This window comes from Hypanus sabinus, chromosome 7, assembly GCF_030144855.1.
Source record: "Hypanus sabinus isolate sHypSab1 chromosome 7, sHypSab1.hap1, whole genome shotgun sequence".
Lineage (NCBI taxonomy): Eukaryota > Metazoa > Chordata > Chondrichthyes > Myliobatiformes > Dasyatidae > Hypanus > Hypanus sabinus.
In genome coordinates, this window is record NC_082712.1 from 60,393,402 (window position 1) to 60,970,117 (window position 576,716).

The window sequence follows — 576,716 nt, forward strand, 5'->3', positions numbered from 1 at the left end:
AGTGACAGGGCAAGGTGTGGCAGACCCTGGCCAGCAACTCCTCGGCCAGTCTAAATGCTTCCTAGAAGAAGAATAGCCCTCAACTGGGCAGTGGAGTTATCGGGGCACCGTCATGATGGTGTTTCCGTAGCGAGCTATTCTTGTTTTTATGAGGCCGAGTTGCTGGATTGACCTCTGACATCCCCCTTGGACCTATTTCCAAGCACCTTAAAGCTATGCCTCCACATTAGCCATTTCAGCCCTGGGAAAAAGCCTCTGACTATCCACACGATCAATGCCTCTCATCATCTTATACACCTCTATCAGGTCACCTCTCATCCTCCATCGCTCCAAGGAGAAAAGGCCAAGTTCACTCAACCTATTCTCATAAGGCATACTCTCCAATCCGGGCAACATCCTTGTAAATCTCTTCTTTACTCTCCCTATAGTATCCACATCCTTCCTGTAATGAGATGACCAGAACTGAACACAGTACTCCAAGTGGGGTCTAATTAAGGTCTTATATAGCTGTAACATTACCTCACAGCTCTTGAACTCAATCCCATGGTTGATGAAAGCCAACACACCATACATCTTCTTAACAACACTGTCAACTTGTGCAGCAGCTTTGAGTGTCCTATGGACATGGACCCCAAGATTTCTCTGATCCTCAGTCTTACCATTAATATTATATTCTGCTTCAAATTTGACCTACCAGAATGAACCACACTTCACACTCATCTGGGTTGAACTCCATCTGCCATTTCTCAGCTCAGTTCTGCATCCTATCGATGTCCCGCCGTAATCTCTGACAGCCCTCCAGACTATCCACAACACCCCCAACCTTTGTGTCATCAACAAACTTACCCACCTTCCTCATCCAGGTCATTTATAAAAACCACAGAGGGGTCCCAGAACAGATCACTATGGATCACCACTGGTCACCGTCCTCCATGCAGAGTACAAACTATCTACAAACACCCTTTGCTTTCTGTAGGCAAAAAAAGTTCTGGATCCACAAAGCAAGGTCTCCTTAGATCCCATGCTTCATTAGCTTCAGAACGAGCCTCTTATGGGAAACCTTATCAGACGCCTTACTGAAATCCATATACACTACATCCACTACTCCACCTTCATCAAAGTGTTTTATTACATCCTCAAAGTATTCAGTCAGTCAGGTTCATAAGGCACGACCTGCCCTTGACAAAGCTTTGCTGACTATCCCTAAACAGATATGTCTCTCCCCAAGATATCCCCTTCCTCAAGGATGCTTTGAGAACATTCTGGAATCGTTCCATTGCTCCACCTAGCAAACATCTGCTGTGAGAGGGCATTTTGGGGTTATGATGTTGAGGATCTGTGCAAAGCCCACCCACCCCAAATGAGTGTAATTGGGGCCACAGAGCTTATCCTTCCAATGGATTTCTGTGGAAGTAGTATTAAACATCTCAAAGTTCTGAGATCCCTAATGCATATATCAGAAACATACACAAAGACATAAATCACTGCTGCTCAATACAAGATTTTTACTGGCTTCTCTTGGTCTTCAAACACTCTTTACCTTATTCAGCCAAAGCACTGAAGCATTGAAGATGGTAAATTTTGTTATTGAAGTACATTCATTGACATAGATGAAGTAATCTATATTTTCCAAGGTATTGTGGTTCTTCATTGATGTAGAGTGTTCTTGTATACCAGGGGTGAAGTGGTTGAGGACCTTTGTATTGTGGACTATTAAGTGTAAAATGCTGTTTCAGCAACGGAGCACTTTCTGCCTGCTGTATACTGTAGGTAGTGTAGCTGCAAAATAGGTTGAACAGTTTCCTATTCGTCCACTCCAACCGGAAGCTTGTTAGAGGGGAAGTGATATGGGCTAGAAAAATTGATTAAAAGTTTGGGATCACGATGATGATGAAGCCTTGTGTAATGTGAGTGGGTCTGTTGTGGATATTGGTAAAAATCATGGCTTGTAATATCAGCAGGAAGCAAGTGTAAGATGGAGGCAAATTAATGTGGCTCTTGCTTGATGGGGTCAAAGTCTTTTATACACAGAAGACAGGCAGGGGGCATTAATTCAGACATTATTCTAGCTTAGAAATATAACTCGTGAAAAACAAAAAACTTATTTCATTTGAGGCTTTCAAAGTCTGCAAAAATGCTAGAAATCTTTGTTTACACTGCTCCACTCTTTGTTTTCTGTACCCTTTTCTGATCAGCTTGTTTCCCCATCTTTCTTGTTCTGCTAAAAGATCATTAACCTAATTGTGAACATCGTCTCTCTCTCTTCACAGATACTATCTGACATCAGTATTTTCAGCATGGTCTGCTTCAAGTTTGTAATTGTAGTTACTGTACCTACATCACTGCTGGATCAAAGTGTTACAATCCTATCCAGCAATAGCATGGGAGTTCCTTCACCATGTTGACTATAACCAATCAAGATAAATCCACTTGTGATGTGTAGTAAATACTATGTTTGGCAGTAAACCCCCAATCTACAGGAATAAATAACAAATACTTGCAATAGCAAAATCCACCTACATATTACTCTTGATAACTTAACAGGTTTATTACTGACTGATGAAGTAATTCTTAGTCATATTAATCCTTAATAATTGCTCCACAAGTAAATACTACTAGCAGCAAGCCACCAGGCCCACTCGAGCCCAGCCTATCATTCAGTATGATCGTAGCTGATCTATGACAACTTCAACTCTTCCTCTACACAGGTTCAAAATATATAACTTTACCCACCTTAAACATACCTAATGATTTGAACCCCACCACCCTCTGAGGCAGATAATTCCAGAGAGAATAAATATTTGTACGTCTGTTTGAAATTATTGCGGCTATTGTTCTAGGTTGAATTCTTTTGTTGCCATCAGCTGAGAAAAAAATACATTAAATATAACGCACACTAAAAAGATGTAATACACCCACAGAGCAACAAGAAGCCGAGCATATTTCTGTTAAAAACTGAAGTCAGTCCAGGAAGACAAAGATGACAAATTGTTTTGAATCTTTATTAAGAAAAGTCGCATTTATATTTATTATGAAAAAAAACATAGCTAGATGTAGCAATTGGAGAAAAAAAAGACTATAAAACAAGTATAAATAAAATAAGTTAGGTCACATTTACTCAGATTGATATTCACTGTAAAGCTTTGTGTAGAAGTTCTAGATCTTTTCTTTGGATGGTATTAACCTTAGTGCAGCCATACTCTTCCATCTGTAGAGGTATGTACTTCTCCAGAAGTGGCAGGCCCTGCCCAGCAGGGCTACTGTAGAGGCGAGTCCACAGTGGGCGAGAGCCCCCTCTGTATCCAAAGAAGGCAATGCTCTCTGCAACATAAAAAACGAATGTATTGTCACCCATCGGTACACAACTCTGAATGGACCCTTATAATCCAGAGAAATCCTTCAAATAAGAAAAACAGTCTTTCAATTGGTGTTCTTTTAACCTATTAAGCTTAGGTAAAGAAACCTGATATTTTTTTTCCTTGGAAAATTGGGCTTGATTCAGTGAAATTTTATTAACTGAGGCAAAGCAGGAATTGATTCATTTCTTAACATAAATTATGACTAAATCTTTTCAAGCATGGACAAGCTGGTGAAGTTAGTTCAGACCAGAAGCAATTGAATAGTTGCATTGGATTTGGGCACAAAAATTCTGTCCACGCATTCAGAAAACATGTAGCCAGGATACTGACTGCCTTGAGATACAATATTTAAGCTGAGAAAATCTGTAAATTTCAAGAGCTAGCTATAAAGTGCTAATTAAATGTTTGGAGCAAGCAACTAAAGGCAAATTTCTCACCTACTTTTAACAGTGAGCTGTTAAGGTGATGCACATCCTGTCATAACTTACCACAAAAAAGGAGCTTTACTTGTCAAATGTACATCAAAACATACAATGAAATGCACCGTTTGCGTCAACAGCCAACAGAGTCCAAGGAGGTGCGGGGTTAAAGAGCCTGCAAGTGGTGTCATGTTTCTGGCACCGATATAGCATGCCCACAACTTACTATCCCCAACTGTACGTCTTTGCAATGTGGGAGGAAACTGGAACAGCCGGCGGACACCCACAAAGTCACAGGGCGAACGTACAAACATCTTACAGACAGTGGCAGGAGATCTCCGTGTACATCAACTAGATGTAGAATGAACACCCCAGAATGCAGTACCACGGCAGAACTAATGTGGTTGTAATGATTCTAGCACTCGAGACTGCAGGTTGTCAGCAACAGTGTGAAAAGTGCACAAGGCACACATTTCAATTGATCTAAAACCTTTTCCAGAATCAAATTGCTACAGCACGTTGTTTTTATCTGATATTTAAATAATTGAAAGAGATTACTGGCGAAAGGTTGTTTTGATCAATGTGTCATACAAAGTATTAACATAAAAACCACTGGATATTATTGTTAATATCACCTACCTGAATTACAATGGTTCCTCGCTCTCGGGTATTGACAGGTTCAGCATGGGATTTTAACTCCCACTGAACATCTTAATTGTATTTCATACAGTGCTTGTAATAAGCAGTCTACATACAATTTCCAACCATTAAATGCTCACTCAAAATTAACTGTCCTTCATCAAAACTTTTTGTATACTTTGATAGAAACCATTATTTTCAGTTGTGAAGCAATATTCAAAACAAAACCAGGAAAATTTGGAGCTCTATTTAATATATTTGTTTTTATAACAGATTTGAGCCTAATGTAGGACCATGTTCTCTGTAAATATTAAAGCTACTTAGACAGTGATACGTGGAATAGAGACAAGACACTGCAGATGGTGGAATCTGCAGCAACAAGCAATATGCTAGAAAAGCATTATTCAGCAAGTCAGGCAGTATCTGTAGAAGGGAAATGTGCAAGTGTTAAGCCTCACCCTGGCAGTGGAATAATGTAAGCTAGAGGGACAGCACCTCATATTCCACCAGCTTTAACACTGAATTCCCAAGCTTCAGTTAAACTGTTGCCTCTGTTCCTTTTCTCTCTCCCCTTGATTGATTCAGTTCCACCACCACCCACTCCATCTGCCCATCAGCTTCTCCATCTGAATCCCCTCTCCCTCCAATTCCTATCTGCCCACCCCACTTCCCTTCTTTAACTGCATGCTCCACTTCCCTTTCCTATCAGATTCTTTCAATCTTCAGCCCTTTGTTACCTCAACCTTTCACTGCGCAGACCTGTCATTATTTCCACTCTTCCTTCATCACCTGGATGCACCTACAGCTTGCCATCTCTTGCTCACCACTTTTCCTATTTATACTGGCCGTCTCCCCTCTATCTTTCAGTCCGGATGAAGGATCTCAGCCCAAAATGATGACAGTCTATTTCCCTCCACAGATGCTACCTGACCCAGTTAATTCCTCCAACATTTTGCTTGTTGCTAATGTACTAAGGAAGTTTGAACATAGTATATTCTTTCTATATTATTCATTCCTCTGTGGGAATGCTGAAAAAAAAAGGCAATCAAATCAAGGTTGAATTGAAAGCTCCATCCCAGAAGCTTGGATACAAAATGGAGGCCAACAGTGACCAATGCAGTGCTGATAGAGTGCTACACAGTCAGAGGTGCCATAAATCAAGGGGCTTAAGAGATCCTGTACATGTGGATGAATGCCCTGTGGCCGCTTTTGAGGCATGTTTCTCTCCAGTGCCCTGGAAAATATTTATACCTCAACTATTAGAAAAGATTATGGGACAGCATGGTCACGTTGTGGACAGCACAACACTTTATAGTACTCATGACCTGGGTTCAATTCCCACCACTGCCTACAAGGAGTTTGTACATTCTCCTCTGGCCTTGTAGGTTTCCTCCAGGTGCTCCGGTTTCCTTCCGCAATCCAAAGAGGTACCAGTTTGTAGTTTAATTAGTCACTGTGATAAGGCTTGGATTAAATCAGGGGATCACTGAGCAGCCTGGCTCGAAGGGCCGAAAGGGCCTATTCCACACTCTATCTCAATAAATAATAAATTATTTAGTTTTATAATATTGAGTGATTTTTCTGTGTACAACCTGGCTGCACTGTTTCTTACTGTATACTGGAGTAGAGACTGCCTGTTAAACTTTGGTTGTCCCAAGATTATAAAACTGCAGAATTGTTTAGTGTTAAGAGAATACTTAAAGCAAATTTTAGAAGAGGTTGTCCTTTCTGTTCAAGCACAAGCTATGACAGAACCTCATTCTGCCTGTCTAACTGTTATATTTCCAAACCCAATGACAGCATTACCACATCAACTGCTGTGGTTCAAGGCAGAGGTTGTCATTAACTTCTCAAGTGCAGTTATAGATGGCTGAAAACACCAGCCTCCTCATGGCACATGCAACTGAAAAATGAATCTAAATATACAGTATATCCTCTCATGAGCATACTGTAAACCATTTCCAAAAGTGTTCGTTAGAACGAAGACACAAACCTTTTCTATGAAGTTTTGCAGCTTTTGCAGTGCCCAGTGAGACCAGCCTCTCAGAAATAACATCAATGTCCCCACTGATGGTATCTCTTGAACCCAATAAAACAATCGACCTAGAAAAGGAAACACACTTTACATTGCCAAATAGTGAGCACTGTAACACGTGACTACCCAGAACATAACAAAAGGAAGTTATTTAACCTCTCTGCGAAGGGGCACATCATAGGACTTTGAAAGAACATCCAATTTTAATGTACTTCTACATCTAAATGATTGCAGCTAGGGACTAAGTTAAAATGCAGAACCAAAAAAGGTAATAACATATGGGATGTTACCTGAGACACATGCAAATTGGCACACAATTTATAAGATCAGAGAGCTAAATGCATGGCTCAAAGATGGGTGTGGACAAAGTGGGTTTGAATTTGTGGGACACTGGCACCAGTACTGGGGAAGGAGGGAGCTGTTCTAATCCACCTGAATCATGCTGGGACAAAGCTCCTGATGAATAGCATAACTAGGGTTGTGGATAGAGCTTTAAACTAAATAGTACAGGGTAGGTTGAACAGCTTGGATAAAATAAAGGGAAGGAGAGTTCAGTGGAAGTTACAGAAGTCTCCAGAATTTAAAAAGAGAAACAAAAGGTTTAGAAAGGGTTAAGAAATTACTTCCAGGTAACAAGATGACAAAATTGAAAAGGTTGGCGAAAACAAGACTGAAGGTGTTATCACAAGCATGAGAACATCTACAGATTTTGGAAATCCAAAGCAACATACACCAGTCGTGAAGAAGGGTCTCAGCCCAAAATGTTGACTATTTACTTGTTTCCTAAGTGCTGCCTGGCCTGCTTAGTTCCTCCAGCATTTTATGTGTTTTGCTGAAGGTATATTTGAATGCACGCAGTGTCTGTAATAAGGTGGATGATCTTACAGACAAGGTAGATGATATTATATACAGTGTTGGGAAGTGTAAGGCCATGCAGTTTGGTAGAAGAAATGAAAGGGTTGACTACTTTCTGAATGGAGAGAAGATACCAAAATCTGAGGCACAGAGGGACTAGGGACTCTTTGTGCAGGATTCTCTAAAGGTTAACTTGCAGCTTGAGTCTGTGGGGAGGAAGACAAAATGCAATTTAGCATTCATTTCAAAATGACTAAAATATAATAGCAAGGATGTAATGCTGAGAATTTGAGGCCTCTCTTGGAGTATTATGAACAGTTTTGGGCCCCTTATCTTAGAAAGAATGTGCTGAAACTGGAGTGGTTTCAAAGGCGATTCACAAAAATTATTCTAGGATTAAATGATTTGTCATATAAAGAGTGTTTGATGACTCTGGGCCTGTATTCACTAGAATTCAGAAGAATGAGGGGAAAAGGCCTTGATAGATATATGGTTATATATCTATATATCATAGTTATATGGTTAGAGTGGATGCAGAGAGGATGGTGGGAAAACTTAAGACCAGAAGACACAGCCTCAGAATAGAGGGCATGTTTAAGAGATGAAGAGGGATTTCTTTAGTCAGAGAGTGGTGAATCTGTGGAATTATTTGCCACAGGCAGCTGTGGAGGCCAAGTCTTTATGAATATTTAAGGCAGTGGTTGACAGACCCTTGATTTATCTGGACATGATGGGATATGGGGGGTGGGGGGGCAAAGAGGCAATAGATTGGGGTTGAGAGGAAAAATTGGGTAGGCCATGATGAAATGGTGGAACAGGGTCTGTGGGTCAAATGGCCTAATTCTGCTCCTATATTTTATGGTATTATCTTGTAGCGCAGTTTGAAATTGGCAGGCATGGCATTGTGGGCATCATATGGATGAAAGAACACAGCTGAAAGCTTATCATCCAAGGATACACAACATATTGAAAAGGCAGGTAGATGGGGTGTGGGGATGGGGGGGGGAGAGGCATAGTTATAATTTTTTTTTAAATCTAATCCTTAGAAAGATGTGACATAGGATCAGAAGAATTCTCTGGGTAGAATTAAGGAACTGCAACTGTAAGAAGTCCATGATGAGAATTTATATTTGGGCCTCTGAACAGGATGTGGGGTACAAATTACAATGGGAGATAGAAAAGGTATGTAAAAATAGTATATTATGATGGTCATAGGAGATTTTAACATGCAGGTAGATAGGGGAAAATCAGCTTGGTACTGAATTCCAGGAGAAGAAATTTATAGAATGCCTATGAGTGAAATACGGGAGGGCAGGGGAAGAGGGTGGTGGTGTGTGTGTGTCAGATGGACAGATGGAGAAAGTGGTAGGTGGGGACTGAAGAGGCTGCAGGTGTTGGAATCTAATCAGTGGAACCAGATGAGGATGGACAGATGGAACTACGTAGAGGGGAATTAAACAGGACAATGTGGGAGAGCTGGGTGTCTGGGGAAGAAGGGGAGATGTGAAAGAACCAATGAATCAGGAGAATAAGATTTACCCCTTCTGATGGTCATACCAGACTGAGGTTCAGGATGGTGACTTACAAAATGCACCATGGACAATTGGAATAGGCAGTGATTTTGGGCATTGTGAGATACCCAAATTAAAACAAACAGCTATGTTCTCATTGTCTTACCTTTGTGAAATCCCAGTCTCCAGATAATGGGCCATCACTGTGTCAGCTTTGGAGAAAGATACATTTTTGGTCACCGTTCCATTGCAGGCATCAACCGTAACCATGAAAAATCTCTCTGAGAATGGGAACTTGGTGCCATTCACCTACAAGCAAAGCATTTCATTTATTGGAACTCACTGAAGTAGTAACGTGTGCGGTAGATACAAGAGAATTGGTACATGTACTTGACAGAGATTTCTAGAAGCACTGGATAAGCTTCCACAAATTTCCATAACAAAGATGATTGCAGAAAAACAGTTCACACTGTAAAAGATAACATTATCGTGATACAAGATTGACTGCCTAACATGAAATAGAGGAGCCAAAAATAGATCTTTTTCTGTGCCACAGGAAACTGGACCCAGGATGAGGACTTGGATGAAGGCACTGAAAGTATGGTTGCTAATTTGCTGGTGACGCAAAAACAGGCAGAAGGGCAAACTGTTGGAATGAACATAAGGAAATCACTAAAGTGATTGAGATAAAGCTGAATGAGTGGGCAAAGATTTAGCAAATGGAGTGTAATGTGAAGAAACATAAATTGTCTACCTTAGCATGCAAGATTAAAAAAAAGGCCATGAAAATGATAAAAGTTCCAATCTACAGAGAGTTCTGGGTGTCCTGGTTTGCAACAGATTAAACACTGGTACAACAAGTAATTAGGAAAGTTAATAAAATGTTATTCTTTATTGTGTGGGAAATTGAATAGTAAAGTAGGGACCTTTTACCTCAATTACATAGCACTTTAATAAGGCCACTTTTGGAGTACTATATTAATTCTCATATTTGAAGAAAAATATTTCTGCATTTGTATGTCATAAATGGTCCTAGACCAAGGCTTGGAATAGTCATTTAAGAGGAAAAAGTTGGACAGGCTAGAATGATATCTAAAATTTAGAAGAGTGAAAGGGAACTTGATTGAAATATGAGATCATGTGATCTCAACTTGTGAATGTGGAGAAAATGTTTCTTCTTAAGGTGGAATCTGAAAGCAGAAGTTACTGTTTTCTAAGAAGGGTTGAGCATTTAGAACAGAAGAAGTGAATCATTTTCTCCCAGAGAGTTAGAATTTGTTAGAACTCTCTTCCTCAAAGGTGACTGAAGCAATGTCTTTGAAGATTTTGAAAGCAGAATACATGGTCATAGAAAAGTACAGCATAGAAACAGCCCTTTGGCCCATCTAGTCCATGCTGAACTATTTACACTGCCTAGTCCCATCAACCTGCACCCAGCCCATTACCCTCCATATCTCAGCCATCAATTTTGGAATTGACCTTGCGTGCACCACTTGTGCTGGCAGCTCATTTCACAGTATCATGACCCCGACAGAAGAAGTTTCCCTCATGTTCCCCTTAAAATTTTCACCATTCAGCTTTAACCCATGACCTCTAGTTCTAGTCCTACCCAACCTCAGTGGAAAAAGCCTGCTGGCATTTGCCCTGTCCATACCACTCATAACTTTGCATACATTTTTCAAATCTCCTCTCAGTCTTCTGTGTTCCAAGGAATAAAGTCCTAATCTATTCAATATTTCCTTATAGCTCAGGTCCTCCAGTCCCAGCAACATCCTTATAAATTTTCTCTGTACTCTTTCAACCTTATTTACATTGTTAATGTAAGTGACCAAAATTGCACACAATACTCCAAATCAGGCCTCACCAATTTCTTATACACTTCAACATAACATCCCATCTACTCTACTCAATACTTTGATTTGCTTTCTTTACGACCCTATCTACCTGTGATGCCACTTTCAATTAATTATGGACCCATATTTCCCATCCCTTTGCCCTACCACGCTCCTACCGTTGACTCCGTGTCCTACCATTCACTGTGTAGGATCTACCCTGGTTGGCCCTCCAAAAGTGCAACACCTCACACTTATCTGCATTAAGTTCCATCTGCCATTTTCAGCCCATTTTTCCAGCTGACGCAAGTCATGATAGCTTTCCTCACTGTCCACTGCACCTCCAATCTTGGTGTCATCTGCAAATTTGCCAATCCAGTTAACCACATTATCATGCATATCTTGATGTAGATGACAAACAACAGTGGACCCAGCTCCGATCCCTGCAACACTAACTAGTCACAGCCATCCAGTTAGAGAGGCAACCATCTACTACCATTCTCTGGCTTCTCCCACAAACCCCATGTCTAATCCAGTTTCCTACCTCATCTTGAATTCCAAGCAACTGAGCCTCCCATATGGGACCTCGTCACATGCCTTGCTAAAGTCTACGTAGACAACATCCACTGCCCTACCTTTATCCACCTTCTTCATAACTTCCCTGAAAAACACCAAGATTGGTTAGACATGACTTACCACATACAAAGCCATGCTGACTATCCCTAATATCTATCCAAATTCTCATGAATCTGATCCCTGAGAATACCTTCCAAAAACTTTTCCATTACTGATGCAAGGCTCACCAGCCTAAAATTTCCTGGTACATTCTTAGAGCCTTTCTTAAATAGTGGAACAAAATTAACTATCCTCCAATCCTCTGGTATCTCACCTGTTTTAAATATCTCTGCTAAGGGCCCCGTAATTTCTGTGCTTGCCTCCCACAGGGTCTGAGGGACACCTAGTCAGACCCTGGGAATTTATCCACTTTAATTTGCCTCAAAACACCACACTCCTCCTCCTCCTCCTCCTCCTCTGTAATCTGTATAGGGTCGATGACCTCACTGCTGCCTCACTTCTGCAGACTCTGCGCCTGCCTCCCAAGTAAATACAGATGCAAAAATCAATTAAGATCTCCCCCATCTGTTTTGGCTCCACACATAGATTACCATTCTGATCTTCCAGAGGCCAAACTTTTTGCTCTTAACATATCTGTAGAATTCCTTAGGATTCTCCTTCACCTTGTTTGCTAGGTCAACCTCATTCTTCTTCTAGCCCTCCCAGTTTCTTCCTCAACTGTTCTCTTGCATTTCTTATACTCCACAAGTACCTCATTTTTTCACACCAGCCTATACATGCTATGTACCCTTTTTTGTCCCTTAACCAGGACCAATATCTCTTGAAAACCAACATTCCCTGAAACCGTTATCTTCTCCTTTTATTCTGACAAGCCTTGAACTCTTAAAATTTCACTTTTCTAATCTCTCCCACTTACCAAATACACCTTTGCCAGAAAACAGCCTGTCCCAAACCACACTTGCCAGATCTTCTCTGATACCATCAAAATTGGCCTTTCTCCAGTAATGAATCACAACCCACGGACCAGACCTATCACTTTGCACATTTACTTTGAAACTAATGGCATTATGATCACTGGATGCAAAATGTTCTCCTTCTGCCTTTCTGCAGTTTTATTCCCCAATAGGAGGATCAAGTATTGCACATCTCTATATACTGATAAAGGAGACTTTCCTGAACACATTTGACAAACTCTATCCCATCTAGTCCTTTTACAACGTGGGAGTTCCAGTCAATACGTGGAAAGTTAAAAATCACCTACAATAACAACCTCATGTTTCTTGCAACAGACTATGATCTCTCTACAGACTTCTTCTTCTAAATCCCTCGGACCGTTGGGTGGTCTATGATATAGCCCATTAACATGACCATCCCTTTTTTATTCCTCAGTTCCATCCATAACGCCTCACTAGGGAAGTTCTGCATTGTTCTGACTAAGTACAGTTGTGATTTTTTCCCTGACTAGCAAGTAACACCACCCCTCCCCCACTTAATCCCTCCCAGTCGGTCATATTTTTAACAACAGAACCCCAGAATATTGAACTGCCAGTTCTGCCTCTCCTGCAAACAAGTCTCACTATTGGCTACAATATCACAATTCCAAGTGTTGATTCATGCCCTGAGTTCATCTGCCTTTCCTATGATACTTCTTTCATTGAAATACAGCAGCCCTGGACATTAGCCACACCATGCTCAATCTTTTGATTCCTGACTTAGTCTAAGGTCTTAACAACATGTCTCCACAACCTCTCCACTATCTGTTCTAGCACTTTGATTCCCATCCCCCTGCAACTCTAGTTTAAGCCCCTCCGTGCGGCACTAGCAAATCCTCTAAGTAGGTTATTAGTCCCCTTTCAGTTCAGGTGCAAACCGTTTCTTCTGTACAGGTCACACCTTCCCTGGAAGAGAGTCTAATGATCCAAAAGTCGGATGCCTTCCTACTACACCAACTCCTTAGCCATGTGTTAAACTGTATAATCTTCCTACTTCTGGCCTCCCTGGCACATGGTACGGTAGCAATGCTGAGATCACAGCCCTGGAGGTCCTCACCTTTAACTTAGCACCAAACTCCCCAAATCCACTTTGCAGAACCTCTCTATATGTCCTATCACCCCCTCAGCCTCCCGAATGATCCAGAGTTCATGCAACTCCTTAATACAGAGTGTTAGAAGCAGCAGGTTGGTGCACTTCCTGCAGGTGCAGTCATCAGGGACACTTCATCAGTCTTCCCACATCCTGCAAGAGGAGCACTCAACTATAATATAATATAACTAAATATAAAGAAGTAAATAAACTGGGTGAAAAAAAATCTAGCTAGAGTTATTTCGCCTTCTCTCACAAACCTCAAAGAGCTAAAACCTCAAACAACCACTCTTAACACTGTCCACTCTAACAAAGGCCAACACAAACGCTGACCCCGGGGAAGCAAGGTTACAATGCATGGAGAGGACTGCAGAGCTGAGGTTGCAAGCAGATTGGCCGTGACCATAAGAAATGGTGAAACAGTCTGAAAGAGCGGAGTTCAGTATTCCTGCTAAGATATTTGTAAAGCCATAAATGTTCACCACGACTGGTAGATATTAAAGATCAAGAGAGTGAGTGTCGACTTTCCTGTAAAATCCTTCCTGGTTCTTAAACAGGTTTATGGCACCATTCTCCTTTTGCCTTGAGTGTATACCCATTCATTAGCTACAATATCTCGCTAAATGACCCTAGACGTAACCAAGAGCACCAGTGATTAGCATTTCAGCTGTCACTGCTTTTTCCATCTTCATTGTGACATGGTGCCAGTACTTAATGGAGAGGGATTCCTTGTAATTACACTCTCCTCCCGTGAATATAAACGTTAGCATTAAATCTCTTCTCAACTTTTACTCCTCTGGCTGTCTATACATGCCTTCAGTTGTTGGTGTAAAAGTAATAAACAGGTAATCTTATTCTATTTCTATGTCATTGACAACAATGGTTTTCCATCTTGTATTGGATTACATTGCAAGAGCATTAATAAAATAACTAGATAGTAAATTAATAAATTAATAAAATACGATAGCACAGTAGTGTATCAGGTAACACATTGCTTTAGTGTGCCAGCTGTAAGATCAGGGTTCAATTCCCACCACACTCTATAAGGAGATGTTCTCCCCATGACCAAGCTGGTTTCCTCCCACATTCCAACAACGTATTGAGTTGTAGGCATGTTACAAAGGTGGCGGAAACGGGGCGAAACTTGCAAGCTGCTCAGCACAATCCTTGCCATTTGATTTGATTTAATGGTCATTAGAGAATGCAGGCATTGTAGAGACCAATTTAACACAGGCACAACTCGCCAGAACACAAATTGCTTCCAAATCCACCATCTCACTCCAGTGCAACCGAAAATGAATGTTGAAAAAGAATCCCTTGTTTAAGAGTTAGATGAACAAGTGGAAATGTCAAAAATAGAACTATACACACAATGGCCATTTTATTAGGTGCGCACATATACCTATTCAGAATGAAAATGTCTAGTTAGCTATTCAATGCACAAAAACATGCAGGTATAGTCGAGAGGTTCAGTTGTTCAGCCCAAATATCAGAATGGGGAAGAAATATGATCTAAGTGACTCGGATTGTGTCAGAAGACTGTTGGTGTCAAAAACTGCTTATCTCTTGAGATTCTCACGCATTACAGACTCTAGAGTTTACAGGGCAATAAATGGAAAACATCCAGTGAGTGGCAGTTCTGTGGGAAAAAATACCTTGGTAAAGACAGAGATCTCTGGAGTATGACCGGACTGCTTTCAAGTCGACAGTAAGGTGACGGCTACTCAAATTCTGTACAACAGTGCTGTACAGAAGAGCATCTCTGGATGCACAGTATGTTGAACGTTGAAGAGGATGGGCTACAGTAGTAGAAGGGCATGAAATATAATCAGTCTCCACTTTATTAGGCACAGGAGATGCCTAACAAAATGCCCACTGAGCATACATCCCACATTAACAATATACCAACATGACCTTCGCATTTCCTTTTATCGTCAAGAAGCCACCATATTTCTTTATGACTTAGAAGTAAGCCATTCACCCCATTGATTTCCTCTCTAATCCATTCTCCCTACAATCTCTTTCCACCACTCACCTACACACTCCACTCAACTTACAGTACTAACCAGTCTTCAGGATATGGGGAAAAATAGATCAGCTGAAAGAAACCCATTTGATCACAGCGAGAGCATGCAAACTCCACACAAACAATATCAGGGATCAGAAATGAACCAAGGTCTCTTGGGTTATGAGGTAGCAGCTCTACTAACTATACCTTAGAGCTGAACAAGAGCACATCATCTGACAGCACACTCACTTATCTTTCTGGTACTCCATTATGTACTAAACAAAGAGACCTGGGCCAATTTCCACTCTGATAATGCCGAGACAGGACTTCAAAGGGAGCAATCAAAGCATGTGTGTGCCTGTAGTTTCTTCCACACGTTTTAGGGTTGCCCTTAATCTTGGGCCTTGTCATAAGATTTTAAAGTTCCCAAATGCCCCCTGAAACAGATCAAATACCTTGAAGAATACTTACATAAATGAAAGGCTTGACGTGGCCTTGTTGGATTCCAGTTTTCCCAAGAGATTGGATCTGTACAAGGAGGTAGGTTTGATGTGGATCACTTGTAAATGTCAGCTGCAAAACAAACAGGTAGTACAGTGAGTTCTAATCTGAAAATAATTCAATGGCTAATCTGATTTATACTTGCTAATGTCCTTCAAATAGCACACAGAGACATCAAGGGAGACCAGAGAATGCAGATGCTGGAATCTAGAGCAACAATCTGCTGAAGGAACTCAGCGTGTCAAGCAATATCTGTGGGAAGAAAGGAAATGTCAACATTTTGTTCAAAAATCTTAAATCTTCATGCAGGATTTTGACTTGAAAAGGCAAAAAATGCTTTTTCTACCAGATGCTGCTCAACTTGCTGAGCCATGCAGACTGAGAATTTAAGAGCTTGGCTGAACTTAACAATGACATGAGGCAGTTCAGCCCCTCAAGTCTATCCCACCATTCCATTAAATCATGATCCATTTCTTTAAAAATCTAACAATCTTACCCAAAATGTTCCCAGCCTTCACAGGTTTTTGACAAAAATCCCCTCATCCCCTTTTCTATGAAGAAATGTCAGTCATAGAATCATGCAGCAAAGAAACACAAAGACAAGGCTGACTATCATGAGTCTGGTTACATTAATCTCATTTTTTTCGCCCCATAGATTCTATCATTCACCAATACTTCAGGGGCAATTTACAGTAGCTAATTAACCTTCCAAGTACACCAGAACACTGAAGGTTCAAACTTCTAAGTAAATTTAATATCAAAGTACATACATATCACCATATACAACACTGAGATTCATTTTCTTGTAGGCGTACTCAATAAATCCAATAACCATAAAAGAATCAATGAAAGACCTTACCAACGGGGCTGACAACCAATGTACAACAAAGTACAAATAGGTCAAAGGAAATAATAATAATAATAATAATAATTAATAAATAAGCAATATATAGAGAACATGAGACAAAGAGATCTTGAAAGTGAGTCCATAGGTTGTGAGAGCAGTTCAGAGATGGAGCAGGTGAAGTTGAGTGAAGTTATCCCTTTTGGTTCAAGAGCCTGATGGTTCAGGGGTAATATCTGTTCCTAAACCCAGTGGTGTGAATCCTGAGGCTCCTGTACATTCTTCCAGATTTCAACAGTGAGAAGAGAGCTTGACGAGGTGGTGATGATGGATGTTGCTTTCCCACTACAGTGCTCTGTGTGGTGGCCGGGCTTTACCATGATGGGCTGGGCTGCATCCACTACTATTTGTAGGATTTTTCCATTCAAGGGCATTGGTGTTTCCATTCCAGGCTGTGGTGCAGCCAGTCAAAAACTCTCCACCACACATTTATATGGAAGTTTTAGATGTCATACAAAATTTTAAGTAGAGGAAACACAAGGTACACTGTAGATGGTGTTGTCAAATCAACACATACAAACAAGCTGGATGAACTCAGCAGGTTGGGCAGCATCCATTGAAATGAGCAGTCAATGTTTCAGGCCGAGAAAGAAGGGTCTCGGCCCGAAACATTGACTGCTCATTTCAACAGATGCTGCCCGACCTGCTGAGTTCATCCAGCTTGTTTGTAAGGAAGTAGAGGCACTGCTGTACTTTCTTCCTAACTGCACTTGTATACTGGGCCCTCTGAAATTATAACAATTTAACATTGCTCACCCTCTCCAGCTCTGATCCCCCGATGAAGACTGGCTCATGGACCTCCAGTTTCTTCCTCCTGACATCAATAATGAGCTCCTTAGTCTTGCTGACATTAAGAGGTGGTTGTTGTAGCACCAGTCAGCCAGATCTCCTAAATGCTGATTCTTCACCACCTTTGATTTGGCCTATGACAGTGAAGTCATCAACAAACTCAAGTATGGCACTGTAGCTGTGCTTAGCGCACAGACTTGCCAATAAAGTGAGTACAGCAGAGGGCTAAGCACATAGCCTTGTGATTCACCTGAACTGATGGAGATTGTGAAGGAGATGTTGTTGCCAATCCGAACCGACTGGGGCCTGCAAGTGAGGAAATCGAGGATCTAATTGTATAAGGAGGTATTGAGGCCAAGGTCTTAAAGCTTATTGATTAGTTTTGAGGGAATGGTGGCATTGGATGCCGAACTGTAGTTGAATAAGAGCATCCTGATGTATGCATCTTTGCTGTCCAGATGCTCCAGGGTTGTGTGAAAAGCCAACGAGACTGCTTCTGCTATGGACCTGTTGCTCCATTAGGCAAATTGGAGTGGATCCAAGTCACTTTTCAGGTAGGAGTTGACATGTTTCATCACCAACCTTTCAAAACACTTCATCACAGTGGATGCTAGTGCTACAGGATGGTAGTCATTGAGGCAGGTTACCGCGTTTCTTCTTAAGCACCAGTATAATTGAAGCCTGCTTGAAGCGAGCCAAAGCAGGAGGTTAAGCATATCAGTCAACACTCCAGCCAGCTGATCAGCACAGGTCTTAGCCCTATCTGGGCTGGATGCTTTCCATGGGCTCACCTTCCTGAAGTGAAATCATAGGATCAGCAGGGGCTGTGGGACTTGGCGATGGGTTCCTCCATGTTTTATGCCTAAAGGTTATACCCCTTATTCTAGACTTGCCCTCCAAATGAAACAGTTGTTCCTTTTCCCCCATCCTCTCAATTTAATCATCTAAAACATAACAATTAGTTAAGCCCTCAATCTTCTCACCTTAGGGGAATATAGTCCAGATCCACACAGAATAGTAAGCTAGTACCTAAGACAAAGTGTCATTCATTCATTCCCCGAATACACACTTGATAACCTCCAAAGCCAAACTTTTCTTCCCAGTATCCATGTCAGCCATAAAGAGGTCTACCTAATGCTTTGTAAAATTGAAACTAAGGCCTCCCCACCGCCTCCCCACAGCAGAGAAAACCACGTCAAAGTCAACAATTCCTAATCTCTACAGCCAAACACAATGCTCCATCCCCTCAGATCAGCCTTTGACTAGGCTGGCGTGAGGAGAGTGAAATCTTTCCGACAACAGATGGCCAGCCACTTATTTGAGTGCATTACAGCAAAGACCAAGTCTTCAGCTGTCAGGAGCTTCAGAACCTCCTGAGGATGGGATAACGTTATGGTTTAATTTAAGCTGCAGGATAACAGACATTCCCAAAACTTGGGTCTGTAGCAGAAATGCAATTGTTCCTACTGTAGCTGAGAATGTCAGTGCACCACAATGTAGAGAGGCGAACATGCCTACACCACTAGTTCCAGACCCTTCCCACTCCTGGTCCAAAATCAGCAGGGACCCTTCCAAACTCATGACCTTAAGCAGGCTTGCATGGATCTCTCCCCAGTATCCTGCCCCGTGGTGTTGAGCAGTTTTTCCTTACACCTGGATGCTGTGCTTGTGTATCCCTACCCACCAGCAGCCCCCATCTCTCCACAGATCCCTGCTGACTCCCATCACTCCAAGCCTGCAAAGAGCAAATGTCAAGTACTATGCATGAGCCAAGTGGACTGAACGACCTGGAGAGCCTCAGGACCAGCTCAAGCAATCAGAAAGTAGGTCAGAATAACATCAGGTTGGAGTGGTGACATCAACTATAACAAATCAGGCACCTACTCACTTGCAGATCCAGACCATCATATGATAGGGAGAATCACCGTTTACAATGCGAGTCACTTCTGTAACAATCCACATTAGAAGCATCAACCTGTAACAGTTAATATGCTGTAGATGCCTTACTGTGGGTGGGTGACAATAGTTTCCAAATAGAACAAGGGGAAATGTAGGATGACCTCAAAGTAGGCAAGGTGGAGTACACCTGCCAATCTCATCCCTCCTCCCTAAACTCTTCACGTTCTCATCAAGAACAGGGTGGCAAGTATCAGTCGCCTTTTCAATCTTTGCAAGGACCAGCACAGCCAAGCCCGTTTGATGAATCAAGATGGGCCAGTGTCAGACAAGCAGCAGACTTCCCCCCCCCCCCCAACCCCATCCAATGACACACAGGTCAGGTGTAATTCCGTCACTGTGGCACCAAGTGACACTAGCCGTTACCATACAGTTCAACCATTCGGACTGCAAACCACAGCACATTAGGCACACAAGGTAAAATAAGGCACAAGGGAAAACTAAATTGCATTTCTACAGTTGACTTTGTGAGCCACTTTGCTGTTTCCAACCGCAGCCACATAACGTGCTGAGGTACTGCATGGCAGCCCAATCAAATAGACTGTAATACAGGCTACACAGTCGCTAATACGCTGTCCTTCAATTGAGAGAGTGGACGAAATTGCTTAAAAGAGCAAAAACTCTGCAGTTGCTGAAAATCTGGAATAAAAACCTACCCAGCAGGTCAGGCAGCATCTGTGGAGAGAGAGATACACAGAGTTCAGGCTTCAGATTGATGACCTTTCAAAGTGCTGCTTAATGTTTGTAAAGACAACATCTCCAAGTGAGCAGCACTCCCTCAATACCATGCGTGTGACAGCTTACATCCCTGCACACAAGTGACAACACCTCAGATGCTGCAGATATTCACTTGATGTCATAAAAGATGTCATAGCTATTGTTTTTTATATAAAGTGTTGCGTGTTCCCCAGTAATGTACATATATTCATTCCTTAACTAACGTCACTGAGCAAATACCATTCTGACCACGTGCAGATTGGCTGGAATTTCTCCCACATTTCAGCAATGGTTGCCTTTCAGAAATATTTCATAGCTTGGAAATTGTTTGGGGCATTCCATGCTTCCAAGACAGCAAACTTCCATGAAAATGATCACCTATAGAGGCACGGGGTTATTAGGCTAATGCACCCCTGTAAACCAGGTTTAAGAAGGAAGTCCTGATGAATGGCCTCAGCCCGAAACATCGACTATACTCTTTTCCATAGATGCTGCCTGGCCTGCTGAGCTCCTCCAGCATTTTGCGTGGGTTAAGAAGGAAGTGGGGGTGCTTACCTGAGAAGCTCCGCACTTTTCACACTTCCCTGAGCTCTTCAGTGGCATTGCTACGTTGGCTTTGGGAACTACAGAGTACTTGGGGTAGGCAGTGAGCGTGCAGTTGCTTACTGTCCAGGACTCCATCGTCGCAGTCACTTTGACTCGTTCACAGCCCTGGATGGAGCAGTAGCTGTGACCCTCCCGATCCTGTCTGGCCCGGAGCATTAGAAACAGCAACCTGGAGACAAGAGGGAGATACCTGAGATCCTGAGCTTCTCCAGCTCAGGCTGGCTGGGTAGTGGGAGCTTTCAAACACCTGTGAAAGCAACTTGTCTTTTGCACTGAGGTGAACCATTCCAAAAAGAACTTACCCCCATTTCCACTGTGTTACAAGGTTCATGCAATTAAACCGTATTTGCTTACTCATCGCATCAGTTCCCCTCTAGGGTTTGTAACCTGCAGAATCCTCCTGCCAACAGCCCTTGATTTAGGCTACATCCACACTACACCGGATGAATCCGTAACCGAAGCTTTTTCTCTTTGTTTTTACCCTCTGTCCACACTGAAATGGTGTTTTCATCCCCCGAAACCGGAGCTTTTCAGAAACGCTTTCCAGGGTGGGTACTTTTGAAAACGCTGCTTGGGCAGATGTGGGCGGGGTAACCGGAGAAATCTGAAAACACTGTCAGATGGCAGCACGCCATTTCATTGTTTTCCTGAACACAACCCAACAATTTTAGAACAGACGGCAATGAGACTGAAGCCAGAAGAGTTAGAAATGTACTCACCAAATACTTTGACCCATGACTTACTGAATAAATAAGTATACTCATTTTGCCCTGTTTTCTGTCCTTGCTCGTATGAAGGTGGTTTACCTATATATGCAAGTACTTCTCTGACAATAGATGTGTAACAGCCTAATGAAACATTGTATGGAAATACAAGATAACACTGATGCAGTCATGTTTTATACAGTTAACAAGGGGCTTTATTAATGCAACAGAGTTGGTCAGTTTTTCAATGTTCATCATCAGCCAGGTCATACTGTCCATGAACTCCCTGTCGGTTGCCTCCATACACTTAAGTATTTGTTTTTTTTTTACTTTTAAGTTCTCCTGCGCGAGAGCCAACAGCTGCCCGTCATTTAAGTTTTTCTAGTCTGTAACTGGACAAATGCGCACTGTCTTTCACGGCGAGATTCAACACCAAACATGTCGCTTGTTTTCGGTAGATGTGTCCTGCGCATGCGCAGTAGGAGGAGATTCGCCGAAATATCCGTTTCAATGTGGACAGAGATATTTTTTAAAACACATAGTGTGGGTGCCTATCGTTTTTACGCGAAACCAGTGTTTTCAAAATTATCCGGTCTCGTGTGGACGTAGCCTTAGATCAAACAGCATGGAAACAGGCTCTTTTCCCCAAGCAGACCAAGATGCATTTTAAGTGTTAGATAAATATTAGCACTATTAAATAAAATATTACTCTAAGTCCTACTTAGCATGACAGATTGTTCAAAAGGGTCAATTTAAAAGAAGGGAGAGAGTGGAAAGTGAGGGGAAGTGGGGTATACATGGAAAGATGGGGGGGGGGGTTAGAGACAGAAAGAGCAGGAGCAAATTGGACTCTTAAAAGATACGATGACCAACAGTTAATGTAGAATACCACTGGAGATCAGAATTGGAGGAGTGGAGAGTTTCAGTGTCTCAGGGAGATTACAGAGGGGCAAGGCATGAAAAGAACTGAAAAGAATAAAGAAAACTTTTAGATAAGAGTAGGTCAATGAGCTTCAGGTTTGAATAATTTATGATAAATTTAGTGAATATGTCATCCTTGCCAATGAAAATAATTATTAAAAAGGGTTAGGACCCGAAGTGCCCTTCAGCACGTAGTGTGGGAGGTAGGTGACCAGGAATGTGTCCTTAGGTACAGCCTCCAGACAGCAAAGACAGGGGTTTTAACTCTAGGGGTATCTCAGCACCTTGATCTTTGTCACTTTGATGGTAAACAAGGATGTACAGTATCTTAGTATCACAGGCGGTAAAGCTGAGGAAAATAGAGTTAGGCAACCAAGAAAAACCAGTGAGAAAAACTGATCAATTGTCAACGTTACTTTACAGGGGATACCCAAAAGGAAAGAGTAACATACCCAGTACTATTGTCAAAGTAGTATTTTCTCTCCTCTGGTTTATTCCGCAGCTGTACGAGAGAAGCAACCTCTTGGAAATCCTCCACACTGTGGGCTGTTGAGTTTTGCCTTTGGTAGATGTCCGCCATAACCTGGAAGGTAGATTCTTTTGGGTAGCAGAGACCCACTCGAATCCAGTCTCCCCTATGGGCAAAAATATGAACAGTTAGCTCAGCCAGTAGCACTGTTTGACAGAAGGCCTGTGGGAAAACACTTCTAAAACACCTCACTATACAATGTTTGACAATCCAATGTTAAAACACCTGCTTTCAGAAAGATCAGGAAATTGTAGACTTTCTCCCAGTTTAGGGAAGGTTCTGTTCCTGGAAAATGTTTACAAGCTGTTATCTTCTCAAGTCAGACACATCTGTTTATTAGAGCTTCCTCTACCTTATCACTCTATAAACACTGGCTATAATTCTTTCATTGGATATTCACCCGACTAACACTACATATAACTAAACTACAGGTGCTCCTTGCATTCCCAGAATGGCAGGAGAGCATAGCGATTAGCCAGTGGTCCAGGTTCAATTCCCGCTGTTTGCGAGAAGTTTGTATGTTCTCCCTGTGACTGTGTGGTGCTCGGGTTTCCTCCCACAGTTCAAAGACCTACCAGTTGGTAGGTTAATCGGTCATTGTAAATTGTCCTGTAATTAGTCTGCGATTAAACCAGGGGATTGATGGGTGGTGCAGCTTGAATGGCCAGAAGGTTCTATTCTGCACTGTATCTCAATGAATAAACCCTTCCCCATCATGATTTTCCATAACACGAAGCAACGTTATCTGCACTAGCATCAAGAAACACGTTAAAAAATAAATTGTGTGTCATTTATTTACTTTTTCCATTTAAATTTCAATTTTCTTGGGGGTAGTGATTTGAGAGTTCCAAAGCTGAACTGTCATGACCTGGGGGATTGCCTGTAATGGAATATATACAGTATCCAGTCATTTATTAATACAGAAAACATTTTGTCATTATTACTACAACTCTCTTTAATAATGTTTCAAAAGTCTGTGGGGGAATTTGGGTAAAGTTTGATTTGTGTACGTCAGATTTTCCATGACCCAGCGAACTCTGCAAACAATACTGTGAAACTAGGCAAAGTTGCCCACTCTAAAGCTCTGGGTAATTATGCACAACAGTAGTGTAGGAGCTGGAATCCAGCATCAGTGGCTGATCGCAGAGTGCTTGGTACAGATGGATGACGTCTTGGAGTGGATGATCTCATGGTGAGCTGCTTCACCCAACATCATTCACCCCAAAATAGTTTCACTGTTGTGCAAATTGGAGAAAATGTAAGAAGTTAATAAAAATACAAAAGACGCAACTGCAGAACAATGTCCCAAGAAACCAGGCCTTCCCTCCTTAACCAATGAGATTCAAAGATTGGGGATAGAGATGCAGCAGCAGAAATTGCTGGTAACTGTTTAAAAGGCACAAATATAAGTTGAGGAAGATATCATAAGACATAGGTGCAGAATTAGGCCATTCAGCCCATCGAGTCTGCTCTGCCATTCCATCATGGATGATTTGTTATCCCCTCAATCCCATTCTCCTGCCTAACCCCTGTTGATACCCTTTACTTCAAATATTCCCAATGTGGACTTGCCCTCCACAGCTGCCCTCCATAATGAATTCCACAGATTCACCACCCTCTGGTTAGAGAAATTCCTCCTCCTCTCTGTTCTAAGGGACGCCTTTGTACTCTGAGCCTCTGGTCTGAGACTCCCTTGCTGTCGGAAACATCCTCTCCACATTCACTCTATCTAGGCCTTTCAATATTCGACAGATTTCATTAAGATTCCCACTCAATTGTTCTAATAAGTACAGGCCCAGAGCCATCAAATGCTCCTCATATGTTATCCCTTTCATTCACACGATCATTCTCATGAACCTCCTCTGGACCCTCTCCAATGCCAGCACATCCTTTCTTAGATAAGGGGCCCAAAACTGCTCACAATACTTTGAGTTCAGTCTGACCAATGCCTTATAAATCCAAAGCAGTACATCCTTGTTTTTACATTCTAGTCCACTCAAAATGGCTGCTAACATTGCATTTGTCTTCCTTACCACCAACTCAACCTCCAAGTTAACCTTTAGGGAATCCTGTACGACAATTCCCAAGTCCCTTGCACCTCTGACATCTGAATTTGCTCCCTGTTTTTAAAAAGTCTCTGCTTTTACTCCTTCTACCAAATTTCTATGCAAATGCAGACCCAAGGGACTACAGATGTTGGAATTTGGAGCAACAAATTCTCCGAAAAGAACCCAGGAAAGGAAATTTGGGAGGAAAGGAAATTTGGGAGGAAATGAATTGATGTATCAGGACAAAATGCTGCATTAAGACAAAATTGCTGCTTTTCTGAGACACAGGAGCTGATACGGTGTGTTAAGTTCCAACTTTATCTCTACAAGAGGGAGACCAAAAGAGAGCTGTCTTCCTGTGTAGAGATCCGCAGAACAGTGCTAATCAAGCTGCCTGTTCTGCAAATTCCCATCTTACAGACATTCTCTTACTCCCCTGAAAGCACTGGAAATTAATAGTAGCGGGCATCACCTCCAAAAGTCGTGCGGCGGCACAGTAGCAGAGTTGTTAGCCCAATGCTTTACAGAACCAGCGATGCAGGTTCAATTCCTGAAGCAGCCTGTAAGGAGTTTGTATGTTCTCCCCATGACCATGTGGGTTTGCTCCAGACAATCTGGTTTCCTCCTATACTCGAAAGACGTACCGGTTGGTAGGCTAATTGGTCATTATAAATGTCCCTTGATTAAACTGAGATACTGCTAAAGTATTGAAAAGGCTACTGTGCACTGAAGATCAATTAATTAAAATTAAACTCTTATTTTACCACCAAAGAACATGAAAGGAAACAAGGGAAATAGAGATTATAATTTGGAAGTGGCACTGAGGTAGAAGAATTCACTGGAATTCAGAAAATATGAGGGTTGACCTCATTGAAACCTATCAAATGGTGTAGGACCCTGATATAGTGGATGTGTAGAGGGCATTTCCTATGGTGGGAGAGTCTGAGAGAGAGGACACAGCCTCAGAATAGAGAAAATAGATGAGGAGGAATTTCTTTAGCCAGAGAGTGGTGAATATGTGGAATTTGTTGCCACAGCCAGCTGTGGAGGCCAAGTCTTTATGTATGTTTAAGGCAGAGGTTGACAGATTCTTGACTGGTCAGGGACATGAAGGGACATGGGGAGAAGGCAGGAGAATGGGGTTGAGGGGGGAAATGGATCAGCCATGACAAAATAGTGCAGCAGATTTGATGGGCCAAATGCCCTATTTCTGCTCCTGTGTCTTATGGTCAAGATTGGCCATGACAGAGTGGACCTGAAAGGCCAAATGGCCTACTCCTGTTCCTATTGCTGATATGCCACGTACTTTATGTTGCAGAATAAACACCTCTCACTCCAAGGAGCAAATGCTTACTAGATAATTAAACCTGCCTTGAGACTTACACTTAGATTAGGTACACGAAATGCATTGTACGTTGATACCAATAAACCTGTGAGCAGGCACAGTGTACAACATGATGCTACCATATCACACACTAAATATTAGCTCCCCTCTCATATTTGCTCTGAACCATCATCTGTTTCACTGTCACCTTGTGGGTGCATACAGTAAATTAAGAGTAGACCGGTAAACTAAACAGCACTTACTTATTAAAGTTTATGAGGTAGAGGAAGGTTTCCTCAGGGGCGCGGTCATTCCAATGGATTGTGTAACCTTTCTCGAGCATCACTACGGGCTGGTATTGCTGAAAGTCCGCTCGCTGGTTGATTCCACGAAGTGTCATGGGGTGTCCGGAATATTCATCTCTTACAATGGTCATGGTTAGGTTCTGGGGTCGACGAGTCTGTATATAAACCTGGAGCAAGAGACACAGTTCACTGACAAGCGATGGACCCAATGACTAGGTGTTTCAGTGGTTTAAGTTCTTTGTCCTTTGACTTGCAATACTGAACATCTGCATGCGTGGTACAGACTGGAATTTCACCACACTGAGTATGTGGCACAGAGGGTAGCAATCAAAGATTGTGGTGTCAGCTGAAAAATGTAATGAAATGGATACGTGCCAAACAGATCTAATCAAAACTTTAATAACTTTCTAGAAATACAGACTTCAAACACTCAATTATACTACTAATACAGTCAAGACAAATATTTTTGAAAAGAAGAATCAATCTACTCCATTTATTAGATTCTTTCTTAAAAGCAAACAGTGGACTTCTATTTAAGTTATTAAGTTCTATTTCATTCAAGTTATTCCAGAGATTTAAGAACAGAAATCTAAGTGAAATACTTGGAATGGCTGAGTCGTCGTTGTCATGAGAGCAATATTCTGGATCACCTTTTAAGATTCTATCTACCCTGTCCTATTGGCAAAAACAAAAATCCCTGGAAACAATGGAAACACACACCACCAGAGATTTCTCCTGTCGTCAACATTATCTCTCAGTCTAACCAAAGCACATTATCTGACTTTTCACACCTTGCAGTTTGCTCTGCACAAGTAAGCGGCTACACTGTTCCAAAGTGCAAAATACTACAAAGACGTTTAATATATTTTACTATGTTTGGGTTTGTTTACCTGAGCGTACTTCCCACTGCAGACTGATCCAAACCAAGACGTGAAGTTCTTGCATTCTGGGTGCTGAACCAGGAAGTTGTCCATCCTGCCCACGAATGTGTCCTTGTAACCCGTCACTGAACCATCAACGTCATGGAATACTGCATTCTTGTCACCGTCAAGATCATAGCCCTCAAACCACGGGCCCGGCTTGCCAAAAAACACTCTCAAGGCTACCTGAGTTAAACATAGATCAGTAATGTAAACAGAGCAACAATAAATTCAGTGGAAAGCAGTTATGCCCAGATAGCAAGTTATTCCAGAGATTTAAGAACAGAAATCCAAGTGAAATACTTGGAATGGCTGAGTTGTCGTCATCATGAGAGCAATTTTTTGGATCACCTTCTAAATTAACATTAACATTCTACCTACCCTGTCCTATTGGCAAAAACAAAAATCCCTGGTAATCTGACCCTCAAACAAATCCATTTAAATAAATTCTATGATTCTAGAAAGCACTACTAAGTAGTTATAGGGAACAAATAAATCATAAATTTCAATTACAAAATCAATGTGGATTTACAAAATGCTAATTCTTTTTCTTAAGAATACTTTGAGGGCATGGTTAGAAGGTGGATAAAGGGGGCCAGTAAATGTAATGTATATGGATTGTCGTAGTCAGGAAGCAGGGGACATGGATTCTTCTCGAATGGCAGAGCAGGTTTTAGAAACAGGGTTTTTCTGATATGTACTTATATTCTCTTCAATTTCCTAGGGCAAGAGGGAGTTCTTGGCAGTGGCTGTAGTTCATAGCACTCTCACCTCTCATGTTGAGAGGAGCCCAACTGTAAGTTCTGAACACAAAAGTCCAGACAGATCTCCAGTGCAATGCTGTCCTGCCAGAAAGCAGTGCTTACTTTTACTGCTTCAGTGACCCCAGTTCAATGCCGATCTAGGGGGCAGTCTGTCTGCGTGTTCTCCCTCTGACTTGAGGGGTTTCTTCAGGTCCTCTGATTTCCAGCCACATGCCACAGGTAAATTGGTTGGTAGGCTCATCGGCTACTGTAAATTACCCCAGGTGTGTTTGGTTGATGGGCAGGAGAACGGATGGGTGTCAGGCAGGCGAGTCAGCAGGGGTGGTGCTTGGTGGGGATGCAAAATTAAAACTGAAATGAGCAAAGAGGGGTGTTTGATCATTTATACTAAAGTATCAGAGCTATACTACAGCTCTTTGAAGTTGGTAGTAAACAGTTGGATAAAGTACCTGCTGCGTGACTTTATGACCTTTACAAATGAATCACTGTACACTGAGCAGCACATTGAGTTCGTACAAATGTCAAAGACTCTTATTTCTAGCCTACCTTCAGATCCCCCCCCCCCCCATTTTCTTTCTTCCACTCTTAGAGGCACTACCTTCAATGGTCAACCGTTTATACAATGCAATTTCCGCCCTTATCTGCCAACTTCCATTCTGCACTTGAGACAATCTACAGACCTCCCCACTTTGGCGAAGCTTTCAGTCACACACCCTATCACCAGGCCCAGGGCCAAATCTTTAATTATACCACTTTTTCCTCATCAATTTTCACCAAGTTAAGAGACAATAAGGATATAGTGACCCAGTAATCTGATTCACAATAATATTTCAAATTTCTACCATGTGCACTAACAGTGCAATAGCACAAATACCCATACATACATACATACATTTGTGTCAAATTTCAACAAAGAGAAACTGTTCTTGGGAGTCATTTGCCAAGGGTTCTTCAGAAAGAATCCTATGGCACTGGTGTATCTGGCCAATGATGTCATATAGTTTTGGAAGGTTGTCTTGGTGACGTGAATTGGTCCGTCATAAATCTGAAATCCACGTATTGGGAAGGTCCTGTTTGAAAGGCACAGGAAGAGGATATGTCAGATTTCTCTAAAAACAGAAGTATATTCTGTAGGCAATATTTACCATTATAGAAATGTGTGAGCTTAAGTGCAGAGTAATACAAACACTGGACAGAGCATTTGGAGAAGGCCTTTCTGTTCATTGCACCTTTTACATCTTTCAATAAGACCATGGCTGATCCTATGTCTCAAGTCCACTTTCCTGCTCAAATTTCCATGATGCTGTACATCACGGCATTGTACATCTGTTCAGGGTTTGAATATCCTCAAACATCTGGGCAGGGAATTTCAGGAATTCACAAGCTTTCAAGTAAAGGGCTTTCTTCTCATTTCAGCCCTAAACAGTTGACACCATTTCCTGATACTATGTCCACACATCTGGATCCCCCTTGTTGAAGAAACAGCCTTTCATCTTTTGTCTGACAATCCCTCTCAACAAAACTTCATTATCCCAATTACCCTCCAATCTCTCTCATCTTCGTCCCATGAGTCTACTAAGTAAATTGATGCTACAGTGATCCCAGAGTATCTATTTTCCTGAAGTATAGAGACCAAAACTGCCTATAGTAAATTAAATCTTGTCAAGAATAAAAATCAACTGGAAATACTTCAGCAGTAACAGTAGCATCACAAGACTTGCAAAGTAGAAACAATACGGAGAGGTTAAATGAAGTATGATTTCAAAATATTACAGAAGGAGATGAAAACAAAGAAAGTGATTTGCTGTGTACAAAAGGACCCAACAATGATATGTAAGCAAAAAGGTGATAAAAGGTGGAATAATTTAATGAAGAGTTTAGATTTCACAAGGCAGGTGTGTCTTATTTTAATCTGCAGTAAACTTCACTTATCTGAAATCTCTGATGAAGGATGAAATGGAAAAAAAAAGACAGCAGGCTAGATATCAGCAGTTGAGAATGGGGATGATGATAAGAAAATCATAAGTCATAAGAAAACCATGATAAGAAAATCAGGAACCAGGTTAGGAGAGACTGGCTGGCTGACTTATCTTGGGGCCTTTGATGAGAGATCCTATGAAGATTTTGCCCCTGCCTAGAACATTACAAAGATCTTCTCAAAAAATTCAGGACCGTAACAAGTGGTTACCACTTTTCAACATCAATTGTACCTTGCAAATTGGAGGTTGGGAGTTTGAGTCAATCTCTCAAACAAAACAAAGAGCTGTGGCTAACCTGTATTGCAAATCTTCCTTTTCTTATACATCCTTGTTCAGCAAAATTCTGCTAATATCACATTTAAAATAATTAAGCACATGTAAAAATGGTACATGTGAAAAATAATGTTCCTAAACTTCTCTGCTGAATGAAAAGAGTCTAATTTTAAAGAGGCAGTCCCTACACCTAGACACCCAAACAACAGAAAGAAACATCTCACTCAATAATTCCTTTCAAAGTCCTGGAAACTTTAATCCATTGAAGCACTACATGAACTTTTACACTCTGGGGGGGGTAAAATAGCTAGATTCGGTGTGGTGTGTACACAATATTCCCACAGTGCTCAGAATTTAACATCAGTGCCTTACTTGTCTCTGGGCAAAGTACGATTTTTTCCCTCCATTCCACCGACTCCCCAGTACTTGTTTTGACCTCCCTGAGATCCATAATTCCCACTTTCTCCAACAAACAAGGATTCCGAGATTACTTGTCTTGAACCTTCATCCTTTGGGAAACTCCCATCACTGTGTAGAAAAAGTTACTCGTTAGTAACCTGACAAGAGCATGGGCCTTCAAATTACTTTTAATTCTCTAACACAAAACCCACACACTTCACCCACAGCACACCAAAGCAAGCCAGTGAGAAGGTGGAAGACTTACCAAGAGTGGTAAACAGCATTTACGTCTTCCTAAAGAACAGTATACAGACCTCTCTCCACACTGTAGGCTCTTTCTGCTTTTAGCCTGAATGAATACAGTTATAACATTTGCAATGGGCGTTTCCATCCAGGACAGATGAGCTCAATTGACTGACCCCAATTTCACGACTAGCATTCACTCGACCATGTCCCATTCATAAGATGTTGTGGTATCTTCCAGCGTGTCCAAAACCCATGACCAGAGAAGGTCAAGTTCAGCTGGCACGTGATAACACTGGACATCTCCCAGATTACCCAACATCTGGGCTAGAAATACAGCACTGATATTTTGTTGTTACTGGATCCAAACCATGAAGCCCTGACCTAGCAGGTGCTCCTCAGTACAGTCTACAATGATTGATGGCAGCCATTCACAGCAAGTTCTCCCCAGTTCAGAAAGACTGGTTCAGCATCTAGCTCATCCACGGATCTTGAATATCATGATTTAAGAACACGGGTAGGTTCCAGTCCTGGAGGGACTGCTGCACAGGATCATAAAAAGCTGCAGAAAGTTGTAAACTCAGCCAGCTCCATCATGGACACCAGTCTCCCCAATCCAGGACACCCAGGCACCCTCAAAAGGTGATGCCTCAAAAAGGTGGCATCCATCATTAAGGACCCCCATCAGCCAGGACATGACCTTTTCTCATCAAGGTGATGGTACATGAGCCTGCAGACACACAATGTTTCAGGAACGGCTTCTTCCCCTCTACCATCAGTTGCCTAAAAGGACAATGAACCAATGTACATTACCTCACTTTTTATTTCCTTTTTCTGCTTTCCTCTTTTTTCACCAGTTATTTAATTTAATTTTTAAAAATATATTTCTTATTGTAATTTATAGGTATTATTTATGAGAATGAGCCGTGTACTCCTGCAGCCAAACAACAAATTTCACAACATATGCCTGTGATATTAAACCTGATTCTGAGATTAAAATAATGAGGGGGATAGGTAGAGTTGACGTGGATAGGCTTTTTCCATTGAGAGTAGGGGAGATTCAAACAAGAGGACATGAGTTGAGAGTTAGGGGGCAAAAGTTTAAGGGTAACACAAGGGGGAATTTCTTTACTCAGAGGCTGGTAGCTGTGTGGATCGAGCTTCCAGTAGAAGTAGTAGAGGCAGGTTCAATTTTGTCATTTAAAAATAAAATTGGATAGGTACATGGACAGGGAAGGAATGGAGGGTTATGGGCTGAGTGCAGGAAGGTGGGACTAGGTTAGAGTAAGCATTCAGCACAGACTAGAGGGGCCGAGAAGGCCTGTTTCCGTGCTGTAATTGTTATATGGTTACATGAAAATCCCAAAAGATAAGTAATTACTCAAACCACCTTGTCTGGCACCTACAATCATTCCACAGTCAAAGTCACTTAGATTATGTTGCCTCACCATTCTGATGCTTGGTCTGAACAGCAACTGAACCTCTTGCTTTTATGCATGGAGTTGCTGCCACATGATTGGCTGATTAACAAGCAGGTATACAGGTGTACCTAATAAAATGGCCACTGAGTGCATGAGTGGGTTTAATAGTTTCGGAGCAAAATAGTTGTTAGACATCCATGATGACATGTAACAGTGATGTCTACCTAGCCAACCAGTGGAGATGAGGGCAGGCTGTCATCATGGACGAAAGGAGTTAGAGGTGTGGGAAGCTCCCAATGGGCTGGTGGAAATAAACACAGTGCATTAGCGGTAATGCTAGCCTCTGCTTTTGCCTCACCGTGTACTTCCAGTGTTTGCAGTTACAAGTCCAACACTCTTACCTAGCAAATGACAAGCCAATTCCATTGTCAGAAAACCTGAAAAATAAAAGAAGCAGTTATACAAGCCATCGGAGTATTAAAGAATAAGAGGAGGAATTACTCAAAGAGGAAAGATTTGTCATTCACTGGTTTTCCTTGCATAATCATCTCTTTAGTGGACGAAGGCCTCATACTCTGGAATTCCCTCTTTTATACCTCTCAGCCACTCTTACTCCCCTCCACAGAATGCTACTTAAAACCACTGAAATTTAGATTAATATACTCAACATCTCCCCAAGTGGCCAATTTGATAAAGTCCCCATGCAATACTTCGGAATATTTTACCCTGTCCAGGTAAAGTTGAAACAAATACTGTTTAATGTACAGGTACTCCCAGGTTATGGCAGGTTTCCAGTCCTGTGAACTATTCAGTATCCAGCGAGTTCACAAGTCAGAAGTTCAGTCATGATTCAAGTTCCCACCCAGCAGAAAATGCCTGCAGCCCGACAGCCGTAAGCAAATTCATCCTGCTGGTCTCCCAAATGCCCACCAACATTCATTGGGTGTTCAACATCTGGAGAGTACCTACATCATTCAACTAATATTTTCAGGCACCTGAGAAGATTATTTACTGTCACTACCTTCATACAAGATCAGACCAAAACTGCATAGCTGGCAGCAGGTGAACTGCTGAGGGACCTTGGTTCCAGGACTTGTCAAATCCTGGAAACCGGGTCAGTGCAGCCAGAGAAAGGAGAAGATGAACAAAGCTCAGAGCAAAGCTCTCAGCAGGTCCATTCCGTTCTCAAAGAGGAATGCTATCCCAGAGGGTGCTGCCTCCACACAGATCCCGACTTCAATCACCATCATAGGTGTCATCTGTGTAGGCAGAAAGCTGCGAAGCAGGACCTCCAGGCTAGTAATTCCTGGATTGCTGCCTGTGCCGCGTGCCAGTGAGGGTAGAAACAGGATGATTTGGCCGACTGATGTGTGGCAGAGAAGCTGGTGCAGGGGACAAGGCTTCAGGTTCTTGGATCATTGGCATCTCTTCGGGAGAAGGTATGGCCTGTTCAAAAGTGGCAGGTTGCACCTGAACCCGAGGGGGACCTATATTCTCACAGGCAAGTTTATTAGAGCTGTTGGGGAGGGTTTAAACTAATTTGGCAGAGGGGTGGGAACCAGAGTGAAGGGACTCAGGATAGGACAGATATTTTAAAATAAAGATAGCATGTAGTCAAACTGTCAGAAAGGACAGAATTGCACAGCAAGCATGGCGAATACCAGTGCATTAGGGATACCGAATCAGAAAGGGTAGCAAATGTAGCACTTAAAGTGTTATGTCTACAAGAAATAAGGTGGATGATCTTGCTGCACTATTACAGATTGTCAGGTACAAAGTTGTGGCCATCACTGAATTGTGGCTGAAGGATGGTTGTATTTAGGAGCTGAATGTCCAAGGTTGTATTAGAGGGATAGGAAGGTCGGCAGAGGGGGTGGCGTGGTTCTGCTGGTAAAAAATGGTATCAATCAGTAGAAAGATGTGACATAAGACAGGAATATGTTGAATCCTTGTGGGCTGAGTTAAGAAACTGCAAAGGTTAAAGGAGCCAGAAAGCAGTTACATACAGGCCTCCCAACAGAGGCTTGGATGTAGACCACAGATTACAGCAGGAAACAGAAAAGGCATATCAAAAGAGCAATGTTATGATATCATGGGAGATTTCAACATGCAGCTCGATTGGGAAATATCAGGTTGGAAATGGATCTGAAGAGAGTGAGTTTGCTGAATGCCGATGAGTTGGCTTTTTAGAGCAGTTTGTCCTTGAGCCTACTAGGGGATCAGCTATACTAGATTGGGTGTTATGTAATGAACCAGAGGTGATTACGGAGCTAAAGGGAAAAGAACCCTCAGGAGGCAACTTGATAGGGAGAAAGGAAAATCTGACGTAGCAGTATTTCAGCAGAGTTAAGGAAGTTACAGTGGTAGGAGAGATGAGTTGGCCAAATTAAATTAAAGGAGATGCTGGCAAGGATGATAGCAGTGCAGCAATGACACAAGTTCTGTTCCAAAAACAAAAATACTCAAATGGCAAAATCGTACAACTATGGCTGACAAGGGAAGTCAAAACTAATGTAAAAGCAAAAGAGAAGGCATTCAACAAAGCAAACATCTAGCAGTAAGACAGAGGGTTGGGAAGTTCTTTAAACCCTACAGAGAGCAACTAAAAGAATTATTAGGAGGGAAAGGATGAAATATGAAAGGAAGTTTGCAAACAATATCAAAGTAGATAGTAAAAACTTTTCCAAGTGTGTTAAAATAAAAGAAATGAGGGTGGATATAGGACCGCTAGAAAATGAGCCCAGAGAAATAATAATGGGGACAAGGACACTGCAGATGATGTAAATGAGTATTTTGGATCAGTCTTCACCATGGAAGATACTAACAGTGTGCCAGATCCTGAAGGGTGTGAAGAAAGAGAAGTGAGTGCTGTTTCTATTACAAGGGAGAAGGTGCTCAAAAAGCTGGAAGACCTAAAGGTTCACAAGTCACCCAGACCAGATGAACTGCACCCTAGGATTCTGACAGAGGTTGCGATAGAGATTGTGGAGGTACTACGAATGATCTTTCAAAAGTCATTGGACTATGGCACTGGAAAATTGCAAATGTCACTCCACTCTCTAAGAAAGGAGGAAGGCAGCAGAAAGGAAATTATAGACCAGTCAACCTGACCTCAGTGGTTGGGAAGATGTTGGAGTCAATTATTAAGGATAATGTGATGGAGTACCTGGTGACACAAGACAAGATAGGACAAAGTCAGCATGGCTTCCATAAGGGAAAATCTTGCCCAACAAATCTGTTGGAATTCTTTAAGGAGATTACACGTAGGATAGATAAAGGGGATGCAGTAGATGTTGTACATTTGGACTTTCAGATGGCCTTTGCCAAGGTGCCACACATGAGGTTGCTTATTAAGAGCCCATGGTATTACAGGAAAGTTACTAACATGGTTAGAGCATTGGCTGATTAGTAGGAGGCAGCAAATGGGAATAAAAGGATCCTTTCTGGTTGGCTGCCAGTGATGAGTGGTGCTCTACAGGGGTCTGTGGTGGGACTGCTTCTTTCTATGCTGTATATCAATGATTTAGATGATGGAATAGATGGCTTTGTTGCCAAGTTTGCAGATGATATGAAGACTGGTGAAGGGACAGATAATGTGGAGGAAGCAGGTAGGATGCAGAAGGACTTAGATTAGGAGAATGGGTACAAGAGTGGCAAATGAAATACAATGTTGGAAAATGTATGGTAATGCACTTTGGTAGTAGAAATAAATGTGCAGATTATTTTCTAAACTGGAGAAAATCCAAAAACCTGAGATGCAAAGGGACTTGGAAGTCCTTGTGCAGAACAACCTAAAGGTTACCTTACAGGTAGAATCAGTAGTGAGGAAGGCAAATGCAATGCTATCATTCATTTCAAAAGGTCTTGAATACAAGAGCAGGGATGTGATGCTGAGGCTTTATAAGGCACTGGTGAGGTCTCACCTTGAGTATTGTGAACAGTTCTGGGCTTCTCATCCAAGATAAGATGTGCTGGCATTGGAGAGGATTCAAAGGAGGTTCATAAGGATGATTCTGGGAATGAAAGGGTTATCATACGAGGAGCATTTGGAAGCTCTGGGACTGCACTTGCTGGAATTTAGAAGGATGAGTTGGAATCTCATTGAAACCTTTCAAATGTTGAAAGGCCTAGACAGTAGATGTGGAAAGGATATTTCCACTGGTGGGAGAATCTAGGACAAGAGGGTACAGCCTCAGGGTAGAAGGGCGTCCTTTCAAAACAGAGATGCAGAAAAATTTCTTTAGCCAAAGGATGGTAAATTTGTGGAATTTGTTACCACAGGCAGCTGTGGAAGCCAGGTCATTGAGTGTATTTAAGGCAGAGCTTGATAGGTTTTTGATTGGACACGACATCAAAGGTTACGGGGAGAAGGCTGGGGAGTGGGGCTGAGGAGGGTAAAAAGGATCAGCTATGATTGAATGGTGGGGCAGACTCGGTGGGCCAAATGGCCTAGTTCTGCTGCTGTGTCTCATGGACTCTGTGACCATACAGATTTCCTCTGGGGCTTCAGCTTCCTCCCTCTTCCCAAATGCATGCTGGAACGTCAATCAGTTAGTATAAATTGTCCTCATGTAGGGTCTTGACTCAAGACATCCACCATCCCTCTGCCTCTACAGTTACTACCTGACCCCCTTGGCTCCTCCAGCAGTTTGCTGTAAATTGCCTCAAGTGTAGACGGCAGGAAATTCAAAAATTGGACATATGAGAATAAGTTGCAGTGGAAAGGAACTGAGGGATGTAGGTACATTACCCATGAGCTGGGATAAGTAAACAATTCTCAATCTGCTCCTGTAGCCAAGGAGGTTTGAAAATATTGTGTGGAAACAGTGTAAAAAATATTAATGCTGACACCTAGTGGTCAAATGAATGAACAGGTAGCCAGCATTCTCCACCCTAGCTTGAGCAGTTTCAAGTTCCTAGTTGTCAAGATCTCCGAGGATCTAACCTGGCTCCAACATATTGATGCAGTTATAAAGAAGACAAAACAGCAGCTGTACTTCATTAACAGTTTGAAGAGATTTTGTATGTCAACAAATACACTAAAAAACTCCTATAGATGTAGTGTGGAAAGCATTCTGTCAGGTTGCATCACTGTCTGGTATGTGGAGGTTACTGCACAGGGCCGAAAGAAGCTGAAGGTTGTAAATTTAGTCAGATCCATCTTGGATACCAGCCTACAAAGTACCAGGACATCTTCAAGGAGCGGTGTCTCAGAAAGGCAGCATCCATTGTTAAAGACCCCCAGCACCCAGGGCATGCCCTTTTCTCACTGTTACCATCAGGGAGGAGGTACAGAAGCCTGAAAGCACACACTCAGTGATACAGGAACAGCTTCTTCCCCTCTGCCATCTGATTCCTAAATGGACATTGAACCCTTGAACGCTACCACACCTTTTTTAAAAAAAATAGTATTTCTGTTTTTGCACGATACTTAATCTAATCAATATAGGTATACTATAAAGTATACTGAACAAGAGTGATTTATTTATTATTATTATTTTATTTTTTTCTTCTATATTGTGAATTGCATTGAACTGCTGCTGCTAAGTTAACAAATTGCATGTCATATGCAATAAGCCTGATTCCGATTCATAGGTAAACCCAGAGTTAGAGTTCAAATCTCAGAGATTTGAACTCTAAATAATTCTTTAAATAAATTCTTTGAACTTTAAATAATTAAGAATTATTTCTTAATTCAAATAATTAAGAAAAATAAATTCTCACTAATTATCTGATTCACCAACCTCCTTCAGAAAAGGGAATCAGTAATCCACACCCAGCTGGGACTTTGTGTGACTCCATATCCACCAACTCAGTTGACAAATAATTGTAGCCTAGAGTACAGGGACAGATGGGGATGAGCAGTAAATGTTGGCAATGCTCATGTCATCTGTATCCCATGAACAAATAAGGTAAACTCTGTGGCCTCTCAGAGACAAGGGTATGGGGCTTGCCACCACAGGGATAGGTTCATGAAGAGCATGAATGACAGCAAATCTCTCCTGGGCTACCTGGCTCATTTGCAGATTCTGCATTCTCAGTAAAGACCTCAAGTCTTCCATTTGTTTGGTGTACCCACCCAGAGTTCTGGAATTCAATATCTCCTCCTCGGACCCAGGCTCCATGATCGTTGTTTTTGAAAGCTATCAACCGGTCAATGAGGGCAGTAACCCGTGGCTTCTGTGGATCTGCGTCTTGGTGAGGCCGGAACCTTAAACGTAACAGCAACAGGTTTAAAGTTAATATAGAGTAACTTGTGAGCAGGAACAAGATGCCCAGCATTGGGACACTGGAGAAAGTTGCTTCAATAGATCTGATTTATTCATTTATCTATCTATTTATTTAAAATCAGCACCAAATGATCCTTCCTGTCTGATGCCATTGTACATCTGTGTGGAAGAGATTAAAATCATAATGAATTCACTTGACATGAGGCAATTTCTGAGAAATATTACGAGTTGCAGAAGTTTTTTAATTATGCATCAGGCACACCCCAATAGGTACACAGAAGAGAACAGTACAGGAGCAGGCCACTCAGCCTCCTACATTGTGCTGCACTAATCAAGCACAATTAAACACCTAACTAAAGTAAACCCTTCTGCTGACACAATGTCCACATCCCTCTATTCTCTGAACATCCATGTGCCTATCTAGTAGCCTCGTGGTTTCATGGCTACCTGGAGAAGAAAAAGAATTGTAAAAATGAACCTTTGAACCTTTTGTTTCTTTCAATTCCTCTATCACATTTGCAGCACATTCCAAATGCCCACCATTCACTGTGCAAGAAAAAAAAAACTTACCTTGCACATCTACTTCGAACTTACCCCTGCTCTCCTTAAAAGCATGCCTTCTAGTGCTAGACATTTCAACCCTAGGAAAAAGATCTTGTCTGTCTGTCTACACTTCTCATCAAACAAGCTTCAACCTCTTGGCCAACTGTATTGTGTGGAGTTCTGGTTACCACACTCCAGGAAGAATATGGTTGCACTGGACAGGGTGCAGAGGAGTTTGCCTGGATTGGAGCATTGCAGTTAAAAGCAGAGAGTGGATAGGCTGGGTTTGTTTTCCCTGTAGTGGCACAGGTTAAGAGTTTACATTACAGAGATACAGTATATATAGTTATCAGAGAGGGAGATGGCTTGATAGTCAAAATCTTTCTCCCTCATAGCAGAAGTGTCCACAGGTTTAATATAGGAGGGAGATATTTCTAGAGTGGCCGGAATCTGGATTGCACTGCCGTGACTGATGATGGCAGATACTCCCAGAACATTTGAGCATCAAGTAATTGAATCGTCAGAGCACTGAAGGCTATGGACCTAATGTAGGTAAATGGGTTTTTTGTCAGCAGGTAAAATGTGTGATATGCATGATGGGCCAAAGGGCCTGTTTCTCTGCTGTATAATTCAATGACTCTTGGTCCACATTCAAATCTCACCTCTGAAACTTGAGCACAAAGTTTAGGTTAAATCCCTGGAGCCAATGATGGGGAGGTGCTGCTAACCCAGTACATCTTCCCCATCAGGTAGAAGTAAAAGACCCAAAACCCAATGTCAAGGAAGTGGAGGCATTGCTCCTGAGAACCTCCATCAGGCTTCACCAACAATTAGCATAATTATTAGAGCAAGCTTCTGGTCTGCTCTGTTTTTTTATATATAAATATAATAAAACTTTCCAAAGTTTTTCAATAGTTGCAAACCATATTCAGATTTTAAAAGACGTTGTGGAATTGCATGTATGGTCCCGCAGTGATTGGAATCAGAGTAGGCTGACTTCACAGACAGAAGGATTTTTCACCCCATATCAAAAGGAAAAGGCACTTTCAACAAAAGGCTGGTGGTCTCACTCACCTGGCACTGTTGTCTAGACAGAGGTACTCCCTCGGGTCATCAGCACTGGCATTGGTGACTTTCACTCCCTTGTCGATGAACAGTCCAGCCTAGAGCAAAGACCAAGTCTCATTACAGAAACACAACTGGTGCCATGGAGCAGTTTCTCTGCCACTGTTACAAGTCCACTGAACAGTTTGCTAGTACAGTAAGATGAACTCAAACTCAAAAATCCACCTTACACCGGATTGTCTACCTGTACTGCACTTACTCTGTAACTAAAACACTTCATTCTGCATTCTTTTGTTTTGCCTTGTACTACCTCAGTGCATTTTGTGATGAATGGATCTGTATGAACAGCATGCAAGACAAGCTTTTTTTTTAAAACTATAATAACCTAAATAGACCACAATTACCAATTGCAATGTCTTATCGTTTCAATGTGCCACTTCTTAATAAACTCTTTTTCCCCCCAAAATAAGCCCCCACTAAAATCTCTAGGTAAACCCTGTTCATCCATGTATGTGTCTCCTGATGTGCAGAGATAAAGTTCAGCATCTTCCGATCCATGCCTTCAAATCAGAAAATATTCAATTGCCACAAATACATCCCTTCCCCCTTTCAGGATAATCCCAAAACACTTCAGCCAATAGGAACAGCCAGCAGCCAATTTGCACATAACAAGCTGACATAAACAGGCAAGGAGGAATGGTCGATCTGTTCACTGAGGGATAAACGTTACTCAGACTGCATGTGCTCTTCCTGCATACACCACAACAACCTTTTATTTCTATCCAGCGGAGTGCATTAGCTTAACATCTTAGCCAAAAGGGATCATAACCTGTAGTAAAGCACAGCCTCTGTATTGTGCTTGTGTAAGTGAGTGAGATTTGAGCCCACCGTCATGACTCAGCAGCAAGACAGCTACCCACTGAGCCACAGCCAACACTCAGGGGAAGAGGGAAAATAAACTCACCTTAAACAAGATGACTAGCTGCCATATTACAGTAATAATATTTATATATGGGAAAGCTTCACTCCCACAGACAGCTGGAAAGATCTCAATCTTTAAATGCAAACTTTAGCAAACTACGCACTGCTGACATTCAACTAACATCAATAAGACAGGTGATCTGGCTAATATTTCACTATTGGTTCTGAGATCCTACTGGGCACAACAATGGCAGCCATACTTCTAATACAACTTGGAATAGGCTCCAAAAAGAAAGTGAACAAAGGTGTTGGTTTTACGTAGTAGAATAACCAGGAAATTGAGCAAATGGACATAGACAAATAAAAGATTACAGGGCAATGTTCGTGCTGAATATTCCTTGCATGCAGATAAACACTAAAGGGTTCGACTCCTAGATAAAGATACATGGCCTGAATACTTCCATCTGACTCAATGGCAGAAATCAGTATGATTAGCACATGGACACTCTGTGAAACTGCACACAAAAACCAGTACACTATCAATACACACAAAGCAGAAACACTCTGCAATGGGAAATACAAGGGCTCTACAACAATACCAAGACTGCAAACACAAGTTTATTTTTATTTGAAAGTACCAGAAATAGGAACTAAATATTGACATAAGAAAGTGAAGATGTCAAACCCTCGTGCAACATGCAAAATGCCGGAAGAACTCAGTGTGGGTTAGACGATGGCAAAACCTCATCGCTTCTCTCATATGAACAGATTTGAAGAGACAAAATGGCAGAAGGTCCAGAGGCAGCAAGAGGGAATTGTGGGTTATGACTCCTCCTTGGATGCACAATATACTGCTGGCTTGGCCCAAGTATCTTACCAAAACTCAACTCCGCGGGTTCCAATTGAGCTGATATTCACATGCAGCTGCTACCATATTACAAGCTATATACAAGAGACTAAGAGTGACTTTCTACCATATGTATTTTATTCTTCCATAGAAAAATATACAGTGCTACTTAAGTACGATGAGAAAGTATCTCCAAAGAGGAATTCTCAAAGGGAATTGGATAAATAAACTGAAGGGAGGAACCTGTAAGACTGTGTGAAGGAGGGGTACTAATTGAACAAAGGGTATGATAGGTAAAATGGCTTCCTTTTATTTTCAAAACTAATTCACCGGTCATCAGCAAGGATGGCCTCCACCGTCCATCCGCAAGAGATTGGGACAACCCACTGTCTGCCCAATTCCAGGATTCAGAGGCGAACGTACCTTGAAGTTGGAATGAACTCTGTTGTTGTAGAACATACCCAATGGTGTGAGTTCAGCTTTGGTTTCAGTGAGCCGTCCATGGGATTCTCCAGTAGGAACTTTATGGAACAGGTACCATATCCCAGTATCCTAATGGAGATGAAATGCATTATTGCACTTAGGTGGCGAGTGGTAGGAGAAAATACCTATACTTAATATTCACCCTAAAGCTATTGGCTATAAAAGAAAATCAGTGTTTCACACGTTTTAAAGTAGCTTTTTTGAATCAGACTCCTTCTTCCTATGATGAATCAGATATTTGGATTCATGAAATTGATTCCTGGGATACAACAGATTAGTCTATTAAGACTGTACATGATTTACAGAGCTAGGGTTGAAGAAACTTCTCCTTTCACTCTTAAATGGCTGATCTTTTACCTTAAATATGTTCAAGGCAAAATCCGTTAGTTTTTGGGATGAATGGAAACCCAGGTGTGGAGGTGAGGAAAGAATCGGCAAAATCTTTCAAAGCCTCCTCCTGCTTCTATTCAATATCTTCTCATAGCCTGCCACGGCTCAGCCAGAGCAGATAATTCCAGACTATCAATAGAACAGACCCTTCAACCTACTGCGCCAATGCTGATTTTTCTATCCAGCTACACAAATCCCATTTGCCCACATTAGGACCACATGCATTAGACCATTTTAAATGCCTCCCAATTCTTTTCCACAATCAACCAAATAGGAAGGCCCTATCAAGTCTATAGTGTATACTAGGACCGAACTAGGTTTGGACCAGGACAAATCGTCACATCTTCCAGGAGCAAGAACCTCAGAATTTTCCTATGCAATGTAGTGCAAAAATCTGCACTGAGACCCTTGAATGAGAGGTGATCCTGTTGCTGGCTGGTGTGAACCTCACCTTTTGCAAGAAGAAAATGAGATGGTCCAAAATTGATTCCCTGGACCAGTTCTGATCACTTCAGAATGGCAAAGAGGAATGCCATGCTTTCCTCGGGCCCTTTGGCTTTGGAGGGAGAGGTTGAAGAGGTCACTGTGGACGCACAGAAGGCGTCACAATGATACGGATATATTAGATGTAGGCAAATCTGGGAGGGACAATTCAGATTTCCATCAGTTCATTGTATTGAAGCATAAACTGCTACTATGGATAATTTCAGCACTGGCTAAGCCATCTACACAAATTAAAATTTGCACATTATAGAATGCAGAGAAAGGTGTCAATCAGGAAGCGTCAGCTTCCACCCACACCCTAGCACAGCAACGCAATGTGACCAGGCACTCACCTGAGAACCTGCAGCAGCATTGTTAATGAGATGATTGTTAGGATTGGCAACCCAGAATGTGGACACAGCCCTGAAGAGGAATGGCATAACACAATCAGAACAACATTGGCACCAGCTTGGAGAGGGTCTTCCCTGCCCTCCTTGTATAGAATAATACAATCCAGGAGACCATTTGGTCCTCTGTGGCTAGGCCAGTTCTTAAACTCCAAATGAGTCTCACAATAGCAGTATTACATTGGCAAATGGGGGGATATAGGCCAATTACAGACCAATGTGCAAGTTAAATTGGCCTGATGGTCAGCACTGTACTGCTCTACGTTCATTCACCTCACATGGCCTCTGTGGTGCTGGAAGCATTTCCTTTTCAGATATTCATACAACCTCTCTTGAGAAATCCTACTGAATCATCTTCTACCATCCTTACGAACAGTAAATCACCACGAAAAATCATCCTATTCCACCTCTGTTAGAAATGGCATTTAACTCTGCTCTCAAACCCAGCACGCATGGAATATCTGTGTTTAGTTTACGTCTTTCCTATGAATGCTGCTTATCTGATGCTATGTTCTGTGATGCTGTTTCATCACACCCATGTATACTGACAATAAACTGGGCTGTGATGGTGACATTTACCATCTTGATTAAAACCTTATTGCTTCTGGGAGCACTCTGAGCAGCTTTGCCACTGCTTTCCCCATTCAATAAACAACAATAACTCTTCAAAGAACTTCACTGGCCAAGCTGCGTTTTGGGGACAAAAGGCAAGATCAGCTTTACTTGCCACACGTACATCGCAGCACCCAGCGAAATGCGTCACTTGCGTCAAATCAAACCAGTGAGAACTGTGCTGGGGCAGCTCGCAAGCATCACCACACTTCCAGTGCCCGCAGCTTTCTAAGCTTGACTGGTAACAACTGGCATTGTAGAGCAACTGTGCTAACAGCTAGGCCACTGTGCCATGACAAGGTAATGAATAACTTGGCATTAATATAATACTTTGCTTTTGATTATAGTTCTGCTTTGAAATTCACGAGCGCATCGTGAGGCGAGACTGAGGGCTGGCGGTCTGTACTTGTACCAAGTACGAGAAACGTTGGAGGGAAATTCCAAGGAGAGAAATGTAACCCCAAACAGAGAAAAGGTTCTGCTGCCGTTTCACTCTGACAGTCAAAACACAAATCCATCTGCAAGATATTAGTTACACAGCGTACATACTTTGTCTTCACCAGCCCAGCTTCTACATTAACACTGGGTATCAATATACAGCAATAATCTAGTTCCCACAGACATAACTCTGAATTGGCACGATAAATTTATCGGCTATAGCTCAGTACAGTCTACTCAGAGTCTTAAAGACTCAAGATCAAGTTCCACTCCAGCAATCTGACCACAAACTAGCCGAACTTCAATCAACGTGCAAATTTGTCATATTCAAACATGATCATTTTAGTCCCTCTAGCCTGGCCCATCATTTCAGACCAATTAACGTGAACTGACTCCACCTTCCCTAATCTTTCACGATCAACATCAGTTTCAAACCCAAAATTTACAACCTCATCAGCTTCTAATCAACAACCTCCAGTCAGTCATCTAAGCTGATTGCAAAGTTGCAAATCAGCATGATGCAGGGGCAGCCATCAATCAGGAGGCGACAGCCAATTTCTGCCTTAGCTGTAGATGTCGACCAAAGTAATTGGAATTTCATGCCCATATTATTAAAATAAAAATGGAAACAAATGTGTATAAACGATGGTTGGGAGGGGTGGAAAGAGGGGAAATCTGTACGTGCAGGGAGCCCAGAGTCAGGCTATCCTTTGTTTTGGAATCAGAATCTGAACTTATTCCCCATAGCTAGTGGACAAGCAAGGGAAAATTCATAATCGTCAAAGCACCTTCCAGGCAACTTATTGTGCAGGTATCAGTGAGAATTAATAAAAATCAACAGCCTGAAAGAAAAATGCAGATAATTTGACATTGGAAGCAGGTTAACTTTACACCCACTTTGAACCAAATTGCAGAAAATTTGTATGCACTGTTATTTAGTTTAGGGGTGAAGCCATTATAATATTCTTGGTGCCAGATCTTAGATTAAATATGAATACAAGAGAGCAAAATCTGTGCAGGAATAGACATAACATACCCTGCCAGAGATTCCTCACAAGGCATTTGCTGCACCCTGCAGGAAACTTCTAGTTAAATGTAAGAAATGCTGCCCATAGAGAACAATCTTTGAGCCAATACATCCGAGCATTTAACTGATGCAAGCTCTGTAAAGCCTGCCACATATGTCCATTCTGGCATTCTAAATTCTACTTCACAATCTAAGCTGCTCAAACTCACAAGTTCACTTCGCTAAAGAAAATTCCATTCGAATGCAAAAATTAAAAAAAAACAGCAGACGCTGGAAATCTGAAACATGCTGAAAATACTTTGCGGGTCAGGCAGCATCTGTGGGAAGAGAAACGGAGGTAATGTCTAAGGGTCTCTGATGTGAAATGTTAGTTCTGCTTCTTTTCCAAAAGATGCAAGCTGACTTCTTGAGTACTTATTTTATTTTTCTGTTTTTATTGTCTGAATCCATCTTATTTTTAAATAGGAATCCTCCCCAAAAAAAAATGCAGGAATGGGCATGGTCCCGAGGTAAATCCAAACATTTACTTGCAGTCAGTCGCTGGGACAGGGACGTAGTTGCCGTAAACATTATTCCGAATCGAGGAGCACATCAAGTCATTCCTATCCGTGGGTAGGAGTGTGCCAGGTCTGGTGACAAGTCCGAGGTTGTGGTACAGAACGTTCCTTTCTTCAATCCCATCCTCCAGGAAGAAACAGTGCCCCAATGTGTCGTAGCCGACAGTATCCCTTATCTGCAGAAAAAACAGAGGGAAATTGGGCTTTACCTTTTGTGGTTCAGCCACTGGGGCCAGAGAGGTGGGCACTCTGTAACCAAGTGTGGAAAAATTTCCATCATCCCATGAGACAATTTAACAAGTGCACAAAATGACATCAGCAGAGGAGAATCGCGATGATCCAAAGTGCTATAGAGCTGCACAGCATGGGGACAAGCCAGAGTCCATGGAGACCATTTACACTAAGCCCATGTGATTCTCCCCACATACAGTTGCTAGAAAAAGTTTGAGTACCCTTTGCAGTTATTTGGGTTTCTGCATTAATTACTCTTAAAAATGTGGTCTGATCTTCATCCAAGTCACAATAATAGACAAACACAATCTGCTTAAAATAATAACACACAAGCAATTGTACTTTTCAAGTCTTCACCGAATACATTGTTTAATCATTCACAGTCCAGGCTGGAAAAATTATGTGAACCCTAGTATTTAGTAACTGGTAGAACCTCCTTTAGCAACAATATCTGCCATCACACATTTCTTGTAGCTACTGATCAGACTTGCACAACAGTGAGGAGGAATTTTAGACCATTCCTCCATATAAAACTGTTTCAGTTCATCGATATTTTTGGGATACCTTTCGTGAACAGCTCTCTTCAGGTCAAGACACAGCATCCAAGGTCTGGACTCTGACTTGGCCATTCCAACACATGGATTTTCTTCTTTTTAAATCATTCTGTTGTTGATTAAGCTTCAGGTGACGGACCACTGCCCTGATATTCTGTAAAATATCTTGCTACAAGTTTGAATTCATTCTTTCCTCGATGATTGCAAGCTGTCCAAGCCGTGAACAGCAAAGCAGCCCCAAATCACGATGCTCCTTCCACCATGCTTCACTGCTGCTATGAGGTTTTGGTGTTGCTGTGCAGTGCCCTTTTCCTCCAAACATAGCGGTGTGCATTTCTGCTGAAAAGTTCAATTTTTATTTCCTCTGTCCACAGAACATTGTCCCAGAAGTGCTGTGGAATATCCAGGTGGCCTTTTGCAAACTTGAGATGTGCAACAAAGTTATTCTTTGGGTATCGGTGGTTTTCTCTGCAGTGTCCTTCCATGAACACCATTCTTGTTCAGTGTTCTTCTGAAGTGGACACATGAACAGAGATGTTAGCCAGTTTGAGAAGTTTCTGCAGCTCTTTTGCTGTTACCCTTGAGTTCTTTTTCACCTCCTTCAGCACTGTACACTGTGCTGTTGGTGAGATCTTAACAGGATGCGCACTCTGAGTGAGAGAAGCAACTGTACTGAATTTCCTCCATTTGGAGACAATTTCTCTTACTGTGGACTGATGAACACTCAGGTCTTTAGAAATGTCTTTGTAGCCTCTTTCTGCTTCATGCATCTCTACAATTCTTCTTCCAAGGTCCTCTGAAAGTTGTTTTGATTGAGGCAATGCACAAATAAACAGATCTTTCCTGAGAAGAGCAGGCTCTGTCAGTAACCTGACTTGGTGTGTCTTTTTTTTATAGGGCAGGGCACCTCTACATCCCACACCTCCAATCTCATCTCACTGATTGGAACACCTGACTTCAAATAGCTTTTGTAGGCATTAATACCCCAGAGGTTCACTTACATTTTTGAACCTCGACTGTGACTGTTTAACTGGTGCACTCAGTATTGACAAGTAGTAGTACAATTGTTTGTGTGTTATTAGTTTAGGCATATTGTGGTCGTCTATTATTGTGACTTAAGGCTTTAACGAGACCATACTTTATAAGTAATTAATGCAGAAAAACCAGGCAATTGCAAAAGGTTCACAAACTCTTTCTTGTAACTGTACCTATCAACTACCTTCAGATTCACCCACTCACCTGTACACTAGGGGCAATTGACACTAGCCAATTAACCTACCAGGCCACGAGTCTTTGGCATGTGGAAAGAAACTGGAGCATCTGGAGAGAACATGCATGGTTGCAGCAACTTCACACAGACAGCACCCATGGTCAGGATTGAACCTGGATTTTTGGTGCTACGATGCAGTGGATCTAGTAGCTATGCCACTTGTGTATAGTTACGGATACCAGTCGACAGTTTAAAATGCAGAGGAAGTGGAGAGGAGATGAGAAGACAAAATCAAAATAACTCTTATGCTGGAATAGAAGGCAAGGAGAGGTAATGATAATTGCACCTTCCAAACCCACAACTTCCAACAACGAGGACAAGGGCAGCAACAGCACGGGGGCACCACCACATACAGGTTCTGCTCCAAGTCACACACCTCTCCATCCTCAAAGTATAATGTGGTTCCTGCATTACCTATATCTTTGAAATCCCTTCATACAGCACATCTTCATCAGAAGGACTGTGACAATTCAAGCCAGCTGCTTACCATCATTTTCTCAAGGGAAATTAGGAATGGGCAATAAGTACTGGCTCTTATCCTCGAAATTGTTCAAAGGCGCAATAGCACAAAACCTGCAGATTATCTGAGAAGTTACCAGCACTGAGTCATTAGGAACAAATGAATAGTTTAATAACTCTCAAGAAAAACTTTAAAACAATGCAAACCTGTGTGTGCACAGAAGCATGGGGGGTAGGGGGAATATTGATGGGATCAGTGTTTCCTCATTTTTGTCCCAAAGCACAAGATGGTCAGTAATAAGTCCAACAACTAATTCAGAAGAAACTTCCTTATTCAGGCATTGAAGGTAGTGGAGGTGAATAAGGGAAACTGGATAAATATACAAGGAGATGATCCTTTGAGGTGAGATAAGGAGGGTGGGGAGAGTCATTTGTGTAGCCTAACCGGTGAGCTGGACCCCTTGTGCCAGTTAGCCAGTTTCTGTGCCAAACACACAATTCTAAGTAAAATAAACAGTCCAGATCAAACAGGAAGAGACTTACCAGCAAACCATTGGTTGCATGGACTGTGACACATCTGGAGAAGCAATGGTGGATTGCAAGGCTCCTCAGATAGGTTGGTGATGAGTAGCCACCATGTCTATCCACATCCCCACACAGGTGGAAATGCACAGGGTAACTGCCCATCACCTGCTGACCCATGTGCATTAGCTCCACGTCGGAGAGATGAACAGAGGTGAAGTTCTTCAAAATCTACCAAAATGGAAAGGAAAAGATGAAAGCTAAGTTTCTGCTGAAAAAGAAACTCAAAAAATAAAGAATAAAAATTCCTATCCTGCAATTCTTTACTGGACCATAAATGCCCTCAGCAAGAGTTTCACAGGGTGCCACCAACAACTCATCAAAGCCTCAAACTTTTCAGATAGGTGATAAAAAGCAAGATAGAACTGTGAATCATCCAGACCTGAATAACATTTATGTTACTGTATCTGGAGCAACAGAATGGCAAAGCAAGTGAACCTGAATCAGGTTTATAAATCACTGTACTGTTGCCGCAGACAAGGCAAAAGTCATAAAATTACTATAAATTACAAAATAAATAGGGTCAAAGAAAATAAATACTGAGCTAATGTTTATGAGTTTATGGTAGAAGCTGTTTCTGAACTGTTGGGTGTGTCTTCAGACTCCTGTATCTCCTTCCTGATAGCAGTAACAAATGGAGGGCACGTCTCAGATGGTGTGGGTCCTTAATGATAGATGCCAGCCTCTTGAAGCATGATCTCTTGAAGATGTCCTAAATAGTGGAGAGGCAAATGATGGAGCCGGCTGAGTTAACAGCCCTCTGCAGCTTTTACTGATCCTGGGCCTCTATACCAGATGGTCATGCAACCAGTCAGAACGCTTTCCATTGTACATCTGCAGAAAGTTGTAAGAGACTTGGCAACACACCAAATTTCCTCAGACTCCTAAAAGAGTAAAGCCTTCTTTGAGACTGCATCAACATGTTGGGCCCAAGGCAGATCTTCAGAGACATTGACACCGAGGAACTTGGAGCTGAGCCTTCAATAAGGACTGGTGTGCATTCTCCCAACTTCCCCTTCCTAAAGTCCACAATCATTACTTTGGTCTCACGGATGTTGAGGGCAAGGTTGTCGTCCAACCACCTGATCTGTCTCACTCCTGTTTGCCGCAACATTGCCATCTAAGATTTTACGAACAAAAGTGAATTCATACTCTTGACTGTGCTTAGCCACACAGTCTTGAGGGTAGAGAGCAGAGGGGATGGAGCAACTGCCTGCAGAGACTGGGGGCAATCTGTCTGAGGTTTGCGTGTTCTTCTCTCCATGACCAGGTGCTCCAGCTTCCTCCATCCCGTACCAACTGTGGCTGGTAAGTTAACTGCCCATTAGAACTTGCCCCTGTAGTGTAGGAATTCAGTGCATCTATGCATCATCTCAATCTGGGGCAATTGGATGGAAACGTAGGGGGAATAAATGGGATTAATATAGCAGGGTGTTTGATGAATAGCTCTCACTCAGCAGGTCAAAGGCTTTCACACTGTTTCACTATGACTGGGTTCCTAATGCAGTGTGCTGCCTGCTTACTCTCACTCCCTTTTATTTAAAGGCTCTTTCAGCAAAACAGAAATTATTTCTACTCACTTCCATTCCCAAGCTGGGGAGAAGAAGGTAGGCTTTGTGTCTATGGTGCTTGATGGTTGGCATGGGCTCAGAGGGCTGAAGGGCTTGCCTCCAGATTGCATGGCTCGACACAGTTTCCTCAGTTATTCACTGTTAAATTCAACTGAAAAGCACAAATGTGGGATAAGAGGAGATTCAAACTAGAGGACATGATTTGAGAGTTAGGGGGCAGAAGTTTAAGGGAAACACGAGGGGGTATTTCTTTACTCAAAGAGTGATAGCTGTGTGGAATGAGCTTCCTGTAGAAGTAGTAGAGGCCAGTTCAGTTGTGTCATTTAAGGTAAAATTGGATAGGTATATGGACAGGAAAGGAGTGGAGGGTTATGGGCTGAGTGCGGGTAGGTGGGACTAGGTGAGATTAAGGGTTCGGCACAGACTAGGAGGGCCAAGATGGCCTGTTTCCGTGCTGTGATTGTTATATGGTTATATGGTTTGTTATATGGTTATAATGAGAATCAGGTTTAGTATCACTAGCATATGTTGTGAAATTTGTTGTTTTGTGGCAGCAATACATTGCAATACATAAAAAACTATAAATTCACAGTATGAATATATTTAAAAAGTGAAAATTAAAGAAGTAGTACAAAAAGTGAGGGAATAAAGCATATTGAGGTAGTGTTCATGTATTCATTGTCCATTAAGGAATCTGACGGCAGAGGGAAAGAAGCTGTTCCTGAAATGTTGAGTGTGTGTCTTCAGCTCTTGTATTTCTTTTTGATGGTAACAATGAGAGGAGTGCTGGGGTCAATAATGATGGATACAACCGTCCTGAGGTATTGCCTTTTGAAGATGTGCTCAATACTGGGAGGGTAGTATCCATGATGGAGTTGGCTGAACTCACAACTTCCGGCAGCTTCTTCTGAGGTTCTGCAGTAGCCCCCTCCCCCAACCACCAGACGGTGACACAACCAGTTAGAAGGCTCTCCACAGTGCATCTGTAGAAATTTGGGAGCGTCTTTGGTGACATGCCATTCTAATGCAATATAGCCATTCTCGTGCCTTCTTTGTAATTGCATTAGTATGTTGGACCCAGAATAGATCCTCAGAGATGTTGACAGCCAGGAACTTGAAAGTGCTCACTCACTCCACTTCCGATCCTTCGATGAGGCCTGGTGTGTATTGCCTCGATTTCCCAATCCTGGAAGCCACATGAACGCCTTGGTCTTACTGACAAGATAGTGGTTGCCACATCTCTCAACTAGCTGATCTATCTCACTCCCTTATCACTGTCACCATCTGAAATTCTGCCAGTAATAGTGGTGTCTTCAGCAAGTTTACAGATGGCATTTGAGCTGTGCCTAACCACACGAGTGGGTGTAGAGAGTAGAGCAGTGAGCTAAACACGCATCCTTCAGGCATGCCAGTGAGGAGATGCTATTTCCAATTTGATGCAGTCTCCCGGTGAGGAAGTCAAGGATCCAGATGCAGAGGGAGGTACAGTGGCCCAGGTTTTAGAGTTTATTGACTCGAACTAAGGGTATGATTGCGTTGAATGCTGAACTGTAGTTAATACCTACATCACCTAATGTATTGCCCAGATGACTCATTGTCAAGTAGAGAGCTGGTGTGATCGCATCTGCTGCAGACCTGTCGTGGTGATCGGCAAGTTGCAGTGGATGCAGATACTAGCTCGGGCAGAAGTTGATTCTAACCATGACCAGCCTCTCCAAGTACTTCATCACAGTTGGTGTGAGTGCCACTGGTCAATGGGCAGCTCCCCCTGCTCTTCTCACCCTTTTGCAACTGCCAGCTGCAGCAGTGAGTTTGAAGGTTAAAGCAGGCAGGAAGGGGGCTGGTTTTGCAGCACAAACAATGGTACTAAGTGCGCTATTCTCTCTCAGGAGGCCCTGGAATTCTGTCAGCGACACAAACAAAAAAAAAGGTACCAAAAGGTAATAAGTCAGTTTAGATTGGAATAAACTGTGTCATCACGGTAGTGCAAAGATTAAAAGAAATTTTTTGTTCTACTCTTGTCATCAATTTCATGAACTTAATAAAGATACAGATTTGAAATAAATATCTGCTGCTGAACTGTAATAAAATCAACTGGCCTACAGGAAAACTTCAGACTTACCTTTAAATGCCCTCCAAATGTATCGTGCTTAAAGAACCGACACCAGTTGTCTTCATAGCAGGAATCCTCCATCTCTCCCTTAATGACGATGTTCCTCGTCAACATTCCCACCTCTGCTCTCATGTCTACCCCATTCATGATTTCTCCCACATGAAGGAACTGAGCCTTTCCTGAAATGAGGCAGTGCAAAAGAAGAGGGAGAAATGAATGGAGGGAAGGATTTGATGAATAATAAAGAGGAAGATTGTGTAAACTTAAATACTAGAGGGACTTGATGGGCTGAACGGCCTGGTTTCACACCAAGTTCTATGTTACCCCCAAACTTTAATCACAATTCATTCTAAATTTAAGTCTGCGGTATTATATTCCTGATTGTGATTTGTGTAAGTCCAGCTTCACATTTAGTCTAATCAGGTGTACCTTTAAATTTCTGCACAGTGACCAGAAGGCTCTAGCAACTGCTAAGGAAGTCAACAAAACACAAACAAAAATCCAGATGTTGGGAACCAGGAAACACAGCCGGAAGTATTAACACAGTTTCTCTTTCTACAGACACTGCTTGACCGGCTGAGCAGCATTGAAGAAACTGACTGTCCAGCCATATTTACTGAGATACACCACAGATTAGGCCACTCCAGGGCTTTCAGCCACACCTGAGTTAACCCTGGCCTAACCACAAGACAATTTAATGACCACTTAACCTACCGACTGGTACATCTTTTGGATTGGGAAGGAAACTGGAGCACCTGGAACATACAGACTTCTCAGAGGGAGTGGCAGGAATTGAACCCAGGTTGCCAGTGCAGTAAAGCACTGTGCTAACCACTATGCTACCAAGCCGTCCTGCAGAACTAGTCTCAAGCGAAGCAAAAACACTGAACAAGAGGCTTCAGGAAGCTCAGATAGAAAGCGTGAGAGAAGAATCCAATCACAAGCAAACTTGTCAACCTTTTCTTTTATAGAATACAACACTGACATCATGGGATAATGCTTATTTTAATACCCAATTCTTATACTTCAGAAAGCTATCAATCCGTCAAGGAGATCTTGCCCTTCCATCATTGTTAAAATAGAAGGGTCACCCATATTGTCATCATGACCATTGCAGTCTGTGGAAGCTTGCTGTATATCAATAGGTTGCTAGGTTACAAAAATGACCACACTGCATGATGCATTTCATTGTCTGCAAAGCACTTTACATTGCCCCTAGCGGGTGCTATTGAAAATTTTATATAATATCATTCTTTCTCCTGATCCCTCGTAGTCAGGGGCAACCTCGACAGGGGCCTCCTCACAGGTGCTTCACTCTCACTGCTTGAGGTGTTAAGTATAAACTCTGCAAGCCCCCATCCTCAAATACTCAGACATACCCAGACCTCAACAGTCATTTTACACTAATTCATACAACATAGTACCTAGTTATTTTAGCTTTACATTCCTCCACCACTCTGAACTCCCATTCCCCATTTCAGAATTTCCGTAACTACTTTTATAATTTAGTAAAGGTTTTAGCTGATAAATGTATTAGAATTGGACTAACACAGAATGGGAGAATTTATTTATTTTGAAAGAAAGTAATAATTTTATATTTATTATTCACTGGCAGGAGGTAAAACAACTCCCTCTCCTAATTGCAAGGTGCAGCATGCAGCAGTCCATGGTCTGGGCTCAGCTGTTTAACTAGCAAATGTGCAGGATCTCCCATTTACTCCCAGCCACGGGCTCTGCTCAGGGGAACTGTCCGCTCTACACTGCCTTTCCCAGCACTCTCACTGTTTGTCAGCAACTATATCCTGTTCTGGGGCAACACCACTGCCTAGAGCTGTCATAATAAATATACTTCTTCACCATTTAACACCTGTTGCATCAATGGGTCTCAAGGAATATGGATAAAGGAGACCATTCAGCCCATCAAACTAGTTCCACCAATCAACAGGCTATTGCCTAATCAGCTGATTATATACCTGCTCTTTCCCCCCTTTCCATTTAGAGTCTTTCCCTTCAAATCTCACATTTCCAAGAAACACCCCCTAATTTTCTAACTTCCAAAGAATACAACTCCAGTTTGCGCAACATTATCTCATTGTGATGGTTCTGCTTCAGAGTTAGAGATGTGATCAAATACCCTGCTGTTATAACAGCTGGAAAGCACGTGATATTAACTGCAGGCACAAATTTATCAATTTAATAATCAATTGCACTATCTCTTCAGGTCCCTAGAGCAGCATATAGCTCTATACCAAAGTTTACCACATACCTCAAGTCAGTCCAATCATCCTTGGCTTTCAGAACAGCCAAGGTTACTATTCAAAGTCCATGAGAGAAGGCAAGAGATATATACAGGTGTCCCCCACTTTATGAAAGATCTACCTGTTTTCGCTAAACCTACATTATGTAACGACCTACATTAATACCTGTTTTCACTAATCCGAAAGAAATCCAAAGAGGATTTTCACTTTTACGAAAAATGGCGCACACTTTAAACTTGCGTTTACCCCGAGAAAGACTACCATGACCGTGGAGCCTTGCGTGGGCAGGTGTGTGTGCGCATGCGTGTACGTGCCGATTTTTTTTTCTACAAATCAGTTTTGACTAAATCTTCCTGATTCTGTTAAGTGAAACTACACTGTACATACATTATTTCTACTTTATGTAGGCTGTGTATTTATCATATCATTCCTGCTTTTAATATATGTTAGTGTTATTTTAGGCTTTATGTGTTATTTGGTAGGTTTTTTTGAGTCTGGGAACGCTCAAAAATTTTTCCCATATAAATTAATGGTAATTGCTTCTTCGCTTTACGCCCTACTTTCAGGTAATGGGGGAAACCTGTGCTGTGGCAGCAAACTCTCATTGTGTTTTACAGCCCCCTTCTCCTGGGCTGAAAGAGATAAGCACTTCATAGATCCTATCCGATCAATGCAGTCACCTCCCTGAATGTCCTCCTCCTCCATGACCAGTGCACAACGGCTGTGTGACACACCACACGCTACTGACAAAATGCATTGCTCAAACTGCTACTCCAACATCTGCCAAACCCATCGGCTCTCCCTTCAGCAAAGCAGGGCAGTAGATGCAACGTGCAAGTCACACATGATCCGACTCTGAAATATATCACTAGCCCTTCATCGTCACTGGTTCCAAGTCCAGGGATTCCCAAATCAGCAGCAATTACAAAGCAACACACAGCAGCAGCAGCTCAGGATGGGACATCACTCCCACTAATTCAAGGACATTCAGGAATGGGTATTAAATCTCATCAGCTGCACCTACAGCCAGTAAACAAATAATTTAAAAACATTTATATAGTCTGTCGGTATAGATTTCTGGACAATTAACCCTAATATTTTGATCATCTGTCTTCTCCAATATTATAATTGAGTCTTTATTAAATAAATACGTAATCATTGCAAAACACATCATTTTTTTCCATGTGCAGAACACACTCAGGCTTTTGTTACTAAGTTGGAGAGAATCACAGTATGTGATCACCCTGGCAGTAGTGATGCTGAGACTAACTGGTATTTGCCTCTATCACTTTGACACTGGCAGCAACCTTGGAATTTTTGGCATGCACAGATTAAAGAAAACCTTGAGTTCAGGGTTTGCACTTTCCTGCAAGAAACCGTGTTTGAAATCTTCACCACTGTAATTAAGGAAAATCATATGAATCAAACTCTTTGTAAAACTGCCTACAAACCTGTATTTTGTTATAGACTTAAGAGCTATAGAGCATTACAGCACAAATTCATGCACTACTGCCAAACTTGCCCAAGTCAACCAAGGTGCTCATTCCACATCCACACTACCCTCTGCATGGAAATCTTGTACCTCTGGTGCCCTTTAAATCTTTCTCCTCTCACCTTAAGCCTCATGCCCTCTAGTTTTAGATTCCCCTTCCCTGGGGGAAAAGTCTATGGCCATCTACCTTACTACTAAAGAGAAATCTACTATCAAAAACAACACAAAACTTCTGCGCCATCAATAAAAGGGAGTAGGTGCAAGGGTCTGAACTCCCTACCAAATGTGAAGTGTCACCAGTAATTTGTACTCTACACTGCAATATTTAATTTAGGCACTTCACTTCGTTATCTGAGCATAATTCATTTGTAGATTTAATTCTTAGTTACTGTGTGTTCTATGTGTGATTTGTGTCCTACTGTGCCTTACACACTGGTCTGGAGAAACATTGTCACAATTGACAGTATACATGTACATAGTTAAATGAGAATAAACTTGACTTGATATCCTTTGTTAATGACTGAACAGCAATTTGGATGACTGTTAGCTCTGAAGTAGCCTGTAAGGAAACAGCAACACATGCTGATGTTGCCAGCGGTGCCAGACTCCTGAAAAAAAAAGTCACTAACATTCTATCAAAGTTTCACTTGCCTTAAAGAGTAGGGTATTTTCTACCATGTTGGGATTATGCCTTCATAGTCAAGTCAGCATTGGTATCTTTAAGTTCTCGATTACCAGCTTTCTTTTCCCTTAGTGAAGGAGATCTATTCTATTCCCAACCTTTCCTGAGATTAACCTGCCTTTTTCCTGAATTAATGCAGTTGTGGAAAGAGGAGGATGACGCATTTAATCAGGATAATCACATCTGTCAACCACACTTGAGACCAGTGTTCCAGATCCACAGTTCCAGCGACTTGGGTTCAATCTTAACTCTGGGTTTGGTCCATGTGAAATTAGCACTTTGTCTCTGATGGCATGGAGTTTCCTATAGATGGTCTGATCCCTTCCCACATAGGTTAATTGGCCAGCATAAAAAAGCCCTCATGTACAGATGGGTGGAGGGAGAATTGGGGAAAGAGTTGACAGACATGAGAGGGGTAAACAAGGTGGGAAGAGAGGGGAAGAGGGAAGGAGGTTGGTCCAAAACTCATAGATTAAACATATCAAACAGCCTTCCGCTCTGTCAGAAAGAAGTCACTCCTTTCCTACCCCTTCACCTTTTCCACCTACCTGTGACCTCCACCCGTCGAGCTCTGGAACCTGAGCCACGGCGGATGGTGAACTCCTCGGCCTGGTGCATGGAGTAGTCCGTGCTCGCAATGACGATTCTATCGCCCTCCTTCCAGCCTTCCACCTCATCCAGCAGCTCCAGAACCAAGCCCCCGGCCACATCAACCTGGAACTCAGCCTGTGGAATCCCTAGAGCAGAAAGCAGGGCCAAGAGAGGGAAGAATGAATGGGGATGATGGGAAGATGGAGACAAGAGAGCGAGACAAAAATCAGGACCATTTAGCTTTCTAATTACAGAAACAACATGGTGAAACAAATGGTGGCTTTAAATTAACCAGTCATCTGTACAAAGTTTTAAAGATATGCACATCTTTAACAGAGAATCAAATGGTTCCTGGCAGTAATTTTGCTTCCAATCCCACTCTTTAAGCACATTCCCCACATCCTCTCCCACCTCTCGTGTTTATCCAACTTCCGCTTAAACTCATCTCTGCTATTCACTGAAATTCATTCCCGTTCTCTCATCACTCTCTAGGCAGAGTGGTCTCTCAGATCATTTGCTTGATGCCCGATATTGATGGGCGGTAGAGGAGAGGGGAGGGAACACCAGTGTTTTGGGTCAAAACCTGCAGGATTTCAACCCAAAATGTCAACAACTCCCTTCTCCCTCCCTCTACAGGCACTGCTCAGCTGATTATTTATTACTCCAAATTCCAGCAGCTGGAGTATTTTGCGATTCAATAATATAGTTACAATCCCCTGGCCTTGGACTTCACAAAAAGATGAACTTGCATTTTTGTAATGCCTTTAATAACTTCGCCACTGGTGGATTTGCATTCCAGAACTCCCTATGCAACAGCACCTTACTGCCTCCCTTCTCAATAACCCATTCCAATTGGCCCCATGACCAATAAATCCAAGGAAGACAAGATTTTCAGATGCAAGGACAAATTCATGGCTGTTACAATAGATCCTGGAAACAATTACTTTAATGGAGAGAAGAACAGAAATTAGAAAATAGAGCAGCATGACTTACAAAATAATAGGTCAGAGAAAATTCAAACTCATAATTAGAGACAGCAGATGCTTGAGTCTAAAGCACCAAACAGTATGCTGGAGGAACTGTTAATGTTTCAGGTCATAACTCTTCATCAGGGTTCAGCACAATTCAACAATTCCCTCCCCTTCTCTCACACAGACCTGTTGAATTCCTCTAGATTATCTGTGCTCAAACGTGCACACCTCAAGTGAAAAGTTACAAACCAAAAGATTAAATTCTGGGCACCTTTCTTCCACTGACTCGATGCAGACACGGCAAACTTCACCCCATCCACCGTCACAAACTCCTTGCGGGCTTCAGCTTTGCCTCTAGTATCGTGGTTCTCATAGTCACGCACGGATTCATTGTAGGATGAGTTTCCAGCACCAATCACACCAACAAAAGCCCAAGCTTGCCTATCCAGGAAAGAAAATGACAAAAGGAATCATTGTCAAAATGGTTAACTTCTACCAAAAGGAACAAGAAATTAGAATTTGTCATCGAGCCAATCCAAATGCACTGCGCAAAACCGAGGAAGAGAGGCACTTGTAGATGTGCTATCTTTTGGCTCAGGTGTTAAGTGAAGTCCCATCTGCTCTGATTAAAAAGTCCTGTGGCAGCATTTCGAAGACACCAAGTAGCATCTTCAGTGGTGCCCTGGAGACATCATTTATGCCTTAATCAAAAGCATAGTGAAATAAATAACAGATGATTTGGTCATCATCACACTACTGTTTGTAGGAAGTTGCTGTACAGAGTGACTCCCACATTTCAGCAGTGAGCATACATCAAAGTGTACTTCATTCTCTGCGTGGCAAAAGGCACCATGGAAATGCAGGTCTCCCTTTACTGGCAGCTGCATGTTAGCCACATTAATACTAAAACCTCAATGATCTGCAAGTTGAAAGTGAAACAGCTGTATGAACACTCTCTTACAGGATATCAACCCATCATTCTCACTACAGCACAGGCAAGAGACAAGATGGAAGATGCATGATGCTAATAATGCACAAGACTCCTCTCCAAATGTTTGAACACCAGATGAGGTATTTAAACAAAAGTATATTAAATCATTCAGGATTTGATTAAGCATATTTTCCAAGGTATAACCAGTATTATTCTTGAGGTAAAGAGGAGTTAGAGGCACTGCCAATGCAAAAGATTTTCCTGGAACTCAGAGGTCATACTTTTCGGGAAAGACTTTAAATAGACTGCAGACACAAGCAACTGCAAATGCTGGAATCATTTATCCAACTGCAGAGTCTCAAGCTGAAATGCCATCCCTCCCTTTGCCTCCACAGATGCTATTTGACCTGGCGAACTTCTACAGCAGAGCTTTTTTTTAGCTCTTTAATAAGCTGTGTCTATTTCTCAAGAAACAGGTAGACGAAGAGGGTTTTTTTTTTAAAAAAAAAGCAATTATATAGGGGAGTCTCAGATTAGATGTGTAGCAGTTCCCGTGGGGGAGACGACAACCAGGAGCAAGAAAAAAGCAGTGAACCTGTTTCCCCAAGATGGTGCATGCAAAATTTTTGTTGGCGAGCAGCACGCAGTGCTGCCCCTCAACCTTTAAACCTCACTATAATAAAAAATACCCATATCAATTACCTTTTCTCCCAAACGATGCAGAGAATGATTTCTTTTTACAACCCGTGACATGTTACAGATACTACAACCAGTGAGATGTTTTCACAGGAAATGTCCCACTGGCGCCTGCTACACAGTTGCAAGAACATGTGATGTTGGATAACATGCTTTCAAATTCTTGTGAATCTGGTGTACACATCAGTATTTGGATAACAACACATATAGATATGTTTGTGATGACCCACTTTCCAGCGCACTTGAACCGGCTCACAAAATGGTGCATGCCGGCAGGAAGGCCGGCCCCAAAAAGGGCGCCAGGCCTTCTTCACCAGCAAGGGGAAAAGCCCAAGTGTGGGAAGGGACCATGAATATGCACCCCCCACAGTATTCCCGCCGGGGATGGCGGAAACGGGAAGGCTTAAAAGCGAGGCTGTGAAGTTTGAATAAATCTTTAACGCAACTGCAACTCACTGTTTGCATGTCGTTATTCCAGCGCTGTGTGTAGCACACAGCTACGTGTTATTATTTTCCAATAGACTTTTTAAAATATTAATAAATTTAACAGGTTCTCTAAAATGCATTTATTTCAATCAATCTCCATTACATTTTATTAATAGTAAAACAATGACTATAATAACCAACAGGACTCACCATTTTTCCTTAAACTCTTCATTAGCGTTACCACTTCATTAATCAATGATAGTCTTTGCTTACAAGTATAATGATACTTGAGTTTTTTTTTAAAAAGAGGGCACATGCTCTCAAAAAGATTACCAGCCCTGATCAAGAGCAATAAGTGAATTAGTAATAAGCCAATTTAAAATCTAAAGCAATTATCTTTACCCTGCAAGTGGTGAGAACGTGAAACTCACTCCCACAAGGAGCAGTGATGGCTTTAAGGAGTGGGAGGAAACTCCTGTGGAGCAAAAACATTGGCACAGCACAGGGCTGAATGGTCTCGTCTGTGGGCTGTAAACGGCATTCAGCAATTAATCACCTGATGGCACTCCAGAGTTAATTTCTCCAATGTCTGTTTAATAACTCACTGTCCATACACACATTATACGCAATGTCCACATTCTATTTAGATATCATCTCCAAGGGTTAACTATTATAGCTAGTTATTAAAGGAATTAGCCAAGCAAATCAGAACTCCAAGCCAAAGTGCAAATGGTTTCTTTGCACTGTGTATTTTGGCATCTTCTCCGTACAGCCACCTCAATGTTACTTTGCATGTAGACCCATGCTGGCATTCAGACCAGACGCTGCGCACTGCTCCTTTAATGTTTGTTTCCCAGCTGTGGAGCACTGTCTTGCAGCTCCTGAGCCAATACACGTTTCCTGAACTGTCTCTATTAGGACCCCAAAAAGCAATAGGAAGTACAAGACTCGAGCAGACAAAAGCAAGGGGAAACCATTCAGCCCATCGAAGTCATTTGAGCCCCTACTTTCCAATATTCTCGTCTGATGGTTTTCTCAAATCCACTAGCACAAATCGGTGCTCGATGGTGAGCTATGATGGGCTGAAAGGCCTGTTTCTGTGCAGTACAAATCTGTGTCTCTGAGGTGCGAAGGAGGAGAAGAGCGAGGGAAGAGAAACAGTTTTGCACACAGAGTTATCCCTCTGGAGACAAAGCGAGCTGGGACTTGAGTTTCATCTGCCACCCGGGGAAGCACCTCTGCTTGGAAGTCAATTCCCACTCTAGACATCCAAGGAAGAAGGACAAATCTGGACATATGCTCCAGTGCACTGCCAAGGAAAAGCAGCATTGCTGGAGGTGCTGCCTCAGGGAGATATTAGACCCAAGCCTTATCTGCCCTTATCCCGAGATCCACTCAGGTTTGCAGAGCAGCTCTCGCTACTGTCCTGTTGATATGCATCCCCCGTTCAACCTTCGTGAAAGTTTTCTGAGCTCAATAACTGCTGCCAAGCTTTCTACATGACAACACTGACTACAATGCATTTCAAGGTGACTAACATGTTCTTTTTTGTGACTTGTTTCCACTGGGAACTGCCCTTCCAATGTGCCAGAATGGTTACAACGAACAGAATGGTCTTCTTGTTCAATATCACAGCTATGTCCCTTTGGGAAGTGTGGAGGAGAAACGGAGATGGGGATAAACAGAGTCTATTTACATGGAAGAATGAAGGTATCTTTTTGCACCCAGAGCCAAGATACAATGCCCAGCATTCTGGTACTACATCAGATGGTCTGTCTCCAGTGACTCAGAGCCAAGCTCATGCTGTCATCAGGAACAGGGAAATCACAGATTCATTTGGCCAGTTTTGGCCCAAGATAGGGAATTTTTTTTTAAATCATCACTCAGGGTAATTCTGTTAAATTCCTGCTCATTACATTGTGGCTCTTGACTGGAAATGTAGGTGATTGCACAAGATGTGTAAGTCTTTATGCTGTGCCTTTAGGAAGCATATGACAAAACCGAGGAGTTATCAGATCATATTTTGCACATTTGAGAGCAGGGCCAAATCAAAGAGTCAGGTTCCCAAAAAATTTCTTAAAAAGAGCAGGAGAAAAAAAAACTCAAGATGCAGAATCGGCAATCAGCAATCTGCTCCCTTCAGCTGCCCCGCTATTGAATGTCATCACAGTTTGTCCTACCAGTTGTCCACAGTCCTTGATCCCACTGGAGTCCAAGAGTCTATTGATCTCAGTTTTAAGGCAACTTGTACTCAACTTCTCAACCTATTGAAGCAAGTTACAAAGATCTACAATCACAAGAACTACCCCTATCCAAGTGAAAAACCCTGACCCCTTATTCTGAGACCTCGACCAGCTTGAGACATGCCAGCCAGGAAACTACTTGCGGAAGGGGGAATGGCTCGCGTTCAGATCAAGGAATCTGCATGAGAACCCAGCTTAAATGGAGCTCTGGACATTCGTGGAAAAATTGTATTTAGAGGCAACTTGCATTCTTTGTGCTGGTTCCATCCATTGTCTTGGGTTGTTGTCCAACAGTTTCTTCAGCTTCATCACCATTTAACCATCAAATTGCATTGACGGCGTTCATGTTAAATTAAAAGCTGGAATTGTGCTCTTTCTAAGAAATGCCCTTGTGCATCTCCCCATCTTAGATGCCCTCAGACATGGGCACACTACTATCATGTCCATGTGAAGATGGACTGCAACCATTCAAAAGGAGACTCTCCACCATCTTGTCAAGGGAAGGACAATAAATGCCAATCAGAACCCAAGTGATTAATAAATTTATAGATTTGAATTTCAGATAGTAAGTCACAGCTGGAGCAATGCTGACTGGGAAATGCAAAATTCACAGTCCAAATTGCTCAAACAGGAACAGATCTGGAACGGAGCTGAAGCCAAATGACCTATCAGACTTAAAGGGAAACACAGGAAAATACGATCAGGGAGAACACATGTCCCACCATTCAATATCATGGCTAAATAACCCCAGGTCTCAATTCCTCCTCTGTGCCAGTTCCCTTAGCCCTCGATTACCTGATCTTTTAAAGAAAATGTACCTTTCTCCATTTTAAATACTCCTAGTGTCGACTGTACTCAAAGACAGAAGCCCAGAGACTCATCACTCTTTGCAAGAAGAAATTTATATGTAGATAGGTGTTAATGACAAGCCCATTAACTTGAAATTCTGGCCCCGTGTTTGAGACCCTCCCATTGGCAAAAACATTTCAACATGTACTCCATCATGCCCCCTTAGGATCTCATATGTTTCAATAATGTTACCCCTCATTCGCAAGAATTCTAGAGATTGCAGTCCAACCTATTTAGCCTCTCCTGATGAGACACTCCTCTCGGCCCAGGCATTAGTCTAGTGAATCACTTTCCAACTGTCTCTGAAGCTGTCGTCATCTTTCTTGGGGTGAGGAGACCAGAACTGTACATAGTTCTAAGGTATGCCCTCACCAACACAATGGCAACAACACTTCCCATTTTCTAGACTCTGACATTTTTGCGATAATGGACAATTAGCTACTTCTCCTCTTCTTGCTGCCTGCTAACTCTGAGTGACTCTGTATGTCTCTCACCTGTAGTCTCTTCCAATGAGAGGAGAAATTCAAAAAAATGACCAATGCCTTGTTATTAAACCATGTTCTGTTCGGCCCATCAAGTCTGTTTTGGTTCACCAAGTAATCCCATTCCTCCATTTAGCTCTTGCCACATTCCTGCATTTCTCCCCATATTCTACCACTCAGCAACACACTAGGGACAAGTTAGAGGCACCATTTAATCTACCACTCTTTGGGATGTGGAAGGAAACTAGAGCACCCATGTGGTCACAGAGAGGCAGTGTTACTGCGAGCTGAGCCCTGTACCATTCAGGAAAAAAAAACACAAGGTTATTAGTAGTGATTGCATTTTCAACACAAATTATTAAAGGCATCCTCTGCAAGAATGAGTAACTCAATTACATCTCACCTGTATCTCAAGTCGTGAACGAGTCTACTGCCAAGCAGCTTCTGAATAGAGTATTTCGTCTCCCGAAGGAGATTCTTGGCAGCAGAGTCCCTCACTGCAATGGCGATGATCCTGCCAGAGTCCTGGGACTGCAGCAAGTTCTGGAGCCTTATGCTTTCATTGGCAAAGTCGTGTGTGTCGAACCTGTCTGCCAGCAGCACCTGCCCCGTGTCCTGGTCCACCACACGGACGTTCAAACCTCGGGTGGGTGGCCTCTCAGCGTACGACCCAAACTCCAGACCGGAGGGCGGCAAGGTCTTGGCCAGCAGCGTCCATGCCGTCTTGGCGGTCCCGTGGAGTTCCAGCGTGCCGCCGGCATCCACTCCCAGGAACTTCTTGCCAAAGCCCGGCACCTCTTCACCCTTGTCCGACCGACCGCGCAGCGTGATGGTGGCTCGAGACTTATAGCGGCATTTCTCTGCCCCGATGTGAAGCGCCCCTCCATCCTTCACCAGGATGTAGTTGCACTTTAAGGAAATGTTTCTGGAACCATCCCTGCTGTCAGCAAAGACCAACTCTCCTGCGCAATACAAAAAGAGACAGCTCTCAGAATGCTGACGTTGTAAAGGTGTACCAGCCAGATGGATCATAGCTGGCTCCGAGACCAAACAAGGAAAGAGGAAGAGTCTCTCTTTGCTCTCATGGGAGATAGAAGCAGATGATCATCCACCTCCAAAATCATTCTACTGTTCAACTAAGAAGGCAGCCAATTTAAATCTCACTCCACATATCCCATTTAAGAAACATTTCTCAGTCTTTCACCAAGCACGGTATAACCTCTGTGCTATTCCCAGTCTTCCCTCCTGCATCTGACTGTCTCCCCTCCTCACCTGCACTCACCTATCACTTGCCAGCTCTTGTTCCACTCCTTCCACTCACTTCTTTATACCAGCCATCTCGCTCTATTGTTCAGTCCAGATGAACGTTCTCGACCCGTAGCATCAACTGTCCATTTCCTTGCACAGATGCTGCCTGACCCACTGAGGTCCTCCAGTAGGTTTTTTTTTTATCCCTTAATCTCAATTTCAAGTTTGTCCACTAATTCCCAAGTGACAGCAACATCTGAGACACGAGGGTAGGGGAAGAGAAGGTTCCCAATTCCACAGCCCTTTTACATAGAGATTTGTTGCCAACACCACCTATGAGCTAGCCAACTCCAACTTTAAGATTACGTTCTTTGTTTTGCGTTGCTCAATCCCTCACTGGAGGAGTCTCTCTCCCTCTACCCCATCAGATCCTTTGATCATGATAAATATCTCCAGAAGGCCACCATTTAATCTCCCACACCAACCAGTTTAGACCGTGGACCTTGACCTGAAATGTGAAACTTTCCAGCTTAAACAGTAACACCAGACAGTGCTGTGTATTCACAAATGGCTGATTTTACCACAATTCTATAAGAGAATTACGAACTACTACTAAATGCACAGAATCTAAAATGACCTACCACGTCATTCTTTCTTCTCGCCCTCCCTTTGGGCAGAAGATAGGGAAGTTTGAGAACATGCACTACTGGGGTCACAGAGACTTTCTATACCATTGCTACAAGACTCTTGAATGAATCTCTTTTACAAAAAACTTTAACTCTTTATCTTTCAATCTACAGGTAACTCATCATTGCCATTCCACTTTGTCTACCTGCACTGCACTCTTTCTGTAATTGTGACTGGAAACACTACATTCCTTCTTTCCTCTTTTGTACTACGTCAACATATTTATGTATGGAATGATTTTTCTGGATGGTAGACAAAACCATAGCTTTCCACTGTATATCAGTACATTTAACAAAAATAAATCAATTACAACTATAAGACTATAAATGGTATTTTTATATTCAGTTGTTATTGATATTGTGGCCATTTATTTGAATGACAACCTAAATGAGTGGCTTGCTAGAATAGTTCAGGGTCCAGAATTACAAGGTAACATACAACAGATTTCCTGCTTCGTGCTGCTTTCTATCTCATAAGATCATAGATCATAAGATATAGGAGCAGAATTAGTCCATCTGGCCCATCAAGATTGCTCCTCAATTTTACCATGGCTAATCTATTTTCCTCTCAGCCCCAATCTCACACCTTCTCCCTCTTTCCCTTCATGCCCTGACCAATCAAGAATCTATCAACTTCTGCCTTGAAAATATCCAATGACGTGGCCTCTATAGCCACCTGTGGCAAAGAATTCCACAGATATATCACTTTCTGCCTAAAGTCATTATTTAAGCTCTTGGTGCATGATGGGATTTGAACTCACATTTCCCGAACAATGGTTCTAGTCAATAGATTACTTCTTTGACTACTTAATCACCTTACCACCAAGGCCACTGAGAAGGCTACCTATTTTCTATAGCATGCATTGCCCCTCAGGAAAGCAGCCACCATAATCAAGGATCATTCTTTCAGTCCTGATGATGTGTCTCAACCTGTAACGTCGACTCGCCATTTCCCTCCACAGATGCTGCCTGACTTGTTGAGTTCCTCCAGCAGCTTATATAACCATATAACTATTACAGCACGGAAACAAACCATCTCGGCCCTTCTAGTCTGTGCTGAACGCTTACTCTCACCTAGTCCCACCGACCTGCACTCAGCCCATAACCCTCCATTCCTTTCCTGTCCATATACCTATCCATTTTTTTTAAATGACAATATCGAACCTGCCTCTACCACTTCTACTGGAAGCACATTCCACACAGCTACCACCCTCGGAGTAAACAAGTTCCCCCTTGTGTTGCCCCTAAACTTTTGCCCCTTAACCCTCAACTCATGTCCCCTTTTTTGAATCTCCCCTACTCTCAATGGAAAAAGCCTATCCACGTCAACTCTATCTATCTCCCACATCAAGTCTATCTATCTCCCTCATAATTTTAAATACCTCTATCAAGTCCTCCCTCAACCTTCTATGCTCCAAAGAATAAAGACCTAACTTGTTCAGCCTTTCTCTGTAACTTAGGTGCTGAAACCCAGGTAACATTCTAGTAAATCTCCTCTGTACTCTCTCTATTTTGTTGACATCTTTCCTATAATTCTGTGACCAGAACTGTACATAATACAGTTCTTTGTTCTTCCATTGAGCAGAAGATACAAAAGCTTGAAACCACTACTTCGGACCAGGCTCAAGGGCAGCTTCCAGCCCACTACTATCAGACACTTCAACTTTTAGCACATATGCTAAAAACGAACTCTTGATCTTCTAATGTAGTCCTTGCACTTGTTGAACTGCATTGCTCTTCCTCTATAGCTGCCGCACCATGTTCTGTATTCAGTTCTCTTTCCTCTATCTGCTTATGCATGGCATGCAAACCCTTCCCACCAAATCTCAACATATATGATATTAATAAACTAATACCAAGTAGGGTGTGCAGAGGGAAAGGGAAGAGAAACTAGAACAAAAGCAAAGTAAAACTAATTGAAGAGACAAAGTAGAAACACAAGGCCAACAGAAGGAAATACAGAGCTAATATGAGGGAGCACAACTTTGGAGGAAAGTCTAGGTGTTGTCAGAGGCAAGGTTTGTTTCAAACAGAGTGGTGAATGCATGTAACATGCTGCCAGGGGCGGCGGTAAAAGCAGATACAGTAGGGACATTAAAGAACATACACCAAGAATGCCTGCAGATGCTGGAAACCCAGAGCAATGCGCATACAACAAAATGCTCGAGGAACTCAGCAGGTCAGGCAGCGGCTTTGGAAAGGAATAGACAGTTGACATTTTGGGCCGAGACCCTTCTTCAAGACTCTGAAGATGGTGACTGTTTATTCATTTCCATTGATGCTGCCTGACCTGCCGAGTTCCTCCAGCACTTTGTGTGGGACATTCAGGATACTCTTAGATAAGCACACGGATGATAAATGGAGGGCCATGAATGATTAGATTGATCTTAGGACAGGTTATAAGGTTGGCACAGTATTGTGGGCCAGCTGTGTGCTATAATGTTCTATGCTCTATTTAAGGTTGGTGGTGGGGATAGAGGTGAGTGCAGGGGTTGTGTTGCAGGAGGTGGGAAGCAAGGATGGTTCAGGGATAGACGTAGACCTTAGTAGTTGTATGCTCACCTCTGAACCAGGAGGTTGGAAGTACTTCACAGAGTTAATCACAAGAATCCAGAAATAGACTTGAACAATGCAATTGCCACCTCACCTCCTTGTTGAATGGTGATGGAGTGAAGCGTAGCCGATGAAACCAGTCTAAACCGATCGCCCTTCCCGATGACAACTCGCCTCTGTTCATTGTGACCTGGGTCCCAGTTTGTAAATCCCAGCTGATGATCTGGACAGTTCTCTGAAACAACACAGCAAATAATCCACATCAGTTACCAGCCACTGGAGATTATCCTCTGCCGAGACAGCACGACTCCAGGATTCCGCATCTTAAGCACTTTTTCCTTTTGATAAAACTGTGACGGGTTACAGAACCAACAAGGGGAAATTGCTTCAAACTAGCCGGAGGGCCATAGACTGAAAGTACTGGTTGGTGAAAGGGCCAGGCGAGGTGGTGAGGGGTTATGATCTGGAAATGTGCTTGGTGAAAGGGTGATGACAGCAGCACTTAGAGGGGGAAATTGGATAATTAGCCAAAAAGAAATAAATTACCAGCCTGTGGGAAAGAGTTGGGTCTCATTCCAAAGAGCTGTCAGAGACACAAGGGGCCAAATGGCCTCATTTTCTGCTCCGGGCTTCGCTAGTTCTGGAAGGAGTCATGTTATTATCACAATACAACTAGAGGCCCTGCAGGCTATCATCTTCATACTATACCTCCCAGCACTCAACCCTGTCGGGTTTCTGCTCTTTCAAATACCACATTCCAAATGCTCATTTCCCCTTGCATTTCAAAGTCCTTCCTCAAAACCCCAAGGATCCACCATCTTCAAAGTGCCCCCAGTGACTGAGGTTCTGATTTATCCAATACTCTCAGATCTCCATCAGGGTAAGCAGCAAAGGTGGCTGATCAGCCCATCAAGACCAGGCTAGCTCTTTCAAAGCCTTTCCTCCCCATTCCCAATAGCACTATTTATCCTGTTCCCTTTCAAATGCTCACAATGCATCTGTTTGATGGGCATCAATTCCCAGACTGAGAAACCAAAACTTTGTACCTGCATTTTGCTAAGTTTCTGATAATTAATTCAGTGATATGGGGATATAGGAGCAAAACCACAAAATATTTTCATTCTCTTCCAAGGATAGTGACTAGTTTTTGCTGGAGAAGCAGAATTGGAAACATGATCAGGGGTTGGTCACTTACTATAGAGCCCTATTCCCACTTTCTCCTCATATCAAGAAACATCACCAACTTCTTCTTGACTATGTTTAATGATAAGAGAAAAAGATGAGCTTCATTTGTCACAGAAACATCAAAACATACAGTGCAATGTACTAGTTATAGCAAATTAAATCAGCTAGGATTGTGCTGAGGTAACCCACAAATAGAACCATGCCTCCGGCGCCAACCACCCACTAACTGTGCCTGTGTCTTTGGAGTGTGGAAGGAAACTGGAACAACCAGAGGAAACGCACGCGTTGACAGAGACAACGTTCAAACTCCTTACAGACAGTGACGGGAGTCGAACCCCACTTGGTCATTGCTAGTGCTATAGAATGACTACACTAACCGCTGCTTCCTGAAGTAGGGACTTACACTCGTTCATCAGGGCAAAGAAATTCCCTGCCTCAGTTCTAAAAGGAATGCTCTGTATCCCGAGTCCGTGGTCCTGGTTCTGAACGTTAGCCATTGGGAATATCCTCCCTGTAGCTAGTCTGTCATCCCATTAGAATTTTGTCGGTTTCTTAGACATCCCACTCATTCTTCGAACAACTGCACACAAAACTCTGAAAGGACGCGGGATCTTGCCAAACATTGTGGGCATGCTATGCTGACACTGGAATGTGTGGTGACACTTGCAGGCTGTCCTCAGAAAATCCTCAGGCTGTGCTGGTTGCTAACATGAACGATGTCTTTCTTTTGAAGTACATATGATAAATAAGTGAATCTGGGGCGGCATGTTTCCCTTCATCGGAGAGGACAAAAGTCAGCAAGTCACGTTGCAGCTCTATAAAATTTTGGTTCAGTGACATTTGGAATAATGTGGAGGCTTTGCAAAGGGTGGATATACGTTCAGCAGGGTGTTGCCTGGATTGAAGGGTAGTAGCTATAACAAACGATTGAGCAAACCTGCCTTATTTTCTCAGACACGTCAGAAGATGAAAGGCAATCACAGAAGTATATAAAATTACAAAATGCGTAAGTACGATACAGCGTCTTGAAAAAGCATTCAGCCCCCACAACCATTTTCACATTTTACTGTATCATTTTCTAAATTTAAAATATATTGAAGTAGGACTTTTGAGCTCATCTACAAAATATTGTGCATCATTTTTTAAGGAATATATGGGTCGACACAACGTGGAGGGCTGAAGGGCCTGTACTGTGCTGTTCTATGGTTCTATGTCAAATCAAAAGAAAAATTCCAGAACTTGACAACTAATAATTAAAAACCAAAATTGAGGCTAAAAAAGGATTAATCCCCTTTGTAATTACTATGCTAGCTTTCCTCAGGTGCAATATTGGATATTACCTTACCAACTCACCCAATATTTTCATGTAGAAACTTGTTTTCAATGACTTCATAAGAATAAATATCCCCTCTTTCTGTCAGGTCCAATCTCTGGCAAGATTTCAAGATTGCTCTCTCCTGTCGCTCCCCAACTAACCAGGCACAGCTTGAGCAATTTTGCAGGGAGGAATGGGAAATCTTGCTCCACCATGTTGTGCAAAGCTAATAGAGACTTACCCAAAATGACTTCTGGCTGTAACAGCTGCCGGAGGCGGTTCAACTAAGTACTGCGCAAAGAGGGATGAATACTTTTGAACTGATGACATCAGTTTTTTTTTTAATTTTCAGTTTTTCATGTTTTACAATCTTCCCTAGTTTTTTTTTTGGGGGGGGGAATCTAATGTGAAAAAGGAACATGTGAATTCACAAATAAAAGTTGTCAGTTAAATTGATCAAAATCCTTGGTTGTAATACTCAATGGGTCGGGGACTGAATACTCTTACAAGGGACTGAATGTGGTATTTTTCCACCAGAGCACAAATGTCAAATACAATAGAGCACAGATTTAACGCAAGAGAGTGAAAGTTTATTGGAAGTTTGTCTTCCCACCTACCCCCTCCCAGAGTGTGTGACATGTTGCAGGGGAGGCAGCAGAAGCAGGTGAATTGGCTAAGTTTAAGAGGAGTTGAAACATACACATGACGAGACCAGGAACAGAGGGATACAGGATGACTTTTTCCCCTGGAAATGCAAAATACTGAAGGACATGGGCTTAAGGTGAGAGGGGATATTTAAAAAGGAGATTTATAAGGCAACTTTTTTTTTGAAACAGAGAGAGGGGTAGGGGTTTGAAACACACTGCGAGTGTTAGAAACAGAACACGGCAGGGCATGCAGCATCCGTGGAGGCAAAGGGATGGTCCGTACTTTGGGTTGAGCCCCTGCATCAGGAAAGAGATTGGAGAGGAAAGATAGCCAGTATAAGGTGAAAGGGAGGAATGGGACAGAGATTGCTAGGTGATAGGAGCTGGTGGATGGCCAGTGGAAACAGGTAAGGAGAGAGAAAAAAAAAGGGCAGGTGGAGCCAGATAAGGGGAGGGAACAGGGAAAAAGGGACAGTGAGGGTAAGTGGAACCAGATACAGGAGGGATGATAAGACAGATGAAAGGAGATGGGGAGGTAACGGATGTAGTTATATGGATTTCAGTAAGGCCTTGATAATGTTCTGCATGGTAGACAACTGTGGAAAGTTAGATCACATGGGATCTGGGGAAAGCTGGCTAGTTGGATACACAGTTGGCTTAATTGTAGACAGGCTTTTTCTAGACTGGAGGCCTATGAATAACAGTGTTCCCCAAGGGTCAGTACTAGGCCAATTACTAGGTGTCTTCTAGATCAATGATTGGAGGAGGATTTACAGAACTTGATCTACTGGGCCGAGGAATGGCAAATGGAGTTTAATTTGGCTGAGTAAGGTGTTGCATTCTGGAAGGTCAAATGAGGGTAGGGCTTTTACAGTGGGGAGTATGGTGGAACAGAGCACAAGATTCCCTGGCATCACTGGTAGACATGACGTGGAATGAGGTTTTGGCACGCAGGGCACTGAGTATAGAAGCTGAAATTCTATGCTGCAGATGTACAAGACGATGCTAAAGTCCCAGTCAGGATACTGTATTCAGTTTTGGTCACTTTGCAAAAGGAAGGATACCATTATGCTGGAAAGATTTCAAAGGGGATTTATGAGGATGTTGCTGAACTCGAGGCACTTCGTTATGCAGATAGCTTAAGCACTTCCTCACTGGAGCAAAGGAGAATGGAGGGTGATGTTAAAGTTATACAAATCATGAGAGGCTGGCAAAGGGTGAACACAGCCTTTATCCCCAGTCTTGGGAATCAAGAACCAGAGAAAATAGGTTTAGATGAGAGGACAGCGATTTCAGAAAAACTTGGCGGAGCAAATTTTTCCACCCAGACGGTTGTCTATATGGATTGAACTGTCAGAGGAAGTGGTTGAGGCAGGTAAAATAACAACACTTAAAGGGCACATGGACAAGTACATAGATAGAAAAGGTTTGAGGAGAACATGGTCAAATGGGACTAGCCAAGATGGGAATCTTGGTCGGCGTGGTCTAATTGGGCCAAGGTGCTGTTTGCATGCCGTGTGTTCCCAAAATATAGATTACTCCCAATGAAAGTGCTAATAAAAATTACCTTGCAGACAGAATAAACTGCAAACTAAGAGGTATTTCCTCACAAAAATATCATTGCTATTTGAGGGAGCCTGTGTATTAGCACAATGAGATTCCACAGCGTGAAGAGGCCCAATAAACAGTCATACATCCAAACATAATACCCATAGGCCACAGCCCACTCAGTAAATCAACACCCCACATGGATTGCATCCTTAACTTGTCACTTACCATCGCGCTCAGGACCCGGGTTGGTGCCAAATACAACAGCCAACACAATAAAAAATACTCCAAGGCAAACGCCAACACACACAAGACTGTTTGTCACTCGTTTCCTCCTCCTCCTCTTCGCTGCCTCAGACTCCTGCCACTGCTCGCCTCCTCTGGCAACGAAGGTGGCTTGGTTCTCTGCCTTGGAGAAAGACCACTGCGCAGAGTGGCTGCCCACAGCAGGCGCGGGAGGCGGCCGGACGGGCATCACTCTGCCGGGCATGTAACCAGCCGAGTTATGGCAAGGCCTCCCATTGGGAGCTGGGGAGTAAGGCGGGGAGGGGCGGGGCAGACTCCAGTCCTCTTGCATGCTGACACCTAGAGGCTAAAGTAGAACACACAGTTAGGCTGCAACTTTACAAGCAAAATCTCTAACAAGAGAAAATCTACAGGTACTGGAAATGCAAGCGACACACACAAAATACTGGAGAAACTCAGCAAGCCAGGCAGCAGCTATGGAAAAGAATACAGTCAACGCTTCTGGCCGAAACATCAACCGTACTCTTTCCCACAGATGCTGCCCGGCCTGCTGAGTTCCTCCAGAATTTTGTGTACGTTCAGCAAAATCTCTCCCTTTCTGCCATCACTCACTTACAGAGCAGACTACGCCCTGAGGCTACAATCTTAATTGAGTTTCCGTACTGCGACTTACTGCACTTCTTTCATCCTATACTGAATGGATTAGGCCACCCTTTCAGAGTGTCTCTCGACAAAGCACCACACAAAAGCAGGCTGTGAACAATAAGGGGCTTTATACCGATTGTGTCCCTGTGCTGCGGTTTAGAAATAACAGAATTAGCTATTTCACTAAGAGAAAGGGCTTCCAACTTAGCAGGGAGCACTTCAGAGCAAAAACCCCGCCAAGTCTGGTCTGCTTACTAACTGGTGCGTAATGATCCAAGGAGGCATTACCTTGACACTCAATGGGTGTTGTTACTGGGGACTGCCAGCATGCCTAAAGGTAATCTGATTCAACTATCCTTGAAGAGGAACTCTACAAATTACACCATCTGCTTGCGTTCGTCCACAGAATGAAACAAAACACTAGGTCCTGTGCTGTGGAATCAAAAGAAATAACTGGAGAGACTTCCCCACGTATAGCACATTTCACCACCTCAGTGTGTCTCACAATTCCTTATAGCCAAACAGCATGGAGTTAACACTGCAACGTAGCCTGCAAGGTGTTGGCCAAAGGAACCTCCTGCATCAAGGCAGAGTCTTGAGATCCTCCACCTCAGAGGGCTGAATGGTCCACCATTTAGTGAAGGGCTGCATCACCAGCAGGCCATATTCCCTGAGGCACCACCATGAAATGGGACGTGTAACAAGAACTGTGAGACTTTGGGGTGAATGTCCTACTCCTGATCCATGCCTGACACTTCTAAACTGGATCATCAGAATCGCTCTACCTTCTGAGAAATTTGCAAAGTTTCAGCATGACATCTAAAACTTTGACAAACTTCTATAGATGTGTGGGGGAGTGTTTATTGACTGGTTACATCATGGCCTGGTATGGAAATACCAATGCCCTTGAATGGAAATTCCTTCTGAAATAGTGGATATGGCCAATCATGGGTAAAGGCCTCCACACCACTGAGCACATCTATATGGAGCGCTGTCACAGGAAAGCAGCATCCATCATCAGGGACCCCATCACCCAGGCCATGCTCACTTCTCATTGCTGTCATCAGGAAGGTGGTACAGGAGCCTTAGGACCCACACAACCAGATTCAGGAACAGTTATTACCCCTCAGCCATCAGACTCTTGAACCAAAAGGGATAACTTCACTCACCCCCTCACTGAACTGTTCCCTATGGACTCACTTTTAAGGACTCTTGAACTCATGCTCCTGATATTTATGCTTATTTATTACTATTTTCTTCTTTCATATTTGCATTTTGTTCTCTTTTGCATATTGGCTGTTTGTCTGTCCTGTTCGGTGTGGTCTCTCATTGAAGAACGGGAGGTGAAATAAGACACTCTGGTGGCAGTAAGACTGGAGACTATACAGCAGGTTAAATATGCTACTCTAATCAGCCTGATCCTGTTTTTAAAAAAGCACACCTATTTTAAAATCTTTTGGAACAGTAAGGTGGTTATTTTTGGATATGGGTCAATGATTTCTGCTCACCTATAAGCATCTGAGATCTGGACCAACTCAAGGCACAAGAGAGATACCACAACTCTGTCACTGCCAAATCTTCCAAATTTAGGACACGTAATTGAAGAGAGATGTCCTTTGCCCAGTAACCCAACACTGACCCCAGCTGCTCTCAGGCATTTGCTATGACCTGTCCAACAGCAGATTTCTAAAAGCTGACACATGATTCCGACCCATCACAGAGCAGACTACCAGGCAGGCAAAGGAAAGGATGTGATCAAAGCAAGCAACGTGGGAGGAGTTACCCTCGATCCCAAGGGTACCTAGGAAGAACAAAGGAATCAGTAGAAAGGGGGAGCTACGCGGGTGTTTAAGACAGAAGATCAGTTGTCAACCTATTGATTGAGACGACAGTGCAAAGCCTACTCTGGCTTTTATTTTGTACTTTATACACTACATATAAATAATGCTTCCCACATTTGTTGGCCACTTTTTAAGGGAAGATTGACTATTTCAATATGTGCAGTGAAATTCATTCAAGGGTTTGAGGACGGATGAACAGGACTCAAGGTATCTGCATTTCCTCCACTATCCAAATGTCTGCATCGCCCGATCGTCCTGCCGCCCCAACAGTGACAGAGCTCCTCTTGTCCTTGCCTACCACCCTATGAGCCTCCGCATCCAATGCATCATCCTTGGCGACTCCTACCATCTCCAAAGAAATCCTACCACCAAACACATCTTTACCTCCCCCACTCTCTCTCTGTGATTCCATTCATCCCAGCAAATGGCCAAAGTCTACACCTGCCCATTCATTTTCTCTTTCACCTTCATTCAGGACCCAAGACAGTCCTTCCAGGTGAGGCAACACTTCAACTCCAAATCTGCTGCGGGTCTCCCATTGTGTCTGGTGCTCGCAATGTGACCACCTCCACACTGCTGAGGCCCATCGTAGATTGGGGGGACCGCTACGTTGAGCACCACCGCTTCATCTGCCAAAAGCAGAACTTCCCAGTGGCTATACATTTTAATTCCAATTCCCATTCTGACACATTGGTCCACAGCCTCCTCCAGTGCCAATACAAGGCCACCCTCAAGGTGCAGGAGCAACACCTTATATTCCATCTAGGTAGTCTCCAACCTGATGGTATGAATACGATTTCTCCATCTGGTTTAAAAAAAATTCCCTCACCCTTCCCTCTTCTTCCATTCTTCACTATGGCCTCCTGCCTCTTCTCACCTGCCTATCACTTCCCACTGGATCTCCTCCTCCTCCTATGCTCCATTCTCCTCTCCTATAGACTCCTTCCCATCCAGCCTTTTATCTTTCCCCACCCACCTGGCTTCACTTATCACTTCCCAGCTCGCCTCCTTCCCCTCCCCCCACCTTTTTATTCTGACGTCTTCCCTCTTTCTTTTCCAATCCTAAAGAAGGTCTTGGCCCAAAATATTGATTGTTTATTCATTTCGATCGTTACTGCCTGACCCCGAGAGTCTGTGTTGTTTTGTATTTCCAGCCTCTGCAAGCTTTCTAGTGAATACGGAGTATTGTATATTCAGGACATCTCTGTCTGAAGAACTTTGACATTTCTGTTTTATCCCACAGCTGCCAAGTTTACCTCATCAGTGGTCTCAGAAACCACAAAACCAGGAGGGGCCATCCTCAACCCCACAGTCTGCCTTTGTCACGTCTCCCTGCCGTGTTCTCTCCATTCTCATAGTCAGAACGCACAGAAACAGGCCCCTGGGCTCAACCTGGCCATGCTGACCAAAGTACCAGTCTCACCTCAGCCCATTTACCCGTGTTTGGCTCATGTCTCTTGGACGCTTCTCTGTGTTTCCATCTAACATTGCAGCAGTACCTGCCTTGAGAGCTTCCTCTGCTCATTTTATTCTGAAGCACGTCAAAGTGAAGCTTTGAACAGAACAATCCTACCACTAACACACTTAAGAATACAAAATAAGCCCAAAGCTCTTGACAGGATTTTTATTTATACAGCATCTGTACTATATTCTGCCACAAAACAACAAATTTCACAACATACGGCATGAGGATTTAATGGGAATAAGAAGAGGAATAAGAAATTAACTGGCTAGGTGTGTGCTTCTCCAGAGCAACAAGACTCATTAGATGCAGTACATGTGCTTAAATTTACAAGCCCCTCCTAGGCCAAATCAAAGCCAAAGCCCTGTTAGAAAACCCTGGGGCGAGTACTCTTGATACACCTGACTCAATACGTTATTGTTGATCATGGCTGGAGGTGCCCACCAGCTGCAGCAAGATCAAGTGTCAGGAAACCCAGAATCCACAGAGAAGTTTGCTCTGCTAATGAGACGTGCAGGCTTTGACTCCAGATAAAGGTCAAGCTATTATGCAGACACTTGTTGACGGACATCCCCCAGTATCCCACAAGGTCAGCAGGGCCTAGTTCCTCACTGGGTGGACAGAAAACAGCAGATGATGAAAGAACACTTCATAGCAATTCAACACAAGTGAAATGATCTCACACATATTACACTCATTTTTAGAGTAAGGGTCACACAGATCTCTTGACTGAAAGTCTATTGGATGGGAAAGGGAACCGGACACTAAAATTAGAGTTCAGAAGTAAGGGAACCAGCAATGCTGACACACATTCGTGAAGTGATGACAGAGGTTATCAGGGACAATAAAATTTTAAAAAAGAGAGCACTTGATTTGCTCATACCGGTATCAAGCCAACAGGAACAGAATAGTACTAACAAACAGTCCTGGATCTTAAAGTATCGACTCTGTTTCTCTTTCCACCCACACTGTCTGACTTGCATTCTGTCTTAATTCTAAGAACAGTCTAGTTGGACAGCACTTGGAACACAAACTACATTTCTAGTCTCTGCACTGTGGAATAAAACATGGAAGCACCAAACTGCTTATTCAACAATTTCCTCCACATCCAGCAAAGAGGTATACAACTGAAAGATTAACTTATCTCCTTCTCTCCTCAAATGCTGAGTAGGCTGCAAATGTCCAGCTATCTCATTTCAGATTACTGGAAGTTGAAACCCACTTCTTTTGTCTAAGTATAAACATTCCTTTTCCACAGAACAGGGCGCTTACAATCAGACTTTAAGTGAGCAATGTTTTTTTTAAACTTTGGGGGAAGTGATTCATCGCACATGCTGAAATCAGCATGTCCAACCACAAAAAAAGGAATTGTGTGATAATGAGTAGGAACTAACTCATCAGATTTTCATCAAAAATCTTGAGATCGTTTCGAGCAAGGTGAGAACAGGTACCACAGCTATGTGCCTTGATTCTCCAACCCTCAATACAAAGTGGCATCTCCTTCAAATTGGCCATATGAACCAATACTGCAAACCTGGTGGTCAGATGCTGTTTTCGAGTGGTAGGAAAGCGAGTCTTGTTACTTCAGCAAGGCACTCAAGGTGAACAGCAGAGATGGAATTAAAACGTCAGCGAGACAGCCATGCAGCATAATGGATTAGATAGAAGGTTAGGGGGAAAGATAGAAAACTGGGGCAATGAGCAAGAGAAGCATAATTGAAATCTGGGTTGTTGAACTTCATTTGCTGTGAAGGAGTCTGCTGTGCCTGTGGATTCAACTCCCTCTGCAGAGATCGAAACACAAAGATTAAGTTGGGTGACTAGCCCAAGGAGTGTGGAAAGTGGTGAGAACCGACCATATTGAATGGTGGAGGAATAGAAGCTGAAAGGACCATTCTGGCTCTCTTTTACTGGTTCAGTATTGAAGAGGGGAAGATACCAGAAAGGCTGACTGGTTGGGACACATCCCATCCCAGGTTAGTGAAAAGGATATAGTGACGCTTGCAATTCTCCTCCAGGTTACATGGGCTGTGACAGAGGACTACAAAATAGGAAACAACAAAGTCATTGGGGGGAAAAAAGCAATGCCAATACATGCCAACAACTGCCAGCATAGATTAGATGGGCTGAATGATCCCCATTTTATGACATGTTTTCCATACAATACTGCACAATATTTTGAGACAATGTTGTGTTACACAAAATCGAGATTCCACCCAAGGCCAATATTCCTTGGTTCTTCAAGGCAATTTAAGATAAACTAAATGCGCTTGTCAAAGCAACAAACTATATTCACAAAGGATATTAATACTGAAATGTTAACTCCACAGATGTTGTTAGAGTGCTTCCAGAATGTTCTGATTTATAAATAAGTAAACTTCTCCAGGTTTAATTCTGTCTGGTTACTGGCCCAGTGCATCCAATTCCCCCAGATACACAGGGGATGACCGCAAACACAATGGGTTTACCACAGATATCATGTAAATAAAAATGGCTAAAAATCCCAAATCAGGCATAATTGAGTTTCAGCAGAGAGGAAGTGATAATTAAAGTGACTCCGAGGAGGAAGAACTGACTGTTTAAAAAGCATTATGAAGCTGCGTGTCTTCCAATTGATTGCCATTTTTTTCTGCCACCCTGAGTGGCTCAACTCATAGCTGGATTCAGGAGATACAGTAAGTGTCTAGCCTACTAGATAGAATACATCTTGATTCCCACCACTTAACCCCACACCTACATTCCCTTCTCCTGTCTAGAGAACGACGCACTCCAACTGCAGCCTGGTGATAAAAGCATCCCTGCTGAAGACTCCTCGATCTGGTTACATAATAAACTGCGACAAAAGCCGGTGCTTACAACCCACTGCTAAATCTACAGCTCCAAGGAAACACTTCCCGAGCAAGCCGGTTCCACTTCTCCTCAAGTTATAAACCAGTCTATCCTGCCTACCCAAGGTAACAATCTACCTTAAATCCTGTGCTAAAATAACTAATGAATACCATAGAAAAAGGGGAAACCTTCTGATAAAACCGGAACTTAATATGAAGCACAAGTCCTAATTCTCTCCATTAGTGCTGTATGACCTACCAAGCTATTCCATCCTTTTCTGTTTTTACTGGATAACAATATATCTGCTTTGACATTTATGCTCCACACAAGCTCATCCATCTGCCCTGGCCTTACATCAGCAAACCCTTCTAGAGCAGGGGCTCCCCCCAACCTGGGGTCCACGGTATTGCTCCATGGCATAATAAAGTTTGAGAACCCCTGTTCTAAATCACAATCGGAATCAGGTTTATAATCACTGACATATATCATGAAATCTACTCCCAGTTCCTCACTCTCTGGTGAAGAAGTTTTCTGTGATCTCCTTCTTGGAATTAAGAGCAAAACTCAACATAAAATTCTGGAGGAATACACCAGGTCAAACAGCATCTATGGAGAGGAATAAATAGTTGATATTTTGGGCGGAGACACTTGATCAGGACTGAAATTTGGGGGGGGGGGGGTGAAGAAACCAGAAAAAGATGGAGGGAGGGGAAGGAATACAGCCTCCTTTTTGTTGCCAGTGCTGATGGCCACCAGCATTAATGTTGCCCATAAACACAGATGTTTTGCGCCAATTCAGTTTGAGAAGGGGAGAATAAAACATTAAACAGTACAGTACGATAATGAAAGGGTTTCCAAAATTCCTCCTCAATTCTAGGAGGCAAACTTCACAATGTAATTAAATGCTCCCTCTCGTCCACAGAAATTAAATCATTACTTCAGCAATTTCTCAAAAATGTTACTGCAATCAAAACTCAAAAAAAACCACAACAGTTTTCATTGTTAGCAGATTAGCAGCCAGGAATTCCTGCCCACATGAAAAGCGGAGAGTCAGCTATGGTTCCGCAGGTCAGTCGCCTGCCTTAATTAGAAGGTTATGGGTTCAAGTCCACTCCGAGGGCTCGAGCACAAGACCCTAGCCTGGTGTTCCTGTGCAGAACTGAAGAAATACTCCACTGTCAGAAGTAGCGACTATATATACACACACCCAGGAACCAATGCCCCAAGACTGCTCAAAGTGGAGCTTGTATGACAGAATCAAGGACAGCATCCATTCATACAGAGCTCACAGAAGCCAAGTCAGTACTCCAACCCCTACACTTACTACTGACATATTGGCAGCAAAGTCTGCAGGTCCCATACTGGGTACATTAGGCTCCCCAGAACCCACAGCACTGGTGTGGTAACAAGCCACGCCTTCAGAAATATTACCAAAGGAAAATAACATTGGTTTCAAGTGACAGCAAGTCATTTTCAGATCAGAATCTACCCTCAATGAACAGTCCTCCATGAACCCAGCAGTTAGATAACTAGCTTCTCTTTCATTTCCAAATTTACATTGATAAATAGCTGCCATATATATTTTTGCCAATTTGACTATCATTGGTGAATCCAACAGAATAGAGTCAGCTCTGAAACCAACAGCCTGCCCCTTTCCAACATACACAGGTCTTCAGTAACAAGTATACTTAAAGTTAAGAGTTACTGATTTGGCCCACCATATCCATCCTAACCTTTTTGCGCAATTGCACTAATTTCATTTGCTTACATAAAGACTCGATTCTTCCATGCCTTGCTTATTTAGACTGACATGCCTTTAAATTCAAGTGTAGTCATTGTATCGGACTCCACCACCTCCATTAGCAGTGTATTCCAGACATCAACCACTCTGTGAGAAGGTCCTGCAGATCCCCCTTAAAATTCCTACTTCTTGCCTTAACCCATGCTCTCTTATTATTGGTATCTCTACCATCAGAAAAAGGTATTGCTTATCTACCCAGGGCTGAAATGGCTAACACAAGGGGGCATAGTTTTAAGGTACAGGCGACCCTCCTTATCCATGGGGGATTGGTTCCAGAACTACCCCCCCCCCCACCCGCGGATACCAAAAATCTTGGATGCTCAAGTCCCTTATTTAACCTGTCTCAGTGTGGTGGTCTTTAGGACCCCCAGCGGAACCCCGGACTTTATTTAACCTGTCTCAGTGCGGTGGACATTAGGACCTGGCACAGCTCTGAATCCGCAGTGTTTCTGTTCACGAAAATAATTACGATCATGATTGAAAATAAAGTGGAAATAATAAAGCAATCGGAAAGAGGTAAAACACTATCGGTCATTGGAAAAGTGTTAGGCTACAGTTGGTCAACGATCGGAACAATTTTAATGAAGAATGTGAAAGGCCCTGCCCCGATGAAAGCTACATATATTACAAAGCAACGCAGTGGTTTAATTATTGAAATACGTATGTTTCTTAAGTTTTATATGCATAGAAAGGTAAAATATATACTATATACTAAGACAAACGTTTTACTAACTGACGCTAAATAATACCGGATGTACCTGTTCCGACTTCAAATCCGGCCTAAAGCCTGACTCAGGAACGGAACTCGTTCATAACCCAGGGACTGCCTCTACTTTTAAATAATCTCTAGATTACTTATAATACCTAATACAATGTAAATTCTATGTAAATAGTTGTTATACTGTTTTGTTTAAGGAATAATGACAAGAAAAAAGTCTGTACATGCTCAAACAACGAGTGCTGGAGAGAGAACTTCCGGGTTTTCCCAATCCGCGGTTGGTTGAATCCGTGCACGTGGAATCCACAGATAAGGAGGGCCGACTGTACTTGGAAGTAGGTACAGAGGGGATGTCGGGGGTAAGTTTTTCCACACAGTGTGGTGGGTGTATGGAATGCATTGCCAGCAACAGTGAAGGGGGCAGATACAATAGGGTCTTTTAAGAGTCTCTTGGATAGGTAGATGGAGATTAGAAAAATAGAGGGCTATGCGCTGGGGTAATTCTAGGCAATTTCTAGAGTGGTTACATGGTTGACACAACATTTAGGCCGAAGGGTCTGTAGAGTTCTACGTTCTATCCCATCTATGGCCTTTGTAATCCTATCAGTTTGCCTCTCAGCTGATCTAATCTCTCCCCATCAATGAAAGTCCTCCAATCAATATATCTGCACTCTCTCCAGCACATTCAATTCTTCCTATAGTCTGGGGCAACCAGAACAGTGCACAGTATTCCAAATGCAATTTAGCCCCTATATTTTGTAAAGTTCCAACATATCATCATCATTACATGGTGGATCTCGTGACATGGGCGATCATGGTCTACAGCCATGTTCTAGCCAAATTTTTCTATAGAAGATATCTGCCATTGCCTTCTTCTGGGTGGCGTCTTTACAAGACGGTTAACCCCAGCCATTATCAATACTCTTCAGAGTATCGTCTGCCTGGCGTAAGTGGTCGCATAACCAGGACCTGAGGCATGCATCAGCTGCTCATGCGACCATCCATCACCTGCACCCAAGGCTTCATGAGACCCTGATTGAAGGGACTAAGCAGGTACCTCACCTTGCCCAAGGGTGACCTGCAGTCTAGCAGAAGGTAAGAGCACCTTACCCCTCCTTTGGCAGAGATGCATCTCCACCCCGCCACTTAACATACCAAATCTTATGTACTTTTACCTGATCAATGAAGGTAAGCATGGCAGGTACCTTCTTTAGCGTCCTAACAACCCATGTTGTCACTTAAACTCTCAGGTGTTTCTGGTCATCAACACTCCTGCCTGACCCATCATTTATTGGAGAGAGAGAGAGAGAGAGATATATATATATAAAAAACTCCTATTTGACAAATCACCTCACACTTGTTAGGATTAAATTCTATTTTCAGAATTCCATCAACAGAACATCTCAAAACAGAATGATTTTATAGGTCCAATCACTGTTGCTAAGTTGGAAACAATTTGCACAAAGTACTCCAAACTTGATGAAACAACTCTTTGTAAATTTTTTTAAAAATAGTAAATGCTGCAAAAGCTCTGTAACTCAGGCTGCTTCGCTCTCCACAGCTGCTGTCCAAACTGCTGAGTACTTGAGTATTTTCTGCTTTTATTTCGTACTTCCATCATCTGCACACTTATGACATTCAGACATCTCTGTTAGTGATATTAATTATAAACTAGGTCACCAATAACCATGCAACTCTATCCAGTGTTAGCTAAATAGCTCTTCCAAATGCCATCATTTGGATATGATGACAGAAAGTCTTTTTTTTTTTGTAAATTACATGTTCACCCCTTTGAGGTATGAACTGACATCCTGAATATTTTCAGGAATTGTCCATTTCCAGCACTATCCATTTATGGTATTGCATTGTGATATTTATACAAAGGAACAGTCAAAGGGCAGGCCAAGGAAGATTCATCACTCACTAGATGGGTTTTGTTTGCTATTGCAATGACTGCAAAGCCTTAGCCTCCCTCTGAGGAGATGAATGGTCAATCCAGGCTGACGTCCAAGCTGGTACTGTACCAGCTACCGCTTGCCACCTTACTGTGTTTCACACTGCTGGTAGCAACTATATCAGATACCACCGGCACAAAGTTCACTGCCCCGAATGACAACCAAGCACCCCACTGCGGGGCGTCCTCACTCAGAGTCCGTGGATTAAGCAAACATACATGGGCAGCCAGTGCTGTATTATTTACTTCCTCAGAAGGCTAATGAAATTCAGCGTATCCCCACTGACACACACCAGTTTTTACAGATGAACGGAAAGCATCTATCCTGATGCATCGTGGCCCGTACAGGAACTGGTCTGCCCAAGAACGCAAGAAACTGCAGTCATTGCTGGAAGCAGTTCAGCACATCACAAAAACCAGCCTCCCCTCCATGGATTCCGCCAACATTTCCCACTACCTCAGGAAAGCAGCCAGCATTATCAAGGACCACTTCCACCAGAGTCATTCTCTCTTCTTCCTAATTTCCTGAAGAGATAAAAGCTTGAAAAACATATCAGGCTCAAGGACAGCATCCATCTCGATATCACCAGGAGCCAACACACTTGTCCACTGTTATACCACTTACTGAGCCATCCCACACCTGCACTTTGGAAAATCTGATCACCCGGCTGTTCTTCTACTCCCAGTATACAGGCAGGGACTAAAAACTGCAGCACGAAGCACTGGTGATGAGGACCCAGAAGATATAGTCAAGGGAGGTGGCAGACCACTTAGAGGATTGCTTTGAGACAGTGGACTGGATAATGTTAAGGAATTCATCTTGGAATCTAAATGAATTTGCCACAGTTGTCAAAAATACCATCAAGACCTGTGTGGATGAATATGTGCCTTCAAGAACATACCAGTCGTACCCAAAGCAAAAGCCGTGGACTCGTAGTCTCCTGAGTGGCATTCAAGACCAGTGAATCAGAACTATACAAGAAGACCTACCGACCTGCAGAAGGCCATTTTAAACATGGAAAAAAAACAATTCTGATTAAATCTGGAGAAGGAATTGGATGCATGTTGGCTCTAGCAGGGCTTGCAGGCCATTACTTCCTACAAGGTGAAACTTAATCTCATGAATGGCTGTGATGAGCTCAATGCCTTTAATGCACATTATGAAATGGACAATAAAACTACACCTGACCAAATCCCTGCAACATCCTGTGACCCTGTGATCTCTGACTCAGAGGTTGACGTCAGAACATCTTTTAAGAGGGTGAACCTTCACAAAGAGGCAGACGCTGATGCCGTACCTGGTAGGGCACTGTAAACCTGTGCCAACCAACTGGTGGGAGTGTTCAAGGCCATCTTCAATCCCCCACAGCTGCACGGCTGTTTCAAAAAGGATGATAATTGTACCAATTCCCAGTTGCACTCTCATCTACAGTGAAGTGCTTTCAAAGGGTGGATCATGGCCAGAACCAACTCATGCCGAAGAAAGGACCTGGACACACTGCAAATTGCCTATTACCACAATCAGTCTGCAGCGGCTACTTCACTGGCTCTCCACTTCGCCTTGGACCACCTGGATGATAACAATACCTACGTCAGGCTGCTGTTTATTGATTACAGTTCAGCATTCAATACCATCATACCCTCACTTCTAATCAAGTAACTCCCAAACATGGGCCTCAATACCTCCATCTACAACTGGATCTTTGCTTCCTCACTGGGAGACCACAATCAGTACAGATTGGAAATAATATTTTTTTCCCTCACTGACAATCAACACTGGTGCTCCTCAAGGATGCGTGCTTAGCCCACTGCTCTACTCTCTCGCACTCTACCCCCATGACTGTGCAGCTCAAACAACATCTATAAGTTTACCAATAACACAACCGTTGTTGGCAGAATTTCAGATGGTGATGAGGAAGTGGACAGGAGTGAGATAAATCAGCTGGTTGAATGGTGTTGCACTCAGCATCAGTAAGACCGAGGAATTGATTGTGGACTTCAAGAAGAAGTCAGGGAAACGCACACCAGTCCTCAATGAGGGATCAGCAGTGGAAAGAGTGAGCAGGTTCCCAGGTCTCAACATCGCTGAAGATCTGTTCTGGGCCCATCATATTGATGCAATTACAGCAGCAGCTATATTTCAATAGGAGTTTGAGGAGAGTTGTTATGTCACCAACAACACTCACAAATTTCTGCAGATGTACCATGGAAAACATTCCAAACTGGTTGCATCACTGCCTGGTACAGAGGGGACCACTGCACAGGATTGATAAAAGATCGATAAATATATACCTTATTGAAATTTGTAATTTTTATGTATTGTACTGTACTGCTGCAGTAAAACAAATTTGACAACATTTGTCAATGATATTGAACCCGAATCTGATTCTTGAATGGACATCTTTTATGACAAAATGAACCTTCAATCCCTTAATCTTGCACTTTATTCCTCTACCGAAACTATACTTTCTCTGTAACGGTATACTCTGCAGGCTGGTATTGCCTTTCCCTTTGTGCCTCCTCAATGTACAGATTTTGGAATGGTCTATATAGATGGCACGCAACACAAAGCATTTCACTGTACCTCAGTGTATGTGACAATAATAAATCAATTACCAATTGTTGACACAATCATATTGCTCTGTGCAACCTCCAAACACATCTCAGAAGTTCAAATGTCCAATTCCAAGCGCACAAAACAACAGATAGAAACGTACTGAAACCAGTGACACCAAGAGAAACAATTAGCCCTTGCAAAGGTCACAGAGGTGGTTCCACACTTCACCACGCCAGACTGGGGTTTTTTTTTGAAGGAGTTATCACATTAGACCCCATTCCCCCCCCCCCCCATTGTAAGTGTACCTAATTCCCTTTGGAATGTTCTCAGTGAATCTGCCTTCGCTGTGCTTTCAGATCACAACAATTCACCACATGAACGTCAATTCCTCTCCTCCTCCTCCTGTAGTTTACATAAGATTACATCAGTTATACACCACCTACTCAAGCCAATCAGCACAATCAGCCCATTTTGGCTTTGAAGCTCCCCTTGAACCCTCCAGTCTTTCCCCATCTAGTTGCATAATCCTCTCTTTCTACCCCCAACTCTCCTGCCACTCCCTGAAAGCGCTTTTACAATTCAGTGCAATCTCTCTCTCTAGCAATGAATTCCACATTCTCATTGCTCTGCAGGTAACAAGGTTTCACCCAAATTCTCGATTGGACATCAGGGTGACTGTCTTATATCGATAGACTCCAGTAGGATACTTCCTTGCATTCTGTATCAAGACCTTCTATAATTTTAAAGCTCTCTAATAGGTTTCTGCTCAGTGATTTTTTCTCAAGAGACCCAGTTCACGATGACAAATATCTTAAATCTGTGTCCTCTAGTTACCAAACTTGTTCTTTCGTCCTTGGTTTTCCCAGAAGAACAATACCAGCTTTTCTTGGCTCTCTCTCAAGCCTAAATTGTTCATCTCTGCTACCTCTGCAGTAGGTTTAGTGCCTTGGGACTGGACAGCGTTGCAGCTACTACCTCAAAGCTCCAGGGATCAAAGGTCATTCCTGCCCTCAATTCGGATTCAGGATCAGGTTTATATCCATGACGTTTGATGTGAAAGGTGTTGCTTTGCAGCAGCAGTACAGTGCAAGCCTTAAATGGTAAGTTACAGAAAAGTGCAAAAGATGAATACCAAGGCAGAATTCATGGATTTGTGGATTATTCGTAAACTTGAAGGCAGAGGGGAATAAACTGTTCTGAGAACATTTGGTGTGGGTCTTCAGGCTCCTGTACCTCCTCCTCATGAGTGTGAGTGCTGTCTGTTTGGAGGTTGTTCACTGCCTCTTTGACAGCGTAGGTTTCCTCTGGCTGCTCTGGTTTCGTCCCACGTCAGAAAAACGAATGAGTTAGTAGTTTAAAATCGGTTCTTGTAATTGTCCCCTTGTTTGCAATCTGAAGTGGTAGAATTTAGGGGGCAGTTGATGGGAATGTGAGGAGAAAAACCTGGACTGGTGTAAATGGAGAATGATGTCTCACATGGATTCAGTGCACTGAAGGGCCTGTTTCTATATTGTAGATGTCAGACTCTAAATTTCATCTCAAAACTTCTCCTAGTTTGATTTCTGATGAGATGATTCAATAAAATTTCCATTGCAATACAGTAATGCAATTGTCCAATCGATACAGCATACAACTGCATTTATGTACACGTCTTTCAATCATGACTACAAGCAATAAGACTGTGATAAGCTCTTTTCTTACCAAAAAGTAGAGAAAAATCCAACATATGCAAGGTCTCCAGAGCGTTTTGTTTGTGTCTTTAAAAAAAGAGAACGATAATCCACCAGTGCAGATAAATGTGCAGACATCCAAGAAAAAAGGGAAAGTTCACAACTTCAAGACATCCAAAACCTTACACCACAATGTAATGCGGCTTTGAATTTGTGAACACAAAGATAACAGGCTTCATCTATGAAGGGGATAAACAGTTAAGGTTTGGGTCAAGCCCCTTTACTAGAACTGGGAAACAGAGAAAGCAAGTTAACAGAGAGAGGGGTGAAGGGTGATTCAGGAGGTCAGTGTCACAGTGGGAATATTAGTACTAGTATTCTTGTTGCACATACTCAGCTACATACAAAAGTCTTTTTACTGTGCCCTTCCAGACAGATCATGCCTTAAATAATTACATCAAAGAGGCAAAAAGAAAACAAAATGCAGTTAAAATGCAGCACAGATAGACAAAAGCATATGAGAGATACAGTCAAGTGGGATACAAGTTATCCTTGGGCCCAGTGGTATATGCTGCAGTGTTTTCTGCCTGATGGGAAAGGGAAGAAGAGAGAAGACAGCTCTAGCACGGTTAGAGATTGGCAGGTGTGATGTCGTGGACATACTGAGTCGAGGCTGAAAGAAGATCACAGTTGGGAGCATGACGTTCAAGGATACACCTCACAGCAAAAGGACACACAGGTAGAGGGGTTGGGGTGGCTCTGTTGGTAAAACTGAAATCAAATTCTTAGAAAAAAGCGACATAGGATCTGAAGATGTAGTATCCTTGTGGGCAGATTTAAGAAACTGCAAGGGTAAAAGAGAACCCGATGGGAGTCACATACAGACCCCCAAACAGTAGCCTGGATGTAGGATACGGATTACAATTGGAGACAGAAAGGGCCTGTAAAAAGGGCAATGTTATGATAGTCAAGTGGGATTTCAATATGCAGGTAGATTGAGACAGCCTTTTAGATCAGCTTTTTGTTGAGTCCACTTGGGAAAAAGCCATTCTGGATTGGGTGTTGCATAAAGAACGAGATTTGATTAGGGAACTTAAGGCAAAGAAACTCTTAGGAGATAGTAATCATAAGAAGATATAATTCACCCTGCAGTTTGAGGGGGAGAAGCTAGTGTCAGATGTATCTATATTACAGTGGAGTAAAGGGAATTATAGAGGCATGAGAGAGGAGCTGGCCAAAGTTGATTGGAAGTGGAACTATCAGGGATGACAGCAGAGCAGCAACGGCTAAAGTTTCTGGGGGCAATTTGGAAGGCGCTGGATAGATGCGTCCTAAAGATGAATAAGTATTCTAAAGGGAAGATGAGGCAACCATGACTGACAAAAGAAGTCAAAGATAGCAAAAAAAGTAAAAGAGGCATACAATATCGCAAAAATTACTGGGAAGGTAGAGAATTGGGAAGCTTTTAAGAACTAACAGAAGGCAATTAAAAGAAAACATAAGTAGAGAAAAGATGAAATATAAAGGTAAGCTACTTTGAGACCACTTAAGAAGAATTTGATCTGTGTCAAAATGGTCAATAACCAGAGGGTACCCACATTAAAGTGAAAAAGGGCGAAGGTTCTCTTACAAAAGATACAGCAAGTTATTGCAGTCAGAATTGCGTAAGCACACGCAGCAACTTTCAGAAGGAAATGGAATATAAAAACATGTACGGTGGAAATCTTTCATGCCTATGAAAGGGACAGAGTGAGACCAGCTGGAGGGCTCTTCCAAGTAGTTGGCTGAGGCACAATGGGCTAGTTAATTGCTTGGAATTCTTACAGTGGAAAAAATATTCCAAAAGCACACACCAAATGTGATGATATTTCACAAAGGCAATTCCTGTTGTGACATCTTTAACAATGACCAAAGCAAGGTGAAATTGGTACCAAAGGCTATGTGGCACAGCTCAGTTTAAGATTAGGAGTCACAGAGTGATGAAAACCAGAGATACTGAGCCAAAGAGTTAAATTCCTAAACTGAGGCATTGTGTTTTCCTATGAGCCACGACCAAAGGAAACTGCCATGCCCTTTATCCAAATGTACATTCTAAAATTTTAACTTTTAACTTGCTTCTCTTATTTAGGACAGTACAGGCCCTTTCAGCCCACATTGTTGTATCACACTTAGCTAATGACACCTTATTAAACTTATCCCTTCTGCCTGCACATGCTCCATATTCATCCATTCCCTGCATACCCACATACATGTCCAAGAAACATTTAATTGCTTCTATCGTACCCTGCTTACATATGACTGCATGGCCAAATAAATGTGTAATCACATGGTCAAGTTTGCCAATGCTGAGTGTCTCTGCCAGTAATGATGAGACAGGAGGTTGAAGAGTTTCAGGCCTGGTGCCAGGCAAATAATCTTTTCCTCACTGTCAACAAGACAAAGATGGTTATCGACTCCAGAAGAACTCACACCCTCAGTAGACACTGAGCAGTTTCAAACTCCTGGGACATCTCACACAACCTCTCATGATCCCAGAACGTGCTCCACCCTATCAGGAAAGTTCGCCAGCACCTATACTTTGTGAGAAGGCTGAGGAGAGCGGGACTATGCACAGCCATACTTGCAACATTCGACAGTAGAGATCATCTTAACAAGCTGCATGGTACTGAAAGTGCACCACAGCAAACAGGAAGGCTCTACGACAGGTAGTCAAAAACTGCCCGGTGCATCAACGGCACCAGCTTACCCCCATCAAGCACATATATGCAGAAAGGCCACATCACGAAGGATCCCACCCACCCACTGTTAGTCCCACTCCCAGCGGAGAAGAGGCTACGTGACATCCAAGCCAGGACCACCCACTTCAAAAACATCAGCAAGGCTGATCAACATCTCCACCTCCACACACCCAGTTAACACTACTCTATCATTTCCTGTCAGTCATCTTATGTACAGACACTTCTGTATGGTCATACAATGTATAAGCTACCTTAAGTATTTATGTTTATTTATGCTTATTAAGGCAAAGGCAAACCACTGCTGTAACCTGCCAAGTACATGATTTCTCAATATGTCAGTCTCAATAAAGGATCAAAACAACGACGTTAACGACAAGTGTCGGCACAGAGCGGCATGGAGGGAAATCGTCGGCCAACTGGAAATTCCAGATGCGACCTAACGACAACGAGTTGTTCTTTTCCGTATTGTGCCGCATTAGATATGGAGTAACAATTATTTTGTTCTCTTCTGCACTTGCATACTAGAAAGAACATAAAACTATCTTGAATTATATCTGCCTCCACCACCATGCCTGGCAGCCATCACTCAACAAGAGCAAAATGCCCTGCACATCTCCGTTAAATATTCACCCTCTCACCTTAAATGCACGCCCTGACAAAAGCATAGTGGCTGGGTACCCTACCTCCGCCTCCCATCATTTTATAAACTTCTATCAGATCTCTCCTCAGCCTCTGCCATCTCAGAGAAATCAGCACAGGTTTGCCAATCCCTCTTCATCACACATGCGATCTAATCCAGGAACGATGCTGGTCAAAATCTTCTGCAAAGCCTCCGACACCCTTCCTATGATGCGATATTCCAGATGGGCCCTAATCAGAGCGCCACTTCCACCATCCACCAGCTGGGGAATAAGCTTTGACAAGCTACTGCATTGCTCTTACGTCCATTTCCCAGCCTCCCTGTGGCAGGCTACCTACAGTCACTAGCACTCTCATTTCTGGAACCATTGGATCAAGTGCATCCACCAGGGAGGGTAGATGGGGCCCTGGATTAATGTCTCACCTGAAAGAGATTGTCACCAATACATTTCTTTGCTGCTGTACTGGAGGTCAGCCTGGATAATATGCCAATGCTGGACTTGAACCCACAACCTTCAGACCCAAGAGAGTTCCAGTGACTGCAACGCAGACCCCCAGGGAATTACTGAGCACAATATCATAATGCATTAACTCAGAATCATTGGAAAGCAGCTACAAGAAAAACAAAGGGCTTATATTTAATATGATCAGCAAAATGACATTCAAATTTTGTGTCAGGTGGAACGCACTATCAGAAGGGGCAGATAAAGCAGATTAAAGAGGAAGCTCACCAAGCAACACAGAAAAAGGGGAGAAAACGCAAAGTAAGAGTTGGGTTAGCTCAAGGGTTCTTCTTTCAGACAGCCTCTGTAATTTGCAGGGTTCCAGAACTGCCCACACAATCCATTGGGAGCTCACTGCAGTGCAGATAGCCAATACCACCAAGGCAAGGTCTAGGGTTATTGTGGAGAAGCCAAGTTCCAGGATCTGAATCACCCTCAAAAAACACTCATGTCCGAAGGGAATTCTGACAAACATGAGGAGACCATTGCTTTTTAAGAAGCGTCTGGTTACGTTCGTATCAAAGAATGAAAGATTAAACAGGAAACATGGGAGTAGTGCAAATTGCTTCACTTTGGTTTCCAAAGAAAGCAATGGTATATACATCTGTTACAGTTTAGATTGCATGGCATCTCCGAAGACTGACCCAATGTGGAATAATACTGAGCATATTGTGGCTTTTTGAGAGATCAAACTGCCCTATTCTTTCCGATAACAAAATTACCTCAAGTATTTATTAATCCCCTTTTGAAAACGACTAATTCGCGAGCAATGCTGTCCTTCGACACACCACAATGCTGCTTGGAACAAAATTCCCATCTCATTTTTCGTCCTCCTGCCAGCCCAAGCACACCGGGACCCGTTTCGCCCTATTTACTGGGCGACTTGTCACATCCTCATTGATGAGGGGAAGGGAGGTGGGGGGATGGGCAACAACCTTGTTCATAAGAAACAAAAGGAGGTGAAGGAACATCAAACAGACCTCTTTATCTTTTCTACCAATTCTCCAGCCTGCTCTCTACCAATAAGTCACGTTGTACTCGTAACAAAATAATACCACTTGTATCCCGATTGCGTGTAAGGTGACTGCCCTCAAGTACCCACCGACACACATATACAACAATCTCTTCAGCTCATTCAGATCAGTCTACTGTCATTTTCACCAATGTAATGAAATTCCCTGCTCGCGTGAAGCTCAAGGATCACATACCAATAATAAATTCATTAACTACAGCGACAGTGGTGCAAAAAGAGTTTTGAAATCCGTACCAAACGTATCTATGCCGTTGTCTGAAGTTTCAAATGTTCAGACCACAGGATTATCAGATGGGACTGGGGGAGGGGTGATATTTCCTTACCTGATTAAGATGTGCAGCGTTTTATTTAAAAGACACACACGGGATGTTACGATGTGTCAAAAGGCACTGGCCTTCATGATCGGCACAGGACTCTCAGCATCTTCTTCAGAGCCATTCACGTTCTCGGCTTTTATTCTGGGGCGGAGTGTTGCTGGTGGCTGTTCTAAACTCCTCCGGCCGCTACATCGCACCATGCGCCCCAAAGCTCGGCTTCCAGCTTCTAGGTTGTGATTCCTTTAACTTTCTTAAACTCCAAAACTTTTGTGTGTGAGCGAAAGGAAGAAAAAAAGGAGAGAAACCCTCCTCTCGCCTTGATCCGAGTCAGGGCAGTGCATAGGAAAAGGAAGTGTAGAGTTCGGATTGGGTTAAATCAGCCACACGAATAAGGTGGGGTTTCGCTTTGTCGTCATAGATTTTTTTTCGCTTCTCTCTGGAAGAGTGGTAAATCATTCTTTCTCATTTCCAACCAGAAACGAGTAACTGACGACCTCTAATGGGCATCTCATGTATATCCAACCCCATTCTATACAGCTTCCCTCGATTGCAATGTAAATACCGTGTTGACGTCCCCTGTATTGAATCGCTTTAGCTGAATGAAGCCCCTGGTTTTGATCTTTTTGTAAAAAGGACAAGTGCTGTTGAGGGCAAGCAGGCAGTGAGTAATGAGTAGCAGCTGTACACCAGATTATTTCCACACCCTCTCACAAACCCTCAAAGGCCAATGGCAGCAGGTGCAGTGAATACCACCAGCTGTAGACTCTCGTACAGACATGACACCATCCAGACTAGCATATCACAGCTAACGGGCAAAAATCCTGGCTCCTTACTCAGCAGCACACTGGCACTGGCAGTGCCAGTGACCTCGTGGTGAACGCGCCTGTATTTGCACAGCTTGTTGTCCTTTGCAAACACGAGGAAATCTGCAGATGCTAGAAATTCAAACAACACACACAAAATGCTGGTGGAACACAGCAGGCCAGGCAGCATCTATAGGGGGAAGCGCTGTTGACGTTTTAGGCCGAGACCCTTCGTCAGGAAGGAAGGGTCTCGGCCTGAAACGTCAACAGTGCTTCCCCCTATAGATGCTGCCTGGCCTGCTGTGTTCCACCAGCATTTTGTGTGAGTTGTTGTCCTTTGGCTGTGTGTCTGTCCTGTTCAGTGCGGCTTTTCACTGATTCCATCGGGTCTCTTTTGTTCACTGTGTATGCCCGCAAGAAAACAGATCTCAGGGCTGTATACGCACCTTGATAATAAATTGACTTACTTGGACTTCGAAAAGGCAATTATTGACAGACAATAAATTCTGGCCTTGCCAGCAGCCGTCACTTGTAAAGAATTTTTTAAAAATCTCTATGTCAATACTAGTGGGATTTGTGCTGTGGGATAAATTGCTGCTTAATTTGTTGCGCAGGAGATGTATGATTCACATGCACAGATGAATAGAGTAGTTGGAGAAATGACATGTCTTCCAACAGCTGGCTTCATGTTTTTTTATGTTGTTGTATTTTGTCTGATTCACAGAATCAGAATCAGAACCAGGTTTAATATCATATGTCCTGAAATTTGTTGTCTATGCAGCAGTAGTACAATGCAATACATAATAATAGAGAAAAAAACTGATTTACAGTTAGTATATATTAAGTAGTTAAATAAGTATTGCAAAAATAAATAATGTAGTGAGGGAGTGTTCATGGCTTTAATATCCATTCAGAAATCAGATGGCAGAGGGGAAGAAGTTGTTCCTGAATCACTGAGTGTGTGCCTTATCTGTACCTCCTTCCTGACGGTAACAATAAGAGCATGTCCTGGGTGATGGGGTCCATAATGATGAATGCCACCTTCCAGATGTCCTGGATACTACGGAGCCTAGTGCCCTTGATGGAGCTGACTAAGTTCACAACTCTCTGCAGCTAATTTTGATCCCGTGCAGTAGCCTGACCCTGCATACCGGGCAGTGACGCTCTTAAATAGGCACATCAATGATAGAAAAATAGAGGGTTATGTACCAGGTATAGCAGAGCTAAAAAGTGGGCAAGAATGTTACGCAGTGTGATGATATCAGGGATAATATGAACCAGGCAGCAGATGACGAGCAGTACCAATTCACTGCTAGAACACTGGATTTGTATGTAGGAGCTGATGTTTTAGTCTATCTCATGCTGACCAAAAGGAAAGAGCTAACAACATTTAATGATCACCAAGTATATGGATTATTATTTCCACATAAACCTACTTCATAGTTTGAGATATATGGCATGAGAATTTTTCAGTGGACAATATTCTACAAGGTTTGGATAATTGTCTCTGCAATCAAGATGATATACTCACAGTTACAAGAAATGCTTGAATATTATCAGTGTGTAATAGATTACATGAACACAATGTAAAGCACAAAAGAAGTATATGTGAATTTATATAGAAAGTCATTTTTTTATTTTAGTAAATGCAAATTGCTTATAACTTATTAAAGAAAAGAATGGAAGCTATTCAGAAACCAGAGAGACCTGAAAATGTTGCAGAGCTTAAGTCACTCCTGGCATGGTGCAGTACTCTCCAAAATTTTTGCCATATTTACAACAATCCCGATACTGGTACATCAATGAATGAAAAAGCCATGAAAAGGATTTGGGGAAAAGGACAGTGAATTTTGTAAGACCGATGTAAGGCAGATGAGACTGTGTCAGTTCATTATGATCCATCATGCCCCTGATGCTTCAAATTGTTGTTCAGAGGTGTAAGCCATTGTGTAATGAACAACAGTCAAGAAAAATTCCAAACCATAAACATTATTTAAGAGCAAAAGAAACAACACTTAAAATGAGAAAGAGACGTTTGATTTTCTTTGGAGTATTAGGGTTTCATCAATTCCTTCTGAAACCTTCTACACTGGTCACGGACCAAAATTTTTTATTAGCAATTCTTGGTCATTTGGCAGAAATAGCATCAAGAATGCCAGTGTGACCCATTCTTTTACCTCAGTATGATTATACCAGTGAACATACAAGATCAAAACAATATACCAATGCAGATGTTTTGCCATATGAAAATTCTTATATAGGAACGAGGAGCATGATCTTCACATTGTAAGTAATAAAAGATGATATCCTATTCCAGGAATGGAGACAGACAAAAACACAAAGAGATGTAAGAAAATGAGGAAAAGGAAAAAAAACTGTAAGAGGAAAGACAGAATTAGACAAATGAACAGACTATAACAAGAATCTACACTATCAGTGACAGGAGTTGGCCATGGAAAAGGATTGTATAAATGGAAATGCAAACTTGTCTTACTAAATGTACTGCAAAAGCAAAATTTAGAAAAGCTTCACACTGAACATTCAGGTATTACGAATACAAAAGCAATGGCCAAATGTCGTATGTGTTAGCCAGAATTAGATAATGCTCTCAGTTAACTGATAGGGGAGTGTATAATTGCAATAAAGGTCATCTGCAGAGTTGAAGACCTTTACCAAGGGTACTTGTTAACTATTGCAAGGAGAACATTGATGACTTTACTGATCCATTTGTTCATATCAGAGCTTATCACAAGAAATACTCCCACTGGCCATCCTAGATGTCATTCATGAGTGATTTATAAAACAAAAAAGTATGATGTGCACATTGTATTTATCACATCATGGAGTGCCACATCAGCCAAGGGAACAGTAATCAATTAGCAACAAATTTAAATAACAAGTGCTTCAGGTGAGTGTATGTTTATGATGAGATTGTAAGTCAGCAAACTTTTCCTGAGACTTTGAGAAAAATGCCTAGTTCCATGATAGATTAAACTCCACCCAATTTGCTCATGCATAGAAGACTTTGAACATGATTCAGCTAAATTCTTGAGGGAAAAGAAAAGGCACAGTCGAAGCAAAAACAAAATTATGTCGAACTATGAAGGGAGCTATCTTAAAGGACATTTGGAAATGGGATGTTAGAGTGATAGTTAAATTATGTGGTATAAACAGCTACCTTGTGCACCTATTGGAGAATCTGAATTTCATGTGTAAAATGACTTAATTCTATCAAGAGTAGTGCAGGGAATTTTTTAAATTAATTTTTACTGAGTTTCTACAATATGACAAAACAATAAAAAGTAAAAAACAAATAGGTTTATACAGTGCAAAACAAACATATCATATGTACACTTCATAACAATTAAGAAAAGCACCCATAGTAGAATCGTATAAAGTTAGTTACCACCCCACCCTCCCACTTCCCAAATCCAAGCCAACCTTACAATATATAAAAAAGTTAATCAGAACTTTATCACCACAGAGCTGTATTATAAAAAGAAGGTATATTGCCTACTACCTAATCTATAATATATTTACACATTTTTAAAAGCCGATAGATCTTAACCGTAAGAAGCTGAAAGTTAGGGATTTAAATGCAAAAGAAAAAAGGGAGGGATGCACCCTTAATCTACACAGGAATCATGAAAATATTCAAGAAAAAGTCCCCACACCTTTTGAAACTTTATGTCTGAATTAAGAAGTGAATAATGAATCTTTTCAAGGTCTAAGCAGGACGTGATATCTCTGAGCCATTGAGGATGAGTGGCAGCATCTCTCCACCGAAGGACTGCACATCTGTTCAAAAGAGAGGTGAAAGACAATGTAAAACACTTAGTCGGAGTCAAATGCATGTCAACTTCTCCCGAAGTGCCGAAAAGAGCAATCAGAGGGTTAGATTCCTAATAGCAATTAAGAATATGAGATAAGTTTTAAAAAAATCTCTCCAGAATCTCTCCAAGCTGGGACAAGCCTAATACATATGAATAAGAGAAGCCTCGTCAGTTATCACAACAGGGACTAATATCAGGATAGAACTGCGACAATTTAGTTTTAGACATATGAGCCCTGTGTACCACCTTGAACTGTAAAAGGCAGTGGTGAGCACATAGAGAAGTTGAATTAACTGACTTGAGAATTGAATCCCAAACCTCGTTGGACAAAGGAAAATTTAAATCATGCTCCCAGGCAGTTTTAATTTTGTCAAAGGGGGCTCGCCTCAACATTGTTAACGTATCTTGAATAGTAGAAATTAAACTTTACCGAATGGATTCATATGAAGAAACATATCCACAACATTTTTAATGGGTATCTCAGGAAAGTTGGTATTGAAGGGTTGATAAAATGTCTAATTTGGAGATATCTAAAGAAATGAGTGTTAGGTAGGCCAAACTTTACAGACAATCGTTCAAAAGTTACAAAGCGCTGATCTATGAAAAGATCTTCAAAGCAGCTAATGCCCTTTCTGTGCCAGTCTAGAAATGTTAAATCCTGCAAAGAAGGCTGAAAAAGATGATTATGTAGAGTAGGACTACAGAGAGAGAGACCGTAAAGCCCGTTATATTTTCTGAACTGAGCCTATATTCTCAGAGTGTGTCTGATAACTGGATTAACAACTGATTTAGGCAAACGGCAAGGAAGTGTGGATCCACAAGGAAGTGGAGATGGAGAAATTCTCCTTAGAGTTCAGCTCCATTGCCACCCACATTGGGCAGTCAGACTGATTATAAAAGACCAAATGATAAGACAACATATATTGGCTGCCCAGTAATATAAACAAAAATTGGGCAAGGCCATATCACCTACCCTTTTAGGTTTTTGAAGATGAGCTTTATTTAGTCTGGGATGTTTGAGTAGTGCAGGGAATCATGGGCATATTCCAGATGATGATACAGTAGAGACAGTGTGGAATATTCTCAGGTCATCCCTTGGGATCAAAGATGAACTGCTTCCACTCCATTTCTACGAGTTCTGAACTGGCTGATGAGAACAACAGACCTTTCCACTGTAGGACAAGGAAAGATTGGAATTTTCAAACCAGGGGGGCTTCTCACTCTGACTGTACGGGTCATCTTTATGCTGTCATCAAACTGGAGCTCTGCAACTTTCCCTCTGGAACAGGGAATCTCACGAGCTGGAGACTTCTTCAAGAGGATTGAAAACATCCTTGAACAGTAATGCTATCCTGGAAACACCATGATGAAGCTCAAAGGTATAACTTCAGGAGTCTGTTGATGTGTCCCATAAACAGGAGCTGATGTTCATACCCTCATTGGTGACTTGGGAGAGGATGTTATGTTGGGCCACTGTGCTGACAAAGATTTGGAGTATTTTTAGCAATGGTAGTGTTTCTCTGGGGTTTTAAGGTACCTGATATAGAAGATAGAGAATGCCAGAGCATTGAGCAGAGGTTCCTTAACTTTTCTGTGCCATGGACAAATACTATTAAACAAGGGGTTCATAAAACTAGATTGGGAAACTCTGGCATGAAGGAAACCACAGATCACTGCACCTCATTAGATAATATAGACTTGCAATCTTGGTGAGTTGACGGCAGTGCTGACACACTGGAGACAGTGGTGAGTTTCACTATTGATGTTTGCCTTTGCAGAGAAATGGCTCCCAAATTACGCAATGTAGTCCAGCTCTACCAGAGTCTGATTGTGGTTTTAAGTGTCGGGGCCCAGTGTTGTGAAGTTGGCAGAAGACATTTGTCTTACAGATACTTATGATGATCCCTTTGCACGCTTCAGTGAAAGAATTAACAATGACTTGAATGTAGCTATACAAAGTGTGCCATCTTATCTAAAATCAATGATTATGATCAAAGTGACCTTGGGTCTGGAGTGGAGATGATAAATTTGAAACAGTTTCCTATTCATCCTATAATTTAGTTATGCCCTAGTAGGTAGCTGGCTTATCAAAGGTAAGGTGATGTATTATAGTGTGGAAGACTGACCATAGGATTGGAGCGGTTCAGGTGTGTGGCGGACCAATTCATTAGGATCGGGGTTTGCATATTATTTTGCAGTGGTATGAATTTTGGAAGACTGCCAAATCTAAGAAGATCTCCCCATAATCCCTATTGATTCAGAGCATCCAAGACTCATATGAACAGAAAAATAAACCCACATACATGGTGCCGGTCTCTACATTTTACCTGGATTTATCTCAGGATGTTCATTGCTGGTCTTGATGGATGGAAGCAGCAATGTGACTGGTGTCTCGCAGAGCTACTTGAGGTGAACCTACACAATAACTTTTCCTGTGACAGTCGCCAAGGAGACCCTTCAGTAATTCCAGGTAGACCTGTCTGCTTTCTCATTTTCTGAGATCCCATGTCACATGCTCTGTTGAGAATTTAAGCAAAAGGTACTTCTTGGCCATGATCATACACTTACCATATTAGAATGGCTGACTTTATGAACTTGTTAAATCCAGAGACTTAAGAAAAACATCTCATCTTCTGACTTGATACACCATAGCCTTTCTGACTCAAGATTAAATGTTTAAAAATCATATCAAGCTTTCCCAGATTTATAGCTTTCAGGTTAATTTCTCTCTCCTTCTTTGGTTATTTCATTTCCTCAGACACACCTTTTATCATTTCCTTTCCTCGTGAACCATCTCTGTGTTTGTCCATTCAACCACTTCATTTTCTTCTCTCTAATCAGCCCCTTATCTCTACAACTTATAAAACTTGTTTTATTTCTAACTATTTCCATTTCCAGCAGAAGATCATCAATTGTTACAATAACCTCCTTTGACCCTACCATCCCAGAAATTTCAGAACTGCTCAAAAGTCACCTCTTACACTTCTTTGAGTTTGATTGGTCCATCACTGGAGACTCTTTTTTCAGATGTAAAGACTTAACGTTAAGGCTATTCATCACTCTGTCTTCATTTAAGAGGTTTCTTAAACCCCATCTCTTTAACCAATTTCCTGGCTGTTTATACACATGTAACAGCATTAAGGGTTAAAAATTAAACCACTTTTTCTCTTGAAGGACATGGCTTTCCACTGTAAACAGGGCAACTCTAAAAGGGCAGTGATAAAAACATGATTTTTTTTCTCCAAACATCCAACCATCATATTGGAGAAATATTTCTGTAAGGAGATAGGGAACTGAATGATAACAGTTGTAACAAACATCAGGAGAGGGATCTGTTGTCACCAGAGACCGTGTTTAAAGCAGACTGCAGTTCAAAAGATCCAAGGACAGTTCAGACAGGAAGATGTTTTTAAAAATAAACAATCGGAATAGTAATGTAAACAGCTTGTTTTCAAAGGATTCTGAAACAATGCATCCCATGTGGTCTTATCTATTATCTTATATCTGTTCCTTTTTTGTACACAAAATACCGTGTATAGAGCAAACAGCCATTACTCAATGTGTGTTGTGAACTTTGGCGGAAGGATGATGTTAGATTCTGAGTGTGGTGTTTCCTTCATTACTAGACTGACCTTTCAATGCATGCTCCATTAGCTGTAAAATACCTCAGGGAGTCCCAAGATTGGGGGGGAGGGGCAGGGGTCTCATGGAAATGAAAGTTCGAGTACTGTGGGATGCCTTTTGAGAGAATGCCAAAATAAATGCAGGACTGTCTTTTAAACTGTTAGCATGTTACTGATTATTGTATCTTTTGATGTAGTTGGCTGTCAAATTTTACTGTCTCATTAAGGGCACTTCATGTATTAAGGCTGCTGTTGCTGTGATACCCATCATGAAGAAACTAATTTCTTAGACATCATTGTTGGAGATGCATTAGCCAGGATTGAAAAAGCCAATGTCAGGGAGGGAAGAGAGAGGGTGAACCTTAGTTGAAGCATGTGTTTACCTTTGGGAATGGCTCAAACAGAAACTATTGCATCTTTCAAGGAAAATAGGGATAAACTATGAGCATGAATATGAGACATATTACTGATGGTCAGGGCTAAGGTTAATCCAAAGGCATTTTATAAGTATATTAGGGACAAAAGAATAATCAGGAAAAGAATAGGACTCATAACAGCTGGGGCAATCAGCATGTAGTCAGAAGGTGTAGGTGAGATTCTAAGTGAATACTTTTCATCAGTTTTCATGAAGGAAATGGATCTTGTAGAAGAAGAATTCAAAGAAGGGGAAGGTGAAATTCTAGTGCAAATCTCTGTAAGTAAAGAGAAGGCATTCAATACCTTAGCAGGATTATAACTAGATAAATCTCCAGACACCCTTTGAGATTTATTTCAACCTTTTATTTCATAAAAGGCAGGAGAAAATATTTTTGTGTTCCTACCGGAAATGTTTTAAACTTCGCTTGCGCCTAAAAAAGTACAAGAAAACTGGAGCAAACACGAGGAAATCTGCAGATGCTGGAAATTCAAGCAACACACTCAAAATGCTGGTGGAACACAGCAGGCCGGGCAGCATCTATAGGGAGAAGCACTGCCGACATTTCGGGCCGAGACCCTTCGTCAGGACGACTGGGGGATGGCCAGTGTGTTCCTCCTTTTCAAGAAGAGCAGCAGGGAAAAGCCTGGCAATGATGGACTAGTGAACCTAACGTTAGGAGTAGGGAAATTATTGAGAAAAGTACTGAGGGACAGGATGAACGATCACTTGGAAAAGCAAGGACTAATCAGAGACAGCCATCAGCTGATTAAAGTTGTGAGGAGGTAACAATGTATTGATAAAGATTTCAGCAAGGTCTCAGGTGGGAGACTGGTGCAAAGGGCTAGGTGATAAGGGCAAGATGGTAAATTGGATCCAAAATTGGCTTGGCAATAGGAGACAAGGGGTGATGGTAGAAGGTGCTTTTTTGATTGGATGTCAGTGATTAGTGTGTCCAACAGAGATTGGAATGGGCACGCTCCCTGTCTGGAACATGTGTGAATTATCTGGATGTGGACAATCAGTAAGATTGCAGATAACTCAAAATTCATTGGAGTTGTTGAAAATGTGAATGGCGTCATAAGTTACAGGATGATGATATTGGTGCATTGGTGAAAGGGCAGATGGAGTTTAGTCCTAATAAATGTGAGCTGATGCAGTTTGAGGCTACAACATGCATCGTAAATGGTAAGATGCTAGGGAAGTACTGAGGAACAGAGCGACCTTGGTAAAGTCCAAAGATGTTTGAAGCTGGCATTGCAGGTAAATAATTTGGTTAAGTCGACATAAGGGATTCAATACCCTTCATTAGTCAGGAAATTGAGTACAATAGAAGGGAGGTTATACCCAGCTTTATAAAACATCAATCGGACTTCATGTGGACTATTATATGCAATTCTGGTCACCAAACTATAAGAAAGATGTAATAATGCTAGAGTGAGCACAGAGGAAATTCACCAGGATATTGCCTGGGCTGGAGTGTTTTAGTTATGAACAGGTCTATTTTACCTGGAGTGCAGGTGGTTTAAAAAGGACATGGCTGAGCTCCATAAAGTTATGTAGGATAGAGATAAAGTAGAATGCAGGAGAAAAAGTAGAATTCAAATTACTCAATCTGAATAAGTGGTTCAACCCAGATAAGTGTGAAGTGGTTCATCTTGGTAGGTCAAATATGATGGCAGATTATATTATTAATGGTAAGATTCTTGGCAGTGTGGAGGATCAGAGGGATCTTGGGATCCGAGTTCATAGGACATTCAAAGCAGCTGTGCAGGTTGACTCTGTGGTAAAGAAGGCGTACGGTATATTGGCCTTCACTAATCATGGAATTGGATTTAGGAGCTGAGAGGTAATGTTGCAGCTCTATAGGACCCTGGTCAGACCCCACTTGGAGTACTGTGGTCAGTTCTGGTCGCCTCACTACAGGAAGGATGTGGAAACCATAGAAAGGGTGCAGAGGAGATTTACAAGGATGTTGCCTGGATTGGGGAGTATTCTTTATGAAGATAGGTTGAGTAAACTCGGCCTTTTCTCCTTGGAGCGACAGAGGATGAGAGGTGACCTGATAGGGGTGTATAAGATGATGAGAGGCATTGATCGTGTGGATAGTCAGAGGCTTTTTCCCAGGGCTGAAATGGTTGTCACAAGAGGACAGAGCTTTAAGGTGCTGGGGAATAGGTACGGAGGAGATGTCAGGGGTAAGTATTTTACTCACAGGGTGGCAAGTGCGTGGAATGGGCTGCCAGCAACGGTGGTGGAGGCGGATACGATAGGGTCTTTTATGAGACTTTTAGATAGCTACATGGAGCTTAGTAAAATAGAGGGCTATGGGGAAGTCTAGTAATCTCTAACATAGGGACATGTTCAGCACAACTTTGTGAGCCAAAGGGCCTGTATTGTACTGTAGGTTTTCTATGTTTCTATATTTGAATAGAACTAAAGAACATAGATTTAGGGAAAGAGGTAACAGATTTAGTAGGGATCTGATGGAGGCCAGTGAGTGGTGAATACCTAACGGGGACTGCTAAAGGGAATGATGGAGACAGCATTCCACAACAAGGGTAACACCAACATTCATTTCTGAATCAAAACAAGAAATACATTGGATGAAAAAAAATAATACAGGCCTGCCAGCTGTTAATGTTCAGTTTTATAGTGGCCTTATTTCATTGTTCCTGTTCACATTGCATTTAATCTCACCCCATTTTGCCAATGTTAACTATTAATTACCCCCTATTAACTGGAGCTGAAGTGACAATGAGGAGCACAGGAAGTGAGCTAACACCTGTTTAAAGGAAACAAGACTCCATTGATGGATGAGGTACTGAAATTGTCTTGGAATTAGGCCATCTATGTAAAGGAAACACAGGGAGAGGAGGCTCCATCCTGCCAGATTGCGCCTGCACTCACCAGATCATGCTTGATATGGTGAAAATAATTTCTGTTTACTCATTAAATCCTTTAATCACTTTAAACATCTCAATCAGAACACCTCATACCCCACAATCATAACAATACAATCTTAATATTTGCAGCTTTAACACAAGCACTGAACAGTTCTTATAATTGCCAATACCTTAAATGTCACTTGACAATAAACAAACATTTTAATTATATTTTATTCCTTAACCCTTCCATCACTGGTATCATTCTGCTCCCTCTGTGCTGCATTCCATCCTCATTCATTAAGTAACACCGGCCCACCAAGCTCCTTAGATTTGAATCAATCCTGTCTTGAAGATGGGAAGGTTGGTTGCTAATTCATGGAATGAGAATACTTTCCTTTCCTGGAAATTCAGAATTAGATATGGAGCTCTTTAAAAAAAAAAATGATGTAAATTAGTTATTGACCTGAGGTGAAATAACATCTTTCCTAGTAGGTGTTTGTAAGTGGGAAGATGACATTGCCAGCAGCTTTCCTGGAAAACCTAATTCCCATATGACAAGTAGCAGCTGAGTAATTTGTGCAAATCACAACGCTGTATATGGGTGGGCTCGACAGTGATTGTTAGCAACAAAGGATTACACATACATGTGAGCGGAAATCAAGTTTTACTGTTTTAGCAGCAGGTTTAGTTGTACAACTGAATCATGCAGAATTAAACGTCTTGTGTGGAGAGTAATGCAATCAATACAACTGGTCAAGTATGAGTCACCTGGCCGTGCAATTGGTATTGTTCAGCAACTAAAAGACTTTTAATAATTAAACTGGATATTCTTTGTCCAAACTGAAATCTCAGAAGACATTTTTTTTTCTAAACCATACAGTCAGAGAGGGCTTTTTGGAAATTGTGTTAGCCAGTACCAGGATGTGAAAGGAGCAGATTTATCTTCAGAAAGTTGAAGTAAGAGTTCCCACTATCCTATCCTCTTTGCTTGGGCCATTTAATGTCCACAAAATGGCTGATTTAAAAGAGTCTACAAACTGAATTGTGTTTTGTTTTGCCATCGATTCCTTCTTCAATTTGAAATCCTGTTATATGAAGTTTTTAAATTGTCAAATTGCTTCTCTTCCTGAGCTCAACTCTCTTGGGGGAATAAGCAGAGTGATGCCAAGCTCCACTGCCACCCATTTCTTATGAGGGTAAAGCAGTTTGACTTCAGTCCCGTGTGCCTCCTGTTCTTTGATTGGTCACTTTTCTGGATCAAATGTGATATTGATCTGAGGGACTGACAAGGCTGTAGACGCTGGAATCTGGAGCAACAAACAAAATGGTGGAGGAACTCAGACACACAGGCAACACCTGTGGATGGAAATGGACAGATGAAAGGTGTTGACCCGAAACATCAGCTGTCAATTTTCTTCCAAGCTGCTGCCTGCTTCACTGAGCTGCTCCAGCTTTTTGTTTGATATTGATCCTATAGGCTCCTGGTCTCAGTCAAAGGCAAGCTGCTGCCAGGGGCACAGCGGGTAGAGCTACTGCATCACATCACAAGAGACCCAGGTTCGATCCTTACCTCCGATGTTGTCTGTGTAGTGTTTGTATGTTCTCCATTTGACTGGAAAGGTTTCCATCAGGTTCTCCAGTTCTTCCCACATCCCAAAGCCTGGCAGGTTGGTGGATTAATCATCCTCTGTAAATTGTGCCCCGTGTGCAGGTTAGCAAGTAGAATCTGGGAGGATTTGGCGAAGAATAGGTTACAGGGAAATTAATGAGTGATTGGATTAATGAGGGTGTTCCAAGAATTAACAGAAACTCAACAAACTTAGTTTTATGCTGCAAGAGAACGTGGAAAACAACATTTCCCTGCCAGGTCATCTGCTCAGGATGCTGCCCAGTATCTAACTGATGCTTCCTCTTGCAATCTATTTCCACTCTGCTCTCAGAGAAACATCCTATTTTCCATTTGGATGTGATTTCATTTTAATTAGTCTGCAATTGTCCAGTGTAGTGCATCAGGATTTAATCAGAATCAAATTACTATCCGATTTCTTCCCCTTGGCCAATACAAAGCAAACAGTTACACATGATGCCTGTCACCCTCTCACATCTTTAGGTCAAGGGCATGGGCACCAATCCAGTCTGATTCCCCACCATTGTACTATGCAAATATAACACAAGAACATTTTTATGGAATAAAAAATTGTGGCAGATCTGCTTTTGGCCTTCCCTTTCCTGTCAAATGTTATTACCCTTGATCCCCTATAAACCTAAAACTATCTTGGTCTCAATTATTCAGTCCTGGAGGATTGAAAATTCCAAAGATTTATGGTCAACGTAAGAGAAATTCCTATGCATTTTAGTCCTAAACTGGCAAATCCATATTCTGGGACTATGCCTTCTAATTCTGGATAGCACACATGAGATGATAGTTGTAGAACCAATCCTGCCAAACCCACTGAGAATTTAATATGCTTGATTATTATTAGTCTCTAAATTTCAGTAAGTATAGAACCCTTAAGACAACTCTTCAATCCTTGGATCAACCAATTAAATTTTTATTGTACTGTCTCCAGCGTAAGTATATCCCACTTGAAATAAGGAAAGTGAATCTGGATGCAGTGCTCCAGATGTAGTTTCATGAACCACATGTGGTTGCAATAGTGACAAGACCTCTCACTTTAGGTTTCAAACCCTTCACAGTAAAGACCAATATTCTATTTAGTTTCTTGATTAATTGCTGTACCTGCTTAGTAACTGCGGGTGTTTCACGTTTCACCCTGATTCCACTCTTCCCGACTACTTTATTGTCTCACTCCTTTTAGACTCTGTTCTTTTCACCTCTTCTCCGTCTCACAGGGACATCCTCAAATGTTTCCACAGTAAACTCCATCTAGCAGATTTCTCCTCATTCACTCCAACTAATCGATTCCTTTTGCACATCTTTGCAGCCTCTTGACAACTTTTTCCACACACATCTGTATCTCCAGCAATTTTGGACATAATATTCATTCAAAGTCATTAATATGGATTATAGCGGTTAGTGTAACACTATGACAGCGTAAGCAAATCAGTTCCATCCCCGCTGCTGTCTGTAAGGAGCTTGTAGGTTCTCCCCATGACTGCGTGGGTTTCCTCCCTCATTCCAAAGACCTATCGGTTAGTAGGTTCATTGGTCACATGGGTTAATTAGATATCACAGGCTCATGGGGCCAGAAGTGTTGTGTTTCTAAATAAATAAATACTGTTGTAGTTACAGTGCTGTAGTACCTCACTGGTTATAGTTTACAAATCTGAAAATTGCTCATGTATTCTGACTGTTTTCAATTAGCCAATCCACTGTACATGCTAATATCATGTACATGCAATATCATGAATCCTTTATGTGGCCCTTATTGAATACCCTTTGGAAACTCCAATACACCACATCTTCCACCCTATAAAATCTCAAGTCAAAATTCTTGTGATGTTAAGTGTATTAAAGGTATATTTGGATTAAAAGTGGAATGGATGCTAATAGGGATAGGCAGGAAAATGGGATTGAAGCAACAGATCAGATTGGCCACAATCATATTGAATGACAAAACAGTCTCAAGGGGCTGAATGTCCTCCTCTTGTCCCCAATGCAATTCTGTTGTGTGTGGAAGGGGGAAATGGGTGGAGGGGCTTTGGGGTTTTAACGTTTAACTGTCATTCATTCTTTGGGGCACTCCTCTGTTTTGGTGGATGTTTGCGAAGAAAAAGAATTTCAGGATGTATATTGTATACATTTCTCTGACATTAAATGTACCTATTGAACCAATTGAACTGTGAGGTGGTTTTGTAGAGGCAGAAATCCTGAGAAGCCCAAACAAAATGCAAAACGTTCTTTGCTATGTCTTATTACTGTAGGCCACTTGCAGCTACCTTATCGCTAATGAGAAAATAATATTATAAACTGAAGAAGGATTTACTATCTTTCCAGCACATAGGACAAACAAACTCTTCTCGGGCTTCCAGCTGGGAATAGGTATTGATCTTATCCAACATTCTGATGAAAATCTCTGCCATCTTCATCAGGGATGATGCCTGGACACGTCTAGCCCGGTGGTACGTACATCCCTGTAGGAGGGAGAGACAACAGGAGTTTATATACCACCAGGCTAGACGTGCCCAGGCAGCATCCCTGATGAAGATGGCAGAGTTTGTCATCGAAACGTCGGTATTAATAAATATTTGAACCTGTCTGGAAGCCAGAGATCAGTTTATTCATAACATTATAAATTGTTGTGATAAATGTTAAAATAAAATTTTGTCTTTTAAATAATTTTGTCTTTAAAGATTCCAAGTAGGTTAGTGGGACCCTTGTGTCTATAAGTTGAATTCAAACACATGCTGTTGGAAATCTCAGCAGGATGCGACACATGTATCCTCCCAGACTTCGCCCACGTACACTCCAATTGACCAAGTCCATGTACTGGCCTATTGGGCTATTTGCCTCCAATCACCAATCATCTTCCATCAGGCTGAAGTCTCCGGGAGGTACAGATCAATCTTCAGGACAACCCTAGAGAGAAATGCTGGTGTATTAACAGAAAAATTGTTCGAGTTTGGATACATGTAGTATCAAATTAAACTCACTCCATGAAGTCAAAGTTCAAAGTAAATTTATTATCAAAGTACTTATATATACATCCAGAATTGAATGGCTTGTCATATGAAGAGTGCTTGATACCTTTGGGCCTGTACTCTCTAGAATTCAGACAAATGAGGGGTGACCTCATTGAAACCTATCAAATAGTGAAAGGCCTTGACAGAGTGTTTGTGGAAAGGTTGTTTCCTTTGGTGGGAGAGTCTACAACCAGAGGACGCGGCCTTAGAATGCAGAGATACCCTTTTAGAATGGAGATGAAGAGGAATTTCTTTAGCCAGTGGGTGGTGAATCTGTGGAATTCTTTGCCACAGGTAGCTGTGGAGGCCAAGCTTTTATGTATATTTAAGGCAGCGGTCAATAGATTCTTGATTGGTCAGTGCAAGAAGGGATATGGAGAGAATGCTGGAGATTGGGGCTGAGAGGAAAATTGGATCAGCCATGATGAAACGGCAGAGCAGGCTTGATGGGCCAAATGGCCTAATTCTGCTCCTATGGTCTTATCACAACATATTGATGCAGCTATATTCCATTAGGGGTCTGACGAGATTTGGAATGCCACCTAAACTACTCACAAATTTCTACAGATGTACTGTGGAGAGTATTCTAACTGGCTGCATCACTGTCTGGATGGGGGTGGGTGGGGGCAAAGCACAGGATCGAAGTAAGCTGCAGAGAGTTGTAAAATTAGTCAGCTCCATCATGGGCACTAGCCTCTGTAGTATCCAAGACATCTTACTTACAATGCAATATTTACTGTAAATCACAGTTTTTTCCTACATTATCATGTATTGCACTGTACTGCTGCCATAAAGTTAATAAATTTCACAACACATGCTGCTGATATTAAACCTGTTTCCGATTCTGATCCTGATTCTGCAAGTTAGTACATAGGTTGTGGGAACAGTTCAGTCTAAGGAAGAGTGAAGTTGACAAGTTATCCCCACTGATTAAAGACCATAATGGTAATAACTGTTCTAGAACCTGGTAATGTGGGTCCTGAGGCTCCTGTACCTTCTTCCTGATGGCAGCAGTGAGAAGAGAGCATGACCTGGGTGGTGGGGGTCCCTGATCATAGATGCTGCTTTCCTGCGACAGCACTCCTTGTAGATGTGTTCACTGGTGGTGACGGCTTTTCCTGTGATGGACTAGGTTGTATCCACTAATTTTTTGTCGGACTTTCCATTCAAGGGTATTTGTATTTCTATACCTGGCCATGATGCAACCAGTTAATATACTCTCCACTGCAAATCTGTAGAAGGTTATCAAATTTTTAAGTGACATGCCAAATCTTAGAACATTGAGCAGAGAACAAAGAAACTTACAGCACAATTCAGGCCCTTCAGCCCACAATGTTGAGCTGACCATGTAACCAACTCCAGAAACTGCCTAGAATTTCCCTAGCGCATAGCCCTCTATTTTTCTAAGTTCCATGTACCTATCTAAGAGGCTCTTAAAAGACCCTATTGTATCCGTTTCCACCGTTGCCACCAACAGTGCATTCCACACACTCAGCACTCTCTGTGAAAAACTTGCCCCTGACACCCCCTCATGTTAGCCATTTCAGCCCTGGGGAAAAGCCTCTGGCTATCCACTCGATCAAAGCCCCTCATCACCAACCTCTCAAACACTTCATCACTGTGGATGTGAGTGCAGCTGGATGGTAGTCATTGAGGCAGATTTCCATGTTCTTCTTAGGCACAGGTATATCTGAAGCCTGCTTGAAGCTGGTAGGTACATCAGACTGCTGAAGTGAGAGGTTAAAGATATCAATGAACACTCCAGCCAGTTGGTAAGCACAGGTCTTTAGTACTTGGCCAGGTACTCCATCTGGTCCGAATACTTTCCATGGGTTCACCCTCTTGAAGGATGCTCTCGTGTAGGCCTTAGGTATTCCTCTTGCCATCAAGCCTCAGCTATCAAGACTGGAGGTTGAGCAAAAGATGACTCCTTGTTGAGATAATAAGATAAGTGCTGGCAAAAAGCAAGAAATATGAGAATTAATGAAACAACAGAAAAAAACGAGGCCCACACATGAGAGGAAGTGGTAGAAAATAGGAAGATAAGGAAGATCTCAAACAGGTAAGATTGTAATTATCTTAGTTAGTGCGAATGGCTAGGATATGAAGCTGATAGAGTCTTAAGCTACTAAGCTGGTAGCATCAGTCGATAACTTTTCACCTAATTCTAGATAGAAAGCTATTTACTCAGAATCCTAGATATACTTCCCCTCTTGGTTTTTACACTCACTATATCTTTTCGTTGCCAAATATTGGCAGGGCATTAACTTCCAATTTTTTCTCTAGGCCTACTCTGTCTAGCCTACATCTCTGAACTTGCAGCAGTCCATTCAGTTATGCCCAACTCTAACATTCCCATCAATCCTGCTCAGGAGAACATTTGGCAAATGAACCCCTAATTATGGAAGCATGGAAGAGGCCTATTGGCAGAACTCCAACATCTCCACAGAACTCCCTATGCCTCGTGACCCTACCAGTTAATATCAGGCTATCTTTTCAAGGTCAGTCACCCATTTTCTCCAGAGATCTTCCATACTTGATTCCAACCTTACTTCCCCCAGCTTCCACTTCTTCTTTAAAAGTGACAAGAAGGCCTGCCATGGTAGACACATTGGATCAAGCCATTAATGAATCTCTTCTGCCTGCTCTTTCCCTGTCTCTTCACATGTAAATCCATAACACTTTTAACACCATCTGTGACCAACATTTTCCATATTCTTGGCTCTGTATCTCATTTTCATTGTGAAGTCTCCATTATCTAAGGTTGTTGGAGTTTGTGGTCACTGGGGCCTGAGTCTAAAATTGGTGGGGTCTGAGATAGCTAGGTTTGAGCCAGCTCCGGCCAGAAGTGGACAAGTTCTAATATAGCTAAGGTAAATTTTCAGACTGGAGAGACTTCTAATTACTTGAGCTAATAAAGGGTGGTGGAGGGGAGGGTGGATTCTTACATTCCATGGAAATGAGGGGTATTATTAGAGAGATTGAGAGAGAGAACACCAAGGATTAGTTTACACGGTTTGTGATTTAGAGAGGATAAGAATGTGGCTAACCTTGTTGAAAGATTAAAGATACAATGAATGGAGGTAAAATATTGGGACTGAATAACAGGAGGAATATAGAAGAGAGAATGTGAGGGGGAGAGGAGGAGGTGGGGAGAGCGGGAGGGAGGAGAGGAAGGGGGGAGGATATATACAGTATGTTAATACATACAGTATCTGGGAAACTCAATAGCTTTAACCACTTTTCATCATCCCATCAGCATGTCCTTCTTTATCCTGCTTCTCCTTAAATGGAAATTCTGTGTTGTCACCCACTTCCTGGAAGTCTTACATATTCCCAATCAGCATTGTGGTCCAAATCGTAAGGATTGATTCTTAGAATGGATTTTATTCTGTGCCAAAGTCCCAAATTGGGTCATAGTCCATGCTCTATGGACCTTAACTGGTGGCTGACATAAAAATGAACCATGAAGTATCTGGTTACTATAGTCCATGCCTAGCAAAGATGGAAACATATTCTTGTGGAAGAGCCTCATATAAAATTATCATATCTTAGCATGCTGATGAAGACAGATTTCTTTGCTATTACTCATCTAACACTTTTGCAGGACCTTTCCCTTTAATTATCCATTGAAGCACCAATGATATTCCTCATGGACAACCAAGAATCTAAGCCAAAGAGCGTTCCAAGATGGAGAAGGCAACATGACAGAGCAAGAGGACTGGAATGATATTGAGGCCCAAAGTCTGGCCTTTCCCAAAACTGGACACAGCTGCAAACACAACAGGAATAAAATAATCTAATTAATTAAAAAGAATAAAGTTTTCTGCCTACTGTCCATTTTTGTTGCTGATGTTCATTCATTTGATAGGTTGCAAGGGCATCAGAGAAGAAATTTCAAAAGTCCTGGCCAAAATATTAAAAATACCCATAGATTCTGAGTATTGATTCAGAACGCCAAATTTGTAAATTTTACATCCTGTTCTGAAAACGGTATCAGATAAATCTGGGAACTACAGACAATTTCAGTGGCAGGAAAAGTATTTGAAATAACAGAGACAAAACCAGCAGTCACTTGGAAAAATATAGCTTGATTAGAAGGAGGTAAAATGTGTCTGACTTTATAGAGCTTTTGATAAATTACAGAGATGGTTGATGAGGGAATTAGAGTTAATGTGCTATATATGAGTTCCAAACGACAAGTGATGAGTTGCCTCATAATAAGCTAGTCATCAAGATTGAAAACCATGAAATAAAAGGGGTTTTAGCAAAATGAATAGAAAATTGGTTAAGTGACTGGAAAGAGAGTTGTGGCACTCCTGTCTGATTCCCCTAAGGGTTGAAACCACTGCTTATCTTGCTATCGATTTATGGTTTAGATTTGCATGTCTCGGGTAACTGATAAATTACAGAAAATGTGGAGGCATAGTGAACTGAATAATAGATTACAATAAGATAGTAAAATGCATTGATACGTGGCAAATGAAATTTAATGCTGAAAGATGTTATAGGACCATAGAGTAAAACTTTATGGAAATAAGCCCTTCAGATCTGCTGGTCCATGTTGACCACAGCATCCTCCCTGCTCGTCCTAGATGTTTGCAAGAAGCCAATAACCCTCCAGGCCCCTCCCCTCCATGTACCAATCCTCTTAAATGTTGTAATTGTACCCACCTCAACTACTTCGTCTGGCAGCTCATTCCACGTACTCACTACCCTCTGTCTATTAATTTGTCTGACAGAATGAGAAACAGCAGTGCAAAGTGAGGACAACTGTAACAAGGGTACAAGACCATAGAAATCTGGATGTACATTGTTTGTTAAAGATAGCATGTAGGTCATTTCATTAGTAGTGGAGTTAATAACCTGGGAACATTGAATGAAGGCAGAAGAAATAAAAGTAACGAGGAAATTTTATTTGACACGGCTCATGATCATGAGTGACAGCAGAAGCAGATTGGAGAGCAGCAATCAAAAAGGAAGTGAGATAGTTATCAGAAAGGAAATAGGATGCAGGGCTATGAGGAGAGTGTGGAGTGTGACACCAAACAGATTACATTTAGATAGAGCTGGTATAAACGTTTGGTGAACTAATCTCTTTCGCTGCTGTAAATTTCCCGTAAATCTGAGAAACAACTCACCCTGTCTTTGAAAGAGCTCTGTAGTTTAATCCTATTCTTTCTCTGCAACCTTGAAAGTACATACCTGAGTTTGTTATGTATCCATCTCTTTTTCAGCCACAGTTTAGCTAAGAGCACATTCAGCTGAGTCAGAAAGCTGTGAATTCCTGCCCAGAGACAAGAGCACAAAAGACAATGCTGCCACTTCAGTGCTGCTCTGTCAAAGTGGCTGTCTTTCAGGTTAAACGCTTCTTCTCTCAGGGAATGTAAAAGATACCATGGTTCTTTTCTGAATGTGATCAAGGAAGAGCTCTTCTGATGTCCTAGCGATATTTATATTTCAATCAGCATCACCAACACAGATTACTTACTCAATGTCATTTGCTATTTGTGAGACCATACTGTGGATGTTGGTTACTACATTTTGTACACTGCAACACCGGACTAGATCCTGCTAATATGGTCCTTCTACTTGGAGTCATAGCCATTGAGTCATACAGCACAGAAAAAGACCTTTCTGCTCAACTCATCTAATGCTGACTAACTTGTCTCCTTGAGTTTGCCCCATTTCCCCGTGTTTAGTCCATATCCCTCTAAACCCTTGAAATGTTGAGCTCACCATGAGCAATCCAGTGTTGAAGCAAACGGGATCAGTAAGTCCAAAGTTTCCATGCTTCATAGTACATCAGCAAGCTCTGGACATTTTAACAAACTTATATAAATGTACTACTGAAAGTATCCCTACTGAGACGAAGCTTGAAGGTGCAGGAATGTATGAGGTTCAGAATATATTAGACTCTTCCAAAGTTCAAAGTAAAATCTATTATCAAAGTGCATACATGTCACCACATACAACCCTGAGATTCATTTTCCTGCAGACATACTCAGCAAATCTATAGACTAGCAACTGAAAACAGGATCAATGAAAGAACAAGTAGAGCGTAGAAGACAACAAACTGTGCAAATGCAAATATAAATAAATAGCAATAAATATTGAGAGTTTGAATTAAAAAGATAAAGAGTGCTTAAAGTGAGATCATTGGTTGTGGGAATGTCTCAATAGATGAGTGCAGTCATCCTCTTTTGTTCAAGAGCCTGATGGTTGAGGAGTAGTAACTGTTCTTGAACCTGGTGGTGTGTGTCCTGAGGCACCTGTACCTTCTACCTGATGGCAGCAGTGAGAAAAGAGCATGACCTGGGTGGTAAGGATCTTTGATGATGGATGTTGCTTTCCATGATAACGTTTCATGTAGACGCACTCAATGGTTTACCTGTGATGTACTGGGCTGAATCCATGAACTTTTATAGGATTTTCCACTCAAAGGCATTGGTGCTCCTGTACCAGACTGTGATGCAGCCAGTCAATAAATATTCCATGAAATATCTATAGAAGTTGGTCAAAGTTTTCATGCCAAATTTCTGCATACTCCTAAGGAAGTAAAGGCACTGTTGTGCTTTCTTTACAATTACATTTATATGATGAGTTCAGGACAGGTCCTCTGAAATAGTGACATCCAAGAATTTAAAGTTGCTGAACCTCTGATTTCCCTTTCCTGAAGTCTACAATCAGTTCCTAGGTCTTCCTGACATTGAATGAGATGTTGTTGTTATGACACCACTCAGCTATATTTTCAGTCTACCTCCTATATGCTGATTCATCACCCCCTTTGATACAGCCCACAACAGTGGTGTCATCAGCAAACTTGAATATGGTGCTGGAGTTGTACTTAGCCTCACAGTTGTAGGTGTAAAGCGAGTAGAGCAGGGGCTAAGCACACCTGTGCTGATGGAGATCATGGAGGACATGTTTGGTCTGACTGGGGTCTGCAAGTGCACAAGGGGATATTGAGGCTCAGGTGTGAAAGGTTCCTCCATGTTCTGATGGTCAAAGTGAGCATGCAAGGCATTGAGCATATCTAGAAGTGAAGCTCTACTGTCCCCCATCTTAATTGATTTGACTTTGTAGGAGGTTCTGGCATTCAAGCCCTGCCACAGCTGTCGAGCATCCCTCATTGACTCCAGTCTAATCCGGAATCTCCACTTCACCCATGAGATGGCTTTCTGGAGATCATACCTGCACCTCCTGTAGCATTCTTGATCTCCTGATCTTGAATGCCTCTGATCCGACCCTCAGCAAATTCCAGATTTCATGAGGTATCCAGGGCTTCCGATTGGGGAAGACCCTGAATGATTTCATGGGGACACACTCATCTGTTTTAGTGATGTCTGTTACGGCCCTGGTGACGTTATTCCGATCCTCAGAGTAGTGCTTGAACTTGGCCCAGTCCACTGACTCAAAGAAATTCAGTAATCGTTCCTCTGCCTCCCGCAACCAACTCTTCGTTGTCTTGATCTCTGGAACCTTGCTCCTTAGGCTCTGTATGCAGGTAGCAGGAGGACAGCCAAATAGTGCGATTTGGCAAGATGTGGTCCAGCAGAGGAACGATGGGCATTTCTTATCGTAATATAGCAGTACCCTAGTGTAATGGGGCCTCTGGTGCTACAGGTTATATTGCTGAAGGCTAGATTAGAGACATTCAAGTTTGAAGATCAAGAATGCTACAAGAGGTGCAGATATGATCTCTGGAGAGTATTTTGGATTCTCCCCAATATATCAAAGACACATGCCTTCCCTCAATGGTAAAAGCTACAGGAGGCATCGCCTCAAGGCAGCAACATCTCTCATTAAAGATTCCCATCATTCAGGCCATGCAACTTTCACACAGCTACCGTCAAATGGAAGGTACAGAAGCATGATGTCCCACATCACCAGGTTCAAGAACAGCTGTTTCCTTCAACAATTCAGTCCTGGGACCAACCTGCACAACCATTATCACCATCTCCTTACATCAGTACAATGACCAGTTTGATCACTTGGAAATGGAATGGACTTTCTTTTTGTTACAGTTGTGTTCTTCATTGTAAAAAAAGCATATAGCTTATGTTTATTTTATGTTTTTCCTCTTGTGAATGCTACTTATATGATGCTATGTATCTGTGATGCTACTGCAAGTAAGCTTTACTTTGTGCCTGTACATAAAACAATAAACACAACTTAGAGATGCTAGACTTTAAATGGCTAAATACCAGCAGATCCATTTAGACCTGTCCATTGATGGAAATTTTAAAAGTACTTCACTGCTCATAAAATGCTTTTAAGCTATTCTGTAATGACTGTGCAAGGAGTTAGGGGAAAAAGTACACTTTATCACTGATGGAGAGTTAATGAATCTGCTTTTCACTAGCTTTAAGCCAATGCAATTCCATTCACAACAAAGTGTTACGTATTATAAATCCAGGGGGGAGAGAAGGACAGATTACCTCAAAGCAATGTCACCCGGTGCAGATATGGCCCAAGTGAGTGAGAGACACTGAAGCAGGTCGATAGTTCAGACTTTAATGCGAACAGTGTTAAAGGGAAAAGAAAACAACAAATGCTAGGCCAAACAGGGCCGTTAATTAAAACTAAAACTCACAAATGGAAATACACTGCGGCTGAAAAGAACAACTAAGAATAAAACAAATATCGCTAGCCTTCAGAGTCGGTTGACTCGGCAGTCCGATTTCTCAGGCAAGGCTGGATACAGGCAACAAGCATTGCTGAGTCTGTGTCCAAATCTCAACAAATAATACCATGGAATGAATGGACTTAAATGCTATCACAATGAAATAATAATTAGCTGACCCATGCACATTCACAAGTGCAATTGCTGTATCTGCTGTGCTGCCAAATCAGTGGTCGTGACAAGCAAGACTGGAACTTGAAATGGAGCAATGGCGTCTTTCCAGCCAACATCAGAAGTAGAAGAGTTCAGGAGGAGAAGCATGAAGCAGAGAGAATTCCTGGTCGGTCAAGGATGTTAAATTGATTCCTTCACCTGAGGTGAAAAGGAATGTGTTAGTTCCATAACATATACGCACACTTACTACTTGATTCCCCATATGTTGGAGTTATCCTGAAGGGTGGGCTACAAGTGAAGCAGTATTAGGAAACCCAATAACTGGATCATATCATCATATTGGAGTCCCAAGCTTGATACATGTATTACTTTTTTTTTTACTCAACTCATTTTTAAATATCTGGGTTTTGTTGGTAAAGTGGCATTAATTCCCCATCTCTAATAGCCCTTGAGGAGATGGTAGTGAGTAGATTTCTTATTCAGCTGCTATCATTGTGTTGGAGGCATTTCAACTGTCCTATTGGGTTGGAAATTCTAGAATTTAAATTCAGTGCTGATGAAGCTTATTCAAACCAATGAGATGCTATTTATAATTAAAAATAATTCAGTAGGAATCCATTCAATTTAAATAAATGGAACTACTTGCGATCAAGTTCAAAGTTCACTTATTATCAAAGTATGTAAACATTATACAGCCTTGAGATTCATCTCCTCACTGGCAGCCACAAGACAAAGAAACCAAAAAGAACCCGGTAAAAAAAGACTGTCAAACACCCAATGTACAGAGAGAGATAAAAACAATTCATGCAAACAATAAAAGCAAGCAAAGATTCAGAACTGAAGTCCACAAAAGAGAGTTCATCAATCCATGAAGCCACAGCCTTGATTCGGCGCAGAGCCAAGCCAATGCCGCAGAGCAGTGAGCCGAACCGGTCTGATCCTCGCCTCTGACCCCGACCTTTTCAATCTGGCCCGGCACTCAAGAGTCATCCAAACATCAGGTTCTGTCGCTTCAATACACTCTGGGGCCACAGCCTGTGTCTGACCTTTCCAATTCAGCCCAGCACTCCTATCATTGTCTAAACAGCAGATTCTGTTGCTTCAGTATGCTCTGGAGCCTGGACCCCACCGCCTGAATTCGGCCCGGCACTTAGATCAATCGAACCTGGGGCCTTTCCTCGCACTTGACGATGAGCCCACTCTCTCACCTCAGGTCTGCCACATCAAATCACCTCCAAGTCCAAAGGGAAGTTACGGGTTATTGTTGCACTGATCATTTACCAGAGAAAGCATTATTAATAATGTATTTAGGTGTCTCCTTTGTTTTGGTTGCCACCAATAAGTAGTCACTGAGGTCCACCAGCACCATCTTAAACTGCAAAAGTTTAAAGAGAACTTTATCAATGAGTTGATCCCTTTAATATTTTGTAACCTCCAACCACACCATCCATTCTATCTCCATTTAGAAATTAATTTATTTGTGTTCATTTTAACCAGATGCTTCCTCATTATTATTGGCACATAATACATTGCTCTTTGGCTTGTTCCTTATCATTAGCAGTTTCATTTGCTTTTCCCAAATAATTAATTACACCCTTGGATTTGTAATATCTGGATGACTTCACACCTATCCATCTTGTTCTATTCCATCTCATGGATGCTCCAGAATAAAACTCTGTGGGAAACTGTTTTAGTCACTGAAAACCCATGCTGGCAGACAGCACAGGAACATGTCAATCAGCCCGTTATCATGCAAATATAATTCAAGTAAGCCTCACACTCACTCTATGAACATCTTCCTCCATACCTTTCTGTCATGTTTTTGTGCAATTTTCCTTTAAAAGTATTTCTGCTCTCTACTCCAATATCTCATGAGAGTGAGTACCACACATGCATTGCTCTCTGGATAGAGAGCTTGCTTCTTAAAAAGTTGCACACCAACTCTGCTTTATGTCCTGATGCCAAGTCAAAATTTTACTTACTAACTCCCATGAACCTCTCCTGAATCTGATTCCAGACTGCAAGGCTGTCTCCAGATGTGGAACTGTACAATAATGGATTTGGTTTTAGGATATATAAGACTGTTCTGTGAGGACTTGTAATACAATGAAGTATTAAGTTTGGGACTATTACTGGTAACCTGTAAAAATTGTCCCAATTAATAGGTTCATTTAAATAATTGAGACTGAAATGCAATTATACAAAAAAAGGAATCAGTATTCCTTTGCAAGTAACTTTAACACAGTGGCCTCCAAAACTGTTGAATTGAAGCCAAGAAAAAATTAGAAGCTGAAGGCACCAGGGGTGCTCTCTACATTAAAATTACATTACTCTAAAATCACAGGTATTTTTTCAACTAGGCCAACTCTAGCTGGAGATGGGGGTACTCCAATGTGTTTTATATATGTGTATTTATTCATCATTCAACTCAAAATCGTTTTGTGCTCCACTCTGCTAGTAATTACAAGCTGATTTCACCTCTCAGGGGTCTCTGAGCAATGAGCCCAACTATTTAACCAATGAGATTCAGCGGCTAAGAAACAAAGAAGGGAAAGATGGTGACTATGAAGTCGAATTAAGTGGAGCAAGATAAAGTAAGATTGGACTAAAACAATGAAGAAAACAAAAGAGGCCAAAAAGTGGAATTCTAAAATAACTTTAAATATTTAGAATCAAATCGCCATCTGAAAGGAATGAAGTACAATATTTTTAAGCATGCATATTTCACCTTTAGACAGTATCTAACAAATATCTCAGCATTAGCTAGCCTGATAAGACCATAATACCATAAGATATAGGAACAGAATTAGGCCATTTGGCCCATCAGATCTCCTCTGCCACTTAATCATGGCTGATCCAATTTTCCTCTTAGGCCCAATCTCCTGTCTTCTCCCCCATATCCCTTCATGCTCTGACCAGGAGTAACAGGAGTAATTTGCAGCAGCAGGAGTAACAAGCAATCAACATTCAAATATAATAATGTATGGAACCAATGGAGATGTTAAAGGCAAGAACCCAGCTTTGCTGAACTCACAGCAGAATGTTGCAAAATGTCCCATAGCAATTCACCAATCACATGGGTTTGCCTCTCCTCACCTGAAGTTGTTGGGACAATTTACACATTAGTAACAGTGAGCACCCCTAACATGCTGTTATTTTTAAACTTACTATACTGAACTGTGCATTCCTTTCTGTTGCATTTAATAAACTGAGCTTCATGATTAAAAATATAGTACACCACAATATTTTGGCTTTGGTGCAGAGGAGGTTCACCAAGTTGATTCCCGGGATGAGGGGACTATGAGATGAGATTGAGTCACATGGGACTGTACTCACTGGAATTCAGAAGGATGAGAGAAGATCTCATAGGAACATACAAAAAGTTGTTTCCACTGGTCAGTGAGACTAGAACTAGCCTCAAGATACAGGGAAGTAGATTTGAGGAGGAACTGCTTTTCCCAGAGAATGGTGAATCTGCGGAATTCTCTGTTCAATGAAGTAGTTAAGACAGGTTGGATAGATTTTTGCATAGTAAGGAAATTAAGGGTTATGGGGGGAAAGGCAGGTAGGTGGAAGTGAGTCCATGATCTTATTGAATGGCAGAGCAGATTCAACAGGCCAGATGGCCAATTTCTTATGTTTTTCTGTTCTTACAAAATCCCTTGTAGGAATGCCACTCATTTAAAATGGTAGATCTGGCACACAACTGCTTGTAATTTTTTTTAACCATGCATCAGGAATGATACTTATAAAGGAATCTTATAATTGGACCTCAAACTAAAATATTCATGCTAAATTGAAAGGTGCTATAATCTTGGTGAAAATTTGCAGAAGCAACCACCTAATGAGCAAGAAACTGTAGCAATTAAGAATTTGTCAAGTAGTTAACAAGTTAAAGAACAAACTTAATTTATAGAGTAATTTTCACATACTCAGATTGTAGTTGAAGTTTTGTTGATGTTTTTAGACTGGGATACAAGCCCTTATGACCAGGTGAGGGAACTACCCACCAACCCAGAACTGACATCAGAAGAGTGTTTACATAATCATCCTTCACGATCTCTAAGACATTCTGAAATACTTTGTGTGGTAGGCAAAACAAGTGCCGAACTGTGCACGACGAAATACTACAAACCAACATAATATCAACAAGTTATTGATAATGATGATTGTGGGATAATCATCAGGATGGGGGAGAATTGTGACCATGTCTATAATCAACCCGCGAGGTTTAATCCTGAAGGTGGCATGTCCTCAACACTCTACTTACCTGGTAAATATCTGATTATACCTTCACAGAAATTTCAATTAGGAGTGGCATTCCAACATCAATACAAAAGTACATCTTCCTCAAATTTCCATTGTACTAGGTTAAAATATTAACCTAATATTAGGTCCATGTAAATGTAATGTGCATAAAAAGTGAGGTAGAAAAACTGACTGATCACGGGACCCCGAACATTAGGCCTTGAATTTTGGTCTCATAATTCATGTACCTAAAGGATCACTGGCCCTCATTCCTCCTGCCCACAAGGAACACCAATCCTGGAACATAACAATGATTCCAGCCCTTGTCCTTGCTGGCTGTGGGTCCAATATCCAACCACGTCTCTGTCACTGACCTTTGAAAATGGAGTAGGAGCTTAGACTCTGGCACGTCCTCTAATTTCATCACATCCCTGTTCTTAAAACCTCACCTGATCCCTAACTCCCCTCTCTGTTCCAAAAATCACGCCTACAAACCTGAAAAAAACTAAAAAATCTTTTAAAAAAACCAGTGTCTGAACTGCAACTGAGAACATCTTCAAAAGGCAATGCCTCAAAAAGGCTGCACCCATCATTAAGGGCCTCATTACCCACGACAGGTTCTCTGCTCACTGTTACCATCGAGGAGGTGGTGGAGCATAGAGACACACACTCAATGTTTCAGGAACAACTTCTTCCCTACTCCCATAGATAGACGAACAGACAATGAACCCAGGTACACTATCTCACTAAATTGTTTTTCTAGTTTTGCTCTCTTTTTGCACTACTTAAATACAGATATACTGTATATATAGTATTGTGCAAAAGTCTTAAGACACTTGTAAAAAAAATTCCATATGGCAAAGATGCTTTCAAAATAAAAGGTTTCTAAATATCAAAAATTGTAAACAGTAAAACACAAAATCAAATAAATATTTGGTGTCACAAACCTTTGCCTTTAAAACTGCATCAATTCTCTTAGGTACACTGCCATACAGTTTTATAAGAAATTCGTCTGGTAGGTTGTTCCAAGCATTGTGGAGAATTTACCACAGTTCTGTTACAGACTTTGGCTGTTTTGCCTGCTTCTGTCTCTCCAAGTAATCCCAGAGAGCCTCAGTGACGTTGAGATTAGGATTCTGTGGAGGCCACACCCTGTTGCACAACTGCTTGTTCTTTTTGCGTAAGATACTTCTTTATGACCTTGGTCATGTATTTGAGGTCATTGTCCTACTGCAGAATGAAATTGGGACTAATCAGACACTTCCCTGATGGCGTTGCATGATGGATGAGAATCTGTTCGTATTTCTCAGCATTGAGTATTCTATTAATTCTGACCAGATCACTAACTCCATTTGCTGAAGTGCAGCCCCAAACCTGCAGGGAACCTCTGCCATGTTTCACTGTTGGCTGCAGACACTCACCGTGTAAAGCTCTCCAGCTTTTCTATGGAAGAACTACCTCCAGTTTGAGCCAAAAATTTAAAATTTTGACTCAACAGTCCAAAGCACGTGCTGCCATTGTCAGCACCTCAGTCCTTGTGTTGTTTTTTTTTTGTGTAGGTGAATCTCTTGACTTTGTTTCCACTTTGAAGGAATGTCTTTAGATTGTAGAGTGTACTTAGATTCCAGTGATTTCTGTGAGCTCAGATCTGATAGCAGTGCTAGACCTCTTCCAACTTAAAAGGATTGATGTATCTCGTCTGTTGCTCTCAGTTTTTGCGGCCGACCACTGTGTTTCTGGTCCTCAACCTGTTTCTTTGTGCTTCTTCAGAAGAGCTTGGCCAGCACATTTTAAAACTCCTGTCTGCCATGAAATTTCTGCTTGATAGAGACATTCTGTTGCAGGATAGTCACCTTGTGTCTTTTTGCTATGATCACTCTTGCCATGGCGTAAGAATTGATGATTTGAAGGTTAAACTGTCTCATTTGCCATAGCCTCAACATTTTAGCTTGGTTGTCCTTCACCCAGTTTGATTCCTTCTGCACTTGGTTCTGTTTCAGTTAATCAGTTTAGTTAATTCAACTCATTAAGTCATTGATCATTAGCACCTGTTTATTATCTTAGTTTATTCATGCACTGCACAATACACCTATAAAGTAATCACGTTTTTATTTGAAAAGTAGCTACTATTACTTAATGTTACTTTAACAAAATACAAGTATTTCTCTGAATATTTGGTGTGGTACCATAGCGTAGTGGTTAGGACAATGCTTTACAGTACAGGTGATCTGGGTTCAATTCCTGCCTTTGCCTGTAAGTTTGTATGTTCTCCCCGTGACCATGTGTGTTTCCACCGGATGCTCCAGTTTCCTCCCATATTCCAAAGGCATACCAACTGGTAGGTTAATTGATCACTGTAAATTGGCCTCCAATCTTATGGCAAGAAATTTCTCCTTCCAGCAAAATGTTTTCCCTCCCCCTCTACGTTTCCATTCTCCACTCTGGCCTCTTACCTTTTCTCACCTCCCTCTGGTGCGTTTCCTTTCCTTTCTCTTATGTACCTTCCTCTCCAGCCCTTTACCTTTCCTACCCACCTGGCTTCACCTCATCACCTTCTAGCTATCCTCCTTTCCCTCTCTCCCCCACCTTTTATTAAATTCTGGTGTCTTCCCCTTCCTTTCCAGTCCTGAAGAGTCTTGGCCTGAGTCATCAACTCTTTGTTCATTTCTGTGGATGCTGCCTAACCTGCTGAGTTCCTCCAGTATCTTGTGCAAATTGTTATAAGTTGTTGTTTTTCAGCCAGGAAGATGATGGACATTATCAGTGCTGGAACCATTGCTATTACGATATACATTAATGACTCATATGGGAGTACAGGGGTTTTGGAGCTTGTGGATAAAATCACTAAATGTGAAGGTGTAATAAGGATGGTAATAGACTGAGAGGATATAGGTGAGTTGGCTGAAGAGTAGACAAGTGACAGAAAAATTGATACAAAAAGTAAATATATTTCAATTTATCAGAAAGAATGAGGAGGAAAGGTAACTAAATGACACAGATGCAGCTCAGGCCACATCTATGGAAAGAGAAACAAAAGTCAAGCAGTGGGAGCAGTTAGAGAGACAAAGTAATGTCAGAACTGTAAAGTGTAGAGCAGGTGTAAATGCCCAGCAGGTAAGATCATGCACGTCCTCCATTCCCACAACACAGGGGGAGAAACAGAAAAATAAAACACACACATAAACAAGCTGAGCCAATACAAGAATGGATGATTGATACAGACATAAATCAAGTTATCTGAAGTTGCAGAACTGCAATATGCCTAGGAAAGATGAGGTACTGTTTCTCAAGCTTGCATTGTATGATGCAGATTTTCTTTTTAATTAGTTACAAATAACTACCTGCAAATTAAAAGGTTGGCACCAGTACTAAAAGTAAACCTAGTTCAAAGTGGGTATCTACATCCTTACTCAGAATTATAAATGATTACTACCTAAAAGCAATGTGGTTAATTTTGTGGTTGACATGTGAAATGATACAGCCAGCCACTTGATTAAGAGCAATAAGGAAATTAATAACAAATACTGGTAGTCTCACAAATGATCTTGTCCCTGAAATTATTTTTTTAAAAACTGAACATATATTAATACTCATAAGACAAGGGTGAAAGAAAGGTACAATAACACTTTTGCACATTTTAAATCAAAGTTTAATTCAACTATAATAAAAATACCAACCTGCCTGCATCAGGTAGAACAGAAAATAAGCAAAACACAGAACAGGTACAGGTAGTTTCAATTTGCTCAGTAGTCAGGATGGTAAAAAGTACTAGAAAGTTTCATCTTGCCACAGGCCACTTCAGTAACACACATTTAAAGTGTTTTACATGAAATACAGATTACACAAGATTTTGCAGTGTTTGAATATATGGCACCCATCTGTTCAGACTGGTCATGTGTTACTTCCCAGCCGGTCGAGTTATCTGCCCACCTGAATAACCGTCTGTGAGCCATTGTTCTCGTTTTCCTGCTAACCTCTGTTGCATCCCAATAAATCTTGGAAAAGGAAAAGCTGGAGAATGGTAATTACAATCCATCTAATGAGATTTGTAAACTTTAGATTATAACCAATGGTGTATGGAATGAGCAATACCCAATTACTTGGAAGGACAGAACAGTTAACAATACATGGATCATAATTACTTTCAACCTTCTACAGGATGAACACAATTGCTTTCCTCTTTCCAATTTGACAACTAACAGGGCAATCGATAATCCTATGGCCCTAAGTATATCCTTCAGGAATTTCTGCTGTTATTTGGGCAGGTCAGTTTGTACTGAATCCTGTAAAATGGGATTTGAAAACGAAGAGTTCAAATGCTTTCCTTTCAGACTTGCTAGAAAGGAGCAAATACTGATTTATCACAGCTAGGTTACTCAGCTGTTTGTAGAGGTCTTTAATTTCAACAAATTCATAAGTGGGAACAAGTACAATGTTCACTATGAAATCAAAGTTAATCCCATCCCACCAGTACTTTGCAGGGATGGTGTGGGGAGGGAGCAGTTTAAAGAATGAATACTGCATGTATTTTCAGGCAATGAGTAAGCAACAAGGCAAGGTAAAAGAATACAGATGGATGTCATTTGCAGTTTACAAGACTTCTGAAAGATATAATTTCTGTCAGATTTTAAATTTGGTCTTTAAAAATGAATTCCCAGCAAAGGTTGGCTCCTGAAGTACTGATCTCTGAAATATAAAGCAACCAGAACAAAGGTATTGCATTAACGCTGGCAATGCCTGCTTGCCACTCCTTATTTGACAGTAAATGTATAAATTGGACTTGTACATTTAATTCACAGGCAATATTCACAGTTGACCACTAAGTAGCATTTTGTCATAATATACAGAAACATGGGGTCATACATGAGCATATAAATTCTGAGAATTTCAAGCATTTACACATTCACATTAAAAAAAATTGTAAGGCTACTTGAGTACCATAACTTTAAAACGTGTTTCCTCCCTTAAAAGAAATAGACTTTTCAATTGCCCTTGTAAATGCATTCACTCTACATTACCTATAGTGGTTAGTGTTGCATGTGTTATTTTTTCTATTGGGAAATACACCTAAAAACAATGCATTGGTAGTGTCAGTTATTACCCTTTAAAATTATTCACTACATAATTAAACTGATAACTGATCCCACCCCTCACTCCCATAGATCAATATTCCCACTCCCTATTAAAAAAAGTAAAAAATAAACATTATTTCATTACTAGAGGTCTTCATAACATGCTTTAACAAGGGAAGACTTCCCACCTTCCTTTAATTTACGAAAAAAGTACATAATGTGTAATCTGAAACTCGAGTTTGTTCATACAATCAGCAAAACCAAAACCTCAGGACTTGAGCAGCCAGTCTGTGAAAATTATGCACAACAAAATAAAACAAAAATAAATCTCTGTGCACTCAGGTTTAGAAACAAAATGAGAAATTTTAAACACTACTTTAAGGTTAGTTTTCCAAGAAATGATGAGGGTAATATCTGATTGATACAGACCTGCTCAATGCCATGCAAATTGCACAAACTTTGTGCAACAGACAAGGAATACTGGCTCTCTTCAATCCTGCAAGCAGGAGGCAGAACTCAGCAACTCATAATCCACCGAGCTACTTCCCATGGAAACTTGCCACTGAACACATGATTCAAGCATTGAACAAATTTGTAACAATGGTCAATTTACATCTTGAATTGATTAAGGATTTTACATTGCACAGTGAAAATCAGGTCTGACAGAAGATCACCAACTCTCCGCGGATGCTGCATGATCCGCATATTGTTTCCAACCTTTTGTTTATAATTTCAAACTCCCAACACGCACAGTTTTCTGGTTATTCTGAACATCTAGTTGATTTACAAAGATGCATTCCAGATGGCCTAGTGAAGCAATTTCTCTTCCTTATTGACATGCTAATTCATTTGGCAAAACATACAAATCAAGAATTAAATATGTGCATAACAACTTAAGAAACATTTCATCCAATACATCATCAATGTATTCAAACAACAGAATAAAAGGAAAATATGGTTAACTTCCTTATCATGGGTATCCCTAAAATAATTTGTCAAACGGATGCTTTACTCCAGTTTTATTTTCAACACTAGCATTAATTATCAACATTATGCTTGAAAATCTTTAAGAACCCCATGGGTACCACATGATTTGCAAACAAAACCCTTCAATGTTTTTCTCAGTAGTTATATCAGTTTGAATTATTAAAATTGCATATGCAAAGTGGAAAGCATCTTCTAACTAAAAAACAAACAAAATATAATGCCCTTGCATATTAAATTTTCATTTAGGAACTTGTCAGTTCTTGAGAAACAAACTGCTTCAGTCTTTCAAGGTACTGTCCATAAAGCTCAACGTCATTGTGGCCAGCTCCTTCCACCCACAGGGGTTCCACTGGCCTTTGGCATTGCTCGTACAATGCCAACCCATGTGAAAAATCGATGACTTCATCTTCAGTTCCGTGAATGATCAGCACTGGGGAGGCTATTTTTGAAATCTTGTCGATGCTGTCAAGAGAAATTAAAAGTTACAGACTCAGCAGCAGGGTTGTGTTTGTCGGGGGTGGGAGCAAGTTTGAGACTGTCATTAGTTTCTTTATAAATAATCTTTGTTTTTTTTAAAAAAAAGCACAGCAATTACACAAAATCTATACTGCATAAATATCAGTGCTCCAGGATCTGTACCAGATAATAATGCTTTCATTCAACTATTCTCAGACACTATAATTAGAGCAGAATAGGCATGATGAAATTCAATGCAGCATTATAAACAAGTTGAACAATATCCTGAACTCTAAGTACACAAACCACCTTTGTATCATTTGTTATAGCATTTCTCCTTGCACAACACACACAAAAAGACAGTCCTTCAACGCAGTATACTGAAATATCATAAACACCGAGGGAATCCAGAAAACCTTTCACGACTTGAGTTAGACAGAATGACAACAACTTCTGACCCAAATCTGGCAGAATGACAAATCAAAATAGTAATGCTTTTGAAAATGTAGGAATAAGTAGGCAATAATTAAAGTTCAGAGTTCAAAGTAATTTTAAATCAAATAAATTATAAGTCACCGTATCTAACCCTGAGATGCATTTTCTTGGTGGGCATTTCATACAAGAAACACAACAGAATCAATGAAAGGCTGCCCCTAACAGGACAGACAAACAATCAATGTGCAAAAGACAATAAACTGTGCAAATAATTAAACAAACAAATAAATAAGCAATAAATATCAAGAACATGAGATGAAGATCCTTAAAAATGAGTCCACCTCTCTGGCTTAAGAGCCTGATGGTTGAGGGGTGGTATCTGTTCCTGAACCTGGTGCTATGGGTCCTGAGGCTTCTGTACCTTCTTCCTGATGGCAGGAACCAGAAGAGTACATGGCCTGTATGGTGGAGATCCTTGATGATGGATGCTGCTTTCCTGCAACAGTGCCCTGTAGATATGCCCAATAGTGGGAGGGATTTACCCATGAAGGACTGGGTTGAATCCACTACTTTTTGTGGACTTTTCTGTTCAAGGACATTAGTATTTCCATTCCAGACTGTGACACAACCAGTCAAGTTTTGGATGACATGCTGAATCTTCACAGACCTTAAGAAAGTAGAGGTGCTACTGTGCTTTCTTCATAATGGTAATTACATGCGGGACCCAGGACACATCCTCTGAAATGATAACATCAAGGAACTTACAAGTTGCTGACCCTCTCCATCTTTGACTAGCTCAGGGACCTACTGTTTTCTTCTCCAGAAGTCAATAATTAACAACTTGGTCTTGCTGATGTTGAGTGAGAGGCCATTGCAGTGGCAGCACTCAGCCAGATTTTCAATCTTTCTCCTCTATGCTGATGTCAGCACCTTTGATTCAGCCAACCACAGTCATCAGCAAATTTAATTATGGCATTGAGCTGAATGCTGGAGTTGAATAGTTTAAAAGCCATCTGCATGTAGAGCATTACAGTGATACCCTTTTCCTAATAATAGGCCACATATTTTATCAATTTTACTTACAGCTCAGTGAGATAAACACTTGCTCAAGAGTCAAAAGTACATGTAACACTATACATGTAACACTATAGCCTAGATATCATGGTCTTGATATGTTTGACTTTGATACTGAGTCTAAGATGTTATGATGAGTGTCGAACATAAATAATTCACCAACGGACCTATTCCCATCAGGCTCAATAGGAACTCCACATATTGCAGTTATATCTTTTAATCTATAGGTGTGCACAATTCCTTCAGTCTTTGCCATCTCTTTGATCACTTTTACTTGCTTTCACTGTCATGGGAGTGGAAGAAATCATCTTCTGTGTATCAGAAATAAAAATGTATAAATGAAGAAATATCTTGACGAATGTTTGGATGGTGATCATTCATTTCTATCTATCATGCATACACATCTTGGGACCGGGGTAAATAAACTGCATGCCTCTCATTTTTTGTGTACATGTGACCAGAGAGCATAAGCAAGAGAAAGTTCCACTTTGTCCAGAAACACAAAGAATCAACAGATTTGTACAACTTTATGTACAGAGGAGATCCTTTGGCCCAGTGTGTCCTGGGCAAGGAGAACAGAGTCATTTAGGGCCTTCCCATTAGCCAGTTCCCATTTCTCAGCCTTTTAGATTGAAACCAAGTGTTCATGCAGGTACTTCTTAAGATGGTACAACAGTTTCTGATTTAGTCTTTTCCAACAAGAAATTCTAGATGGCCTTCACTTTTAGGGTGAAAAAAACTTTTTCAATCTCCCTTTAATCCTTCTACCAATGAGGGAATTCTACCAAATAGTTCATTTATATGCACAGTGCTCAATGAATCTCAGAAAGCAGATCTTACTTTCCAATCAGAACAGAGCAGCACTACATTACTCTGTTGGCCAGGCAGAAAAAAGATCAACAAACCTTTAAAAGAAAGTCATATAATAAAACCAAACTCTGGCTTCATTTAAATTTGTTACTTAATCAACGCAAAGTCAGTTAAACCTGGAAGAAAAAGCATCACTTACTTAGGAAATGCATCAAAACAGTAGGTCTTCTTTGTATCAGGGAAGGCTACACGCATTCCAGACATCAAGGGTGAATGAAGGATAACTGCAGCACATTCATACTGAGCAGCCAGATCTACTGTGGGTACCGTGCCTATACTCTGACCATACAGGATCACATTCTCTGGACGAATTCCATACCTGTTTGATGAAAAGACAAATTTGAAATATTAATGTCATTTCATCGGCCAACTCTATTTTGTTGAACAAACAGACTACAACCATTCGGAAAACTAGTTGACTACAAAATGAACCAAAGCCAAAAAAATATATACAATGCAAAAATATTATACCAAGTATTACACTATAACAGAATTTCTCACAAGAATGGAATACAATGGGGAAGGAAGAAGCCTTGAAAACATATTGTGACAGTACAAGAGCAGAGAAATTAGAATCAATTTCAAAGGTAAGAACAAGCAATTAAAACTGTATCTTACTTCTGAATCTTCCTATTATGAACAGCAGGAACTTGGCACAAAATCTCATTACAATAGACTTTTCCTGCCATCACAGCCAAACATTTTTTTGCTCTGGGTCTCTAAAGTAGAACACAGTACTACATTTCAGCATGGCCTGGATTTAAATTTAATTCCCCATGGAAGGAATGCAAGGAGAGTTGAAAGATTAATTTCAACCCCCATGAAGATATCTTAAATTATACTATTCACCAATTAAAAAAACATTTTTGTTAAAGTTCACTTCTCTTTTGCAAATCTTTATAGCAAATCTCCCAAAAGATGAATTAGCAGAGATGGCCTAATTGTGTGGTATAATTGAAAAGAAAATGTATCACTCAAGGAAATGCTTGCAGAAAAGTCACCAGACCAAAGTTATTTTAAACCAGAGGCTACAAATCCATGTAACTAGTTCCAGGCATGAAATGGAATCTCTTCTCATCTCCTCACTGATAATCGACACTGGTGCACCTCAAGGATCTAGCGTATCCCACCGCTCTACCCCCAATACACCCACAGATGTGTGGTTAGGCACAGCTCAAAAACCATCTACAAATTTGCTGACAACATAATATTGTTAGCAGAATTTCAGATGGTGATGAATCGATGTACAGGAGCAATTCAGATCATCTGTGTGGTGTCGTAGCAACAACCTTGCACTCTGCATCAGTAAGACTAAGGAAATGAATGCTGACTTCAGGAAGAGGAAGCTGATCAAACACACATCAGTCTTCATTCAGGCATCAGAAGCGGAAAGAGTGAACAGTTTCAAGCTTCTGGGTTTAAGTGTCACTTAAGATCTATCCTGGGCCCGACATATTGATACAATTACAAAAAAGGCATGACAGCAGCAATATTTCAAGAGGAGTTTGAGGCGAATTGGTCTATCACCAAATACACTCAAATTTCTACAGTTGTACTGTGGAGAGCATTCTAACTGAATGCATCACCATAGGAAAAATCTGCATAAAGTTATAAACTCTGCAGCTCCATCATGGGCACTAGACTCCCCAGCATCCGGGCCACCTTCAAAAGGCAATGCATCAGGCAGAATCCATCATTTAAAGACCCCCATCACCCAGGACATGCCCTCTTCCTATTACTACCATCAAGGAGGTGGTGGTACAGCAGCCTGAAGACACACTTAATGTTTCAGGAACAACTTCATCCCCTCCAACATCAGGTTTCTAAATGGACAATGAACTCATGAACACTACCCTCTTTTTGCACTAATTATTTAATTTTTAAAATATTTTAAAAGTTTTTATTATGTATTATAATGTACTGCTGCTGCAAAACAACAAATTTCACAACATATGCCAGAGATATTAAACCTGATTCTGATTCCGTAGAAACAACACTTGTTTATTGAAGTGCTGGCAGTAGCTAAACAGTACATTTCCCCAAATGACTGACCACAATTCCAACTAAATTTACCCAGCTGAATACCAAGTTTGCTAGCAGACTGTTTTGATTTGTGCGATTTCCCTCTCATAAGTAGAGTACAAACAGCAACAGGGTCCATTGACAGCAGCACCCAGCAAATTCAGCCCCTCACAGCGCTTCTCAGATAGCAGACCAACATACTAGAGTGACATGACTCAGAAATTAGATTGATTACTGGCCTACATACTATCAACTTAATCACAAAGACTCCCAAAATAACTCTTCATAACCAGCCCACAGCTCACTTTTTAAACTGATAAAATACATAGAGTTCCTTAATGATCTGTTCACAAACATAGCCCATCATGCAATTCCAAAACTGTTGTAAAAGTCACCATAATTAATACCCTGGTTTTTCTCACGTAAGCATTTTGGATCTTGTTCTCAAGACTGTGACCAACTAATTAATTTCAAAGATATTTCTGGATTCAGTTTCTGCCACTTTTCCATTTAATACATTTTGGATCCCACTTGTACTCAAAATTTTCAGTGTACCCCTATAAACCTATTTATTGATTCCTAATGATGCCCTGATGCTCTGGTTCTTCACCCCACCATTTTATTTTCGGCCTTCCCCACAGTTCAAGTTAACATCTTAGGGAGAACTAGTCCCAATTCTGTTTAGGTGGCTTAGCTACTAAGCCCCGCAGAACCATTCCTAGACAGGAGAAGGGCAAAGGTGGGTTACTTGCACCTTAAAACCAGTTGCTTCAGGCAGATGGGACTCATCAGCTGTGGTTGGCAGCTCTTCTAGTAAAAGGAAAACTCTGGCCTCAAACCTCCACTACCTTGCAGCTATACACTCTCATGGAGAAGGCTTCGGGAGTAAACCCAGAGGAAAAATCTGAAGCTGGAGTCCCTAAGGCAGTCCTACGTTGAGTTCAACACTGACTGGCAATACTTGTGACATTGCTGGTGTCAAATTGTATCAGATTCTGCCATTCCTTTGGATTGATCACCTGCATGGAGAGGAGGAGCCTGCTACATTGGCAACATCTTGCACTCCATACTGTACTGCCCTAGTTTGTGTACTGGCTTGCGTATCACATAGACTCCTGGGACACAACATCTATGGTCAACACCTACCAATGGAAGGCCTCAATTATTTAAATTTATATGCCCCCATATAGGGATCTCTTCTGGGGAAGGTATGACCTGAACAAAAAAGACAAGTTACACTGAAGCCAAGGAGGACCAATATCCTTGTGGGCAGGTTTGTTAGAGCTGCTGGAGACAGCTTAAACTAATTTGGCACAGGGATGGGAACCACAGTGATAGGGCTGAGGGTACGGCAGTTGGTATACATAAATGCAGTGTGTAGTGAGACTGAGGAAGGACAGGTAGATGCTAGGGCAAAAAGTAGGGAGAGTTAAAATGTAACAGGGTGACAAAATCAAAAAAGATGATGAATACAGAACTGAAAATGTTATAATTGAATATATGCAGGGTGCGGAATAAGGTAGATGACTTGGTAGCGCAGTTAGAGATTGGTAGGTATGACATTGTGGGCATTGCTGAGTTATGGCCGAAAGAACATCATAGTTGGGGGTTTAACATCCAAGAATACACATTGTATCAAAAGGATATGCAGGAGCACACAGGGTATGAGGTGGCTGTTTTGGTAAATGAGATGAAATCAAATCTTTTAGAAAGGTGACACAGGATCAGAAGATGTAGGATTCTTGTGGGTAGAGTTAAGAAACTAGATGTGTAAAATGACCCTGTTGGGAGTTATATTCAGGCCTCCAAACAGAAGCCAGAATGTGGGATACAAATTACAAAGGGAGATAGAAAAGGTATATACAAAGGGCAATTCTGCAATAGTCATGGGGGAACTTCAATATGCAGGTAGATTGAGGAAATTAGATTGCTGCTGGATCCTAAGAGAGGGAATTTGCACAACATCTACAAGATAGCTTTTTAGAGCAGCTTGCAGCTGAGCCCACTACGGGAATGACAATTCTGGTTCGGGGGTTATATAATAATCAAGATTTGATTAGGGAGTTTAAGGTAGAGGAACCTTTAGGAGGCAGTAATCATAATATGATGTGCAGTTAGAGAAGATGTATCTAATGGATCTGATTTAGAGTGCAGTAAAGGGAATTAGAGGCATGAGGAGAGCTGGCCAAAATTGATTGGAACAGACGATGGTGGAACAGCAATGACTGGAGTTTCTGGGAGCAATTCAGAAGGTGCAGGAAAGATACATCCCAAAGATGAAGTATTTTAAAAGGGAGGATGAGGCAACCATGGCTGACGAGGGAAGTAAAAGACAGCATAAAAGCAAAAAAAAAAAGAGGACATATAACATAGGAAAAATTAGTGGGAAGGTAGAGGATTGGGAAACATTTAAAAACCAAGAAGGCAATGGCAACGAAAAAGCCACAAGTGGAGAGAAGATAACATATGAAAGTAAGCTAGCCAATAATACAAGGATACAAAAAGTGTTTTCAGATATACAAAGAGTAAAAGAGAGATTAGAACAGATATCGGTACACTGGAAAATATCACCCAAGAGGTATTAATGGGGGAACATTTTTAAAAATGGCAAATGAACTTCCAAGTATTTTGCATGGTCTTCACTGTACACCAGCAGAATGCCAGAAATGTGAGCATTTCAGGAGGCAGAAATGAGTGTTGTTGTTATTACTAAGGAGAAGGTGCTTGGGAAGTTAAAAAGTCTGAAGGTAGTTAAGTCATACCGCAGGTAGCTGAAGAGATTATAGTAATGATCTTCCACGAATTATTAGATTCTGGAATGGTTCTGGAGGACTGGAAAATTGCAAAATATTAGTCCAGAAGAGAGAGAAGCAGAAGAAAGGAAGTTATCCGCCTGCTTGCCAGACTTCAGTGGTTAGAAAGATGTTGGAGTCAATCATGAAGAATGAGGTTTCAGGGTATTTGGAGGCACAGGACAAAGTAGGCCAAACTCAGCATGTTTTCATTAAGAGGATATCTTGCCTGACAAATCCGTTGGAATTCTTTGAGGAAATAACTGGCAGGGCAGGCAAAGGAGAGCCAGTGGATGTTGTTTACTTGTTTCAAAAGGCCTTTAACATGGTGTCGCACATGTGGCTGCTTAACAAGAGCCCATGTTATTACAGGTGTTACGAATGTGCCACAACTCTGAGGGGCCGAAGGGTACAACGTAGCCCCCTCCTTTTTGAGAATCACAAGATCACTATTAAGTCAGTTCAGGAGACCCAGGAAATGAGAGAAAGACATGGAGAATCCACAAAGAGTTTGGAATGTGTCCTGCCCTCCGAAAGGCGGAACCATTGATACCTGCTATTGTCTCTTGGAGACGGAATTGTGTATTGAACCCTGTACGATGCATTGAAGCCCCCAGGCAATGAACCGGGGGGAGGGGGGGGGGTTGGTGGAGGGATTGCATCATCCCAACCTGATTGACATCTGAGACCCTGTGAGTCAGGATAAAAGAGGGTCTGTGGGAACAGCCCCTCAGACGCACCAGAAGAAACGCTAGAACTCCTGTAACAACGTAATAGTGAAGCCAGTGGTAACAGCCCACCTGCGTCCCTTTCCATTTGCCTCGGAATTGGTGGGTCTTGCCACGGAAGAACGGTTTTAGCTAACAACAAAGGGGAAATCAGTCCCCCAACAACTCTCGAAGGATTGACATCATAAAAGGAATGGGCAAGTTAAACCTCCGTCTTTCTCTTGACTCCAACCAAAGGCTGCAGCCTACAGCTTGAAGGAACTAAAGTGGCTTTTATATTTCCATCGGACAATACATTATCCCCTAGACAACGATAGAGCTATTTCTTGTTGATTATTATTATACCCGCGCTTTTAGATTTAGTATTGACGACGTATATTATCTGTATGTTTGCATTGATATTATTTTTGTGTATTTTATCAATAAATACTGTTAAAAATAGTACCATCAGACTTCAACGGACCTCTCTATCTTTGCTGGTAAGTGACCCAGTTACAGGGTACATAGCACAGGAAACATGTTGGCATGGTTAGAAGATTGGCTAATCGGCAGGAGACAAAAAGTGAGAATAAAGGGGGCCTTTGCGGATGCAGCGTGTAGTGAAAATGTCCATGATGGCGGGAAGAGAGACCTCGATGATCTTCTCAGCTGACCTCACTACCCGCTGCAGGGTCTTCCGATCCGAGATGGTGCAACTTCTGAACCAGGCAGTAATGCAGCTGCTCAGGATGCTCTCAATACAACCTCTGCTGAATGTGATGAGGATGGGGGGTGGGAGATGGACTTTCCTCAGCCTTCGCAGAAAGTAGAAATGCTGCTGGGCTTTCTTTGTTATGGAGCTGGTGTTGAGGGACCAGGTGAGATTCTCCACCAGGTGAACACCAAGAAATTTGATGCTCTTAATGATCTCTACCGAGGAGCTGTCGATGTTCGGCGGGGAGTGGTCGCTCCGTGCCCTCCTGAAGTGTTGAGACCACTTCTTTTCACATTATATGTTAATGATTTGGATGAAAGAACTGATGGCTTTGTGGTCAAATTTACAGACAATACAATGATTGGTGGAGGTGCAGGTAGTGTTAAGAAAGCAGGGTGTGTGCAGGAGGACTTCAACAGATTGCAGAATGGGCAAAGAAGTGGCAAGTGGAATATAGTTTAGAGAAGTACAAGGTCATGCAATCTGGTAGAAGGAATTAAAGCATTCATTATTTTCTTAATGGGGAGAAAATTTAAAAATCAGAGGTGCAAAGAGACTTAAAGAGTCCTCATGTAGGATTCCCTAAAGGTCAACTTGCAGGTTGAGTCGATGGTAAGGAAGGCAAATGCAATGTTAGCATTTATTTCAAGAGGACTAGAATACAAGAGCAAGGATTTAATGTTGCAGCTTTAGAAGGCATTGGTCAGACCACACTTGTGCGAGTATCCTGAGCAGTCCCTTATCTTAGAAAAGATATGGAGGCATTGAAGAAGTTCTAGGGGAGGTTCACGAAAATTATCCCAGGAATGGAAGGGTTAACATGAAGAGCGTTTAATGGCTCTGGGTCTGTACTTGCTGAAGTTTAGAAGAATGATAGGAGATCGCATTGAAACCTCTTAAATATTGAAAGGCCAAGATAGAGTGGATGTTAAGCGGAAGTTTCTAAAGTGGGGAGGTCAAGGACCAGAGGGCACATCCTCAGAATTGAAGGACATTCATTTAGAATAGAGATGACAAAAAATTTCTTTCGCCAGAGGGTGGTGAATCTGAAGAATTCACTGCCACAAATGACTATGCAGGCTAAGTAATTGGTAATATTTAAGGCCAAGGCTGATAGGTTCTTAATTAATCAGGACATCAAAGGCTATGTATGGGGAGAAAGCATGAGAATAAGGTTGGGCAGGATAATAAGTCAGCCATGATGGAATGTCAGTGCAGAATCAATGGGACAAATTACCTAATTCTGCTCCTATGTTTTATGATCTAAAACGTGACAGTAATTTATGAGTGACAAGCTATAGAAGCAGCAAGCTACATTTAAGTTTCTCACAAGAGTTGAGCTTCTACATTTTACTTTTAAAATGTAATTTAGGATTTTAGCAACATGGAACAGGAACAGGCCTTTCAGCCCATATTTAAGTTAGTAATCAGTCAGTGAGAAAGGATGTATTTATTGCCCTTCTGTAGATCTCTTTAAGAAGATGGTGTTGAGTTGGCTCCTTAAATCCTCAAAGTCTGTGTGGTGAATATTCAGCTTCATTGTTATTATTAGGAGATAGTCAGTACTAGTCAGTTATATGATCTTCGCAAAACACATTAGCATGGGATGAAGTTTGTGCCAAGATATAGAACTGAAACATCCACACGTACTCCAACTCCAGCTGAGATTTAAAACAAACATGCACATAATGTGTTTACCCATGCTGCAAAATGACAGATGTTGTGCAAACAATTGACAATTAATCTTTCAGTCTCCATTAATATACTCCCATGACACGATTCAGGATTCTTCTTCTTAGACAGTCCTTTAAGCAGTGACTTGCTTCGACTTCAGCTCTGTAAATTCTGAGGTGAAAGGTTAGGCCAAAGTCGGAAATGTAGTTTCTTCTACAAATGGGCTAGAAGCTCCCCAAGAGGACAAGCAGGGTGTCTAAAATGCTGTACTACTACTGCCACTCACAAAGGGCTTGTGCTGCTCATGCCATCCTAAATGTTCATTGCCCATTTGACATCCTTGAATCATTTCCCCCATCCACTAGAATATCTCTTCCCATGACAAAGCCACACTCAGTGTTAGCTGCAGGAAATGGTGTCACTACTGTAGCAACCTGGATTCGGGAAACCAATGTACTGTCATAGGTGACTCTGTGGCTCATTGTAACAAGTCAAATGAAACATATGATGCAAGAGGACCACAGCAAAATATGTACAAATAATTCTCGACTGGAATTTGGTAAAGTCAGAGTAATTGTGAAGCCCCAAAGAAAGGAATAGATCCCATTGTTCTAAGATCATCAACAATATTAAAAGAACAATGGCAAAATTCCAGCTGTTTCCAGTAAACCATGATTGCAGATATTTGAAAATAATTATTTACAAAACCATCATCTTCTTTTATGTCATACAACATCAAATAATGAAACACACATCAATGTTTGCAACATGCAGGGAACATCTTCACTCAGTTGCTAGACAAATTAAGAGTCCGTGGCTGCTTCTGACAACAGTTACTGGTTTCAGGTCTGGTAGAGAAACTCAGTGTTGCCACATTGGCTTCTGATTTGCTGTTTTTGAAGAGAACGTGGTTTAGGATGTTGAAGAGTGGTCCACTCTTGGTAATTCTAATGCCCATGCTGACACCAGTGCCAAAGTTTCCAAGTCACAGCTACCAGGAGGCCACTGCACAACATTCACTCCCACTGTGAGCATGAAAAATTCCTGCACATTTCCAGGCATCTGTGGGATTGTGGCAGTGCAAGGCTATTATTAGGTATCTTCAGTTTGTCACTCCTTCTGTGTGGACATTAAAAGTGGTTTCAAATTTATTTCCACAGTTAATTGAACACACAATATCTGAACCTAGGATTTCTTGAAAAGCTTTTCAGCTAATGATTTATTTTCATGAATTACAATCTGTTCCAATGTAGCCAGAGTTATCTGCTATTAGTGTCAAATAATTAAACCACACACACACTTTCACCATTCTTTGGTCAGCTTGATGCCACATTTGTATAAGAAACCAACACAACATCTACTTAAGAACTCCTTTTGAGTGTACAAGGTTATAACTGCTCAGGTCTGCACAGTCCAGATAAAAATGGATGAGGTTCAACAATGGAGGTATAGTACAATAGTACAGTAGTTAATCCAAAAACCCTTCTGCCGTGGCCATTTGTCATACAGTAGATCATGCTTGTACACCATGTCCCTGATAGAGGAAACAGCAAAGTGCAGGATGAACATTTCAAGGACAACACATACGTCATAGCCTTAAAGTAGGAAATCTCATCCTTCTGCTCTCTTCAATAAGCAAGATAAAAAACAGATTTCAGGAAACCCTTGTGTAGATAACGAATTTCTTGCAGTATTGTGCTTCTCAGCCAACTATAAAAAGGGGAATAATGAGGTGCATTGTACTTCCTTACATTTTAATCATCCATTTCACTGATACAAAGTAAGAAATACTATTTGTAAAACATTAGTAATCCTGGCCTCGTCTAATCAGAGAGATTCCTGTCTTATCCATGCTTCATCATCCTTATTATAATTTAAAACTAACATAATTTTCTCTTTCCCATTTTTGATGAAAACTTGCTGACCCAATTCACAATCCACAAATGCTCTTTTCCTTTACTAATATTTCCTTTCCTTTTGAAAGCTACCAATACAACTGATTCCCCTGCACTTTCAGGTAGCCTATTTCAGATCACAATTAACTTGGAGCACTAAATTTCCCTTCAGGCACTTATCCCTGAAAATGTTACACCCACCCCTGCAACTCATCCTTCATCACCATTCAGGGCCACAAACAGTTCTTCCAGGTGAGGCAGCTCTTCTCCTATGATTCTGTCAGGATGATCTATTGTATCCAGTGTGGCTTCCTCTACATTAGTGAAATCTGACACAGATTAGAGGACTGCTTGGTTGAGCATCTTCACTCTGTCCACCACAAAACTGTAGGAACTGCTAGTGGCAACCCCTTTCATTTCAACTTTCCATTCTCATTCTGATACATGTCTGTCCATGGCCTCCTCTACTACCATGAGGCCAAACTCTGGTTGGAGAGCAAACATCTTTTTATTTGGAAAGATGGCTACCTGAGGGTAAAAAAGCAACACCTCAAATTCTGTCTGGGTAGCTTTCAACCTTATGCTGTGAACATTGATTTCTTCTCATGTGCCTGTCACCTCCATATCATTCTCTTCCTTCCCTTTCTTTCATAGTTCACTGTCCTCTCTTATTAGATTCCTTCTTCAGTCCTTTACTTCTTCCATCTATCCCCCTTGAAGCTTCTTCCTTCATTCCCCTTCCCCCAACCACCCACCGTCTTACCTAATACCTGCCAATTGTACTCCTTCCCTTTCTCTGACATTCTTATTCTGGCTTCTGGCTTCTTCCTTTCTAGTCCTGATGAAGGGTCTTGGCCCAAAATGTCAACTGTTTATTCCCCTCCATATATGCTGCCCGATTTGTTTCTTCAATTCATTTTGGTTCTTCCAGCAATTACTTCAAATATACAGCATCTGCCTCTTACATTTCAACAGGATGAGACAATCGTTAGCACCATCATTTACTAACCAAAATTTTTAAGTTACTGCTAGTTATCAACTATTGGAGATGGAACATTATCCAAGGCAATCTGCTAATGGACAAGAGATCAGACTGAAGCATGCCAGTAATTTTATTTGCTTTCTCGTTTAGTAAAATAAATTTAATTTAATTTGTTACTATAACTTGAAATTTGAAATCACTGGCACTAACTTCTGAAGTAAAAGATTCTAATAAAGGGTTCAGGTGCTAGAAATTATAACTTATGTTGATGCAACCGTCCTCCACCCAAGTAAAAATAATGAACAGGAACTTCTATTTGATACCAGGAGATGTTACCCACTTAAACTGAAAGCCTACTGAAAAGTAACCCCATGTTTGAATTCTTTTGTGAGTGGATTAATTATTTTGTGCCTCGACTCAATGAGTTATTTAAAAATAGTTGAATTGATCTTGAAAATGGGCAATAGGTATGCACTTCTATTACAATTGCTATGTCCTTTTCATGATTTTACCAAGCACTTTACAGCAATAAAGGGTTTTATAAAGGGTGCAAGATGTGTACAAACATGGAAGTGAATTTTTTTTATTTCTACCTCAAGCAATAAATACTGGCCAGAATAGCAAGAATAAAACAACAACACACACAAAATGCTGGTGGAACACAGCAGGCCAGGCAGCATCTATAGGGAGAAATGCTGTCGATGTTTCGGACTGAGACCCTTCGTCAGGACTAACCGAAAGGAAAGATAGTAAGAGATTTGAAAGTAGTGGGGGGAGGGGGAAATGCGAAATGATAGGAGAAGACCGGAGAGGGTGGGATGAAGCTAAGAGCTGGAAAGGTGATTGGCGAAAGTGATACAGAGCTGGAGAAGGGAAAGGATCATGGGACGGGAGGCCTCAGGAGAAAGAAAGGGGGGAGGGGGGAGCACCAGAGGGAGATGGAGAACAGGCAAACAACTAAATATGTCATGGATGGGGTAAGAAGGGGAGGAGGGGCATTAACAGAAGTTAGAGAAGTCAATGTTCATGCCATCAGGTTGGAGGCTACCCACCCGGTATACAAGGTGTTGTTCCTCCAACCTGAGTGTGGCTTCATCTTGACAGTAGAGGAGGCCATAGATAGACATATCAGAATGGGAATGGGATGTGGAATTAAAATGTGTGGCCACATTGTTTGAATTTCCAGCATCTGCAGATTTCCTCGTGTTTGCTCTTTAAATGGCAAGAATATCCTTGCTCTTCTTTGAAATTGTGGCAAGAGGTCTCTTACCACTACCCAAGATGGCAGGCAGCACTTATTTAACAAAATTAAAGGTGGAAGTTTAAAACAAAAACAGCCATTCTATTAGTACAGTGGTTAAGATAGGGTATAAAAATAATAATTATACACTTCTGTACAAGTCCTTCAATACAATGAAAGACGAAAATATCAGCACCTACATTGGGGCAGCATAGCACGTAGCATAATACTATTATAGCACCAGCAACGCAGATTCAATATTGCCGCTGTTTTTAAGGACCATATCGGTTTTCTCAGTTTCCTCCACATTTCAAAGACATACAGGTTAGTAGGCTAATTGATCATAAGTCAGTTATTAGGTAGCCTGGCCTTATTGGGCCAGAAGAGCTTGTTGCCATGCTCGATCTCTAAATAAAATACAGGTGTCCTACAATTTTCAAATGTTCACTTTATGACACCTCGCTGTTACGAAAGACCTACATTAGTTACCTGTTTTCACTAACAGAAGGTGTTTTCACCGTTACAGCAGCGCACGCCCCGAGCAGCAAGGTCCTCCCCCGGAACTGCATTCTAGTCGCCATTGCTTAAAAACGTGCCAGTGAGCATCTGTGCTTTATCTCGATTTATTTTGTGCATCCGTTAGCAAGATGAGTTCTAAGGTATTGGAAAAGCCTAAAAGAGCTCATAAGGGTGTTACACTTAGTGTAAAACTAGACATAATTAAAAGTGTTTTGATCATGGTGAACGAAATAAGGACAAAGTGAGTTTGGCTTGTGGAAGTTGACGAAGTTGATGTTGAAGAAGTTTTGGCATCCCATGACCAAGAACTGATAGATGAAGAGCTGATGCAATTGGAAGAGGAAAGGATAACAATCGAAACTGAATGCAGTAGCGAATGGACCAAAAGTGAAGTCGTCCAGGAACTGAACGTGAAGCAACTGCGTGAGATTTTCGCTGCGATTGACAACGCTGCAATAATTGCAGAAAAGTACAACTTTAATTTTGAAAGGGTACATAGGTTTAGGACATATTTTCAGGATGGTTTGAGTGCTTACAAAGAACTGTGTGATAGAAAAATGCGCGAGGCTAAGTAGTCAAGCATACTGTCATTTTTCAAGCCTTCCACATCAGCCACAGCAGGCAACGAACGTTGACCTTCAATATTGAGGCAGCCAGACATAGAAGATGACCTGCCCTCCTCTACCCCCCACCACCCCAACCTCCGACGACTCAGCCTAACACACCTTCAGTCTACTCACTGTCTTCCCGATTCTGGTAAGTGATACTACACTGTACAGAAGTTATTTCTACTTTATATAGGCTGTATATTTTTATGTGTTATTTGGTATGATTTGGCAGCTTCATAGCTTAAAGGTTACTGAAGAGAGTGCTTCTGCCGAGAGCGCTTATGTTTGTGCTGGGAGTGCTTCTACCGAGAGCGTTTGCGTGAGATTTTCGCGAAGGTGGATGGTGCTGCAATGATTGCAGAAAAGTATTTCTACTTTATGTAGGCTGTGTATTTATCATATCATTCCTGCTTTTACTATGTGTTACTGTTATTTTAGGTTTTATGTGTTATTTGGCATGATTTATTTTTGGGTCTGTGAATGCTCTCAAATTTTTCCCATATAAATAAATGGTAATTGCTTCTTCACGTTACAACATTCCAGTTTACGAACTATTTCATAGGAATGCTCTACCTTCGGATGGTGGGGGAAACTTGAACCTCGCCAGTAAAAGCAAAAACAGAAAAACAATAATAATACAATAAATCACATTGATTTCCATCTTTCAGTTTCCAGTTTCCTCCTGCATAACTAAACTCCCTCCACAGCAAGGGTTCCCGACCTGGGATCCGCTTAATGGTATTGGTCCATGACATAAAAAACATTGGGAATGCCTGCTCCACAGAAACACATCCATCTTCCTCCATGAACTGAATGGGTGTCATATGAAATACAAAGCACATACTGGCTGTCTACAATAGATTCCATCACCAAAATACTCCATATTTGAAATTCACTGCGAAAAAATGTTAGCCTAAATAAAGTCTATTTATTATTTAGGGCTTCCGAGTTAAGCATGGAGTGAGTAGGTGCGTGTGAGTGTGACTCCCAATTGTTATTGAAAATCTACCTGTTTATCTTTGCCATATGCTCGAGATAACTGAATATTTAACATTGTGAACAACCCTGGACATTGCTGGGCGCTGAAATGGCAAATAAAATGCACCTACGAAGTAAAACTGGGGAGAAAAGACAGCGAAGCCTCAAGCAAGAAAGCTGATGTTACGGTTATGGCGCCATTGCATAATGCTGGGCCTGCGTTACCTGATGACCTCGAGAGGCTTCCTTTAGTATTTCTTACTGACATGACGCAAGTGGTGCATTCTGCCCAAAAGAGAACTTGAAGATGTTTTGTCACCAGTGAAAGCTATCTTGTAACAAATTATGTCTTATTACGAGTCGCACGATGAACGCATTTGCGAGGTTGAAGATGGCCTGAATGATTACAGTGACCGACTGGCGAGCGCTGAAGCTGCCATTGCAGTGTTGCAGAGCAAAAATGCATTTCTGAAGGGAAAGCTAGATGACCTGGAAAATCAGTCACCGAGATCCAATTTGAGAGTGGTCGGCATTCCTGAAAATTTGGAAGGTTCGGACCCTGTTAAATTTATGACCAAATTTTTTGACAAAGTGCTGGGACATATTTTTTCCCAAGGCCTCTCATGCTTTCGTGCACTCACTGAGTCGGGCCTAAACCATCCGCCATCCCTGAAGCCAAGCAAACAAGACCAAGAATGTTCCTGGTTCTCTTTCACTACTTTCAAGATAAGCAACACATCATCAGTAGACTGAAGCAGGAGCTGTATTTCCGCAGGCATCGGGTGTTTTTTCATGAGGATTTTAATGCCAAGCTGGGGAGAAAATGAGCAGTGTTCAAGGAGGTGAAATCTCTGCTTTACGGGAAAGGGGTCAGGTTCAGCCTCTTGTATCCTGCCTGGCTCCAGGTTATCTATGAAGGTAAAAAGCATTATTTTGATACACCAGAGACGGCCAAAGAGTTTTACCATTCGCGCTGGGGAGAAGAGGAACGAGAATAGCAATGACTTTTTTTTTTAAAAAAGGTTATTCATGCAACATTAAAGGGGCCTCCCGCTGACGTAAACTGTTAATTTTCGCAATCCACTTCTTTGTTCATTTTTTCCAGTTTAATTTGTGGAACGCAATCGGGTTGAACTGCTATGCTGTGGAATCTGATTAACAAGAACTTTCAACCAGCAAAATGTAAATATTTGGGATTTGCATCTCTGGCATTTAGTTTCCTAGTTTTTTTGTTTTTAATGCTTAGCTTGACCTGTGTTATCTTTAGCCTACATATATTAAAGGTAGAATAAGTGAGTTTACAAATTTTAAGCAGGGGAGCCACCCTAGATTAGATTAAAGTTTTGGTTGTATGGGGAACGCCTTGGAAGTTTTTTGTTTGACAATGCCTGTGATCATCCTCAGTTGGGGAGGTAGATCTAGGTTTTGGGGGTTAATTGTTTTTGTTTGTGTAAAGGGGTGTGGGGGGGGGGGGTGTTTTGGGGGATCACCATGGCAGCTTATTCTTTTGTGTGTTACAGATGGGCCAGACTTTTTTTTCCATTCTGCATTATTGGGTGCAGCTTGTGCCCTCGCAGTTTTGGATTGTAGGCCCCGTGTGTCTTTTGATATGGTTAACTGGTTAACATGGGTGCTGCTGATGGAGGCCACCCTGTGAGGTTTATTTCTTGGAAATGTGAAGGAGCTCAATGATCCTTTTAAAAGAGCTAAAGTTTTCTCTCAGCTGAAACAATTAAAAGCACATATACTATTTCCACAAGAGGCACATTTAAGAGTGGAAAACCGTAAAAGACTCCGTAAATCATGGATTAGTCAGATTTTTCATTCCAGATTTAATAGCAGGTCCGGGGGGGGGGGGGGGGGTGCAGCGATACTAATCACCAAAAGAATGCAGCTTACACCATCTTTATTATAGTCTCTCTGGATCTCTTTTTCAGATACCTGTCATTTTGGTAAATCTTTATGCCCCTAATTGGGATGATGTCCACTTTGCAAATAAGGTCTTGTCATTAATACCTAACCTGAATACACACCAGCTAATCTTTTCAGGAGACTTGAATTGTGATATTGACCCACTGCTTGATAGGTCTAGCTCTAGGGGAACTTCTGGTATGGCAAAAGCCTTCTTGATATTTATGCAACAAAATGGTTATATGGATCCTTGAAGATTTTTGAAGCCATCAGATAGGCAATTCTCCTTCTTTTCTCATGTTCACCACTCCTATTCTAGGCTAGACTATTTCTTTATAGATAGCTCCTTGATACCAATGATTAGACAAACTGAGTACACTGCTATAGTTATATCTGATCACTCGCCTGTGAAACTAGACCTATGTTTTCCTTTAAACATTAGAGAATGGCAGAATGTAGAGAATGGGGAGACAACCCCCTTTTGCTTTCCAATGAGAAATTTTGTAGTTGCATATCAGCTAACATTGACACATTCTTCGAGACTAATAAAACTGAGTCGATATCGTACTCTTTACTTTGGGAAACTTTGAAAGCTTATTTGAGGGGTCAAATAATATCTTACACTTCACATGCCAATAAAGAGCGTAGGAAGGAAATGCAAGTATTATTACAATCTATTTTGGACCTGGATAGGCAATATTCTGGGGCACCCACTGCAGAATTATATAAAAGCTGGACTGATTTACAAGCGAAGTTTAATCTTCCATCTACAAACCTATCAGGATTCTTAAGTCACGTGGCCTCTATTATGAATATGGTGACAAGACGAGCCAGCTTATGGCTCATCGGTTGAAGCGTCAAGCTGCATCACGACTTATTCCCCAGATAAGAGAAACGCACCAAAACTTGACAAGCAATCCAAAAAAACATCTTTGCAATTTTTTTTATTCCTCTCTGTATACCCCAGAGTTTCCCTCAGATATAACAAATATGGAACTTTTTTTTTAGATAATTTGGAAATACCAACTCTTGAACCAGAGGAGGTAGAGAATTTAGATCGGGCTCTTGGGCAGGAAGAGATTAATAATGCCATTATGGCTAATTAGAGTGGTAAGACACCAGGCCTTGATGGTTATCCAATAGAAGTTTATAAGAAATTTAAGGATAAGCTCATACCGGTCCTTCTAGAAGTGCTTCAGGAATCTTTGGAGAACAGTTTCTTACCCCCTACTCTTTCACAGGCATCTATTTCGCTTCTTCTTTAAAAGGACAAGGACCTGACTCAATGTGGATCATATCGCCCCCATCTCACTTTTGAATGTGGATGTGAAAATTTTGGCTAAAGTGCTTGCGTGCCACTTAGAACGCCCCCTTCCCAAGATAAGCTCAGATGACCAAACAGGTTTTATTAAAAATCGCCACTCTTTTTAATATCTGTCGATTGCCTGATGTGGTTTATTCACACAGTGACTCTCCGAATCCGGAAGTTGTTATCTCCTTGGATGCGGAGAAGGCGTTTGATAGAGTGGAGTGGGTTTACTAGTTTAATGTTTTGGACAAATTTGGATTTGGCAGAATATTTGTAGCCTGGATTAAGCCATCATATCACTTGCCTTTAGTGTGTATATGGATGAATTATTCTCGATCTGACCATTTCCCATTAACATGTGGCACTCATCAAGGCTGCCCATTGTCCACTCTTCTTTTTGCAATTGCAATTGAGCCTCTTTCTATTGCATTTAAGTCAACTACATTATTTCAAGGCATTAGGAGAGGGGACATGGAACACCGTGTATCCCTATATGCTGATGACCTCCTACTTTACGTTAGCGACCCTGTAGGTAGCAGTCCTGCTATTGTGTCATTATTAGGTCAATTTTGTGTCTGGGTAGTCTTGCTTTGTCTGGTGAATTTGGAGCTCCTTTCCGGGGAACTCGCTAAGATGGTAGTACGAAATTAATATGCAGTAGCCTCTTCGGACTTTGGATTTGGGGATTGCCAAATGTTATGTGAATTTTCTGGTGTAGTCTGTTTGTCGTGTGCTTTTGTGATATTCTGGAGGAACGTTGTTTCATTTTTTAAACTGCATTGCAGTTGTGGTTTCTAAATGACAATAAACTGAAATTCAATTCAATTGAGCCTTCTCTGGCTATAAACTGAATCTTCAAAAAAGCAAAGCACAAGTTCACAACAGCTTCAGTTTTGGGTCCCATTCACAGAAACCATCTATTTCTCCCCTCTACATTTGATTCAGTTTTTAGTCAATGGGGTTTGAACGGTCTTATGCGCATTAAGGACTTGTACACTGATAATACATTTGATAGTTCTGATGACTTGTGCAGTAAATATGGCCTTCCGCATTATCATTCTTTTTAAAATACCTGCAGACTTGCCACTTTGTCAAGGAGAAATTTCCCTCTTTTCCTGATCTACCGCCTGCTACATTGTGGGGAAAAACTCACTCTTACTTTAATGATAAAGGGCTGAGTACTATACTCTCAGCTAATGTCTTTGGGAGTTCAAGATCTAAATAAAATTAAGACTAGGTGGGAGGATGACCTTGGTATGGATCTGGCTGAGGAATATTGGGCAAAAGCATTGAATAGGGTTTATTCCTCGTCATCATGTGCTAGACTCGGGTTCATACAATTTAAAGCTTTATACAGGGTACATTTAAGTAAAGCCAGGCTTGCTGATATATATATCCTGGGACAGATGCCGGCTGTGACAGGGGTTCCTTCTCTCTGGCTGGTTTAGTGCATGCATTTTGGTCTTGCCTTGGCTTGATGGCTATTGGGCACTGGTTTTTAAAATTATCAGTGAGGTTTTGGGGGTGACACTGAGGCTACGTCCACACTAGACCAGATAATTTTGAAAACGCTGGTTTCACATAAAAACAATAGGCATCTACACCAAGCGTTTTTGAAAAATACTCTGTCCACATTAAAACGGATATCTGGGCAAATCTCCTCCTACTGGGCATGCGCAGGACACATCTACAGAAAACAAGCAACATATCTGGTGTCGAATCTCGCAATAAAAGTGCACGTTTGTGCAGTTACATACTAGAAAAACTTAAAAAGAAATTGCCAAACGACAGACAGTCCTCCTGCTCTTGCGCAGGAGGACTTAAAACTAAAAAAGAAATACTGGAGCATATGGAGGCAACAGACAGGGAGTTCGTGATAGTATGACCCAGCTGATGACGAACATTGAAAAACTGACCAACTCTGTTGCTTTTATAAAGCACCTTGATAAATGTATAAAACATGTCTGCATCAGTGTTATCTTGTATTTCCATACAATGTTACAGTAGGCTGTTACACATCTATTATCAGAGAAGTACTTACATAAATAGGTAAATCACCTTCATACGAGCAAGGACAGAAAACAGGGCAAAGTAAGTATACTTATTTATTCAGTCAGTTATGGATCAAAGTATTTGGTGAGTACATTTTTAACTCTTCTGGCTTCAGTCTCATTGCCGTCTGTTCTGAAATTGTTAGGTTGTATGGGAGTTGCGTTCAAGAAAACAATGAAATGCCACTATCTGCTCCAGCAAGTCATGACAGCTTTCCTAGAAATCTCCGGTTACCCTGTCCACACTACTCTTGCCCATGTGGCATTTTCAAATTTATACACTCTGGAGGGCATTTCAGAAAAGCTGTTTTCAGAGGAGGAAAACGCCATTTCAGTGTGGATGGAGGGTCAAAACAAAGAAAAAAAACTTCAGTTATGGATTTATCTGGTCTAGTGTGGACGTAGCCTGAGACCTTGGCCGCTTATAGCTGTATTTGGTATGGCAGATGATGCTTTGGGTTTAAGTGCAAACCAATCGGATATCATTGCATTTACATCGCTTTTGGCCTATAGGAGAATCTTGCTGGTCTGGAAATCTGCCACTCCCCCATCTGCTGCTGCTTGGTTAGAGGACGTAATGTTTTTTCTCAAACTGGAAAAGATTAAATTTAGTCTGAGGGGGTCTGAAAAAGTTCTATTCAAAGTGGGGACCTTTCTTGTCATATTTTGAGAGTCTTAAGGAATTACCTACTAGTTGAGGGCATTTGATTGTACTTGGGAATTTGCCCCCTTTTGACACGCATATGGTTTACCTCACAGGGTGGTTGATGAATTGTAATATGAATGTATTCTGGATCATCTGACGTGTTGTGGATGTGTGTGGGCCTTCGTCTTGAAGGAGTGTGGGGGTATGGCTGTGAAATGTCCGTACTTGTATTTTTGAAGTGTATTGAAAATACATTAGCTGCATTATGTTTGAGGAGGCGAGGTGAGGGGAGTTTTTGTTTAGGGGTAAGATATAAAAAGCAAAACGTAGTAAAATGTCATGTATTACGTATTTTGTATTGTGTCATTCCTTCAATAAAAAAATATATTAAAAAAAGAATTTGATCTTTGAAGACTTGCAGTTTTAATTTCTTCATCCAAAATTTCACGTGTATGAAATTTAGCTAAATTACTTCATACTCCTTTCTGCCTAAAAGATACTGCCAACGATTACTTCAAACAATACATCCTACCTAAAACTTTCAAGGTTAAGAATATGTCAAAAAAAGGCCAAAGCACACCAGTCAGTCATAGCTTACTCATTTCAAGCAAAAGAACTTTTGATTTAAACTTTAAATAGTTTATGGTTGCCTTTTGTACATTCTATGCATTTAAATAGCACCTTCAATGCTGCAATGTAACCCAAGGATCTGCAACACAAAATAATCTTCCTTAGTTCTGATAATTATAACAACCCCACACCTCCCAACAGATGGGAACAAACAAATTAAACAGAAAAATCTTCATAAAACTAGCATTTTTAAGATCAAAAGAGCTTGAATAGTATACCACAACATGAATAGGCATTGGAAAACCACAAATTAGATTTCTGAGAATTTACAATATTGTTTAAAATCTAAAAGGTATATTACTCTCATTTTCATCTTTAGCCTAGTGATTGTAATGGTCAAATGATTTCAAAAAATCCAGGCAACAAATAATAGTTTGCAAAAAATCTGTCAGAATCTCTATAAAGCTGTCTATTGAAGTAGAACATGCAACACTTTTTAATAGATACAGAATGACATCCAATTCAGTTTGATCCTGGCTGAATTATGCATACTTTGCACCACACCCAGATTACAAAAATTTGAATATCCATACCTTACCCAAAATGTTTCAATTTACCTTTGGAATTTTCCATAATCTCCAGGTTCCCACCAACTTTCTTTGACACCACCCTGAACATTCTCCAAGTCTGTTAGGCACTTTTGCTCTGGACTGTTTCTTGCCACCAGAAGAATGTTTTTCTACCTATTGAAGCTAATCTTTACCATCAAATATATTAGTAGTAGGTCACTTTGTCCCTTGAGCTTGCTAAGCCATTTAATATCACAGAGGATCCAACAACAGTTTCGATGCTGCATTCCTGTTTTGTTGAGGTAATTTTTCTGCCCTTGCTTATCAAGAAGCTACCTCTGCTTCAAAAGTATGAAAATATTCTGTCCTCAAACAATGGTGGAAGTTGAGTTCCAAAGACTCTCCATCCTCAGGGAATACATTTTACCTCATCTATATTGAATGGGTGATCACTTAATTTTAAACGATGATTCCTAGCTCCAGATTCTTCAGCATGACAGAACATATTGTACACATCCAACCTGTTAATTTATCACTTCCCACTCTTTGAAACGCCAGCAGATACAAACCATTCTTCATAAGACAACCCATCTGATGTGGTCTTACCAATCCCCTTTGCAAATAAAACATAACTTCCCTACTGTTGCATCGTAATTTGCCACGTAATAAACAATAAGTGTTAACAGTCCAGCATACAAACCTTTAATGAATCATGCACTAAGGACACCCAAATCACACTGCAATTCAGAGCTCCTCAATCTCGTTCTGATAACGTTTTTTACATTTTTCCTGCCAAAATGGACAATTCCACATTTTCCACAGTATACTCCCTTTGCTAGATCTTCACTAGTTACTTGTAGCATTTTGTAGCCTCCTTATTCTGCCTTACAACCCATTATCTTTGTGTCATCACAAAGTTTAGCCACCCTCAATACTTCCATTCAAGTCATTTATATAGATTGTAAAATGTTTTTTTTAAAACCCTAGCTTCAAAACCTGTGGTTTATTATTCATTAAACCTTGCCAACTAGAAACAGATCCATTTAAGCCTACACCTTTTCTGTTAACCAGCCAATTTTTTATCTGTACCAAAAATGTTTTAAAAGTCTAAAATAAATCACCCCTTAAACATCTTCATTTGCAGGGATACAAAAGTCCTTGTCTGTTAAAGGGGGAAATCAAGAAATTCATATTACAGCTGAGCTGTTAGATTCAGAGCACCCCTCACAGAGGGATGTGGAATGCGACCATAATTGAAAACTGATGCATCAAATTAAAAGCACAAACTGTATTGTGGTCTCAACTATCCCCAAATCAAGGATTTGAGTTTCTCAATTCATTCTTTCTGTGGCAACTTCCTCACTGAAAAGGAAAGTTTAGTTGAAAAACAAGGAATATATTGTACTGGACACAAATTTGGAATATGCCACTGAACCGAATGACGAGAAAAAGGGAAAGCCAAGTTAAATATTTGGTAAAAACTTCACCCCAACGCCAAAATATTTTGCTATGTAATGAAAACATGGTGTCCATTATCTAGGTGAGTAAGTGCTTCCTAACAAGGATTACTGTCCACTCACCTCCCCTTATTTTTTTTTAAAAGCAGCATATCTGTCTTAAGCATAAAATTCTTCAAAACTTGCTTTCAGGGAGGGAGGGGAGGGGGGACGAAAGGAACAGAAGGCACTACTAGATGCTTTGAACATAAGTCATCATCCAATAAATTGAAGGTTGGCTGAACTCTGTCTCACTTAATACAGAAATATCGCAGTTTCAGTATTTTCAATAATCTCCTCCCTCAGCAGCTTTACTGGGGAAAGGGAATTTCATTGCTCTTTGTGTACAGTAATGCTTCTTGGCATCACCACAAACAGGCTGCTTCTAATTTTCTTATGTCTCCATAAGAGGAAACAGAGGGCATGGAAGGAGAGATCCTGAAGGTCCAGTTCATCAAGCATTCTTAGTTCCTTACAGTCACTGACCTAGAAGGGGCCATGCTCTATTGTACAGAGCACATTGAAGCATCATCATGTGTCAACATTTCGGCTTTCCTCAAAGCTATAAATCAAATTTTGTTTTACTACATAATAATTTGACTACAAATATTGGAACTAGGCTATACTATATCTTATTGGCAAAGCTGTTTAAAATAATTGTTTCAATAACATTGAGGAAAACCTAAATAATAAAATTTCCCCTGCAATTTTTGCAGATATCTGTTGAAATGTTTATAAAAAACCAAGTTGCAAGCTAACAGGAGCATGTTAATGCTTACATGAAATTGTATTTCACTGAGTTGGATAGTGGAGGGTCGGAGGTTTAAAATAGCTCTTGTATGTGCACAACGCATGTGTAAAATGGAGTTTTCAACCATCAACATAATTTATAGAAGAATGCTTAAGTTGTAAGGGAATATTTTAAAATCAGTGATGAAATATGGTTATATCAAAAACCTCAACTGTTACTGAGTAAAATTTGAGTGGATCTCCGAACCTATTTGAATTCTCAATCTAAACCATTCTGCTAATTTGATGAACGGCATGGCATTAGCTATTATGCACTAGAATGTATTTCAATAAGATACACTTATGAGAATATATTAAGAATACCCATTCCATTTGCCATTCAAGACAAAGTTTTGAAGCATGCCTGCGTAGAATAGACAAGTCAAACATGTGTGGAGGCATTGGCATAATCATGACCCAAAACAAAAGCATTTAACACAGCCTACAGCATGGTATGAAATAACTAGGGAATCCACCCTTGCCAACTTAACCAAATGCTCGTGTTCTATACAAGCTAATAAAATTTTGCACTGCAATGACAAAGGTCATTGACAAACCGGTGGATATTCTACATTTATATCTGGAGTCAGCTTGTGCCAGATACTATGGGGAAAAAAAAACTAAATATACCATTTAGTAGGTCATGACATCAGCATTCATAATAATGAAAAATTTTAAAACCTGTAAAGATGCTAGAATAGAAGCTGAACTTTTCAATTTGCATTTATATGGGATTAGTGACCTTGGGATATAAAACAAATGGTTCAAACTAATTAACTTTGAAAATGTGAACTATAGTAACGTAGGAATTTATAGTGAATTTAAACACATCATATCCTACACAAAAGGATAAATGATTTTAAAAAACCATTTTAGTGAAGCTTGATGCTCTGCTCACTTTACACTAAGCACAGCTCCAATGCCATAACAAAGTTTGCAAATTAAAGGTTGACACCACTGTCATTAATGGGAGGAGCTAAGATAGCACTAGAGGGAGTGTTCAAGCTCATTTGCTGAATTCTTCTGTCTAATACCTCCTTTTTTGACTTTCAAGGTGGCTGGGACTCTGTTAAGAGTCCATGAAGTACAGCTGCACTTACAATGTGGTTCCACATTGAGGTGTTTCCCATTTCTAGAGCTCGCTGAGTCGCCTAGTGCTTTTGATATCTCCAGGAGTGATCTGGAAGACGTGAGCTTTTGGGGGTGTGACCTTGGAAGGCCTGTGTGGACAACTCGATTCCTCACCAGTGTGGCCAACTGGAATATTGCGGAGATTGGAACATCAAGACTGCGGGTGCGACTGTCAGAGAGCTTGAATGAGCAATGCTTCAGGTTGCAGCATCAAAACAGTGATCTGTTCGTCTCCCTCTCGCTGTGGAAAGTGTGACATCTCTGTGTCCCTTGTTAGTGAGAGAGAGCCTGTGGCATGTCGAAGTGCTGGGTTATGCATTTCAGGTCACGGGCTCTTTGGGGGTTTTGCTATTGCTTGCTTGGTGGGTGGTGGGCACTGATGTTTCCTGCTGAAACAAGTGCTGGGGAAAACTAGAGGGAAGAGTGTTGACAATTTCCTGCTGTTGTGTGTGGGAGAGAGATGGGAGGATTTGGGAGTCTAACTTTGTTCTATCATTCTTTGGGGTTTTCTTCTATTTTGCGGATATCAGTGAGGAGTAAGAATTTCAGGTTGTATACTATATACATTCTCTGATATTAAATGGAATCATTGTACCATTGGCTAAATCAAATTGCACATGGGAGAGAGATTGAAAATTGGGCTGAGTGGTGCAGAACAACCACCTCACTCAACACCAGCAAGAACAAGGGGCTAACTACTGACTTCGGGAAAAGGAAACCTGAGGTCCATGAACTAAATCTCATTGGGGGATCAGAGTTGGAGTGTAGAATATACTGACTGGCTGCATCACAGCCTGGTTATGGAAACACCAATGCTCATGAACAGAAAATCCTACAAAAACTAGTGGATATGGCCCAGTCCATCACAGATTCAGCCCTCTGTAGTATTGAGGACATCTATATGGAGCATTGTCACAGGAAACCAGCGTCCATCTTCAGGGACCCCACCACCCAAGTCATGCTCCCTTCAGCAAGGGACAGGACCCTCAGGACATACAGCACCAGGTTGAGGAACAGTTATTACCCCTCTTGAAACAGAAGGGACAACTGCATTCAACTGTTCCCACAGCCTATGGACTCACCTTAAGGACTCTTCATCTCACATTCTTGATAGTTATTGGTTATTTATTATTACTTTAATTGCACAGCTTGTCATCTTTTGCAGACTGTCTGCCCTGTTGGGTGCTACCTTTCATTGATTCTATTACAATTATTGGATTTACTGAGTATGCCCACATGAAAATGAATCTCAGGGTTGTACAGTATATGGTGACAAATGTACTTTGATAATAAATTTATTTTGAGCTTTGAAGCTACATAGGGTGAAAGACTTGCCAATACACAAGACTTGAATTATCGGCCTCCTCTTCAAAATACTGACATCTTCTAGTCCTACTTGAGAAAACAAAAGGGACCGTTGTTTAACCTCTCAACTGAAATACTATAGAACAGCTCTTCCTTTGTTCTGCATTAGATTGTCAGTCAATTAGTATAAAAAGCTGGCATTCTTCTCAAATATTAGAGGCAACCACAGTTAGGAAATTTAGTATTTGAGTGACGGTTTAGCAAGAATATTCTAAATTGAATTCCTCTTCATAAACCATGGGCACTATGGACAATTTTACGATCACAGTTAGCAGAGCCTAGGAGGGTTAATGGCAACTCCTTTGCTTGCAGCTTCGGAAACAGTTCCATTTCCATCTTTAATATCTCTACTTTTCCTTTTCAGGGTTCTTTTGAAGACCCTGACCTGGAGTTACATGCTGACTACAGTTGTCTGTGGGAAAAGGACCCACTCTCAGGGTTTCATAACTGGACATTGCTTGGCACACCAAGGGGTCGGCCTAAGAGTTCCACTTGCCTTCAGAGGACCAAGTTTTCGTGGCTCTAGAGTGGGGGGGGGGGGGGGGGAGGGGAGAGGGGTAAATCGAATGTCACAGTCCGAGCAGAAGACTGGTATTTTGGGAGAGATGGAAGATCTAAGACTATGTGTCCAGAGCTCAGAAAAAGCAATGCATGGACTTTTAACATTTGTTGTTTGTTATGTCTCCCCTCTCTCTGTGAAATGGAAACACCTCTTTCTCCCTTATTAGGGGGAGAGAGAGAATGAAGGAGAGAGAGTGAGCCTGTAGTATATCGAATGCCGGGTGAACTATGTAGTCATTGGAGTCTGTATCTTTGCTGTTGCCTTGCTCATGCTTGAGTGCTCAGTGACTGTGGGGGGAGGGGGGGGATTGTCGCTTATGCACAGGAGGAAGGGGAGCTGGGGGGGTGCTTTGGAGTTCTAACATATAACTGTCGTTCATTTTTTGGGGGAACTTCTCTGTTTTCGTGGATGGTTGTGAAGAGAAAGCATTTCAGGATGTATATTGTACACATTTCTGACATTGATGTACCTTTGCAACCTCTGATTGATGGATAGCTGAATTCTGCCTCGACAGCAGTCATAAATTCACTATCATCTGGACCAGAAGAGGCAGAGTACTGATAAACCTTACTTATGGAATGGCACCATGTGTACAACTGCTGTTTCTGATGATTACAGATTTACCCCTAAATTATTGGAGGACTTGTTTTAAACAGCTTTACAAACAAATTCCAATTTCAACTATCAATGTTTGGAGGTCAAATTACAGCAATTTTTATAAAACAGAATTTGAATATAACTGCGGAAAGCAGGTGTTGACAAACATCCAAACAGGATGATAATTCAACATGTTCGCATATATGGCAGGAAGTACGGCAAAGCTTGTTCCTCTTTACAATTACTTCGCAAATTTTATCTTCACAAGTAGGAAATGTCATTTTACAATGAATTGAAAAGAACAGTAATTATCACCTGCTCATTATCGGCATGGTCTTACTGAAAGAAGTACTGAAAAGAGGTTAAAAGAACCTTTATTCTTACACAGAAACAGGTTATATGAAAGGCAAAAGTTTTGAAAGGTTAATGTGGTAAATTGATAGTATTGAAAAAATAACCACCTTTTAAGGTGCAGCAGACAAAGGTTTGCATTAACTACAGGACTGATCAACTGAAAGGAACCATTAGTAATTACTTCACAAAGTAGTAGGAACAAACAAGATACTATCAGATAATTGGCAGTGATGCAGTTAATACAAGAAGGGATAGGCAGGTTTATAGCAAAGCAATAAGAAGTACAAATTATTGGCAATAGTCCTAGCATTGTCAATTATGCCTATTTTCCACAAGAAGAATAGAAAGCATTTTTCCAACAAGTGGACCTTCCAATCACAGGGCTGGCAAACCTTTTTAAGGGTGTGCCCAAATTGGTGATAATTCACTAAAATAAAATCTAATTTGAGCAGAGATTACCACTGATTAATAAAACATAATAATAATAATAATAATTAGCAAACATGAGGAAATCTGCAGATGCTGGAAATTCAAGCAACACACACAAAATGCTGGTGGAACACAGCAGGCCAGGCAGCATCTATAAGGAGAAGCACTGTCGACATTTCAGGCCAAGACCCTAATAATAATTTTTTTTCCTTAAAGGGGAAGTCCTGTTGTTTATTTACCCAAATTCATTATTTTGCTATTATCATAAGTATTAGAGACAGATTGAAATAAATGAAGCAGTTTAGAAAACCTGTTCAAATATTAACATTAATCTTTTTAAAGACTATTGAAAATAACCTCATTTTGAAATAGTATTGTTATTGTAACCATCTATTCTCCAAATACTGATGTGTACACTAGGTCATCCAACATCAAGTATTCTTACAACTATCTAGTTGGCTCAAAGCCCATGTGAGAGGTTTCCTGTGAAAAACATCTCACTGCTCTTGGGTTGTAAAAAAAATCATTTTCTGCTTCATTTGACAGTAAAGATAATAGTTTTATTTTATGAATGGGGTTTCAATAAAGAATTGATGGGCACATGCCAAAAAATGTATGCATCTGCCATCTTGGGCACATGTACTATATCACATGGCAGAGCAAAAACATCATAAAAGACATTCACAACACATTATGATTTAAAGAGAAGCTCAGAATGAGGATCATTATCACTGATGTATATGATGTGAAATTTGTTTTGCAGCAGTACATAAAATGACAAAAATGCTGTCAATCACCAAACTGATAACAGATATAACCTGGAAAAGTACAGGTCCACAATAGAGGGCAGGGAGGCTCCAATGATGCGCTCGGCAGTCCTCACTGTGCGCATTCCGATAAAAGTCTTCCACATGAAGCATCAAATTCCATTTATCTTTCCACAGATACTGTATGCTTAGTCTCAAGGCCCCCCACAAGAAATGAGAGACTAGTCTGGGTCTCAGCAGATTCTTCATCACTCTCAAAGAACTCAAGTTAAACAACTATTACAGGAAAGATAGGCTATGACATTCTTTTAATTACTGATCCTACCCCTAGTCTCCCATCTACAGACTTAAGGGATAAAGCTTCCTCATCAGGAAACCACAAGACAGTATGAATTGGAAATAACACCTCCTCGCTGACAACACTGGTGCACCTCAAGGATGTGTGCTTAACCCACTGCTCTACCATCTCTACACCCACAATTGTGTGGCTCGGCACAACTCAAATGCCATGTATAAATTTGCCAATGACAACTATTATTGGCAGAATTCAGAGGGTGACGAAGTAAGATAGATCATCTAGTTGAATGATGTCGCAACAACAACCTTGCACCCAGCATCAGCAAGACCAAGGAATTGATTGTGGACTTCAGGATGGCAAGTCCAAGGAATACATGCCCGTCTCATTGAGGAATCTGGAGTGGAAAGGAGGAGCCTAGGTGCCAACATCTCTGAGGATCTAACCCGGGCCCAACATATCGATGCAATTACAAAGAAGGCATGACAGCAGTTATATATCATTAGGAGTTTAAAGACACTTGGTATGTCACCAAAGACACTCACAGATTTCTACAGATGTACCATGGAGAACATTCTAACTGGTTACATCACTTCCTGGCACGGAGGGGCCATTGCACAGGATGGAAGAAAGCTGCAGAAAGTTGCAAACTCAGCCATCTCCATCATGGGCAGCAGCCTCCCCAACGAAAAGACTTCTTCAAAAGGTGACACCTCAATAAGTCTGCATCTGTCATTAAGCAGCCCTGTCACCCAGGACATACCCTCTTCTTATTGTTACCATCAAGCAGAAGGTACAGTAGCCTGAAGACACACAACAACATTTTAAGAGCAGCTTCTTTCCCATCACCATTTCTGAATAGACAATGAACCCATGCATATTACCTATTTTTGCACTAATTGTTTAATTTAATTTTTTAAACATACGTTTCTTATGTTAGTTGTTTTTTAAATCACATATTGCAATGTGCTGCTGCCGCAAAGCAATATATTTTACAACATATGTCAGTGATATTAAACCTGATTCTGATTGACAGTGGCTTTTTGGGCAAATAGGGAGGAAAATACAGCTCTCCAGTACTGGGGTTTGAGAAATTCTCATTTGTGAACAGTTAACTTTTTCTTTTCCTGAAAAGCATGCATGTTGATGATTACAGTTTAATGATTAGATTTCAGCAAAAGGCAACTTGAAAATTCTATAGTTTATTTCTTAAATTGAGTTGAATGTGGTACAGCACAGTACAGGAAACAGTCCTCTGGCTCATAATGCCTGTACCAACCATGACTCCTATACAAAATAAACCTATCTGCCTGTACATGAACTTTTTCCCTCCATTTATTGTATATTCATACATCTGTCTAAATGCCTCTCATCATGTCAGCTACCAGCACCAGACCTCAATGCATATTCCAGGCACCTACCACCCTGTGGAAAACACTTACACTGCAAAACTCCTTTAAATATCCTTTTGTACAACATCCACATTTACAGTAGAGTGGAAGCAGCCCACAGGATCAGCTGTTACACAATGCATGTATGTAAAGTAGTAATTTAAAGAACAAGTTTTTGTAACACTGATTGCATAACTGCATATTTTTTGAAAAGCTTTTGCAATACAGGTTTACATGTTGAAATATTTGTTGCTGTATTCTTCTTTGCTTTGGTGGGAGGACACACTGTGGTAGAATTGTGGCACTACAGTGTTCCAATGGAAGCCTTGAAGTTCAAATACATTTATTATCAAACTATGTATACTATAAACACCCTAAAATTCATCTTCTTACAGCCAACCACAAAACAAAGAAACCCATAAAAAAGGCCATTAAACACCCAATGTGCAGAAAAAAAAATCATACAAACAATAAAAGCAAGCAAATCACATTCTGAACTGAAATTCCGAAAATCTAGAGCAACAAGGCTAGTCATCAATGCAGCTATTCCAGAAGCCCACGAGATTCAGGCCACAGCCTCAGTTCAGCGCAAAGACAAGTAAACCTTGTACAGCAGCAAGCCGAACACTGGCTCATCCCTCCCTTCTGATGCCGAAACCCTTAACTTTTCAATACCTGACCTTTCCAATAACGCCTAGCACTCAAATCAGTCAAATCTTGGCTTATTCCTCGCCCTCAGTCTTGAGAGTGAGATAAAATACAGCTGGTTTCAAATAATTGTCAAAATTTACTTAAAACAATCTCAAGATACATTAAAAAAATAATCCAGTAGGAAATGGCAATGTAGTTAATTATAAAGATTGTAACAATAATTAAAGTTCTTGGATGTTAGCCTCCACTGCATTTCTACAGATGCAGAGTGGAGAACATTCTGGTTGGTTGTATCACTGCTTGATATGGAGGCTCCAACAGACAGGACCAATAAAAGATTCAAACAACACAGACACAAAATGCTGGTGGAACACAGCAGGCCAGGCAGCATTTATAGAGAGAAGCACTGTCGACGTTTCGGGATGAGACCCTTCATCAGGTTCAGAGGGTTGTAGACTCGGTCAATTCCATCGGGGCACTAGCATTCCCCACTATCAAGGAGATTTTCAAAAGGCAGTGCCCGGAGGCGGCGGCATCAAGGACCCAAGCCATCCTAGACATTTCCTCTTCTTGTTACTATCAGGAGGGTACGGGAGCCTGAAGGCACACATAATGTTTTAGAAACAGCCTCTCCTCCTGTCATCAGACTTCTGAATAGTCCATGAACACTAGTTTACTATTTTACTCTCCTTTTGCACTGATTTTAAATATTTTTATTGTAAATATAGCAATTTTTTATGTACTGCACTGAACTCTGTCACAAAACAAATTTCACAACATATGTTGGTGCTAATAAACCCGATTCTGGTAAATTATTAAAGCAAGAAAAATGTATTTTTAATCTCCAAATGCTTAAGATCTGAAAAGAGATTGTTGTTAATGAAGTAATTTCCCTTCTAAATATTAGAATTTTAAAGAGTATAAAATAAAATGTAACATTTAGCCACGAGCTTTCCCTATACTGTATCAATATCGTATATTCAGATACGAATTTCTGAGATCAGATATTTTAGTTGGTAATATATCAGTTCTGTCCTTCAGTTTAGTCACAGTTAATCTGTACCTTAGCACATCTTCAACCCATATGCTTTTATTCCAAGCCCTCAAAAATACATTGCTTTCAATGTTGAAGGCTTCAATTTATCCTTAGTAATCATAGCCTTTTAGAAATCAAATTTCAGATTTACACTGCACAGGGAGCAAGTGTTACCTAATATCACCTTGACATGATGTCTAATGTTAAGGTTACGGATTTCCCCACCAAAGGAAGCACTTAATTGTATCCAAATTATTTTAATTTTACCACTTAAAACACTTCTCAATCTTTACAAGCCTTCATGGCACAAGTTCTTCATAAAATTTATGTTTTCAGTCTTGGTATTTTTCTGATGAACTTACAAGACAAATCATTTCCAAAAAGGTTGTAAACAAAGTTGCTTTGCTTTGACAAATTTGAATCTCATTCCTTTCCTTCTAATATCCTGTTAGGACAGTACACAAGGATTCCTGTCTATCTGCCATTTGAGCAACTTGCTCACAAACTGCAATTTGCTTTGTCACACATGACTTCCCTTCACAATTCCCTGCTGACTGGCTCTTACTAATCCAAATAAACACTCATTGTCTATAAGAGATTCCAGGAACTTGCCAAACCACAAATCAAAGTCAGATCAGCTTCTTCAAACCGTCCTTTTACGATAAATAATGAAATGAATGCAATTTTGCAATTAAAAGGATACAGGTACTGATTCAAAATTCCCTGGAAACTATGCGTAAGGTATGCTGTAACCATCTAAGTGTATAGAGTGACATCACAGAAACAAATAAAAGTTTTCCCCAATCAGAAACCATGGATGAACAGAGAGGTTCGCCTCCTGCTCAAAGCCAGAGATTCAGCCTTCAGGTTTGGAGACTGGGAGGCTTATAGCTCAGCCAGGACCAACCTGAGGAGGGGAATCTCTCAGGCTAAACACATATACAAACAGAGAATCAAGGAGCATTTCAACTCCTCGGACCCCCGGCGCATGTGGCATTGCATACAGGTCATTACAGACTTCAAACCACCTAGTACTATACCCTCTTCCAGCTCTGCTTCCCTCCCTGATGAGCTACGCTCGCTTTAACTGACAGAACAAGGAGGTCACCCTCAAAGCGGATCTCCCACCTGGTGAACTGCCTCTCTCACTTTTCACCTCCGATGTTTGCGCCACCCTGAGCAGGGTGAATGTACAGAAGGCAGCTGGTCTGGATGGAATACCAGGTCGTGTGCTTAGAGTCACGCAGGGCAGTTGCCTGGGGTCTTCATGGACATTTTCAATCCGTCCCTGGCCCAGGCAGTTGTCCCCACAAGCTTCAAGATCGCCACCATCGTGCCAGTGCAGAAGCATTCCACTGCCACGGGCCTGAATGACTTCTGCCCAGTTGCACTCACCCCCATCATTGCAAAGTGCTTTGAGGACTGGTTCTATCACCTCTGAAATCCTATCTGCCCACTACCCTGGACCCCCATCAATTTGCCTAACGCAGCAACAGGTCAACAGAGAATGCCATCTCCATGGCACTTCACTCTGCCCTGACTCACCTGGACAGCCCCAACTCTTACATCAGAATGCTGTTTATTGACTTTAGTTCGACATTCAATACTGTGACCCACTCCAAGCTGATCGCCAAACTTCGCCAGTCTGGTATCAGCTCATCCCTCTGCAATTGGACCTTGGACTTTCTGACTAACAGACTCCAATCTATTAAGTTAGACAACCTCTCCTCCTCCACTCTCACCCTGAACACCGGCGTGCCTCAAGGCTGTGTGCTGTGCTCTCTTCTGTATTCCCTTTTCACCTAAGACTGCATTCCTGTACATGGTTCTAACTCCATAATCAAGTTCGCAGACAACACCATGGCGTTTGGCCTGATCAGAAGGGATGATGAGATGGCCTGCAGGGACGAGGTCTAGCACCTGGTGTGCCGACAACAACCTGGCCTTTAACACTCAGAAGACCAAGATCATTGTGGACTTCGGGCATGCTAGGAGCCACACTCACGTCCCCATCTACATCAATGGAGCTGTAGTGGAGCATGTATCAAGCTTCAAATTTGTTGGTGTCCACATTTCCGAGGATCTCACCTGGTCCCTGAACTCCTCCATCCTGATCAAAAAGGCACAACAGCACCTATATTTCCAGTGAAGCATCAAGAAAGCTTACCTCTGTCCCAGGATAGTGACGGACTTTTACCACTGTACCATTGAGAGCATATTCACCAACTGCATCTCAGTGAGGTATGGCAATTGTCCCGTATCAGACCGTAAAGCACTTCAGCATGTGGTGAAAACTGCCCAGCAGATTATTGGCACCCAATTGCCCACCATTGAGATCATCCACTATAAACGCTGCCTGGGCAGGGCGAAAAGCATCATCAAGGATCCATCTCACCATAACCATGGGCTTATTACTCTCCTCCCATCCGGTAGGCACTACAGGAGCCTCCACTCCTGCACCAGCAGGCACAGAAAGAGCTTCTTCCGAGGCTGTGACTCTGCTGAACGTCGCATCACAGCGCTAAGCAATATTGCATCCGTTTTGTACTGTCTCAGTACTTTTATATTTGTGTGCTGTAGCACTTACTTTTTACTTGCAGTTATTTTGTAAATAACACTATTTGCATTTCTTGTTAGATGCTAAACTGCATTTCATTTGGCTTTGTATCTGTACTCGGCACAATGACAAAAAAGTTGAATCTAATCTAATCTATCATTTTAAAACCCTAAAGCAGAAGCTATTACACCATAAAATCACTAATCAATTTCTTGCCTCACCCTTAGCATCAAAACAAGATTCTGTTCGACTGCATCTTGCAATGCCAATTATTGACCTCACTTAGACTTAATATTGCTGATCAGGCTACCTTCTACAATGGAAGAGAGTAAAGAAAATTGTTGTGTCTTGCAGCTTTGAGTGGAGAAATTACAGGAAATAAAGAAATTAAAGCCTTAAATAGTTTGTATTTGTTATCAATACTGAACGGTAGCAGAAATGTACATGAATCACAGACCTAAAAACAATTTTTAAAATATTAAACAAAAGTTGTGTGAAATTCAGCTATTTTGAGACAGACATACTTTATTGATCCCGAAGGAAATTGGGTTTTGCTACAGTCGCACCAAGAATAGTGAAGAAATATAGCAATATAAAACCATAAATAATTAAATAATAATAAGTAAATTACGCCAAGGGGAAATAAGTCCAGGACTAGCCTATTTGCTCAAGGTGTCTGACACTCCAAGGGAGGAGTTGTAAAGTTTGATGGCTACAAGCAGGAATGACTTCCTATGATGCTTAGTGTTGCAACTGGACAGTATATTCAAGGCCATGATCAATAGATGTTTAAATACCAAATGGGTCTTAGGATTTGGGAATCAGGTAGGAAGTGGGAACTTGAAGCATAAGATTGGCCATGATATTAAACAGCATAGCAAATTCAAGAGATTTAAGCCCATTCCTTTCCTTCGGATATCCTGTTAGGACCGTACACTAGGATTGTAAATTGTAGATGTGGAAATCTTAAATTAAAAGAAACAGAAAATGCTAGAAATAAAGTATTAGACTAAACTGCATTTGGGCAAAGAGGAACAATTAATATTTCAGGTCTGGAATGCTTCATCAGAAATGAGAAAGGAATAAAGAAATAAGACTCAGGTCTTTGTAAAATATTCTTTTTGTTGCTTGGCCTATGTGTTGCTGTAAAAGCTTGACAGTTTGTGTTCAAATTAAAGATAAAAATTAGCTTTAAAGAACAGCTTTATTTATCATATGTACATCAAAAGATAATGAAATGCGGCTTTTGTGTCAAATCAAATCAGCAAGTATGCTTGGAGAAGCTCGCAAGTGTTGCCGTGCTTCAGGTGCCAACAGAGCACATCCACAACTCACTAACCTTAACTGTATGTCTTTGGAGGAAACCAAAGCATCATGGGGAAACCCCGGTGGTCATGCAGATCCTGAATGGTGATGGATGGTGCTGCAAGATGATTGCACTAATCGCTAAGCTTCTGTGCCCTGGCATGATCTCAATAGCATGCATCTAACTGGAAAGATAAAGGAATAATAATCACCTGTCAATCTGCCATCTCGAAAGGAGTGAAGGCAACATCAGCATCAGGTTTATTGTCACTGACATTAGCTGCAAAATTGTTTTGCTACAGCAGTACAGTGCAGGCAGATCAAATTGCTCTATGCTACAATAAAAGTAAATTAGAATCTGGTTGTGTATCAATGCCATATATCATGAAATTTGTTAGCTTTGCGACAGCAGTTCAATGCAATACATAATGGAGAGAAAAAAAGAATTACTATATACACCCACAAAATGAGAAAAGGGCATGTCCTGGGTGATAGGGGTCGTTAATGAGAGTCGCCACCTTTTTGAGGCACCAGTCCTTGAAGATGTCCTGGATACTAAGGTCAGTGCGCACGATAGAGGCGCCTAATTTTACAACCCTCTGCAGCTTACTTCGATCTTGTGCTGTAGCTCCCACCATGAACCCCCCTCCATACAAACTCTCCCTGGAACATTTGTAGAAATTTACAAGTTTTGGGTGACATACGAAATCTCCTCAAACTCCGATTGAAATATAGGTCCAGGTTAGGTCCACAGAGAACTTGAAAGTGTTCACTCTCTCCATTTTTGCTCCCTCTATGAGGACTGGTGTGTGTTCACTTTTCTTACCTTTTCAGAAGTCTACAACCTTTGGCCTTAGTAACATTGAGTGCAAGGTTGCTGCTGCAACACCACTCCACTAACTGGTATGTCTCTGTCCTCTGTGCCCTCTCACCATCATTTGAGATACTGCCAACTATGGTTACATCACTAGCAAATTTATAGATAGCATTTGAAAGATGCCTAGCCACACAGTCATGCATTCAAGAGTAGAGGACAGGGCTATGCACACATCCCTGAAGTGCACTAGTGTCGACTGTCAGAGGTGGAGATGTTATTTTCAATTCACACAGACCAGGTGTCATTGAGGAGTTGAAAGATCCTTGGCTGTGTGCCCAGAGACTCTTCATCTTTGGGCACAGAGCTCATAAAAATCGTTGTGGCGGACTTTTAACATCGTAAACCAGCAAGTTGTTTGTTATGTCTCCCCACTCGCTGTGTGAAACTGGAGACACCCCTTTCTCCCTTATTAGGGAGAGAGAGAACCTGCAGTATGTAGAATGCTGGGTGAACAATGTAGTCTTTGGGGGCAACTCCAAGTCTGTGTCTTTACTGTTACTTTGCTCACCATTAAGTAATTGGTGGCGGGAGCCAATGATTTTTTTTTTTGGCCGATGGGGGGAGGTGGGAATATTGCATGCCACCGCTTATGCACGGGGGGGGGGGGGAAGTGGGGGAAGAGGACATTGGGGTATTAACATTTGACTGTCGTTCATTCCTTGGGCACTCCTGTTTTAGTGGATGGTTGCAAAGAAAAAGCATTTCGCTGACATAAAATTGTACCTTTGAACCTTTGACTGTGGTCTTTCAGTTAGGAAGTCCAGAATCCAGTTGCAGAGAGAGGTACAGAGGCCCAGGTTCTGAAGCTTTTCGATCAGAACTGCAGGAATGATGATGTTAAACATTGAGCTATAGACATTAAATAGCATCCTGAAATAGGCATTTGTATTGCCCAGGTGATCCAAGGAAATGTGGAGAGCCAATGAGATCACATCCACCTGTTGCACTGTTGGGCTTTTTTAGTGAGGGTTGCATGCCCTTATGAAGGTGGGAACTTGGAAGAAAAAAAAATTCATTGGGCAGGCCAGAATAGCACATTCAGTGCAAAGGTCTTTATCGTGCGCCAGTGGTGCAAAATAACAGCAAAATACAAAAATGTCAAAAGAGAAAGCACAGATATATTCCATCAGACTTTAAGACTACAGCACATCCAAAATATCAGTCTAAATATACCTCACCATACCACACCATTTTCACTTTAACCGAAATGAACCTTTAATTAAGGATCTCCTTACTTTAGGAGAAAAGGGATAGTCCATTCTTTAGAATGCAGGGGGAGGAGATGTTGTTACCATGAGTCTGAACAATTGCACAAAAACTAAAACACAGGATTTCATGATCACAAATGTCCACAACTACAATCATCACATCAAGATCACACTGACATTGCACAACAAAATCAATCAACAACCTACCATTTTCCAGGTATCAGCATTCTCTCCCATCCCCTAAAATGAACACTCCCACTGAGCCAGCACAGAACATGTGCCACCAAACAGGCACCTTTTTTAAAACACCCCACCCATCAGTCAGGTCCCCTCCCTGAAACTGTAAGCAACAAAAACAGGGCACATTATAGAATTACTTGTAGCAGACTTGCTCTGTCACACTGCCATAAAACTATTGTGGCAATAGGCAAATTGCAGTGGGCCCAGATCCTTGCTGACGCAGGAGTTGATTCTAGCCATGACCAACCCCTTAAAGCTGCCCATCACTGTAGATGTGAGAGCTACTGGATGATAGTCGTTAAGGAAGCTCACCCTGTTCTTCTTGGGTACTGATATAATTGCTGCCCTTTTCAAGTCAGTGAGAACTTCAAACTAATGCAATGAGAGATTGAAAATGTCTCTGATCACCACCACCAGCTAGTTGGCACAGGTTTTCAGAATCTTATGAGATATGCCATTAGGGCCCATCACCTTGTAACCCGACATCAGCCTCCAAAACAGAGATCACAGCATCACTGAGTGCTGCAGGAATCCTCATAGCTGTTGTTTTATTCTCCCTTTCAAAGCAAGCATACAAGGCATTGAGCTCACCTGGGAGTGAAGCATCACTGCCATTCATGCTACTGGGTTTCAATTTGTAGGAAGTGAAGGCCTGCAAACTCTGGCAGAGTTGACATACATCTAATGCTGCCTCCAACCTCGCTCGGAATTGTTCCTTCGCTCTTGAAATAGCCCTCCGCAAATCATACCTGATTTTCTTGTACCAGACTTGAATGCCACCAATCTAGCCCTCAGCAGACTATGAACCTCCTGATTCATCCATAGCTTTTGCCTTGGGTTCTTGTAGGTACACATTCATCCACATGTTTTAATAAAGTCAGTGATAGCTGTGACATACTCAGAGTCAAAGAGGAATCCCTGAATATAGTCCACCAATTCAAAACAGTCCTGTAAGCGCTCCTGCGTATCACTTGTCCATACTTTTCTGGTCCTTCAGGTGATCAGACTTTCCAAAGTGCGGACACGTGATAGCGTGGTGAATGCTTTTGATAGTGATGTAACAGCGGTCCAGTGTGTTGTTTCCTCTGATAATGACAAGTGATTTGTTAGTAATAATTATTTAGGGTTTCCCCCCCCCCCCCCACCGAGTTGGCCTGATTGAAATCCCCCAAAATAATGGAGAAGGCATCAGGATGAGCTGTTTCATGCTTGTTGATTACATCGCTTAGTTCATCTAGAGTAGTGTTTCCCAACTTTTTTTAACCCAACATCCCCTCCCCCACCCCCCTAAAGCACTTTCATACTTGCCAACACCCCTCTTAGGCACAATACACTTTCCAGCACCCACACTGTGTAAAAATCACATCTACCATATGCTAACATGAGAAAAATTATTCAGGTTTAATTTTTTTTTTATTTGTCTTTAAACCTAGCTTACACAGTACCTGTGCATTAAACAGCAGCTTCAATATCAATGTGATCCTTGAGCTTGATAGTTTTCTAACAAGAGTTGAAATATCCAGTTCAAGTTGTGACAGCAAAAGCCTCAAGTCCCTATGCGTAACAATGTCCAAGCCATTTCTGTTGTTTGTGACTATGTGGTTCACTGCACTGAAGCCCATGTCAACAAGGTAATAGGATGGAAATACAATAAAGAGCAGCTTGGCTCTTCTCCAAAGATTTTGTATGACAGTGTAGCCATATACCTCAAAAGCTGACATTTTTAAAAGGCATTTTGGCTTCTTCTTCATTCTGAATTTTGATCATTTCTTCTTAAAAATTCTCTTCCTGTCCTTCCACCTTGCAAAGCAATAGGTTAATTACCCAGCCGGGAATTTCCAGATCATTTAAATCCTTGAGTCGATTCTGAAAATCCTTCTTACAGCAACTGCACATGTAAGCAGTACTCTTGCAAATCACTGTCTGTGAAAGAGTGCCATACTTTCCATGCAGGGAAACAGAGAACATATTTCTCCCAATGTTTTGCTTATATGTTTTAAATTTTTAGACAAAAATGGACACTGCACTTTTTGCCTGGATTAAATTTGAATTCTCACCCTGCAGTTTCATATTTAGAATGTTCATTTTCTCATACAAATCGCCTAGGTATGCCACATCTCCATGTAGAAGTTCAATCTTACTTCCCAAGCTCTTGTTGACTTTGAGCAAAAATTCAATCACAGAGTAAAAAAAAATCAAAGAAACATTTTAAGCAGCAGCCTTTTGACAGGCAATGAGTTTCAGTGTGAAGAAGCAAATATTCAAACTTCATTATCTTGGCAAAACCGACAAAATATTCTGCTATTTAATGGATGAGCTTTAATTTTGTTGATAGCAGATATTACAGTCATGCTTGAAAAAAAGAATTCACTGGCTGAGGTTTTTGGCTGCGAGATGTTGACAACAAATTACACAATGAATTGCAAATAGACTTGGAATTTTATTTTTTCACAAATGCACTAAACCACAATGGCAACCTGTCATATATGGTACTCCATCTGTTGCATAAGAAATCATGTTCCTAATCTTTTGTCCCCAGTATACATTTTGAGCTCATCGTAGATTGATTTTCTGTTGATATTTAACTTTTTACAAAAGAGAATCTCTTCATAAACTTTTAATAAAATTTTTTGATAAACCATACATATGCCATCAGCAATGCTTTGTCTCACACAATTGACTCATCTAGTTGTATCCCAAATTCTGTTTTTTGTAGCTCTGTTCATAGTTATTACTCAGAGGAATTGATTTTAAAATACTCGTTTCTATTTTGAGAATGGTGAGCACTTCTGATAAAAAAGCATTATTAATCTTACATCAATTATCAGATTTTCCACACTTTGCTATCATTTTGGAAATGTAATAAGAAGCAATGAGACTACTATCAAGGTCATTTTAGCTTTCCTGGCAAATCACTCGAGTGTACAATGCTTTTCAAATGCTTCTTTCATCTTCTGTAACTGAGTAATACCGTAAGTAGCCTTTTCTGGGTGTCTTTTACGGAAGTATTCCTGCAATCTTGGTGGTTTCATTATACGGTACAGTATTACAAATAAGACATATGAGGTGTTCCTGATCTGATGGGAATAGAATAAAATCATACTCCAGGTATGTAACATTGCATTGTCACACTTTCTGTAGTTTGTTTCTTAGCAGGATTAGAGTTCAAGGCTTCACCGTCTTCGGACTCAGAGATTCACCTGAATTTATCCATCATTAGCAGGGCTAAATTAAGATAAAAATTTAACACAAATTTAGATTGCCTATCAGATGTTGACGATGGCAACAAGTTTATATGGCTGGTCAAGTCTTGTGCCTCAAGTTAGGGTGCTTCTTTCTGCACCCCCCTCTCCAGTCTTGAACACCACCCCCCCCATGACTTTTATTTCCCCTAACATCCCCCACATAATCAACCTAGTTGGGAATCACTGGTCTAGAGCCTGTTTGCCTGAGGTGGAATGTATACCACAACCAAAATGATCACCAAGGTCTCCAACAGCAGGTAAAATGGACAACACTTGATTGCGAGGTGTTCCAGGTCTGGTGACTAGGACGGGAATAGTACACCACATTTGCACACCATGAAGAGTTGATCATTAAGCACACTCTTCACCTGCTTTATACATAAATAGTGTAAAGAGGTAATGTTCATGGACTTTTCAAACGGTAGAGGGGAAAAAGCTGTTCCTAAAATGTTGATTGTGCTTCAAGCTCCTGTACCTCCTCCCTGATGGTAGTAATGAAAGGACAGCTAGTCCTGGATGATGAGGGCCCTTTGACAATGGCATTGACTTTACAAATCATGCAATGTGGGTTCAGTCTATTTGGGCACAATACACTTAATGATCACTGGAAATGAACTTCAAGTGCAAGGAACATCAATCACTATGTGGTCTCTTTAAAACACTTTGAGTCCATCAATTGAGAGGGACTGCAGAGCATCCTATAAAACTTTGCCAGATCTAGAAAATCATATCTACTGTGTTTGCTGCATGATAGTGTCCAAGTTGTGTTCTAAATCAAAAAGACTGAAGTGGGCACAATTTCAGTATGGACTGATGTCAAGCAAGGCTTTACCATCGGCCCAACTTATTATGAACTAAATGTTGGGCTGAATTATAATCTTTCTCACCAATTGCTACACCCCACCTTCAAAAACTTTTTTGCTGTACTAGAGCTGATCTACATGACAAATCACTACTATCACTCCAAAAATACAGGCTCTCCTATATCAATCAGAGCAACAAGTAGAGAGACAATGTCTACCAATGCACCACTTGGATACTGATTTGTTTAAAAAAAGATGCTGGAAATTTGAAATAAAAACAGAAAATTTAAGGGAAAAAAGTTTTTCTTGATGAGTTTTTCCTGCATTTTCCACTTTTATTTTCAATGCATTCACCAAAACATGAGAAAACGGCCTGTACATTCATCTATAAAACAGATTCTCTAGTTACCAGCCTCTTCCATAAGACTCTGGAAACATACATCATTTCTCACATCTCAGAAGCCACCTCTTAATGGAAACAGGTATCAATGATAAAATTCAACACTAGTCTTTAGGTATCTGACAAAGAGAGTTTGAAAGTAGAGATCTCAAGCTCATCACAGAGCTTATTGTTTGCCCAATTGTTACATTCCCTACATACATATCTGGACAACTAACGCAGGTACCTTAAAAGACTGAAGAGAACCGTATTTCAATAAAATTATCAAAATCCATCAAGATTATAGGCAGATACAATTAGTTTAACCTGGCTGCATGGCTGCACAGACAAGGTGGGCCAAAGGGCCTGTAGTCTTCTGTGTTATACTAATAAACCAATGACAGTGTTCTCTTAAGGGTTAACTTCCATAGCACTAAAGCCCTAGCTAGACTTAGTCAACTCCAATGGGTGACAAATTACTTGCATGTCAAACACCAGATTACCAAAACATACTGGCTACATCAAGGCAAAAGATTAGGTGGTTTAAGGAAACCATACAAGATTTCCAAAATTTCCCTCAGGAAGTGTATATACCAACAAACCCCTCTGAATTCCTGGCACATAACACCTCAAAATGGAGGAGTACATCACCCTTTAAACCATATGCCCACCATCCTATATGGCCGATATATCCTGCTCCCTTTCTGCAGAATCTACAGTTCACACCTTGGTCTCAACAGCCACTTAACACAAAGAGAACAGTAATAGAAACAAACAGTCTTGCCCGGATTTTAGATCAGGGGTTCCCAACCTGGGGTGCGAGATGGAATTTCAGGGGGTGCGAAAGAGTGGTTTGTGTCCTTGAGTGACGAGTTACGAGTCATCACTCAGCCAGCTGCCAGTGTGCCTTGAGAAGTGGTAGTAATGTTTGTCCCAAGCACACTCCAGTCTCCTGCTGCCCGAGTCGAGAGAGACGTAAACTCACTCCAGTCTCCCACTGCCTGAGTCAGAGTTGAGGAGTCTCACCAATGTTAGCTAGGTTACATCTCAGAGTTAAAAACCATCTCATAACGCCAAAATCTTTATACACCCCGAAACAACCATTGAATAACGACTTCACGTTAAAACCAAACCTGCAGACAGTAGGTAAATAATTCAATTATAATATTTTAAAAAGCCGCATTTTGATAAAAAGCAGCTGAAGTCATTTATTCCTATTTGTCTCAATGCAGTTTTTGAATTTCAAAGGTTTTTTTTCTCTTAAAAGGTTTTTTTTCTTGAATCGTTGATAATTTTGAATTGTGTTAGTTGAGGTATCACGTTTAGCACCGAGGACTTTGAATCATGTGATGGGAGTTCATATCTCTGGTAATCATCGGAAATTGGAGTGTAAATTCAGTAAAGAGTAATCTAATAAGTCGCGTTGTGTCCCCGTCGCATTTCCACCTGACGATTTACCTTGGCGTAACCGCAGATAATATCGTAATACAATATTCGAAAGCTTATTTCTCTTGATACTTTGCTATAGGCGTGTCTGGTTGAGTAAAGCAGCCATCCCTGACTTAGCCAGATAGTTTTTCCTCATATTCCTCACATTTCTCTTTACCCTTAACCCTTCATGTCAAAAAGGAGGAAATGGAATGATGACTGTGTGCTTTGGTTTCACTTGCACAACAAGAAATGATGGCTTGCAAAAACCCCAGCGCATTCTTTGTAGCGTTGTGTCTTCCAACTCAAGTCCGATGCCATCCAAGCTTCAAGAGCACTTCAAGAAAAAGCATCGCGGAGCTGATGTTGAAGGACATGATGTTGGGTCATTGAAAATCAAAAGAGCTTGTTTTGCTTCACAAGGAACTCTTCCAAAATTATGTTTTATTTCTGTTGAAAAACCACTACTTCTTGCTTCATACCAAGTGGCATACAAAGTGGCCAAATCCAAGAAACCCATACAATTGTGGAAGATCTCATCAAGCCATGTGCACTGGAAATGGCAACAATTATCCTGGGCAAATCAGCAAGAAAAAAATTTGAACAGGTGTCCCTATCAAATAATATCATTCACAACTGAATCAGTGATTTGAGTTTTTGGACCAAGTCCTCTCAGATGTCAGAGTTAGTCCTCTTAAAATCTCTATTCAGTTGGATGAGTGAACTGATGTCTCCAGTTGTAGTCAACTCATCACATTAGTGAGGTATGTCAATGATGGTGCTGTGAAGGAAGATTTCCTGTAAAGATCTGAAAACAAACACAACAGCAAAGGATGTGATGCAGCTGGTGAAAGACTTCTTTGCCAAACATGATTTAGATATCAAAGTCATTGGTTCTTGTGTGCACTGACTGGGCACCTGCAATGCTTAGAAATAAATCTAGTTTTTCTGCATTGATGAAAAAAGAGATTCCAGATTTGCAAGTTACCTATTGTTTTCTTCATCGGCATGCTTTGGCATCAAAAACATTGCCTCCAAATTTAAAGAAAGTCCTTGATAATTGTGTGAAGATCATCAACTGGATCATCGCATCTTCAAATCATTTTGTGAGGATCTGGGAAGTGAACATTCAGTTTTGCTTTTCCGCACAGAAGTCTGTTGGTTGTCACGAGGACAAGCTTTAACTCGCTTCTTTGAACTGCGAGAAGAAATCAAAGTTTTTCTGGAGGAGCGTGAATGTGATCTGGTTGGAGCAATGATATCACAAGAATCCGCCCAAATGCTGGCTTACTTAGGTTATTCATATGAGTGAAAATGTCAGCTAAGTGTTTCTCTTCAAAGAAAAGGGATAAACATATTGAAGGCTTGTGAAAAGTTGAATGCCTTCAAAGAAAAGTTACGTCTTTGGTGTTGAAGGATCGAAAGAGGCAGTCTCTCAAATTTTCCTTCACTAGAAGAGATGGTTGATGATGCTGGATCCTATAACTCCTACTGTGCGTGAAGAAATTGTGGCTCATTTGGAAATACTGTCAGAATCATTTTGCTGCTAGAGACCTGAAGATTTCAGAAGAATGGATCATGAATCCATATTCCTACAATTTGGAGAAGGTGTCAGATGATGAAGAGCTGAAGGAAGATCTTATTGATTTGCGGACAAATCGAGCTCTTGAAATGCAATTTGAAAGCAAGACTTTGGAGGAGTTTTGGTGTGCAGCACTGGATATGTTCCCAAGACTTGGTGGAAAAGCACTCCGTGTCCCCATTCCATTTGCAACAACATACTTGTGTGAATCTGGATTCAGTTCTCTTTTGTCAATCAAGACAAAAATTGCCTGAATCCACAGGCAGACCTGCGGATTGCAGTCAGCAAGAAAGTTCCATGTTTTGCCAAAATCGTGAATGAGAAGCAGGAGCAAAGAAGTAATTGAATTTTATGTTCACAATTGGGATTGATTTTACTGTTCACAATTTTTTCTGAATAAATTAGAATCTGATTGCTCAATTTATATTTGCATTTTATGCACTGAGTTAAAAGCTTTTTTTTAAAGTTCAATTTGTTCACCCGCAGTATTGTATGTGGTTCAATTTGTGGTTCAGAAATTAGACTTCTTCGTCTTCAAATGTGATATTACTATTGTAGGGGGTGCGAACATTAATCAAACATTTCCTAGGGGTGTGGGGCATAGAAAAGGTTAGGAACCACTGTTTTAGCTTGAGCCAACTGAAATGCCTTAATAGTATGGATAGGGGAGGGCAATTCTTGTGGGAGAATTTAGAATTGAGTTACTGATTAGCAGTAAAAAAATGTAAATTTAAACAGGTAAAGAATTTTTTTTCCTCCCCAAAGGTCTTGAATCTTTGGAAATTTCTTTCTCAAACGGCAATGAAAATAGAGCTTAAGGCAGGGGTTGATAAATTCTTGATAAGCAAAGGGTAAAAGGATTCTGAATGAAGAATCAAGGTTACAAATCAAATTAGCCACGATCTTATTAAACAACAGAGCCAAATGGGGTGAGGAGCCAAGTAGCTTACTCATGTTTCTAATTCATATGCACATATGACCACAAGAGACTGCCTAAGAGAAATCCTGGGTGAAGTTCAGAGGTAACATGATTAACTAAAAACAGAATTAGGTTACAGATTTGAAATTTGTACAGCATTTGTATTTGAAAATCTGCTTCACTTTCTTGAGTTGCAAAGTTAGTACATTATAGCCTGCCAATTCATGATGCAGGACCTGAGGGCATACTGAAAATACATGGACTAATTTTTTTTTAAAAATATGAATTGGACGTTCACTGCAATCGTTTTTAAATAATTAGTTTGACAGTACAATCCTTCTCACACTCCAAATCTAAGCACAAATAGAAAAAAATTATTAGCTTAACAAATATGGGATTTTAGGAATACTGAAAGGACAACAAAAATGTTACCCTTTCCCAGATGGAAATAAATTTCACTGATGTGTATAGTGTTATTTTAGAAAAATTTGAAATATTAATCAGTTCACAAGTACAAAGTTGTTACACAGGGATTCATAGTATAAATACAGAGTTGATGTTTGGCCTGGACATATGTCATAGGGGTTTCCCAGCCTTTTTAGTGCCATGGACCATGGACCCCAGGTTGGTGGTATTCCCTGGTCTGGAAGTATCATAAGTTCCAAATAAGAGGTAGGTCATTCAAGATAAAAGTTTCTTCACTAAGAGGATGGTAAATATTTGGAATTAACTAATGGGGCATATTCAAGAGATATAACTAAGTATTAATGGAATTAAGAGATATAGACTTAAGAGTAAAAAAGTGGCTCAGAGAACATATACTGGTGGAAGAGGCGCATTAGGCCAAATGGTCTACCTGTAACTCTATGTTCCTATACAGCAGACAGAAGCAGGAGAAGTAGCAGCATATCTCACCCAAACCACTCACCAGTGTATAGTACAGTCATTGCCCATTCCACAATGCAGGCTCCTGCTATTGGGGCCTACCCTTTTATTCTTACTGTACTTCTCTTTTCTCTGCAACTTTATTCCTTAACATTTCCCAGTTCAGATGAAAGAACTTGAAATGACAGCTGTTTTACCTGCTAATTATTTTCAGCAGTTTTTGCTTTTATAACTTGCATGCTATGGAAAATCCTACAAAAAGTAGTGGATATGGTCCAGTCCATCTAAAGCCTTCTCCACCAATGGATACATCTAAAAAGAGCATTGTCACAGGAAAGCAGGATCCACAGGACACCCCACCATCCTGGCCATACACACTTCTCACTGCTGCAATCAGGAAGATGATGCATGAGCCTCAAGATCCAAATTGCCAGGTTCAGGAACATATCAACTATCAGGCTCTTGAACCACAGGGTGTAACTTCACTCACCCCCTCACCAAAGTGTTCCACAACCTATGGATTCATGTTCAAGAACTTTTCATCTCACATTCTCAATATTTGTTTTTTTTTTCCCTTTAGGTATTTCAGTTTGTTGTCTTTTGTGCAGTGTTTATTTTTGCCTGTCCCGTTGGGTGCAGGTTTACATTGATTCTATAGTGTTTCTTGGACTTGCTGTGTATACCCACAAGAAAATTAATCTCAGGGTTGTATAGTATATGGTGACATACATGTACTTTACTAATAAACTTACTTTAAATTTTAAACTTTGTTTATCCAGTTATTGGATGCTGCCTGTAAACCTTTAGTTTCTTATTGATAACTCCACATAAAATACATCCTTTTAAAGTGCGTTAAACATCAACCTTAAATGAACATACACAAGAGCGTGACAACTGTTGCAAATGTAAGTGGGAAGGGATTGAACCAATGGGGATCAAATGGAGTCGAGGTACGAGGACATGAGTTCAGTGGGGCATGAGCAAGCAGATTTGTGGATCTTAGGTAAGAGGTAGAAGTGAGCAGTGCAGGGTAAGAGAACTACAAGTTTGCTGGCAGTGGATGGGACTTCTCCAGAGTTGATGAGGTTAGTGATGGCATCAGAGACAGTTCTCTGATGGTCTGGAGTGGGGGCCCTCTTCAGAGGGTAGATATGAGGTATCTGAGAGTTGCCACCTGCCCTCAGCAAAGTAGAGGTCAGTTCGGCACACTACAACAGCATCCCCTTTATCTGTGGGTTTGATGATAAAGTTGAGACTAGTGAGGAGAGAGTGGCAGGCAGCTTAGTAAGTGCAGTAGGAGAGTTATTCCTGGTATTGCATAAAGCATTTCTCTTTCAATTTACAAGTCAAAATTTTTTTTAAAAATTATATATATAATTATCTGCTGTTTAGGGAGCTTGTAATTTATGTATTACATAAATAACGAGTGACATTTCAAAAAGGTGCTCCATTGGATGTATAGCTCTGAGAATTCTGAATGAGACATGGAAGGCATTTAGATAAACGCTAGCTTATTCCTTAGGTTTTGACACAAAATAGTTATTTTTAAAACTTGTGTTTATGAAGTAAAACTGGCATTTCAGAAAAATGACATGTTCAATAAAATAACAATTTTATTCACAGAATTTTTAAAACACATCATTTGTGTTAAAAATGTGATTAAAAATTAGGAGCTATTTGCTGCTTACTTCAGAGAATGATGACCCTGATCTTGTAAACCATAGCCACCATATTAGTATAATTGTCTTTCCATACATTATAGGAACAAAGCAAAATAATAAGCTGATTTCTGCAACTCCAGAACTCTGGTATCCATTTAGTGTGTATGTGTGTACTTGGAGGGAGAAGTGTCAAAAGGCAAACAGCAGATGATGGTTTGAATCATCAGCCTGTTAAAAGTCATTGAAATATCTATAGCTCCCACAATGACATCCCTCACCCCCTCAGAATTCATAAAACTGGAGAAGTGAGTAATCCTCGACACTGAGGGACAGCCTGAGAAATGTGTGCAACTCATGCATGTCTATGCATCAGTGTATTGTAAGCAAGAATGAACATAATGGACAGAAAGATGGGCAAAATTCCCTACTTTAAAAATGCACACTTCTTGCAATAGAGACATTAAATCATTTCTTGTGACATCCTACATTCTACCAATTCCCAGTCTGAAAGTGCCCATTTGTTTTCTGTTACTTATTAATGTTCATACATTAGGTATTGATCATGTGGATAGTCAGATGCTTTTTCCCAGGGCTGAAATGGTCGCCACAAGAGGACACAGGTTTAAGGTGCTGGGGAATAGGTATAGAGGAGATGTCAGGGTTAAGTTTTTTCACTCAGACAGCGGGGAGTGCGTGGAATGGGCTGCCGGCAACGGTGGTGGAGGCACAAATCGATAGGGTCTTTAGCTCATAGAGCATAGAAATCTACAGCACATTACAGGCCCTTCGGCCCACAATGTTGTGCCACCCATCTAACCTACTCTTTTAAGTAAGATAGCTTAGTAAAATAGAGGGCTATAGGTAAGCCTAGTAATTAGGGACATGTTCGGCACAACTTTGTGGGCTGAACAGCCTGTATTGTGCTGTAGGCTTTCAATGTTTCTATTATCTCCAACTACATGCATTCACCTTGTACAATAATTTCTAAATTCACCAATGACAGAAGTTAGGCTATTTATCCTAGTTTTCTGCTTTCTATTAGTTTCTTTTTTTGAATAACGACATTACATTTGTGTTTTTTTTCTACCTTAACTCAGAGAGCTCTCTAGAAGATAGTGAATTTTAGAAGATTATATTCACTACCACAGCAGACACTTCCATTAAGTCTCTAGAACACAGGTCATTCAGATCCACGGGAGAGCTGACAGCCATTCGCTTTCACTGTTATTGGGACAGTTTCACCTCTTTGATCATTTTTTTTAGAATCACTGCCTTTTCTCTATTTCCTGTTCTCTGTCTTATTCTCCAAAGAATCTACATTTACTTTAGCTACTCTTCCTCTAATATGCTTTGATCATATTACTATGCAACCATCTCCATCTACCATATCCACATGTTATAGAGTGGATTCCAGTTAATTGGGCCATCAGCTAATGGGGCAGCCACTTATTTGGGACAATTCTTTGCTCTCCAGAGCACTACAGAATCACTTTCCTGGCCAGTGGATCTCACCCACCCAGTCCGCTGGGTCTTACTTCACGTGCTAGGACAAGCATGTGCCTATCTCACCAGGGTATAAGGCCTGCTGGCTAGCCTCACAGTTTAGTCTGCCTATCAAAGCGGTGTACCAGGACGTGCCTGCTGTCACATACAAACAGCTCCTTGGATCCAGAAGTTAAATTTTAATTCAAAAACTAACCGAGCTTATAGCCAGGATTCCCTTCATTTATTTGAGACACCAGCTGCTTAATTGAGACAGGAGACCATTGCTGAACAGTTTTTAAAACTTGCACCAGATGCATGAACTTTGTAGTCATTAGACTCTACACTGTGCTCAGAATGAACAGTTTTTAAAATCGCATCAGTTGCATGTGCTTCTGTTTAGAAAGCAGTGATTTTTAATCATATAGTTTCATTTTGTAATTTTATGGAGAAGTGGCTGCTTACTGGTAACTCAATGATTCAGATGTGAGGTCAGACAATGAATGTTAGCATGGAGAGCATCTAATCCTGTCTCCTGAAACTTTACAACAAATTTCCAGTTCCATATTGACCAGGACAACTCCACGATCAATTTTAACTTTGTGCTACATGAGCTGAAAACACCGAAGCCATGAGAAATCTGTGGGCTACACAGCTTATGCTTGAAACTCAATGTCCAACAAAACTATTGTCAGGACAGCTCAGGAAGAAATACATTAGCTGTCCTTCCATCCACTCTGACCAATAACGTCTCTGCAGCTCAATTTTAATATCTTCGCTGGCCTTAGTCATATCAACTATAAAATGTTAATGTTAAATTCTCGTAACATACAATATCAATACAGATGAACTGATTAACAGTAGTGTACTTCCACAATGACAGAAGCAGTCTCTTCCTTCACATACACAGAACTGAAACATGTTTTCAGTTTTAAATCTTAAACCTCAAAACATTAGAAACTTGACAATTTAAACATGGAGATCTTAAAATTCAAAGACAAATGCTGCAGATATTGGAAATCTGAAATATAAAAACTGCTGTAAATACTTGGGACAGGCAGCATCTGTAGAGAGAAACAGAATATTACATTGTTGGTCCTTTATCCTAACTAGTTTCAAATGTGGTTAAATATTCAAGACAAACACCTTGAACCATAAATCCTGTAAAAATACTTGCATAACCTGAAAAACAGACAAAGAATTCTTAAAGTTAGTCAAAAAATTAATTTGCCATTAGAGAATTCATGTCTTCGGCTATTCAAACTTATGACTGATAGCTCCCAGCCTGCAAAAGATTGTATTACATACAAATTGAGAATCATCCATCTTACAAAGTGGTTAAGTGGTTTCATGAATAATTGCACTAATACCACTTTCATTCACTGGACTGCAAAGAGTAGTCAGAAGAGTACATGTTAATATTTAATCAGTAGCTGCTTCACAATAGAATGCATGCTGCTCTTCATGTACGCAGCAGATCAGTGAACTTAACACAAAATAAAAACTTAGCATGTCTACAAGTCTTATGTTTTTAAATCATATCTTGCACAACACAAAAACAATGTGTAATATTTGTCAAGTTGAAAGGCTTTATATTTCCTTGCCTGCCATTTCACTGGCAAGCATCATTGAAATGTTGTAAGGAACCTTGTCTCTACTTTAGCACATACTTTATGCAATTTCCCTACATTATTCCTGCGAAGGCACAATTTCTTATTTACACATTTTGCAATTTATTTAGCAACGATAAGTCTACTTACCATATTTATATAGTACTAATTTATTAGTCTTCCTCAGGTTATCTAATTAGGTCTCCTCAAAAGTGTTATCTGAAAATTCATGATTTTTTATAAAATCCAAATTGTTAATACAAGCTGACTGCAAGTGTGGTCTTAGCCTTTATGTCTGTGGTCTTGGTCCTTCAACCTTTCTATTCCCATCTACTATTCTCAATAACAACCCTTTAAGATCCACTTTGAGACTTGTTCTATTCTTCCTTTGAAATTTGGTGATCTTGTTTTCATGAATTCATCTATTCTGTCAATTATGCAACACATTCATTACACCTTACAGACTACCCTTTTTCCATATGTTAAAAGGTTTTGTTCCTAGTTGAGCACAATGCCTTTTATGCTCACTTTGAACGATAAAATATGGAGGCACCTTCACAAACTCCCATGGTCTCTGATGACCCTGTGACCATCAGTCTCTGAGGCTGATACAAGAGCATCCTTTAGGAAGGTGATCTTTCCTTCAGGAAAGCATCTGGCCCAGATAATGTACCCGGCCGAGTTCTGAAGACCTGTGCTAGTCAACTGGCTAGAGTGTTTACCTCTTGCTTCAGCAGCTTGAGATGTGCACTTGCTTCAAGCAGGCTTCAATTATACCAGTGCCGAAGAAAAATGTGGTAACCTACCTCAAGGACCATCATCTAGTAGCACTTACATCCACTGTGCTTTGAGATGTTGGTGATGAAACATATCAACTCTCGCCTTTGGAGCAAATTGGATCCACTCCAATTTCCTTACCAGCACAACAGGTAAACAGCAGATGCCATTTCATTGGCTCCTCATTCAACCCTCAAACATCTGGACAGTGAAGAAGCATACTGTACATCTGGATACTCTTCTTTAACACAGCTCTGCATTCAACACTATCACCCCCTCAAAACTAATCAATAAGCTCCAAGACCTTAGCCTTAAAACCTTCTTGTACAACTGGATTCTCACCTTCCTCACTTGGGTAACCCTAGGTAATTTCTAAAGTACATTTGGCACAACATTGTGGGCCGAAGGGCTCATATTGTGCTATAAGTTTTCTATGTTTCTAAGTTTGCAGACTCCAGTCAGCTTAGATTGGCAACGTCTCCTCTACAATCACAAGACTGTGTTTAGCCCAATCCTCTACTTGTTTTATACTTATGATTCTAAGGCTAAGTACATCTCCAATACCATTTTGCTGGTGTTGACCAGATTAAAGGTGGTGACAAATCAGCATTTAGGAGGGAGACTGAAAATCTGGCTGAATAAAGTCACAATAACAACCACTTACTCAATGTCAGCAAAACCAGAGCTGATTATTGACTACAGGTTGAGGAAACTGGAGATCCATGAGCCAATCTTCATCAGGGGATCAGAGGTGGAAAGAGTCAGGGAATTTAAACTTGCCAATGTTATTATTTAAGATTACCTGTCCTGGGCCCAGATGCAAGTGCGATTACAAAAAATAAAATGGCAGCGCCTCTACTTTCTTGGAAGTTTGCTAAGATTTGGCAAGTCATCTAAAGCTGACAAATTTCCATTGATGCTTGGTGGTGAGTATTGACAGATTACATCATAGCCTGGAATGGAAATACCAATGCTCTTTGAATGGAAAAGCCTACGAAAAGTACAGAATACAGTCCAACCTATCACATGTAAAGCCCTCCCCACTACTGAGCACATAAACAAGGAGCACTGCCACAAGAAAGCAGCATCCATCACTAAGTATCCCTACCATCCACGCATGCCCTCTTCTCACTACTGCTATGAGGAAGGTGGTACAGAAGCCTTAGGTCCCACAGGACCAGGCTCATTCAAAGTTAACCATGAGGCTCTTGAACCAGAATGGATAACTTCACTCATCTCAGCACTGAACTGATTCTACAACCCATGAACTCACTTTTAAGGACTCTACAACTCATTCTCAATATTACTTAGTTATTTTTTTTTGTATTTGCACAATTAAGTCATCTTTTACACATTCAGAAAAAGTTGACCAATTTGCCAAGTCAGTACAGGGTGCTATGACTGCCTCCACACAAGGAGATACTGCAACAGAACAATAGTCATACCTTCATGACACCATCCACAAATCAGCACTCTCTATCTTTGGAAGAAAGATCACAAAGAGCAGTGGCTGGTTTGACGCCAAGTTCAACATCATGACTTCTGTCATCGAAGCCAAGCGTGCAGCTCTCACAGAGTACAAACGCTCACCATCCAAACACTCCGGGCACTTTGAGCTGCTAGAAGCAAAGTGCAACAGACTGTAAGGCAGTGCACAAATGAGTACTGGCTCCAGCTCAGTACAGACATTCAGACAGCAGCTGTGACAGGCAACATCAGATCCATGTATGATGGTATCAAGAAGGCCCTTGGCCCATCGCAGAGCAAGACAGCACCCCTGAAATCATCCAGCGGGGAAATAATCACCAACAAAAGCAAGCAAATGGTACACTGAGTAGAACACTATCCTGAGCTCTACCCGAGGGAAAACGTTGTTGTTAGCTCAGCTACTGATGCCATCGATTGTCTACCAATCATGGTTGAGCTCGACTCCGAATCAACCATTGAGGACTTCAGCAAGGCAATTGACAGTCTGGCCCCAGGGAAAGTTCCTGGCAATGATGGGATTCCTCTAAACCTGATCAAACACTACAAGAGCTCACCTTTACACAAGGTCCTCCATCAGTGCTGGAAGGAAGGAACCATACCACAGGATATGCGCAACTCCAAAATCGTCATTTTGTACAGAACAAGGGTGATAGAAGCAACTGCAACAACTTCAGGGGTATCTCCCTCCTGAGTATTGTCGGCAAAGTCTTTGTTTGTGTAGCTCTGGCACATCTACAGGTTCTGGAACGTCTACAAACTCTGGCAGAACAGGTCTACCTTGAGTCCCAATGTGGTTTTTGCACAAGGAGATCAAATGTCAACATGATTTTCTCACTCCATCAACTCCAGGAGAAGTGCAGGGAACAACAGAAACCCCTCAATGTCATTTTCATCAACTTGACCAAGGCATTCGACCTTATCAGCAGGGATGGGCTCTTTCAGATTCTCCTCTAAGATCGGCTGTCACCCAAAACTCCAAAGTTTCATCAAGTCATTCCACGACAACATGAGGACTACTGTTCAGTATGATGGCATCTCATCATCAGAGCCCTTCACTATCATAGTGAAGTCAAACAAGGATGCGTGTTGGCCCCAACATTATTCGGCATCTTCTTCTCTCTGCTATTGAAACAAGTGTTTGAAATGTCGACAGAAGGCATCTACATGCACACCAGGTCTGATGGGAAGCTGTTCAACCCTGCACACCTGAGAGCAAGAACAAAATGCGCGAAAGATCTTAATACATGACATGCTCTTTGTCGATGACACTGCAAGCAGGAGAGGAAACTCTATAGTTCTCCACCTGCCTTCCACCTGCCTTCCACAGCCTTCACCACATCCTCAGCAACACCTGGAGAGACAAACTCTAAAAGGTCTTCTCCCGCTCTGGACTTCCCACAATATTCACGGTTTTAAGACAATGCAGACTGCACTGGCTGGGCCACGACTGTTGCATGGAGCATCCTCCATGTAGACTGTCAAACGACATCCTCTATGGAGAGCTAGCAACAGGCAAGAGGAACATTGGTAGACCACAGCTCCGCTTCAAGGACCTCTGAAAGCCTTAAAAGCCTTAAAAATCAACACAGAGTGCTGGGAGGATACAGCAGATGACCGCAACAAATGGCAAGGTGCTCTTCAGCAACACCTAGAGCAAGGCGAAAGAGTGATCCTGAGTCAGTCTGAGGAGCGGAGAACTAAACAGAGCACAGCAGACAGCGGACAACAATTCCACAACGCCCTAATGCAGCAACTGTGGCAGAGCCTACCGTTCCAGGATCTGCCTCAATAACCACAGTTGACACAGTTGAAACTGCTGTGTGCAGTTTTACTTTGATTCTATTGTGTTTCTCTGTATTTACTGTGAATGTCCATAAGAAAATTAATCTCAGGTTAGTATACAGTATTGTGCACAAACCTTAGGCATCCTAGCTATATATACGTGCCCAAGACTTTTACAATGTACTGTATGGTGACACACATGTATTTTGATAATAAATTTACTTTGAACTTTGATTTAATTTCTAATTTGATCTGCTCTCATATCTAACCTCATTAAACATCCCAGTCTAGATGACTCATTAACTTTTAGATTTATTTTTATTAAGTACAAATCACTGTCAAAAAATGTTATAAATATTTTTCTGTGTTGCTCCTTAGTTAGCAATTAGATTTTCCTCTTTTCTCCAGTAAATTAACTTGGACTTTACCACATTTCTAATTTATTACATTGGGAGACAAAAGACAATGCCTATTTATATGGAATTGGTTAACAAAGTTGAACACATGTGCAAACAAATAAAACCACAAATAGTTGCAATGTACAAGTCAGAGCAAAGCATACTCACTGCTACAAAAATCTTAAAAACTTTAAATCCAAAACCTTATTGCCTACCTGCACTTTCTCTGTTGCTCTTACTTTATTCTGTATTCTGTTATTGTTTTAACTTCTACTACTTCAAAATACTGTGAAATGATTTGATTTACATGAATGAAATGAAAGACCAGCTTTTCACTTTACCTCAGTACGTGACAATAAAGCAATTCCAACCATATTTCATAATTACTTGCTACTAATTTTCTTATTCAACTTAAATTTATATGTATCCCATTTCCAGAAAAGTTGGGATATTTTCCAAAATGCAATAAAAACAAAAATCTGTGATATGTTAATTCACGTGAACCCTTACTTAACTGACACAAGTACAAAGAAAAGATTTTCAATAGTTTTACTGACCAACTTAATCGTTTTTTGTAAATATACACAAATTTAGAATTTGATGGCTGCAACACACTCAACAAAAGTGGGACAGAGTTAAAACAAGATTGATTGAAAAGTGCACAGAATATTCAGGTAACACTGGTTTGGGAGACTCCACATTAAGCAGGCTAATTGGTAGCAGGTGAGGTATCATGACTGGGTATAAAAGTAGCGTCCATCAAAGGCTCAGTCTTTGCAAGCAAGGATGGTTTGTGGCTCACCCCTTTGTGCCAAAATTCATGACAGAATTGTTAGTCAGTTCAAAAGGAACATTTCCCAACGCAAGATTGCAGAGAATTTAGGTCTTTCAACATCTACAGTACATAAGACAATTATAGCCACCTGGGCTCAGGAGTTCTTCGGAAAACCATTGTCACTTAACACAGTCTGTCGCTGCATCCAGAAATGCAACTTGAAACTGTGTTACGCAAGGAGGAAGCCATACATCAACTCTATGCAGGAACGCCGGCGAGTTCTCTGGGCCCAAGCTCATCTCAGATGGACCGAAAGACTGTGGAACCGTGTGCTGTGGTCAGACGAGTCCACATTTCAGCTAGTTTTTGGAAAAAACGGGCGTCAAGTTCTCCATGCCAAAGATGAAAACGACCATCCTGATTGTTATCAGCAAAAGGTGCAAAAGCCAACATCTGTGATGGTATGGGGGTGCATCAGTGCCCACGGCATGGGTGAGTTGCATGTATGTGAAGCGACTCTTGTGTCATTGTGTCATTGACTCTGAGGCGTATATCAGGATTTTAGAGAGACATATGTTGCCATCAAGGCGACGTCTCTTCCCGGTATATCCATGCTTATTTCAGCAGGACAATGCCAGACCACATTCTGCACAGGCTACAACAGCGTGGCTTTGTAGACACAGAGTGTGTGTGCTTGACTGGCCTGCTGCCAGTCCAGATCTATCTCCTATTGAAAATGTATGGCGCATCATGAAGAGGAGAATCAGACAACGGAGACCACGGACTGTTGAGCAGCTGAAGTCTTATATCAAGCAAGAATGGACAAAATTTCCAATGGCAAATCTACTACAATTAGTATCCTCAGTTCCAAAACGATTAAAAAGTGTTATTCAATTAAGTTGGTCAGTAAAACTATTGAAAATCTTTTCTTTGTATTTTTGTCAGTTAAATAAAGGTTCACGTGAATTAACATATCACAGATTTTTGTTTTTATTGCATTTTGGAAAATATCCAAACTTCTCTGGAAGTGGGGTTTGTATATCTGCAGAACAAACCGCATTGTGCAATTTCAGGTTACTCCTCACTGTTTAGCTCAGTTAACTTTTGCCAAATTTGTGAAAGTGTTGTTTTGTTTACGCAGTTGAGTTAGGAAGTTAATCTGATAACAATAAGATTTCCCAATTACAATCAACTCAAAAGGTGAATGGCTAGATACAAAAATTCTCCATTTCCACTTTCAGAACCAGATACATAATTAAATAGACAAACAATTTTCAGAGGGATTTAAATAGATTTCATGTTAGTATTAACTATTAATACTAACATGATTCCAAGTAACTAACAATAGCTTATAAACCCATATAAAATGAGACAAATGAAAACATTCTCTGAATAGAATCCAAATTACAATAAAGTCTGTGGAAACATTCACCGCTGATGCCTTTGTGCCATTGAACTAGATCATACCCAAGCTACCCATTGTATTCCACCTTTCATCTGCACTCAAGATTACTGCATATAAACCTATTAACCTCAAACTTGTAAATTTCAATTCACCCAGGATCAATTTGTCTTTTGGTGGAATCAGGGGATGGAGAGCTTAACACTACCCATTTTTTTAAAACTGCTCTATTCAAAATGACAAACATTACTTGTTTTCTACTAAAAGAAAATTTGATGCTGCAAAACCTATTGAATCTTTTCAGTACTCAACAGGCTTTCATAATTATGTTCTTTAAATCCTGAGGCCCTATTTTCCTTGTTGTCAAAACCAAAGGTTATAAATGCAAAGTCATTGATAATGTTAACAGGGGAGATGAAGAATTATAATTTTCATCCTGTACATAGTGGAGGTTCAAAACCCAAGAAAACTCCCTGCATTTATAGAATACCTGAATGTTGCAAGGCTGCAAATCAAGCACAAGAAGTGAGATTAAGCTGGAGAGGGTTTTTTTTTTCTCAGCCATTCCAGGAGGAGATAATAGCTGAATAACCTGTATTGTAAACATTCTATGGTGTATCAGTAAATTCCTTACAAGGCTAATCCCATTAAGGAGAGTCTTCCAATAAATCTTCCATTCTCTCAGTTATAGTTTTCACATCACCACAAATACATCATTCCATTTCCTAGATTTTTCTCACTGCTCTTCAACAAACCCAGATAAATGTTATCCATAATTTTTTTAGTGTTTCATTTTCAAATTTTCCCACCTCTGATTTAAAAACATCATGAATATTACATAATAAAACCTAGATACTATCTGGTCTGTCAAGCATTTTGGCACTTTTTAAAAAAAATTCCAATAGGCCACATGATTCTTTTTTTAATTATAGTGACTTTTATCGATGTATTTATGTGAACACCTAAATCTCTGATATGCCTCACATATGCCTCAGGAAGGAGTCTAAGAATGAAATTAGGAGAGCCAGAAGGGGCCATAAAAAGGCCTGGGGAAACAGGATTAAGCAAAACCCCAAGGCATTCTACAAGTATGTGAAGAGCAAGAGGACAAGGCGTCAGAGAATAGGACCTATCAAGTGTGACAGTGGAAAAATGTGTATGGAACCGAGGAGATAGCAGAGGTACTTAATGAATACTTTGCTTCAGTATTCATTACGGAAAAGGATCTTGGCGATTGTAGGGATGACTTGCAGCGGACTGAATTTGGAAAAGTCACCAGGACCGTACTGGATATACCCCAAGCTTCTGTGGTAAGTGAGGGAGGAGATTGCTGAGCCTCTGGAGATGATCTTTGCATCAATGAGGACGGGAGAGGTTCCAGAGGATTGGAGGGTTGCAGATGTTATTCCCTTATTCAAGGAAAGTAGAGATAGCCCAGGAAATTATAGACCAGTGAATCTTACTTCAGTGGTTGGTAAGTTGATGGGGAAGATTCTGAGAGGCAGGATTTATGAACATTTGGAGAGGCATAATATAATTAGGAATAGTCAGCATGGCTTTGTCTAAAACAGGTTGTGCCTTATGAGCCCGATTGAATTTTTTGAGGATGTGACTAAACACATTGATAAAGGAAGAACAGTAGATGTAGTGTATATGGATTTCAGCAAGGCATTTGATAAAGTATCCCATGCAAGGCTTATTGAGAAAGTAAGGAGGCATGGGATCCAAGGGGACATTGCTTTGTGGATCCAGAACTGGCTTGCCCACAGAAGGCAAAGAGTGGTTGCAGACGGGTCATATTCTGCATGGAGGTTGGTCACCAGTGGTGTGCCTCAGGAATCTGTTCTGGGACCTCTACTCTTCATAAGTCTTATAAATAACCTGAATGAGGAAGTGGAGAGATGGGTTAGTAAATTTGCTGATGACAAAGGTTGTGGGTGTTGTGGTTAATGTGGAGGGCTGTCAGAAGTTACAGTGGGACATTGATAGGATGCAAAACTGGGCTGAGAGGTGGCAGATTGAGTTCAACCCAGAGGTGGTTCATTTTGGTAGGTCAAATATGATGGCAGAATATTAGTATTAATGGTAAGACTCTTGGCAGTGTGGAGGATCAGAAGGATCTTGGGGTCCGAGTCCATAGGACACTCAAAGCTACTACACAAGTTTACTCTGTGGTTAAGAAGGCATATGGTGTATTGGCCTTCATCAACCGTGGAATTGAGTTTAAGGGCTGAGAGGTAATGTTGCAGCTATTTAGGACCCTGGTCAGACCCCACTTGGAGTACTGTGCTCAATTCTGGTCACCTCACTACAGGAAGGATGTGGAAACCATAGAAAGGGTGCAGAGGAGATTTACAAGGATGTCACCTGGATTGGGAAGCATGCCTTATGAAACCAGGTTGAGTGAACTCGGCCTTTTCTCCCCGGAGCGACAGTTTGGGAGTGACGTAACAGAGGTGTACAAGATAATGAGAGGCACTGATCATGTGGATAGTCAGAGGCTTTTTCCCCTCAGGGCTGAAATGGCTAGCAAGAGAGGGCATAGTTTTAAGGTGCTTGGAAGTAGGTACAGAGGAGATGTCAGGGGTAAGTTTTTTTTAATGCAGAGAATGGTGTGTGTGTGTGTGTGTGTGATGGACTGCCAGCGGCAGTGGTGGAGGTGGAAACAATAGGGTCTTTTAAGAGACTCCTGGATGGAGCTTAGGAAAATAGAGGGCTATGGGTATGCATTGGTAGTTCTAAGGTAAGGACATGTTCGGCACAGCTTTGTGGGCCAAAAGGCCTGTATTGTGCTGTAGGTTTTCTATGTTTCTAAATTCAGGTACAGGAGTGAATTGTCATGCCAGAAATCAGTATTGTGGCATGACTACATTTGCTTTCAGAGGATTTGCGGGAAACAATACAGCAATACTAGTCTACAGATAAATGTAATTTGAAGATTACCAGTTCCATGAAATAATTATGACTGTGACCTGATTCATCCAATTTACTGTACAGATTACAGCAGTAAAAAAAATGACAAGTATTTTCATCTCAGAATGACTAGTGCCTACTTGTAAATGGAATCAAAGTTTTTCAATGAATTGTGTAAATCTAGAATGAATGTCGGTTACAAAGATTTGTTTTGTAAAAAAAAATGCTCCTAAGTGTTTTGTAACACCATTTTTGACAGCATGCTTTCCAATTTCCCTCAAATTTATAACATGATTTTTTAAAGTTTAACTACATATGCAAATGGAAGTCATTCATTGGAAAAACTACTCCTTCATACTTCAGAAGCAAAATATGAATTGTTCTTTGTTAAACAAGTCTCCCCCAAAGCATTATTTTAACACACAGTTAATACTCTGACATTTCAATCTCCCTTTGAAAACACGTCTTCCCCATACTATTAAAGCAAACATATCCTCCATACTCAGACAATACAAATGACATAATGAAAAGAAAAGAATGTTTGTAGCTTGGTAGCTCCTTGATTTCAGTCATTACCAAACCAGTTCTGGTCTTTTGTGGTACAGAAGGCAAGAGCTTGACAGCTGACAGGTTATTTGTGAGGTTCTGTCTATGGAAATGTTTCTGTAAATGCTTATGTTTGGAGCTAGTTTGATGAAAATAATAGAGCAGATTAGATTTTCATCATTCCAGCAGTTATTGATACTCACTATGGCATGCAATATGATTTTTTTTGTGCTGCTTTTCTTGGATAATTATTTAAAGTAACAGGTGCCAGCAAAGTTGCCATAAAGACTTGTATTTCTTCAGCTGACAAAACGTTGGCCATGTCAAGAACGAAATCAAACCATTTTGTCAGGAGGAGAAACTGAAGTCAGCTTCCCTATCTTCCTTGCGAATCACACCTTGTCAGAAAGTTACGTCTTTTCCCACCCTAGTATGAAGTCACCAAACAGCAGTTTGTTCTTCATTGAGATGCACACAAGGGTTTTTATAGTCAAAATATAGAAAGCTTTAGCTGCACCAATACTTAAACTGAATGGAAAGACTTTCAGATTTCTTCAGGACACTGCAAGCACCTCAGAATTAATGAAACACGTTGGGACTGTTTGCAGAGCTGCAAAATGAGCAGGACCGTGGACAATTTTAGCTCAACAAGCTTCAAATACAACTTGATAATGACAGAACCTGTTTCCACTCTGTGTGAATATAGTAAAACATGCACTTGAGTCGTAGTGCAAAACAAGAGATGTTCAAGTGTGAACTGCTGCAGTCCAAAACCAGTTCCTGTATAGATAAATGACTTGGGAAACATTTTGATTTGCTAAGTCCAAAATCTCCTCAGGCTATGGATTTCAATTATAAGTTATGGAACTGAATTAAGTCTAAAATAGTGGAGTAATTTCACTAATCAGTCATAATTTCAAGGATCTATCACCCTCCTTCACTTTCTATAGAAAGGGTTTAGTTACCCTCCAATCCAACCGTAAGATTTAAATAACTCCGGTGTCACAATTTAAGCATGCAAAGAATTAATGGCATTGCCCACTCTTTCCTTCATGATCACTTAGTTAAAACCATTGAAAATCAGTTGTGCATTTCAAAACCCACAACTACTAAGGTACATTCTGCAATTTTTTTTAAAGTGTCTTGAAAGTACAATTCACCACCATTGTTTCCTCTTTTGATAAGAATTAAAACCCAAAAAGCTGACCACAAACTCAGCATAACCCTAAAATCCATGCTTTAACAATGACTATACAGACATACTTTATTGATCCTGAGGGAAAGTGGGTTTCATTACAGTTGCACCAATCAAGAATAGTGTAGAAATATAGCAATATAAAACCATAAATAATTAAATAATAAATAAATAAATAATGGCCAGTGGAAATAACTCCAGGACCAGCCTATTGGCTCAGGGTGTCTGACACTCCGATGGAGGAGTTGTAAAGTTTGACCTGATCTGGATTTCAATGCTGGTGGAAGAAAACCACAGAATTCTATACCAACAACACTGTAGGAACGTCTTGGTCAAATGAATGCAGGAACTCAAGGTAGCTCACCAACACTACACTAAAGGCAGTAAGGGGCGGATATAATGAGAAATTAATAGATAATGCTGAAATTGCAAAATCACTTGCCAAAACAAAGCTATAATTTGCTGGTTTGTTTTTTTTTAAAAAAAAAGGCACTAGAGAAATAAAACAAAGATTCTCCACCTTTTACCAAGTTACCAGGTGGTGCTCATGAACTATTCTTACAATAACTGTCAACACCCGAATTTCTTTATAACGATGACAAACTATTACAACTGTAGTTAATTTTCCATAGTTACAGTATAAGGCACACCCAAAAACAAGCTTCAGATACACAAAATTTGCTGCAGTGTGACTCACCAGGTGTAGGTCCAGTGAAACAAACCACCTGAAGCAAAACCACACATTCCTAACTTGCAACAAAACCTCTGACAAGGACTTTAGAACTTAAACCAACCTGTACTTCTCCTTTGTTTGGCCCTTTTCCTTCCCTCTCCTCAGTGCAGCACTAATTCAATAATTCAAAAAGCTAGTGATGTTTACAGAAATTTCAGTAATAATGCAGAGGTGCAAAGCCAGAATGTATTTGATTCATACTAGAGAGCGCACACACCCTTCCACCCCCCCCCCCCCCCACCGATTTCAGTGTTTGTGTTTGGGAATATATTGGAGCTCATTATTAACAATGAAATTTCAGGGGTACTTGGAGGCACCTGATAACGTAGGTCAAAGTCAGCATGGTTTCCTTAAGCAGAAATCCTGACTGACAAATCTGTTGGAATTTTGAAAAATAACAGGATAGACAAAGAGTCAGTGGATGTTGTTTACTTGGATTTTCAGAAGGCCTTTAGCAAGGTGCCACTAATGAGGCTACTTAACAAGATGTTATTACAAGAAAGATACTAGCATGAGCAGAATGGCTGACTGTCAGAAGGCAGAGTCAGAATAAAGGGAGCCTATTACAGCTGGTTGCTAGTGACAAGTGGTTCTCCGCAGGGTCTGTATTGGGACCACTTCTTTTCACGTTATATTTTAAAGATTTGGATGATGGAATTGATGGCTTTGTGGTCATGTTTGTAGATGATACAAGTAATAGGTAAACACACACAACAAAATTTGAAGTTAATCAACTACTCATTTAATTTTGAGTCTGATAATATTCTTATCATAAAAAGTAAAATATGGGGGAGAGGGAGAAGAAAGATCAAGTTTATGGAGTTATGACACAAGCCAGCCACAGTCTCATTGAACAGAGAATCAGACTCACGGGCTAAATGCCCAAACTCTGTTCATCAAGTTTAAAAGTTTACAATGGGATTGATTTGAAAGCAACTACACAGAATAGGAACACAACACAGTTTCATTTAGGCTACCTGTCTCAATGCAGCTTCTGAAAGAGCTATTGAATTGGTTTAACTGTGCCATTGCAAATATTTCCTTTTATATTCCCAACTGCCCATAATATTGTTACATTTGTTCAACAAGAATGGATGTTTTCCAACAAACTTGAGCAAAGTACAGTGTAATTCCCTCTGTAATCAATATTTTGAAGCATACATTACTAAACAATTTTTTTTTAAATTGTGATAAAATTAACCCATTTCATGCAAATTCTAATTATAATGAGAATTTTATTATGATCGATCATTTTATGGAATACAACACCATGAAATACAAAAAGTGCCTTAAAAGAGGAGGAATTGCAAACAGAAATCATTTTATTTAAGGAGTTTCAATTGGTATGGTCTATTCAGGTCAGGAAGAAATTTATATTGCATATATTTAGGGGGCTGATGATGACTCACCACAGGGAAAGGCAAAACAGTTTCAATTATGAAGCATCACTTGGAATCTGCATCTTTTTCCCCCACTGACATTTTCTGTACACAAAGTTCTTAATTCACCAAACTTATCCAAGTGCCACAGCATGAGCTGTTAATCTTTTGTTCTGCCTAGTGATGAACCACCGACATCCAATTATTAGATTAGAGAACTATTAGAGAATTATTGTACACATTTAAAATATCCTTAAGTATTAATTTAACATATCCAGGTGCCTGTACACGGAGGTATTTTTCCTCACACCCCCCCCCCCCCCCAATCAAGTAGGTTTCATCATTAGGCACAATTCTTTGGATGGTTCTGTCTCTCTCAATCGCCGCTATACAAAAGATGTGGGTAAACTGGAAAGATTGCAAAAACGATTTACGAAGACTAAAGGGCCCAAATTACAGTGAGAGGTTGGCCAGGCTAGGTCTTCATTCCCACAAGAAGAGAAGAGTCAACCTTATAGAAATATTTAAAATGAGAATTAAGGTGGATGGTACCAGTCTTTTCCCCAGGGTATGAAACACCAAAACTAGGAGACAATAGATTAAGGGTGAGAGGAGAAAGATTTAAAAGAGACCCAAGGAGCAAATTTGGTCAGTATGGACTCATCTGTCCACAACGAGCCCATATCCTGCTATGACTATGTGCTGGCCCAATAGTATATGTATGATTATTATTCTTTTCTATTATCCATTAGACCGTTCCATAGTCCTAAAAAGCAAAACTCAAAAAGGACTCTGTTGATAGACAATATAGTTCTGGACATTAAAATTCAAAGGATTTATATTAAGATTATTCTTGGCACTAAAGGCAGTGGGTTTGCAGTAGAAAGCTAGCCATGATTATAGCTCCATGATTACTATTTCAACAGCTGGGAATATCAGCCCTCAGAAAAGAGCTATTTGAACTCTGACCTCTGTTTTATAATCAGATCTTTTTATTCTTCCCACCAAAATGAAATACATTGCGATTCTTAGTATTAAATTTTGTTTACCTGTCCCTTTGACTAGTTGTGTTGCTACAACTTGTATTTCATAGAATTCATTCTCCATGAGCAACCTCAGATATGGCATATTTCTGGGAGCTCCATTTATAATCACAATACTGCATTTCCCTCATTAACAATAGTACTTCCAGAAAATTGAACATCAATTACCATTAAAAATTCATATTGGCCTTCACTCATCAATTTAAACTTCTGTAACTACCAGATTTGTTCATGATCGTTTCTAGAATATTCCACAAAAAGAGCTCTTTACTGACTAAAGGGAGGAAGAAACCAGAGGTCCAGGAGCCAATCCTGGATCAAAGGTAGAGAAGGTCAATATGTTTAAATTCCTTAGCGTTATCATATCAGAGGTTCTGTGCTGGGACTAGCATGCAACTGCCATTTCAAAAGAAGGCACAGCTGCACCTCTACTTCATAGACGTTTGCATATTCGATATGTCATCTAAAACTTTTCACAAACTTCTCTAGATGCACAGTTGGGAATATCTTGACTGGTTGCATCAGGGCCTGGAATGGAAACACCAATAACCAAAAATGAAAAATCCTATAAAAAGTGGTGGATACAGCTCAGTCCATCCCAAAAATAAAGCCCTCTCACCTTTAAACATATCTACAAGGAGCGCTACCACACGAAAGCAACATACATCATCAAGAACACCCACCATTCTAGCCATACGCTCTTCATGCTGCTGTCATTGGAAAGGAAATACAAGAGCCATGGGTCCCAAACAAACAGGTGCAAAAACAGTTATTACCCTTCAACTGTCGGGTTCCTGAACCAGCATGGATAATTTCACTCAGCTCAACACTGAACTGATTCCACAACCTATGGACTCACTTTCAAGGACTCTACAACTCGTGTTTCAGTATCATTTATTATTAGGTTTTTTCCACCCATAGCTTGTCTTCTTTAGCACATTGGTTGGTTGTCAGTCTGCATGTGTACTTCTCCATTGATTCTATTGTATTTTTTGTTCCACTGAGTGCCCACAAGAAAATGAATCTCATGGTAAATGGTTACGTATATTTTGAACAAAGTTAAAATGATTGGTTTACAATTATTTTGATAAAGGGCAGCACAGTGGTGCAGCTAGCAGAGGTCCTGCTTCACAGCAGCACAGATCGTGGCTCAATCCTATTCTTGGGTGTTTTTTGTATGTAATTTGCATGTCCTCCATGACCATAGTGGTCTCCTCTAGACACTCCCACATCCCAAAAATGTGTGGAGTCTGGGATAGTAGTCAAATTTGCCACTGTAACTTGCCCAAGTAGGTAAGTGGTTGAATCTAAGGTTAGAAATTGATGACAATGCACGGTAAATAAAAATAAGGGATTAAAATCAGATCAAATGATTGACACAATGGCACAATGGGTTGATGGGTCCATTTCTAAGTATCTTCAATGACTTGCATCTTCTTTTTGAACATTGTAGAATATTTGTAATTTTCCAACCCTTAGACACCACTTCTGAATCTATACAATTTGCAAGATAATTGCCAGGGCTCTGGCAAATCACTCCCATGCATCCCTCAGCAAGCTTTGATGCTTTCCATCTGGACCAAACTGGTCATCCTCCAGGGGCAGCTCACCTTTCTTCCCACTCTATCCATTTTAGCTCATCTTGAATGTCAATTAATTCTCCTTGGCCGAGACTTTGACAGTATCTTCTTCCTTGAAGGCTGATGTAATATATTAATTTAGTAAGTCAGCAGTGTCCTCTGCCTGAGTAAATTCTCTTTTTTTTAAAACCACAATCAGACCAAGCTCTTCTATCTCAATTTTGGTATAGCATTTCTGAATTGCCTTTACGTTTTCAGCCAGTCCTTTCTCATGTTCCCCTTTGCTCTTACATTATTTTGTAAAACATCCTATTGGAACTTCCTCCATAATCAGCCTCATTTTCACTTCTGTGAGCAACACAGCATCTGTCACATGATCTTCTCTGCTGCTCAACTTCACCACCATTTTTGGTTATCGAGATTTTAATTTCATGCCTCCTCCCCCCCCCCACCTACTTTTCCCCCCTCTTGGAAATATGTCTACACTGAAGCTGGAATATCTCCACTTTAAGGCCCACTATTGTTCTGTCTGCCAAGCTCGGATCCCAATTTACTTGAACTAGGAACTGTTCACATCATATTGCAACTGACACTTTACAAATTGATTATTTATCTTGGAGTAATCTACATCCTTTGCCATGGTTGTGCTGTACCATACAACATCTTAGCTATTGTTCCAGTGATACTTCTTCACTTGACCTGGCTCATTTTCCAAAATTACGAAATACTGCCAAAGAGGAAACCAATGCAATGCCTTTCTCACTGGACCAGAAACAACAATCAAATCCAGCACAGGATCAGTGATTAACTTCCCTCTTGCTGAGCATCCATTCTTATCTACAATTATTATATCTAACCAATATAAAAAGAAAATCTCTGTCAATCACCTGTCTGCATGTGGCATTCATCGATGAACATAAACCTTTATCAAAAGACTGCCAACTTCACAAAATGTCCATATTATAGGGCAAGCAAGCCCATATATCAAGTAAAAAGTGTATAGTAGTTGCTGTATAAAGACAGGACTTAGTTTGGTGCAATTCTATTTAGCAATTGCTGCACGTTAGACCAGGGATGGTCAACCTATGGCACATTGCACCCCAGTGATAATAATAAATAAGTAAGCCTACTCATGCAAAAACTATTAACCAAAAACCGATTTGTGGAAAAACAATCTATAACAGGAATTCAAGTAGCTTAGAACTAGAAATGGGTTTTACTGAGAATAAATCTAAAACTTAGCAATTATTATAGCGATTTTATTATTTTGCGCACATCTTTTGGCGAATGTTATCTTCTTTCACATTAATCTGTTTTCAATTTTTAAAAAATGTTAAATGAGTCAAACTAGGAAAGAAGGACATCTGTTCTGCAATCATTCCGTAACTGTTCAATACACATTTGATAATTTTTGATCTGAGGTGCGTGGCATCTGCACCAGCGGTGCGTCACATTGCAGGTTTTTGCCAGTCAGTTTACAATTGACACTCGTGCGCTATGGAGTTGTGTTTTGTTTGTCCTTTGTTGTGGCGACCCGCACACTTGGGACTCGAACCACCATCGGGAGCTGTGGGCAGACACGCAACAGCGCGTTTGGAACTACCCGCTCGGGGTGGACCTTCCAGGGACAGTCTGATGGCATGTACACCCCGCAAATCGCAGGGGCCCATGGGAGAGGAGATTTAAGTATGCGATTTTGAATTAGTAAACGCATTCCGAGTTCAGCTCTCTCTGCCTCCATGTGTTTTAGTAGCGTGTTGCACGTGACTACATTGGTGACCCCGATGTTCCAGACGGCATCTGGAGCCGGCGACTCAGCAACCAGCCATGAGTTCAAGCAACTCACACAGCGCAGTCTCTCTGAAGCTCCCGACTTTCTGGGCCACTCAGCCCCACATTTGGTTCGAGCAGGCTGAGGACCAGTTCAACATCAGAGATATTACAGTCAACGCTACACAGTACTACTACGTGGTTAGCACGCTCGACCAGGAGACGGCAGGCCAGATCATCGACTTCCTATACCAGCCACCAATGGAGGACAGGTACATTAAGCTTAAGGCACTCCTGATCCGTACCTTTGGACTCTCCCACCGCAAACAGGCTGTGCGGCTCCTATACGTGGACGGCCTGGGCAACCGCACGCCATCCGAGCTCATGAACGATATACCGGCGCTCATGGACGGCCATAAGCCGTACCTTTTATTTGAACAGTTGCTCCTCGAGCAAATGCCAGAGGACATTCGCCTCCTCCTCACGAGTGAGGATTTCAGTGACCGACACAGTGTCGCGACTAAAGCAGACGTCCTCTGGCAGAGCAAACAACGTGGAGCAGCCTTCATTGGCCTAGCCACGATCACACACCCCAAAGCCCAGGCCCCACAACCGAAGCCATCGAGACCCACGGGGCGAAGAGACAAAAGTTCGGAACAATGGTGTTTCTATCACCAAAGATGGGGCTCAGGCGTGCGCCACTGCCGTCCACCATGTGCTTTTCTAGGAAACACCGGGGCCAGCCATCACTAATGGCTACGACGGCTGGCCACTGAGACAGCCTCCTGTACCTCTGGGACCGACACTCCGGGCAGCGCTTCCTGGTAGACACCGGGGCTGAAGTCAGCATACTCCCCCCCTCGAACATGGACACTCGTAACGCGGTCCCAGGCCCCAAACTCACTACTGCAAATGGCACCAGTATTCGGACGTACGGCCTGCGAACTATCTCACTGCATTTCGGGTCCAGCTGTTTCACTTGGACTTTCATGTTGGCAGCGGTGTCATAGCCACTACTAGAGGCAGACTTCCTACAAGCCAACTGCCTCCTGGTCGACTTAAAAGGCCGGCGTTTGGTCCACACCGAGACGTTCCAGACTTTCCAGCTCAGAGAAGCCAAACTACCCGCCCTCCACCTGGATTCCATGACTGTCTCAGGTAACGAATTCGCCAGGGTGTTGGTGGAATTCCCCTCTATTATCACCCCATAGTTCTCCACAGCTGACCCCAAGCACAGCGTGCAGCACCACATCCCCACGCAAGGACTACCGCTGCACGCCCGAATTCGCAGGCTCCCACTTGACAAGCTCCACCTCGCCAAGGAGGCGTTCCGTAAGATGGAAGAGATAGGAATTGTACGCCGCTCAGACAGCTCCTGGGCATCCCCACTGCACATAGTGCCCAAGTCTGCAGGAGGATGGAGGCCCTGCAGAGACTACAGAAGGCTCAACGACGCCACAACCACCGACAGATACCCGGTACCCCGCATCCAGGACTTCACAGCGAACCTGCACCGTCTTCTGGAAAATCAACCTAGTCAGGGGATACCATCAGATCCCAGAGCACCCCGACAACATGCTCAAGACAGCCCTCATCACCCCGTTTGGCTTGTTCGAATTCCTAAGGATGCCTTTCAGTCTCAAGAATGCAGCCCAAACTTTCCAAAGGCTCATGGACTCGGTGGGATGTGGCCTGGATTTCGTTTTCATTTACTTGGACGATATCCTGGTGGCCAGCAGTTCACACCAAGAGCACTTTGGCACATTTGTGCCAGCTCTGCCAATGCCTGAGTGACCACAGACTGGTAATCAATCCAGCAAAGTGCCAGTTCAGGCTGACAAGAGGTTGACTTCCTGGGCCACAGAGTCAACTGATATGGTGCAGTTCCTCTACCAGACAAGGTCCAGGCCATCCGCCAGTTCCCCAAGTCCAGCACGGTCAAGGGCCTGCAGGAGTTCGTAGGGATGGTCAACTTTCATCATCAGTTCGTGCTGGCGGCAGCACGCATCATGAGACCCTTGTTCAGCCTGCTGGCCGGCAAGGCCAAAGAGGCAGCATGGGACTCGGGAGTCCACGGAAGCATTTCAGCAGGCCAAGGAGGTGCCTGCAAAGGCGGCCCTCCTAGTGCACCCGAGAGTCGATGTACCCAAGCCACTCACAGTCGATGCTTCCAACACAGTTGGTGGAGTCCTGGAGCAACTCGTAAAGGACCAGTGGCGACCACTCGCTTTCTTCAGCTGGCACCTACGGCCACCAGAGGTGAAGTACAGCACTTTCAACAGAGAGTTGCTCGCACTCTACCTGGCTGTCCGGCACTTCCGGTACTTCCACGAGGGAAGGGAGTTCACCACGTATACAGACCACAAGCCCCTCACCTTCGCACTGGCCAAGGTATCAGACTCATGGTCGGCTCGGCAGCAGAGGCCCCTGTCCTTTATTTCAGAATTCACCATGGACGTCCGCCACATCGCAGGGAAGAACAACATCGTCGCTGACACACTGCCTTGCCCCTGCCTCCACTCAGTAAGTGTATCGTCCTGAGGAATGGACTACGCAGCATTGGCGGAAGCACAACGGTCAGACACCGAGATCCCAGCTTACCGCACCGCTGTTTCGGGGCTCCAGTTAGAGGACGTCTCCATCGGCCCAGCAGTGGATCGACTCCTGTGCGACGTGTCTACCGGCAAACCCTGACCCGTGGTACCAGCAGCATGGAGGCGCCGGGTGTTAGACACGCTGCAGGACCTGGCCCACCCATCCATCCAGGCATCCATCAAGCTGGTAACGGACAGATTCGTCTGGCACAGTTTGCACAAACAGGTCGGACACTGGGCCTGGACCTGCGTACACTGCCAGACCGCCAAAGTCCAGCGACACGCGAGGGCTCCCCTCCAGCAGTTCCAGCTGACGCAAAGGAGTTTCCTAGACATTCATGTGGACATCGTTGGCCCCCTGCCAGTCTCCCGGGACGCCAGGTATATCTTTACCATAGTAGACAGGTTCACCAGATGGCCGGAAGCCATACCGCTCGCAGACACGTCCACTGAGTCCTGTGCCAGGACGTTCATTGCAAACTGAATCGCCAGGTTTGGCCTCCCATTGGATATCACCTCCGACAGAGGGGAGCAGTTTACGTCTGGTTTGTGGACAGCTCTGGCGCAGCTCCTGGGCACCCAGCTGCATCACACCACAGCGTACCATCCCCAGTCCAAAGGTTTGGTACAGTGATTCCACCAGCATCTTAAGTCGGCCCTGATGGCGCAACTCAGGAGCCCCAACTGGACAGATGAGCTTCCCTGGGTCCTACTGGGCATCCGCACAGCCCCCAAGGAGGACCTGGACACCTTGGCGGAATTGGTCTACAGCGCCCCCCTGACAGTCCCAGGCAAGTTTGTACCAGACGCCCAAGGTTTGGAAGAAACTCCAGCAGTGGTGCTAACGAGGCTGCAGGACAAGGTAGGGACCCTGGCACCGGTCCTGACCTCCAGGCATGATCCCACCCCATCCTTCACCCCTAAAGACCTCTGAGACTGTGAGTATGTTTTTATTCGCAGGGGCATGCACAGGTCACCTCTACAGCGGCCGTACGAGGGACCCTTCAAGGTGATCCAGCACAACAGAACCACGTGTGTCGTGGAGGTGGGTGGCCGGGAAGAGACTTTTACAGTGGACCGCCTCAAACCGGCGCACTTGGACATTGAGCAACCAGTGAGGATACCACACTGCATTGGCAAGGCAAGCCACAGAGACTGGGGGCTCCACTCCCTTGATGGACGTTTCTGGGGGGAGGGGGGTGTGGCGGCCCACACACGCTGGACTCAAACCGCCATCGGGAGCCGCAGACAGACACATGGTAGCCTATTTAGAACTACCTGCTCGGGTCAGACTTTCCAGGGACAGTCTGACATCGCGTCCACCCCACAAGTCTCAGGGGCCCATGGGAGGGGAGATTTAAGCGCGTGATTTTGAATCAGTAAAGGTATTCTGAGTTCAGCTCTCTCTGCCTCCATGTGTTTCTTTAGTAGCGACTACATTGTGAACATTTGCAGTTTTGTATTTTTTCAAAAATTAAGCCTTGTTTTTACATTCAGTTATCCATCACAGTGCAAAAGAAAATGAGCAAAATAAAAGCAGAAAGTGATAGTAAGCGTGAATTCAATGAACAGTGGGAAAATGAGTTCTTATTTATAGCAGGTCCATCAGGAAAACTGTTCTGCATTGTTTGTGAAAACACTTTCTCACATAATAGAAGACAAGATCTTAATAGACACTATAAAACACAACATCAGACTGAAATAGAAGGAAAACTGAAGCTAGTGCTTGGGTCTGAGTTACAGAAAGAACATGTGATTAAGAAAAAGGAAGAAATCAAAAGAAGACATATTTGTTAAATGTCTCACTAAGGTAAGTAATGTTTATCTTGGTTTATATTAAATCAATATATCATGTAAAAATGCTGAATATGTCTATATTAACATTTTTTTTTACAAGAATTGAATGGGGGTACAAGAGTTGTATGACGCATTTGAACTCATGCATGAAAAAATTAACGCATGGAATGTAAAAGGTTGGCCACCCCGCCTTAGACTAATACAGGTCCATTAACAAAGCTCCAGAGGACTAATGGTATCATGAAACTACAAAGCAAAAGAAACTGCATTAATATAGAAACTTCTGCTTTATGTCATTTCAACCACTATTACAGAGAGGCAAACGCTCACAAATATTAAACAAGAAAAAGCTAGATAATTTTGGTGCTGGTTCTCTGATAAATATTGCTCAGAAGTGAGCTTTGTAGTCCTTCTTCTAAGCAGCATCATACCCATCTCTGGTGATAGTTCAGATCCCAGTCAGTACCATGCTTTCTTGATACACTACTATTATGACAGGCTGAGCACCCATTATCCAAAATTTCAAAATCTGAAAACATCTAAAGTTTATTTTGAGCGCTGACATCAAATAACAACTGGAAAACTCACAAGGCACTGGGAAGGTTCCCAGGTGATGCGCAGGTCTCTACATACTACAGACATTTCTGAGAAGTGACCTCACATATGTAATGTGGAAGAGGCAATGGTCTGAGGAAGGAATCTAATAGGAGAGGACAGTGGACCATTAGAGAAAAGATGGGAGGAAGAGTGCCAGAGGGAGGGGCTCCACAATGATGCAGTAAATCACAGGTAAAGTACTCCCAACCATTGTGTGCATCCACACAGAGTGCTGTCACAGGAAAGCAACATCAGTCATCAAGGATCCCTACCCTCTGGACAGCTGCTCTCTTCTTACTATTGCCATTAGGAAAAAAAGATACAGAAGCATCAGGATCCATGCCACCAAGTTCAGGAACAGTATTACCCCTCAACCATCAGGCTCTTGAACCAGAGGAATAACTTCATTCAATGTCATTCACCCCATATTGAACTATTCTCACAATAGAATCACTTTCAAGTATTCTTATGATTTCAATAGTTTTATTTTCTTTTTAATTTGCACATTGGTTGTTTGTCCAGTTGTATGAATGCCTGCAAGAAAATTAATATCAGGGGCGTACATGAAGACATACATGCACTTCAATAAATTTACTTTCATCTTTAATGAGCAGATTTGGAAAACAAATGGGGTTAGACAGGAGCCAAAATGGGGAATGGAAAAAGAGAGGAGAGGGTAGGGAGTAATTACATTCTAGAGAAATTAATGTTCATCCTGTTAGATTGGAAGCTAACAGAATAAGGTGTTGCTCCTCCAACCGGTAGGAAGCCTCATAATGACCGTAGAGGTGGCTATGGACTGACAAGTCAGAATGGGAATGGGAATTAGAATTAAAATAGGTGGCCATTGGGAAATCCTACCTTTTGTGGTGGATAGAGCAAAGTGTTCACTCAATCTACAGTAGTTATCCCCAATGTGGAGGAGGCCGCACTGGGAACACTGGATACAGTCGATAACCTGTCAGACTAACAGATGGACTGTTGCCTCACCTGGAAGGATTGTTTGGGGCCCTTGAATGGTGGTGCGGGAATTGGAGTAGGGGCAGGGGCAGCACTTGTACTGCTTGCCAGAAGGGAGATCATTGAAGAGGGACGAGTGGACAAGGGAGTCACAGAGAGAGAGATTCCCTGCGGAAAGCGGGGGCAAAGAAAGATGTGTATAGTGGTAGGATCGCACTAACATGGGCTGTTCCACGCAGCCGATGAAAAGACAAGCATAAATGAGGCCTATACAGGAACCCATGCCTACACTCCAGCTTTGAAAAAAGTGAGAGGAGCCAAAAGTAAAACTGTTGAGGGGGAAGACTAGTTCCAGCAAAAGTAGAGACGATGACTGGTTAGGTCTGTTGTCTAGAAAGGAGCTCCCAGATTTACCTGCTCATTAAATTGTACACCCCTCTCCTATTTCTCAATCTCTGGAGACTGACCATCTTCTATAAACCCACTCTTCCTGATAGGGTAATAGAAGTCTACAAGGACTGGATAGCCACAGTGAAAATGAGATGATCAGGACCAGGGAAATTAAAATGAGTGAAGTGATTGAGAGCATCTGAAGTGTCATGGATGTACCAGAGAAGAGAAGAGGAGATTGAACTAGCCTTGGTTTTCACCGATCAATCTATGTCCGAACTGCTCTCCGCATATCCTACCAACCCACAGATGGGCATAGAAGATTCTACAGCACCTTTTAAAAAGCAGGGCAATAATCCTCATTGTTCTGGTCAACATACTGTACTTACTCATGTCTGATCTTTGCATCTATTCACCAAGTTTAGTTTTTCCAGTCACACTAAGATCCAAAAGTAATGTGATGACATCAGCAAAATCCTGACTCATGGAGGAGGCAAAGTGCAGACTAGATAATGCTCCATAATCTGCCTCGCCCCACAATCACAGATGTCATTGTAACATTTCACCTTGTCAGTTCAAAGCCAACTGACTGAGCTACAGATGTGGCCAAGGGTTCTTTCAGCTGCTCCATGTTCCTGAGTCTCTGCAGCTGTTCAGTTTTCTAATATCCATGGTGAATGCACCACCATTCAATAAGAGCAGAAGTGACCTAGCATCTCAAAATTATTTTCCTGACCTATCCAAGAACTAAAAATCTATCAATGATTGAGATTCTACAGTTTTCTGGAGAAGAGAATTCTAAAGACAAACACTTTCGAGTGAAGAAATATCTCATTTCTGTTCTATCCCTCACATTGAGATTGTGATCCTAGTTCCAGACTCCTTAGCTAAGAAAATCATTCTCCCCATAGCAATAATAGAGCCTTTTAAGTATGTTGTATGTTTCACTGTCACCTCCCATTCTTAATTACTGATGTCTGTCAGAAGTTAATGTCACTTATGCTATTCTCCAATCCAGAGGAACCATTCCAGAATTCACAGAATTTTGCAAGATAGCCAGAACACTTAACATCGCCATAAAGTTCAATGTTAGCTTATTATCGAAGTGCATAAATGGCACCAAATATTACCAGATTCATTTTCTTGTGGGCATATTCAATAAATCCAATACCCATGATAGAATCAATGAAAGACCACACCCAACAGGACAGACAACCAGTGTGCAAAAGATAACAAACTGGGCAAATACAGAAGTAAATAATAAATGTAATAAATTATCAGTAACATGAGATAGAGTCCTTGAAAGTGAGTCCATAAGTTCTGAGAATAGTTCAGTGATAGGGTGAATGAAATTATCCCCTTTAGTTCAAGAGTCTGATGGTTGAAGGGTAATAGCTGTTCCTGAACCTGGTGGTGAGAGTCCTGTGGCTTCTTCCTGATGGCAGCAGCGAGAAGAAAGCATGACCTGGATAGCGAGGGGTCCATGATGATGGATCCTGCTTTCCTGAGACAACAGTCCGTGTAGGTGTACTCAGTAGTGGAGAGGGCTTTACCCATGATGGACTGGGCCATACCCACTACTTTTTGTAGGATTTTCCATACTAAGCTAGTCAATATACTCTCCACCACATATCAATAGAAGTTTTTCAAAGTTTTAGATGTAATGCAAAATCCTCAGCCAAATTGTGGGATTTAAATTTTCAGGCCCACTAATCCCATAAGCAACAATTTTCTACTAATATTAAACTTTGTCACTTGCACTAGACCATTATTTCTGGAAAGTTTCAGAAGACATACACAATTTAATTTATTTCCTTTTTGTGTCTTATAAATTCATAGACTGGTCCATAAGAAACTCAGAGCTGCCACTATTAGTCTTTTACTTGGTCACACTTTGTTGAATTCTGAAGTACTCCCAGGAAGTTGAACTTCCTGCCTGACTTGACAGTTTTCTATAAATCATGTAGTCGGTATCTAGTTTCTTCCGTTTGCCATTTTCCGTCCCCTCGATTTGCCACAGCTCATTGGATGCAGAGGTGACTGTTGTTCATTAATTTATGGCAGCCGGTGAACATTCTGCAACAGTCATTTTTTTTTGCATGATCCCATATTAGGCACCTTCTTTCAGGATTAAGGTAAGGTGACAAAGGCAGAGGCATTCTACTAGTGGCATATGCCCCTTCCATTTTGTGTGGGCAAGCTTCAGAGTAATGCAGTTTCAGATACTTACTTGACTTATCTTGCGAAGATACTGTTGAGCAGCACCAAATATCAAATCCAATCAGTCTTAACAGATACTCATTTTAGTCTCTAGATACAAACTAAACTCCAATACTTGCTGCATGTCTATCAATTACTGGAGTAATAGACAAGGCCTGAAGTAACATGCAGTTACAAGTTATTGAAGTACCACCTAACAGCAACTTTATTGTATATGGAAATTAATACTCCGAAAGAACACTGCAGACAGGTTATCAGACTTTACCCCAGGATTCAAATCCACTGGACAGAGCAAGAGAAAGGAAATGTTTGGAAAGCAAAGATCATGATTAAAACAGGAGTGATTTTAAGTCTTCAAGTTTCTAACATACAGCAACTTCATCTGGTGGCATCTAATATAGCAAAAATATTCCTAACCCTTCATAGGAATATTATCAAACAAAACATGTCCAGACACACAGGATTACCAAAGGCTTAGTCAGAGGTAGATTTTAAGGTGTGTCCCAAAGCTAGGAACAAAAAGGAAGTTTACAGAAGGGATTGCAGAGTTTAAATTTCACAAGCAGTTGAGGTTGAGCTGAAATCAGAATCACCCATAGTAATTATATGAGGGATAATTGATAAGTTCGTGGCCTAAAGAAGATGAGTTATTAACTTCAAACTTTCTGCATAATCACTCAAAGAGTTGACCTGCATGTGCATGTAACGAGAGCTGTATAACTCATCTCCTTCTACCTTAGTCCACAAACTTATCAATCACCCATCTGTGGACACTTCCTGGAAGTCCAAGATCCATATGCTTCACAACCGCTTGACTAAGTGTGTAAATATAGGAGGGGACTACATTGAAAAATAAATGTGCTAGGTTTTCTAAAATTGACTCCTTCTATCTTAGGCCACAAACTTATCACCCCCCCCCCCCGTATTCCAAGATACAGAAGTAACCAGAATTATACTTGCAGATATCTCAGAACTATTAAGATGAAGCTTTTAAGAGAAGTGTGACTAGGCTGTGGAGAATTTGGAAACAAGGATGAAACATTTATATAACTGCTTCAGAAGTCCCAAGATATAGGTGAATGTGACTGGTGCAGATTAAGACATGGGTTGAGTTAAGCAGGGAATGGAGAGACAGGAACTAAGAGATGATATTATAGAGATTTTAAAAATCATGGGGAGTACATAAAAGATTTAGGGGACCTGAGGATCACGCTTTTCCACACCGAGAGTCATGGTTACACGGAACAAGCTACCCATGGAAGTGGTAGAGGCAGGTACAATTAGAAAAAAAAATTTTAAATATTTGGACAGGTTCATGTATATATGAAAGCTATAGTATATGCAGGCTAAATGCAGCCAAATAAGGAAGGCACCTTAATAGGCATGGAATTTTTTGAAGTAACATGCACAAAATGCTGAAAGAACTCAGCAGATCAGGAGGGAAATTAATAATCGATCAACAGTTCAGCAGAGACCCTTCATCAGGACTGGAAAGGACAGGGGAAAACTCCAAAAAAGAAAGACTGGGGCGGGGTAAGGAAGGAAGGAGGAGGATAACTAGAAGGTGATAGGTGAAGCCAAGTGAGTGGTAAAGAACTGAAGAAAGAATCTGATAGGAGAGGAGAGTGGATCATAGGAGAAGGAGACCCAGGGGGAGACTATAGGCAGGTCAGAAGAGTTTGGTAGAAGAGGTAGGTGAGAAGAATTTGACCAAAGGGCCCGTTTCTGTGCTGTTTAACAGTAAAGAACACAATACATTCAGAGTAAATTCACCTTATAATCAAAGCGAAGTGAATAAATATTGGAAATGGAAAGATTTCCAAAGCAACAGTGGAGAGGTGGAAGAGTTGACATATTGGGACTGGGACGGTCCACGATTAAACATGTTATGAATTTCCCTACCTGGTCCTAAGGGCTTGCCAAGCCGCATCGACGTCTGCATAGAGGTTTTTCTCAGAAGGCTTCCCGGAGCTGGCCCCATAGCCCGAGTAGTCGTAGGAGAATACGTTACAGTTGATCCTGGAACCCAGGCCGATATAGAAGCTGCTCATCTGACCCAGATCCACGGCATTGCCATGCGAGAAAAGTAGCGTAAATTTGGCGCTGGGGGAGCAACGGATAAACATGCAAGCGATGCGGTTTCCCCGGCTGGTCCTGGTCATGAAGGCCTCGATAGAGTCCTTCTCCCGCTGGGAGTATTGCCAGTCCGCCCGCTCGGCCAGGTGCAAGCTCCAGCGGCCCCCGGACTCGTCGGGCAATAGAGCATAAGTGGGCTCCGGGGGCAGGAAAGCCAGTTTGGAAGCGATGCGACCGGGGCAGGGTGGGCAACAGAAGAGGCAACACAGCTCGCTCAGAGACAGGTTATTCATCGCAAGGCCAAACTACGAGTCACTTACAGTCAATCAATCAAATAAATAATGAATAAACGGGCCACTCCAGCGATCACAGGCAGGGAAACTACTGGGACGGAGATCCTAACGAGGAACTTTCTCTTTGTGAAAACGCCTTAAGGATTTTTTTTTCTCTCTCTCACAGGTGACTGGACTCCGAGCGGAAGATGGACGATGGCATGATGAATATTCTGAGGGAGGTCGGCAGCCACACACCGGATGCTTCAATGTCAATCCACCGTATTTTTTCTCCCTTAACGTTCATCGATTGAAGTGTAAGTCTACAGCCCTTTCACAAAAGGAAGAGAAACTTGACCTGAAGCCGCAAGTCATCTGGGCCCCAAGGAAGCAGAGGTTGGCGGCGGCGGGGAAGAGAAACCCGAGCGAGATCCCCTGAAGTTCTCCGGGGGAAGGGGAGAAAGGAGGCAGAGGAGGCCAGGCCGCGTTGCTGCGTTCTGGGACAATGCGATGGCACTCTCGCCCCCACCTGTCGGCCGACACCAGGCCCCGGGGGACTCAACGGTCGGCGGAACCTTCCGCTGAGTTAAACCTACGATCACCACACGCCCTCCGGCCGCAACTCCTCTCACATCCGATATTTTAATTTTGCGCCTGTCAGCTGAGGCATTCCCATACTTTTCGTTTGTTTAAATACCTAGTTTTAAGATCTGACGGCGCTGACACGCCTTTGGAGGTTGTGGGAGGGGAAAAGGGGGCAGCCAGTCGCCGGGAAGGCGCGCATGCGTCAACGTCACACCAGGGAGCAGGCAAGAGGAAAGTTTGCCGGCTAGCGCGCATGTGCGTATTGGCCGGCCCTTCTGATCGATCAGCGCATGCGCAAAAAGGAGGCAAGCCATGCTGCCGCTGCGTCTCGTACACGTATGCGTGCACTGAATGGCGTAGCTGATTCGGAGGGTCATAGTTAGAGAGGACTTCGACATAAAAACAGGTCGTTCCAACATATCCAAACTTATCTCAAATGTTCCGATTGAACCCGAATTACTTTCGCGGGCACTGCTTCCACACTCGCAACACCTGTGTGAAGAAGTTTGCCCTGAGATTATAAAAAGAATTGCCTCAACAGCAACACAATGGGTCACAATTTGCTGGAAAATAAACTTTGTACTACCTCAATATACTGATGAATTCTGCTCGGCAGACCTGGAAAATCTGGTGCATCTCAGAGGGGTGTGTGCTTAGCCCACTGCTCTACTCTCTATATACCCATGACTAATATCTATATACCCGTGTGGCTAGGCATAGCTCAAATACCATCTATAAATTTGCTGAAGATACAACCATTGTTGATAGCATCGCAGGTGGTGACGAGAGGGCGTAAAGGAGTGAGATATGCCAACTAGTGGAGTGGTGCCGCAGCAACAACCTGGCACTCAACGTTAGTAAGACGAAAGAGCTGATTGTGGACTTCCAGAAGGGTAAGATGAAGGAACACATACCAATCCTCATAGAGGGATCAGAAGTGAAGAGAGTGAGTAGTTTCAAGTTCCTGGGAGTCAAGATCTCTGATGATCTAACCTGGTCCCAACATATCCATGTAGTTATAAAGAAGGCAAGACAGCAGGTATATTTTATTAGGAGTTTGGAGAGTTCTGGTATGTCAACAAATACACTCAAAAAATTCTGTAGCTGCACTATGGAGAGCATTTTGACAGGCTGCATCATTGTCTGGTATGGTGGGGGAGGGGGCACGGTCCACTGCTGCACAGGACCCAAAGAAGCTGCAGAAGGTTGTAAACTTACTTGGCTCCATCTTGGGCACCAGCCTACAAAGTACCCAAGACATCTTCAAGGAGCAGTGTCTCAGAAGGCAGTGTCCATTATTAAGGATCTCCAGCACCCAGGGCATGCCCTTTTCTTGCTGTTACCATCAGTTAGGAGGTACAGAAGCCCAAAGGCACATACTCAGTGATTCAGAAACAGCTTCTACCCCTCTGCCATCTGATTCCTAAATGGACATTGAAGCCTTGGACACTACCTAACTTTTTTTGATATATAGTATTTCTGTTTTTTGTAAGGTTTTTAATCTATTCAATATACACATACTGTATAAAGTATACTGAATAAGACTTACTTATTATTCTATATTATGTGTGGCATTGAACTGCTGATACTAAGTTAACAAATTTCACGTCACATGCCGGTGATAGCAAACCTGATTCTGATTATGACCTCCCTCCCCTTTCTCAATTCCTGTCTCTATCTCTGGAGACAGCTTATCAACTGATGTCTATTACAAACCCACTGACTCTCACAGCTTCCTAGACTACACCTCTTCCCACCTGTTACTTGTAAAAGTGCCTTCTTGTCTCTCAATTCCTCCAACTGCACCACATCTGCTCACGGTTGATGTTGTTCATTCCAGAACAAAGGAGATGTCCTCCTTCTTAAAAGAAAGTGGCTTCCCTTCCTCCACAATCTATGCTGTCATCAATCACATCTCTTCCATTTTATGCATGTCTGCCCTCACCCCATCCTCCCACCAGCCCACCAGGGATAGGGTTCCTCCTGTCCTCACCTATCACCCGACTAGCCTCCACATCCAACACATGATTCTCGTAACTTCCATCATCTCCAGCAGGATCCCACCACCAAGCACTTCATCCTGCCACCCCCACCCCTCTTTCTGTTTTCCTCAGTGATCACTCCCTATGTGACTTCCATGTCCATTAGTCCCTCCCCACTGATCTCCCTCCTGGCATTTATCTTTACAAGCAGAACAAGTGCTACACCTGCCCCTGCACCTCCTTCTTCACTACTATTCAGGTCTCCAAACTTCTAGGTGAGGCGACACTTCACCTGTGAGTCTATTAGGGTCATCTGTTATATCCGGTGCTCCCAGTGTGGCCTCCTGTGTATTGGTGAGACCCGACACAGATTGGGAGACTGCTTCACGAGTACCTACGCTCCATCTGCCAGAAAAAGAGGGATCTCCCAGTGGCCACCAATCTTAAATTTCACTTCCCATTCCCACTCTGACATATCCATCCATGGCCTCCTCTACTGCTGCGATGAGGCCACACTCTGGTTCTGGGAGCAACACCTTATATTCTGTCTGGGTAGCCTCAATCCTAATGGCGTGAATGTCAATTTCTCGAACTTCTGCTAATACCCCTCCCTTCTCAATTCCCCGTTCTCATCTCCCTCTCTCACCTTACCTCCTTGCCTGCCCATCACCTCCTCTGGTGCTCCACTCCTTTTTTCTTTCCTCCATGGCCTTCTGTCATCTCCTAATAGATTCCCCCTTCTCCAGCCCTGTATCTCTTTTACCAATCTACTTTTACTTCCCAGCTCTTTACTCCAGCCCAGGTTTTACCTATCACCTCGTATTTCTCCCTCCCCTCCCCCACCCTTTTACTCTGACCCCTCATCTTTTTTCTCCAGTCCTGCTGAACAGTCTCAGCCTGAAATAGTGGCATCATCCACTGCCTTTCCTACTTCACTTTCAGTTGACACTATTGTCGGGGATGTGGCATACAACTGGCAGATGCATTTACAATTAAGTTCTGCTCGTCTCAACCACTTGTGTTCCCACAGGAATTATCTTTTCTCCAGTAGAAGTTCTTACCTTCAGTTTAGTATCTTTGAAATGTCTCTAAAACTCATTTTGTGGAATGACTGAAACAGATGAACCAATGTCCAAATCCATTTGAATTAATTTCCTGTGCATTTCTGGTGTAAGCCATATCGATTGTCTATTGTTAGTTATCACTATATAAATCTCAAGGCTATCCAGTCCAGTGCCATTCTCATTATTATCAGATTTTTCATAAGTAGCATGCAGATTGTGCATTTTTGAAACTGCAACTTGACTTTATCTTTTTCTCTTCCCTGTGTAGTCCATTTGTTGTTGTCTGCCTAATACACTCCTTGAGTGTGTCCTAATTTATTGCATTTTCTGCTAGTCTCATCTTTAAATCTGCATTGATCCCTGCCACAATGGTAACATAATTTGTTCAGTCAGTCCAGTTTCTGTTTAGATGTTACAATTTTGTTCACACTCACTTTCATTCTTGACAGCAATTTAATTGCATCTCTGCATTGATACAGCTATTTCAACTGCTCTTCTAAATTTAAGTTGTGCTTCAGTTAGGAGCCATTTTTGAATATTTTCTTGTAAGTTTTCACAAACTAAACAATCTCTCAGTGTATCATTAAGCCCATCACTGAACTGACAATGACAAACTCTTCAATTCAATCATGTACACTTAAATGGATGACTCTTTCTTTTGATTCCATGTATGAAATCTAAAGAGTTCTGCAATGGTTTAAGTTCTAAATATTCCTTCATTACTTTCACAATATCAGCAAAGCTAATTTCTGTCTGTTTGGTTGGAGCAGTTAAACTTCAAAGCAAACAATATATCTTTAAATCCAATGCACTTGTTTCTCATTGGCTATTTTATTTATTTCAAAGTACTGCTGCTCAATTTGTTCATTATACAAAATCCAGCTAACTTTGTGGATCAAATATGTCAATCTTTCCAATGTAGCCAGCATTTTTGTTCTTTTGTTATGATTATTATCACCTGCTGTTTATTAACCTGTGAATTCTCCTGCCTTTTTAAAAACTCTAACATCTTACTTTTTGTGAAGAAAACATGTTACTCCAAAGAAAAAAAAGTGCTGTGATTTTACTTTTAAACTCAACTGCCTCACTACGCTTTATTCTAAGTTGAACATCTTGCTAGCTTCAACATCTTGCTCACTTAGTTTTGACTTTAAGCAAAGAGTGCACATATCACACGGGAGCATGATAACACATGCTATTTATGTACTTTTACATATAACCCACATTATGTAAACAACAAAGAATGCTTAATCAAACAATATTATTCAGATATTTCTGATCTGTTAAATACACACTTTCCAATACCCACGTTCTCCCTCTCCTCCCCTACCTAACTCCATCTGCCCATCATTCTTCCCCCCATATCTGATTCCACTTTATCACCTAACAGTCCCATCTTTCCCTCTCACCTCCATGCACAGGCTATCTTCCCCCTCCACTCTCAATCCAGAAGCAGGGTCGAGCCTGAAACATCGACCATTCCTTTGTCTGCAAAAATGCTGCTTGACCTTTTGAGTTCTTGCTGCTGATTATGTTATGCCTGTATCTAGACCTGGCCAAGATGCCCTTCAGAGGTCGAGGAAGTGGGCTTTTATTAGGTCAACTACCTTCACCCTCCCCCCATCCCCTTTCAGCAATTCATCTGTGCCTGGCTGATCTTGGAAAAGATACCGTTGGTGTTTACAGTCTCACTGGAAATTGGACATTTAGGGGTGGAGTGCACCTTAAACAGAAAGGACAGGCTTTTAATGTATTTGCTATGAATACGTGAAAAAAGCTTTTTTAAATAATAATTACCCTCCTCTGGGGGGCGCTTTAGATGTATTTGGTAAAGCAGCACAACGGAGAAGAGGTTTGCACAAATATAAATAACTCTGTAAACTTCACATAAAAGGTAAGCGGGGTCAGCCAGCGAACGCTACTTTTGCTTTGGTTGGTTGTGTTTCGATGATTGACGTGCTTGTCAGCCTGTCGAGTGTCTACGAGAAGGGCCAATCAGGGCAAAGATTGCTTCATTTGCAGGTTTCCATGTGATTTCTGTCCGTCAACTTCCGGGTTATTGCAGCAGTTGGTTGTCCATGTGGTTTAGAAAATCTATACATTTATATAAATATTATGAGCTGTGAACGGGGTAACGTTGCAAGGAAGCGAGCGCAAAAGCACCAGAATGTCATTGTGTTTAAAAATGATAAGTATGACAAAAGTAATAAGACGAAGGTAAGTAATCACCTCGTTGTTGGATCGATGTCTGGTTTTGTAAAGTTGATCTATTCCAGGTTAATATTTATTATCTTTCAATACTACAGCAATTCGAATTCTGAGATTTTTTGCCAAAACAAATGGGCAAAGTGTTTTCAGAGGCCTTGGTAACCAGCTGCTTGTGTTTATGATAGATGAATCCGTGAGAAGTAAATGCCCACCTTGAAAAGGTAGTGGTATTGGGTTTAGTTGTTTTGGATGAAGAAGTTTACAGGTGTACGAAGAAAGAACTGAGAAGTGAAATTAACTAAATACCGCATTTAAAGACGCAACGGATCTAATTGTACCCTGTACCTGTATCCATTTGACCCACTTCTCATGGATCAACGGTGGAGCTGCTGTTGCTCCATCACTTCTCGCCCTACCTTATACTGATAAGCTCACCACTTGCTTTCCAATCCTAATGAAAGATCTTGACTGAAGTGTTGACTGTCCATTTCAGTTCTCTCTATATATGCTTAATTCCTCCAGCACCTGCAGCTCTTCTGTCTCAATTGTATCCTCATCGTAATTTTCTCAAGATCAGAACATATTCTGCTGTTCAACTGCACCCAAGAACACCCATTAGTTCCTTAACATTTGCATCCTGTAGTTAATATTGGTTCTCCCTACAAAACTACAGTATAATTAAGTTTCATCTGTGCACTCCACCAGCTTTTCTTTGTGTCTTTGAAGTATTCACCGCATGGTTCATACATTTGCAGTGTGCTGTAGGCTACTGCAATTAACGGAGTGCTCAAAACAGCATCGGGAAACATTAGCTCAGTATGTGATGTTAACGCATTCACTATGGCAAATGGATTGCAATGGATATATGAGTTCATTCATTGTGTTAATTGCAAAATAATAAAAATCTAGGGACTGTAAAACAGTGCAAAGATATGGCAATCCATGTACCTGCTTAATGTACATCAGTAGCACGGACAGGTATAGTTGGTGGTCTTTGTACCTAGAAGAGTGGCTTTCCAGAGGACAGAAGCTATGCTAAAGCTATATAAAATTTTGTGTGGGCCATACCAGAACAACTGCAATTAGTCTTGGGCTTTCAGTATTAAATTAGGGGAAATCTGTTACCACTACAATTACCACTACACTTCACTTGCAGTATTTTGTATTCCTACCTCTAAAATCCATTAATTGAATCCGAAACAGGTTGGGAAAGATGATATGTTGTGATATGATATGATATGCTGTGTGTAGGTTGTAACAGCAAAATGGCTGAAGCTGAATTGCAAGCACGTGATTATTAAATTGTTCTTGCCAAAAATGGTCATTTATTTATGCTGCAAATACGAGGAAATCTGCAGATGCTGGAAATTCAAGCAACACACACAAAATGCTGGTGGAACTTCGTCAGGAAAGGGTCTCGGCCTGAAATGTCAACAGTGTTTTTCCCTATAGATGCTGCCTAGCCTGCTGCGTTTCACCAGCATTTTGTGTGTGTTGCATTTATTTATGCTCTTTTTAATATTTGGGGCACCTCAAACCTCATTATGGCCAATGAAGCAGCTTTGGATTTATCACTGAAGTAGTGAAGATCACATCTAATTTGTATGCAGAAAACACCCACAAACAATTTTGGGATAAGTGGCTTGGTAATCTGTTGTTAGTGATGTTTGTTAAGGGCTTTACTTTCCTAAAATACAACCTTCGGATCTGGAGAGAGCTAAACTAATGTTTTATGGGGGGAAAAATAATTGACTTCTTTCCCCTTGTGTTCTATATAGGCCAGGCTCCCTTAAACCCTTTTATTTTAACTTATCCAAAGCATACTGAAAACAGCAGGATAGGTAATTGCCTCAACACACCCTGCTGTTTTCAGCAAGCTATGCACCTTTAACCAAGAACTCTGTTGCTTTGGTCCCATAATATGTGTCCTGTAGTTAATATTGATTTTAATTCTCCAAACTGAAGTGTAACTCTTGGAAATTCTCATTATTAAATTTTACCTGTTTCCCCAAATTCGTCTTCTCCACCAAGTTATCTCTGTATCTTTGAGGTCTAATAGTTCACTACTTGGTGTGTCCAGTGAAATCTGTCGGGAGAAAGTTACTGACTCTTCTCCAGAAATCTTAAACGATGGTTCCAGATTGGAGATGTTATAAGGGAATGATTTAATAAGCTGGGTTTCTTTTTCTTAGCAGAAGGGAATCAGAATCAGGATTAATGTCACTGTCATATGTTGTGAAATTTGTCTTTGCCAAAGGAGTAATAGAGAAAAATGAATCACAGTATACATGTGTAATTCATTTTCTCTCTCTTGTGTATTGCATTGTAGTACTGCCGCAGAGACAACAAATTTCACAACATGCCAGTGGTATTAAACGTGATTCTGATTCCCTTTTGTTATAGTTTGTGCACTCTTTGCAATTACCTGGTTTTCTGCATTGATTACTCATAAAATATGGTCTGATCTTCATCTAAGTCCAAGTAATAGACAAACCCAATCTGCCTAAACTAATAACACAAACAATTGTACTTGTCAATACTGAGTACACCATTTAAACTATTAGTCTAGGGTCAAAAAAGTATGTGAACTTCTGGGGTAGTGACTTCAACACAAGCAATTTGGAGTCTGGTATTCCAATCAGAGGTGAGATTGGAGGTGTGGGTTGTAGAGGTACCCTGCCCGATTTTTTTTATATTAAAAGAGTTAAGACAGATTATTTCTTATTCTGTTGGTTTGAGGAAACGTATCAAGATGGAAACTCTTTTATTGGTTGATAAAATTAAAGAGATTGATAAGAAATATTCGATTGCTCCTAGTAAGGAGCTTTACAAACAAAGGGTTGAACTTCAAATGGAACATAGTTTATTACTTACATCCTCGATTGAAAATCAATTAATGAAAACTAAATCTGATTTTTATATACATAGTGATAAATCTGGTAAACTGTTAGCTAGTCAATTGAAGAATGCTCTGGTTAAACGTCAAATCACTAAGATTGGTCAGCAGAATGGGAATCTGACAGTTAATCATGATGAGATAAATAAGGCATTTCAAGATTTCTATACCTCCCTGTATCAATCTGAATTTCCTCAAGATTATAATACCATGTCTGATTTTCTGGGGAAATTAAATTTTCCAAGGTTATCATCTGATGATCTTTTGATATTGGATACTCCTATTACGGATGTAGAAATTAAAGGGGCTATTTCCTCAATGAATTCTGGGAAAGCACCGGGTCCAGATGGTTATACAGTTGAATTTTTTAAATTTTTTTCCGCTACTCTTTCCCCTTGGTTAGGTAAGGTTTTTGAGGAGGCCATTAGATTAGGGAATTTGCCACAATCTTTTTATAGAGCTTCCATTTCTCTAATATTGAAGAAAGATAAAGACCCTACTAATTGTGCTTCTTATAGACCTATATCTTTATTGAACGTAGACTCCAAGATTTTTTCTAAGTTACTGGCATCTAGATTGGAGGAGGTATTACCCAAAATTATTTCAGATGATCAAACTGGCTTTATTAAAAATCGTTATTCTTTTTTTAACATTAGGAGATTGTTGAATATTGTTTATACTCCCTCACATGATACTTCAGAATGCGTGATTTCATTAGATGCGGAGAAAGCATTTGACAGAGTTGAATGGCCTTACTTATTTAATGTGTTGGAGAAGTTTAATTTTAGTCCGATATTTATATCATGGATTAAATTGATTTATCATACTCCAGTAGCCTCAGTGGTTACCAATAATCAAAGATCTCCCTTTTTTCGCCTATTTCGGGGCACTAGACAGGGATGTCCTCTTAGTCCATTACTATTTAACATTGCCTTAGAACCTTTGGCAATTGCCATCAGACAATCACAGGATATTTTGGGTATTAATCGTGGGACAGATATTCATAAGTTATCTTTGTATGCAGATGATTTATTACTATTCATTTCTAACCCGGAGAAATCCATTCCAGCAGTTTTATCATTATTGGCTCAATTTAGTGAGTTTTCTGGGTATAAGTTAAATCTTAATAAAAGTGAATTGTTTCCATTAAATAAACGGGTCCCAATTTATGGAAATTTACCCTTTAAATTAGTTAATGACTCTTTTACTTATTTAGGGATCAAAATCACAAAGAACCATAAAGATTTGTTTGGATTTAATTTTTTACCCTTAATTGATCAGATTAAAGGTTTGTTTACTAAGTGGTCACCTTTGTCTCTATCTCTAATAGGCAGGATTAATGCTATTAAGATGGTTATTTTACCTAAGTTTTTATATATTTTTCAAGCGATACCAATTTTTATCCCGAAATCTTTTTTTACTAATGTTGACTCTAAAATTTCTTCATATATATGGCAGAATAAAAATCCCAGGTTAGGTAAAACATATTTACAGAAGACAAAAAAGGAAGGCGGGTTAGCATTACCTAATTTCAGATTTTACTATTGGGCAGCTAATATTAGATATTTGTTATGCTGGTTGAAAGATGGGGGTGGATCTTTTGGCCCTTGTTGGGTGAGTTTAGAAACTAAATCGGTATCAGCTTATGCTTTGGGTTCTATTTTAGGGACTTCTCTCCCTTTTGCTCTTTCTAAATTGCCGAAACGAATTGACAACCCGATAGTTAAACATACATTGCGTATATGGTTTCAATTTCGGAGATTTTTTGGGTTGACTCAATTCGTTTTAAATAGTCCTATTGTATCTAATTGTTTTTTTCACCCTTCCATTATAGATCAAGCTTATTCAGCTTGGAAAACTAAGGGATTACTAAGATTTTCTGATTTATTTTTAGATAATTGTTTCATGTCTTTTGAACAATTATCCAACAGATATAACTTGCCGAGATTTCATTTTTTTAGATATTTACAGATTAGACATTTTTTAAGTTCTGTACTCTCTACGTTTCCAAATTTTGTGCCTTCAGATACTTTGGAGAGTTTATTTGAATTAGACCCTTTTCAAAAAGGGCTTATTTCAAAACTTTATAATATAATTATGAAGATACGTTCAGAGCCCCTTTATAAGACTAAACAGGATTGGGAAAGAGAGCTTAGTTTTAGTATTTCTAGTGAGAATTGGGATAGAATTCTTCAATTAGTTAATACATCATCGTTATGTGCCAAACATTCACTAATACAATTTAAGGTTGTACATAGAGCCCATATGTCCAAGGATAAATTAGCTCATTTTTACTCTCATATAAGTCCTATTTGTGATAGATGTCATTCTGAAATTGCGTCTTTAACTCACATGTTTTGGTCGTGTTCATTTTTGGAGAAATATTGGAAAGATATTTTTGATATTATTTCTGCGGTTTTGAATATTGATTTACAACCTCATCCTATTACCGCAATTTTTGGTTTACCAATGTTAGATTCACAGCATTTATCTTCTTCAGCCCGTCGAATGATTGCATTTTTAACTCTGAAGGCTAGAAGATCTATATTGTTGATTTGGAAAGAAATTGATCCTCCCACTGTATTTAATTGGTTCTCTCAAACTATGTTATGTTTAAATTTAGAAAAAATTAGAAGTGGTACTTTTGAGACCTATTAAATTTGAAAAGTTATGGAGACCATTTATTCAACATTTTCATATGATGTAATATGACCCTGTGCCAAGTACATTTGATTTCCTAGCTTATGTATTTTGAGAGGACCGGAAGTGACGGCATTGATGAATACTTATTTTTGTGAGATATTATAAACAGCCCACTTTTTTTTTCTCCTTCTCTTTTGTTTGTTTTTCTTTCTTTTATATTACTTATTAGTTATAGTTATTAGATTAGTTAGTTTTGCATTATATAAATTTTTTTTTTGTTTTTTTTCTTTCTTTTTTCTGTTTTTTTTATATTATACATTATAAAATATTTAGATTTACTATGTCCATACATATATCTTATGGCTTATGTCTTGGTAAACTCATTTATATTGTAACTATTATGTATGTTTTTTTTTCATATGTAATGGAATGTGTATGTTGGTAATTTCTTTATCAATATATCATCTGTATTCTGTCCATATTACTAATATTAATAAAAAGATTTAGAAAGAAAAAGAAAAGAAAAGAGTTACAAAGTCAGGTTACTAACAGAACCTGCTGTTCTCAAGAAGGATCTGTTTATGTGCAATTTAAACCATGCTTCGATCAAAACAACTTTCAGAGGACCTTGGAAGACAAATTGTAGAGATGCATGAAGCTGGAAAAGGCTACAAAAGTACAGTCGGCCCTCCTTATTTGTGAATTTTGCATGCGCGAATTCAACCAACCGCGAAAACCCGGAAGTGCTCTTCCAGCACTTGTTGTTCGAGCATGAGCAGACTTTTTTTTCTTGTCATTATTCCCTAAACAATGCAGTATAACAACCATTTTACATAGCATTTACATTGTATTAGATATTATAATTAATCTGGAGATTTAAAATATACGGGAAGATGTGCGTGGGTTATCGTGGATTGGGATTTTTTAAAAATCGGAAGTTCTCTTACTAAGTAAGTTGGAACAGGTACATCCGGTATTATTTAGTGTCAGTTAGTCAAAAGTTTGTCTTAGTATATAGTATATATTTTACCTTTCTATGCATATAAAACACTTAAGAGCGTATGTTTCAGCACCGGGCTCGGGAACGGAAGTTCTCTGGACTCGGGACAGATCGCTCCTGAGTGTGCACTCCACCATGCCAGGTTGATGTAGAGGATCAAAAACCCAAAACCCCAAAATTAAACCACTGCGTTGCTTAGTAATAATTGTAGCTTTCATCGGGGCAGAACCTTTCTCACTTTATCCTTTAAAATTGTTCCTATCATTGACCGACGTAGCCTAACGTGTTTCCAATGACGTTTCACCTCTTTCCAGTCACTTTATTATTTCCACTTTATTTTCAATCAAGTTCGTGATTATTTTTGTGAACAGAAACACTGCGCATTCAGAGCTCTGACGCCGGGTCCTAATGTCCACCGCACTGAGACAAGCTAAATAAGATCTGGGGTTCCGCTGGGTCCTAAGGTCCAGCGCATTGAGACAGGTTGAATAAGGGACTTGAGCATCTGCGAACTTTGGTATCCGTGAGTGGTCCTGGAACCAATCCCCCGTAGGTAAGGAGGGCCGACAGTATTCCTAAAGACCTGAATGTTCATCAGTCCACAGTAAGAGAAATTGTCTACAAATGGAGGAAATTTAGTACAGTTGCCACTCTCCCTAGGAGTGGGCATCCTGCAAGGATCACACTAAGCACAATATACAATGCTGAAGGAGGTGAGAAAGAACCCAAGGGTGACAGCAAAAGACCTGCAGAAATCTCTAGAACTTGCTAATGTCTCTGTTCATGTGTCCACTATAAGAAAAACACTGAACAAGAATGGTGTTCATGGAAGGACATCACTAAGGAAGCCACTGCTCACCAAAACACATTGCTGCATGTCTCATGTTTGCAAAAGACAACCTGGATGTTCTACAACATTTCTGGGATAATGTTCAATGGATAGATGAGACAAAAGTTGAACTTTTTGGTGGAAATGCACACTGCTATGTTTGGAGGAAAAAGGGCACTGCACACCAACACCAAAACCTCGTGCCAACTGTGACACATGGTGGAAGGAGCATCATGGTTTGGGGCTGCTTTGCTATTTCGGGGCCTGGCCAGCTTGCAGTCATTGAGGGAACAATAAATTCAAAACCTGTATCAAGGCATTTTATGGGATAATGTCAGGGTAATGTCTGTCACCTGAAGCTTAATAGAAGTTGGATGATGCAAGAAGACAATGGTCCGAAACACGAGTAAATCAACAACAGAATGGTTTAAAAAGAAGAAAATTTGTATTATGGAATGGCCAAGTCAGTGTCCAGACCTTGGATGCTGTGTCTTGACCTGACAGGTGCTGTTCATGCAAGGTATCCCAGAAATTGTTGAACTGAAACAGGTCTGTATGGAGAAATGGTCTAAATTTCCTCCTTACCATTGTGCAAGTCTAATCAGCAGCTACAAGAAACGTTTGGTGGAGGTTATTGCTGATAAAGGAGGTTCTACCAGTTAATAAATACAAGGATTCGCATACATTTTCCAGACTGGGCTGTGAACAATTAAACAATGTGTTCAATGAAGACATGAAAAGTACAATTGTTTGTGTGTTGTTAGTTTAGGCAGATTGTGTTTGTATATTATTGTGACTTGGATGAAGATCAGACAACATTTTATGGGTAATTAATGCGGAAAACCAGATAATTGCAAAGGGTTCAGAAACTTTTTCTTGCAACTGTATATATAAAATAGTTAAATCAAATATGCAAAAAAAAATTACCTGACAAGTATTTCCTAAAAATTGTAAAAGGATGTGCACAGAAGATCTTTCAATTTCTGATGATAGATCACCTGTGTGAATTGTTAAGTCTTTCCTTCACTCCACAAATGTTGAGTAGATCCAATATGTTCAGTTTTTATTTCATTGCATCTCCAAGGTTTGTATCATCTGCAAATTTGGAAATAGTGCCCTGTGCACTATCTTCAAATTGTTAATAAATTTAAAAAGCTACATAAAGTCCAGTGTAATGCTTTAGAGTGCCCGCAGTCAGGTTTCAGTTCCTGCCTCTGTCCCCGTGACCACCTGGGTTTCCTTTGGGTGCTCCAGTTTCCTCCCACATTCTGTAGATGCATGGATTAATAAGGTTTAGTAAATTGTGGGCATGGTATGTTGGTGGCGTAAGCATGGTGGGCTTGTGGACTGCCCCCAGCATATATTCAGACAGTGTTGATTGTTGACACAAACAATGTATTTCCATTTGGTTTTATGTACATGTGACATGAAGCTATTCTTAACCTTGTAATCTTCTTTAGGAACTCAATTGTACTCTTTCCTCCAACCTCTACTCTGTTAATAGTAGAGGTCCATGGCATACAAAAGATTGGGGAAACACAGCTTCTAATACTAAAAACAACTTTTCATTACTACTGTGTATCCAGAGATACCGGCCACATGACAGATGCACTGCCACCTGGCTGGTCGAAGGACACACCACATGCCAATCAACATTTGGTCCCTCCCAACTAATCAATGCACACCTAAATTATTGGTCACCTTAATTGGATTATCTCACCCAGCCACATGCTTTAAAAGGTGAGACTTGCCCTTGGCTCGCCCTCACTTACAGACCACCACATTGGAGGTAAGTGCATTGATTTATGCTTGGGAAGGTCTATCGTTTATCCTGGTAAGGGAGCCGCAGCTATCCAAGGTCAAGGGAGATAGCTGTCGTAGTGCTTTTCCCTTGTTCTTTGTTTGTGTAACCGTACCCTGTCTCCACACCGCTTCCTGTGTATTGTAGTTGCTTGTGTTGACCCGACTTACCCTTGTAAATAAATTCCTTATTATTAAAACTGTGTGTGTCCAGGCCTCTACTGTTGAAACTCAGTTATTTTCCATCACAACATACTGTTCCTTGTTACTTAGCCAATTTTCTATCCAAATTCCTACAGTGTTTTTGTTTCATTTGCTTCAATCCAATGGTAAGCCTATATTGTGGTCTCTAATCAAACTTTAACACTGCTAATTAAATCATAATTATTAAAAACGTTTAACTGTGCTTCTAGAGTGGAGTTAGAGGAGTTATGAGAGTTCCAAAACTAAACTGTCCCAATAAGCCCTGAGAACAGAACACTTGATGGTTCCTTCAACTTTTGAATGTGTCTTTTAAGGCTACATCCACACTAGACCAGATAATTTTGAAAACACTGGTTTCACGTAAAAATGATAGGCGTCCACACTATGCGTTTTAAAAAAATATCTCTGTCTACATTGAAACAGAGATTTCAGCAAATCTCCTACTGCGCATGTGCAGGACACATCTACCAAAAACAAGTGATATGTTTGGTGTTGAACCTCGCCGTAGAAGTGCGCGTTTGTGTAGATACAGACTGGAAAACTTAAAACGACGGACAGCTGTTGGCTGTCACGCAGGAGAACTTAAAAGTTTAAAAAAAAACAAATACTGGAGCATACGGAGGCAACCGACAGGGAGTTCACGGACAGATTGACCCAACTGACGATGAACATTGAAAAACTGAATAACTCTGTTGCATTAATAAAGCACGTTTTAAAATGTATAAAACATGTCTGCATCAGTGTTATCTTGTATTTCCATACAATGTTACACATTGTATTGTCAGAGAAGTACTTGCATAAATAGGTAAACCACCTTCATACAAGCAAGGACGGGAAAACAGGGCAAAGTGAGTATACTTATTTATCCAGTAAGTTATGGGTCAAAGTATTTGGTGAGTACGCTTCTAACTCTTCTGGCTTCAGACTCGTTGCCGTCTGTTCTGAAATTGTTGGGTTGTGTTAAAGAAAACAATGAAATGGTGCACTGCCGTCTGACAGCGTTTTCAGAAGTCTCCGGTTACCCCATCCACACTGATCTCCCTGAGCAGCATTTTCAAAAATGCCCACCCTGGAAAGCGTTTCTGAAAACTCTGGTTTCAGGGGACGAAAATGCCGTTATAGTGTGGACGGAGGGTAAAAACAAAGAGAAAAGGCTTCGGTTACGGATTTACCCGGCGTAGTGTGGATGTAGCCTAAGACTGAAACAGATGCTTCTGAATGTTGCAGCAGAATGTGCCAATTTACGGTGAGCTTTCAATGGATGTGCTCAGTGGGTGGGAATATAGCCTGAGGAACACTTTGTATTGAAGTAATTGGAATGACTTGGTAGGGAAATAGCATTACAAGAAAAATTATCATTGAAAATTTCTAACTGGAAAATAAATGCACACAAAGGTAAAGTTCCATCCCTGTGTCTGTAAACCTGTGACTGTAGACCAGAATCTGCAGTGTTTCTGTTGTTGAACATGCATATTGCTGCTGTTTGCATTCCTGGAAAAGGAAGTTTCACTTGAATATCTTACTAGATGTATCACCGATTATCTTGTATTTATGCCTCTCACCTAAATACAATTGTATTTCCTTCAGATATGTTGCTGAACAGTCCACCGTTTTAAATATCTCTCACCAGTTAACATTTTCCTCCCGTCTAAGGTAGAGGGATTTAGCTTATTGAAATCCTTGTTATTCTGAAGCTATCACTGTAATTGCTGTAACATTAACACAATGTTTTCTCCTTCCCAGAGGCTAAATGCTATCGTACATACAGGTGTATGCAAGCGATGTAAGGAAGTGTTGGAATGGAAAATAAAATATAGCAAGTATAAGCCACTTAGTCAGCCTCGGAAATGGTAAGTAAAAAGAGTCTTTCTAATAAAACTTTAAAATCTGTGTCAATAAAATCCTCTCTAATTGAGTGGTGCCCTTACCACAGCAAAAGAAGGACCTCTAGGAAACGTGTAACAGTGATTGTTAAACAAATTTTAACATCAAGCCGTGTAGACCACTGTTCAGGCAGGTTGTCAAAAGCTTCATTAAAGAGCAAAGTGGTAAGTCACAGCCATAGAGTAATGCAGCATGGGTACAGTCCCTTACACCCACTGATCCCATGGCAACCATGCTATCTGCACAACTATTCCCAATTTCCTGTGTTTGGCCCATATAAGTGCTGCCTCTGCATGTACCAATCTAAGTACTTCTTAAGTACCTGCCTCAAACACCTCTTCTGGTAGCTCATTTCATTTAATTGCCACCCTCCAATTGAATATAAAAGCTGTTCCTTGGGTCCCTTTTAAAACTTTCCCCTCTCATTCTAACTCTATGCGCTCTAGCTTTAGACTCCTCTACCCTAGGTAAAAGACTGTTACCAGGCACCTTATCAATGTCTCTCATAACTTTGAAAAACCTTCTAAGATCTCCCCTCAATCTGCTACATTCTAAGGAAGAAAGACCCAGCCTCATTAACCTTCCCTTATAACCTGGGCACTCTGGTCCTGACAATATCCTCGAATCTTTGCCACTTAACCCCCATCTGTCTTGTAATAGGGTGGCAAAAACTGGATAATACTCTGAGTGAGTCCTCACCATCGACTTTTACAACTGCAACATGATGCCCCAACTCCTATCATCAATAACCTGTATGACGCTGCTTTCAATAAATTATGTATTTGTAGTTTAAGGTCCCTCTGTTCCATTCCATTCCCTAGTACCCTACCATTCATAATTGAAGCCCTGCACTGTTTTAACTTTTCCAAATGCATCACCTCAAGTTTCCTAATTTTGTGTCATCTGCAAACTTATTGAAGGAGACTTGTGCATTCACATCCAAATAATTTGTATATAACAGGTGTCCTAACACTGACTCCTGTGGCATTCTGTTAGTTACCAGCCTGCATTCCAAGAAACAATCTTAAATCGCCTTCCTCTGCTTCCTACCTACAAGACAATTTTTAATCCTCCTATCTATCCCTGCTTGGATTCTATAGAACTTAACCTATCATCCCAACCTACTATGCAGGACCTTATTAAAGGCTTTGCAAAAGTCCACACAGAAAACAGCCACTGTTCTACCCTCACCTATTGGTTCCCCCTCAAAGGAAACTGTCTGTGGTTCATCAAATACAACTTCCCATGCACAAAACCATGCTGATTTCTCCTTGTCAGGCTCTGTTGATTCAATTGTTGGTAAGTTTAAAGACCTCAAAATGTCCCCTTGCCCTTCCCTACTACAGACGTCAGGCAGACTGGCCTGTAGTTCTCTGACTTGCCCTTGCTACCCTTCTTAAACAATGGAACAACCTAAGCCACATTCTATTCTTCAGTATATCCTTGGTGGCTGACACTGAAGCAAGCACTTCTGCAGTATCTTCTTAGCCTTAAAGTCCAAGGATGTACTTTGGCCAGGGCCTGGGGATTTATCCACCTTAATGCACTATACGGCTACAAATACTTTCTCCCTGTAATGTGAATACCTCCAAAACATCACCATTTGTTTTCGTAACCTTGAACAACCGTGATTTTCTCCCCTGTAAACACTGAGGAGAATTGGTGAATTTTTAATGAGCATTCTCCTGTGGCTGAAGACATAAGGTCTTGATGATAATCTCCAATGGGACCTCCTCCCTCCCTATCTGCCCTTTTACTCTTAATATATTTATAGAACCTCCTTGAGAGCCTGTAGAAACTCTTAACTCTACCTGCCAGATCCATTTCACATCCTCTTTGCCTCCTTGATTTTCCTCTTAATAGTAATCTTAATCTTGTTACTTAGTCTTCAAGGGATTCACTTGTCTCCTAAACACAATATGCCTCTTTTTTTTTTCTTGCACAGAGCTTCACTATCCCGCATCAGGCAAGGCTCCCTAAACTCGCCATGTTTAATCTTTACATAATAAATGTGTTTCTTGTGGACTCTTGATATAGCAGTTTTAAAAGCCTCCCACTTGCTGTTCATCCCTTTCTCTTCAAACTTAATTAGAATCAGAATTCTGATATTTCAGAATCCATTTTAATATCACTGGGATATGTTGTGAAATTGTTTTGCAGCAGTACATTGCAATATTTGATATAAAAACAGTAAATTATAATAAGATATATTTTATATAGTATGTTAAATAAGAGTACAAAATGAGAGGGGAAAAATACTGAGGTAGTGTTTGTGAGTTCATTGTCCATTTAGAAATTGGATGACGGAGGGGAAGAAGCTGTTCCTGACACATTGAGTGTGTATCTTCAGGTTCCTGTTGCAGAGGGAGGTACAGAGGCTGAGGTTTTGGGGCTTGTTGATTAGAACTGATGTATGATTGTGTTGAATGCTGAGCTGTAATCAATAAGCAGCAGCCTGCGTAGGTATTACTGTTGTCCAGGAGCATATGCTGGCAATAGGCAAATTCCAGCAGGTCCACGTCCTTGCTTAGATAGGAGTTAATTGTAACCATGACCAAACTCTCCAATCTCACAAAGCACTTCATCACAGTAGATGTGAATGCCACTGGGCAATAATTGTTATGGAAGCTCAACCTCCTTTTGGGTGCTAATATAATTGTTGTCTTTTTAAAGCTGTTGAGAACCTCCAGCTGCTGCAGTGAGAGGTTGAATATGTCCTTGAATACTTGTGCCAGTTGTCACAGGTTTTCAATGCCCTACCAGGTACACCATCAGGACATGATGCTTTGTGAGGGTTCACCCTCTTGGAAAAATGCTCTTGATGTCTGCCTTTGAGACAGAGATCACTGGGTCACCAGATATGCAGGGATTTGTACAGGTGTAGTTTTATTCTCCCTTTCAAAGCATGCATAAAAAGTGTTGAGCTCATCTGGGACTGAAGCATCACAGCCATTCGTGATGTTAGGCTTCACTTTGTAGAAAGTAATGGCCTGCTGACGTACATTCAGTTCCACCTCTAACTACAATCGGAATTGGGATTTTTTTTTGCTTTTAAAGTACCCTTCTGTAGGTCATACTTGGACTTGTATAGTTGTGGATCACTGATTTTGAATGTCAAAGATCTAGCTCTCAGCAGACAACAAATCTCCTGGGTCATCTCCTTGGTAATGGCTTTTGGCTTGGGTATGTCCGGTATGTTCTCAAAGGCAAACACTCATCCACACAGGTCTTGATTAAGTTGGTGACGACTGTGGCATATTCATTCAGATTCAACGATGAATCCCTGATTATTGTCCAGTCCAGCAACTTGAAGTAGTCCTGCAAGCGCTGCTCTGCTTCCTTTGACCATACCTTCTTGGTACTCCCCATTGGTGTTGCAGTCTATATGCTGGGAGTAGAAGTACAACTAGACACTTGGACTTTGCAAAGTGAGGCCGTGGTGTGTCACAGTAAGCATTCTAGATGGTGGTATAACAGTGTTCAAGTGTGTTGCCTCCTCTGGTTTCACAGATGATACAATGTTGGTGGTAATTGTTCAAATACTTCTTCAAGCTGGCTTGCTTGAAATCCTCTGCAATAATAGGAGAGACATCAGAGTACACTGTTTCATGTCTGATGATTAATATTCTGCTCCTTCGGTGCCTGCCTGATGTTTGCCTAAGGTGAAATGTATAACGCTACTGGATGATGGTGGAAAACTCCCTCAGCAGATAAAAGTGATGACATTTGACCACCAGATGTTCCAGGTCGGGTGAGCAGGACTAGGACAGAACCACCACATTTGTGTGCCATATCTTGTACCTTTAAAAGCCTCAACTGACCTGTCTTTACAGTAAACGGTGAAACCATTGGGCTGCAACGCGGCTTTGGAAATGACAGCAGTGACTCTTTGTTCCATAAAATAAAGGACACAGCAGTCCTTGCTGTGCCTCTGTACTGCAATCTTGCTCTGGGGTTTTCAGTTTTATTTCCCAGAGACTCTACAATGTCAGGATCGTCAGCAGTTGGGGGGGGGGGGGGGGGGTCTAATGCCTTTGCATTTCAATCATGCCTGTAGATTGGCGACGTGCCCCCTTCCATTTTTTTAGAGGGGAACTGTCCACGTGACCAGAATCTACTATCCGGGATCTGCTTATTTTCAGTATTGATGCTTTTTTTAAAAACAGCATTTTAAAACGATGTTACTTTCAGAAGTACCCATGGCCGTGACTGGACTTCAGTTGCAATAGTCCTAAATGGGAATATTTGATGATTCCCAACGGAGCTGCACACAGAGAGTTCCCAGTTGTCAGTGCCATCTTCAGCAACCCTATTGAGGTCTAGTATCACACTCTCTTGATATGGACGGGAAACTTTCATGAACAATGCCGACTTACTCAAAAGCAATTTAAACCTTCCCTCTACCAACTCTCCATTATTTTTCTTTCATGCATGTGCCTGTCTAAAAGATTCTTCAATGTCCCTAATGTATCTCCCTCTTCCACCACCTCCAATGTGTTCCATGCACACACCACTCCATTTGTAAAGTAAAAATTCTACTTCCTATACTTCTCTCCAAAATAGTCTTCATTAGCTAAAAAAGTTCCTTCTTACCTCTTTTCTAAAAGGTTGCCCCTTAATTCAAAGGCTATGCCCTCTAGAACTGGATACTCCCACCATAGGAAACACCCTCTCTGCATCCACCCTGTGAAGTCCTTTCAACATCGGTAGGTTTCAGTGAGTTCCCCACGTGTTCTTCTAAATTCCAATGAGTACAGGCCCAAAGCTGCCAAATGATCCTCGTATGTAAACCCCTTCATTCCTGGAATCATCCTCGTGAACCTCCTCTGGATTCTCTCCAGTGACAATACATCCTTTCTGAGATTATGGGACTCAAGACTGTTGACAATACTCGAAGTGCAGCCTGACTAATGTCTTATAAAGCCTCTGCATTTTCTTCTTGCTTTTATGTCCTGTTCCCCTTGAAATAAATCGCAACATTGCATTTGCCTTCTTTATCACAGACACAGCCTGTAAGTTAACCTTCTGGGAGTCTTGCACAAGGACTCTGAAGTCCTTCTGCACCTCTGATGTTTGAACCTTCTCCCCATTTAGATAATGGTCTGCACTATTGTTCCTTTTACCAAACTGCATTATCATACATTTCCCAAGACTGTATTCCATCTGCAACTTTTTTGCCCATTCTTCCAATTTGTCTAAGCCCTGCTGCAATCGCATTGTTTCCTCAGCGCAACCTAACCCTCTACTTATCTTTGTATCATCTGCAAACTTTGCCACAAAGCCATCAATTCCATTAACCAAATCATTGACAATCAATGTGAAAAGTAGCAGTCCCAATACTGACCCCTGAGGAACACCACAAGTCACTGGCAGCCAAACAGAAAAGGATCCTTCTATTCCCAATCACTGCCTCCTGCCTGTCAGCCATTCCTTTATCCTTGCCAGTATCTTATCTAAAATGCCATTGGATTTTATCTTGTCAAGCAGCTTTGTGTGGCACCTTATCAAATGCCATCTGAAAATCCAAGTAAATGATATTCACTGCCTCTCCTTTGTCCACCCTGCTTGTTACTTCCTGAAAGAACTCTTAACAGATGTGTCAAGCAAGATTTTCCTTCAGACACCATGCTGATTTTTGGCTCATTTTATTATTCGTCTCCGAGTACCCTGAAAACTCATCCTTAATAATAGAATTCAACACTTTTCAAACCACTGAGGTTAGGATATCTGGCTTATAATTTCCTTTCTTTTGCCTTCCTCCCTTCTTAAAGAGTGGAGTGACATTTGCAATCTTTCAGTCCTCTGGGATCATACCAGAATCAAGTGATTCTTGAAGGATCATGACCAATGCATCCATTATCTCTTCAGCAACCTCTCCCAGGACTATGGAATGTAGTCCATCTTGTCCCCTTAAGACCTTTCAGTTTTTCCTTTGTAATAGCAATGCACTCACTCCTGCTCTGTTATACTCATAGACCTCCTAGAACAGTGCTAGTGTCTTCCACAGTGAAGACAGATGCAAAATACCCATTAAGTTCATCTACCATTTCTTTGCCCCCCATTACTACCTTGCCAGCATCATTTTTCAGTGGTCCGATATTGAGTCTCGCCTCCTTTTTACTCTTTATAGAACTGAGAAAGCTTTTGGTATCCACCTTTATATTATTGGCTAGTTGGCTCTCATATTTCATCTTTTCCCTTTATAGCTTTTCTAGTTGCCTTTTGTTGGGTTTTAAAAGTTTCCCAATCATCTAATGTCCCACTCACTTTTGCTACCTTGTATGCCCTTTCCTTGGCTTTTATTTAGTCCTTAACTTCTGCCCCTGCCATCTGAGAACTACTTCTGTGCACCTTGTGAACTATTCCCAGAAACATTAGCCATCTCGTGCCTCTGTAACTCCCTTTATTTCATTGTGATACTGATACATGTTACTTTTGCTTCTCCCTCTTAAACTGCAGTATGAATTCAATCATGATCACTGCCTCCAAAGGGCTCCTTTACAGTAGCTTCCCAATAAGATCTGGGTTAATACACAACACAAACTCTATAAGATATCCTTTCCCCAAGTAGGCTCCAGCATAAGCTGCTCTAAAAAGCTATCTCATAGGTATTCAACAAATTTCCTCATGTGATCTGACACCATCTTGATTTCCCCAATCCCTTGCATATTGAAGTCCCCCATTACAATTGTGCCATTAACCTTATTATATGCCTTTTTCAGCTCCCTTTGCAATCTCAACCCCATATCTTGGCTACTATTTGGAAGCCTGTATATAGTGGCATGCAAAAATTTGGGCACCCCAGGTCAAAATTTCTGTTGCTGTGAATAGCTAAGTGAGTAAAAGATGACCTGATTTCCAAAAGGCTTGAAGTTAAAGATGACACATTTCTTTAATATTTTAAGCAAGATTACTTTTTTATTTTCATCTTTTACAGTTTCAAAATAACGAAAAAGGAAAAGGGCCCAAAGCAAAAGTTTGGGCACCCTGTATGGTCATTACTCAGTAACACCCCCTTTGGCAAGTATCACAGCTTGTAAACGCTTTCTGTAGCCAGCTAAGAGTCTTTCAGTTCTTGTTTGGGGGATTTTTGCCCATTCTTCCTTGCAAAAGGCTTCTAGTTCTGTGAGATTCTTGGGCCGTCATGCATGCACTGCTCTTTTGAGGTCTATCCACAGAATTCTGATGATGTTTAGGTTGGGGGACTGAGAGGGCCTTGGCAAAACCTTCAGCTTGCTCCTCTTGAGGTAGTCCATTGTGAATTTTGAGGTGTGTTTAGGATCACTATCCTGTTGTCAAAGCCATCCTCTTTTCATCTTCAGCTTTTTTATAGTTGGTGTGATGTTTGCTTCCAGAATTTGCTGGTATTTAATTGAATTCATTCTTCCCTCTACCAGTGAAACATTCCCCGTGCCACTGGCTGAAACACAAGCCCAAAGCAGGATGGATCCACCCCCGGGCTTAACAGTTGGAAAGGTGTTCTTTTCATGAAATTCTGCACCCTTTTTTCTCCAAACATAACTTTGCTCATTAGGCCAAAAAGTTCTATTTTTAATTTCATCAGTCCACAGCACTTGTTTCCAAAATGCATCAGGCTTGTTTAGATGTTCCTTTGCAAACTTCTGACACTGTATTTTATGGTGAGGATGCAGGAAAGGTTTTCTTCTGATGACTCTTCCATGAAGGTCATATTTGTGCAGGTGTTGCTGCACAGTAGAACAGTGCACCACCACTCCAGAGTCTGCTAAATCTTCCTGAAGGTCTTTTGCAGTCAAACAGGGGTTTTGATTTACCTTTCTAGCAATCCTACGAGCAGTTATCTCAGAAAGTTTTCTTGGTCTTCCAGACCTCAGCTTGACCTCCACTGTTCCTGTTAACTGCCATTTCTTAATTACATTATGAACTGAGGAAATGGCTACCTAAAAATGCTTTGTTATCTTCTTATAGCCTTCTCCTGCTTTGTGGGCATCAATTATTTTAATTTTCAGAGTGCTAGGGAGCTGCTTAGGAGAGCCCACGGCTGCTGATTGTTGGGACAAGGTTTGAGGAGTCAGGGTATTTATAAAGCTTTGAAATTTGCATCACCGGGCTTTTCCTAATGATGACTGTGAACAAGCCATAGCCTTAACAAGCTAATTAAGGTCTGAGACCTTGGTAAAAGTTATCTGAGAGCTCAGATCTCTTGGGGTGCTCAAACTTTTGCATGGTGCTCCTTTCCTTGTTTTCATTCTAAAATTGTACAAAACAAAAATGATACACTAATCTTGCTTAAAATGTTGAAAAGAATGTTTCATCTATAACTTTATGACTTTTGGAGATCAGTTCATCTTCTACTCACTTAACTATTCACAGCAACAGAAATTTTGACCGGGGTGCCCAAACTTTTGCATGCCACCGTATATTTCCCATAATGTTTACTTACCCTTGCAGTTTCTTAACTCTACCCATAAAGATTCAACATTCTCTGACCATATATCACCTCTTTCTAAAGATGAAATTCCATACCCACGGAACCACACTACTGCCTATGCCTTCCAGCCTGTCCTTTTGATACAAAGGATATCCTTTGATATTAAGCTCCCCGCTTAATGGCCTTCTCTCAGCCATGACTCAGTGATGCCCACTATGTAGTGATCCTAAGTATAACTTTGGAATGATCAGTAGAGAAAATGATTTTCACATGAAACTTAATACAGTACAGAAGTAATCTCTTTGGCCCACGCTGTTGTGCCAAATTAATTAAGCTAATGACACCAAATCTCTTCGATGCTCACTCGTGAGGAGTGTGAAAGAGCTGGCCTGGATGAGTTCAGCACCAAAAATGCTCTAGAAATTCAAATATCCAAGTAGTCTGTTCTGTTGGTACCCCATCCATTACCCTAAATTTTTGGAGACAGAGTGCAGATGCTGGAATTGAAATAACAAACGATCTGCTAGAGGAACTCAGTGGGTCAAATAGCAACTGGGAGTACAAAGGAATTTAAAGACTTGATAAAAATGTGGCTGGAGGGCAGTAGAAACCACTGGGGTGGGTGGGAAAGGAAGAAAGATCTCACAAAGCTCTGGTCAAAGAGGAGCCAGTCTTGGTAAAAATGTGGTTGAAGGGCTGGAAAGCAGTAGATAACACGAGCCATAATTCAGGGCTTTGACCCAGAGTGTCAACAATTCCTTTGTGTACAGGAGCTGTTTGACCCACTAGGTTTCTCCAGCAAGTTGGTGTTTACCTAAAACATCAGTTCCCTCCACCATTGGCTTTCTGAATCTGCAATGTGTGCCATTTACAAAATGTACTTAGGCAGCTCAGCAAGCCTCCCTCAACAGCTCTCCTCAGAGGATAAATAAGAAGATAACCATCTCACAAGCTCCACATTATTTTGCCTGGGAAATCATTGGATCAGAATTCTGAAACTTCTTGCCCATCAGCATCTTCCTCAAGTGGACAACCACAGGTTCACTGTGGTGCTCACAGACATGTCTAGCAAAGACAACATGCTGGTCTTTTGTACAAAACTTGCACCACATTAGTGAATATAATGACAACCTCTCCAAGCACATTTTGAATTTGGTAACCAACGGCAGAAGCTGAGTGAGAGACAGTTCAACTGGATTTTCATGAGTGGGGGTAGCAAGATAATGAGTAAATCTTTCACAATTAGAGTTTTCTGTTATTTGTGTACATTTTGAAATGCGGCCATCAATGTGTTTTAAGAGGAAGCTTGATAAACGAAAGTGAGAAAGCGACTCCATGGAACATAGATTGAGAGGAAATTTGAGGTGTCTAGATAGAGTAAATGCAAGCAGGTGTTTTCTACTGAGGTTGGGTGGAATTTCAGCTAGAGGTCATGGGTTAAAAGTGGAAGATGAAAAGTTTGAGGGGAACATGAGGGGAAACCACTTCATTTCAGATGGTCGTGCGTGTGGAGTGAGCTACCAGCACTAGAGGTGCACATGAGCTCGATTTCAGTGTTTAAGGGAAGCTTGGATAGGAACATGGATGGTACAGGTAAGGGGGTCTATAGTCCCAGTGCACATTGATGCAATAGGCAGCTTAAATGGCTCGAAGTTGATGTACATGGTTGAGAGAATGCTGGGAAATGAGGGATTGATGGGATAGTTGTACTGGAATGCAGCATGGACCTGTTCCTGTGTCGTGATAGGTAAATAAAGAATACTGAGACACCAAGCATTGCAAAGCTTTGATGCCAAGAAAGATGGCGGCGCGACACAGCATGCAGCGGCCACTCCGGAGCTGATGTCTGTTATTTGTTAAGCGGGGTGCCGTGCACAATCTTAATCTGATGAAAAACAGACGTGGGAGCACAGAGGAACATCTGGAAATCTCCAGGAAGACCTTCTTCATTGCTGCTGCTGCTGTGAGGTCTGGGTCTCTGCTGAGAAGAACAGGCCCCCAGTCCTCGGGGTCGTGTTGGCGGGGGCGCCTTAATGCATCTAAAGGATGGTGCTCGGTGAGGCTGTGCTGGAGGGGATGGTCGGAGGCTCGGAGGTTCAACGGACTTGGACTCTGCTGCGGTTGGTGTGCTTTCACTATGTGCTGCGTCTGTGAGGCTGAGTCCGTCAGCGCCTTGGAAGTCCATTATGGGGGTACTCCCTTCTGCTGCCGGTGTGGAATGACGAGTCTATCGGGACCCTGAGAACTTGTGGAAACTGTGCGGTGGTTTCTTTGGAACTTAGTCTTTTAACATCTTTGGACTATTTTTACTGTGCCCATGGTCTTTTTTTTATCAAATATGGTATTGTCTGCACTGTTGTAACTATATGTTAACTATAATGATATGTAACTATGTGGTTTTGTGTAGGTCATGTAGCTTTAGTTTTTGGTTTGTTGGGTGGTAGAGTTGGTCTCCTGACTTGGTGTGTCTGGGTAGTCTTGTTTTGTCTGGCGGATTTGGAGCTCCTTTCCGGGGAACGCGCTAAGATGGTAGCACAATATTAATACGCAGCAGCCTCTCCGGACTCTGGATTGGGGATTGCCAAACGTTACGTGGATTTTCTAGTGTAGTCTGTTTTATCATGTGCTTTTGTTATATCATTTTGGAGGAACGTTGTGCCATTTTTTTAACTGCATTGCATTTGTGGTTCTAAATGACAATAAACAGAAATTCATTTCAATTCAATGAAGAGGAATAGGTGATAGCTAAACTGGAGCATAGACACCGGAATGATTCCAGGAATGAAACACATGTGGTGCATTTGATCTCTCTGGGCCCGTACTCAGTGAAGTTCAGAAGAGTGGGGGGAGGGGTGGTCTCATTCAGTATTTGGTAGTTTCAAAGTCCTGGATAGAGTGAATGTGAAGAGAATGTTTCCATTGGTCCAGAATCCAAGGGCACAGCGTCAGAAGAAGGAGACATTCTTTTAAACTGAGGAAGAATATCTTCAGCCAGAGAATGGTGAAACTGGAAATTATTATTCCCAGGGGTCCGTGCAAGCCAAGTCATTGGGTGTATTTACGACAGAAGTTGAAAGGATATTTTTGATTGATAATGGGTTAAGGGTTACAGGGAGAAGGTGTGAATGGAGTTCACAGAAAAATCAGCCCTGGTTGAATGGCAGAGCGGAGTTGATAGGCTGAATGACCTAATTCTGCTCCTTTAATTTATGTAATTGATAGGTGGGGCAAATGACCTGTGTTTTACTTTGAAGGATTATCCAGGATTTCATAATACCTCCATAGTGTGGTACATTCTGATCAGGGTTATAAATCCATTCTTCCACAATCTCAGCAAATAAATTCAAAGTTGATGCCACAAAGTATTTTCCTCTTACTGCACCTCCCCTACTGAAGAACTGCTGGCAAATCTTAGAATGGTGTATCCTTGGGAAATGAACCTCAGTAAGCTTGCTGTGAACCCTCCATTGTTACTTCTTTGTGTCCATGAATAGACTTTAAATGTGATTCAAATTCTTCTTGCGCTTAAGCAAGGTTGCCAGTGGCTTGGCAGTCTTGATCGAGCAAGTGTTTAATTGTAGTGTAGAATGCCTTTCTTACCTCATGAAAAACTGAACCAAATTCCAGCTTCTTTCAAAAGAAAATAAACTTGTAAAGCACATTAATGCTCCCAGCTGGAGAGGGAGGATGGACGGCAAAGAAAAGATTGCTTGAAGAATAACATTGAAATTCACAATCAGTGCAAGGGGTATGAAGTAGATGCAATGCCTGTCAAGTGAGGTGGGGGAGGGGAAGGAGACATTCTGCAGCTAGACATTTCTCATAGAGCATAGGACAGGAACAGAAGCTTTGACCCACGATGCCTGTGCTGACCATAATCTCAAATTGTATTAAACCTACCTGCATGTACAAATTCGTATTCCTCCATTCCCTGTGCTAAGCTGCCTCACTGAATATCCCTCATGATCCACTGTCATATCTGCTTTCACTATTGCACATTACAGGCACCCACCACTATTTCTGGTGGTGGGGGAAAAGCCTTGCACATAGCCTTTAAACATTCCTCCTCCCACCTTAAAGCAATGTCTCTGGTATCTGGAAATCAGATTCCTGCTGTCTATGCTTCTTATGTTTTTGTAAACCTCTATCAGTTCTCCTCTCAGCTTCTAACACCCCAGAGAAGACAAGTTTATCCAATCTTGTAAGTAATGCTTTCTAATCCACACAGCATTCTCGATGGACATTTTCCGCACCCTTCCTGCAATGGGGTGGCCTGAACTGTACACAATGTGCAGAGTGGTGTTCATTCGCTAAACAATTATTTCTTTATTTTTGGTTGAACACTATGAAATGTAACCCAGAACATCTTGGGCTTACAAGATCAGTAGAGACCAGAAAGAGAAAGATGTGAACAATGTCTTTTGAAGGTGATTCTTTTAATCAGTCTTTAACCAAGCTCATCATAGTTACAATCAGTAACCATTAAAAAGGTTAAGCAGTGACCTACTGCAGTTTATCGACCATATACAGTGAGGAAAAGGATGATGGATAATTTCTGCCGCTCAGCAAAACTAAGATTATTCAAGTTGTGTCATTCCCTTTTAAAACATTAAATAATTGCATTAATGTGAAAATTAGGAGGTTTGGAATTCCACCAAGTGACTTGTACCATGGCAAATCAAATGGACTGATCTGTCTCCTTCTTTAATATAATACCTCTTTTTAAAAAAAAACATGCCTGAGCAGCTTGAAATAAAGATCCTACTAAAACACTATTTATAGGCTGAGCCTCTGTTCTTATTTGAAATATTTTCTGGAACCTTTTTACGACTTTCTGATTATTCAAAAATCCTTTTTAGTGTTAAATGCCTTCAGAAGACGGTGAAGGATTCGTACCACATTATGTGTAAACCATGTGCCTTCAGACTGGAGCTCTGTGCCAAATGTGGGAAGAAGGAAGAGATTGTGCATCTGTAAGTAGCTTGTGCTGGCTTGTGCAGTTATTTTAAAAAGAGTGGGATTTTGAAATTTAACAGCTGTTTTCCTTGATGAACTGCTATGTCCTGAAAATAATGCCTTTCAGTCCTTACAATCTTGCTTTTGCTCTCTCTATCTCTTACCCATCTCTTGTTCTTCATATCCACATACATGAAAAGTTGCTGAAGTTTTGTTCCTTTGTGCATAAGTTTGGGAAATTAAGGAAATGGCAGAGACTTTGAACAAATATTTTGTTCATTCATGATAACAGAGTCTAAAGCTTCCAAATAATGATATATCTTTTATGAAAAGGGGGATTTAAAGAACTGCTATCTCGGAGGAAGAACTGCAAAGTAATGAGACAAAAGGTTGATAGTTCCTTGGACCTAACGGTTTGCATTTTAAAATGAATATGGCAGATTAATAACAGATGCAGTGGTTGCGCTCAGAGAAATTTCCCAATTTCTGTATAGGCTTCAGTGGATTGGAAAAACCACACAAATATAACAAACATATTCAAGAATGGAAGGAGAAAATTTCTCATTGGGAAGTAGTAGAATCGGAAGAACCGTATTGTTAAGGTCCATAATAGAGCAAGGCGAAGTTATTATTGACAAATTTAGAGTTCTTTAGTTTTGTGACTAGTAGAGTGGATATAAGGGAACCAGCTGATATTGTACATTTGGATTTCTGAAAGGCACTTGGTAATAAAAACATTTAACATGATATCTATTATTTATTTGAGAGATGTGAGGTCAGTTTGAGCTGCTGCGGTCCTTGAGATGTGGAGGGTGTTACACGATTTTGACCCAGTGGGTGACTGGTGATATATTTCTAAATCCAATTAATTCATGGCTTGGGGGACACATTTTGAGTGGTATTCTTCCCATGCTTTTGTTGTCTTTGTCCTTCTTGTTGTTGTAGGTCATGAAATGTTATTACTGCTCGAAATGTGTACTTTCCTGCCCTTCTGGTTTCCTTCCATATCCCAAAGATGTTCCAGTTAGTAGGCTAATTCATCGTTGTAACTTGTCCTGTGATTGGGTTATGGTTAAGTAGGTGAGTTGCTGGGCCAGAAGGACCCATCTCTGCTGTATCTCTAAATGATTGTCTCTGAAAGGTCGTGGAAGGTGCTGTCCAATAAATCTGGATGACTTCCTGAAGTCCGCTCTCTGGTTAGAGAAAACGGCAACTGCTGAGCATCAACAAGTGAAATGAGTGAATGATTATAGATGGATTGCTATGCCCTGTATAGTGTCGAGCTCATTGAGTGTTATTCAAGCTGCGCATGTCCAGGTTACAGCGACAGATTGGTTAACTGAAAGTTGAAAAGCATTTTTGGGTTAGTGAGCTGTAGTGGTGTGTCACGGGGATCTGTGCTCTCTGTTCATGTTTCCACTCATGTAGCTTAAGGAGTTGCCCATTAAGATGAAGGTGAAAAGGAATTTCTGCTCCAAGACACAAAATGTATGGAATTTTTTACCTGGAGAACACTGGATAGTGTCACTAAATATATTCATGGGTAAGCTAGGTGATTGGACCATGGGCTAATCGAAGATTATTTTAAAATGAGCAGGAAAATGCAGCTCATCTCTTGACTGGATCAGTCGTGATCTTATTGAATGTCAGAACAGACTCCTGCTCCATTTACTTATGAGCCAGCCACTGCTTTGTTGGTGAAATCGTGGACAGGTCAATCTGAGACTTTTTTCATGAAACACATTAAGAAGATGAGGAAAATACTCGGCCCCTGAAGTTTTTTTCCACCATTCAATGACATCACAGCAGACCATCCACAAGGATATAAATCTTAAGAAATATTAGTTAATCTATCCTTTCAATTCTTTTCAAAAAGCCACTCAAAGCTACAGTGATGCTAGAAAGTTTATGAATCCTGTATTTTCTCTATTTATGCATAAATATGAACTAAAATGTAATCAGATTTTTTGTAAGTCCTAAAACTAGATAAAGAGAACCCAAAACATTATAATTGTTTGTTTATTTAAGGAAAAATGAACCAATATTACATGTATTTGTTTTCAGTAACTGGTATGACCTCCCCCTTGTATAGCAATAATTTCAACGAAAGGTTTACAGTAACTGTTGATCGGTCTTACAGCATCAGCTTGGAGGAATTTTAGGCCACTCCTGTGTGTGTGGACACACCACGCACAATTGTCTTCTTGTTACATTATGCAGTTTCTGTTAAGCTTCAGGTAATGGACTGCTATCCTGACATTCTCCTGTAAAATGTCTTAATAAAATTTTGAATTCATTGTTCCCTTTACGATTGCAAGCTGTCCAGGCCCTGAGGCAGCAAAGCAGCCCCAAACCATGATGCTCCTTCCACCTTGCTTCACAGTTGGAATGAGGTTTTGGTGTTGGTGTGCCGTGTCCTTTTCCTCCGAACATAGCACTGTACATTTCTGTCAAAGTGTTCAACTTTTTTCTCATCAGTCTACAGAACGTTGTCCCAGAAGTGTTGTAGAACATCCAGGTCATCTTTAGTAAACTTGATACGTGCAGCAATGTTTTTCTGGAGAGCAGTGGTTTCCTCCGTGGTGTCCGTCCATGAACACTGTCTTGTTCAGTGTTTTTTTTATATATAGTGGATACATGAAGAGACGTATAGTAAGTTCTAGAGATTTCTGCAGGTCTTTTGCTTTACCCTTTGGTTCTTTCTCACCTCCTTCAGCATCTCACATGGTGCTCTTGGTGTGATCCTTGCAGGATACCCACTCTTAGGGAGAGTAGCAACAGTACTGAGTTTCCTCCATTTGTAGACAATTTTTCTTGCTGTGGACTGATGAACACTCAGGTCTTTAAAAAATGCATTTGATGCCTTTTACAGCTTCATTCATCTTTACAATTCTAAAGTCCTCTGAAAGTTGTTTTGTTCAAGGCATGGTATGCATAAACAGATTTTTCTTCAGAAGAGCAGGTTCTATCAGTAATTTGACTTTGTGTGTCTTTTTTGATAGGGTAGGTCACCTCAACCCACCCCACCTCCCATCTCATCTCATTGATTGGAACACCTGACTGCAAATAGCTTTTGTAGAAGGCACTACCCCAGAGGTTCAGATTTTTCTAATAAATACATGTAATATTGGATCATTTTCTCAATAAATAAATAAATGATCAAGTATTATGTTTTTTTGTTATTTAATTGAATCTCTTTATCTAGTTTTAGGACTTATGTGAAGATCTGATCACATTTTAGGTTATATTTATATAGAAATAGAGAAAATTCTACAGAGTTCACAAACTTCCTAGCACATCTAATTGTCTAACCAGATTTTTTTAATGTAATCTATCTTAACCCTTGGATTCATGTGAATATTCTGTCAAGTCTGCACTTGTTCCTTAATGTGCAGGCCCAGAGCAGTTTGTTCTACAAGGAACTAGGTCTGAATTAACAAGAGTTAGTTGCCATGGTCCAGATTAACTGACTTCATTGTTACAACTTGCTGTGTTCTCTTTTATTCCAGTTGGGAACTCAGCAGAAACCTTTACCTGGAGAATGTGGAACTTGCACTAATATAAGTCCTTCTGTAGCCTCCTTATTTCCTCAGAACTACCTGCCCCTTCACCTATCTTTGTGTTCATGAACTTTGCAACAAAGCTATCAGTTCTGCCATCCAGGTCATTGAAACATGGAAAACCCACAGCACAATACAGGCCCTTCGGCCCATAAAGTTGTGCTGAACATGTCCCTACCTTAGAAATTACTAGGCTTACTTATAGCCCTCTGTTTTTCTAAACTCCATGTACCCATCCAAAAATGTCTTAAAAGACCCTATCATATCCGCCTCCACCACAGTTGCTGGCAGCCCATTCCATGCACTCACCACTCTGAGTAAAAAAAAACGTACCCCAACATCTCCTTTGTACCTACTCCCCAGCACCTTAAACCCGTGTCCTCTTGTGGCGACCATTTCAGCCCTGGGAAAAAGCCTCTGACTATCCACATGATCAATACCTCTCATTAAAATATAATGTATAATAAAACGATACCAACTCAGACCCCTTTGGAACACCACTGGTCACCAGCAGCCAACCAGAAAAGATTCCCTTTATTCCCACTCTTTGCCTCCTGCCAATCAACCACTGCTTTAGCCATGCTAGAATATTGCCATGAGCACTTAACTTGTTAAACAGCCTCACGTGTGGAACGTCAACCAATTCTCCTTTGTCTATCCTGCTTGTCATTTCTTCAGAGATTTCCAACAGATTTGTCAGGCAAGATTTTCTGTTGTAGAAATCATGCTGATTATGGCGTATTTTATCACGTACCTCCAAGTACCCCCGAAACTACATCATTAACAATTGACTCCAACCACTTAACATCTTCCCCACCACTGAGGTCAGACTAACTGGCCTATACTTTCCTTTTGTCTGGCTCTTTCCTGCTTGAAGAGTGGAATGACATTTGCAATTTTCCAGTCTTCTGGAACCATTCCAGAATCAAGTGACTCTTTAAAGTTCATCACTAATGCCTCCACAATCTCTTCACGTGCCTCTGTCAGAACCCTGGGGAGCACACGCCATCTGGTCCAGATGACTTATCTACCTTCAGCCCTTTCAGCTTCCCTGGAACCTTCTAGCTATTGATGGCAACTTCATACACTTCTGACCCCTGACTCTCTGGAACTTCCACCATAGTTCTGATGTCTTCCACGGTGAAGGCTGATGCAAAATACTTATTCAGTTCATCTGCCATTTCCTTGTCCCCCATTACTACCTCTCTAGCATAGTTTTCCAGCAGTCTGATATCCACTCTCGCCTCTCTTTTACACTTTATTTATCTGAAGGAACTTTTGATATCCTCTTTAATATTATTGGCTAGTTTACCTTATTCCATCTGTTCCTTAAAGCCTTTTTAGTTGCATTCTGTTGGTTTTGAAAAGCTTCCCAGTCCTCTAATTTCCCTCTAACTTTTGCTCTATAATATACCCTCTCTTTGGCTTCTATGTTGGTTTTGTCTTCTGGTGTTAGCCACGGTTATGTTATTTTGCCAGCTGCTTCTTTGGGGTGTATATATCCTGAGCCTTCCGAATTGCTTCCAGAAATTCCAGTCATCTCTGCTGGTGTTCTTTTCCAATCAATTTTAGCCAACTCCTCCCTCGTGCCTCTTTAATTCCCTTTACTCCATTGTAATACTGATACACATGACTTTAGCTTCTCCTTCTCAAATCTCAGGGTGAATTCAATCACATTATGATCACTTTCCCCTAAGGGTTCTCTTACCTTAGGCTCAAATTAATTCTGGTTCATTACACAACACCCAATCCAGAGTAGCTGATCTATTGGGCTCAACCACAAGCTACTCCAAAAAGCATTCCAGAAATTTCCCCTCCTGGGATCCAGCAGCAACCTAATTCTCCCATCTATCTGCATATTGAAATCCCCCATGGCTATTTGTAACATTGCTCTATCTCCCTTTGTAATTTGTAGACAATATCCTTACTACTATTTGGGGCATCTGTATACAACTCCCATTAGGGTCTTTTTACCCTTGCAGTTCAGTAGCTACATTACAACGATTCAACACCTGTGCCACTTTTCATTTTTTACCATCAGAGCCACGCCACCCCTTTGCCTACCTGCCTGACCTTCTACAGTGTGTATCCTTGGATGTTAAGCTCCCAGTTTAACAATAAACTGTCATCTGGTGGATAGGACATCTCTCCCCCTTAGATCTTTAAGGCAAAGCCAGCTTGATAGTATTCCACCAGTTTTCTGGTCCCTTCTGATCGACTCAATCCAGGAACACCAGGATCGAGTGTTGGTCCAGATTCATTTCTTTCCTCTGGGGATTCTGCTTAGATAGGTTGCAGGGCCAATCCGTCTTGTTCACTAGCATGTTCTGGAACGAGGGGTTCACTTGGCTGTCCCTGATGTGGTTTGGATGCCAACGGCATAGGCTGCCATCCTCAATCACTGAAGAAACTTGTAGGCATTCTTTCACCACAACTTTACTTTCATCCACCTTTGCCTCTCTGGGTTCAGGTGAGCATAAGCTAGGGGCAGGTGTAGCACTTGCTCTGCTTGCAAGGATAAGTGTCAGGAGGGAGATCAGTGGGAGGGACGAACAGACAAGGGAGTCGCGATCCCTGCGGAAAGCAGTAAGTGATGGGGGGGGTGGGAGGAGGAGGGAATGATGTGCTTGGTGGTGGGATCCTGCTGGAGATGGCGTATTATGGAGAATTATGTGCTGGGTGCGGAGACTGGTGGGATGGTAGGTGCGGACAAGAGGAACCCTATCTCTGGTGGGGTGGCGGGAGGATGGAGTGAGGGAAGATGTGTGTGAAATGGAAAGATGCAGTTGAGGGCAGCATTGATGGTGAAGGAAGGGAAGCCACTTTCTTTGAAGAAGGAGGACATCTTGGTTCTGGAATGAAAAGCCTCATCCTGAAAGCAGATCTGGTGAATACCAAGGAATTGAGAGAAGGAGATGGTGTTTTTACAAGTAACAGGGAGGGATGAGGTATAATTCAGGTAGCTGTGAGAGTCAGAGTTTATTGTGGACATCAGTGGATATGCTGTCTCAAGAGATAGAGACAGACCAATTGAGAAAGGAAAGGGAGGTGTTGAGAAAGGACCAGGTAATTTTGAGGGCAGGTTGGAAGTTGGAGGCAAGGTGGACGAGCTCCACATGGTTGCAGGAAGCAGTACCAATGCAGTCATTGATGAAGCATGGGACTAGTTGGGGAGTGACACCAGTGTAGTCTTGGAACATAGACTGTTCCATGTAGCCAACAAAAAGGCGGTCATAGCTGGGACCCATGCAAGTACCCGTGGCTACCCCTTTCATTTGAAGGAAGTGGGAGGAGCCAAGGGAGAAATTGAGAGTGAGAACAAGTTCTGCCAGATGGAGGAGAGTGGTGGTGGAGGGGAACTGGGTGGGTCTGACATCCAGAAAGAAATCAAGAGCTTTGAGGCCTTCCTGGTGTGGGGTGGAAGTATAAAGGCAGTGAACATCCATAATAAAAATAAGATTCTCTGAGCCAGGGATTTGAAATCATTGAAATGATTAAGAGTGTGCAAAATGTCACGAATGTAAGTAGGAAGGGGCTGAACTGGGGGGATAAAACTGAGTTGAGATATGCAGATATAAGTTGAGTGAGGCAGGAACAAGCAGAAACAATGGGCCTACCTGGCTAGGCAGGTTTGTGGATCTTGGGTAGAAGTGGAAATGGGAGGTGCGGGGTGAGGGAACTAAGAGGTTGGTAGTAGTGGTTTGGAGATCCCCAGAGTTAATAAAGTTGGTGATGGTGTGGGAGACAATGGCCTGGTGCTCTGTAGTGGGGTTCTGTTCGAGGGTTAAGTAAGAGGAGGTGTCTGACAGTTATCACTGGGTCTCAGCAAGGTAGAGGTCAGTCCTCCAGACTACTACAGCACCACCCCCCCCCCCCTAATCTGTGGGTTTCATGGTGAGGTTAGGATTGGTGCAAAGAAAGTGGAGAGTTGGAATTGGAGAGGGGAGTGAAGTCAGGGCGGTTAATGTCACATTAGCAGTTAACGATGAAAATATCAGAGCAAGTAGAAGACCAGAGTGATGCCTCTAGGAAGAGGAAGGTTGAAGACTGGAGAAGGTGTGTGTGGGGTGGAGAGTTCTTGCCAAAGAAGTAGGCCTGGAGGCAGAGGTGGTGAAAGAATAGCTCAATGTCATGGCAGGCGTGAAACTCAGAGGTATGGGTGCAGGGGTCAAAGGTGAAGCCCTTGCTGGGGACAGAACATTCTACCTCAGAAATGGGTATGTCAGAGGAGATGGTGAAGACTGGGCTGTGATCGGGGGGGTGGGGAAGAGGGTTGATAGTGTCGGGGGGAGGATCGGGGTGTTCAGGGAGGGTGGAATGAGAGGAAGTCGCCGCAGACCCAAGAGCTGGCGTGGGACCTGAGGGACTCGGGATTGTGGAGTGGTGGTGGGAGATGGGGAGACAGTGGCAGCATGTGAAAACACGGATTGGAGGTGCTGTTGGTCAAGGCAGGAGTCAGAGTTGGAGGTTGAACTATCGCCACTTTGAGGGCATCTGAGGTCGATGGCAGTGGAGTCTGGTTTCTGAACCTGCTCAGGATCGTTGGAACCACTGAAGTCAGCAGCAGGGATCGGGGTCTGGAGATGTCCATGCCTGCCAGGATTGGAGATGGCAGGTTCTGTAGTCTGTAGACAGGCTAGTGTGGCCTCGTTACGACTTCCACTCACAGAGAAGAAAAAAACCTGCAGATGCTGGACATCCAATTTTCCAATCACAAACAATTGTGATGAAGCCACACACTCAGGTTGGAAAAGCAAAACCTTGTATTCAATCTGGGTAGCCTCCAGCCTGATGGCATGAACCTCGATTTCTTGAACTTCCAATAATGCCCCCACGTCTTCTTCACCATTCCCTGAATCCAATTTCCCTCTCTCACTTCATCTCCTTGCCTGCCCATCACCTCCCTCTGGTGCTCCTCCCCCTTTTCTTTCTTCCATGGCCTTCTACCCTCTCCTATCAGATTCCCCCTTCTCCAGCCCTTTATCTTTTTCACCAGTCAACTTCCCAGCACTTTACTTCACCCCTCTCTCTTAGCTTGTTACTCTGATTCATCTTTTTTATCCCCCAGTCCTGATGAAGGGTTTCAGCCCAAAAGGTTACCTGTACTCTTTCCCATAAGATGCTGCCTGGTCTGCTGAGTTCCTCCAGCATTTTCTGTGTACTGCTTGGATTTCCAGCGTCTGCAGATATTCTCTTGTTTCTGATTGGACCTCAGCACTATCACTCTGGTTCCCATCCCCCTGCCAAATTATTTTAAACCCTTCTGCAAACCTGCCTGCAAGGATATTAGACTCCTTTGGGTTCAGTTGTAACCCTTCTCTTTTGTACAGGTCAAACCTTCCCCAGCAGAGATCCCAGTGATCTATAAATCTGAACCCCTTTCATCAGTTCCTTGGCCACCCAATCAGGTGCCAAATCATCCTATTCTTGCCCTCACTGGCGCGTGACACAGGCAGTGATCCAGAGATCCTGTTCCTTTGCTTTCTACCTAGCTCCACAGCCTCTCTTCACAGCCTCCTCACCTTGTTCACCTATGTCATTAGTGCCAATATGCACCAAAACTAATAGCTGCTCATCTTTGCCCTTGAGAATGCCATTGGCCTGATCCAAGGTACCCCTGATCCTGGTGCCAGAGTGATAATATGCCATCTGGGTATCTCTATTGCACCCACAGACTCTCATTTCTGTTCCTCTAACTATAGAATCTCCAATCAACACTGCAATCCTCTTCACCTTTCTACTCGAGCTACAACACCAGACTCCATGCTAGAGATAGTCACTGTGTTCATCACCCTCAACAGTATCTAAAGTTGTATACTTATTATTGAGGTGATTGGCCACAGGCGTACTCTGCACTGGCTATGCATTTTCCCCTACTTCTCCTGGCAGTCACCCAGTTATCTGTCTCCTACAACCTAGGGGAGTTAATATACTGTAATTTAATGACGAGTATAGGTAATGACCTTGGGACACAAGAGAGAGATTCCTTGCTCTTCTAACTGTGACAGAGGATATTTTGCATCCGGCTAAGGGAGCTTAGTTTTGAGAGGAAGCACTCTGATCCAGAGGAGAGAGTGAGACAGAGATGATGATACATTTACAAATCAGTTCAATCTGATCAAATGGCTCTGTGTCTGTTGATACCTTTTGCTAAACAAAAATCATTTTGGTATTTTTGATTGCGTTGCTGTTCTTTGCAAATTTTAGGTAGGAGGCAATCAAAAGCATAACATCTGATATTTCAGATACTTAATGCAACTAGATACAGGAATCTTTATATTTTCTTGCATTTGGGAACTGGCAGCAACATGTTATTGAGATTGAAAAGTGCTGTGTGTAAATCGTTCTCTGCTGTCAGGTGGCACTCTAACACCTTGCAGTCCTTTGGCCCGGATTTCCTGTGAACCGTCAGTAGTTTCTGGAGTAAACACTGATGTAGATGTTCTTGTATAGTAAAAATAACACAAGAAGCAGAAAAGTAGGGAAAACCAAGAGATAGGAGTATTTCGTGACACTGGCAAGCTGCCTACATGTCCCTTCACCACAGTGTATATCTAGAGTGAACGATAGAGGGATGATGTCCAGTATAAAGAGGTGAGTCAAGAGCTAGCTAGTCAAGAGTAATGGGCAGATGGCGGAAGGAAAGGTAGAAATGGTAACAGAGGTGATGGTTAGAGACCTTAAGGGGTGCAGCTGATGGAATCTAATGATAAATGAAGGTGGAACATGGAATCAAGTGTGAACATAAGAAATAGGAGCAGGAATTGTCCCTCTGGCCTGTCAAACCTGCTCCGCCATTCAATAAGATCATAACTGATCTGGCCACCAACCAGCCTTTTCCCCCATAACCTTTAATTCCCTTACTATACAAAAATCTATCCAACCGTGTCTTAAATATATTTACTAAGGTAGCTTCTACTGCTTCATTGGGCAGAGAATTCCACAGATTCACCACTGTCTGTCCTCCTCATCTGTCCTAAATCTACTCTCCCAAATCTATAGCCTGTGTCCCTTTGAGGCTGTGGAGGTGGGCATCTGGAAACAGTGGGGGAGGGAGCCACTGGAAGGAGTGTGTGGGTGATGCATAGGTCGAATGTCTGAGGGAGGGGAAAGAAACAAGGTGATAGGGGCTTGGGGTCTGGTGTTGGTGTAGGAAGAATTGTGTAGGTTAGGAGCAGAGAGAAAAAAGGATGGGGAGCGGAAGAGGTTGGAGCAATAGGCTGGCCTCAAGAGTGCATCATGCATTTGGAATATGAATATTTTAACCACATTTTTATGCCAGAAATTCAGCTATGATTGGAAGCACTAAACGTGTCTGTTTAGTAGTGACAACATTTATACTGGTTCTCAAATTCCATATTGTCCTCTCATGTGGGGGGACTTCTAGCATCGATTTTGGTGCCATTGAGAGTCGGCCACCCCAGCAGCATTTACCAGCCGACTCTCAGTTTCTTCAGTTCGGTGGGTAGGGCTTGTTCTAGCCCTGCTGCATCACTGATGATCCAATTCACAGGACAAGATTACAAAATCGAAGTACATGTATGTCACTATATACTGTACAGCCATGAGTCTTTTTGCAGGCATTCACAGTAGAACAAAAATACAATACAATCAATGTGCAGAAAGGAAGACAAGCTGTACAAAAACTTGAAGTGCTGATAACAGCAATACAGATAAATTTTCCAATAGGGAGCTACAGAAGGCCACAATTACAGAATAACCATAGCATAGAAAGAGGCCATTCCATCCATACCAGGTATTATGGTTTATTATGACTTTGCTCTTAAACCCTCCGTTTATAGAGCCCCAGCTCCTACAATTACTTTTCCAACCTGCTGTTTTATTCCCTTTATTTCTACTCCTTGCCTGTTGCCAATCAGTCGCTGCTTTATCCATGCTAGAAGCTTTCCTGCAATACCACGGGCTTGCTATTCAGCCTCATTTGGCATCTTAAAATCCAAGTTCATAACAGCTGTACCCTCCCGTGAACATAAACTTCCATGGTACTATGGTAGAAAAGAGCAGAGGAATTTTCTTGGTGTTATAAGAGAGTGTTTATCTTGTCAAGGATGGACACCACAGTGGATATTTGGTTATACATGTTTCAAGAGGCTACATTACTGATCGCAGACATGCGTTTGCATCCATGCATGGTACTGGGTTAATTTAAATTGAAAGCTGGAATAAAAAGTTGTAAAACATTCAGATCCCCATGAAAACCTTTCCTTATTTGGGTAGAACACCTGTGCTTATTTTGTCTTGGCTTCAAATACCAGTCCCACAGCAATCTGATTGACAACTCTGAAATGGACTACTTATTCGGTCAATTCACAACCAATTGCAGATGGATAATAACTGCTCTCTGTTTAATATTTCTGACTTCTCTTTGAAGAACCTGATGGATGAAAATTGGCTATTGCAATTGCAACTGTGACTATGCTTTTTTTAAATAAAAGGGATTGTCTCTCAATAATATTGGGGCAAAAATAATCATGTATTTTTTTTCCTTCTGTCAATGCTTGCTGAGTAAGGAAGCTGACTTATCTTTTTCTCCTCACCTCTCAGGCTGTCCTCTTCAGAAACCCAAAATAGAGAAGGTGATGCTGAAACAAATCCTGACACAAGAAGTTGCATAAAAGGGAGCGAAGGCAAAGGAGATGCCGAATGCATTGATGACTCTGATTTTGATGGTGATGATGAGAGTGATGGAGCAACATCCGTTGAGACTTTAACTTCTGTATCCAACCAACAAATTAATGCCCCATTGCAGGAATTAAAACTGTTGAAGAGCAAACAGATGACAGCCCAGGGAGAACTGGACTTTTCCAGCTTGAATCTTGAGGATTGAGCCACAGCCAGTATAAATGAAACAGCTTGATCATTACTGTGGTCGGTTACATAACTGTATTCTAGGTTCAGTATATCTGACATGAATGTGAACCAAAGCATGTTTTTCTTTTAGCTTCTTTGCACAGATAGGAATGTGTAATGTTGTCAGAATCCTGTGAAAGAGAGGGTGGAGATATTAGAGCAAGCATATTGACTGCCAGTTTCAGTCCATTAGGTCCACTGTCTGAACTGGATGTGCAGCAGTGGATTTTGAGAACAGTTGATGCTGATATATTGTGTGCTCAGGTCTAAACACAGACATCTTTCTCATAATGAGGCAATCGATTAAACTAATGATTTAGAGAACTGTTGAAAAATGTGACTTAACCATATGTAGGGTATAATTCTGATTGATGACAAGTATTATTTGATTTCATGAAAATTTGACATTATTATTGACTTGAGCTGTTGCTACAAAGTGGAACAATTTATATTATTTATAATGTAGTGGTTAGACTTTATGCTGAAAAATTTGTATTTTATAATTTCTCTAAAATAAGATACAATCTTGAGTATCTTCTGCTGAGTCACAAATAAAACCACAGAATGTACTCAATACCCACTTTATTAGGTAAAGGAGTGAAACCTGCTGTAGCCTATCCACTTCAAGGTTCGACGTGCTGTGCTTTCAGAGATGCTCTTCAGTATACTGTTGTAACATGGTTATTTAACTTGCTGTTGCCTTCCTGTCCACTTGAACCAGTTTGGCCATTCTCCTCTCCCTTTCTCATTAACAAGGCCCTTTTAGCCATAGAACTGTGCTCTCGATGTTTTGTGCACCATTCTCTGTAAACTCTAGAGACTGTTGTGTGCTAAAACCCCAGGAAATCTGTTTCTGAGATATTCAAACCACCCGTTTGGCACCAGCAATCATTCCACTGGCAATGTCACTTAGATCACGTTTCTTCTCCATTCTGATGTTTGGTCTGAACAATAACTTGCCTCTGCATGTTTTTATGCATTAAGTTGCTGCCATGTGATTGACTGATTAGATATTTGCATTAATAAGCAGATGTACCTATTAAAATGGCCACTATCATTCTTTCCCTGCCTCAATGGGATAAGCCTCTACAGAAACCCATGTAAGTAATCCTGAAGCAACCTCCACATTTCCATTGTATATTTCCTTGAGTACATCCATTCCCAATTAATGGCCACAAGTTCCTGCCTAATAGCATTATAATTTGTCCTCTTCCAATTAAATACTTCCCCATACCATTTACTACCATGCAAGGCTATGCTTAAGGTCAGGAAGTTGTCTCGTTTGTGCGAGATGGAGCAGAAGGTGTCTACAGACAGGATTCAAGGCACGTTATGTAAACAAGCTCCAAAATGTTCAGCCACTGAGATATGTCACCCGATCAGGGTCATCATGTAGTACCAGGTCCTATAAGGCCTATCCTCTAGTCGACCTGATTGGCAATTTCACATCCAGTTCTCTTTTAAACACCCCCACCTTATTATTTGTTTAGAGGTACAGCATGATAACAAGCCAACACTGCCCCATTATACCCATGTGACCAATTAACCCTCTAACCTGTATGTCCTTGGAATGTGAAAGGAAATTGGACACCCTGTGGAAACCCATGCAATCGTGAGCAAAGGAATTGAACCCGGATTGTTGATACTGAAATAGCATTGCATTAATCGCTATCCTACCGTGCCACCTCAAAAATCTTTGGAACTCCCCGTTATGTAATCGAACCTAGTTTCCCGCATAACATGTGGTGTTACTAACCACTATACCAACAAGGTATATCCAGCAGCCATTCCTGCCCTTGTAACAGCCAAATCTCAGTAATGGCCAAGTTTGTCAATCCTTGTTCCTGATACTTTTCACATAAAAGGAAACACACTTCAACCCATCCAATTGACTGCAATTGTGCCCCATTCACTGAATATCCTTCCTCACAGTCTCTCAATACATTGAATCTATATTTACACCAACTGCTCCATCATCTGACCTATCATTCTTGTTTCCACTCCCTGTCATTGACGTAAATCCTCCCCAACAGCTCTGGCAAACCTGCCCACAAGGACATTGGTCCCTCTCATGTTCAGGTGTAATCTGTACCTTTTATACAGGTCATAGCTTCCCCTGAGGAGATCCCAATGATCCACAAGTTTGAATAACTGCTCCCCACACTAATTTTTCAGCCACACATTCCATCTGCGATATTGTCCTATTCTTATACTTACTGGCATGTGGCAGAGACAACCATAAAGAGATTACTATCCTTGAAAACTTGCTTTTTAGATTCCTTCCTACCTCTCTATATTCACTCTTCTCTTTTCCTATCTATCTTATTGGTAGAAAGATGCACCACTCTGTCTGTCTGCTCTCCCTCCCCCTTAAGATTGCCATGGACTTGATTTGAGTGGTTCCTGACCCTGGTACCTGGGAAGCAGCATACCATCCTGAGTATCACATCCACAGAATCTCCTGTCTGCACCCTTTAACTATTGAATCCCCTATCATCACTACACCCCTCTGCTCCCCCTCCACTTCTCACCCACAGAGCCTCGCTCAGTGCCAAGGACCTGGACTTTGTAGTTTTATCCTAGTAGATCATCCCACCCCCACCCAACAGTATCCAAGGTGGTATACTTATTATTGACAACAGCCACAGGGGTAATATATATGTGTCCTTAGATAATAAATTTACATTGAATTTTGCACTATCTGACTCCCTTTTCCACTCCTGACAGTCACCCAACTATCTGCCTTATGCAGCTTTGGTGTGGTTGTCTCTTGGTGGCTTCTATCTATCAACTCCTTTTCTCTGGAATAATATGTAGGTCATCCAGCTCCAGCTCCAGTTCCCTAATGTGGTCTGCAAGGAGCAATTCTTGCAGGTGTTGTCATCAGGAACACTTGAGGGGTCACCCTGACTTTCCACAAGCATGCAAGAGGAGCACACCATTGCCCAGGGTTCCATTCTCGCTGCTCTACCTATGTAATTGTAAAGAAAGAAAAGAAACTTACCAGAAGTTGATCTTGGCCTCAGCCTCTTCTCACTGAAGCCTCTTGAGCCAAAGCCTCAGTTTCCCCCACTCTCACCCTGTCCACTCCAACAACAGCTGTTCCATTCAAATCAAACTTCACTTTTCCAAGTGAAGAGGCCTGCCTCTTTCAATGGCTCCTGCCCTCACACAGGTTTCTCTTGCTTTTGTATGTTAATGCAGAAGTGTAAATAAATCAATTGCTGGAAATAATTACCAGGTTATGTAAGATCTTGGAAAGAAAAATGGTGTTAATAGTGATCAGTGATATTTCAACAAAATTAAAGAATCATACTGTAGATATCCCATAATGTGGTGTGGCAAAGTATTAAAGCAAGATGCTGAGGAAGGTGGAATTCTGAATTTTGGAAAATCTTTAAAGCATTTGAAGCATAGAAGAGTTAGTATTTCAACTTGATGGCTGTTTATCTATCTGCCTCTCCATATAAGTCAATTTTCTGACATTTTAATAAATTTTGATTTAATCAATTTTTAAAAGTTGTGATGCTCAAGGTGTTACAGTTATCTGACAACTCATCATTGAGTGTTTGCAATTACTGTCTGTGACCACCGATCCATTGAATGGTTGCATTTTTTGAGTCATGCAGTGTGCTTCATTCAGGATCACTTCTCTGCTCTGGTAGCATTTCTACCCATGCTTGAAGATAACCAATTTCATCCATGTTCCCTGAGTAATATATTTATGAACAGAGTAACCTGCAGGCCATTGGAATTCTGTAATTCTGTCTTCCAGTCCAAAAGCCATTGAGACCAAGCATAGGATGATTGGACCATTTCTGAACTGTGGTGTGTTTTGGAACCAAGATTCAGGATGCATTCAGCCTTTGTTATCAGCTGGCTTTAAGTTGTCCCAGATATACATGTGGACACTGCGGAACCATTGTCTGTATAGTACCGGTATTGGCTCCTTGTGATGCACCATTCTATTGTAAGTTTGTTTTTGTTTATACAATTGCATCTTGTGATTTCAAAACCAATTTCAACCTGTAAGTTTCAATAAAAGTTATTAGCTAATCTCTTTAAATATTGAAACATTTATTACTGTATGTCACTGTTTTTAGAACATAGGGTATATTCACGTTTTTGTGGATGTATTGGGGATGAAGCATTGTCAATGTTTCACTGGACAACATTACTCATTTCTTAATTACACTTTATTTACATGTGGACAAGGATGACACTTTAGCCCCTGTCACCAGACAATCGGAATTGTCCATTTTTATACAGTTATTAATCCAGTGGAAACTTGTGCACCTTCGAATTCCATTATTTGCGTGTATACAGTAGCTACCACTCACAATACAGTTTTCAGGTACTAATAATGAATAAAATCTAAGTTAAAGGTCACAATTGCCTTAGAATTAGTAAAATTACTGTCCAAAAGTGAGTGTGTATGGTAAATCCTATGCATTTGTATCCCATCTGGATTTGTCTGCTGAATTTAAGTCCCAACCTGTAAGGAGGGGAACTAGGTTCTCAAAGCCATGTATTGCACACATAGCACGCACTCACCAGTGTGTGGCCACACCCTGGTGCTTGTGAACCAGATCCCTAGTTATGGGTAAATAGCCCCACTGTCTTGTGTTCAGCCTCAGGAGAGACAAAGGTTATGGCAGTAAACCCAGGCAGCAAATCCGGAGTGAAGCCCTTAAGGAAGCTGGAAGTCATTGAACATCCTTCCGACAGCTCCTGCAGCCAAGCTGGTGCCAAACATATTGCTTCACGAGCTTTCCTTTGGTCTACACTGGTGAGGCCGAGAGGGGGATCTGGACAACTGAGCTTCTCAGGAGCTCCATACCTTCCGCCCAGGCTTGTGATGATGATTATCACCACCCATTGTCCTTTGAGACATGGGTGCCAACCAACCAGCAAATTTATTCCTTAGCTTTATCAAATACTTCTTAATCTCCCATTCTTGTATCCATCTCTTGTTTCCTTGGTCCAGTCATTAACTATGCTTTGTCCTTTATCATAACTTATTATTGTTTATTCACAGTTGTCCAGATCCACCCCACTTATCCATTAATTTTCCATCACTAGATCACATTGTTGAGGAAAGGAGACTGGTACATACGCTTCAACTGCCTCTTTATGATTTACTTGAGGATAGATGGAACCTCTCATCATTAGTTTTCAATGCATTCTTTAGCCTCATATTTTGTCTACATGTCTTCCTTACCAGTATTAGCTGAAATGTGGTCCAACTATCTTGACAGGTTCAATCTTTTTAATCACCTTATCTCAAACTGCTTGAATTCAAAAGTTCAAAGATAAGTTAATTTCTTACCAAAGTACATTTAAGTCATCATACACAATCCTGAGATTCATTTTCCTGTGGGCATAACTCAATAGATCCATAATAAAATAATAACCATAACAGAATCATTGAAACACCCCACCAATTTGGGTGTTCAACCAGTGTGCAAAAGACAGCAATCTGTGCAAATACAAAATGAAAGAAATAACAATAAATATCGAGAACATGAGATGAAAAGTCCTTGAAGATGAGTCCATAGGTTGTGGGAACTTTTCAATGTTGGGGCAAATGAAGTTGAGTGAAGTTGTCCCCTTTGGTTCAAGAGCCTGATGGTTGAGGGGTAATAACTGTTCCAGAATATGGTGGTGCAAGTTCTGAGTCTCCTGTGCCTTCTTCCTGATGACAGCAGCAAGAAGAGAGCATGACCTGGGTGGTGGGAATCCCTATTGATGGATGCTGCTTTCCTGCAACAGTTTTGTATTGGGAAGGATTTACCTGTGAAGGACCGAGCTGCGTCCACTAGTCATTATGGAATTTTCCATTCAAGGGCCTTGGTGTTTCCATGCCAGGCTGTGATGCAACCAGTCAATATACTCTCCACCACACATCTATAGAAGTTTGTCATGCTGAAACTTCACAAATTTCTAGAAACTAGAGGTATTGCTGTGCTTTCTTTGCATTTACACTTTGTAATACTGGGCTCAGTTTAGGTCCTCTGAAGTAATAAAACCAAGCAATTTAAAGTTGCTGATCCTCTCCACCTTTGATCTACTCTATTAGTTATACCCTGTTTCCCCAATTACCTTATCACATCCCCTGGTAAGTATCACACTACTTTCTCTATTCCCCTCCCCCATGCACACCTTTACACTTCACATTTATTATAAGCTGTAATCAAATCAAGTTTAATTATCATTCAAACCATACATAGATACAGCTGAATGAGACAGCGTCCCTCTGGGGCCAAGGTGCAAAACATTTCAAAATAGCAAGCAAACATTCAAAAATAGCAATTAACATAATTCAAAATTCAAAATTTTGAGCAAAGAAGCATATTCACTCGAATAAGAATCATCTATAGCCCAAGATGCTGAGTGACAATGTCCAGCAATCTCAGCAATAGTCTCCAGGCAATGGAGCCTGTCATTCCACTGCTTGAACACAGGAGGGCAGCACTGACAGGCAAGGCCAAGCTGAGCTCAACCATGCTGTGGTGCTTTTGCGTCTCTCACCTGGTCTACAGCAGCAGGTAAGAGGCTACGTAGCTCCCATGTTGACTGTCCCTCCACCAGACAAAGGTAACAGACCTACAGCAAGTTACATTATCATTATCCAGCTGTGTCTGTGTGGTAAACTACATATACGGGTCTGGACACGCCCCCTGCTGACTGCTCCTGTGGCCCCTCCCACAGACCCCGGTATAAAGGCGATTGAGGCCTGAGCCCGGCCCTCAGTCTCCAGGATGTAGTATGGTGGTCAACCACTGCTTGTTCTTTCTTCCAGTCAATAAAAGCCGATATCTCGACTTCACGTCTCAGAGAGAGTTATTGATGGTGCATCAATCTGGAGATCAAATTGAAATGTCCGAGACAATCTTCCTTGGTTATACCAACTCCGATGCTTCCGAATAGCGGGCAGCAACATGGTCTGCAGCCAGGTCAGCTGCTCCGATATCCTGACCAGATCCTTGGGCACCTTGGCCGACCCCTTCGACACCTCGGCCAGCTCTGCCATCGTCACAAGACTAGTTACTCTGATAAACGAGCTGGAGTAGCCCCGCAGTACCCTATATTCTTGAAGTAGAATTGTCTTTGGATCGTAAAACAACAAATTTCACAAAGAAAAAAAAAGCAGCTTGGGTTTCCACACCCCCCCCCCCAAGAGGCCACTGTATTTGCATGCGCCACCATCTTATCAAAATATCAAAGATCCTTCTTTATGCACACAGGTTGAATTTGCACGCTACCATATTTAGATCGTTGAGATGAATTATGGCGATCCCACTATGTATCAAGGATGTGTGCTTAGCCCACTGGCTCCCTTTACACTCATAATTTGTGGTTATGCAAAGCTCAAATGCCATCTGTAAATTTGCTTGTTGACACCACTGTCCATCCCAATAGAAATGAGGAGGTTGAGGTGGTTGAGTGGTGTCACAACATTTCAACGATAACCTTGCACAGGAAATGAAGTTGAGAGAGTACACCAGTCTTCACTGAGGGGTCAGTGGTGGAAGGGTGAGCAGATTTTAGTTTGTGGAAGTCCACAGTGTCAATCCTGGGGCCACAAAGAAGTCACACCGGCAACTCGACTCGTTGACAGTTTGATGAGTTAAGAGGGTTATAAATTTTTACAGCTGTATGGTAGAGAGCAATATGACTGGTTGCATTACAGCCTGATATGGCGACTCCAAAGCACGGGACCATAAGAAGCTGCAAGGTGTTATAGATTTAGCCAGCTCCATCACAGACACAACCATCAAGAAGGCTGTATCCATCACCAAGGGCTCTCACCATCCAGGATGTGCCCCAATCCAGCATATCAGTCTCCACAATATCTGCCATCTCCAATGGAATACTGTCACTAAGCACATGCCACATTACTTGAATCTAGATATTGGTTAATCGTTATCAATGGAATTTCAACTGGATTTTCTGTTATCAATGTCCTAGTACAAGAACCCACTACTTTTCCCTGGTCTTCCCCGTGTCTCTCACCAGGCCTTTTCTTTCCTTTTCTTTGCTCTTGTAACACTCAATAAAACAATCGTCTGTAACAAGTATTATGCCTCATTTTTAGTTGCCGAGGAACCCTTTGGATTGCAAAAGCATCAGGATCAAGCAGTTTGTCGATGTTGGCAGGCTGTTGCAAAGATTTAAGGGTGTGGAAGATTCTCAGACAAAGGCGAAAGTTTAGTGCACACATTTAATAGAAGGCAAGATTCCTAATCAGAGAAATTTCCTAGTTCTTGCTTCAATACACCATCCAAAGGAAGTCTAAGAATGAAGAAAAAGTCTGCTATACTTTATACCGATAAACTTAAATATGTACAAAAAAAACCTCAGTCTCAATCGAGTGATACTCGATATTTCAGTTACAATCTAGTGTTAAAAATGCAAGCACAAGTTAAAAGTGTTCTACGTAAAAAAAGTTGTTACAAGCTGGTAGAGTACCAATAAAATTTAAACTGTTGCAACTGGTGGAGTGGCAATAAAATTATCAGATTGTCCAAGTTGATGGTAAAAGTAAATTGAGTGTTAAACGAGACAAAATTAAAGTAATAGTCAAAGTAGTGAACCCCACTATAGAAAAAAGGGAACTGAAGCTCGAGTTGTTACACCTGAACAGAAGACTGAGGGTTTGTGTGTTTACCTGGGCAAAGTATTTCAATTTGACCAGATTAATAAAGAAATCAGGGTGAGCCATACCATCAGTCCAATGAAATTTGGCTCCTAACCCACATTAAAAAAGGCATGAAGTAAAATCTAGAGAATGTCTGAGGGAAAGAGAAAACCTGGACAGTCATCAGCAGTTTTATTGCCCTTAAGGAAATGTACACATACAGAGTTAAAAACAAATATGTGAATTACCAGAACAAAAACAAATTTTTGCATTCGCTGAAGGAGTGAAATTAAAACCCACAAGTGTAAATGAATCGAAGCACGTTGTGTGCAGCTTCAAGGTGAACTGTAGCATCAGAAAACGCAGCAGGGAGCTCGTGGGTAGTGCTGCCTGTGATGCTCCTCCTTGGGATACATGGACTCCACAGTGAACTCTACGAGCTCAAGTGAGCCTGACTTGCTCCAATAAAGACCTAGGAAGGGAAGACATGCAGTGGAGATGGAACATAAGAAATTAGACACATGGTTTTTCATCAGCCATCTGTATAGGACCCTGGTCAGACCCCACTTGCAGTACTGTGCTCAGTTCTGGTCGCCTCACTATAGGAAGGATGTGGAAACCATAGAAAGGGTGCAGAGGAGATTTACAAGGATGTGGCCTGGATTAGAGAGCATGTCTTATGAGAATAGGTTAAGTGAACTCAGCTTTTTTTTTCTTTGGAGCGATGGAGGATGAAAGGTGACTTGATAGAGGTGTACAAGATGATGAGAGGCATTGATTGTGTGGATAGTCAGAGGCTTTTTCCCGGGGCTGAAATGGCTAGCACCAGAAGGCAGTGTTATGGTGCTTGGAAGTAGGTACAGAGATGTCAGGAGTAAGTTTTCTTTTTGCGCAGAGAGTGGTGAGTGCGTGGAATGGGCTGCCGGTGATGGTGGTGGAGACGGATACAATAGGGACTTCTAATAGACCCCTGGACAGGTGCATGCAGCTCAGAAAAACAGGGCTATGGTTAACCCTAGGTAATTTATAAGGTAAGGATATGTATAGCACAGCTTAGTGGGCCAAAGGGCCTGTTTTCTGCTGTTGGTTTTCTATGTTTCTAACCGTCTGAACCAAAAAAGATTGATAAATGATCCAAAGAAATTCCACATCCCCAACAAAAAAGAGATAGTCAGAACTTAGTCTGAACTTCAACGTATTAAGACATTTACAAATTGCACCCATATGATGGCATCCAAATTCTGGCGACTATGTCGTTTTGTCGGGAGATCCAGACAGTTGACAACAACAAAGGAGACAATAAACAAAATTTACAAGAATGCTACTAAGATTTTGTTTGGAAGAAAAGGCTCCTATTTGAGGTCCTATCGAACAGTCCAGTTGGTCTAATAAAGTGATTGGCACCTGGAGATTTGACACAGGATGTAGTGTATTGACAAGATAACCCCTCTAGTGACAGATTCACTAATAATTCGAGTGCCCTGAAGCCATCACACAAGTGGTTTACAGTTACTGATATGGCCAGTGGTTTCCGACCTGTACCACTGGCACCTTAACGTCAACTATGGTTGTCAGTTGATGGACGACTGTACCAGTGGACAAGGCTACCACAAGGGCTGCACAACAGTCCTGTTGTCTACCTCATGGCACTAAGACAACATCTGAGGGACTTGCCAGCCACTGACTCGATTTTTATACAGTCTCTGGATGACGCCTTGATTCTTTGACTGCAGATCAGCTTGAACATGATGTGCTTTAGTTGCTCCATTATCTAAGGGTCACAAAGCAAATTTGGACAAGGCACAACTTCAACTAGTAATGCACTTGGGACAGAAGATTTCCCAAGCTAACCGGGAAATCAAAGGATCATGTGAAGGCTATCAAATCAGGTGAACTGCCTACAACAGCCCAGCAACTCACATTATTTCTGGGTTTGTGCAACTACTGCAGAGCATGGGTTGATTCACATGCTGAAATTGCCCAAACACTCAACAATCTGCTGAAGGACAGCAAGTCATCGGATGACCCTATGACTCTTAATGAACAGCACTGGAAACATTTCAAACTTTAAAGGCAATATTATGGTCTGTAACTGGAGTAGGAACCCCAGATACAGGGTAAACTACTTACCCTTACAAACAAGCTGGAGGAATTCAGCAGGTCGGGCAGCACCCGTTGAAACGAGCAGTCAACGTTTCGGGCTGAGACCCTTCGTCAGGACCGAAGGAGGAGGAGGCAGGGGCCCTGTAAAGAAGGTGGGTGGAAGGTGCCAGGTGAGAAACCAATCAGAGGAAAGATCAAGGGGTGGGGGAGAGGAAGCAGGGAGGGGAAAGGCAGGAGAGGTGAAGAAGGAATGTAAGGGGAAAGCACTATGGGTTGTAGAAGAAGGCAGAATCATGAGAGAGGTGATAGGCAGCTGGAAGAGGAGGCAGAGTGAAAGTGGGATGGGGGAAGGGAGAGGGAGGGAGGGAGGGAGGGAGGGAGGGAATTGAACATCGAATTCTCCAATTTCCGGAACTTCTCCACAACAGGAAGAACTGAAAGCCCAGTGAAATCTGTAACAAGGCAGAAGGAATATCAACTAACATCTACACAGATTCTCAATATGCTTTTGGAATTGTTCACAACTGTAGAAACTTCAGCCATAAGACTGAACCCCAATGAAGACTGGCCAGCTAGGACAGAAACTAATAGATGTCACACAATTGCCCTCAAAAGTGGCAGTATTAAATTATTACAATGGAAAGCCATGGAAGTTGCAAAAAATGCAGCATGAGAAGGGATAAAAGAAAAGAAAGAAGCCGAATAATTAAACAAAGTGCAGAAAACACATGAAATGAACTCAACAACTGAAGTTACCGTAACATGAGAATTCTTTATTCTATATTTATATACAAGATATTCGTGAGATGGAAGCTCAATACTCCAAGAAAGAAAATGGTTCTGGATGAAGAATGGTGGGAAATTAAACAGCCATGGGGCATAGAGATCTGGGAATAGTCACAGACTAGTAGCTCCAATTCTGTTGCTTCCTTACCTGCCCACAGTATATACAGTGGCATGCAAAAGTTTGGGCAACCCTGGTCAAAATTTCTGTTACTGGGAATAGCTAAGCGACTAGAAGATGACCTGATTTCCAAAAGGCATAAAGTTAAAGATGACACATTTCTTTAATATCTTAAGCAAGATTACTTTTTTTTATTTCCATCTTTTACAGTTTCAAAACAATAAAAAAGGAAAAGGGCACGAAGCCAAAGTTTGGGCACCCTGCATGGTCAGTACTTAGTAACACCCCCTTTGGCTTGTAAACAAGCTTGTAAACGCTTTCTGTAGCCAGCTAAGAGTCTTCCAATTCTTGTTTGGGGGATTTTCATCCATTCTTTCTTGCAAAAGGCTTCTAGTTCTGCGAGATTCTTGGGCTTTTTTCTCTAAACATACCTTTGCTCAATGTGGCCAAAAAGTTCTATTTTAACTTCATCAGTCCACAGGACTTAATTCCAAAATGCATCAGGCTCATTTAGATGTTTCTTTGAACTTTTTGAATAGAACTTTTTGGCTGCAATGAGCAAAGGTATGTTTGGAGAAAAAAGGGTGCAGAATTTCATGAAAAGAACACCAACTGTTAAGCACGGGGGTGGATCGATCATACTTTGGGCTTGTGTTGCAGCCATTGGCACGGGGAACATTTCACTGGTAGAGGGAAGAATGAATCCAATTAAATACCAGCAAATTCTGGAAGCAAACATCACACTGTCTGTAAAAAAGCTGAAGATTAAAAGAGGATGGCTTCTACAACAGGATAATGATCTTAAACACATCTCAAAATACACAATGGACTACCCCAAGAGACACAAGCTGAAAGTTTTGCCATGGCCCTCACAGTCCTTCAACCTAAACTCCATCGAAAATCTGTAGATAGACCTCAAAAGAGCAATGCATGCAAGATGGCCCAAGCATCTCACAGAACTAGAAGCCTTTTGCAAGGAAGAATGGATGAAAATCCCCCAAACAAGAATTGAAAGACTCCCAGCTGGCTACAGAAAGTGTTTACAAGCTGTGATACTTGCCAAAGCCGGTGTTACTAAGTACATACTGACCATGCAGGGTGCCCAAACTTTTGCTTCGGGCCCTTTTCCTTTTTTATTTTGAAACTGTAAAGGATGGAAATAAAAAAGTGATCTTGCTTAAAATATTAAAGAAGTGTGTCATCTTTAAAATTTATACTTTTTGGAAATCAGGTTATCTTTTACTCGCACAGTAACAGAAATTTTGACCAGGGGTGCCCAAACTTTTGCATGCCACTTTACACTTCTTAGGACACACTGGATAAAACAAAATGATCAATAGATTTCCCCAGTGGTGGTACAATCCAAAGTCTACGACACGAGCTTAACAAAAGTTGGAAGAATGCATGATATGCCAAAAAATAAATCCTGGAGCAACAGAAACACTACCTAAATGTTCCTACCCCACCTGCACCTACAAGAGGAGTACATTACTTTCGCAAAGTGTGAATGATACTCAGGAGTACTGGCAACAGTAAACTAAGTTCCAAAACAGTGGAAGCTATTTCCAGCGAGAAAAGCTACTGCCACACATGCACCAAAAACTCTGATTAAAGACTATATTCTTAGATTGGCATTGCCATGTCACATTCTGATTCTGACCAACTAACACATTTCACTGGGCATGCTTGTCAGGAATTATGTCGATCGATGAACAACAATGGATTCCATTGTCCACATCACCCAGAGTCATCAGGACAAGTAGAATGAATGAATGTAACCACCAAACAACAAGTAAGTATCATGACCTATGGCCCTTTCTGTGGTCTTGTGTAGCATCAGAATGACCTCAAATAAGAAAAAGAAATTAAATGTAATCTAACTAAGGGGGACCTATGTCACTACTGGGAGCACTTGATCTCAGAGAGGCTGATATACACACTATGGCAAACAAGTTAGTCAACTATTGTGTGAAATTAACCTAAAGTGTACAGGCTGCTTCTCAACAGGGTTCAGTTGCTTGGAGTGATCTAACAGGAAGAGGACACATCTCGATTCCTGCTAAGTAGGACCTGATTAAAAGAAAACACACAAGGAGCCACTGACAGCTCAGTGGGAAGGACCTTATCACTTTCGTGTTCAATCTTTTTTCATTGATTTAAAAGAATAAATACAAGTCAGAGGAGAAGTTATCTCAAATATATATTTCAATAATAGTACAAAGAAAGGAATATACCCTGTCAAAATCATACATAGTATAGTTAATAGCTACTATAAAGAAAAAAAACCCACAACTCCTCTTAACAATTCATAGCAAAGAAAGACTCAATAATTTCTATTATTGAGAGAAAAAAAAAGGCGCTAAACTAACCTAATACAAAAAGAAAAAGGGACTGGGCAGTCCATTTTGAGGACACAATTAAAAAAAAGGAAAAATCCTTCTGGTCATGGTAAGGACCTTATCAAGTGCTGTGAATTACTAACTCTGTGTTAAAAGTAAAAAGCAAGAGGAGACGCACTAGCCACAGCAAGGAGGCAAACTAGTTACCGATGAAGACATCAAGCGCTGAGGTGAATGTGCTAGTAACATTTGACTCGGTTTCAATGCTGTTGGGTTACAGTAAGCAAATCATTAACCAGACAGAAAATGTCAAACAGAGATGATAACTGCTGGGCATCATGATGTTTATTACAATATCATTTGCTGTCATTATATCTTTACCAGTTTTCATACTCACAATGTGCCAATTGAGATGAATTATAATGTGTACTATGGGTGTTGCTTGGATTTACTGGATTTTTGTTTTAGGCTAGTTAATGTCTCTGATGTTGCATACACCCAAATAGCACATACCACACACTTCAAAGTATTCACCAATGCTAGGCATCTTGCAGACCTAGAGCAAACATGCAACCTCTTCCATTAACAAAGTTAATCACAATCCAGCAGTAGTATCATTGATATTGATTCATTATTCTCCTGGAAGACATAAGTATCTGAATATCCTGCCCCCTCCCCATACCATCTTGAATCAGATCATTTATATAAGCACAATCAGCATGATTTAGTGAATTATATCAGATCTGACCCTACTCAAGTTTTATCCTGGGACATCTCTGTGCTAGCACCTAATACTCATGACAAAGCTACTAAATCCTTTTCTGTGCTTACTATAAGAGTTACCTTTTGCTTGAATTCAGTTCCATTCCAATAGGACATAATTTAAGTAAATATACTTTATATTGTCCTAAATGAGGTAATGACTCTTGAATTATCATTGACAAAACCCATCAGCAAAATGTTCCTGTTTAACAAGGTTCTTATCAAGCAAAACGAAACGATCCTGGTTCATGATATTTTATGTGTGAAAATGGAGCTCATATCTCCCTCACATGTAATTAGTTAGGATCTTGTTATTTGGGTTATGTCTTTCCTGCTAGGAGATACACACACTTTGTCTTTACATCTGGAGTCTAAAAGTGAATAGGACATTTCAGAAGAGCATGTCTTGCATCAATTGTATTCCCATGGTAAGGTGTTGCAAGAAGTATAAGGGAGATTAAAATTGTTGCTGCTGCAGCCTTAGAAAGTAAGCAACGTCACTGCTGGAGCCTTGGGGAAAGTAACAACATAGTTGGAATGCATAAGATGGTTCGTCAAGATCGTATGGCATGAGATCTTATTTTAAAGTGGAAATGTGCAACTATAGGCAAGGAGTGCTGTACTTACATACAGAAGGATGTAACATAAGGGATCTATACTCATGGTCTTCTGCTGCTTTAGTCCATCCACTTCAAGATTTGACGTTGTGCATTCAGAGACTCTCTTCTGTACACCACTATTGTAACGTGTGGTTATTTGAGTTACTGTCGCCTTCCTGGTAGCTGGAAACAATGTAGACATCCTCCTCTGACCTCCCTCATTAACAAGGCATTTTTGCCCACAAAACTCTAGAGACTGTTGTAAGTGAAATTCCCAGTAGTTTCTGATCTGGCAACAACAAACATTTCACAGTCAAAGTCACTTAGATCACGCTTTTTCCTCATTCTGATGTTTGGTCTGAACAACACCTGGACATCTTGACCATGACTGCATGCTTTAATGCACTGAGTTGCTGCTACATGATTGGCTGATGGAATATTTGCATAAATAAGGTGTACAGGTTACCCAATAAAGTGGCCACTGTGTTCGGTGATCTTTCCAATGATTACAATTGCCCCTGTATTTTTCTGGAAACTTCTCAGTGGTGGATGTCTCATTGCTTGAATCTGGCTCTTTAATTGATTAATTGCCATCAGTGGAATTTTCTGTCTTTAGTACAGTAATAACAAGAGGACCACACAACATTGAGTCTTTCTCTTTTCCCTGCTCTTTACTTTGTCTGAGCTCTTCTGTCTCCCACCACACCTCTTCCCCTTTCCTCTCCTTTGCTACAGCATAGAAACAGGCCCTTTAGGCCATCTAAACATAATGAAATTTTAACATTTAACAAAGCAATTGTAAGCAACGCCTCATTCTTGACCTCCAAAGAATCTTTCAATCACAAAATAATCAGGATCCAAAAGCATCACGCAGCATTTAACTGAGCAACAAACAATCAAATCAGGTTTATAATCACTGATATATTTCTTGCAATTTGTTGTTTTGCAGCAGCAATACAGTTCAAGAAATAAAATTTACAAAAAAAATTTAAAGTGCAAATGAGCAGCAGTGAAGTAATGCTCATTAGTTCACAGATCATCCAGAAATCTGATGGCAGAGGGGAAGAAGCTGTTCCTAAAACATTGAGTGTAGGACTTAAAGCTCCAGTACCTCCACCTTAATGGAAGCAATGAGAAGAGCATATTCCCGGATGCTGGGGACCCTTAAAGATGAATGCCACCTTCCTGAGGCACTGCCTTTTGAAGATGTTCTTGATGGCAGGAGAGTTGTGCACCTTATGTCTGAGGGCTGAGCCTACAACTCTCTGCAGCCTCTTTCGACCCTGCGTATTGGACCCTCCGTACCAAGTGGTGACGCAGCCATTCAGAATGCTCCCTATCAAAACTTGCAAGTGTTTGGTGATATACCAAATCTTCTCAAACTCTTAAACATAACCGCTGGTGCGCTTTCACTGTGATCGCATCGATGTGTTGGGCCCAGGGTAAATCCTCGGAGATGTTGCCACCCAAAACTTGAAGCTGCGCATGCTTCCCCCATGTTGACTAGTGTGAGTTCTCCAGACTTTCCTTTCCTGAAACCACAATCAACTACGTAGTCTTGCTGATATTGAGTGCAAGATTATTGTTGTGACACCACTCAACCAGCCAATCTATCTCCCTCCAATATGCTTCCTCATCACTATCTGAGATTCTGCCAACAGCAGTTGTTTCTTCAGAGAATTTATGGATGTCATCTGAGCTGTGCCTAGCCATACAGTCATGAGTGTAGAGAGAATAGAACAGTGAGCTATGACACACATCACTAGGGTGCGCTTTTGTTGATTGTCAGCAAGGGGGAGATGCTATTACCAATTTGCACTGACTGCGATCTCCCAATGAGGAAGTCAAGGATTAAGTGGGAGCTACAAAGGTCTGGAACAACTCAGTGGGTCAAACAGCATCTGCAGGAGAAAAGCAACTGTTGATATTTCAGGTCGAATCTCTACACTAGAACTCTAACTCCAACATCTGCAACCTCTTGTGTCAGCACTTAACTGTGCGTGGCATCAAGAAGCTGATGCAAAACTAGACAATGGACATCAAGAAGATAATACTCATAATGCCGGTGTTATAGCTCATGGCATTGTTGGATGTTAATCATCGCAGCCACATAACATCTTCAGGGTAGTCTCCTAGACCTAGCTACTTTCAGACACTTCAATGATCTTTCATCTGTCATTAGGTCCAAAGTGGGAAATTTTACTGAATTTACTCTGGATTGCCTTTTTCTCACTCCTTTCTTAATAGTGGGGTTACATTTTCTACCTTCAGTCTGTTGAAATGCTTTTAGGGTTTTGGAAGAAGAGACCCAATCTGCATACGTTTTCTCCACAGCCATCAGTTGGGATGTAGGATGTTAGAACCTAGGATTTTTTGGCATTCCAGCCAGTCATTTATCCAATACTAATTCCTTTAAGATTCTCATTCGCCCTAGACTTCCTATCCAGTATTCAAGGGAGGATTTTCTGTCTTCTCTGAAAACCATCACAAGATATTTTATTATTTATCTGTCATTTTCTTAATGCTCTTGTGCCTCTTAATATGGCTTCTTAGTTCCATAGCCTTATGTCTTTGTAATTTGATTTGCTGCAACTTAACAGCCTGGATTCTGCTTGATATAGATCACTAGTGTTACATACCCCATAACTGGGTGTCTTACCAGCAAGTTAGAAGTGTCCATTGGAGTCTGGTGGTACTATTTTCAACAGTGTTTATTAGTAAACATATACAAAACAGTATCAATGCAAATATACAGATAATATACGTTAGCAATACTAAACCTAAAAGTGTGGGTATAATAGTAATCAATAAACCAGCTCTATCATTGTCTAGGGGATAATGAATTGTCACATGGAGATATAAAGTTCAATTCAGTTCATGCAGACTGAGGTAGTTGTTGGTCGATGTGTTGTAATTGTTGGAGAGAGAGGGAGAGAGAGTGCGCAAACAGTAACAGCAATTGTCTTGCAAACCTTCACTTTACGATCTTGATCCGTCGATGTGTTGTTGCTGTGGCCATTCAAGTATGACCCCTCTGTCCTTTAGCTAGACCGTTCTTCCGTGGTGGACTCGTCACCCAGGCAAGGGTGGACACACACACAAGCCCCCACCGGTCTCGCTATAAACACTGTAAGTTAAAATTTACCAATCCTTCGTTTGGTCTCTGATGCCCCACACTTACTCGTGGGTGTCTGATGCTCACTAGTGTGTCTGAGGGGTGTCACTCCAGACCTCACTTTTATCCCCACTCATGGGGTCTCAGGTGTCGATCAGTTTTGAATAACTTAGCCCATCAAACCAGCCCACTCCAGCTGTCCACTGAGGAATTTCAATGAACAGAATAGTACCAAGTAAACAATCCTTCTCCAAAAGACAATAACAGTAACTCAATGACTCCTCTCCTCTCTTATCAGTAGCAGATGTTCCAACTTGTTTACCTCTTATCAGTGTCTCTCTCTCATTCTCTCTCATGAGCTGTTATCGGTATCAGCTGTCCTGGCATGTTTTGTCTTGTCTCTCTTACTCTCCTGTCAGCAGCATCGAAATAATAACGGTTTGCAATTCTCCAAAAGGGGGGCATAGGCAACACTGCACCCTTCTGCCCATCAGAGTTGTTCATCCTTCGTAACACTAGCAAGCTTTCTATTAAAATCTACTAAATTAAGAGCATTCATCTGTGCTGACACATGTCTGAACCCAGGTGTGGAGGAAAGGCAGATTCTCATGTAGAGACAGAAACAACAATTTATTTATAGGAATTCCAACAGAATATCTGCGCCTCAAATGAGCACTAATTATAATGATTATATAATAATAATATAAATGAGCACCATGATAAGCACTAATTGGGAATCCCCGTTAAATAATCACAGTACACGGAAAACCCATGCCAGTCAAAATAAACTTGACAAGATTAAACAGAAGCACAAAGGCTTAATGAGTCTAGATAAGACAACTAACAGATACAGATGCACAGGCCCACAGGGTTCCTGACAGTACCTCCTTCCTAAGGCCAGTACCTGATGGCCCAGACAGCCCTCGGGAACTCAAGAAAGGGCTGCTAAGCTCAGGAACATAGCATATAACTCATGGACATTGAAAATAGCTTGAACATGGAATAGTCCACAGAAAGCTGGGGGCCCATGGGAGATCCAGGAAACCATGACAACTTTGAACATAGACTAGAGAAGTTCAGAGTCTTGACTCAGAATCTGGACTTAAGAAACTCAGAAGGTAACCTTGGGAAACATGAAACATAAACTCAGGACAAGCACTGAGAATAGAAGGCACTCTTGCCTCCAGCTGATGTCCAAGCCTCAGTTGAACCTCCACTAAGTCCTTATGGTGGGGTCCTACTGTCATGGTGTGTGCTGACAGGTGTGGAGGAATGACAGACTCCCATGTAAAGACAGAAACAAAAGTTCATTCATAGAAAGCAACATGCACAAAATGTTGGAGTAACTCAGCAGGTCAGGCAGCATCTATAGAAATGAATAAATATCAATGTTTCAGACCAAGACCTTTCTTCAGGTCTGGAAAAAGAAATGGGAAAATACCAGAATAAAAAGACAAGGGAGGGGAAGGAGGATGGATAAGTGATAGGTGAAGCCAGTTAGGGAGGAAACAGGCCAACAGGAGATGAGAGTGGATCATAGGAGAAAGGAAAGGAGGAGGGACCCAGGAGGAGATGATAGGCAGGTGAGAAGAGGTAAGAGGCCAGTAGAAGAAGAGGGGAGGGAGGTTTTGTTTCACTGTAAGGAAAAATTGATAATCATGCCATCAGGTTGGAGGCTACCCAGGTGTGTGCTCCTTCACTCAAAGGGTGGCCTCAACTTGGCACAAGAGAAGGCCATGGGCCAACATGTCAGAAAGAGAATGGGAATTGGAATTAAGATGTTTGGCCATTGGGAAGCTCCAATTTTGGCAGATAGCGTGGAGGTGCTCCACGAAGTGGTCCCCCAATTTACAACGGGTCTCATCAATGTAGTCAAGGCCACATCAGGAGCACTGGACACAATAGATGACCCCAGTAGGTTCACAGGTGAAGTGTTGTCTCACCTGGAAGAACTGCATGTGGCACTGAATGGAGGTGAGGTAGGAGGTGTAGGGGCAGGTGTAGCACTTTGGCTATTGCAAGGATAAGTGCCAGGAGGGAGATCAGTGGGGAGGGATGGAGGGACAAGTGAACCTCTGCAGAAAGTGGAGAGAGGGGAGGAGGTAAATATATGGTTGGTGGTAAGATCCCTTTGTAGATGGCAGATATTGTGGAGAATGATGTGTTGGATACGGGTGTTCATGGTGTGGTAGGCAAGGAATTTCAGCAGAACATCAATGGCTTGACTGAATGACACTGTGAGACAAAATCATTCCCAAATCACAGGACCCCGCGACAAGCGGTAATCAAGAGCCCCCTTAAAATAATCACGGGCCATCCCAGTCAAAAGAAATAGGAAGCACAAGGGCTTAAAGACTCTAGATAAGAAAATAATTAACAAGTATAGGTGCACAAACCAGCAGAACTCCTGATATAATCTGTTTATTAATTGTCTCTTTTCTCATTGCATAACTTCCACTCACAAAACTGTGTGGGTTCCGTCAAAAGATTGATTCAGATACCCATCCCTCATGCATTGTATGAATTCTGCCCTACACATAAATACCACTAATCTGGTTTTCCCGGTCTATAAATAGATCAAACTGACGGCGACTCTAAGAAAACTCGTCTCAGGATACCAGGAAAGACAACCGACAAAAGCAATGTGGTGCACGTGATCACCCGTAGAGAATGCAACAAGGACGTCAGCCAGACAGGACGCTTACGGGTACACGAAGCCCAAAGAGCGCATCACTTCAAATGGGACACCGCGGAGGTTCTGGCGCAGGCAAACACAAATTAAGCACGGGATTTTCAGAAGCTGGGTTCTCTAATAATTCCGTAAGCAAACATATCTAAACAGACGCCATCTAGGAACCCCTAAGACAAAAATAAACACGAACCTATAGAATTCAGAGGTCAACAGAAGGGATGGCAATCAGGACTGAAGCGTAAGGGGCGGGTGAGGCTATATTAACGCGCGCTCTCGCAGAGAAACATCGACAATTGCGCACTGAGGATATCTCCAGTCAAGGTGAAACATCTGCAAGCTAATTGCAAAGACGACGAACACCGCAAAATCAGACTAAACCGCTGTAATGCATTGTTACCGGCACACCTAATTCCCTGATTTACCACAGCATTAGATCCCATCCAGTTTTTTTTAAATTTTGGTCCATATTCATGTACAGTGAATTAAAATTTAAATTGTTGCATGTATTCAAATAAAATCCTTTCATTTTTGTCTTTTTTCTTACCATTTTCCCATTCTAAGACTGTGCATATTGATCTTCCCTAACCACTATGGTTATCGTTTTCCATGTTTCCTTAGTTTTCAAAATTTCCCCTCATCAAAACCCTCCTCTTTCTTCCCCGCGACCCTTCAGCCCTTGCTCCATTACTTGCCACCCATGTTCCCTCTAACTTTTAGTAGTCAGTGCGCGCAAAAATCTTATGTTGTGCAAATTTATTTCATGTGACAAAAGTATGTGCGCACTGAATGCACACATGGCAGAGTTTATGTAGGTTTACAAAATATTTGACATAAAACTGCACAGAATAACAACAAAATAACATAAATATTTAAGTCACTCAGTTATTTTTTCTCTCTCCTGTCTTTGGCATTCACCCATTCTTTGTAAACTCTATCTAGACTAATAGAACTTCCATCCAATTGATAGCTTTTGTTCTCATTAATATATCCAAATGACATTCACTGAAACGGTTTCTCAGCTTGTTTTTGAGTTGATTCATTGGGCTAAAACCTCACTCAGTCTGCACCAGACGCAAGAAAGGTTCCCCCGATGTCCATCAACTGTGCAAGGTCGCAAAACTATTCATTTTGAAGTACAAATGCCACCATTTGAGCAAAGTTGGTAGGCTATCTACAGGATTTGAAACAGATCTTTGTAAACTTTACGATATAAACACCATGTTGCAGCTGCACAAACCGGAACAGGAAAGGTGAGGTGACGTAAATTAGTGACGTGCATTGTGGTACGTTTTTGAAAAACCGACTAACTAGTTAGAAATATTTAGCTAAAAGATTATTTTCAATGTATAGTTATTAAATACTACATTAGTTTAGTTCGTTTAACCTTTTGTGCGCACATTAATTTCCTCTGCGCGCTTCTCAGCTCCCGGTTCTGCTGATCACCTACCATCTGGGAAACTGACAGGTTAGAAGCCCTTGCCTGCCACACTGTACTGCTGGTCCTCCATTGCAATTGAAAACTTGGTCTTTGGTTGGTTCTTGGCCCTCCAAAATATTCCGCATGGAATTTAAACTGGAGGTGGCGGAGGGTGGATTTAAGAAGGAGATTTTTGAAGAAGAGCAGTCTGAAATTTAATTGAGTTTGGTTGTGTGACTATGTTAGGATGAAGATTATTCCCTGCTGTAATTGTGCAAGGGAAGAATGAACTGCTGTACACAGCTGACTTGGTAGTTAGTATTTCAAACTGAAATGAGTGCCCTCGTCTGCTCCTAATAGGTTTGCGTTTGGTGTCGGATTGGTAGTCTATGTCAAGCTGACCATTTTGTAAAAACAGGTCAGAGGGTGGGCTTCACGTCTATCTTGGAGAGAGTTCCACTTTAATGAATTCAAAAGTTGGGTAACACTCGCTTCTCTCTCATAGGTATTAAGAGAATTTAAATTAAATTAAACTAAGCACGTTTAATATGATATGTTGTCCCTATGGCTTCTACTTACAAACTGCATTATCACGGTCTTCAATCTCCCTCGCCCGGTCTTCAATCTCCCTCGCCCGCTGTTCTTTCTTCGCTGTCACTGTTAATAGTTGTGACAGGAGCCAACACAGCAAGGCGCTGACGTACTGCTGAGCTTCTGTGGTATTTACTGCCTTTGTCAATAGAAGGTAGAGCAAAGATGATATCGCGCTCGAGCTACGTTCATAAATGCACCCACATCAGGGCAAAGTCTTCCTGGTTTCGGAGCTGGTGGGAGTGGCTCATCATTTGCTCCTCTTAAAACTGTGGGATCAATTCGCTGCCCAGTACTGGCTCTTTTGTCAGTACCTCACCCCTGCAATTAAAGCTATGGCCACCGAAACTCCTGAGGATCGTGGCGACTGCCTCCGGGTTTTCCGGGGGACCTTCATCCATTCCACAGATACATCTCCAGTGGAGAGTTTGGACGCTTATATTGTGGGAGTCAACGAATTGGGAAAGGTACGGGCACCGATTCACACTTCCACTGTGGTGTTTTCTAAACCGCTGGGTCAAGAGGGAGCAACGATTACGTTCGATTTTAGTGTAATAAAATACTTTGCAATACATTTGTGTAACGAGTTCCCTGCGCCCAAAAATCGGCAGAAACCAGCCGTGTGCGTATGAATTTTCCTAGAAGAATTATCAATCAATTAGAAGACTAGAAATAATACTTTTCAATGCAATTCTTTTCATTACAGTTTCAATTGATGTCAATGTAGCCTGTAGAGGTAAATGTAATTTCGAATTCGACTAGCCCTCGTTTAGAACTGTGGGTTTCGGGTGCGCTACCATCTTCTCGAAAACGAGCATTACAACCGCGGACTCTGTCAGCTCCCGCAGGCGGGCTGCGAAAGGGTTCAGTAATCGTTTCGCAAGAATGCACGTTCCAGCCATTCGTTCTGATGGTATTTAATTCTCTTCCTCTCATCCTAGTCTTGTCGATACTTGACCAAAACCACAGAAACGCTTACGCGCGCTGTTTATCTTGTTCGGGGAAAGAAGACTACCGTTTAGATCAACGCTGTAATGGAGCGGTGTTAGTATTAGGTCATTGTTTCCTAGCCGCTGTGTTGGTGTTATCTTTCAGATTGAGAGTTTTAGTTTTAGTTACGTCGTTCTAGCGTTACCGATTTTCCTTTAATTCTGCACAGTTCTTACTAAAAGCCTGTGAACTGTTCATCCACTCTGGTGTCTCTCGCTCTGCACCTCGGCAATAACAGCATACCTGTGTCACAGTCGCTGGAAAATCATGTCCAAAGGCTATTTTTCATAAAAAGGACTTTATAAATATTGTGTAGAGGTATTCTAACTCTGGGTGGCGGTTAAGGAATGTTAAGGAAGAAGAATTTGGGAAAGGGAATGGGTGAAAGTGTGCGGTAGGATCACAAGACAAGAGTTGGGAAGGAGAGCAGGGAATGGTGCGAGAGAGGAGGATCAGAGGAAAGGGTTGGAGAGGGGTGTGGCGACAGAGAGGGTGAGTGCGGAAAATATCAGAGCTGGAAATGAACAGGTAGGAGGACCCCCCCCCCCCCCCACACACACACACACACACACAATCGCCTAAGCACAAATCCCTAGATAAAGAGGGAGTAGGACGTGAACCCACGGTTACTGATTTAGAGGCAAGACGGTTGGAAATGAGCTACAGCCAAGTTCTCTGAATGAAATGTCCAGGTAAAAACAAAGTCCGCTTTATTTCCAAATTTCATGTGTATACTTTGTGATTATTGGACATGAAGCTCCCCCCACCCCCGAAAGTTCTCATTCGTTAACCTGGCATGCAGTAATATCTAAATATCGTTATGCAGCTCTGGCACTTGCTTCAGATATGCAAATATAATCGAGAAAACGGATTCATTTCCACTCCAGGGACTTGTGCGCAAAATTCTACTTCACTTTTCATTTTCCAGGATCTCTGCCCACAATGTTCTCTCTAATTTTTTTACAGCTGCACAGACGAAACGTTGTTCTGAACAGGACATCTTTGTGAGGCACTCTGAATGTTTTTTTGTAATATGCATACTATGAATATTATTAATTATTATTATTATTATTAATATTATTAGGGTCCATTATTAAAGATGAAATAGTGGCATATCTAGATAACAGTGATAGGATTGGGCCGAGCCAGCATGGATTTACCAAGGGCAAATCATGCTTGATTAATCTATTGGAGCTTTTCGAGGATGTAACCAGGAAGTTAGACAAGGGAGATCCAGTGGATGTAGTGTACCTCGATTTTCAGAAGGCATTTGATAAGGTCCCACATAGGAGATTGGTGGGTAAAATCAGAGCTCATGGCATTGGGGGGAAGATATTGACATGGATAGAAAACTGGTTGGCAGATAGAAAGCAAAGGGTAACGGTGAATGGGTGTTTCTCGGAATGGCAGGTGGTGACTGGTGGGGTGCCACAGGGCTCGGTATTGGGACCACAGCTGTTTACGATTTACATCAACTATTTAGATGAAGGCATTGAGAATAACATCAGCAAGTTTGCTGATGATATTAAGCTGGGTGGCAGGGTGATGTGATGAGGATGTTAGGAGATTTCAGGGTGACTTGGATAGGCTGAGTGAGTGGACAGATACTTGGCAGATGATGTTTAATGTGAATAAGTGTGAGGTTATCCACTTTGGGAGTTAGAACAGGAAGGCAGATTATTATCTGAATGGTGTAGATTTGGGTAAGGGAGAAATGCAAAGTGATCTAGGAGTCCTTGTTCATCAGTCACTGAAGGTGAATGAGCTAGTGCAGCAGGCAGTAAAGAAGGCTAATAGAATGTTGGCCTTTATTACAAAGGGAATTGAGTACAAGAGCAAGGAAATCCTTTTGCATTTGTACATGGCCCTGGTGAGACCACACCTGGAGTATTGTGTACAGTTTTGGTCTCCAGGGTTAAGTAAGGACATCCTGGCTATAGAGGAAGTGCAGCGTAGATTCACAAGGTTAATTCCTGGGATGTCCGGACTGTCTTACGCAGAGAGGTTAGAGAGATTGGGCTTGTACACGCTGGAATTAAGGAGATTGAGAGAGGATCTGATTGCAACATATAAGATTATTAAGGGATTGGACAAGATAGAGGCAGGAAATATGTTCCAGATGCTGGGAGAGTCCAGTACCAGAGGGCATGGTTTGAGAATAAGGGGTAGGTCATTTAGGACAGAGTTAAGGAAAAACTTCTCTCAGAGAGTTGTGGGGGTCTGGAATGCACTGCCTCGGAAGGCAGTGGAGGCCAATTCTCTGAATGCTTTCAAGAAGGAGCTCAATAGGTATCTTATGGATAGAGGAATCAAGGGATATGGGGACAAGACAGGAACCAGGTATTGATAGTAGATGATCAGCCATGATCTCAGAATGGTGGTGCAGGCTCAAAGGGCCAAATGGTCTACTTCTGCACCTATTGTCTATAATATTTAGACTGTGCCGGCAATCAGAGGCCTGGAGGCTCATTAATAATGAGCTACTGACTTCCATTCTGTGTTGCTATAATTTCTAACAGTGTTGTAACTTGAAACACGGACAAGGCAAATATGTTGAAGCTCTAAAACGTTTCAAAGTAAAGGTTGTGGCATGGTTATTATTTAGAAATTTTATGGATTATATTCATTAATGCAATTAATTACAGGGTACCACAGTTATGTAATTACATAATACTCTGCAACTGAGGCTTCCATTAGTCAGAGGTGACCGTGGATATTGCATTCTAGCTGTCTAGATACACAAGCCTGGACAGTATCATATGGATAGCAAGCTGCTACTCACATACCAAGCTTCCTCCTCTCCACGCATCTGATGAACCCAAAGGACCGGCAGACCACAATACAGTTTGGTACCAGCAGCATTGCAGGAGTTGCCAGTTGGCATTGAACTCAATATAGAACTACCTTAGGGACTCTAGCTCCAGATTTTTCCCTCAGGGTTTACTCCCAAAGCCTTGCCTGTGAGTGAGTATAACTGAGTTTTCCCTCTCCTAGATGAGCTGCCAACCACAGCTGATGAGTCCCATCTGTCCGAAGCAACTGGTTTTAAGCTGCGTAACCCCCTTTGCCCCTTCTCCTGTCCAGCAGAAACAGCTCCACCAGGCTTAATAGCTAAGCCACATGTGAAGTCCAGGAGCTAGACTTGGCTGTCAGAGGCTGTTTCAGGTGCATGCCATTGGGAGTATTTAATAGGTAGTGGGATCTTGTTCCCATTACCACCCCAGGCTACAATAATCCTAAGGAACCAATTATATAATATAATATGATTGAATTCGCTCTCATCTTTGAGAAGAAGAAGCTAAAGTCAGATGTATCAGTATTACAGTAGGGTAAAGGGAATTACAGAGTCATGAGAGAGGAGTTGGCCAGAATTGATTGGAAAAGAACACTGGCAGGAAGGATGGCAGAGCAGCAATGGCTGGAATTTCTGGAAGCAATTCAGATGGCACAGAATATATACGTCCCAAAGATAAAGAGGTATTCTAAAGGAAAGATGGAATAACCATGGCTAATAGGAGAAGTCAAAGCCAACATGAAAGTCAAAGAAAAGGCATATAATAGGCCAAACATCAGTGGGAAGGTAGAGGATTGGGAAGCTTTTAAAAACCAATAGAAGGCAATTAAAAAAAGTCAAGATGTTAAAGATGGAATATGAAAGTAAGATGGCCAATAACATTACAGAGGATACCAAATGTTTCTTCAGATACACAAAGTGTAAAAGAGAGACAAGAGTGGATATTGACCACTGGAAAATGATGATGGAGTGGTAGTAATAGGGGACAAGGAAATGGCAAATGAATTGAATAAGTATTTTGCATCAGTGTTCACTGTGGAAACCACTAGTAGTATAGTAGAAGTTCCAGGTGTCAGAGGTCATGAAATGTGTGAAGTTACCATAACTAGAGAGAAGGTTCTTAGGAAACTGAAAGCTCTGAAGTCACCTGGACCAGATGCTGTACTCCCCAGGGTCCTGAAAGAGGTTGTGAAAGGGATCATGGAGGCATTAGCAAAGATTTTTCAAGAATCACTAGATTCTGGAATGGTTCTTGAAGACTGGAAAGTTGCAAATATCACTCCACTCTTCAAGAAGGGAGAAAAGCAGAAGGAATGAAATTATAGACCAGTTAGTCTGACCTCAATGGTTGGAAAGTTGTTGGAGTCAATTATTAAGGATGCAGTCTCAGGGTACATGGAGACACATGACAAAATAGGCCATAGTCAGCATGGTTTCCTCAAGAGAAAATCTTGCCTGACAAATCTGCACAAGCAGAATAGACATAAGAAATAGGAGCAGAAGTAGGCCATCTGGCCCATCGAGCCTGCTCTGCCACTCATCTCCATCTACCTACCTTTTCCCCATAACCCTTAACACCCCTACTATGCAAACATCTATCCAACCTTGTCTCAAATATATTTACTGAAGTAGCCTCCACTGGGCAGAGAATTCCACAGATTCCCCACTCTTTGGGAAAAGCAGTTCCTTCTCCTCTCCATCCTAAATTTACTCCCCTGAATTGAGACTATGTCCTCTACTTCTAGTCTCACCTACCAGTGGAAGCAACTTTCCTGCCTCTGTCTTATCTATTCCTTTCATAATTTTATGTTTCTTTAAGATCTCCTCTCATTCTTCTGAATTTCAGAGAGTACAGCCCCAAGCGACTCAATTTCTCCTCGTAGTCTAACCTCCTCTGTACGGCTTCCAAAGCCAGTATATCCTTACTCAAGTAAGGGGACCAGAACTGCACACAGTACTCCAGGTGCAGCCTCACCAGTACAGCATAACCTCCCTGCTCTTAAATTCAATCCCTCTAGCAATGAAGGCCAACATTCCATTTGCCTTTGTGATAGCGTGTTGCACCTGCAAACTAACTTTTTGTAAGTCATACACAAGCAGTCCCTCTGCACAGCAGCATGTTGCAGTTTTTTACCATTTAAATAATAATCTGATCTTCCAATTTCCTTCCAAAGTAGATGACCTCACATTTACCAACATTGTATTCCATCTACTAGAACCTTGCCCACTCACTTAACCTATCTATATCTCTCTGTAGACTCTCTGTATCCTCTGTACAATTTGCTTTTCCACTCAATTTAGTGTCATCAGCAAACTTAGATACACTACATTTGGTCCCCTCTTCCAGATCATTAATGTATATCATGAACAGTTGTGGGCTCAGCTGTGGCATACTGCTCACCACTAATTACCAACCAGAGTAACACCCATGTATCCCAATTCTCAGATTTCTATTAGTTAACCAATCCTCTATCCATTGCTAATACATCACCCCCAACTCTATGTATCCTTATCTTATGGATAAGTCTTTTATGTGGCACCTTATCGAACACCTTCTGGAAATCCTAGTAAATAATGTCCATCTGTTCCCCTCTATCCACTGCACATGTTATATTCTCAATAAACTCCAGTAAGTTTGTCAAACAGGACCTGCCTTTGCTGAATCCATGCTGTATCTGTCTGATGGATCCATTTCTTTCCAGATGCCTCGCTATTTCTTCTTTAATGATAGCTTCAAGAATTTTTCCAACTGCAGATGTTAAACTAACTGGCCTAGCATTCCTTGCCTTTTGTCTACATCATTTTTGAACAGTAGCGTGACATTCACCTTCTTCCAATCCATCAGGACCTGCCCAGAGTCCAGAAAATTTTGGTAAATAATCATCAAAGCTTTAACTATAACCTCTGCCATTTCTTTCAGTACTCTGGGATGCATTCCATTAAGACCAGGGGGCTTGTCTAGGCCACAAGTTAGCTCAGGACTATCTCTTTAGTGATAGCTATTGTGTCGAGGTCCTCACCTCCCATCACGTCCATATTATCACTTCAGCATGTTTGACATGTTCTCCACCATGAAAACCAACGCAAAATAGTCAATCAAAGCCTCAGCCATTTCCTCATTACCCAATTTTAATTCCCCCTTATCGTCCCTCAAGGGACCTGCATTCACTTTGGCCACGCTTTTCTGCTTTATATAATTATAGAAACTTTTACTATCTGTTTTTATATTTTGTGCTAGTTTATTTTCATAATCTCCTTTCCCTTTCTTTATTGCTCGCTTAATGGTTCGTTGCTGCTTTTTAAAGCTTTCCTCAATCTTCCAGTTTCCCACTAATCATGGCAACTTCGTACACATGAGCTTTTAGTTTGATGCCTTCCTTTATTTCCTTAGTTATCCATGGCTGTCTCTCCCCACCCTTACTGTCCTTGCATTTAACTGGAATATACTTTTGCTGAGCACTGTAAAACATCTCTTTGAAAGTCTTCCACAGTTCCTCAACCATCCCAGCATATAGCCTGTGTTCCCAGTTTGCCCTATCCAACTCCTCCCTCATCCCATTGTAGTCTCCCTTATTTAAGCATAATACATTGATTTTAGATCAAACTTAATTATATTGGGATCACTCTTTCCAAGAGGATCCCCAACTACAAAATTACTAATTTTACCTGTCTCATTGCACAGGACCAGATCTAAGATAGCACTTTCCCTTGTAGGTTCAGTAACATGCAGTTAGAGCATAGAGCAGAGGACATAGAAATTTACAGCACATTACACAATGTTGTGCCAACCATGTATAGTACTCTAGAAACTGTCTAGAATTTCCCCAGCACATAGCCCTCTAATTTTCTAAGGTCCATGTACCTATCTAAGAGGCTCTTAAAAGATCCTTTTGTATCCGCTCCCACCACCACTGCCGGCAGTGCATTCCATACACCCACCACTCTCTGTGTGACAAACTTCCCCGTGACATCCCCTCAGTACCTACTTCCAAGCACCTTAAAACTATGCCCCCTCACGTTAGACATTTCAGCCCTGGGGAAAAAAGCCTCTGGCTATCCACATGATCAATGCTCCTCAACATCTTATACACCTCTATCAGGTCACTTCTCATCCTCCGTTGCTCTAAGGAGAAATGGCCAAGTTCACTCAACCTATTCTCATGATGTACACCCTCCAATCCAGGCAACATCCTTGTAGATCTCCTCTGCACTATAGTATCTATATCCTTCCTGTAGTAGAGTGACAAGAACTGAACACAGTACTCCCAGTGGGGTCTGAACAAGGTCTTGCATAGCTGTAACATTACCTCACAGCTCTTGAACTCAATCCCACGGTTGATGAATGCCAACACATCATACGCCTTCTTAACAGTCCTCTCCACTCTGAAATCACGTTTCTGTAATGGCCACTAAATCATATCACTTTGTGCTGATTTGTGCCATAAGTTCACCGACCTTGTTACAAATACTAAGGTCATTCAGATAAAGTGCCCTTACACTCATTGCGCCTTTAAAATCTTGTAACATTTGTCCCTTACACATTTGACTTTTCTGCACTCCACCCTTACTTTTCTCTTTTTTAACTTTAGCTTTTACCTTATCCATATTTCTTCAAACTGTTGTACCCACCCCTCTGCTGTTTAGCTTAGAGCCCTATCCACAACCCTAGTTACAGAATTCGCCAGGATTCATGTCCCATCACTGTTCGGGTGGAGCCTGTCCCAGTGGAATAGCTCCCTCCTCCCCTATTGCTGGTGCCAGTTTCCCATGAATTCAAACCCACTTCTCCCACACCAATCCTTGAGCCACACATTTAACTCTTTAACCTTTTTGACTCTATGCCTATTTGCACATGGCTCAGATAGTAATCCAGAGATTACCACCTTTTTGGTTCTGCTTTTTAAATTAGTCCCTTCCTGCTCAAATTCTCTCTGCAAAAACCTTTTTCCTTGTTCCACCTATGTCATTGATACCCACCTGGACCACAACAAATGGATCTTTCCTTGGAAAGAGTGATCCCAATATAATTAAGTTTGATCTAAAATCAATGTATTATGCTTAAATAAGGGAGACTATCTGGAGGAACTTGGTGAGTCAGGCAGTGTCGGTGGAGGGAAATGGCCAGCTCGTTTCAGGTCAAGTCCCCTTTTTTCAGTCCAGATCTTGAGCCAAAACTTCAGCTGTCCATCTCTCTCCCCAGGTGCTGCATGAGTCACACAGTTTCTCCAGCAGATTGTTTTGTTGTCCATATTCCAGCATTTGACATCTTATTCTAATCTCTAACTATTCACATTTCTGATGACAGACCCCAACCTTAAGTGGTAAGTCTGTTTCCCTTTCCGCAGATGCTGCCTGACCCACTGACAATTTTATTTCTCTCCAGGTGCAGATCTTTCTTTTCAATGGTTGGAAAGCCCATGTTCTTTTGAAGGGAAACTAAGTGTCTTTAGAACCAGCAGAACTGAATCAGATTTTTTTTCTGTTTCCGTTCCAGATCATATTCATCGATACTGCAGATAAAGAAGAAGAATTGTCAGCAAAGTGGCATTTCAAGAGGGATACGGTCCGAGTGCTTCATCCAAGGTTAGAGCACACTGTAGGTTGGGAAATCATCATGCACTGGCCAAGTAGTTCACGGTGTCAGGAGAAAGGGAGTAAAAGTCTAGAAGGATGCACAAGACTTTCCAATTATAGAATCTAGTGGTGTAATTGTACACCTGCAACATGAGACTCTAAATATTACCATGTTTGAGGCTCCACCTCTTCATCATTCTGCTGTTGTCTCAATCATTGTTGATTATATGCCCAAATAATCAGTGCATTCTGCTTTGTTTTTCAATAAAGCTTCTCATATCTCTCTAAACCTTTCCTATCCATGTACCCTTGCAAATGTCTTTTAAATGGTGCTATTGTACATGCCTCCAACACTCCCCCTGGTAATTTGTTGCCCTGTGAGTGGAAAGAGTTGTCCCTATTGAATCTTTCTCCACCTACCTGAAGGTGCTTTGCAAAGGCAAGTTGTTGCTTACTTGTTGCTAGCACAAGTGGCAATGTCAATGGGGGAAATGAAAGCCTAGCGTTGCTATGTGCTGGACAGGGGGTGTCATCATGTCCTGCATCACTGGTTTCATTGGCTTCCTCTGGGGTCCTCAACACATCCTGATCCTGAATATAACTTAAACCAGGGCACCTCTCCTAGCACAGAACTGTTAGCCATAAGTATAAGAGATAGAAATAGAATTCAGGGAAACACATTTATTCCACTCATGGAAAGAGTGTGAAACTCATCCCCACAGAGGTTGGCTGCAGCAAACAGGAGAGATGCATTTCAGAGGTGGATAAAGGAATAGAGGATATGGTGACCAGCGAAATGGAAATGAGTGGGGGGAAACTCACAGGGAAGATAAACACTAACAGGACTAGTAAGGCAAAGTGACTTTTTTCTGTGCTCTACGTTCAATATAATTCTACGTAATCATAACATTTCATAAAATTTTACCAATGTTTTGGCTGCAGCAATCCAGGAGTTCTGAGCATTGTAATCTTACTTTTTGCTATGATGACTCATAGGTCATTGCTCTGTTGTTCTTTGCCAACTGATTATGGGCTTAATCAAAACATTCCTGTTGTTCACTAACCAACCCATGTCTTTTCTCTCGGTCCTCCTGGTCAACTGCAATGAAAAACTGTTTATGATAATAAGTAAGCTACGTCATTAACTATCTGCTCTCTCTTCATTCAGGCAGGAATTCTTTATTCCAGGACTGGTTGACACCCACATCCATGCCCCCCAATATCCCAATATGGGATGTTGCTTGGATCTGCCGCTTCTTCAATGGCTAGTCAAGTATACCTTCCCTACTGAAACCAAATTCAAAGACCTGAAGTTTGCAGAAGATGTTTATACCAAAGTAGTGGTACGTACAACAGTATTGCCAGGAAGAAAATTGACCAATTGCAGCATTAACCCATGTTCCCTAGGGAGATTAGGAACACTTGCAATTTATAACTGTTCTGTTTTCAGCTATATACCAAACCCATTTGATGTTGTTGTTTGACATTTTCTTCCATAACTTTTTTTCCATTATTTCTGCTTTAACTAACATTTTACTCTTTGTAGTTTTGCACTTCACTTATCTAGAAAACACAATAAAAATACATTGGAATGAGAGTCTGAGCCATAACCTTCAATTATGCAGTGGTAATTGACCTTGGTTAATAAGAGACTTACAGTATAAAGATATTGATCAATGTTTCATCCAGCCTCATTGCCACAATCATAATAGTAGATTCCTATACAATATAATCATATAACAATTACAGCATGGAAACAGGCCATCTTGACCCTTCTAGTCTGTGCTGAATGCTTACTATCTAGTCCCACTGACCTGCACTCAGCCCATAACCCTCCATTCCTTTCATGTCCATATACCTATCCAATTTTACTTTAAATTACAATATCGAACCTGCCTCTACCACTTCTACTGGAAGCTCGTTCCACACAGCTACCACTCTCTGAGTAAAGAAATTCCCCCTCATGTTACCCTTAAACTTTTGCCCCCTAACTCTGAACTCATGTCCTCTTGTTTGAATCTCCCCTACTCTCAATGGAAAAAGCCTATCACGTCAAATCTATCTATCCCCCTCATAATTTTAAATACCTCTATCAAGTCCCCCCTCAACCTTCTATACTCCAAAGAATAAAGACCTAACTTGTTCAATCTTTCCCTGTAACTTAGGTGCTGAAACCCAGGTAACATTCTAGTAAATCTTCTCTGTACACCCTCTATTTTGTTGACATCTATCCTATAATTCAGTGACCAGAACTGTACACAATGCTCCCAAATTTGGCCTTACCAATGCCTTGTACAATTTCAACATTACATCCCAACTCTTACACTCAATGCTCTGATTTATAAAGGCCAACATACCAAAAGCTTCCTTCACCACCCTATCCACATGAGATTCCACCTTCAGGGAACTATGCACCATTATTCCTAGATCACTCTATTCCTAGATCATTCTTCAATGACCTACCATTTACCATGTATGTCCTATATTGATTATTCCCACAAAAATGTAGCACCTCACACTTATCAGCATTAAACTCCCATCTGTTCACCCCACTCTTCTAACTGGCCAAAATCTCTCTGCAAGCTTTGAAAACCTACTTCATTATCCACAACGCCACCTACCTTAATATTATCTACATACTTACTAATCCAACTTATCATCCCATCATCCAGATCATTAATGTATATGACAAACAACATTGGACCCAGCACAGATCCCTGAGGCACACCACTAGTCACCGGCCTCCAACCTGACAAACAGTTATCCACCACTGCTCTCTGGCATCTCCCATCCAGCCACTGTTGAATCGATTTTACTACTTCAATATTAATACCTAATGATTGAAACTTACTAACTAACCTTCTGTGCAGAACCTTGTCAAAGGCCTTACTGAAGTCCATATAGACAATATCCACTACTTTACCCTCGTCAACTTTCCTCGTACCCTCTTCAAAAAATTCAATAAGATTTGTCAAACATGACCTTCCATGCACAAATCCATGTTGACTGTTCCTAATCAGACCCTGTCCATCCAGATAATTATATATACCATCTCTAAGAATACTTTCCATTAATTTACCCACCACTGACGTCAAACTGACAGGCCTATAATTGCTAGGTTTACTCTTAGAACCCTTTTTAAACAATGGAACCTCATGAGCAATACGCTAATCCTCCGGCACCATTCCCATTTCTAATGACATTTGACTTATTTCTGTCAGAGCCCCCTGCTATTTCTACACTAACCTCCCTCAAAGTCCTAGGGAATATCCTGTCAGAACCTGGAGATTTATCCACTTTTATATTCCTTAAAGCGCCAGTACTTCCTCCTCTTTAATTGTCATAGTTTCCATAACTTCCCTACTTGTTTCCCTTACTTACACAATTCAATATCCTTTTCCTTAGTGAATACTGAAGAAAAGAAATCGTTCAACATCTCCCCCATCTCTTTTAGCTCCACACATAGCTGTCCACTCCGATTCTCTAAGGGACCAATTTTATCCCTCACTGTCCTTTTGCTATTAATATAACTGTAGAACCAAGTTTCCAATATCCCTTGAAAACCATGGCTCTCTCAAACTTTTAACCTTTCCTTTCAACCTAACAGGAACATAAAGGTTCTATACCCTCAAAATTTCACCTTTAAATGACCACCATTTCTCTATTACATCCTTCCCATAAAACAAATTGTCCCAATCCACTCCTTCTAAATCCTTTTGCATCTCCTCAAAGTTAGCCTTTCTCCAATCAAAAATCTCAACCCTGGGTCCAGTCCTATCCTTCTTCATAATTATATCGAAACTAATGGCATTGTGATAACTGGACCCGAAGTGCTCCCCAACACAAACCTCCATCACCTGACCTATTTCATTCCCTAACAGAAGATCCAACACTGCCCCTTCTCTAGTTGGTGCCTCTTTGTATTGCTGCAAAAAATTATCCTGTACCCATTTTACAAACTCCAAACCATCCATCCCTTTTACAATATGGGCTTCCCAGTCTATGTGTGGAAAATTAAAATCTCCCACAATCACAACCCTGTGCTTACTACAAATATCTGCTATCTCCTTCCAAATTTGCTCCTCCAATTCTTGCTCCCCATTAGGTGGTCTATAATACACCCCTATAAGTGTTACTACACCTTTCCCATTCCTCAATTCCACCCAAATAGTCTCCCTAGATGAGCCCTCTAATCTATCCTGCCAGAGCACCGCTGTAATATTTTCTCTGACAAGCAAAGTAACACCTCCCCCTCTTGTCCCTCTGATTCTATCACACCTGAAGCAATGAAATCCAGGGATATTTATTTGCCAATCACACCCCTCCTGCAACCATGTTTCACTAATAGTTACAACATTATATTTCCAGGTATCAATCCATGCTCTAAACTCATCCACCTTTCTTACAATGCTCCTAGCATTAAAATAAATGCATTTAAGAAATTCTCCACCTCTTCCTCTCTGTTTATCTCTAACAGTACAAAGAACTTTACTGTCTTCTTTTTCTTCCTTCTCCCATACATCTGTTCCTACACTCTGGTTTCCCCCCCCCCCGCCCCCCATACTTAGTTTAAATCCACTGGAGCCTCTCTAGCAAACCTACCTGCAAGAATATTTGTCCCCCTCTAGTTCAGATGTAAACCATCCCACCGGAACAGGTCCCACCTTCCCTGGAAAACTGCCCAATTATCTATAAATCTGAAGCCCTCCCTCCTGCACCATGTCTTCAGCCATGTGTTGATCTGCATTATCTTACTATTTCTAAACTCACCTGCACGTGGCACTGGTAGCAATCCTGAGATTGCTATCCTGGAGGTCCTGTCCTTTAACTTGGCACCTAGCTCCCTAAACACACCTTTCAGGACCTCCTCACTCTTCCTACCCACGTCATGTACCCACTACATGGACCACGACATCCGGCTGCTCACCCTCCCTCTTGAGATTACTGAGAATTCGATCTGAGATATCGCGGACCCTGGCACCAGGGAGGCCACGGACCATCCGGGATTCTCGATCTCTTCCACAGAACTGTCCCCCTAACTATCAAATCCCCTATCACTACTGCTCTCCTCTTTTCCCTCCTTCCCTTCTGAGCTGAGGGTCCAGTCTCGGTGCCAGAGATGCAACCACTGCAACTTGTCCCTGGTAGGTCGTCCCCACCAACAGTATCCAAAACCGTATACTTATTGTTGATGGGAACGGCCACAGGGGTGCTCTGCTCTTCCTTTATGTTCCCCTTCCCTCTCCTGACAGTCACCCAACTACCTGTCTCCTGACTCCTAGGGGTGACTATCTCCCTGAAACTCCTGTCTATTTCTGCCTCTGCCTCCCGAATGATCCGAAGTTCATCCAGCTCCAGCTCCCTAACACGGTTTGTCAGGAGCTGCAGCTGGATGCACCTTTTACAGGTGTAGTCATCAGGGACAATTGTGCTCACCCTGACTTCCCACATACTGCAAACGGAGCACTCAACTGCCCCAACTGCTGCCTCCATTACCTACTCCTAAGGTAATTAGATTAATTAAAGGAGCTTACCCAGCCTTACCTCACCTGGAGTGAAGCTCATACTCGGCCTCTGCTCGCTATTTAAATTCCCCCGCTGCCTCACGGGCCGACTTTCACGTGCTTGCACAGTATCCCAACAAATATTTATCATTAAGATTGGCCCCACCTCACTACTCCTTGCCACCACTTCAGTACAACTCCCCATACATACTATGTTACTCCTTGCACCCGCGAGTAAATATTGTTCCGGTTTACCTTACCAAACTGTCCTGCATCCCTTGGTGAAAATAGACATTTATGGGAATTGGGCAGCCATTCAGTGCTTTGGGCTTGTTATCCCACTCAATGAGATGCAAACCTAACTCCCCACACCTATGTTCACCCCATGTCCATTATCAGCTTTTAAATAAAAGCCTCAAATTTAAAGGAACAATCAACATGGGATCACAGACTTTTTGCAAACTTTTTAACACACAATGACCAGAAATGTATCCAAACAAAAATGTTTGGAACTGGAAATACAACAGACAGTGATATTGTCTCTTCCTCTGAAATCCTGAAATTTAAATCAAATTGATTCATTATTTCAAGGTACACAGTTCTAGTCTATGCAATTTAACTCTTGGAGTCCAGCTCTTATTATTCTGGAAAAATTACACTGCATTCCCTCTAGAGCCAATATATCATAAGAGTAATAGTTCATGGAACAGGCCCCAATCAATTTTATCCAGGTTGACCATGATGTCTGTCTCTGCTAATCCCTTTTAGAGTTGATACCTTCTAAAGTGTCCAGAAATTTTCATAGTATCTTGTGTAGTGTCCATCCAAGCTCCATATAGCTTCAAAAGTCTCCCAGCAGGGTGGGAGAAAGTTGCAGGGTTTCACCTCCATCACTTTAGCCATTCTGCTGAGGTTGGTTTTTAAATCAACATATGCAGTATGTAATCCTTAAAATAAAATGGTCATATGTCACAAAGCACTAGAAGAAATGATACAGGTAATTAATATAATTTATATATAGGCATCCGTTAGTCTCATGAGACCATGGATTTGCTCCTTGGAAGATTTCCAGGGGGCAGGCCGGGGCAGGGTTGTATGGGAGACCGACCCAAGCTGCAAGCCTTCCCCTCTCCACGCCACTGATGTTGTTCAAGGGAAGGGCACTAGGACCCAAGTAGCTTGGCACCGGTGTCTTCGCAGAGCAATGTGTTGTTAAGTGCCTTGCTCAAAGACACAACACACTGCCTCAGATGAGGCTCGAACCAGTGACCTTCAGATCACTAGACCGATGCCTTATCCACTAGGCCATATTAATATTAATTAATACAATTAAAAAGCTAAAAAGAAGCCAGCACCCGAGGTTCACTTTTAGAGGAAAGGAATTAAAAACACAGAGAGGCTGCTTCACTTGTGATGAAACTTGTTTTGACCACATTTGGAAAACTGTGTTGCATGTTACGGAACAAGTATAAATGAATAGCAGGAGCAACAAAAGTTATCACAAGGAGATACCAAAATTGAAAGTTAGAACTATCAGACTGAATGGGCTGGGGCTCCTTTCACCAGAAAAGTGAAGGATGTAATCAGGTTAATGGAGCAATGTCTCCACTTATGGGAGATCATTGTTAATATTAAATCATGAACAAATCCAATAATGAATTCTGGAGACATTTCTTTATGTGGTGAATGTATGTAATTGGCTGGAACATTTGAAGAAAATAACAAGGATCTATTTAAGGGGAAACTGCATAAACACATGAAGAAGAAAGGGATGGAAGAGTTTGCTGAAGGGGGTGAAACAAAGAGGGATATGTGTGAAAAATAAACCCCATACAGACTAGTTGGGCCAAATGCCCTGTTCTAGAAATGAGGTGCTTTATAGTTGTGAAAAATGGCAGTGCAGTCAACAACTAGAACAGAAGAGATAAAATTTACTGGTAAAAGCACCGAGGTTGACAGCGAAAAACGTTTTTACTCTCTGGAAAGTGCCCCTGGAGGTTTTAGTGAGTAGATTCAATGCTGTCATTCAAAATTGGTTGTAGGAAAATTAAATCAGGTTCCTGAAGAGAGGATGGGACAGTGACAGCAACTGAAATTCTCTTCCATAAAATTGATACTGACTTGACGGGCTGAATGACTTTCTCCTGCACTGTGACCTTCCCACGAAAATCTGTATACTGTAAAAACAAGTGACTATAAATTCAGCTCCAGCTGGTTTGCTCAGTGCATTATATTAACACATCACAGTGAAATTAGCACTACATTTTGCTGTATTTAGTCCGATCGATGAAGAAAGAATTTGCAGGTAACATTCTTTGCCCATCAGTGGTATTCTGTTACTCAGACAAGAAAGAGCTTGGAAAGGGCAAAAGAAATAAAGGTTCCAATGCAAAAAATAAGAACAAACTTCCCACTAATAACAACTTCATTACTCAACAGAAAAGAACGCTGAGAAATGGCACAACTACTGCATGTTACTTTGCAACCATCCATACTGATTCATCTTTAAAGCTTTGTGACATCATTGGTAAGAGGTTTATCCCAACTCCATTCATTTCATAGATAGCAACTACACAATCTAATGAATGTCTGGACCTGAACAGCTTTAAAAGATTTCAAAGTCAAAGTCAAATTCAAGTTTATTGTCATATACACAAGTACTATAGACTCGTTGGCCACTTTATTATGTATACCTGTATACCTGCTTGTTTATGCAAACATCTAATTAGCCAATCATGTGGCAGCAATTCGATGCATAAAAGCAGGCAGAGACAGTCGAGAGCTTCAACTGTTGTTCAGACCAAATATCAGAACTGGGAAGAAAAATGATCTAAGTGACTTTGACTGTGGAATGATTGTTGGTGCCAGACAGAAACCATAAGATCGTAAGATATAGGAGCAGAATTAGGCTATTTGACCCATTGAGTTTGTTCCGCAGACTCCACAGAGAGGTTTTTTTTAAATCTCAAAAACCGTTGATCTCCTGGGCTGTTCACACACAACAGTGCCTAAAGTTTGCAGAGAATGGTGTGGAAAACAAAAAAAAACAAAGTGGCAGTTCTGTTGGTGAAAATGTCTTGTTAATGAGAGGGGTCATCCATCCAGCATCCTCTTTGACTTTCTGCCGTTGGGCAGGAGACTATGATGCACAAAAACAAGAACGATTTGGATGAGAAACAGTTCTCCAGGCCATTAGGCTTCTGAATTCCTGGCCGCATTGTATTCAAAGTGTCACCAGTTAACCTGTTCCGTACCCTACAATATTTAATATTAATGCATTTTAGTTTGTTATTTATGTGTGATTCATCTGTAGATTTTATCCTTACCTTTGTAAGTTATAATGTGTTATGTGCTTTACACCCTGGTTCAAAGAGACTTTGTCTTGTTTCTATATACATTATATGGTTATATATGTTATATACATGCATGTCATTAAATGACTAAAAGCTTCACTTGACTTGATTTTACTTAAGACTGGCCAGAATGAATCAAGCTGATAGGAAGGCGACAGTAATTCAAATAACCATGCATTACAACAGTGGTGTGCTGAAGAGCATCTCCGAATGAACAACACATTGAACCTTGAAGTGGATGGGCTGGAGCAGCAGAAAATCATGACCATGAACTCAGTGGCCACTTTATTAGGTGCAGGAAGGACCTGATGAAGTGCCACTGGATGTATATGCACACTTGCAATGAAGAACTTGCTTTCAGCAATATCCCAGGCACAAAGCTTTGCATTTACAACATTCATGAGAAAAACATAAACTAAAATATATTAAATCATGCAGAATTTCTGCAAGAAAAACACAATTAGTACAGAAATTAAAGACTTTTGTAGTGCAGAGTAATCAAAGTGATCATAGTATTGTACTAAGGTTGAGATAAGGGTTTGCACAGGTTGGTTCAAGTACTGAATAGCTGTTCTTGAGACTGGTGTTGTGGGACATCAAGCTTTTGTACCTCCTGCCCATTGGTCTGCTTGAGCCAGCGAGGATGTTTAATGATAGATGTTGCCTTCTTGAGGCAATGCTTCGGGCAGATATTTTTGATGCTGGGAAGGATGTGCCATTAATGTACTGAGATGAGTCCACTGCTTCCTGTGCATTGAAATTACTTATCCAGACCAGGATACACCCCACAATAGTAAACTTTCAACAGTACGTCCATCTAGAAACAAATTGTTGGACTGTTGGGTGAGAACCTAAGCCATCATGATGGCACACCATCCTTGTAGTTTGTATCTGTGTGCTGGGCCCCAGATAGACCATCCGATATGTAAGTGCCCAGGAATGTAACTCTGCTGAATCTCTCTGCTGCCATTTCACCAGTATACACTGGCACAAGGTTAAGGACTACTTCTCATTCAACTTAACACTGTTCTTAACCTCGGCAGTTAGACATGGTCAGCTTACGCTTCCTTTGATGAGAGAGATTTACTGAGGATTATGAATTACTTCTTTCAAATACCTGTCTTCATGTGCCTATAGTCTTCCCTGAGCCCTCTTTAACCAACACTCCCTTTCCATTGTGATTCCATTTACTTAGGTTAAACATAGTTGTTTCCAAGCCTATGCTCTTGACCACAACCAGAATTTGAAAGTTGAGTATCTTATTTCCAGGGAATCTTTTACTCTGGAGTCATTTATTTACCCTGTCTCATTACTCATTGGAAGACCTTAACCTTTTTCCATAGCATATTGTTCTCAGAAACTAGCTCAAATACAGACACTGAATTAGTTTCTGTAGCTCTCTATTTCACCTTGATTAACCCAATTTACATGAAGGTCAAGGTCTCCCATAATAGCTCTTTTTCATGCACACCATTGACTTAAATCCTTTCCCATACCGTTTAGGGTCTGTACACAACTCCTACCAGTGTCTTTTTTTTTAAACCTCTATGCAAAGTGACTCAACATCTCCTAGGTAGTCTGTCATACCCATATTTATTTTGCCTCTTATTAATAGCATTGCCCCACAATCTTCCCCTTCCTGTGCATCCTCCCTGAAAGGATCCACCTTTAACCTGTTACATTCATGTGCTCCTAATGAATATCAGGTAATTTCCCTTCACTTTGTGCAGTTAGTTCATCTACCTTATGACAAATGTTTTATGCACTGATGCTGATGCACCATAGGTTTTATATGTTTCTAAAGCTTTTTAATATTGCCCTCTTGCTAGTTTTAGTCATATTTTTGTACTGTGGTCCTTGTTTTCCTTTCACACTTGATTTCTCTGCCTTCTACTCTACCAATTGGTGGAGCTTTCTTTCATTTCTGTCCTTGTTTTTCCCTCTCCTTAGTTACATTGCTTAGGACAACGCTGGTGTCAGGACAGCAGGGAGAGACGACACTGTTGCCTGCCTGACAACTCTGACAAATGGCCACACCAGGGCATCATTGATGGGTGGGATGGAGTTTGGAGAGATGGAGAAAGGAAGGATTATGTTCAAGTAGACAAAGGATCATGAAAAGGGGGTCAGAACAGGTATCAAGTGAGTGGTGATCAGAGCAGTTGAGTGAGTAATTAGAGCAGTAAACCTGAAGGCATTGGGAAGCTGGAGGACAGAAAGTATTCTGGAAGTGGGAAGAGCTAAGGAAGTGACCCAGCTAGACTGTGGAATCTGATACCATAGGAAGTGGTTGCACTGAATAGCATAGACACACGCAAGGGCCGCTGAGAAGGGCTACGATGGTGGATTTGAAGAGATGGCACAGGAGCACCTCAAGTTGAACATCAAAGCTGGATGGGCCAAATGGCCAGCTTCAATCAATGAGGTAGTTTTGAAAAAGTAGTCAAAATGGCAGCTAATTTACCCCGAGAAAGCTTCCACAAACTATATTATACAATATCATGATGTTCCTGAGGGATATACTGCATATTTACGAGGATACAAGGAGAACCCTGCCATTGCCCACTTGATAGAGCAAAAAGAGCCTCAGTTTATGTATCATCAGAAAAAGCAGTATTTCCAACTGTGCAAAAATGCTGAATGCTCTCATACCTGGAGAACTGAATCTTTAATCTTCTTGCCTTCAGGACAGCAGGGAGCAGCTAAATCAGCCACATCTGTTGGCAGCCATTGTTAGTGAAGCTGACACTCTACTGAGGGACTTCTGCATTACTGGGTGGGCAGCTTTTCAGATGATTGTTTAAACTAAGGCTGTTTCTGTCCTGTGAGTTAGACACAAAACTCCTAAGAGCTATCTTTTTTTTTAAACTTTTTTTTATTGCATTTTTAAGTAATACAGAATGAAATATGGAAAAAAAGATATGTATATAACCCTTACCCCCTCCCCTTAACCCCTCCCCCCTGACTACCCTATAGAAAAAAAAGAGAAAGAAAGAGAAAAAAAAGAAAGAAAGAAAGAGTGCCTGGTTGTTGGAAGATCTCCACATGCTCCATGGAATTCGTAATAACTTTAATATATATATTTATTTATTTCCCCTAATAACCAATTGTTTCATCTTCAGAGCATCTATATATTTAGTCCTGTCTTTTGTAAATAAAGGCTCCAAATTTTCAGAAATGTTTCATATTTATCTCTTAAATTATAAGTAATTTTTTCTAATGGAATACAGCCATAGATTTCTTTCTTCCAAGAGTCTATAATTAAATATGTATCTGATTTCCAAGTAACTGCAATAGCTTTTTTGGCTCCTGCCAGTGCAATTTTTATGAATTCTTTCTGGTATTTATTTAGTTTGAGTTTCGGTTTTATCCTTTCAATATCACCTAGTAAGAGTAGTATTGGATTATGAGGAAATTGTGTTCCTGTAATTTGTTCCAGTAAAAGTCTTAAATTTGTCCAAAAAGGTTGAATTTTAGAGCAAGACCACGTAGAATGTAAAAAAGTACCAGTTTCCTGGTTACATCGGAAACACTGATCCGATAAATTTGGATTTAATTAATTTATTTTTTGTGGTGTAATATATAATTGATGTAGAAAATTATACTGCACTAATCTTAACCGAACATTTATTGTATTTGTCATACTATCAAGACATAGTCTTGACCAATTTATTTCTTCAATTTTAATATTCAAATCACTTTACCATTTTTGTCTTGACTTAATGGACTCCTTGTTTAATTGCCTGTTTTTGAATCAAATTATACATACAAGATATAAATTTTTTAATATTTCCTTTTTGAATTAAAATTTCTATTTCATTAGATTTCGGCAATAACATTGTTTGACCTAATTTTTCTCTTAAATAAGCCCTTAATTGAAAGTAACAAAATAAAGTGTTATTTGATACTTTATATTTATTCTTTAATTGATCAAATGACATTAATATACCTAAGAGCTATCTTGAAGTGAGTCCTCTCTGATACCTTCATCAGGAATGACTCCACTCTGTTAGAGTAACAAAAAAGACGTTTCCATCATCAGCAAACTTTAAGAAATTAGTGCTTCCTTTCTTCCTATTTTTTTGATACAGATAAATTTGGCCAGCGAGCTTTTGTGGGCAAAGTATGCATGGACGTTAACAACATCTATACGGAGTATAAGGAAGCAACAGAGGAATCAGTAAAGGAAACTGAAAGGTAATGTGTTGCTTCTGAGTCTCCACAGCTTATCAACCAGTGGAACTTTCAAACAACTCCCTGTCCATTCACGTGGTAACCAAATTCCAAAGATCATCCCATGCTCTAAAGTTTATAGCAACACCCACACAATGCTGGAGGAACTCAGCAACTCAGGCAGCATATACGGAGAGGATTAAAGTTGATGTTTTGGGCTGAGATTGAAAAGGAAGGAGGAAGAAACCAGAATAAGAAGGTGGGAGAGGTGATAGGTGAATCCAGGTGAGTGGAAGGTAGGGGGATTGGGGAGGGAGGCTGAAGTGAGAAGCAAGGAGATGATGGATGGAAAAGGTAAAGGGCTGAAGAAGAAGGGATCTTATCCAAGAGGAGAGTGAACCAAAGGAGAAAGGAGAGGAGGAGGGGCACCAGAGAGAGGTGATGAGCAGGTGAGAAGAGAAAGAGTAAGAGGGGAGCCAGGATAGGGAATGGAAATGGAGAGAAGGGGGAGGGGGAGAAATTACCATAAGTTGGAGAAATCAATGTTCATGCCATCAGGTTGGAGGCTACCCAAACAAAATATGAGGTGTTACTCTCCCAACCTGAGAACAGCCTCATCGTAGCAGTAGAAGAGGTCATGGACCAATACATGACATGGGAAAGGGAATTGGAATTAAAATGGTTGGCCACTGGGACATACTTTCTAATGCAGATGGAGTGGAGGAGTTCGACAAAGCAGTTCCCAATCTACATCGGGTCTCACCAATGTAGAGGAGGGCACAGAAGGATACAATAGATGACACCAACTTGTAGATGAAATGTTGCCTCTCCTGAAAAGGCAGTTTTGGGCCCTGAATGGTGGTGAGAGTGGATGTGAATGGGCAGCTGTAGCACTTGTTCCAATTGCAGGGATAAGTACCACGAGGAAGATCAGCATGGAGGGATGAATGGGCAATGAATCGTGGAGAGAGCTATCCCTGTGGAAAATGGAGAGTGGTGGTGAAGATAAAGATGTGTTTGGTGGTAGGATCCCATTGAAGTTGATGGTAAATGCAGAGAATTACGCGCTGGGTGTGGGTTTCATGGGACTAAAGGAACTCTATCCTTGTTACGGAGGCAGGAAGATGGGGAGATGCAGAATGACCAGGAAATGGAGAAGATGTGGGTGAAAGCAGCATCAATGGTAGAGGAAGGAAACCCCCGATCTTTGAAGAGAGAGCATATTTTTGATGTTCTGCAAAGGAAATCTTCTTTCTGGGAACAGATATGACGAAGATGGAAGAACTGAGAAAAGAAATGGCAGTTTTACAAGTGACATGGTGGGAATAAATACAATCAAGATAGCTGAAAGAGTCAGCAGGTTTATAAAAGTATATCAGTAGACAATCTGCCCTCCGAGTTGGAGACAGAGATCAAGAAAGTGGAGAGAGTTATCAGAAATGGATTGAGCAAATTTAAGGGCAAAGTTGATGAAATTCACAGGCTCAGCATAGGTGCATGAAATAGCACCAGTGCAGTTGTCAATCTCACACAGAAAGAGTTGGCAGCATTACCAGTGAAGGTTCAGAACATGGACTGCTCCAGATAGCCAACAAAAAGGCAGGCACAGGTCAGGTCCATGTGGGTGCCCTTGGCTACACACTGGGCATTGTAAAATTTAACCTCATCGTCAAGGCTGACTCTTGCAGCAGTACAGGTCTTTGCGTTGGTATTTTTCATGCATACTTGAGTTCAAAAACATGTTCAGCTTCCAATTCTTAACAGGAGATGGTGTGATCATTGTATGGCAAGGAAAAGATCAGCAAAAGTTAGTGTGGGATCTCAGATGGATGCATAAGAAGAGAACATAGTGGGGAATGAAGAAATCATAGCAAAATTAAATGTTTTGTATCTATCTTCTCAGACGAAGAACAGATAAAACCTGAATGACTATAGGATGAGGATAAATCAATCCAATTAGTACTCATAAAAAGTTTGCATTGAGAAATTAGTGTGACTGAAAGCTGCTAAATCAGAGTTTGATGAGCTGCATCCTGGGATGTCAAGGCAGGTGAATGTGAAAATGGTAGATGGTTATCATTTGCCAAAATCCATATCTCTAGAGCAGTTCCAGCAAGTCAGAAGGTATCCAATGTAACACCAGTATTTAGGAATGGATTGAGTGAGAATGTAGTAAAAAAATTGCAGGAAATAATAAATAAGAGAGAGGTAGCATGGCACATGTAAAATTGTAATATAAAGGGGTGGAGTCCATATGGAGTTATGAAAGGGAAATCATATTTGATAAACCTTTTTGATTTTTTGAGATTTTAATTAACAGAGTAGATAAGGGTGAAAGAGCAGAAAAATTTCAGTGAGATGGGTAAATGGGCAAGAACATGGCAAATGGTCTAAAGTCTGAAGCTATTTCTGGCTCTTAGTTGTGTCTTAGTTATCCATACATAGTGGCACCCTATCACTTATATTCTTGATAAAATCTAACTTGTAGAGATAAAAATAACAGAAAATATCCAGCAGATTAGGCAGTATCTATGGAATGTAAAATCAATATAAGATAGATGATCTAATGTCAGAACTAGGGAAGTGAGAAAATGAGTCAAATTTGAATTGTAGTGAGACCAGTAGAAGAATAGACAGGAGAAAGGGATTACAATGAAATTCTGATAATCCAATTATGCTACAATAATACATGGATTTTCTATTAATATCCATGCATACTCTAAATTCACCTTTATTTTGATGTTACTTAGTATTATTATGGAGTGCAGGAAGCGGGTCTCCAATGAGGGTGTAGGAAATGAAGCAACTTTCCCTAAGGAAATTCTGAATCATCAGGATTTCTGAATCATTTGGTAGCAGAGTGCTGCACTTTTATAGGGTAAGGTTGGGGCTGATGAGATGATTCCACTGCTTTGCAGAGCTTTCTGATTCACAGATGAATGAAATAACTTAGAGTGAGAAAACAAAGGGACATATTAAAGCTGTGAAATGCAGGTCAGAGCAGTTGCTGAGACCACCGTTCCCTCTAACTTTTTTTTTACAGCTGCACAGACCAACCATTGCTCCATGCAGGAACTTTTTACATGGCCTGAAAACTGAACGGCACTTTTTTTTTGGTAATATACACATCAAACAATCACAAACCACAACTCATGACACAAGCAAACTATACAGACAGTTGAAGCAACTGAGAGGCACAATGACAAAAGTAACATGTTTTGACTGGATGGTGATAGTGTTCAATGGGTTGGCAGTTTATTAACAAAGAGCTACCAACTTCCATTCTGTGTTTATTGTTACAATTTGTAACAGTGTTATAACTTGAAATGCTGACAATGTAAATACATTGAAGCTCTAAAACGTTTCAAAGTAAATGTGGTACAATTTTTGTTTAGAAATTTTCTAGATTATATTAAATAACACAATTAATAACAGAGTATTTCACTATTATATTAATGTAGATTTTTAAATTATATCAGCATAGTTTCAAAATTATATTAACATTATATAAAAGAAAATTTCAGTTGCATGGCAACAAAGGCTATGTGCGTGGGAGCATTTCAGTTACTGTGCAGCGGTGCACTCATGTACCTTAGAGAGAGCAGTGGCTGACAGTCAAAACCAAAAGAAGAATGTTGAAGAAGTCCAGCAGCATCTGTGGATGAGAGGAAAACTGACATGACCTTGTAGATGGGTAATCTTACAAGCAGAGAAAGCAAACTATCTGAACTTGTTGAACTCACCATTAAGCCCAGTGACTGCAAAGGTGTGCAAGTAGAAGGTGAGTTGTTGTCTCTTAAGCTTACCTTCGACCTTACCACAACCATTCATGAGGGCACAGAGGGCTAGATCAAAGTGGGGGCAGGATGGGAAATTGAAGTGACAGGCAACAGAAAGCTCATGAACTCTGAAAGCCGATTAGATTAGTTGCATCCCAGAGGGGAGCTTGAATCTTTGGACAAGTGGAGGAGATGAAGTGAAAGAGAAGATCCTGCAACTCTCACGTCAGTATAGGAAAATATTAAGAGATAGAGAGTAGTTCATGGTGATGGGAGAGTGGGGAAGAGAGTCATTATGGGAATGTTGACATTGGAATTGTGAAAGGGAGTAGAGGGGAAGGTATGTCTGGAGGTGGCACTTCATTGAAGCTGGTGGAAAATGTCCGGGATTACTTATTGACTGTCAAACCCAGGGGAGTGAAAGATGAAGGCTCGAGATTTCTATCCTTGATCTGTCCAGCAGGGAGAGTGTACAAGAATACCCGATGTACAGTTTCTGTTGTTTAAGTCAAAGCAACATGTGATGCAGGCATTGCATTTTTATTATTCCTCACAGATTTGTTGCTGAGTTGGCCAAATTGAAGGTAAGATGGACTCACCTTTCTTTGGTTCATCCTCCTTTTTGTTTCTTTTTGTACCATCTGGCCTCAAAGACATGACCTTCAGCTTTACCAGTAACAACACACGGTGCACACAAAGAAGCTTCATCCAAGCTTTAACTGGCACCTTGAATATCCTGGCTCAACCTTGTCACTGATTTGGATTCCTTCTGAGATAGCCCCTATGTTTCTCCACATACTATTCCTCACACCATCCTGAATTGGAAATATATCTTCATTCCTTTCTCATCACTACGTGAAAATCCTGGATCTCTCTCCCAAATAGCCTTGTGGGTATACACAGATCTCAAGGACTGTAGCACTTGAAGGAAGCAGCTCACTTCTACCATCTTAATGAGGACCACTGGGGAGGGCAGTTAAATGCTTGCTCAGCCACTGAAGCCCACACCCCTTGAATATAGAAGAGCCTGCTGAAACTCCTCTGCTATCTATGTATATCTATATCTATGATTCTGCTAGCTATGGCTCTCTCTTTCCAAGTTCAAATGAAATGCCCCAGATTTGAAACTTTAAGGCCATAAGATATAGGAACAGAATTAGGTCATATTCCTTTTACCAATCAAGAACCTATCAATCTTTGCCTGAAATATACATAATGACTTGGCCTCCACAGCCCCCTGTGACAATGAATTCCACAGATTCACCATCTTCCAGCTGAAGAAATTCGTCATCACCTTATTTCTAAAGGGATATTCCTTTATTCTGAGGCTATGTCCTCAGATCCCAGACTCTCTTACAAATGGAAATATTCTCTTCATGCACATTTAATTCAGGCCTTTTGGCATTCAGTAGATTTCGAGCAGATCTCCCTGATCTTTCTGAACTCCAAGTACAGTTCCAGAGCCACAAAGTTATCCTCATACATTAAGCCTTTAATTTCCTGGATCATGCTTGTGAACCTCCTTTGTACCCTCTCCACGTCCAGCACATCTCTTCTGAGATACAGACCCCAAAACTGCTCACAATATTCCAAATGTAGTCCAACCAATGCCTTATTATGCCTCTACATTAGCTGCACTTAACTTGAGCAATTAACTGGTTCTTCTTCCACAGTCACTACATAATCGTCTGAGTATTTGCAACTTTAAAAAAATTACATTTGCATTTATAAAGCACCTGTATTATAGGAAATCCTGTAATAACTTCAATTTCTGGAATAGCTAGTGCTGTGGGTACTGATTTGTATAATAGAAACAATAAAGTAGAAAGAGACTTCAGCTCTAATACCCACTTTGGAGAAAGGAACAGGAACAGTTTCAAGTAATTGAGTTTTCATCAGATCTTATTGGAGCAGTTGACTATTTATTAGGATTAAGATACAAAGAAATTTCTTCACTCAGAGACGGGACTATAATGGTGGTTCAGGAGGGAATATAGGGTTATACAGCAAGGAAATTGGCCCTTTGGCCCAAATGATCTATGATGCCCACTTTCTAGTTCCATTTGCCTATGTTTGGCCCATTTCCCTCTAAAGATTTCCTATCCAAGTACCTGCCTAAGCAACACACACAAAGTGCTGAAGGAACTCAGCAGGCCAGGCAGCGTTTATGGAAAAAAGTACAGTCGACATTTTGAGCTGAGACCCTTCAGCAGAACTGGATAAAAAAGATGAGGAACATTTTGTGTGTGTTACTTGGATTTCCAGCATCTGCAGATTTTCTCTTGATCATGTACCCGGCCAACTGTCTTTTAAAAGTGTTAATGTATTCACCTTAACCACTTCCTCTGGCAGCTCATTTCCTTTATGGACCACCCTCTGGGTGAAAAAGTTGCCCCTTGGGTCCCTACTAAATCTCTTCCCTCTTATCTTAAATCTCTGCTGTCTGGTTCTGGATTCCCTAACCCTGTGGGGAAAAAAAACTTTGTGCATTCACTCTATCTACAGCATGCCCCTCATGAATTTATACCCCTCTACAAGGTCACCCTTTAGTCTCCTATGCTCCGATGACTGAAGTTCCAAACTGCCCAGTCTCTCTATAACTCTGTACCCTGAGGTCCAACAACATCTTGTAAATGTTTTCTGCACTCTTTCCAGTCTAAGATTATCTTCCCTATAGAGGATGGTCAAACCTGAACACAATATTCAAAATATGGGCTCAGCAGCGTCTTGTGCAATTGCAACATAACATCCCAGATTCAATACCTGACTGATAAAGACTAGTATGCCAAAAGCCTTCCTCACAATCCTCTCTGTTTTTCTCTTGCCTGTCCTCTTGATTATAAACAAGCTTCTGTAATGTTGGGTCGGATCCCAGTGGAGCTGCCCACTGCTCTGTTTCTGGATGCCACTTGCCACAGGTGCAGAGTCCTCTTCATTTGACTGATAATTCCCGACCCTGATTTGGCAAAAGTAATATTTTTTTTTAGTTTTGCTAGCTATTTACATCAAGTATAACTGGTTTTGATCAGTCTGAATATCCTCTTGTAGAGATGATGACTACATTCCCACCTTTAAGAGGACCTACAATCCCACCAGTCATGCCTCTGGTCAAAAGAAAGAGTGGTACAATGGCTGAGGCCTAGGAATAACTCAGCGGTGCTTCCTGGGCACCAAAGGTGAAAATTGACCACAGCAGGCAAAAAACTCCTTACTGTGTGGGTCTAGTATTAAAATTCATTTAGCTCACCCTAATATATTTAATGGTTGTGCAACCTCTCTAGTACTTTAAAAGGGGAACCAACGCTGATTGGGCAAGGGCTTTACTGATTATTTCAGCTGTTTGTACAAGCATGACCACAGCTTTGGGCTGCCTGTCTCTTTAGTTATCTGACCTATCACCTCTCTTGATCCCATGCTCTTCAATTTGAGATCAAGGAACTGCACCTCTTCTTTCTATTACTTACATGGGGTTCAGACTGGTGCAGACGTGACTAGCTTCAGAAACCCTGGTTTGAACCTAACCTCAGGTGCTGCCTATCACTAAGTGAGATTCCCTAGGCACTCCAGTTTCCTCTCAAAGATGTGGGATGTTAGGTTAATTGGCCAAAGTAAATTTCCCCTAAAGTCTTGGTGAGTGATAGAATCTAGGGTTGGGGGGTGTGGGAGATGATGTGAACTTGGGCACAGTAAAGTGGGATTGGTGTCAATGTGTACTTGATGGTCAGTGCAGACTTGATGGGCCAAAAGGACTGATTCTGTGAATAGAGTAGTAACTCTCTTCAGTTACTACTCTCTTTTATCCTGCACAATCATCACTGTTGTCATTCACTCTCTCCTGTCTTTGATCCAAGCACAGAACTTTACCAAGTTTCTTGTCTCTGCACTTGATTAAAAGCTACCACAGTTCCATATTTGTCCGTGTTTTTCTCTCGCCACAGATGTTGCTTGTCCTCGTGATTATATACAGCATTTTCTATTTTTATATGCTAGATGTTAATTCAAAGAGAGGAATAATTTTAGACTTTATAGTATGATGGTAGTGTGTAACTAGTAGTATTTATTGATTTATTTTCTGTTTCAGTATCCTCTGGTGAGACCTATTGTGACCCCTCGATTTGCGCTCTCTTGCTCTTCTGAGTTATTGAAACAAATGGGGACATTTGCAAAAGCCAATAACTTGAACATTCAGGTATAGCATATAATGCACCCCGACCCTTATTCCTGCCAGTGTTCTCTGCTTGTGCTTGTACAGTTGTGTACTATTGCTTCTGTCCATCCTAACAGGCTGCTTTTCCAATTTTAACCACTCATTGCATTTTCTTCTGCTAATTCTGGTCCTTCTGGCCATCATCTTTAAGCCTGTACCATCTGGTCATCAGCCCTTCAATCTTTGATCTTTGTTGCTGTCCCCTTCATTTACTTTATCCTTCACTCTGTGACTTTATATAAGTTAAAATACAATATTCAGCAGCAATTTCTATTAATACCAATTTCATAGCTGCTGATTATTATGTCTTAAAATACAAATAATTTTTCCAGATAAACTTGGCATACTCTTCAGATTTTGTTCTGCGGCTCTGTCATATGAAGACAACAAAGATGGGATCAATTTTTTCCCTCTGCCCTGCATCATGGTCCACTGTTTCCTGTGGTTACCTGGGTCAGATTGAGAGGGCCTGTCTTATTATGTTATTTCAAAGGTATTCATTTATTCATTATGTGCCATGTCGTAATACATGGATAATCGTGGTCTTTACAAGGTATGATTGTCCTTGGCAATCAAAGATATTACATTATTAATAAAAGTTTCTGTGCAAACACTGCCAGAAACAATGCACCAATCTGGCTGGTCCTTCAGACTCTAGGACCCTTCAGCACACCCCTTATGGTGAGGTGGCTTCTGCAATTGTAGTGCAAAGGCTTTGCCCTCAAAGTGCCCCTAATCGGTGGAGGTGAAGGAGCAGCTTTAACCTTCTGTTGTTGCCTTTTAGAATTTCTAAATGTCTGACATTTTGACACACAAAAACTATTACAATAGCTATTCATGATTTAAGTATGTTAACTAAAAGCATTTAGAAATAGTTACCAACATTTTAAAAAAAAGCTAAATATTTTTTAAAGATTAATTAAGATCTCCATAACCTCGTCAACCTATGCCCTACAATTCCCACAGAGACTCAGTGAGTCTGGGTTCTGCCATCGGGGTCCATCTGGAGACTGGGCGGGAATTCAGCTGACAGATTTCCTCCGTGAATCCAAAGGTTGGTCCAATAGTTCCATGTCTCGTGCACATGTATCAAAGTCCAGCTTTTACTGTGGGTTCATTGACTGGATCAGAACTGCCAGTCACAGCCAGCATGGTTCAACCAATTAGAAATAAGGTCAAGAGCCCCTTACCTTCGAGACATTCCATGATTCTAGCCTCACCTCATCTGCTGCTGAAACCTTCATCCTTACACTTTGCTACTGATAAACATGACCTTCCAACATGCTCTTGACTGGTTTTCTTTATTCTACTCTCCATAGACGTGTAGTTGCCTGAAATGTGTTTTCTTTCATAAACAGAGTCATATCAGTGAGACTCGGCCTGAAATTAATGCTATGAGGAAAATATTTCTAAACTGCAAGAATTATTCTGAAGTTTATGATGCCCATGGCCTTCTGAACAATAAGGTAAGTACTTCTTGCAGATTAAAGACTCTAACCTCCCAACCCTCCACTCCCGTCCACTTTCAACATATATCTGTGGTCCTTGTTTCCAGCCCAATTTTCCCAAGATAAGAAGCTGGAAACAGGACTGCTAGTTGGAGTGATCCTGGGCACTGTTGCTAATTAAATATCAGTTGCACACAAAGCATGATGTTCAAATTGCAATTTCAGAAGGTAGCAGATTCATGTACCTATCCAGAGCCATTGTCCAGTTGCAGTACTGAGAGAGTGTTAGATTGTTGGAGGTATCTTTCTTCCCTAATTCCCTAAAAGCCCTTCCTCGGGTGTGTGTATTGATCCACAATGCTATTTTGCGAAGAAATGGGGAATTTTTTTCCTGATACCCTAAGGTTGATACTTGTCACTCAACCAGGGTCATCAATGGATTTCACAAACAGTCTTCCCCCAGATTTTGCCTGCTTTTTTTATATCTCACGCAGAGGGCTGTGATTTCAAGCAGGACGGCTGTCTAATATAATTGGACTAGTGGTGTGAATGGAGGAAAGATTCCTTACCTGTTCTCTATTAGAACAGAGATGAGAAGAAATTTCTTCACAAAGAAGATATTTTCGAAATTCTCTTGCCATGAGCTGTAGAGGCTTTTTGATGAGTATATTGAAGACAGTGATCTGGAATATATTTGACCTAATTGAAAAGTTTAGCAGGAACAAGGGGCCAAATGGCCTACTCCTATATCTACTTGCATTCTGATCGTACACTCCTTCTTTGGGTCTCTGCCTATTTTTCTGGGTTTCTCCACTGTCTCTGTAAGAATTTTAAAGGAGCCTCATCATCAACTACAATGTCTTTCCAGACTATCATGGCTCATGGAGTCTACCTCTCTGATGAGGAGCTTGAACTCTTCCAGAAGAAAGGAGCTGGCATTGCACACTGTCCCAATTCTAATATATCGTGAGTATCCAAAAAAATGAGTACAAGAACTCTTGTTTTGGCTTTAAGATTGCACACCAGCAACTTGAACACAGAAGTCCAGAATGATGATCCCATGCCACGCTAGGGGAGTGCTGCTTTGATCTAGGTGCCTTTGTTTTGATGAAACTTCAAATTGAGGCTCCTTCTGCCTTCCCACAACACTATTTCAGACAGTGCAGTTAAACTTTATCAAGCAATCAGCATTCATAATGGGCAGCACTGTGGCACATCTGGTAGACCTACTGCCTCTCAGCTCCAGCAGCCTTGGTTCAATCCTGACTTTGGGTTTTGTCTGTATGGCATCTGCGTGTTCTCCCAGTCACTCAGTGGGAGTCTTCTCAGCACTCCAATTACCTTCCACATCCCAAAGATGTGTGAGCTAGTAGATTAATTGGCCACAGTGAGTTACCCTAAGTGTGTAGATGAGTGGTAAGATATGGTGCAGGTTAATGGGAATACAAAGGGATTAGTTTTGATCTTGCTTAAGTTTAGGATTCATGGTCAGCATGGATGGCCTGTTTCTGTGTTGTGTGAAGCTTTAAAAGGAAAACAGATTCTACGGTGGTTGTGCTGTGTATGGGATATGCAATATTTCTAGGGGTGTGGTGGTATTGCATAGTGCCTGGACTGGATGGTGATTGTCAGGTTCTGGTTAATCTCAGCAATTTTGTTTCCTGTCTGGACAACAGCTCTGACAGATGCTCTTGCTCCCTGACCTGATGATTAATTGCTAACCTGATTCCCACGTCTAGATGTTGATTGATCCCTCAATGGATTCCTAGCTTTTTGCTGGGTCCCTGAAGATTCCAAAACATTTTGTCTCTCTTCTGAAGGTATACATTTTAACATATTGCATGGTACAGCACTGAGGGAGGCCGCTCAGCACATCTCTTCTATGCCGATGTTTTCACCAGCCTCTCCATACCCCGGTTTAGTTCAGACTATAACCTTATTCCTTGATCCTTCATACATCTCTCACTTCTACATAGATCTGTCTCTAAGTTTAAACTCAGTCATTCGCTGGGAGCAAACCTTCCACTCTGCAGTAACAAACTTTCCACACTCTCGGTAACGAACCTTCCACTTAGCAGTGACAAACGTTCTGCACTCTGCGATACCAGACCTTCCACTCTGTGGTGACAAATGTTCTGCACTCTGCGATAACGAATGGTGACGGACGTTCCACTCAGCGGTGATGGACATTCCACTCAGCGGTGATGGACATTCCACTCAGCGGTGATGGACATTCCACTCAGCGGTGATGGACGTTCCATTCAGCGGTGACGGACGTTCCACTCAGCAGTATTGCACTTTCTCCAGAATTGCCCATTAGGCTTACTGTGACTAACTTTGTTTAGCCTTCATACTGCACGGAAAAGCTGTGGCATGGGTGGAATCTTGCATCCAGAGGATGGGGGAGCTGAGAGAGCTACAGAACAGAGATACAGCCATTAGTGGAAGATTTACCAGAGAAGTGAGCAATGTGATTGTGAAAACTTGGCACACCACAACTCCAATGTTAGCAATATCCAGTGGAGCCTGTTGGTCATGATGGGCAAATGTTAGTTGTACGTGCTTGTTGTTGGAATCTGTGTGAATAACAGACACACTGGGGCATGATTTCTCTCTTTCACCCTCCAGCCTGTGCAGCGGCTTAATGGATGTCCGAAGGGCTCTGAATCACAAAGTAAATGTGGGGCTAGGAACAGGTAGGTAAACCATTTTTTCTTTTGTGTTTTGGACCAGGTGTGCACCTTCTTTGTCATCCTGTCTCTTTAATTCAACAGTCAATAATGCTTCAAAATTGTTTTTTTTTGTAATTTATTTTTTTATTGAAGTTCATCATCAAACAAACATTTCCATAAGATGTATTTCAGACATTGTACATGTATATCATATAATCATATATATCACAAATCTTCACAAAGTATTTATCTGAGGTATACACTTATAGAAAAGAGTGGAAAGAAAAAACAAGTAAAAGGAAAGAACTATGTACAAGTAGGGAGTGATCTTTTTTTTACAACAGCTTCATTGATTTGTAAGAATAAAATCAGGCCTATGAGGCATTATATAGTTAAACCATTTTTCCCAGTATGAATCAAGTTATTCCCACTTATGATCAACAGATGCTGTTATCTTCTCCATTTTGTAAATGTCCATTGTAATTTCCATCCATGTATTTAAAGTTGGGTTCTCCTGTGATAACCATTTCCTAGTAAGGGTCTTTTTACCAGCCACCAACAGTTTATTCATTAAATATTTATCTCTTTTCAACCATTCTTGAGGTATATATCCAAAATATATGGTCTTACTCTCTAAGGGTATTTCGCTTCAAAATTGTTTCATTGACTACAAACCACTTTGGAGCTTCCTGAGTAGGATGTAGATGAATCATATTGCTGGCTCCTGAACATTGCTGGGATTAAATACTGTAATTCCCTACCCCAGCTTGGTGTGATACCTCCACATGCTGTACAGAGGAGTGAGAGCAGACTTGCTTGAAACCGAGGATCTTTATAATGAGGATGAAGAGAAGAATTTCCCTCTTGTGGAAGAATCTGGAACTAGGCATTAGTGTTGAAAACTATGCAAATGCTTATTTAATCAAATGAGACAAAAGCTAGAGAGATGCAGGGACGATACACGGGTATGGGACTATCTGCTAACTTGTGCCATTCTGTTGCTTTGCCCTCATTGCAGTATGCTTCAATGTCATGTATACTGCTTGCTTTGTAAGGTTCTCCTGAGTAAGGAATTTCAATGTGATCCAAATCTAAATCTGAGTTAAATTAAATGATAGCTCAGGACATCAGAGAGAAGAGGTGCAGCTTATTGAGTCACTGCCTGACAGTGTCAGAAACCCAGGTTACATCCTGAACTAGCATGCTGTCTGTGCAGTTTGCATGTTCTCCTTGTAGGACAATAGGATTCCCACGGGTGCTCCATCTTCACTCCACAACCCAAAGATGGTCCACTGTAAATTGTTTCAAGTGTACATATAAGTGGCAGAATCCAGGCCTAATTAAGCGGAGCCTGAGGGGAGTAAAAGATGAGCTAAATGTGGGATAGATGTAAATAGTTAGCATGTTCAGTGAGCAGATGGCCTGTTTCTGTGTTGTACCTCTTGATGACTCCAAACATGACAACTACCCTGCTCTTCCTTGAAGGAGTGCCATGGGATATGCACCTGACAGAGCAGACAGGGCCTCAGTCTTAACATTTCATCTGCATTTGCAATACCATGGCATAGAATGCTATGGGCTGCAAGGGATTGGTAAAGGTAAGTTCCTGATGCTGGCACAGACACGGTGGACTAAGGAGGCCATGTCCATGTTCCATAAATCTTTGACAATGCATCTATCAATGTAGAACTCCCTGATGACCAGAAAGATGTCAGCCAGAATAGCATGGCCCATGTCCCTGTCAGGAGATTGGAACCTAGAGTCCTCCAAGTAATGGAAGAATGCAAGAAGTACTGAATTGAATTGACTTTATTACTTACATTATTCATATACATGAGTAAAAATCTCTAAGTTATGTCTCCACTCAATGTGGTGGTGTCTAAATGAGCAATGTGCAATTTATAGTAATTTATAATAAATGTACAACAGGACAGTCAAGATAACATATATATACAGTTGTGTCAGCATGAGTTAATCAGTCTGATGGCCTGGTGGAAGAAGCTGTGCTGGAGCCAGTTGGTCCTGGCTTTTATGCTGTGGTGCCGTTTCCCGGATAGTAGCAGCTGGAACAGTTTGTGGTTGGGGTGACTCGGGTCCCCAGGAAAGCGAGATGAGCTCAGGGCATGGATCAATACTTGGATTTATGATTTTGTAGCTACTTGTGAGACTTGCAGCCAATATTCTGGGATTCTGTTGTTTTAGACGTGAGAAAGGAGAAAGGGTGGCATTACTAGTGAGTGAAAATGTCATGGCAGTGCTCAGATTGTATATGTAGAACTCTTCTAATGATGCTTTTTGGGTGAAACTAAGGAATAAGAAAGGTATGACCATGTTAATGGGGCCATATTATAGAACACTCAGCAGTCACTGGGTTTAGAGGAACAAATTTGTAAATAGATTGCAAATTGTTGCAAGAAACATAAGGCTGTGATAGCAGGTGATTTTAACTTTCTACATATTGACTGTAAGTCCCATACTGTAAAAGGACTAGATGGAATAGTTTGTCAAATGTGTTTGTGGAAGTTTTCTTAAGTACATAGAAGTTCCAATGAACAAATGTGCAATACCTGATCTCTGAGGAAATGAGACAGGGCACGAGACAGAATTTTGTGTTGGGGAACATTTTGTACCTAATGATTATAATGCTATTAGTATTAAAGTAACTATGGAAAAGGATAGGTCTGGTCCTCGGGTTGAGATTCTAAATTAGAGAAAGGCTAATTTTGATGGTATCAGAAAGGATCTGGCAAGTGTGGATTGGGACAGGCTGTTTTCTGGCAAAGGTGTACTTGGCAGGTGGGAGGCCTACGAAGGTAAAATTTTGAAGATACAAAGCTTTGTATGTGCCTGTCAGAATAAAAGGCACATTCATTCTGGCATTTATTTAGGGAGCTGTAGTTTTCAAGAGATATTCAGGCCCTGGTTAAGAAATAAAATGAGGTGCATAACAAGTAGGAACAAATGAGATGCTTATGGAATATAAGAAATGCAAGAGGACTGATGCATCATCAATAACTCTCGGAGATGGGAGGTGAACAATAGGCTTTTATTAGCAGCAAAAGGGACCACGACATCTTGGAGACTGAGGGAGGAGCAGTGCCTCCAATCACCTTTATACAGGGGTCTGTGGGAGGAGCCACAGGAGCAGTCAGCAGAGGGGCGTGTCCAGACAGGTATACATAATTTACCACAAGGACACAGAAAGAAATCAGGAGGGCTAAAAGAAGAATGAGGTTGCCCTAGAAGACAGGGTGAAGGAGAATCTTAAGGGATTCTGCAGATATATTAAGAGCAAAAGGTTTGTAAGGGACAAAATTGGTCTTCTGGAAGATCAGAATGTTAATCTATGTGGGGAGACTAAAGACATGGGGGAGATCTTAAATTGATTTTTCACATCTATATTTACTCGGGAGACAGATACAGAGTCTATAGAAGTGAGGCAAAGCAGCAGTGAGGTCATGGAATTGATACAGATTAGAGGAGGAGTTATTTACTGTCCTGAGGCAAATTAGGGTAAATAAATCCCTGGGGCATAGCAAGGTGTTCCATCAGACCCCGAGCAGGCTAGTGCAGAAGTTGCAGGGGCCCTAGCAGAGATATTTAAATCACCCTTAGCAACAAGTGAGTTTCCAGAGGATTGGAGGATGGCTAATGTTGTTCCGCTGTTTAAGAAAGGCTCTAAGAATAAACCAGTGAGCCAGGCATTAATAATGGGAAAGTTATAGGAAAGTATTCCTAGGGACCAGACACATGAGTATATGGATAGGCAGGTACTGATTAGAGATGGTCAGCATGACTTTGTGCATGGTAGGTTGTATCTAACCAATCTTAGAGTTTTGCAAGGAAGTTACAGTAATGTTGATGAAGACAAGGCAGTGGAAGTTGTCTATGCTGACTTCAGCAAAGCATTTGACAAGTTCCCGCATAGGAGGTTGGTCAAGAAGGTTAAGTCACTTGGTATTCTAGATGAGGTAGTGAATTGGATTAGACATAGGCTTTGTGGGAGAAGCCAGGGAGTGGTAGTAGATGGTTGCCTCTCTGACTGGAGACTTGGGTGTGTGGAGTGCCTCAGGAATTGGTGCTGGGTTGGTTGTTGTTTGGCATCTATATCAATGATCTGGATGATAATGTGCTAAATTGGATCAGCAAATTAGAGGATGACACAAAGATTGGGGGTGATTTGGACAGTGAGGAAGACTACCAAAGCTTGCAGTGTGATCTGGACCTGCTGAAAAAATGGGCTGAAAAATGGCAGATGGAAGTTAATGCAGACAAGTGTGAGGTGTTGCACTTTGGGAAGACCAACCAGGGTAGGTCTTACACAGTGAGTGGTAGGGCACCGAGGAGTGTGGTGGAACAAAGGGACCTGATAATATAGGTTCATAATTCATTGAAGGTGGTGTCATGGGTAGAAAGGATCGTAAACAAAACTTTTGGCACATTGACCTTCATAAATCAAAATATAGAGTACAGGAGTTGGGATGTTGAAGTGTTATAAATGGTTAGTGAAGCCTAATTTGGAGTATTGTGTGCAGTTCTTGCACACAAAATAAATAAAATATAAAGATAGAAAGATATAAATAAGTTTGAAAAAGTACAGAGAAAATTTACAAGGACGTTGCCAGATCTGGAGGACCTGACTTATAGGTTAGAACTTTATTTCTTAGAACATAGAAGACTGAGGGGAGATTTGGTAGAGGTATACGAAATTATGAGGGGGATAGATAGGGTAATTGCAAGCAGGCTTTTATCACTGAGGTTGTTTGAGAGTATAACTAGAGGTCATGGGTTAAGGGTGAAAGGTGAAATGTTTAAGGGAAAAATGAGAGGAAATGTCTTCACTCAGAAGGTGGTGTGATTGTGGAACAAGCTGTCAGCATAAGTGATGGATGCAATTTTGAGTTCAATATTTAAGAGAAGTTTCAATAGATATGTGGATAAAATGGGAATGGAGGCCCATGGTTTGGATGCAGGTTGATAGGACTAGGCAGTTTAAATGGTTTGGCATGGACAAGATGGACCAAAGGACTTGGTTCTGTGCTGTCATTTTCTATGACTCTATGGCTCTAAATTAAAAACTAATATACTAGACCATGACTAATGGAATACATACCAGGAGTTTCTATATTTCCAACTTTTCTGTGTGTAATGCTAGCAAAAGATCATAAGCATGTAGGGATATTAGCTGAAGACACTGAGGTGAGAACTTCATTGGGTATCAGCAGGGAAGGTCCTAAAGATGACTCAGTCCCAGTTCACTGCTGAAGATCAGGTGAACATGATCTCAGATCCCCAACCATCAGAAGCACAAGGTTTCATCAGCAGTAATGGAGTGGGTTAGTACTGGTGCAGAGATGGGCTCACTCAGGAGAGTCCTGGTTGGAACCTACAGCAGCAACAGGTAATACAGTTCCATATATCATGTCTACCCTCTGTAATGTCTCTTGTGGTTTATGGTGTTGGCTTGTTCACAAGGAGAAAAGCAGCAGGACCACTTTGTTCTCACCTAATGTTCTTGCTCTGCAGTTCAAAGGTATCGCCTTGACAACCATTCACCTTTCAGCTACTTTTCTGATGTGCAATGCTGAAATGATACAAAACTCTATTTTAGATGTTTCAGGTGGTTACTCCCCTTCAATACTTGATGCTGTACGGAAAGCCATTGAGACGTCCAAAATTCTGAGTATAAACTCTCCAGATTATGAGAAGCTTTCGTATGGGGAAGCATTCAGACTTGCAACCCTTGGCGGCAGTAAAGGTGAGAAACTGTGTAAATCCTCATTTTATAATTTGACTAAAATTATAATGAGACTTGCATTACAGAAATTGGTCACTTGGGCCAACAGCGGCATGTTAGTTTTGATGCAACTGACAAGCAGCGATTATGTTCCATATATCTCTTTCTAGCCCTCTTCATCTCACCATGGATGGATCAGGGTGTAGAATTGTTGTTTTTCTTGCAGGTTAACTTCCCTCTGCTTGCTTGTATTTTTATAGAATCACCCATATGCATGCAACAGTTCAGTGAATTTATCAGTGATTATGGTTTTGCTGCTTCTGCATTTTACTGGTAGCTTCTTAGTTTTTCTGAAGCAATTAATGCAGCACTTGAACCTGGCTATTTTATAGGCTAATTCTTATCACTGGCATGTTGCTTTTATCAATCTGAGCTAGCTTTTCTAGAAGATAACCACGACTTCTTTGTTCTCTCAGCTCTTCTTTCTTTGTTCATTCTTTGTGTAACAATTAAAACAAGTGTTATGACATGTTCCTGACTTCCAAAGAACCTCTGAATTTCAAATCACCCAGGACCCATGCTTCCATTCCTTTCTTCCTCGTGTATCCAGCTTCCACTGAAATAAGTTCCATATTCATGGTGTGGTAATATCTTCTTGATTCTCCTTCGGATTTGAAAAGAACTCTCCTAAGAGTTGTGGCCCATTGTTTTAACCTTCTCCTTCAGATGTAATAGGGAGGTGCACTGGTTCTGCTCGAGATGGTTTAATCTAGTTTGGGTAAACCAGGGGGATGGGAGCCAGAGCACCAGTTCAGAAAGTGGGGAGGATTGAGAGAAATATTGATGTTGTAATGAGCAAGTTTATAAGTGAGGAAGAGCAAGTAATGGATACCATGGGAAGGATGAGTTGAAGCATTTTAATACCATAAGTACTAAATGTAAGGTTGATGAATTTATAACATGGATGAGTACATGGAACAATAAGGACGCTTGGCAGAGAGTGGGACAGGACTGAATGCTTAATGTTCCAGTTTTGACGTTTTAGAGAAGACAAAGAAGACGGTTAAAAAAAAAAATAGGGGGAGGGGAAGTTGCACTATTAATCGGGGACAATATCCCAGCTGCACTCTGAGGGGACATAATGGAGGGCTCATCCACTGAGTCTTTATGGTTAGAACTCAAACATAAGAAAGGTGGAAACACATTGATGGGATTATATAACCCCCAATAGCTACTGGGACTTTGAGGAACAGATTTACAAGCAGATTAGGGAAAAGAGCAAAAAAAAGATTGTTGTTGTGGATGACTTCAAGTTCTCCAATGTAGACTTAATGCAAGAAGTTTAGATGGTGCAGAATTTAATAGGTGCATCCAGGAGGGTTTCTCAAATCAGCATGTAGGGCAAGGCAGTTTACTTATAGTATATAGCACATTTCAAGCACAAGGCAGTGCAAAGTGTTTTACATAGAACAAGATATAAGTCTCAATTTAAAAGAGCTTAAAGTTGTGGCAGACAAAAGATACTCCAGAAGGTTATTCCAGATATGTGGAGCATGGTAACTAAAAGTAGCTTCAACATGTTTAGTTTTGACCCTGGAGACAGAAAGCATAGGTGACCTGAGAGCTCGGGAAGGTTCATAATGCAACAAGTGATTGGAGGTGCTTTTTTGCTCTAGATCATTCAGTTCTTTATAAACAAGAAGTAATATTTGAAAGTCAATCCTCTGATGGACAAGAAGCCAGTGTAGTGATCTGAGAACTGGGGTGATATATTCTACTTTCTTGGTCTTAGTGAGGACTCTAGCAGCAGTGTTCTGAATGAGCTGCAGCTGTCTGAGGGTTTTTTACAGAGACCTGTGCAAACACCATTAAAGTAAGTTTCTAGATGTTGCTGTGACATAAACCATTAAACTCTTGTTAAATTTTTAAGATGGTAGTAGGCTGACTTTGTAATTGTCTTAATGTGGCGGTTAAAATTTAAGTTGGAGTCCATCACAACACCAAGGTTTCTCTCTTGGTTGTGGTCTGTAACAATGGGGATTCTAAGTGAACAGTGACTTTATCATTCATTTTTGGTACCAAAAACAATTATATCAGTAATTGAAGATAGTGCAATGAGAGGATTGGCTATACTGGACCTGGTGTTTGGTAATGAGTCTGGTCAGATGACTGACCTCTCAGTTAGAGGACAGTTGGGGAAACACTAATCACAATTCCTTAACTGTTAAAATGGTTATAGGTATGTAGGAGAATATTAAATTAGGGAGAGACAAATTACAAACATTTAAGGCAGGAACTAGAGAGAGTTAATCGGAAACAGTTGTTTTGGCGCAAGTCTACATCTGCCATGTCAAGGGTGTTTAAAGACCATTGCACTGAGTACAGGCCAGGTACATTCTGGTAAGGAGGAAGAATAGTGATGGCAAGATAAGGGTAGGATTTTGAGAGAGATGGAGAAAATCAAGGAGAAAAAGGAAGTGCATGTAAGGTTAAGGATGCTAAAATCAAACAGAGCCATTAAGGATTATAAATAAGTCAAATAGGAAGTTAGGAGAGCTAGGAGAAACCATGAAAAGACTTTAACAAAAATCCCAGGCTATTCTATACATAATCAAGAGCAAGAGGGTAACTAAGGAGGGGATAAGACCTCTCAAGGATGGAGGATTCAACATGTGCTTGGTGGCAGAGACATGGGCTAAGTCTGAAAAGAGTATTTTGCATCCGTATTTACCGAGGTGAAGGGGTGTGGAGCATGCTAAAGTGCTAGCTCATTTTCAGATAAAGTGAAAGGGCCTGATGGAATCTACCCCTGGTTACTGAGAGATGCAAGAGGTGTGATTGGTGGGGCCTTGACCAAGATCTTTGTGTTCTCTCTACCCACAGGTGAGGTCCTAGAGGACCTGCGAGCAGCTAATGTTGTTTCATTGTGGACAAGACTAAAGAGATGATTGTGGACTCTAGGAAAGTGCAAGCTGACCAGTCCTTACTACACATAAACAGGTGCTCCATGGAGAGAGTTAGGAATACCAACTTCTTGGGAATGCACATAACAGACGATCTCACCTGATCCCTCAACACCAGCTCTTTAACCAAGAAGGCACATCAGCATCTCCATTTCCTGGGGAGATTGAGGCGAGTGAGGTCCCTTCACCACCCCCCCCCCCCCGCACTCTAACCAATTTTTACAGGTGAACCATTGACCTGCCACAAGACCCTACAAAGGCTTGCGAGGACTGATGAGAGGACCATCAGGGTCTCTCTTCCACCCATTCGAGATATTTATCAGAAGGGTTGTATATGTAGCACCCGTAGCATTGTGAATGATCCTCCCATCTGTCCAACAATCTCTTTGACTGCCAAACACCAGGCAGGAGGTACCATAGCTCTAGGACAAGGACTGTTTGTATGCAAAACAGCTTATTTTCCCCAGGTCTTGCGACTACTGAACTCCCTGCCACGACCCAGGTTTCATCATGTATGAGGTGCCAGTATAATATACTCTTTACTTTTCGACTTGCATCAAAATGCACCCTATTGTTTGTTAATTTATTTGTGGAAATATTATCTTAGGTGTTGCCGTGAGTTATATGTACTGTGTTGTGCATCTTTGTCCAGAGGAACGTTGTTTAGTTTAGTGCTATACACGTATGCAGTTGAATGACAATGAACTTGAACTTGAACTTGATAGGATTGGTTAGACACGACCTACCACGCACAAAGCCATGTTGACTATTCCTAATCAGTCCCTGTCTATCTAAATACTTGTATATCTGATTCCTTCCAATAACTTACCCACTACTGATGTCTGGTTCACTGACCTTTAATATTACAGCTTATTCTTAAGTCTCTCTTAACCAATGGAATAACGTTAGCTATCTTCCAGCCGTCCAGCATTTCACCCATTGCTAAGGACATTTTAAATATCTCTGCTAAGCCACCTGCAATTTCGGCACTAGTCGAAGCTTCCCCGCAAGGTCTCAAGGAACACTTTGTCAGGCACTGGGGAGTTTATCCACACTAATTTGCTTCAAGTCAACAAACACCACCTCCTCTGTAGTTTGTACGCAGTCCATGATCTCACTGTTACTTTGCACCTCATGGCTATTTGAATTCAGAATTGGCATGTCTGTAGGAGATAGAGGGTTGTTGTCATTGGGACTTTAGTTCAAGGCTTAAGAAGTTATGCTGCAGCATTATAACAATCTGCTAAGACTGTGTCTGGAATATTGCATTCATTTCTGGTCATCCTGCATTAGGAAGAACGTGGAGGATTTCAGAAGGTGCAGAAAAGGGCAACTAGGATGATGCCTGGATTAGAGGACACATCTTATAAGAAGAGTTTGGAAAACCTGCTGTATATCAATGATTTAGATGATGGAATAGATGACTTTGTTGCCAAGTTTGCAGACGATACAAAGATTGGTGGAGGGGCAGGTAGCGTTGAGAAAAGAGGTAGGCTGATTGGGAGACTGTTTTGTTGAGCATCTACACTCCATCTGCCAGAACAAGCAGGATCTCCCAGTGGCCAACCATTTTAATTCCGCTTCCTATTCCCATTCCAATATATCCATCCGTGGCCTCCTTCACCTTCAGGATAAGGACACATTTAGGCTGGAGGAACAGCATCTTATATTCCATTTGGGTAGCCTCCAAACTGATCACATGAACATCGATTCCTCAAACTTCCAGTAATGCCCCACACCCTTCATTTCCCATCCCTTTGTCCCTGTCTCATGTTATCTCCTTGCCCACCCATTACCTCTCTTTAGTGCTCCCCCCCCCCACTTCTTTCTTCCATGGCCTTCTGTCTCTTTCACCAATCAACTTCCTAGCTCTTTGCTTAATCCCTTCCCCTTCAAGTTTCACCCATCGCCTGACGTTTCTCTCTCCCTTCCCCTCCCCCGTCAAATCCACTCCTCAGCTTTTTATCTCCAGTCCTGACGAAGGGTTTCGGCCTAAAACGTTGACTGTACTTTTTTCCCACAGTTGCTGTCTAGCCTCCAGCATTTTGTGTAGGCTGCAGAAGGACTTGGACAGATTAGGAGAATGGGCAAGAGAGGGGAAATGAAATACCATGTTGGAAAATGCATAGTCATGCACTTTGGTAGCAGAAATAAATGTGCAGACTATTTTGGGGAGAAAATTCAAAATCTGAGATGCAAAGGGGCTTGGGAGTGCTTGTGCAGAACACCCTAAAAGCTAACTTGCAGGTTGAGTCGGTGGTGAGGAAGGCAAATGCAATGTTAGCATTCATTTCAAGAGGTCTAGAATACAAGAGCAGGGATGTGATGCTGAAGCTTTATAAGGCACTTGTGAGTCCTCACCTTGAGTATTGTGAACAGTTTTGGACTCTTCATCTAAGAAAAGATGTGCTGGCATTGGAGAGGGTTCAGAGGAGGTTCACAAGGATGATTCCAGGAATGAAAGGGTTATCATATGAGGAACATTTGATAGATCTAGGTCTGAACTTGCTGGAATTTAGAAGGATGAGGGGGAATCTCGTTGAAAACTTTTGAGTGTTGAAAGGCCTGGACAGAGTAGATGTAGAAAGGATGTTTCTCATGATGGGGGAGTCTAGGACAAAAGGGTACAGCCTCAGGATAGTGGGGTATCCATTTAAAAACAAGATGCAGAGAAATTTATTTAGCCAGAGGGTGGTGAATTTGTGGAATAATTTCTACAGGCAGCTGTGGAGGCCAAGTTGTTGAGTGTATTTAAGATAGAGTTTGATAGGTTCTTGATTGGACATGACATCAAAGGTTACAGGAAGAAGGCTGAGGAGGAGAAGAAAGGATCAGCCATGATCGAATGGCAGAGCAGTTTGGAGAGGCTAAATGGCCTAATTCTGCTCTTATGTCTTATGGTCTTATGAAATAGCATTTTTACAGGAGACTGGGTGGGATGAGGTATAGTCAAGATCACGTGGAAATCTGTAGGTTTTTAAAAGATACCAGTCAGCAGTTTGTCTCTAGAGAAGGAAACAGAGGGATCAAGAAGGTGGAGAGAGGTGTCAGAAATTGACCAAGTGAACTTTAGGGCAGGGTGGCAGTTGAAGGCAAAGTGGATGAAATTGATGAGCTCAGCATAAGTGCATGAAGCAGCACCAAGGCAATAGTTAGTGTAGCTGAGGAAGAGTTGGGGAGCTTTACCTGTAAAAGCTTGGAACATGGGCTAATCTTTGTAGCCAATGAATAGGCAAGCTCAGCTGTGGCTCACGTGGGTCCCTGTGGCTAGCCATCTGGTCTGGAGAAAGTGGAGATGTCAAAGGAAAAATTGTTGCGGGTAAAGACCAGTTCTGCTAGATGGAAGAGGGTGGTGGTGGAGGGGAACTGGTTGGTTCTCTTATTGAGAAAGAAGAAGTCAGGGCCAGGGAATTGAAAATTAGTGAGGAGATTAAGAGCATGAGAAGTGTTGTGGATGTAAGTAGAAAGGGATTGGACCAAGGGGGACAGAATGGAGTCAAGACATGAGATCAGTGGGGCCAGAGCAGGCTGAGACAATGGGTCTATCCAGGCAGTCAGGTTTGTGGATCTTGGGTAGGAGGTAGAAGTGAATGGTGTGGGGTAAGGGAACTATGAGTTTGGTGGCAATGGATGGGAGTTCTCCATAGTTGATGAGGTCAGTGATGGTGTCAGAGCCAGTCTCCTGATGGTCCAAAGTGGGGTCCACTTCAGCAGGTGGCTATGAGATGTCTGAGACTTGCCGCCTGGCCTCAGCAAGGTAGAGGTCAATTCTCCACCATACAGCAGCACCCTCGTTGGCTGTGGATTTGATGGTAAGGATGTTATTGGTGCAGAGTGAGTGGAAGGCAGTGCATTCAGTGGGGATAAAATTCAAGGAAGAGCGTGGACTGCTGAAGTCAAACAAGTTAATGTCTCATTGGAAATTTGAGATGAAAAGAACCAGAGTAGGCAGAGAAGCAGTGCAGAGCATCCAAAAAGAGGAGAAGGGTGAGAGACAAAAGAAAGGGTGTCCGGCGAAGAGCTTTTAAAAACCCAGTCTCTATAAAAGAGGGGAACCACCTAGCAGATCAGTCATCATAGGAGTGGTTGTTGTCAGAGTTAGTCTGAGGCAGAGTAGTAAGGCTTTGGCTCAACATGGCTTTGGCGAGAACAGGTGGAGGCCAGGTAAGTAGGTTAATTCATTCCTTATTTCTTATTCAAATCTTGAGGGAATAGGGGATATGCTTACAAAGCCAGTTTTCTGTTCTGGGTGTCTGGCAGACTTTCAGCCTCCACGTTGGCCACATCTGCACCCGGTGCATCGAGAAGAAGCTCCTTAGAGACCGTTTTAGGGAACTGCAGCTCAATGACCTTCGACTTGTTATGAAAAGTGAAGCAGAGATGGACAGGAGCTACAGGGAGGTAGTCACTGCAAGGCTACAAGAGATAGCTAAATGGTTGACTGTCAGGAGACGGAAGGGTGAACATCAGATATTGGTGAGCACCCCTGTGGCCTCCCCCCCTCCGCAAAAGTAAGTACTCCATTCTGAGTACTGGGGTCGGGGTGGGGGGGACAACCTGCCTGGGAGAAGTAACTGCCGTACATCTGGCACTGAGTCTGGCCCTGTGGCTGGGGAACTGAAGAAGGTGGCAGCAGTAATAGGGGTCTCTATAGTCATGGGGACAGGTAAGTGGTTCTGTGGACGCAAAAAGGAAACACATGGTAGTTTGCCTCCCAGATGCCAGAGTCTGCAATGTTTCTGAACGCGTCCACCATATCCTGAAAAGGGACGGTGAGCAGCCAGAAGTCATGGTACATATTGGTACCAATGATGTAGGTAGAAAAAGAGAGGAGATCCTGAAAACAGAATTCAGGGACTTAGGAAGCAGGACCTCAAGGGTAGTAATCTTGGGATTTCTGGATAATTGGCCCCTCTTCAGGGGCAGGTGGGACCTGAGCAAAAGGTATGGGTTGCACTTGAATCCAATGGTGTCCAAGATTCTTGGGAGTAGGTTTACTGGAGCCATTGGAAACTAATATGGCAGGGGGATGGGAACCGTATGATAGAGCTGAGGATGAGCCAGCAGGTTTACAAGTAGATGATGGGTGTAACATGAATGTAAGAAGGACAAGCCAGTGATTGGGTACAGATGCAGACAGAGCAAAGAGTTAAATTGTACCGCAGAGGCAAAATACAAAAAGGCAAAGAATGCAGGACTGAAGATTCTGTATTTAAATACACATAACAATCGGAATAAGGTGGACGAACTTGTGGCGCAATTACAAATTGGGCGGTATGTCATTGTGGGCATCACTGAGTTGTGGCTGAAAGAAGGCCAGAGTTGGAGCTTAACATCAAAGGATATACTTTGTATCGAAAGAATAGGCAGGAAGGCACAGCTGGTGGTGGTGTTCTGTTAGTAAGAGATGGAATTATGTCTTTAGAAAGAGTTGACATAGGAGATTGGGAAAATCAGGTTGGTGTTGGATTGCGAGAGAGAGAAGTTGAATTCCTTCTCCTTGTAACCTTTGAATTCATACTGCAATTTGAGAGGGGGAATCTTAAATCACATGAATCAGTACCTCAGTGGAATAAAGCAAGTTACTGAGGCATGAGAGAGGAGCTTGCCCAGGTGGATTGGAGGGGGATACTGGCAGGGATGACGGCAGAGAAGAGATGGCTGAAGTTTCTGAGAATAGTTCACAAGGCACGGGATAGATTTGTCCCACAGAAGAAGTTGTTCTCAAATGGCAGGGGAAGGCAGCCATGGTTGCCAAGGGAAATTTAAGGACTGCATAAAAGCCAAGGAAAGGGCATATAATGTAGCAAAAGTGTGTGGGAAGTTGGATGATTGGGAAGCTTTGAAAATCCAAGAAAAGGCAACTAAAAAAGTTATAAGAAGGGAAAAGATGAAATATGAGGATAAAAGAGCCAATAATATAAAGAAGGATACCAAGAGTTTTTTTAGTTAAATAAAGAGTAGAAGGGTGGTGAGAGTTGATATTGGACCATTGGAAAATGATGCTGGTGAAGTAGTAATGAGGGACAAAGAAAGGGTAGATGAACTTAATGGTATTTTGCATCTGTCTTCACTGTGGAAGACACTAGCAGTGGGTCAGAGATCCGTGAGTGTCAGGGAGAAGGAATGAGTGTCATTGCAATCACAAAGGAAAAGGCGCTAGTCAAACTCAAAGTCTTAATGTGCATAAGTCATCTGGAGCAGATGGACTACATCCCTGAGTCATGAGAGAGGTTGCTGAAGAGATAATAGATGTATTGGTCATGATCTTTCAAGAATCACTTGATTCTGGCATGGTCCCAGAGGACTGGAAGTTTGCAAATTTCACTCCACTCTTTAAGAAGGGAGGGAGGCAAAAGAAAGAAAATTATAGGCCAGTTAGCCTAACCTCAGTGTTTGGGAAAACATTTGAGTCTATTATTAAGGATGAGTTTTCAAGGTACTTGGCGACTAATGATGAAATAAGTCAAAGTTAGCATGGTTTCTGTCAAGGGAAATCTTGCCCTACACATTTGTTAGAGTCCTTTGAGGAATTAACAAGCAGGGTGGTCAAAGGAGAGGCAGTGGTTATCACATACTTGGATTTTCAGAGGCATTTGATAAAATGCCACACATGAGGCTGCTTAACAAGATAAAATCCTTTGGTGTTACAGGAAAGATACTGGCATGGATAGAGGCAGGAGGCAGCAATTGGGGAAAAAAAGGGGCCTTTTCTGATAGGCTACCTGTAACTAGTGGTGTTCCTCAAAGGTCAGTATTGGGACTGCTACTTTTCACACTGTCAGTGATTTAGACGATGGAACTGATAGTTCTGTAGCAAAATTTGCGGATGATACAAAGATAGGTGGGTGGGTAGACAGTGCTGAGGAAACAACGTGATTGCAGCAGAACATAGACAAATTGGAAGAATGGACAAAAAATGGCAGATGGAATACAGTGTTGGGAAATGTACAATAATACATTTTGGTAAAAAGAACAATAGTGCGGACTATTATTTAAATGGGGGAAGGTTCAAACATCAGAAGTGCAGAGGGACTTAGGAGTCCTTGTCCAAGACTCTCAGAAGGTTCATTTACAGATAGAGTTTGTGGTAAAGAGGCCATATTCATGGGTATAATAAAGGCAGAAGATGGCTATTTCCTGACTGGTCAGGGCATCAAAGGATATGACGAGAAGGCAGGTGTATGGGGATGAATGGGATCCAGGATCAGTTGATGGAATGTCAAGGCAGATTTAATGGGCTGACTGGCCTAATTCTGCTCCTATGTCTTATGGGATTCTAGGTGTCTTCATTCTCAAAGCCTTTCATTATTTTATAGCCATTTATTAGTTCAACAATCAACCTTCTGCTTCCTGGGAAAGTATTTTTTTTTTTACAGAAGGTGAAGAATGATAAAACACTGTGTTCCTCTGATAACCAAAGTTTACCATTCCTTGATTTTGGCCCCTGGGGCTAAACAAACTCTGGTGGTGGAGGATGTGGCTGGTCAACGTGACTGAGCAAAACCAGCCCTGCAAGTGAAGTACACATCATGTACACCAAGGTCTTGCAAAATACCTCAGCATCCTCTGTGTTCTTGCATGTAACTGCTGCCTCCTCCTGCTATATTGCATTTACCTCCGCCGCCAGAACTGAACTCTTTAGGAGTCTCAGCTAAAGCTGCATTCCTATGCTTACTGTCATCCCATCAGGGAAACAGTAAGAGAAGAAGGTCCTTTCACACATTTCCCCCAGGGCGGCCACCCAGTCCACAGCCTTGGAGGTAGTTGATCTTCAAGTACTCCTTCATGTCTTTTATCAGTGAGGCAGAAATCCAAATGAGATTGAAAAAGTACCTGGACGGCTGTGTGATGAGCCATAACTGACAGGACTCTGGATCAAGAGCTGGGAGTTAAGATTAACATAGAACAGTACAGCGCAGGAACAGGCCATTCGGCCCACAATGCTGTGCTGAACCAGCTAAAAAGCAAATTAAAAACACCAAGTCATTACTCCCTCCTACCTACGCCAAATTTATCCAGCCTTTTGTAATAGCACATGCCCTTTAAACCAGGCAGCGTTCTGATGAACCTCTTCTGCACCCTCTACAAAGCCTCAAAATCCTTCCTATAACAGGGAGTCCAGAGCTCTATGCAATACTCTGGATGTGGCCTAACCAGAGTTTTATAAAGTTGCAACATACACTTCTAACTTTTGGACTTTGTGCCTCGACTAATAAAAGCAAGCAACCCATTAATCTTCTTAACTCCTTATCGCCCTGCGTAGCCACATTCAGGAGCTATAACTTGGATCCTAAGTTCCCTCTGCTCAGCAACTCTGTCAAGGACCTTGCCTTTTACATTGTATTCTCTCCTTGCATTTTCCCTACCGAGGTGCAACACCTCACGTTTCTCTCAGTTAAGCTCCATCAGCCATTTCTCAGCCCATACCTGCAACTTGTGCTACATTCTTTGCCAGTCTTCTACACTATCTACAACTCCACCAGTCCTGGTATCATCTGCAAATTTACTAAGCCACCCATCTACGTTTTTATCCAGGTCATGCATATATATCACAAGCAGCAGAGGTCCCAGCAGAGATCCCTGAAGAACTCCACTAATTACAGACCTCCAGCTCGAATACCTAAATCATGTTTTGGGCTGAAGTGTATATGATTGGTTGAATGACCTCCTCCTCTGCTCTAAATTTCCATGATGCTATGATGATCCAGTTGTTTTATCAATGCTGGGGGAGGGGGGAGGGGTTAGCCTGTACCGTCCTTTCAGACAATGATTTCCAGAATCCACCATCCTCTGGGTTAATGTTCTTTTTCTTATTTACTTCATCCTTCAAAGTTGAAAGTAAATTTATTTTCAAATTACATATACTGTATTTCACCATATACAACCCCGAGATTCATTTTCTTGCGGGCATTCACAGTAAATGCAAAGAAACACAATGGAATCAATGAAAAGCCGTGCGTGCGCAACAAAGAGGGACAAACAACCAATATGCAAAAGACAACGTACTGTGCAAATCCAGAAAGAGAAAAATCTGAACAAGAATCAGATTTAATATCACTGGCTTATGCCAAATTTTGTTTTGTTTTGAGGCAACAGTACATTGCAATCATAATAATAAAACAAACTATAAATTACAATAAGAAATACACATTTTTAAAAATTAGATATATATTACAAAATGAGAGCAAACAAAAAGATACAGTGGATTCCTCTAATTGGGACAAATTTTGGCCCCAAATAGCCGAAATTTCATGTAAATAGTTAAAATTGGTATAAAAAAGACAAACTACCATTTAACTAATAACAAATTATGTACTTAAATGAATACAGAACAAATCTGAACAGTACAGTTCTATAAAATTGTTTATTGGTTCCTAATAGTTATGCACAGCAGAATTCATCCAGTGTGCTCTGCTGTTTTTGTTTGATTGACTGTAAATGAAGAAAATCAGATCAGGCACCCAGTGCAGATAATAGACTGCCTTCATACAATGCTTTTGATGGTTGCCTCTTCCGAACCTTCATTTTTTACTGGAACATTCAGGATGTTTGTCGATACCTTCAAATTCTTCGTAGTGCCTAACTTGTTGAAGTAGTGAAATCATTTCCTTTTCACTCACAGCTGTTTCGGGCAGCTCTAAGCCTGATTGCTTAAAACCGTAGTGAGTAAAACAGTTCTGAATTGTCTTATTGCTTATTTCTCACCATCTGTCAGTGACAAGAAACACTGCTTTTTGAAAAAAACACATGTAACTGATGCTATTTAAAAACTGTTCACTTGAAGTTCAGTGTAGTGTTTAACTGCCATGCAAGTGCACGCAAATGGTGCTGGTTCAAAATGGTTCTGCAGTAGATTCCTGTCTCAATTAAGCAGCAGTGTCCTAAATAAACAAAGGGAATCCCTTCTATTTTCTTAATTAATTTTTGTTCTTTAAGTGTTGTCCTAAATTAACAGCTGTCTCGATTAACCAATAGCCAAATAACCAGAAGCTACTGTAGTGGAGTAGTGGACTTGAGTTCATTGTCTGATAATGGGAGTCCTTAACGATGGATGCTGAGGCATCGCCTCTGAGATTTAATGGATGTTGGGGAAGCTAGTGCCCATGATGATAGTAAAGGAGTAAGCACTCAATATTGATAACATGAGTTGTAGAGTCTTTAAAAGTGAGTCCATAGGTTGTGGAACCAGTTCAGTGGTAGGGTGAGTGAAGTTTGGTGAAGTTTTCCCCTCTGGTTCAAAAGCCTGATGTTTAAGGGGAAATCAGTTTTTTCCTGAACCTGATGGTGTAAGTCCTGAGGCTCCTGCACCACTTCCTCAATGGCAGTAGTGAGAAGAATGCATGACCTGGATGGTGGGGGTACTTGATGATGGATGCTGCTTTCTTGTGACAATGCTTCCTGGAGATGGTGGGGAGGGTTTTAATCAAAATGGGCTGGGTTGTATCCATTACTTTTGGTAGGATTTCCATTTGAGGGCATTGGTGTTTCTATACCAGGCCATGATGCAACCAGTCAGTATACCTTTCACCACACATCTATACAAGTTTTTCAGAGTTTTAGATGACATGCTGAATCCCTGCAAACTTCTAAGGAAATAGAGGTGTTGCCATGCCTTCTTTGTAATGGAAGTTGCATGCTGGAACATGGGCAGATCCTCTGAAATGATAACACTGAGGAATTGAAAGGCACTGAACTTCACCACCTCTGATCCCCTGATGATTCAGTCCAACAGCAGTGTTGCTAGCAAGCTTAAATATAGCATTGGAGCTACACTTCGTCTCACAGTCTTAAGTTTAAAGCAAATGGAGTAGGGGCTAATCACATAGCTTTGTGGTGAACCTGCGCAGATGATGATTGTGGAGGAGATGTTGCCAATCTGAACTAACTGGAGTCTGCAAGTGAGGAAATCGAGGACCCAGTTGTACAAGGATGTATGGAGCCCTGGGTTTGGATTTATTGATTAGTTTTGAGGGGATGATGATGTTGGATGCGGAGCTGCAGTCCATGAAGTGCATCCTGATATACACATCTTCACTGTCCAGATGTTTCAGGTTGAGTGAAAAGCCAGTGAAATGGCATCTGCTGTTGACCTGTTGTAACGGTAGGCAAATTGGAGAACATCCAATTCACTTCTTAGGCAAGAGTTGATAAGTTCCATCACCAACATCTCAAAGCACTTCATCGCAGTGGATGTAAGTGCTACTGGATCATTGTGGTTGAGTCAGGTTACCATATTCTTCTTGGGCACTGGTATAATTGAAGCCTGCTTAAAGTTGAAGGGTACCAGAGAAGCAAGAGGTTAAACAACCCTTTGGTATCTATTAACTATTCTGCTTCAAGGTAACAATCCTGTTTATTGATTTATTTTTTTATTTAGTGGTACAGTGCAGAGTAGGTCCTTTGACCCTTGCCATCCCAGCGATCCCCAACAACCCCGATTTAGCCCTGACCTAATCATGGGACAAATTACAATGACCAATTAACCTACATGGTATATCTTTGAGCTGAGAGACAGACTGGAGCACCTGAGAAAAAAATAGGCATTCCACAGGGATGGCATACAAACACTTACAGAGGATTTGAACTCTGAACTGTTACCGTGTCGCACTAACTGCTATGCTACCGAGGCTCCAGCCTTTCATGTAACTGTGTTCCCTTTTATAAATTGTACAAGTTCTTTATGGAGGATAATTTGGCTTTTTACAGCTTTGGGCCTCGATAAGCTGACAGGAAACTTTGAGGTGGGAAAGGATTTTGATGCAGTTCTGATCAACACCAGCATCCCAAGTTCTCCGTTTGAAGTATCTCCTGAGGACACCCTGATGGTAAAGATTCTGTGAACCCAGTCCTAAGCAAAGTTGGAAAGCATTTCAGCATTTGTGTTTTCACATGTCACTGAATTTCTCTTTGCTGATTTTTCAGGATATTTTTCAGAAGTTTCTATTCTTAGGTAAGTTGTGAAACAATTTAATTACAAATGCCACTTCAATTTCATTAAACTGTAAGCATTAGTTGACTCACTTGCCATTTTTAAACAACACACACCACATGCTGGAGGAGCTCAGCAAGTCAAAGTTTGCCTTTTTTAAATACTGTTTAAAACCTCATTCTTTCCTCAGCTTGTAGCTAATTTCCTAACATTTCCTTACGGCTTGATGTCAAATTTTATTTTTTAACTTCAGAAGCTTTGTGACAGCACTGAAGATGGTATAGAAATAATTAACAAGGACATTGCCAGGGAACAAAACAGGAAAGATTAGTCAAGACAAACTTAATTTCAGGTTTAGCAGAATCAGATTTATTATCAATGATGTCAAATTTGGTGTTTTGTGATAGCACTACAATGCAAATACTAATAATAATTATAAATGAGAAAAAGTAGCAAATAGTGCAATAAAATGAATAATAAGAGAGGGTTCATGGGTTTCATGGACTGTTCAGAAATTTGATGGCAATGTTTCTGAGAAAGAAAATGTTTCTGAATCAGAATGTTGGTCTCAGGCTCTTGTACCTCCTTCCCAGTTGTAGTAACACAAAAGGACATGAGTACCACACACAAAATGAAAGTAAACTTTAAAAGTTCAAAGTGAATTTATTATCAAGGTATATGTCACCATGTACAACCCTGAGGTTCACTTTCTTGCAGGCATGCTCAATAAATCCAATAACCATAATGCAATCAATGAAAGATCACATCAACGGAGTGGACAACCAGTGTGCAAACTGTGCAAATACAAAAAGAAATAAAAGGAAATAATAACAATAATAAATAAACAATAAATATCAAGAACATGAAGATGAAGAGTACTTGAAAGTGAGTCCATAGGTTGTGAGAACAGTTCAGTGTTGGGGTGAGTGAAGTTGAATGAGGTTGGTTCAAGAGCCTGATAGTTGAGGGGTAATAATTGTTCCTGAACCTGGTGGTGTGAGTCCTGAGGCTCCTGTACCACTTTCCTGATGGCAGCAGCGAGAAGAGAGCAAGACCTGATGATGGATGCTGCTTTCCTGTAACAAAGCTCATTTGTAGGATTTTCTGTTCAAGGGCATTGGTGTTTTCATAGCAGGCTGTGATTCAGTCAGTCAATAAACTCTTCACCGCACATCTATAGAAGGTGGTCAAAGTTTTAGATGTGATGCTGAACCTTCACAAAATCCTCGAGGCACTGCAGCGCTTTCTTCATAATTGCACTTAAGTGCTAGACCCGGGATAGGTCATCTGAAATGAAAACACCAGGGAATTTAAAGTTGCTGACCCTCTCTGGATGCTGGAGAATCTCAGAAGGTCAGGCAGCATGGACAGACAGGAATAAACAGTCAACGTTTCAGGTTGAGTTCCTTCATCAGCTCCAGCTTTTTGTGTGTGTTACTCTGGATTTCCAGCATCTGCAAACTCTCTTGTGTTTCTGACAAGAGGGCATGTCCTGGATGGTGAGGATCTTAGTGATGAATGTCATCTTCTTGAAGCACTTCCTCATGAAGATGTCCTCAATGGTGAGAAGGTCTGTGCCTGTAATGGTGCTAGCTAAGTTTAAAACCATTAACAGACAATATGGAAGGGAGATTTAATTGAGGCATTTAAAATAATGAAAGACCCAGAGATGCTGAAAAGCGAGGTCTATTTTCCCTTACTGGAAAGAGCAATAAAGGACATAGGTTAGTGAATTAGTGGGGAAGAAGAAAAGGTCTCCTCCAAAGTTTGTTAGAAATATGGATTTCACTGTTGGAAACGCTGTTGAAGACAGAACCAGACAGGATCAGAATCAGGTTTAATATCACTGGCATATGTCATGAAATTTGTGGTTTTGCAGCAGCATGTATTGAAATACATAGTAATAATTAAAAGAAACTAAATTACAGTAAGTGTATGTATAAGAAATAGATAAGCAGTGCAAAAAGAGAGCAAAGGGAAGCTAGTGCCCATAATTGAGCAGGCTGAGTTTACAACTTTCTGCAGCTTTTTCCGAACCTGTGCCGTGGTCCTCTCCACCAGACACTGATGCAACCAATCAGAGCTCTCCACAGTCCATCTGAAGAAGTCTGTGAGTGTCATTGGTGTGATTTCTCCTCAAACTTCTCATGAAGTATAACCACTGCCGTGCCTTCTTTTTAATTGCAAGACTGTGTTGCTCCCAGGACAGATCCTCAGAGGTGTTGGCACACAGGAACTTGAAATTGCTCATCCTTTCCACTGCTGATCCCTCGATGAGGACTGGTGTGCTTTTCTTCGACTTCCCCTGCTTGAAGTCCACAACCAATTCCTTGGTCTTACTGATGTTGAGTGCTAGGTGATTACTGTGACACCGATCTATCTCACTCCTGTATGCCTCTTCAATATCATCTGAAGTTCTGCCAACAATGCTTGTGTCATCGGCAAATTCAGAGATGGTGTTTGAGCTGTGCCTAGCCATACAGATGTGACTTGAAAGAGAGTAGAGCAGTGGCCTAAGCACACATACTTGAGATGCGCCAGTGCAGATTGTCAGCGAGGAGGAGTTGTTACTTCTGATCCACACTGATTATGGTCTCTTGATGAGGAAGTCAAGGATTCAGGTACAGAGGGAGGTACAGAGGCCCAGGTTTTTGATCTTGTTGATTAGAATTGAAAGAATGTTTGTGGTAACACTGAGCTGTAATCAATAAGCCTGACTTAAATGTTTCTATTGTCCAAGCAATTCAAGGCCGAGTTGAGAGCCAGTGAGACTCCATCCACTGTAGACCTATTGTGGCAATAGGCAAATTACAGTGGGTCCAGGTCTTTGGAATTGATACTGGCCATGACCAACTTCTCAAAGCACTTCATCACAGTAGATGTGAGTGCAACTAGTCTATAGTCATTGAAGCAACTCACCCAGCTCTTCTTGGGCAGTGGTATGATAGTTACCTGTTAGAAGCAGGTGGGAGCCTCTGACTGCAACAGTGAGAGCTTGAAGATGTCCTTCAACACTCCTGCCAGTTGGTTGGCACAGGTTTTCAGTGCCCTACCAGGTACACAATCAGGACCTGAAGCCTTGCCAGGGTTCACCCTCATGAACTTTGTTCTAATATCTGCCCCCAAGACAGAGATCACTGGGTCACCAGGTGCCACAGGGATTTGCACAGGTTTAGTTTTATCCTCCCTTTCAAAGCATGTATAAAAGCAGTTGAGCTCTTCTGGGAATGAAGCATCACGGTCATTCATGGTAGGGTTTTGCTTTGTAGGAAGTAGTGGCCTGGAAACTCTGCCAGAGCTGACATACATCTGATTCCATCTCTAACATCAACTGGAATTGTTTATTTCTCACTGTTAAAATAGCTTTCTGTCGGTCACACCTGGACCAGAGTACCAGAGATCTAGCCATCACTAGATTATGAATCTCCTGGCTCATCCACAGCTTTTTGGTTTAGGTATGTTTGATATGTTCTCAAAGACACACTTGTCTACACAGGTTTTGATGAAGTCGGTGACAACTGTGGCATATTCATTCAGATTCGAAGATGAATCTCTGAATATTGTCCAATCCACTGACTTAAAGCAAACCTCCAAGCACTCCTCCACCTCCCTTGACCTTATTTTCTTGGTCCTCACCACTGGTACTGCCGTCTTTAGTCGCTGCCTATGAGCCACAAGTAGAAGTACAGCCAGCCAAGTGTTCTTGATGGTGGTATAACATTGGTCAAGTGTGTTGGCCCCTCCAGTTCCACAGGTCATATGTTGGTTCAGAGGCAGAGTCATGCACCGAAAGCTGCAGACAGATTGATCTGAATGACTAAATGCTGTAAATTTCTGTAGTTCCACGATTGGCTGGTCAAATAGCTTGGGATGTCTTTCTGCATTAAATCACACATTTAAGGATTGTTATCACATTGCAGTTTTGTGGAAGCTTACCATTTCTGCATTGTTTCTTGTATTACAAAGATATTTCTTACTAAGTATTCAATTGCCTGTAAATTTCTTTGGGGTATTTGGAGTTTCTCAAAAGCACTTAAGATCACAAGTTTTAATATGACCACTGTGTCACAGCTAAACAAACTCTAATGAAGGCCACAAAGTCACTTTACTTAGTGCCCATATTTTTGGACTCAACAGTGGCTAGATGGGAGATGCCAGAGAGTAGTGGTGGATAATTGTTTATCAGGATGGAGGCCTGTGACTAGCGGGGTGCCTCAGGGATCTGTTTTGGGCCCAATATGTTTGTAATATACATAAATGATCTGGATGATGGGGTGGTAAATTGGATTAGTAAGTATGCCAATGATACTAAGGTAGGAGGTGTTGTGGATAATGAGGTGGGTCTTCAAAGCTTGCAGGGAGATTTATGCCGGTTAGAAGAATGGGCTGAACGTTGGCAGATGGAGTTTAATGCTGAGAAGTGTGAGGTTCTACATTTTGGCAGGAATAATCCAAATAGAACATACAGGGTAAATGGTAGGGCATTGAGGAATGCAGAGGAACAGAGAGATCTAGAAATAACAGTGCATAGTTCCCTGAAGGTGGAGTCTCATGTAGATAGGGTGGTGAAGAAGGCTTTTGGAACGCTGGCCTTTATAAATCAAAGCATTGAGTACAGAAGTTGGGATGTAATGTTAAAATTGTACAAGGCATTGGTAAGGCCAAATTTGGAATATTGTGTGCAGTTCTGGTCACCGAATTATAGGAAAGATATCAATAAATTAGAGAGAGTGCAGAGACGATTTACTAGGATGTTACCTGGGTTTCAGCACTTAAGTTACAGAGAAAGGTTGAACAAGTTAGGTCTCTATTCATTGGAGCATAGAAGGTTGAGGGGGGATTTGATCGAGGTATTTAAAATTTTGAGAGGGATAGATAGAGTTGACGTGAATAGGCTGTTTCCATTGAGAGTAGGGGAGATTCAAACGAGAGGACATGATTTGAGAGTTAGGGGGGCAGAAGTTTAAGGGAAACACGAGGGGGTATTTCTTTACTCAGAGAGTGATAGCTGTGTGGAATGAGCTTCCTGTAGAAGTAGTAGAGGCCAGTTCAGTTGTGTCATTTAAGGTAAAATTGGATAGGTATATGGACAGGAAAGGAGTGGAGGGTTATGGGCTGAGTGCGGGTAGGTGGGACTAGGTGAGATTAAGAGTTCGGCACGGACTAGGAGGGCTGAGATGGCCTGTTTCCGTGCTGTGATTGTTATATGGTTATATGGTTATATGGGCAATCATGATCTGTCCATGATTATTCTCGGCAAATTTGTCCACAGAAGTGGTTTGCCTTTGTCTTCTTCTGGGCAATGTCTGTATAACAGCCATTATCAATACTCTTCAGAAATTGTCTGCCTTGTGTCAGCAGTCAAATAACCAGAACTTGTGATATGCACCAGCTTCTCATGTGGCCATCCACCATCTGCTCCCATAACGTCACGTGACCTTGATTGGGGTGCTGAACAGGGACTACATCTTACCCAATGGTGACCTGTATGCTAGAAGAGGGAAGGAGTGCCTTACACCTCCTTTGTTGTCATGGGAGACAGCTTAACTTTCAGGATAGCTAGAGATAGGATAGGTATGGTCCCTGTGAGAGAGTTTTAAATCCAGTAGAGCAAATTACAAGGGCATCAGGCAGGATCTAGGAAGCATTAACTGGAAACACCTTGGCCTAATTAGGGAGAGCCAGCAAGACTTTTGTGCAGATTGTGTTTTACCAGCTGGATTGAGCTTTTTGACAAGGTGATGAGAAAGATTGATGAGGTTAGGACAATGGATGTTTTCTACGTGGATTTTAGTAAAGCATTTGACAAAGTCCATCCTGGGAGGCTAATTAAAATGCATGGGTTCTGCATCAATTGGCTGTTTGGATTCAGAACTGGCTTGTGTGTAGTGGTTGAAAGGACATATTTGAGCTGAAGGTCTACAATTAGTGGTGTTCTGCAGGGATCTCTATTGTTTGTGATGTATGTAAATAACCTGGATGAAAACATAGATGGGTGGTTTAGTAAATTGGCAGGTGATACCAAGACTGGTAGAGTTGTGGATAGTGTGGAAAACTGGCAAAGAATGCAGCACAATATAGATCAGTTGCAGATATGGGCTGAGAAATAGCAGGTAGAGTTTAACCCAGATAAATGTGAGGTGTTGCACTTTGGTAGGGCAAATGCAAGGAGACAGTATACTGTTAAGGGCAAGATCCTTAAAAGTGTTGCTGAGCAGAGAGATACTAGGATCCAAGTTCTTAGCTCCATGAAAGTGGCTGCACAGGTTGACAAGGTGGTTAAGAAGGCCAATGGAATGCTTGCTTTTATTAGTCAAGGCATTGAGTTTAAAAGTCAGGATATTATGCTGCAGCTTTATAAAACTCTGGTTAGACTATATCGGAGTATTGCATACAGTTCTACTTGCCCCACTATAGGAAGTATATTGAGGCTTCAGAGAGAATGCAGAAGAAGTTGACTGGGATGCTGCCTAGTTTAGCGGGCGTGTACTATCACGAGAGGCTGGATAAACTTGGGTTGTTTTCTCTGAAGCGCCGGATATGTAAAGATGGTGTGTAGATCTGTGGCTATTGTGTCATCTGTCAATCAGTTGTGTCAGAAGACGAATTGTAGGGGTTCAGTGTGGGTGGCAGCATGCTGGAGATGAAGTCCGTGACCAGCCTCTCAAAGCATTTGCTTATTATTGAGGTGAGTGTGACAGGACGCCAGTCATTTAGACATGTCCCTGACCGATTTCCAGGGGACAACATCCTCAATGCGCTTCTGGATGAAACTCATGACCCCATCTGTGAACTCCAAGACATCCTCATCATGAAAGACATTCCAGTTGACGTCATCAAAGCAGTCCTGCAGCATGAAGACCGGTTGTAGATGTACAAAGGAGAGCATTCTGAGTGCTGCATCACAGCCAAAACACAGGATCGCAAGAAGCTGCAGAGGGTGGAGGAGTCGGCCAGCTCCATCACGGTACAACGCTTCTCATCACTGAGTTCATCTTCAAGAGGGACTGCCTCAGGAAGGTGGCATTCATCATTAAGAAGCCTCATTATCCTGGTCATGGTCATTGTTACTAATGTCAGGATGGAGGTACAGGATCCCAAAGACCCTCACAATGACTTAGGACCAGCTTCTTCCCCTCCACCATTGTATTTCTGGATGATTCATGAACGCAATAGCACTACCTCATTATTCCTTTTTAAATGCACTATTTATTTAGTTTTTTGTAATTTATAGATTTTTATGTTTTTGCACTGTATTGCCGCAGCAAAGCAATGAATTTCGCGTCATATGTCAGTGACAATAAATCTGACTCTGAAGTTAGGATATGGGTAGCAAAGTGTGGATCATCTCAGGTTTACGGAGGAGTGATATCCATGAGCTCAATTTTCCTTAATCCAGAATCACAAGTTCAGCATTCCCAAATCCTGTATTTACTTCAAGAAACTAGAAGGTTATTTCATGCAAGAGCATCATTGCATTGCAGACCATTGCAGTGGAAGCAGACTGAAGTGTCTACAGCATTTGGTTTAGTATAAAAAGACCATTTCCTTTTAAAGTTAACTATTCCAGAGTGAAAATCTGCTTCATTCCTTTGATATTTGTGTTGTTGCAGGAGATGACCGGAACATGTCGGAAGTCTACGTGGCTGGCAAGCAAGTGTTCCCTTTTCCCAGAGCCCAGTTAAGAGTTTCAGAACACATAGCGCACATTGACAGGGATTGATAGATAATCTGTCCAATCACAGGGTGCCTCTAATAGAAAATACATCTTTGTCTTGCTTGCTAACTGAGCTGAAGTTTTAAAAAAAAATAAGTTTAAGGCTTTAAATGGCAATTTCTTTCAGCTAGACTAATTCACATTTGCACCTTGAGTTTGGTGCTCTGCAGAACTTCAGCTGTAACATTTGTCCTTGGCTTTTTTCAATTATTTTGCTCCTTCCATTGGCTTTCCCATTGATGTGAACCTCACTGACGGGGGTTCACATCATCCCTTGGAAATTGGGAGCAGGTCTGGCATTCCCTAATTCATGACTATGAGCTCGGTCTTCCCAAATTCCAGGATTGTGATCTTGGTATTTTCTAATTCCAGGATGCTGAGCTCAATCACACTTCCCGAGGACTGCCTTGGGAAAGGAAAGCTGACTTGGGACTGAAAGATGTAACACAAGCATTTGCAGAGGCAGGGAGTGTGATAGAGCACAGAGAGAGAAACTAATTTCTTTTTGGTTTTAAATAATTAAGAACGTGAGAAATAGGAGTAGATGGAAACAATAAAGCCCCTGAAATCTGCTCCCATGTTCAGTTGGATTGTAGAGTCATGCAGAAATAGAGCACTCAAGATCTGAACAGCAGAACTAATTGTTTTATATTGACACATGTATTGGGATAGTGAAAGATTTTGCATGCCAACCTTCAGATCATTCCACATATCGAAAATGTGCCAAAGGGAAAACAATCAGAATGCAGAAGATAGGATTGTGCTTACAGAGAAAGTGCAAGGGTAGGCAAAGGGACTTAAGACGAGAGGGGAGAGATTTATTAATGAACTGAGGGGAAATACTTTGTCCATGCCTCCCAGAATGTCCATTTGCCCACATTTGGCCCATATCCCTCTAAACCAGGGGTTCCCAACCAGGGGTTCACAGACGCCTCGATTAATCATTAGCGTCTATATTATAAAAAAAGTTTCGAAACCCCTGCTCTCAATCACTCCTGTCAATGTAACACTTTCAATATTGTTCATGTACTTCCTCAACCACTTCCTCTGGCAGTTCACTCTACACAAATGAAAAAGTTGCCCCTCAAATTCCTATTAAATCTTTCCCCTCTCATCTTAAACCTGTGCCATTTAGTTCTTGATTTGCCATGACTAGTTAGATAGGCTGATCATCTTTAGCATATAAGTGGGACTAACAGTAAGATGGGAACTGTCCTTGAGCCTGGTCGTACATGTTCTCAAGCATTTGTATCTTCTGCCCAATGGGGGGGAGGGGGGATGGTGGATGAGAGAATGAGATACTATGGGTATAGGAGGGGTCCTGCTTTTCCAAGACAGTAAGAAGTATAGACAGAGCCAGTAGAGGGGAGACTGGTTTGTTTGATGGACTGGGCTGCGTTCACAATTGCCAGCTACATCCTTTGGTTTCTAATTCTTCTGCTAATCCCCCAATTAACTTTCTATGCTGCAAAATGTACAACTCCATTTCTCCAGGCTCCCTGGGTAACCAAAGTCTTTCTTTCCTGGGACCATCTCACTAAATCTGCTCTGTATCCTGGTCAAAACTTTAATTTTCCTCTTAAGGTGAAGTGCTTGGAATCAGAAAGTCAAATCATGTGCAATTATGTATAAAGGTTTAAATGTATTCTGCAATTCGACAGTTGGTGCCTCAGTTAATGAAAATTCATTTAACTGTTGAAGATTTCCTCATAGGTTTCAAGAAGTGGGTGTACTGGGGGGTGGGGGAGGAAGTGGTCTAACAGCAATAGCAACAATGGCCTCCATGGACAACTCTCTTAACCTATCTGAAAGCAATGATATTGAACCGCAAAAGTTATAACATGGCGGAAGACTCGGTCAGAGAGACAAGTTTAGAGAGTAAGTATCAGAACTTTGAGTCTTGATAGCTGAAGGCATGGACAACAAAGGTGGAGTGAATTAGTTTGGAAATGCTGTGGCTAGAACAAATAAACCGTTAATTATCTAATAAAATAAATTATTTTATACTGCTGAAGTAAATGACAGAAGTATAGCAGGGTAAGGTCAGGAACTGGGGTCTAGCTTCAGCCTTCAAGTAATTGGCATGAACTGCAACGCAAGCAACAGAATTTTTGAATGACTTGAATTTTCCAGAATTGAAGTTAAGGTGACTGAATTATACAGTGTTTGACTAATGGCAATAAATCTATGGATGCACTGAGGCAGGAGCGGAAGCAGGTAACTCAGGTGTGACGTGTTAATGCAAATGTGGATCAAGCATTCAGCTCAGTTGGCAGCAACAAGTTTAAACAATGTGATTTGGTTCCAAGCTATGCAAACCAAAAGCAAATTTTTTTAATGAATTTGAAACCCTGTAAACAAATTTACCCTTCAATTACATAAAAACAGAGTAGTACTTACATTGCCTTGCTCTTTTCACGTTAACGTATTGAGGTCTCGCTCCATACTAAGCCACATGCCAGGTTGTGACACTGCAATGAAGAATTTAGGCTCCTGGGTAACTGTCTAATGGTAAGAAAGGAAACATGAGAAGAACTTGGATTCAAGCACAAACATGGAATATAAAGGGAAAAGGTTTATGCTTTTAAAGCTATGTCTTTATTTCCATTGCAAACTCATGTTATCAATCAAGACAAAACTGGTTTATACACCACGTTGCACCTATTAAAAACTTTGCAAAGTGGCATATCTGTATTGTCTAAAAAAGCGTGCTATTTTAAGCTGATCTTTAAAATGCTCTGCTTTTATGTCAAATAAAAACTGTTGTTACAGAAATGTAAGAGCTTGAAATACTACTGAAATATGTCAGTTGTGTCAGTATTGCAATGAAGTACAAAACTAAATGTGCGCATCATCCAAGAGCAAATGTGCAACCTTAACTTGAATCAAACTAACTTCAGACTCTATCACATCAACCGAATCAAGGCAGGAACTAACTGTGGACCAATCACAGATCACTATGGGCATTGGTAATCAGAGCCTGACACCACTCTCAAAATGCTGGAAGAACTCAGCAGGTCAAGCAGCATCTATGAAAAAGAATAAACAGGTGACATTTTGGGCCATGACCCTTCATTCGGACTGGACAAAAAAGTTGTGAAGTTAGAGCAAGAAGGTGGGGGGAGAGGAGGGGGAAGAACAAGGTAGTAGGTGATAGATGAAACCAGGAGAGGGGTGAAATGAAGAGCAGAGAAGTTGAATGCTGAAAGATATAAAGGGCTGGAGATGAGGGATCGCTGTTAGGAAAGGGTAGAAGATCATGGAAGAAAGGGAAGGGAGAGTAGCACCAGAGGGGGTGATGGGCAGGTAAGGAGATAAGATGAGAGAGGGAAATGGGAATGGGGGAATGGAGAAGGGGGGGCAATTACTGGAAGATTGAGAAATCAATGTTCATCCTATCATGTTGGAGACTATCCAGACAGAATAGCCTGTCTTGCTTCTCCAACCTGGGAGTGATATCATCACGACAGTAAAGGATGCCATGGACAGACATGTTGGAATGGAAATGGGAAGTAGAATTACAATGGGTGGCCAGTGGAAAATCCTGCTTTTTCTGGAGATCTGTTCATCATCCTTCCCCAAACTCAACCAACTTATTAACCAGGCCATATCATGGGATAACACAGCACAAATACACATACTTCAGTCCAATCAACCCATACCAACTATGTTGACCAGCAGATAGTCAAAATTTCTTGCAATTGGCCCACATACCTCCAAGCTCATCCCCTCCCCGTACCTGTTCAAGTGCTTCTTAAATGATACTGTTGTACCTGCCTCAACCACTTCCTCTGACAGCCCATTCCGTGGACTCTCTGCATGAAAAAGTTGCCCCTCAGGTTGCTTTTAAATCTTTCCTCTCACATCCTAAATTTATGCCTCCTAGTTTTACACTTCCCTGCACTGAGGACAAGGCTGTTATCATCCACCTTGCCTATGTCTCTCATAACTTGAAAAATTTCTTGAAGTCGCCCCTCTTTTCTCCATGCTTCAACGAATAAAGACATAGCCTTGCCAACTTGCCCCATAACTCCAGCTCTTTTGACCTGGCAACATCTTCATCATTTTTTTCCTCACACTTTCCACTTCAGCAATGTCTTTCCTGGAACTAGAGACTAAAATCGTACATGGTACACCAGACATGGCCTCACTAACAACTTATTAAAACTGCAATTTAATGTCCTAATTCCTATGCCAAGTGCATTGACTGATGACTGTCAGAGTGTTAAATGCCTGTTCTTCATCACCCTCTCTGCCCTGCGATGTGGTTTTCCTATGTCTCTCAGCTTCAGAACACTCTGTAGAGTCCTACCATTCATAGTAAAAGCTCTATGCTGAGTTGATTTTTCTAAATGCATCACATCACACTTCTCTGTATTGCAATTCATTCACCACTTTTTGGCTCAATTTGTTGACTGATAAAGACCCCCCATCATTTATGATGATAATCTTCATCCTCAACAGCACGTAATTTCATTCCATCTGAAAACTTACTGAATCTTGTGCAATCAATTGCATCCAAACCACGTAATAACAGGGATCCCAACAGCGACTCTAGAGGCACACCACTTATCACTGTCCTGCATTGCAGGAAACCATCTTCCACCACAACTGAGAGAATTTTGAATCACCTAATTAGCTCTTTCTGGATTCCAAGGAACTTAACCTTCCAGATCAGCTTGTCATGCGGGACCTTGTCAAAAGTCTTCCAAAATCCAGATACCCAATATACTCTGCCCTACTGGAGCAGGTTCAATGGGCTGAATGGCCAAATTCTGTTCCAATAGTTTAATGGTCAACCCTCATCTACCCTTCTGTTTACCCCTTCAAGATAAAAGCCCTAAATAATTCATCAAACATGATCTTCTATGCATTAAGCCATGCTGTCTCCTCCAAATCAAACTTTGTCCCTGCAAGTACTGGTAGATCCTATCTTTCAGAATTTCTTCCATTAACTTTGCAAAGGTGGGCAAAGGGTGGTTGTAGATGGTTCGTGTTCTGCATGGAGGTGGGTGACTGTTCTGGGACACCTTCTCTTTGTGATTTTTATAAATGACCTGAATGAAGAAGTAGAAGAGTGGGTTAGTAAGTTTGCTGATGACACAGAAGTTGGTGGTGTTTGTGGATAGTCTGGAGGGTTGTCAGAGGCTACAGCCGGAAATCGATAAGATGCAGAAGTGGACTGAGAAGTGGCAGGTGGGCTTCAACCCAGATAAATGTGAAATGGTTCATTTTGGTAGGTCCAATTTGAAAACAGAATATAAGACTCTTGGCAGTGTGGAGGATCTGAGAAGTCTTAGAGTCTGTGTTGATAGGATACTCAAAGCTGCTGTGCAGGTCGACAGTGTTGTTAAGAAGGCGAATGGTGTATTGGAATTCATCAACCATGGGATTGTGAGGTAATGTTATGGCTATATAAGACCTTGGTCAGTCCCCACTTGGACTGTTCACCACACTACAGTAAGGATGTGGATACTATAGAGAGAGTACAGAGGAGATTTACAAGAATGCTGCCTCATTTGGAGGGCGTACCTTATGAGAATAATTTGAGAGTACTTGGCCTTGCCTCATTGGAGCGATGGAGGATGAGAGGTGACCTGATAGAGGAGTGTAAGATGATGAAGGGCATTGATCATGTGGATAGCCAGAGGCTTTTTCCTAGGGCTGAAATGGCTAACACAAGGGGGCATAGTTTTAAGGTGCTTGGAAATAGGTATTGATGGGATGTCAGGGGTAAGTTTTTTTACACTGAGAGTGCTGAGTGTGTGAAATGCACTGCCAGTAGCGGTGGTGGAAGCGGATACAATAGGGTCTTTTAAGAGCCTCTTAGATAGGTACATGGAGCTTAAAAAAATAAAGGACTATGCCTGGGGTAATTCTTAGCAGTCTTTGGTGTAGTTTACATGGCTGGCACAACATTGTGGGCTAAAGGGCCTGTAATATGCTGTAAATTTCTATGTTCTAAGTTCTAACTTTCCTATTATTGAAGTCAATCTGACTTGTCTGTAGTCCCCTGGCTTGTTCTTGCAACCTTTCTGAAACAAACACTAGTTCATCTTCAGTTCCACAGGGTTTCAACTTAACAGCCTTTTGAGGTGGACATTATAAATAGTCTTGTGGAATTGCACAGAAATAACATTTGTGGATATTTTCCTGCATAATTCTTCAGTATGACCTTCACAAGTTCATGTTGATCAACTGAAGTGCAGCCATTTTGGTAATGAATGCAAGCCAAGGATGCCAGAAGGCACAGGATTTAATGGGAAAGCACAGAAGTGAAAGGGAAACATGAAAATCTGATGTTGAAGAAAGGCAGAGATTAGATAAATGGTTGTGGTATGTTGTCTTTGGTTTAGACTTTATCTCCATTCCACTTTTGTTATAGAGTGACTAACACAAAGTTTGAACCAAATTGACGCGCGTGCATTTTTATCATTTAAGGGGTTGATTTCTGCCAGCAAAGGTAATTATTACCCATTTTTGCAATGATTTTTGGCAGGAAACTTAAAGGATGTGGATGTTCACACCATAAAACTATGGGATGAAATGTTCCACCTGGGATCAGAGCCAGTGCTGTTACTGGCACATAGGAAAGTAGGGGTGCAGTGGGAGACAGTGCCAAACAACTCATAGGTTGAGATGGGTCGGCAAGAGAGGAGAGTGGCTGAGTGAGAGGGAAAGATAGGACATTGAATAATGTTCAGTGTCAGGAAGGGAGTTTACAAGGAGGACTGGAGTCAGGGTTAAATAGAGTGGTTGGGTGAGTGGAATAATGGAAGATTTGGAGCTGGATAGGAGCCCATGATTGTGTAAGTTTTGGAGGAGAGTGTGGTTGGGAGAAATAGAAATTGCAACATCTTCTAGAGATCCAAAGCAACACACACAAAATGCTGGAGGAACTCAGCTGGTCAGGCAGCATCTATGGAAATGAGTGGACAGTTGGCATTTCGGGCCAAGACCCTTCTTCAAGACTGAGTAAGAAGGGGAAAGATGCCAAAATAAAAAGGTGAGAGTGAGCGCAAGGAAGCTGGCTGGAAGGTGATCAGTGAAGTTCAAGGGCTGGAGAAGAAGGAGTCTGATAGGAGAGGAGAGTGGACCATAGGAAAAAGGGAAGGAGGAGTGGATCCAGCGTGGGCGGTGATAGGCAGGTCAGAAGAGGTAAGGAGTTAAAGTGGGGTGTAGGGAGGTGGGGAATTTGCTCACTAGGAGAAATTGATATTCATGGATTCAGGTTGGAGGCTACCCAGACGAAGTATAAGGTGTTGTCTTATTGTGGCAGGAGAGGAGGTTATGGACTGACATATCAGAATGGGAATGGGAAGTAGAATTGAAATGGGTGGCCACTGAGAAATCCTGCTTTTTCTGTGATCTGTTCATTATGCTTCTCCCAAATTCAACCAACATATTAACTTATTAACCAGGTCATGGCATAGAGTCATAGAGCAACACAGCACAAGTACAGGCCCTTTGGTCCAATCAACCCGTACCAACTACGTTGTCCAGCAGGTAGTCAAGATTTCTTGTATTTTGCCCACATCCCTCCAAGCTCATCCCCTCCCCGTACCTGTTCAAGTGCTTCTTAAATGATACTGTTGTACCTGCCTCAGCCACTTAGTTCTCCACGTCTCAAAGAATAAAGACATAGACTTGCCAACTTGCCCCTGTAACTCCGGCTCTCTCAACCTGGCAACACCTTCATAACTTTTTTCTTCACTCTTTCCACTTTAGCATTGTCTTTCCTATAACTGGAGACAGACAGACAGACAGACTTTATTGATCCCGAGGGAAATTGAGTTTTGTTACAGTCACACCAACCAAGGATACTATTGAAATATAGCAATATAAAACCATAAATAATTAAGTAATAATAAGTAAACAATGCCAAGTCCAGGACCAGCCTTTGCTCAGGGTGTCTGACACTCCAAGGGAGGAGTTGTAAAGTTTGATGGCCACAGGCAGGAATGACTTCCTATGACGTTCAGTGTTGCATCTCAGTGGAATGAGTCTCTGGCTGAATGTACTCTTGTGCCTAACCAATACATTATGGAGTGGATGGGAGACATTGTCCAGGATGGCATGCAACTTGGACAGCGTCTTCTTTTCAGACACCACCGTCAGAGAGTCCAGTTCCACACTCACAATGTCACTGACCTTACGAATGAATTTGTTGATTCTGTTGGTGGAGACCAAAACTGTACACAGTACTCCAAGCACAGCCTCACTAACAACTTATAAAAGTGCAGTATAATGTCCTAACTCCTATGCTCAATGCATTGGCTGATGAATGCCAGCATGTTTAATGCTTGTTCTTCATCACCCACTCTACCCTGTGATGTGGTCTTCAATGAACAGTGTACTTGTATTCCTCAGTCTCATAACAGGCATCCCAACAATGACTTTTGAGACACACCACCTATCAGGAAGCAATCTTCATCTGCAGTTCACTTTCATTATAGAGTGACTAACACAAAGTTTGAACCAAATTGACACACAAGCATTTTTATCTTCTTTTATGGGTTTAATTTCTGCCAACAAAGGTAGTTATTATCCATTTTTGCAATGACACTTGGCACGAAGCTTTAAAAAGGTAATCCCAGTATAAAACCATGTGATGAAATGTTCTACCTGGGATCAGAGCTAGTGCTGACACTACACATTGGAAAATAGCACGTGCAGAGGGAAAGAGTGCCAATCAACTCACAGGCTGGGGGACCTGGGCTCTCAGCTGGGTTGGCAAGAAGGGACAGTGGCTGAGTGAGAGGGGTAGACAGGGCATTTAATAATGTTCAGTGTCAGGAAGGGAGTTTGTTATGTACCCCTAGGGTTCATCTTTTCTGTGGACAATCACTTTAAAATGTCAGTAGAATGGGCCTGGCTTTTGGACACTGACCCCTCCCCCCCCCATGAACCGATGCTGCTAACAAGAGAGAGATGAAGAACAGAGGGGGAGGGAGAGTCATGCAACACAAATGGGAGAGAGAGCGACAAGGACTAAAATGGATGATTTAGTATTATGGGTTCTTCGCTAATTGTTAACTTTAATGCCAAGAACTTTAACGCCTGTTTGTGTGGATCTCTTCTGACACAGCAGAGTGATGCCAGGTGCCTGCTGAGACAGGAGGGAGTGGCCAGTTTGATGGACATGGATATGATCAGTTGATGGATGGCTGATACCCCGTCAGGGGGAGATAAAAGACGGGTCTGCTGAGACACCGGCAGACATGCCACAAGACACTGCAAGAGTGTTGTGCACCCACAGGAAGGTGGGGGTGTGGAGGACCAAATCGGGAGATTGGTCACAAAGCTCACAGTGTGACGGCAGGACCGGTGGGGACTTGTGTGTGTGTGTGTGTGTGTGTGTGTGTGTCCACTCACGCCAGGGTGATGAGTCAACCACGGAAAAATGGTCTAGCCGAGAATGGAGGGGTCATAACCAAAAGACCACATCAGTACAATGGAACAAGAAGACAACGGAAGGTTTGCCTGCTGCAGCTGCTCATGTCTCGCTCACACTCTCTCTCTCCCTCTCCAACATTACTCCAGCAACTACTTCAGCCTAAGCTAAACTGAACTGAACTTTCATCATCTCCTAAGACTATTCATTTACCTCTAGACTTTGGAGGAGCTTGGTTTTTGATTCCTTTCATCACACTTCTGTGTATATATATATTTACATTTTTGATACTGTATTGCTTAGTTTACTCTTAAACACCTTTATTTTCAGTATCACCAGACTCCAACGTATCATTCTATTTCTGCTGATTTGGTAACCCGGTCACGGGGTACGTAACAAATTGGGGGTTCATCCGGGATTTGATTACCAACTTGGGAGGTTGTTGAATTGATCGGGGTAAAATTCTCCTATCTGATCTGGTTGGGTGGAAAACCAGAAAGGAAAACAGCAGAGATGGAGATTGACAAATTTCTAAGGGAACCAACTTTGGAGGCATTAGATGATCCCAGAAAGTTGGAATTATTGAATATTACGAAATGGTTGAATCTCTCGACAGTGAAACCAGCAATGAGGAAATCAGAGACACAGAGAGCCATAGTTGACCACTATGTATCTGAGGGGGTGTTTTCCAAAGAGGAGCGGGAGATGTTTCCCGAGGATAACCCCAGTGGGGTTGAGCTCCAGCTTCAGATGGAAAGATTAAGGATGGAGGAGGAGGAAAGGAAAAGGGAGCATGAGCTCTGAGTAAGGATGCTGGAGGCAGAGAGAAGAAGCTGAAAAACAGTGAGAGGAAAGGGAGAAAGAAAGGCAGTTTGAGCTAGAAAAGATAAGAATATTGCATGTGGGAGGTCCAGTGTTTGAAATTGATTATGTATATAGCTTGAAAGAGCTGGTTGTAAATGATGAATATAAGAAATGTGTTCCCGATTATGAAAAGGCATTCTGAGATGAAAAGGATGCCACTACCTTGAGGGAGTCTGCTGGGTTGGCAGACGAGGTTGTTTTAGCCCACAAGGTTGAGTTTACTCTGGATGGGAGTTGCCCAGAGAATAACTAGGAGGATCAGGGGAATTTGGATTTTGAAATTGGGACTGCTATTGAAAGCCTAGAAAAGGCAGATGTCCCGTTCACCTGTGTGCAGGTTGTTGAAGTACCTGTGAATGCACTGGGTACTGAACCTTGTGGTGAAACTTATTAAGGTGTGAGGTGTCTGACTTGGTTGGGAAGGAATGCAATTTTTTTGTGTCTGATGGACTTGATTTGGTGAATGAAGGGTTAACCTTGGTGCCAGTGGAAATTGAGGATTCTCAGTTATTTGTGTTAGACGGTGTTCTAAAAGTTGGTGATGAGTTAAAGGATGGGGTTGTGAATGTTATGGACAATGGTGGAAACGGGGCTGTGTCTGGTTTTTTAAAGAAAGAATTTGTGAAGTTTGGACTGGTTTTGCGACCTTTGACCCTGCTTGCAGGACAATGATCTGTTGGAAAACTCGTCAGCTTGTTAGATTCTATTTTAGAAGTTGAAAGTAAGCAAGGTCATAGAGCTGTTGGTCAAGATTACAATGGGAGGAGAAAAGATTGTTTTGATTTTGAGAGGCCACCAGTCTGCATTACTATGGGGACGAATCGAAGTAAAAGTCGAAGAAACAGATTAGATGGTTTATTTGGGAATTTCCAGAATGTAAACATAGTTTTCATAAGTTTAGTGATGGTGTTGAGCTTGGTAAACATTAAATTGGCACCTATCCAGGGTGAAATTAAGTCAGCAGAATGGCTAATGAGCAAGCTCATGGCTGGCAACCCATGCACAGATACTGGCACAGTTAGCAGAGACAGGAGTTTAATTTATGGAAGTTTGTCAGAGTCTTTTCTACCTCTCATGTTACAGCAGGATATGGAGAGTAAGGTGAATGAGAAAGGAGGATGTCAACGGATGAATTTATAGCAGAGTAAGGTAGAGATTCTGAAATTACTGTGTTAAAGGAGGCAGCTCTCACAAAAGAGGAGAGGATCAGCAGGATATTACCTGAAAGATGAGGTATTGATGAGGAAGTGGAGACCACCTACTGAGTTTGCAGATGAGGATTGGACGATTGAACATCAAGTGATGGTCCCGAAAGTTTACAGGGCTGAAATTTTAAATGTGGCTTATAATATGTCTTTAGGTGGACACTTTGAAGTGGAAAAGACAGTAAATGGAAGTGAGAAGGGATTCTACTGGAAGGATGTTGTGAACTTGCGCAGGGCTTGTCATACCTGTCAGGGTGCAGGAAAAGCTATAATCAGGTGATCCTAGCAGTACCATTTAGGCCGATACCTGTTCTTTGTGAACCATCTTCCAGGGTCATAGTGGATTGTGTGGGCCCATTGCCAAAGACTGCAGCTGGCTACGAGTTTCTGTTAACCATCATGTGTGCTGTGTCTAGGTTCCATGGAATGGTGCCCCTCTGGAACATCAAGGCCCAGACTGTGGTAAAAGCCCTTATAAAATTTTCTACACTGGTAGGTCTACCTAAAGGAATCCAATCTGTCCAGGGTAGTAACTTTACATTGAGAACATTCCAGGGGATAGTTAAAAGGGTTGAGAGCTAAGCATATTGTATCACCAGAATGAAAATGTGATTAAGAGTTATTATGACTCCTACCCTGCACCAGTGAGTACTGTTATGAGAACGGAGGAGATTGTCATGTCTAGTACTGGAGTGCCAATTCATTTTACTGAACATCCTGTAGTTTTCACAAGACTCAGAAAGTCTGATGTTTTGGAAAATATTGATGAAAAAAATTAAGAATTTTCAGTCAAAGTAGCAAAAACAACTGAAGAGCTTAATTGATAAGTATAAAGGTTTATTCCCTGATATTCTAAGTCTGTGCACGTGTGCAATGCATGATGCATTGTAAATTCAGACCAGGATATTAAGCAGCATCCCTACAGAGTGACCTTGGAGGAAAGCAAGCTGGTAGAAAAACTGTTTAAGTGGCTGTCTGAGGCCAATCTCACAGTGAACCTCACCGAAAGTGAGTTCAGCCACGCTACAGTCACATACCTGGGGTATGTGGTAGGACAGGGGCAGCTGGCCCCTGTGCAGGTGAAAGTACAGGCTATTTTTGAAGTTCCTGTCCTGACTGATAAGAGGGCACTGAGAAGGTTTCTGGGAATGGTGGGGTACTATTGGAAGTTTTGTAAGGACTTTGCGGATATTGCCCTCCCTCTTACAAAGCTCTTGCAAAAGAATGAAAAGTTTGTGTGGAGCAAACCTTGCCAAGAAGCCTTTGAGAGGCTGAAAACTATACTGTGTCACCACCCTGTGTTAAAAGCGCCCGACTTTTCAAAACCCTTCTCTCTAGCAACAGATGCTAGCGACGAAGCTGCAGGGACAGTGTTGCTGCAGAAAGACAAAGACGAAATTGAACACCCAGTGGCTTATTTCTCTCGGAAGTTCAATGTGCAACAGAGAAATTATTCCACTGTGGAAAAAGAATTACTGTCACTTAACCCGGCGTTACAACCTTTTGAGGTTTACATTAGTCCGGCATGAAAGCCACAATCCATTAGTATTTTTGAATAACATGAAGGATAAGAATAAACGATTACTAATTACAAGAATTTGATGTGAAGATAAAACATATAAAAGGAACTAACAATGTAATTGCTGATTGTTTATCCAGGTGCTAGTTTTAAAAATCCTCTGTATTACTCTGTCAACTAATGACTATCTGTATACCATATTAGACTCGGTAATGTGCATGCATGTTTTAATTCTTACGCCCCATAAAAGTTACTAAAAGGTGGGGGTGTTATGTACCCCTAGGATTCATATTTTCTGTGGACAATCACTTTAAAATGTCAGTAGAATGAGGCGGGCTGAGAGAAAGAGAGACAAGAATTAAAATGGATGATTTAGTATTATGGCTTCTTCGCTAATTGTTAACTTTAATGCCAAGGACATTTGGCCTGTTTGTGTGGATCTCTGCTGACACAGCAGAGTGATGCCAGGTGCCTGCTGAGATGGGAGGGAGTGGCCAGTTTGATGGACATGGACATGATCAGTTGATGGATGGCTGATACCCCGTCAGGGGGAGATAAAAGACGGGTCTGCTGAGACACCGGCAGACATGCCATGAGACACTGCAAGAGTGTTGTGCACCCACAGGAAGGTGAGGGCTTAGAGGACCGAATCAGGAGATCGGTCACAAAGCTCACAGTGTGACGCCAGGACTGGTGGGGACTTGTGTGTGTGTCCACTGACGCCAGGGTGACGAGTCCACCACAGAAGAACGGTCTAGCCGAGAATGGAGGGGTCATAACCAAAAGACCACATCAGTACAACGGAACAAGAAGACAACGGAAGGTTTGCCTGCTGCAGCTGCTCATGTCTCGCTCACACTCTCTCTCTCTCCAACGTTACTCCAGCAACTACTTCGGCCTAAGCTAAACTGAACTGAACTTTCATCATCTCCTAAGACTATTCATTTACCTCTAGACTTTGGAGGAGCTTGGTTTTTGATTCCTTTTACCACACTTCTGTGTATATATATATTTGCTAACCTGTTTTACACGTATATTTGCATTTTTTGATACTGTATTGCTTAGTTTACTAATAAACACCTTTAGTTACAGTACCACCAGACTCCAACGTATCGTTCCATTTCTGCTGGTTTGGTAACCTGGTCACGGGGTACGTGACAAGTTTATAAGGAGGTCTAGAGTCAGGGTTAAATGTAATGCTTGGGTGAGTGGAATAATGGAAGATTTGGAGCATGGATTAGAGTCCATGATTGGGTAAGTTTTGGAGGAAGGTGTGGTTGGGAGAGATAGAATTTGCATCATATTCTAGAGATCCAAAGCAACACACACAAAATGCTGAAGGAACTTGGCTGGTCAGGCAGCATCTATGGAAATGAATAGTCAGTTGACATTTCAGGCCGAGACCCTTCTTCAAGACTGAGAAGGAAGGGGGAAGATGCCAAAATAAAAAGGTGAGGTGAGGGGAAGAACATCCACAGTGAAAATGAGGTGGTCAGGGACAAGGAATTGGAAGTTACTGAAGAGATTGAGAGCATGAGGAGAGTTGTGGATGTTGGTAGGAAGGGGTGTTGGTTGGAACCAAGGGGGGATAGAATGGAATCGAGATATGAGAAAATGAGTTCAGTGGGGCAGGAGCAGGCAGAGACAATGGGCCTAGCTGGACAGTCAGATTTGTGGATCTTGGGTGGGAGGCAGAAGAGAGCAGTGCAGGGTAAGGGAACTGGCGGCAGTGATTGGGAGTTCTCCAGAGTGGATGAAATCAGTGATGGTGTCGGCAACAGTTTTCTGATGGCCCAGAGTGGGAGTCCTCTTTAAGAGGTAGGAATGAGGAGGTGTCTGCAAGTTGTTGCCTGGCCTCAGCAAGATAGAGGTCAGTGGAATTGGTGCAGAGAGTGTGGAGGCAGTGCATTCAGAGTGGGGATAGTCCGAGGAGGATAGAGGAGTGCTCAAGTCAAAATGGTTGATAACCTATCTGCAAGTCGAGATGAGAGATCCAGGGCAGGGGCCCATGAAGAGAAAAAGGGTTGAGATTGAGAGAAGGGGTCGTCAGCGTGGGTAGTGGAATCCTGCCAAAGTGGGCTCGGAGATGGAGGCAATGGAAGAAGAGCTCTGCATCATGGCAGGTGTGGAACTCACCGAGGTGCAGGCAAAGGGGGACAAATATGAGGCTCTTACTCACGTACTGCCTCAGAGAAGGAAGGCTGAAGGGAATGATGAAGACACGGCTAGGATCTGCGCTGGTGGTGGCAGAGCTGACAGGAAGTTTGGGATGTTCAAAGGAGGTGGGGCGAGAGGAAGTTGGACCCTCCGAGAACCCAAGCGCTGATGCTAGGTCTTGAGAGACATGGGGTTGCAGAGTGGTGGCTGGGGAAGGGGAGACTGGGCATCTAGCAGCAGCAAGTAAAGTCTCAGCTGGGAGGTGCTGACAGTCAAGGCTCAGGCTGGAGCCGAAGCTGGGGGCCGTGCATTTTGCAGTCTGAAGGTGTCCAGAGTTGTAGGAACCAGCATTGATGACAATGGAATCCAGGGTCAGGATTCACTTGGGTTGATTGGAACTGATGTTGGCAATAATAGTGTCACCAGATCTTCTGAAGATCTCTTAATCAGAAGCCCAGGCTGTGAAGGGTTCTCAGACCTCGAAGTCACTGATGTAGTTCAAGTTGGAGGGGAAAAAAGTCAAGCATAGTATAGCTGTTTTGTGATGATGCAATTGATGGTAGTGCGGGCTAGTAGAAAGATTTCACAGGAATGGGTTGCAGAAGAGCTGGGGGAAATTAACGGGCATCTGAAAGAGAAAATACGTTGCACAGAGGTAAATGGGGAAATGGGACAGATGGGTGTATTCTGAGCATTAGCAAAGTAGTGTAGTGCTGAGAATGGTGCTGCTTCCTTGCACGAATCAATCTGCCGGAAAAAACTCAACAGGTCAAGCAGCATCCGTGGAGAAACATTGACTACCCATCTCCCTCTACAGATACCGCTCAGCCTACTGAGTTCCTCCAGCAGGTTGATTGTTGCTCCAGAATCCAGCAGCTGTAGTCTCTTTTGTCTCCTGCTTCCTTGTAGCTTCAGTGACTGTAGTGTTGTTTACATGTTCTCCCTGTAACTGGAGGAGTTTCCTGCTTGGATAATCCAGCTTGCTGGCACATTCAGAAGATGGTTGGTGGTTACTTGGTTACCATATATTATCCTGAGCGCAGGTGACCAGGCTGAGACATAGGTGGGATTTGTCTGAGGGGCAACATTGACAACGTGGGTGCCTACAGCTCAGTGAGGTGTAGGACAATTACCTACGAAATTTGGTTTTATGTCAGCAAGAATGGAATTGGAGGCAGCGCGAATACTGACATAACAAGAGGTGGCAGAGTGACACAGCTGGCACAGTTACTGCATCAGAACACCAGAGACTTGGGTTCGATCCTGACCTTGTAACTATCTGTGGGGAATTCAGACATTCTCCCTGTGATCGCATTGGCTTCCGCCATATGCTTTGGTTTCCTTCTTCATCCCAAAGACGGGCAAGTTGGTCGATGAACTAGCCACCATAACTTGTCCTCAGGTGGGGGAATCTGGAGGAAGTGATGGGAGAATTAATTGCATTAATGCAGTATTAGTGTAAATGGGTCAGGTGATCGGCGCGAGGGGGTTGAGAGAGAGGACGCAATGCTGTAAGCTGGGCCAGGAACGGACCCCAAGTGGGGGTCCGAGGACAGGAGGTACTCCGAAGAGAGGGGGATGAAGCTAGATGTGCTTGGTTGACCACTCGGAGGGTCCTGAGCTGTGAGTCGAGGAGTTCGGAGGGGAGCGAATGGTGGCCAGAAGACTTCAGTAATTGAGCTCCAACGGTTGTGCACGAAGTGGTTTGGACTTTGATAAGTTTGGCGCCTTTTCTTTATTTTTTCTCTTCATATATACTGTATCGTTATTAATTACTTAGTCATAGTAACCTTTATAAACATTTAATCGCTTATGGTGTACTGTCTGTTTTTGGGCGGGGACATCACACAGCATCCACACCAGCTGATTACCCAGTTTGGCGGGGCTGAAGGCTGCTCCCCCTAGACGAGAACGAGCTGAGCGAGCCTGAGGTGACCCAGGGGATACATTTGCAACTAACTGAAAGTGCAGAGACAAAAGTTGTAAATGATTGATCTCATTGGGTAGCTATTGAATGCTGGGAGAAGTTGGGCTCTACTCCTATTGATTGTCTAGGAACTAGACTGCTGGACACATTTCTTCAACACCATGTGATCCAAAATCAAACTTAACTCAAGAAAATCACATTAACAACCACTTCCAGTTTAATCCAGCATCTGCTGAATTGGACCTTCCTGCTGGGATCTACATCAAGCAACACACACAAAATGCTGTGGAATGCAGCAGGCCAGGCAGCATCTATAGGAAGAAGTGCTGTCAACGTTTCAGGCCGAGACCCTTTGTCAGAACAGTTCAAATACATAAGAATAAGGGATTTACATCAGTTCAACTGAAATAAGAATAAAAGAAAAGAACAGAAGTAGGCCATTCAGCCCCTCAAATCTACCATTCCTATCAAGACAATCATAGCCGTTCTACACCAGGTCTCAACTCACTTTCTCTGTCACTTTCACTTCCCCAATCTTTCATACATCATTCATACTACTTCTCAAATTGCACTGATGGCATAGTCTCCATAACCCTTCAGGTAGAGAATTACTGAGACCTAATACCCACTGCAAGAAGTTGTTCCTGTTCATCTCAGGTTTAAATCACCACTCCTAGTTTTGTAACTGTGGGTTGCATTCAATATTCTCCCAAGTGAAAACATCTCAGTATTTACCCCATCCTGTCCTCTCATGGTATTAAGTTTTAATGAAATCACTCCTCTTCCTTTCTCAACTTCAAACTATATTTTCTTTCATCACTGAATGATAAGACAACACTATCATGCCAGTAATTAGTCTAGTGAATATCTTTTGGACTTCTGGACTACCTTTAACGCCAGTATGTCCATTCCTTAGTAAAGGAATTAAAGCTGTACATAATCCTCCAGGCTTGGCTTTATCAGTACATTTCCATTTCTAAATGTTAACTCCCTTACAATAAATACCAATATGGCATTTGCTTTCCAAACTACTTGCTGCACCTGCCTGCTAAATTTTTGAGTTTTAGGCATAAGAACACCAAGGTACCTCAGAATAGAGGGGCATGATTTAAAAACGGAGATGAGGAGGAATTTCTTTAGCCAGAGAGTGGTGAATCTGTGGAATTCTTTGTGGAAGCCAAGTGTTTATGTATGTTTAAGGCAGAGGTTGATAGATTCTTGATTGGCCAGGGTATGAAGAGTCACAGGGAGAGGCTGAGAGGAAAATTGGATCAGCAATGATGAAATGGCAGAGCAGACTTGATGGGCCAAATGGTGTAAATCTGCTCTTATGTCTTATGGTCTTATAGTTCAGTATTTTGTTCATTCTCTATTTAAATAATATTCACTTTTATATTCCCCTTAGTGAAATGTATGGCCTTACAATTCCCCCACATCGAATAACATTTGCCAAGTTTGTTTCCACTCGCTCAGTCCATTTACATGTGTGTTACAGAGTCCTATATCATCAAAGCATGCCGTCCTTATTGGCAAGCCTGTGAACTATGTACTTTGCCTCCTCCTCCTCCACTAGGTTAATCATAGATAACTTCGAGACAAGCATTGATCCTTGGGGCACTCCCACTAGTTACACTCTTCCAGTTTAAAATTAAAAAGTCTTGGTAATTTCAATTCACTGTCTTCTGTGTGATAAACAAGCTTCAGTCCATACCAGCGTGTTCCCTCAATCCCATGCGCACCAACTTTGTCAAATGCCTTCTGAAAATCCAAAGACTCTTTTTATGACATCCCTGAAGGACTCTGGCAAATTTGTCAAATATACTTTACCTATCAAAAAAACATATTTACTTGGCTTGATGACATTGGACCTCTGATAATACTCCAGTATCTTGGCAACAATGGGTGTTAAACTAATAGGCCTGCTTTTAAACTCCCTCTTATCTTGGATACATACAGTTTTCCAATCCATTGGTTTCTTCCCAGAACTCAAAGATTTAAAAATAAAGTTCAACCAATATTTCCATTATCACTGCAGTCATTTCTACAATCAGGTTCAGTCCATCTGACACCCTTGTCATCCAACGTGAAGACCAATGCAAAGTACTGATTTACATTATCTAGCATTTCCATGTTAATTCCCCAATCTCTCTCTCTCTCTCGGTCCCACATTTACATCAGCTACCTCTTCCATTTTATATATTCATAAAATCCCTTGTTGATTGCTTTTATATCATCTGCCAGTTTTCTCCCTCTTTATTAATTTGTCAGTCTCTCATTGCTGGTTCTTGTAGGATTTCCCCTACACAAGACCATAAGACATAGGAACAGAATTAGGCCATCTGGCCCATCGAGTCTGCTCTGCCATTCAATCATGGCTAATCCTTTCTTTTTCCTCTCCTCTTCAACCCCAGTTCCCAGCCTTCCTCCCATAACCTTTGATGCCATGTCCTATCAAGAACCTATCAATCTCTGCCTTAAATACACCCAACGACCCGGCCTCCACAGCTGCATGTGACAACAAATTCCACAAATTCACCACCCTTTGGCTAAAGAAATTTCTTCACATCTCTTTCTTCAAAGGGTGCCCCTCTATCCTGAGGCTGTGTCCTCTTGTCCTAGACTCTCCCACCATGGAAAACATCCTTTACACGTCTACTTTCTCTAGGCCTTTCAACATGAGAAAGGTTTCAATGAGATCTCCCTTCATCCTTCTGAATTCCTGTGAGTACAGACCCAGACTATCAAACGTTCCTCATATTATACAGTAACCCTTTCATTTCTGGAGTCATCCTTATGAACCTCCTCTGGATCCTCTCAAATGCCAGCACATCTTTTCAAAGATGAGGGGCCCAAAACTGTTCACAATACTCAAGATGAGGCCTCACTAATGCCTTATAAAGCCTCAGTATCACATCCTTGCTCTTGTATTCTAGACCTCTTGAAAGGAATGATAACACGGCATTTACCTTCCACACCACCAACTTCACCTGCATCCCCTGCCTGATTGACCCAGGCATCCCACCTCCCCCGGAAGTTCCAGGAGTGTCCCGCACATTGATAGCGGCTCCCTGATGCCCGCAAATTATATGCAATATCCCGGAAATTAATTTTTTTGAGAGGGAGAGGAAGAGCGAGAGTGAGAGGGAGCATCCTGATTGGTCTCTCTTTTTGCTAAGAAGCACTTTTTGAGGGAGGCTCTGTATATGCAGTGAAAGGAATCTGTTGAGTTCCTCATGTAGCAACAAAGAATCTGCTGGAGGAACTCAGAGTATCAAGCAGCGTCATTGGCTGAAAGGCATTCTATAACGTTTTGTGTGGAAATCCTACATCAGGAATTCTAGCTCAGTCATTGGTGAGAACTGAGGTGAATTAAAGGCAACTTGTGATAAAGTTTAATAGCACTGCAACTGAGTTCTTCTTGTTTTCCCTCAAGAAGATGAACATATTTGTATTATCATAAATTGCTACTCCAGAAACCAGATTGCAAAATGCAAGGTGGAGACAGAAGAAACTGTAGATGCCGGAATATGGAGCCACTCACCAAGCACTGAAGGAACACTGTGGGTCAGGCTGCATCCATGGAAGGAGAGGAACAGCACCTCATATCCCTTCTGGACTGATCCAACCTTGCAGTAAGAACATCAAATTCACAAAGTTACTGTTCTTCCTCTGTTCCATTTTCCTTGTTCTCTTGCTTCCTGATCCATATAGCCCTATCACCCTCTATCATTTACTCCTCCTCTACCCTCTCTATTTCTCCATCTGCCCACCAGTTCCCCTCCCTACCCCCATATTTCAAGCTCCACCTTCCTATCCAATCAAATTCCATCATCTTCAACCCTTTGTCATTTCCACCTATCACAATTCAGCTTCTGACATCTTTCCCATTCTCACCCACCCTCATAATCCTATGACCTCACCTGGATCCACCTATCACTTGTCAGCTCTGGCTCCACCCCTTACCCACCTTTTTATACTAGCTACCTCTCCTTCTTTCTTTCTGATGAAGGGTCTCAACCTGAAACTTCCCTCCATAGTTGCTGCTTGACTTGCTGAGTTCTTCCAGCTTTGTGTGATGCAAGGGAATATCATCAGGAAGAAATAAATGACTTTTATTAACAACTTCTCAAATGATATGACAATATAGATCTATGTTGTATTTAATATACTGTATAATAGTTTTTCCTTTCCAAGCCTTGTGAGGCATCAAGCAGCATCTTTGGAATTTCTTTAGTATTTTTCAGTTTTTTATGAGACCAAGTTACTAGCTCAACACTCAACACAGCACAGCTGGGAAGCATGCAAATTGCTGACCCTCGGATTTGAACCCGCACGCCTCGAACTCTGGTATGGATGCCACTACTCCACCGGCTGGCTAATAATATACAGTTGTGAAATATAATTAGAATGCACAAGGGTTGACGTGTTAAATATTAAGAGCAGCTAACCCAAGGATGGGGCTGGACATAGGGATCCTATTGTCAGAAAACTGGGTGTGGTGGGACAAGAGGCATGTCCAGCCACTTGAAGTGTTAAATGATTACTGTCCTGTTAAGCTTTGTCACAAGTTGCCTTTAATTATGTGGTGAACCATGTGCCTGTCTGGACACGCCCCCTGCTGACTGCTCCTGTGGCTCCTCCCACAGGCCCCTGTATAAAGGCAATCAGAGGCCTGATGTTCGGCCTCAGTCTCCAGGACGTAGTATGATGGTCACTCCCTTCTGGTTCCTTCTTCCAGTCAATTAAAGCCGATATCTCGCCTTTACGTCTCAGAGAGAGTTATTGATGGTGGATCAAATTAACCTTCAACTCTAACTAACGACTAAACTTTTACAGGACACTGATAACGATTATAGTGGTTAAGAAAACAACAGAAAAACTTAATCATCAACCGAGATAGAGAAATTGCTCAAGATATTTTCATCAGTCAGTTTCTCCAGAGGTGGTTGGGGCTCACTCGGACCTTAAGTAGCATTGCCCTATATGGGCATTCCACCAAGCTGCAGCTCCCCATCAGCAGCCTATCAGAGGAATTCAAAATCACTCGAGCCGGGGAGGTTATGATGTACCAAGACTCCTCTGATGTTAAAGTTTCTTCAGCAGGAATCCACGTAAAGACCTGAAGGAAGTGGCAGGCACAGGAAGCTGTTGACAGAGCGGAGGCTTGACTGCGGCACAATGTTTTGGTGGCCTCTGTGACGGTGGGGCGGGCAGGACTGGGTTGTTTTCCCAAACCGCACTACGACAAAACCGACAGAAAGGAGAAGCGTCAACTGGTTCAGGATGAGATACGAGCAGAAGTGGAGGAGGAACGATACAGCAGGATGGTTGGCATGTACAAACAGGGCGTCTGGACTAGATGAGAGTGTGTGGAACCTCGCACGTTCACCTGGACAGAGCTCTGGAGAGCCAAACCATTGTGCATCAAGTTTCTCATCCAATCAGTCTGTGACGTTCTCCCAAGCCCGGACAACCTGCACAGGTGGGGCATGGCAAACACTCCAGCCTGCCAACTGTGCCAGAGGAGGGGCACTTTGGAGCATATCCTCAGTTGCTGCCCGAAGGCATTGGGGAAGGGTGATACCGCTGGTGCCATGACCAAGTCCTAAGGTGTATGGTGGACGCAATCAGCACAGCGATTCAAGACAGCAAAAATCAGCACACTCCCAAACAGGCCATCATCTTTATTGGAGTGGGGGAAAAGGCTCAACATTGGCCTAGCTCCTTGGGAGGGCTTCTTGCCACTGCACAAGACTGGCAGCTCCAAGTCGACCTAGGGAGGCAGCTCAAGTTCCCAGAGATCATCGCAGCTACTCCGCTCCGCCCGGACATAGTGTTAATATTGGAGTCTACAAAGCAAGTGGTCCTGCTGGAACTTACTGTCCCCTGGGGAGACAGGATTGAAGAGGCCAACGAGCACAAGAGGGTTAAATACACAGATCTTGTTGCAGAGTGCTGGAGCAATGACTGGAGAGCTCGCTGTGAGCCAGTCGAAGTTGGGTGCGGGGGCTTCGCTGGCCATTCATTACAGCGGACTCATAAACTCCTTGGAGTTGAAGGACTGCAGTACAGAAGAGCCACCGAGCACATTCTGGAGGCTCCTGAAAAGGCCTCGCAGTGGCTGTGGATCCAGAGGGGGGAATCCGTGGACTAGTGTGCCACTTGGAGACAAGCGGGGGACTGATCACCCCCGGCTGGGTCACCCGGGCGAGGGTGTCTGATGATTAAAGACCCAAAACATCTTACAACCCCGGGTTCATCACTAAAGACGCGTCCAAGTAACACCAGAAGGTGTATTCTACAACTGTTATTGTTCAGTTACAAGACTGAGGGGAATCCATGGTAACAATAAACCAGTTCCATGTCACTGGGTGTGGAGTAACTACCCTGTAAATAAGCTGCTGAAAAAGATCAGCAGGTCAAGCAGCATCTGTCAAGGCAAAGGTATGGTTAACATTTCAAGTCTATAGTCCAGCTGACTGGAAAGCCCTGTCAAGTCACTGTTCACCACAGCGGCTCACTATTTTGGATACAAGTAAGAGAGCAAATCTAGCTATAGTGTTCATGAAATTATTGGAAATACATAAAAATCCATCTGCACATTGAACAATCATTGGCACTAGTTCTAATCATGGACATCAATGGTGCAATTGGAATTTTTATACTGTTGATGTTGTTACTGTAACCCCCTGGGTTGCCTCAGGCTCGCTCAGCTCGTTCTCGTCTAGGGGGAGCAGCCTTCGGCCCCGCCAAACTGGGTAATCAGCTGGTGTGGATGCTGTGTGATGTCCCCAAAAACAGACAGTACACCATATGCGATTAAATGAGTACAATTTATAAAGGTTACTACAACTAAGTGATTAATAATGATATAGTATATATGAAGGAAAAGAAAATAAAGAAAAGGCACCAAACTTATCAAAGTCCAAACCATTTTGTGCACGACTGTTGTAGCTCAATTACCGAAGTCTTCTGGCCACCATTCGATCCCCTCCGAACTCCTCAACTCGCAGTTCAGAATCACCCAAATTGGGCAACCAAGCACATCTATCCTCGTCTCCTCTCCTCGTGGCACCTCCTGGCCTCGGACCCCCACTTGGGGTCCATTCCTTGCCCAGCTTACAGCATCACGACCTCTCTCTCTCACCCCCTCGCACCGACTCTCCAAAATGTCCATCAACAATAGCTTACCGACTCAGAAGAAAGAACAACATTAATTCCAATTGGTTAACAAAGGAATACAATACTCATTATCAGTAAATTTTAACCCAAACAAGCTTCCAGCACTCTCTCATAACAAAGAAGCATTCCTACTTTTAACAAACCAAAGAAGCCATTTTTATTAACATACGCAGTAACAAAGAAAAAGAAGAAATCCCCCCTTTACACTCTCCCCCCACCAAATAAAAGTCATGTCCTCATGACTACTAAATAACTCGTCAACCCTCACTGCCAACACATACTCTCACCCAGGCTCAAACAGTGACATTGCTCCCCAGACAGTAAACCTCATGCCCTGTTCCTCAGGCGCTACATAGGTCAACTTATCTGGGAGTTCCCTAACCCTGTGAGACCTCCATACCCCCTCACCTAAACCCTTCAGGCTTGGACACAACTGGGGATACCTCGGGCCTGCTACCAACTCCTCTCTCAGCCTCTCACTCATTCCCCCACTACACCTGACTCTGTGGGAGAAGGACTAAATTTCTCTTCCTCAGTCGAGGAGGAGTTAGCAAAAAGCAGCAAGTACCACACATCCAGCACATCATCCTTCGAATCCGTATTCTTCCTCACTTCTGCGATTGGTAGCTGCTGTTTGATCTTCTCCGAACGGAAACACGTGGCCTGCACTGCTCCTGCAGTCTCTTCAGCCTCCTGCAATCGAGAGATCAGCTTCTTCTCTGCCACCCCCAACTCTCGCCACAGGCTCAGCAGTTCTGACTCATGCGTCCCGCTCATCTCAATCTGGGTTGCTGTTACTCCAACGGCTTCTTCCACCCCGACCTGAAAAGCAGCAGCTAGAGATTGGTCAGCCTCCAGTCCAGTATTCACTGCACTTATCTCCAGCTTTTTCTTCCTCATGACTTCTTCCAGATCAACTTTCAGGCTTTGCACCTTGTTTAGACCGTCGATGGTCATCTTCAGGTTCCCTTCCAGCTTACGCTTCCCTCTTCCGAGATCCGTCTGCAATTGCTTCACCTCCTCAAACTCCCCTTTCGGGGCTCTCGGATTTCTGTTGCCCTTAGTCAGAGAACTTCCTTTGTCTTCCTCAACTTGTAAGTCTTCCAACTGGTTCCGGATCACTTGCTCCGGTCTCTGCTGAGAATTCGGCCTCTCTGTCTCCACTTCAAACTTGATCCCGTAGAGACAGTCACTCATGAGCTGCGACCTTCGACAGTCCTGGCACGAGTCCAGAGAACACTTTAACTCTTTAGTTCTCAGCCACTCCTGCAACAGCCGCGCTTCATATTCTTCCGAGGCAAATCCAAATACCAGGAGATCATCCACATCCACCAAAGCTCCAAACACCTCCACATCCCCCCTGGTATTCCCCATGCCCCGCGGGAAGTTTGCAAGGGCTCCAGATATGGCCCGTGGCATTTTTTCGGACTGGAAGAATCCTAGGGGACCTATAACGGCCGTCTTCTCCTTGTCGGCCCCACTCATCGGGATCTGGCAACATCCACTCCTCAGATCCAGCACCTTAAACCACTTCGCACCATTCAGACAGGCCATTGCCTCATCAGCCCTCAGGGCCGTATTCTGGTCAATGCCTCTTCAGCGCAATATAATCCACACACACGCTGCCTACATCTTCCACGCCTGTCGCCACAACCTCTCTCTCACTGAGGTGTCTTCAGCAGTCAACTCCCCTCACTTGTGGTATTTTGCAGCATCCACTAAAAGGGTCTCACCCTCAGATACACCCCCAGGCCGTACCACCACCGGCTCTTGTTTGAATTCGGTACTGGCCCAATGCTGCTACACACATCCGCACTAGCAGCTCGAAACTCTGGGTGCATCGACAATGCCTCCAAACAACGCTCACCCGCCTCCTCCGACAGGCCCCCAAGTGCATCAGCAGGGTATTGGTCCTCTCCAGAACCGAAATGCTTCCCGTCTCAACAGTATCCGGACACATCAGCATTAACGATTCACAAACCTCACATTGGCCTCTGAGAACTCCATTTTCACTGACCAATAACCGACATCTGGATAATTACCGGGACTGGAACTTCAAATCTCCAGTGCCCGCAATGTCGTCAAGGGTAAATGCTTCCAATAACGGTTGTAAAATGAACTGTACAGCAACTTGACCTGCGCCCCGGTGTCGAGGATGGCTTTAGCATGGCTTCCATCCATCCGTAACGACACCCGAGTGCGTGGTCCCTCTAAGCCTTCAGGAATAGGGTCTGTTCCTTTCGGGAGTTCCTTGGTACATTGCTGGGAATGTGCTCCCCCAGAGACCCCAAGCCATTCCCCCACTGGGCCTCCTCTAAGTTTCCCGACTCCTCTCGAATCAACTAAACAACAGAGGTAGGAGCTGATCCCCTTGACAGATACCCCTGGCACTGCAAGCAATTTAACTGCCCCCCTAGCCAAAGAAGATACCCTGAAAATTTTCCACCAATCTCCTGCCACAGATATGATGAACCTCCCAGCTGAGGCATTTGACTTCCAGTCGAACCAAATGCATTTTCCCCCGCTTTCCCATAACTGGCAGCTGTCACTTCGAGGTAATTGTACCCGACAGTTCTATCAATGTCACCAGCCCACCTACTCAAACTTTCAATCAATCCCTGTCGCTTTCCCTCAGCCAAACACTGCCACTCACCCAACAACTGAGAGGTCCACTCCGCCCACGCTTCCACCCCTTTAGGACTGGACATTATTCCAACAACCACTGCTGAAACATCCCAACCTGATATTCCTCACTCTCCGAACAGTAAGGACAACCCATGGTCCCACCACCATTTCGTCAGCGCTAGTCTGAACTCGAACAACAACAGCCAACACCACCCCACCCAACACACGTGCAGCAATAACCCGCAAAGACACACCAGCTCTTCTCTGCAGACATAATTTAAAGAGGGCGATCACACAGCTTCCACAGAAATCAATCCGGACGAGCCCCCACAATGTAACCCCTGGGTCGCCTCAGCCTCACTCAGCTAGTTCTCGTCTAGGGGGAGCAGCCTTCGGCCCCGCCAAACTGGGTAATCCGCTGGTGTGGATGCTGTGTGATGTCCCCGCCTCGCCCAAAAACAGACAGTACACCATATGCGATTAAATGATTACAATTTATAAAGATTACTAGAACTAAGTGATTAATAACAATACAGTATATATGGTGGAAAAGAAAATAAAGAAAAGGCACCAAACTTATCAAAGTCCAAACCAGTTCATGCACAACCACTGGAGCTCAATTACCGAAGTCTTCTGGCCACCATTCGATCCCCTCCGAACTCCTCGACTCGCAGCTCAGGACCACCCGAAGTGGGTAACCAAGCACATCTATCCTCGTCTCCTCTCCTTGTGGTACCTCCTGGCCTTGGACCCCTGCTTGGGGTCCATTCCTCACCCAGCTTACAGCATTGCGTCCTCTCTCTCTCACCCCATCACACCGACTCACCCAAAATGGCTGCCAACAATAGCTTACAGGCTCAGAAGAATGAACAACATTAATCTCAATTGGTTAACAAAGGAATACAATACTCGTTATCAGTAAATTTTAACCCAAACAAGCTTCCAGCACTCTCTCATAACAAAGAAGCATTCCTACTTTTAACAAAACAAAGAAGCCATTTTGATTAACATTATGCAGTAACAAAGAAAAAGTAGAAACCCCCTTTACATTACATAGCTGTGGGTATCTTGTGACTGTCACATGACCATGATGTAATTGAGGCTCTGCTGGGCATGATGTAATGGTCTTGTGATGGTGGAGTGATGTAATTTTCCCACCAGTGAGAGGTCATGTGATAGCCTCTTTCAACAGGGTATAAAAGGAGAATTCCTCCCTGTGACACAGGTCGGTTTGTGGTTTAATTCATCAGTGACTCTGTTCTGCTGCATATTTGATTTTATGATGCAGTTTCATTTTAAAATGGAGTTTTAATTTTTACTGTGAGAATCGTTGTGCTGGCAGTTCTGAAAATCACCGTCAATTAAAGTCCAGTCGGAGAGTGAAGAATTATCGAAGTTCGGAAAACCCAAAGGATTGAGAAAAGTTGGTGTTGTCAGTGGTAAAACAGGTTCAACCTTATTTGATCCTCGTTCGGAAGGAATTAGTAATCTGCAATCCAAGATAGCTCCTGCATTGCTGAAAGAGCAGAAAGAGCTGGATGCAGGGTTTCACCAAGGAAAGGTCAGTGCCTTTAAGCCGTTTTATTTCCTTCATCGTAAATCCTTCGGGCAAGGCATATTTCAGCTGGGATCAGCAGTAACGCACATTAGAGAATTTATTACTTCAAGGAAAGTCTCTCCTAACTGACTGTATAAATCTTTTGGACTTTTGCATCTACTACTTTAAAGAACTGTACTCGCATTTCTCATTTAAGGACTGTTCAAGCTTTCGTATAGCAGCTGATGGTTAAGTTAGCCGTTTGTTTACTTTTGGGGTTTTTTTGAGCAGTGTTTAATAAATGTTTTATTTGTTATATAAAAAAACCTGTCTCAATTCTATATTCATTGTTGCCATATCGTAACAATGTTCAGATTGAGATTTCCAGAACACTTGCACACCAGTTCCAAAGTCAGGTGAAAAATTATGTTAGAGAATTTCCCATCAAACAGCAGTGGAAAAGGCCATTCATCTATTTATAGCTCTGCTCCCATTGAAAGAGCTCTCCAATTCATGCTGTCCCTTGTGACTACTTTTCAAGTCAAGTGAAGTCAAGTTTATTGTCAGTTAACTATGTATGTGTATATAACAGATATAACCATATAATGTATATAGAAATGAGACGATGTTCACCAGGGTGTAAAGCACTGAAATGCACATAACACACGTTATGTTCTGGCTAACTTAGTCCTTAAACTGCTGGAGAACAGTGCGGAAAGAACAGGTGCTGTTTTCTCCCAGAAGGGATTAATTTTTAGTTCCAAGTGCTCCTGCCACGTTTTGTCATCCTATAAACTTATCCTTCAATCTCTTTGAATTATGGAGGACAGCACGTGCATAAATGTTTCTCACCAGCAGACTTCATCATGATCATCATGACTCCAGTATTTCTACTATTTTTTAATGTTTCTTAATTGTACGTATGATTTTTTTTGTGTTCTATCGCTGAGCAGCAGTGAACCATCTGATTGGCCTGTCAGAGTTCTCTTTGGGAACTAGTTGACTTTGATCAGCATTTCTGATCTGGCTATTGTTCACAATTGCATTTAATGAAAAAAAAACTTATGAAAGTAAGGATAAAATCTACAGATGAATCACACATAAATAACAAATTAAAGTGTATTAATATTAAATATTGTACTGGAACAGATTAACCAGCGACTTTTCAAATACAATGCAGCAGGAAAGCTGAACGACCTGGGGGAAGAAAATGTTTCTCATCCTGACTATTCTTGTTTCTTCTGATGGTAGAAAGTCAAAGAGGATGCTGGATGGATGGGTGGGATCTTTAATAATAGAAAGGGCCCTGCATACACAGTGCACCTGATAAATGTCCCTGATGGATTATAGAGAGACCCCTACGATCCTCTCTGCTGTTCTCACAGTTCTTTGTTGGGAGTTCTGGTCCGATGCTCGACTGCTCCCATACCAAATGGGGATGCAACTTGTCAGGACGCTCTCAATGATACTCCTGTAAAATGCAATTGCAATGGTGGGGGGGGGGGTGCTTGCTTGCCTCAATCTTCAATCTTCACACAAAATCCTGCATATATTCATTTTATTTATTTATTTGTTTGTTTGTTTGTTTGCTTATTTATTGAGATACATCATGGTACAGGCCCTGTGCTAACCACTGCACTACCGTGCCACTCGTTCAATCATTTGTCCAATTCCTTAATGAAATGGAAAATCAAAAACTACTGCAGATTCCACATTTCTGAAATATAAAGAGAGTTACGGCCTCACCCCATCAGTATTATTACCTTTGTCTTTTCTATCCCTCACCCCTGCCTTCTCTTCAAGTTAGAACTGCTTGCTTTCTCTTACTAACTTTCGACAAAAGATATTCAAGCTGAACCTTTTTCTCTCTCCATAGATGCTGTGTGACCTTTGAATGAGTCAATGCTTCATGTTTCTATTCTCTGCTTAATGTTCCTTTTCAACCTCTCAGGCAGTACTCTCCAGATCAACACAAATGAATAACTAAAGAAATTCACCCCATTTGGCAGGGGGAAGGAAACCTGACTGATACTGCTGAAGATGCGGTTGTTGATTTACAAACAAAGGCTTCTAGCAAGGAGGAGTTGATGAGAGGGCAAAATTGCAATCAGCTAGGTGAGTTGCAATGTAAGAGGCAGACAAAATCAAAAAGGGTGAGTAGAGGATTGAAGGTGTTATATTTGAATGCACATAGTATACGGATTAAGGACATTGAACTTGTAGCACAGTTACAGACTGGCATGTATGACATTGTGTACATTACTGAGTCATGGCTGAAAGAAGGTTGTAGCTGGGAGCTTAACGTCCAAGTATACACATTGTATGGAAAGGACAAGCAGGTCGACAAAGGGGGAGGCATTGCTCTGTTGGTAAAAAATAAAATCATATCATTTCAACATAGGGTTGAATCATTGTGGGTACAGCTAAGGAAATGCAAGGGTAAAAGAATTCTGATGCAAGCTATGTACAGAACTCCAAACAGTAGTAAAGATGCAGTCAACAAATTACAATGGGAGACAGAGAATGAATACCAGAAGGGAAATGTTATGATAATCATGGGGCATTTCCATATGCAGACAGATTGGGAAGATCAGGTTGGTGCTGGGTCCCAAGAGAGGGATTTTTTAGAATGCCTATGAGATGGCTTTTTACAGTAGTTCATGCTTGAGCCCACAAGGGAATCAGCTGTTCTGGATTGAATGTTGTGCTATAAACTGGAATTGATTAGGTATCTTAAGGTAAAGGAACCCTCAGGGGACAGAGACCTTATGATAGAATTCACCCTGCAATTTGAGAAGAAGAAGCTAAAGTCAGATGTATCAGTAATACAGTGCAGTAAAGGGAAAATTAGAGACATGATAAAGAAGCTGGCCAAAGTTAATTGGAAGGGAGCACTAGCAGGGATGACAGCAGACCTGTAATGGCTGGAATTTCTGGGAGCAATCTGGAAAACATAGGATATATACATCCCAAAGAGGAAGAAGTACTCTAAAGGCAGGATGACACAACCATGGCTGACAAGAGGTCAAAGCCAACATAAAAGCCAATGGAGGGCACATAATAGAGCAGAAATTAGTGGGAAGTTAGAGGATTGGGAAGCTTTTAAGAACCAGCAGAAGGAAAACTAGAAAGTTCATAAAGAAGGGAAAGATGGAATGGCCAATAGTATTAAAGAGGACACCAGAAGTTTCTTCTGATACAAAAAGTATAAAAAGAGAGGTGAGAGTAGATATCAGACTGCTGGAAAATGATAATGGAGAGGTAGTAATGGAGGTCAAGGAAATGATGGATGAACTAAGTATTTTGCGTCAGTCTTCACTGTGGAAGACGGTAGAAGTATGCTGGGAGTTGAAAAGTGTCAAGGGGCAGAAGTCTGTGAAGTTGCCATTACTAGGAGAAGGATCATGGGAAACTGAAAGATCTGAAGATAGATAAATCACCTGGACCAGATGGTATACGCCTCTGTTCTGGTAGAGGTGGCTGAAGGGATTGTAGGGGCATTGGTAAAGATCTTTCAAGAATCGATTGATTCTGGCACGGTTCCAGAGGAATGGAAAATTGCAAATGTCACTCCAAGAAGGGAGAAAGGCAGAAGAAAGGAAATTATAAGCCAGTTAGTCTGACCACAGTAGTTGAGAAAATGTTGTAGTCAGTTGTTGAAGATGTGGTTTTAGGGTACTGGAGACACTTGCTAAAATAGGCCATAATTAGCATGGTTTTCTTAAGGGAAAATCTTGCCTGAAAAATCTGTTAGAATTCCTTGAAGAATTAACAAGTAGGATAGACAAAGGAGAATTGGTGGACGTTGTGTACTTGGATTGTCAGAAGGCACTTGACAGGGTGCCACTCATAAGGCTGCTTAACAAGCTAAGAGCCCATGGTATTAGAGGAAAGATACTAGCATGGATAAAGTATTGGCTGATTGACATGAGGCAAAGAGTGGGAATAAAGGGAGCCTTTTCTGCTTGGTTGCCAGTGATTAGTGGCGCTTCCACAGGGGTCTGTGTTACTTGTCAAAGACTTAGTTTACGGAATTGATGGCTTTGTTGCCAAGTTTGCAGATGATACGGAGATAGATGGAGGGGCAGGTAGTTTTGAGGAAGTAGAGAGGCTACAGAAGGACATTAGACAGATTAGGAGAATGGGCAAAGAGGTGGCAGATGGAATATAGTTTAGGGAACTGTATGGTCATGCACTTTGGTATAAGAAATAAAAGTGTAAGCTATTTTTCTAAATGGAGAGAAAATACAAAATCTGAGGTGCAAAGGGATTTGCGAGTCCTCATACAGGACTTCCTAAAGGTTAATTTGCAGGTTGAGTCGGTGGTGAGGAAGGCAAATGTGATGTTAGCATTAATTTCAACAGGACTAGAATATAAAAGCAAGGATGTAACATTGAGGCTTTATAAAGCACTGATGAGGCCTCACTTGTAGTATCGTGAGCAGTTTTTGTCTCCTTACTTTGGGAAGGATGTGCTGGCATTGGAAAGGATTCAAAGGAGCTTCACAAAAAGTATTCCAGGATTGAAAGGCTTGTGGTATGAGGAGCGTTTGCTGGCTCTGGGACTGTACTCACTGGAATTGAAAAGAATGAGGGGTGACCTGAGTGAAACCTATCAGATGTTGAAAGGCCTCTATAGAGTGGATGGGAAGAGAGTGCTTCCTATGGCAGGAGAGTCTAAGACCAGAGGACACAGCCTCCAAATAGAGGTGTATTCTTTTAGAACGGTGATGATGAGGAATTTCTTTCACCAGAGATTGATAAGTCTGTGGAATCCATTGCCGCAGGTGGGTGTAGAGGCCAAGCCATTGGGTATATTGGGCAGAGCTACGATGGAGTTTGGCAGCGACTTTTTTGAGCTCATTTGTGGAATCAGCTTCATTTCTACCTTTAACATCTTTCCTTTTCCTTTTCAAGGTGGATGGGGTTCTGTTGAAAACCCTGACCTGGATCTACACTCAAACTTTGTATTTTTGCGATCATTTTTTTCACACCCCAAAGGACGTGGTCCAGAAGGCATGTGTGACTTTGGGGTTCCGAGGCTTTGCGGGTGCCGTCGGCTGAAGCATTGTGGAAGGAAACAGAACATCAGGCATAGCAGATCCGCTGTCGGGGGCTCTGTACTTGGCAAATTGCATGCCCTCTCTCTTTCTCTCATTGGTAGGACAGAGGGTTAGCTGTCAGTTCTTGAGTGAAAGAAATCATGGGAAAAAAGTGATTCTGAACTGTAAATCAGTGAGTTGTTTTGTTTATATCTCCCCTTTCGCTGTAAAAGGGTGAAGCATCTCTGTCCCTTTATTAGGGAGAGAGAGAGAGAGAGAGCGCGCCTGTGGTAAGTGAAATTGGTGGCGTAAACAATCAGCTTTTGTTCTGCAGATCATGGTCTTTCCTGGGGGCTTTGCTATTGGTTGCTTGGTGGCTGGAGGGTGCTGAGGTAAGTGGAGGAGGGGGAGTGTCCTTGCTTTGCTGCTGCTTGTGCTTGGGGGGTGGGTTTGGGATTCTCTTGTTTTTGTGGATGTCTGTGAAGAACAGGGACCTCAGATTGTATACTACATACATGCTCTGATACTGACTCAAACTAGAAACAATACAGGCCTTTCGGCCCACAAAGCTGTGCCAAATATGGCCTTACCTTAGAACTAGCTAGGCTTACCTATTGCCCTCTGTTTTTCTAAGTTCCATGTACCTATCCAGGAGTCTCTTAAAAGACACTATCGTATCCACCTCCACCACCGTTGCGGGCAGCCCATTCCACGCACTCACCACTCTCTGCATAAAAAACTTAACCAACATCTACTCTGTAACTACTTCCAAGCAACTTAAAACTGCGCGCCCTTATGCTGGCCATTTCAGCCCTGCTGAAAAGCCTGACTATCCACATGATCAATGCCTCTCATCATCTTGTACACCTCTATCAGGTCACCTCTCATCCTCCGCCACTCCAAGGAGAAAAGGCTGAGTTCACTCAACCTATTCTCAAAAGGCATGCTCCCCAATCCAGGCAACACCCTTGTAAACCTCCTATGGTTTCCACGTCCTTCCTGTAGTGAGGCGACCAGAATTGAGCACGGTACTATTTAACTATATTTGAGGCAGGTGTTTATAGATTAGTCAGGGCAGAGAGAAAGAGGGAGAATGGGGCTGAGAAGGAAAATGGATCAGCCATGGTGAAAGGGTCGAGCAGACTCGATGGGTCAAAAGGTCTAATTCTCCTCCTATATTTTACCGACATTCCTCTGCAGTGTTTATCAATTAACTCAAATTCACATCATGAGATTACCAATATGCCCCGAGTGTAAAACTTCATTCAATTTTCAATACCCCTGTTCAACCTGCCCTGAACCATCTCTGCTCTTTAGAGTTATATATAGTAAGTTCTGATCAGAAAGTATAATTACTAATGAAAACAATTATTACTCACGTTTTCTTGATCTCTTTTAGAGAAAAAAGATTTGGATTTGGCAATTACATTTAACATTAGTGCTATATTTCATTTGCTATCAATTTGGTCATAAAATGCCTGATACATGCTTCTCAAATGTCTGAACAATGCATAGTTAAATAGCAACAAACAATTCGTTTAAATGGCATTGCACCACACGTTTTAAACAGGAAACTTGTTTTATTAAATTCCTGACAGATTACAGTTCAATACAGAATGTGTCAGCTCCAAATGTTACATACAAAGCCTCCTTTTAAATCAAGTACTTTTCATTAACTAGGAAACCCCTGTGGGGGGACTGCTGGAAGGTTTCCATGCCTTTGCCCTTCGCTGGACAGATAGTCATTGGCTACATTGCTTCCAGTTAATTGCCATGAGCAGCAGTGGTGGGATTTTGATTAGAACGGCAGGAAAATACAAAGCCATTAGTGATGATAACAGCACGTTGCATATACATAAAATTTTGCCATTGCAGGAACAGTGAGCCAATGTTCACATCAGCAATCTTGAGGGTTAACAGCGTGTTATAATCAATGGCAGGCAACCAGCTTGGTGCATTTAAAGAGGCCAACCTGATTGAGGAAAATAGCACATGATGTTCTAGGGAAGCTCTTAAAACACAAGGGTAAATGCCCCAGTGGAGCCAAAACACTTGCAGAGACTAATCTGGCCAAATGGCTTCACTTGTGCTGCACTTTCCATTTCTAAACCCTGGCGTTGTGGCAGCCTATCATTTAGAAAGTGAAGGCACAAGAACTGACCCAGTGATGTCCACCCGATAACCACATTTTCCAGTTCTGCACATTTGACTGTGCACGGCTAAACCAAAAAAAAAACATGGATCAGCTCATTATCATGAAGTTGGTATCCTTTAAAACTGTTTGAAATGAACATTCCCCAGGAATGAACTAGTAGACAGACACCACTGATAGTCATTTATAAGTCCTGCATTATTCTGAATTTACTCTGATCACAAAATATTGCAAAAGAAAAGCATAAATCAGAGGCCACTTTTCTGGCAATGGATAATATTAAGGCAGTTAAACATGAAGTGGTTTTGAATCAACTTGCTTTTATATCTGTTAGTGGGAGCTCATTGAGGGCAAATTGCCTACTGTATTGTTTTTATACTTCAAGTGGTTACACGTCAAAACAGTATTCCATTGGCTAGAAAGCACTTTGGGATGTTCTGAGGTCATTAAAAGTCATTACAGTCATGCAAATCCTAAATTAATCACAATCATAAGTTACAAATGAGATGACGATCATGTGCTGCCTAATCTCTTTACCTCAAGGTACGAACAGATCAGCAAACTTAGACCATCCATGAATCATTAAAATACGCTGTATGGATAAAACTCTGCCAGTACCATTTAGATCCATGAATCTCAAAAACTACTTGGTAAGCCAAAGTAGGCGAACTTGGCTTATATGTATGATTTTTTAAAAATCTTTTAATCATTCATCAAACCTGAAAATCTCAAATTTACAGCAAGACAAAATCAGTGGGAAGGGAAGAGAGAACATAAACAATTTCTTCCAGTATGTCAAGATCAATCATATCCAGTGTAGAATCAGTTTGCTATGAAAAGATGTTCACAGTAAAAGAATACCTCTATCAAATCGTATTAATGTGAATAATGGAAATATAAAATCCACAGTACAGATCTATATAAAATGCATTCATGCATGTATTCTGAAAAGAACAAAAGAATTAATTGAGAAAAGAAATAGCTGGCAGATACGTAGCTCTACAGGGAGAAAAACTGCTTATATCAATGGCATTTGATCAGAAACGAGCTTAAGATGTCTAACCTGGTTTCTCTCTCCAAAGCCCTCTGAGTATTTCTACCAGTTTCAGCTTTTAATTAATTGAAAACAACAGTATGGCTGTGAAGATGTTACTGCAACAGGACACTGGTCCATTGTTTGGTGTTATTCCCAAATTCACATTGGCAATATCATGCATAAACTGAGTTACATTATCTTGCAATACAATGGGACAAAGGGAAAACCTATTTGCATGTGGCTTGTACGATATGCCACACTGAACATTTCTTGGGCTGAATAAAATTAGCTGTGGGTGTCAGCTGTTCTATATTGCAAGAGCCAATGTAGTGTCTCTTTCCATCTTTAAAATTTGACTGATCAAAGGAATGATTAGTAGTTTTTTTCCTAAAATCTTTTAAAAAGAATCATAATTGTCTTAAAAATGTTTTCCGTTTTTGTTTTCTTAAAAAAGGGTTAAATTTTCTTCCATTAAAACAGAAGTAGTCCTGAACTCAAAGGAAGGCTGAGGTAACTAACACAATGCTCACTGTTTTCAAAGTCTGTTCTTGAAATGATAGCTACCCGTTTCAACGAGGCACCTGCCCAAGTCAACAGTGCAGCCTATGCATAGTGCAAAAAGGCAGGTTCTGAAAATCTGATGCTGCAGAACCCTTGTAAACCAAGCAGGTAGTGGTGAACAAAAGTTGCCAAAACTATTGAAGAAAATCAATCGGATGTGCACAATATTTTAGGCTAAAAGCTGATGAGTTAATTTCCCAAATCACCACAACTCTTGTTTTAATAAAGAAGCAATATAATAAAACACTTAAGATATTTTTTTTAAAAGACCAACCAATATCCTTGCAGATAATTTGCTTCACCCAATTCAAACTTTTGGGTATAACATTTAGCTCATTCCTTATCAACGTTGCAAGAGCCCTGGTTAACATGTATAAATTAACCACTGGATTTTAAGCATTAAAAGATGTGTTTATATTTTTGCACCATAAAAACTACAGTAACCACCAGAGTAATTGAGATTCAATGTGATTGTAAAGCTCTGAACTGCAGATCATATTAAAGCCAGTAGCAGGGTTAAAAAAATCAATTTACACTATCATATAAAAGATAAATAAGAAACAAAAAAGTGTACATCCTGTACAGTAAGTTAAGTTTTACAAATTAAACATCTTTTTTCCCTCAATAAAAAATATAACTATATTCAAGTAGACTGCTGCCCCTTGGGGAGCCCATTTTAAGGGCGAGTTGTTCTGCCATAGTTTCTTCCCCACTCCTCCTTGTTGCTTCATCAGTAACCAATGGAACTGAATCGAACATTTTTTATCTCCAGTTCCAGCTGTTTGATTCGGACTTCCTTCTGTGCCAGCTGTTCCCGTAGTCTCCGAACCTCCTCCTGCTGCCGGTAAAACATCTGCAGAAGCTGATTGGAGAGAAAGGACAGAATTAATTTTTTTTATTAAATCAATTTTTTAAATTAAATGTTACCTACAAAAATGCCCAGACTGCCTGAACCTACCTAGGATCACAATTAGTTACAGAACACGAAGTCTGGGCTACGTGGATGTAAAATAACCACAGGGCAAAAAACAGCCAGAGGTGGTGAGCAGTTGTTTCCCACGTTAAATGTCAGAGATCTGAGTTAGGTAACAAGTGAAGACAGCAGGAAAAGTAGGGCACTGAGAGATCTGGGAGTGCACATCGTTGAAAGCAGCAGAACAGATTGATAAAGTTTTAATGAATGCAGGATATTGGCACAGCATACAAGAGCAGGGGCTCACACTAAAGCTAGTCAGGCCACAGCCTGAGTATGATGTCTCCATGGGGTAAGGGCACGAGAAAGAGAACATTTATGAGGATATGAGGTAATTTTTAATGATGGAAAAACATTGTTGAGACAGGGATGGTTTTCCTTGGAATAAAGGAGACTGAAGAGAGATTTTATCTCAGCATTAACTAGGGAAGCAGAGATGGGAGTTGTTGAATTCTGAAACATTGCACAAAAGGGTGGTGGAAACAAAAATCTTTAGTATATTGTAAAGTACTTTTTAATCTTTTTATTTATTTGCAATACAGTGCAGAATAGGCCCTTCAGGCCCTTTGTGCTGTGCTGACCAGCAATCCCCCGACTTAATCCTAGCCTAATCACGGGATAATTTATCATGACCAATTAGCCTACCAGCCAGTACGTCTTTGGAGTATTGGAGGAAACCAGAGCACCTGGAGGAAACCCACACTGTCACTGGGAGAATGTGCAAGCTCCTTACAAGCAGCGGTGGGAATTGAATACGTCCTATCGAAAGGACAGACAGGTGGGCAGAGGGGGTGGGGTGGCTCTGCTGGTGAGGACTGAAATTCAGTCCCTTGCGAGGGATGATATAGAATCAGGAGATATAGAGTCAGTATGGATAGAACTGAGAAATTGTAAGGGCAAAAAGTCCCCAATCGGAGTTATCTACAGGCCCCCAAATAGTAGCCTGGATATAGGGTGCAAGTTGAATCAAGAGCTAAAATTAGCATGTCGCAAAGGTAATGCTACGGTTGTAACGGGAGATTTCAATATGCAGGTAGGCTGGGAAAATCAGGTTGGTACTGGACCCCAAGAAAGGGAGTTTGTGGAGTGCCTCCGAGATGGATTCTTAGAACAGCCTGTACTGGAGCCTACCAGGGAGAAAGCAATTCTGGATCTATTGTGTAATGAACCGGGTTTGATAAGGGAACTCGGGGTAAAAGAGCCATTAGGAAGTAGTGACCATAATATGATAAGTTTTAATCTACAATTTGAGAGGGAGAAGGGAAAATCCGAAGTGTTAGTATTACAGTTGAACCAAGGGGATTATGGAGCCATGAGGGAGGAACTAGCCAAAGTTGACTGGAAGGATGCCCTCACAGGGATGACAGTGGAACAATGGTAGGTGTTTCTGGGAATAATACAAAAGGTGCAGGATCAGTTCATTCCAAAGAGAAAGAAAGATTCTAAGGGGAGTAGGGGGCAACCGTGGCTGACAAGGGAAGTCAAGGACAGTATAAAAATAAAAGAGAAGTATAACATAGCAAAGATGAGCGGGAAGCCAGAGGATTGATAATTTTAAAGAGCAACAGGAGATAACTAAAAAGGCAATACGGGGAGAAAAGATGAGGTACAAAGGTAAGCTAGCCGAGAATATAAAAGAGGATAGTAAAAGCTTCTTTAGGTATGTGAAGAGAAAAAAATTAGTTAAGACCAAAGTTGGGCCCTTGAAGGCAGAAACAGGTGAATTAATTATGGGGAACAAGGAACTGGCAGATGAGTTGAACAGGTACTTTGGATCTGTCTTCACTAGGGAAGACACAGACAATCTCCCAGATATAATAGTGGCCAAAGGACCTAGGGTGACAGAGGAACTGAAGGAAATTCACATTAGGCAGAAAATGGCATTGGGTAGACTGAAGGCTGATAAATCCCCAGGGCCTGATGGTCTGCATCCCAGGGTACTTAAGGAGGTGGCTCTAGAAATCGTGGACGCATTGGTAATCATTTTCCAATGTTCTATAGATTCAGGATCAGTTCCTGAGGATTGGAGGGTAGCTAATGTTATCCCACTTTTTAAGAAAGAAGCGAGAGAGAAAACAGGGAATTATAGACCAGTTAGCCTGACATCAGTGGTGCGGAAGATGCTGGAGTCAATTATAAAAGATGAAATAGCGGCACATTTGGTTAGCAGTAACAGGATCGGTCCAAGTCAGCATGGATTTACGTAGGGGGAAATCATGCTTGACTAATCTTCTGGAATTTTTTGAGGATGTAACTATGAAAATGGACAAGGGAGAGCCAGTGGATGTAGTGTACCTGGACTTTCAGAAAGCCTTTGATAAGGTCCCATGTAGGAGATTAGTGGGCAAAATTAGAGCACATGGTATTGGGGGTAAGGTACTAACATGGATAGAAAATTGGTTGGCAGACAGGAAACAAAGAGTAGGGATTAGCAAGTCCTTTTCAGAATGGCAGGCAGTGACTAGTGGGGTACCGCAAGGCTCGGTGCTGAAACAGCAGCTATTTACAATATACATTGATGATTTAAATGAAGGGATTAAAAATAACATTAGCAAATTTGCAGATGACACAAAGCTGGGTGGCAGTGTGAAATATGAGGAGGATGTTAGGAGAATGCAGAGTGACTTGGACAGGTTGGGTGAGTGGACAGATGCATGGCAAATGCTGCTTAATGTGGATAAATGTGAGGTTATCCACTTTGGTGGCAAGAACAGGAAGGCAGATTACTATCTGAATAGTGTCAAGTTAGGAAAAGGGGAAGTACAATGAGATCTAGGTGTCCTTGTTCATCAGTCACTGAAAGTAAGCCTGCAGGAACAGCAGACAGTAAAGGAAGCTAATAGCTTGTTGGCCTTCATTAACAAGGGGAATTGAGTATAGGAGCAAAGAGGTCCTACTGCAGTTGTACAGGGCCCTGGTGAGAACCCACCTGGAGTATTATGTTCAGTTTTGGTCTCCAAATCTGAGGAAGGACATTCTTGCTATTGAAGGAGTGCAGCGTAGGTTCACGAGGTTGATTCCCAGGATGGCAGGACTGTCATATGTTGAAAGATTGGAGCGACTGGGCTTGTATACACTGAAATTTAGGATGAGAGGGGATCTGATAGAAACTTATAAGACTATTAAGGGATTGGACACGCTAGAGGCAGGAAACATGTTCCCGATGTTGGGGGAGTCCAGAACCAGAGGCCACAGTTTAGGAATAAAGGGTAGGCCATTTAGAACGGAGTTCAGGAAAAATTTTTTCATCCAGAGAGTTGTGGATCTATGGAATGCTCTGCCTCAGAAGGCAGTGGAGGCCAGTTCTCTGGATGCTTTCAAAAAAAGCGTTAGATAGAGCTCTTAAAGATAGCGGAGTCAAGGGATATGTGGAGAAGGCAGGAACAGAGTACTGATTGTGGATGATCAGCCATGATCACATTGAATGGCGGTGCTGGCTCAAAGGGCCGAATGGCCTACTCCTGCACCTATTGTCTATTGAATCTGGGTCGCCTGTACTGTAAAGCATTCCACTACCATGCCATCCCATAATTGGTGCACCTTATCTGGCAAGGCTGTGGACTGAAAGCTGCTAAGTGGAAATTTACTGGACAGCTCATCTGCAGCTAACATCATCAAAACAGACTGAATGTAGTCAATTACAAGGAGACAAGTGAGGTTGGGTTTGCAGTGTCATATTAGGGCCAGGACCTTTAAATCCTGGGCATAATGTCATACTCCGGGCTCCACATATCAGAAAGAACGCCAGAGTATTGGAAAGAAGTGGTCCCTGGGTTGAGTGACTTCAGTTGGAGAAAATGGAGTTCTTTATTTGAAGCAGAAAAGTTTAAAGGGGTATTCAATAGCATATTCAGATTGAAAGATTTTTTAAACACTAAGTGTAGCAAAAATCATGCATAGCAACAGAGTCAGAACCAGAGACTGCATGAAAGGAATTTGGTAAAAGAAAGTGGTTAGTGGAGAACTTTTTTCTTACCATTGCCAGTCTAGTTGCATGAGTAGATTCAATGGAAACTTGAAAAAAAATAGGATAAACAATGAGTGGAAATTTGGAGGGCTGAGGAAAAGAGTAGTGTCTTCTCAGGCATAATGGCCCAAACAAGACAAATGAAAAACAATTCTGGGTTGCTGTCTCCTCAAATGGATGGCAGGTGAGCTTAGGAGTGGTTTGCAGTTGGAGAAGTAGGGTGCTGGAAGATAGAGAGAAAATGTGGCTGGGTCAGAGAGGAGCCAGACACAGATGCATTAAGAGATTGAGAATGTTTCATGCTGGCTGAGTCAACCGGGAGGTTGCTTTCGTGCGTGACGATGACTGTGATAAGTGTAACAATTATGAGTATGGTGCTAAGTTCAGAAACAAATGTTTTTGTTTACCTCATTTTCCGTTTTTGGGGGTGGACACTCTGACAGGTCGTACCCATTTGATATAAAATTCTTTCTCTGCTCTTGGACTTCCTGTGTGTTTCGTTGTTCCTGTTTTTGCTGTGTTGCATTCACATATTCTCTTCTCGTGAAGTCAGGCATGTTGTGCAGCTCAGTACTTTTATTCTCCAGAATGCACGGCTGGTTATTAGAACCAGGCTTTAAGGATATGAGTATTGGATCTGAAACCAAGACAGTGATTAAAACAATGTTAAGTGAGGAGCCAAGCGCTTCAGCTGAAGCAGATTCTTTTCAGTTCTTAGCCGTGACCAGTGGAAAGTTGGGGGTTCAGTTCCCACTCCTGGCATGAGAGCATAACATTTTGGGCTGAGTATAAGGCAACACCACTGTTTGGGGCACTGTGTTTGAGATGAGTTAAGCCAAGGCCCCTGGCAGCTGTTGTCTCAGGTGGCCTGAAAAGACCTGGTGCCTCTGCTTTCAAGACGAGCATCAGAGTTACCTCCTGCATCCTTGGGGAGGAGGTCTGCAAAGGGGAGGGAGTGGTTTTATTTCTAACATCGAATTAAACCTCCTGGAAACTGTTGGGAACAACATGGGAGTTAAATTGCTGTGAAGAAAGATGAAGGGAAAGATCGTGCACAATCAGGCCGAGGACTGAAGCAACTTGAAGAGTGTATGCCCAAGGAGGTGAGGTCGGGTGGTGGGGGTGGGGTACAGCTTTCTATCGGTCACATGTTACGGTGATGCCGTACAGATGGAGCTGCATTAATCTCCCCCTTTGCCCAGTCCAGTGGGAGGCAGGAGCGGGGCAGATGGTTGTAGGGGAAACTGATGGCTAATGTGCAACAACGCAGAGAGAAGTGGTGAAAGAGGAGCAGGGTTTACACAGGTTCAAGACTGACCTTTATTGAGTCCGTTTAGCCACTCCTGCGCAGTCATTGCTGGCTGTGCCCCTGCTGTCAGTGGGTAGATGTCATCCTGGTATGAATCTGACTGCAAGATGCATTGGACACAGAGTAATCCCATTAGCACTGTGATACATCGTCACCTTTTACCTGCCCAACAATTTCTAAACTGTGCCCTGTATCTGCGTGCGTGCACGTTTCTTACTTCGTATCCCAGCAATACTGAGGTGTGGAGAGTTGCTAGAATTCATGCAAATAGTTCCTTCAACCACACTGCACATATTTATATATGTTATACATTTATGCACCTCTTTTAGAAAATAAAAATGATCCATCTCCTCAAATAATTTACAAGTTAACTCATTGTTCTGAATCAGTATGATTTTCTTAAAGGAATCTGGAACAGCTGGAAAGATGGGATGAGAAATGGCAGGTGGAATTTAATGCAGACAAGTGCGAGGTCTTGTACTCTGGTAGGACCAGGGTAGTTCTTATACAGTGAATGGTCGGGCTCTGAGGAATACAGTAGAACAAAGAGATCTGGGATACAGTAGAACAAAGGGATTTGTTTTACAGTAGAACAAAGAGATCTGGGATACAGTAGAACAAAGGGATCTGGGATACAGTAGAACAAAGGGATTTGTTTTACAGTAGAACAAAGGGATTTGTTTTACAGTAGAACAAAGGGATCTGGGATACAGTAGAACAAAGGGATCTGGGATACAGTAGAACAAAGGGATCTGGGATACAGTAGAACAAAGAGATCTGGGATACAGTAGAACAAAGGGATCTGGGATACAGGTCCATAGTTCAGTGAAAGTGGTGTCACAGGTTGATAAAGTCATACAGAGAGCTTTTGGCACATTGGCCTTCATAGATCAAAGTATTGAGTACAGGAGATGGGGTGTTATGTTGCAGTTGTATAAGGCATTGGTGAGGCCTAATTTGGAGTATTGTGTGCAGTTTCGGTCACAGGAAAGGTTTACATAAGACTGAAAGAGCACAGAGAAAATTTACAAGGATTTGACTGGGTCTGGAGGACCTGAGTTATAAGGAAAGACTGAATGGGTTAGGACTTTATTTCTTGGAACATAAAAGATTGAGAGGAGGTTTGATAAGGGTATTCAAAATTATGTGGGGTATAGGCAGACTTTTTTCACTGAGGTTGGGTAGGACTACAACTAGAGGTCATGAGTTAAGGATGAAAGGTGAAAAATTTAATGGGAACATGAGGGGACACTTCTTCACTCAGAGAGTCGTGAAAGTGTGGAACAAGCTGCCAGTGCTAGTGGTGCATGTGAGCTTGATTTCAATGCTTAAGAGAAGTTTGGGTAGATACATGGATGGTTGGGGTATGGAGGGCTATGGTCCCAGTGCAGGTCGATTATGAGTACGCAGCTTAAATGACTTGGCATGGACTAGATGGGCCAAAGGGCCTGTTTCTGTGCTGTATTTTCTATGACTCTATGAATCTGTGCCCCAACATTGTTTCCACTTCTTGACTCAATTTAGAAGAATCTTTGGTTCCACAGACATCACTGGACCAACTTTGGGAAAATGCAAAACTCTTTGATATTTCTTAAGCATTTCTTGCTAATGAAGTGGCTCATGTGTACATTTCTATCTTCCATTTCCATGACATATCCCTTTGCCTTGTATACTCCAGCCATCACTTCCACATCCCATCGCCAAATGTTAGATGGTGTTTTCACACAAACTCCTGTCCCTCTCCATAGTTTGCTCAACCATTTCTCTTCCATTCCCTTCAGAATTTGGCAGAACTAAGTTCAAGTGTTGAATATTCAATACATTAGTAACCTCAGCTAGAGTTTTACCCACATACTTGTGACTCTTGTTTTATTGGAGCTTCATTAACTATTCTCACAGACCTCTCACTTCCTTTGACAATGGACGGTATGCAGAAGTGTGGGCTTCGTATTTTATAAAGAGCTTAAACGGAAATGAACTAAATAGGAATCATTATCTGTGGTAAGTTGGTTCTTCCAACAAGCAATAACAAAACATGTCCTTTTCTAAAGCAATGATCACATCCAAGGAGAAGCCCCAGAGCTCACTACTGAACAGATGAAACCTATTCATCGAGCACTCAAAAGTATTTCAGCACAAGGACTAATTTGTAAGAGACCAGAAGAGCTCCTTCACCACAAGGTGTTCACTGGTAAGTCCTAGGGTTTATCACCCAGATATTATGGGGACAAAATGTTAACAATATCGTCACTGGAAGTCCCGTACTGCTTCATGACATTACTTCCCAAGGGCATGCACTTTGGTAATGTCATTGATGCTGGAGAGAGATAGCTTTTGGACAATAGGATCAATAAAGTTTTGGATATCGAAAGCCTTCACCTCATTTTTTTCAAAACTATTATCTTATGTGCTATTGACATTTTTCAAATATGTATGCACACTGACTTTGCTTTTTAAACAGACACTTGCTTTCCTATTGGCATCATGAGTAGTATTCTGTTTTGTGTGTGAGAATTTTCTAATATTCTCATTTTATTTACTATGATCTTTTTTAAAAGTGTAAGGCACCTTAAGTTACCTTTATCACTTTGCCTGGGAGAATTTGGAGCATGAGGCAAGGACTGACCGAGGAAGATCATGATCACTACAAACCCACTGACAAGCTAGGTGGCAAGAGTTTGTTTATGGAACATGGAACAGGCCTTTCAGCTCACAACGTCTAATCTCAACTGCACATGGTCTTTATCCCTTTACTTCCTGTCTGAATGCCTCTTGATCATCTGTTTCCACAGATGCATGGGACAGCCCAGCACCACTATCTGTGGACGTGAACTTCCCTTCACTGAGGACATTTATAGCAACAGGTGCAGAAAATGCCTGGCAGATCATCAGAAACACCAGTCATCCCTACCATAAACTGTTTCAGCCTCTTCCACCTGGCAAATGCCACTGCAGTCTTAAAGCCAGGACCAACAGGCTACGGGACAGCTTCTTGCTACAAGCCTTTAGACTTTTAAATTCTCATGCCTGTACACTGCAACAGAGTCATTACGTAAAGGGTTTTACTCCCTCACGTTGTGGGATGGATGTAAGATTTAAATATATTCTAATTCTAATTTCCCCTGGCAGAACATTCTCCAGGTGAGCATACCACCCTGCAGGAAAAGTTGCCTTGTAAATCTCATTTAAACTTTTCCTCTCACCTTAAAGCTATGCTATTTAATATTTGATATTTCCACTTTGGAGAAAAGACTTTGACTCCCTACCCCATCAATGTCTCTCATGACGCTAAATGCTTTCTCATATCACTCCGCACCCCCATCTCAGCCTCCAGTTTTCCAGAGATAATTCAGGATGCGGAGTCTAAAAGTACCTACAATGTCTCACGGAAACAGGCTACTTAAGACAGAGAGGAGGTGACTCAGTCAGCTGTAAATGTTCAGTCAATTCCAAATTCAAGGGTGAGGTCAGTAGGTTTTAAGCCAAGAAAGGAATCAGAAGGTGGGAGTGTAGCAGGCAGGGATGTGGGGAGGGGGTTGAAGGATTAGCCAGGGTTGTACTGAATGTAGTGCAGGTCAGAGGGACTGTGTGGTCCACCACACTAACCCACAGCCCAGGGAGGGCTTGACAAATAACAGCCACATTACTAAAAGGAAACTGATTAAACCGGATGAAGAAAAGAAAAGGAGTGTCTTTGCCGCTATCCTGTCCACATGGCTTCCAACTCTGTTTCTCAGCCTCAAAGTTTGGATCACCAAGCATTCCTTTTGTCCACTTGATTGGCACCTCACTGAGTTCCAAGCCAACCATGCCACCAAGCTGCTTTTCCATCACATCAGTCTCCTAGCCCGCTTCTTTAGCAAGAATTCTACACCCTGCTGATTAACTCCTTTGACTGTTTCCAAACCTCCTCTTCTTCTTGGACACTGGTCTGGTCCTTTGTCTGTTCTGGATCTTTTCATCTCTAGTTGACAAGAAGACATCAACAGGCTGAACTTCAGCACACCTCACTCCTCCTTGAACCCCATCCTCTCTGAACACAGTACCCTCTGCTCTCTCCACACCAATCCCAACCTTACCAACAAACCTGCAGACAAAGAGGGTGCTGTTGTACTGTGGCGCATTAACCTCTACCTTGCTGAGGCCAGGCGGAAACTCTTAGACATGTCCGCATACCTACCTCTTGAAAATGACTCCACTCTGGACCATCAGAAAATTGTCTCCAACAGCATCACTAACCTCATCAACTCCACAGAACTCCGATCCACTGCCACCAAACTCATAGTTCCCTTACCCTGCACTGCTCGCATCTACCTCCTACCCAAGATCCACAAACTGGACTGTCCAGGTAGGCCCATTGTCTCTGCCTGCTCCTGCCCCACTGAACTTGTGTTCTCATACTCTGACTCTATTCTACCCCCCTCGGTTCAGTCCCTTCCCACATACATTCATAACACTTAGCTTGCTCGCAATCAACAACTTTCAATTCCCTGGCTCTGACCACCTAATTTTCTACTCCCTTTATACTACTATACCCAATCAGGAAGCCCTTAAAGCTCTAAACTTCTTTGGCAACAAAAGACCCAATCAGTTCCCCTCCACCATCAATCACCCTCCTCCGTCTGGTAGAACTGGCCCTCACCTTGAATAATTTCTCCTTTAGCATAGCCCCGTGCACCTGCATGGGCCCCAGCTATGCCTACCTTTTTGTTTGCTGTGTAGAACAGTCCATGTTTCATGTTCCATTGACAACTGCATTGTTGCTGCATCATGCACGCATGCTGAGCTTGTTAATTTCATCAACTTTGCCTTCAACTTCCAGCCTGCCTTTCAATTCACTTGGTCCATTTCTGACACCTCCCTCCCCTTTCTCAAGCCCTCTGTCTCCATCTATGACGACAAACAGTCTGCCGAATCTTTTATAAACCTACCGATTCCCACGGTTATATTGTCTATACCGCTTCCCACCCTGATTCCTGTAAAAATGCCATTCCCTATTCTCAGCCCCTTTGTCTCCACCACATCTATTTCCAGGATGAGGCTTTCCTTTCCAGGACATCAAGAGATGTTCTCCTTCTTCAAAGAACAGTTTCCCTTGCTCGACCATTGATGCCTTCATCCACAGCTCCTCCATTTCCCAGGCATCCACGCTCACTCCATCTTTCCACTGTCGTAAAAGGGATAAAATTCCTCTTATCCTCACCTACCACCCAGTGAGCCTCCGTTTCCAACACATCATTCTCTGTACCTTCTGCCATCTTCAATGGGATCCTACTAATCACATCCTTACCCCGCCCCCTAAATCTCCACTTTCTACAGAGACTGCTCCCTCCCTTGTCTACTCCTCACTCCCCACTAATCTCCTCGTGGCCCATTTCCCTGCAGGCGACAGATATGCTACACTTGCCCACTTATCTCCTCCCTTATCTCGATTCAGGACCCCACACAGTCCTTTCAGGTGATGCAACACTTCACCTGCAATTTTGCTGGGGTCCATCATATCCAGTTTACCTAATGCTTCTTCCACTACGTTGGTGACAGACCCAAAGTAAATTTAGTGACCATACTGCTGAGCCAGAACCACTCCATCTTCCAAAAGTGGAATTTCCCAGTGCTCAACCATTTAAATTCTTATTCCAATTCTCATATATCAGTCCATAGCCTCTTCTTTTGCCATGATGAGGCCACTATCAGGATGGAGGAACAACACCTCATGTTCTGTCTAGGTAGCCTCCAACTTGATGGTATGAACTTTCATTTCTCCCTCCAATAAAATAATTTTTATTACCTCCCCCTTTTCTCTTCAATTCCCCATTCTGGCCTCTTGCCTCTTCTTCTCACTGGCCTAACAGCTCCCCCCGGGTCCCCTCCTTCTTCCCTTCCTTCCTTCCTTCCTCTCCACTCCAATCAGATTCCTCCTTCTCCAGCCCTTTACCTTTCCCACCCATCCCTATCACTGTCCAGCTGGCCTCCTTCCCCTCTTCCCATCATTTTATTCTAGCATCATCCCCCTTCCTTTCCAGTCTTGAAGAAGAGACTTGGCCCAAAACATTGACAGTTTATTCATTTCTATAGATGCTGCCTGACATGCTGAGTTTTTCCAGCATTCTGAGTTGTGCCTGAGATGAAAGAGGTTTGGATCATAAATGCAGAGACCGGTCAGTTGGGCTGAATGGCCCAGCCTGTGTTGTACATTTTATGTTTATTCCCTTACCCGCCGAGGGACAATCATGGAGACGGGCTCGATAAGGCCTTTGACTGTCACTAACTTGTAGAACCTGAAGACTTCGCAGGCACTGACGTCCAGGCCTCTCTTTGGCATGATACCTTATGATAAAGAAAACAAAACTTCTTCAAGACCTGGAGACTAATTGACTTTTCCAGACTTAAACATATCTTCCTCCCCACTGCCATCATACTCGTGAAACAACCTCCCCTTTCACGTCCCTCTCCCAGTGGTGTGGACTGCTGGACTCTTATCTCTACCTCTCTTCAATAATCCCTTATTTTCACTCTGCAATTCCTTTGCAGAATTTCAGACTGCACTACAATCTTTGCAAAATTCTGCTGTTTTGTACAAGTAATGGTTTTCATTATTACCATGCACACTTGCATGAAACTCTGAGTAAGCAATTTCATTGTACCACGGTGTATAGAACAGTTAACTAATCTAATCTAATTCAACTCCAGCTTTGAACCTAATGGTTTTCATTATTACCATGCACACTTGCATGAAACTCTGTGAGTTTCATGCAAGTAAGCAATTTCATTGTACCACGATGTATAGAACATACTAAACTAATCTAATTCAACTCCAGCTTTGAGCCTCCATTTCTCTCTTCGAGCCAACAACCAGTGAATTTGCATTTTCTCCCAAGGTATACAGATCCAGCCTGTGCACAGCCTAGCTCAGCCTCAACTCATCTGATCCTAAAACTTACATCCATAGCTAATCAACTCCAGAATTTTCTCCTGGGCTGACTGGCACCAGCATATCCAAAACATCCCCCTACATCCTGATACAGACATACCCTCAAGCCTAATGCGCCCTTTTATGAGATCTTGTATAATCACTGCTCTAACACTACCTACCAGTTAAATACACTCGCATTAATAGCCTAGGTTAACAAAAATCAGTCAACCCAGATTTTGTTAAGAATTGTCCCAACATCAATTATCATTTGCAAAAGAACCTACAGACTTCTATTACTCTCTTTCAATTCTGATCCAGTGTGCACTTGCAAAATTACTAGCTCTGCACCTGACAATTGTGCCTTCTGATTGGGATTCAAGCCTCTGAAATTCCCTCCCCTCTTCTGCTTAACATCAACCTAAAGAGATATGGGCAGCCATCACTTAGCCAGTGACCAAAAGGCAGATTTCACCCCACTGTGGATCTTAAACCAGGTAAGACATACCCATTCCTTTCTGAGGAAGTGAAGAGCGAAAATCCATCAAGAAGTGAAGATAAGGTTTCTCGGAGCTTAGTTCATAGTATCGTATATTACCTTCACCCTGTGAACAACAACAGAGGTACAAATGATGCAAATTTAAATACTGGAAAGCAACAACTAACCAATCTGAGAAGAGGTATGAAGGCGCCATGCATTTTCAGAAAGAATTACGGTGGATGGAGGTTTCGGCTTTGAATTACTCTCATGCGTTAGTCTCAAGGATGTGGGATTTTTCCCAACGGAGGATACCATGCACATACAATTAACCCTCAATGATCAAAACACAGCTCGACCAACAGTCTCATGTGGGTTACACTATAACTTCCGATCAAGTTTGATCATTCTTTTCCACGCTAGATTCCTACAATTATTTGATGAAACTTCCAAGCATTGAGGACCGTGGGGACAGGCTGTTTGGAGAGGAGAAGAACCGCGTAATTCCTCAGCATCAAAAGTCATTCTGGGAATCTTTCTGTCTCTGGGATTATGAGTCTGAACTTGGGGAGTGCAACCACACACTGGTTCTGGGGTCTGACGTGTTTAATTCATTTCTCACTTGGCGGCACAGGGGAGGTGTTACCTTTAGCAAACAATTTCCCAGTTCCTCAGAAATAGATGGAGACCATTCAGCACTGGACATAAGGCTCAACAAAATCAGAAAATTGTGGATCAATTGTAAGAAAAGATTGGAAAGGTAGATGAGTAATGAGTTATGGTGGGGTATGGTCTGGATTTACTGGAGGTTGACGGGACCAGGCAGAAGACCAGGACTAGATGGGCAGAAGGGCCAGTTTCTGTGCTGTTGTGCTCCATGACTCCAGGTCAGAATGTGCCAAGAAAATGTGTAAACTGGAAATAGTCTCTCTTGAAAGTACAAAAGGGGATCATTTAGATCACAGGAAATAATGCAAGACACAAGATGTACTACAGATGCTGGAAATCTAAAGTAAGACACAATGTGCTGGAGAAGCTCAGCAGGTCAGGCAGCATCTATGAATGGGAATAAACAGTCAACATTTCAGGCCAAGCAGGACCTTTTCATTCTGATGAAGGAGATAATGCAAGACTTATTCATTCTTTAGGCTGTGAGTGATGCCAACATTAAGGCCAACATTTGCTGCCTATCCCCAACTGCCCATAAGTTAGTGGAGAGGAGCCAACTCTTTGGACTACTGCGGACCCGCCAGTGAAGGTGTTCTCCTGTGCTGAATGATTGACAATCTCATTTCAGGTCAGGATAGTGCAGGACTTGGAAAGGGGCCTGCAGTTGCTGGTATTTGATGCACCTGTTACCCTCACCATTCTGGGAAGTAAAGGTGGCAGTATTGGAAAGCTGCTTTCAGAGTAGATTGTAAATGCTTCACCCTGGAGAAGGTGAATCAAACATAGCACTAATAGGGAGGGACATAGGAAACTACGTAGCCTCGAAACCTGTTCCATTATGAAGATGGCTGACCTGCCCTGCCCCGCCCTGCCCCAGCTACTATATGTACCCACATCTAAAACCAAATTTGAGATGAAAACAGAAAATGCTAAAAACACTCTACATGTCCAGAAGAATCTGAGGAAAGAGAAAGTGATTTAATCCTTGAAGTCTAAGACCCTTCATTGGGACTGGCTCCCCTGCATCTGCAATTTATTGAGATCTTACTCCCTCCCTCTCCCTCTCCCTCTCCCACACCTTATGAAACCTCCACTCCCTTACACACCCCTGCACCCTGAACCCCCTCCCCACAGTCCATGAGCCCTTTACAACACTAAGATCATCATACAGGTGATGTCACTGATGTTTTTAAGATAACAAGGGGAATTCAATCGCAGCAACCATCATCACTGGAGCTTTCCGTATCTCCCTTGTACCTGTGACACCAACACAATTTAACCAACAAATGCAAGTCGTGGCCTTACCTTTCCTGCCAAGTAAAGCATGTGGGTGTCTGGATCATAGAATGGAAAAAGCACTCCCAAAGACCCATCCAAATCCTCCTCCCTTAAAGGCACAGACAGGTCATCCTATTATTATTCAGAAAAAAATAGGTGATTGTTAATGGATTGGACCATTTGTGTGAATCATGTCTCCCATCACTGCAACAATTACAGGAATGTGAAGTTTGGTAAATGTGACAATCCCTTTTCAGAATCAGAATCTGCTTTAATGTCAGTCGCACATGTTGTGAAATTTGTTGTCTGCATTGTACTGCTGCCACAAAGACAACAAATTTCACGACATATGCCAGTGACATTAAAGCAGATTCTGATTCTGATTTTGAAAAGGGATTGTCACATTTACCAAACTTCACATTCCTGAAACATATTTTATATATATATATATCTATAGTAGTTAAATACAAAAAAAGGTAGTAAGGTAGTGTTCATGGGTTCAATGTCCATTCAGAAATCTGATGGCAGAGGAGAAGAAGCTGTTCCTGAATCATTCAGTGTGTGCCTTCAAGCTCCTGTACCTCCTCCTTGATGGTAACAACGTCCTGGGTGCTGGGGATCCTTAATGATGGAAGCCACCTTTTAGAGGAATCACTCCTTGAAGGTAAACACAAAGTGCACTGCAGATGCTGGGGTCAAAGCAACACGTACAGCCCGCTGAAGGAACTCGGCAGGTCCGGCAGCATCTGTGGAAACCAGCTGCTGAGTTCCTTCAGCGTGTCGTACATACTCCTGGAAGATGTCCTGGATGCGGGGGAGGCTAGTACCCATGATGGAGCTGGCTACGTTCACAACTCACTGCAGCTAATTTTGATCCCGTGCAGTGGCCACTCCCCACCCCCACCCTGCCACCCCTCCCCCAGACCAGACAGTGTTACAGCCTGTCAGAATGCTCTCCACGGTACATCTGTAGAATGGCTGAAGTCCTGGACAGCCCGAATGCGTTTCTTTATACAAATACCAGAGGACATGCATTTCAGGCGAGGGGGGAAAGTTTAAAGGAAATGAACGGAGCAAGTTTAGAGTGTGGTTGGTACTGGTACGGACTGTTGAGGGGAGTGTGGAAGCTGCTACAACAGGGGTGGCTTTTAGACAGACATGTGGATATGCAGGAAATGTCAGGATCATGTGCAGGCAGACAGATGTACTTTAATTTGGCAGCATATTCAACACAGGATGGGTTGAAGGGCATGTTCCTACACTGTACTGTCTTCTGTTTTATGTCTCCAAGAGGATATTACACCAAGGTCTATCATATGGATACAAAATGGCGCTAACAAAAACAGTCAGGGAGTTCTCACGAGGAAATCTGCAGATGCTGGAAATTCAAACAACACACACAAAATGCTGGTGGAACACAGCAGGCTAGGCAGCATCTATAGGGAGAAGCGCTGTCGACGTTTCGGGCCGAGACCCTTCGTCAGGACTAACCAAAAGGAAAGATAATAAGAGATTTTTAGCCAAGGAGTTCTCTCCCTGGTTTTCTGAGCAATATTTATTGTTTATCTCTTGACGACTTTTCCCGATGGATTATTAGGTGTTGTACCACTAAACACTGCCAATGTGTTTCTCTTGGTCTATTAATCAAGATTTAGTTACGTAAAAGATCACAGATGGTCGCCCACGGAAGCACTCACTGCCATACACTACTCTTGAAGTAATTAGTTACAGAACAGGAGCTCGGAGTAAATGGTTCAGATTTCAGAGCATGATCTGCAGGTGGCACTGGTGCTCCACTGAATAATCCAAGACAGCAATCAGTCAGTCGACCAACAAGGCATCGGCAGTAACAATCCATCAGTGAAAAATCAGTCCAAACCTTAACAGCAAAAGTTTGCCCTCTAAAATTTAATCTTCTAATGTCACAAGTTCAAAATGAACTTCTTTTTTCCCTTTAACATAGAGGAGTCTAACTCTGTATGCATTTTCTGAACCGAAAATTGAATTAAAGTGACAAAGAAAGGGTTCAGCATATATTCCAGATCACTGAATTTAATCCTGGGCTCTAACCAATTAGAAGAGTAACCCAATTAGATCCAGAATACAAAGCCATTGCCGAAAGCTACTTTGATATTATTGCCAATTGGATTTGAAGCAATCAGCAATGCAATAAGCCTGCTCCCAGGATTTACATTTCTCAATACAGTTTCCTTATCCTGATAATAAATTTACAGATAATATTGTTCATATTCTGTCACAGGCACAAATAATCCGCTGAGCTCCAGAGCTAAAATCCAAAAACAGTAATACAAGAACCGCCAGCACTAGAGTGTTTGAGATCAGATTAATTTTTTTAATGCTCTTATTTCCAGAATGCAGGGCTTACAGCAACTTATACTGGATTTCTTTAAGACAACTGATTTTGGCAAAGCCATCACTTTCACATGCTGTTTGTGGGGGCTTGAGCTCTGACAAAATGGTCACAAGTCTGTCCAGACACACACACACACACACACACACTCACTCCTTCGTCATCACTAATCAAATATCCTGTAATTTACCACAGAACAACACTGTGATTTGTAAAGACAGCTCACCTACACTTTATTCTCATATATTTTCAGGATTTAGGTGTCAATAATAATGCCAGCATTTATTGCCCATCCATACCTGTCCTTGAGTAGGTATGGTGAGCCAATATAGTCCACAGTGCTATTGGAGGGAAGTTCAATGATTTAAAGCTAGCAATAAAAAAGAACAGGTGATTTGGTTTAAACACAGGACATGCTGAGAATCCTTAGCAACAGCCACACAAAAAGCTGGAGGAGATCAGCAGGTCAGGTGTCATTGTCCTGTTGAAGAGTCTTGGCCTGCTCATTCTCTTCCATACATACTGCCTGACCTGCCGAGATCCTCTGGCATTTTGCGTGCATTGTGCAGGTGATTTATTTCCAAGTCAGGGAAGTATGCATCTTGGAGGGGAAGTTTGCACGCATAGAGTATTTATTTGACTACAGCTTGGTGTTCACATTCAGCTAGTCAACTTCATCATTAAGCTTCAATTCCTGGGCCTCTGTGCTACCCCCTGCAACTGGATACACAACTTCCTCACTGGCAAAACTCAGTCAATGAGAATTGGTAACAACAGCAGGTGATAAGGAAGAGTAACAGTTAGTATAATATTTATAGTGCCTACGATAGGGGTTCGATTCCCACCACTGTCTATAATGAGTCTGTATATTCTCCATGTGACCCTGTGTGTTTCCTCTGGGTGCCCTTGGTTTCTTCCCACAGTCCAAAGCTGCATGGGATCAGTAAGTTGTGGACATGCTGTGTTGCTGCTGGAAACATGGTGCCAGACGCAGGCTACCTCCATCAATGCCAACAACGTATTTCAGTGTATGTTTTGGTGTACAGGTGACACATAAGGCTAATCCTTATCACATCTCCCCCTCGCTAAGCAGAGTGCTTGCCCAGCTCCTGCTTTGCTCTCTGTACACATAAATACATGGCCAAGCACAACTCCAACACTATCCTGAAATTCACTGACAACACTGCTGTGGGAATGAATCAGCTTTAGGAGTGAGATGGGACAGTTGGTAGAGGGTTACCACAACAAATACCCCTCGCTCAAACTCCAGCAAAGCCAAGAGCTGATTGCTGCCTTCATGAGGAGAAAGGAAGGTGAACATACAACAGTCGACATTGAGGGATCAGCAATGGAGAGAGTCAGCAGCTTCAAATTCCTGTGCATTAGCATATCAGATGACCTTGCCTGGACCCAGCATGTAGCTGCAAGCATAAGGACAACATGCTAGTGTCTTTCTACCTTCAACCTTCAGCCAACTGGTTCTTGAATCAAATGGCACCAGCCTAATCCCCACAGCTCAGCAACTCTATTACCACAGTGAAAGTTTTTCACTTAAATGGATTTTTTTGTTCTGATATGTTTTGCTTGAGAATGCTCATTATGTAATTCTCTGTGCCTGTGTTGCTGCTCGATTTCTCATTGCATACACAGACTTGTGCATAATACAGTAACAGGACCTTGTCTTACTTCACTTGTCCTTTTTCTTGATACAGATCAGGAGGCAATGAGGGAAGACCTATAAATGATAACTGTGCCATTGGTAAGATATTCATTTTCAGAACATGACAGTCAAGAATCTTTTTCTCATGGTAGGGGTATCAGAAAAAAGAGGGCTTGGGCATAAGGTGAAAAGGGGCTTTTGAGAGGAAAGCTTTTTTTATCTACACAGAGAATGGTTGATATCTGTAACATTTCCAGAGAAGGTGGTGGAATCAGGTACAAGTACAACCTCTCACTCAACGTCAGCAAGACCAAGAAACTGATTACTGGCTTCAGGAAGAGGAAACTGGATTGCCATGAGCCAGTCCTCATAGGGGATCAGAGGTGGAGAGGGTCAGCAACTTTAAATTCCTTGTTATCATTTCAGAGGATCTGTCCTTGGCCCGGAACGTAAGTGCAATCACGAAGGAAGCACAGCAGTGCTACTCCCTCAGGAGTTTCCAAATACTCGGCATGACATCTAAAACTTAGACATACTTCTATAGATGTGTTATGGAGAGCATATTGACTGTTTGCATCACGGCCTGGTATGGATACACCAACTCCTTCTTTGGAAAACCCAGGCCATCATGGGTAAAGGCCTCCCCTCCATGGAGCACATCTACATGGACTGCAGTCATCAGGAAGAAGGTACACGAGTCTCAGGACTCACACTGGAACAGTTACTACCCCTCAGCCATCAGGTTATTGAACCAGAGGAGATAACTTCACTCAACATCATTGAACTGTTCCCATAATCTATGAAGTCCCTTTCAAGGGCTCTTCATTTCATGGTCTCAATATTTATTGCTTATTGATTATTTTTTCTTTAGTTTTTACACAGTTTGTTGTTTTTTGCATGCTGGTTGTCCACTTTGTTGGGTGTGGCCTTCCACTGATTCTATTATGGTTATTGGATTTACTGAGTATGCCCACAAGAAAATGAGTCTCAGTGTTGTATATGGCAACATAAGTAATTTGATAATAAATTTACCTCGGACTTTGAACTTCGAGGTTTTAAACAAACACTTGAACAGGCAGAGCCCAGGATACAGAACTAAAGGGTAAATGGGATTATCAAGAAAGGCTGGCAGGGATGTGGTGCACCGAAGTTCTTGTTTCTGTGCACCTGTGAATCTAAAACAATTCTTTGTTCTGTTGGAAGTAGAGGTTATGGGGAAGAGGAAAGACTGATAAATATCAGACCAGTCTCAAGGCAAGGCAGAGGGGACCACATGGCAGAGCAGGATTGCAGATCAACATGGTGGAGAATGTGGGATCCAGCCCTACAATCAACAAGCCCCATCCTTGGGCTGATCATCCATCACTAAGGCAGAGAGAAGAACATTAGATCTCCCCAACCACCACACCCCCAACTTAACCTACCCCCAAAGCACCAGGCTGCTCTCTTGATCCACAGAATGTACCACTGCTGCGCCTCATCACATCTGCCAAACCCCCGCACCAGGCCCTGACCCCATCAGGCATCCCACGTGTCTGCTTACCTGATGAAAGAGAACGATTTGTCGGTTGTTCCACCTGGAATATCCCGCCGACAGGATCATTTTTAAGTTGCCCAGATACAAAACCTTGACAGTTCTGTGAGATATGCAACCAGTTTCCTGAAAATGATCAAAAGACGGCTTGTAACCAAAGGAAGAAGTGGGTGGGCAGGAGGAAAGGTGGAAGTGACCATCAGCACCTACAGAACATGCCACTGTGTAAAAGCTCCATAGCATTCCTGCATTTTAAAGGCTGTCCCCCAGATCACAACACAGTTCCATTCCTGATGTGTTCATAAGTCGGAAATGAACAGGTATGATCACAGAAACAGCGGTGCCGGGAGAGCGAGTGGCATCACTGACTCAGTGAGTGAATGAGTGAGTCCGATTAGCACTTACAGCCTCACTATAACTATATAACCATATAACAATCACAGCACGGAAACAGGCCATCTCAGCCCTCCTAGTCCGTGCCGAACTCTTAATCTCACCTAGTCCCACCTACCCGCACTCAGCCCATAACCCTCCACTCCTTTCCTGTCCATATACCTATCCAATTTTACCTTAAGTGACACAACTGAACTGGCCTCTACTACTTCTACAGGAAGCTCATTCCACACAGCTATCACTCTCTGAGTAAAGAAATACCCCCTCGTGTTTCCCTTAAACTTCTGCCCCCTAACTCTCAAATCATGTCCTCTCGTTTGAATCTCCCCTACTCTCAATGGAAACAGCCTATTCACGTCAACTCTATCTATCCCTCTCAAAATTTTAAATACCTCGATCAAATCCCCCCTCAATCTTCTACGCTCCAATGAATAGAGACCTAACTTGTTCAACCTTTCTCTGTAACTTAAGTGCTGAAACCCAGGTAACATCCTAGTAAATCGTCTCTGCACTCTCTCTAATTTATTGATATCTTTCCTATAATTCGGTGACCAGAACTGTACAGAATCTAGCTTGGCTTGATTCCCCCAGTTCCTAAGTGCTGTAGTTGTAGCTCCGAGGAGGGGTGAAATGGGGAAAGAAGGAATGAGGGAACGTCCTGTTCCCACCCGTGCGATCCACAGATCCGTTCCCATTCATCCCACCAGTCTCCCAAATATCTGTTTGTATAACTCACCAGGACAGGGAGCATCTACAGAGGGAAATTGACTGTCACGATTCAAGGGTCTCGGCTCCAAATGCCTACTGTCCGTAGAAGCGGCCTAACCCAGTGAGTTTCTCCGGCACTTTCTATGTTGCCTCTTTAAATCTTTCCCCTCTCTCATTAAGTACTTGTCATCATATTAGGCTCCCCTACCCTGGATAAAGGACTTAACCATCCTCCTTATTTTTGCCCCTCGTGATTTTATCTACCTCTACAAGATCAGCCTTCAAAGCTTCAGGTAAAAAAGTCCCAGCATATCCAGCCTCCAGTCCCAGTCGCATTCTCATGAATCTTCTCTGCATCACTTCCAGTTTAATGATGTCCTTCTTATCACTGGCTAATCAGAACTGTGCACAATACTCCAAGTGTGATCATACCAACAGTTTGTACAGTTGTTAGTGAGACCACACTGAGAATACAGTGCACAGCTCTGACGATGCAACCCTGACCAATGGTGATGTTTGTCAAGTGCCTTCTTCACCACTCTGTCTACCTGTGTGGATTCACCTATACCCCGAGGTCTCTCTGTTAGATAAGACTCCCCAGGGCCCTATCATTTACACTCTAGTTAACTTACACATCTTAGAGGTAAAGCTGGACAAGAATGTGTTAGAATAATAAATTTCAGAGGTAACATAATTCAAGGCACTGTACAAATACAAATTTCTCCATTTCTCCATGATCTAGAAATCACAGAAAACATGAGCTCTCTTTATCTGTTGCAATAAGAGTAATCTTTCAATTCTACCTGTAAAACTTTTCCTGTGTGACTGTCAATCACTCGAATCTTCTTATCCCTGCAAGAAGTCACTAACTGGCTGCCATTGGTGTTGAAGGACATGGAGAGAATAACATCTCTGTGGCAATCCAGAATTCTCACTGGGGTTCTAATCAGTGACTCTCCTGAATTCAGTTTCCAGATAATAATCTGCAGAAAAGAAGACAAAGCAGAGTCAGGTGAGCAAGGATTTAACTGACCACGACTACCTTCACATTGGCCATCAGGGAGCCCACCCTAGAGTTAGCAGAAAGATACCGGAACTCCAGAAATTAAATTAGGAGCACCATTAAAGGTATATTTCCTGAAGTTTAGTTAAGAGGGAACTTAGTTCATCTAAAAGTAAGATCTGCAAATCCTCAATAAAAAAAACAGAAAGTGCTGATGATACTCAGCTCAGCCAGCATTTGTTAAGCCGACGTTTCAGGGGATTGACCATTCATCAGCACCACGACAAATTAAAAAGTAGACAGGTTATAAAGCACAGAAATTGGAGAGTAATGGGAAGAGCAAATGGAATGTCTGCCATAGTGTGGAGAACAATAAAAAAACATGGATGGGACAGATTGTGTGTGGTGTAGTCTTCCTGATGGCAGAAAAAGAGGTGTAAAGGATAGCAAAGCAAAATAGGAATGTTGGGACTGCAAGCATAACAGTAGCTAGAAATGTGAAATAAATAAAATGCTGTGTGGTACCCAGTTGATCAGAGAGCAACCACACAGTGTGGAAAAGTGAGTTACATCAGTACAGGTCAGGGAATGAAAACCGAAAACGACAGATATCGGAAATCTGACACAGAAACACTCAACAGGCCAGACAGCATCCATGGAGAGAAAAATGGAGCCAATACCTCAGGTCATTCCCCATGAGACCTCATCAACCCAAATGCCAACCTTGCCCTGCTCTCTGCAAAGCCGCTGAACAGCCTCAGCAGTCCATTCCCCGGCATGAGAGCCTGATGAATTTAACGTTGAGCAGTAGACTACCTGGAAGAAGATGAAATGCTGTTCCTCAAAGCTCAAAATAAATTTTATTATTGAAGTACATTTAAGTTACCACTTACAACCCTGAGATTAGTTTTCCTGTAGGCAGAATCACCAAATCTATAGAATAGTAACTATAACAGGATCAATGAAAGATCAACCAGACTGCAGAAGACAACAAACTAAATAAATAGCAATAAACAACGAGAACATGCGATAACGAGATGAAGAATCCTTAAAGTGAGATCATTAGTTGTGGGAACATCTCAATGGATGGGAAAGTGAGTGTAGTTGCCCCTTTTGTTCAAGAGCTTAATAGTTGGGGGGTAATAACTGTTTTTCAACCTGATGGTGTGAGTCCTGAGGCTCTTGTACATTTTGCCTGAAGGCAGCAGCAAGAAAAGGGAATGGCCTGGGTGGTGGGGGTCTCTGACGATGGATGCTGCTTTTCTACGACAGTGTTTCATGTAGATATTGGCAGTTGTTGGGAGGGCTTTACCCGTGAACTACTGGGTCAAATCCACTACCTTTTGTAGGATTTTCCATTCAAAGGCATCGGTATTTCCACACCAGGCTGTGATGCAGCCAGTCAATACATACACCATTACACATCTATATAAGTCTGTCAAATTCTTCTATGTCATGCTCAATCTCCACAGACTCATAAGGAACTACAGACACTGCTGCGCTTTCTTCCCAATCGTATTTACGTACTGAGTCCAGGACAGGTTCTCTGAAATGATAACACTGACGAATTTAATGTTGCTGACCCTCTCCATCTCTGATGAGGACTGGCTCATGGACCTCTGGTTTCCCTCTCCTGAAGTCTACAAACAGGTCCTTGGTCTTGCTGACATTGAGTGAGAGGCTGTTGTTATTACACCACTCAGCCAAAATGTCAATCTCCCTCCTGTATGCTGATTCATCACCACCTTTGTTGCAGCCCACAACAGTGGCATCGTCAGCAAACTTGAATATGGTTTTGGAGCGGTCTTAGCCAGACAGTCAAAGGTATAAAGTGGTGCACCTGTGCTGATGGAGACTCTGGAGTTGTTGCTGCCAATCCAAACGGAGTGGGGTCTACAAGTAAGGAGATCAAGGATCCAATTGTACAAGGATTTATTGAGTCCAAGATTTTGGAACTTATTGATTAGTTTTGAGGGATGATGGTATTGAATGCTGAGCTGTAGTTGATAAAGAGCATCCTGATGTGTGCATCTTTACTGTCCAGCTGTTCTAGGGTTGATTGAAGAGCAAATGAGATGGCATCTGCAGTGTGGACCTGTTGCTCTGTTAGGCAAATTGGAGAGGATCCAAGTCACCTCTCAGGCAGGACTCTCAAAACACTTCATCACTGTGGATGTAAGTGCAACTGGGCGATAGTCTTTTTGGGGACTGGTCTGACTGAAGTCTGCTTGAAACAGGTGGGTACCACACACTGTTGAAGTAAGAGATCGAAGATCTAAGTGAACACTCCAGCCAGCTGGTTAGCACAGATCTTTAGTACATGGCCAGGTACCTCGTCTGGTCTGAATACCTTCCACGGATTGGCCCTCCTGAAGACAGCCTGCATCTTAGCTTTAAATAGTGAGATCAAAGGATTGTCAGGAGATATGGGGGTTTGTGATGGTTCCTCCATGTTCCGACAGTCAAAGCAAGCAGAGAAGGCATTGAGCTCATCTGGAAGTGAAGCCCTGCTGTCTTCCATGTCACATGATTTAACTTTGATGGAGGCGAGAGCATTCAAGCCCCGCCATAGCTGTCCAGCATCCCTCGTTGATTTAGATTTGGTCCCAAAGTCTCCACTTCGCCCATGAGACGGCTTTCCGGAGATCATACCTGCACCTCTTGCAGCTTTCGTCGTCTCCAGACTTGAATGCGTTTGATCTGGCCCTCAGCAAGTTTCAGATCTCATGGTTCATCGAGGGCTTCTGATTGCGGAAGACTCTGACTAACTCAGTGGGGATACACTCATCTACAGCTGTATCAATAAAGTTAGTTACAACCCTCAAAAGATTATGAAGGGGGGTGGAGTTTCAAGATGGCGACGTAAGCATCTGCCTTTTAGGCGCTCTTTATTTTTTCAACTATAATCACCCTTTAATCAAATCTTTTCGAACTTAATCATATGAGTTGCTACTTCTGATTAACTCTTTTTTCCTAAAATAATATTTGATCTAATCTTGTCAAACTTAAAATGGCTACAAGTAAGAAATCGGCTAAGGATCCTTTATCTATCGACACAGTCGCTAACCTTCTGGATTCTAAACTTGCGGGTTTGGAAGGCAGACTAGAAGGTAAATTGGATAGTAAACTGCCAAGTTTGGAAAAAAGGCTTACCACGAAAATATCTGATCTTGAAGGAGTTGTTAGATCGCTTGAAATTAAGTTTCAATCGCAGGCGTTAGATGTTCAGCGGCATGAAAATAAGATCACGACTCTTGAACAATCAATTTGTGAAAAAGCACGTACAATTGGTGTTGGAGAAGAAGATAGAGTCGACTGCTAAAACTTTGGATCAGTATAAGTTTAAAATTACTGATCTTGAAAATCGATCTCGCAGACAGAATTTGCGTATCATCGGATTTCCCGAAAAAGTTGAGTCCAGTGATTTAACTGAATTTTTCTCTAAATTACTGTGGGAAATTTTCGGTGGTGAAGGTTTGCAAACTAAACCTGTTATCGATCGCGCTCACAGAGTTGTGAGGTTTTCGTCTACGACTGATAAACCACGAGCGGTGATTGTTCGCCTTCATTATCCTCGTGAGAAAGAGCTTCTAATTCGATTAGCTCGTAAAAAAGGTATGATCTCTTACAAAACCAATTCATTTCGAATTGTTGAGGATTATTCTTATGAAGTAATGAGAGCCAGAATCGCTTTTAAACCAGTGATGGCAGAGATTCACTCGATTGGACTTAAACAAGCTTTAATGTATCCAGCGAAGCTTAGAATTGTGCTGAACGACAACAGTCAACGATTTTTCAACACTCCGGAAGAAGTGAAGAAATTTGTTGAAGAATATCGATCCTCTAGTGCAACTTGAACTATGAGTTACATTGAAGATTTTTTTGGAGAGAGGATGCCATTTCATTTTAAGTTTTAACCCATGAAGTTGGGTTATAACTTCTTATCCTGATCTATGGGTCTGGGTTTTTTTTTTACTACTATTATCATTGCTTATAGATGCTGTTTTAATTTTTATAATATCCTTTTTTATACACGTTTGTATTTTGTAATAATGAATTATTTTTTCAAAAGGTCGTTTCTTCTTCCCATAAGTCTTTGCTTTTTATAAGCGTTTATTTGTTTGCCTGTATTTAGAAATGGAACAAATGTTTTGAATTCTTTTTTTAGTCTTTTTTTATATATGCTGTAGTGTCTATTAAATCTTTTTTTTTAAATTCTATTTTGATAACTCTTTTTACTAAATTTTCTTATTAGATTGCTGAACTTATATTCATATTTTGTAATATGGCTTTTTCAAAATGTCGTTTCTTCTTCCCATAAGTCTTTGCTTTTGAAACGTCATCTTTGTATTTGAATATGGAATTTTTTCTTTTAAAGGTATATTACACTTTTAAATTTTAATGTTCATTTTTTTAATGATTTTTTGTTTTACTATTTTAGTTTTTTTTTTAACCTGACTGATATATATATATATTATTTTTTTTTGCAACTCTATATTTTAATTTGGGTGTTATATAGTTTTTTTTAAAAAAAATCTTCTTATGGAGCTGCCATCTTGAAATGGGGGTAATATTAGTATTAGTTTATGCGCCTGCCGCTTGGCTTTCTTTCAAAGGGTGGGGGGAGGGATCTTTTTTCACGCTTTTGCTTTTTATTTTTTTGCTTTTAGTTTATGGGCCGACTTTAAATTATTAATATTGTTGAGGTGTCATGATCTCCGGTTGCTCCCGAATCAATTTTCCTTCTTCCTAAATTGTGGGTTATGTGTCTTTTTAACCTTTTATGATACACACAATTAATATTGGTATGATGGATAAATCTATTAACTTTATCTCGTGGAATACTAATGGTTTAAATCTTCCGATTAAATGTAAAAAAAATTTAAAGTGTTCCATAGATTGAACGCTAATATTATTTTTGCACAGGAGACCCATATTAGGAGGGAGGATAATCAACGTTTTTTAGGTTCTGGAAGGGTCAACAATTTCACTCGAATTGTACTGCTAAAATTAGGGGTGTGTCTATTTTTATAGACCCCTCAATTTCGTTTACACCTTATGAAGTTATTTCTGATCCACAGGGTAGATTTTTGTTGATAACTGGTTCACTTTTTAATCGGAAAGTTGTTCTAGTTAATATTTATGCTCCAAACTTTGATTGCCCTGAATTTTTTAAATGTTTATTTACTTCCCTTCCTAACTTGAATGAATATATGTTGATAATGGGTGGAGACTTTAATTGTTGTTTGAATCCTTCGATGGATAGATCTAAACCTATTCGAACTCTTCCGAATAGATCAGCTTTACTTATTAATTCTTTTATGGTCGATACTGGAATTACTGAAATATGGCGGTTTTTGAACCCTAAAGATAAAGAATTTTCATTTTTTTCACATGCATATCATAGTTATTCTAGAATTGATTATTTCCTTATTGATCATCGTTTATTAACAGATGTTATTGATTGTAAATACGATTCTATTGCTATTTCGGATCATGCACCTTTGAAGTTATCTATCAAGATTCCGGACTCTTCTATTAATACTAGATCTTGGAGACTTAATGCTACTTTGCTTCAAGATCCAGAATTTATTACCTTCATAAAACAACAAATTGACTTATTTTTTTCAACAAACTAAACCGAAGAGATTGACAGAGGAATACTTTGGGACTCTTTCAAGGCTTTTATTCGTGGACAAATTATCTCATATTCCGCTGGTAAAAGAAAACAAAGATATTCAGATATAGCTTTATTGGTGGATAAAATTAAAGAAATTGATAAGATTTATTCCGTTACTCCTACCAAAGAACTTTATAAGAAGAGAGTTGAGCTTCAAATGGAACATAGCTTATTATTATCTTCTTCAATTGAGAATCAATTAATTAAGACCAGGGCTCAATTTTATATTCATAGTGATCGAACTGGTAAATTGTTAGCTAATCAATTAAAAGCTATTTCGACTAAGTGACAAATTATTAAAATTCGTAAACAAGACGGTAATTTAACTACTGATTATAAAGAAATCAATAACACTTTTCAAGATTTTTATAAATCTTTATATCAATCAGAATTTGATGATGACCGGTCTATGATGGATAATTTTTTTAATAACTTGAATATTCCTAAACTGATAGATGAAGATTGTAGCTTGCTTGATGCTCCTATCTCTATGGATGAAATAAGAGAGGCTATCTCATCAATGAATTCAGGGAAAGCTCCTGGCCCTGATGGTTTTATTGTAGAATTTTTTAAAACTTTTTCTTTATTGCTTTCTCCTTGGCTATGTGAAATCTTTAATGATGCGTTTGTTAAGAAGAGATTACCTCAATCTTTTTATGAAGCTACTATTTCTCTAATTCTTAAAAAAGATAAAGATCCTACTTTATGTGCATCTTATCGCCCTATATCATTATTGAATGTAGACTCTAAGATTCTTACAAAAATTTTAGCCATTAGATTAGAAAAGGTACTATCACAGATTATTTCAGAAGATCAAACTGGTTTTATTAGGAATCGGTATTCCTTTTTTAATATTAGAAAATTGATTAACATAATTTATACTTCATCACCTACAACCCCAGAATGTGTTATCTCATTAGATGCTGAAAAAGCTTTTGATAGAGTTGAATGGACATACTTATTTAATGCATTGAGAAACTTTAATTTTAGTCCTAATTTTATATCATGGATTAAATTAATATATTATAAACCTGTTGCTTCTGTTCTTACAAATAATTATAGATCCTCTTTTTTTCAATTATCTCGTGGTACGAGACAAGGTTGTCCTTTAAGTCCTTTATTATTTAATATTGCATTAGAACCTTTAGCCATTGCTGTTCGTGAGTCTCCTAATATTTTTGGTATTACCCGTAATGAGAAGTTATACAAACTATCACTTTATGCTGATGATTTGCTGCTATATATTTCTGATCCTAATAGGTCTATTCCTGCTATTTTATCCTTGTTGGCTCAATTTGGTAGTTTTTCTGGTTATAAATTAAACTTAGATAAGAGTGAATTATTCCCCTTAAACGCGCAAACCTTATTGAATGACAGGATGCCATTTAAAGTTGTTACTGATAACTTTATCTATTTAGGTATAAAAATCACCAAGAAATATAAAGATTTATTTGGACTGAATTTTTTACCTATGCTTCATCAAATTCAACAACTTACTACAAGATAGTCTCCCTTATTTTTATCATTAGTTGGTCGGATTAATGCTATTAAAATGATGATTTTACCGAAATTTTTATATTTATTTCAAGCTTTACCAATTTTTATTCCTAAATCTTTTTTTGATAACATTGATTCAAAAATTTCCTCATTTGTGTGGCAAAATAAAAACCCTAGGTTAAGCAAAAGGCAATTACAAAAATCTAAAAAAGATGGTGGTCTAGCTTTACCTAACTTTAGATTTTATTATTGGGCGAATAATATTCGTAACCTAATGTATTGGAAACTAGATTTGGACTCACCATTGTGTCCACAGTGGGTAAATTTGGAATGTAGTGAGGTAAAGGGATATTCTATATTTTCCGTTCTTGGTTCTTTTCTTCCTGTTGATTTAGTTAAATTCAATAAACAGATATCTAACCCTGTTGTCAAACATACACTACGAATTTGGTTTCAATTTTGCAAATTTTTTAATCTGAAAAACTTTGTTCTGGACAGCCCTATTTTATTTAATTTTTTTTTCAAACCTTCATTGACAGATCAAGCTTTTAGCATATGGAAAAGGAAAGGTATAAAATGTTTTCGTGATCTTTTTTTTGAAGGTACTTTGATGTCTTTTGATCAACTTTCTAACAAATTTAAATTACCTAAATCTAATTTTTTTAGATACTTACAAATTAGAAATTTCTTACATAAAATTCTCCCATCTTTTCCCAATTCAACTTCATCGGATTTTTCAGGTTTGATTTTTACCTTTAATCCTTGCCAGAAGGGATTAGTAGCTTTTATTTATAACATGATTATGAAGATACAGCCAGAAATATCGGATAGAATTAAACAAGAATGGGAAAAAGAACTTCGATATAATATATCAACAGATAAATGGGAAAAAATTTTACAAATGGTTAATTCCTCTTCTATTTGTGCTAAACATGCTTTAATACAATTTAAAATTGTACATAGAGCTTATATGTCTAAAGATAAGCTTGCTCGATTCTACTCGCATATCAATCCTCAATGTGACAGATGTCACTTAGAAGTGGCTTCATTGACCCACATGTTTTGGGCATGTCCCACTTTACATAACTATTGGAAGGACATTTTTGATATCATTTCCTCAGTATGGAATATCGATTTACAACCCCATTTTATTACTGCAATTTTCGGTATACCAAATGAAGATGGTAATCAGTTTTCCCCTTCAATCAGACGAATGATTGCCTTTGTAACATTAATTGCCAGAAGGTCTATATTACAAAACTGGAAAGAAGTAAATCCTCCTACCACATCTCAGTGGTTCTCTCAAACTATTTCCTATCTGAGTTTGGAAAAAATTAGAAGCACTATTTTTGATTCTTCAATTAAATTTGAAGAAACCTGGGGACCATTCATTCGACATTTTCATATGAATTAATTTGGCCTTTTTCAGATCCTTTTCTCTGCTTATTCTTGTTCAGGTATGGAGTTCCGGAGTTTTTTTGACACTATCACATACTTATAAACTGTTATTATTGCCCATGTTAGTTTAGTTTAGTATTTTTTTTTCAATATATATTTTCTTCTATATATTTTCAATTTTTTTTTCTTTTTTGATGATTATTTTTGTTTTTTTTCCATATATATTTATATAGACTTGATTGATTTATGTACCTTTTGTTGATTGATGTTTAATAGGATATTATTATCCTATTACTAATGTAATTTCAAGTTTATTGAATTTGTAATCTATTCATTATCATGTTTTGTTTTTTTTATATATATATGAAATTTAATAAAAAGATTGAAAAAGAAAGAAAGAAAGATTATGAAGGGCTTCACTGAGAGGCCACAAACACAGATCAGAGTAGAAGTGGATGGAGAATCAGAGTGACAACTTCTGGAAACTGAGGACCACCTACAGGGTTCTTCTCCAAACAGATTAGCTGCAATTAACAAGACTTCAAGACTCTTATTTTTGCACCATTCATTTTTCCTTAGTCTTCATCTATCACAAATAGTCCTCTCATTCCTTCCCCATTCTCTGCAACTTAAAACACGTCTGCTTTATAAATGTTTCCAGTTCTGACTGAAAGTCATTGACCTGAAACTTTAACTCCAACTTTCTTTCTCCTCAGATGCTATCTGACCTGCTGAGTTTTTCTAGCACTCTCTGATTTGCTTTACATTTCCAATATCTGCAGTACTTTGCAGCATGGACGTTGATGAAACAGACAGAAATAAACTGGCTGTTTAGAAAGCCTAGAACTATTGATCAGAGTATAATCAAAAGCCAAACTTTCCAGAGGTAAAATTAGGGAACACTTCTACACTACGGAATGTACGGTAAAAATCAGGAACTCCTCCCCATGGCCAAGTGTGAACATTAAATGTGATATATATATAACCTAACACTAATGATATTAAGGAATATGTTTAAAATAAAGGTACATGGATAGGTCAAAAATCAGTCATAATTTCATCTGATGGTTGAATAGTTTTGTTCAGACCCTCTGATAAGTTAAATTAGACACAGAAAAATACAGCACTTTAGACGCTCATTCACATTTAGCCCTTAGATCCTGAGAAATTAAGGAAATCAGCTCAGAAAACTTGGTTACTACTTTCTTTACTATGTAAGTATTCCCTTCAGTCCAGAAAGCAGAGGCTAAATATGAGCCAGCAGAAGAACAAATAAATGCAAATAATGATCATTGCTGAGAGAGGCTGAGGCATTCAAGGGAGAGACCGGGACAAGGTCAGAGGCAGGTAGATAGGAAGGCCAGGACTGAAATATATGTACATAGAGCCAGGCACCACTCACTCCAGAGGAGGGCAGATAAGGGCAGGGAGTCGAGCCCTCCCCTCTCTCCCCCTCCTCTCTCTCACAGACACGCACAACCCACAGAGAAAAAAGAGCCAGGAACTCAAATAAAAAAACACATTTGTAAATGCACACACACACACACACACACACAATCAGGCAAACAGAAAGAGATGTGTACACAAGCACACAGAGAGGCTAAGTGAAGGGAGTTGCTATTTGTAAACATTCAAGGACAGACTGAGCTGAATTTCAAAGCAAAAAAAAGTAAAATCTCAGTCAGACCAGACACAGATATATAAACCATTCCTGCTTGGAATGCCACCGTATGTGCATCCAATGCAAAATGATATTTAGAAGAACATTTTCTTGAAAGAGTGAAAATTTAAACATTCATAAATGAAGTCACAAATAACCTCTGGCATCCAGTTGTCTTTGTTACACACCTGTAATAATCCCCACCCACTGGCTGAATTTCAGGCCACTGTATATCTAAAGCCATCCCTAGCTCAGAACATGAACTGGCCATTCAGCCCAGCATAGCAGTACCATCTCTTTGAGAGACACCGGTTATATTCTCAGTCAGCAGAGCACGGTAACACCATCTGCCTGGCAGAGCGGCTGCCCATCGAGAAGGGCACTGTGACGGTGTGCAGCAACATTTGGCAGGGGTCATTAGTTCTGATTTTGCCTTTTCCAGTGTCCAACTCCCCTGCGAGAGACAGAATCCGAGGGTGAAAAAATGACCCACCCTGAGACAGGGCTGCTACTGAGTTCCTGAAAACAAAGTGTTAATCAGAAAAATTCATTAGTTATCCATTTCTAACTTTACAAGCACATTGCACTTTAGAGAGCTACCAAGGTCCCCCTGAATGCTCCTTCCTTACCCGGTAATCGTATCCAGCACTGAACAAGATATCTCTGGCTGTTGGGTGCCATTCTATGATTCCTACTCTTCGTGAGTGGGACTGGAGGTCTTGCTTTGAAGCAGTTAGGTTTTTGGTGATGCCGTGTTTAGGAATTTCCCAGATCTTGATCTGTCCATCAAAACAAAACAAAATTATAAGACTGCATCAGGAACAGACTGGCTGACAAAAAAAATTGTTCTCAATCACTCATCAGAGATTTGTCGAAGGAAGTTACAATTGGTCAGAATAATACCTTGATCCTTTAAACAATCCCACAACAATTGCCATGTTGAATAAACATGCCAGGTGGTGAACTGGCACACTGGTACAGCAGGTGGCGCTGCTGCCTCATCCCCAGTATCCTGGTTTTGATTCTGACCTATGTGGAATTTGTACGTTCTCCCTCCGACCTGAGTGCCTGATTTCCTCCCACGTTCCAAAGATGAACCAGTTAGTAGGTAACTAGCCCTTATTGTGTAGCTGAAGTGTAGAAACTTTATGGAGTTGATGGAAATGAGAAAAGAATAAAAATAATTTTAACATAGGATTAGTCCAAATTACTTAAAATGGTGCCTGAGGGCTGAAGGGCCTGTTTGTGTGCTATATCTCTCTATGATAATGAATGCACCTTAACTGCTGAGACCAACATTAACGCTTCTACCAAATTACACACTAAGTAACTTAATTATTTATATTATTCCAGCTAATCTTGTTTGTATTTTACATCATTCTTGTTCTCCTCTACACCATTTCCCATGGATACCCAACCATCCCTCAGAATCCTACTGAAGTGGGGGTTTTCATGTGAAATGTTGTCAAAAAGCCTTCCAGGCCAAATTAAATCATAAAATGATGCCATCAAAGTTCTCCCTTTTTTTCCCTGCTGGATAGAAATGGAAGGAGCTAACAGAACCCAAGGGCTCACCGTGTTATCTTCCGAACTGGAAGCAATGACGTAGTCATCAAACGGATTCCATTTGATGTCCAATACATTCCCTCTGTGACCACAGACCTTCGGCTGATGCGGATCGATCTTTCCTGTCTATCAACAGAACAACATTCAAGTTAGCATCCTTGCTCAACAAAATCATGGGGAAGTACAGAGATGAAATAAAGACACGTCTCCTCAAGTTCACCTTATGTGATCACCAAATGGCCAGCCAACAGTAGAGGCTGCGTGTTAAAAGTTTTGAATTAGACTGTCAAATTTTTATTTTTCTCAGAGATTTTTCCTCTGTTTGCTTGCATTTTTATATAATTACCCACATACATGTGAAATTTGAGTAATTATAGTATACTTGATTCTGTATTTTTCTAGAAATTTCTTTGCAATAGGTATCACATCCCTGAATCTGGCTATTTTATAGGTTATAGCTTTCACTAGTACATCCCGTCTGATCTAGTTTTTAGTATAAGACAACGCACCTTCTTTGTTCCTTGTCTTAATCTTTGTTCTTATAACATTTGATAAACTCCCGTAACCAACAAGTTTTATGCTCATTCTTGACTTCCGAAGAACATTGGGATTACAAGATCACCAGGGTCCGACAAACGAAATGTCAGAACAACAGTAGTGTCAGTTTGCACTGACTTGACCATGCTTACTCATGATAGTTAGGATGCTTTTCCTAAAATAAGCAGGATCTATCACAGTCTCATTAAGCCCCCTTTAATGCAGATTATGACTAAAACCTATTTCTGCAGATGCCAAGTTTGTATTGACAATCGTGCTTATGATGGACAATTTAAATCTATTTTAGCATTTACATCAGGGTGTGGAGCTCCACAGAGAGCTGAGGGGGGGGGGAAATAGGCCAAGCTACAGCATAAACAAGCCCCAGACTAACAAAAAAAGAACATCTTTCTGATTTCAAATCATTTCACAGCCAATAACATACTCCTGTAAGTGAAGTCACTGTTGGAAGATGGGAAACGCAGCTCATTAGCTTCTATAAACAGTAATGAGGTAATGACTTCATCATTTGTTTATGCCAGGGTAGCACATGGACAGTACACTGGGGAGAACAGCCTTTTTCTTTAAAAATGCACTGTGAGATCCCTACTTGTATTTAACCTCTAGGTTTTAGTTTAAAAGCTTATCATTGAGCACTCTCGCAATACTACAAATTTGTACAGCACTGCTGAACCATCATTGTATCTTTCACTCCTGCAGCACACACAGGCAATGTGGCGTCTAGTATCTCTAGAGATTAGGGTAGAAGAGATGGCTGGTGTTGAGGCTGTAAGCTGGGGTGAGATGACGAGGAATTGGGGAATCAGTACTGTGGGTGAAGTTCTAAGGATACAAGGCTGGATTGGAAATTCCATATTGGGGTGCAGTCTACAAAAACATAGCTAACCCATCATGTCCACTCACAATACGAAATGCCCTAATCACTCTAGCAAGTCTGCATAGGTTTGGTTTCAACTTCAGTCACAAGCCACGTGGTGGATCTGCCAGCAGCACCCCCAGACATGTTACTTGAAAAGTAAATAGATAGAGCAAAGCGATCGCACAAGTCACAGATCTCAGTCCACTCACGTCAATGATGGTGAACAATTAAACAGGAGGCAGCTCCAAGAACAACTTCACACTCAACAATAACAAAGCAATTCCCAGCCAATGTGCTGAATGCATGCTTCACCTCAGTTTCCTCTTCAGATGCCACCATTACAGAAGCCAGTCCCCGTCCAAGTGATATCAAGAAATGGCTAAGAGAACTGGATACAGCAAAAGCTACAGGACTGGACAACATCATGATTGTGGGCCCAAAGATCTGCATTCCAAAACTGTGTCCTTAGCCAAGCTATTGGCAATTTACTGGACAATGTGAAAATTTACCCAGGAATGTCTTGTTCATTAAAAGCAAGTAGAGTCCAGTTTGGCTAATTGCCAGCCAGCGTCCTTTCAAGAACGCCATTGAGCTGTCTTTACTTTTCACTAACCTGTTCACTGATACACAGTTTTGGTTTTGGCAGCACTACTCACCACAGATTTGGTCAAACAATGGTCCAAAGAGTTAAGTTACAAGGTGAGGTGAGAGTGACTACCTGGGACATTGAGGCAGCAGCTGAGTAGGGCTTCAAGGAGCCCTAGTAAAACTGAAGTTGATGGACTATGAGAAAACAATCCCACAGCCATAGCTCTTGTAAAGGGGGTTTCTTCTTTTTTCTTTGTTACTGTTGGGAAAGGGTTTCTTTTTGTTAACTAGCAGGAATGCTAATTTACTGATAACGAGAATGGTATTCCTTTGTAAACCAAATGGGGATTAATGTTCTTTCTTCTGAGTCTGTAAGCTTTTGTTGACGGGCTTTTGGGCAGATCGGCGCGAGGGGGTCGAGAGAGAGGACGCAATGCTCTAAGCTGGGCGAGGATCGGACCCCAAAGGGGGGGTCCGAGGCCGGGAGATCCGAGGAGGGGGGGGATGAAGCTAGATGTGCTTGGTTGACCACTCGGAGGGTCCTGAGCTGTTTGGAGAGTCGAGGAGTTCGGAGGGGATCGAATGGTGGCCAGAAGACTTCAGTAATTGAGCTCCAACGGTTGTGCACGAAGTGGTTTGGACTTTGATAAGTTTGGCGCCTTTTCTTTAATTTTCTCTTCATATATACTGTATCGTTATTAATCACTTAGTTATAGTAACCTTTATAAATTGTACTCATTTAATCGCATATGGTGTACTGTCTGTTTGTGGGCGAGGCGGGGACATCACACAGCATCCACACCAGCTGATTACCCAGTTTGGCGGGGCCGAAGGCTGCTCCCCCTAGACAAGAACGAGCTGAGCGAGCCTGAGGCGACCCAGGGGGTTACACTCTCAAAACAAGAGATCAGAATCAGAATCAGGCTTATTATCACTGACATACAGTTTGTCGTGAAATTTGTTGCATTGAGGCAGTAGTATAGTGCAACATTTCAAATGACTCTAATTTATGATAAATAGATTGAGCAAAAGGGGAACAGTGAGGTAGTGTTCATGGACCATTCATAAATCTGATGGCAAAGGGGAAGAAGTTGTTCCTAAAATGTTAAGTGTAGGTCTTTAAACTCCAGCACCTCATACCTTATATTAGTAATGGGAAGAGGGCACATAAGATGGTGAGGGTCTTTAATGAAAGCCAAGCTGTTGGTGGTGTGGAAGCCAGCAATATTAATGTGCATACACGATGAATGGATGATTAGTCTCCCTCCACCCAACACAGATGTTGATGCCTGTCATTTCTGTAGTACAAATATAATCTGCTACTTGAGAAACTATCAGAGTGTTACAAAAATGCATTAAGGATCTTTACAGGCTGGTGTTAACTCACCGGCTGTATGCAAGTCCCAACTCATTACAATTGGTAACTCACAACTAGTTTCTGAAAAGGACCAGCAAGCCACTCAGTTCAAGGGGAAATTGGGAGGAGGGCAACAAAGGCTGGCCTTGACAGCACTGTCCACTCTCCATAAAAACTGAAATAAATACTTCAATTGTATTAAGCTAACATTAACTCTCTTTTGCTGCATATTATACCAAACCACACTGGTTGATGCAGAGAAGCTGAATCTAGAATTTACACAGAAAACAGGCCATTCTGTATAAATAGTCCTTTTTTATATACTTTACTGGAACCCCATCACTTATCCTATAAATGTATCCCTCTGCCTTCTTCCGAAGACACACATCAGACTTCACCTCAGAAATGGTTACCAATTCTGCTGCTCAGAGACAGCACAGTCACAGAGGCCTGACTATCTGTGTCAGGGATGAATTAGGTATCAGTAAAAAAAATTAGCTCCTTGGGCCAGGGCTGGGTTGGGATTGGAATCCAATCAAATATTAATTTTGTGCCTGGGAGGACTGAGAGACGCACAAAGCAATCACTGAAAATCAGATGTAAAAACTGCATCTCCTGGCCTCCCACTGAATGGTAAAATGGTGGCCAGACACCAGCAAAGCAAGTGACTAACAGGTTATTAGCCCAATTCAAGCCTTATTCAGAGGATACTGTCACCTTCTACAGTGTACTAAAAGGCATTAGGCTGCCAATCAAAAATATCAGCTGCTGCAATGAACTTCAGACTGTGAAAGAAGGATCCAGGTTAGCAGGCATCAGCATTAGTTGTCATCAAAATGATGATTCATTTCATTACGCATTGAACAATTGAGATCACAAAGCAAAAGTCAAAGAAGATCTGAAATATGTCTCTACAGTAAAAAATAGGGCTGATGTGAACAGAAATTACATGGGGGAAGACAGAATTTGGGGGCAATAAATAACTTATCACTGATAAATTTGAAAGAGAATTCAGGAGTAGTAGGTAGGTCCAAGCAAGGAGTGGGCAGAACATGAAACGTGCTCAGCGTGGAAGTGGTGGACACAAAAGGCAGCGATGTACGTAAGGGGAATCAAGATAAGATCGGGGTTGGGAGTAGGCGGAGAGGGAATAGAAAGTGAGTGAGCAGTGAACAAGTCATCATGCTATCTGTCCCAAATCAACCATTAATACATCTTTACACATCATGCGAAAAAGGCTTCAGTTCATACCTGATTGATGGGAATGACGTAGAAAGCCCCGCCTCCCGCACACTCAGTCACGACGGCGATGAACTTCGGGTTCACGGAGCAGAAGTAGTTGTCTTGGACACTCCTGGTAATGGCCACCCCATCGAAGCAATTCTCCTTACTGGCCGGCTTCCCGTACACGTGCCGGAACTTGGAGCTGTGATACGGGGGCCGCCATGACATCTGGAAGGACAGTCGAACGGTCAAAACTGTGTTTGATAATTACTGGACAATTTACAGGAATCATTAAACAAAGAGCCACGGAAGTATAGGGACAGGTACAGGACATGTTTCCTTCATTCACAGGATGCTCACACAGGGATAATTACTCTCCATTCTCAATTGTTTTTTTTTTTGCAGAGTAATTTCAGAGGTAACCACACATCCGAGTCAGAGACAGAAATGGTGGGTGGGTTTTTACTTTAATACTGAGTTACATTGTCACCATTATTAACTGCATATTCTGGATTATTTAAAGGAATTCATTTAAAAGGGATTTGAATTCACATTGCTGGATCAATAATCACAATCCTGTCACTGGGGACAAAGTCAGTGCTGATTTCAGGTGGCTCTCTCCCGTCGTCGGTTTCCCTCCTACCAGAAACTCAGACTCCAAGCAGCTGCATAAAGGCAAATTCTTTAACCCTTTCCAGCCATCTTTTTCAGTGTCTTTCTCAATTGGGCACGCACTTGTCTACTCGGCTGTTTGTCCGCACCACACGTCCATAGTCGCTCAGTCTCTGCTCAAGCTTCAGGACCCAGCATTGAAAGGTTGGACTTCTCTTGTTCTCTGCATGTGATATGGAGCAATCTTCTCCTCAAAACAAACCGGCCAAGATCTTCCAATGAAGATTTGCAACAAGATATATAATAGGCACTGTTTTCTAAAACCGAGAGAGAGAGAGAGAGAGAGAGAGAGAGAGAGAAATCTCCAGAGCTCAGAGCCCAGGCAGCTAAAAACATAACTACCACCAGAGCAATAATGTCATGAAAGATCCTTTACTTTGTGTATCAGGCTTCAGCTCCCACCCCAACCCCCACCAACTCCCTTCCATTCGGAACAGTCTGCGCTGGTAAGGTTAGATCAACTGACCACAACGGACAAATGAACCTCTATGCTGAAGTAAATCTTGTCATCAGTGCCCGGTAGCTGCATATTAATGAAAACACCAGGCTAAATCCAGAGTTCCCAGACCTCCAGCAACATGGCACCAGCGACTTAACAGCGACATCAGGCAGACAGCTTACAAAACAACTGGATACTTTTATTCTTCTAAATACACTACTACTACTTCTGAACTGTGATCGATTGCAGCCCATAACTTCCCTTCTACGAATGTATTTTTCTGGGCTGACTGAATGATCTACCTTCTCCTGGGGGATTGGGCGTGGGGAGCAGCTGTGGCTGCCGCTGAGGGAGTAGGCGGTGCTGATTCCGATCGGCAGAACGCTAACCTCCACTACTCCGCGCTGATCAAAGTCGACGAGGATCAGCGCCGTTTGCCTGCATTTGGTCGGTCGCCCTCTCGCTGCTGCCGCCAGAACGTGCAGGAGTCGTGGGCAACCAAACTGCACGGTTCCATCACCTCACCGGCTCGCAGCTTGTGGCTGTGGACTCTCCTTAGGCTGCGGCTTTATGTTTAATGTCCTCAGCGCTGAACGTACTTGACTGTTGGTACAATTTGATAGAGGCACTTTGGTGCGGAAGTGGATCAGCGATGCTGGCCTGCTGCCATTAACACAGCACTGAACTGACTGACTCAGTGGCCGTGGCTCCTGGCTCATGGTTGTGCACTCAGCGGTTTGACGTTTAATGCTTTGTGTTATATGTTGACTTTGTTGTTGTTTGTGCGATTCATTCTTTTTTTGCTGGTTTGATGGCCTCGTTGTTTGGGGATTTTCCTTAAATGGGTTCTATGGTGGCCAAACATTTCAATTCCGATCCCCATCCCCATTCCCATTCTGACATATCTGTTCATGACCTTCTCCTGCGCCAAGAGGAGGCCACTTCAAGGTGGAGGAGTAACACCTCATATTCTGCCTGGGTAGCCTCCAACCTGATGGCATGAATATTGATTTTCCTTCCAGTGAAAAAAATTCCCTCCCTCTCCCCTCTTCTTCTATCCCCACTCTGGCCTTTTACCTTTTCCTACATGTCCATCACTTCCCTCTGGCTTCCCTCCTCCTTCCCTTTCTCTTTTGGTCCATTCTCTTCTTCTATCAGATTCCTTCCTCTCCAGCCCTTTACCTTTCCCACCCACCTGGTTTCCCCCATCACCTTCTAGCGAGCCTCCTTCCTCTCCCCCTGCCTTTTACTCTGGTGTCTTCCCCCTTCCTTTTCAGTCCTGAAAAGCTAACTGTTTATTCTTTTCCATAGACGCTGCCTGCCCTGATGAGTTCCTCCAGCATCTTGTGTGTGTAGCTTTGGATTTCCACCAGCTACAGACTTTCCATCGTGTTCTATGGAGTTTCGTTGTTTTGTGGAAGGTGGCCCTCGAGGTTGCATACTGTACCCGTACTTAAGATAGTAAATGTACTCTGAACATGACTAGATCTCTTTGATCTGTGCAAAGCAGCTTGCTTCAAGGGCAATTCAATGTCCTCTGCCAAGACTTGCCTCTCAATCAACATTATACAAACAGCACGGACAAGGTGCTGTTTGCAAGTACTTTGTGGTGCAGAGTGTCGGCTGCATTTTGTATACTGCATGCTAACAGCGGTTCAGCTTCTCTAATGCAGTCTGGGATATTATGCCACCATCACAGATATGATCGGAATAAATGCCTAAGACCTTCTGTGATTCAGATGAACAATAGGGTCAATATCAATCCTGAAGAAACAACTGCAAGCGGCAGCAGATTCCTCTACAAGAGACCTGGTTAAGGCAATTCAACGTCACCTCTGTGTGTGTCTCCTTTGAGACAAAGATCAATGTCACGTTGGCCTCTTCCATCCCTTTGGTGCCTATACATTACACTTTAGCGACCTTTGTAAATAGGAACTGAAACCACATTACTCATTCACGTTTCCTAGAACCGAGCCATGAAGAAATTATTCCCATCTGCCTCCCTCACATTCAGAATGAAAATGACATGAGACCCACAGTTCACTCCATCTGCCACAAAACTGCCCATTCAGTTAGTCTATCCAATATCCTGGTTCAGCTCCTAGTGCTGTCGACTTGAGGTTTCCTGTCTCCTAACCTTGTCCCATTTGTTTCTTCGTCCTCCATTAATGAATGCAGGGGGAAGTGGAAACACCAACAATCCTGGGGAATATTACTTTCTCTGCTCTTGTATCAGATATAATCACACACTTCCCTCCATCTGCATTTGCGTCTAGCCTGGTAACACTGACAAATCTGCACTCCTTTGGCTCTGGACTTCTCCCACTCCTCCAGCTCCTTCGACCTGCTTTACCATTTCTCAAGACGGTGCTTGATCTTCTGTCTCAGCGCCATTTTCCTGTACTTCCCCCGGAACCCCCGATAGCCCCAAATCTACCGACCTCTCCCCTGAGTTAACTCCGTGGACCAAACCCCCACAGCCTTCCAGAGCAGAGAATTCCAAAGACATTTTCCCCATCTCAGCCCTGACTGTGAGGGTGTGCCCAATTCTAAACTCCTCGCCCTGCGGCCAGACTGTTCAGGTCCTGGACATCGAATGCTGAACAATGCCAGAGAGCGGCAGCCGGCTGCCAGCTGCTCTCTGTGGGTCCATGCATTAGCTCTATGATAATCGCTCTACCCTTCTAAATCTAAATACTTACGACTCTAAGAATTATTAATAATTTTCTTGTAAATCTACTTACAAATCTGACAATCGTCTGACCTCCTGGATAAGATGGACTCTTGACATCACAATCTAGCTCGCTATGCCCTTGCACCTTATTGCACGGCACTGTCTCTGTAACTGTAACACTTCACTCTGCATCCTGTTATTGCTTTTCCCTTGCACTACCACAATGTACTGTATAGATCGCACACAAATCATAGTTTTTCTACTGTATCTTGGTACATGTGGCTACAATTTTTTTTTTAAATGGCTGAATTCACTACTGACTTGCAGGGCCACTCAGTACATCACTAACTCACACAGTATAGTCTGTCAAAAATATCTAGATGGCACTTGAACAACAGAAACACTGTAACAAGGGGCCCTGATTGAGCCAACAGTTACTGAAAGAGAAGAGCACACAGTGTGGAACTGTAAAGACTGCAGATGCTGGAAATATGAAAAAAAAACAGGTATGATGTAAAACACTCAGGCAGGCCGCATTGGAAAGATTAACGATAACAATTAGTTTCCTTTATCATATGTACATTGAAACATGCAGTGAGCTGCGTCGTTTGTGTCAAATCAAATCAGCGGGGTTGTTACTGGGATTGCCACACCTTCAGCACCAACATAGCATGCCCAGCGCTTACTAACCCTGACTGTACAACTTTAGAATGTGGGTTGAAAGCGGAGCGCCTGGAGGAAAACCATGCAGTCACAGGGAGAGCGTACAAACGCCTTGCAGACAGCAGTGGGAATTGAACCTGGCGCTGTAAAGTGACAAATGTCAGGCCAAAGGCTCTTCAACTCTGCTTCCCTTTCCCCAGACGCTGCCTGATCTGTTAAGGCTAGCAGACATTCTTAATACTTGCAAACGTTAATACACCATCTTTTCTCCAGATGGCATCCTCTTGTAAGAAGCTGGCATTTTAACGCTCCCAAATTAGCATGCCAACCTTAAGTGATTCTTGCTGTCTTTACAGCCGAAATGACAGGCACAACTAACGGCTGACAGGCTTGGGAATGCTGTCACATCTATCAGAGGAGCACAATGGGTTGGGGGAACAGAACTACTACTACGTCGACTCAGGCCTAGAGAGTAAGGTAAGGATCAGAAGGAAGGACAGAATTATGGATAGACAGGAAAACATTAATCAAACTGCCAATGTGTTAGTTCAAGGTTGAAAAATGTCCCTACTTTCTGAAGTGAGCTGGACTGTGCACATCGATACCCGTGTCCTTCCACAGATGCGCAGTAGAAAGCGTCCTAACAACATGCAGCACTGGAAAGTGGACTGCGGCAGACAGGAAGGCTCTAAAACGGGTAGTCAAAACTGCCCAACGCATCACCGTCATCAGTCTACCTGCCATCAAGGGTATATATACAAAAGGGGGTCGGAAAAAAGGCCAGTAACATCATGATGGATCCCAGCCAGCTTGCTCATGAACTGTTTATCCCACTCCCGTCAGGGAGGGGGCTGTGTAGCATCCATGCCAGGACCACTAGATTCAAAGACAATTACTTTCCCCAAGCAGCAAGGCTGATCAACACTTTTAGCCACTAACCCATCCCTCCACACCCTTCTCCGCCCCCACCCCACCACCACTACTTTATCATTTGCCTCATGGACAGACAGTCCTGTGCCTAGCATCGCTTTATAGTGATTAAGGTTTGAAATGCACTGTCAGCATGAAGTTATACGGTAGTGAGAATTCTAATTTAATTCTAATTTCCTAATTCTAATTCTAATTGAAACTGTGCAGCAGGAACATGGCTTTCTCTTTAAAATATTGCACAATTCTATTCTTGGTACAAAAATGTGCTTGAGAAAAGTTGAAACTCAGCAAAGTGCAGCCTGGTTGATTTAGGGAAGTTTTGTCATTTTGCTGAAGTAGAGAACCTCCAGTGCAGCAGTTGAATTTCTGCCTGGAATCCACCCCATCTAAGAAGGGAGGATAAAACTACCCAGCACTCACGGCCCTTCACCACGAGGCAGTCATTACCCAACACAGCTACCTCCCTTTGGGGTTCTAATGCTTTTGTCATTCATTCTGTGGGGTTTCTTTCTCATAGATGTCTGTGAAGTGTACGAATTTCAGGTTGTATACTGTATCCATTCTCTGCTATCAAATTGAACCATTTGAACCCAGAGTGACACACTGAGAGACGTCCTTCAGACTACTCAAAATTCGCTGGTCTTCCAGCTCAGCGAGATGTCCATCAGGTGCTGACTGACAGATTGCAGGAGTTTATGCTAAGGGATGCACTGAAGCTCATTACAGCCAGTGCAAAGACCACAGTTCAAGCTCCCTCTACTGTACAAGGAGGGGCTGAGTCTCTCCCCAGAGGATCGCATAGGTGTTAAGGTTTTAAAAGTGAGGTTAACACCACTGAATGTATTATCCATGAATGTAAAAGTTCCTTCCCTTGTATATATTTAATTTTGAATGTAAGTTTATTTCTAAAATATAAAAAATCTCAGACCTCACGACATGGCTTATAGAATTATCCAGCAGAGAAATAGCCCCTTCAGCTCACTGAGACCAGACACTCTCTACACGAATCCTAATCCTATTCTATTCTCCTCTTATTCCCCACAACTTCCAACAGATTCTAGCACCCACCAGGTCCAATATATGTCTGTCAACTAAGGTTCACACATATCTTCGGAGATGGGGAAAGATACCCACACGATCACGGTGCGGACCAGGATGCAAACTGTCCAGAGAACGCCCGGGTCAGGAGCTGGGGGGCAGCAGGACCTTTGTGATACCTCGAGAATTGTTTTTATTTACAGTCGATACCTCAGCAAGGGATCAACTCAGCTGCCGGGGGCAAGGCTGATGGATTGTGTACTCTTCTGGGAACCGTGCTTGTCTGAGCATTACCCCTGATAAACAGGCACAAGCAGAACCAGAGAATCCCTCCAACTCCCTGGAGTCCTGATAACTTACTGTAAGATATCATGAAACTTCCAGGTAAATCCAGAGATGATCAATACATTTCTCCATCAAAACCTAGTGTCTAGTGTCTGGTACTGGTCTGAACCCATAACTCACCCAGTTCCCTCTCGGTGCAGTGGGCACAGGGATGTCTGGGATTTAGGAGATGGTCTCAACATCACGGGGAACCAGAAAGTAAATGAAGCATTTCTAAGATCTACTACAGTAGGACCCAGTACAGTCTTCAGCACTGAGCAAACTGGATCACCATGGGGAAGTGAATAATTAAAGAGGCTATCATCTTACTAGAGAGGAAATATAACCCTTTTAGCAGCATGGCACTAGCTTTGGGACACTTAGCGCCATCAAGGGCTCCGTGTGGATTCAATTCCCCTACTGTAGCGATGCCTTGGAAATTCTGCTTCATTAAAGGGAGCCATGATTAACAGGAGAAAGCAGACCAGCTCACAGGTGACTGGAGGTATAATTACAGCCTAGAAGCCATTTCCACAAGGAAATATCTGCATTACTTGAAGCTCATTTCTAATTATATAATACCTGCATAGTAATGGTAAGGTGCATTGAAATGAATAATGTAATAATGCGATCTGAAAAGACTTAGCACAGGATGAGACCATTCAGCCAATTGTGACAATACTGGTTTTTTGAGGTGTCTATTCAAGTAGTTCTAATTCACCACTTCTTCCACATTGTCCTAAAATGTTCTTGCTTCAAATGCCTAACTTAATCTGCTTCCTCCACTCACTTAAAGGAGCACAATCATAAAAAACAAATTTCACAAAAAATTGTAGGCTGTTTCTGCATCAACCAGACTGAACAGGCCCAGTGCAAGAGCTGGCTGACCATACTCCAGCACAAGACAGCTTGCCAGGAACTTTGATCCCTCGATCAATTAGAACATATGGAACATAAAGCGTCAGAGCTCCATACAGGCCCTTTGACCCACCATGTTGTACTATCTTCTTAATCTAACTCGTCTCTCCCACAAAGCCTTCCATTTTGCTTCCATCGATGTGCCTATCTATTAAATGTCCTGATATATCTGCCCCAACCACCACAGCTGGCAGTGTGTTACACACACTCACCACGCTCTGTGTGAAAAAAACCTGCCTCTGACATCCCATCTATACATCCATCCAGTCACCTTAAAATTTGGCCCATTCATATTAGCTATTTCTGCCCTGGGAAAAAAGGCACTGGCTGTCCTCCCTAGCTACACCCCTTATCATCTCTATCAAATCTCTTCTCAGCTTCCTTTGCCCCAAAGAGAGAAGCCCTAGCACTCAAACTTTTCTCATGAGATATACTTTCTAACTGAGTCAGTAAATCTGCTCAGCACCCTCCAAGAGGGCAGCACACATAGTCACAGTGGCTTCACCAGTCGACGGTGACATTTCTTTTCCTGTCCATGATCGGAAGACACAGCTGGTCATAGATAAGCCTAAAATCTTCAAATCCGCCTAAGCAGTGAGCACGATAATGAAAGTGCTGCGCAGTTACGGCCTAACGCGTAGAGTGGGCCCTCACTCTGCACCTTAGCCTGCTGTAGCTACTCAGGGAACTGGACCTTGGAACTGGTGTGCAAGGATGCAGAAGGGCAGGAAGTGTGCTGGTATTCGAGCAGACTTAAAGTGGATCCCTGCAGGCCCGTGCTCCCAACAGTTCAACTCGCTAATGCCTGATCATTAGAAAATAAGATGGATTTGTGTTTGAACACAATGCTCTTGGTGTGCACATAACAAATGATTTAATCTGGACCCACAATGCTTCCTCATTAGTTAAGACAAGACAGTGTCTACACTTTCTAAGGAGATTGAGACATGCAAGGTTTCCTGCCCCCCACTTTTACAACTTTCTACAGGAGCACCATTGAAAGTGTCTTGTCTGGCTACATCAATGTGTGCTACAGGAGCTGCAAGGCTTCAGAAAAGACTATACAGAGTTTTGCAAGAACCACTGAGATGATCACCAGGACCTACCTCCCCCTATTTGTGACATTTACCAATAGTATTGTATAGAAAGGGCCTGAAGAGGATCCCTACCATCCATTCCACAATCCCTTGACCCACTACTGTCAGGACGGAGATACAGGACCACCAGGACTAGGACTATCAGACTGGGTAAGAGCTTCTCCCTTCAGGCTATGAGGCTAATGAATACTCTGCCACTAAAGGCTCATCATGAGGGCAGTGACTTGTTTACTGTTTACCTGCGCTACGCACTGTGTGCACTTTGAATTATACTTTATTAACTTGTTTTATGTGCTGCGTATGATGTGTTATGTGGGTGCACCATGGTCCAAAGGAATGTTGCTTCATTTGGTTGTGTATAGATAGTCAAATGACTTGAACAAAAGCTTTTACATCCTTCCTATAATGATGAAAGCAGAAATGAACGCAATTTTCTATGGTCTAACCAAAATTTTATAGAATTGCAACATTACCCAGCAGCTTTTGAAATCAGTCCCCCGGTTATGAAGGTAACACACCATCTGCCTTCTAAATCACCTGATCAACTTGCATTGCAACTTCGAGGGATCTATGGACTAAGACTCTAAGATCCCTCTATTCCTCCACACCACTAAGAATCCTGCCATTAACCCTGTACTTCGCCTTCAAGTTCAATCTTCCAAACTGTATTCCTTCACACTTTTGCAATTGAACTCCATCTGCCACTTCTCAGCCCAGGCCTGCATCCTATCAATGTCATGTTGTAAACTACAACGTTCTACACTATAGACAACACCACCAGGCTTCGAGTCATCTGAACACTTACTAAACTACCCTTCTACATCATCATCTAAGTCATTTATAAACATCACAAAGAATGGAGGACGTGGAACAGATCCCTGTAGTACATCACTAGTTGCTGACCACTATGCAGGATATGCTCCATCTTCTACCACCTTGTCTTCTGAATCTATGAGGCCAAGTTTCCCTGGATCCCCATGACTGCTGACTTTCTGAATGCGCCTACCATGAGGAATCTTGTCAAATGCCTTAATAAAATGCATATACACCACATTTACCACTGTACCTTCGATTTGTTTTAGTCACTGCCTTACGGAATTCGATCAGGCTAGTGAGGCACAACCTGCCCCTCGCAAAGCCATGCTGACTAACTCTAATCAGACGATGCTTCTTCAAATGCTTGCAAACCCTGGCACTCTGATAGTTTGCCCGCCACTAATGTAAGACTCACTGGTCTATAATTTCCAGGATTATCCCTACTTTCTTTCTTGAACAAAGGAAACTGTCACCCTCCAGTATTCTGTTACTGCTCCTGCAGCCAGTGAGGGTGCAAAGATCATCAACAACATCACAGCAATCTCTTCCCTCACTTCCCGCAGTAATGTGGGATATATCCCATCCAGCCCTGGGGACTTATCTATCCTAGTGCTTTTCAAAACATCCAGCACATCATCTTTGTTAGGCACAACATATTCCAATTTATTAGTCTGTTCTACATCATCCTCACTTTTGTCAAGGTCCTTGTTACTGAAACAAAGTATTCATTAAGGATTTCCTCTAACATGTTTCCTCAATGATCTGTCCTATCCTCACTTTAGTCATCCTCCTTTCTTCAGGTACCACACGCAGAACACCATGGGTTTTTCTTAATCCTTCTCACTAAGTCTTCTCATGTCTTCTATTAGCTCTCCTAATTCCTTTCTTAAACTCCATCCTGACTACCTTATAACTTTCAAGAGCCCTGTCTGATCCTTGCTATCTAAACCTTAATTATGCATCCTTCTTCCCCATGACTAAATGTTCCAGATCTTCTTAACCATGGATCCTTCACCCTATATCCTTTCCTTGCCTCAGTGGGACAAACCTGTCCAGAACCCATGCAAGTGCTCCCTAAGGAACCTCCACACTTCCATTGCGCATTTCTTTGAGTATATCTGTTCCCAGTTTATGCTAAATTCCATCACCAAAATCTGCCTTCACTGAGACATGGCAAAGAACTGGGAAACAGTCCATGTCTTCCAGGGTCTCATCGTGAACTTGTATTGCCCGGAGGGCAAAAGCTTAGGTTGGTAGAGGATTTCAGTTTTGTTGATGTTAAGTATGTGGCCCACTCTATCAAATTCTCCCAAGTCCACCTACAACCCAAGCATCCAAGGGCTCAGTAGCTAAGAAGAGGTGGAGGGGAAGGGAGTGGAGAGGCCATCAGCACCAGCTGGAAGAACCCTTCAATCGGGACTCTGTGCTTAACACGAGATCTATCTTGTCCAGCTCTTCCACCACCACCTGTGAGGAGAAGCTGAGAAGACTAACATACCAATTCAAGGCCGAGGGAAGAAATACCAGCCCCCGTGTGTCATGGTCCCTTCTGGCAATCTCCCACCTGGCTGTTTACCTCAGGAATTGGGCCTGAATCCCCTCATTTAGTTTCCAATCATTCCCAGGTTCCACTAACTACACACACCTGCTTGCCATCAGAAAATGCCGGATAAAGACCCTGTGATCACAACAAGGAGCTGCCAGTTTGTTGGTGGACTCCGGTGTGAGTAACCTCGTTTCATGGTTCTTAGGACTGTGAGTTCTAAGTCTAGCATCGCTCCTGGATACCGATTCCACACTCGCTATGTCAAGAACACCTCCCGACTCTGTCTCCGTGCCCGTGTGCTGCACTTGGGTTTGTCCACCGCCACGCTTGTGTAACACTGTGAGAGTTCTAAAACTTGGGGACTGAAGCACCTCAGTCACAATTTCACAGCTTATCTTTCTCTTATGTTTGTTAAAAGGAGAGCCCTCAGAGACTCTGTAATTGAAACCACTTTCAAGAAATGCAATAAATCTGAATGCAGGAGCTGAAAAGGGTGTCCCCGCTGCCTCTTAGACGGATCATCATCTCCAACTAAATAAAAGACAATTACCTCAAAAGCAAGTTCACGAGTAATCTGGATGGAGAAGGAAATAGGATCCTTCTGGAGGAATTCAGCAGGTCAAGCAGCCTGGAAAGCCTTGGAGGGGGAAAGTAAAGTAACTGCAGGGTTTCCACTCGAACTGTTGACAATTCCTCATCACCCCGACAGATGCTGCTCAGCCCACTGAGTTCCTCCAGCAGATCGTTTGGTGCTCTAGATTCCAGATCTACAATCTCATTATCCTCAGTGATGAAAGTACCATCAGTAGGGCAGTGGAGAGATACGGAAATGTATTTGCTGGCTCTTTCAACAGATCTAGCACAAGCATAATGGGCAGAATAGCTTCCTACTGTGCTGTGTGATTACAAATCATATCATCGCTTTGCAAATAAAAGTAGAAGATTGGTAAATCCGTACTTATGAATCAAAACTTAGAAAAGCTACATGACATGTGGGGTTATGCTACAGTAGTTCTATACCCTGTGTGGGTGTTCCTGACTAAGTAATCAGTGAAGATTGACTACTGAAATTAAGCAACATCCTGTTCCATCCACCCTGAGACATGTCTATCTCTTATTGAGTTCTTTGGTATTCTCTAGATTGTAACTCTTTCAATCACACCCTCACAACAGTAACCTTTGCTCATGATCAAGCTAATACTTAATGCCATTTGATCATGTTTATGATTCAGACTAGTAGATGGAGAAAAACAGACTTGAATTTCTACAGAACTTTTTTTACAATCACAGACCTTTCCGAATCAGTTTATCACCAACATAAGTAATGCCGTAGGGAAGTGAAATATTGAAGTTCACTTCTGTTTCCGGTGACTGCTAAAAGAGGTAAAATTTGCCTTCGAGATGCTGGGGAAAACCTCAATAGCTCACCGTCTAAAAGAACTCTGCGAGTGCACTCAGACAACTTGCATAAATAAACATTTCTGGTCAATGCTACTTGTGGGAACTTTCTACCGACAAACTGGCTGCCTCAATTTCTAGAGTGACAGTGGCTGCAATTTCTGATTATAAAGTTATTTGTGATGTTCTGAAGTTAAGGAAGACACTATAGGAGTAAACATTTTCCTGTCATGGTCTTTAAGACTTGGTGAAGATAACATTTATAACCTGGATTTCTTCCTTTGCCTAGTAGTTGCAACATCATCATTAATGTGGAAACTTTGCTCCCGGAACCACTGAGCATCTGCAGCAATGTTGTACCATAAAAATATTCAACTTCCCCCTTATCCCACTAACTTCCTCCAGCCCTACAACTCACTCAAGATCACTCTCAGTGTTCCTTCCACTCTGGCTGCTCACTAGAATCCCTCTATTTGACCACCCCATCACTGGTAACCATGCCTTCAGCTGCCAAGATCTAATGCTCTGGAATCCTCTCCTGAAAGCCCTCTGTCGCCCTTTCTGCTACGGAGCTTTTATATCTGAGTCAAGAGGTTGTAAGTTCAAGTCTTACTCCAGAGCTTTGAGCTCAATCTATTGTACAGCATTTCCTTAGTAGTGCTGCGGAAGCCAAATTAACCAAGCCGTTGAACTAAGGTTTCTGTCCCACTCAGAGTGAAGTTCAGCATTTGCAGTTTCTTGTGTCTGTGACACAATTCGTGCAATGCTTTACAGAGCCAGTTGTAAGATTGGGGCTCATTTTCCAACGCCAGCTGTCAGGACTTTATATGTTCTCCTCACAACCATGTGGGCTTCCTCCAGGTGCACTGGTTTCCTCCCACTTCCCTAAAGCATACACTTAGGGTTAACGAGTTGTGAGCGTGCAATATTGGTGCTAGAAGTGTGGCGACATTTACAGGCTGCCCAGCACAATCCTCACTGATTCGGTATGACACAAGCAATGCATTTCACTGTATGTTTCGACGTGCATGTGATAAATAAAGCTAACCTTTTGCTCAACTTTGTTCACCAGGCTGCTAAAGTAGGGAAGAGACTTCTGAAGGTCTGACTGAGATTTTTCAAAATTCACTGGCCACAAGTGAAATACCAGATAACTAGAGGACAGCAAACTTGGCGTCTGTTTTCAAGAGGAGCAGCAGGGAAAGGCCTAGCAATTACAGACCTGTGAGACTAATGTCAGCAAAGTTAGTTATTGGAAAAAGTACTGAGGGACGGTATTGAAGATCACTTGGAAAGGCAGGGACTAATCAGAGATAGCCAGCATGACTTTGTGAAGGATAGATCATGTCTGACCAATCTGATTGAAAGTTTTAAAGAATATTGATGAGCAGTGCCGCAGTTGTGTTTACATGGACTTCAGTCAGGCCTTTGACAAAGTCCCACACAGGAGATAGTCCAAAAGGATAAACAGCAAATTGGGAAATTAGACGTAAAATAGGCTTGGTGACAGATGGAGGATGACGGCAATGCGTTTTTCTTCTGTGATGGGATGCCTGCGACTAGTGGTGTCCCACGGAGATTGGGGTGGGCATCCTGAGCAACACACGCACAGCTGATGCAGACTTGCCTGCGGTCTATGGAACTGGCATCTTTATTGTTTGTAATGTACATGAATGATTTGGATGTGGATGCAGGGGGCACCACCACTAAGTTTGGAGATAACACAAAGATTGGTTGAGTTGTTGGCAGTGTGGTTGGTGGTCTTTGGTTTCAGGGTGATATCAATGTGTGATGAGAGGTGGTTTTGTCTATATAAATGCTCTTTGGGACTACTACTGAGGCAGGGGATACCCTATGAATTGGAGAGTAGTAGGGAGAGTTGAGGGACAGAGGGACCTTCCTCTACAGCTAAAGATCCTTGAGTTGGCAGTGCAGGTATACAACATGAGTCAGAATGCAAGTGGGGTACTGGCCTTTAGTCAGGGCACTGGAGTACAAGATCAGGGAGGTAATGTTCCAACCTTATAGAACATTGGTCAGAATTCAGTTCTAGTCACAACATTATAGGACTGATGTAAGAGCATTGGAGAGGGTTCAGAGGAGACACACCAGGTCATAGCCTGTGGTGGAGCATTTGAGTTATGACAGACTAGGTCTGTTTTTTTTCTGGACTGGAGGAGGTTGAATGGGGCTGTGAATTTTATATCTCTCTGTCAGAGAAGGATAAAAATAGAAGACACAGATTTAGGATAAGACATCTAGAGAGGTAACTTTTCACCCAGATAGTGGTGAATACCTGGAATACACTCCTTGAGAGAGTCACTAACAGTAAAGGATGTGCCTCGACAAGCAATTGAATGGCCTTGCACTAGAAGAATATGGACCAAGTGCTGGAAGACAGCATTAATACAGATGGATGCCCACTGGTCACTACGGACCTGGTGGGACAGAATGATCCACTTCTACGCCACATGACTCTAATATGTTCGAGACCATCTCATTATAATGTTTGTGGGATCCTGGTTGCTCATTGGCTGCACCTCTTCCCACATTACAACAATGTAACTATTTCAGAAGTTATTCATTAGTGCACTTTGCAATCTTGTGGAGGGCGCCATAAAATGTAAGTTGTACCTCCCACTTCAAACCTAATCTTTTGGCTATGATCTTGATCATCCGCATGTATATTGTCCAAGTGGCTCAAATTTATTTGGCAACACTCCTCGGCCATTTACTGCATAAATACAGAGTGTTTTTGTTGAATGTTCTCTGTCCAGAGAAGTAAACTGTTGTCTTCTGATGGAATGTATCTGGTCCAAATTGGAGGCCATCCCCTGGCTACAATGTACACACATTTGGTACTGTTGCAACCCAAAAAAAAATGTATTAATTGCAAAGAAGGGCTTAGTCTTGACAAAGGTTCTGGCAAGTCTCCCATTGTTCAGAAAGGAGAAACAGTTCAGTGCCTTGTGTTGCCGTTATCCCAGTGAGGTCACAAGGCAACAAAGATGCATATAGATGAGGCTGGCATCACTCCATCGCATATGAGTAAAACTCTTTGCCAAATGATTCCTGAAAAAGCACATTTTTACAAGACGTAGTCAAAACATTTTTTAATTCCAAGCCAAAAATGAAACTGAGAAACAGAACGTAAAAGAGAAAAGGAGAGAGAAATGGAGACAGAGAGAGAGAGCAAATAATATATATAAAAGGGAAAGACAATGACCAACAGAGAGAAAGGAAAGATATGCACTTATTTTGCACAGGTCAAGCCATTAGGAAACAAAGGAGAGAGTGGTCTCAGGTTAATTGGACCACCGATTAATTAAAGCAGCCATTTATTTGGTACAACTCTCAAAGAAGAAAAACTAATGGACAAAAAAGCTGGGATTCCCTTCTTTTTTGGGGACACTATGCCACTTAATTGAGGCAGCTGTTTGTAGCCGAACAGTTTCTAACTAGTGTCAGACACATGCACCTGTGTGGCCATTAGACACTACATGGTGTTCACAGTGAACACCTTTTAAATAGCATCAGTTGTGTGCACTTGTGTTCAAAAGTATTGATTTTTGTCACTGATAGTTGGCAAGAAATAAACAGTAAAACAACTCAGAACTGTTCTGCTCACTGCAGCTTCAGGCATTCAGGCTTGGAGATGCCAGAATCTCCAGGTGTGAAAATAAAACAATTTCACTACTTCGACAAGTTAGGGTCTACAAAGAATTAGAAGGTATCAGTAATCATCTTGAATGTTAAAATAAAAATGAAGATTTGGAGGATACAATCATTGTCTGTATGTGTCAATCATCGATAGCATTGTATGAACGTAGTCCATTATCTGCACTAGGTGTCTACACTTATTTTGTTCCTTTACAATAAATCAAAAGAACGTGGCAGCCCGTACTGAATAATGCCTCCATTGACAACTATTAGGAACCAATAAACATTTTATAGCACTGTAATAGTATTCATAGAATGTATCCTAATTTGTTCTGCATTCTATTTAAATACATACAGTAAGTTGTTGCTAAATTGAACAGTAGCTTGTCTTTTTTTAACCATTTTAACTAATTCCATGAAACTTCTGCTAATTGTGTCAGCCACCTAATTGGGCCAAAATCTACTGGTTCTGATATAGGAACATAGAAAACCCACAGCACAATACAGGCCCTTCGGCCCACAAAGCTGTGCCGAACACGTCCTTACCTTAGAAATCACCTAGGGTTACCCATAGCCCTCTACTTCTCCAAGCTGTGCCAATTTACTGGAATCCACTGTACTTTTGAAGTGAAGGTGGTGTCAGGAGGAAAGATTTGTGCACTGCAAGTGCATGTGATCATGGCTACATCTACTGTGTTAGATGGATTGACTCTCAGCGATGTCAAGTTGGCAATTCTAGGACCTGACCCTGGTGGCAGGGTAGCGTAGTGGTTAGCATAACACATTGCTGTACAGGCGACCCTGGTTAATTTCCCCCCGCTGCTTGTAAGGAGTTTGTACGTTCTCCCCGTGACCGCATGGGTTTCCACCAGTTTCTTCACACAGTCCAAAGATCTACGGTTAGTAGAGTAATTGGTCATTGTAGATTGTCTCATGATTAGGCTAGAATTAGATTGGGAGATTGCTGGGAGGCAAGGCTCAAGGGGCCAGAGGGGTCTAATCCATGTTGTATCTCAATAAAAATAAAAATAAAATATTTCCAAATCCAGGTGGTATGAGTCTCTTGGATCTGGCTTACGGTCTGGATCTCCTCAATGTTGATATGCATAGATCTGGGAGGTGTTGTTGAACAAGTGCTGCATTTTGTAATGGAACCACAGTGCACTGCCAGTGGTGGAGAATGAATGGGTGACAGTCCATGGCCTCCTCTACTGCAGTGATGAGGTTGGAAGATCACATCACCTGGATTTGTCTGGGTAGCCTCCAACCTGATGACATGAGCATCGATTTCTTGAACTTTCAGTAATTGCCCCACCTCACCACTCCCCCATTCCCATTTCCCTCTCTCACCTTATCTTCTTACCTGCCCATCAATTCCCTTTGGTGATCCTCCCCCTTCCCTTTCTTCCATGGCTTTCTGTCATCTCCTGTCAGATTCCCCCTTCTCCAGCCCCTTGCCTCTTTCACCAATTGGCTTCCCAGCTCTTTACTTCACCCCTCCCCCTCTCCTGGTTTCACCCATCACCTGCTACCCCGTACCTCTTCCTCCCTCCCCCCACCTTCATAATCTGACTTCCCATTCTTCCAGTCCTGAGGAAGGGTCTTGCCCCGAAATGTCGACTGTTTCCTCTTTTCCAGACTGGCCTGCTGAGTTCCTCCAGCAGTTTGTATTTCCAGCGTCTGCAGGTTTTCTCTTGTGCCGATCAGGGCAGATTGTCTTGGATGGTACTGAACCTGCTAAAGGTGGGTGGACAGCACTCCATCACTAGACAGCGAGTGGTTCAGGAAATCAGACGTCAGTCATGGCAGACAGTGCACTACACAAGGTGGTGGATAGGGCACCTTGTCCTGAGTGATACAATTTAAGAAGGATGACGAAGGGTCTCAGCCCGAAACGTCAACATCACTTCCCCCTATAGATGCTGCCTGGCCTGCTGTGTTCCACCAGCATTTTGTGTGTGTTGTTGTTTGAATTTCCAGCATCTGCAGATTTCCTCGTGTAAGAAGGATGGCCTGGTTTCTAAAACACAACCACATGAGTTTTGCAGCAAAAATCAAAATTTAAACTTGAAATTCAATCAAATAAAGTTTTAAAATAAACACACACATACAGAAACACAAATACTGTGAAGATTGCCAAAGTGATTTCTCTTTTTAATACTGTGGTGTAATTTATAGCCTTCCAATACATTTCATACTTGAGACCAAATCAGCTCTGACCTTTGGTTGCAATTACTCATCAGTTTTACAGTACATCTACTTTAAAAGGATTAGCTTTATTGGTGACTTGCACGTGGAAATGCAGTGAAATGTGCCATTGCATCAAATCAAGTCGGTAAACATTGCGATGGGGGCAGCCCGCATCAAACAAACAAGCTGACTAACAATAAGGAAACTTTGACCATTTCTTCGCATATATTTTCCATCCAGTGATTTAGAATAGGGAGTGTTAGTTATTCTTAATGCTCGATGGAGATCTACCGCCAAGGGCAGAACGATGCGAGTTCTTTAAAAAGTTTGGCTCGAGAAGACATTTGCAGCACAATGATTATCAAAAGAACCCGCACCTGGTCGCCCTATATTATTGTTCCTTCATTATACTGGGAAATGGAACAACTTGCACGCGAAATTTAGCATTAAACTATGAGAGGAGAGATGAACCCTGGTAACTAAAATTAACAGTCTTTAAAAGGCAGCTTTAAAAGGCTGAGAACGGGGCAGGGGTAGTCAAGTGTGATAAACGTTTCAGGAACACCTTCTTCCCCTCTGCTCTCAGATTTCTGAATCCAGATGAACATAGTTTTTAACCCTCTTTTGCACTTTTCATTTATATCCTGATATTGTTATTTTAAATGTCTTGCACTGTTCTGCTGCCACGGAACAACAAATGTCAGCGATAATAAAACTGATGGTGATCCACAGCTTTCTGCTCTGCCCAAAGTTAAAAGGATTAGAGCCAGAAGTGTTACAAACACGAGAAAATCTGCAGATGCTGGAAGTCCAAAGCAACACGCGCGAAATGCTGGAGGAACTCAGCAAGTCAGGCAGTATCTTATGGAAAGGAGTTGACGTTCCGGGCCGAGACCCTTCATCGGGGCTGGAAAGGAAGCCTGAAATGTTATCTCGTTTCCATTTACCGCTGGGAGTTTCTTCCGTCATTTTCTGTTTCATGAAATTTGGCAAATCAAATAATCAACCATTTTTCCACAGTTCCCGTACGGCAAGCGGGCAGGGGGAACACGGCTACAAATCTATGCCTTCGAGACTCCCAAAGGGCCCGTTTACCGCCGCAGGACTTAAATTGGGAGAACGTAAACTGGTAGGATAAGATTAATCTTTTTATTTGTCCCAACACTGAGATTGCCGCCCTTTTAATTGCGTACTTTTCCCAAGTTGTGTATATAACTGAGTGTTCTGTACCTTACACAGATAATTTCACAAGCACAAAAGATTTCACATTTGCTGACTATAGACACGTTAAATACTGAATGTGCAACACGTTTTGGTCCAGAGCCAAACCACGTATCCCTTTGACAAAGGAAAGGCACAACGCCGTACGCACTTACCCTGCGCCGATCAGATGGGGACTGGAGGCAAATAGGAGGAAATAATCCAGGGGACGCGTCTGGCTTCTCACTGTGCCTGCCTCACCCCGTCAAGGGTCATCATCTGCGTCCCTACCGCAACAAAGTCCATTCAAGGCGCGCAGAGAGGCGATCACGCCAGCCGCAGGTTGATTTGACACCCTGTGTGTGTGTGGATTCGCTCGTCTCCGCCTGGGGAGGGTGGAGTCTCCGGCCGAGCAGGTGAGCGTGTCGTTGTGAAATTCAGACGGGGGAGGGGGTGGTAGCTCACTCACTCTCTTCCTCACCTCTCCAACTGCAACCCCCCCACCCCCCGAGAAATCCTCGATCTCAGTGCTTAAGACAAAACAATTAGCTATTCCCATGGTTTCATCAAAGCTCAAGGATTTCCCGATGGAAGTGTGCCGCGCCGAAACGCATGTCCTGTAACAGACCATTCAACAACAGCCGTAAATTGGCGCGATGTTACACTATTTGGCACAGAGCCCTGGGCCGTGTTCAACGACAGCAATTATGTGCTTTCCAGAGGGCGAAAGGAGCAATTGTATCAAAGGTCTCAGATTATAGAGGGACGATCTCAATCAGGGTGCCGGGCACACGGGTGTGACTGAGCCATTATTTGTTCCTCGATCAATACCACTGAAATTAGTTTTGGTTACGTTGCTGAGTCTCAAATGGCTGTTCTATTCCCTACATTAGGACAGTGCATACATTATTTCAATGGTACCTTTCATAGCTCCAAGACAATGTTAACATTATTGTTACAGATTCATAGAGAAACAGCAAGAGGCCATTCACTTCGCTGAGTCCATATCAACCACCAACCACCCATTTAGGCTATTTCCTAGTTATCTCTTTTTAAAATAATCTCCCCACATATCTATCAACTCCTCCCATATTCTAATCACCTACGTGCCAGGGACAATTCTCATTTGTCGGTGGATTTATCTGCCCATGCATCTGCGGGATGTGGGAGGAAACTGGAGCAGCATTAGCAGATGGAAAATATGTAAACTCATGGCAGGTTGCATTGGAATCCAGGTCTATGGCTCCACCAGGCAGTGCCTTCTCCAGCTCAGTATCACTTTCGCCAATGACCTTTCCAGCTCTTAGCTTCATCCCACCCCCTCCGGTCTTCTCCTATCATTTCGCATTTCCCCCTCCCCCCACTACTTTCAAATCTCTTACTATCTTTCCTTTCAGTTAGTCCTGACGAAGGGTCTCGGCCTGAAATGTCGACAGCGCTTCTCTCTATAGATGCTGCCTGGCCTGCTGTGTTCCACCAGCATTTTGTGAGTGTCTCTACCTGCTGGTGCTACACTTAGTTGTAAGGTGACAATCACAACAGCCAAACTCACCAAATGTAACCAGCACCAGATAATCTCTTGATTCAATGTGCAAATTCTAGATCTAACTCTGGTTCTAATTATTTTAAGTTAGTACCAGAGGAACTTTTGCATCCGCTTGAGAGGGTAGACAGGACAACACGTGGAATTGCTCCCACAGTGGAGTAGTCCAGTGGATTTTTTTTTTGTTCTGCTCCCTACTGTGGGGTTTAACCCCATAAACTCAGGAAGCCATCTGGTATGGGGAAGGGGGCACTGCATAGGATCGAAATAAGCTGCAGTAAGTTGTAAACGCAATCAGCTCCATCATGGGCACCAGCCTCCCCATCACCCAGGACATCTTCAAGGAGCGATGCCTCAAAAAGGTGGCATCCGACATTAAGGACCCCACCACCCAGGACATGCCCACTTCTCATTGCTAACATCAGGGAGGAGACACACACTCAGCAATTCGGAAACAGCTTTTTCCCCTCTGCTATCTTACTTCTGAATGGACATTGAACCCATAAACTCACCACTTTTTTTGCACTAGTTATTTAACTTAATAAAAACAGATTTTATGTATTTATTGTTGCCGGTGATATTAAACCTGATTCGGATTCTGACAAGAGCCAAAGGAAGGAATCTATCACAACACTTAGCAACCCACATGAAATAAAGTGATTGGTGTACCCAGGTAGGAATATTTTTCTGCAGTGAAATAGAAACAAAAAACTGTAACCTGGCACAGAGAAACAAGAAAAAAAGCTAGAAGTTGATTCTATGTAACACAATATTGGTTGAAGTGACTTCAAATTTTACGACGTATACCAGCGATATTAATTCTGATTCTGTGCGCAAGGGTAATTCAGTGAAAAGCCACTCTTCAGTTGAATGTCATGGAACATAGATAAAAGAGCTAAGACTGTTGGCAAAGAATCTGTAAAAACATGGTCAGAGACTGAGAGCAGAAGAATGCTGTAAATATTCCGCTGAGATTTATGCAAGAATGCAATTGGCTTATTCGCAGAGTATATTATTACTGTGTGTTCATTCCTGTCAAGATAAGCTTCCGACTCTGAATAAGCTCTGAATAAACACAGCTCCACTTTACCTTGAGAATACCTGCTCAAGAGACAATTTATGTAGCACCTTTAAATGTACCAATATCATCTCAAGCAGGGACATTATCAGAATAAATTGTTGCCTAAGCACAAGGGTAGTTGAGCAAAATCTCGATGAAATGGTAGGACATTAACAGTAACTTAGAGGGGGTAAAAGTAGAGATTAGTAGAGGTTTAAGTAGCGAATTTCATAAGTTCAGGATAGTGGCAGCAGAAGGCACAGGTTGGAATTGTAGTGGTGGTGTGATGTGAGAGCTGTGGAACTGAAGAAGATAGGGTGGGGTCAACTATGCAGACGTTTGAAATGAGCATAAAAAGGAATGTTATTGACATCTACAAAAGATGAACCATTAATTCCCCTTCTCCAAGTGCCAAAATTAATTTGACAGACTTTCTTTTGGAACGTTAGGAACAGAAACACAGCCAGGTCTTTAACACTTAGCAGTCTCACAGAGGATGTGGTGAATACTTAAATATTGAAACCAAATGAAAACCTGCTGACTCTGTACAGCAGTTAAATCAGTGTCTGTACAGGTAGAGTTAGGATGTGGCTCAGAATCAGATTCAGAGTTGATAACGCTAGCATATGTCATGAAATTTGTTGTTTTGCAGCATAATAATAAAACAATCGATAAATAGCACAAAAAGAGAGCAGAAAATGAAAAAAAAAGTGAGGTAGCATTCAGGAGTTCCTTCTCCATTCAGGAATCTGATGAGTGTGTGTCTTCAGGCTCCTGTACTTCTTCCTTGATGGTAGCAATGAAAAGGGAGCATGTCCCGGGTGATGAGGTCCATTTATTCTGATGAGAGAATATCTTCAAAATTCTAAGATTTATATGATTATTATCTGTAGTCCATCTTGCTCTCCTTCAGTTTTCTGTGTTTTCCTTCCTGTTGCTGATTGGTGGGATGAAGTTCCGGGTGGGCAATATGTTAGTTTTTGTGAGAGGGAGGGGTTGGGGTTTGGCGTTTGATGTTCTAGCTGCCAATTTTTATGTGGGCAATCTGTTAGCTTTTGTGCGAGGGAGGGGGTGGGGGTTGCAAGTTTTGCTTCTTTTTCCTTTTCATGTCGGGAGAGGGTTGATGTATTGTCTTTCAATGACTCCCATGTTTTTTCTGTATTTCATGGCTTTCTGGAGAAAATGAACACCAGAGTGTTGTGTTGTATGTGCATACTTTGACAATAAGATAAACATTTACAGGATCCTTAGACAAGTGAGACTGTCAAATAGGCTTCATATGTTCATGAAAAATTAAAATCTTTCTTAATCTTTGTACACAGATCTGGTCTCTGATTGGATTCCTTATTGGTTATTGGTGGATATTTGAGGACAACATCAATTCAAGCATTGGTTGATGTTAAGGACATTAGCAAACAATAGGGTGTTAATACAACATTTACAGAACTCTGTAGGTGGGAAACAAATGTTTAAAGAGGCTTTTTCAGCACTGGACTAGACAAGTCAAGAACTGTTGAATAATTAAAACACAAAAATACAACTGCAGATGCTGTGGATCAAAGAATATGTGCACAACGGGGGAAGAACTCAGCAGGTCAGGCAGCATCCGTGAGAAAAGAGTAGCCAACGTTTCGGGCCGAGACCCTTCATCAGGAATGGGGGGGGAAGAGAGGGCCGAAGTCCAGTAATAGAGATAGGGGAGGGGGAAGGGCTAGAGGCACCAGGTGGAAAACCAATCAGAGGAAAGATAAAGGGGGGAGGGGATAAGCATGAAAGAACTGTAGAGATAAAGAAGCAGAAAGTTGAAAGGGGAGAGCCTCTAGGCCAGGGGTGGGCAAACTTTTTGACTTGTGGGCCACAAAGGGTTCTAAAATTTGACAGGGGGGCCGGACCAGGAGCAGATGGACGGAGTGTTTTGATAATACACCTCATAAGAGAAAATAAAATATCATGGGATATGTAGAAAACATGTGCTTTAATTTCAATTGAAAATGAATAAATGCATTACAACAAAATATATGTCTTTGAAGTCCCATGGTATTTAGCTATTTATTGAAATGACTTTTAAAACACTGAAAATTAAATGAATAAAATACAACTTTTTTTAATAGTAACAGTTATTATTTTAAAGCACTGAAAATTCTGTTATCTTTCAAGATATTATCATCATCACTCTCCTCCTGACTGTCTTTATTTCAAAAACGGTAGGAGATGCAGGTCTACTTGTCCTGCTCCTTCTTATTCAATTGTCCCCTGTGCCAAAACTCAACAACGACCGCGTTATTTGATCTGGAGCGCATTTTTTATTTTGAGAACGTACGTGCACCTGCGCACTACTCATGTCCATCACTTAACAGAAATGACATGTAACATGTAAGGCTTATTGAAAAAAATATTTTCAAATGCATTTTTTACATAACACAACGAAGTAACTTATTTTTAATTTCAGTGGGAACAGTGTTGTTGGTCTCCTTTTTTAGCCAGCGCATCAAAGTCTGGATTTAGTTTTGTTGTGGCGATTCTCAGGATGGATCTGAGGTGTTGGTCAGTTAACTTGGATCTGTGGCTGGCTTTGTTGATGTTCATGACGCTGAACGCCTGTTCACACAAATAGGTCGAGCCGAACAAAGAGTAAAGCGCAAATGTGGAGTAATACGCTGCACCTCAACAAAGGTCAATGTATATAGAGTGCGTCATCTATTGGGAAAACGCCAGAATTGCGGGGAAAAAACGCTAACAAGATTTATTAATATAATTTCATCAAGTTCTGCGGGCCGGATTAAAAAGCTTAACGGGCCGCATATGGCCCCCGGGCCGTAGTTTGCCCATGCCTGCTCTAGGCCCTACCCCCTCCCCTATCTCTATTACTGGGCTTCAGCCCTCTCTCCCACCCCACCCCCCATTCCTGATGAAGGGCCTCGGCCCGAAACGTTGGCTACTCTTTTCTCACAGATGCTGCTGAGTTCTTCCAGCGTTGTGTACGTATGCTGTTGAATAATTAAAGTTTTAAGATAGATACAGTAATACTTTATTGATCCCAAAGGAAATTACTGCATCACAGTGGCATTACAAGTGCACAGATGTCCAAACATTCTAAGTTGGAAAAAAGTTACCTCAAAAGTAAGATGCACAAGATTTACAAGTCAAAGGTGACAAGATTTACGAGATTTCCAAGTTCACACTGATAAATTAATAGTGCAAGAAATACTGTAATTTTATTCAGCCATGGGTGCACATTCACACCACCCAGATAAGAAGTGATGGTAGTATTGCACTGTCTGTCTGCAATAGCAGGGTGCAGTAAACAGAGCTAAACAGAGCTTAATAACGGTTTAATAGGGGGGGGGAACTATCACTTCCCCAGCTCAGTTGACTCATTATAGACCCTAATGGCCGAGGGTAAGAGTGGCCTCATATGGTTCTCTTTGGAGCAGTGAAGTTGCTTTGTCTTAAGTGGACTAGTTGTAGTTGTAGTTTGCCACATGTTTATCTGCCTTCAACAGATCATTACTGATCTCATAAAAGAAGGGTTTTAATTGTAAAAGGATCTTCAACACCTATTCAAGTCAATCAAAAACTCATTGGAGTTAATGAAGTGCATTTTAACTATTGTCACTCTTTTAGTGTAGGAAAAGCAGAATAAATTTGCTAATAGCAAGAACCACAAACAGCCCAAAGCATCGATTTCAAATGATTTCCTAATGAAGGGTCTCGCCCCAAACCATCAACTGTATACTCCTTCCTCCAACATTTTTTGTGTGTTTCCAGCATTGGCAGATTTTCTTGTTTTTATATTTTGAATTATGTTGATTTTAGGAATAATATGTGGAAAGCACCAAATAGGTCAGAGAAAATCTGCAAATGCTGGAAATCAAATTAATGTACACACAAATGCTGGAGGAACTCAGCAGGCCAGGCAGTGTCTATGGAAAAGAGTAAACAGTTCACGTTTTGGACCGAGACCCTTCATCAGGACTCAAATCATCTGTCCTGATGAAAGGTCTTGGCCCAAAACATCAACTGTTCCTCTTTTCCATAGATGCTGCCTAGCCTGCTAAGTAGCTCCAGCATTTTGTGTGCAGAGAGAAACTGAGTCAACATGTCGGGTCAATGACGTATTGTACAGTTTCCAGCAACTACAGATTTTGCTCCTTGGTTTAACATCGCATTGAACTTACTGACAGCGCAGCACTCCCAACAGAGCACTGGAGCCTTGGCCGGGAAAATTGTGAATTGGAAATTAAATCCTCAAATTCTTGTCTTTCGACAACTCAGAGGACCTATCCCAGGCCCAAGACGTTGATGCACTCACAAAGAAAGCACGCCAGCAGCTCCATGTCGTGAGGAGGTTTGGTGTGTCACCAAAGATCTTAAACAATTCTATAGATATACAGTGAAAAGTAGTCAAAGTGGTTGCATGATGGCCTGGTATGTTGTATCTAATGCAGACACCCCACCTCTCCCCAAAGTTCCGGAAGTCTCCTGCATACTGATAGCGGCTCCCTGATGCCCGCAAATTATATACAATATCCCAGAAATCGATTTTTTTGTGAGCGAGAGAGAGGGAGAGGGAGAGGGGAAGAGAGAGAGGGAACGAGAACTGGCAGAGAGTTCCAAAAAAGAAAATATACTTCACCCCAGACTACACTAAAGTGTACCCCTGCCTAATAGCGGTCAAAAACAATGACAGTGTTGCTCGCTGCACTGTTTGCAACAATGACTTTACTATTGCCCATGGTGGGTTAAAATGTAAAAGACATGTTGAGGTAAATTTATCAGGTGTCACTCATCATTAGCATACCTAATGTTATTTAAAATAGCTGGCAAACTGCTAAGGAGCTACTCTATTGCAGACATTCCATCTCTCGGGGAGTCTCCCGCAAATTGATGGTGTGACCTCCCTGAAATGAGTTTTTGCAGGGTGGGATGTCTGCCAATGCACAGGATCACAAGAGGTTATAGACTGGGCCAGCTCATCATGGGCAAAACCCTCCCTGACTTCAAGGACATCTTCAAGAGGCAGTGCCTCAATAAGGTGGCATCCATCTTTGCTCACATCATCTGGGACGTGCCCCCTTCTGCCATCACGGAGGAGGTACAGGAAACTGAAAATACATTTGCTTTAGGAACAGTTTCTTATCTTCTGCCATCAGATTTCTGAACGGTTCATGAAGACGACCTCACTGTTCCCTTCTTTGAAATATTTACATTTGTAATTTATAGAGTTGTATAGTTTTTTACACTGTACTGCTATCAGAAAGCAGCAAATTTCATGCCTCATGTCAGTGATAATAAATTCTGAACTTAGAAGCAAGAGTGTGAAACACAGATAATACCTATTATTGACAAAACACAAGAAAATGTGCCAATACTGGAGATCCAAAGCAGCACAAACAAAATGCTGGAGGAACTCAGGCAGCATCTCTGGAATAGAGAAAAAGTTGACATTTCAGGCTGAGACCCTTCTTCAGTCTTGATGAAATATTGACCATTTCCTCCAGCCTTTTCTTTGAGTTGCTTAATACCTATATTGTTGCCCTTGGCAACACACAAGGTTAACAGTTTTAGATGTAATTCTGCAGTTCCCATTTACACCTCTTCCTGACCCAGTTTTTGTTTCTTTATTTGTCTCATGACTATTCCTGTTCCTTCTGGACAATCTCTTGCTTCTTTACCTACCCATTACTACCCACTCAAATTATCACCCTCTACTTCATTTAATCTCTCCTGCCCTTCGAATTGAAACAATTCATTACCAGCATCACCACTCAAAAAAAAAGACAAAATGTTACATGTGGTTCTACAATTGTTTACAAAATGTGCAATGCAGTGAAAGAGTTGCTGCTTCAAAGCTCAAGCAACTGGGTTCAATCCTGACCCCTGGTGCTATCTGAGTAGAATTTGAACATTGGTCCTATGACCATAAGTTTCCTCAAGGCACCTGAGATATTTCTCACATCCCAATGGCACGCAGATTGGTGGTGTAACTGACCACTTATCATTTACCCCCATCACGTAGTTCCTTTGCAGAATCTGGCAGGAAGAGTTGATGGAAATATGGGAAGTACAACAATGGATGACTGTCAGATCAGTACAAATGGGCACTTCGTGATCCACAAAGTCTTTCTTCGGAGGTGGTCTTCTGCACACCACTGTTGTACCACACATTTATTTGAGTTACTGTCACCTTCTCGTCAACTTGAACCAGTCTGGCCATTCTCCTCTGATGTGCCCTCTCATTAACAAGGCATTTTCACCCACAGCACTGCCACTGACTGGATGTATTTTGTTTTCCCACACCATTTTCTATAAGCTCTGGAGACCGTTGTGCATGAAAACCCCAGGAGGTCGGCAGTTGCTGAGATACTCAAACCATCCTGCCTGCTAGCAACAATCATTCCACAATCAATGTCACCTAGACCACATTTCTCCCCCATTCTGATGTTTGGTCTGAACAATAACTGAATCTCTTGACCATGTGTGCAAGACTTTATGCTTTGAGCTGCATCCACATCATTTGCTGATTGGATATTTGCATTAACAAGCAGCTGTACCTAATAAAGTGGCCACTGAGTGTATAAACCTGTTAGATGCTGTCTGGCCTGCTGCGTTCTGCCAGCATTTTGTGTTTTTTATTTATTTCCAGCATCTGCAGAGTCACTCGTGAAACCTGTTAGTATGTTCCTTCTCAGCTTCTTGCTTAGTATTCACAGCAAACAGTTCCCACAGGCAGAGTCTCCATTTGGAACTTTTGGTAAACAATCTCAAAAACTCTGGTTGATTAAAAAGCACATCAGAGCCTTCTGGACTCAGCTATTCTACAGTCCCTGTTTATATCTCCTCTAGATCTATTATTTCTTCTTTTCCTTGTCCTATGACTTCATCCTTGTGTTTTATGATATCATTCATTTTTATCATTCAACTTTCCTGCCTTCTCTCCTATCACAGTACTCCCTGTTGGTTTTTGCTTTCCTCCAATGCCAAATATGTAATCACCCCTTCCCCATTCATTTTGTCATAAAGACCACTCACTTCCACATCCATAATATCTCCAATTCTAGCCCTGCCTAATCTTATCTGCTGTTTCTAACCTTCATACATGTCTTAATTATTCTTAATTATGTCTTAAAGTTCTCTTGGTCGAACTCCCATCATTCCCCCCTTTGCAAACTAGAAGTCATCAAAATATCTGCTGACTACAGGCAACCTTAGACCAAATTCTACAGCGTGTCTTAAACCCTAACTTTCAGACTTGTACAGAGCCCTAGCTAGACAAGACTTCAATTTAAAAATTCTCCTCAATTCCTTACATGGCCCTGTTCCTCCCAATTTCTGTAAAGAGTTCCAGTGAACTCAATGCAGTCTTGTCAATCAACCCAGGATTTAATTGTCCTGTTATTTGTGCTGTACCTTCAACTATCTGAATTGCAAACTTTGCAATAAAACCATTCCCAAAACCTCTCTGTCTCACAATGCACTACTCCTTTAAGATATTCCATTGAAAGGCGCCAAGCTTTTGGATACCTACCCCACCAGCTGCTTGAGCACTTCGGCTTTTTCTACTTAATAGGGCCCTTGTGAAGTAACTAAAGGCATTTTCAATATGCCAAAGGTGTTATACAAAGGGAACCTCATATCCTTTGCTCACTTGTCCAATCTTTGTATTGGGATTTAACTTGGAAGTTAATTCCTGGGATTTAACATATTGGATGACCTGTCCTGGGCCATGCACATCAGTGTCTTTAATTTCTTTAAGAAGCTTCAGTTTGTCATTGAACACTCTGACAAACTTCTACAGATGTTAAAGGTATCCCAACTGGTTGCCTTATAGTCTGGAATGGCAATTCTAATACACAAGAACGTCAGAGGCTGCGGAGAGTCATGGACTCTGCCTAATCGATCACAAGCACATCCCTTCCTACCAATAGTTGTATCTAGAGGAGGTGCTGCCTCAGTAGGTCAACAATCATCATCAAAAATCCCCACCATCTAGGCCACACCTTCCTTTTGCAGCTACTGTTGGGTAGGTACAGAGGCCTGAAGTCCCCCACCACCAGGTTCAAGAACAGCTACTTCACTTCAACCAACTGGTTCTTGAACCAACCAGCACAACTGTAATCACTAGATTTTAGCAACATAATGATCATTTTGTGCTAAAATGAATTATGCTTGTTTTTGGTTTTATGTTCTCTCTTTAAAAATTGCTTATGTTTAACTTGTGTTTTTCTTTTGAATCCTGTTTATATGGTGGTTGTGGGCTGAATGGCCTGCAATGTGCTGTACTGTTCTATGTTCTGTGATGCTGCTGCAAGAACATTTTTTCATTGTACATGACAATAAAGTCTGATTTTGAAACACAATGTAAAGTAAATCAAAAATTTCATTAAATTCAGCCAGTTAAATCATATGTTTGCACAAGTTTGTCTCTGTGGCAGTAAGTGCAATTAATGTGATAAGTACAATGCAAGTTAATTTTTAACAATGTAACCTATGCCTTGTTCATGAAATATAATAGACCTAGGAGGTGAGTTTTATCAGCAGCATGAATTGGAAAATCACTAATTCTACAGTGGAAAATGACTATGACCAATTTCTGAATTGAATTATCTCACTCCCAAAATTCAGCCATGGACTTGTCTCCATATCAGATCCAAGCTGGATTCTGTATAGAGTTCCATGTGACAGGAGGAGGCCGGTTCTCCCACTAACACCGTGCCATTTCACAGAGAATGCCGTCTCCCCACTGTAATATATTCCCTCAACACCAACTACAATTTACTCCCCACCAGTTCTCCAAGCAGCAACTTCCATTAGGGGTGACTTTTAGTGGCCAATTCCTCCAAGAGGACCACAATCTTATCCTACGGTTTGGAGGTGTGTGTGCCTCAATGAACTAGAGAGCTAAGTTGGCTGGAGTCAGGACTTTGTGCTTTGGCTCTTGGAAAGTTCACCCATGCCAAACAGGTCAAAGGGTAGAGGCCAGACAGAAAGTGGTTCACCGGTCCTCCAGGTTTGGGGGTTCAGCTCAGGGCTAACAATCCTGACTGTTAAAACAAAACTGTTATGGAAACAGCAGTGAAGAATCCTCCTGCATCTGAGTGTGACGGTATTCCTGAGTCTCCACCCAGGACTTGCATGACTGACAGTAGTGGAAACTGAAGGGAAGCTGCTGACACGATGAAGGAAGCCCTGAACCTCACCAGAGATGGAGGTCCTTCATTGCGGCCCCGAACGCCAGCAGTGTAAAGGCCAGTAACGTAATGGTGGCCAATTCCCCTAACAACGAGCTCATCTTTGGGATCACCCAGAGGAAATCCTTCTGGCCATGGAAAATGTGCAAACTCCACAGGGAAAGCACCCAGGGACTGAACTGAAGCTGTGAAGTGTGAGGTAGCACTGTGCTGCTCCTGTTGGGCCTTAGGCACTGCTGAGTTTTTTCTATGACTAACTCAGGTATGCACAACAAGATTCAACGTGCTTCCCATTGCGCAGATGATGACCTTCATTGACAATTGAATTTAAAACCATTGAGTGTATTCTGGCAAAATTTGTGGCATTGATTATAGTCTGAGCAGCAGGCAATCATTCAGTGTGCTAGGGTCACAAGTTGGTTAAACTTACTTGTGAATTATTAAGTGTCCGTACAAAATTGGTAAGCAGGTTAAGGCATTGAGAGATAAACATTCATAGACCATGAACTAGGGCACCAGTGCACTCTGAAGGGTACATCCTGAGGAATAGCCTCTCAAACACTTCATAGATGCCTTAAACAGGAAGATGGAGTGGTATTGACTCAATCCAAGATAATGCATTGAACTAATGGGACAATGAAGGTACAGAAAAAACATGTAGAAGGGATATATGTAGGGCATTTGTTTTTTACACATAGAATGTGGTGGATGCCTGGAATGTGTTGCCTGAGGTGCTGGTGAAGGCAGATACAACAGGCATTTAATACACTCTTGGTCAAATGAATGTGCAGAGAGCGTGACCTAATTGTCTTCCTCCTCCTTTCCTTACTGATCTCCACTGGCCCCTTGCTCCAGCAGATTTTACAACTCCCAGTCTTTGAAGCACTTTTGAAGACCAGTTCCAGGAAAATACTGTACAATCTGCTGTGTAAAGTGAATGGTGCAGGGGATAATGCCTGAGGCACACCCGTGAGTTTTTCCATTCCAGCAAGGTCCTGCCTACGTTACAGATGGCGGTCCTTGACCAGACCTTACCCACGCTAGGATTGACATGCAAGGTTCCATTATCAGTGCATTTTAGGCATCTTTTTGTTCACAGACTAACACTGGAAAAACTACTGTCACTAAATCTTGATCTCTGGTCCCAGTTCATGATGGCATGGACATTAATTTCTCAGATTTCTGGTTAAGCCCCCCCCCCCTTCACCATTCCCCATCCCCTTTTCCCTCTCTCATTTTCTCTCCTTGCCTGCCCATTGTTCCCCCCCCTTTTTTCTTCCATGGCCTTCTGTTCTTTTCCATCAGACTCCCCCTTCTCCAGCCCCGTATCTCTTTCACCAATCAACTCCCAGCTCTTTTCTTCACCCCTCACCCTCCCCGTTACACCTATCACCTTGTGTTTCTCTCTCCCCTCCCCCAACCTTTTAAATCTACTCCTCAGTTTTTTTTCTCCAGTCCTGCCGGAGGGTCTTGGCCTGAAACGTCGACTGTGCTCTTTTGCATAGATGCTGCCTGGCCTGCTGAGTTCCTCCAGCATTTTGTGTGTGTCCCAGTTCAATTGTAGTTTAATCAGAAAAACATATATTCTGCTTCTGATTTACTATTTAATATAAACACGACTATTAAATTAAAGCACCACAGTAGCATAGCGATTAGCGCGATGTATCCACCTCTACCATCTTTGCTGGCAGTGCATTCCACGCACCCACCTCTCTCTGTGTGAAAAACTTACCTCTGACATCCCCCTTGTACCTGCTTCCAAGCACCTTAAAACTGTGCCCCCTCGTGTTAGCCATTTCAGCCCTGGGGAAAAAGGCTCTGGCTATCCACACGTCCAATGCCTCCCATCATTGTAAATTGGGGACGTTGGGAGCTGGGCTGTGCAAACTGAAGGGCCGAAAGGGCCTATTCTGTGCTGTATCTTTAAATAAACAAAAATAAAAATAAATAAAAGCCTCACAGACTAACCCCTATACCAGAGGTCGGCAACCTGCGGCTCCGGAGCCATGTGCGGCTCTTTGATCTCTGTGATGTGGCTCCCCGTGGTTTGTTAGCTTTTGAAATGTAATTCGAAATTTGAAGATTATGGTGATCTTGTACAATCTGAAAACTTTGCGGAGACACCGTTTCCTGGCACATCCGAACCGGCTCACAATTAGCCAGCGTTCCGGCTAAGGGTGATAGCCTACGGGGGTTTGTGAGTACGTGTCTTTTGGAGCATCCGCGGCCACGGGGACGGGTTGAGGGAGGCTTTAAAGCAAGGCTGTTTAGTTCGAATAAAGTTACCTTTGACTGCAGTCTTTATTTTAGCGCTGCATGTAGCACAGCGCTACAACGTGTTTTTTTATCGCTATTAATATACATCACCACTGCCAATGCCTGACACCCGCCAGTGCGCGCATTCTTTTAATTCTTCAATCCAAGGTAGGCTACCTACGGAGTAACCTTCAACCCAACGTCTTTTTTTCGGAGTTCAAAATGTTTTTGTTGCATGCAGAAATGTAATTTCGTTTTCTCTGCAGGAGTTCATCAATTTCATAAATGCAACACATTATAGTTTGTTTATACATAGCATAAAGGCAAAAAAAAACCCTTTGTATGCAGTGTTATTTCATTTTGTGGCTCCCAGTGTTTTCTTTTCTGTGGGAAATGGGTCCATATTGGCTCTTTCAGTGGTAAACGTTGCCGACCCCTGCCCTATACAGATGATAGAACCAAGCTGCTGTGATCAACAGAAGTCATCCACTCAGTGTGAAATAATGTAACGAACAGACTGAGTAAACTTGCCAAACTCACATTTCGGCTGAACACGTTTTGCCAGTACTGAGTGACCTAATTTCATTATTTTTAATCCAGGTACTCTTATCATTTTACTAAGATAAAAGCACCCTCTGAAAGTTTGCCTAACTCTAATCAAATACCAACAGAAATGTACTGGATTTTAATAATCATTAAACTATTGCAATGCACACAAAATGCTGGAGGGATTTCGAGCATCTGCAGATTTTCTCTTGTTAGTGATCATTAGACTATAACTCGTTGAGTATAGTTACATGACTATTAAAATGTCAAGTGGTAATTGATCTGAAACAGAGAAGGAAGCTCCTTCAAAGACTTAAGGCTTAATGTCGAGATGTCCTCAGAGCTCTCATGCAACTGCGTACTTCAATTTACCTAGCGCCAGGCATAGTGCATGTTACTCCACTCCCATGACTATTCGCCCTCTGAAAAACATTGCTCTTCTCCTCGCCTCTGTGAATTGGCCAGACTCCTTGATAGTTTTATACTACCAGTGCAATGGGACATATTCTATCAGCAATTTAGGACTTCCAACCTTTCCAAACTTTTGACTTTTTTCTTACTCAGCTGTATATGGAATGGACAGCTGGAGGAACTGCATCACCTCTGACTTAAGGCCAATTTATGCTTCTGCGTCGAATCTACGCTGTAGGTAACCACATACCCTACGCTGTAGCCTGACGTACACCTCCCCAAAAATGTAACTACGCGTCGCAGCGATGTAGACCGCAACAACTATGATTGGTGCGCTTGGTAGCATCGCATTTCCTCCTACGCATTTCCGGTTGCTTCTTCTCTGCCATTTTCGAATTGAGAGAGGAGAGAAGAACATGGAAGACGGACCAAACTGAGGAGAGGTTAATTGAGGAAGTTCAAAAATATGTACATACGAGCATGAAGAAACTCAATACAGTGGCCAACTAGCGTTTTGGCGGTGAATTGCAGAGCGACACAGACACACCAACGCACAGGTATAAATGCTCACAACAGCGTAGGCCACTTGCGTAGGCTACAACATAGAGCTTATGCAGAAGTATAAATCAGCCTTTAGCTGAGTATGTCCAGCATTTTCTATTTGTAACATCGCCAAGTGTCTTTTCTCCAGTTATCTACACCTTTCTGTGAAGCACTGAATCGGTGTAGGTAAATGATTATATCTACACTATCTACAGTACATTGCCCAAAGAACAGAGAGGGAACTGCCCAGTTATTCCACTTCCAAATGAATTTGAGAGAAGGAGCTATCCTCAGGAGAATATTGCATACATATTTTAGGGACATGACCTTGGCTTAATGATCAGGTTCCAGGATGGCGTTCGAACATGTAAATCCCACTTACAGAGCTGCTAAACAAGCTAACTCGTTTCAGTTTATGATGGTTCAGTGGGCAGAATGCTCATATTTCTTGACTCAGCTCTTGGAGGACTATTCGTCCATGCCACACACCAGAGACTGTATTTAGGTCGCATTCAAAGAGTTCAAGTCAAGGCAATGTTGTAGGGGGTACCACCTTTTTGCAGATCCAGGACTCATCTGCTCTCTCATTGATGTGAAGGACCTGGTGGATTTACTTTGAAGATATCGAGACATCCACCCTTCAGCCCACTAAATCCATGCTAACCATCAAGCACTCAATCATACTAAACTCTTATTTTTAAATTCTCCCCACGTTTCTCATCAACTCTCAACAGATTCTATAAGTCTTCTACAAGCTTGGAGAAATTCAGAGTGGTTAATCAAACTACCAACCCGCAAGTCTTTGTGATGAGGGAGGAAACTGGAGCACCCCGAGGAAACCTACATTTCTGAGGGGAAAGGTGCAAACTCATCGTAGGCAGCACCGGAGGTCAGGAATGAACCCAGGTCACTGACCCTGTGAGGCAGCACCTCTAACAGCTGAGCCAGTGTGCCATCCAAGAGAGCTCCTGGACGAATTACATTTAATCCTTAGACTTTAACAATAAAAACCAAATCAATCATTCCTTGAAGCAAACAAACATGAGGTAAATATCAAGCAATAATAAAAGTTCTTTTTGATGTTTGTGATATTTCAGTTATAACCATGACCATTTATCTGTACATTCCTCAATCTTATGAATATTTTGAACTCTATTATATTTAAAATATTAACTCAAAATTTGCTTTCTACATCCTGTCTTGTCTGTGGGAGTTCCTCAAAACGATTGGCTCTGCCGCCTACTTAATGACATCACAGAGAAGCATCAGCTGGTTCCTTTGATCTGATGCCTGATTTTAGAGAATGGAATGTCTGTGCCACGGAGACCATCAAATCTTATTGGAGAGGGCCTCGCTCTACCATTTACTGGGAATTCTAAGCCCATCAATTTTAATAATTATTGGAGAATTCTATATGCACTTACATCACTTTCTCCTTTCTTCCAGTTTCATATATCCCACAATTTACTGATTGGTGCATAGTTGCAATGAAGCAGCACGAAATAATGAGTCCTCTTTGATGACTCTGTGTAAAGTGCAACAATATCTTCAAACCCTGGGCAACAGCCAAAGAATAGCTACCCAATGTAAACTCTTGAATAGTTGTGCTCTACAAACCTGCCAAGAACTTCTATGATCAAGACCATGCTTGCCCACATCATCTGACGTGGCACATAATGGAGCAGACTCCACAAATGAGCAGAGTCTGTTAAACATTCCCAAAACCTATAGTGTGTTAGCAACAGAGAGGCCATATAACAACCACTGCTTCTATATAGCACCAGTAACATAGCAAAGCAGCACAAGATAATTCACAGACCTATTATCAGACAACAATTAGCTTGGTCCATTTGGCATGTTGAAGGCAAATTCTTCCCTAATAGTCAAACTTTAATTTAAGAGACTACTAGACAGGTATATGGAAGAATTTAAGGTGGAGGGTTATATGGGAGGCAGGGTTTAAGGGTCAGCACAACATTGTGGGCCGAATGGCCTGTACTGTGCTGTATTGTTCTGTGTTCTACGTAAACTTAAAGTCTTAGAGGTGTGTGTATACAGCAAAGGAATGGCCCTTCCAGTAACATGTGTCTCAGAGTCTGTTTATGTATACATTAACCATTATTAATGTAATCCCGATCTCTTTGTATCATTATCATTGTTATGTTTATCTATTTGAAACTCAAAAGATTGATAAAGAAAGGAATGACCTTTCAGCCTCAAATGCCTATACCAAGCTTCTTTGTCCATTTATTCCAATCCCAGAAAGTATATATCCTTCTATGTTTTGCCTAATTGAGTGCCTGTCTAACACCGCTACATTTCTTACATATAGTGCTTTGTTTGTTCATGGGAGGTGAATTTTACTGCTAGGCTGGTGTTGATTGTCCATTCAAAATTAACCCTGAACAAATATTTCAGAAGGCACTTACAAATCTGTCAGATTATTGTGAGAACATAAAGGGATGCAGATGCTGGAAAGTTTGAAATAAACATCAGGAAGATCTCAGCAGGCCAAGCAGCCTCTGTGGAGGCAAAGGAATAGTTGATGCTGCAGGTTACAATCCTGCATCAGGCCTGAGAGCGTAGAAGGTAGATGGACTGTGTGTAGAAGCGAGGGAATAGAGCAAGACGGAGGCTGGTGGATGCTAGGTAGACCCAGATAAGGGTGGATGAGAGTCAGTGGAGGTGGGATAGGAAAGGCAAACCAACCCAGGTAGGTAGACAAGTAGATGAAGGGCAGTTGGAACCAAGTGGGGGAGAACAATGGGTCAAGTAATGGGAGTGGAAGGGGACTTGGAGGGTTGGAAAAAGGAACAGGGGAGAGATAACCAGGAGGAATATTGAGAAAGAGAAAAGAACTGGGTGGATGTGGGATACTTGAAACTGGAAACTTCAAAGTTCATACCCTTGGGGTGCTGGCTCCGCAAGGGGAATATGAGGCATGCATGAGATGGGCTGGTTAGGTCTTTGAATGGTTGTGAGGGAGCAGAAGTAGAATGTGTTAAACTACCTACAGCGGCAGGGGAAAGTGCAGGAGGTGGGAAGGGATGAGTAGACCAGGGAGCCAGAGTGAATGGTCCAATGCAAAAGCAGAAGGGAGTGGGAGGGGGAGAGCCGGTGGAAATGGTGTTTTCCCTTCATCAGGAATGAGTGTGTGGAGGGAAGGCAGCTGGTAATATAGAAGTGAGAGAACAACCTGCTGACTTTGGTTCCACCTGTCTCTACCCCTCCGCTCACCTGGTTCCACAACACCTAATTTTGTTTCTCTTTTCAGTTTCCAGTTCCCAGCCTGCCTCAATGTTCCACCACCAGCAACCTCCCCCACCCCTTCTCCTCTCACACCTAGATCAACCCATCCATCATCCCGTTTCACCTGGTTCCATCACCCACCAGCCTCTGTCTCACCCATCCCTGTCAGGTTGTATACTAGCCATCTCCCCCTCCACACCCTCAGTCCTTTTGCTGGGTCACAACTCCATCATCTATGTTTCCACCGGTCCTTCTAGCAGTTCCTCTTTTAACAAGTTGTTATGGTTTTGGGGTCACATGAGGATCGGACTGAGTGAAGACCACCATTCCTTTTCTTTAAAGGCAACAACATAAGCTGTGTTTTTATGACAAATCAGTGGCTTCCTGCTCACTGTTACCAAGACTAGGCTTACATTTCAGATACTGACACCTGACTTTTAATTCCAGACCTATTTAATGTCTTCAATGTAAATTAGTCTTCAGATCAATAGCCCAGGCCCGAGCCACTATCCGAATGACTCAACCTGTGATGACGTATCATATAAAGTGTAATATAGCTTCAAAACATCCAGCCGCCTCAGCAGACCTTCACTCGGCTGTAAGTGACCACGATTGCCAGACGTCAGCATCTTTTGTTATTGCCCTCAAATTACATTCTTGAAATTGGATACAGAGAGCCACCCATGTAAGTCAACGACACCACAAAGGGAACTGGTCAGTAATGGTCGCTCACAGGTTCAGACGCCCACTGTACGACTTGTGTTTTGTCTCAATTCAATATTAGGAGGATAGCTACAGTACACCAGAATCAGAATTAGTCTTAATTTCACTGGCATGTGTCCTGAAATCTATTATACATTTTTGAGCTTCTGGCTGCATGTCATTTCAAGATCTCTTCCCATTTATTATATCTATTATATTATATTAATTTATTACATTAATAAATTGACTATTAAATAAATTTAATCATTAATTTAAATAATAGTGCAAAAAAGTATTGAGATAATGCTTATTGGTTCAATGCCCATTCAGAGATCATTGAGTGTGTACCTTCGGGCTCCTGTACTTCCTTCCTGATGTTAGCAATGAGAAGAGGGCCTGTCCTGGGTGATGAGGGTCCTTAATGATGGACACCGCCTTTTTGAGGCTTCACTCCTTGAAGATGTCCTGGAGGCTACGGAGGCTAGTGGCCATGATGGAGCTGAATGCCAGAACGCAAAATCAACTGTTTCCAAACACCAACTCTTAGGGCATATTCTGCACTTAGCAAAATATTAACTTCAGCAACCAATCTTTAAACCTGAATGTGGACTGTAGATGAAATTTAAAATGCAGCTCTGGACAATGGGCTCCTAGAGCTGTGAACAGCAGTTAGTTGAAGAAAACAGACATTGCTGATTAACATTAATTTTGGATGTCTGGAGTGCGGGCACAAAGAGGGAGATTTGAAAGTCATATGTAATTCAAAGGAGGCATTGGAGATACATTGTAAATATAGAATTGTCCTTTGACCTTTGTCATATAATACTGGGCTGAACACACCTCTTCCTCCGATGAGTGTCTCACTTTTGTTGAACAAAAGACTACTTCATATCTACCAGCTGTGTCTCTCCAGTGACGTTGTTCACATTACAACACCACAAGCTACTTAGTGTATGTGAAAGGTCAGTGCCACCGATGTATGGTTTACAGTCTCAGTTTAGGTAATATAGCTGTGAATGAGCTTTGAACTTCAGTCCTTAGCTCTGCCCAGGGAAAAGGGAGAATATCTGGAAGTGACAGACAGCAAGAAAGGCGACAACAAAAGTTGCAGCGTGTGAAGGCAGGCAGGCTATAAACACAAGGGAGTCTGCAGATGCTGGAAATCCAGAGCAACACACACAAAATGCTGGAGGAACTCAGCAGGGGAGCCAGCATCAATGGAGAGGAATAAAGAGTCGACGTTTCATCGGCCCAGGCATGTTACAGTCAAGAGAGCACATTTGTAACAGATTCACTAGCATTTCTTGCGTGCTTGTACAATTAGGTAATGATGACAGTTCGCACTGACTGGACTTGCAATCCTTTCAAAAGAGTGCCTCAGGTGCGAGAAGGAAGCACGCTATCCAAGTGAAATGTTTTGCCGACTACGGAATTCAAGAGGGTGGAAGTGGATAATTTGGGGGAAGGCACAATAAGTGGCACTGGCACCACACCAGACAAGGGTGAAGTCAGGACAAAGAGCAGAGAAAACCTGGAACAGTGTCACAAGAAGCTGAAGCAGCCGGTGGGCACCAGGATGATGGGGAGCTGGGTGGGGGCAAAGGCAGGATCGGGAAGGGGGGGGGATCTCTAAACAGTCTTCCAGATTGATAGTTTTAGGCAAGAGCAGTAAGTACTTAACTAATTAGAGTGTAAGGAGTTAAAGTCCAGATGAACACTTATTTGATCAAACAGTGGATTAGATGAGGAAAGGCTAAATAAGCTCTCTCTACTCTGTGATGCTTTGGCTGCTGTGGTTTTTATTTCAAGACTCACGGAGTACCTGAAAGTGAAGGGTGCAGGAACACTGTGTGGAAAGTGTACATTAATTACAGCTTCTGCCTGGTTTAGGGGCTACTCCACCAGCAATAATGGTACTTGTTATGTAACTCCAACACGTTAAACTAACGCAAAGGAAAACAAGAAAGCCGAGAGATGAGAGTCTTGAGTTTGTTCTTTAAGCGAGGAACATGCTTAACAGGTGGTGGCATCCTGATGCATGCAATTCACTTAGTTTTTTTATATAACCCATAATTAATTAGTTAAGCAACAAGAGTGCTTAATCAAACAATATGTTTACAATATTACTCAAATATTAAAGGTGATGCTGCCGACTGTAACATCAAACAGCGAGTTGTTGGTCTCCCCCCTCGCTGCGGCAGGTGTGATATCTTTCTCTCCCTTGTCAGTGAGAGAGCGTGTGGCATGTCGAACTGTTAGGTGAACAGTGGATTTTGATGGACTCCAGATCCTGGTCTTTGCTATTGCTCACTTGCCGGGTGGTGGTGGGGGGGTGCAGAGGCTTTGCTGAAGCAGGTGGGGGCAGGTTGATGCTTCACTACTGCTGGTGCATGGGAGAGGGGAGCGGGGCTTTGGGGTTCTAACGTTTTCCTGTCATTCATTATTTAGGGTATTTCTTTCATTTGTGTGGATGTCTGCAGAGAGTATGAATTTCAGTTGTCTATTCTCTGATATTAAAAATGGATCTATTGAACCACTGATATTACTAAAATATTAAATATACAACAGTACTAAGAGGTTTAAGTTTGAGATGATTGTACAAGCACAGTACAACTCTAAACCTTGTCAATCAGAGCAAAATCTAATTCTAGCAGTACCAGGGCTGATGTTGATAATTGGCAATTATAATGCAGGAAATATTATTGCTATCTGTAATGGTAATATTGCCAACATCAATTTTCCTGAAACAAAAATGTGTCACAGACAATGGTGTTTATTGTTAATTTAAGATAAATATTAGGCAGGACATGAAGCAAAATCTGTGTGATCAACATATCCTTTGATTCCTTAATATCCAAAAATTAATCCTGAATAAACACTGTGATCAAGCACCGATGGCCCCCTTTGGTAGAAAATTCCAAAAACTCATTAGACCCTATGTAAAGAATTTCCTTCTCTTCTCTGTCCTGAGTGGGAGGGCTCCTTACCTTGAGACTGTAACTGCTGACTCCTGGCACATCAGCCAGAGAACACATTATCCCTGCGTCTACCCCGTCAAACCCAAAAAGAATTCCAAACTTGAGGAAGTATAGGCCCAACCTGATCACTCCGCCGTTGAAGAAAGTACCTACTATCCCAGGAACCAAACTGGTGAATATTCTCTGTAAGTACATCCTACTTTACACAGGGAGTCCAGACCTGTACACAACTTTTCAGGTTGTTATGTAGTCCTAGGGTTAATTTTTTCTGTGGATTGTCACTTTGAAACACTGGCAGAATGAGACTGACTTTTGGACACTGGTTGAGGTGGCGGAGGGAGGGAGATAGAGAGAGATAGCAAGAGAGTGAGAGAGAGAGAGAGATGGAGTTTTTTGATGGACAAGTGATGTTATGGTTTCTCTGCAGCTTGTTTTGAATATACAAGAACACACAGACATACGCAGTTAGAGTCAAAGTAGATTCTGTCAATGAAAGACACCAGTGAGTTGGTCGCTGGTTTAAACTTTCAGTAGACCAAAAGGGGTGAGTTGAGATTGGCTCAGAGTATTGATAAATGACTCTCACAAGTTGCTGCAACTGGAAGAAGTTTGCAGGAAGAGAGGCAAGGAGAGAAAGGTTTGAAACAGATGAAACCTAGTGACAAAGAGATCACAGTTTGGACTCTCTCTCCAAATAGCCCGTGAGGGTGAGTTTGTTTCCATTCGAATACGAAAGTGTGGTTGTCACGTAGTTAATCCACAGGAGTGGGTTCTCTGGTGAGGGGAAGCCTTTGTGAATACGTGTGTGTTTACCCTTTTGTCTGGGTGTGGTAGTTCACTGAAGAAAGGCATCCCTGTGGCAAATCCCTGTTGGAGTTATTTCGTATGTCGTGGAACCGGATAAGTGGCTAAAACATCATGTGTGATTGGGGTAACCTTGGGGAATCTACCGGTGAGTCAACCCTTGCCTGGGTGATGGTTCCCTTAGTGATAAGCTACTGTTGGTGATAATCCATACGTGGATTCTGTTTGAGTGTCCTGTGGCCACCACTTTGGGATGTCCCGTAGCTGAATTCGGATCTGGTACCACTTGTGTTGAAAGGATATTTGTTGAAGATCACTGTCGGTGATACTTCGTGTGTGGAGTGGAACAACTTCAGAGATAAAAATCTACTGTATTGCTGTCGTGGAATCTGTGGAATATTGACGTAATTGCCTTCTCACAACACTCGCCTTTGGATTACAAACATCTCGCATTAATTAACCTGTGCATTTGAACTGAACTTTTCTTACATACCATCGTAAGACTGTATCACTTACCACCTGAGCTTGAATAAGTTTGGGAACTTTATTTGACAGCCAGACAGACAGACATACTTACTTTATTGATCCCGAGGGAAATTGGGTTTCATTACAGCCGCACCAACCAAGAATAGTGAAGAAATATAGCAATATAAAACCATAAATAATTAAGTAATAATAAGTTAATCATGCCAAGTGGAAATAAGTCCAGGACCAGCCTATTGGCTCAGGGTGTCTGACACTCCGAGGGAGGAGTTGTAAAGTTTGATGGCCACAGGCAGGAATGACTTCCTATGACGCTCAGTGTTGCATCTTGATGGAATGAGTCTCTGGCTGAATGTACTCCTGTGCCTAACCAGTACATTATGGAGTGTATGGGAGTCATTGTACAAGATGGCATGCAACTTGGACAGCATCCTCTTTTCAGACACCACCGTTAGAGAGTCCAGTTCCACCCCCACAACATCACTGGCCTTACAAATGAGTTTGTTGATTCTGTTGGTGTCTGCTACCCTCAGCCTGCTGCCCCAGCACACAACAGCAAACATGATAGCACTGGCCACCACAGACTCGTAGAACATCCTCAGCATCGTCCGGCAGATGTTAAAGGACCTCAGTCTCCTCAGGAAATAGAGATGACTCTGACCCTTCTTGTAGACAGCCTCAGTGTTCTTTGATCAGTCCAGTTTATTGTCAGTTCATATCCTCAGGTATTTGTAATCCTCCACCATGTCCACACTGACCCCTTGGATGGAAACAGGGGTCACCAGTGCCTTAGCCCTCCTCAGGTCCACCACCAGCTCTTTAGTCTTTTTCACATTAAGCTGCAGATGATTCTGCTCTCACAATGTGACAAAGTTTCCCACCATAGCCCTGTATTCAGCCTCATCTCCCTTGCTGATGCATCCAACTATGGCAGAGTCATCAGAAAACTTCTGAAGATGGCAAGACTCTGTGCAGTAGTTAAAGTCCGAGGTGTAGATGGTGAAGAGAAAGGGAGACAGGACAGACCCCCGTGGAGAATCAGTGCTGCTGACCACTCTGACTGACACCCAGTGTCTGCCAGTCAGGTAATCAATAATCCATGACACCAGGGAAGCATCCACCTGCATCACTGTCAGCTTCTCACCCAGCAGAGCAGGGTGGATGGTGTTGAACACACTGGAGAAGTCAAAAAACATGACCCTCACAGTGCTCGCCGGCTTGTCCAGGTGGGCGTAGACACGGTTCAGCAGGTAGACACCTTTTTAGACACCATTTACACCTATATATGCATAACACCGTTAACTTTTGATTTACCTGGTTTAAGTAACTATATGACGTAGTTACTAATAAAATAGTGTTTTGTTAACAGCAAAACCAGGTTCCAGGTGAGTTCTCTTGCTGCTGATACCTTTACAGGGTTGCGTGTACCTAACAAGGTGTACTCTTACTCATGGTCGTTTCAACTGGAGCATGGTGTCAAACCCTCTTGCAGACCTTCAGTTCCTGGAAATTTATCAGTTTTTAAATCGTAATTAGACTTATAGATAGGAGTACTGCAAACTGCTGCGACATTCGTGGACTCAAGGCCTTAAACCATAGTGCCACCTGTCAGCAGCCGCCATGGGAGAGGCGTTGAAGCTGGTGCACTCCACCAGGGGCAGTGGGGTGCGGTGTCCATGCTGGAGTCAGTGCTGCCCCCCCCCCCCCCCCCGGTGTTCAACTGGCTGAGGACAGGCTATATCGTGGTCGACTGCATCAAGGGCTCAGGGTCTGTTCTATTTATTTTACACGACTGTACTTTTACTAATATCTTACATGTGCTTGCTAAATTGTCTGTGCTATGTGTGCTTTGTGCTGTGTGTGACTGTTGGTACTGTGTTTTGTACCTTGGCCCTGGAGTAATGCTGTCTCAACTGGCTATATTCATGCATTTTCATGTATGGTTGAATGGCAATTAAACTTGAATTGAATTGACATGGTTAGAGGGATAAGGGTCAAAGACGGGCAAGTGGGACCAGCTCAGTTAAGCAACTTAGTCAGCACAGATGAGTTGGGACAAAGGGCCTGTTTCCGTACTCTATAACTGCATGACTCTATGACAATCCCAATTCTCCAGTACCACTTTCTCTTTGACACGTGGTAATTTCATTCAGCTTCTTGTTAATTTGGCGTCCATTGCTCCTAATCAAATTTCAGAACATGCAGTGCCTTTCTCCATGAACATGGACATAAAATAATGTCAAATTTCTCAGCCATGACCTTATCTCCCAAATAATTACACCTGGCTTTGTCTGTAGCACATCCTCATTGGTGAACTTTTATCCAATGGGATTAGTGTTGGTAAGTAAAATAGTTCACATTGGCCATGCTTGGGTAAAGGCCTGGTTCTGTCCTATATGACTCTAAGATGTTACTTTTTTCTAATTAGTACTGTGCAAAAATCCTAGCCTCATTTATATAGCTAGGATTTTTGCACAGTACTGTATTTGTCAACATGGAGCAGAAAGCAAGTTTGTAAGCCTGGCAGGAACCGAGGATGTTGGGAATGGCAAGGGTGGGCTGCCACAGGAGGGGTGTGGGACTGGTGGCAGAGAAGTAGTGTCAGTCACGGGGGGGGGGGGGGGGGGGGGAGTGTCACAGGTACAGACACACCCAGCCCTGAGACAGCAAAGTCATTTGATTCCAAACAATTGGTTTATTGATCGATTACAAATTGTCTCTCCAGTCTTTTCCACCCCCTTCTTATTTCCCAACCATGATTCTCTTCCCCTACCCCCTTCCGACTCAGTCCACAGTAGACATGCATATCAGAATCGAGTTTATCATCACTCACGTATGTCACAAAATTTTGGGGTTATTTTTGTGGCAGCAGTATAATGCAATACATAAAATTACTACAGTACTATACAAAAGTCTTAGGCAACCTAGTTATATGAATGTGTGCCCTAGACTTTTGCACAGAACTGTATCTATAGACCACTTTCTATTCTACTTACTCTTTCATTCTCGATACCTTAGTCCTCCTTTGCTCTAATATGATTTTTTAATTACTCATTTCATTTTTCTTACTCTTTCATTTAGATCTGATATTATCTTTAAATATTCTCATTAGCCACAACTGGACTACTCTTCCCAATAAAGCCAAGCTCTGAGGGATTAGCAATTGAAACAAAATCAGAAGTCTCAAGTAAAAACAGATTACAAAGAGTAAACATTTTGGTATAGAATTTCCAAGTTTCTATCCCAGTCAATTCTCAGCTACATAATTAGTAATGAAACTCTACTTCTGACCACAGCACTTTAAAAAAGTAACCCATATCATTGTCAGCAGCACTGCTTTACATTTCAGTCAATGCTCAAGCATCATCCTGATGGTATGATACCCCAATTCCCATTCCCATTCTGATACGTCTGTCCACGGCCTCTTCTTGTGCCCAGAAAAGGCCACCCTCAGGATGCAGGAGAAACACCTATAATCCGTCTGGGTGGCCTCCAACATGATGCCATGAATAGAGATTTCTTCTTCTGGTAAAATAAAGTTGCCACCCTTCCCCTCTTGCCCTATTCCCCACTCTTACCTCTTCTCACCTGCCTATCACTTCCCCCGTGTCCCCTCCTCCTTCCCTTTCTCCTGTGGTCCATTCTGCTCTCCTATCAGATTCCTTCCTCTCCATCCCACCCACCCACTTATCACCTTTTAGCTAGCCTCCTTCCCCCCCATCACCTTTTGATTCTGGCGTCTTCCTACTTCCTTCTCAGTCCTGAAGAAGGGTCTTGGCCCGAACATTGACTGCTTATTTGTTTTTGTAGATGCTGCCTGACCTGCTGCATTTTGTCTGTAATGCTCAAGTTATACCTGACTTAATAAGAAGAGAGATGTGGATTTAAGTGGTGCTTTTCAGCTGAGGAAGCACTTCTTTGCACCTGTCTGTAGGACATGTGACAGCCAATCAGGACACACCGTACTCATTCAACAAAATGTAAAACTAATGATCCAATCATTCCTTTCTGGTGGTATCAGTTGAGGGATGAATTTTGACCAGGATACCTGGATTAACTTCACTGTTATTCTTCATGTCAGTTTCCTTGTTTATCACCCAAGCAGTGGATGGAAAATGGAGTTATTTTGTAACTTCACACAGTGAGTGCTGAAAAGCTCAGTTAGTTCAGTTCCTGAATTAGCTCTACTGAGTAGACATTGCAAGTCTCAACGAGTACATCATGGAGTTCGGGCCCTCACCTGTCTTTCTGGAAATTAGTCAGATGTAAGCTTATATGACTAAATCATCTAACAGGGCCTCTCCCATCCAAGGGACAGGATGGAACAGGTCCCAGGCAGCAAGTGTGTTTTAAAATATCAGTTTGCAGAGATGGAAGTATGCAGGAGATACTGATGAATAAAACTATTTGCCTCCACTTTTACTTGCTGGGCTACTTGAGTATATTTTCATATTTAGCCAAATAACTCTTTGCTCAGATGCTAACAGTCATCAGTACAACTATAGGCAGCATCCAGGTTCCATAACGGTCCGATCCTGAGAGATGACTGTAAACCAATTTTCCCCAAGTCGGAAATGACTATTTTCTGTATCTACCCATATGTATCATTCTACACACATCTACTGAAATTCTTTTATTTCATTAGATAGTCACCTAAACACTACCATTTTTTCACTATCAGAATATATAGTGAATCCAAGTAATAATAAAAAGTTTTGTGGTATTTATTACATCTTAAAACTGGTTTAAAAATGTTTGGGTAAATTTGTGTAAACTTAGATTTCCATAGTCACCCATAACCCAGAGAGCCTCCGCATAAGGAAAAAGAAATGCTTGCATATTTATGACATAACACTGGGAGGCTCCAAAGTGAATGGAGTATTATTTGGGGTGTAATCACCTATTGCAATTTAGAGTCAGTACAAGCCAATTTGCACACCAGAAGCTCCGAAGATCAGCCACTGTATCTTGACCAGATCATCAAATGGTTGAGGTGTAAATATTAGCCCAGGTCAGGTATGTCATCTCCCTTCCAACTGAGGCAAGGTATTTTTAAGTGTGTCAGAGAACGCTGGCACTCCAGACACTGGTCAACTGCAGAAACCTCAGTCTAGATTTACTAGAATGTTACCTGGGTTTCAGCACCTCAGTTACAGGGAAAGGTTGAACAAGTTAGGTCTTTGTCCTTTGGAACGTAGAAGGTTGAGGGGGGATTTGATAGAGGTATTTAAAATTATGAGGGGGATAGATAGAGTTGACGTGGATAGGCTTTTTCCATTGAGAGTAGGGGAGATTCAAACAAGAGGACATGAGTTGAGTTAGGGGGCAAAAGTTTAAGGGTAACATGAGGGGGAATTTCTTTACTCAGAGAGTGGTAGCTGTGTGGAATGAGCTTCCAGTAGAAGTGATAGAGGCAGGTTCGGTATTGTCACTTAAAGTAAAATTGGATAGGTATATGGACAGGAAAGGAATGGAGGGTTATGGGCTAAGTGTGGGCCAGTGGGACTAGGTGAGAGGTAAGCATACAACATGGACTAGAAGGGCTAAGATGGCCTGTTTCTATGCTGTAATTGTTATATATGTATATAAAATCTGTGGTCACAGAGCACATCTTGAAACCAGGACCTTTTGACTTCAAAGTATAGGATTGTCACTGAACAATGTTGCTGACAGGTCCAATATTACACTCATCCATTGTGCTTCACAAACAAGATTTGTCTGAAGCATGGACCAAGCTTATTGCTTCCTAATCCAACTATTAGTGAAGCCAAGTGGAAATACTACTCCAAGCACAGCCGCAATTAAATCCAAGAATTTCTTCAGATACCTACACAGAGGCAAGAAATCCACTGGAATTCAGTAAAAAGCTAGTCTGAATAATGACAGCTATGAAATAATTATTTTGTTGCTTTAAACCTATCTTTTCCACTAGGATGAATAAGATCTACTGTCTTTACACATTTTGGCCTATACGTGACTGCAGAACAACAGCAATATACATGTCTCCTTAATGATTCATCAGTCCAGGATCAATTAAGAAAAGACAGTAAATACCAGCACTGCCAGTAAAATTAGTAATTAGTAATTTGCTGGTATAATGTTTCGCTATTAAGACAAAAACAATACAAATTTATATAACACCTTCAGTATGGCAAGCTATCCCAAGAGACTTTGCAGGAAAGCTTGAAAGACAAAATGTGACACCCGTCTACAAAAGAGGATATCAAGTGACTAAAGTTTGCTCAAAGTATTAAGTTTAACAACGTGTGTAAAAGGAGGAGAGAGAAGGAGTATAAGAGAGATTTAAATCTCTTAAACCTCTCTTTTAATGGTTGTACATATTTGGAGAACTAGTTGAGCAATGTCAGTAGTCCAAGCTGAGGGATGCTCTCTCTTATTCATATGTGCTTTTAATCAACATACTGCCAACATTGTTGACTTCAAAGCTTGTTGATCTGATGTACTTGCTAGAGATAACATGACATTACAGATGCTGGAATTTGGAGCAACATACAAATAAAAATGAAAGATCTCAGTGGATCAGGCTGCAACTGTGGAAGGCAATTGGTGGTTGGCATTTTGGGTAAAGACCTTTCATATGGTTGGAGCTGAGTTCCTCCAGCATTTTGTTTGATGCTTTCTGGTGAAATGCCTGTCACCATGGTCCTCTCATAAGCATTTTCCTAACTGCTACCTGTTTATGCCACACAGATATCCAAAGAACCAATGGCAATCAGTAAATTTGGTTTACAAAGACAAGAGATGCTATGGGAGTTGGAGTGGATTTGTTGGGAATTTTCAAATAGACTTGTACAGAAACACAAGGTGCTACAGGACATCAAGAAATGAACAAAATCTATTAATTGGATCAAACTTCAAAAGAGCTAGCATGGACACAATGAACTGAATGGCCTCCTCCAGGCTGTACCGTAGTGACACTACCCCACACAATTGGTGCATTGTTGTCAGAAGCTATCAAAGGATGGGTACAACTGAGAGCTCTTAACATACACGGCCTGACACAGGAGAGTCTTGTGCTTCACTACGTGCACTGTCATTTAATGGAAAATCAAAGTCTAGCTCTCTGCTTCCCAGCCAGTAACACAATGCCTGCAAACAACCTGTTGATAAAGACTTCTGCAATTATTAGTAATGCTGCTGGTTAGCACTGTTTTCCAAGTAGCGTATCAGGCAAGTGGCTATCTACTATAGTGGTAGTTTATCTCCAGGGAAGTGCCTTGGAGGGTGGGAGGGTGGGGCAGAGGTGGCACTTAGAAGCTTCAGATAGCTGCACTGAAGATGAGTCATTTCAAATATTTCAAGTATAACATCTTGTTTGCACTCCCAAACTCTTTACCTAGAAAGATAATAAGTGCCTGCAACAGACAATGCTCCAGAGATCAAGAAAGTAAAGTCAAAGTCAAAAGTAAAAATCAGAGTACATGCATTTCACCACATACAACCCTGAGATTCATTTTCCTGCGGGCATACTCAGCAAATCTATAGAATAGTAACTGTAAACAGGATCAATGAAAGAGCAAGAGCATAGAAGACAGTAAACTGTGCAAATGCAGATATAAATAAATAGCAATAGATAACTAGAGCATGAAATAACAAGATGAAGAGTCCTTAAATTGGGTTAAATTGGGAATGTCTCAATAGATGAGTGTAGTTACCCTCTTTTGTTCAAGGGCCTGGTGGGTGAGGGGTAGTAACTGTTCTTGAACCTGGTGGTGTAAATCCTGCTTCACCTGTACCTTCTACCTGATGTCAGCAGTGAGAAAGGAGCATGGCCTGGGCGGTGAGGATCTTTGATAATGGACGCTGCTTTCCTACAACAGCATTTCATGGAGATGTGCTCAATGGTTGGGAGAGCTTTACCCATGATGTACTGGGCTGAATCCACTGCCATTTGAAAGAACACAGCACAAGAAATCTCCCCACCAGCACTGGGAGCTGCAGCACAAACACAAGCCCAGACAAAGAAATCATATTCACATAGCACTTCCCTTGAGCTGAGAAGGTCACTATGCACTCTCCAGCAGAGCAGTACTTTGCTAATGTATTTTGTAGGAAACACAACACCCACATTTACATTCAGACAAACCAGCAAGTAATCTATTGAAATAATGTTGATTAAGGGATAGATACCGTCAATGGCAATAACTCCTCTGTTTTATTCCTACATAAGATACACTAATTCTCAGCAGATGTGTGGAGCTCACTCTGGCATACTGCCCTCCTCCCTCATCTGACTAACCTCAGCAAAACTCCCTTCCAATGCACTGCTACATTCTCAACACTCCCTGGCTAAAGAAATTGCCTCGGAATAGCTTTAGTTAATTTCTTAGTAACTGATTCATAATGAAGGCCTCTGTTTTTGCTATATCCAGACAGCCAGAATATTCTGGGTTTGAAAGTCATACTTAGCCACACAAAGTAACCCAGCAATACAGTGGCTTGCAGCTGCTGGATCTCATTTACAAAACAAAGGACTAATAACTTTGCAAATAAAGCGCGAAATATAGACTTGGAAACATTGTTTGTTTAGTGCTCCAAAATAATTGCCCTGTCACCCCTTCTCTTCTCCTCAACTGCCCATCACCTCCTTCTGGTTCCCCTGCACCTTCACCTTCTTCCGTGGCCCAATGTCCCCTCGTATTAAATTCCTTCTTCTTCCGCCCTTTACTTCACCCCCTCTCAGCTTCCTCCTTCACCCCCACTCCTCCACCCAGCTAGCTTCTCCCTCACCATGGTCTCGCGTACAACTCGTCAGCTTGCACTCCTTCCACACCTCTCCCCCACTTTCTCATTCTGACTCCTTTCAGCTCTGATGAAGGATTCTGGTCTGAAACGTCATTCCCCTCCATAGATGATGCCTGACATCCTCCAGCATTTTGTGTGTGTTCTTCAAGATGCCTAACATCTGCAGAAACTCTTATGATCAGAATCAGAATCAGGTTCATTATCGGCGGCATGTGACGTGAAATTTGTTAACTTAGCAGCAGCAGTTCAATGTAATACATAATCTAGCAGAGAGAATAAAAAAAAATAAACCAAGTAAATCAATTACATATATTGAATAGATTTTAAAAAACGTGCAAAAACAGAAATACTGTATATTTTTTAAAAATACAGACTACAGAGGGGAAGAAGTGTGTGCCTTCAGGCTTCTGGACCTCGTACCTGATGGTAACAGTGAGAAAAGGGCATGCCCTGGGTGCTGGAGGCCCTTAATAATGGACGCTGCCTTTCTGAGACATCGCTCCCTAAAGATGTCCTGGGTACTTTGTAAGCTAGTACCCAAGATGGATCTATATCTTTGCATCTATTTTATCAAAATTTCCAAATTACTGAGCCTGCGGTAACTGTGTTGTATAACATGAACTTGTATGTATAAGGAGGTTAGATCACTCATGCATGGCAAGGTGTCATGTGGGAAATTATAAGGAGTCTGGTCTGGATCACAAGGAAATTATAAGTAATTATAACTTCATGTCTCATTGACACGGAACCAGTCTTGTAAATTTTGATTTCTTATGTTTAACCACAAGAGACACAATCTGTTTGGTTTCTGTTCTAATCCCACAGCTTTCCATTAGCTAGAAACCAGTCTAATTATTACATACACATTGAAAGAACATATGTCAGTTTCACCAGAGGATAACCAATTATTATCTCTGAAGGACAATATCCTGAACAACTGACTTGGCAAAATATGTTGGGGACAGAGTTTTGATCTGTACATTAAGAGAACAGATACATAGAAACATAGAAAAACATAGAAAAATACAGCACTGCACAGTACAGGCCCTTCAGCCCACAATGTTGTGCCAACCCTTAAACCCTGCCTTCCATATAACCCTCCAACTTAAATTTCTCCATATACCTGTCTAGTAGTCTCTTAAATTTCACCAGTGTATCTGCCTCTACCATTGACTCAGGCAGTGCATTCCACACACCAACCACTCTCTGGCATATTTTCCTTTCAATTAGTTTAATGTTTTGAAGTTACGAAACATACAACTTATTCCCTCATGTTCACTCACTATAGGAAGGATGTGGAAGCATTGGAAAGGGTACAGAGGAGATTTACCAGGATGCTGCCTGGTTTAGGGAGTATGGATTATGATCAGAGATTAAGGGAGCTAGGGCTTTACTCTCTGGAGAGAAGGAGGATGAGAGGAGACATGATAGAGGTATACAAGATATTAAGAGGAATAGATAGAGTGGACAGCCAGCATCTCTTCCCCAGGGCACCACTGCTCAGTACAAGAGGACATGGCTTTAAGGTAAGTGGAGGAAAGTTCAAGGGGGATATTAGAGGAAGGTTTTTTACTCAGAGAATGATTGGTGCATGGAATGCACTGCCTGAGTCAGTGGTGGAGGCAGATACACTAATGAAATTTAAGAGACTACTAGACAGGTATATGGAGGAACTTAAGGTGGACTATTATATGGGAGGCAGGGTTTAAGGGTCGGCACAACATTGTGGGCTGAATGGCCTGTACTGTGCAGTGCTGTATTGTCCTATAACATGTGACATAACTGCACCTATACCATAAGACGAAGCGACACAGTCAAGCTTCACTTGATGACGTGGATCATAATGTGTGAGTACAGTGTCTTACACCACCATTTCCTTTACCTTTTGAATGACATCTCACACTGCTTTGTCCATTGCCATTTCTTCCTAATCGATAGTAATGAGTTCAAGGGGTGGTGTACAGTAGCCAGGTTTGGCAGAAAGCTGTTATAGTAATTGACAAATCCTAAAAAAGGGCCACAACTGTAGCATGTCCTTTGACCTTTAGGGCATCCACCACTGCTTGAATTTTCTCAGCACACTTGTGTAATCCTTGAGCATCGATGGTGTGACCACAGTAAGCGATGCTTGGTGTAAAGAATTCATACTTGTCGCATTCTGCTCTGAGCCCACAATCTTCTAATCTTTTTAATGCTGTCTTGTAATTTTGGAGATGTTCCTTGTCATTCTTACCAATAACGATGATGTCATCCAGGTAACACTGAGTGCCTGGGCAGCCTTACAGCAGCTGGTCCATAGCTTTCTATCAGAGTGCAGGTTCAGATGCTGCTCCAAAAGTAAGCCTATTATAGTGATAATGCCTATGGTGAGTGTTTATGGTGAGAAACACTTTGGACTCTTCTTCCATCTCCATCTATAAGTAGGCTCAGCTAAGTCCACTTTGCCGAGGTTGTTTTCCTCCAAAAAAATTTGCAGAGATATCCTCTAACCTGGGCAGAGATTTTTGATCTACCTTCAGTAGATGGGTTGATGGTGACCTTAAACTCACCACTGATCCTGACATCTCCATTCTTTCCTGACTGCTGGGACCACTGGCATTGCTCATGGGCTTCACTCAAACATGGGACGAATTTCTTCAGCCTCCATGCAAACTATCTCACTGGCTATTTTATCACAGATTGCTATAAGGAACTAGCCGAGATTTACCGAACTTGGGTGTGGCATTTTCATTCAACACTATTTTACCCTCGATATGTTCAAGTTTTCCAATGCCGTCCTTAAACACCATGGTGGCGTCATCAGTAGCTTTCATAATTCTCTTTAAATTGATTCTGTTGCGGCGGATGTGGCATAGATATTCAATCAAGTTGTAGTTATCTCAGCCCATCACGTCCCCACAATGCTGACCCTCCTGTTTTCACCACAATATGGCTTGTTGGTTGTTGTATTTCACTGTTACAATTGTCATTGTCACAGAAGTTATCTTTTCTCCAGTGTAAGATCTTAGCTGGATATCTGCAGGCTTCAGTTTAGTACCTTTGAAATGCTATTTATACTCACTTTGTGGAATGACTGCAACAGCCACACCAATGCCCAATTCCATTTTAATTAATTTGCCTTTCACTTCCGGTGTAAGCCATATTGCTTGTATATTGTTAGTTTTCACATTGTCAATCTCAGGGGTTTTCACATTGTCAATCCTGCATCACTCTCATCATTATCAGATTTTTCATCAGCAGCATGCATGTTAGTGCTCTTTTTGAATCTGCAACTTGACTTTTTACCTTTTTTGCTTTCCTGTCTTTTTATCTTTAGGATTTTTATCTAAACTAGGGGTTCCCAACCTGCTGTCTATGGAACCCTTGCTTAATGGTATTGGACCACGGCATAAAAAAGGTTGGGAAACCCTGGCCTAGACATTGTAATTTTGTTCATGATTGCTTCCATTCCCAACTGCAACTGTCTCTGTCTGCAGTTTCCATTGATACTGTTATTTCAACTGCTGTTTTCAATGTAAGTTGTGCTTCAGTTTGGAGCTGGTTTTCACTTAGGAAGGAAGTACAGGAGCCTCGGGACCCTATCATCACATCCCGTCAATCATCAGGCTCTTGCAACAGAGTGGATAACTTCACTCACCCCAACAATAAACTGATTCCACAAACTATGGACATCCTTTCAGGGTCCCTACAACTCATTTTCTCTATATTATTTATTTATGTGGGGTTTTTTTGTATTTGTACAATTTGTTCTCTTTTACACATTAGTCATTTGTCCACCTTTGTGTGTAGTTTTTCATTGATTCTATTGTTTTTTGTATCTACTGTGAATGGCCACAAGAAAATTAATCTCAGACGTTAGTATGTAGTGACATAAATGCACTTTGATAATAAATTTACTTTAAAGTTTCCTAACAAATACTTTTTAAAATTTGTGTATAACAAATAGTAATTGCAAAGCAGCACAGGGAAGAAATACTACTAAGTATACAGTACATGTATGTCAAATATTTAAATTAAATAAGTAGTGCAGAAACAGAAATAAAAGAAGTAGTGAAATAGTGTTCATGGTTTCAATATCCATCCAGAAATCAGATGGTGGTGGTGAAGATGATGTTTCTGAATCATTGAGAGTGTACCTTCAGCTTCTGTACCGCCTTCCTGATTGCAGCAATGACAAGAGGGCTTGTTCTAGATAGTGGGGGCCCTTAATAATGGATGCCACCTTTTTGAGGCATCGCTCCTTGAAAATGTCTTGGGTACTACAGAGGTTAGACCCACGATGGAGCTGACTAACTTTACAACTCTCGATCCTTTGCAGTCACCAACCCCCTCCACACCAGACAGTGATGCAGCCAGTCAAAATGCCCTCCACAGTACATCTGCAGAAATTTTAGAGTGTTTTAGCTGACAAACCAAATCTCCTCAAACTCAAAATGAAACATAGATGAGTAAATGCAGCTGCATTTTAAATCCAGTCCAAGGTGACTATCGCCTTGGGAATAAACTCCACAGCAGCTCTCTGAGCTGATTCAGTTCCCTTTTGTCGAAATGATGCAGAGACCCACAAAGTGTTTGGTGCCGGAAACAGCTGAAAATGACCCATAAATCCTGAAATAGGGTTGGTACATGAAAGGAAAACAACTGGCTAATTCGTCCAAGTGACTAGTAGAAGATCTGGCCTCTCCCCTTTGACGATCATATTACAGCACACGACAAGCTGCAACTCCTTACACAATGCATCAACTTGTCATGACATCACCTGTCATGACAAATGCAGCCCACAGCATACCAACCTGTCACAGGAGTCTCACAGCTACAGTGCAGTCACCGAACTGACCAGGGCTTGGAAGCCAGCAAGACTCTTTGTGAGCTGTTTAACTACAAACCTCCCTCTGTTATGAAAACATGGCAAAATGAATTTCAAAGTATTTGAGCCATCTGTTTGTTAATGGACATAAATTGATGCTCTATTGAAGGATTTCAACAGTACAGCCTAATGCAGAGCCTCTGCTTTCAGGCTTGGAGCTGCAACAGAACAAAGACAGCAGGCACAGGAGAGCAGGTGCAAAAGGGCTGGTAAGAGACAGCAGGTGAGGAGAGGGTGCGGGAGGGTTAGTGAGAGAGCTGCTGAATCACAATATGTATGGGATACCTATGAAAGGGGGCAAGAGAGGGCTGCTGAGGGAGTGGGTACACTGACTGGATATTTAAAGGCAACACAATAACTAGAACATGACAACCACAGCGTGCATTTAATGACTTTATATTCTGTATACTAGATTAACCCATGCAGCTCTGACAAGTTACCTTGCACAGAAAAAAAGGATGCAGGTTTTAAGTTAAGTGGCAAAAGAATTAGGATGCAAACATTTCAAGTACTGACTTCTACAAGGTTCCCAGAAATAATGTATTTATTCAGAGCCCATTGTTGAGATCTGGATGTGAGTAAAGGAAATAAATCCAACAGCGATTTTCAGAAGAGAGCTGGATAACGACTTGAAGAAATGATCATCAGAGGCAGTGCTGACAAAGCAGGGATGTGAAACCACATGGAGAGCTCTTTCCAAAGTGCTAGCACAGGTGTGATGGGCTGAATGGCCTCTTTTGTTCTATGTCAGTCTGGGGGTGGGACACAACAGTCAACACTCCTGCTCACACTCAGCCTAACATAATACAAATCCATGTGCTCTCTGCTAAAATACACATTTTTGTTTTGCCTAAAGAACTAGATTTCATGCCTTCCTCTTCCACAACTAACACTGTAGTCTATTTCTCATCTTTGCTATCATACACATCACATTTCTGGAACAGTCTTCAACCTATAGCCACTGTTAAAATGGCCAACTTAGTGCTATGTATTGGGGTAATAAAAGGAAGCTGCTGGAGGAATTCACCCATTCCAGCAGTATTTGCCCCCACAGATGTGCCTTTACCCGCTGATGGCACAAATCTGTTTTTATTTTGTTCCGGATTCAAGCATCTGTAGTCTCTTATATCTCAGTATTGGGGTAGTATACTGTCATGATTTGAGGATTGGCCAATGGATCAAAAACGCAGAGGGAGGAGATTTGGATCCATTGACCAATCCTCACTGGGTCTGGAAAACAGGTCATTTGCAGATTGGTAATCTGTAACTAGTGGGGTACGATAGGGGGGGGGGGGGAGGAATAAGCACTGAGATCCAGTTGTTCATTATCTGTATCAATAATTTGAATAAGGTGATCAAGTTTAATATATCCAAGTTTATCGCTACAGATCTATAACAAGTCTGGTCCATGTGATGAATGCAGTGAAGGTTCAGGGGGATGTTAATGGGTTAGGTGAATAGGCAAGTATATAACACATGGAATGGAATGTTCAAATTAGAAAAACTGAGGTTGTTTATCTGAGCTATTGAATAGTGTTGATGTTCATGTACATACTGTATATTCACAACAATTAACATAGCAAGCAATTAGGAAGTCAAAAAGTATACAACCTATTATTCGAGGATTCGATTAGGGGCACTACCCTCAATTAAACAGGGCCCTGATTAAGACAACGTATGAAATATTGTGCATATATTTCACTTTTCCACAAAATAAAGGCTGTAGTTACAGAAGGAGTGCAACACAGGTTCACCAGAAGGTCAAGAGAACTAAGGCTACAATCTCTTGAGTTTAGAAGAATGAGACACAAGTGCATTGAAATGCAAAAAAGATTCTTATCTTTCAATCCACACTGGAACTACCAGTTGAGGTTGGACAACTTTCCGATGATGTTCGGTCCCTGTGCACTTCACAATCCCACCAGTGGTCACCCCTCATATCCACTCTCAATGATACGCCAATTAGAACATGGGCTCCTCGTTGACTGGGGAATTGACCAATTATCCTTTATTCCCATGTCCAATTCATTTAGAACTGATAAACCAGATCTGGGTGAACCCACAAAAAGCATCCAGACCGGACGGGGTACCTGGTTACATAATAAAGACCTGTGCTGATCAATGTGCTAGTATGTTCACTGAGATCTTTAACCTCTCACTTTGGCAGTGTGTGGTACCCACCTGCTTCAAGCAGGCTTCAACTATACCAGTGCCCAAAAGAGCTTGGTGACCTGTCTCAGTGACTATCGCCCAGTTGCTCTTACATCTACAGTGATGAAGTGTTCTGAGAGGTTGGTGGCGAAACATATCACTCCAGCCTGAGAGACAATTTAGATCCGCTCCAATTTGCCTACCAGAAGAACAAGTCCATAGCAGATGTCATTTCGTTGGCTGTTCACTCAATCCTGAAACATCTGACAGCAAAAGATGCATATATCAGGATGCTCTTTATCAAATACAGCTCAGCATTCTATACCATCGTCCCCTCTAAACTAATCAGTAAGTTTCAAGACCTTGGCCTCATTATCTCCTTGTGCAATTGGATCCTTGATTTCTTCGCTTGTAGATTACAGTCAGTTTGGATTGGCAATAAAATCTCCTCCACAGTCACCATCAACACAATTGCATCACAAGCCTGTGTGCTTTGCCTTTCTTTACTCACTTTACACTTATAACTGTGTGGTTAAACACATCTCCGGTGTCATATTCAAGTTTGCTGATGACACCACTGTTGTGGGCCATATCAAAGGAAGTAATGAATCAGAATATAGGAGGGAGATTGAAAATCTGGCGGAATGGCGTCATAACAACAAGCCCTCACTCGATGTCAGCAAGGCCAAGGAACTGATTATAGACTTCAAGAGAAGGAAACCAGAGGTCCATGAGCCAGTCTTCATCACAGGACCAGAGATGCAGAGGGTTAGCAACTGTAAATTCCCAAGTGTTATTTCAGAGGACCTGTCCTGAGCACAGCACATAAGTGCAATTGCGAAGAAAGCACAACAGAGCCTCTGCTTCCTTTGAAGTTTGCTGAGATTCGACATGACATCTAAAACTTCAACAAACCTCTATAGATGTCTAGTGCAGGGCATATTGACTGGCTGCATCACAGTCTGGTGTGGAAACCTTGAATGACCTTGAATGGTAAATCCTACGAAAAGTAGCGGAATCAGCCCAGTCCGTCCTAAGTAAAGCCCTCCCAAACATTGAGCACATCTACATGAAATGCTGTCATCCATCATTAGGGATCCCCACCACCCAGGACATGCTCTTTTCTCGCTGCTGCCATCTAGAAGAAGGTACAAGAGTCTCATGACTAGCACCACCAGGTTCAGGACTAGATACTACCCCTCAACCATCAGGTTCTTGAACAAAAGGAGATAACTACACTCAACTTCACTTGCCCTATCACTGAACTGTTCTCACAACTAATGGACTTCCTTTCAAGGATGCTTCGTCTAACTTTTTCGATATTTATTGCTATTTATTTATATTTGCATTTGCAGTTTCCTGTCTTCTGTACTCTTGTTGAACACCCTAGTTGGGCACTCTTTCATTGATTCTGTTATAGTTACTATTCTACAGATTTGTTGAATATGCTAACAAGAAAATGAATCTCAAGGTTGTATATGGTGATATATATGTACTTTGATAATAAAACTTATTTTAAAGTTTGAACAGAGTTCAGAGAAAATTAAAACACCACCACTGCACAACTCTCCTCCCCATCAACCACTCCCTCCTCAAGATTTACATGCAGCAGTGACAAGGAAAATAATTCTCACAAGCTCAGAACATTTCTGGAGGGGCAGAACCCTTCTTCCCACAAACAAAAAAATGCCAAGAATGAAAAGAATCATTTTCAAAACCCTGATTCCCAGTTTAGAGGAAAAAAGATCAAACCTTGCAGGCGTTTCAAGTTGAGTGAATCCCAGGAATATAGCTGCACGGTGGAATCGTTGGCTGGGAAGGCTTTGGATGTTGACTGGTTTCAACACGTCTCCTCTCAAATGTCATCAGCTTCAGAATCCTAAAATACGCAACAGGTAATCTCAAGTTTCTGTAAAAACATTTCTTTCCAATAACCTTTGCAGCTATGTAGTTTTAAATGTGTAACATTAACATGAACTAATTTTAAGCCAGTGATTTTCTTCATCTCCATTTTCAAGTACACAGTTCTATTACTGCAAAATCAAAATTTACTTTTATTTCAAAAGGGCCTACAAGTCAATGATTGGGTGGTTGGCCCAGTAGAACTCTCAGGTCAGTCACCAACAATAAAATTCAGGACACGTGTCTCTCTAGCTGGCTAAATCCAACAGCACAAGAATTCCAGAGATGGGGGTTGGGGGGAAGGGACACACTTAACAGCTAAATTAATGGCCAACTTTTAGTCATTGGCCCATCAGCAAGGTATGGCTTCAAAATGGTCAAGAGAGGAGATTACTCACAAGGATTAGCTTTGCCCCTCCCATGTGGGTGACACCATTTTGGGAGAAATGTTGTTGCATTCACCACAGGAAAATAATTTTCAATTATGTAGCACTGAAAAAAACAGCTCATCCAGCCACATTTCTAGACCACTACATTTACAATATGGAGGCAAGCCTGGTTCACACTTGTTCTTCCAACCCCTGGCAACAGTTTACTTGTTCCTCCCTGTGTGTTTATCTTGCTTTCCTTGAAATGGGTCTCAGCTATTTGCCTGAACGATTCCACCCAGGACCATATTATAAATCATATTATAAATTCCCCACTGGAGGTCTTGTGGCTTCTTTTCAGATTCTCAACAAGTATTAAAGACTTCTATTGGGTCACCTCTTTACAGTTTCCTTTGAAGAGACTGGAATCAGATGTATTGAAATTTGATTGAATCCTTCTCAGTCCTGGCATTATTCTGAGAAGTCCGGTACACTTTAAGTCCTCTTAAGTCATTTTTATAACATGCAGAGCAGTTTGAGTGTACTCCCAAGTCCAGTCTAACCAAAGTTCAATACCCTTAAAGTCCTTACAAAATCTTACTGATTAATAAGCGATCTGCGATAGCCTTATTTTGAATTAAATTGTTCATGTACTTAACTTGTAGTTAACAAACTTTTCAATGTAAGACTGAATCAAATTTACAGAATGAAGTGTACAACTCACAGAAAGATTCAGGTTTATCAAGAGGCAGGAAACTGCAGTCAACTCAAAATGCTCTACATCACAAGAGAGAAACAAACTTGGAACAAAAAAGCAAATCAATACATTATGTTCATTTATGAAATCTAATTTATCTCCTGGAAATAAACTGCTGCTGTAAATTACGTCATTCCCATCTACAGTTTGTTTGATGATCTATTTGCACATGATGGTTCTCAACTTATTTTTCCACTTAACATTCAACTTTAAGAATTTACCCTGTTCTCAGATTGAGTTCCACTCGACTTAAAACATTATGCAGAAATTGACTGAATTTCCCTCCCCACATACACCCAGTTCTCCCTGTCATTGAGCCTCATTCAGGGAGGTTTCTACCAGGGCACTCTCTGTGCCTTTGCCAGCTGACGAGCTTGTTCTTCAATAACATCTCATTATTAACATAAAACTCATCATTACTTAATGAAACGATTACATTTTTAATCACTGTTACTCAGGCATATAATCACAAGCAACGTCCCGAAGTGTGACACGTGCAAACCCCAGGACCCATCTGTGCCTCCTCACCAGGGTGCTGAGGATTGAGGGCAGGGTGCATGGGAGGGAGGAAGATTTCCAAAACCTTATTTAGCAGGTGGCTGTAAAGAGGAGCCCTGAGTGATGATTATATTTAACCACATTTGCAGCCCAGCTTTCTCCTGAAAGGCAGTCACAGGGTCGGAGAGAGAGTGCGAAGAGAACATTGCCAAGGGAGCTCATGGCATTTGGCAGGGCGCATCCGTATCAGAAGGGCAGTTCAGGCAACAGGGCTGAGGCAGAGCTTGCTGGAGGAAGGGCATAACGTAGGGAGCGCTTGGCTATCAGAGGGCCATTGGAGGCAGTATGAGACTGTGAGAGGGGCCGTGTGAGGAGTGTGTGACTGACAGAGGGGCCGTGTGAGGAGTGTGTGACTGTGAGGGACCGTGTGAGGAGTGTGTGACTGACAGAGGGGCCGTGTGAGGAGTGTGTGACTGTGAGAGGGGCCGTCTGAGGAGTGTGTGACTGTGAGGGACCGTGTGAGGAGTGTGTGACTGTGAGGGACCATGTGAGGAGTGTGTGACTGACAGAGGGGCCGTGTGAGGAGTGTGTGACTGTGAGAGGGGCCGTGTGAGGAGTGTGTGACTATGAGGGGCCGTGTGAGGAGTGTGTGACTGTGAGGGGCCGTGTGAGGAGTGTGTGACTGTGAGGGACCGTGTGAGGAGTGTGTGACTGTGAGGGGCCGTGTGTGTGACTGTGAGGGACCGTGTGAGGAGTGTGTGACTGTGAGGGGCCGTGTGAGGAGTGTGTGACTGTGAGGGACGGTGTGAGGAGTGTGTGACTGTGAGGGGCCGTGTGAGGAGTGTGTGACTGTGAGGGACCGTGTGAGGAGTGTGTGACTGTGAGGGACCATGTGAGGAGTGTGTGACTATGAGGGACAGTGTGAGGAGTGTGTGACTGTGAGGGACGGTGTGAGGAGTGTGTGACTGTGAGGGGCCGTGTGAGGAGTGTGTGACTGTGAGGGACGGTGTGAGGAGTGTGTGACTGTGAGGGACCATGTGAGGAGTGTGTGACTGTGAGGGACCATGTGAGGAGTGTGTGACTATGAGGGGCCGTGTGAGGAGTGTGTGACTGTGAGGAACCGTGTGAGGAGAGTGTGACTGTGAGGGGCCATGTGAGGAGTGTGTGACTGTGAGGGACCGTGTGAGGTGTTTGTGACTGACAGAGGGACCGTGTGAGGAGTGTGTGACTATGAGGGGCCGTGTGAGGAGTGTGTGACTGTGAGGGACCGTGTGAGGAGTGTGTGACTGTGAGGGACGGTGTGAGGAGTGTGTGACTGTGAGGGGCCGTGTGTGGAGTGTGTGACTGTGAGAGGGGCCGTGTGAGGAGTGTGTGACTGTCAGAGGGGCCGTGTGAGGAGTGTGTGACTGTGAGAGGGGCCGTGTGAGGAGTGTGTGACTGACAGAGGGGCCGTGTGAGGAGTGTGTGACTGTGAGAGGGGCCGTCTGAGGAGTGTGTGACTGTGAGGGGCCATGTGGGGAGTGTGTGACTGTGAGGGACCGTGTGAGGAGTGTGTGACTGACAGAGGGACCGTGTGAGGAGTGTGTGACTGTGAGGGACCGTGTGAGGAGTGTGTGACTGACAGAGGGACCGTGTGAGGAGTGTGTGACTGTGAGGGACGGTGTGAGGAGTGTGTGACTGTGAGGGGCCGTGTGAGGAGTGTGTGACTGTGAGGGACAGTGTGAGGAGTGTGTGACTGTGAGGGACGGTGTGAGGAGTGTGTGACTGACAGAGGGACCGTGTGAGGAGTGTGTGACTGTGAGGGACAGTGTGAGGAGTGTGTGACTGTGAGGGACAGTGTGAGGAGTGTGTGACTGTGAGGGACAGTGTGAGGAGTGTGTGACTGACAGAGGGACCGTGTGAGGAGTGTGTGACTGTGAGGGGCCGTGTGAGGAGTGTGTGACTGTGAGGGACCGTGTGAGGAGTGTGTGACTGTGAGGGACAGTGTGGGGAGTGTGTGACTATGAGGGACAGTGTGAGGAGTGTGTGACTGTGAGGGACCGTGTGAGGAGTGTGTGACTGACAGAGGGACCGTGTGAGGAGTGTGTGACTGTGAGGGACAGTGTGAGGAGTGTGTGACTGTGAGGGACCGTGTGAGGAGTGTGTGACTGTGAGGGACCGTGTGAGGAGTGTGTGACTGACAGAGGGACCGTGTGAGGAGTGTGTGACTGTGAGGGACAGTGTGAGGAGTGTGTGACTGTGAGGGACCGTGTGAGGAGTGTGTGACTGTGAGGGACCGTGTGAGGAGTGTGTGACTGTGAGGGACGGTGTGAGGAGTGTGTGACTGTGAGGGGCCGTGTGAGGAGTGTGTGACTGACAGAAGGGCCATGTGAGGATTCCGTTGCCTGTTGGAAATGGCATTTTCCTGTTCAGCCTCCTGACTGCTATATTGGTCTTCGCCATCTTGTCGATAGCCCATATAGACAAGCCGCTGACTGAGAGACTGGTGGCATGGACTTGCCAACTGCGGCAGTCATCTTCTGCAATGTGGGACCTTGGCCGACAGCTCCAATGCAAGACTGGGACCAGAGCACACATTCTGCACTCACGCGCAAAATACTGCAGGAACTCAGCAGGTCAGGCAGCACCAATGGAGGGAAATGAACAGTCAGAAGTTTCAGGCCTGAAGAAGGTGTGCTCCTGTCTTTGACGAGAGTTCTGTGAGACCTTCCCTCACTGTCATCTCCAGCTATTCAACCATGTGCTGACCCAGACTCGCTTGCTCAGCCACATGGCCTTCCTGGTAACTTGCCTCCACCGCCATCTTGCGTCAGTCCTGATGTCGGGACTGCCAACTATTTATTTTCCTCAATAGATGCTGCTAGTCCTGCTGAGTTCCTCCAGCACTTTGTGTGTGTTGATCCAGATTCTCAGCAACTGCGATCTCTCATGTGTCTCCAATGAGACAAACCAGCTCTTCATTTCCATTCAGACCACAGACATTATTGAGTATGGATACATAGTTATACTGCAACAAAAATATAATTGCATCTTGCACAAAAATCTAAATGGTTAAACACCCTTGTTTAATAATACACTGCCCTGACTGGCCAATGTTTAACTTAAATATATTAACCTTCCCTCTTCTGGTCTGCACTCTGGCCTTTTCCCTCTTCTCAGCTGCCTATCACTTCCATTTGGGTCCTCTTATCCTTCTCTTTCTCCTGCAGTCAACTCTCCTCTCAGATTCCTTCTTCCCCAGCCCTTTACATTTCCCACCCGCCCAGCTTCACCTGTCACCTTCTAACTGGCCCCCTTCCCCTCCCCCCACCTTTTTTTATTCTGGCTTCTTCCCCCTTCCTTCTAAGTCGTGAAGAAGAGTCTTGGCCTGAAACACTGACTATTTGTTCATGTCAACGGATGCTGCCTGACCTGCTGAGATTCTCCAGCATTTTGTGCCTATAGCTTTGGATTTCCAGCATCTGCAGACCTGCTTGTGTTTATTGTCAGCTGGCTGCACTTCTGATTTGCAAACTGTTTGGGTTATGAAATGGAACCCAGTCATAAGCTGGGGAGAACCAGCATTCAGAACTGGGGAGTGCTCTTCCCTGCCCTCTTCAATGAAAACTTCTTCCCTGATGTCAAAAATTCTTTTCTTCCCACAGGTGCTGCTCGACCGGCAGAACTTTCTCCGACAGATTGTTGCTCCAAGTTCCAGCATCTGCAGTAACAAACTTTCCAATTATTCTCCCAATTTCCTTTTGTCTGCCTTATTTCTGACACTGCAGCCAAGTGACTTCGCTGTAACTCCCTGGAAGGTGAGACAGATGCCTCTCTTTCTTTGACCTTGATTTAAGGAGGAGGAGGATGGGGATGAGAGCAAGTAACAGATGGCAGCTCGTGAAAAATAGCAGCACTCAAAAATTATGTGAGTTGAAGTAATCATTAGCCCGACAAATTGGTGGGATTATGTATCCTGTAAACTGTTGAGACCATTACTTGTCATCCATGGAGGCACTTAAAGGATCCCATCTTTCACTTAGTCCAGGCTGACTGAAAATGCAGACAAAAGAGACTGAAGATGCGAGAATCTGGAACAAAAGAACTGGAAGAACTCAGCCGATCACACAGCATTTTTGGAGGTAAAAGGTGCAATTTGATGTTTCAGGTCAATATCCTGTGCAGGAATTACCTGGAAGATTTACAGACTTGCTGGTGAATTTTAATCACAAACATCTTTGCAATAAACTCTGTTGTCTGCATAGGCATTCACGGAGTGGCCAGGTTCATCCAAACCCTAACATGCTGTTCCACCCTTGGTACACGTCAGTGCTAATCACAAGTGCTGACTTCCTACCCCATTTCGCTCATCTCGTCTACTGAGTCCCCAAGCCCAAAAACGCTCAGTGCCCTCATTACTGGCCACCCACCCACCAGGGATCCCAGAATCCAAGCTCCAGAACAGCATTGATTGACCACTTTCAGTGGCCAAGGCCTCTCCAAATCTCTTCCCAACCCTGAAAACCTTTGCTTTTGATCAAGCTGGCCTCATACCACTGTACAGTCTCGGGTCAAAGTTAGTTGGAAGATTGCTCCTGTGAGCTGCTTTGTACTGTTCAGGAGTTGCTAGGTCAAGACATTGATTTGGCTTCAAGTGGAGATCAGTAGATAGCTGGACACTAGAAGAAACAAAGGGTAAGGGGACAGTGCAGGAAAATGGTGTGGATGTAAAATATCAGTCAGGACCTTACTGAATAAAGGAGCAGGTTTAAGGACCAGTCTGTGATTTAAAGAGGTGTAAACCCACTTCAGATGAATTAAACAATAATGAGTACACCAGAAGCAAGAGAAAATCTGCAGATGCTGAAAATCCAAGCAACACACACAAATGCCGGAGGAACACAGCATCTATGGAGAAGAGTACAGTCAGCGTTTCGGTCCAAGACCTGTCTTGCTGAAGGGTCTCAGCCTGCAACATCAACTGTAAGTCTTTTCCATTGATGCCGCCTGGCTTGCTAAGTTCCTCCAGCATTTTTGCGTGTGTTGCATGAGTACGGCAGAGCCTCCATTAACCACGTTTCTAAACATTTAACAAAGTCTCCACAACCACCACTCCAAAGAGCATGGGTACTCTCCAATATCCAAGCCAGTCTTCAGCCCCTTAACCAGCACCTGAAGCCGGTTTACATGGTCTTTTCGCATTAAATGCGTAAAAGGATAGTTCATGGTGGTGCCGAGCTGTGACTTCCATTGTATCGCAGCTGAGGTTTAGCTGCTACTTAATTGTTAATTTTTAATTGTTTGTTTTGGGGACAGAGAGGAGAGTTCGGGATCAGACAAGGACCTTATGAACATGGAAGTGGGGGATTAGAGGTCAGGCTGGGGGCAGGGGGGGTGGGGTGTCCGGAGTCAGAGTTCCGTATGGGAAGGAGGAACAAGTTCCAGTAACTCCCTGGGTTCATGAGTCGGTGAAGCCGGAGTTCAATGCCTGATGTTTAGGTTCTTGCCATTGGTGATTCCAGGTTTTGAGTCTGTGTTTGGGAATTGGCATGTCCTGGGATCAATGCCAAGGGTCAAGGCCCAAGGACGAACTGGAAGTCGGGATGTAGAGATCCGTTGACTGGATGGGGTGGTCGAAGCCCAGTGTCTGGAGGCCTGAATCTGTGTCCCCTGGAGGCTGAACAGGGTTTCTTTTTGCCGCTGTTATTTGTTGCTTCGTGTTCCTGTGTTGTTCTACCAAGCATCGTGGGCATGCTATGCTGGCGCCAGAATGTGTGGCAATACTTGTGGACTGCCCCATTCACAACTTCGGGTGTATTAGTTGTTAATAGAAACGACACATTTCACTTTACGCTTCTAGGTACAAATAAACTTGAAACTTGGATTTTGAATCTTAAACTTTGTGAAAGCTTGCTGAGCACAACCTGTCTGCTACAATTCTTGTATTACAGTGAAAATGTAGCTGTTTCATTGTAAAGTTGTGAAAAGCATGCTGCAAACGTGGGGTCAGAGAAGGATACAGCATGGGATAAAACCCTTTGACCCTCCAATCTGCACCAATCATCAACCACCCATTTACCTATTCTCAGCAATTTTTGATTTGGGGCGGCCTGCAGATAATGAACACTGAGCTGAATTGAAATACGCCTCTTGATTTTGCATTTCGCTCATTTTTTTGTTGCCATTTGCGTGATTTGTTTTGTATTGAGCGTGGTGGGGGAGGGGGGGGGGTGCTGATGTTTTTCTTTAAACAGGTTCCGTGGTACTTCTTGGTTTGTGACTGTCTGTGGGGAAGACAAATTTCAGGGTTGTATACTGCTTATATGCTTTGATAATAAATATATTTTGAACTTTCAAGCTACAGTATAATAATCCCTTTCAAATTCTGCCTACTGTCCTGGACAGATTCAACCATTCACCTAGACTCTAGAGGCAATTTTACAGTGGCCAATTAACTCGCTGATCAGCATCTTTTCCTATCGGTGTATGAAAGTGCAAGAATAGTCAAACAGGTTTGATTCAGCAATCTACCACATATAAACACGTTATAATGTACTAAATTAAAGGGCACACACATTTTAATGATATGAGGTTATTTATTAACATTAGATTAATAAATGAGGAAGTATATTTTCTGATTGATCTTCACTTCGTCTCAGGTCCTGGGGAATGGTTGATAAGCTCCAGCTTCAACTGGGTAGGGTATAGGAAATTCAGAGTAATATTGCGCAAGAGGCCAGTCATGTTACTGCTTGCCTCTTAATAGAACATTGCAATTAATCCTATTTGACTGCCATAGACCTCTATTCATCTGAAGTTTCTCCTTTTCAAGAATTTATCCAGTTGTCCTTTAAAAGTCACCAGTGTATCATCCTAATAGAGATGGCGTACTGGATTATAATAACTTGCTCAGTGAGAAAAGATTCATTTCTTCATCCCTGGTTCTTTTGTTAATCTATAGATGAGCAAGCAACCTTTCTTGTGTTCATAAACTATATGTGAGTACAGCACAGAAACAAGCCCTTCAGCCCATCTAGTCTGTGCCAATTCATTTAAACTGCCTACTCCCATCAACCTGCACCAGGACCATAGTCCTCCATATTGCTTCTGTGCATTACGGACCTATATTCACAGATCCCTTTGTTCTACCATGCTTCTTAGTGCCCTAGCATTCACTGTGTAAGATCTACCCTGGCTGGTCCTACCGAAGTACAAAACCTCAAACTTATCCACATTAAATTCCATCTGCCATTTTTCTGCCCATTTTCCCAGATGATCCAGATCCCGCTGCAAGCCACAGTACTCTTAAGAGTTTGTGGGGTTGAAATATGCTGTCATGTAACTGTGGTGAGTAACTGCAGTATATTTTGTAAATGCTACTGCCACTGAGCACTACTGACACAGGGAGTAAATGTTTGGACAGAGCATGGAGTCCAAAGTAAGTAGGTCACTTTATCCTGTATGGACATTATTTTACATATCGGCAAGTAAAGGCCTATCCATCGTACTCCTGGCTTGTCCCTTGTAAACAGTGACATTGTGCAAATTCAGGAAGACAGGGACACATTCGGGATGCGCAGCTCTGACCTGCACCTCAGTCACAATTTTAGAAGCTAAAGAAATGATTAAAAACAAAAACGAAAATTCCTTGGATTGGAGTTTTTTCAAATAGAAAATAAATTCCTGCCGCTATTTTAGACACTGCTAAACCTCCATAGAATGAACAACCTACAGTATCACATCCAAGGAATTCATCTTTGTATCATTTCCCAATTAATTTAAATCGTCATACATGCGGTGGGGCAAATGTGGCCAACACTACTTTCAAATCAATTTTGCAGACTACTCCTGACATTAGTCATGCATAACCCAGACTTGATCCATACTAAACAGGCTGAAAAATATTAAAGAGACCATTCAATATGTTTTCACATTCTGCTTTCAGTCCAGTCTGTTAACAGGTCAGAGTACAAAGGTTAATCCTAATGCCTGAATACTTACTGCAGTTATTCAAAAAGATTGAGAGGAATAATTAATACAGTTACACCCACACTACTCCCTCCCTAACCTCAGTCACTGACCAGTGGAACCACCCACACCTCTGCCAACTCCACCCTCTCAGTTACCTTTCATATTTACCAAAAGGGCCTCCCAAATTAACACTGGTGTGCACTCATTGATTAAAGCTGGTTCCTACATTAGGTATATCACAGCTGCACACTAGGTTAAAATGCACGCATGCACAGGTTAAAATCCAACTGCCCCTTTCTGGGAAGACAAGCAGGTCTGCAACATTGCCAATCATAAGCTTATTTGACATTGTTTGGGTAATGGTTAATCTATTACAAGAAGCAAAGAGCGGGCAAAATTGTGACAGTAAAAAAAACTAAAACAGTCATAATGCTTTGCAATATAATTGGTTCCCTTGTGTTTAAAAAGGGAGTAATGGAAAGAGAGAAACAGAAAACTAAAGAGAACAGGAAAGGAGCCAGGGTAAGGGGAGAGAGTGGGAGGATGTGAGGTGAGGGGAGGGTGAGAGGCGGAGATGGTTTCAGATCGATAGGGAGCAGCAAAGCACAATTCTGATCAGCTACTATTTAAGGTCCTAATTGCAGTTTGCTTAGAATTTTTATCTATGTCACCGAAAATACTCAACACTGGCCAAACTAACGATAATCATTGAAAAAAACTCCCGAAGTGTACTAATCTGATTCATACCCAACCCATACCCTACTGCTCTGGAGAAATTGGTATGAATGTAGTCGCTAGTGTAATGCAGGAAATTTGTACACAGCAAGTTCCCACAAGCACCATTGCAAACATTGATTAGAGATATATTTTGTCCAAGAGAAGAATATTTTCTTCTGCTCTTAATGAAAAAAAGAGAAGATTTCTGAAGGAAAAAGACAGCTGCTTTTCTGACTTACCAAGGTGCTGCAATCCAGGTGCAGTGCAGAGCGTGTGGTGTACTGTGGGAAATCTCTTTCAATGGGTAAGCCACACCCGACGGTTCAGGAGCTTGTTAAGGTGGAAAGGGTAAAGGGCTGAAGAATATTCCACCTATCACCTTCCATCTCCTCACTTCATCCCCTCCTCCCCCTCCCACCTACCTTCCCTCTCACCTGGCTTCACCTATCACTCTCCAACTTGTATACCACCTCCCACCTTTCCCAGTCCTGATGAAGGGTCTCACCCCAAAACCTCGACTCTTTATTCTGTAAATTACCCCTAATGTGTAGGTGGGAATCTGGGGGTAATTAATGGGAATGTGGGAAGAACTAAAAAAAAAGGTGTTTAGAGTTAACATAGATTCAGTAGGCCAAGAACCCCATTTCCACACTGTATGACTCTAAAAGGTCTACGTGTTTAAATCCCTGAAGTGGAATTTGAACCCACAAATGCAGGCAACAGAAACGCTGCCCACTCAGTCATTATACATTGTATGTCTTACATGTCATGAAAAATCATTCTCTATGATTAAACTCTAGGCACACTTTCCAGGGGTGGCAAACCTTTTTGAGAGCATCTGTCCAAATTAGCGATAATTTTCTAAAACATTATTTTGTGCACAGTGAAAATTCTGAGCAGAGATTGTTATTGATTTATGAATTAGTAATAATAATTTGGACAATTTGAGGGAAAAGCATGAGCCCTGGTACTTATTTACAAGCATTCATTGTTTTACAATCAATACAAGTATACAAAGCTGATTGAAATCAAGCATTTTAGAAAGCTGTTCAAAATGATTAATATTAATCTTTTAAAAAACATTTGAAAAATAAATATTCATGGAGGCACTAAATACAGCATTTACCTTTATTTCACTGAATAACCAGTGTTTACTCAAAAACGACAGAAGAAAAGATACAAGCAGAGTGAAGCCAACATCAACTGGCCCAACCATCCACTGTCCTTATACTGATGTGTACACCAGCCCTGAGGATTGCAAAGGTATCACCCAATGTCATGTGTACGTTTGCTGACTGAAAACACCTCACTGCTCTCAGGTTGCAATAAAATCTCTTGCTGCTCTATTTGGCAGTAAGGATAATCATTACACATCTTTTTATTATGATTAGGGTTTAAAGATTTGATTAAATGTACTGCACACCATATCCCACTACGTTTTTTTCGTCAGCCATCCTGGGCACGTAGGTTTGCCACCCCTGCCCTATAGCAATAGTTTCCACATGACATCACTCAGAACCTTCTCTGAAATCAAACAATCAGTGAAAACTCTGGAGAAAAAGCTCACCCCTTCCAAAATGAAGCCTCATGGCATATTAGAAATAGGGGAAATTTCTAAAGTTCCACCAGGCCAGATTCTATCAATGGAAACATTAACTTGTCACCTTCATAAATTGATGTTGATCATTTTGAAAACGTTTCACCAGGGTGAAGGAAGGCTTCTATGCCAATGGTACGAAACAGGAACAAACACCTTGTAAGGGCGAACTTCCTACCTCAGAATCTACCTTGTTATGGCTCGTGCAGCTTTATTGTCCACCTGCAGTACACTTTCTTTGGGTATGTAGCACCACTCTGCATTCTTTTATTGATTTCTGCTTGTACTCCCTCAAAATACCACATTTTGAGAGGATCTGTATGGATGGCTTACAAACGTTTTTCCACTGTATCATGGAAAGTGTGACAACTATAAACCAACACCAGTACCAGCGACTGGAGTTTCTGGCATAATTTAACAGCCCGTTATTTCCAAGCAGAAGCCTCATGTGACCAACACAGTTTTAGTTCAGAGTTGAGTCCGTATGCATTAGGATTTCAACAGTGGGGACTTTGTTACTTGGTTGTATCATGGGAGGAGCCCAGCTCACCAAAACATCTAACGTTCCATTTTTAAATAGAAGTAAGTATTGTAGAGAAAGCATTTTTCCCTCTATCAAACACGTAATACGTACTCAGCATCAGAGCAGACCATCTCTCCTTTGTTCTATCAGCACAGTATTCTTTTATCCAAAATATTACCTAACTCCTGTTATGAATGCACCACAGCTCTGAGGGGCCAAAGGGGCGGGGGAGCCCCCTCCTTTTTGAGAATCGCAAGAGCACTAGTTGGGGGGGGGGTCAGTAGACCCAGGAAATGGGAGAGAGAAAGAGACATGCCGAATACCTCGTTCCACCGCAGTGCAAAATAAGGTGACATTGACCATTGTCTCGTGGAGACCACGTGCAAGCCCTCGGGCAAAGTGGGCTGGTTGAGAGAGAGATTGCATCATCCCAACCTGATTGACATCTGAGACCCCGTGAGGAAGTATGAAGGAGGGTCTGGGGGGAACAACCCCTTCAGACGCACCAGAAGAAACGCTAACGATCCTGTAGTAGTGGGAAGCCATTTGAAGGAAGCCACGTGCGTTGGATTCTGTGCCTGGAATCCGTGGCTGGAATCATGGAAAACCGCTTTTAGCTAAAAGGAAACCCGCTGCCCTGATTCAACGGATTTGCTTCATAAAGACCCGGGCCCCTTTATAAATAAAGACTTTTAAAAATAGTGCCATCAGACTTCAACGGACCTCTCTATCTTCACTGGCAGTTACGGGATTTCATAACACTCCCTTAAGACTTCCACTTGAATCTGCTTCAGCCAATTTTATTATTTCAGATCATGATTTCCCTGAGTAAAAAAAAGCTCCCAATTCCCTTCCTATTTATTTGTCAATTACCATTAACTTGTATCACTCATCCCCCTCCCAGCAAAAATACTGTGTATTACTGTTGGCTTAGTACAAGGCACTGATGCAATAACAAAGGTCTGATCTAGGTTTTATAGCCTGCAATAGAAACCAAGGCTTTCGATGTTAACAAACCTCAAAGTAGGGGCATTTCTATAAACTCATTTGAATCCAGGTGTGCTATCGTTCTATAAATCTCAATCAAAATATTTGGAGAGATTAGATGCTCTACTTTTCACCAGTACACCAGTCTAATGTGTCCCTATGTTTGCTCTCACACCTCCTGCTGAGATGTTGTGTATTGCCAACGGCACAACAGCACCTGTCGTCCATTCGGCATCCTTGCATCCCAGGGCAATTCGCAGCTGTGTGATCGACCTTAAATTACTCCACACCAACTCGCTGGTCACCTGGTTAGGTATCTTCTATACCTGATAAAGTGGTCACTCAGTGTCCGTGGTTTCTGCTGGCCATCTTCTTCAAGGCTCAACAAGTTGTATGCTGTGATCTTCTGCACGCTACTGTTGTACTGTGTGGTTATGTGAGTTGCTGTCACCTTTCTGTCAGCTTGAACCAGTTGGGTCATCCTGCTCCTCCTCTCTCATTAATAAGATGTTTTCACCCACAGAACTGCTGCTCTCTGGATTTTTCTTTTGTTTTTCACGCCATTCTCTGTAAGCAAAGTCACTTTGATCAAATTTCTTCCCTTTTCTGATGCTAGGTCTAAACAACAACTCAATCTCTTGACCATAGCTGCATGCTTTTACGTACTGAGTTGCTGCCATGTGTTTGGCTGATTAGATACTTGCATTAATGTACAGGTCTACCTAATAAAATAGCTACAGAGTATACATCAGGACAGATTACCAAAATTTAATCTCACAGAATTGGTTTTGCTCCACAAGTTTTAAGGAGAGCCTTTAAGAAAGAAAGAAAGAAAGAAAGAAAAATTGGGAAGTTTAGGGATGAAATTCTAGAGCTTAGGACAATAAAATCAACAATGACCAATATGCTTTTATCTGTGTGCCCGGTAGCCTGAATAACATGGAGGGTTCTGAGTTAGGAAAATTAAACATTTTAATATCAAGGTATTCCCAAACTGAAATCCAGGGTATGCCAAAAAGCCAATGAGGCGATGGGAGAAAGAGGACCTGGGACCTGGACAGCGGAGTCTTTGGTGTGAGCAAACTTACAAGGGCTGGTAAAATTAATGGCTGGCATGATCTTGGAATGGTCAAGTTTAAATGTATTGAGGAGGGAATCATTAACAAAGAAGGCCTTGTTATAAAGTACTTTGTGGAGCAAAGTCAATTCTGTGAGATTAAATTGTTTTACATGGAAGGGTGGATAAAAGATAAAACTCATACATTTCATCCTGGAGGTAACAGATCAATAATATAATTTATCAATGGAAAAGAAACAATCTATTGGGAGTGAAGGTGATGAATTCAAATTATTCAAAATATTAATGCTGTATTGAAAGTATCCTGATAGCCTATGAAAACAAGTGGCTAATTGGATGTTGTGATGCAGTGAATTACATAGACCTGGATTGAAGAGGACAACCACAAGAAGTCCAAGTCTTGAAGAAACAGCAGCTTGATCATTATCTACATTGATATAATATTGGCGTGTGTAAGGTTTTAATGGAGACACGAGATTGCAGATGCTGGAATCTGCAGCAACTCCCTATCTGCTGGAGCAACTCAGTATTCAAGTAGCATCCATGAAGGGGGAAGGAATTGTCCACATTTTGGATCGAAATCTTGCATCAGGATACAGCGCAGACATTTCGTGACGAGATCCAACGTCTTCATCATTCCTGATGAAGGGCCTTGGCTCAAAACTTCGACTGCTTATCGTTGCCTGATCTGCTGAGTTCCTCCAGCATTTTGTGTATGTTATCCTGGACTTCCAGCATTTCCAGAATTTCTTGTGTTTACAGTGCAATATGTGTAGATTAAATTTCAAACAGAACATTCAAAGCCCCTTTGAAAACCTTCCTTCCTTTTGAAAAGAACTCTTGGTATTGTTTATAATTAATGTCACTGAGACACGACAGAGAAACTTTCATTTGCATACCATTCAGGTAGAGCATGCCATTCCCAAGCATGTTGAGGAGGTGAAAACAAAGCAAAATATAATGTTACAGTTACAGAGAAAATAAAGGTGCAGCTAAACATATGAAGTACAATGCTCATCACAAGGTACTGTCGATTCTTTCTGTGCCTTGTGACATATCGGGCAGAAACCTTGCTGTGTCCTTGTACAAGGCTGAGTTGCTAGCTCAATGCTCAACCCAACATGGATGGAAAGCCCTCAAGGAGCTGGCTGGATTTGAACCCAGGACTACTCACCTCGCAGTCTGGTGCTGATGCCACTACACCACCAGCTGGCATACTGTAAATTTCAAGATCAAGAGTCCATATTTAGCATATGAGAGGTCCGTTCAAGTGTCTGATAACAGTGGGACAGAAGCTGTCCTTTACCCTGGCCATGCATGCTTTCTGCCTGACAGGAGAGGAGAGAAAGAGGGAATGACCGAATGATGGGTCCTTGATTGTATTGACCGCTTTCCTGAGGCAGCGAGAAGAGTAGACAGAGTTAGTAGAGGAGCAGTTGGTTTTTCTGATGGACTGGGGAAACAGTTACTGGTCAATAATGATGGTGGCTTCACCCCACACATGGATATAGCAGTCAGTTGGCTTCAATCAGTGCTGCTTGCTGTCTAGATTGAAGAAATTCCATCTAGCTTTAGATTCCAATGTAATTCATTTAACACTTTCCATGCTGGAGAAGGCCACTCACGGGATGAATTTCATCATCACCTGTAAGATGAGCATTTAGACAAGTGCAATCACTCAGCCTCCAGTGATTTGTCTTAGAAACAGGCCCGAGAGATCGTAACGCTTTGCATGGTAATCCAGAATCAGATTTATTTATCACATGTACATCGAAACATACAGAGAATGTATCATTTATGTTAAAAACCATCACAGTCCAAGGCTGTGCTGGGGGCAGCCCTCAAGTGTAATCACACAATCATAATAGATGCCATAGAAATACTCTTGCATGAAACTATATGTAATCTGAAATATTTCAGTAAAATCTGAGTTAGTAGATGGAGCCATGCATCAGCTCATATTTCACTCTTATCCATATTCTTCTATCCTCTTGCTTCACATACAGACAACTTCACCAGAAACACAAATCCAAGATTATTATCAACAAATGCAGGAATACAAGCAAAACCCATTTTTGGGCAAATGGTGGTGAGGATGTGGAACCAATGATGTGGTTCGGTTGCTGGTTTGTACATCTCTTGTTTCTTTCCATTGTCCTATACCCACCCTGGTTTTGTTATTTTATCTCACTGCCTTCCATATGACCTTCCTTGCGTCCTGCCTTTCTGTTCTTGCTGCAAACCCTCCTCACGCTCAAAACAAAACCACAGGAAAACAAATCAAACTGCAATCTGAAAGAGAAACAGAAATGGTGGAAAAACTCAGCCAATCGTGCAGCCTCTGTGGAAGGAGAAACCAGTCAATTGTGGAAAGAGGAAGCTAGTTGGTCTTAGTAAGGGTGGGGAGTGGGGGGAATAAACATTACACAGACAAAGGAGCACCCATTCATTCAATGGTCACATCATTTCACACTATTACAGACATTCCCTTTCTACCCACAGTTGTCCTCCCCCACCTTCTCTACCACCTACACCTACTTGCTCCCTTAATTCTGATGCAGGGCCTTCAACGTAGAATGTTAAACGGATTCTACTTTGTGTGAGGAGGGTGTGATGCAAGAACAGAAAGGAGGAAAGGAAGGCAAGTGAGATTAAAATGACAAAACTTGGCAAGTAGTTACTTGACTGACTGAAATCTTCCAGCATTTCTATTATTGCTTCAAGAAAATAAGAGGAAAAGTTGGCTACCTAGTTCCTCAAAGCCTGTCCCACCATTCAATAGAATCATGGCTGATTTGGCCAAGGCCTCAGTTTCTCTTCTGTGCCAGCTACCCATGAATAGTAATTCCCTGATCTTTCCCTCCTCTTTCAATACCTTCAGTGATCTATGTTGTGTATTGAATATTTCTGTAATATTTGAGAAAGTATTGTAAATATATAGTTTCATTAAACATTCTTTGTTGTTTACAAAATTCATTAGGGGTTGTATGCCACCATGTCATGTGTCAGTGTCTTACTAAAGTAAAAGTGAAACTATCGTACATGTACTCTGTACTCCCTTGCTTTTCTTTCAGTTAGTTTTATGTTCTGCAGTTACAAAACATAACCGTGGTGACAAAGAAGTTTTAAAGAACCTGAGACAACAGTGGCCCTGTTGAAGTGCACCGAGATGCTTGAGTTACAAAAAGGGACAGCAAGAAATGGTCAAGTTAAAAATAAACAGTGTGGCACATGCTCCTTCAGGAAGGGGCCATTCCCGAGTCACCCCTTATGCTCACGCTGGGATCTCCTCAAACCCAGTCTCAGAAGGAGAATCCAGGAAAATAGCTGAGGCAAACTGAGGACTCCTCAAAAAAGGAGGTCCGAAGGTTGGTCAAGCAGTGATGGCGAGGGACCACAGAGATGATCAAATTGGGCACTTGGGAAGATTAAGGACAGAACTGGACCACTCTCCTACACAGTGGTGATTGTATCTGCTGTCATCTGGGGATGACACATCAACCAGATGCGGAGAATAAAGTCAATTGTTAGAGAAGAAATGTGCCCAGAGCTGTCAGAACAACTTCCTGCAATGTCAGTGTCAACTCCTACAATAACCACGGAGGAGGCCCCATCACCTGAGATTGTTTCACAGCCACAAGTCTCACCTGACAAGCAGAGTGATACCCCCACTGGTCAGGAAAGACGTTATTCCACGGGTAAGAAATTTTTCACAGCGATTAAATCTTTAGGCCTGAAGGCCTGTAAGGGGACAATTCAATTGGAGTTTATGGTAAGCAGAGAGGAGTATTGTGTATTTAATCTAGTCACTATAATAGTCTGAAGTAGGGAACTGCAGACATTCATCTCTCTCTGTGAGAAGAGATACCTGGTCACCTCCATCTTAAGTGATTGCCTCCTTATAATAATGTCCTTTTGTAGGAGAATCCTCCACCAGTAGAAACATCACAATGTCTACCAGGCATTTCCCAGCTTTGAGGAAAGATCATCCACTTGAAAAGTTCAATCTGTTCCCCTCTTCGGCAGACTGAGGAAGAAAACAGGAGTCTATGAACCAGTCCTCATGAGGGCATCAGAAGAGGGAGGGTCAGTAACTTTAAATTCCTTGGTGTTATCATATCAGAGGTTCCTTTCTGGGACCAACACGCAAGTGCCATTTCATAGAAGGCAACGCCTCTACTTTCTTAGAAGTTTGTGCAGATTTGGCAAGTCATGTAAAACTCTGACAAACTTCTATCGAAGCACAGAGGAGAGTATCCTCGCTAGTTTCATCACAGCCTGGTATGGAAACACCAAGCCCACAAATGGGAAAGCCTACAGAAAGTGCCCAGCCCATCACAGGAAAAGTCCTCCCCACCATTCAGCACATCTACAATGAGCACTGCCACAAGAAATCAGCATCCACCATCCAGGTCATGCTACCTCCTTGCTGCCGCCATCAGGAAGGAGGTACAAGAGCCTTAGGTCCCACACCACCAGGTTCAGGAACAGTTACTACCCTTCAGCCACGAGGCTCGAGAACTAGCATGAATTCACTCGCCTCAACACTGAACACAACCTATGAACTCATTTTCAAGGACTCTACATCTCATGGTCTCAGTATTATTTATTTACTTTTTTTTGCCTTTGCAGTTTGTCTTATTTTGTACATTGGTTTTTCATCAGTCTTTGTGTGTAGTTTTTGACTGATTGTATTGCATTCCTTTGCTCTGCTGTGAATGCCTGCAAGCAAATGAATCTCATGGCAATACAGGGTGACCTAAACATACTTAGATAATAAATTTACTTTGAACTTTGAGCTTTGGCAAAGCATCTCCAGGCACTTGGTCCTGTACCACAAAGAGCAGTCAAAGCAAAGAGGAGATATTTGAAGGCACAATGAAAGATCAGAGGGCATTCAGATGAACCAAGATGGAAGAGTAGTAAGGGACAGTCCACATGGACCATAATAACCAGAAAAGACCAGGGAGACAAATGTACAAAGAGAAAATAAATATAATCCTCAGACACAAGAGATACTGTAGATGCTGGAAATCTAGAGCAATATACACAATGTGCTGGAGGAGCTCAACAGGTCAGACAGCATCTACAGATGGGAATAAGCGATTTGATTAAGTATAATGCTAAACCTACATAATGTTCAAGATATTAAGTGTTGAAGTTTGAGACTTTTCTAATTAGAATTCAAAAGGGTCATGATTATTTTTACAGAATAGTAAGAATTACAATATCAGAGTGAACCATCTGTAACTGTCTTTTCCTCAGAGTGTATGACTGGCTGGCATTTGATTCTTATCATTGCAGGTACTGTAGGTTTGCCTACCTGTCTACTGGTGTCCCAGACAGACTAAAGGGTACTTTAAACAGAATGCATGTCAGAAGGCACAAGTCATTGAACTTCGCAAAACACACCAAATTCAGATGAAACTCTTTACTTTAGGTTTCTAGTATCCGTAGTTTTTTAAAAAAAGTATTCATTTACTGTAACATTCTGACTGATTATGTCTTCCAGTCATTCACATGCTCATGGATATGAGCAATGTCCTGTTCAAACTCACCAAACTGGGACCAAACAGGTTGGAGAAGCAACAACTCATATGTTGGCTGACAAGCTTCCAACCTGATGGCATGAACTTTGATTTCCCTAACTCCTGACAATTTGTCTCCCTCCCCTTTCCTTTTACATTCCCCATTCTGGTTACCCTTCCATCCCATCTCTTCTCACCTGCCCATCACTTCCCTCTCATTCCCCTCCTGCTTCCGTTTCTTCCATTGTCCACTGTCCTCTCCTATTAATTCCATCTTCTTCAGTTCTTTACCTCTTCCATCTATCCCTTCCCAGTTTCTTACTTCATCCTCCCCCCTCCCCAACACTCCCAATTTTCCACTCACCCTATTTCATCTATTATCTGCCAACTTGTACTCCTTCCCATCCCCCCCTTTCTTACTCTAGCTTCTGCCCCCTTCCTTTCCAGTCTCAATGAAGGGTGTCTCCTGAAACATTAACTGTTTATTCCCTTCCATAGATGCTGCCTGACCTGCTGAGTTCCTCCAGCATTTCCAGTGTGTTCCCTGTGTGTATTACTTGTCATACAGGCGTACAGTTGGAACTCAAGGTTTTATGGGGGGAGAAAATTGTATCCAGTTTGAGAAAGGCCACAAATCCTGGGATCTAATTCCATGATCTGGAATACTGCTCTAGTAATTCCCAGTTTATTTCACACTAGAGATAACAGTCCTGATAAATAATAGTCCTGACGAAGGGTCTCGGCCCGAAACGTTGACTGCTGATTTCAACTGATGCTGCCCGACCTGCTGAGTTCATCCAGCTTGTTTGTACATGTTGATTTGACCACAGCATCTGCAGTGTACTTTGTGTTGAGAGATAATAGGATATCTGTAGGGTTGTCCCTGCCATTACAGCCACAACCAGGGGACATGGAATAATTTAAACAACCTCGCTCTATCCCCTTTGCACTCCAGCAGCCCACATGTTGTGGTAAAAGCAACATTTTCTTTGCCAAAAGCAGCCAAGAGGTCAGTTCAGAGTTTACTGGACTGTCATCTCCAGGTGAGTCCTTTGGACTTGTTTCTGTGTCTTTCGATTAAAAGAAATCCCACAGAGTTGCTGGGATTGTGAGTGGCTGAAAATGCAGTGATGGTCACAAAATCTGGATCCCAGCAAACAGTAGGAACTAGAGTCCATCTCCTCAGCCAACCAGATATCAGGGTCAAGAAAGTAAGGAGGAAATAAAATGAATTAAAGATGAATGAGATACAAAAAGAAATAAAGAGGTAAAGAAATATGATATAAAAGCAGAGAAAGAAACAGGATTTTTTTTCTAAAAACCTGCACACTTATAAAAGCACATCAAGCTTTTTGAAGGAATCAACATGCTTTTATTTAACAATCTTCAGACAAGAGTGTCCACTAACAAATTCTCCTCTTCTCACATAATCCCTTGCGATTGAGGATGACTTCTTTCTACTCCATTTCTAAGGAGTGGCTGATGCTTGTGTCGTTTTGTTTTTGTGGATAGATGTGGCACGGCAGTGACTACATGGTCATGACAGAGTCAGGTCCCTGGATTCCAAATCCTTCTCCAGCAGCTTAGCACACACATGGATACAGAGGCACACAGACACAGAGGTAATGCTTCCCATGGTTTTTCCCTCAGCAAACCCTTGCCCTCATCTCCCCTACATTGAGTATTATAATAAAAGCATGCATAGCTTTACAACTACTATGCATAATGCACGGTGAGTTTAATGGATTATTAATTCACAAGTATGGGAACATTGGAAGGAGGATAAGATGTTCACTGCAAAGATGACAGTTCTTGTTGTTCCTTTTCATGTCTTCAATGCCGTTTCTGTAGCATTTGACTGTATTTTGCAAAGCCAAGCTGCTAGCTCAACGCTCAACGCAACACGATGGAAAGCGTACAAGGAGCTTTCGAACTGGGGACTATTGACCTCAAAGTCAGGTGCTGATGACACTACACCACCAGCTGGCATAAAACCTGACAACAAAGTTGAAGAAATTGGGATTTGTAGCAAATTACACCTCATACTAGGTTTCTGCAACTCAGCCTGCACATTGTGTTAGGTTACAACAGTGACCAGTCATGCATCAGGACTGCTAGGTTCTGCTGAGACTCCCACAGCACTCCTGCACAACAGCAACAAGCTAATACACATCTTAAAATGAAGAACTCCAGCTCTGTAGCAACGCTATTGTAATGCCTTTCCATCAAATCAACATACCACACGATCCAGTGTGAATCAGATCATAACTCACATCAGAAACATTTTCATTTCATGCCTGCTACTGCAAGTCAGAATTACTTGGCAGTCAATGCACCTTGAATTTATGTAAACTGTACACTCCTACATCAGTCCAACTCTAAACAGCAGCACTCTATTCACACCACCAGCATGCTAGTCTTTGTCAATAGTAAGTCAGCCTTTAGAGCTGTAGAGGAGTATGTCACTCTATGCCTGAGAGTCTGAAAACTGAGTTCAGGACCCTCCTGCATTTCAAAATCCAGGTGCAGTAACTAGGAAGCAGTACACCAGGTGATTGCCAACAGGGTCACTATTACAAATCAATCCCAACAATCTGGTCAATATTGATTCCTCATTAAACATAGTATCTGAACCTACCTGGTCATTATTACCACATGGGAGATTGCTATGCACAAACTGGCTGAATTTCCTGCACTACAACAGCATTTCAGTGCAAAGGGCACTGAGAACAGATTCCATGAAGGCCTTACACTTCACATATAAGAAGCAAATCACAGCAGAAACCAGAGAGCTTGCATGATGTGCATAAAACAACTAGCAGGCAGGAGAGAAAGAACACTATTCCTGTCTGTGGCGATCAGGCCACATCAATAAGACTGGAAAATCCCAACACTGCCTCCTACCAAACTCCTGGCACTCTCACGTAAAGCAGGGGTCACTGCACTTGACCAGATGCTCAGGGATCAACCCATATGCTCTGGGACTGCACTTAGCCGCATCACAGATACTTATTTCTAAACAGTCGCCATTAACCATTCCCTGGGAACACCCCTGCACATCATTTAGATAAACAGTCTGATCACAAAGGACAATGCATTGTCGACTTAGGTTCAATGGGCCAGACTGCAGCACTCACAAGAGAATAGGAGCACATGAAGGTCACAGCCTCCTCAAGTCTGCCTGTTACTCAACGTGATTGAGACTGATCTATGCTGGCTTCAGATTTTCTACCGTGCCTCCTACATATACCCTTCAATTGCCTGAACATCTAAAAAATTATCTGAACTGTGCAAGCTTTTGTGGGGAAAAAGCTTCCTGAGAAGAAATATTCCCACATCTCATTTTTAAATGTTCATTCTCTTATCTTATTTCCCGATCATTTAAAAATTTATCTCTTTTCTCTTTAAATACCTGTGGTGAACTACGTGTCCCTGTCTGGACACGCCCCCTGCTGACTGCTCCTGTGGCTCCTCCCACAGACCCCTGTATAAAGGCAATCGAGGCCTGGGGCCGGCCTCTCAGTCTCCAGGATGTAGTATGGTGGTCACTCACTGCTGGTTCCTTCTTCCAGTTAATAAAAGCCGACGGTGGAGAAAGAAGCCCAGGCCATAGTGGAAGCTGTTAGGCACTGGAGGCACTATCTCGCTGGCAAAAGGTTCACCTTGCTGACCGACCAGCGCTCGGTTGCGTTCATGTTCAACAACCAACAGCGGGGCAAAATCAAAAATGATAAGATTTTGCAGTGGAGAATAGACTCTCCACCTACACCTATGATATCCTGTACCGGCCTGGCAGACTCAATGAGCCCCCTGATGCCCTATCCCGGGGAACGTGTGCTAGCGCACAGCTCAACCAGCTATACACCCTTCATGCACAACTTTGCCATCTGAGGGTCACCCGATTTTACCATTTCGTGAAAGCTCGGAACCTGCCATACTCCCTGGAGGACATCAGGACGATGACCAGGGACTGCCAAATTTGCGCTGAGTGCAAACCACACTTCTACCGTCCTGACACAGCGCAACTTGTCAAGGCCACCCGCCCCTTTGAGCGACTGAGTCTTGACTTTAAGGGCCCCCTTCCCTCCACCGACCACAATGTCTATTTTCTCAATGTTATTGACGAGTACTCACGGTTCCCCTTTGCAATTCCCTGCCCCGACACCACTGCCACGTCCGTCATAAAAGCCCTGCGCCAGCTCTTCACTCTGTTCGGGTATCCCTGCTATATCCGCAGTGATAGAGGGTTCTCCTTTATGAGTGACGAGCTGCGCCAGTACCTGCTAGCTAGGGGCATTGCTACTAGTTGGACCACGAGTTATAATCCTCGGGGAAATGGACAGGTGGAGAGGGAGAATGCCACAGTGTGGAAGGCCACACTTTTAGCCCTTAGGTCAAAAGGGTTGCCGGTCTCTCGATGGCAGGAGGTCCTCCCTGAGGCACTCCACTCTATCCGCTCTCTGTTGTGTACGTTCACCAATGCCACCCCTCACGAACGCCTATTCTCTTTTCCCAGGAAGTCTGGCACTGGGACCACTCTGCCAGTTTGGCTGACGTACCCGGGGCCAGTGCTGCTCCAGAAACATGTGAGGAGTAATAAATGCTCCCCGCTGGTCGAGAGGGTTCACCTTCTACATGCGAACCCCCAGTATGCCTACGTGGTCTTACCTGACGGGCGGGAGGACAAGGTCTCCGTCCGCGACCTGGCACCCGCAGGTGCAGCAGACCACTACCCTGGACACTCTCCAGTAACTATGAACCCTGTACCCGAGGTGACACCGTGCTCACCAGGCCCTACACAGACTCCTCACGACATTCATATACCAGGCGTGAGGGATCACCGGCGCCTGGTGGGCTGGAACCAGCACAACCTCCGTCTCCTGTGCAATCACCACCACCGGCATCTGTGCAATCACCACCACCGTCTCCTGTGCAATCACCACCACCGGCTCCTGTGCAATCATCACCACCGGCTCCTGTGCAATCACCACCACCGGCTCCTGTGCAATCACCACCACCGGCATCTGTACAATCACCACCACCGGCTCCTGTGCAATCACCACCACCAGCATCTGTGTAAACACCACCACCGGCACCTGTGCAATCACCACCACCGGCTCCTGTGCAATTACCACCACCGGCTCCTGTGCAATCACCACCACCGGCTCCTGTGCAATCACCACCACCGGCTCCTGTGCAATCACCACCACCGGCACCTGTGTAATCACCACCACCGGCTCCTGTGCAATCACCACCACCGGCTCCTGTGCAATCACCACCACCGGCTCCTGTGCAATCACCACCACCGGCACCTGTGCAATCACCACCACCGGCACCTGTGCAATCACCACCACCGGCTCCTGTGCAATCACCACCACCGGCTCCTGTGCAATCACCACCACCGGCACCTGTGTAATCACCACCACCGGCACCTGTGCAATCACCACCACCGGCTCCTGTGTAATCACCACCACCGGCTCCTGTGCAATCACCACCACCGGCATCTGTGTAATCACCACCACCGGCACCTGTGTAATCACCACCACCGGCACCTGTGCAATCACCACCACCGGCTCCTGTGTAATCACCACCACTGGCTCCTGTGCAATCACCACCACCGGCTCCTGTGTAATCACCACCACCGGCACCTGTGCAATCACCACCACCGGCTCCTGTGTAATCACCACCACCGGTATCTGTGTAAACACCACCACCGGCTCCTGTGCAATCACCACCACCGGCATCTGTGCAATCACCACCACCGGTATCTGTGTAAACACCACCACCGGCACCTGTGCAATCACCACCACCGGCATCTGTGCAATCACCACCACCGGCTCCTGTGCAATCACCACCACCGGTATCTGTGCAATCACCACCACCGGCTCCTGTGCAATCACCACCACCGGCTCCTGTGCAATCACCACCACCGGCTCCTGTGCAATCACCACCACCGGCACCTGTGCAATCACCACCACCGGCTCCTGTGCAATCACCACCACCGGCATCTGTGCAATCACCACCACCGGCACCTGTGCAATCACCACCACCGGCTCCTGTGCAATCACCACCACCGGCACCTGTGCAATCACCACCACCAGCACCTGTGCAATCACCACCACCGGCACCTGTGCAATCACCACCACCGGTATCTGTGCAATCACCACCACCGGCTCCTGTGCAATCACCACCACCGGCTCCTGTGCAATCACCACCACCGGCTCCTGTGCAATCACCACCACCGGCACCTGTGCAATCACCACCACCGGCACCTGTGCAATCACCACCACCGGCTCCTGTGCAATCACCACCACCGGCATCTGTGCAATCACCACCACCGGCTCCTGTGCAATCACCACCACCGGCATCTGTGCAGTCACCACCACCGGCTCCTGTGCAATCACCACCACCGGCTCCTGTGCAATCACCACCACCGGCTCCTGTGCAATTACCACCACCGGCTCCTGTGCAATCACCACCACCGGCTCCTGTGCAATCACCACCACCGGCATCTGTGCAATCACCACCACCGGCTCCTGTGCCATCACCACCACCGCCTCCTGTGTAATCACCAGCACCGGCATCTGTGCAATCACCACCACCGGCATCTGTGCAATCACCACCACCGGTACCTGTGCAATCACCACCACCGGCTCCTGTGCAATCACCACCACCGGCTCCTGTGCAATCACCACCACCTGCACCTGTGCAATCACCACCACCGGCATCTGTGCAATCACCACCACCGGCTCCTGTGTAATCACCACCACCGGCACCTGTGCAATCACCACCACCGGCTCCTGTGTAATCACCACCACCGGCACCTGTGCAATCACCACCACCGGCACCTGTGCAATCACCACCACCGGTACCTGTGCAATCACCACCACCGGCTCCTGTGTAATCACCACCACCGGCACCTGTGCAATCACCACCACCGGCTCCTGTGCAATCACCACCACCGGCTCCTGTGTAATCACCACCACCGGCTCCTGTGCAATCACCACCACCGGCTCCTGTGCAATCACCACCACCGGCACCTGTGCAATCACCACCACCGGCACCTGTGCAATCACCACCACCGGCATCTGTGCAATCACCACCACCGGCATCTGTGCAATCACCACCACCGGCATCTGTGCAATCACCACCACCGGCTCCTGTGCAATCACCACCACCGGCTCCTGTGGTCTGTGCAATCACCACCACCGGCACCTGTGCAATCACCACCACCGGCACCTGTGTAATCACCACCACCGGCTCCTGTGCAATCACCACCACCGGCTCCTGTGCCATCACCACCACCGGCATCTGTGCAATCACCGCCACCGGCACCTGTGTAATCACCACCACCGGCTCCTGTGCAATCACCACCACCGGCATCTGTGCAATCACCACCACCGGCTCCTGTGCCATCACCACCACCGGCACCTGTGCAATCACCACCACCGGCTCCTGTGCAATCACCACCACCGGCATCTGTGCAATCACCACCACCGGCACCTGTGTAATCACCACCACCGGCACCTGTGCAATCACCACCACCGGCTCCTGTGTAATCACCACCACCGGCATCTGTGCAATCACCACCACCGGCTCCTGTGCAATCACCACCACCGGCTCCTGTGTAATCACCACCACCGGCACCTGTGCAATCACCACCACCGGCTCCTGTGCAATCACCACCACCGGCACCTGTGCAATCACCACCACCGGTACCTGTGCAATCACCACCACCGGCACCTGTGCAATCACCACCACCGGCACCTGTGCAATCACCACCACCGGTACCTGTGCAATCACCACCACCGGCACCTGTGCAATCACCACCACCGGCTCCTGTGCAATCACCACCACCGGCATCTGTGCAATCACCACCACCGGCTCCTGTGCAATCACCACCACCAGCACCTGTGCAATCACCACCACCGGCACCTGTGCAATCACCACCACCGGCACCTGTGCAATCACCACCACTGGCGCCTGTGCAATCACCACCACCGGCGCCTGTGCAATCAACACCACCGGCTCCTGTGCAATCACCACCACCGGCATCTGTGCAATCACCACCACCGGCTCCTGTGCAATCACCACCACCGGCATCTGTGCAATCACCACCACCGGCATCTGTGCAATCACCACCACCGGCTCCTGTGCAATCACCACCACCGGCGCCTGTGCAATCACCACCACCGGCGCCTGTGCAATCAACACCACCGGCTCCTGTGCAATCACCACCACCGGCATCTGTGCAATCAACACCACCGGCTCCTGTGCAATCACCACCACCGGCTCCTGTGCAATCACCACCACCGGCTCCTGTGCAATCACCACCACCGGCGCTTGTGCAATCAACACCACCGGCTCCTGTGCAATCACCACCACCGGCATCTGTGCAATCACCACCACCGGCTCCTGTGCAGTCACAGCCGGTGCTACGTAGATCACTGCGACAGATTCGACCACCTGATAGACTTAACCTGTAAGAAACTTCGCCACATGGGGACTCTTTTAAAACAAAGGGGGGGGGGGTGACTGTGGTGAACTACATATACCTGTCTGGATATGCCCCCTGCTGACTGCTCCTGTGGCTCCTCCCACAGACCCCCGTATAAAGGCGATCAAGGCCTGAGCCCGGCCTCTCAGTCTCCAGGATGTAGTATGGTGGTCACTCATTGCTGGTTCCTTCTTCCAGTCAATAAAAGCCAATACGTCGCCTTTACGTCTCAGAGTGAGTTATTGATGGTGCATCAATACCCCCAGAAACTTGCCTCCACAGCCCTCATTCTAGATATTCACCACCTACTGTGAGAGAAAAAGCTAGTCCAAAATGCTGGAGATGTCCCACCCAGTGGGTAAAGACCTGTGGCATTGCTTCACTGTGGTTTAGTTACAGGCCTCAGATGCAAATGTCAGAGTTAATGACTCAGATACAAGAGTTTGATTTGCACTATAGCACTTACAGAATTTAAATAATTTTTGTTCAAAGCACCTAGGGCAAACAGCTAGAACCAGCGAGGATTAATGAAGTGTCTGCACTGTCATCACAGCCAACAGAGTAAAATTAAACCTGACCTCAATATGATCTGACTAAACCCAACCCATGTCCAAGTTCGGCCAATCCAAACAAACTACCGGCCAATCTAAACTCAACATGAGACTAAGCTGACCATGGCCAATTCAATTTCATCTGTGCCGACTGTGGCCAGTCTCAACCAAACCTAGCTAAAAAAGGCCAGTCCAAACCCAATCAGAACTAACCCTGGCCAGTCCAAACCCAATCAGCACTAACCACAGCCTGTCCAAACCCAATCAGCACTAACCACGGCCTGTCCAAACCCAATCAGAACTAATCACGGCCTGTCCAAACCCAATCAGCACTAACCCTGGCCAGTCCAAACCCAATCAGCACTAACCACGGCCTGTCCAAACCCAATCAGCACTAACCACGGCCTGTCCAAACCCAATCAGCACTAACCATGGCCTGTCCAAACCCAATCAGAACTAATCACGGCCTGTCCAAACCCAATCAGCACTAACTACAGCATGTCCAACCCCAATCAGAACTAATTACGGCATGTCCAACCCCAATCAGCACTAACCACGGCCTGTCCAAACCCAATCAGAACTAACCACAGCCTATCCAAACCCAATCAGCACTAACCATGGCCTGTCCAAACCCAATCAGAACTAATCACGGCCTGTCCAAACCCAATCAGCACTAACTACGGCATGTCCAACCCCAATCAGATCTAACTACGGCATGTCCAACCCCAATCAGCACTAACCACGGCCTGTCCAAACCCAATCAGAACTAACTACGGCATGTCCAAACCCAATCAGAACTAACCATGGCCTATCCAAACCCAATCAGCACTAACCACGGCCTGTCCAAACCCAATCAGCACTAACCACGGCCTGTCCAAACCCAATCAGAACTAACCACGGCCTATCCAAACCCAATCAGCACTAACCACGGCCTGCCCAAACCCAATCAGCACTAACCACGGCCTATCCAAACCCAAACAGCACTAACCACGGCCTGCCCAAACCCAATCAGCACTAACCAAGGCCTGTCCAAACCCAATCAGAACTAACTACGGCATGTCCAACCCCAATCAGAACTAATCATGGCCTGTCCAAACCCAATCAGAACTAATCACGGCCTGTCCAAACCCAATCAGAACTAACCATGGCCTGTCCAAACCCAATCAGCACTAACCACAGCCTGTCCAAACCCAATCAGAACTAATCATGGCCTGTCCAAACCAGACCCAATTCCAAAATAACCAAGGCCAATCCAACTCCATGCTGAGCTGACCTTAGCTAATTCAAACCTGTCCCAGGCCCAAGGCCTTGGAATTCCCTTTTGATACTCCATCCAACCCTGATAGAAATGATTATGTTCCTTTGGGTCACGGCTGAGTAAAAGGGCTCAGGATGGAAGGGCTCTACTTTGGTTTGGATCTCCACCAGTTTGGCAGCTCTGCCTTCAGGCAGAAATTCCACAGAACTGTACTGGCAATGTGTTCACCTCAAGTGCAACCACTTCCTCAGATTGCCTCGCCACTGAGTGCAAGCTGGTGCTTCCATAGAACGATATGGCACAAGAGGCTGTTTAGTGAATTAGGTCTGTGCTAGGGCTTTGAAAAATGCTCTCCATAATTCTACCACCTCAAGGTCCTGCAACTCTTCCAAACATTCATCCAATTTTCTTCTAGAAATATATATTGAATCTTCCTCTATTGTTCCACTAGTCAGTGCGCCAGGATCTCATATTGTGTCTCTTGTTCTTTTGCAATGATACTTTAATTCCTCTCCTCTGCTGACTACCTTCTTTGTCAGTGGAAATTACCTTTTTACCCATATGTTTCATAATTTTGAACAGGTAAGAAAGTTTTTTTTTACAGAAATCAAAGGTCAGATCTAGGAGAATCCTCAGAAGGAATCCAAACAGATGCTAAACTCAAGAGATTCTGCAGGTGCTGGAAATCTTGAACAATATGCTGGAGGAATCCAGCAGGTTAGGCAGCATCCATGGAGGAGAATAAATAGTCAATATTTTTGGCCAAGAACCTCCAAAAGAACTGGGGAAAAAAGAGGGCAGAAGCCAGAACTAGAAGGTGGTGAAATGTCCACTATTTATTCCCCTCCATAGGTGCTGCCTGTCCTGCTGGGTACCTCCAACGTTTTGCGCATGTTGCTCAAGTGGTGATGCTGTTGTTGCTGAACTCTGTGTTGTGCTTCAGACATGCAGGTTTACTGGCCCTCTTCGAAGGCACCTTTACCACTCCTTCTCCCCAGTGTGCCACTCAGTTAAAAAGACAAATTCAGCTGAGGCAACCACACACTCCTCATTTAATGGCTGCACCCCGAATGAAGAATGGCCGTAGTATCTGTCCCTGAATACTACTGGCATTTACATATTATCATTGCAATAAGAATTTAATAAAACACCATCAACCTGGTAAAATATCTACCAATGTTTTATTGGAGCCTTTAAACAAAAACCCACCATAGGTAAAGATATGGAGGCAGTTGATTAAAGGTTCAGCATAGAAGCAAGTTTTAAGAAGTACCTTTAAAGAGGAGAAAGAAGAAAGGCAGAGAGGTTTTAGTAGAGCCATTCCAGAACATGTTGGTTTAGCAATTGCCAGTATGATCAGCAATGGTGAAGCACTGGCAACTGGGGACATGAGAGAGGCAAAAAACTGGAGAAGCACGGAGATACAGGTCAGGATGTGATTAGATAGGTGTGGAGAAGCCAGGCATTTGAAAATAAGGATGATTTTTCTTAAGGTCAAGATGTTGCTTACCCAGAAATCACTATGAGCCATGCTGATGAGTGAAGAGGACTTGGTAGCAGACAGTCAAGTTGGTTTTATGGATGACAATGTCTGGGCATCTGATGATGACTGTAATCATTGCCACAACTAAACAATCTATTGATGCCTGCAAAGATTTGTGTAGACTACATGCAATTGGGCCAAGATTGTCAATGGAATTGTAGCCCGGCAGTAGAGTCATAGATCACGTTCAGCAGTCCTGGCAGCAAATCTTAATATTCCTTTCTCACTAGTGTACTTATCCAACTTCCCTCTTTACTGTTGGTCAATTTAACAACCTCATGTGGAAATGAATTCCACACATCATGGAAGTTACAGAAAATACAGTCAGGATATAATTAAGTGAAGTTGTTTAATCTGCTTTGGGAAAATTACAGGTGTGAAGACTGAAGTCAGTATTACTTCGAAAGTTGCACTTAAATTATTACCAATGTGTTGTACAATGGGGAAGGCATTGGCTGTTTAAAATACTCCCGTCTACAAATATACTTGGCCGTGCCTCCTACAACTTACCAAATTCTCAGTTCAGGAGTCCAAAGTCAACGCATGAGTTTGAGACGGAAAGATCAGTTTGCATTTTAGTGAAGTTGTATTGCAAAATCGCAACATTTAAAATTAAAATTCTGAACAAATCTCAGTTAAAGGATCTTTATAAACACAAGAGCTTCTGCAGATGCAAGAAATCCAGGGCAACGCACTAAATGCTGAAGTAACTCAGCAAGTCAGGTAGCATTTATGGAAATGAATAAACAGTCCACGTTTTGGGCCGAGGACTGAGAAAGAAGGAGAAAGATGCTAGAATAAAAGTCTGGGTAGTCAATCTGATGGTATGGATATCGATTTTTCCTTCAGGTAAACAAATTCCACCCCTCCACTTCCTCTATTCCCCACTCTGAACTTTCTCAGCTGCCTATTACTTCCCCCTGGGTCCCTTCCTCCTTCCCTTTTTCAGTTCATATATGCTGCCTGACTTGCTGAGTTCCTCTGGCATTTTGTGTGTATTACTAAAGGGTCTTTATATTGCCTGCCCACACTCACTCTCACCACCAGTCTCCTCTTACTATCTAGAGCCACTTAAAAGATATCTGTAAATATGAAGTTGGAGATAATCAAAATCTGATACACACACACACGCGCGCGCGCACACACACGCGCACACACACACACACACACACACACACACACACACACACACACACACACACACACACACACACACACACACACACACACACACACACACACACACACACACCAGAAATGTACATGTCAACATACACAACCTGAGATTTGTTTTCCTGCCAGTTTATACAGTAAATCCAAAAACCACAGTAGAATCAGTGAAACACTGTACCCAACACGATGGACAAACAGCCAATGTGCAAAGGACAACAAACTGCAAATAGGAAAGAAAAATAATAATAAATAAATAAGCAATAAATAACGGGAACATGAGATGAAGAGATCTTGGGAGTGAGTCTATAAGTTGTGGGAACAGTTCAGTGATATAAAGCTATCCCTCTGATTCAAAAGCCTGTGACTGAGGAGTAATAATTGTACGTGAAACTGGTGGCGTGTTGGCCTGAGACTCACCCACTTTCTTCCTAACGGCAGCAGCAAGAAAAGAGCCTGGCCTGGATGGTGGGGGTCCTTGATGATGGGTGCTGCTTTCCTATGACAGGACTCCTTGTAGATGTGTTTAATAGTGGGGAGGGCTTTATCTGTCATGGACTGGGCCACATCCACTATTTTTTGTAGGCTCTTCCATGTAACGACATTGGTATCTCCATACCAGGCCGTGATGCAATCAATAACCTCTGCACCAAACACCAGGGGAAGCTTGTCAGTTTTAGCCGTCATGATGAATCTTTGCAAACTTCTAAGGAAGTCCACTGTAGGAAAGTGGAAGCAGAACCCACTTGCCACCCCACATGAAGATCAGCAGAATTTATACCAGAGACCAGAAGCACTACACATATTATAATACGAAATTAGAAAACAGATTGGAAAGACTTGATATGCCAAGAAGAATCATACAGGGAAATAAAGAGTATAAGTGTAGTGTGTTACTAATCCACTGAAAGCACAGTCTAGTTGCTTCACATTTCCTCTGAGTGTGTGTGGGAGATTCAATGAACATTTTAGTACAACAATCCAAAAATTATTAGACAGTCCCATGCAGATTGTAGGTCAAGGTATCTCATCATACAAGTAAACAGGTCTCTGTTGAGTTTCTTCCTTACACGATGTAGAAAGTGGCAGGGGACGTTAACAGAAATCACGATGAACAGCTTCATCTGCACTGCAGTAGTCACACATGCACATAATACTGAGACCGAACGAGTTCATGTATAATCAGCAGTCGAAACAGGCTCCCAACTAGCTTCAGATTAATTGCTTTAAGTGTCATGACACAAATGGATGGGAAACACCCAATGAATTATGCATAAGTGGAGCTACAAATTGGCAGAGGTTGATCCCGGGGGCAAGGCTGTCTCATAGTTCCATTGTGTATCTGAAACCACCCCCCCCCCCAATCAAACTGCTGGGAAGGGGCAGGCCCAGTGTGATTTCAGTGCATTCCCCAAATACAACTGGCCAAAAAATCCATAATACTTCACTGAATAACCAGATGCTATACTATAAATAGTACATGAAATTTTAATCAGTATATAACAGAAGGGAAGTTACAATTCACTAGGGGTATTCCCAGTCACACAATTAACCTTATAGCATCATACAGCACAGAAACAGGCCACCAAGTCCATGCTGACAACCAAATATCCATTTTATTCTCCTCACATTCCCATGGCTGCTCCAAAATTCTACCACCTGACCACCCAGTCCTGATGCAGGATTCCGACCCGAAACATCAGCAATTCCTCTCTTCCTACCCAGATACCTTTTTTTACCAGCATGGTGAGATAATTCATCCTACAATCTATATGAGGCTGTCTAATTAACCTTGGATTTGTTTCAATAAAATATTTAACCCACTGAGTTATTCCTACAGTTTGTTTATAGCTAAACACTAGTGGCATTTACACTAGTCAACCAACCAGCCAACCTGCACGTCTTTTCAAGGCGGGGGATAAAACTGGAGTACGCAGAAGGAAACCACATGGGTCATGGGTAGAACAGGCAAATTCCGTACAGACAACATCCAAGGTAAGGATTGAATCGGAATCACGGCAAGAGAGAAGCATTACTGGCTGCAACACTGTCCCATCACACTTATGGTGCTATTACAGTGGTTGCTAATGGAAGTAAGTGATAAAAATTACTGAGATACTAACCATAAGTTGCTACACAGAGGCAGTGTCTGAACACAAGGAGATAACAAATATTAACTTGACTGGTCTATAATCATTGATAAACACAGTTTAAGCTTAATAGTAGGAAGAGGTCCAGAAACAATAACCAGAAACAGAATTAGCAGTCACTTAGAGTTACAAAAATAAAATGAAATAGCCCATGCTAACCAAATTGCCTGTCTAAGTTAGTCCCATTTGCTTGCATTGGCCCATATCCGTCTAAACCAGGAGTTCCCAACCTAGGGTCCATGGGTCCCTCAGTTAATGGTAGGAGTCCGTGGCATATAAAGGTTGGGAACCCTTGCCCTAAATCTTTTCTATCCATGTACCTGCCCAAATTTCTTTTAGGTGTTGTAAATGTCACTTGGAAGAGCATGGATTGATTGGAAAAAGCCAATGTGATTTTGTTAAACGCAGGCTGTACCTTCATAGAGATATACATGGACTTGCAAAGAGCACTCGATTAAGTTGTTACATAATAGGCTTGTCACTATGATGAAATCCGTGAAACATAAGAGATTGTAATGGCATGTCCTGTTTATTATTTATTGTAATGCCTGCACTGTTTTTGTGTACTTTATGCAGTCCAGTGTAGGTCTGTAGTCTAGTGTAGCTTTCTCTGTGTTTTTTTTATTACATAGTTCAATCTAGTTTTTTGTACTGTGTCATGTAAACCATGGTCCTGAAAAACGTTGTCTCATTTTTACTATGCACTGTACTAGCAGTTATGGTTGAAATGACAATAAAAGTTGACCTGACTTGACTTGACTTGGATGGAAAATGGGTCCAGTTACAAGAATCAGAGAATAGCAGTGGAAAGTCCTTCATCAGAGCAGAGGGAAATGTACAGTGGAGATCCCAAAGCTGGAAATGGTTCTCATTATATACTTCAATGACCTGGATTTCAATGAATGGGCAATAATTTTCAAATTTGGAGATGACAAATTTAGAGGTGCATTGAACTATGAGGATGATATAAATTTCAAGGGAATATGGATAAGACAGATAGACAGACATACTTTATTGATCTAGAGAGTGTAATGTAGAGAGACAGAAAAAAGGTAACGTCAACCAAAAGGCATGGCTCTAAAGGGCACATAGAACAGAAAGACCTAGGAGTACCGATGCATTGGGGTAGGGCAAGTTGAGAAAGGGATCCTTGGCTTTATAAATAGAGGCATAGATTGCAAGAGCAAAGAAGTCATGCTGAACATTTATAAAGCTTCAGTTAGCTGTGGACACACTATTGTAACCAAACCTGGGTGCCGCTCATTAGGAAAGAGGTAAAGGCTTTGGAGAGGGGGCCAGAGGGAATTTACCAAATATGGTTCCAGAGATAAGGGACTTCAGTTCTGAGAAAAGACCAGAGAAGTTAGCATTATCATCCTTGGAACAGATTACTTCCAGGGGAATCCAAACAGAAGCATTTAAAATGATAAAGGACGTAGAGTTCAAAATAATAGAGGTCACAGTGATTGAAGGAACTAAAAGTGACATAGGAAATAATACTCGACACAGCTTGTGGTGAAGGTTTGGAATGCACTGTCAGGTGAGTAATGCAGGTATATTCAATTGCAGTATTTAAAAGGTAGCTGGATGAATATCTCAAAAGAGAAATTGCAGGGGAATGGGCAGAAGGCAAGAGAGTGGGACAAGATGGGTTGTTCTAACATAGATCTGATATAGATACAATACTCCAAATGGTTTCCTTAAATACTGTAATAATTCCATAAAATATTCAGTGCAACTTTGTAAATTGCAATCTACTGTAATTTTTGCAAGATTAAAATTGTGCAGCATATTATCTTATTTTAAGCAAAAGAACAGAAGTGTTACACAGGAGGGAAATCAAATCTGCAGATGTTGGACATCTTCAGGCAACTGTCATTGTCACCCTGGTTTTACACTATGGGAGACGGCCTCTCCTCCCCCACCTTTCTCAGATTGACGTAGGAAGTTTAAGGATGAATCCAGCCCTGCAACTGGCAGGCTTTGCAGCTGACATAATGTTGCCTTAAAGCTTTAAGTTTTCAAGCAGATTTTCTCAGATGTTTGAAGGGTGAAAGATAATTACAACAGACACCACTTGTACCTTCAAAGGTTCCAAACAGCTTTACAAAAGATAAGGGTTGCTCTGTAATATAGATCATTATTACAAAGTAGGAACTGCACAGAAAACCTCTGTACTACACATCTCACAACCAGCACTGTAAGATGATCAAATCATTTGCTATAATAATGTTTATTAAATGTTATGTGTTGGCAGGGACATTAGGGAAAACTCCCTACTCTTGTTCTTTTGAATTTGAATGAAGAGCATGTGGAACAGCTCATCTAAAAGACAGCAGCATGGAGCCCAATTCTACTTTGAAGTACAAGCCTAGAATTTTGTCAACAAGTTTCTGGGTAGATAGTTGAACTCTCAATCTTCTGAGTCAGCAAAAATAATCATCCCTTAGCCACCATTATCATTAGATAGTATACATCCCTTTCAATTCTGTGTAGAGAATAACATGCCCCCCTCCCAAAGCTACCTGTACTGAATGTAAAATCCCATAGCAGCTAATTCAATGGCGATCCTAACCATCCTCTACCACAAATGTTCCTCCATTAATATTTCTTAAAATATCTGGACATGCAAATGAAAAATAACTCAAACAAAAACTGCAGTGCAGGAGATATAAAAGAAAAAGAGAAAATGCAACCTCAATGGCTCTTCACCCGGCCTTAGATCACCTGGACTACCTACGTCAGGATGCCATTCATTGATTGTAGCTCACCATCATTTCCACAGTCCTGATCAAAAAGCCGCAGAACCTGAGCCTATGTACCTCTCTCTGCAATTGAACCCTTGACTTCCTCGCCAGAAGAGCACAATCCGTGCGGATTGATAGTAATCTCTCCTTCTCGCTGACTATCACCGCTGGTGCACCTCAGGGATGCGTGCTTAGCCCATTGTTCTGCTCTTTCTATACCCATGGATTGTGTGGCTAGGTTTAGCTCAAATGCATTCTATAAATTTGCTGATGATGCAACCATTGTTGGTAGAATCTTAGATGGAGACAAGAGGTCATAAAGGAGTGATATATATCAACTAGCAACAGCCTTGCAATCAACATCAGTAAGACCAAAGAGCTGAATGTGGACTTCAGAAAGGGTAGGATGACAGAACATAAATCAATCCTAATAAAGGGATCAGAAGTGGAGAGAGTGAGCAATTTCATGTCCCTGGGTGTCAAGATCTCTGAGGAGCGAACCTGGTCCCAATATATTGATGCTGTTATAAAGAAGGCAACAGAATGGCTATTCTTCATCCAGAGTTTGAGGAGATTCGGTTTGTCACCAAAAGCTTCTACAGATGTACCGTGGAGAGCATTCTGACAGGCTGCATCACCGTCTGGTATGGGGGCTACTGCACAGGACCGAAAGAAGCTACAGAAAGTTGTAAGATCAGTCAGCTGTATCATGGGTACCAGCCTCCATGTTATCCAAGACATCTTCAAGGAGTGGTACCTCAGAAAGGCAACATCCATCATTAAGGACCCCCACCACCCAGGTCAGGCCTTCTTCTCACTGTTGCCATCAGGAAGGAGGTACAGAAACCTGAAGGCACACACTCAGCGATTCAGGAACAGCTTCTTCCCCTCTGCCATCTGATTCCTAAATGGACATTGAACCCATGAACACAACCTCACTTTTTAAAAATTATTTCCTTTTTCACACTACTATTCTTAATTTAACTATTTAATATAAATATATACTTACTGGAATTGATTTATTTTCTATATTTATCACATATTGCATTGAACTGCTGCTGCTAAATTAACAAATTTCACAATATACACCGGTGATATGAAACCTGATTCTGAAAATGCTGAAAGTACTCAATAGGTCATTCTGCATTTATGGAAAAAGAAACAAATTTGTCATTTCAGGTTGGAGACCCTTTGTCAGAACTGAGAGGAGACAACTGAAGCTACAGGCAGGGTGTGGCTCTGTCTATGTTCCCTCGACGAAGGGTTTCAGCCCAAAACAGCAACAGATTTCCCTCCACACATGCTGAGTTCCTTTAGCAGCTTAATTTTTGTTCCATATTCCTGCAAGTCTCTTGGGTCTCTATCCTTGCTCCCATTCACTCATTGATCTGATAATCTTGTTTACAGTATATCCCCATGGTCACTGGATTTTACCCAGTCAGAGGTGTCCCGTCTCTCCCAGCCCACCTAAAGCTTATCAGGTTTCTTTTGTCTACTTTCAGTTCTGATCAAATACCTTCAGACTGAAATGTTAACTCTGTTTCTCTGTGTGTATATACACATTATAATTCACGGGGTTTTTTAATTGCATGTAATGCTGCCAAATTGCAAGAAATTTCATGACATCTGCTGGTGACATTAAACCTGATTCTGATCCCCAAGTACTCATCCAATTGTCTTTTGAACTGGAAATTTATTACTACTGGTTTTGTTTACACTATCCTTTCAGACAGTACATTCAAACTGAAAATAAGATTTAATTGTACAACCAAGAAATGCTTTTAAAATAGTACTTGTGTAAATTGTCAATGTTGATTTTCTTTCTAGGTAGAGGAAATGAAACTCATGACTGAGTGGTGAGACACCAGTAGTGCAGACTCCTCTGTCTCAGTAAAGGTTATGCGTAACTTGTTTCCAGCTCTGAGCCCAGAACCCTGCACAATTTACTGCTGTATTTCATGAATGCATTCCACAGATCAAACAGGCGGAAGATTTCCCTGGTGTAACAGTAGAATCACGCACCAAGCCCTCAGAGCTACATTCAGGTGCGGAACTTGGGAGTGGGAGGAGGTCAATCTGTTCCTCAACAATGTTAATTGTTTAATGAGGTAAACCCAAATTTCAGTGATCTAACTCCACATACCCCTTCTTCGCCCCATATCCTTGGCTATCACTGGTTCATAAAAAGCTATCACTCTCAGGTTAAAGATTAACTGGAGTCAAATCCCATTTATGGAAGAGCTCCAAATTTCAACCACTCCCCATGCATAGATAAGGTTCCTAGCACAGTTCAAGTTTTTAGACTCTGCCCCATAGTCCAAGACTTTCCAGCCAGTAAAATTAGTTTCTATCCACTTTATCAATTCTTCCTGGAATTAAATTCCCAGTTTCTGTAATAACTCCTTGTAATTTAACTCTTTGGAGTCCACAAATAATGCTCAATGTGAAGGGGATGAGGCTAGTGCCATTATAAAAATAAAGTTATGATTCAGACTAGTGCAAATCCTGATTTACAGTATGCCAACCTTGCACAGTGGTTATTAGAATCATAGAAAACCTGCAGCACAATACAAGCCCTTCGGCCCACAAAGCTGTGCCGTATATGTCCTTACCCTAGAAATTACCTTGGCTTACCCATAGCCCTCTATTTTTCTGAACATGTACTTATCCAGGAGTCTCTGAAAAGACCCTATCGTATCTGCCTCCACCACCATCGCCGGCAGCCCATTCCATGCACTCACCACTCTCTGTGTAAAAAACTAAGGCCTGAAATCTCCTCTGTACCTACTTCCAAGGACCTTAAAACTGTGTCCTCTCGTGCTAGCCATTTCAACCCTGAGAAAAAGCCTCTGACTATCCACATGATCAATGCCTCTCATCATCTTGTACACCTCTATCAGGTCACCTCTCATCCTCTATTGCTCCAAGAAAAAAAGCTGAGTTCACTCAACCGATTCTAATAATTCACGCAACCTATTCTCATAGCTCACTCAATCTATTCTCATAGTTCACTCAACCTATTCTCATATTTCACTCAACCTATTCTCATTATTGCATCTGGTTCACAGTTTTCAGGACCTAGGCTCTACCCTGACCTCAGGTAATGTCTGTCCAAAGCTGCATGTTCTGCACATGGGTTTTCTCTTACATCCTGAGCATCTTTTATTCAAATGATCTCATAACTTTTTATGACAGGGAAGGAGGCCATTCAGCCCATCATATCAATGAAAAGAAGATAAAGGAATAGGAGGAGTTGCTCACTGGGCCCCTTAATCCCCACAACTAATATGATCTTGGCTGATACACCGTGGTATCAGCCCCTCATCTGTGTCAGTTCCGCTGACCGTTCCAAAGTTTTATCTGCCTTCGACTTAGATGCCTTCACCGAGTCTGAACAGAACATGCTGTTTAGCCTCTCTTGGTAGAACAAGCCTCTCATCTCGGGAATTTGATGATGAATCTCTTTAGGATTGACTCCCCTGATAATAAAACTTTCACTTAGGAAAAGAAAGAGGACTAAAAAACTGAGAAATCTTACCATTCCCATTACTCCATTTGGAAGCTAGAATGTGGAGTGGAACAGCACAAGAACAGGCCCTTCCGCCCATGATGTTATGCTTAACTAATTAAACTAGTAATTAAAAGCATAACTAGATAAATCTCTTCTGCCTATGCAAGTCTTTATCCCTCTATTCTCTGCAAATTCACTTGCCTATCTAAGAGCCTCTTTGAAAACCCTCTGTCATGTTTACCTCTACTAATACTCCAGGCAGCACATTCCGGGGCATATCACTTTCCACAGTTGCTGTATAACCAATGTGGTGCATGGTGGTTAAGATGTTGGACTAGCAATCTGAAGGTCGTGAGTTCCAGCCCCAGCCGAGGCGGCGTGTTGTGTCCTTGAACAAGGCACTTAACCACACACTGCTCCAATCTACCCAGCTGAAAGTGGGTACCAGCAAAATGATGGGGGTTAACCTTGCGATAGACTGGCGTCCTATCCAGGGTGGAGTCTCGTACTCTCAGTCACTTCACGCCAAGGAAACCAGCATAGGCACCAGCCCAATGAGCCTATAAGGCTCAGGACAGACTTTAATTTTAACTGTATAACCAACGCTCTCTCTAATATTATTTCAGATTTCCAATACCTACATTTTTTAAATTTTCGATTTCTCATTCAACTTCCAACAAGCTCATTAATGCCCCTCCCCACTAAATTTCCTGTCACCCACCTATGCTAGGAGTAATTAACAGTAACCAGTTTACCTGGTAATTAGTACATTCTTGGGATGATGTGGGAAATTAGAGCACCCAGGGGTAAGTACAGTCATTGGGTAAATGTCCAGACTCCTCACAGACAGCATCAGAGGGCAGGATCAAGCCTGATGTAAAACTCTGCCACCCCATATGCATTGGGTTAATATGAAACAGTAAATAAGTCCTTAAGTAAAATGCCGATCGGCAATACAAATACAAATGTTTCTGCTTCATGGGAGAATCTGGAGTTGGGTTCTATGGTATCAGAGGAAGGGGTGGCCCATTTAAAATGGAGATGAGGTGGACAGCTTCTCTCAGCCATGAATTTTCAGGACTCGAGAGAGCTGCGGAGGCTGAATTACTGAATATATTCAAGATGGAACTAAACAGGGAACATGAGGGAAATAGGAAGAAAAAGCCAAAAGCAGAGAAGCTAAGGTCTAACAGAAAGGCAGGGCAAGCAGGCTTGAAGGGCCACATTTGTGCTCCTATAGCTTGTGTTCATAGGCTCTTCTTTCATCAGCGTACCAGTTGCAGCCTCAGTGAATTTGTTACACATAGTTCGACTTTCATGGAATGTTAATAGAATGTAGCTAGATCCCCTGACACTATGCCCCAATGGGTATAACATCCCCACGACAAGACCAGAGAGACCTCGTGTTCACACAGAAGCCAGCGTTAAACTAATGAGTTTGTTGTCAATTTGTCTGCAGCTAATACAAATTTCTTGAAACCGGTCAATGTCAAATGCAACAGCATTGCTAACATTAAGAAACAAAAAAATGACAGCGATTATTCAAGTCATATTATTAATGATTCTCCTGCAGAGCAAGATCATTATTACTGCAAATTATCCTTAGCCATTGCCGAACACCTCTGACACTGACAGGATGCAAGATAAATAGGTTAGCAGTGAGTGCAGTGCATGAGCGAGAAAGCACATGTAGACCACGTGTGACAGCGTGCATATAGATAAGTGTCTAAAACCAAGATAATCCATCTTCTCACACCACTTCTGTGATGTGCCAGAGCCTCTGCATGCTGATCAGGCAACAGTAATATTGAATTCTTACCACTCTAGCGATTACATTTAATAAAAGCAGCACCCTGAGAACTGGACCAATTAGAGCATCAAGGGATAGTCTCAAATGCCATCAAAGAGAGGCAGCAACATTTGTGTGGAAACTCCATAAAAAACAACCTTCTGGAAGCACTCACTGGGTTGTCTCCCTTGCTGCACATCCCCTCTGGTCAGCGGCGTGACTTAAACGTGCTTCTTGAACAGTTTTTCCTCTTTCACTGCTTGACCCAGGTGCATGGATTTCATTCTCACTTCCTGCTCTGAAAGGCCACATTGCTTGTGTGCCAGCCCTTCAGTTCAGCTGACGAGCACTCAGGCATCGCCTGAAGATCACCCACCTGTTTCTGTGAAGCCTCCCGCTTCGCTTGATGACTCAATTTCATCAAGCTTGTTGCAAAGCAAAGGGTTTTCTTCATCTAAAAACATTGTCCCTGGACAAATCTATCATAGAGTTTTCCAAAGACGTCTTCCACTTAATCTTATGTCTCTTTACAAATTCTCAATCATTCTTTCCTCCTTAGCTGCATTCTTTCAACCATTGACTATTTCAGGAAGTACTCTCGTTTGGTTGCTAGGCTGCTGTTTCTAACCTTTCCCTGCTGCCACCTGCCAGTTGTTGTCTCCTCAACATGCCTTCGCATGCCGCACCCTAATCATTTGTGATGGATTTTCAGTTTCAAGGGTGCAAGAGGTTTCTAGCTTTACAGCACAGGAGCATGACCTTTCCAAAGTTAAACTTCTAACCAACAATCCTCGCTAAGCTTCTTGTAACGAAGAACCAGTCTTCAGTTCTTACTGTAAATCGCAAGTAATGATCAGTCTAAAATTAAAAGGACAGCTTTACAAACAAACAGCACCACCTGCAGCAATATGGTTTGCACAGTGAAGTGATCCTGAGACGTTCTCATCTGTATCAGCCAAACGTAAGACAATGAGGTTATGTTAGTTGCATCGAAACAGGTGCACAGGCTAAGTTATTTAGTTCAAGGTAGTTTGCAGACCCAACTGATATTGTTACTTAACACATCAAAGGTGGTCACAGGTGTAGCAGAGCAATCAATAGTTGGGGTATTTGTACACTCACAGGGTCATCCCTCACAGCATTAATTTTGGGTGTCCCCCTAAGCTTTTAGACCATCTGTGTGAATCACTGAATCTCAGCAAAGGTATTGAGAAAACATCACTTTCAGATTATATCAATTAGCAGCACAAGAGTATAAATGTTAGAAAGCTTGAGGATTGTTAGAATTAACAGAAAGAACTAAATTCATTCTTCATCCTTCAGTTCATCTGCAACTCGTTGCTATGTTCTTTTAGTTCGTAAGAATTGTATCCACGTTTGGAAATCCTTTGTAGTTTTTAATTCTCTTGTAGTCTAGAAATATTTTATAAATCAGAAATCTTCTGTGAGTTTTAAATGTCTGTTAAATACTTCGGTCTAAACGTAAATTCACATAATTAAACATAAAATAAACTGTCAAAAATACTTAGTTGGAAGCGCCTCCTTCTTGGTAGCAGCTAGACCTCACTGCAGAGATGAGACAGGGGAATCTTTGAGGAGTAGGTGGCTACAATATAACCTCCTGATAATGGGGGTGCCAGTAGAACCTTATACTGAATAGGGCTTAAAATATTCTTCTGAGCTTAGAGCTTTGGGGACAGTGTTCCCAATACCATCACATATTGTGTAAAAATATTTTTTTCAAATCACTTTTGCCAAGCACCTCAGCCAAGCCGAAGAAGGTGCAGAACGGATTCACAAGGATGTTGCCAAGAATAGAAGGCTCGAGCTATAAGGAGATATTGGATAAACTGGGATTGTTTTTTCTGAAACGTAGGAGCCTGAGGAGTGAAATAAGGGGCCTGGATAAGATGGATTGTCAGTCTTTACATGGAGTCTAAAACTAAGGTGAGAAGTTAAAGACTTAAGGGGAAGCTTTGTCTCATACAGAAGGTGGTGGGCATACAAAACAAGCTGCAAGGCAAGTGGTAGAGGTGGGTACAATTATAATGTGAACAAGATATTTGGACAGGTACACGGATAGAAAATGTTTATGGGGACACTGGCCAAATGCAGGCAAATTGGACCAGCTCAGGAAGACAGTTTGTTTTACTTGGATGAGTTGGGCCAAAGGCCTGTTTCCACACTCCATAACTCTATCATCTACATTCCATCTCACTAGTTCCTGGTCCTTCTATTAATGGGAACAATTTCTCTCCAGTAACTCTGCCTAAACCATACATGTTTTTAAATTCTTCCAACAGACACCCTCACAACCAGGGAGAACAACCTCAGCTTCCCCAGTCAATCCATAACAGGAATTACTCCGGTAAATTTCTTCTAATCAAACTAAATTCATCATCAAAAAAAAAGCAAAATAGGTCAGAAGTTTGGTCATTGTAGTTAGTATGAAGGAAAAAATTTAAAGGAGGGAATTCCAAAACCTGGGGCCTTAGCAGCTCTACATTTGCCAATTGTGCAGTAAGTACATTTGGGGAAACTCCAAAGTTATAGAAGCCCAAGTATCTCTTGGGTAATAAAGGACTGGAGCAGATTATAGAACAAGGGAGGGGATAAGGCCTTAGAGTAGTGGTTGCCAACCAGTCGATCGTGATCAACCATTCAATCTTTGAGACTTCCCCAGTAGATCCCGAAAAAAAAAGAAAAATACATAAATACATTATGCCTGATAAAACTTTTGATGCAAGAATGTAGTAACTTCTACTTTGAAAAAGGACCACTCAACAACGGTAAAACAATATTTACATACAGAGGTTTATACCAATGCGCACCGGGCAGAAAAGACCAGAAGGAAAACCCTGCAACCCCAGAAACAATCTCTCTTTACAAACAGTTTTATATAGTGGGAGTATTGCCATAATCCTAACTGGTATTAACTTATTTTCATAATGCCCATATTACAACACTTCTCCCCCTTTAAATTCCAACGTTCCCCAAATGTACAAGAAATGGGAAACAAAAACAGTGGTGTCATTAGCTTACTTACCTCTGAAACTTATTCTTGTGTCTCAGTAACAGTTTACCAATAGCAGGAAAGTTGAGGAGCTGAAATCAGGGTTGAAGGCCAAGCAAACATGTTGATCGACAGTGTTAAAGGACTTGTCACTTTGTGAATATTTTTCACAACAGTTCGATGAATTCCCTGGATTTATGCAAACAGTTTAGCTTGTTGTATTTGTCAGAATGGCTTTCCAGGATTTTACAACAAAGAAGGACTGCCTCACTCTTTTGCACTTAAAGGAGAGAACGAGAGGTGAGGGTATTTACAATGAGCTAAAAAAAAGTCCGTAAAAATAACATCCCCATTCATAAACTGGTGGCAATTACTGCTGCTGAGGCCCCAGCAATGTGCCGTAATGACCCTGATTTTCCCGACTTCCTGGATTATCACTGCGTGATTCATCAGCAGGCCTTGGCTGGGAAGGTTGGGGATTTTTCTCATGTAATGACACTAGTGGTCAAACTGATAAACCTGATTCAAGCAAAAGAGCTTCAGCACCAGTTATTCAAGGCGTTATTGAATGAGCTCGATGCTGCTATGACCTGTTTGATATGCTAGTTACAATGTTTTCTTGGTTGGATTAATTAGAAAGTTTGACTAAAGCATTTTATGTAATTAAAATACAATTATCCCAAATAAAGGACCTCAAGTTGGAAGTACAATCTGAGATGTTTTTTCTCTAAACAATTTAGTAGGTTGATCTTGCCTTTCACTGAGGCCAAAGTAGGGAATCTTGGGCTTAAAAAGGTAGGTGCCCACTACCTTAGAGGGATTTGAAAACAAGGCTTAAGATTTAAAATCTGGACCGAAGTTTCTGTTCTCCACGTCTTCACAAACAGGTGCGATGAGTGGCAAGATTTAGAGGAAGGGAATGTGCAGCAGAATTTCGGAAGACCTCCGGTATATAGAAGATCAAACGTGGGAGACTGCCCCAGGACTGGGGTCAACAAGGCGTTTCAGCAGCAGGTGAGATGGACAGGGACAGAACTGAGTGATACTGCTGAGATTGAGAGAAGCAAGACAAGTCTTCTGCGGCATAATATCAGTTCGACATTGTGTAAAGACACAGACAGAACAAATGCTTCTCAGATATCCAACAGCAGATGGAAACATGGTTCCCCCGTACACAACAAGCCCCAGCCTTCTCCAGTACCAGAGGTGCTGTTTATTGTGCCCATGCAGTCATTACATTCACTGGCCTCATCAGGATCAAACTATTGCTTATCCAGCTGTTCAAAACTATTGACATATCGACAGGTAGTCCAGACAAATAATTATTTTACAATGACTCTTTAAAAACGCTGTAATACAACCTCTATTTGCTTAATTTTAATCATACCTATTTACTTAGCTATGTCTACACACGTTAATTAAAATAAAAAATTCACAAGCATACATTCCCTTTACACTCAAAATAATTTATAATGACCACAATTAATCTTGTCATGTGTGAATTGAATTTTATAATTGAGACCTTGCTGGGTAAATAATTCATGCAAATTGTAGTTGCAGTTTTGGGACATTTACAAAGTGAAGTGAAATTTTCCCAGCTCCGCGATGTTGCTTTACCCATCCTCCTCTGCAAGCAGTTGTGTTTTTGCTGGAAATTTTTGAATTTGTTTTTAAATGATGTCTTTCACTGGTTATAACTGGGGCAACTTTGCCAAAGCAATCTGTCTGTAACGTCAGGATCAAGAAACAACTTTATTCACCACATGCATTTACATGTACTCGGAATTTGCTGTGGTGTGTTGGTCAGGGCATGCTGTACAACTTAAAAGCAACATTCAACAAGTATAAATAATAAAAAGATATAAAGTACGGATAGGGAATAAAATGGGCATAAATATATAAACACCAGCATGTGTTTACAATATAAACAGCATTATAAAAATGGTTTAAAGTGTTCACAGTGCAATGCAGTGCAGTAATAGACAGAGAGGGAGGTTGATCACATTAACTACCTGGGGGAAAGAAACTTGTAATCTGGTGTAAAGTTTTTGTTTTAATAGCCTTCCAGTTTTCCAGAAGGAAGCATTTGAAAAAAGCAGCTTGCTGGGTGGGTGGTGTCCACAATGATTTTTCCTGTCCACAATGCTTTTATTCCTCGAGGCTACCATCAGGAAGAAAGTACAGGAGCCTCAGGACTAACACCACCAGGTTCACCCCTCAACCATCAGGCTTGTGAACCACAGGGGAAAGCTTCATTTGACTTCACTTGCCCAATCACTGAACTGTTCCCACAACCTATGGACAAAGTTTCATCAATGTTAATTGCTTATTTATTTATTATTATTTTTCCCTTTTTTCTTTCTTTTGTATGTATACAGTTTGTTTTCTTTTGCATGCTGGTTGTCCACCTTATTGGTGTGGTCTTTTATTGATTCTATTATGGTTATTGGATTTATTGAGTTTGCCTGCAAGAAAATGAATCTCAGGATTTTATATGGTGACCTATACGTAATTTGATAATAAATTTACTTTGAACTTTCAACTTTTGCTGCTTGCTTCTTTGTCCTGAACACATACAAGTACTGCAGCCAGTGGCCTTTCTGCTAACCTGACAGATGAATGCAGCTGTTGTAAATTGTGAGAGGATGCTGCACCAAACCCAACAGTAATGGCTGATGTGAGGAGGCTCTCTACGATGGAGTTTTACCAACTGGCACAAGAAGCGCAGGTTATATTGTCACAAGAAAGTGCAGATGCTCACATCGCAAGCAAAAGCAAATTGCATGAGTTACTCCATCAGGTCAAGCAACATCTGTTGCGACAAAGGGATGGTCAACATTCTGGGTTGAGACCCAGCAGTTAAGTACACAATCTGGAGCTAAAGTTCTAGTTTAATTAATGATGACTATGAAACTAGTAAATGGCTCACCCCAGAAAGGAAAACTTCTGTCCTTACCAAGTCTGGCCTAAAACTGAAGGCCCCATTTCTGGCCCTCTAGCCAATGACAAGGCCCAGTATGGCATGTAGATGTTCAATATAGAGGGACAGCATCACCTACCCAAAGGCAGATAGGGACGGGTATTAAATCCTGCCCTTCCCAGCAATAGTCACATCCCAGGAACAGGAGAATAAAAATAATGGCCAACACGTGCCTCTGCAGGAACCCTCCAAGATAAAAAAAATATTTATGCCCCTGAGGAGATCACAGCAATGAAATGAGAAGACTTAATATTTTAGCCTTCAAAGCACCTAAAGAAGCAATTAACAATGAATCCAATTTAATTGCCTTGTTCTCAATCACTTATTTCTATTGAAATGCTTTTTCAAGAACATGCCCTTGGTCTTACTGGTTAAGAACAAAGAAGCTGATAATTGATATGCACACAGTCTGACTGGTGATCAAACAACATACAGTACCTTATTGCCCAAAAAAGTCAGACCACCCCACTAAATTCAAGCAAGCCCTCAGTCACTGGCCCCAATGGCGGCACCAAATGGCCAGTGACATTTTCCTCATTATAGACCCATCCATTATTCCAACAGCAGGTCTTCACTAGACCAGTAATTCAGAGACCCGAGCTGCTCTTCCAGGGTCTCAGATTCAAACCCCACCACAGAAGCAAGGTACTGCATTGTCATAACTTGACTCCAATGTCTTTATCATCTCTTAAGAGACCTACCATCCTTATTCGACCTATTGAACCCCAGAGCAAAGAGATCCAGCAAATCTCTAAATTCTCTCTTTAAAATAGATAACCTATCCTGTCCTATTATCCTTCCATTATAAATGTCCCATAAAACAGCTGGATATTTGTGATCATCGCAACACACACTTAATGTTGGAGGAACTCAGCAGGCCAGGCAGCATCTATGGAAAAGATTATGCCCACTGTGCTGATGAAGGGTCTCAGCCCATAATGTTGACTGTTTACTTTTTCCATAGATGCCGCCTACCTGCTGAGTTTCTCCAGCACCTGGTGTGTGTTGCTTGGATTTCCAGCATCTGCAGATTTTCTATTGTTTGTGATTGCATTTTTGTAGGAATGACTTTGCCAAGAGTGTCTTCCTGAAAAATGGACTTAAACTCAAAGCTGTGTTTCAGCTGAGAAGCATTTCGATGTATTTTCTGCCAAGTAACTTAAACCAGGCTGGAAGCCGAAATAGAATTATCAGGTTGCTCCTGCTGCCACCGACCTTGAACTTGTAATTCACAAGTTTTCATCAGGAACCCAATACCGTCTCCCATTCTGAACTGACACCTTGTACTACTCATACCAGAAACAATCCCAGATAAAGGCATGTGCTGGATTCCCAAAGATGCAAAAGGCATATGTTTATAGCTGTGCTTTGCAAACTCAGGACATCCTAATTAAGTGTTTTTGCCATTGCAACACAAGAAACTTAGCCAAGACTGCCACGATGAGGCCAGTCTCAGGAGGAGCAACACCCTATATTCCATCTCAGTACCCTCCAACTTGATGGCATGAACTTAGATATATTAAACTTCTGGCAATTGTCCCCCCTTCACCATTTTCCCATTCCCATTTCCCTCTCTCACCTTATCTCTTTGCCTGCCCACCCCTTCCCTTTCTTCCATCATCTTCTACCTTCTCCTTTAAGATTCCCCCTTCTCCAGTCCTTTATTTCGTTCACTAATCAACTTTCCAGCTCTTTACTGCACCCTCCCCCCACCAGTTTCACCCATCACCTACCACCTTGTAATTCCTTCCTCCCCTACTCCCTGCTTCTTGCTCTGATTTCTCATCTTGTTTTTCCCAATCCTGATGAATGGTTTCAGCCAAAATGTCATTTGCTTACTCTTTTCCATTGATGCTGCCTGGCCTGCTGTGTACCTCCAGCATTTTGTGTGTGTTGCTTAGATTTCCAGCATCTGCAGATTTTCTCATACCTCCTGGCTATTCTCCTACTCCTCCCCCCACCTTCTTTGTTCTGATGAAGTGTCTCGGCGTGAACCATCGACTGTTTATTCATTCCCTTGGATGCTGCCTGACCTGCTGAGTTCCTCCAGAACTCTGTCTATGTTGCACTCTGCGCAGAGCTTGCAAGTTCCCTCAGGTGCCATGAGGGTTTCTCCCCATATCCCAAACACAAGTTGGCTGGTTTATGTCTACTAACCTCTGAAACTGATGAGTGGCAAAAGAAGCAGAGGAGACATAAGAGAGGTGGCAGACGCATGAGAGAGAATAATTTACAGTCCCGTGTAACCCAGGCTAACTAAACCCAAAGATGTCATGTTAGAAAGCTCCACCCATGTACTGATGAGATATAAACTATGCGAGAACGAGACGTGGCTGGTGTAGGTGTGGACAAGTGAGAGAAAAGCAGCAAACAATTAGAAACTAAACACATAAACTGTTAAAAGTGGAATTGATAGTGAGTATCTTAACCCTAATTATTTGAAAATCTCAGGGTGAAAACCCTGGAGGAGAGACAATAGCGATAAGGTTTATTGAAGTTACACTATAGCAAGCAGCAGCTATCGCAAGCCAATGTCAGCTGAGTATCCAAAATCTATACTGTGTAACCGGGAATTAGTTCTGTTAAATCATACCAAGGGATTTGGTGAGTTAAAACACTTCTACTGTTCCGAGTGTGAAATATGTTCAGTAGTGTTGTAACTCAGAAATGCTTGGAACTGACAATGTGATATTGAGTATTTGGAAATAGAAAAAGGATGTGTATAAGAATTTACAGATTGTAATCCTGTTGCTTACAGGTCAGTTTTTTTTGTGTAAATATTGTGAATTGACTTTCCGTGGATGACCCCTATTTCACCCTACAAAACAAGATGGCAAGCCACCCAAGATTGAAGAACCAGTGCGGGATCGAAATGTTTCAAGACGGATGTAATGCCCTGGTTCGTTTTTTCACTGTTACGCTGCTCTGTATTTGATCTTTGTGCTGTTCTCTGCGAGCTGCTTGTTTGGGTTACTGTTGAAGGTGAGATATAGGAGAACTGTGTGCCATTTAGTTAGGATGGCCAGATTAAGGGGAGGTTTCTCTGGTGAGGGACACTAAGGTTGGGCCTGGGGTCTTTTGTGAAGGGATGAAGAGAGAAGACGCCGGAGAGAAGAGGTTGTAGGATTCGACCCGGGCCGTGATTTGATGAAGCCTGGGATGAGATCAAAGGAGGATCAGCGAAGGGGAAACCGTGAGCTCCAACTTGTGCAAATTAGACTATTTTTTCAAAATAGGCCCTTTGCTTTTTTTGCATTTTCTCTACTAACTTTAGTCAAATTAAGAATTATAAAGCTAAATCGTTTAATTGTATGAGGTGTACTGTCTGTTATTTCATGGCACTTATTTATAACAGGATAACACATCACGCAGCATCCACACAAACAGGGTTTCAGGATGGGCTTGCATCTCAACCTCACACATTTGGCAGGGCCAGATATCGTCTTCCCTAGACTTCTGCAGCCGACGGAACCAGAGTGTTTCACGTAGAAAATTTAATACAGTTGGACGTACAAGTTTATTTTTCATTCGATGGATGTGAATTTGATTTTCTGGAAGAACTGATTGTTTTTGCAAAGACTTTGACAAGTTACTGAATGAGATTTACTTTGTTTGAAAGTTGTGATGTTGGAGTATTGTTGTGAAAGGAGTTAAACTACAGATATATCATGTTTTAATTTAGATTTGAATTTGGAGACATACTGACCTGAACTAAAACTGAAGTTAACCATAATATTTAAGAACAGGAATTCAATTAGTTTCCTTACTAACTAGGGATAAATAGAAAGGCAATTGTTAGTCTGTAAACCCTTAAATAGGGAGTAACACTAGATCCAATTAGTTAATGAAATTGGAGTAATAAAGGTTATTCTAATGAATCTCACTGATTCTAACTAAAAATGAATTTGGTTTTCATTTGATCTGTGAGATTGGGTACCCAAGGCACAATGTTGGAATTTTAAATTGTTCTTGGTCATGTTTATATTTTATATATATTGCTATTTTTTATAAACAAACTTACCTCTAGAACTGTGTGTTTTCTGTTCACTGCTTCCTTCCAATACCTAGCGCTTCTGATGGCCTACCTGTGCCTAGTGTAGTGCTATGCAATTTGATTTTCCCATAAACAGTGTGGCGACCAGTCACACGAGATAAGTCAAACACTATGCAGATGTTACTCCTATAGAGCAATAAGGATGGAGAATGGGACCATTGGGATTACAGTGTGGAGAGCCAGCATGAACCCAATGGCTGAATTGCTTCCATCTATGTCATATTTATTCAGTATAGAACACCACTCCAATAGAGCACCATTCCCCCCCCCCAAAAAAAATTAGTTTATCTCAGAGAACGTGGGAATCAAAAAATGGCAGAAATACTCAGCAGTATCTCTGGAATGAGAAACAGAGTTAACATTTTAGGCTGATGACATTTCAGAAGACTTTAAGATGCAGGAAAGGTGGACAGGGAAGAAGAACACCAAGGGAATGTCCAGTTTGGGCAATTGAATACAAAGGTAGGGATGTTTTGCTCCAAGTTAGAAAAGACATGGGCAACACTCCATCTAGAGTACCATTTACAATATTCCTTTTATATTTAAACATAGAAGCAGAATTGGGCTATTCAGCCCATTGAGTGTGCTCTACCATCTCATGATAGCTGATCCGTTTTCCTCACATCCCATTCTCCTGCCTTCTCCCTGTAACTTTTCATGCCCTGACTAATCAGGAACCTATCAACCTCTGCCTATGCATACAGACTTGGCCTCCACAGCTGCCTGTGGCAACGAATTCCACCGATTTGCCAAACTCGAGCTAAAGAAATTCCTCCTTATCTTCGTTCTAAATAGATGTCCCTCGATTCTGAGGCTGTGTCTTCTGGTCCTAGGCTTCCCATCACAGGAAACATCCTCTCCACATCCATGCAATCAGACCTTTCAACATCTGACGGGCTTCAATAAGATTCCCCCCACCACCAATTCTTCTAAATTCCAGCGAGTAAAGGCCTAGAGCCATCAATCACTACTCATATGATGAGCCTTTCATTTCTGAAGTTATTCTCATTGTTACACCTGTGCTCCCCCCCCCCCTCCTTTTTGAGAATCGCAAGATCGCTATTAAGTCAGGTCAGGAGACCCAGGAAATGAGAGAAAGACATGCAGAATTTCTCAAAGAGTTTGGAATGTGTCCTGGCCTCCAAAAGGCGGAACCATTGATAATGGCTATTGTCTCTTGGAGACGGGATTGTGTATTGAGCGCTGTGCTACTCATCGAAGCCCTCAAGGAATCAGGCAACGTGGGCTGGTTGGGGGATGGCATCCTCCCCAACCTGACTGAAATCTGAGACCCCATGAGTGGGGATAAAGGAGGGTCTGTGGGAACAGCCCCTCAGACGCATCAGAAGAAACGCTCGAAATCCTGTAACAGCGTAATAGCGAAAGCCAGTGGAAAGCCACGTGCGTCCTTTTCCATTTGCCTCAGAATTGGTGGGCCTTGCCACAGAAGTACGGCTTTAGCTAACAACAAAGTGGAAATCAGCCCCCAACGACTCTCGAAGGATTGACATCATAAAAGGAATGGGCAAGATAAACATCCGTCTTTCTTTCCAACCAAAGGCTGCAGCTTGAATGAACTTGAGTGAGTTTTATATTTCCATCAGTCAAGACATTATCCCCTAGACAACGATAGAGCTATTTCTTATTGATTATTATTATACCCGCGCTTTTAGATTTAGTATTGACAACGTATATTATCTGTATGTTTGCATTGATATTATTTTTGTGTATTTTTACCAATAAATACTGTTAAAAATAGTATCATCAGACTTCAACGGACCTCTCTATCTTTGCTGGTAAGTGACCCAGTTATAGGGTATGTAACATCATGAACCTCCTCTGAGCCCTCTCCAATGTCAGCACATCATTTCTTAGATAAGGGGCCCAAAACTGCTCACAATACTCCAAATGTGGTCTGACCAATGCCTTATAAAGCCTCAGCATTTCATCCTTGCTTTTATGTTCTAGGCTTCTCAAAACGAATGCAAACATTGCATTAGCTTTCCTCACCACTAACTCAACCTGCAAATTAACCATTAGGAAATTTTGCATGAGGACTCCCAAGTCCCTTTGCACCTTGAATTTTTGAATACTCTCCCTGTTTAGAAAAGTTTATGCTTTTATTCCTTCTACCAAAGTAATGACCATAAACTCCCAACTCTGAATTCCATTTCCCACTTCTTTGTCCATTCTCCTAATGCATGTAGCTCTACAGCAAGCTCCCTGCTTCCTCAACACTACCTGCCCCTACACCCATCTTTGTATCATCCGCAAACTTGGCCAAAAAGCCACAGTTCCATCATCCAAATCATTGACACACAATGCAAAAAGAAACAATCCCAACACAGACCCCTGTGGAACACCACTAGTCACTAGCAGCTAGCCAGAAAAGGCTCCCTTCATTCCCACTCTTTGCCTCCTGCCAATCAGCCAAAGCTCCATCCATTCTAGAATCTTTCCTTAATATCATGGGCTCTTACCTTACTAAGCAGCCTCATGAGTGGCACATTATCAAAGGCCTTTTGAAAATCCAAGTAGACATCATCCACCAATTCCCCTTTTTCTATCCTGCTTGTTATTTCCTCAAAGAATTTAAACAGATTGTCATACAAGATTTTCCCTTGAGGAAACCATGCTGACTGTGGCCTATTTTATCATCTGCCCCAAGTACCCAAAATGACATCCTTAACAATCGACTCTAATATCTTCCCAACCTCTGACATCAGACTAACTGGCCTATAATTTCCTTTCTTCTGTCTCTCTCCCTTCATGAAGAGTGGAGTGATATTTGTAATTTTCCAGTCTTCTGGAACCATGGCAGAATCTATTAATTCTTGAAGGATTATTAATGCCTCCATAATCTCTTTAGCTGCCTCTTTTAGAACCCTCCGGTCCAGGTGACTTCTCCTCCTTCAGACCTTTCAGTTTCCCAAGCACCTTCTCCTTAGTAATCACAACTACACTCACTTCTGCTCCCTGACGCTCTTGAACTTCCAGCATACTGCTAGTGTCCTCAGTGAAGACTGATGCAAATTACTTATTCAGTTTATAACCAATTTTCTTGGCCTGTTTCCAATTTAGAATCTCAACCCATGGAGCAGACCAGTCTTTTTGTATATTTACTTTGCAACTACGTGTTTCCCTACACAAAGTTTTGTCACCTGCCCTGTCTCATTCGCCATTAGCAGATCCAGTATCGCACGCGCTCTTATTGGGACTTCTATGTACCGATGAAGGAAATTTTCCTGAACATATTTGACAAACTCTATCACATCTAGTCCTTTACTGTATGGGAGCCCCAGTCAACATGTGAAAAGTTAAAATCACCTACTATCAAAACATTATGTTTCTTGCAACAGCATATGACCTCTCTACAAATTTGCTCCTCTAAATTCCACAGACTGTTAGGTGGTCTATAATATAATCCCAGTAACATGGTCATACCTTTCTTATTCCTCAGTTCTACCCATAAAGCTTCACTAGACAAGCTCTCCCATCTGTCCTGTCTGAGCATTGCAGTGACACTTTTCCGGACTCATAATGCCATCCCCCCACCTTTAATCCTTCCCATTCTATCATGTTTAAGACAACAGAACTCGAAGAACATTGAGCTACCAGTCCTGCCCCTCCTGCAGCCAAGACTCACTAATGGCTACAATGTCATAATTCTCCATGCTGATCCATGCCCTAAGCTCATCCAACTTTCCTACAATACTCCTTGCATTGAAATATTCACAGCTCAGAACGTTAGTCCCACCATGCCGACCTTTTGATTCTTGAATTTGTATGTAGGCTTAACAACATTTTTTCTCAGACCACTTCGCTATTTGTTCTGTTGCTCTGGTTCCCATCCTCCTGCAACTCTAGTTTAAACCCCCCCACCCCACCCCACCGGGCCACACTGGAAAACCTTCCCACTAGGATAGTAGTCCCCCTTCGGTCCAGGTGCAAAGCATCTCTTCTGTACAGGTCCCACCTTCCCTGGAAGAAAGCCCAATGATGCAGAAATCTGAAGTCGTTCCACCATCTCCTTAGCCATGTATTAAACTGTATGATCTTCCTATTTCTGTCCTAAATGGCACATTTAGTAATCATCAAATCAGAATCCTGGAGGTCCTGTCCTTTAACTTAGCACCTAGCACCCTGAACTCACCTTGCCATGCCATTGGTACCAATGTGGACCATGGCCTCTAGCTGCACACCCACCCACTTAAAAATGCTGTGAACTTCATCCGAGATGTCCATGACCCCATCACCCAGAAGATAACACGCCATCCATGAATCTCATTCTTGTCCAAAGAATCTCCTTTCTGTCCCCTAATCAATGAATCCCTTATTACTGCAGCTTGCCTCTTTTCCACCCTTCCCTTCTGAGCCACAGAGCCAAAGAACCTGTCCATTGGGGTTTCCCTCTGCTAGATCATCCTTCCCGCGCCAACAGTATCCAAAGCAGTATGCCTGTTGCTGAGGGGTATGGCCACAGGGGTACTCTGCACTGGCTGCCTATCCCCTTTCCCCCTCCTGTCAGTCTTCTATTTATCTGTGTCCTACACTTCGGGTGTAACTACCTCCCCATACGTCCTAGATGAACAGGATGAACACAGGCTCATTTGAGAAGCTGAGGTGCTATCAACACCTCAGCCTCCCGAATGACCCAGAGTTCATCCAGTTCCAGCTCCAGCTTCCCAACATTGTCTGTTAGAAGCTGCAGACGGATGCACTTCTTGCAGGTGTATTCACATGGGACACCAGACATCAGAGGCAGTTTGTTCTTGATAATCCTCTTGCAACACCTTGCTATTAGTCTTACAAATTTCTACAGACCTACGGTGAGAGCATTCCGACTGATTGCATCACTACCTGGTCTAGAGTCTCCAATACACAGGGTCACAAGAGGGTGCGGAGGGCTATGGATTTAGCCAGCTCTATCATGGGCACAGTCACTAAGCACATCGTCAAGACACAGTGCCTTAAGGAAATGGTATCCATCACCATGGAAACTCTCAAACTTGGAAATGCCCATTTGTCATCCCCACCTTCAAGGAGGAGGTACAGAAGCCTGACGACTCACACTCAATGATTCAGATACTCAACAGCTTCCTCCCCACTGGTGTCAGATCTCCGAACAGTCCATGAACTCATGAAAGTGAAAGATCACCACAGGTCAACAAGAATGGGCAAGTGAGGCTGCAATTAGATTGGCCATCATTTTACTGCATGGTGGAGCACACTCAAGGGGGTGAGCGGCCCATCGGTGGTGACCAGAAAAGGCTAAATGATAAAAGGGATGATAGTACAGGAGAAATAAGATGGCAATCGGACAATTAATAGAAAAAATATGCAAGTAGAATTTAGAAATAGAATAGAATCTAGGAAGTAGAGTCTGCAATTGCCAAGTATAAATATGACTAGATTCAATCTGTTATCTCAGCTTACATTCAGTTTCTTTGAAACAGTGTATGAGACAATGGACAGAATTAGAGTGGAGAATTCGAGTGACAGATGACAAAAGCTCAATATCACACTTGTAGTCAGAATAGCATCTCACTCCTTCACAATGGCTTAGCAAATTACTTCAGCACGTCCTCTATCATTCAGCATTTCCAACTCTGCCATATTTTGCTTAAGTAACAAGTATTGTTGCTGCCTTTTCGAAAATTTTGTTGGTAATTGGTGATCAATTAACACATTTGTATGGCATTAGCACTGTTAAATCAACAGGCTAATATCTATTAAAACAACAGGTTATGGAATGCCATATGCTACAGCAAACACTAATGTACCATTGCCAACAATCATCTCCAAGCAATATTTATTTATTTATTGAGATAAAGGGCCTTTCCGGCCCTTTTATCCACGCTACCCAGCAATCCCCCAATTTAACGCTAGCCTAATCACAGGACAATTTGCAATGGCCAATTAACCTACCAACCAGTACGCCTTTGGACTGTGGGTGGAAACCTATACGGTTGCGGGGAAAACAAACAAATCCCTACAGGCAGTGGCGGGAATTGAACCCCTGTTGCTGGTACTGTAACCACTACACTACTGTCCTGTCCCATATTGTTTCATTGCCTTTATTTCCAGATCAAGGCGGTACATTTAGAACACTATAGCAATGCTGTGTGAAAGCAAATCAGTAAGCACTGTTTCTTCATAGGGTTGCAGAAATTATGGGCACTCGCTTCACTCCCACCCCTCTCACTCCACCAAGGTCAAGGGCAGGTGACAGTCAGATTGAATTTTTTTTAAATATTGAGGAAGGGGGAGGCAAGGGGAACATCAAATAAGAAATTGACTACCTAAATGTAGAGACAAGGTTGGAAGATTAGGTACACGTACACCAATTCCTGTACTCCCAATTAAGACAAATGGGGAAGGACAGTGCAAGGACAGACACAAAAAATGGCAGGCAGGTGAGCTGAGGGGGTTTTGGAACAGAGAGAAGAGCTGTGTGCATATGCACACATGCATGAGGTAGGGCACATGACCAAACGTCGAAGGAGATTTTCCTTCCTTGTTTTGAAAGGATATGTCTGATCTTCCACCACCTGGCCAATATTTCTCGCTTACTGATGCTGATTTTCTGGTTATGATCACATTTCAGCTTGTGATATTAAAAAGACAGAGACTTGACTGCTTCTGAAACCTGGAATATGATGATGAAACTATCATTGAGCTGTTGACCAATAACAGAAGGCATGAGGTGAATTTGCATATTTTGCTCCATTGTCCATTTCATGCAACAGGGGTTTAAAAAGATTTAAGTTGCCTTTTGTAAAATAGCTTGTACTTTAAATAATGTATAGTAATTATCCCTCAGCAGCAAGCCAACTGATTAAAGTTGTCGCTGCATACTCTGGGACAGACCTAGTTCCTGAACCAGACATGAGCAATTAAATCTAGCAATCCAGTTTTGGGAAGCTGGCCAGCAAACAAGGCTATATTTGCACAGTATAAATTTTTTAAGTAGTACCTTGTAAAATTAGAGAAGTTATTTTCACAAGACAAGTTATACAATAAACAGAAATGAAACTGAATCACTGGAGGAAGGTTAATGGTCTTTGATGCCCAGCTCTGAGTAAGTCAATGTTTAACTGATGGAGCTCCTGGAATATTTGTGAAAAATGGTACTCTGTTTTAGATGTAGATTATCTTCTTAAAGTGGAATAAAATGTAATTATTCCACTGTGGAAGAGGAGGGAAAGGAGAAGAGGATGCTGTAGATTCATGCTGGAACCAATGCTTAAATGATGCCATGCTTTACTGAACTGAACTGAACTGACAAGATCGACAACTGTGCCAGGTCCAGCTCATGCTCAGTAGTGAAGGAGCTGCATCAAAAGATCCACTTCTCAGCAAAAACGTTAAACCAAGGTCTTGTCTGCTCTCCCGAGTGGATGCCACAGTTTCAACGGAGTTCATCCAGGTGAACATCCATCCCTCAAACACTTCATCAATCAATCGCCTCTTGCTGACTGTGGGATCTCACCCAGTGCAAGTTGACCACCATATATCTACAGTGTCTTCTTCCTCTTCAGAATCCAAAGGTTTGCAGGTGACTCGCTTCTGCTCCATTTCCTCAGGCTCTGAACTGGCTGAGGAGTACACATGGGGTCCACAGTTCCACCTTCAGCTGGGCGAGTGGTGCTTGCTGGGGCAGGTCCGTGGGCTAGTTGGACATCATGCATAACTTCTGCTGTCTCCGCGTGGCTTCTGTGGAAGATCGCAATGCTAAGCATCGCAGATATTCCTCACAGAGATTCCAACATGAGGGCAAAGATGCTGGATTTTTCCCATGAAGACTGAGAATGCTCCCCAGGTAACTTTCTGCACCATCTCAGAAAGGTTGCTCTATAACAAAGCTCAGACTCAGAGTGCTCACTTCAGGAGTCTGCTGTCAAGCTTACAGCATAACCTCTGCCATCTGTTGAGCATGTTCAGATCCTCAAAGCTAGTGAGATTGGACTGGGGAAGGGCATGACACTGGATCACTTAAGCTTTCAATGGATTCAGGGAATTTTACACAGGTGGCATTAGTGGCATCGCTCTGGTGGTCTGAGGTGACCAGCTGTAGATTGTCCACATCTCTGAAACAGTGAGATTTGTCACCACCTGTTAGACTACAGGTGCAAGGTTATGGATTTCAAAAGCTCCTCTTCTCAATCAGCTTGTGGTTGTACTGTCACCTAAAGGAGATGGTGGATTTTGTCATTGACGTCCGCCTCGATCCCAAGGTGTGGGAAGAGATACAAATTGTCCATTGGTTTAGAGGGGATCTATGTTGTCAGAAACCTCAGCCAGTTGCACGTGTGTGTGGAGCCCATGAACAAAATGGTTAAAGTCATCATGCGCCCTCTGACAGTGTTGTCGTTCACAACCTGGTCTACAGGGAGCATGACTCCACTCTATCAGATGAAAATAGAAGGGTGAAAACAAGACTTGTATATATACAACACTTTTCCCAACCTCAGGGTGTCCCAGAGATTGTTTTGCAGCCAATGAAGGCTATTCATTATAGTAATGCTGGAAATCAACAGTCAAAAAGGTGCCAAAGGGAGCAATTTAACCATCTATCTTAATGATAGTGACAGTGAAGTGAGAATTATTAAGGATAACTCTTCTGCATGGTTGAGATAGAACAAAGACATCTTTTAAATCTTAACAAACCAGAACAAAGCTAAAAGGCAGCAAATCTGACTGTGCAGCACTGCGATGTCAGCCTTGATTTTGTTTTATTGTGTCTTGAATTTCAGGACTGGACAATTGAATACATACTCCTCCTATCTGAAACAATTGCTTTTCCCAATAAGCTACAGATGATAGTCAAGAGCTAATATTTCACTGAGGCAATATTGAAAGAACTTTTCAGAATTTAGGTAGAGAGCTACAGGTAAGGAAATGTATAGATTTATTGCAGTTCATATTGTGGAGAAACTTCCTACAAGAATAGAGAGGGGAAGATGCTCTTAGTCATGGGAACAGAGAAGTAAGATGGCGCTGAGCTGTGGTGTCCGTCGAGGTCATGGCTCAAGCTTAGTCTTTTTTAGGATCATACGGATGGTTTTTGGGATAGAGAGAGGAGTTGGGGGTCAGATTGGGGTTTAGGATCAGGTATGTGAGGGAACTTGAGGTCAGGATAGAATCTAAACCTCCGCTCTGCATTCAAAAGCCAAAGTCATGAACATGTGACAAAGGGCGTCCATGATCAGATGTTAGGCTGGCAGACCATCAAGGACAGAGACTAGATGCCTCCCCATGTCAGCGGGCTGTCAGTGGGCTCCTGGATCAGAGTTCCGCGTTGGCTGAAGACATGAGGAATGGTCAACTGTACTCTTTTCCATAGATGCTGCCTGGCCTGCTAAGTTCCTCCAGCACTTTGTGTGTGTTCTGAGGAACGGTGTTCCCCAAGATACATGAGTCTCCAAGATCGGAGTTCAAGGCCTACTATTTGCAGTCCAATCGTCAGCGCGTCCAGTGTTCAATGCCTGGATTTTGGAGTCCTCATTTATCATCATCATCAGCGAGTCCTGGGGTCAATACCAGTTCAAAGCTCAATGGTTGATTGGAAGTCAGGGTCCAATGAGCATAGCCCTGGGTCTGTGAGACCACTGGGAAAGTTGAAGGCCTAAAGTCTGTCAGCCCATGAGTCTACTGGAGGCTAGAGGCCTGGAGATGGCCTGTCCTGGGGCGAGAGAGAGTGAGATATATATATATATATATATATATATATATCGTTAGGTTTTGTTGGTTGTGAACACAAATGATGCATTTCACCGTATGTTTCAATGTACACATGATAAATAAATTAATCTGAATAAGTAAGCTGACAGAGTTACTGTTTCAAGTCAATGACGCACTAAATCTGTATTCTTTCACAGTCACTACCAGATTTGCTGAGTACTCACAGCATTTTCTGTTTTTACTCCAGTAGTATTCTGTTGTTTTTCTGTTAAGCTAATTAAACTTGCAGTCAAATCGCCTTCACCTGCGGACTCTATCCATCTTGCCTGGGCAGTGTTCCCCGCATTTCAATTTATTTCTAGACATGTGCTGCACAGGACAGTCTTCCTCAAATCATGTTGTAAAGGTGCATTACAGCACTGGAAGTCAGAGATCTAATCTCATAAAATCCCACTACAACAGCTGGGTAACCTAAATGCAGTCTGAGAATAAAAAGGAGATGAAAGTCACATCATTAGCTATGGTGATCATGAGGTTACCTCATTACCATTAAAATAAACTTGGTTCTGCAATGTGCTTCAGTGAGAGTCATTTGCTATCCTTAACCATCCTGGCTGACCTCCAGACTAATCAATGTGGTTCATTAGATCCCAGCAAACCATCAGCTTCAAGGGAAAGAGGGGCCGGTAGTAGATGTTGGCCTGGCTGCAAACCTCAGCTTCAGTGTTTGTCAGGAATGCAGCAACATCACAATCTGTCCTTGCAGAATGACCACAGGCAAGCACAAAAAGGTAACAGGAGCAGGAGTAGGTCTCTCCTCCTCACCATTCGATGCAATCCCCCTTGATCTACTCAGCCCTCAACTCCTCTTCTGTGCCAGCTCCCCACAACTCTCAATTCCCCTATCTTTCAAATATTCATCTCAAACATATTTAAAGCATACACTTCAGAAAAAACCATGGCAATTAGGATCGGCACACGTGTGATGCTTGATCTCTCTGACCCCATGACTCTGAAAGTGACGCGACCTGCCTATCATCAAAGCTACACAGCACACAGCCATTTATATTACACTAACAGGACCCCACAGGAGTGGTTATCAGACAAGATCTGACACCAGCCTCTGTGACTGAGAAAGTATAGCCCTCAACAAACAGCCTCAATAAAGAGGAAAGTTTTAAGGTACACTTTGAAAACGAAAGACAGTCAGGGAGGTTAGAGCCCTGACAGCTGACAGCACAGTGGCCAGTAAGCTAGGCAGGAAAGTGGGGATACACAGAAGTTCAGAATTGGGAGAAACCTAGAGAAATGTTGAAAGTAGACAATGTTGAAAACATTCTTTGCTCCATTATGAAAATGGGTAGCTCATTTCAATTTGATTGTTAATGTTTCTTTTTGTGTGGAGTGTTTGCCCTCCGCTTGCAACCACCCTTGACCCAAATAAGTTTCTTTAGGCCATTTCAAGGGTCTGTTAAGAATCAACCACATTGTTGTAGTCAACGACATTTCTAGCATGAATACACATTCTAAACTTCCTTCTTTAAAGCTGAGTGAGGAGGAAGGGGGGGGGGGGGGTTCGTGCCACAATCGAGGTCATCTGTTGCCCATACCAGCTTTGTTTGCCAAATATTTTACAAATTTAGCTAACTGAAATTAAATTCACCAGCAGCCTCGTTAGGGTAGGAGCTCCTGCTCTGTCGTATGGACCCAGACTACAGTCCCACCATGCCCGATGACTGAACGAGGCCAGTGGAAGAGAAGTTGAAGGGAACTAAGGCGACCATCCACTCCTACTTGTTGAATCATGACCCCGAAACATCCCAAACACAGGTACTACACATCGCCAGAGGGTGGGGAAAGTTGGGACGCCGAGGTTAGGGAACAACCCTAAATATCAAGATTCAGGCGTTTCACTATAAAATTTCTCACCTTCCAGAGAGAGGACGAATGCAGAGTATCGCTACAAGCAGGGTACCCATAACTATCTTACTATGGACATCAAGTGGCAAGGGTATGCCCATTTCTTACCAAGGCGATGTTTTATTTAAATACAGCAGAGCTGGTCTCCAACTCAGCAATTTGACTACAGCAAGCATTTTACACACACTCCCTTAAACGGAGGTTGCAGTGAGTGCGTTTTTTTTGGAAGACTGTTGTTTGCAAATTGCACGGGAGATCGCCAATGCACCTACACGTTAGACAATTCTCGTTATACAAGCAGTGATTCGTTATGTGTTTTTTATACCTAAAATGCAAGGTGCAGAGAGCAGGTGAGCAGTTTCCCACTGGGTTCAGTCAGAAGGCCACGTTCCCGTTCCTCTGATTTACCTGCAGGCAGATCCTCAGGTTAGATGTAAGCAGGTGGTCACTGGCTCCGGCTCCTTCGCATTCTTCTCTCGCTCTCCTTGTTCAATCTTCCTGCGGTGACTCAAAGGCAAGTCCAGTACTCATTCATAAAACATGTCGACATCTTTCAGGATGGAGAGGAGCGGAGGCGCGCGGAGATAAACAAGGGGGAAGAGTTTAAAGGGAGAAGAAGGAGACAGACAAGAGGAGAGACACTCACACGCCGAGGCGAAACTGCGGACGGGGCGAGATGGCAGTAGATTCCCCTTTGTGTAAGATTCTAGTGAGTTGGAATCGAGCCAACCTACTTAGAGCAAGGCGGAGTCTGCGCTCGCACACAGTGGGAGCCAGCTGCACCATTCACTGGCCGTGCTCTGATCATGTAATGCAGGGTGCGGCAAATTCACACTGATCTCGTTTCTTTTCCGCGTCGCCCTCTGCGCTTAACAGTACGCGAGAGGGGCTTCGGGAGAAACGAGCCCGAGGGCAATTTTACACCACCTTCGCATTTTATCATCTAATCGCTCCTGCACTCTCGACTTTCGTGCCCCAGCCCCCAGTTTGAAAGCTGTTCATCTTTTGACGCCGTAGGGGAATTTTGCTGCAGATAAGCCGACCGTTCGGTCCATATGGTCCTGATAGTGTTCATGTACTGTGCCATCCTTCTCTTCCCCTGTTTATCTTCCCTCGTGGCTAAAACCTCCCTCGCACTGGCGGATGCCGAGTCTCCGCGCATCTTTAATGTTCTGCAGAAGCAGTGACCCCCGGGACTGGAAAGGGCTGACCGGAGATTTCGAGAACGGCTGTGACTAAATATATAAATGTGACTAAATAAATAAATGAACCTCAAGGTAACGCAGCTGAGAGCCGGCGAAGTAAACATAAGTAAGTAATAAAGGGTCATTTCTTGAGTCTGCCTCAACACTTTGTGATTCCCTCTACCCCCATTCCTCCCTCCCTCACAGACCGTCTCTTGCTGTCTGACAACCCCGTCTCTCCCTCTCCCAGAATTTCCTTCCTCTGCTCCCAGACTAAGGCAAAAGTGCCTCTCCCTTCTGATTACCTTCCTTTCTGTCTTTTTCTTTCCAAGCTACCTGTCCTTCCCTCCTGACATTGCCGCCACGTGATATCAAGGAACCGAACGGAGCGATCAATGACTGATGCGGCGGACAACACCTCAAATGTCGCACTAAGGGGTCCAGGACCAGCTGAGTCTCTGGCCAGTCTGACTCAGTACAGTGACATGGCATCTACCCAATGATCTGGAACATATCTGGTACATAAAAAGCGGGAGAAATCAAATACAGATAATCACTGTCAATCATCTACAATCTGATGGGCGGTGTCACCAGCGGTGCAGTCCAGCAGCAATTACTCATAAATAGTTTTCTTACTGATGCCCACTTTGGGGTTTTGAAACAAACAGAAAATGCTGAAAAAGCAGGTCAAGCAGCACCTGCGGGAAGTGGCACAGTTTCAACCTTTGATCCTTGGTCAGAGCTCCAGGATCTCTCTGTTCCAGACCTCATTGTAGGCTCCGTCCTTCTGTAAGGTGAAAGTAACCACCTTTGTTCAAAACTCAAACTGAGCACCCCTAAGCAAGTTATTGATGAGTAGGTGCCACTTGTAGAGTCAGTGACAATTTCCATCATATTACAGATTCAATGAGCTCTAATAAAAATAGTCATTGGGCATCTGGGGGATAACACCCCAAAGATTGGAGTCAGACACCTCATGAAGAAAAATGGTAATGTTTGTTGAGAGTCAGCCACTCCAGCCCCAGAACATCATTGCAGGAGATACTCAGCAGTTACGTTAATGACCTTTGTAAGGTTAAAAGTGAAGCAGTTCACTCATGATCACACAATGTTCAATTCATCATGCACCCTCTCAGCTAACAAAATAGTTCATAGCAGCATGCAGAACGATCTCAACAACAAGTCGGACATGCACCAAATATTAGCACAAGTGTTAGGCCATGACAAAATGAACTAAAGGAAGTTTAACAACTTAGCCTTGGCATTCAACAGCAGTAGTGTTGCAAAATCCTCATCACCAGCTTGTGGAGGTTGCCATTGACCAGAAACTGCACAGTTACCTACATCCAGTCTAATAGATAACTAATAAAGTGGCCACTGTGTGTAAGTTCATGGTCTTCTACTGCTGTAGCCCATCCACTTCAAGGTTCCGTGTGTTGTGCATTCAGAGATGCTCACCATTGTTGTTATTTGAGTTACTGTCACCTTCCTGTGAACTTTAACCAGTCTGGCCATTCTCCTCTGACCCCCCTCATTAACAAGGCATTTTCACCCACAGAACTGCCACTCACTGGATGTTTTTTGTATTTGACCCAATCCTCCGTAAATTCTAGAGATTGTTGTGCGAAAATCCCAGGAGATCAGCAGTTTCTGAGACACTCAGACTACCCCGTCTGGCACAGTCAATACCACCCAGATCCCATTTCTTCTCCATTCTGCTGTACAGAATATTGTTCTGTACAATAACCGAACCTCTTGACCATGCTCTTATGCACTGAGTTGCATTAATGAGTTGCTGTACCTAATAAAATGGCCACTGAGAGTACAAGAGGACTTGGAGGCTGCATACCTTTTAAAGCCTTTCAGTTATCTGGAATGTGACAGAATCATGTCCTTCAATCTGGATGAGGGTGGATTTGGTGGCCCAAAGGGCCTGTTTCTATCCTGCATGGTTCCTTCTTTGACCACAAACCCTTGGCCTCACAATCTACTTTGTAATAGTCCTGCATCATATTGTCTGGCTGCACTGCACTTTCTCTGTAATTGTAACACTTTATTCTGCATTCTCTTACTGTTTTCTCCTTGCACTACCTCAATATGATGAAATGTGTTCAAAACAAAGAATTTACACCGTACCTCAGTACGTCTGGCAATAATAAATTAATTTACCATTCAAATGGCCTCGCACATTTTCTGTTGGGCTGTGTTAAGCTGGGGTCACCAAATGCTCACTGGGCACTGGAAGTGGATGGAGGACAGGGACGGGCAGGGAGATGAGAGGATCTTCCTGATTTCAGGCATCATCACTCCAGTGGTTTCTGCTGCAAAAAGTGGGCAAATAGAAAAAATAGAATTGGGTTCTGTTCAGACTGGGACACAATTGTAAGGCAATGCTCAACATAGAGGCCCAGACATGAGCCGTGACTGAGCTGGTGAGGCAGAACTACTGACATCTGTTTAGCTGTTTTGCAGCAACAGGACATGCCTTCAGCAAAACAGGGGCAGATGGGAAAAAAGATCCACATAAATTAGTTGCTAAAAATCTCCAATTCATAACAGAGCTAAATATGTATAAACTGCAGTAGGAATTATTGGCCGCCCATGCACCAGGGTTAACTACTGCGGTCAAAGAATAATAAAGCACGGAAAAGACCTTTCATCTCACCAATTTTGTGCTAACCATCAGCAAACCATTTACTCTACTCCTACTGTAAGTCTTCTTAATCCCTCCCAACATTCCCATCAACTCCCCCCCCCCAAGGATCTGCCAAAGTCAAAGTCGAGTTTATTGTCATATGCACAAGTACGTGTATGCACAGGTGCAATGAAAAGCTAACTTGCAGCTGCATCACAGATACATAGCATCGTATACACAGAATCCATAATAAAACATGTTAAGCATAAATTATACACGATTTTGGTGCAAAGTGATCAATGTGGTCATAGTGCTGCTAAGCTCTAGTGATTAGGGTTGTCCTGGTAGGTTCAAGAAATAGATGGTTGCAGGGAAGCAGCTGTTCTGGAACCTAGTGGTTTGAGACATCAGGCTTCTGTACATCCTGCCGTCACCTATACAATGGGAACAACTTACTCCAGCTAATTCACTTACCAACCTGCACATTTTTGGGATGTGGGAGGAAGTCACGAGGCCATACAGGGTCGACACAGACCGCTCCAGAGGTCAGGATTGAACCCAGATCACCAGAGTGTGAGTGAGCGGCTCTGCAGTGCTACCCCCACAGTAGTCTCTACTCATATCCCTAAGGCAGTTTCAAATTCCACTTTAGAGGTTTGACCACAAAAGTCAAAGCAGATGTTGCCAGAATAGCAGGTGAAACCCTTCCCTGCCATTTCAGGTGTTTGCATAAATGTCTGGTGTTGCTACTTGAAACAAGCAGTGAGTGTCAAGGTTTAATGTTTAACCCTGAAGCAAGTCACATTGCCAATCATGCATAAATTTATTACTATGTTCCCCACAGTAACAATTGTCAATGCAGGTCAAAAAGTAATTATGGCTTCTGGCTGGCCAGTGCTCCAGTATTTCTTCAGATAGTTGAATGGGTGCTATAGCAATGTAAGTCCTTTTTTCTTGTTTTGACATTCTTGACTCACTTAAAGTGTCAGATTGTTAAACAGTAACTGATCCAACAAACCTACCCATAACTAAAGCCAACAAAACCCAACTAAACATACCCAATAAAAACCATGCAGATCCTAAAAACCTTTAAAACCTTTGCATGGGTTGGGGAAGGAGGAAGATCTCTACATTTATCTGCACGCACTTTAATAGTGGAGACCACACTCACCCTGGATGACAAGAAACATGAGTCTTGAGCCAAATAATCTGTATCTCAGCCTGAAACAGGCCAAGTTCACTAAGAGCAGCAGAGGGCAAGAGGAAATTAGGTGGAAGTGTGTAAGTTTGTGGGGCAGCAGCTGGAGCAAACATGGACAAACTGTTGCCAAAAACCAGAGAAAAAAATACCAGGGATTTCATAAAGAACCCGAGACAATGTAGGGTAGGAAATTCAGACTTGGTACATATTACATGCTGATGCAGTGGATACCATTTCAAATCCTGTTCCTGTGTTGTACTGTTCTGTGTTCTACAGTATGTTCTAAAATTCCTAGAAAGCTCAGAGTGGTAGTTGCAGGGACAATGTTTCCCCTAGCTGAGGAATCCAGAACTAGGGGTTCATTGACTCAAAATAGGAACAAAATGAGGAGAAATTTCTTCACTCGGCTGACAGCAAATCTTGTAATTCGCTATCCTTACACAGATTGGAGGCTCTGCCATGGTTTCCATTCACAACCAAGATTGACGGAATTTTTTTTATTAGAAAAGTCAAGGGATATGGGGACATGGCACAAAATTGGTGCTGAGGTAAGAGCAGCTACATTCAATTGAATAGCATTCAAATGGAAGGGCCAGTTAGCTAACTTGTGCTTCTGTGTCCAACCTGATTGCTTTTTCAAAATCAATAATGAGCTGCATGGCATCCTTAATACACTTATTGTTTCTAATAAATGTGTCAATGCCTAGTCATGTGCCAACACTCAATCCTCTGGGCATTGGACTTGTTAATATCCAAGCTGCCTCTTCCTTTGCCTATCTCCATATCCCAGGAAATTCATCAATACATTTGCAGCAGTGGCTGCTGCAGCCTAACGTATGACCACTCCATCTCCAAGTCAAGTGATCAGAGCTTCAAATCCCTGCCCCGGCACTTGTGCACAACGTGCAGCCTCCCACTGCAGCACTGTTGGAGTACCTTGCTGTGATACAGGTGAGATGTCAAATGGTTCTACTGTACCACTTACAGGGTAACACTTAGAAGAAGAACAAGAAAGTTCTCAGCAAACCCTGATTCCTACTTATCCGTCAGTGGACTTCTATAAAAACATACACTGGTCATCATTTTTTTTGCTTTTGCTGTGCACACTTTCCCCCGTAACATCTGTTATGACACATTATTGACTACAAAGCACTTAGAAAGATTTGTATTTCTATTCAGTGTATCCAGATTCCTTTGCAGATGCTCCAAAGTGCCTTTGGCTAATTAAGTATGTTTGAAGAATCGTTAGTATTGTAACATGTGGAATTGTTGGTGATTCTTTCACTCCCTGTCATTACTTCAGGTAGTTGTTCACTCTTCCAGTCCATTTTTGTGCCATCAAAGCTAATCTTCCAACATTTACTTAAGTTTCTACACAATAGATCGGAACACCAGCTGTGTTTTCCTTCTCCTGAAACTCAACTTTAAAAACCAAATACAGTGATTCAGAAACACTTCTCTCCCCTTCTCAATCAGATTTCTGGTCCATGAACCCATTAACACTACCTCATTGTTCCTTTATTTGCACCATTTGTTTAGTTATTTAATTTATTGTAAATTTATGTATTTGCATTGCACTGACGCCACAAAACAACAAGTTTCACGTCAGTGATGCTAAACCTGATTCTGGTTGTGATTTTGATCCTTAGTGTATTGCTTCAAGAAGACTAACATATCATCAAAGACCCCTGCCACCCTGGTCATTTCCCCTTCTGTCTTCTACTTTCTAGGCGCTTAAATGCTCATTTGACCAGACTTAAGGGCAGCATCTTCCCTATGACTTTTGACACAATCACCAGTATCACACCCCATTCCCAGTGGTGCTACGCTCAGGTTTGGAGAAACATCTCATTTCTGAATACATTATATGGTTATATACATGTATGTCATTAAATAACAGTAAACTTGACTTTTTTGGACTTTTAATTCTATCTCTTCCAGTTATTCTATTATTTGTACTTTACCATTTCTTTTTGCACAACAATTTTGTGCTGCATTTAATGTTGCATTTATTATTATCACAAATCCTGTTTATTCTCTGAACATTATACAAGCAAGGAATTTCATTGCACCCTGGTGTATATGACAATGAATTAATCTGATCTGAATCTAACCCCGTTATGAACAAGCTGTAAGACACCATGTGTGAAATATATATCTGAATGCAATTCAGAAGCTGCACAATGTTTTAAGATGCAACACAGCTGTTGAGCAGATAAACCATGAGCTGAGATCACCACAGATTGTGCCAGAGACTCCATTTGGCCCAGTACTGCAACATGGTATACTGAGAGGGAATTGGCAAAGTAGAGGTCGAGCAGCTGCAGAGCTTGGGACTGGATATCAGATTTCTTTCTTTCTTATTGCACAGTTAGAGCAGTGGGGATGCCAGGCAGGATAGTGGAATGCTCCTTCTGTGGAACGTGGGAAGGCAGGGAGATCTCCAGTGGCCCTGATGACTACAGTTGCAAGAGGTGCATCAGCTGTAGCTTCTTTCAGACTGTTAAGAAATTGGCGCCGGAGCTGGATGAACTTCAGGTCAATCGGGGGACTGAGGGGTTAATCGACAGGACATACAGGGAGGTAGTTACACATAAAGTGCAGGACCACAGGTGACTGGATGACCATCATAAGGGTAAAAGGGCATAGGCAGCGAGTTCAGGGTACCAGCCATTCCTGCCAACAACACGTATACTGCTTTGGATACTGCCAGTGCTCAGGTCTCTGGCACTATCTGGTTCTGTGGCTCAGAAGGAAAAGGGGAAGATGAGAACAGAAGGGAGGTTCTGTGGATGAGAATGAGATTCCCAGATGGTCTGTTGCCTTCCAGGTACCAAGGTCAGGGTCATCTCTGATCAAGTCTACAGCATTCTTAAGTGGGAGGATGAGCAGCTAGAGGCCATGGTCCATGTTGGTACCAATGACACGGGTAGGAAGGATGATGAAGTCTTGCATGAGTTCAAGGAGTTAGATTCTAAGTTAAACGACAGGACCACCAGGCTTGTGATCTACCTATGCCATGTACAATGTCATTCCTGGCTAAAGAGTTGGTGTAGGAGGAAGGGCTTTTGGATTATTGGACCTGTAGAGAAGGGACTGCTTGCTTCAGAACCGGAAGGGAACTAATATTCTTGTAGGAAGCTTTGCTAGAGCTGCACAGGGAATTTTAAACTACAGTTGCGGGTGGGAGGGGGGGGACCAGTGTGCCAGAACAGATAGGGGAGTGGTTGTGGGGGAAGGTGTTGTTAAGCCTACATGCTAAGTCAGGAATCAAAATATTGAGCATGATGGGACTAATGTTCTGAGTTGTGTATATTTGAATGCAAGGAGAATTGTCGGTTGATCTTAGAGCATCATCACCATATGACTCTGTAGCCATTAGTAAGATTTGGTTACAGAAGGGGCTGGATTGGGAGCTCAATATTCCAGGGTTCGATTGCTTTAGGCATCAGAATCAGAATAAGGTTTAATATCACCGGCATATGTTGTGAAATCTGTTAACTTTACAGCAGCAGTACAATGAAATACATGATAAATAAATATAGAGAAAAAAAGCTGAATTAAAGTAAGTATATATATGTCTGTTAGATAGAATAAGTAGTGTGAAAAAACAAATTAAAAAAGTAGTGAGGTTGTGTTCCTAGGTTCAATGTCCATTCAGAAATCAGATGGCAGGGCAGAAGAAGCTGTCCCTGAATCGCTGAGTATGCGTCATCAGACTTCTGTACCTCCTTCCTGATGGTAACAATGAGAGGAGAGCATGTCCTGTGTGGTGGAGATCCTTAATGATGAACGCTGCCTTCCTAAGGCACCATTCCTTGAAGATGTCTTGGATACGACACACATGATTGAGCAGGAGGGATTAAAGGGGTAGGGGTGGCATTATTAATCAGGGAAAATGTGCTCAGACGAGACAGACTGGAGAGTTCATCTACTGAGTCTGTATGGGTGGAACTGAGCAATTGGAAAGGGATGACGACATTAATGGGATTATATTACAGACCACACACCAGTCATCGGGATTTAGAACAGCAAATTTGTAGACAAGTCGCAGACAGTTATAAGAAACATAAGGTTGTGATTGTAGATTATTTTAACTTTCCAATATTGACTGGGACTCCCATACTGTAAAAGACGTGTTTGGGATAGAATTTGTCAACTACATTCAGAAAAGTTTCCTTAATCAGAGCATAGAGGTCCCAATTAGAAAGAGTAATAGAACACTACAGCATAGAAACATGCCCTTTGACCCATCTAGTCAGTGCCAAACCATTAATCTGCCTAGCCCCATCAACCTGGACCATAGCCCTCCATATCCTTCTCATCCATGTACCGATCCAAATTTCTCTTAAATGTTGAAATCAACTTCACATCTACCACTTGCATTGGCAGCTCCTTCCACACTCTCATGATGCTCTGAGTGAAGAAATTCCCCCTCATGTTCCCCTTAAAGATTTCACCTTTCACCCTTAACCCATGACCTCCAGTTGTTGTCTCACCCAACTGCAACAGAAAAGCCTGCTTACATTTACTCTAATACTTGATAATCTATTAGGGATTGAGGCAGGGCAGGTGACAGAAGTTAGTGCAGGGAAAACTTTGCATCTAGTGATCATAACTAATTTCAAGACAATTATGGAGAAGGATAAATCTGCTCATTGGGTTGAGGTTTTAGGTTGGAGAAAGACCAATTTTAATGGCATCCGAAGGGATCTGGCAAGTGTGGATTGGGTCTGGTTGTTTTCTGGCAAAGGTGTACTTGGTAAGTGGGTGGCCTTGAAAAGAGTTTGTGAGTACAGGGCTTGAAAGTTGAAAGATGACAGGTTTAGGGAACTCATTTTTTGAGACATATTGAAGCCCTGGTTAGGAAAAAGATGGAGGTGCATAGCAGGTATAGGCAGGAAGGAGCAAATGAGATACTTGAGGATTATAAGAAATGCAAGAGAACATTTAAGAATGAAATCGGGGGGCTAAAAGAAGACACAAGGTTGCTCTAGCAGACAAGGTGAAGGAGAATCCTAAGGGCTTCTACAGCTATATTAAGAGCAAAAGGATAGCAAGGGACAACATTGATATTCTGGAAGATCAGAGTAGTAATCTATGCATGGAACCAAAAGAGATGGGAGAAATCTTAGAAGAAATTTGTGCATCTGTCATTTAATCAGGAAACAGACAGAGTCTATACTAGTGAGTCAAAGCAGCAGTGAGGTCATGGACTGTATACAGGTTACTGAAGGGTTGCTTGTTGTCTGGAAGAAAATTAGGATCGATAAATCTCCAGGGCCTGAGAAAGTGTTCCCTTGGATCCTGTAGGAGGATAGTGAAGAAATTGCAGAGGCCTGAGCAGAGACATTTAAAACATCCTTAGCCGCAGGTGAGGTGCTGAAGGATTGGAGGACAATTAATGTTGTGTTGACCAAGAAACGCTCTAAGAATAAGCCAGGAGATTATAGGCCAGTAAGCCTGATATCAGTAGTGGGTAAGTTATTAGCAGGTACGCTAACAGACTGATATACAACTATTTGGATAGACATGGACTGTTTAGGGATAGTCAGCATGACTTTGTACATGCCAGGTCATGTCTAGCCAATCCTATAGAGTTTTTCGAGGAAGCTACCAGAAAAGTTGATGAAGGCAAGGCGATGGATGTTGTCTTCATGGACTTATTAAGGTCTTTGATATATCCCACATGGGAGGTTGTCAGGAAGTGTAGACTTGATCTAAAAGCAGGGTAATGGAGACAATTTAGCAATAAACTATATTTTACTAATAAACTGCAAAATTACAAGATTTGAGGGACCACAAAACAAGAGAGAACAGATACTTAACGTAACAAGGTAACTGAAGACTAGGAGCAACTGGATGAGGCCAGCTGGTTCAATGGGTAAGCAAAGAACTGTGGATGAGAGCTGGGTTTAAATAGGCTGCAGGTGATGAGTTGGAAATGAATGGCGGGTAACTCCTGTTAGCTGGCTGTTAACTAGAGGTGCTTGCCTGCGCAGTACTGACAGGACCCCCCCCCCCCTCTCCTATACCAGCACCTGAGCCCAGAGTGACCTGGATAGGTCCGGTGGGCACCAATGGTAGTTAGTCTGGCAATAGTAGGCACACATATGTGCTTGTGTGTCACCAGAGCAGGCTCATGCTATAAGGGGCTGGTGGATCTGGTTCTCAAGACCCAGATGATAGGGGCGACGATCTGCAAAGACGGAGTGATGGACTGAGGGTCGATCTCCATTTCAGTTGGGTTGAGCTATTGTCACAGGGCATCCACTTTAGTGTTCTTGGAGCCAGGTTGACAGGAGATGAAGTTGAATTGCTTGAAGAAGATGGCCCAATGATCTTGACGTAAATTAAGTTTGTGGATCTGTTGTATGGACTGATGACTAGTCCACATCAGTAAGGGGTCAGAATTTCCCATCAGCCCAAGATATACTGGGCCAAATCCACTACTTTTTGTAGGATTTTCCACTCAAATACATTGATGTTCGCATACCAGACCATAATGCAGCCAGTCAGCACACTTTCCACCACACAGCTGTAGAAGTTTTCGATTACATGCCGAGCCTCCACAAACACTTGAGGAAGTAGAAGAGCTGTTGTGTTTTCTTCACAAAAATATTTACATGATGGGTCCAGTGCAGGTCCTCTGAGATAGTGACATCCAGGAATTTAAAGTTACTGACCCTCTCCACCTCTGATCCTCCGATGATTACTGGCTCAGGGACCTCTGGTTTCCCTCTCCTGAGTCTACAATCAGTTCTTTGATCATAATGACATTGAGTGAGAGGCTGTTATTATTACATCACTCAGCCAACTTCTCAATCTCTCTCCTTTATGCTGATTCATCACCCCTTTTGATACAGCCCACAACCGTGGCATCACCTTCAAACTTGTATATCGTGTTGGAGCTGTACTTAGACACAGTCAAAGGAGTAAAGTAAGTAGAGCAGGGGGCTAAGTAAACATTCCTCTGATGCTCCTGTACTCTTGGAGATTTTGGAGGAGATGTTATTGCTAATTTGAACTGACTGGAATCTATAAGTGAGAAAGTCCAAGATCCAATTATACAAGGGAGTATTGACGTCCAGTCTTGGAGTTTGCTGATTGATTTTGAGAGGTTGACGGTGTTAAATGCTGAGTTATAATCAATGAAGAGCAACCAGATGATGCATATTTGCTATTCAGATGTTCCAGGGTTGTGTGAAAAGCCAACAAGATAGCATCCGCTGTATTCCTGTAGCTCCGGTAGGTGAATCAGAATGGATCCAAATCACCATTCAGACAGGAGCTGATATACTTCATCACCAGCCTCTCAAAACATTCTGTCACTGTTGATGTAAGTGCCACTGGCGACAGTCAGTTAGACAGGTTACCAGTCTCTTCTTGGTCACCGGTTGAAGTATGCTTGAAGCAGGTGGGTACCATACATTGCCAGAGTGAGAGGCTGAAGATATCCGTGAATACACTAGCCAGTTGGTCAGCACAGGTCTTCAGTGCTCGGCCAGGTACTCCGTCTCGAGCGGATACCTTCCTTGACTTCATTCACCTGAAGGCAGCTAACACATCATCTTCAGATACTGAGACCAAAGGATCATTGAAAGACACAGGAGTGCATGATTGGTCGTTCCTGTTCTGGTGGTCAAAGTGAGTATAGAAGGCATTGAGGTCATCAGGAAGCGAGCTCTGCTGTCTCCTATATCACAAGATTTACTTTTGTAGGGGGTTATAGCATTTTAAACCTGCCCTGCTGTTGAGCATCTCTTATTGATTCCAGTCTTGTCCACTTTGCCTGAGAGATGGCTTTCTAGAGATCATACTTGCAACTCTTATAGCATTCTTGATCTCCAGACTTGAATGCCTCTGATCTGGCTCTCAGCAGGTTCCAGATTTGTTGTTCATCCAGGGCTTCTGATTGGGGAAAACCCTGAACTATTTTGTGTGGACACACTCATCCACAGCTGTTTCAATAAAGTGTGTGAAAACCCTGGCCCTCAGATGAGTTCTTGAACACAGACCAGTCCACTGACTCAAGGCAATCTTGTAGCCATTCCTCTGCCTCCTGTGGCCACATCTTAGTTATCTTGATCTCTGGAGCCTTGCTCTTTGGGCTCTGTCTGTATGCTGGTAGCAGGAGTACAGCAAAATGATCCAACTTGCCAAAATGAGTTCGCAGAAAAGAACAATAGGCATTCCTTATCATAGTGCAGCAATGATCTACTGTGATGGGACTTCTGGTGTAGCAGGTTACAGGGTGTGGAAGAGGACAGATAGAGTGAGTCAGGCTATAGTGCTGGAACGAGAAGCTGGAGAGAGCTTACCAGATAAAAGGCTCCTTGTCTTTACTTGGTGTTGCAGTTTTCTCAATGCAGGGGGCATTTGGTACATGGGTGATTGGCAGCTCCACCTAACTGCATGGGTTCTGGAGGCATTGATGACCAGGGCTCTGCAGACTGAAATGGTTCTAGGAAAGGATCTATGGTTCTGGCTGATGTTCGGCGGAGCCAGAGTGATGAAGCTTTCAAAGTCAGTGGGCAACTCAGGGGCATACAGCTCATCTTTCAATCACATTGAGGGGGTGTGATGGGAATGGGCCACCAGCACCACCATATTCCAGCACTTGAGAGTCATGAATTCCATGGCTGGGACATGCAGCATCAGGTTGGAGATTGTCGAAGCACTTGGGCACTGTTTGGGGGAGAAAGTAGTTATAGCAAATAACTTCAGCAACTGATTTCAGCCACCAGTCTTCAGATGTGAATATGAACAGTGGATTAAATCTAAAATGCAGCTCTGAACAACGGGTTCCTAAGACTGTGAACACAGTTAATTGGAAGACCAGACAATACTGAGTAAAATGTATTCAGATGTCTGTGGTGTGGGTGCGAAGCTTGAGTATAGTTCAAAGAAAGCATTGTGGATACATTGTAAAAATGGAATTGTCCTTTGATCTTTAGCACATAAAAGGTCATGTAGTGTTGGGTCTGGCAGGCCTTTTTCCTCCAAAAGGGGTTTCAATATGATGCCTGTTCTGCCTCATTTTGTTGAATAAAAAGACTGCTTCATAACTACTATTACTTCTCTCCAGTGATCTCATTCACACAACAACATTTGGGCGTTCATCCTTTGAGACCCCTTATGCAGCCAGCGATCTCAGCCGCCTCAGTGGGTGAGTATTTTTGCTTGGGCCTGTTCGAGTCAGTGGCTACAGGATTGCTAGGTACCATGAACATAATGGAGAGCTGAATTGGCAGAATTAAAAGTTGTGTGTGTGTGTGCACGCATGAGTGTTTATGTAAGAGACTAAACACTCATGCATGCACACGCATGTTTACTAAAGAGAACTTGCTTGGTGTTCCAGTAGCTGAGCACGTGGCAAGCAAATGCTGAAATAGGCATGGGAGGGTAAAGGAGATAACCTGCTACAGCTGTGACCTCTCAGGCCAGGGTTGAAGTCAGTGTCCTGAAAAACAAGGAAGGTGTGAGAATCAGGCAGAATCCACAGCAGCAATTTGACTGCTGACGAGATTATAGAGCTGATGAGGTCAGACAGATGGCTGACGGCTGCCTCTGTTGCCGGTGGTGGCCATCCACAGATGCACACAAGAGGTTTATCAGGAGGCCAGCAATGTGAACTATGAGTGGACACAGGATCATCAGTATCATTAACTGATCTACCCTACTGGAGAGATGATTTACATTACCAGTGCAGGAAGTGAAACAATGAGGGTGGGGAGAAGTCAGCCCCATGTACTTGAGATAGAGGGAGTACAGCTTCCTGTAGATTTTCAGGTGTGCCCAAACAATGAAGGTACTATCCTGGGGATAGACACACTGAGTAAGGCAGGTGCGATCAGACTCAGGAAAAGGAGAAGTAACATGGACGAGACAGGGACAGCAAACGTGTGAGCCACAGAGCAGCTAATCTGGCCCCCAGAGGGACAGCAGCTCCAAGCAGGGAAGGGAGATGGGTGATGTCTGGGAATCATGTCAGGATGTCCCGAGGGGAGGGGCTGAGCACAGTCAGGAGCTGCTAGTGCAACTGACTGAGGTGATCACAGTAAAGACTCACCAGAAAGGGATAGCAAGGAGCATGAAAGGAAACGAGTGGGCAGAGGTGGATGAACAAGAAGCTACCGAAATTACATGTGCACAGAAGCTGCCAGTACAGTAAGATTACATGGAGATGTGAAGGACCACCATTGTAATCAGGGGAAAGCACTGAAGGTCCAGGCAAAACAACAGCAGCACATCGCTGACCAGAGAGAGCCAGGGGTGGGGGGGGGGGGGGGGGGTGAGGAAGGAGATCGTCCTCCCACAGCTGAGTGACCAAGTCATAGTGAGGGTGCTGACTGAAAAGGCAGGGTTTGCTCCCGGATGGATAGGACCACAGATGGCACTTTTAACAAATGACACTTGTGTCTGTGTGCAGACTCGGCAAGGCAGCCAGTGGAAACACGGGACTCAGGTTGAACCGTATGACTCATCTTCTTGTTGCCCCCACACACAGAATGGGAGATCAAAGTATCCAGTAACCATGCAATTACAAAGAACCTAAGAGATAATCACCAGCCGGCCACACCAGCCCCAACCATGGTTGATGGAAACAGGCCCACAGCAAATGTAAAGACAGAGGACACCGAGAGAGTGACTGAAACCCATGAATGGCATGTTAGACTGTAATGGTAATGGTACTCTGTAATGAAGTCTGGTTGATGAATGTAGATGATTAGTTGAATAGCATAGAAAAGAAAAAAATATTGGGGTAAAATAGATGTGGGGAGGGATTTAAGTTACAGCAGAGACATCAGTTCCCCAACTTCGATGGCATGGCAACCTGATGAAGATTGCACACGGCATCTGAAGGCAGGCACCTGAATGGGGAGTGAATACAAATGAACTGTCCCCCACTCGACAGCTGGGCCAGCGATCAAATGGTCATATTGGAAGGAGAGATCTTTGCATTCATTCAAATAGAGACCGCCCTATCCCCTTCCTGTACATCAACGAGAGGGCCTGTGAGCCTGACACATTTACCTTGCTGGTGTCCCTGGAAGAAGAGGGTTTTAGCTATCAGAGAATGAAAGGGTGAAGACAAGGAATGTGATCAAAACTGCAATTGGCCAGCAGGGAAGGAGGTAACAAGCAGACGAATGACAAAGATGCATTTTTAAAGGTTGTTGTTCAAATTTCTGGTAGAATCAGTCTGCTTAGCATCTTGTAGATAGCCATTAGGGATGAGAGGGTAGATATGGATGCACATAGAGTAATTGGGAAGAATTTGGGGCAGAGCAGTTCTGCTGCCCTATTTGACTAGATCTTCCCTACTATTGACCTATACTGGTGCAAATTTATCTTTGTCCAGGAAGGCCAAGAGGATGGACTGTTAGGGCGTTTTTGGGGTTAGCACATATATCAAATAACTTCAGCAACTTACTTCAGCCACCAGTCTTCAGATGTGAATATGAACTGTGGATTAAATCTAAAATGCAGCTCTGAACAATGGGTTCCTAAGAACCGTGAACCAGTTAATTGGAAGACCAGACAATGTTGATTAAAAATTATTCAACTATTTTTGGTGTAGGTGTGAAGCCGGAGGTATGAAGTTTGTGTGTAGTTCAAAGAAAGCATTGTGGATGTATCGTAAATATGGAATTGTCCTTTGCTCTTTAGCATATAAAATGTGTAGTTTTGGGTCAGGCAGGCCTTTTCCCTCCAAAAGGGGCCCCAATATGATGCCCGCTCTGTCTCATTTTGCTGAATAAAGAGACTGCTTCATATCTACCATTACTTCTATCCAATGGCATTGTTCATGTGACAACAGACACCAGAATACGGGGCTCTGAGGGAGGAGGTTGACTGACGCATGGTTGCTGTATTGAGAAGAGTTGGTTGTGTTGGATATTTAATATTTCAGTAATATTTGAAGAATATTGCAAGTATGTTGTTGATTAAGCATTCCTTATTTAAGTAATTTATTAGAGATTATATCAAAAAATATGTAAATGGCATATGTCATCATGTCACTGCATTATACCTGCTCACCCCATTTAAAGTGAAAGCAAAGTACACACTTATCTCCTGGCTCCCTCATTCTCCTTTCAACAAATTTTATGTTTTTGAGTTTAAAAAACATAACAGTGGCAAACAAGCAAACCCCAGATGACTACCTACCTGTGGGAGGCACAGTGAAGTCTTCAGTTTTTTAAAAAGTGCAGCAAGAAGCGCAGCAAGAAATGTTTGAGTAAAGAAAAAAAAACAGCACTGCACATACTTCTTTAGGAGAAGATGATCGAGTTTTTAAAAGGCAGAAGATGGAAGAGTTCATGGTTTCATAAACAATGAGCTCTGGATAATCATACAATATAATCATAAAAATGAGCAGAAGTGGTTGGCTACATTGGAAGGGTTGACATGTATGATTACAAAATGGATAACTGGCTCATGTATACTGAGCTACCTGAGAAGTATTTTGAAGCAAATGAAATAGCCAATGAGAAGCAAACGCTTTTAGCTGAGAACTTTGGGCTTAAAGGCATACAGATTGCTTGGAAATGTAACTGCTCCAAATAAACCAGCCGACATTAGCTTTGCTGATATCATGAAAGTAATGCAGGAACACTTAGAACCATTGTTGTTCGCAGAACGCTTTAGGTTTCGTAAAGGGAATCAAAATGAAGGGGAACCTATTTCAGCATATGTGGCTAAATTGAAAAATTATTGTCTCAGCATTGTCAGTTTGGTAATGGGCTTAATTGAGAGATTGTTTAGTTTGTGGAATCTTACAAGAAAGCATTTAAAATGGCTCCTAACTGAAGTACAGCTTACATTTAAAAGAACAGTTGAAATTGCTGTATCAATGAAAACAGCAGACAGAAACACAATTAAGTTGAAGTCAGAAATGAAAGTGAGTGTGAACAAAATCGCAACATCTAAACGCAGGCCTGCCTGGATGAACAAATTGTGTTACTATTGTTGCAGTGGCTCACATATACCAGACAAATTAATGTTTAAAGGCAAAACTTTCAGAAGATGTAACAAAGTAGGTTCCATACAAAGAGCATGTCAGGCAGAGAAAAATAAATGAACTAAATGAAAATAAATGCACATAGAAGAGAAACAGCTAAAAAGTTGCAGCATCAAAAAAAGCCTAAAAGGGGCAATTTAAAATTTACTATGCTGTGAGTGCCTATATATTAGTTGTGTTGTATAGTACAGTATAGTAGGTACAGTAGGTATATAAATCGAAATAGATTCTGTTTTGAATTGGAGTTTATAGCTAAGCAAGAAAGTGTGTGTTTAATATTTCAGCAATATTTGAGTAATATTGTAAATGTATTGTTATTAAAGCATTCTTTAGTTAAATAATTCATTACAAGTTATATGTAAAAGTACATAAATGGCATACGACATCATGTCACCACAACATACATATGCACCTCATTTAAAGTGAAAATGAAATACATAACTTATCTCCCAGTTCCCTTATTTTCCTTTTGATTAGTTTTATCTTTTGGAGTTGAGAGGAGTGAATGGGTAGACAATAGTTTACTGCTACTTTGGGATTGTGTGCTCCTGTCAACAGACAACTTCCTTTAGGCAAGCATACTCTGCTGGGACAATCATTGATTCACCCATCCTGATAGGAAATGTAGAGGAGGCTTGACCCAAAAGCAGAGCAGCAGAGACGATTTAACAGTAAGCAACATTTTACTATAAACTGCAAAATAACAGGCCATGAGGGGCCACAAAACAAGAGAAGAGATACTTAACATGACAAGGCATGTCCATAACATGTTAAGGACAGTGGATGCGAGCTGGGTTTAAATAGGCTGCAGATGATGAGTTGGAAGCGAGTGGCAGATGATTCCTGTTTGCAGGGTGGAAGCTGAGAGGTGCCTATCTGTTCAGGCTTGACAGAAGTTAGTGAAGAAGATTCAGTCGCTTGGCATTGAAGATGAGGCAGTAAATTGGATTAGACATTGGCTTCGCTGGAAAAGCCAGAGAGTGGTAATTCATGGTTGTCTCTGAGATTGGAGGCCTGTGACTAGTGGTGTGCCGAAGGGATCGGTGCTGGATCCATTCTTGTTTGTCAACAATCTGGATGATAATGTAATAATTATGGACCAGCAAAAAAACCAAAAACAACATATTTCACAACAAATGTCAGTGATATTAAACCTGATTCTTATTCCAATTTTCAATTTTATGGATGACACCAAGATTAGGGATCTAGTGGACAACAAGTACGACTGTCAAAGCTTGCAGCAGGATCTACACAGTTGTAAAAATGGACTGAAAAATGACAGATGAAATTTAATGCAGACAAGTGTGAGATTTTGCACTTTGGAAGGACAAACCTGGGTAGGACTTATACGGTGAAAAGTAGGACACTGAGGATTGCAATAGAACAGAGATCTGGGAATACAGGTCCATAATCCCTTGAAAGGGGCATCACAGTCATATAGGGTCATAAAGCAAGTTTTTGGCACATTGGCCTTCATAGATCAATGTATTAATTACAGGAGTTGGGATGTTATGTCGAGATGTAAATACGATTGAAAGAATGCAGAGAAAATTTACAAGGATGTTGCCAGGACTTGAGGATCTGACTTATAGGGAAAGTTTGAATAGGTTAGGATTTTATTCCTTAGAGCATAGGAGACTTGGGGGAAATTTGATAGAGGTATACAAAATTATGAGGGGTTATAGGGTAAACACAAGCAAGCTTTTTCCTTTGAGGTTGGGTGAGACTAGAAGTAGAGGTCATAGGTTAAGAGTGAAAGGTGAAATGTTTAAGGGGAACATGAGGAGAACTTCACTCAGAGGGTGGTGAGACTGGTACAAGCTGCCTTTGGAAGTGGTGGTTATAGGTTCAATTTTGACATTTAAGAATGAATTTTGATCGGTATATGGATGGGAGGGAGGGGGATGGAGGGTTATGGTCTGGGTGCAGGTCGCTGGGGCTAGGCAGATGAATATTTCTGTATGGACTAGATGGGCTGAAGGTCCTGTTTCTGTGCTCCATGACATTATTCCTGTGATAAGGTGATGCCCATTTAGGATTCAGATGGGAAGGTCAGAGGCAGATCAGCCACGATTGTAACGACTGAGGCAGACCTTGGGGCCAAGTAGCACATTCCAGCTTCTATTTCCTTGAGTTCTTGTGAGGAGAAAAGTCTTAACTCTGAATAAGTCTCTACCCAGGGAACTCTGGACTCCCTGTACATGAGTATGTTCAAGGCTGTGATTGACAGGATGTTGTACACCACATGAAGGGTATCAAGGGATTTGGACATTAGTGGGAAGATGGACTCGAGTTAGTGACTCAACCCTGACCTTACTAAACAACAGTTCATGTACGAAGAGCCTTACGACCAACTTCTGTTCCAATTTCCTACATTCTAGCAAACTGCCTGTATCCGATGTTAACTTCATATGTTCAATGCTTTAGGAGAGGTTAAAACATGAAAAGAACATTCACTAAATCACAATTTGGTGCACTGTGCAGAATTCCAATTTCCATCTTATATTAATGACAAGGAGGCAATGGCAAATGTCCAGGCATGATTCATGGGAAGGGTACCAGCACTATGAAAATGGAACTATCAGGGAAGACTAAACAGACCGGAGGTCCTCTTCCTGAATGGAGAAACCTTGGGAATAACCAAATGGAGCTCTTTAAAATTTGAAGGAGATCTGTAGTATATACAGGTGCTAAAAATTATAGTGCAGATGATTGCAGTAGCTACATACCAATCAGAGCTCTGAGGAAGTGATAGATGGCTGGAGAGAGCCAATTGGGAATCGGGGAGAGAAATATTGGGACAACTGGGCATCAGACAATTTTGTGGGGATCAGGAGGTGGAGCTTTTGCAGAATGGTGGGGAGATTTGGGAGTTTTGAATGTTAATGGAGTCCAAGGGGACTGAAAGACTGGGAGATTTAGTGTGTTGTTGAGAATTCAGAAAATTGGAGTGTTGGACTCAAAGTATACCGGGCACATTGGGGCTTGGAGGGGGGAGACGTTGAGCGAGGAGGCCAGTACAGTGGTGGCAAGAATAGGAGAGCTAAGTTAAAAAGGTAAGTCTCAGTCTTGGAAATGGTCCATGTAAATCTAATGTGAAATCTCAGTCACTACCAGTACAACCTGTTCTAATTTCCACAGTGATGCCCAAACATTGCAAAAGGATTCAATTCAGTAAATAGAATAGTGTCCAGTCAAACTTCTAGAGTAACACACAATGGTCCTGAATTGGTGGCTAACCTGTCTCACTGTGGCAGATACATTTTCAATGGCACAGCATTCAAAAACTAGTCCGGCACAACGTAACACCACTAAGCTAATGCTTCCACTTGGGGAGAAGTTTACAAGTAGTAAGGAATTCAGGGAAGAATAGTGAGGATGTAGAGCACACTGGCCAAAGGAATGGTAGAAGTGAATTCTTTTAAGGGGAATATTGATAAATATTAAGGTGAGAAAAAAATAGATCAGTCACTGGGGTGAGTGAGTGGAAGGAGGCGGAGATGGAGCATTGACCTATTTGCCTGACTAGGCCAAACAGCCATTTTTTGTTATACTAGTGTCATATAGCACAGTGTGAAATGAGAAACATTATAGAAATAAGTGCCATTATGGCATTTCCTGGCACTATCAACTGGATTGCTGCACACGCTGAGGTTCAAGGCTAAAGATAGTTGTGCAATCAGTTCTTTGTCAATAATATGCTCTCTCATGAATGCCTTGTGTAAGAGTTTGTTCTGCATTTAATAAAAATAAAAATGTTCATTTAAAATTTACATTAGATAGTATATCCTCTTTTAGCTATTTGCATACTGTAATGTGAATTGGTTTTTCTTCAAAGCAACCCATCAGTTTAGCTATGTTCAACAATTACAAGTGACCTTGTCTCTTTTCAGAATATAAACAAGCCCAGCTCCCTTGTTGCACAGGTATGTCCCAGTTGATAGTTTTGTCATCACTATAATGAGGCAGCTTTAGTGCAGTAAACACAGGAAGCTGGAGAGCTAACTGCACACTGCCTCCTGTCTTAATGTCCAGAAATTGACTGCAACAATCATGGTGCAGTTTTCAGTCATGGAATCGAAGTCTGGAAGCAAAATATGTAACGTGTTTCACAAGTAACTAAGGATAAAATTCCAAGCTGTTGGTTTAAAGAACGAACCTTCAGAAAGTCAGGCTGATACTCTTTGTGCAGTTCTGAGGCAACACTGAACAATTGGAGGTGTTGCCTTTCAAATGAAATGTTGTGCCAAACCATCACATCTTTTTCTATTCTCTTAGATGCAAATAAATTATCCCAGAGCACTACTTCAAGGATGAGTTGTGTATTTAGTATTTCAGTAATACTAATATAATCTTGTGTGTGTGTGTGTTTGTGTGTGTATATATATAGGTTGATTAAGCATTCTTGCTGTTAAAATAATTCATTATGTGTTATGTGTATAAGTACGTGAATTGCATACATCATGATGCTACCATGAGATATGTACATCCCTCGCTTTAAGTCAAACACAAAATTAGACCCACATTCCTGGACTCCCGTGTCTTCCTCTGAATTAGTTTAATATTATGAAGTCACAAAACGTAACATTCTCCTTCATAGCCTGGTTAATGTTAAACCCTCACTCAACTTCATTGGAAAAAGGTTTATCATCATATTATGGTTGTGAAAGTCCTGTTGCATGGTCTCAACCAAAAAAGCTGACCATCGCTTTGCTCCATCAATTCCAATCTTCTCCAGTCATTTGTTTTTATCTCCAGTATCCAGCATCTGCAGCCTCTTGTGCCTGTCGCTCGTGAGATCTTGCTGTACAGAACATCAATCTACTTAGCCCTCAAGTTCACCTTTCAATCAAGTTGCCCACTGCATTTCCCATGCTCCACTGTACCTACACTGCCAAAATCTTTCATTGTCAGTAAACTAAAATGTAGAATATAAATCAGTGCAGCAATGGAACAGGCCCTTCAGCCCACAATGTTGTGCCAAACTCATTAAACTAGTAATCAAATACCCAACCAAATTAATCCCTTCTGCCCATACAATGTTCATACCCCTCCATTCTCTGAACCTTCATATGCCTAAAAGACTCCACCAAATTTGCCTTCGCAGTCATTCCTTGCATTGCCACCTAGATACCCATCACTCTGTGTAAAAAAAATTGCCCCACACATTTTCTTTGAACTTAATCCCTCTCACATTAAATTCATTCCTACTTGTACAAGACATTTTGACCCTGGGGGAAAGAGAACGGTTTGTCTACTCTGTCTATGCCTCTCATAAGCTTCTGTCAGTCTCCCTCTCAGCGCTCACCATTCCAGAGACTGAAAAAACAATTTTGTCCAACATTCCTCTACAACACAAGCCCTCTAATCCAGGCAGTATTCTAGTAAACCTCCTCTGCACCCTATCTAAAGCCTCCACATTCTTCCTATAATGGGTTGACCACAAGTGAATGCAGTATACCAGATGCAGATTAACAAGTTTTATAAAGTTGCAATATAACTTCCTGATTCTTCAACTGAATGCCTCAACTAATAAAGGCGAGCATTCCATATGCTTCTCTATCACCCTATCAACCTGTGAAGCCACCTTCAGGGAGCTATAGACTTGGATCCCAACACCTCTCTGTACATCAACACAGTTAAGTATCATGTCCCTTTGCATTTCTTTTCCCAAAGTGCAACACCTCACACTTGGATGCATTAAACTCTGTCGGCCATTTCTCTGCCCATATCTGCAATTGATGCATCCTTTGGCAATCTTGTACACTATTCACAACACCACCAATCTTTGTTTCATTTACAAACTTACTAACTGATCCATCACCATTTTCATATACACAAGAGATTCTGCAGATGCTGGTAATCTTGAGCAGCACACAAAATACTGGAGTAACTTGGCATATCAGACAGTATCTATGCAGGAGAATAAACAGTCGACATTCCAGTTCTGATGAAGGGTCTTGCCTGAAACCTCAACTATTTATTACTCTCCGTAGTTGCTGCCTAACGCTTTGTGCTTCTCCAGTATTTTGTACGTGTTGCTTATCCACATTTACATTTGGGTCATTTCACAAACAGCACAGATCCCTGCATGGATTCCTGCAGAAATTACTCGAAACATCCTGTAAGAGATAAAGAGATGTGAAATGCACTGCAGTAATAAAAGGCCAGTAATGTTCTTTTCTTTGTAACATTATCAGTTGGGTAGTAGGGTGGAGATACATCTCTACCAAAGGAGGTGTAAGGTGCTCCTTCCCTCTGCTAGCCTGCAGGTCACCCTTGGACAAGGTGTAGCAACTGCTTAACCTTCACCCTCTGCCTGCCCCATGATCAAGGTCACATGGGGCCATGGGAGCAGGTGGTGGATGGTCGTACGAGCAGCTGGTGCATATGACAAGTCCTGGTGCAACCACGACACCAGGCAGACAAACTCTGAAGAGTATTGATAATGGCTGGGGTCACCCACTTTGTAAAGACCCTGCTCAGAAGAAGGCAAAGGCAAGCCACGTCTATAGAACTATTTGTCAAGTACAAAAAGTAAATACAAAGAAGGGTCTCGGCCCAAAACATTGACTGCTCCTTTCAACCGATGCTGCCCGACCTGCTGAGTTCATCCAGCTTGTTTGTACATGTCAAGTACAAACATGTTCATAAGACCATGATCGGCTATGTCGTATGACATAATGATGATGATGAACATTATCAGTACATATTTTTATTTCTTCTTCCCTCACATGGTTATTTAGTTCCTCTTAAATGACTCAATTCAATTTGTCTCAGAGATGGTAAGATTATTTCTGAAGAGATAAAGTAACTACTCCATACAGTTAGAGACATAACAGATTTGCTTTTATACTGACTGAATTGTCTGCAACTGAATCTGTACTTGTTTTCATGATATTGCAACTGAATCTGTACTTGTTTTCATGATATTGTTTTCATGATATTTTTTCACTCAAATACTTCCATGCCTGAGTTATAGACAAATCCCAGCACAAACTAGAGGGGCTGAAAGTCATTCTATTTAAAAAACAAGAGCTGCCAAATATTTGGCTTCATTTTTATTGTTTTCATAGGCGTGTTAATGCCACAAAAGGCCATTAACATTTTGCAGCAACAGCACAGTACTTTACAAGCTGAGGATAAACATAAATTAACATAAACTTAAACTAACATAAATTATACATAACCTACAAATGTGAAAAATAAACAACTCTAGCACAAGGTTAAGAGTGAGAGTACATCGTCTGAGGTAATGATAGGGATATATATATATTTACTGTAATCCACAGTTTTATTATTATCTATTACAATGTACTGCAGCCACATAACAAATTTCACAGCATATTCCAGTGATATTAAAGTTGATCCTCATTGTAGGGTTTGGAGGCTGGTGTGTCTCAATGACCCAAAGAGCGATGTTGGCTGGAGTCAGGGCTTTATGTTTAGGCTCTTGGCACGGTCACCCATGTCCAACAGGTTAAAGGTAGAGGCCAGACTAAGAGTGGTCCACCTGTCTTCCAGGTTCAGGGGTTCAGCTCAGGACTGACAACCCTGACTGATCAAAAACACTTGTTCCAGAAACAGCAATGAAGAATCAGGCAGAGATGGAGGAACCTTCATTGCTGCCCTAAACACCAGTGGCGTAACAGGCTGCAAGTAATAAACCTGATTCTGATCCTGGCTGAACCTTGAGGAGTGGGTCTCCAGATTCCCTTACCTCCTCCTTGATGCCAGCATTGAGAAGGGGGCACGTCCCTGATGATGGATGATGCTGCTTTCCTGAGAACTGACTCTTACAGCTGGCTCTCAGTTGTGGGAAGAGCTGTACCTGTAATGGAGCTGACTGAATTTTGCCATTCACTGTAGTCTCTTGCCTTCGTCTGCACTGGAGTTTTCATACCAGACCATAATGCAACCAGTCAGAATGTTTTCCACTATACATCTGGGAGCCATGAAGTGAGTGCATGCAAGGGCATTGGTGGTGGACGGCAGATATTTGGATTTAATTATGAAGTTTGTAAGGACAGCATTAGAAAAGTCAATCTAGAGGTGATTATTGGCAGAGGCAAGGGCTTCTTGAACATCTGGGGGAAGGTGATGTGGCAGTAGATGGGGTTGATAAGGACACAAATATTGAGTTGGAAGCTTGCATCACCATCAATGTGTTAATGTTACTGCTGGAAAGGTGAAAAGTTGCATCAATAGCTTCAGATGAAGAGTAACAGTATTTTTATTCACTGACAGCATGCCTATTCGCAAGATGTAGCAGACAATGAAGAAGGCTATCAGAGTTTGCAGAGGGATCTGGACCAGCTGGAAAAAAGGATAGATGCAAGTTAATGGAGACAAGTGTGAGGTGTTGCACTTTGGGAGGATAAACCAGGATAGGACTTACACAATGAGCGGTAGGGCACTGAGGAGTGCAGTAGAACAGAGGAATCTGGGAATACAAATCCATAATTCCTTGAAAGTGGTGTCACAGATAAATAGGTTGTCAAGAGAACTTTTGGCACATTGGCCTTCACTAATCAAAGTACTGAGATACAGACGTTGGATGTTATGTTGAGGATGTATATGATGTTGGTGCTTAATTTGGAGCATTTTGTGCAGTTTTGGTCATCCATTGACTGGAAAGACATCCATAAGTTTGAAAGAGAAGAAAAAATTTACAAGGATGTTGCCAAGACTTGAGGACTTGAGTTATATGGAAAAGTTGAAGAGGTTAGGACTTTAGTCACTGGAGAATAGAAGAAGATTTGATTGAGATACACAAATTATGCGGTCCTTTTCCACTGAGGTTGGGTGATGCTGGAATTGGAGGTCGTTAGTTAAGGGTTAAAGGTGAAACATTTAAGGGGAACATTAGGGGAGCCTTTTCACTCAGAGGGTGATGGAGTGGGGAATAAACTGCCAACAGAGTGGTGGAGGTGGGTTTCATTTCAACATCTAAGAAAAATGTGGGTAAATAGATGGATGGGGTGGTTATGGAGGGCCATGGTCGAGGTGCAGGTAGTTTGGACGAGGCAGGATAATAGTTGGGCGTGGACTAGGAGGCCTGTAGGGCTTGTTTCTGTGCTGCAGTGCTCTATGACTCTGACAGTGCTTTGGCATTACCCAGCATTCTCTGCAGTTCCCCATTTGCCTTTGAACCAGTGGCAGAGAGCTACCTCCCTGAACTGTTAAGAGTCCTACTGAAGAAGAACCCAGGACTGAGAGTCAGTGAAGTTACAATAATATATCTCCAGGCCAAGACAGACTAAAAGAATTGGAATGATTTTAGTAGAAGTGCATCAGCTCTACAGAACAGCAACAGGCCACTCATTGAAAGTGGTCTGTGCTGCTGTTTGTGTTCTACCTGTGCTTCCTCCCACCCTGCAATGCAACCGTACTTCAAATGTGTCTTACTGGCTGTAAAGCACTTTGCGTCACCCTGCTAAATGCAAGTCTTTCTTTGTTCACTTCAGCTCACCTATTCAGCATAATCCGTTCATTCTTAGCTCCGGCTTGTGTTTACCTGTTTCTCCTTAATAGATCTGTTTTGTTGTCTCAGCCACTCCCTGTGGAAATGAGATCCGTCCTTTCACCTCTCCATGAGTAAAGAATTTCCTATTGGAGTTATTTGCGTGTCTCGTGGGTAACTGGTCTATTATTGCTACATATAGCTAAGCGCAGTGAAAAACATGCCGTTCTAGATAGATCATATCACTACGTCAGTATGTTGAAGTCGTGCAAGGGAAAAGCAATAACAGAAGGTAGAGTAAAGTGTTACAGTTAAAGAGAAAGGGCAGTGCAGGCACAAAGTGCAGATACAAGGACCACAATGAGGTAGGTCAAAAGTTCATCTTAACGGCACAGCACAAGAAGTCTGTTCAACAGTAGAACAGAAGCTTGCTTTAAGCCTGGTTGTGAGGGGTTTCAAGCTTTTGTATCTTACGCCCAATGGAAGTGGGGAGAGTAGAGAAAGTCTAGGGTGAGACGGGTCTCTGATTATGTTGGCTGCTTTTCCAAGTCAGCAAGAAGTTTTCTCTGTAACCTTCTGAAGTTAAAATTTATTCCGCTTTCACTGGCCTTTCAGGTAGAGCATTACCGAGCCACATTTCCCCTCCTGTTTTTTGGCCAAATATCTTTAATCATGCTGCTTCTGATTATTGAAATTCCCCCAGATGGAAGCAATTTCCTATTTCCTCCATCAAAGCCCCACCCAAAGTTGAACACCTCAATTAGGCCACTCGCCAGATTTCATAAAGCAAAAAAAACCCTCAGATTCTAGAGATCTGTATTGAAAGCAGAAAATACTGCAAATACTCAGGAAGCTGGGCAGAATCTATGGGGGGAGAAGCAGGGATAATGCTCTGGCCTGATGGGTTTTCATCAGAGTGAGGAAATATTAGGAACCAAACATATTGCACTCAAGGGAAAGAGCAGAGAGCAAATTAATAAATTAAATTGGTAAATTGTTTTATTACCATCACATGTACTGGGGAACAGTGAAAAATGTTGTTCTACAGGCATGCCACACTTAACATTTCATCACATCAGACGTACAAGAAACAAGTAATCACAGAGAGCAGAATGAAGTGTTACAATTACGGAGAAATGCAGTGTAGGCTGACAATAACATGCAAGGCCATAATAAAGTCAAGAGTCTATCTTGTACTCTGGAACCCCTCAAGGTTTCAAAGGAACATTTAATGTCAGAGAAATATATACAATATACATCCTGAAATGCTTTTTCTTTGCAGCCATCCACAAAAACAGAGGAGTGCCCCCAAAGAACGAATGACTTAGAACCCAAAGTCCCCTCCCTCCTGCGCATAAGTGGCAGCAAGCAATGATCCCCCACTCCTCCCACCGACAAAGAAAAGCATCAGCACCCGCCACCAAGCACTCAAGTGTGAGCAAAGCAACAGCAAAGATACAGACTTGCAGTACTCCAAAGACTGCTCATTCACCTGGTATTCGACACACCACAGGCTCTCTCCCTCCCTAATGTCTCCATTTCACAGCGAGAGGGGAGACATAACAAACAGCTCACTGATTTACGATGTTGAAAGTCTGTTGCATCATTTTTTCCAAGCTCTGTGCCCAAAGATCTCGGGTTTCTGAGCACACAGCATCAGAGCTTCCATCTCACATGACAAACCAATCTCCTGCCCAAACACCGACCTTCGATCTACTCGCCTCCAGAGCCACAAGATCTCGGCCCTCCAAAGGCAAATGAAGCTCCTAGGCAGCACTCTTGGCATGCTGAATAACGGCCAGTCGTGAAACCCCAAAAGTGGGTCCCATTCCTGCAAAGAACTGTAGTCAGTGTGTAACTCCAGCGTGTGTCTTCAAAAGACCCCTGAAAGGGTAAAATAGAAATATTAAAGATGGAAATACAGATGTTTCTAAAGCTGCAAGTAAAGGAGTCACCGTTAGGTGCCATCATCCTCCTAAGCTCCTCCTCTTTCATTAGTTTATCACACACACAAAATGCAGGAGGAATTAGTTTGTAACAGTAGGATGGAAACTGTCCTTGAGCCAGGTGGGACATGCCTTGAGGCTTTTGTATCTATCTTCTGCCCGATGGGAGGGAGGAGAAGAGAGAATGTCCAGGGGTGGGCAATGTCTTTACCAAGGCAGGGAGAAGTATGCACAGAGTCTGCAGAAGGGAGGCTGGTCTCTGTGATGGACTGAGCTGTATCCATAATTCTCTGCAGTGTTTTGTGGTCTCAGGCAGAGAAATAACAAGCTGTGAAGCTTCCAGAGGGGATGTTTCCTATGAGGTATCTATGAAAATCGGTGAGGGTTAACAGAGATCTGCTGAGTTTCTTTAGCCTCCTGAGGAAAACAGAATGTCTGTGTTGGAAATCGAGAGGAACTCAATAAAAGTTTGTGTCACAGTGATAATGTTGACTTGCGATGTGGGAGAGCACAGCAGTGAACGATTATTAACTGCAACTGGTCTGTCTGGGGGAGGTGAATGAGAACAGGCAGAAATAAATACATAGAGGCCTGCAAATGCAGGATGTAAAACACTGCAGCTGCTCTGAAACTGCTGGAAATACTCAGCAGGCCAGACAGCATCTGTGGCGAAAATGTTAAAGTTATGGATGGAATACTGTCTATCAGAGACGGCTAGTTCATGAGAATGATTTTGGGATTGAAAGGGTTAACATATGAGGAGTGTTTAATGGCCCTGGGCCAGTACCTGCTGGAACTTAGAGGAATGATTTGTGGGACCGGTGGGTCTCATTGAAACCTACTGAATGTTGAAATTCTATGCAGAGTGGATGTGGAGAGGATGCCCCCTATGTCGGGTGAGTCTAGCACCAGAGAGCACGGCCTCAGAATAGAGGGATGTCCATTTCAAACAGAGATGAGATAGAATTTCTTTACACAGTGGGTGGGTGAATCTCTGAAACTCATTGCCACAGATGGCTGTGGAGACCAAGTCATCTGAACATTTTTAAAGCAGAGGTTGATAGATTCTTGATTAGTAAGAGTATCAAAGGTTACAGGGTGAAGTCAAGAGAACAGAGTTGAGACGGATAATAAATTAGCCATCATGGAATGGCAGAGCAGACTCGATGGCTGAGTGGCCTAATTCTGCATCTATATCTTATAGTCTTATTCGGTTACTAGAATTAGAGTGATAGTTTCATTGTGTTTGAGTCAGTTTCGTATACAGGTCTTTGTTATAAATTATACTCTTAAAACGAAGTTCATTTTCTGTACCTTGCCTTTATGATGTGCTGTAAAAATATGATTATTATGAAATAACCTTGTATTTTTAATAGAAAGAAAAGGAGCGTTCGGCCTATTGACTCTCT

The 576,716-nt window shown here is 42.1% G+C and overlaps 6 protein-coding genes and 4 long non-coding RNA genes across 26 annotated transcripts in view; 3 read left to right on the plus strand and 7 right to left on the minus strand.

Annotated features, from left to right (window-relative positions):
• Nucleotides 1-2,983: 2,983 nt before the first annotated feature.
• cemip2 (cell migration inducing hyaluronidase 2) lies at nt 2,984-95,505 on the minus strand. Its single transcript, XM_059974759.1, has 24 exons — nt 95,165-95,505; nt 74,434-74,797; nt 69,605-69,745; nt 65,427-65,985; nt 59,668-59,837; nt 58,383-58,571; nt 53,412-53,581; nt 49,680-49,889; nt 46,593-46,798; nt 43,935-44,004; nt 42,649-42,777; nt 40,467-40,555; nt 38,699-38,830; nt 33,021-33,056; nt 30,929-31,084; nt 29,197-29,374; nt 27,511-27,726; nt 26,579-26,787; nt 22,867-23,049; nt 20,739-20,958; nt 15,788-15,889; nt 8,985-9,127; nt 6,411-6,520; nt 2,984-3,321 (listed from the first exon to the last, which is right to left on the minus strand). The coding sequence occupies exons 2-24, from the start codon at nt 74,780-74,782 to the stop codon at nt 3,131-3,133; spliced, it is 4,158 nt and encodes a 1,385-aa protein (XP_059830742.1). The 5' UTR covers nt 74,783-74,797; nt 95,165-95,505; the 3' UTR covers nt 2,984-3,130.
• Nucleotides 95,506-99,434: 3,929 nt separating this feature from the next.
• LOC132396334 (uncharacterized) lies at nt 99,435-110,690 on the minus strand. Its single transcript, XR_009512956.1, has 4 exons — nt 109,461-110,690; nt 108,291-108,446; nt 102,122-102,311; nt 99,435-99,759 (listed from the first exon to the last, which is right to left on the minus strand). It is a non-coding gene; the product is annotated as an uncharacterized LOC132396334 (long non-coding RNA).
• Nucleotides 110,691-128,044: 17,354 nt separating this feature from the next.
• On the minus strand, nt 128,045-215,006 carry LOC132396819 (alpha/beta hydrolase domain-containing protein 17B). Its single transcript, XM_059974780.1, has 3 exons — nt 213,780-215,006; nt 133,446-133,625; nt 128,045-130,933 (listed from the first exon to the last, which is right to left on the minus strand). Exons 1-3 carry the CDS (start codon nt 214,244-214,246, stop codon nt 130,714-130,716), a joined length of 867 nt encoding a protein of 288 aa, XP_059830763.1. The 5' UTR covers nt 214,247-215,006; the 3' UTR covers nt 128,045-130,713.
• A 4,770-nt stretch (nt 215,007-219,776) lies between these two features.
• c7h9orf85 (chromosome 7 C9orf85 homolog) lies at nt 219,777-259,725 on the plus strand. Of its 2 annotated transcripts, XM_059974787.1 has the most exons (4): nt 219,787-220,073; nt 231,180-231,286; nt 244,590-244,703; nt 256,812-259,725. In XM_059974787.1, the coding sequence occupies exons 1-4, from the start codon at nt 219,972-219,974 to the stop codon at nt 257,092-257,094; spliced, it is 606 nt and encodes a 201-aa protein (XP_059830770.1). In that variant the 5' UTR covers nt 219,787-219,971; the 3' UTR covers nt 257,095-259,725. The 2 variants fall into 2 exon arrangements, with proteins under 2 accessions (XP_059830771.1, XP_059830770.1); XM_059974788.1 differs by lacking the exon at nt 244,590-244,703 and having other exon boundaries at nt 219,777-220,073.
• A 4,494-nt stretch (nt 259,726-264,219) lies between these two features.
• Nucleotides 264,220-280,408, minus strand: LOC132396823 (uncharacterized). The gene is made up of 3 exons (XR_009513145.1): nt 280,269-280,408; nt 267,889-268,313; nt 264,220-266,230 (listed from the first exon to the last, which is right to left on the minus strand). It is a non-coding gene; the product is annotated as an uncharacterized LOC132396823 (long non-coding RNA).
• Nucleotides 280,299-345,915, plus strand: gda (guanine deaminase). 2 transcript variants are annotated; one of them, XM_059974774.1, is made up of 14 exons: nt 280,302-280,747; nt 289,559-289,647; nt 290,807-290,981; nt 297,582-297,669; nt 302,587-302,692; nt 307,004-307,031; nt 310,529-310,636; nt 312,013-312,120; nt 312,971-313,068; nt 314,731-314,798; nt 320,386-320,532; nt 335,184-335,302; nt 335,400-335,427; nt 343,020-345,915. In XM_059974774.1, the coding sequence occupies exons 1-14, from the start codon at nt 280,475-280,477 to the stop codon at nt 343,127-343,129; spliced, it is 1,545 nt and encodes a 514-aa protein (XP_059830757.1). In that variant the 5' UTR covers nt 280,302-280,474; the 3' UTR covers nt 343,130-345,915. The 2 variants fall into 2 exon arrangements, with proteins under 2 accessions (XP_059830758.1, XP_059830757.1); XM_059974775.1 differs by lacking the exons at nt 335,184-335,302; nt 335,400-335,427; nt 343,020-345,915 and adding an exon at nt 323,395-323,625 and having other exon boundaries at nt 280,299-280,747.
• On the minus strand, nt 344,838-372,454 carry LOC132396818 (putative uncharacterized protein MYH16). Of its 8 annotated transcripts, none has more exons than XR_009513138.1 (4): nt 367,940-372,454; nt 363,731-363,815; nt 359,531-359,674; nt 344,838-345,628 (listed from the first exon to the last, which is right to left on the minus strand). XR_009513138.1 is itself a non-coding variant. In XM_059974777.1 (3 exons), the coding sequence occupies exons 1-2, from the start codon at nt 368,923-368,925 to the stop codon at nt 363,755-363,757; spliced, it is 1,047 nt and encodes a 348-aa protein (XP_059830760.1). In that variant the 5' UTR covers nt 368,926-372,454; the 3' UTR covers nt 344,838-345,628; nt 363,731-363,754. The 8 variants fall into 8 exon arrangements, 2 of the variants coding, with proteins under 2 accessions (XP_059830760.1, XP_059830761.1); XR_009513140.1 differs by lacking the exon at nt 359,531-359,674 and adding an exon at nt 350,783-350,868 and having other exon boundaries at nt 345,617-345,628; XR_009513139.1 differs by lacking the exon at nt 344,838-345,628 and adding an exon at nt 350,780-350,868.
• Nucleotides 372,455-380,513: 8,059 nt separating this feature from the next.
• On the minus strand, nt 380,514-550,287 carry LOC132396811 (coronin-2A-like). 8 transcript variants are annotated; one of them, XM_059974763.1, is made up of 13 exons: nt 550,149-550,287; nt 480,832-480,958; nt 419,992-420,192; nt 415,388-415,504; nt 414,442-414,591; nt 403,378-403,557; nt 401,483-401,599; nt 395,936-396,040; nt 393,992-394,088; nt 392,788-392,900; nt 386,583-386,673; nt 385,672-385,901; nt 380,514-381,186 (listed from the first exon to the last, which is right to left on the minus strand). In XM_059974763.1, the coding sequence occupies exons 3-13, from the start codon at nt 420,190-420,192 to the stop codon at nt 381,055-381,057; spliced, it is 1,533 nt and encodes a 510-aa protein (XP_059830746.1). In that variant the 5' UTR covers nt 480,832-480,958; nt 550,149-550,287; the 3' UTR covers nt 380,514-381,054. The 8 variants fall into 8 exon arrangements, with proteins under 8 accessions (XP_059830746.1, XP_059830744.1, XP_059830747.1 ...); XM_059974761.1 differs by lacking the exon at nt 550,149-550,287 and adding an exon at nt 546,260-546,552; XM_059974764.1 differs by lacking the exon at nt 550,149-550,287 and adding an exon at nt 546,177-546,552.
• On the plus strand, nt 439,832-443,868 carry LOC132396812 (uncharacterized). Its single transcript, XR_009513136.1, has 3 exons — nt 439,832-439,945; nt 440,927-441,015; nt 443,455-443,868. It is a non-coding gene; the product is annotated as an uncharacterized LOC132396812 (long non-coding RNA).
• Nucleotides 550,288-574,552: 24,265 nt separating the features above from the next.
• The window catches only part of LOC132396813 (uncharacterized), a 4,484-nt gene continuing 2,320 nt past the window's right edge, over nt 574,553-576,716 (minus strand). Inside the window, exon 2 of the long non-coding RNA XR_009513137.1 lies at nt 574,553-575,245. This is a non-coding gene — a long non-coding RNA (uncharacterized LOC132396813). The remainder of the gene's footprint in view (nt 575,246-576,716) is intronic.

Bases quoted from the DNA above. Each gene is read 5' to 3' on its own strand.
- cemip2 (XM_059974759.1), bottom strand. From the start codon at position 74,782: ATGCAAGAGGACTGGAGTCTGCCCCGCCCCTCCCCGCCTTACTCCCCA. The intron at 69,746-74,433 runs GTAAGTGACAAG...GTGTTGTTTCAG, and splicing joins CCCGGGTCCTGAGCGCGATG to AGAACTGTCCAGATCATCAG. The intron at 29,375-30,928 runs GTAAGGCACTGA...CCTTTCAAACAG, and splicing joins CGTACTTTGCCCAGAGACAA to GACCTTCCCAATACGTGGAT.
- LOC132396811 (XM_059974763.1), bottom strand. From the start codon at position 420,192: ATGTCATGGCGGCCCCCGTATCACAGCTCCAAGTTCCGGCACGTGTAC. The intron at 415,505-419,991 runs GTATGAACTGAA...TTCTGTTGATAG, and splicing joins ACGTCATTCCCATCAATCAG to ACAGGAAAGATCGATCCGCA. The intron at 403,558-414,441 runs GTAAGGAAGGAG...TCTTTTCTGCAG, and splicing joins GTGCTGGATACGATTACCGG to ATTATTATCTGGAAACTGAA.
- LOC132396819 (XM_059974780.1), bottom strand. From the start codon at position 214,246: ATGAATAACCTGTCTCTGAGCGAGCTGTGTTGCCTCTTCTGTTGCCCA. The intron at 133,626-213,779 runs GTAGGGAAATTC...TTCATCAAACAG, and splicing joins TGGCAAGCCCTTAGGACCAG to GTATGGAATTCGTCCAGAGA. The intron at 130,934-133,445 runs GTAAGTGATGCT...TTCTCTTGACAG, and splicing joins TGTTTTGATGCATTTCCTAA to CATCGACAAGATTTCAAAAA.
- gda (XM_059974774.1), top strand. From the start codon at position 280,475: ATGCACCCACATCAGGGCAAAGTCTTCCTGGTTTCGGAGCTGGTGGGA. The intron at 290,982-297,581 runs GTACGTACAACA...ATTACTCAACAG, and splicing joins ATGTTTATACCAAAGTAGTG to AAAAGAACGCTGAGAAATGG. The intron at 320,533-335,183 runs GTGAGAAACTGT...GGCTTTTTACAG, and splicing joins AACCCTTGGCGGCAGTAAAG to CTTTGGGCCTCGATAAGCTG.
- c7h9orf85 (XM_059974787.1), top strand. From the start codon at position 219,972: ATGAGCTGTGAACGGGGTAACGTTGCAAGGAAGCGAGCGCAAAAGCAC. The intron at 220,074-231,179 runs GTAAGTAATCAC...TCTCCTTCCCAG, and splicing joins ACAAAAGTAATAAGACGAAG to AGGCTAAATGCTATCGTACA. The intron at 244,704-256,811 runs GTAAGTAGCTTG...CTCACCTCTCAG, and splicing joins AAGGAAGAGATTGTGCATCT to GCTGTCCTCTTCAGAAACCC.
- LOC132396818 (XM_059974777.1), bottom strand. From the start codon at position 368,925: ATGGCCTGTCTGAATGGTGCGAAGTGGTTTAAGGTGCTGGATCTGAGG. The intron at 363,816-367,939 runs GTACTTGCTGCT...TCTTACTGCAAG, and splicing joins GATGATGTGCTGGATGTGTG to GTTGGATCAGTCCAGAAGGG.